Genomic DNA, 576,716 nt, shown 5'->3' with positions numbered 1-576,716 from the left:
CTGCTGGAACATCAAACGGGATTGTCCTCAACAAGTACACAAATGCAAGAGCTACAAATGCAAATTTTTGCCTGAATAGAATTTAAATAAGTTTTGCGCAAATTTTATGATTAAAATAAGTTTTTTAATATGTTCTATTTCAAAATTGTAGATAAATTCTGATGCAACCATATATTTTAGTGAATTAGTGTATTTACTGCATTATATAAATTATTATATTTTCACAAAGATGATGCCCAAGAAGACATTCTATTCCATTATGTTAAAATGTTGAAAATTTTACAATAAGATAAAAACCTAAAATCTTGAATTGCAAAAAAACTGTAGCTTACTGAGAAAAACTAATATCAGATTTGAGATCAGCACACTTGAATTAGATAAGAATAAGTGTTTTTGTGGATGCAACAAATATTTTGTTCCCCAGTGTAATCAAATGAGAAGATGCTCAACATTAGGGAATGCAAATTAAAAGCACAAATGAGGCCTTGGTCAGGTAGCTCAGTTGGCTAGAGAATCGTCCCCATATGCCAATATTGCAGGTTGGAGCCCTGGTCAGGGCACATGCAAGAATCAACCAACAAATGCAAGAATAAGTAAAAAAAACAAATCGGTAATAGGGGAGAGAAGGATGTAAAGAAGGACAAATATATGGTGACGGGAAATGATTTGACTTTCGGTGATGTGCACACAATTCAATAAATAGCTCAAATGTTGTAGAGCTGTTCACCTAAAACCTATGTCTCTTATTGATCAATGTCACCCCATTACATTTAATTTCTAAATTTAAAAATTTGATATTTCTCTCTTTCTTTCTGTCTTTAAAATCAATCAATCAATAAAATAAACCACAAAGACACCACCTCACACCCATTAGAATGACTACTATCGAGAAACAAAAATAATCACAAGTATTGGCAAGGATATGAAGAAATTGGATCCCTTTTCATTGTTGGTGTAGTTGTTATGGAAAACAGGGTCGTTCTGCAAAAGACTGAAATAAGATTACAATATAATCTAGCAATTTCAGTTCTGGGTGTATGACCATGAGTATAGAAAGAGGAACTCAGAAAAATATTTGTACACTCATGTTTATACCAACATTTACAACAGCTGAAAGGTAGGAGCAACCCACTGTCCATCAACAGATGAATGGATAAACAAACACGCGTGTACACACAGTGGAATATTATTTAGCCTTACAAAGAAAAGAAATTCTGATGCATGCTGTGAAGTGAGTGAACCTTCAGGACATTATGCTACATGAACTAAGCCTGTCACAAAATGATAAACACTGTATTAGTTATTTATAAATTATAATAAATGCTTTGTACTTAAACTTTAGCAGTGGGGAAGCCTGGCAGACATCCTTTTAACCAAGTGTTAGAAGTTAATATCCCTGCCCTGGCCGGTTGGCTCAGCGGTAGAGCGTCGGCCTAGCATGCGCATGCGGGGGACCTGGGTTCAATTCCCGGCCAGGGCACATAGGAGAAGCGCCCATTTGCTTCTCCACCCCCACCCCCTCCTTCCTCTCTGTCTCTCTCTTCCCCTCCTGCAGCCAAGGCTCCATTGGAGCAAAGATGGCCCGGGCGCTGGGGATGGCTCCTTGGCCTCTGCCCCAGGCGCTAGAGTGGCTCTGGTCGCGGCAGAGCGACCCCCCGGAGGGGCAGAGCATCACCCCCTGGTGGGCAGAGCATCGTCCCTGGTGGGCGTGCTGGGTGGATCCCGGTCGGGCGCATGCGGGAGTCTGTCTGACTGTCTCTCCCCGTTTCCAGCTTCAGGGAAAAAAAAAAAAAAAAAAAAAAAAAAAAAAAAATATATATATATATATATATATATATATATATATATATATATATATATATATATATATATCCCTGGTGGGATATTCTGGAACAAACTGACCACGTATAGCTTGTTCAGACAAAGTGGAAAGAATACTGTATCCCTTCTGTGATATTCCTGCCTAAAATGAGTATCATTTATTTGATGTTAACCCAAATGCAGGGCATTCTATAAAATAACTAGACTGTTATCATCACAAGTGTCAAAATCATGAAAGTAAAGGTTGAGGAACCATCTCAGACTGAAGGAGACTAAAAGGATTTGACAACTGAATGTAGTGTGTGATCACGGGCAGGACCTTTTGATATAAAGGTCATTATTGGCATTTCTTGTAGCAATATTTTTTCTGAAATATCATTTTGGGCAAGGGAAACAAAATAAAAATAAACAAATGGGACTACATCAAACTAAAAATGTTTTGCACAACAAAGGAAAACAACAAAATGAAAAGAGCCTGACCAGGCAGTTGCACAGTGGATAGAGCGTCAACCTGGGACACTGGGGTCCCAGGTTTAAAACCCCAAGGTTTCCCACTTGAGTGTGGGCTCATGAGGCTTGAGCACAGGGTCACTGGCTTGAGTGTAGGATCATTGACATGATCCCAGGGTCGCTGGCTTGAGCCCAAAAGTCGCTGACTTAAGCACATGATCACTGGTTTGAGCAAAGGGTCAGTGGCTCAGCTGGAGCCCCCCGGGCAAGGCACATCTGAGAAGCAATCAGAGAACAACTAAGGTGCCACAACTATGAGTTGATGCTTCTCATCTCTCTCCCTTCCTCACCCCCACTAAAAAAAAAAAAAAAAGATGTGAACAATCAACAGCAACAAAAATGAAGACAGTCTCTATGAATTGGTAAGGAGTGATTCCAGGATGTATTGTTAAGTGAAAAAAATCAAAGTACCAAAATATACCTATAGCATGCTACTTTTTATGCAAGAAAGAAAGGGAAATTAGAAAATGTATAATATTGTTTTATAAGGAGAAACACAGGAAGAATATGCTCACAGAAGCTGGGTGAGTATGGGGTGGGAGGAACATGAGTATTCTCCGGAATGGAACCTTTTTGCACAGTGCTGCCTTTTGGAAATACTGGGATGCTTTACATACTCAAGTGATGACAACAATGACATAAGATGGGTGATATCCCTGAAATGGAATACAGACAGAAGCAAGCACATCTAACCATATTTCAGATGAACTACATAGTCACATTGAGAGGGGGGAAAGCAGGTCCTAATAGGTTCTGAACACGACATCTTGACTATACATGCCCAGACAGGGGATGATAAAGGGCTGATAAGAGTGTCAGACTCTAGCAGGCAGGTTTGCTTTTCCCAGTGACATAGGTTAGCGGTTGTGAAAGTACTTTCTGTGTGTTTTAGGCTTTTGATTTTTGTTTTGTTTTGTTTTTTTAAGAGGCATGGAGAGAGAGAGACAGGAATATCAAATTGTTCCTGTATGTGCCCTGACTGGGGAATTAAACTGGCAACCTCCGTGCTCTGGGACAATGCTCTAACCAACCAAGGTATTCGGTGGCTAGGGTGTGATTTTTAATTGATGAGACAGAAGAAGGGAGAGGGAGGGAAGGGGAAAGGGAAGGGAAGCATTCATTTGTTGTTCCACTCAGTCGTGCATTCATTGGATGCTTCCTGTGTGTGCCTTGACCAGGGATTGAACCTGCAACCTTGTCATTTCAAGGCAATGCTCTAACCCAGTTGTCCCCAGCCCCCGGGCCGCAGATGGTACCAGTCCGTGGGCCATTTGGTACCAGTCCGCAGAGAGAATAAATAACTTACATTATTTCTGTTTTATTTATATTTAAGTCTGAACGATGAGTTATTTTTAAAAAATGACCAGATTCCCTCTGTTACATCCGTCTAAGACTCACTCTTGACGTTTGTCTCAGTCACGTGATACATTTATCCATCCCACTGTAAAGGCCAGTCCGTGAAAATATTTTCTAACATTAAACCAGTCCGTGGCCCAAAAAAGGTTGGGGACCACTGCTCTAACCCGCTGAGGTAAGTGGCAGGGCCCTGTGTGTTCCGGTATTGAGGAAATGAGTAATTATGGTGAAAACCATGGACCCAGGTCTCTCACTGTCAGAGAAGTGAGTTACAAACACAGTGCCTGGGAAGACAGGAATGGTAGCTTTAGGTATTGGACAGGAGTTGGGAATGGTAGGAGCTCATAGTTTATAAATAGATAGGAATGTAGAAATAGTTATGGGTATTTTACCTCCTAGATCCTCATCTGCTAAGATACACAGAGCTCCTTGGTGAAACAGCTGATAACAGGGCAAGTGTATGATCAGTCTGAAAGTAAGAAAATGCTCAAAGAGTGATGGGGAAATGCATCAGAGGGATCCAGGAGCTAGCTCAGAGGGGCTCCCACCAGCCAAACCTGAGACAATTTTAGCACCAAAATAAGTAAGGATGGGAATGAATTATAACTCACTGAATAAAATAAAAATCTATGAATTCATACAGACATAATGTGATGAAATATATAACTACATGGGGGGGAAATTTCTTTCTTATAGAAGAATTTGAACTCATAACAAAGAAAGAATTATGGATTAAAAAATTACATTTGATGCCCATTATAATACTTGATTCAGGCAAAAAATCATCATCCACGGGTGATAAAATTAGTGGGTGAAAAATTTGATGAAAAACAGGATATTTGTACAGTCTTTAGGTGACTTGCCCACATAATACTCATAATACTTGTTAACTACAAATGGAAAAATAGGGGTAGACTCCACCTTAACCAGCAATCATGTTAGTATCACCAGCAGTAGGACAGGTGGATGGCATGTGCCTCCTGAATGGTGCGCCGAGGGCATACAGTCACTTCTGTGACAGTCCTGCCCAAAACCAGAAACCTGAATCTAACCTTGGGAAAACAGAAGACAAACTAGAGAACATTCAGTAAAGGGACCGGTCTGGACTCTTCAAAATGTCAAGCTCATGAAGAGAAAGGCTGAGAAAAATATCCCAGATTAAACGAGACTAAAAAGGCATGACAACTAAAGGTCACTCATGATCTTGGATAAAATCCTGGGCCAGGGGGGGGAAAAAAATAAAATTAAATTAAAAAAAAAATATATATATATATATATAAAGGCTATTATAATAAGAAGGTCTATAGATTAAATAATAATATTTTAAAATCAGTTTTAACTGGAAAGCCACATGCAAAAGAATGAAACTCGACTACAGCCTGTCCCCGTGTACTAAAATTAATTCAAAATGGATCAAAGACCTAAATATAAGACCTGAAACAATAAAATACATAGAAGAAGACATAGGTACTAAAATCATGGACCTGGGTTTTAAAGAACATTTTATGAACTTGACTCCAATGGCAAGAGAAGTGAAGGCAAAGATAAATGAATGGGACTACATCAGAATTAAAAGTTTTTGCTCAGCAAGAGAAACTGATATCAAAATAAACAGACAGCCAACTAAATGGGAAATGATATTTTCAAACGACAGCTCAGATAAGGGCCTAATATCCAAAATTTACAAAGAACTCATAAAACTCAACAACAAACAAACAAACAATCCAATAAAAAAATGGGAAGAGGACATGAACAGACACTTCTCCCAGGAAGAAATACAAATGGCCAACAGATATATGAAAAGATGCTCAGCTTCATTAGTTATTAGAGAAATGCAAATCAAAACTACAATGAGATACCACCTCACCCCTGTTAGATTAGCTATTATCAACAAGACGGGTAATAGCAAATGTTGGAGAGGCTGCGGAGAAAAGGGAACTCTCATCCACTGTTGGTGGGACTGTAAAGTAGTACAACCATTATGGAGGAAAGTATGGTGGTTCCTCAAAAAACTGCAAATAGAACTACCTTATGACCCAGCAATCCCTCTACTGGATATATACCCCAAAACCTCAGAAACATTGATACGTGAAGACACATGTAGCCCCATGTTCATTGCAGCACTGTTCACAGTGGCCAAGACATGGAAACAACCAAAAAGCCCTTCAATAGAGGACTGGATAAAGAAGATGTGGCACATATACACTATGGAATACTACTCAGCCATGAGAAATGATGACATCGGATCATTTACAGCAAAATGGTGGGATCTTGATAGCATTGTACGGAATGAAATAAGTAAATCAGAAAAAAACAAGAACTACATGATTCCATACATTGGTGGAACATAAAAACGAGACTAAGAGACATGGACAAGAGTGTGGTGGTTACCAGGGGTGGGGGAAGGGAGGACATGGGAGGGAGGGAGGGAGAGAGTTAGGGGGAGGGGGAGGGGCACAGAGAACTAGATAGAGGGTGGCGGAGGACAATCTGACTTTGGGCGAGGGGTATGCAACATAATTTAATGACAAAATAACCTAGACATGTTTTCTTTGAATATATGTACCCTGATTTATTAATGTCATCCCATTACCATTAATAAAAATTTATTTTAAAAAATCAGTTTTAATATCCCAACTTTGTAACAGAAAAGAAATTATCCTTGTTCTTATAAAATACACACTGAACTATTGAGGGGTAAAGGCCTATGATATCTGCAACTTACTCTCAAATGGCTCAGGAAAACATCCATACATGTGTGTGTGCTTGTGTGTGCGTGTGACGCGCGCGCGCACACACACACACACACAGCACTGAAAAGCAAATGTGAATATTCATTGTTAGGAATTTGTATGAAGGATAAATGGGAGTTTTTTATGTTGGTCGTGCAACTTTATTCAAAATAAAGATTTAGTGAACTTACTAAAACACGTTACTTGCCATGCCTGTGTATTGTTCACATATTTATTTGCTGAGGTAAGATTTACATACAACCATAAGTATACAGTTGGAAAGGTTTTGACAATTGTCTATGTACCCACTACCCAAATCAGGTACATAACATTCCTCTCAAATCCCTCCAGAAGGTTCTCTCTTTCCAGTCATCCCCTGTTCCCACCGTGACATAACCCCTGTCCTGATTTTTGTCACCGGATGAGTTTCCTGTTCTGCATTTTCACATGGACAGAATCATTCCGTGTGCACGCTTTTGCCCCGGCTTCCTTTGCTCAGCAGGGCTGTTTTGAGATGCAGCCACGTGATCGTGTGTATTGGTGGCTCACTCCTTTCTGTGGCTGTGTAGTATTCCATTGTGTGGCTGTGCCACAGCTATCCCATCACCTGTTGATGATGGACATCTGGGTTGTTTCTAGTTTGGGGTTGCTTTAGCTACTCTTGTACAGGTCTTTGTGGGGACCTCTGTTTTCACGGCACCACCTGTCTCTCTCCAAAGATACCAACTCTGCGGTCAGCTCTGCTCATGTACATGGTGGATACATAACCACAGGCTGTTAAGAGTCCTGGGAAAGCTGCCTGACCCAATGATCTCTTCTGGGAATGCCGGCAGTTCCACCATTGGGTGTCTCTTCTTTTGCGCCTCCCCTAGCTTCAGCCACTGCTTTCTGGGCAGTGTACACTCTCTTGCCCTCTCTGACTCTGTCCTCCTTAGCAGTTCACACTTGAGGCCAGACACCCCATTCCTGGACTAAACCTTCAGCTCAGTTTAGAAACCGGACATTCCAGACTTGCCCACCTCCAGACTGTCAGCAGTTCTCCTGGGAGGACAGAGAGAGGCCCATGGGGGTCTCCATATCCTTGAATCTACAAGGGTCCCCAGAGGTCTTTCTGTTGGGGAAGGAGAGCAGCAAGGAGGGTGTGTGCTAGCAAGAGTGAGCCAGCAGTGGTGTGCAGGGCTGGCTTCTCTGGTTAGTGGAAGAAACCAATGTATACCCCTACCACCTTCCCCTGGAAAGGGTTCAGTGGGCTTTAGTGTAAGGGGAGTAAGGCCTGCTCAATAGGGAGAAGGGCTCTGGGCTCCAAGTTCTGTGGCTATGGCCACATTTTCAGGTGTCCAGGTACCCATGTAGGCTGCTGCAGGCCCTGATTCATGGGCAGCAGTGGCTGTGACTGAACATAGGAGCTGCTGCCCACAGCCTCCTTAGAGAGATAGGTATGTGGATCATGTGTCTGTGTCCTCTGAGAGGCCCAACAAGGAGTGCTTCAGGAGTGTGAGGAGGTACATGTAGGTAGGCAGAAAGAGATGCCCCAGAAAGACCTGAGCCCAGGCAGGAGTGACAGAGGGTTTGGCAGAGATCCCAAGACCCAAGGAGGATCAGCTCACATTCCGATTTCAAGCTCAGAGAGAATAAGCATCTTGCTCGCTGCCACAATGCAGGTCAGCAGCAGGGCTGAGACTGGAACGCCCCGCTGGGTCCAGAGCTCAGTTGCTGATTGCTTTAGCCACTGCCTGCCCCACCACTGTGCCTCTTCCTCTCACCTCCCAACTCCAGTTGCACTGAGGGGGAGGTTGGTGTGAGAACTTTCCCAAGAGCCTTTTGCATTTGGAGAGAGATGTTGAATAGGTGGGGTCTCATCTACAGCCCAGAGAGGAATTCCAACAGGCCTGGGCATGTGTCAAAGGCCATCACGGCTGTCAACAGGTATGTCTGCATTGTGGGTCTTTTGCTACAGAAAGAGTGGGATGGCTTTGGTAGCCCCTCAAGAGAGCCACCAAGAGCCACCTGGCATGGGGGGGGGGGCTCAGGGGATGGTGGTCTGGTTCAAGAATATGTTTTTAAGACCTGTACAGAGAGGGACCACAGGCAGAAGGGACAAGAGCCTTGGGGCACAACAAATGGCTCTTTGGGTCCTGGGACAAACTGAGCCCCAGTGGGAGAAAGCTCCCCCTAGCCCCTTGTCTTCTCAGAAAGCAGCCCAGCCTTCGTGCAGTGGGGGGGGGGGGCAGGGGACCTGCTCTGTAACTGGGGTGGGGGGTGGGGAATTTTGACAGATGGTTATAAACAGGCCCCTGGGACAGAGGACATCCTAAGAGGGCTGGAGGAGAAGGAGAATACGGTGACAGTGTCTGACAGACGGATTTGCTAGTGTGTGTGTCACATAGGAAACAGGGAAGCCTGCAGGGCTTGAGGCCCTGTGTCAGCCCTGGCGCTATCAGGTCACTCACATGGCCAGGCAGCTCATGTCTGTGCCTGCAGGCCTGGCTGAGTGCTGCAGCCAACATACCAGCCACAGGGAGTCTGGGAAGGGCAGAGCTTCATCCCCGAAAGGAGTCGCTTATGGGGGTCGGGGGAGGGGAGGAAGCCTTGCATGGGCCTCTTGAACTTGGGAGTCAGAAAGCCAACATTGGAGCCCAGGGCTGTACTTCCTCGTTCTGTGATCGGGTGAGTCTGCTTTTCCCTGTGCTAAAGGGGGTACGACAATCCTCCTCCACAAGATGGCCAAGAAGAGAGAACTGTGAGAGGCTGTCCACTTGAGGGACTCTTGCTGGAACTATACCGTACTGCAGGCTGTTTCTTGTTTGTCCCCCAAAGTCCTGGGTTGGACTAGGGCACTGTCAGGTGTGGGGACAGGACTGGAAGCTCTGCCTCTGCTCATCCTCCTCCCCAAGGACAAATCCTGTGGTCAGCTCTTTCCTTCACTTCCTCCTCTACCCTGGCCCTGGTAGACAAGCTGAGTCTTCTCACCTGGTAGAGAAGGGGGGAACCCAGAGGCAAATTTAATGGCGGGTACACCGGGCGCACACCCTAAACCCCGACTTCTGAAGGGCCCCACAAAACCCCAACTTTACACTTTTTTCTAATGACACCAAGTTTGGTTTCATATGTGCAATTTTAACATTAATAGTACATAATATTTTTTATTTATTCAAAAAGATGGTTAACATGTATTTTTATTTTCCCTATCTCTCTTTTTCTTAAGAGGCCCAATATTTTCTTCCGTGCCCAGGGTCTCAACTGACCTTAATCTGCCTCTGGAGGAACTGACAGGCTGCACTATACTGCCCCCTAGCCTGACAGGTACTCCCCAGGGCCACCCTGAGGGACCTCGATGCCTTGGGCTCAGAACCGGGGGGCCAGGACTTGGAGCCCAGCTCTGTCTGTGCAGCCAGCCTGGGAAAGGCCTCCACTTCTTCAGCCTGAAACAGTATATGAGGGGAGGCCTGAGTTATGTCCCCTTGGGGCCCTTCGGACAGAGTCCTTCAGGCAGTCCCTCTCTTCTTCCACTTTTTAAAAATTAAATTATCACATTTGTTTATTTATTTATTAATTTTATTGATTTTAAAGAAACAGAAAGAGAAAGGGAGAGAGAGTGAGAGGGGGAAGCATTCATGTGTTGCTCCACTCAGCTGTGCGTTCACTGGTTGCTTCCAGTGTGTGCCCTGACCAGGGATTGAACCAGTAAACTTGGGATTTCGGGATGATGCTCTAACTGACTGAGCTAACTAGCTCAGGGCCTCCCTTCTTTCTTTTTACCTGACTCATACCCCATTCTAGAATCAAACTCTCAGTGTTGGGAAGGACTTTAGAAAGCAGCTGGTACACTGCCTCCATTGTCCAGGTGGGGACAGTGAGGCCCAGGAGGGACAGTGCTTACCCGTGGTCAGCCACAGCTGAGACCAGAGCTCCATCTCCTGGTGCCTGTTTGCTTTCCCTGCCCCTTGGCCCATCTTAGCAGGAGGTATGAACAGAGTGGGAAAGGAGACAGCTGGCTCTTCCCTCAGGACTCCAGGCCAGGGCAGGAATGTGTTCTGGTCATAGATGCCTTCCATCAGGCTGCCTTGGGCTGAGCCCAGGGCCTTGAGGTCCTGGGAGAGTGCTTTCTGTTTATTTTCTGCGTGGCTTCTGCAAGCATTGTGGTTTCTGCTTGGAAGGACTGTAGTGGGAACTAAGGGTTCTGCTCTGGGGGCTGCCCTGTCTATGGGAAAGTTTGGGCTCTGCTAATGGCTTGCAGCCACCATTAAGACCTTAGTCCCCGAATTCCCATGCTGTGGACTGTGGGCTCAGCTCTGCCTCCTCAAGCCACTGCCTCTACCGAGACCAAGTTGGAATGAGTCGATGGCTAAATCCCCCAAGGTGTGGACCAGATGGATCTTCCAGTCCAGGCTCCTCACCTCAGATTTCTCTACTGAGGACAGAAACTGACAGGAACTTCTCCAAGGCCCCTCCTAGCCCATTGCAGAGCTAGGCACCTAGCTCTAGACCAGGCACCTGGTTTCTGGCTCAGGAAGCTGTCTGTGAGCCTTTGCTGGGTGGGGTGGACACCCAGGGTCACCTGCAGCCCTGAGTTTCCCATGATTCCTCTCTGGAAGGTCTTGGCCCTCCTTCACTGTGCCTGGGCAGGAGGGTAGGTGGGAAAAGCCACTTCCTGCTTTTTCTCTCCCTGAGGTCTCCTCGGTGGTCTGCCTGCTGGGGAAGCACAGCCTGTCTATGGAAACCTGACCTGCTGCTGAGAAGGTTTGCCTAGCCCTGGCCAGTTGGCTCAGTGAGCTCAGTGGATAAAGCGTCTGCTCAGCCTGCAGACGTCGGGTTCAATCCCCCAGTCAGGGCACACATGAGAAGTGACCATTTGCTTCTCTTCCCCTTCCTCTCTCCCTTTCTCCCTCTTCTCCTCCTAAAGCTAGTGGCTCAATTGGTTCAAGCCTTGGCCCTAGGTGCTGAGGAGAGTTCAGTTGATTTAAGCATCAGCCCCAGACAGGGGTGGCCGGGTGAATCCCAGTCAGGGCACATGCGGGAGTCTGTCTCTTTATCTCCTCTCCTCTCACTTAAAAAAAAAAAAGAAGAAGAAGAATAAATTTTGACTAACCAGTGGTGGCTCAGTGGATACAGTGTCAACCTGGGACTTGAGCCCAAGGTTGCTGGCTTGAGCAAGGGGTCACTGGCTCAGCTGGAGCCTCCCAGTCAAGGCATGTATGAGAAGCAATCAATGAACAACTAAAGTGATGCAACTACAAATTGATGCTTCTCGTCTCTCTTCCTTCCTATCTGTCTCTCTCTCTCTCTCGCTCTCTCTTGTAAAAAAAAGAAAGAAGGAAAGAAAGGAAAAAGAAAGCTATTTGAATTCCAGCTTCCTCTCTCTTGCCCAATGGCTGAGCAACCTTAGGTAAATCATCCCCCCTCCCTATGCCTCAGTTTCTTTGTCTATAAAATGGACTTAGAACACCCCTACCTTACATAGGATAATGGGAGTAGAAGGGCTATGGGTGCTCCAACATGCTCTGTGCACACATGGGAGTTCAAGCTGTTGGTCACAGACGTGCTCAAAACAGCAGCTGGGAAGAGGTCCGGGTCCCTTCTGGCCCATACAGGCCTGCTGTAGTGTGGCCCCAGGGAGCTAGGGAGCATGACAAAGGTGCTTGGCTTTCCCTGGAGAGTTCTTGTCCTCTGTAGGGAGGCTTGAGGCAGGGTGTTGGGAAGAGGGGTGGCCTGATGGGTGGCTACTTTGCAAAGCCCACCCCAATCCTGCCACTTGGGTGACCCATCTCAGAAGAAACCCTGATTTTGGTTAATCTGTAGGCCAAAGGAAGCAGAGCTGTCCTGTTGAGGAGGCTGGGGAAGAGCAAAAGGGAAACCATTGTCCCCCTCCCTTCACCCCACCCTGCTGCTCCTGCTTGGGGTTTGGTGGGTGAGGAGGACAGTAAGCCAGTAGGCCTTGGAGGGGAGGGAGGCCTTGGCAGCTCCTGTCCTTGCATGGCTTTGCCCCTCATGCCCCTTGCCTGCCACCTGCTTTTTCAATCCATTTAAGGCCTTTTCATTGCTGTTTTTAAAAAGACAAGCTCAGCTCAGGCCCCCAGGGCCTCCTTGACAAAAGAGAAACTCCCAGGTCCCAGTCCCAGAAGCCCCTGGATGTGGTGCCCCTGGTGCTGGCGGTGTTGTTCCCTAGAGGGGACAAGGCTTCAAGGTCAGGCTGATACTGGCTGACCTTGAAAGCTTCTGCCTCCCCTGACATGTCTTTGTGCTCCAAGCTCAGGGAGCTCTATCACATTAAAAAGCTGTTAAAAGCATCCGTCTGGTTCTCTCTCTACCACTCTGCAGTCCAAGGCCAGGAGGGAGCCTCAGTGCCAAGATGGGCCTCTGTGACAGCCCTGCATAGTCTGCCCTGGGGACCAAGGCCTGAAGGGCCGCCTGGTATCTTCGCTCCTGTCCACTGTCACTCAAGGGAGGGCAGTGGGAGCAAGACAAAACAGAGCAGGGAGGTTGGTGCTGCACATTAGGTGTATGTGAAAGGTGCCCCCTGCAGTTGTACCGGGATCAAAGTCAACACTGACCGCATGCGGAATACCAACCTAAGCACTTTATGCAGATTAACTCATTTAATCTCCACAGCAACCCCATGAAGTAGAATAATCATTAACCCCATTCTAAAGATGGAACAATGAGGCACAGACAGTTTCAGCAACTTACCTAAGACCATACAGCTGGACCAAGATGGGAACTCAAGCATTTTGACTCCACATGTCCTTCAGCATCTGGGGCTGGCCTGACTGCTCCCTGGGAGGGGACAAGGCTACACTTTCCCCTGATGTCCTCACAGCAATCTTGAGAGAGAAGTATAATCATGCCGATGCTATAAAGAGAAGAAGGGGCTCAGGAACATTATGAGCCTCCAGGGTCACCTAGCCAGCAAGCAGATGAGACATTCAACCCCAGAACTCAACTCACTGGCTTCCACCTCACCTGCAGGAGTTTTCAACGTCCACCTTCCCACTCGTCACAGGGCACGTGGCTTAGACTGCAGGCAGCAGTCTCTTCTGGGCTGTGGCTCAGCCCCCACTCATGGGCACAGAGAGCTTCTTCTGTCCGGGGACCACCAGGGTCACCTGAACTCTGGGCTTTGCCCTTGAAAGACTGTGTGGTCACAGACAAACCTTTTTCCTCCCTGGGTCTGGGGGCTGGTGGGTTACATAGGTCAGATCATCAGAATCTTGAGGTTATGGCTGAGTTTTGAGCCCTATATTAAATTCCAAACAAACCTCATTGCAGGCTTCTTTGGTGGGCCTCATGGGCTTCCAGAGCCTGTTGTCTGCCAGGTCATGGTCAGTGGTGCTCCTGTAGGGCCTGGCAGCGTCACAGCCCTCAGAACTGTGCCACCAGCCCCTCTTTGGCTGAGGAAGAAAGGCTCTACAGGAGGTTGGCCGTCCTCCGCTACCCCAGTCTGGCTGGCTTCCCTGGGATATGTCCTAAGCAGAGCTGGGGAGGGGCTAGTGTGGGGGGCAGTTACCCACAAGAGCTGAGGTCATGTTCTACACCTGTCTCTGTCAGGTGTCCCAGTGGCGCTGACATAGGGCTCTGACGAGCCCATGACTCTTTCATTTGTAGGGTCTTCAGATTGACCAGTAACAATGTCAATGCCAGCCAAGGCTGACATGGTTTGTTCCTCGCTATTCACCACAGTGCCCACTTCATCACCTCCCACTGTTCTCCTGCTGCCTCTGCATCCAAGCCAGCAGCCCTGTTGATCCCCAGGCCTGTGCCCTGCTGCCCCTCCCTTCCTGCCCTGCCCTGCCCCGTACCCTCCCCTCCCAGGACCACACCTGTACCCTCCCCTTCCTGCCCTGTAGCCTCCCCTCCTGGGACCACATGCTGCTTCCCTTCTTTACCTCCTTCAAGTCTCTGCTCTTGACTTTCACCTTCTCGCTAAGGCCTGTCCTGACCACTGAACTCCATGCTGCTCCTCCTGGCCTCCCCATCTTCCTCACCTATCCTCCTTACTACCTTCCGGCACTCTATAACAGACTATTATTGTTTTCCTGAGTGTCCTCCGTTAGAATACAAGCCTGAGGAGGGGTGCAGGCAGGACTTTCCGTTTGTTCAACATCTCGTCCCTGCCAGCACTCAGGACGGCACCTAAACACAGTGTGGGTCTCAGTCAGTATCTGTGGGATAAGTGAAGGGGTGAATGGATGGTTTTCAGTACATCTCAAAGCAGAACAGCCATCATGTTTGTTTGTTTGTTTGTTTGTTGGGGACCACAGAATGGAGCTTCAGAAGATAGCAGTTGGAGCCTCATCTCTTCCCTGTCCTTGCTGAGTGACCTTGTGCATGTTACTTGACTCTGGGAGCCTCAGCCTACTATCTGCTACTGCCTACCTGTCCTGTCTCCTCACAGGACTGCAGCTTCATGCGTTCTGGAAAAGCCCATAGGACTGTCCTGCCACTCTGCCCTAGGCAGTCACAGCCCGGTTTTGTGACCTTGGCACTTGACAAGTCACCCAACCTCTCAAAGGCTTACATTCTCCAAAGTGGAAGACAGCACAGATTCAGCCCAGGGTGCCAGTGGCATGTGTCTGGGACTTGGTGGATATTCTGTGAGCGTTTGCTCCATTTGGTTGTTGCCAGATATACAGGAAAGCATGGCCTTCACATCTCAGGTTTGAGCCTTCAGACTGTCCTTGGCCCTTTTTAGTGGAGGAGGAAGGTGCCACTGGAGCAGAGAATAGCAGAACTGGCAGGAATCTGGGGGGTCAGCAGGGTGGCAGGTGATCCCAAAAAGAGAGAAGAGCTTTCCAAGGCTATCTCCACTCTAGGCTGGCCCTCGCCTGAGCCCCTGCAGAGCGGGCCTGGCCGTGTGTCTGTGTAGCCTAGCGGCGCTGTCAGGTCTCTAGCACTAGCCTCCTGTGTGAAACTAGGATGGTCATTTCCACGACCTTGTCCATGGCTCCGGTTTCAGCAACTGGGCCCTGGAGGGTGACTCACAGCTCCTCTAACATTGACAATCAGGTTAGAGATGGAGGGCCGTCCTGGGCACAGGTACAAGGTGGAGAGCAGCCATAAGACAGGCAAGGGAAGCCAAAAGAGTGTCATGTAAGAAAATATTCCCTAGCTCAACATGGCCTCAACGAAGCAAGGGACTTGAATCCTCTCTGATGGCCTTCAGAGTCCAGGCATTGTCTCAATGGATGGAATATTGTCAGCTGTTCAGCATTGAGCTGCTGCTGTCCACAGAGTCCTGAGTCAAACACCCTGACAGGGCACAGACTGTGGGGAGCAGAGCAGCCACTGTATATACATCCAGGGCAGTAATAATAATTGTAATAACAGGGAAATAATAATAGCTTACACTTGGGGAACACTTAATAAGGACCAACGTGACACTAAACGGTTTCCATTGGATGATCTCACTTAAGCCTCCAAACACTCTGGAGTACACGTAGCGGCAGACCCATCATCGTTGTTTTTGGTATCCAGAAAAGTATCCTCATTTTTGAGAACAGAGGCTGAGCAAGGCAGGTGGCTTTCCCTCAAGGGTGACATGTGGGCCTGCAGCAACCAGGGCAGGTGTCGCCTAGACCTGGGCTGAGGCGGAGGGAGTAGGTAGCTTCTAGGTAGGCATCATCCTGGATTGTCTGGAAGAATTTAATTCCCTGTGCCCTTTCTGGCCCTCAGTTCCCCACCTTTGGTCCTCTAAAGTCCTCAAGTCTGTGATCTGAGTGAGCCATTCTCCCTTTCCAAATGCTAAGATCAAAAGGGCAGAGTCTCCATAGGAGCAAAGAATGACTTGACAGAAGAAAGAAGAGCTGCTGGGGTAAGGGGCATCTAGGCCAGTGAGAAAAATACACAGGTAGGAGCATAGTCTTCCACAGGTGAACCCTCATGCCAGGGGGAGGGGGAGGGCAAGGGCCAGCCTCCTTCTTATCCCCACCTTCAACAAGCCCCAGGCAGCTGCAGCCCCCCACCCCTAAGGGACAGAGAATCAAGACAGCAAAGGACCTCCCCACCATCCTAGGAGAAGAGGAGCAGCCCCTGGACCCCTCCTTCTGGGCTCTTTGTGAACTGAGGCACTGGAACAGGAGAGGTAAGTCTGGCCCCTCTCTCTCCTGCTCCATCTGTTATGGGTGACACCTCTCCCCTCCCCTCCCTTCCCCGCCTCCCCTCTCCCACAGCCCCAGCGTGCTGTGCAGTTATTAGTTTAGGTTCATTTAGAATGGGCTTAGCAACCCCATACCCTTGGAACCTGGGAGCTTAAAGAGCAAGATGTCTGTGGCAAATGGAAATTCAATTGCTTTAATACAGAGACTATTTTATGGCAGTCGAACTGGAGCCTACTGTTAAAAATCTAATGGAATTTCTAAACAGGAAGAGAGGCCCCCAGGAGGGGGCATCACCCATCCCATACCAATATTGCTCTTGACATATTTATGGCTCCAATAAAATTTCCCATCTGGTATATTTTAAAATAAAATGGAAAATTTATCACTTTCTCCTAGTCAGTTGGTCGTTCTCCCTGGGAGGAGATGGCCAGCCTGAGATTATGGGCAGCAGGACGTGGCAGGAGGCTGGATGCTCACAGAAAGGTTAGGCCAGGCTCTGACTTAAATTTCAGTACCTTCCCCATTACAGCTCTTTGGGCTGGGAAATTACTAGGGGGAAGCAGGCTATGTGCTGCTCCCATCTCTCTGGACTCACAGTCTGGCTCTCCCCACTGGGGCCCACAGAGTTGATTTGTTTGCTGCTCTAGTTTGCAAGGTCTGGCTGAACCAGGACATGGGAGACTGGGCAGAAAGCCTGGTCCAATGGGACAACAGTACTGTATCCCTGGGACTTAGCAACATCCACCTTTGCCCTTCTGGAGCCCACTGGATATCCCTGGAGACTGCCAAGTGGTTCCAGAGGGCCCCTTTGTCTATTAGTATTCAGAGATCAAGGCTCAGTCTCTAACCAAGGTCAGGGCTCAGACTCAGGCTGGGTTCAAGGTTCGGTCCACTCATAATGATGGGGACCAGACTGCATCCTTATACAAGTCAGTGCATATCTCTGAGCTTCCTCCTTTGGTCAAACAAAGGAGGAAGCTCCCATTCCTGTGTCACACAGCTATTTAGAGGAGCAGATGAAAACAAGAACATCTCTCCCTTCCATAGCGTCTCATAGTTTATAAAATGCTTGCACATCTTTTATTCCATTGGGTCTTCATAATCACTCCTATTTTCAAAACAAGAATAGAATGAGAGAGGTTAAAGAGCTAGTCCAAGGTTACACTGCCAGGAAGTACGGGCAGGCCCTGGTCTTCCTGACTCCAACCAGCCCCTGGAACATGGCAGCACAAACAAGCAGTGATGAGACTTTATCTGTCCACACAGTACTCATCTCCCCCTTTTTCCTATGATAACAGTTGTGTATTTTGTTCTGGGGTGGTGGGCAATGTGTCCATCAGAAAGACTACATGTCTCAGCTTCCCTAGCAGCCAGGAGTATCCAATAAGATTTGAGCAATGCTGGATGTTAAATGGGATGGGGTGGTGGTGGTGGTGGGGATTTCTGTAATAGGGAGATAGGGAGAGCTCGCACCTCTCCCCCTTCCCTCTTCCTCGCTTCCCACCCAGAATGCAGAGACAGAACCATGCAGTCACCTCAGACCATGAGGTGACACTGAAGGGACACAGACAGCTGTGCTGAGTCCCGGGCTGAAAGTAAGAAGAAGCTCCCCAATGATGACAACAGCCCTGTGCTGCACACTCATGTGTTCACCAGGGGTAGTCAACCTTTTTATCCCTACCGCCCACTTTTGTATCTCTGTTAGTGTAAAATTTTCTAACCACTCACCGGTTCCACAGTAATGGTGATTCATAAAGTAGGGAAGTAACTTTACTTTATAAAATTTATAAAGCAGAGTTACAGCAAGTTAAAGCATATAATAATAATTACTTACCAAGTACTTTATGTCGGATTTTCACTGTTTGGCAGAATAAATCTTTATAAAACAACTTACTACAGTTAAATCTATCTTTTTATTTATATTATAATACTTTGGTTTCTCCGCTACCACCCACCATGAAAGCTGGAACGCCCACTAGTGGGCGGTAGGGACCAGGTTGACAACCACTGATTTAGGCCATTAGGGGTGAGCATCTGTTACCAGGAGGCAAATGTAACTTCTGACTGATTCAAAAGTTACCCTGAAGAAGAGTGTGGTTAAATTAGCTGGAAAACATGGAGTTAAATAGTCTTTCTTGCAGGACTTCCCAGAGGCTTTAAACTGTAACCAGTTTTGGGGTCACACTTCCCAAGCTTGTCTGTCATAGAACACTTCTGTCACAGTAGACTGTATGTGTTAGGTGGTAGTGTGTGTGTGTGTGTGTGTGTGTGTGTGTGTGAAGGTGTGAGAATGTGTGTTTGAGTATTGTTTGAGGTTGTGTGTGGACTGTGTGTGAGGTGTGTGAGGTGTGAGGGTGGAAAGTGTGTGTGTGACTGTGAGTTGGGTGCTGTGGGACCATTCCTGATGTCTGACAGCTGGAGTGTGCTCTGCCCCATTTTCTCCTCAACACAGTTGAAGGCACTAAACGTTTCCTCTGAGATTTCCTTGAGTGACAGTCAGCATTCTGACTTCAGCTCCTGAGTGTCTAAGGCAGGGGTCCCCAAACTACGGCCTGCGGGCCACATGTGGCCCCCTGAGGCCATTTATCTGGCCCCCGCCACACTTCTAGAAGGGGCACCTCTTTCATTGGAGGTCATTGATGCATCCTGTGCTCCTGGAGTACTGTATGTGGCCGGGCCGCAAAGCACGATGTCACTTACGTATAGTACTACTTCCGGTGACGCGGGACGCACGCGTCATGGATCCGGAAGCGCATCATATTACTTGTTACGACTAGCAGTGACAAATATGGAACCGGACATTGACCATCTCATTAGCCAAAAGCAGGCCATAGTTCCCATTGAAATACTGGTCAGTTTGTTGATTTAAATTTACTTGTTCTTTATTTTAAATATTGTATTTGTTCCCATTTTGTTTTTTTACTTTAAAATGAGATATGTGCAGTGTGCATAGGAATTTGTTTATAGTTTTTTTTATAGTCCGGCCCTCCAACGGTCTGAGGGACAGTGAACTGGCCCCCTGTGTAAAAAGTTTGGGGACCCCTGGTCTAAGGAGTGCAGGGCCAGTGGGGGTGGGGTAGATTTGGGGAGGCAGCTGGAGAGCCATCTGGGGCTAGAGGCCTTCTGGAGGCTGCCACCTGCCTAGACTGGGGCTCACCTCACGGCCATGGGATGAGGTCCCTTCACATCTTCTGTGTGGCATTTGTAGATCAGCCTCTCCCCACTCCATAGCAAGGAGGGGCAGAGAGGCAAGGAAGGAAAAGACCAGAAGGAGGAACTGGCAGGTTGGGGACTGGAGCCAGCACAGTGACTCCTGGTCCAAGGCTCTACCCACATTCACTGTCCTCTCCCCAAACGACCCCCTGCCCTTCAGGTTTCCGGAAATATCTGAGTCCAGGACCTGGGGCCATGGCCACTTCCCATTCCTCTGTGGGCTAACACTGCAGGCTGCAAGAGGGTGACATGTCCTTCTAAGAGACTCAGAACTCAATAGCAGTCACTGAGGCACCTGCCACCTGGCTTGGGGATTCTGCCTCTCCTGGAGGGAGAACTGAGTGCTGCCTGACCCAGGGGTGATGTCTTCCACAACATTCAAATAAGTGTCCTCCTCGGAGAGCATGGACACAGTTGCGCAGTTAGTCACCAGCCTCTGTCATAGAGGGAGAACCAGGGATCCCCAGTGTGACAGCCTAGGTGGAGGAAACTGGGAGTGGGGGGAGCAGGGCTACTGGAAGCCAGAACCTCAGACTGGGGGTGGGGACCAAGGACACCCCCTCCTCTGCGGCCCAGTTCAGTCCATGCAATCAGACTTCAGTTTCTCTGTCCATGTAAGGGGGAATTGGAGCAGGCCTCTAAGGACCTGTCCACAGTTTTAAGGTTATGCTTTATAAGGAGATTGTATGGTTGAGAACAGAGCAGAAAAAGCAACCAGCTTCCCCTCTTGCCAGGAACTCCAGGGTGGGACCTAGGGCTGCTTCCTCTCTCTCCCTAGAGCCCAAGCCCAAGACCAAACCTCAGGGCCTGCCAAGTGGAAGGACCCATCCCAGCCATGGCCATGTTTTAGGAGAGGGTAGGGAGCCACGGCAGGGGGAGGAGAGGAAAGGTGAGGAAAATATGGAAGTCAGAGACCCTGTCTGAAAAAAAGATTCAATAACAAAACTTTAACAAGAGCCCCATAAACCAAGAAGTGAATCTTGGACTCTGGAAGTGAATGATCATTTAAACCACCAACCCTCCTGTGCTTGCAAACCCTGTTCACAGAGCACAGAGCAGCTGGGTGCAGGTGGTCCTGCACAGGAAGCCAGAAGTCTTCCTTCTCAAACCCTCTGTATATTTCACCGCAATGCAGATGAAGCATCTGAGAAACAAGAATGGAAACACTTTGATTTTCACAAAGGCCAATTCAGAGACCTGCTTCCTGTCCACCCTAGGGCATCAGCACCTGTGTGGGCTGTGAGGCAAGTGTCCCAGCCAGGTGGCAGCCTGCCCAGGCCCTGACAAGGTCAGCTGGGTCTGCACACACACATACATATGAATTCACCTCAGATGTGTGCATATGCACACACATTTACTCAGATCTACAGCTCAGTTACTTTGGATTTAACATTGTGTCCAGTCTGTGCCCAGGTCTGAATCCAGAAAATTAACTTACTCTGCACAGTCATCAAGTATGTACCAGGCGGTGGTGCAGTGGATAGATCGTCAGATTGGGATGCAGAGGACCCAGGTTTGAGACCCCGAGGTCGCCAGCTTGAGCATGGGCTCATCTGGTTTGAGCAAGGCTCACCAGCTTCAGCCCAAGGTCACTGGCTCGAGCAGGGGGTTACTTGGTCTGCTGTAGCCCCACGGTCAAGGCACATATGAGAAAGCAATCAATGAACAACTAAGGTGTCGCAACGAAGAACTGATGCTTCTCATCTCTCCCTTCCTGTCTGTCTGTCTCTTTTCTGTCCCTCTCTCTCTGACTCTCTCTGTCTCTGCCACACACACACACACACAAAAAAGTATGTACCAAGGGCCAGGAGCTGGGGTTAGCAGGACAAATGTGATGCAGCCCTCAAGGAACTCACAGGCCAGCTGAGGAGATAAAGAAATGAACACAATACTATGGGAGCACAGTAAATGGCAACAAGCCCAGGTTTGGGAGGTCAGGGAAGGCATCTTGGAAGAGATGGCATTTTGGAAGTGCACTAGCCAAGATAGTGGCCACTAGCCACTGGTGGCTGTTTATGTTTGATTAATTTAAAGTAAATACAAATTTTAAAATATTTTATTTCTTGATTTTAGAGAGAGAAAAGGGAAGGAGTGGAAAGCATCAACTTGTAATAGTTGCTTCTCATATGAGCCTTCACCAGGCAAGCCCGCAGTTTCAAATTGGCATCTCAGCATTTCAAGTGATTGATTTATCCATTGTGCCACCATAGGTCAGGCTAAATAAAACTGAAAAGTAGTTACCCATTATCACTATCCACACTTCAAGTGGCTACCACATTGGACAGTGCAGAGATAAGATATTTTCATTGTCATAGGAAGTTCCATCGGCCATCTCTGTGAGGAGTAACAGACCATCCCCAGGTGAGGGCCGAGAAAATGTGTTCCAATTCCAAGGAGCAGTTTGTGCAAAGGCCTCGTGTCCAGGGGAGATTTGTGCCCTGAGCTCAGACAGAGGAGGAAGAGAAAGGGGACTGCTGAAGCTAGAGAGGAGGGAAGAACTCAAATCGTAGCTGAAAGCTGCCTATCTTATCAAGGAGTTGGGATTATGCCCGGAACATTAGGGACACCTTGAACGGGCTTTGAGTTGGGAGTAGCAACATCAGCTTTCAATGTGGGAAGAGGCTGCCTGGGAACGGGCTGCAGGAGACCTGAGACTGGGGGCAGTGAGCAGTTGCAGGCACTGGGGTTAGAGTGGAGGTGGAAAGGAGGGGCTGACCTATGAGTTAAGCTGGTAGGACCTGGAATTAGAGTGGTGGTTCTGGGCCCCGGGGAAAAGGGCTCTGGCTTCAGAGACAGAGTGGCTTGGGCTGGCCCTTGTGGAGAGGAGAGTGGACCTGGAGGAGTGATTGAGCTTGGGCTGTGTTGAGGGGAGGGGCAGCTGAAGACCTCTGTGCCTGGCTGGCAGGTGACGGTACGTGGTCCTTGGGGGAAAGTTGGAGCTGGAAATTGTGCTGGCGTGCCAGCCCATGCTAAGGAACCCTGACTCAGTTTAGCTCAATGTTTAAGAGGAACTAGTTTATAGCTACAGCTGCAAGTCAAAAATTTTTACAAGCCTCAGCAGTTAGGCTCAGATCTAATCTTGCTAACAGCCTGACTAGGCAGTGGCACAGTGGATAGAGTGTTGGACTGGGATGCGGAGGACCCAGGTTCGAGACCCCAAGGTCGCCAGCTTGAGCACAGGCTCATTGGGTTTGAGCAAGGCTCACCAGCTTGAGCCCAAGGTCGCTGGCTCCAGCAAGGGGTCACTCGGTTTGCTGTAGCCCCCCGCCCTGGTCAAGGCACATATGAGAAATCAATCAATGAACTAAGGTGTTGCAGTGAAGAGTTGGTGCTTCTCATCTCTTTCCCTTCTTGTCTGTCTGTTCCTCTCTCTGACTCTCTCTGTCATAAAAGAGAGAAAAAAATCTTGCTAACAGAGGCAGGCTGTGTTCTATGTGTGTCAGCCTTTAGAACAATGTATACTTTTGCAAGATATTGTGCAGACCTGCTGAAACAACTGTAACCTTGTAGTTTTTGCCCTTAAATCTGCCCCCCCCCCCCCAGCTCAGGACTGTTTGTTGCTTCCCAGAGGATAGTTACGGGCCGGCTAATAAAGGTTCCTAATCAATTTGGGCTCTGGTTCCATTCCTCATGGGTTGCACCGCAACAGAAATACTGACTGAGTGGTTATCACCAAATAGATGATAGGTACTCTGTACTTCAAGAGGCTACAATCCGTATGAGTAGATACTTAGGAAGGTAATAGAGGCACTTCAGAAAGCATGGGCAACCTCGTGGCCAAGAGAGAGGGAGGAGCCAGAGTGCCAAGAGAGTGTGGGAGACAAGACCTCCACATGGCTGTGGTTTTACCCCTGAGGGTGTGGAGCTCTAGCTCTCAATGAAGGCAGGTTGCTGGAGAGGACTGGACATTGAGGAGACTGGGCTTAGAAAGCAATGGCAGAGAGGCTGTGGGGCACCTGCATTTTCCAGAGGTCGCCAGAACAATCTCCTTACCACACAGGCCCTTCTGCAGAGTGACCTGGCCACTTGCTCCTACAGGTGCATGTATGTCTCTCCTCTCAAACCTGCATAAGCTTCTGACCACTTTGACTAATAGGGTACAGCGTAAGTGACTCCCTGGGACTTCCAAGGTTGTGTTATAAATGCATTGCAGCCTTTGCCATACTGTATCTACTGGGACACCCACTCTTGGAGCTCTGAACCGTTGGAAGTCCTACTAGGACCAAGGCCATCACATTGAGGAAGCACAGGTCACGTGACTGGGTCCCATGTGGGTGGTCTGCTCAGCAGCCCCAGCCTAGCGCTCAGCTCAGTCAGCACCCTTGCCAGACATGTGAGCGGACAAGCCCCCAGATAAGTCTAGAATCCAGATGTCAAATCACCATTGAGGGCCCAGACACCACAGAGAGGATAGAAGCCATCCCTTCTGTGCCCTCTCCCAGTGCCTGACCTATCAAAGTCGTGCACATAATAAAATGGTCACTATATGGGCACCCCTCAGACGCTGGCCAGGATGGTGGTGTCCCATTTTGCGGCCTCTGCATACTGGCCAAGGGAAGTGGCAACTCCTGAGTTGAGAGGGTCCTATGAGGCAGGAGGGCCCAGGAGCCTGTGGAAGGAGGGTAAGTTTTAGAAAGAGAAGATTGCTTGACTGGTGGTGGCACAGTGGATAGAGCATGGGCTTTGGATGCTAAGGACCCAAGTTCAAAACCTCGAGGTCGCTGACTTGAGTGTGGGTTCATTGGCTTGAGCATGGGATCATAGACATGACCTCATGGTCACTGGCTTGAGCCTAAAGGTCTCTGGCTTAAAGCCCAAGGCCACTGGCTTGAGCCTGAGGTCGCTGGCTTGAGCTGGAGCCCCCACCCCCACCCCCGTCAAGGCACATATGAACAACAAAGCAATTAATGAACAACTAAGAAGATACAACTATGAGTTGATGCTTCTCATCTCTCTTTCTTCCTGTCTATCTGTCTCTCTCTCTCAAGCAATAGAAGAAGAGAGAGAGAGAAGATTAGGGAATATGAGGGATGAGGGTCTCAAGGAAAGAGTCAAGGATCTGAGGGACGAGGGTCATTAAGACAGGAAGGTGGAGGTTACAGGGAGTGAGAAGACAGAGTAATAAGTGAATTTGGGCGAATAGTAGAATGGACTTGGAGGTCAGGGAGGGAGGAAGAGAGCCAGATAGGGCAGATGACCTGGCAGAATGTTCTCCAGATTAGAGGCTGAGAATAATGACCAAACAATTATTGAGTGATGATTAAAGGCTGCTTTCACAAATAAAAAGCCAGTTAGACATGAATTCAAATCTTGCCTCGGCTGGTATTGACTTCCGTGTTATTCGGGATTCCGAATGTCAGCCTCGTCATCTGTAAGAATAGGAAGACCACTAGCTTCACAGGTTAGAGGAGTTACTACCTGTAAAATGCCTAAAACAATGCTATCAGCATTAACAGCCACTTCAGAAGGGTTGTTAGGATGGAAAGAACTAATATATATAAACAGGGTCTAACATGACTTCAAAATGTGGCAGCCTCAGGAGGGGAGATACTGGGGGGGGCAGAGTAGTAGGAAGTAGTTGGAGGCCCTGGCCAGTTGGCTCAATGGATAGAGTGTTCTGGTGTGTGGATGTCCTAGGTTCAATCCCCATCAGGGCTCACAAAAGAAGTGACCATCTGCTTCTCCTCCCCTCTCTTTCCCCTTCTCTGTCTCTTCTCCTTCTGCAGTCACTGGCTCAGATGTTTCAAGCATCGGCCTCAGGCACTGAGAATAGCTTGCTTGATTTGAGCATAGGCCCCAGATGGGGTTGCCTGGTGGATCCAGGTTGGGGCGCATGTGGGAGTCTGTCTCTCTACCTCCCCTCCTCTCACTTAAAAGAAAAAAGAAGTGGTTGGTAAGGTAAAGGTCATGGGGAAAGCATAGGACTATCTGGGGGTAGTAGTAACGCTCATCTTTCTGAACTCTTTCCAGCCCTAGCCCAGCACTGCAGAGTGGGCACTGGAGAGGAAGCTGGAATGCTCAGTCCTGTTGTGACTTGAAGTCCACAGGGTCTGGAAGTGCCTGCTGGGTAAAAGCACTTTGGTGGTGGAGAGGGGTCTGATAAATACACAAAGGAATTAGACACATGTACTCTCGAATGCAGTGGTGTTAGATGGAAGGTGAACTTTCAGCCATGGTCCCCTGCCCTCCCAAATTGCCCCGCAGAGCAGGAAGGGAGGGGAAAGGACAGACTGGTGACAAGAGAACAGGAAGTGGGTGAACAGGAAATGCTTCTGCGGGTCACTTCCTGTCCCGGAGGATGCAGGAAGGACGTGGAGAGGATGCTGTCTGGGAGTGTTTCTGGGTCACCTCAGGTATGGTGAAGAAAACACACAAAAATTATTTCTGTAAGAAATTAGATAATCATTTAAAAAAACACTTTCTTACTAAGATAAGTAGGACTATGTTGATTTAAACTAGATTTAATTTATACTGACACATGATGTTTTTAAGAAAAATCTCAGCCCTAGCCGGTTACTTCAGTCAATTAAGAGCATCGTCCTGAAACACCAAGGTTGCAGGTTTAATCCTCAGTCAGGGCACACACAGGAAGCAGCCAATGAATGCACTACTGAGTGGGACAGCAAATGAATGCTTTCCTTCCCCCCTCCCCTCTCTCTTCCTTCCCCTCTCTGTCTCTCTGAAACAATTAAAAAAAAAAAAATTAAACCCTGGCGGGATAGCTCGGTCAGTTGGGAGCATCATTCTGGAGTGCAGAGGTTGCTGATTCGATCCCCGGTCAGGGCACATACAGGAGCAGCTCAATGTTCCTCTCTCTCTCTCCCTGCTTCTCTCTCACAAACAAACAAACAAATCTCAAAGTATAGGACCAGTGGAATATTAACTTGCAAGTACAATCCCCAAAAGAACAACCAGAGGTGAATTTAATGGTGGCCACACTGAGCTCATGCCCTGGGCCCGACTTCTGAAGAGCCCCACAAAACCCCAACTATACACTTCTTTCAATGACAAGGGGTCCAATATTTTCTTCTGCACTCGGGGCCTCAACCGACCTTAGCCTGCCTCTGGCTAGAGCCCTTATTCAAATGAATTAATATGTGTGAAAGTACACACGGCTTAGCCTTTCTGTCCCGTTCTCCAGTTTGGCAAGGACAGGATGACAACCAGTGTTTTTATTTCTATAATCTTTAAACAGAACCTCATGGCATTCCTCTGATAAAGCACTTCAGAGGCAAAAATGTTGACAGTGATTAATCAATAATTTGCTCATCACTTCTTCATCCTTACCTGCCTTCCAAAATGCTGACTCATTGTCCCTTGATAGCCCTACATAGACTTCCCAAGCTAAGCTGGGTGAAGACTGATGAATCCTGAATGGGAGACCCACGTTTCCTCTGCTCTCCAGTTCATTTCTGGCACTGAAACCAGCTGTATGATGAGGTAATAACTTGTTTCTGGGCTAACCTGGTGATTAATAAAGAGCAATAATGATAAGTGTAAAAAAGAAATAAAAGAATAGCCCTGGCCATTGGTTAGAGCAGGGGTAGACAACCTTTTTATACCTACTGCCCACTTTTGTATCTCTGTCAGTAGTAAAATTTTCTAACTGCCCACCGGTTCCACAGTAATGGTGATTTATAAAGTAAGGAAGTAACTTCACTTTATAAAATTTATAAAGCAGAGTTTCAGCAAGTTAAAGCATATAATAATAATTACTTACCAAGTACTTTATGTCGGATTTTTGCTAAGTTTGGCAGAATAAATCTTTATAAAACAACTTACTATAGTTAAATCTATCTTTTTATTTATACTTTGGTTGCTCTGCTACCGCCCACCATGAAAGCTGGAGCGCCCACTAGTGGGCAGTAGGGACCAGGTTGACCACCACTAGTGGGCGGTAGGGACCAGGTTGACCACCACTAGTGGGCAGTAGGGACCAGGTTGACCACCACTGGTTAGAGCACTGCCCTGAAGTGCAGTGCTGGTTCGGTCCCTGGTCAGGGCACACACAGAAACAGAATGATGTAATGATGTTCCTGTCTCTCTCTTCCTTCCTCTCTCCCTAAAATAAAAATAAAAATGAAAATAAAAATAAATAAAAGAATGAAATTAAATGGTCACTACATGTTGGGGTGATTTATTATGCAATAATAGTGGTAATAAAACAGGCAGGAAGCAAACAGGCCAGGCTGTGGGCACGTGGCAGGGGCAGGGTGATGACCATACTGGACGGTGGGACAGGGCCTCGAATGCCCAGGGGATGGTGACCTTTACCCCACAGGCAGGTCAGGTAGAGGAGCTGAGTAGGCGGAACAGGGGCTAATGCTATGAAGTTGGGGTTTAAAGAGTAGGCCAAATGTCAGAAATAGTTCTGGCCTGGGAGTTTACCTCAAGAGCAACATCAGGGAGGACCCAGTGGGAGCAACGTCAAGGGATGGGTGGACGCTTGGAATACAGGGGTCCTTGGGTTACGTCAGTCTTGACATACGACATTTTGAATTTACAACACTCACTCCCATAAAAACTTTAAAAAATTGAGACGTGAATGTTTCAGATTACACCGTCAGTGTCATATTTATGGACTACGTGAATGAAATAGTTTGGTTGTGTGTGGCAGAAGAATACACAGTAACGCGGGGTGTGAATGAGGAAGCTGGAGTCCCCCAGTACGCTTACCTATGCCACTTTGGACTGTTAAAAGTGCAACTTCCATTTGTGTTAGGCTAGGATGTGTTTTGACTTACACCAAAATTCGGGTTACGTCACTGTCGTAGGAACGAAACTGTGTCGTAACCTAAGGACCTCTTAGTGCAGTTTTATGTTTTGTTCCTAGTGATTTCACTAACCAGCTCCCTCTGAGGCTTGGTTTTCTGATCTGGGAAGGAGGAGTACAAAATCCTCCCTGGCAAATGCAAGGTCAATGTGACTTCCCTTCCTTTTATCACAATTTCCCCTCTTTTATTTCTCATTATTTTTTAACAAGGGATGCTCACATGTGTATAGGCTGAACTGTTAATAAATTCAGTTAAGGGCAAGGCTATTTGCATTGTTTTATAGACACAGAAAATGAAGGCCAGGGAAGCTAGGAGAATCCAAGGCCTTGGAGGTCAGAGGCCTTCAGCGTACTTCTTCCTGCACCTGTGTGTTGATCCCCTGGTTGGAGGCAGAGAGGAAGGATCTAGTTGAAGCCTTCCTTCTAGCTCTGCTCCAGCCCCAGCCTTCACAATTACTTGAACTCGGGAGTCCCAGTCTAACTGTAGCCAGCAACTGTGGGGGGCTTACAAATGTGGCAGGCTCAGCCTTCCCCACTCCAGACGTCTGCCTGCCTGCCTCTGGACAGAGGACAGAGCAGCCAACACGGAGCTCCCACCGGGGTTCCCACACACACACCTGGGTCTCCTGAAGTCCTTGCTGCATGGGCAGCCCTTATCTCCAAGCCTCCGAAGCTCCAGAAAGGATGCCTGGATCTCAGCAGCCTTGTCCTCCTCAGCATCTGATTCCTTCTCAGAAGGCACTGCTGTTGCCCCTAATAACTGAGCTCCAGCCCCATCCTGGTCCTCCTCCCTCCTCTCTCTCCTTCTGCTTCCTCATTTCCATCCTCCCTTTTTCCCTCACCCATGAAGATAGTACCAAGGGCAGGAAGGCTCCCCTCAAACCCTGTGCCAACTGGGTGACTCAGACAAGCCTTCTGGCTTTTCTGGGTTGCCAACCAGCAGATGACCACTGCCAGTCAGTACTTTCTGCCTGCGTGAGGGACTGGGCACTGCAGGCTCTGGGTCCGAGGGCATGCCCTGGAAGGCTCACAGTCAGAGACCTCAGGACAATTCGGGTACAGAGCTGACAGCTAGTGCAAAAAAGAGAGTGGACTCAGGAGCCCGAGGGGCTTTTTCCTCGTCAGAGCTGCTTGAGGTGGCAGGCTCAGTGGGCTTGAGGTTGGCACAGGCAGGCCTTTGCAGTGAGGATGGTGTTGCTGCCATGTGACCCCAGCAGCCTGAGCAGGAACTTGGTGAGGGCTGGACCTATGTCTCCACTCACTGTCCTTTCCATCCTCATCTTTCCCCCCAGTCCCCGAATTCCCAGAACCCTATAGCAAAACCCCACTTGTCCCCTATCTCCCAGAGGCTCCACCTTTCTCATCTGGATCCTGGAGAGAATGGACAATACTGAGGAAGAGTTTTCAGGTACAGAGTCCACCCATAGGGCAAGCCCAGTGCTCAGCAGAGCCATTCCTAAGTGGACACAAACAGAAACCCAGCAGGGTAGGGCAGAATGTACCCAACCATCCCACTCCAATAGCCCTTTGATACCCAATCCCCCCCTCCGACTTCTCAGCTCACACTCATGGCCCACCTCCAGGCCTGGGGCCCCTCATCTCCTCCCTGGTCTCCTGCTGTGGCCTTTCTGGCCTATTCTTTTCTTTTTTTCTGAAGTGAGAAGCGGGGAGGCAGAGACAGACAGACTCCCACATGCACCCGACCAGGATCCACCCGGCATGCCTACCAGGGGGCGATGCTCTGCCCATCTAGGGCACTGCTCTGTTGCAACCAGAGCCATTCTAGCGCCTGAGGTGGAAGCCATGAAGCCATCCTCAGTGCCCAGGCCAACTTTGCTCCATTGGAGCCCTGGCTGCAGGAGGGGAAGAGAGAGACAGAGAGGAAGGAGAGAGTGAGGAGTGGAGAAGCAGATGGGCGCTTCTCCTGTGTGCCCTGGCCGGGAATTGAGCCCGGGACTTCCACACGCCGGGCTGATGCTCTACCACTGAGCCAACCGGCCAGGGTCCCTTCCGGCCTATTCTTAATCTTCACTCTTTGCCTGGAGTGCTCTTCTCTACCTCTTTACTCCAATTCCACTCAGAAGTCACCTCCTTCAGGAAGTCTTCCCCAACTGTGTTGAGTGCCGCTGCTAGTCTACACCCCCTTCCTTCACTGAGTGGTCTTCATCTGTCTGCACATCTTCTCCCAAGTCAGCTCTTCAGAGGAAAGACTCTGTGCTAGGTGAGATGATCACCAAAGCAACACTCCTGCCTCTCTCTGGAGCTCAGTTTTCCTGATCAGTGTCATGTGAGGGACAGTACATTTATCTCTGGGGATATTTTTGGCTGGTGATGGTGACTAAGTCTGGGCTGTTAGGAGGAGACAGAGCACAGTCTGGATCATCTTGCCCTCCCCAGCCCCCCACCTCTCACCTGCTCTGAGTTTCAGTCAGGGCTTTAGGGACCATGCAGGACCCAGCTGGGTCCTGACCCTCTCTGAGGCCTCTGTTCCTCATGTGCTAAATGGGGATAATGGTCTTGTGACCTGTCCACTCAGCTGCCTCGAGGCCTTGGACAGCAGCCAGAGCAGACTCCTCCATCAGGAACAGCCAGGACCCAATCTGGCTGAGAGAACAGCTTGGCAAAGCTGCTGCTAAGTGGGCTCAGGGTCCCTGGGGTTCTGCTGCCCCCTAGTGGCCAGAGGTCCTTGGGCACTTAGAACTTGGGAGCTTCTTGTTAATTCAATGACAGGTGGAGACGCTGGAGCCCAGAAAATGAGAGAGACTTGTGGGGGCTCACGAAGCAGGTCAGAAGCAGCACCTGGACCAAGACCTGTGCCTCCTGGATCCCAGGACTTCCAGGCTCAGGGTGGCACTCGTCCTCTTCCTTCACACTGCCAGGAGAGGTTGCCGCTCCCCACCTGCCAGACCTGCCTCACCTGGGGACCACCTGCGTGGTGGGCCCTACCTGCCAGCTACTCTCAGCACTGGCTTCCACTGCCCCTCTGAGACACACTCCCCTTGCCTGCCCAGGGGCCCTCTCTGATTGAGGGGCTAGTAACAGGGGCTGGGAGGGATGCCTAAGCCCATCCATCCTTGATTGATCAAATACTTAAAATAATGACCTGGGTCATGATTGATGGACAGAGCAGAGATAATTACCCTGGAGATTAAAATGACTGTTTCTGTTTCAAAAGGCTGCAAATGAGTTAATTATTTTCTTTGCTCACCTCTCTAACCTTGTTACACTTCTAAATAAATAGCAATATTGATCTTTGAGCTGATTCTGGTGTTCCTGCACCCAAGCAGGTTTAATTAGGGTCTGAAAACACTGCAGTGCCTCTTCCTTCTGACTGAGGAAATTAGCCCTGGGTTTTACTCAGACTTCACAGCCGTGTTCTCCATACCGACCGGAGAGCTAGGGCTTGATGCAGTTATCCACACGCTCACTGACTTTGGCCCTGCGCCCCCGCCCTGGCTCCCAGCTCTCTTCCAGCCCAGAACCATGATGACCAGCTCCTGGCCTCTCATGTTTAAGGAATAAATATGGGCCCCTGTCATCTGGCAAGGCACGGAGGTCTGTCTGGGACCAGAAATTGTCCTTGATTCCCAGTTCCACTCTGACAGCTCCCTGGCTGAATAAATTTCTTCTCAGGTCCCTCAGGAGCCAAGCTCAGGTCCAGTCCCTCCTGCCTCTCCTTCCTTTGGCTATGTGGAGCCGACGCTGCCAGCCCAGGACAGGAGTGGGGGCAGGAGACTAGGATCCCCACTCTGGAACTGTTGCCCATGTACAGTGACCTTGAACTGATCTACCTCTTGCTGAGCCTGGGCCTCTCTCCTCTGACCTTGATAATCTGTTTTACATCACTCTTTCTCACCTCCCGCAGGATGCGCCTTCGAGGGCAGAGGTTGTGAGGCCAAGGCTGGCACAAAGTGTAGACGGAGCAGGCCGGGAACAGTCCATGGGTTCAGAAGAAAAGGTGGGTCTGCTCCCTCTGATTTAAAATAAAACCTACCCCCTGCCATGGCCAGACCTGTCCCCAGGCTACCTGCTCCCTCCCTCCACCCCGCCTCTGTTCCCTGTGCTTGTTTTCTCCTGTGGCCCCTCTAGATCACCAGCCCCGTGAGCACTATTGAGATGGTCTCCAGGGATGCCTCCTCCTTTCCCATGCTCCCCCCACCACATTTGACCTCACTCTCCTTTGCGGTGTCTCCCCTACGTTTCTTCAGAAACTCAAGGTTGGGTCTTCAGCCTTCTTCCATCTTTTCTTCTCGCTTTGCCTCTCCTAGTGAGCCCCCCGCCCCCACCTCAGCGTGATGACTCCCAAATCGCCATGTTAGCCCAGTCTTCACTCTCAAACTCCAGGTCCAGCCAGGGAGAGATATGGTCAGGTTCACACTTTGGAAAGGTTGCCCTCTCCATAGCTGGGAGGGGCCACCGTGGAGGCAAGGGAGTCCCATGAGATGGCCGTCAAGTCTGCACAAGGCCCATGGCAGAGCAGATTGAAAGGGAGTGAGACACAGTGTGGGAGGCTTTGTGGACTGATTTCCCAGGATAATAACCCATTTTATTTTTTTAATGAAAATAATTTTTTACTTATTGATTTTTAAAGAGAGAGAAACATTGATTTGTTGTTCCACTTTTTTCACGCACTCATTGGTTGATTCTGTACGTGCCCTGACCTGGAAGGAACCCACAACCTTGGCATATTGGGACCATGCTCTAACCCACTGAGCTACCTGGCCAGGGCATTGATAACCCATTTTCATAGGTCATTGAACCACAGGTCACCTTTAGCTGATACTGATAATATCAGGGAGAAACCAGCTTGTGGGGAGTGTTCAGCTTGTAGGTTGATATTCAGGGACATTCAGAAGGAGAAATGGAGACTCAAGGAAGGTAGGTGACTTGCCCGAATTCCTAGCACCAGCTTGTGGCCCTGTGACTCAGAGCATAGGCATCAGCGCTACAAAGAGCATGGCAGGGACTGCGTCCCCAGAAACAGAGCGTTCTCGCTATCATGACACACAGCTCCAGGCAAGACGGCAAGGAGATTGTGGGAGAAAGGCGGGCACTGCATCGTGTCACTGAGGGCCTCAGAACCAGATTTACCAGTGACATCTGGGAACAAGGCCACATGACCCATCATCACAGCAGAAAGAAAAAGGAAGATTGCAGATTAGACAGTTCAGGCTGATCTAACACCAGTCGTAGACCAAACCTCAATCTTCCTTGCACGCTGGGCCCCAACCCTGCTCATGTGCTGAGCCCTGACTCTGCTCCCGGAGAGCTCTCCCTGGTCCATCCTCAGGAGCAGGTGTTGCTGTCCCCGTCGTCTCCACTCCACATGTTCCCTGTTGCTGTAGGTGAGAGGAAGGGGCTCAGTAGCACCAGGAAGGGCAGGCTGGTAGCTTGAAGGCAGGATCAAACACCTTCAGTGTTCAGGCTCAGGGTTCAGCTTTTTTTGGCTTCACAGCTTATGTCTGACTACAGGACTTTCTGGTGGTACAGTTGAAGATGCTGAAGGACTCAAAGCCAACTTGGAGCAGCTAGTGGCATGAGAAGCCTCACAAGCCTGTTAGACTGTCCTGTCACCTCAGGCTTTCTGGGTCCTCAAGACAGAGAGGAAGTTCCACAGAACTGTTTCCAGCTCTCCTGTGCTGTCGCTCCCTGTCCCACTGTGTCCTGCGACCCACTCAGCTCAGCTTGGTGAGATGAAATATTACGTTTTCTTGGTGAGTTCAGTGTGGTGGTTAAGCATTCCAGGATCTAGAGCCAGACTGTCTGGAATTCCAGTCCCGGGGCTGCCCTTCTCATCTGGGTGGTCCTGGGCACAGTACTTCACCCCTCTGTACCCTATCCTCCTCGTTATAAAATGTAGTGCTAGTAGCACTCACCTCACACGCATTCATTTCTGTTCAGTGCTTAGTGCCTGGCACATGACAAGTGTCATATTCAGGACGAGTGTTGCTATTATTTTGCCCCCTGGTACACACTTGGCTGACACTCCAGGGAAGCCTATATTCAGGTCCTGAGGTACCAGTATAATTCAATGACAATTTGTTGATGTCACTCTATGCTAGGCACTGTGACATGGAGAGTGGAAAAACACAGTCTTGCTCTAAGGGGCTTACTGTTTGTGTGGATCGGGTGAGTAGAGGTGCAACTGATCCCCAAGGGGCCCAGGGACCAAGAGTGCTGCTTGACTGAGGGCTTGAAGGAGGCTTCGGAGTGGAGGAGGGCCTTGAAGGGCTAGTAGATGAGCTCTGCTCTGTGATTACTCTGCATTTGAACCAAATAGGGCTCTGGTGTGGGGGAGCAGTGCAGAACCCCTGTACCCCAGGCTCAGTTCTGTACACAAGGACTAGTTGTGAGTGTGTACCCCTGCCCAGAGAGCTCTGAGGTGGGTGTGTTTTCATGTGCAGGTGTGTACATGCACAGGTGAGCCAGGGCAGAGCAAAGACTCCTGTCTCTTCAGGGGTCCCATTCCTGGATCTCAGTCCATAGAGCCAAGCAGAGCAGGCTCACAAAGAGGACACTGGTGGCTGGGAGGGGCAGTCCAGCTCCATGGGGACGGAAGGAAGGTCCTGCTATTGTGGTGACCACTGCCCAGGTACGGAGACCTCTCAGCTGGGCTTTAGTGGGTGGTAGTCTGTGGGGCCAGGGGTTTTCCCGCTCAGCTATCTGTCCTAGCCCCAAGGAGTTTCCCCACTCACTGTGGGCCAAGGACCGTGACCATCTGCACCCCTAACCTGGGGAGGAGAGGCTAGAGCCCTTCAGGCAAGCATGGAGGCTGTGGGGTACCAGTTCCTCCCTTTACCTCCTGCCTGGGGCTTGCCTCCCGGGCACAACTAGCTGCTCTTATCTCCAATTAATTCCTTTGGTACTCACAGGACAATTAGAATTTAAATTGCCTCTTACAAAAGTCACATAAACATGACCAAAGAGGAATCTATTAGAGGGTCTGTGGGTGCAGGCTAGGGCTGGCAGAACCACTGCCACCTGCAGAGGTCCCTTCTCTCAGCCAAAGTCTTCCCCAGGGCTTCCTGGTCCCTCACCCCTGTCTAAAGGGTGGGAGGAGGACAAATCTGCACTACCTGGCCTCATGAGTACCCCTCCCCTAGTCCTATCTCCTGAACACCCCTTCCCCAGCCTGTACCCACTGGCCCCAACCTGTCACATTGCTACAGTTGTACTTCAGAGGGCTTGATCCTGTCCCTGTCCTTCATCAGCCATGCGACAGTAATTAAGCCACTGGCCCCTCCATATCTCAGTGGCCTCATCCGTGAAATGTAGCCAATGCGATTTGCTTCCTGAAGGCCAGAGGCTCCACACACAGAAGGCTTGGCATCCTGCTGGCTGTGGGGTCTTCGCTTCTCAGATCCTCCATCTTGCCATGGCAGAGAGGCTGCCTCCAGGGGCTCACGCTCTAGCTCCTCCAACCTGACTGTGGCTGACATCTGGGTCTCATGATGCTCAGGGGGCCAGGGGTGGGAGATGATAAGTCAGGGGTCCAGGACAGAGACCCTGTCCACGTTTTCCCCTTGCTCCCTCAGCAGTCCACACGGGGCTGGGCACACAGGGGAGAGGGTCCATTGGACACGGGAGGGTTGGTCGAGGGAGGGTCCAGGTCTGCACCCACAGGGGACTCACCTCTGGTGAGGCAGGGAGTGCTCTGTGCATCAGGTGGGGCCAGCCTGTCTGTCAGTACTGAAGAGGTGGCTTGGGGCCTCAGCAGACAGCAGGGGACCGGGCTGGAAGGACTTGGATAGCTTTGCTAATGTCCATGTTTGGTGTTGGATCAGTTTGGATTGTTTAGGGCTGGAGGAGTCTGGATGGGGTGACCTTAGCCTTGTCAGGGCACCATCTTTGGGCCAGCCCAGTCATCTGAGCTAGCCCAGCTTGGCCCAGCTTCTGAGGTTAGGAGCAGGTGTTGGTCAAATAAGTTTGTAAATATGATATATAGGTTTGCTCGCTTATAGTTTGCATTGGGTGTGGGGGACAGGCTGTAAGCAGGCAGGGTCCTTATAGCCTAAGGCTTAGTTTTAAGACTAAGCCTTTCCCATCCTAAGTGACTTTGTATCAGAGACTTCCTTGTTTGTATATTGGATTAAAGGTTTTGATTTCTACACTATAAAATGGGGCAGACCAGGAGCTTGCTCTCTCTCGATTCCTATGATTAGCATTAGAGAGCAGAGAGGAGAGCAGAGAAAAGCCACATGGAGGAGGCCAGGAGAAGCAGCCAAGATGGTGGAGTGCTGAGGGAGAAGCCAGTTTGTACAGAGTTTGTGCAGGGAGAAGGAAGGAGATGGGAACAGAGGTGAATAAGGCTGGTGAGCTAGAAACCTTTGATTCTAGGAAACTTGGATAAGTCAGTAGCTTTGTGAACACTGAATGAGTGGGTTTTGGAGCCCAGGGTGTGTTTTTATTTGCCCGCTGGGTGCAAGCTAGGATTAAAGCTAATGGCCCACCAGTTTTTGGCTCCATTGTTTCATTACCATCTGTCCGAATCCAATGTGAACCTGCATGGGCCAGGTGGCTGTGATGGTGGCCGTGGCTACTGGTTTTACAGCAGGGTAGCCAACAGGAGTCCTGGAAGTCTCAGTCTCCTGACCTCACCCCTAGTTCCGGGAGGGGAAACTGGCAGTCCCTGCCAGTTCTTGCCACGCAGACTAGGAGGGCTGCCTCTAAGCGAATTGCAGTGCTCATTCTGCCAAACCAGCTCCAGGTGGGACGTGGGGGTGAGGCATGGCAGCCCTTTGCTGAGAGCTGTCCAGTGGGCAGTTCCAGCTGCTTCAAATAGGGAGCTCTGTCCAAAGAGCTGCTCCCCTGTGCTGGCCCCAGGCGGACCCACAAGGCCTCTTACTTCCCAGAATCCTCCCAGCAGTCCTATATGTCAGCATTTCACAAATGAGAAAACAGGCTCAGAGAGGTTAAGCACCTTGCTCAAGGTCACACAGCAAGGAACTAAGAGGTCTAAACCAAACATCCTGGTTGCAAAACAGAAGAAGCGCTGTGCAGCCCAGGCCCAAGCCCAACACTGGCTGTGAGATATCCCATTAATTTGGAACTCAAAATCAGTATTAAGGACACCACAGGATGTTATGTGGCCCCTCCCGAGGGGGGTGCAGGGAACCCAATAGGGAGTCTGTGGCCTTTGGGAGGAAGGAACAAGTGTCAGCTTTCTTGTTCTCTCCCGCAGGGACACTCCGCCCCAGGTCAGAGGACACTATCACTCCTCACTAAGGGGCAGCACAAGCCACAGGCATGGGGTCACCCAGAGGACCTGGCCTGACCACCAGGCCTGGTGGAACTTCCTCTGGATGCTGATGGAGGCGGTTCTTGGACACAGGCCTGAGTGTGGTCAGTGCCTGCTCTGACCTGGAGGGAGCCCACTGCCACCTCTGAGCAGGTTCCTATCAAGTGGGGAGGTCTGAGGGGCCAGGGAGAATGAGCTCCCTCAGGACCATCAGAGCAGGTCGGGAAGGATGTCTTCCACACCCCAGAAAGGGAGCCTGACAGAGACATCCCTGTGCCCTTGTCTTGCAGACCCTCTGTCTTGTCCACCAGCATGACAGACATGTGGTGATTAGAGTGGAGGCTGAGGTGCCCAGGAAGCAGACAGACGGGCTGCTCGCACCTAGAGCAGCCTCCATGGCAGGGTATTTGGCTCTGACCCTAGATCTGTCTGGCCCGGGCTGGGCAAGGCCGGGCATTTGGCCAGTGCCTAAAGTATGAGAAGGGCTGTCCATGGCCATCAATCCTGTGTCCCAGGCGAGTAGGCCCACAAAGCTGTTTTGACAGCAGTACTTAAATTAAGTGGCCGGCAAAGAGCTGAGCAAGGCTGGTTTCCCGGAACAGGGTTTATGGCCCCGTGCCTCATTTCCTGCTTGGTCAGCCCAGGCCCTCCCCAGTATATACCTGTAGGAGGGAGGCCCATTCTTGGGGCCCAGGACCTCCTGACACATGGGAAAGCCAGCAGGTACACCTATATCTGGACCTCAGGAACTGGGGGCCCCTGGGCTGGGGTCCCGGAGCCACACCACTTCCTGTCTTGGTTCTCAGAAGAGGAGCCCAAAGCCCAGAGAGGGCATGGGGTCATACAAGGACTGGCACAGTCTCTGGTTCCCAAATGACGCACCCACACTCTTTCCCTCAGGATGCTGCTCAAGTCTGCTGCTGCCTCAGGGCCCTGCTAGCTGGGGACTAGCCTGTCACCTTGCTCTCACCACCTTCCATGTCCCCTGACCTTCTTGCAAGCTGCTGTCCCCTAGGCCTTCTTTCTCTCCTGGAGCCTGGTCAGTGGTGACAGAGCAGGGGGCAGGGTGTGTTCCCATAAACACACACACACACACACACACACACACACACACACACACACACACTGGGTAGCAACACAATGCACCAACAGTCCAGTTCATTTTAGGGGCATCTCATCTGCAGAATTGTTTACTTGGAACAAATAGAACATCAACGATGACCATGAAGAAGTAATACACAAAACATAAAACGTGGGCCTGAAGTCTCCCAAAGGGACTGGCCAACCTGTTCCTTGCAATGACCTAGCCCCAGGCTCTAGGTCCCCCGGAGATCTCAGCCAATGAGTCCAGAAGGGCCTGGCCAAGCCAGAGAGCAGGGCCTGCCCCCTTACCTGATGCATCCCTCCATAGCCCACAGCTGCTCTGCACAGGTGCAGACAGAGACAACCCACTGTCCCCTCCAGGGTGCCCTTACATCCAGGGTCCTGGATGAGCTTAGAACCTGGGCTACAGCACATTTCCTCCTCTTAACAAAAACTGAAGTCTCCAGAACACAGGCCAGTGGGTGGGCCTCCCTTCCCCCACTTCTGTCACCCATTCCAGATTCTGCATAACCCTGTCACTCCAGTCCCTTGCTGGAGGGGCCCAGGTCCCATTGCCCAGAAGGAGAAGCAGGGAGACATGGGAGAGAAATACAGGAGATGACCTGCAACCAGCAGCCGAGTAGGGTCTCCAGGGAGGTCCCATACCCCCTGGAACTCGTCCTGGGGAGCTTGGGTCTGTCCCCCTGGGACCCACAGCCCTTCAAGTGATTGCTCATTTCCTCTAGCCCTCTGTGAGCTGCACTGACCACTTCATAGGAAACATGATGAATGCCTGAGACAGCATCAGCTTGTTCCCCTACCTCCTACACCTGGTGGACTGGCTGCCTCCACTCCCGGGTGTCCTCGAGCCTGGACTGAGAAGCAGGGTGGCCACAGGTCATCTGTCATTCTTTTCCATCCATGGGTCCCAGTCTGAGTGTCCAGGAGTTCCTCTAGGTTAGAATATCCCATCCCCAGGCTCTGAGACAGGTGATGTTCTCCTCCCATGATTCATTGGCTGGTGCATGATCCTCCCACCCTGTGAAACAGCAAGAAAGATCTATGGGCACATGTCTGGGGGAAGAAGATGGAGAACTCAGGCACCGAGACTTTAGGGGTCTCTCTGTCCTGGAGGCAGGAAGCCAGCAGTTACTACAAACATGTACACACACAGATGTACACACACGTGTACAAACACACATGAGCACAAAACAGTGTGATTATGGGGAATGAGCCCAGTGGGTACCTGGGGGGGGGGGGCAGCAGCCTTGAGGGAATGGTGAAAGGGAGGAAGGACTGCCAGTCGGCTTGGCCAGGTGGGCCGAGCTGGACTTCAAAGCTCAGAGTGTGTTCTGAGGATGCTGGTCTCTTTCTCCCATAGAAAGACAGATGTCGAGTGACGTCACGGAAATGGCGCCGTGAGCAGCGCGTCCGACAGCTCTACCCTAAATCACAACAAATTTATCAACTAGAAACAGAAAAATTTATCCTCGGAGCATTCCGGAGTTCCACACAAACTGATAGCGAAAGGACTGTTATCACTTGAATCTGAGAGATGAGGGTGTGGAGGAATCTACCACAGGGACGTTCTTTCAAACCGCGAGGAAGTGCGCCTGTGGTGAGTCAGCCCATACTTGGGAGCCGCAGCCGCCGCCGCGAGCCGCCGGCCGCGAGCAGCCGCACGCTCGCCCGGTCCGGTTGAGCGGTTGAGCACCGCTGACGTTCCCAGTGGCCCGCACACTGCGAGTGGGGGTCGCCAGCCACCGGTGCCCGGAGCGCCCCATTCACGCGCGTGCCTTGGGCATTCCACGCGCCCAGGGCGCCCTGCTGGCCCGCACACCCAGGGTGCTCCATTATCCTGCGCCTGGTGCGGTCCAGCCGCCAGCGGCGGGGCGAGCGGGAGAGGCTTGGGAGATTCTCTCCGTGGGCGGGGCACCTCACCCAGCCATTCAAGCTAACAATCAAGCGTTGGGGGAAGGGCGCGCGCAGGCAGCCTAAAATACCTTCAGAAGCACAGCTGCAACCCAATCACTGAAATTAGCTTAACCCATGAAATCTGCGCACCCTCGGTTCTAATTGATAAGATCTCTCTCAGTTCAGCGATCCAAGACAAGAGGCGTGATATTTTTTAGTGCCTCTCGCTAAAGGGGCGGGGGCAACTTCTGATTGATAGAGCCTCCATATTCAGGGATAAACGCTAACAAGAAGGACTTGGCAGATAATAAGATCTATACTACACTAGTCGCAAGCAGAGACTAGTGCCTCTTCTTCCCTGCAAAAACAGGCTACAAAGTGTGGAAAGCCTGGGTTGAGAAGTCCAACTAAATGATAGGCGCTGAACAGTCACCTTGACAACAATTGACTCACACCCCCGCCTGATTACACTGGAGGCCCTGACTGAGTAATTTCCCAAAGCCTTGCACTGAGTGGGGATAGAGTGGGGAATTCCCAGCTCTTTGAGCCTCTTACTCCCCAGGCAGAAGCAGTTGCAGCCTTATAGCTGGATCACCAGGCTGCTAATTCAGAAAGGGGGACTAGGAGAGAGAATCCAGGAAAGCAAACTCTCTCATCGTTGGACCCTGCAAACGCCAACAAGCCTTGACTACCAGCAAGACTAAAGCCAATTATATGACATTGCCATAGAATCCCATCAATTGCAAATCCCTACCTAAGTGTGACACAGGGGCAGAGCCTGGGGTACAGAGTCACCGACCAGGAAGAGGGAGAGAAAAGAAAAAGGAAGAAGTTAACCTCTCAAAATCAAGAAAAATCCACAGACTTTACAACTTGATCCACTAATTTTTTTTTGTTGTTGTTTGTTTCTTCTATCTTATTGCCTTTATTTCCTCCACCTCGGTCCTTCTATTCTCTGCCCATCTTATGCTTCCCCTTTCTTGAACTACACTACCCATGAGTGTTGCATTTTATTTCTCTTCTTCATCCTCACCCTCCTTTAAGGTTATACTCCAAAACACTTAACTCTCACTCTCTCCTCTTTTGTTTTTTTTTGTCTTGCTTTATTTTGTTTTTTTCTCTTCCTATTTTATTTCTTCCTTCGTTTTTCTCTTTTTCTTATTTTTTCCTTTCTATTCGTTTTTTCTTTTCTCATTTTACTTTCCTCCCATATAATCCTCAATCACGAACAAATTAGTTAATTTGGGACTCAAGGCTTTTTTTTGGCTTTATTTCTCTTTTTTGCTTTTGTTTTTATTTTTTTTTCTTGTTTGTTTATTTTTGTGGAATTTTGGGTCCTCCCAACCCAAAGTCTCCATTGTATTTAGTCTTTGCTCCACTTAATACAACAGATTTTTACTTATTATTTTTATTTTTTCTTCTTTATTATTCTTTTTTGGTCCTTTTTTCTGGTTCCCTCTTATCCCTCTCATTATATCTCTTAGTTGACCATCACTTACAAGCAAATCATCTTATGCTTGTCTAAGATTTTCTTCCTTTTTTTTTTTTTTTTTTTTTGCATTTAGTAGGTCCCTACTCCCTTTTTTTTGCCCCTTGAACTCTTCACCCCAAATCAGGCCCTCCATTATAGGCACGATATTTCCCTGAGGAGGGGAGAGGAGGGAAAGAGAAGAGAGAAAAAAGGGGGAAATAATAAATTATTACTGTTTTTTTTTGTGGGGTGTTTTACCTTTTTTTTTTTTTTTTACTTTTTACTCTTTATTAATCCTAATTAGTGCTATCAACAAGACCACCCTCAGATGCCGATAAGAAAGAGGAAATCAAATATTATGGATACAAAAGAAAGAGAGGTAACACAAATAGATGTGGAAAAATCTATGGAGAAAAGACTTAACATATTGGAAGCCTTGGAGCTAAATGACAGAGAATTTAAAATAGAAATCTTAAAAATACTCAGAGATATACAAGAAAACACAGAAAGGCAATATAGGGAGATCAGAAAACAACTCAATGAACACAAAGAATATATTACCAAGGAAATTGAAACTATAAAAACAAATCCAACAGAAATGAAAAACTCAATTCACGAGCTGAAAAACGAGGTAACAAGCTTAGCTAACAGAACAGCCCAGATTGAAGATAGGATTAGTGAAATAGAAGACAAACAACTTGAGGCACAACAGAGAGAAGAAGAAAGAGACTCAAAAATAATAAAAAATGAGAAGGCCCTACAGGAATTGTCTGACTCCATCAGAAAGAATAACATAAGAATAATAGGTATATCAGAGGGAGAAGAGAAAGAAAATGGAATGGAGAATATACTCAAACAAATAATAGATGAGAACTTCCCAAGCCTGTGGAAAGAACTAAGGCCTCAAATTCAAGAAGCAAACAGAACACCAAGTTTTCTTAACCCCAACAAACCCACTCCAAGGCACATCATAATAAAGATGACACAAACCAATGACAAAGAAAAAATTCTCAAGGCAGCCAGGGAAAAGAAGAGTCCAACATATAAAGGAAGGCCTATTAGATTATCATCAGATTTCTCAGCAGAAACTCTATAAGCTAGAAGAGAGTGGACCCCAATATTTAAAGCCCTGAAAGAGAGGAACTTTCAGCCAAGAATACTATACCCATCAAAGCTATCCTTCAAGTATGAAGGAGATATAAAAACATTCACAAATACAGAAAAGATGAGAGAATTTATCAACAGAAAGCCCCCACTCCAGGAAATACTAAAGGGGGTTTTCCAACCAGATTCAAAGAACAAAAGAAAACAACACCACAAGTAACAGCTCCACCAAGAACACAATAAAACCAAACTTAAACTGTGACAACAAAGGAAAAAAAGGGGGGAGAGGATGAAGATTAACAGTAGCAAAGGACGATGAAGTGCAGAAATACTTATAAGATAGGGTACTACAATGAATATGGTAGGTACCCTTTTCATTACTTAATGGTAACCACCCTTGAAAAAAACACCACAAAAACACTTGACTTAAAAAAGGTAGCAACAGAGGAAAGAAGTATGGAACACAAACAAACAAAAACAAATGATAGAAAAACAAAAGAGAAGAATCAAACAAGATACAAAACTAACAGAAAGCAATTTATAAAATGGCAGTAGGGAACCCACAAGTGTCAATAAATGTAAATGGATTAAACTTACCAATAAAAAGACACAGAGTAGCAGAATGGATTAAAAAAGAAAATCCAACTATATGCTGCCTACAAGAAACACATCTAAGCAACAAGGATAAAAACAAATTCAAAGTGAAAGGCTGGAAAACAATACTCCAAGCAAACAACACCCAAAAAAAGGCAGGTGTAGCAATTCTCATATCTAATAATGCTGACTACAAGACAGAAAAAGTACTCAGAGACAAAAATGGTCATTTCATAATGATTAAGGGGAAGTTGAATCAAGAAGACATAACAATCCTTAATATATATGCACCAAACCAAGGAGCACCAAAATATATAAGACAGCTACTTATTGACCTTAAAACAAAAACTAACAAAAATACAATCATACTTGGAGACCTCAATACACTGCTGACGGCTCTAGATCGGTCATCCAAACAGAGAATCAACAAAGAAATAGTGGCCTTAAACAAAATACTAAACACCTGGATATGATAGACATCTACAGGACACTTCATCCCAAAGCGACAGAGTATACATTTTTCTCTAGTGTACATGGAACATTCTCAAGAATTGACCATATGTTGGGCCACAAAGACAATATCAGCAAATTTAGAAAAATTGAAATTGTACCAAGCATATTTTCTGATCATAAAGCCTTGAAACTAGAATTCAACTGCAAAAAAGAGGGGGAAAAACCCACAAAAATGTGGAAACTAAACAACATACTTCTAAAAAATGAATGGGTCAAAGAAGAAATAAGCGCAGAGATCAAAAGATATATACAGACAAATGAAAATGAAAATACGACATATCAGAATCTCTGGGATGCAGCAAAAGCAGTAATAAGAGGAAAGCTCATATCACTTCAGGCCTATATGAACAAACAAGAGAGAGCCGAAGTAAACCACTTAACTTCACACCTTAAGGAACTAGAAAAAGAAGAACAAAGACAACCCAAAACCAGCCGAAGAAAGGAGATAATAAAAATCAGAGCAGAAATAAATGAAATAGAGAACAGAAAAACTATAGAAAAAATCAATAAAACAAGGAGCTGGTTCTTTGAAAAGATCAACAAAATTGACAAACCCTTGGCAAGACTCACCAAGGAAAAAAGGCACAGGACTCAAATAAATAAAATCCAAAATGAAAGAGGAGAGATCACCACAGACATCATAGATATACAAAGAATTATTGTAGAATACTATGAAAAATTATATGCCACCAAATACAACAATCTAGAAGAAATGGATAAATTCCTAGAACAATACAACCTTCCTAGACTGAGTCATGAAGAAGCAGAAAGCCTAAACAGACCAATCAGCAGGGAGGAAATAGAAAAAACTATTAAAAACCTCCCCAAAAATAAAAGTCCAGGCCCAGACGGTTATACTAGTGAATTCTATCAAACATTCAAAGAAGACTTGGTTCCTATTCTACTCAAAGTCTTCCAAAAAATTGAAGAAGAAGCAATACTTCCAAACACATTTTATGAGGCCAACATAACCCTCATACCAAAACCTGGCAAGGATGGCACAAAGAAAGAAAACTACAGACCAATATCTCTAATGAATACAGATGCTAAAATACTAAACAAAATACTGGCAAACCGAATACAACAACATATTAAAAAAATAATACATCATGATCAAGTGGGATTCATCCCAGAATCTCAAGGATGGTTCAACATACGCAAAACGGTTAACGTAATACACCATATCAACAAAACAAAGAACAAAAACCACATGATCTTATCAATAGATGCAGAAAAGGCTTTTGATAAAATACAACACAATTTTATGTTTAAGACTCTCAACAAAATGGGTATAGAAGGAAAATATCTCAACATGATAAAGGCCATATATGATAAACCATCAGCCAACATCCTATTAAACGGCATAAAACTGAGGACTTTCTACCTTAAATCAGGAACAAGACAGGGTTGTCCACTCTCTCCACTCTTATTTAACGTGGTGCTAGAAGTTCTGGCCAGAGCAATCAGACAAGACAAAGAAATAAAAGGCATCCATATTGGAAAAGAAGAAGTAAAGGTATCACTTTTTGCTGATGATATGATCCTATACATCGAAAACCCGAAGGACTCCACAAAAAGATTATTAGAAACAATAAACCAATACAGTAAGGTCACAGGATACAAAATTAACATACAAAAGTCCATAGCCTTTCTATATGCCAACAATGAAATATTAGAAAACGAACTCAAAAAATAATCCCCTTCACGATTGCAACAAAAAAAATAAAATACCTAGGAATAAACATAACAAAGAACGTAAAGGACCTATATAATGAAAATTACAAATCATTGTTAAGGGAAATCGAAAAAGATACAATGAGATGGAAAAATATTCCTTGTTCTTGGATAGGAAGAATAAATATAATCAAAATGTCCATATTACCCAAAGCAATATACAAATTTAATGCAATTCCCATCAAAATCCCTATGAGATTTTTTAAAGAAATGGAACAAAAAATCATCAGATTTATATGGAACTATAAAAAACCCCAAATAGCCAAAACAATCCTAAGGAAAAAGAATGAAGCTGGGGGCATTACAATACCTGACTTCAAACTCTATTATAGGGCCACGATAATCAAAACAGCATGGTATTGGCAGAAAAATAGACACTCAGACCAATGGAACAGAATAGAAAGCCCAGAAATAAAACCACATATATATGGTCAAATAATCTTTGATAAAGGGGCCAACAACACACAATGGAGAAAAGAAAGCCTCTTCAACAAATGGTGTTGGGAAAACTGGAAAGCCACATGCAAAAGAATGAAACTTGACTACAGCCTGTCCCTGTGTACTAAAATTAATTCAAAATGGATCAAAGACCTAAATATAAGACCTGAAACAATAAAATACATAGAAGAAGACATAGGTACTAAAATCATGGACCTGGGTTTTAAAGAACATTTTATGAACTTGACTCCAATGGCAAGAGAAGTGAAGGCAAAGATAAATGAATGGGACTACATCAGAATTAAAAGTTTTTGCTCAGCAAGAGAAACTGATATCAAAATAAACAGACAGCCAACTATATGGGAACTGATATTTTCAAACGACAGCTCAGATAAGGGCCTAATATCCAAAATTTACCAAGAACTCATAAAACTCAACAACAAACAAACAAACAATCCAATTAAAAAATGGGAAGAGGACATGAACAGACACTTCTCCCAGGAAGAGATACAAATGGCCAACAGATATATGAAAAGATGCTCAGCTTCATTAGTTATTAGAGAAATGCAAATCAAAACTACAATGAGATACCACCTCACTCCTGTTAGATTAGCTATTATCAACAAGACGGGTAATAGCAAATGTTGGAGAGGCTGTGGAGAAAAAGGAACCCTCATTCACTGTTGGTGGGACTGTAAAGTAGTACAACCATTATGGAGGAAAGTATGGTGGTTCCTCAAAAAACTGCAAATAGAACTACCTTATGACCCAGCAATCCCTCTACTGGGTATATACCCCAAAACCTCAGAAACATTGATACGTGAAGACACATGTAGCCCCATGTTCATTGCAGCACTGTTCACAGTGGCCAAGACATGGAAACAACCAAAAAGCCCTTCAATAAAGACTGGATAAAGAAGATGTGGCACATATACACTATGGAATACTACTCAGCCATAAGAAATGATGACATCAGATCATTTACAGCAAAATGGTGGGATCTTGATAACATTATAAGAAGTGAAATAAGTAAATCAGAAAAAAACAAGAACTACATGATTCCATACATTGGTGGAACATAAAAATGAGACTAAGAGACATGGACAAGAGTGTGGTGGTTACCAAGGGTGGGGGGAGGGAGGACATGGGAGGGAGGGAGGGAGAGAGTTAGGGGGAGGGGGAGGGGCACAGAGAACTAGATAGAGGGTGACGGAGGACAATCTGACTTTGGGCGAGGGGTATGCAACATAATTTAATGACAAAATAACCTAGACATGTTTTCTTTGAATATATGTACCCTGATTTATTAATGTCATCCCATTACCATTAATAAAAATTTATTATAAAAAAAAAAAAAAAGAAAGACAGATGTCCTTTTGATAGTAAGAAGAAAGGACGTTGTATATCAAGGGCATGAGAGCAAGGCAGGGTGAGCATTGTCTCCTCCCTGTGGCCACCTGGTGAGTGAGATAGACCATTGCAAGTATCACATCCTCTGTTCCAAGTAGACTCTGAATCCATACCCACCACTGGCATCTTTATCTGTCAAGGGAACAGGCAGCTGTCCCAGGGTCAGGGTCTGATCCAGGGTTGACTATTGGCCACTCCATGGCAATGAAAGACCAGTATGACCACTGTTCAGCTGCTGAGTCCCTCAGTGGTGAGACAATCACATGCTGAGTAGACTCTATGCTCACTGACCACTTCACCTCCTGGTAGCACCTCAGTTAGATGCGTCACCTGTGCCGAGGTGTGTACAGACACGTTTGTTAGCTGTGGGTGCACATGTGCCGTGAGTAGAATTTGTCCCTCCAGCCCGGTGAACCTCTTATTCCAGCAAGAGGGAGGCATGCTCCTCCTTGGCCCCTCAGCCTCTCCAGCCCCACCCCCAGCCTTGAATCAGTTTTCCTGCCCAGCACGCCTTCCGAACCTCCACAAGGCCATAGGATACATGCATAAGAATTAGCAAAACAGGCCTTGGCCAGTTGGCTCAGCGGTAGAGCATTGGCCCAGCGTGTAGAAGTCCTGGGTTTGATTCCTGGCCAGGGCACACAGGAGAAGCATCCATCTGCTTCTCCACCCCTCCCCCTTCTCCTTTCTCTCTCTCTCTTCCCCTCCCACAGACAAGGCTCCATTGGAGCAAAGTTGGCCCGGACACTGAGGATGGCTAGAATTGCTCCGGCCGTAAGGGAGCAATGCCCCAGATGGACAGAGCATCACCCCCTAGTGGGCATGCTGGCTGGATCCCGGTTGGGTGCACACGGGAGTCTGTCTGACTGCCTCCCTGCTTCTAACTTTGGAAAAATACACACACACACACACACACACACACACACACACACACAAAAGAATTAGCAAAACTCACCCCTTCCTCTACCTGCTCTTCTGCCATCCATTGGAAAATTGTCATGGTAAATATATATGTATTTGTGGTGGACTGGAGTTGTGTAGTGAGGGCCTGGAATACTCTCCCACCCTTACCTAGGTGGCTCACATCCACAAAGTCCTCTCTAATCAACTGTCCCTGCAACCTCCACAGCCTGAGCTGTGAAGTGATCAGCTCTTGGGGACAGCAATGGTGTCCTGTCTAAAATCCAGGTTGCTGGGTGAGGGAGCATCTCCTAGGAGCAGCCTCAACTTCTTCTGAGGCCAGCCCCTTCCAATCCCATCACCCCCAGAGATGGCACCTCTGGGGACCCAGCACCATCTCTAGCTGTGGCTCAAAGGTGTTGGGAGTCAGGCAGCAACTAGGTCACTGTTGGGCCCAAGGTGGATTTCAGTCCTCGTCGGGAGACCCCTTCCTGGCCAGCCACCTAACTGAAGAGGAGGGCTTGGCTTACGGCTACAGCCCCAGAACTGGGTGGAAATGTCTTAAAAGGTCTGTGGTATATTCTAACCAACTCTGAAAGTCACAGGACCCCTCTGGTCTTCTTAATGCAGGCTCATGAAGAAAACCCCCGCTCCTATCAGACACAAGCTCCCCAGCCACACCCAGCTCACCGGCATATGTGACAGCGAGTCACCTGGAAGGGAATAGCCTTCCTCCATCTATGGGGAACCACAAGTGCTTCTGGCCATTTCTGAGAGTTCCTGGGGTGCCTCAGCTGCACATACATTTCTCTTACCTTGTTTTCCTGACACCGTCATCCACAGAGCATGCTTCTGCCCACACGCACTGTGGGAAGATGATTCTCGTGCCAGGGCCTGGTTTCCTCTGGTCCTCACAGCTGTTCTTACTTACCCTTCCTGGTGCCAGCATGCTGCTGGGTAATACTCAGGGGTCCACAGGCGCCTGGCCCCAATCTGCCGTGCTCCTGGGGCTCCTGTCTCTGTGCTGTGAACCTCTTTTCCAGGTGCCTGTGAGGCCAGGCCATTCCAGAGACCCCCCCTATCCTCCCACCTCCTCCTAGAAACAGATGTGTGCAGACCACAGCATCCACACCTGCTTACCAGGTATAATCGGCCCCTCCAGAGTCAGACACCCAGAGTCAGCAGCTCAGCAGAGCTCCCGGAATGTCCCAGGAACATCTACATTGCCTTCCACTCTGGCCCAGGTGCCATCAGCAGCCTGGTGGAAATCTCAGCCAGCCCCAATGGAGCTGGCATTGACCCCTCGGGGAAGGAGAGTGGGAAAAAAAACAGAGGTGATGGAGACACGAAAAAATGAATCTCCCAACCCAGACTGTGGTGGTGACATCCCAGCAGCCGCTGCTATTGCAGAAAATAAAAGTTGCTGGCCTTGTGTTTTGTCCTGTCTTTCTAAATGATTTGACGTTTTATTCGTCTTCTCTGCCCCCCCCCAATCCCCGCCCTTCAAACTCTGTATTCTCCATTAATGGCAGAATAATAAAAAATTACCCCTCGTAATGTGTGAGCGAGAGGCCAAGATTGGAGCCCAGGAAAAGGAGGATGGAGAGGAAGAAAAGGATATTATAAATGTGTCAGGCTTGTTTACGGCCCTTTCTGAGCAAGGGAGAAGGGGAGGAGACCCATCACTGGTGCACACCATGAAGCAGCCTGCTGGCCTGGTTGGGGAGTGTCAAAAATGTTTATTTTCAGATGCATTTAGATATTTTAAAATATACACCTGTCAGGCACTGTGGGGACCCACAGCACCCGGTGGGGGCAGTCTGCCTCTCAGCCCCTTTGATGAGACCCGATGGGACTCTGCCTGACAGAACTTTTAGGAGCAGCAAGTGCTGATAAAGCTCCCTTTCCAAAAACAGGGAGTCAGTGAGTTTGGCCTTGGTGGCTGCCCAGCTCCCCGCTGGCTGGCTGGGGCTAATCCAGTGGTTCTCAAAGTGTGCACCAGGGCACACTGGTGCACCCTAGAAGATTTCAAGGTGCACCCTATGGTATTCCAGAGAAATATGTGCTTGTTGGGGACCAAAAAACCAACAGGGTTTTTAGAGTTTAGATTTTTGGGGGACAGAGGTGTGGGGAATTGGCTGTAAGCTGACAGTCTGCCCAACCCCTCACCTCAGTTGCCTGATTAGGTTGCAAAAGGCTATTAAACTGTGGTGCTGGATTGTTTACACTACCCCCCATGTTCCCCGGAAAGACTGGAGGCAAGTTTCTTCTATCCTTTGTTTGGTGTAAAGTTAAGATGATATGTATGGTGGGGGCTCTGGATTGATGATTAAACATAAGGAATTGTCTCTTGAAGCCTTTTAGATTTCTATAAAAGAAGGATATGTGGCAATATCTAAAAAAGCTTTGAACATTTTACTACAATTTTCAACATCCTATTTATATGAATTAGGATTTTCTACACTCAACACAATTAAGAGTAAAAAGAGTAATTCTTCAATGTATTGATGAGGAAATGAGAGTTTGCCTTTCAAATATATGCCCAAACATTGAAGAAGTCATTAGGACACATCAGGCTCATGTTTTTCATAAACACAAGAATGAAAAAACTTAACACTTTCACGCCGGGACCTGCTGAATTTACTAAATCTTACAAAGAATGTATTTATATATATATAAAGATAACTTTTTTGTCTTTTTAAAAATTTTTAACCTCTCTTTTTTATGAATTCTAAAAAGCATAATTCAAAAAATGTAACATAAAATGTTTTTTAATGTCAGAATAAATTTAGTTTTGTTGTATTTATTTTGTTTAATTACCATAAAAGCACGCTTGGACTTTATATTTTTTCTTTATTATTTGCCTTAATTATTATAACATATTTCTCAGAAATTTGTATATAGTGTGCTACAATTATTTGTAGAATTTTAAATGTGCCCTGACTTCAAAAAGTTTGAGAACCACTGGGCTATTCTAACGAGCAGGACTCAGGAAGGGGGCTGGTATCCAGTGTCTTTTTTGGATAAGGCTGCTCTGCTTAGCGTCCCACCCTCCCTGCACACATGGACACCCACATATGAATCCTAGGTTTGATGCTGTTGCCTCAGACCCTCAGATGCAGGTTTCACTTGGGCTGTCATGCACTGGTTCAACATTTCCTGAGCACCACTGTGTGCCTTTCAACACGTGTTGAAAGGTGGGGGAGCTGACAGGCCCTATTACCTGTCGGCGCCTTTGATCCCTTCTCCTTGGTGCCTCCTGAGGGCAGGCCTCCTGAACTCTAGTGGTAGCCTATGGCACTCAGGATTGAAATGGACGGACAGTGACTTACTGGACACACTGGACAGCTGAGTCAGCACGGTGAGACATTGGGAAAATGGCTCCCACTGGCTGAGCCTCCATTTCTTCTTCAGCAAAATAGGGATGATAGTGGTACTAACATTCTTGGGTTTCCGAGCATGATGGCAAGGTAAGCCCGGGCTCGCCTCCTCCCACAACCACCCCAAAACTACAGCTCAGCTACAGAACAACCATCATGCAGAACCATCTGAAACCCAGCTGAACAAACGCCTTACAACTAGGGATATAATGAAGCCTCATTGAAACTGGTGGGAGGGACAGAGATGTGGAAGGGCTGGTCCCATTCCCATGTGTAGCAGATAAAAATTGGGAGGGATATCTCAGCTGCAGAGGGTACCCCCTGAAGAGTGAAGGGTCCCAACCCCACACTAGGCCCACCAGTCCAGGGTTCGAGTGGTCAGAAGTCCCCATGAATTCAGGCTGTAAAAACCAGTGGAGATTGAGGCTGAGTGAGAGAGGCTGCTAGAGTCCCAAGTAGTTCCTCTTAAAGGGCCCACACATAGATTTACTCTGACTCAGTCCTTTGGAGTTACAGCACTGGGAAAGCAGCTTGAAAGGCATAAGAGACATATGGGGAGGAACTGAATTGTTTGACATTAGGATGACAGCTGGAAGGGCAGGTTTCTCCCAGAAAGAAGTGCTGGCAGACACCATGTTCCTTTGATGAACCCTCTCCCAACAGAGCCAGCAGGCAGGAACAATATCTGAGTCTCCATAAACCTGGCTATCTCTGTTTGCTCCACCCTGGTGATTTTCTTAACAACCCACTCCCCAACTTTCAGCCTCACTTAAGCTGCTTCCAGTGGCTTTTCCATAGAAATGGTCTGCCTTGCCTCATGTTTCAGACTTCCCTAAAATCTCTCAGAGAAGCAGCATCTGGCCTCAGTGTGCCCCAGGCCTCTTGGCTGCATGGCCCCAGGCCCAGCACTAGCAGCAGCATCTGGCCTCAGTGTGCCCCACGCCTCCTGGATGCATGGCCCCAGGCCCAGCACTAGCAGCAGCATCTGGCCTCCGTGTGCCCCATGCCTCCTGGATGCATGGCCCCAGGCCCAGCACTAGCAGCAGCATCTGGCCTCAGTGTGCCCCAGGCCTCTTGGCTGCATGGCCCCAGGCCCAGCACTAGCAGCAGCATCTGGCCTCAGTGTGCCCCAGGCCTCTTGGCTGCATGGCCCCAGGCCCAGCATTAGCAGCAGCCAGTCTTGGTTCATAGTTTGGACTTTGCCAGGGCACCTCCAGACCCAGCACAAGTAGTAGCCATCTGTAGATCACTTTGTAACTCATGCTAGTGGCCCTGGGCAGAGCACAGCAGCAACTGACCTTGGCCTGCACCACCTGGGAGGCCCCAGAGCCACTGTGAATAGCTTCAGACCACAGTGAAGCACCCAACCATCTCCACAAGGGACACAGTCAAGGGGCAGACTAAGCAGGCACCAGAGCCTGATGAAGTAAGTCCTGCTCCATGTAGGGAGGGAGGGGCTGGCACAGCTGATCCTCCACAGGGGTCAGTGGTCAATAGTTGCAGCTAGATCTCACAATTTATCAGCCTGGGGGTCAGTCCCTCCCACTGATGTGCCAAAAGCAATCAAGGCTCAACTACAACAGGGCTGCACACAGCCCACAAGTGGGGCACCCTTGGAGCACCCAGCTCAGGTGAACAGGGAGGCTGTGGCCCTGGTCCTGGTAGGACACCTACTACACAAGGTCAATCTATGAAGCCTGGAACACATAGCAGCTCTACGTAACACATAAACACAAACACAAGGAGGCAGCCAAAGTGAGGAGACAAAGAAACATGTCCCAAATGAAAGAAGAGACCAAAACTCCAGAAAAAGAACTAAACAGAATGGAGATATGCAGAGTTTAAAACACTGGATATAAAGATGCTCAATGAACTTAGAGGAGAGTAGATGAACTTAGTAAGAACTTCAACAGAGTAAAAAAGGACATGGAAACCATAAAAAAAGACCAGTCAGAAATGAAGGATTCACTAACTGCAGTGAAGAATAGCTTACAGGGAATCAACAGTAGAGTAGATGAAGCCAAGAATCAAATCAGCAATTTGGATACAAGGAAGCAAAAAACATCCAATGAGAACAGGGAAAATACAAAAGAATCCAAATAATGAAGATAGTGTAAGGAGCTTCTGGTACAACTTTAAGCACACCAACATTCATGGAGGTAATTGGAAGGAGAAGAGAACAAGAAATTAAAAACCTATTTGAAAAATAATGACAGAAAACATCTTTAACCTGATGAAGGAAATAGACATACAAGTTCAGGAAGCACAAAGTCCCAAACAAGAGGAACCCAAAGAGGCCACACCAAGACACATAATTAAAATGCACAAGGTTAAAGACAAAGAGTTTCTTAAAAGCAGCAAGAGAAAAGCAGTTAGTTAGCTACAAGGGAGCTCCCATAAGACTGTCAGCTGCTTTCTCAACAGAAACTTTGCAGGCCAGAAGGGATCAGCAAGAAATATTATTCAAAATGATGAAAAGCAAGGACCTACAGCCAAGATTACCCAGCAAAGCTATCATTTAGAATCAAAGGACAAATAAAGAGCTTCCCAGACAAGAAAAAGCTAGAAGAGTTCATCTCACCAAACAATTATTGCATGAAATGTTAAAGGGTCTCCTTTAGGAAGGAGAAGAAGGAAAAAAGATAAAAAATATGAACAATAGAATGGCAGTAAATATATATCTATTAACAATTGGTTCTAAAAAACAAGTGAATAAGCAGAACAGAAACAGACTCATAGATACAGAGAACATTTTGACAGTTGCCAGATGGGAGGGTGTTTGGGGGGATGGGTGGAAAAAGTGAAGGGATTAAGAAGTACATATTGGTAGTTACAGAATAGTCATGGGGATGTAAAGTACAGCACAGGGAATAATAGTCAATAATATTCTAATAATTACATGTAGTGTCAGGTGGGTGTGAGATATATCGGGATGATCATTTAGTAAGTTATATAATTGTCTAATCACTGGATTGTACGCCTGAAACTAATATAATGTATGTCAACTATAATTGAAAAATAGAACATGATTTGAAACTGAAAGAAATCATGGCCCCAGTGTCAAGTGAAGATTGTGAAGATTGAAGTGAGAGAATGTTCGCAATTTCACTCGTCATTTACTCTGTACAGAGAAGGGCATGTTAAATCCTGCCTGTTCCCCTAAATGTTCCCATGCATTCAGCACAGAGGCTAGGGTCAGGTGAGGCTGCAAGAAGCCAAGCTCTGTGTTCTGGACCCCACGGATTAGGCTGGACAGAGGGACTGTGTGTGTGGTGGTGGTGGGGCAGACACATCAGGGCAGCTCTGGGAGAATGTCCCTGCAGGAATGGCAGGATGGTGAGGGGAAGGAGGAGCCTGGCCTGGCTGGAAAAGAGAGGGTGGCCAGTGGCCAGATAGCCTGAGGGGTTTTGACACTAATATTCTGTAAGGGCTGTGTGTGGCAGGGAGCATGTTCTCTGTCCCCTGTGTCTTGGGACCTCTAACTTTGGTGCCCACTAAGCATTATTTCTGTCTGATAGACACAAGGAATACATTTCACGCCTTATGTGTTCCTCTATGCTTTTGTGGTTGGACATGACCAGCCCTGGCAGACAGTGGGTACAGACAGGCTCTGAGAAGCAGTTGGAACAGAAGCAAATTCCAACTTCTGCATCTGGCACTCACACGAGGGCAAGCCTCTTGAGCCCTCCAAGTAGGTCCCTTCTTCTGACTAGACGGGCAGGTAACATCAGGGATCAAAGGGCAGCTGGATGCTTGGCATTCCAAGGAGAGATTTAAACAAGTGTGTTGAGGTAAGCAGGACCAGTCTCAGGGCTTTACTTGGCCCTACATGGAGTCTGTGGTCAGAAAGCAAGACACAAAACAAGAAAGAGAAAGAGCCTGACCTATGGTGGCGCAGTGGATAAAGCGTCGACCTGGAAATGCTGAGGTCGCCAGTTTGAAACCCTGGGCTTGCCTGGTCAAGGCACATATGGGAGTTGATGCTTCCAGCTCCTCCCCTCCTTCTCTCTCTCTCTGTCTCTCTCTCCTATCTCTCTCTCTCCTCTCTAAAATGAATAAATAAAATAAAAATTTTTTTAAAAAAAAGAAAGAGAAAGAGATGCTGGAATAACTGAATATCCACATACAGAAGAATGAAGTTGGACCCTTTAGTACATAAAAATGAATTCAGGCCTGACCAGGAGGTGGCGCAGCAGATAGAGCGCCAGCCTGGGACTCTGATGACCCAGGTTTGAAACCCTGAAGACGCTGGCTTGAGCACAGACTCATTGGCTTGAGTGCCAGGTTGCTGACTTGAGTATAGGATCATAGAAATGATCCCATGGTTGCTGAGTTGAGCCCAAGGTTGCTGGCTTGAGCAAGGAGTCACTGGCTCAGCTAGAGCCCCTCACTCAACGCACATATGAGAAAGCAATCAATGAACAGCTAAGTGCGGCAACTATGAACTGATGCTTCTCGTCTCTCTCTGTTCATGCCTATCTGTCCCTGTCTGTTCCTCCTGTCTCTCTCTCTCTCTCTCTCTCTCTCTCTCTCTCTCTCTCTCTCTCTCCCTCTCCTCACTAAAATGAACAAACAAAACAAAAAATTCAGTATGGATTAAGGCCTGAACATCAGGGCCAGAGACAGAGAAAGACCAGGCTCATGCAGTGAGAGGCAGGAGAGTTAGACTGAGGGAGGAAGAACTCAAAGGGCTGACTGAGGTAGTTTGAAAAGTAACAAACCACAGCTGTGCAGCCCTTTTATCAGCTCCTTGAAATAACTTGCAACACAAGCAAGAAAAATGGGATATGTGAACAGTCAAGGACAGATAGTCCAAACCTTTCACATCCCACCCCTCCCAGAGACATGTAGGTAGGTCTGCAGAAAAAGAAATCAAAGAAATCAGGCATATTTCACATGAAAGCTAAAGCTGTAAATGTATATAAGACTCAGAAAAGCTAATTTGAGGGAGTTTATGTTGTGATGCCTAGTAGGCTATGCTGTTACACTGGCTAATAAATCCTCTTCCTCCAGAATGTTGTCTGAGCATCTTTGTCCTCCAGAAGTTGCTTCCTTTATTTCTGCAACAGAGTTTCTGGTGCATTGGCTGGGAAACAAGGAGAAATGATGCCTGTGATTAGTGGACTTCGGGTACCTCTGTTGGGAAGCCCCTGGGCTGCTCTGCAGGCACTGACTGCTGAGCGCACACCAGGGATTTCCCATGTGCATGCCTCCACAGGACAGAAGGGGGGGGTCCCCTCCATCCCGGCAAAGATCAGGCAACAAAGGAACAGTATGACAGGGGAACCTGAGGCACGGTAAGGCATACCGGGCAAAGGTAGCTAGCTGAAGTCCTGCCCCATTGGGCAGAAGAGAGGCCTGATCACCCTCTGGAGTAGTGACTGATCACCTCCACAGGAGGTTAGGAGTGGTGACTGATCACCTCCACAGGTGGTGGGAGGCTGTGTGAAAGAGAGTGAGTGTGAGCCTGACCTGTGGTGGCGCAGTGGATAAAGCGTCGACCTAGAAATGCTGAGGTCGCTGGTTCGAAACCCTGGGCTTGCTTGGTCAAGGCACATATGGGAGTTGATGCTTCCTGCTCCTCCCCTTTCTCTCTCTCTCCCTCTCTGTCTCCTCTCTAAAAATGAATAAATAAAATAAAATTAAAAAATAAAAAGAGAGTGTGGAATGAATGAGACGGACACCAGGAGAGGGTTCCGACTCTCCCACAGGCTGAAGCAAGTGTTGGGTCCCAACCATGGTTCTGTAGGGCTAAAAGGCAGAATTACATGCTGATTCTTGGTATCAGCCTGCCATAAGCCTAGAGGGTCCGGTATTTCTGTGAGGGGAGCAGCTGGTGAGGGATGAAGCGAGTGGCGTGCCCTCCAATTTCCCCGTTTCCTCAATCCCTTCATGTGGGGTGATTGTTGTCTGTTGTAGAAGGCACGGTGGGGGGGGGGTTCACAGGAAAAACCCACTCCCCTGGCCACGATTATCAAAAACTTTTAAAAAGGGTTCTCTGGGGTTACAGAGTCACCATGCCCCCAGGGAAATTGAGAACCTTGTGTGTACTGGAATGGCCCGTATTTGGGGTGGGGTGACCAGTGGACGGCAGCTTAGATAGGTCCATTGTTCAGAAAGTGTGGCAGGTGGTCACTGGAGACCCAGGCCACCCTGACCAGTTTTCTTATATAGTCACTTGGCTGATATTAGTTTTACACCTTCCTCCTTGGCTTAGAGGCCAGACATCCACTGCACTAGTAGCAAAGGCACGGCAGCATTCCACACTACCCAAGAAACAGGTGCCACCACCAGGAACAGAAATCTCAGTCTTTAGTGAACCAGAAAATGTATCAGAAACCTTGCTCCCCCACCACCCCACATACCAGCAAGGCTTTACCCTTCTATACCCAGCCCCTTGTCCAATTTAGAGACTGCCACAGACTTAGGCTTGTCATTGGCATTGAGCCCTGGCATAAGCTTCCCTGGGCCAGAGCCACCTCCCACTGCCCCGTCAGAGCCAGGCCCAAGCTCTGCCCCCTTGGCTGGGGGTTACGCTCAAAGACAGTGTCCGGAGTGCAGATGCCACTAAGAGAAGTAAGAAACACAGTAATAGATGGAAAGGGGCGCATGGTGGAACAGCAAGTACTAGTGTACCAACCTTTTACCACCACTGATCTCCTCAATTGGAAGCACCATACCCTCTCTTATACAGAAAAGCCTCAGGCCTTGACAGATATCGTGCAGTCCATATTCCAAACTCACAATCCCATGTGGACAGGTTGCCAACAATTACTCCTTGCTCTGTTCAATACAGAGGAGAGGTGCAGAGTAATCCAGGCGGCAACTAAGAGGCTAGAGCAGCGGTTCTCAACCTGTGGGTCACGACCCCAGTGGGGGTCGAATGGCCAAAACACAGGGGTCGCCTAAAGCCATCGGAAAATACATATTTATTATACAATACACTTTTAAATAAAATATGTATTTCCAATTTTTAAATAAAATATGTATTTCCAATGGCTTTAGGCGACCCCTGTGTTTTGGTCATTCGACCCCCGCCGGGGTCGCAACCCACAGGTTGAGAACCGCTGGGCTAGAGGAGAATGCTCCTGAGGAACATCAGAACCCCGGGAGTATGTGCAGGCCCAGTTGTGAGGAGAAGGTTCTAAGTGGGACCCAAATGAAGAAGAGGGCCTGTGGTGGCTCAAGAGATACAGGAGGCCCTTCTTCAAGGCTTACAAAAGGGAGGCCAAAGAGCCACTAACATTGACAAAGTAGCTGAGACTTTGCAAAGGAAAGATGGGAGTCTGGGTGATTTTTATGAGAGGTTATGTGAGGCCCACAGGCTTTTTACTCCTTTTGATGCAGAAAGTCCAGAGAACCAGAGGATGGTCAAGATGGCTTTTGTCCAGAGGTCTTCGAGTGGGCGGAAAGCCCGCCTGATTATGCTAGCAGCTCTGACTGACTGAGCCTTACCCAGAGCCCTGTGCTGAGTGGAAATAGAGTGGGGAGTTGCCAGCAATTTGAGCCTCTTACTATCCAGGCAGAGGCAGCAGCAACCCCATACCTGGACTATCAGGCTACTAATTGAGGAAGGAAAGACTAGGAGAAAGGCTCCAGGAACACGGACTCTCTCACTGTCGGAGCCTATAAATGCTAATGAGCCTCGACTCCCAACGAGAATAAAGCACAATACATGACATTGCCATAGAGACTTATCAACTGCAAACCTCTACCTGAGCGTGCCAAAGGGGCAGAACCCGGGGTACAGAGTCACCGACCAGGAAGAGGGAGAGAAAAGAAAAAGCAAGAAGATAACCTCTCAAAATCAAGAATAATCTGCAGACTTTATAACCTATCCCATTTTATTATATTTGTTCGTTTGTTTCTATTATCTTCATTCTTGAGACTTTTTTTTCCTCCTCCAATTTGGCCGATTAACTCTCTACCGGTCTTACTCTCTCCTCTCCCTGAACTACACTACCCATAAGTGTTACATCTCCCATTATCATTTCTCTTCTCTTCCTTTCTCTCTATGAGGGTTGCACTCCAAAACCCTTAACTCTCTCTCTCTCTCTCCTTTCTTTTTTCTTCTTTTAGTGGTTCCCTCTTTTTTTCTCTCTCTCTCTTTCTTTTCTCCCTCTATATTAGTTTCTTCCTTTCTCCTTTACATCTCCTCTCATTCAAACCTCAATAACAAACAAATTATCTTATCTGGGACTCAAACCTATGTTTGTGGCATTTTGGGGGGTTTTTACTTCACCTTTTTAACTCACTAGCAGTGCTCCCATCCCTGGCTCTCCATATTATCTAGTTCTTGTTCCACTAAATACAATAGTAAGTTTTTAATTTGTCCCCCCATTTTTCCATTTTCCTCTTATTCCTCTCATCATAACTCTTAGAAAACCAACACCTAAAAGCAAATCATTTTATTCTTGACCCAAATTTTTTCCTTATTTGCTTTTTGTGGGTCCATACGCTCTTTTTTTTTTCTTTTTTCTTTTTTTTTTTTTTCCTTTTTTTTTTTTTTTTTCTTTCTCTCTTTTTTGCCCCTTTATTACTTTTCCCCAATTCAGGCCCTCCATCACAGGCATTGTTTGTTATAACTCACAGTCCACCACAAGATTTTCTCAAGAAAGAGGGGAGAGGAGAGGAGAGGAAAAAAAGAGGGGGGGAATAATTTCCTTTTTTAAAAAATTTTTATTTTATTTTATTTTTCTTTATTTCATTATTAATTTTTTTAAAAAAAACAACTCTTTTCGATTTGTTATTTTTTTATTTTTTTTAACTTTTTATTCTTTATTAAATCTCATTAATACTATCAACAAAACCACCCTCAGATGCCATTAAGGAAGAGAAAATCGAATATCATGGATACAAAAGAAAGAGAGGTAACACAGCTAGATGAGGAAAAATCTATGGAGAAAAAATTTAATATATTGGAAACCTTGGAGCTAAATGACAGAGAATTCAAGATAGAAATCCTAAAAATCCTCCGAGATATACAAGAAAACACAGAAAGGCAATATAGGGAGCTCAGAAAACAACTCCATGAACACAAAGAATATATGTCCAAGGAAATTGAAACTATAAAAACAAATCAAACAGAGATGAAAAACTCAATTCACGAGCTGAAAAACGAAGTAACAAGCTTAGCTAATAGAACAGGTCAGATAGAAGAGAGGATTAGTGAAATAGAAGACAAGCAACTTGAGGCACAACAGAGAGAAGAAGAAAGAGACTCAAAAATTAAAAAAAATGAGATAGCCCTACAAGAATTATCTGACTCCATCAAAAAGAATAACATAAGAATAATAGGTATATCAGAGGGAGAAGAGAGAGAAAATGGAATGGAGAACATACTTAAACAAATAATTGATGAGAACTTCCCAAGCCTGTGGAAAGAACTAAAGCCTCAAGTTCAAGAAGCAAACAGAACTCCAAGTTTTCTTAACCCCAACAAACCTACTCCAAGGCATATCATAATGAAATTGACACAAACCAACAGCAAAGAAAAAATTCTCAAGGCAGCCAGGGAAAAGAAGAATACAACATGTAAAGGAAGGCCCATTAGATTATCATCAGATTTCTCAGCAGAAACTCTACAAGCTAGAAGAGAGTGGACCCCAATATTTAAAGTCCTGAAAGACAGGAACTTTCAGCCACGAATACTATACCCATCAAAGCTATCCTTCAAATACGAAGGAGAAATAAAAACATTCACAGATACAGAAAAGATGAGGGAATTTATCATCAGAAAACCCCCACTCCAGGAGTTACTAAAGGGGGTTCTCCAATCAGATACAAAGAACAAAAAAAAACAGAGCCACAAGTAAAAGCTCCGAGAAGAACACAATAAAACCAAATTTAAACTGTGACAACAACAAAAAGAAAGAGGGGGAGAAGATGGAGATTAACAGTAGCAAAGGACGATGGAGTGCAAAAGTACTCACAAAATAGTTCGCTACAATGAACAGGGTAGGGACCCTTTTCATTACTCAAAGGTAACCACCATTGAAAAAACCACCACAGAAGCACATGAGATAAAAAAGATAGCAACAGAGGAAAGATGTATGGAATACAACCAAATAAAAACAAAAGATAGAAAAACGAAAGAGAAGGATCAAACAAGACACAAAACTAACAGAAAGCAAGATATAAAATGGCAATAGGGAACTCACAAGTATCAATAATTACACTAAATGTAAATGGATTAAACTCACCAATAAAAAGGCACAGAGTAGCAGAATGGATTAAAAAAGAAAATCCAACTGTATGCTGCCTACAGGAAACTCATCTAAGTAACAAGGATAAAAACAAATTCAAAGTGAAAGGCTAGAAAACAATACTCCAAGCAAATAACATCCAAAAAAAAGCAGGTGTAGCAATACTCATATCGGATAATGCTGACTACAAGACAGGAAAAGTACTTAGAGACAAAAATGGCCATTTCATAATGGCTAAGGGGACACTGAATCAAGAAGACATAACAATTCTTAATATATATGCACCAAACCAAGGAGCACCAAAATATATAAGACAGCTACTTATTGATCTTAAAACAAAAACTGACAAAAATACAATCATACTTGGAGACCTCAATACACCGCTGACGGCTCTAGATCGGTCATCCAAACAGAGAATCAACAAAGACATAGTGGCCTTAAACAAAACACTAGAGCACCTGGATATGATAGACATCTACAGGACATTTCATCCCAAAGTGACTGAGTATACATTTTTCTCCAGTGTACATGGATCATTCTCAAGAATTGACCATATGTTGGGCCACAAAAACAATATCAGCAAATTCAGAAAAATTGAAGTTGTACCAAGCATATTTTCTGATCATAAAGCCTTGAAACTAGAATTCAACTGCAAAAAAGAGGAAAAAAATCCCACAAAAATGTGGAAACTAAACAACATACTTTTAAAAAATGAATGGGTCAAAGAAGAAATAAGTGCAGAGATCAAAAGATATATACAGACTAATGAAAATGACAATACGACATATCAGAATCTATGGGATGCAGCAAAAGCAGTGATAAGAGGGAAGTTCATATCGCTTCAGGCATATATGAACAAACAAGAGAGAGCCCAAGTGAACCACTTAACTTCCCACCTTAAGGAACTAGAAAAAAAAGAACAAAGACAACCCAAAACCAGCCGAAGAAAGGAGATAATAAAAATCAGAGCAGAAATAAATGAATTAGAGAACAGAAAAACTATAGAAAAAATTAATAGAACAAGGAGCTGGTTCTTTGAAAAGATCAACAAAATTGACAAACCCTTGGCAAGACTTACCAAGGAAAAAAGAGAAAGAACTCATATAAACAAAATCCAAAATGAAAGAGGAGAAATCACCACGGACACCGTAGATATACAAAGAATTATTGTAGAATACTATGAAAAACTTTATGCCACTAAATTCAACAACCTAGAAGAAATGGATAAATTCCTAGAAAAATACAACCTTCCTAGACTGAGTCAAGAAGAAGCAGAAAGCCTAAACAGACCTATCAGTAGAGAAGAAATAGAAAAAACCATTAAAAACCTCCCCAAAAATAAAAGTCCAGGCCCTGACGGCTATACCAGCGAATTTTATCAAACATTCAAAGAAGACTTGGTTCCTATTCTACTCAAAGTCTTCCAAAAAATTGAAGAAGAAGCAATACTTCCAAACACATTTTATGAGGCCAACATAACCCTCATACCAAAACCAGGCAAGGATGGCACAAAAAAAGAAAACTACAGACCAATATCTCTAATGAATACAGATGCTAAAATACTAAACAAAATACCAGCAAATCGAATACAACAACATATTAAAAAAATAATACATCATGATCAAGTAGGATTCATCCCAGAATCTCAAGGATGGTTCAACATACGTAAAACGGTTAATGTAATACACCATATCAACAAAACAAAGAACAAAAACCACATGATCTTATCAATAGACGCAGAAAAGGCTTTTGATAAAATACAACACAATTTTATGTTTAAGACTCTCAACAAAATGGGTATAGAAGGAAAATATCTCAACATGATAAAGGCCATATATGATAAACCATCAGCTAACATCATATTAAATGGCACTAAACTGAAGGCTTTCCCCCTTAAATCAGGAACAAGACAGGGTTGTCCACTCTCTCCACTCTTATTTAATGTGGTACTAGAGGTTCTAGCCAGAGCAATCAGACAAGACAAAGAAATAAAAGGCATCCATATCGGAAAAGAAGAAGTAAAGGTATCACTTTTTGCAGATGATATGATCCTATACATCGAAAACCCCAAAGAATCCACAAAAAGACTACTAGAAACAATAAGCCAATACAGTAAGGTCGCAGGATACAAAATTAACATACAGAAGTCAATAGCCTTTCTATATGCCAACAATGAAACAACTGAGAAGGAACTCAAAAGAATAATCCCCTTCACGATTGCAACAAAAAAAATAAAATACTTAGGAATAAACATAACAAAGAATGTAAAGGACTTATATAATGAAAACTATAAACCATTGTTAAGGGAAATCGAAAAAGATATAATGAGATGGAAGAATATACCTTGTTCTTGGCTAGGAAGAATAAATATAATCAAGATGGCTATATTACCCAAAGCAATATACAAATTTAATGCAATTCCCATCAAAATTCCAATGACATTTTTTAAAGAAATAGAGCAAAAAATCATCAGATTTATATGGAACTATAAAAACCCCCGAATAGCCAAAGCAATCCTAAAGAAAAAGAATGAAGCTGGGGGCATAACAATACCTGACTTCAAACTCTATTATAGGGCCACGACAATCAAAACAGCATGGTATTGGCAGAAAAATAGACACTCAGACCAATGGAACAGAATAGAAAGTCCAGAAATAAAACCACATATATATAGTCAAATAATTTTTGATAAAGGGGCCAACAACACACAATGGAGAAAAGAAAGCCTCTTCAATAAATGGTGCTGGGAAAACTGGAAAGCCGCATGCAAAAGAATGAAACTCGACTACAGTCTCTCCCCCTGTACAAAAATTAACTCAAAATGGATCAAAGATCTAAACATAAGACCTGAAACAATTAAGTACATAGAAGAAGACATAGGTACTCAACTCATGGACCTGGGTTTTAAAGAGCATTTTATGAATTTGACTCCAATGGCAAGAGAAGTGAAGGCAAAAATTAATGAATGGGACTACATCAGACTAAGAAGTTTTTGCTCAGCAAGGGAAACTGATAACAAAATAAACAGAAAGCCAACTAAATGGGAAATGATATTTTCAAACAACAGCTCAGATAAGGGCCTAATATCCAAAATATACAAAGAACTCATAAAAAACAACAAACAAACAAACAATCCAATAAAAAAATGGGAAGAGGATATGAATAGACACTTCTCCCAGGAAGAAATACAAATGGCCAACAGATATATGAAAAGATGCTCATCTTCTTTAGCTATTAGAGAAATGCAAATCAAAACGGCAATGAGATACCACCTCACACCTGTTCAATTAGCTGTTATTAGCAAGTCAGGTAATAGCAAATGTTGGAGAGGCTGTGGAGAAAAAGGAACCCTCATCCACTGTTGGTGGGAATGTAAAGTAGTACAACCATTATGGAAGAAAGTATGGTGGTTCCTCAAAAAACTGCAAATAGAACTACCTTATGACCCAGCAATCCCTCTACTGGGTATATATCCCCAAAACTCAGAAACATTGATACGTAAAGACACATGCAGCCCCATGTTTATTGCAGCATTGTTCACAGTGGCCAGGACATGGAAACAACCAAAAAGCCCATCAATAGATGACTGGATAAAGAAGATGTGGCACATATACACTATGGAATACTACTCAGCCATAAGAAATGATGACATCGGAACATTTACAGCAAAATGGTGGGATCTTGATAACATGATACGAAGCGAAATAAGTAAATCAGAAAAAAACAGGAACTGTATTATTCCATACGTAGGTGGGACATAATAGTGAAACTAAGAGACATTGATAAGAGTGTGGTGGTTACGGGGGGGAGGGGGGAATGGGAGAGGGATAGGGGGTGGGAGGGGCACAAAGGAAACAAGATAGAAGGTGACAGAGGACAATCTGACTTTGGGTGGTGGGTATGCAACATAATTGAACGACAAGATAACCTGGACTTCTTATCTTTGAATATATGTATCCTGATTTATTGATGTCACCCCATTAAAAAAATAAAATTATAAAATAAAAAAAAAAAAAAAAGTAAAAAAAAAAAAAAAAAAAAAAAGATGGCTTTTGTCAGCTAGAGTGTAGGAGACATGAGAAAGAAGTTTCAAAAGCTAGAAGGCTTTGCAGGAATGAATACCTCACAGCTTCTAGAAGTAGCCAATAAGGTTTACGTTAACAGAGAGGCTGAAAACAGAAAGGAAGGGGATCACTGAATGAAAAAGAAGGCAGACCTCATAGCTGTTGCCCTCAGCCAGATGAGCAAAGGGAATCCCCTTCACCCATTCCAACAAGGGAAAAAGGCAGGAGAAGGGAAGAAAAGGCAGTCAGGCAGCCCCTCACCCACGACATGATCAGTCATTGGAAGACGAGTGTTCCAAATGGGACAAAGGGGAGGCAATCTTGCCACTGCCCCCCAGGAGGAAGGCACACTGTTCAGCGTAGCAGGAGATTCCCTGATCTACTGAGGTCAACTGGACTCAGGAGCCCCTGATGAGTCCAAGGTCCACATGATGGTAAGGGGCCAACAGATAGACTTTCTAATTGATACAGGGGCTGAGTTTTCAGTGGTGACTTGGCCAGTGAAGCAACTACCCTCCCATAGAATGGACATCATAGGGGCCACCGGAACACAGGCTGAGCATGTGTTCTGCCTGCCTTGCAAGTGCTCCCTAGGTGGTCATAAAGTAATGCATCAGTTCCTGTATATGCCTGACTACCCACTGCCCTTATTGGGACGTGACCTGCTAAGCAATTAAGGGCTACTTTATCTTTTGCTGGCAACAGCTGGCTAGACTTGCAGGTGCCAGAACCTAGGCTTATTATAACCCTAACAGTTCCCAGAGAGGAGGAGTGGGGGATATTTGCCACCAAACCTGGGAAAATGCCCAGTCAAAAGGTGGCGCAGATGGTTCAGAGTCTGGGCTGAGGATAATAATCCTCCTGGGCTGGAGATAAGCCAAGTGGCGGTGCAGGTAGAGTTAAAACCTGAGGCCCTGCCTATCAGCCAGAGACAGTACCAGATTCCCCAAGAGACCTTAGAAGAAATCCAAGTACATTTGCAGAGACTTAAGGAGCAAGGCATTATCATTTCATGTCAGTCGCCTTGGAACATTCCCTTGCTTCCTGTCAGGAAACCAGGAACCAATGACTACCAACTGGTACAAGACCTGAGAACAGAAAACCAGGCAGCAATAACTGCATCTGAAAGTGCCAAAACCCTACACACTCTTTTTTTTTTTTTTTCATTTTTCTGGAGCTGGAAACAGGGAGAGACAGTCAGACTCCCGCATGCGCCCGACCGGGATCCATCCGGCACGCCCACCAGGGGCGATGCTCTGCCCACCAGGGGGCGACGCTCTGCCCATCCTGGGCGTCGCCATATTGCGACCAGAGCCACTCTAGCGCCTGAGGCAGAGGCCACAGAGCCATGTCCAGCGCCCGGGCCATCTTTGCTCCAATGGAGCCTTGGCTGTGGGAGGGGTAGAGAGAGAGACAGAGAGGAAAGCGCGGCGGAGGGGTGGAGAAGCAAATGGGCGCTTCTCCTTTGTGCCCTGGCCGGGAATCGAACCCGGGTCCTCCGCACGCTAGGCCGATGCTCTACTGCTGAGCCAACCGGCCAGGGCACCCTACACACTCTTAAGCCTCCTCCCAGCTCAAGCCCCTGGTTCACTTGCTTGGATTTAAAAGATGCCTTCTTCAGTATAAGACTAGCTCTAGAGAGCCATGAGTTTTTTGCCTTCTAGTGAGAAGACCCATCTATAGGGACAAAGGTGCAGCACACCTGGAACCCAACTTCCGCAAGGGTTCAAGAACTCCCCACCATCTTTGGGGAGATCCCTGTTCGCAGCACAGAGGTTTCCAGCACAGGACATTGGATGCGTCCTTCTTCAGTATGTAGATGACTTGTTGCTGGGCCAGGAGACTCTCCAAGGGTGCATTCAAGGAATGGACGAGCTCCTACATCATCTAGAAAAAGATGGATATAAGGTCTCCAAGAAAAAGTCCCAGATCTGTCAGAGGTAAGTAAAGTACTTGGGATTCATTCTCCAGCAGGGAGAAAGGAGGCTAGGGGTGGAGCAAAACATCCCGGTCCCCACTACCAGGAGACAGGTCAGAGAGTTCTTGGGTGCTATAGGATTCTGCCAATTATGGATCAAGAACTTTGCAGACCTGGCAAAATTCCTCTATGAAGTCACAAAAGGGGGAGAAAAGGAACCCATGGAGTGGGGGTCTGATCAGGACGGTGCTTTTCAGACTCTCAAAAAGGAATTACAGGTTGCCCCAGCACTTGGCCTTCCTGATCTAGAAAAACCCTTTGTGCTGTACGTCTCTGAAAGAAGCAAGACAGCTGTAGGTGTGTTGACACAGGACCTAGAGTCATGGCCAGACCAGTTGCCTACCTTTCCAAACAATTAGATGGGGTCACTAAAGTTTGGCTTTCATGTTTAAGAGCATTGGCAGCTACAGCTATGTTAGTACAAGAGGCAGACAAATTAACTTTGGGACAAGACCTAAAGGTGTGGGTGCCATGTGCTCTAGTGACTCTAATGAATGCCAAAGACATCATTGGCTCACCAACACCTGCCTCACCAAATACCAGAGCTTACTATGTGGAAACCCAAGACCGGTAATAGAGGTGTGTGCCACTTTAAATCCAGCAACACTGCTCCTGGGGCAGGAAGGAGGACCACACCATAATTGCCTGTAAGTGCTTGATTCAGTGTATTCAAGCCGGCTGGACTTATTAGATCAGCCCCTGAGAGGCCAGACTGGGAGCTAGCTGTATGTGGACGAAGCAGCTCCATCAACAGGAGGGGAGAAGGGCAGGCAGGGTTTGCAGTAGTAACTAACAGAGACTATAGAGGCACAGCCTCTACTGCAAGCACCTCCTCTCAATAAGCAGAACTGATTGCCCTGACTTGAGCCTTAGAGCACAGTGAAGGGAAAAGAGCAAACATCTTTACTGACTCCTGTTTTGCGTTTCTTACTCTCCAAGTACATGGGGCAATATAACAGGGAAAGAGGGCTCCTGACTGCAGAAGGAAAAGATCTTAAATATCTGGGAGAAATCCTCCAGCTGATGGAAGCAGTTTGGAAGCCAAAACAAGTAGCAGTAATTCACTGCCGAGGGCATCAGAAGCAGGGAACAATAGAAGCCCAGGGAAATGCCAGAGCAGATGCTGAGGCAAAGAGGGCCTCTACTTTGCCCTATCACAAGGCCACCATAACTCCTCTCATCCCATGGGCCCCAAACCTTGTGCTCAAATACTCAGAAGCGAAGAGAAAGTGGATAGAAAAAGAAGGAGCAAAAGAACTAAAGGACAGCTGGATGCAACTGCCAGAGGGTAGAATAGTTCCCCACCTGTTAGGACCAGCAGTAGTCCTGGTTCTGCACAAGGCTGATCATTTAGGACAAGAAAAGACAGAAAAGCTGCTAAGGAGATATTTCTACATCCCTCTTCTAGCAACTCTGGCCAAGGAAGTCAGTCTGCACTGCCCAACTTGCCATCAGAACAATGCAAAACAAGGGCCTTCAGTGCCCCTGGGTATCCAGTCTTATGCGGCAGCCCCCTTTGAAGACATGCAGGTAGGTCTCACCAAGATGCCCAAAAGCCAAGTCTACTAGTACTTACTGGTGCTACTGTGCACCTACTCAGGATGAGTAGAAGCCTACCCTACCCGAACTGAAAAGGCCAGAGAAGTAACAAAGGCATTACTTAGAGAAATCATTCTAAGGTTTGGACTGCCACTTCAGATGAACTCTAACAACAGCCCTGCCTTGTGGCTAAAGTGGTACAAGAGATAGCTTAAGCCTTGGGCATCACTTGGAAGCTTCACACGGCATATAGGCCTCAGAGTTTGGGGAGGGTGGAATGCATGAATAGGACTCTAAAGTTAGGGCTTAGCAAATTATGTCAGGAAACATATCTTAAATGGTTGCAAGCTCTACCTTTAATATTGTTTAAAATCTGGTATACCCAATCCCAAAACAACATATACTCATCTTATGAGTATACAGTGGACCTCCCCCAATATTATATAGCTTGCCAGGGACTCCCTGGGAGCTAAGAGAGACAGAACTACACAGGCAAATAGAGGCTCTATGCAGAGTGGCCACGACCATTTCCAGCTGGGTGTTAGAAATGGCTCTGATCAGTCTGTTTGCTTCTGTTCATTCTTTTTTCCTCAGGAGACCAGTGTGGGTCAAAGATTGGAATCCAGTTCCCTTCTGGCCCAAATGGAAGGGACCCTACACTGTAATCCTGACCACTCCTATGGCTGCCACGGTAGAAGGCATTCTCAAATGGATGCACCACAGCTGGCTGAAGGCTGAGGCCCCTAAGGAAATACCCTCATGGACAGCAGAGATGGACACCGCCAACCCTTGTAGGCTGACATTAAAGAAGACAACATGCCCTGCTCCAGCCACAAACCGGAAGCTGGCTGGTCCACATATAGCTGAAGCCTGAGGAACCTCGCCGTGGAGCTCCTTATAATTAGACTGTGAGGAGGGAGGGAGATCAGGGCAGAGGATTGTGAATTATGTGTCCACATTACTAAAGAGGGCCACAGAATTTCCACCACCCTGCTATTCTACAGTTTCTATGAATGTAAAGGAACTCAAAAAGGGACCTGTACATATAATCAGACCCAATATTCAGTGCATGACCCAGAAAATAACCAGCTCTATGTCTGTTATAACCCTACAGATCCCCCCTCCTCAATGGTGTTTGAGGTAAGGGTAGCAGGGGGAAGATGATGGGGTAAATGGAATTGGGAAGGTGGACTGACAATGGCCCAAACCAGGGTGAAAGGGAACCCCGATCAGGTTACACTAAGGTTTGCTGCATGTGCGGCTGTAAGTCATTCAGCCAGAGGGTATAGGTGCTTCAGCTGGGAGAAAAGCTACATGGTAGAAGAAAAGTATATCTGCTAACAAGGTGGTGGCTATGAGATGAACTGTGCACAGTCTTATGTGCTATCTGGGAAAGAGGTAGCTCTAAGAAAAAGGAGATGTAGCTGAAAAGGGGGGTAGCTCTGTAAAACTGCACTACCCATGAGTGCAACCCCATAGAACTGGTTATTACCAATCCTCTGGACCCCCACTAGAAAGCCAGGAAAGTGCTAACACTTCGCATTTATGGAACAGGGTTAAACCCCTCTATTCCAATCATTATCTGGAGCAAGGTACAGAACCACCCAACCTGAGCCTTTCAAATCTACAGGTCTTTCTATGAGGAAGCAACCAAGTCCCTGTCCCCACAACCCCAATCCACTAAAACGTTATTCTTCAGATTGGCAGAAGGAATAGCTCATTCCCTGAATGTCCTGCTATGTGTGTGGGGGTACACTGATAGGGGATCAATGGCCATGGGAAGCCAAGGAACTGGTTCCCACTGAGGCTTTGCCAAATGCCACTGCCATCTGAATCTCCAATGACATTCAGTGGATTTTAAAACGTGCAATCATAGGACAGACAGTACTGCTTAGCCAGAGTACTGAATCAGTTGGGGAATTGACTTGCCTCAGCCAACAGTATTATAATGCATCTTCTAAAAAGAGCATGTGGGGAGAAACCAAACAAAAAAATCCGTTGTCAAGGTTTCCAGAATTGGCCGAGGCCTGGCACACTCCTGGCTGAGTCTGAGACTGGGTAGTACCAAACGGGCTCTATTGGATCTGTGGGAACCGGACCTACCTCTGCCTCCTCAGAAATTGGAAAGGAAGCTATATAATTGGGATGATAAAACTTTCCTTCTTCCTCCTGCCTTTTAGGACAGGAGAGTTATTTGGCTACCCAGCCCTTCAGTCCTTGTACCGAGCAAAGACAGAACCCCAGATAGGAGAATATAAAGATGATGAGTGGCCCCCAGAACAGATAATCTAATACTATAGACCCACCACCTGGGCAGAAGTTGGATCTTGGAGATACTGCACCCCCATTTACATGCTTAATAGAATTATCTGATTCAAGCAGTCTTAGAAGTTATTACCAATGAGACAGGGAGGGCTCTGACTCTCTCTGTAAGCCAACAAACCTAAATGCAAAATGCCATCTATCAGAATAGGCTGGTATTAGACTATCTGTTGGCAGCAGAAGGAGGAGTGTGCAGGAAGTTTAATCTTATTAATTGTTGCTTACAAATAGATGACCAGGGCCAGGTAGTTGAGGATCTTGTAGAAAAGATGACAAAATTAGCAGACATGCCAGTGCAAGAATGACATGGATGAAACTCCAACAGTCTTTTTGGGGGCTGGTTCTCAGCTTTAGTAAGTTCAAAACTCTGATAGGAGTAATCTTGCTACTCCTAAGGATTTGCTTAATAGGCTTGTATTTGTTGCTGCTATTAGTAAGCAGCCTAAAGGGCATGAAAGAGACCATAGCACAACAAAGAGCTATGGCACATAACACTACCAAGCTCTCCTTTAGAGTCCAGATGAAGAAAGTGAGACTCCAGTATGAAAGAGACTTCTGGAGCCTCAAAGGGAAGAACGAGGAAGGAAGGGTTCAAAGGGCTGACTGAGTTAGTTTGAAAAGTAAACCACAGCTGTGCATTCCCTTTATCAGTTCCCTGAAATGAGCTTGCCACACAAACAAGAAAAATGGGATATGTGAACAGTCAAGGACAAACGGTACAAACCTCCTCTCATACCCCCTCTCCTTCTGGAGACATGAAAGTCACATAGGTCTGCAGAAAAATAAGTCAAAGAAATCAGGCTCGTTTCACATGAAAGCTAAAGCTGTAAAGGTATATAAGACTCAGAAAAGCTAACTTGGAGGAGTTTATGTTGTGATGCCTAGTAGGCTATGCTGCTATGTTGGCTAATAAATCCTCTTCCTCTAGATTCTAGAACGTTGTCTGAGTGTCTTTGTCCTCGGAAAGCCGCTTCCTTTGTTCCTGCAACAAGATGCCCACCAGGTCAAATCTCTGGGTCTTTTACAATAATCATTATGACTATTTCTGGCCTGGAATCTGGAGGTCAATGAGTGTCTGTAATGAATCCTGAAGTGAATCCCTCATGACAGGCAGAGTCTGTAGATGTCTCATCTCTCTTGGTGGGAGTGGAGTACAACATTTTGGAGGACAACTTTGCAGCTAACAGTGCCTTCCTCCCTCCAAGAAGGTGAGAGCCGTACCACCCCGTCATACCCTCTCTGGCACCTGCAGGCATCACAGCTTGATTTAGCAGAGAAAGTAGGTGTCTGTCAAAGTTGGCTGTGACACCCTCTTTGGAAGACCAATTACAGAAAGGTCCTGACGGCCCATACCTTTCTGTATCCCTTTCCAGTGTTGCTTTGTAGCTCTTCCTATCATGACATGGAGTTGAGTTCCCCACCCCTTAGACCTGGACTGGCCCCTGATTGGCTTTGGCCCATGGGATGTGGTGGGCACAATTATGGGCCAGTTTCTAAGGGCAGCTTTTCCTTAGGAAGCTGCTACCAACACGAGGATGAGCCCAGGCTCATTTGCAGTGGGGTGGGTGGGGACACATGGAGGAGAACAGGGTCATCTCAAGGGAGACTGTCTTGACCAGCCGGCCCCTGGCTAACCCTGCAGCTTAGTGGACTCACCTGGGAAGCTGCCTAGCCTAGCCCAACCCAGCTCACTTCCAGACTCATGAACATAACGAAAGCTTTTTGACATCATGATGGTGTGGGGTTGCCAATTAGCCATCATTAATTGTACTAAGAAATGGATAGGCTCCAAACCAGAAGGGATTCAAGATGTCCATTGATGTGGGCTGGGGGTGCAGGCAGTGATAGGGCCGTACAACAGAGCAAGCAGCCTGCAGCCAGTGAGAAACGAGATCTGTCCACATGTCCTGACCTTGCCAATGTCTGTGACATGCTGGTGAGGGAAGAGAGCAAGCAACTAACCAATGTGTGCTATGACCCTATTTTTTTTAAGTTGGAGTATAAAAATATATAGGATAGACACACCTAGGAAAAGGTCACAAAGATACACAACAACAGATTGTTCATATTGGTGGCCTGTAGGGGAGGCAAAGAGGAGTTTTATATTTTTTGCTTTCTTTCTTGTAGTTTTTTTAAGAGTAAAGATTATTCAGAAGAAAAAAAAATGCAGGTTATTTTTTGTTTGATTGAGAGAGAGAGAGATCAACTTGGTGTTCCGCTTAGTTGTGCTATTGATTGCTTCTGTTTGAACCAGTGGCTCCAGGATCGAGCTGGCAACCCTGGAATTGAGCTGATGACCCTGAGCTTGAGCCAGGGACCTGGTCAGATTCCAACTCCCTCCTGCAGCAGCAAAGCCCCGCATTTTGACCCTCCGCCTCTATATATCCTCCACCCGTCAGGCAGTTGCTATGCACCCCTTATCCCTTTAGGTATTTACCTTCAAATATTAGATCATGAAGACACTTTGGGGATCAGGTTCCACCTGCATGGTACAGAGATAGGGAATCTGAGGCACAGAAGGGGCAGGGATAAAGCAGAGGCCTCTTTAAGAGACTGTACCTGAGCTGAGGCAATACGCGGGTGCTCTGAGAGCCCGTCCACCTCAAGGAGCTCCAAGCAGCCTCCTTCCCCAGCCATGACCTCCGCTGGGTACCACTGCCCACAGAGGGTCCTCAAGGACCAGTGATAAGCTTCTCCTTGTTTGGGAGATGGAGTAGGAGTCACAAGGGAGAGAGAAGGGGACAGAGCTGGATACAGGGAGTAAGAGGGCAGCAGTGGCACCCATGCCAACCTCAGCCCAAGGCTACTGACAGCAGCCAGATAATAAGCTTAGATAATAGAGGAAAGAGAGCAAAGAGTTCCACATGCTCTGGTGCCATTAACCACCAGAGAAGGGAGCGATCACATAATTAGGCTGGTATGGAGGGGACGGTGAGGGGGTTCTGGTTCATGGAGGAGGGGGTGCCATGCCTAGGAGAGAGGCCTGTTTATCAGGGCAGGGGGAGGGATAAGGAGATGAGGACTCAGGACTGGGGATAAGGGAGATGAGTCACAGCAGGCCCAGGGACTGGGCCTGCTGTGACTCAAAAAGGGGGTGGTGGGAATGTGGACAGGAAGAGATGGGACAGAGACACAGCCTCAAGACCTCCTTGCTTAACCTCCTTTGCTGCTGCTTGTTTATAGCTAGGTTACTGCTTGGGTGGCGACTATAAAACTTAAACACACTTGGAGCTACATTGGTATGGCTCTTGGTACAACAGCTGTGTTTCAGGGAAGATTAAGCGAGGCCTGACAGAAAAGCCAGCAGGAACACCAATCTGCAGCAGTGAGGCGAGCACCCCTGCCCCATTCAGCAGCCCACCTACACGTCACTTTCATCACCCAGGTGCTAACTCACACTTAGACCCCACAGGCCAGCCTTTTGCAGTCCCTCCAGGGCCACCAGAGGGGCTCTTACCATAACTCTCACTTGGGGCTGGGCTGATTCCTCCGGGTGCAGACCCAGGCTACTCCCCTGTCCTGCCCGCCTTCCTCTGCAGGGTGCCCACCTACCTTTTTCACTTAGCTAAGTGGGTTCTAATCACTGGCTCATTATTCATTCATTCATTCATTCATTCATGCATTCATGCATTTATTCATTCATGCAACACGTGTTCCTTTAGCACATACTCTGTGCCAGGCCCTGTGTTCTAGTGTGAGAAAATCCAGACATGCTTTCTTTCTTGTCTGGTATAAAAGACAGACACCGGCCCAGCCCGTTGGCTCAGTGTTAGAGCGTTGGCCCAGCATGTGGAAGTCCCAGGTTCGATTCCTGGTCAGGGCACACAGGAGAAATGCCCATCTGCTTCTCCACCCCTTTCCCTCTCACTGCTCTCTCTTTCTCTCTCCCTTCTCTCTGTCTCCCTTTCTCTCTCTCTTCCCCTCCTATATCCATGGCTCAATTGGTGTAAGTTGGCCCCAGGCACTGAGGATGGCTCCATGGCTCTGCCTCAGGTGCTAAAATAGTTTGGTTGCTGAGCAAAGGAACAATGCCCCAGCTGGGCAGAGCATCACCCCCTAGTGGGCATGAAGGGTGGATCCCAGTTGGGATGCATATGGAAGTCTGTCTCTCTGCCTCCCCTCCTGTCACTGAATAAAAAAATAAAAAGAAGAGACAAGCCCTGGCCGGTTGGCTCATTGGTAAAGCGTCAGCCTGGCGTGCGGGAGTCCCGGGTTCAATTCCCAGCCAGGGCACATAGGAGAAGCTCCCATCTGCTTCTCTACCCCTCCCCCTCTCCTTCCTCTCTGTCTCTCTCTTCCCCTCCCACAGCTGAGGCTCCATTGGAGCAAGGTTGGCCCGGGCACTGAGGATGGCTCTGTGGCCTCTGCCTCAGGCACTAGAATGGCTCTGATTGCGGCAGAGCGATACCCCAAGATGGGCAGAGCATCGCCCCCTGGTGGGCATGCCGGGTGGATCCCGGTCGGGCGCATGCGGGAATCTGTCTGACTGCCTCCCATTTCCAACTTCAGAAAAAGAAAAATAAATAAATAAATAAATAAATAAATAAATAAATAAATAAAGAAGAGACAGACACTAGACAACAAGATGCGTGAATTACACGGGTAATAACAACAAGCTAGGGCCTATGCTCTGAAGGAAAAGGACAGTGTGAAATGGGAGTGAAGAACGGAGGACCTGCTTCTGATTGGGGATGCAGGAAAGATGCCTGTTAGGGGGAAGGAAAAACTTGTTTGTGTGGAGGCTAGCGAGGGGGTGTTTCCTGGGTGCAGAACGGGAGTAAAGTAGTCCAGGTGGGAGAACAGCATGGGCAAAGGCCCTGGGACAGGAAAGCCAGTGTGCTAGTGAGCAGGGAGCCAAGGGAATGTGATGTGAACTGGCCTGAAGAGACCACGTAGATGCCGTCAGCCACCCTAGTGAACTGGGAAGAGTTATGAGAATCTAAGGAAGCAGGGAATGATTGTGATTCTGAAAGATTGCCCCACTTGGCTGAGAGGGATATGAGCAGCCAATGGAGGTGCCTTGCAGTTATCCTAGTGATAGGCAACAGTGGCTTGGGAAAGGATAGTGGCAATGTGGACAGGGAGAAAGGGGGAGGATGTGAGGGACCCCAAAGGTGGATTGGGCCTGTATTTCCAGAGAAAAGGGGAAGGGGTCAGGAGGGGCTGGTGAGCAGAGGCCCACATCCTGAGATGGGGAGACTGTGGGAGGGGTGGGTTTGAGACATTGTCTGAGCTGCATAGAGATGGCGCTGAAGGCCACGGAGTGGACAGGCATGCCCAGGGAGACAGAAGTGCAAAGAGGAAGCGTTGGCACATGTGTGACTTTCAGGTTAGACTCAGTGACCAAATGCCCCTCCCTATAATGGAAATAAAGAATGAAAGTCCCAATCACAATTTGTTGGGAGAATTAGACCATGGGAAGTATCCAGTATCAGCTCATTTGTGTCAGAGGGATTGCCCCCCACCCAGTACCACCCTTGGGTCTGGCTCAAAGCCTAGTGTCTGTGTGTGGGAAGTTTGTAGGAACCCAGGGGACCCAGTGGAGCTCATCCCAGAGATGGGAGAGATGAAGATTGACAGCAGTGAGAAGGGAGGAAGAGGAGAAGGCAGAGGGCTAGGTGGAGAGGACAGACAGATAGATGGAGAGTGGGTGAGATGTTGGACTGGGGCAGCAAGCCTGGCTATGGGAACCAATTAGCACAGAATAATTTCTTTCTTTCTTTTTTTTTTTTTTAAGAAGCTATTTATTTATTTATTTATTTATTTATTTATTTATTTATTACAGAGACAGAGAGAGAGTCAGAGAGAGAGATACGCAGGGACAGACAGGAACGAAGAGAGATGAGAAGCATCAATCATTAGTTTTTCATTGCGCGTTGCAACACCTTAGTTGTTCATTGATTGCTTTCTCATATGTGCCTTGACCGCGGGCCTTCAGCAGACCGAGTAACCCCTTGCTGGAGCCAACAACCTTGGGTCCAAGCTGGTGGGCTTTTGCTCAAACCAGATGAGCCCGTGCTCAAGCTGGTGACCTTGGGGTTTCGAACCTGGGTCCTCTGCATCCCAGTCCGACGCTCTATCCACTGCGCCACCACCTGGTCAGGCAGCGGAACAATTTCTGAAGGAGACCCTCTGACTCTAGTGCAGCCCATACTCCACAGCGTGGAGTGTAAGGGGACGTGAGTATGAGAGCTGTGTGGAAGGCAAGGACTCCAGGTCCCTCTTTTCTCCCTCCTCAAGGTCAAGTGGGTGACCTTGAGCTGAAAGGTAGGAAGCCCTGGTTTGTCAGAGTCCCACACTCTGCCTGGTTCCCAGGCTCCCTTTCTGAGGACTCAAGAATGCCAGGAGGTGCTGATTGGAGGTTCTGCCTGGGCTATTTGGGACCCAGCTTATCCTTGGCCTAACTCTAGTCCCTTCTAGCCCCAATCTCCACTATGCTCTATTGCTTGTCCACCTGTGTGTGGGGGGACGTGTTCGCTCATGTGCACTTATTGTCTATGTTCCTATATGTTGATGTATGCATACATACACAAACATGCACGCATGTGCTCCTTGCATTCCAATGGCTTAAACCTGTGTGTCACATGCAAGTGCATGGACAGGTGTGAGAGCATGAGGGCGGGAAGCTAGACTCTCAGCTATAGTGTAGTAGCAGCCTCCTCAGGCTCCTGCCCCAGAGAATTCCCAACCATCTTCCCTCTCCCCCGAGAGGGCTCTTCAGTCTGTGTGCTCCTGCAGCCAGAATCACACCCACTGTCCTGGGCTTGGGCCACAGGCCTACTCTGGGGGCCTCATACTGACCACTAGCTGCTCCTTGTCTTTGTCAGGCTAGGGGGCTACAACACTGGGGGGACGTGTTTGCTCATGGGCCCGAGAGTCCCAAGACTGCTTGTGCTCTGAGACAAGTGTCCACACTGGCTTAGGGCTGCTGAGGGAGCTGTGCTTCAGCAACATTAGCTGGACCATGGGCACCCTACAAAGGGTCTGGTTCCTGCTTCCTTGCCTCTTGATAGAACTCTGGAAATGAGAGGCTGCAGGTTAAGTGACTGTCCCATAACCAAGGACATCTGGCTAAGAGAGGCCTTGCCATAGGTGGTTGTACACTGTAAACCCTCTAGGTTTCATGTATGCCCTGCCCCTGATCCATCCTCTGATGCTGGTCAGCTCCCTTCTCTCAAGGACCCAGTTTGCTCCTCCATAAAACTGGGTAGAGGGCAGGCTGGGTGAACCTCAGGGGCTTGTCCTGCTCTGAACCTTTGTTGCATAATTGAGGCTGAGGCAAGCAGCCCTTGGCTGCTGAAGACCAGTGCAGCGGCATGGGTGGGGGAAAAAGATGCAGAGGCAGATCCCAGGACCCTGCCCACCATGAATGTGTTTTCACAACTCTGCATTCTCCTGGGGTGCAGGGTAGAGAACTTCTCCCTGATAAAACACCCAGGGTCACCTAACAACACATGCCCTGAACTCCGTGCCGTCCCAGAGAGACAGGTGCTAAGCAGATCCAAACTTGGAGCTGTTAGAGAAGCTGGTGTGGGCAGCTGGCTCTCCCCGTCCTGGCCAGCCATCCCAGGCCGGGTCCACCTGTCCACCTTCTCAGCTTGCGAGACAGTGGTCCCAGGAGCAGCTTCAAATGTTTATATATTATTGTGAAAGGGTCATACCTTCAAACGTTTCACATATCAAAAAAAATTTATATATATCACAGTATAAGATCCTTCCTCCTGCTCTCTGCTCAGTGAGGCCTGATTTCAGTGTCCTGTGTGTCTTTGCGGGGGGGGGGGTGTTCATTTGCACATGCAAATGAGCAGCTCCTGATAGATGACAAAATGATTTGGGGGCTTTTATGCCACAGCGGGGATGGAGTGATGAGGGGCAGGCTGGGTGTCCTTGCCCTAGCTCAAGTCCAGAGCTGCAACCATCTCACCATGATAATCAATCAATCTCAAATATTTATGACACATGATGGATTTGCTCAGGCTGTAGTTGTAACTTTCATGTGATATTGCTTTATTAGCCAGAAAGTCAGTATTTTCCCTGGTCCACCATCCAGATTAATGCATTACTGTTCTGTCTGGGACCTGCTGGCCTGGCTGCTCCTACTGGTTCAGCTCCTGGGTGTCACATCTCCTCCGCTCTGGGCTCTGCCTTGGGGTCCCAGGGAGGAGGACTAAGAGGCTGAGCCTCAGGTGGGGCAGAAGACTCGGTAAGACTCTGCAGCCTATCCCTTCCCCCAGTCTCAATCATCTGGTCTGGAAAGGAGAGATGGGGAATTTCATGGCTGCTTGATGCTTCTCCAATGGTTCTAGACTAGGGGTCCCTGGAGAACAGGGCCAGACCTTCTCTTCCCTCTCTTTGGCCAACCCCCTCTGGCATCCTCAGACATAGAAAACCTGGGTTTGGGCTCTTCCCTCTCGATGTTAAAGCAGAAGCAAGGCCCTGTTATCCTGGAAACGGGCCGTTTCCAATGGACCGTGGCAGTCAGGACCCCTTGGTGTCACCTGAACTTGCCACTGCCTGATGACTTCTTCAAGCAGGGGATGCGGGAAGGGGAGCGTGATTACAAAGCTGCTGGGGTCCCTGTCTGATCCCCAGGCAGTGAGTGCACGGCTGATGGGAAGTTGTGAAAACAGAGCTGATGTTTAGGCAGCCCGAGGTCAGAGCCAAGGGCAGCACATAGTGCTAATGAGCTTGGCTGTGATGCTGTGGGGATGTGGTGGAGAAGGGGCTGGGACTGCTGGAGGGGTCCAGGTGATTGTGCAGCCAGAATGGAGCCAAGAAGAGGGCCACATGGCCCCAGGGGAGTGGGGGCAGGGCCTTCTGACCCCTGTCTAGCCTTCTGAAATGTGCGTGTGCGTGTATTTAATTTTATGGTCTTGGGTTCTTAAATGTATGCAAACATATGTTCAAGTGACAGGAGCCCAGGAGCATATTCTTACCACAGAAAATTGCGCATGTATTGGCACATCACACAGGAGCTTCTCTCCCTCTGCCAGACGTCCTCTGCTGTTCACAGTCCTTACAGCTTTCCTTCATATGACATTTACACACAAAATATCTACATGGACACAGATAATGATGTACATAGGATCCTACTGGATATATATTATTCTGGAAATTACTTTTTCAAGCCAGTTCCATGCAGGGGGTTGCCCCCTACTCCCAGCTGGCTCTGAGACCTCCAGACTCTTGATCAGCTCAGGAGAGAATCCAAGAGTGAGATGGAGTGAGAGTCAATACCAAGTGTTATTCAGGGGGAGGCAGAAAGTGGCCAGGAGGTGGGTCCCTGGAGACAGGATCAGGGTGGAGCTGCCCACTGCCCCCAGGATGCCAGTCTCACAGGCGCCACTGTAAAGGGAGCCGAAGTACTCACCCAAGTGCATGAGTGAATGTGGGTGAACTTGTGAGTGAGTTGCACACTGGGTCGGTCAGTTCTTGGGATTTTAGGTGTTTAAAAGGGTGGGTTGTTCCTGAACTTTGTGGTGCCAAATTCTGCCTCTGCCTTCTGGTTGAGAGGGGGCCTTGTCCTTAAAATTATCCATTCTGAAAGTGCCATGGTGTTTGTCCCACCTCAGCACCCCTTATAAGAAGCTTCGGGGTGGGTCTCTGCTCAATTTTTCCTCCATTCTGGAATGATCTGGCTTAGACTGTTAGAGAAAGAGAGGGACAGACAGGAAGGGAGAGATATAAGAAGCATCAATTTGTAGTTGCGGCACCTTAGCTGTTCATTGATTGCTTCTCATATGTACCTTGACCAGGGGACTACAGCAGAGTGAGTGACCCCTTGCTCAAGCCAGCAACCTTGGGATTCAAGCCAGAGACCTTGGGGTCATGTCTATGATCTCACACTCAAGCCAGCAACATTGGGGTTTCAAACCTGGGTCCTCAGCATCTGAGGTTAATGCTCTATCCACTGTGCCACCACCTGGTCAGGCTTTAGCCTGTTTTTGTAGTTGACTTCTGTGACCACCACAGGGGTTTCCTGCCATAAACTGTTTTCCCTTTGATTCTGCATGGAGTGGGAGATCTGAGGAGAGGACCTGGCTGCTTATAGGCCTGTGATGTCCGCTTCCACTTCCTCTTCCACCTGTGGAGGTTCTCCCTAACTTTCTCCTGTCCCACCTTGTTTCTGCTCTATTGTACGCATATCTGCCTTACTTGTTTTAACTGCACCCAGGTGGTTCTTATAAAGGTTGGGCCTAGGTGCCCTGGACAATGCCCGTCTTCAGAGGCATTCTGTAGTTTCTTGCTGTTTCAGTGATGCCAGAAACATCTCCCATGAGCCTGCTCTCCTGGCCTGAATCGGTGTCCCCTCAGCCCCCAGGTGCACAGGGCCCATCTGGCCAAAGGGAAGTATGTAATCCACCGTGACCCTGAGCACGAAATGCTGAGGGCATGCTTTCTCCTGTGGAAGGAGCAGTATGCCAAGCCCAGGGGTGGACACACGTGTGGTGGTGTCTCAGGCAGTGAGATGGTGTGGTAGGGTTCATAGTGCTGCCCCTCACATCACAACCCCTGTCTCTCTAGAGGGGGAGACGTGGTATCTCTGTGGGTAGGGTTTAGGAGTGGAGATGTTGTTGCTGGTAGTTGCAGATAATACTAGTCAGAGGGGAGCACAGGGCTCAACTGGGACTAGATGAGTGCCCCTTTCCAGGTCACGAGCCTGGGTAAGTCATTGGGCACCCACCCTCTCTGAGTGCTTACTGTGTGCCCGGCACTGTGCAGGGAGACTTGGACACTATTTGGCCTCAGTCCTGCATTGGAACCACACTTCTACTCACAGACATGGCAGCTCAGATGAGTTGGCTCACCCCAGTGACATAGCCACTCTGCCTGACTGCACAGCCCAAGTCCCTTCCACCTTCCTTGGGGGCTTCCCTTCAGCCCCCTGCCCAATGATACCAGGTTTGGAGCCCCACAGCCTCTGGCTACCATGGGGCTCACAGGTAAGGAGTCCGTGGTGACCGATGGACTAGTGGTCTCTCTGAGGAGAGCAGGGATTACCACGGAGCTAGCCCAAGCTAAGCCCATCAAGGGGTCACCTGATTAAGTGAAAAGCAAGCCCAGGGATGTGGGCAGGCATTGGGAGAGTCGGGCAGAGCTCAGCTACACCTGGACTGGTGGGACTGAGGCCAGACTTGGAATCAAAGGGCGAACAAAACAGCCAGCACCCAATTGGCTGGGTGTGCTGAGCGAAGGCCTCTTATGCTTACCCCTCAGCCCCTCTGTGTTAGGGCAGGAGTGGGTCCCACAAGAGGTCTGGCCCTAGTGGACTACAGCCCAACTGCCAGAGGGTTCCTGTCACAGGGGAAGAGGGTGGGGTCCTAGTTAGAACTCCCACCTGATTCAGCACCCAATCTGTCCTTGGGAACTTGGTGTGGACCTCCCGAAGACCTCTCAGTGCTTCCAAACCAGACTTAACCTTCCAGTCCCAGGAGAGAGCAAGGCATTCTGGGAGGCCCAGCTGGAGCTGCTTTCTGAGGGTCTCTGGGCTTCAGGGGACAAAGAATAGGAGAGCTGGCTCATACTTCGGGAAGTAGGAGGTGCTGAACGAAGTAAAGGATGTTACAAGGGTAAGCCTGTCTCTCTTTTTCCCTCCGGTGGGATTTGGCTGGGAAGAAGCATCTTCCATGGAGCGCTGGGGCTCCCTGGACTGGGTGCTGAACACCTCAGCTGCCATGGTGATATGGAAAAATATTCCAACGAGGACAAAGGAGCCCTTTCCCGTCCTCAGAGAGCCCTAGCCCTGCCTGTTGGGCACATTTTAGGTCAAGCCACAGAGTTTGGACTCTGGGGCCTGGATTTGTCAACAGATGAGGCCCTGACATCGGCTGCCAGCAGAGGTGGATTTAACAGCAGGCATACCAGGCTCCGACTTCTGAAGGGCCCCACAAAACCTCAACTTTACACTTTTTTCTAATAACACCAAGTTTGGTTTCATATGTGCAATTTTAACATTAATAGTACATAATATTTTTTATTTATTAAAAAAGATGGTTAACATGTATTTTTATTTTCCCCATCTCTTTTTTTTTTAAAGGGCCCAATATTTCCTTCTGTGCCCGGGGAACTCAACCAACCATAATTTGTCTCTGGCCGTCGGACTTAGTGTCATGTAGTCAGGGCAGGCCTCCTGGAGGAGGTGAGGAGAGACTGCTCTGAGCGAGTCTCCTAAACATGTACTCTGGTGCCAGACACTCGTAGGGAGCCCTCCCCCCTCATCACTTATTAAATGTGAGACCTGGGAGCAGCTGGCTTGGCCTCTCCATGCCACAGTCCACTTGTATGTAGAATTGGAGTAATGATAGATTCTAACTCAGAGGCTGTTATCGGATCCCCGTTGTTTATAATGGTGCCTGGCCTGAAGCCTCTGTTCAACACAGATGAGTAATTGTGATATTTTCGTCAGTGCAATTATAGGACAGGAAGAACAAGAGAGGATGTGGGAGCTGCGTCTGCCCAGGTCACCATCACAAAGGGGCTCCACCTCTCCGGGAATGGGGGTCCAGCACTGACTCACAAGCTGTGGGTGTTCTAGTCCCTGGGTTCCAGCACCCCTGCCAAACTCAGACCAAACTTTGCAGGCTCTTAGCCTCAACCTCAGTGATGACTGACCTGATCCTAGAGACCAAGAGTACAAATGGTGAACACAGTGGTGATTTTAGGAACAATATTTGGGGCCTGAGGGTAGGTATGAAGTAAGCGAATGGCTGCTTATGTTGAACATGAGGAAGGCAGAAAGCCAACTCTTTTGGGAGGTGGTGGGTGGGTAGATCGAACTGAGTCAATTTACAGCTTCTCCAGGGATAGAGCGGGCCTCTTTCCTGGTCTGGGCCTTTATTTGCTCATCTATACAATGGGACCAGGTAACCAGAAAGGCCCAGCTGTTAGTGGCTGTCTCTGAATTGGCATCCAGGGCAGAAGCCAGGTATGGAGGGTTGACTGGAGGGGCTGACCTTAGGGAAGGCCCACAGAGGGAAGGGTGGCAGGAAGCTGGGCAAAGCAGACTTCATCCCTCCCTCCTGCTTCCCAGTGGTGACAGCTATCTGTTTCGGTTCTCCATTTCCCGAAGGAGGCTGAGGCTGACTGACAAGAAGGCTCCAGAGCCAAGCTGTCAGCAAGTGCCCTCTGTCACCTCTGTGAATGATTTGCATAAAATTTGCACAAATCTGCATAATTTAGGAAGCAGCCAGTGCTCATCTCCAAGGCAGTTCAATTTGCCGTGATTTTATGAGCTTTGAAGTAGAGCTTTCTTCTCCTGCCTGCTCCCCCTCCTGCTTCTCTTTTCTCTGAGTCTGGCCTGTCAGATACCGCTGCCTCTTCCTGTCTTTCCAGTGCTGAAGGAGGGACCTCCCAGGCATGCTTTCATCCCAAGGGAGAGCCCCTCTGCAGCTGCTGGGCGTAGTTGCCTGTGAACCTGACATTGGTCCTGGTACATGCATCCAACAGGCCTTTGTAAAGGAGGTCTGAGGGTTCCAGAAAGCTCTAGGTGATTCACTAAGAATGAATAAAGCAGAAGCAACAGAATTCTCTTCCCTGAGAGGGTACTAGGGTGTGGTGTGTGGCGGGTCCCTGCAAGGCTTTGCCCCTGATGTTGGTGAGACCTAGATGGTGCCCTAAGTCTCCAGGACAGGGCATGAACTATGATTGGCTGATCAAACAGCTGTCCCCAAGGGAACTGATTCATAGATTGCTACCAGTCCTGATGGTGTCCCTACAGCTGTGCCACAGGGCTCTGTCCCTGTACTTTCGACATTTAAAAAAATTTGTTTTAATTGGATTTATTGGCAGTGACATTGGTTAATAAAAGTATATAGGTTTCTGGTGCACAGTTATAACTTTCAACATTTTTATTCTTGGATTAGACAAGTTTTTTTTTCTTTTCTTTTTTTTTTCTTTTTGCACAGAGAGAGAGCCAGACAGACAGACAAACAGAGACAGACAAGAAGAGAGAGAGATGAAAAGCATCACTTTAGTTGTTCATTGATTCTCATATGTGCCTTGATAGGGGGTGAAGAGAGCTTATGCCAGTGACTTTGGGCTCAAGCCAGCGACCTTGGGGTCATGGCAGTGATCCCACACTCCACCGGTGACCCCCACACTCAAGCTGGCAACCTCAGGGTTTTGAACCTGGAACCTCAGTATCCCAGGTTGACACTCTATCCACTGTGCCACCACTGGTCAGGCTAGACAAATTTCTTTTGGGTACAAATGACCCTAACTCAACTCTAATTAGCTTAAGCAAAAGAAAACAGAGAATATGGTTCAGCTAATGTAACTGAGAAATCTGAGGCTATATAGGCTTCAGGCATAGTTGGATCTAGAGGCTCAGATGCTATAATGAGGACACTGTCCCTCTAATCTGCTTTCCTTAGTGTTGGCTTGAACTGGTTCCCTTGCTATCATGGCCCCTGAAAGTACCGGTGTCATATCCTACCAGTTCCAAGTCCAGGAAACCCAGAGCTTCTTCCCGGGAGTTCCAGACTTGGGTCTATAATGCCGTTCGTTGTCCTGGTTTAGCTTGGACCAGGGGCCCAAAGCTGAACTAATCACAACAATCAGAAGGATGTGACCTTCTCATTGGGTAAGGGCAGGATACATGACACCAGAATTGAGGAAGAGACAGCCCCACTACAAGGAGAGATTCTTCTGGGAAAGATCAGGGACCCTTTTGTGAAGACAAGAAGATAAGGGTCCTGGGTAGGCTGACTCCAGCTGGGCATGTAGTGCTTTCTATAGATGTGGATGCTGACCTGAAGTGCAGAGAGCAGGAGATCTGGAAGGGGAGGTCTGCGAGGACTACTGAGACCATAGAGAGCAGGAGATCTGGAAGGGGAGGTCTGCGAGGACTACCTGAGACCATAGAGAGCAGGAGATCTGGAAGGGGAGGTCTGCGAGGACTACCTGAGACCATAGAGAGCAGGAGATCTGGAAGGGGAGGTCTGCGAGGACTACCTGAGACCATAGAGAGCAGGAGATCTGGAAGGGGAGGTCTGCGAGGACTACCTGAGACCATAGAGAGCAGGAGATCTGGAAGGGGAGGTCTGCGAGGACTACCTGAGACCATAGAGAGCTGGAGATTGGGAAGGGATCTGTAAGGACTACCTGGGAGTGCAGGGTGCATACCTGGTGCTATGAATCTGTTTTCCTTCATTAGCTAACACAGGACTTTGGCAAGATTTGAACCTAGTAGCTCTAATACCTGGGCACTTGGTAGAAAAGCCATGACCCCAGTGACTGCAAAGCCTTAAACCACCTGTAGTGGCCTGTGAGAAACAGAGACAATGAACGCTGTGGGACAGAAGGGACTGCAATGCCATCTGGGTAAGGAAAAGCCAGCTAGCTCTGTCGTTTAGCCCTGATGGGAGGTAGGCAGGGAAGACCCTGGATTTCCTCCCAACATTGGCTGAGTGAGCAGTGGCCCTTTAAAGCTAGGGAGGCTGAGAGGAAGGGATTAATTACAGACAGAAACCTCCAATTTAACAAAATCCGTCATCTGAGCCTCCCTCCACTCCATCTCTGGGCCAGGACTGCTGAGTCTGCCTTCCTGTCTCAGACATACTCTGCACTTTCCCTGCTCACTCAGTCCCTGAGGTGGGAGTACTGATGGATCCCAACCCTGTCCACACCTTGTGGGGTATGATGAAGATCCTGCCAGCTCTGCCCGGGTCTGCATAGCCTGTCTCCGCCTCATGGGGACCCTGCCCTAGGGAAGTGCAACACTTGCCAAACACTCATGATGCTCCAGGCAATGGGCTAAGTGCTTTCATCCACTGAATCCCCAACAACCTATGAAAAGATACCATTTTCAGATTAGCATCCTCCCCATTTTATAAATGAGGGTCCAAGACCCAGAGCAGTTAAACCACTTGCTCATGGGGGTACAACCATCAAGTAACAGTAGGATTTGAACCTTGAAGACCTGGGTTTTTGCATTGTACTGTGATCCTCACAGAAGTATGGGGAGGACCAAATAAGATAATAGAAGTTAAGGCTTGAGGAAGCGTCCTCTCTGCCAGAGCCAGGTCCCCACTGTCCAGGAGGCGTGGGGGGGGGGAGGGGAGTCTGCAGCTTTTGAGGACCTAGGCAGACTGGATGGGTGAGAAAAGGCAGAGGGGGAAGGTGGGTCCTCAGAGGTGGAGAATGTGCCTTAGTGGGGCAGTGAAGATGGGTGGAGGGCAGTGCCCAGGCCTGGGGATGCCAGCTCATGGCAACCACCTGAGGAAGATCTTAGCTGGAATGGGGAAAGAAGAAGGCAGGTAAGGCAGAGCTGGGAGAGGGTTTCCAGCTTGCTGCATAGAAAACAGAGCATGCTTGGGTCAGAGCAGGGCTCTGCTGGACTGAAGGAAGGAAGGGGACACCACCCCATCTCTCTCGGTTATGGAGTTCTTGTCCGGGGTCTCATTAACCACTGCCTCCCAGCCAGGGTCCCAGCCCCACTGGTGTCACACGCACTTTGCAGACCAGGAAACAGGGTCAGAGAAGCACAGCTCAAGAAACACAGCCCCGAAGGGTGTCCCGTGGAGAGTGCTGGGTTTGGGGCTCACTCTGGGATCCCTGCTCCCTGTGATTTGGGGCACACACACATATACACACACAAGACCATCCCTGCCTCACACAGTCCCAGCCTTTCCCAGACAAAGAGGCAGGCTCAGGTTCAGGAATTTTCTACCAGTCACTCAGGTGTCCAAGGTGACAAACCGCTCCTTGAGGTGATGGGCTCCTCATTCCTCAGGGTGTGGAGACTGTGTTCCATCTGGCCCTCCGTTAGTGCAGTTGGGTCGCTGCCCTGCATTAGGATGTCCTGTCCCACCCAGTGTACTTCCCAGTTCTGAGAGAAGTCCTACACTCCTAACGCTGGATCTGCTGGTGGGACTGCTGACAGGAATGTGTGTAGTGGGGAAGAGGGTCGTCCTCCCAGAGCCCCTTCAGCTTCATGGCCAAGGGCTGCCTCTCTTTTTCTGTGTGTGCATTTCTGCCTCAAGTTCTCCCTGGTCACAGGGTGGGCAGATCCTCATCGAAACGCTGTGGGTGCCCAGGGGAGCTTCCCAGAGCCAGAGGAGGAAGGAGGCCAGGCCTGCAGGTGGACCCAGCCGTGCTGGACAGCCCAAGCCACTGGGCCTGTTTGCTAGCTGCGGTGCAGTGCGTCTCCCTGGGAAGCTGCTAACCCACCCACCTGCCTCCTATCTCCATGTAGGATACATTGGGGTTGCTTCTTGACTTTATCAGTGGTTTCTGATTCTAGGCCCTGAATGGCTGTCTGCATTGCCTTCCAAATCCTTGTTGCCACAGATGCCAGCTTACAGGGCCAACTGATAGTTACCTTGGCAACATAGCAAATATTTGGGCCAGCCAAGGGCTGGTCTGTGCCCCTCATCCTGGGCTTAGTGAGACCCTAGGAGGCATGCGTCCCTGTGGGCTGTGCTTGTTTTGTGAAGTGTCTGGGCACTTAGTGAAACTAACTTTGTTTGGCAGAGTCTTTCTGCCACCCCTTTTCCAGGGCTATCTGGGGACTTGGGCGGGTAAGGGGGGACTGGCAGAGATATAGAGGGAATGGGGCAGAAGGCAGAGGCAGCAGTGGAAAGAAGAAGCCAGGGCTTTGAGAGGAAAAGGCCTGGGTATAAAGCTGGTTCTTGGACCTCTGGAGGTAGTTAGGGGGTGGAGACTGGGGGGAAGAGCAGGTCCCTCCCCATGAGATCTGCTCTGTTGATAAAAGTTCCCCATCTGGTTCTTGGCCGACAGCATCCCCACCTGACCTGCCCAGCTAAACCTGGCTCCTCCCAATTCCCCTCACACTGTACCCTCACTCTCACCCCACTCAAGCACTCCCTCTTGGACCTTGTTTACCGCTCTCCCCCAACTCACTCTGCTTCCACCAGACTAGACCCTGTCCCTCCTGCCTGCCAGGCATGCCTACCTCAGAGCCCTCCATCTCAGATTCTTCTAGTTTGGGACATACAGGACTCACCCCCTTGCCCCCTTACCTCTGTACTCCAGGGTCTTCTCATGAAGCTACCCCTGACCACTTGGTTAAGTTGCGCCCCTCCCCAGAACCCCTAGTTCATGCCCAGTTTTTTCCATAGCACCTATCACCATGTGAGATAGAATCTATTTTACTTTCGCATTTTGTTTGGCTTTGGCCTCCATTCTTGAATGCAACCCCATGAGGTCAGGCACCTTTTACTGCTCTGTCTCCATTGCCTGGCAGAGCGCAGATCACGTGACGGAGAACAGGAGTGAGAAAAAGGGCAGCAGCCATGTGTAGGGTCCACCTTGGCCTGCTCATTGAGTTGGACATCCCTTTGAATCTTCCCAACACCCCCGCTCCTCACTTAGTGAGAAAACTGAGCCTCAGAGGTTAAGTGACATCCCCAATGTCATTCGGCCAGGGGTAGCCAAGCCAGGTTAGCTGGACCCCAGGCCCCATGCATCCTCAGTGTAGCCACTGCAGTAGAGAGGGCTGCTCCAGGCCTGCCCCAAGCTATTCCATTTGGAGGTGCACTTGGCTTTGATTCTGGGGTCCTGGCAGCAACAGGGTCAGAACCTCAGGCTGAGGAGGGAGCTGTGAGGGGATATGTGAGCACCTGTCCTCTGTGCCAGCAGCCTGGGGACTCATCTTCTCTGTCCCCTGCAAGGTCTCTTCATGACCTCAGGTCATCTGACACCACCCTTGTCACTGGCCCACATCAGTGTCCTACTTACAACTCCCCAAGGTATGACTCCAAGCCCCAGACCTCCCGCCCCCATCCCACCTGTTCGTTATCCCCACAGCACGTGAGATACTTTCTGATTCAGTCTCTTCTAAATCACTTGATGCTCTCTCTTCCTGTGTCAGCCACTGTCCCCTGGCCCCTTGTTCCCCACCAGCCTCTACCATCCCTTCCTCCAGCGGGGTCCTAGGGAATGTTGTATGTGAAATAATTTTGTGAAATCCAATAAAGATTTGACTCAGGGCAACATCATTACAGGAAAAGAAAATGAAGGACCTTCCCTGGTGCAGAGAAAATGTGGAGGAGAAAACCCAGCACCCCGGCGGTGTCTGCCCTGTGCTAACAGCGCCCCTGTGGGCACCACGAGCCCGTGTACATCGCATCCATGCATGCAGCACCCCGAGGCCATGCCCCGCCCTTACACACACATATGCATGCGCACAGACTCTGTGTGTGCCATTGGCAAGTCCCTGGCACTCTCTAGGCCTCGATTTTCCCTTCTGTACAATGAGGCCTTGACTCTGACCTCACATCACCACCAGCCAGAGACTCCATCATCTGGTGCCTGCTGACATCTGTGTCAGCAGTCATATCACTTGGTGGAGGTGACTGCTTTGCCACAGATGCCATCTCAGAGCACAGAGAATTGAGTCTAATGCCCCCCTCTGAGGCCCACCCCTAACATTTGTGGGTTCTGGGGCAAGTCCATATATCATATACATCTAGACATTTTAATTTTAATTTCTGCTAATGTGATTAAATGAGACATGTTTTAGGGTCTTACCTTAACAAACATACCTTCACAGCATCTGAAAGTCTGGGTTTAAATCTGCCCCTACCTTCTCCCTCTGCCCTGGCTCTGCCCCACCCTGAAAAGGCCCTTGCTCACAGACATGGGGACAGATACCCTGCCTGCAAGGCTGGACTCTATTTGCACCCCACCCCCTGTGTACAGCTCCTTGGACACCTCTCCAGCCTTGTGTGTGGACAGCGGCAGCACAGTGCCCCCTTAGAACGTTGGCTCAGGGAAGAAGCCCCTCATGATAGAGTCCAAAGTAAGCAGAGGCTCCACAGTGCAGGTGGGGGAAGAGCCCCTCTTACCTGGGGTCAGGGTGATACTGACCACTCTCCCCAGTATGGGTAAGAGTGGAAGGAGAAGCTGGGTCATTTCCTGGGCCTGACAAAGCCTCTGGCGCTAACCGAGCCGCCTGCCTGTAGGCCCCTCTTCTTCACACTGCACTTGGGAGGCTCACTCTGTGTCCGGGCAGAGCAATCCAAGGGTGCATGCCAGGGAGACACAGGACACACAGACATACCTCAGAGTGGGCAGGAGAGTTCTGTGCCCCTGCCCAGTGTGGTTAGCTTCTTCATTCAGGGATGTGGGTTGACACTGGCCATGGGGACACAGATGGCAGGGACATCCAACTGGGCACACATCCTGGGGATGGGTCAGGGCAGCTGCGCACATGGGAGGGGCTGTCACCGCCCTGGGAGGGTTGTGGAGGTCCTGCTGCAAAGATGACCCGGCTGCCAGAAGTCCTTGGTGTTGGTGGTCTGGAAGGCAAACTCATGGACCTACTGGTGCCTGATGCTCACTGCAACAAAGAGATCCTGAGTGCAGCTGAGGAAGGACACAGCCTTGCCCTGCTTCACATCCCCATCCACAACATAAAGTGGTGACACCAGCCACTCTGGTTTCCAGGACAGTTATAGGGGCTGCATCTCTGATATAAATACAGTGGGGACACTGTCCTCCCTTCCCAGCCAGCCCTCACTTCTCTCAGCTAGAGTCCAGGAAACTACCCTCCTGACATTTGCAAAAGCATGTCCCTCCTCTCCTTCCAGGTGACACATGGACCTTCATCTGGGATGGCAGGAAAGTCTTGAGGGTGTGAAGCTGCTTAGCCACAGGGTCCCCTCAGGGTCCCCAGAAACTCCTCCCTCTACTGTCCCCTAGTCTGATGGGGAAAGAGGGGCTGGGGGCAAGGAGTCAAATACAGCCACAAGGACTGGGGGTAATTGGCCCTGCTAATGTCCTTGGCTGCGGCCAGATGGCCATCAGAGTGGCTTTGGCCTCTGTTCATGGGCTAGGGGCTCTCCTAGGGACTGTGTCTGAGGCAGTCCTGAAGGACCCTACAGCCAAGAAATGACCTTCAGTGTTGCCAAAGAAGGAAGCAAATCTTTATTGAGTGGCTACTATGTGCTGGGCACTGAGCTACTGTTATCTCAACATTCAGAATAATACTGTAGGGGAGTTGGTATTGTGTTGACTCATTAAACAGAAGCTTTCTAGGAATTGAGGACACAACAGTAAAGACAACTGACCAAAGTCCTTCACACCCTCATGAAGTCTGGGATTTAGTGGGGACACAGTCAATAAACCAGATAAACAGGCCCTGGCTTATTGGCTCAGTGGATAGAGTGTTGGCCTGGTGTGCGGACATCCCAGGTTCAATTCCCTAGTCAGGACACATAGGAGAAGCGACCATCTGCTTCTCTTCTCCTCCCTCTTCCCCTTCTCTCTCTCTTCTGCTCCTGCAGCCAGTGGCTTGATTGGTTTGAATGTCAGATCTGGGCACTGAGGATGGCTTGGTTGGTCCTAGCAATGGCCCCAGATGGGGATTGCCAGGTGGATCCTGGTCAGGGTGCATGCAGGAGTCTGTCTCACTACCTCCCCTCCTCTCACCTAAAATAAATAAATAAATAAGTAAACAAACAAACAAATAAATAAGCAAGCCAGTTAAGCAAATAAAATACATGTTTGTTAAATGAAGTCAGAGAAAGAGAATAGAAAGTGTCATCTGTGGTAGTGGCAGGCCTAGGTTTTCAGGTGGCCAGGGAAGGCCGCATGGGAAAAGGTGATGTCTGAGTAAGAGCTAGAAGCAGTGAGGAAGGTGTGATGTAGGAAAAAGCTTATCAGGCAGAGGGAATAGCAAGTGCTCTCAGGGGGTGGCGTGATGAGGGGGTTAGAAGGGTGGGAAGTGGGCAAGGCAGGGCTGGAAGAGTACTGGGGCCCCCACGGTCCTGGTGAGGAGTGGTCTGAACGCTGAATGAGGTGGAAGCTGCGTAGCTCTGGGTAGAGGAGAGACGGGCCTGACCAGGGTTGTAACAAATCAGTCTGACCATGACAGAGAAGTGAGGCCAGGCTGGACACAGGCAGCCAGCCATCATGGTATTGGTGAGGAAGGGCCTCATAAATTGATGGGGAAGCACCAGCGAGGATGGCAGGTAGGGAGACAATTTTATGTCACACACGCATGCCGTCATGTCATTAAATTGTCACTTGGTAAGAAAGCTATCAGTTGCTTTTAGAAGGCTTCTGCAAAAACTGAGAAGGTCTCCAGTTGGCCATGGAATGCCTTCAACACCCCCAACTTTCGCAAACCTCCTCTCCTTAAACCTTAAATGACAGGCCCCAGACCTGAGGACTCCTGGCTCCCTGTGTAGTGACTGTTTAAGAAGGTGGTTTTGTTTTTCCCATTATATTCAGTTTTACATTTGCCTTCTACATGTAAATATGAGAATGGGTTTCCTCTGAAACTTCTCATATAAATGTTTCTTTTAAAATAAACTTATCTAACTAACAAGGTAAGTTGGCTGAAAGAAAATATTATAAGAATGCAGACAGTGTACAGGTTCAACAAAAGTGGTGGGGTGGAACCTGCGTGACAGCAGTCTGGGCATCTCTGAGCTGAGAGGGAGCTTGTTTTCAGCTGCACACTACCCTGGACACTGATATGCTGAGGCCCTGTGCATAGTGATGCCTCCACTGACCAACCTGTTTTCTCGACCCTCCTCCCATCCTGCTCAGGTGAGACAAGGTGGACCGAGGGTTATTACAGGCTGGAAGATGGGGTGCCATGCAGGGCAAGACTGAATCAAGAAGCAGGGGCTGGCTGAATCCTCCTGTTGCCCCTTCGCAACAAAGGGACAATAGCCTTTGCCACGTCTTCCAAGGTGAGGCTCCTGGGAATGGGGGCAAAGGCTTTGGTGTGAGGCTTTCAGGGCTTGAGGGAGGAGACTAAGGAGGACTTTAATCACTGTGATGGTCACTGCCGCCCCACTCGCAGCCAGCCTCCTACCCCATTTTCTTAGCTTCCTCTTTAATCTCAATTTGCGCCTTCTCCATAGGTGGCCCATAGAGCATCAGGGCACACAGCAGAAGGGAGGTAGATAAGGAGGGGAGTGCCCTGCAGGGACGTCTCAAGGAAGAAGGTGTGTTTGGACCCCAGTGTGGCTGTCTCTTGACTCAATCAAGAAAAGAGGGTCTGGGTAGCCACCCTCTCAACCCCTAGGCTGGCTGAAGCCCAGTCACTGTGCCCAGAACAAGTATAGTCTAGACTGAGCCACCTTAGCCTGGGCTGGCCGTTTTGAGCAAGGTCATTGTCACTGCTAGGCTTCCCTTCTGGCCATTGTCCTGCTCCTGCACCTGGTCCTTACAGCCGGAAGATTCAGATTCAGGATGAGCATGCTGACACCTTCTATGCCCCAAGCAAGATTCCAGAGCTTCCTCAGACAGCATCCTTCTTTAAAAGACTCTTCCAGGATTTCAGAGCTGTTTATCATCTCCAGTGGAGTTTTGGCTGAAGATCAATGCACCCTGGCCAGACAGCTGTTGGCTGCCCATGCTGGCTGTCCTGGCTGCTGTTCCCAGGCCCAGCCCCGCCTTCCTGGACAGTCCCAGTGTGGTATTCAGGCTCTGGTCCTGAGTCCCCTGACCGGACCCACCCAGGATGTCCACATCCAGGAAGGACCAGGGTGAGGTAGAGGTCATCGGTCTGTCCATTTGCCTTTACGTGGCACTCAGGCCTTGAAGCTTCCATCCCTGGGGAATCTCCTTTGGCTCCTATCCAACTGTGTGAGTTCCCCTACACCTATGCCTCCAGCCAGGACATTGTAGCCCTGGCTCTGCCGTCAGCTTCCTACATTAATGGGGGGGGGGGCAGTGAGGAATGGGGGTGGACATTAGACAGATGTCCCCACTCAGAAACTCTAGGAATGGCTGGCCTAACCTCACCCACCTTGTTCCCTCATCTGGACTCTTCCCCAGCTCCAGCCTCTCCAAGCCACCCTCCCACCCCGATGCCTCACAGGGTCCTCACCACCTCTCACAGAAGGGCTGGTGGCTGAGGTCCTCTATGGCTCTGCAGAGGGTTTTCCTGTGCAGACTTTTTTCAGATAGGTTGGAAAGAGGGTACTATTCCTTCATGGACCCAGAATTTGACCTGTGGGCCAGGGCTGGTGGGGAACAGAGGGTCAGAGAGGTTGTCCTGCCTATTGCACCCTCTTCCTTCTTGAAAAGCTGGGCGTCTGGGTTGCCAGTTTCTTCTGGAGACTGAATGAAGGGCTTCCCTGCTCTCTGGGCTAGCTGGGAGACAGGAGGTCCAATTTCTGGGTGTTCTGGAGCAACCCTGCCTCGATATCAGGAATGACAAGAAGAATGCCCAGGAGCCTTCCTCCCCTAAGGAATTGGAGCACAGTGAGACTCAAGGCCCAAGGCAGTGGGGTTGTGGGATGGGAGAGCAGAGAGGGCACAGCAAACCCAGGATGGAAGTATGGCAGCTACAGAGTTTTACCAGAACATTCCAGATCGCCAGGGCCAAGAGTTTAGACATCTACAAGAGTGTGTGTTGAGGACATGCAGAAGAAACAGATCCAAACTGCGGATGTCTGTGTTGGAACCCTGGGTGGCCTTGGGTCAAGGAAAACCAGTTCAGACAAAGTTCTACCCATAGCAGTGACAGTGGGGGAAAGGAAGGCTAGGCAGCGCCTTAGTGCAACTCAAGAGTGCTTCAAATGGACACTTTTAAGGCACTGGTGTTCTATGTGTCCATTCCGAGAATCTTTGCAACTATAAAAACCTAAGATGTGACAATAATTCTGAGGAATGAAAGATTCCAAGAGTCCAAGGTATGAGGCTTTCTAACACTGGAGGCTCCAGAGCCCCAACCTTGCTGGTATGTGCTTGTGCAACCATCCTTCCTGAGGATGAGTCCAGCCTTGCTGAGGTTGAGTCAGGGCATGGGGAGTTACCATGTGTTGATGCTGTGGTTTTGCACTTTCAATATTCTGAAAGCCAAGCACTGGTTTGTTTGGGCAACACAGCCTCTGCTTTCTCAAGGGACAGACCCATTCTCCTGCTGGAGAACCAGCCATGGGCTTGTTCTCTCTCAGGGAGGTGGTGGCAGCAGCATGCTTTTCACCAGAAATGAGGACCAGCCCAGCCTGCCAAGGGGCAGGGACAGGAAGTGAGGTGTGCTTGGCTCTGAGCACCACCTTCTCTCTGCTCACCTGGACCTGGGGCTCTCTATCCCTTTGGGGAGAGAGGGCTGCCTCCTGTTTGGCTCTTTCTTCTCCATCTCCAGGCCTTAGAGTGGTAGCTGCTGGGAGCAGGGAGAGAGCAAAGGACGTGGTTGTGGGGGTTTAAGTGTGGCTTCTCTCATCTGGTAATGCCTTCCCTGCCATGCTCCTTACCTGTCTAGACTCCAGGTCCAAGTTCCTAGCCTGGCTCCTCTCTTCAGAGAACCTCTGAAGAAGGAATGCCCCGTCACTATTCACTCCTCTCTGAGACTTTCCTCCCACAGGTCCCCTTCCTTGAGTGAATTCAGAGTATCCTCAAAGCAGGAGTTCCACCTTGTCCTTTCTCACAGTCTTAACTGAACATGGAGTGTGACTGTCCACAGTGGAAGTCGCCAACCATATGGGGCCATCAAGCTCTTGAAATGTGGCTCATCTGGATCAAGAGGATCTATACATGGGAACAGCACACAGGACTTCAGAGACTTAGAATAATAAAATGATGTACAATCGCTCAATAATTTTTAACACTGATTATGTGTTGAAATGATAATATTTTAGATGCACTAGGTTAAATACATTTTTAAAATAATTTCACCTGGCAGCAAGATGGCGATGGAGTAGGAGGATGTACCAACTTTCACCTCCCAGAACCAAAGGGGATACAACTTAATTTTAAGAACCATCATCTGGAAAAACCAACTTTGGACTAAACTAAGAGGACTCTTTAACCAAGGAACACTGAAGAAGCCACACCGAGACTGGTAGGAAAAGCGGAAATGCGGAGAGGGCTTCCCAGCTCCCTAGAACGAATGGCAGCTCAGAGAGACTTGTGTGGTGGGAAGTGAGTTTAGCGGAGAGGGGAGGGTCCTGGCCTCAGGAACAAAGCCCCAGCCTGCAGCCCCAGAGCCTAGAAGAGGCGTATGGACAGTATTTAGCTGGAAACAAGAGAGGATACTGTTTGTGAGAAAGACAGATTTCTCAGACCCAGGATTCTTCTTAAAGGGACCGCACAGAACACCTCTCTCACAACCACTCACCCAAGGCTCTGGGGGATGGAGAGAGAGGAGAGGACAGGAGTAACAGGAAGAGAGTGTAATCTAGGAGGCACAGGGAGAAACACTTTGAGGGACAGCCACCCTAACCCCTGGGCTGAATCACTCCCCAAATCTGAAGCAAATATTTCCCTGGAAACAGTAATACCAGCAAAGGGAAGCAGGACACCAGCCAAACAAGCTCTCCTGCAGCACTCAGAGCAGAGTCGCTTGAAGGAGGGAGCTTTTGGGACTACAGTAGTGAGTGTTAGGGTCTGAGCTGCAGCACCCCCACCCACACAGCTGAGGGCTCCCCAAGGGCATGCAGCAGCGGGACATAGAACTTCGGCAAGGGCGGAAGCACGCCGGCCACGACTGAGGCCCGGATGTGAGCTCAGTCTTGCCCAGTGGGGCGGAGGGGATAGGCAAAAGTGGTCAAGCCCAGCTGCGGCCTGCCTGCAGGGGAAGGGTGGGAGTCTCAGAAAAGGCGGAGACCCTCCACTGAGCAAGGGCGAGTGGGCATGCAGTCTCCCCTGGCTCGTGGATCGGAGGCTTGCGGCCCTCCCCAGGCCCACGGATCCAAGGCTTGCCGCGGAGGCTTGAGCCGGCTCCTCCCATGGGGGTGGGGCGAAAGGCCGGAAACAGGTGGAGACCCGCAGCTGAGCAAAGGTACTCACCCCTACCTGTGGTGCCGAGGTTTGAAGCCTGGGCAGGCCGCATAACCCACCAGCAGGGGTGGGGTGAAGGCTGAGGCCATTGAGGCTTATAGACCCAGGCACGTGATCATAGCCCCTCCCATGGAGGAGAGGCAGAAACCACAGCGACAGCCCCAGCGGGCTGGCCACGGCAACACCCATACCCAAATGCCCTAGGCAGCGGCAGAGGGGGTGGCGGGCCTGCAGACAGACCACAACTAGGGAACATAGAAGTTACACCCATTGGACTCCAGTGACCAAAATACTATTCTTCTCTTGTTTGGTTTTTTTTTATATTTTTCTGAAATTGGAAACAGGGAGGCAGTCAGACAGACTCCCGCATGCACCCAACTGGGATCCACCCTGCACGCCCACCAGGGGGCGATGATCTGGGGTGTTGCTCTGTTGCAATCAGAGCCATTCTAGCACCTGAGGCAGAGGCCACAGAGCCATCCTCAGCGCCCAGGCCAACTTTGCTCCAGTGGAGCCTTGGCTACGGGAGGGGAAGAGAGAGACAGAGAGGAAGGAGAAGGGGAGGGGTGGAGAAGCAGATGGGTGCTTCTCCTGTGTGCCCTGGTCAGGAATCGAACCTGGGACTTCTGCATGCCAGGCCGATGCTCTACCACTGAGCCAACCGGCCAGGGCCCAAAATCTCCCTATACACAGAAAAATGTGAAGGCAGAGAAATGCATCACAAATAAATCAAGAGAAATCCCCAGAAAAGGACCTGAATGAGTCAGATATAACCAAATTACTGGGTGCAGAGTTGAAAAAAAAAGATTGTTAGGATGCTCAAAGATCTTAGAACAACAATAGATGGTCATTACAAACACCTAAATAAAAAGATAGCAAATATAAAAAAGGACATTGAAATAATAAAAAAGAATCAGTCAGAAATGACAAATACAATATCAGAAATGAAGACCACAATGGAAGGAATTAAAAGCAGGATGGATGAAGCTGAGGATCGAATCAGCTAGTTAGAGGACAAGATAAATGAAGGCATGGAAGCAGAGCAGAAAAAAGAAAAGAGACTCAAAAAGTCTGAGGAAACTCTAAGAGAGCTCTGTGACAACATGAAGAGAAATAACATCTGCATCATAGGGGTTCCTGAAGAAGACGAGAAAGAACAAGGGATAGAGACTTTGTTCAAACATAGCATAGCTGAAAACTTCATAAATTAATGCAGGAAAACGTCTCACAAGTTCAAGAAGCACAGAGAACTCCATTAAAAAGAAACCCAAAGAAATCTACACCAAGACACATCATAATTAAAATACCAAAGCTAAGTGATAAAGAGAAAATATTAAAAGCTGCTAGAGAAAAAAAGGCTATCACCTACAAAGGAGCCCCCATAAGGTTGACATCTGACTTCTCAACAGAAACACTTAAGGCCAGAAGGGAATGGCAAGAAATAGTCAAAGTAATGCAGAACAACAGCCTATAACCAAGACTACTTTATCCAGCAAGGCTATCATTTAAAATTGAAAGAGAAATAAAAAGTTTCCCAGACAAAAAAAAACCTCAAGGAATTCACTACTTGAATCAAACCAATGCTTCAAGAAATGCTAAGAGTTCTGTTGTAAACAGATAAAAGGGGGAAAAGAATATAGCAAAAGAGGAATACAGCTTTAAAGAATAAAATGGCAATAAACAACTACATATCAATAATAACCTTAAATGTAAATGGATTAAATCAGCGGTTCTCAACCTGTGGGTCGCGACCCTGGTGGGGGTTGAACGACCAAAACATGGGGTCGCCTAAAGCCATTGGAAAATACATATTTATTATACAATACATTTTTAAATAAAATATGTATTTCCGATGGCTTTGGGCGACCCCTGTGTTTTGGTCGTTCGACCCCTGCCGGGGTCATGACCCACAGGTTGAGAACCGCTGGATTAAATGATCTGATCAAAAGACATAGGGTAGCTGCATGGATAAGAAATCAGGACCTATACATATGCTGTGTACAAGAGACACACCTTAAAACAAAAGATGCATATAGACTGAAGGTAAAAGTATGGAAAAAAATATTTCATGCAAATGGAAATGAAAAAACAGCTGGGGTAGCAATACTTATATCAGACAAAACAGACTTTAAAACAAAGGCTATATAGTAAGAGATAAAGAAGGTCACTACATAATGATAAAGGGAGCAATCCAACAGGAAGATATAACCATTATAAATATCTATGCACCTAATACAGGAGCACCTAAATATATAAAGCAGACTTTGATAGATATAAAGGGCGAGATCAAAAACAATACTGTAATAGTAGGGGATTTCAATACCCCACTAACATCATTCGATAGATCCTGAAGAAAGAAAATTAACAAAGAAACAGCAGACTTAAAGGACACACTATCAACTGGATTTAATAGATATCTTCAGAACCTTTCACCCTAAAGCAGCAGAATATATATTCTTTTCAAGTGCTATTGGTACATTCTCTAGGATAGACCACATGTTAGGGTACAAAAGTGGTCTCAACAAATTTAAGAAGATTGAAATCATATCGAACATTTTCTCTGATCACATTGGCATGAAACTAGAAATCAACCACAACAGAAAAACTGAAAAATACTCAAACATATGGAAACTAAATAGCATGTTATTAAATAACGAATGGGTTAGCAATGAGTGTTGTGGACCTTAAATGGCAAAAAGCCTTTGTAGATTTGAGGCTTAGCAAAAGGCTAAGTTCTCCCCCCTTCACCTCCATATTGGCTGTGATGCTGAGTATCTGCACCCACTTCACTTACTTGCTTAAGTTGCTGGAAGCAATTTACATGCCCTTCCTCTTACTCTTTGTTTGTTCAGATGTTGGTTGATTTCACTTATGCATGGTGGGTGGATTTCTGTTTATGCCTTGGGAGAGTTTGTGTTTTAGCCTGGATGTGTAACTTTGTATCAAGGACTTTCTTGATTTGCATATGGCTATATAATAAAGCAAACTGGGGCTATGGGTCACTCGGATATTGCCATCAGCATTTGAATAGTCCTCCCGGTCCCATTTTTTCTCAATAAGTGTGTTTTCTTAATTCCGCACTGTTATTAGGAGCCATGCTGGTCCACGACGAGTGGCACCCAAACAGAAGACTTGAGTATGGATACGAGGAAACTGAAACTGAAGGAAGGTGATGGAACTCCTCAAGTGAAGTGCGCACAGTGAGTAAAGAAAGTTTTTGGAGAAAGTATAAGTGGGAGTAAAAGATTATGGGACAGATAGGGTAAAAAATAAGGGACCTTTTTGTAGAAATGTTTCCGTATGAAGACAAATTGTTGTCTGAAGAGTATCAGGGTGAGCTGAAACAGAGGGATGTGAATACAAGGATAACTTGGAGGCTGAGGATGACTTGGGGGATAAAAAATTCGTGGCTATGGCTGCCTTAGCCACAGGGTCTCCACTGCCGTCGGCTCCTTCCTACGTTCAACCCTCTGTTCCTCCATTCCCTTATCGGGCTGATTCTGGAGTCTATAGCTCAAAATATGGGAAATCCCCTCTCCAACAATCTATAGACCAGGCTTGAAATATAGGAGAAACAATAAATGGCTTTACCCGTTTTCCTGTTGTAGAAAGACAGGATAATACAGGGAGACTAGTGCAAGAACATGAACCTGTACCTTTTAGAACTGTGAAAGAGCTTAAACTTGCTTGTGTTCAGTATGGCCCTACTGCCCCTTTTTCACGTGGTTTATTAGATACTATTGGTGCAAAGGCTCTTCCCCCAAATGACTGGAAGGCGATTGCTTGTGCTTGTCTCTCCAGGGGTGATTATTTGTTGTGGAACTTGGACTTTCTTGAGAATGGATAGGAGACTCAGGTATTAGAAAAATTACAGCTTTTCCTGTGATGGTCTGATTTTCTTTAATGTTTTAATTACAATCTTCTGAATCTATCACTTTGTTTCTTTCTTATCCTTTGCCTGGAAATTGAGGCGGGGACCTGTGTTGGATCTGACTATAGAAAATATCCCCACAGCTGCCGAGAACAAATTTTCTCAGGGAGATATTGTTTAGTCCCATCCTTCAGTCCCTCTGTCTGAAAATGCCCTGACTAATATCAGGCAGGCCATCTTTCTAACCTGGTTGTGCTCTGAAATCCCAGGTTTCTCTCTGGTTTGTCTGGTTCGTCTAATTCTTGTTTCTGTTTAGTCTTTGTTTAATTTTGTCTAAAATGTGTCTGTTTTTAAGGCCTGAATTAAGTTCCCTTTTTTTGCATGCAAAAATTGGAAATGCTGGCTCTAATATTTAGAAAAAATAAAATGTTTTTAGAACTTATAAGGAGCGCTCATTTAAATTTAAATAGAATAAAATGTAGATCCTTAAGACTTACTGATTTGTTTAGTGCATTGTGAGGTGTATTCAGAGTTAGGAGCCAAATAGCAATTTAAGTATTAAAATTAATCAAAGTTATATGTTATACTTGTGCTTTTTGTGCGTAAATTGTCTTATGTGTAAGGTTAAACTCAGTTAGGCAAAACAAAGTAATTGAGTAAAATTAATCAGGGCCCTAATAAGTCATTTCAAGAATTTGTCTCATGGCTAATTCAGGCAGTTAGAAGAATAGTATAGGGATGCTAATTCTGCTTCTCAGGCCACATCCTGCAAAAGGGGCCCCAAGGTGATTTGGCTCCTCTGATTTTGCCAATTGGATTCAAAAAATAGGTCAGGAATGCCCTGAAATGGAACTAACAATACAAGGGCGTAAATTTAAAGGACTTTTAGATACTGGAGCTGATGTATCTGTTATTGCTAAGCTACATTGGCCTCCTTCCTGGCCCACTCATGCAGCAGCCACAGAATTACAAGGTATAGGGCAGAGTAAATCCCCTCAACAAAGCTCTAGTTTTTTACAATGGGAAGATAAAGAAGGTCATTCTGGATTCTTTTAAGCCTTATGTGCTCCCTGGATTGCCAGTTAATTTGTGGGGTAGAGATGTTTTGAAAAATACAGGAGCATTACTTGTCAGTCCTAATGGTTTAGTCAGTACTCAGATGCTTGATCAGAGATTTTTTGCCCATTAAGGGACTAGGGAAAGAACAGCGAGGAATTCTCACCCCCATAGAAGTGGCACCCAATACCAGAAGGTGTGGATTAGGATATCAAAATTTAGCATAGGGGCCTTGGTAGCTCCTGCTACCCCAATAATGCATTGTGCAGACCCAATTACTTGGAAATCAGATAATCCTGTATGGGTAGACCAATGGCCCCTTTCTCGGGAGAAACTTAAGGCAGCTGCTCAATTGGTACAAGAGCAGCTACAGCTTGGGCACAATGAACCATCTAATACAGTGATTTTCAACCTTTTCTGAGCCGCGGCACATTTTTTACATTTACAAAATCCTGGGGCACACCACCTACCAAAATGACACAAAATGACACTCTAACACAGTACATATTATACATATAGTTAATAATGTAGCTTCTAAATGTATTTTTACTCACTTAGTGTGAAACCTGGGCCTGTTTCGATGAACACAAAAGGGATATCCTGGCAGGAATGGTAGAAAGACGAACACGAAGCTCTTCCTCAACAGTTCTCAGTCTCTCTCTGTTTTTAGTTTTTATCGCAGTCAAGCTTGAGAAGCTCAGCTCACATAGATATGTGGTTGAAAATGGGAGCAATGTCAAAATAGCTTTGTTGGCAAGAATGGGGAAATCCTTGGCAACAGATAACCAAAAACTGTCCAAAGGAAGATCAGCAAACTTTAGCTTTAAAGTTAGATAACATTGTGATGCATTGTATATCACCCTCTGCAGGGGCCTCTTTTAAAAAGAAAAAGGTCAAATATCTATATACACCATCAGAATAGACATAACCAGCTGAGGCTGAGCCTTCATCTAGTGGTGGCAACATTTACCTCCAGTCCTGACCAGGATTAGAAATTGGGACCATGGGGAGGAGTAGCAGCTTCAACTACTTGCCACGGCCACACAATGACAAGTGCACAGCAGGCCGAGTGGGGACCTTCCTGGGTGTGGATGAGAGGTGACCTACTATTGGTTCATTGCTATTGGTCGGGATGAATCCTAGAAGGTGATTGGTCAATGAGCGTTCCCTGTGCCTCCACTCTTCCTGTCGCTGATAGCTGGAGGGATTGTGAGGGGAATGTTTATGTTCAGATGGAGGCGGCTGGCGGTGGGCCCGATAAATAGCCTCCATAGGCCATATCCGGCACGCGGGCCATAGTTTGGGGACCCATGTTTAATTTCCCCACGGCATACCTGACCATGTCTCACAGCACACTAGTGTGCCGCAGCACACTGGTTGAAAAACACTGATCTAATAGTTCATGGAATACGCCTATATTTGTCATTAAAAAGAAATCAGGAAACTGGAGGCTATTACAAGATTTGAGAGCAATAAATAAGACTATGGAAATTATGGGTCCTCTCCAGCTAGGCCTCCCTTCTCCTACTGCCATTCCATGGAATTTTCACCCTGTAATTATTGACTTGAAGGATTGCTTTTTTACTATTCCTTTAAGTCCTCATGATTGCAAGCCTTTTGCATTCAGTGTTCCTTCACTTAATTTCCAGGCTCCAATGGAGCGATACCAGTGGAGAGTTTTGCCTCAAGGTATGGCTAACAGTCCCACCTTGTGCCAAAAATATGTTGCTCAAGCTATCTCTCCAGTATGAAGGCAGCACCCTAAGGCATACATAATTCATTATATGGGTAATATTCTTATCGCTCATCCAGATAAAGATACTGTGTTGACCATTTTGCAACAACTAGAATATTCTTTGAAAGAATCAGGACTTTATATAGCTCCTACAAGGTACAGCAATCTTTACATTTTTCTTACTTAGGACAAATTATTGAGGGAAAATAAATTCGTCCACAGAAAATAGAAATCAGGACAGATCATTTGCAAACTTTAAATGATTTCCAGAAACTGTTAGGAGACATTAATTGGCTTAGACCTTCCTTGAAATTAACTATCAGGGAACTGAAACCACTTTTTGATATTCTTAGAGGCTCAGCTGAACCAGTTTCTCCTTGGCTACTTACAGCTGCAGGACAGCAAGCTTTAAAGCTTGTAGAAAAAGCCTTGCAACAAGCACAACTAAAATGCATAAATCCTGAAGAATCAATTGCCTTACTAATTTGTCTCTCGAGTTACACTCCAACAGGACTATTGTGGCAAGCTTCAGGTCCTACTGAATGGATTCATTTAGCTGTTACTCCTAAGAAAGTTTTATCTCCATATTTTGATCTTGTCACCTCCTTGATTATCAAGGGGCATAAGCGACTCTTACAGTTTATAAGTTTTGAGCTTCAAATTATTGTTCCTTTTTTCAAAGGATCAACAACAATGGCTCTGGGCAACTTCCACTAAATGGCAAATTGCTTTTGCAACTTTTATAGGCCAACTTGATCCTCACTACCCAGCTGATAAAATATAGTTACATTTGTATTTCCTAAAACAATTGTTAATGAGCCCATTCCTGAAGCACCTACAGTCTTTACTGATGGGTCCAGCTCAGGAATAGCAGGCTTAATAATCAGTGAACAAGTTTTTATTGAAACAGTCGCTTTAAAATCAGCTTAAAACTAGAATATTGCATGCCATTATCATGGCTTTTTAGCATTTTCCATGTTCCTCCTTTAATCTATATACAGACAGCAAATATTTACTTCCACTATAGAGACTGCTGTCTTAGGGACAACTGCTGATGAGGAACTATTTCAGCAATTTCTCCTTCTTCAAAAACTTGTATGTCAACATAGAGCTCCATGTTGTATAGGACATATTCGAGCTCACACCACGCTCCCTGGAGCTTTAGCACAAGGGAATGCCCTTGTTGATCAAACTACCCAAAAGAAAATTATTGGAGCAACCATGACAAATCTAGCAATTCGGTCTCATACTATTCATCACCAGAACGCTGCAGCCCTACGTAAACAGTTTCAACATTCTCAAGAAGCACGGCAGATTGTTAAATCCTGTCCAAGATGTCCTATACTACAATCTGTTCCTTCATTTGGAGTTAACCTTCAAGGACTCCTACCAGGATGACTTTGGCAAATGGATGTTACTCATATACCTTCATTTGGCAAACAGTCCTTTGTCCATGTTACAGTAGATACTTATTCTGGATTTATAATAGCCTCTGCTGAACAGGAGAGGCTGCTAAGCATGTTATAGCTCATTGTTTGTAGGTATTTTTTATTATTGGACTTCCTAAACTGGTTAAAACTCACAATACTCCTACATATGTAAAAAAAAAAAGGCATTTCTATATTTTGTAAACCTTTCAAATTACGGGTATTTCTTAAAATCTTTAAAGTCAAGGTATTATTAAAGTGTACCCAGCAAATATTTAAGGTCAATTTTAAAAATATAAAAGGGGGAGTCATATCCTGGAACTCCTGCAAATCTACCTTTTCTTTAAAATTTTTCTTTTGAATGCTGATGAACAGGAGACGCCAAATCTTTTTCTCCTGCAAACTTCTACCCTCTTTTATTTGATCCAGCTAATAACACTGTTTTGTCCTTTTCCAAATAGCTCCAGATATATGGAAAAGGTTTATATAGGCAGATAGGGATCCTCAAACCCCTTAGTGAGATCTTCTGAGCATGGTTTTTAAGGTACCAAGAGGCAGAAAAATCCCAATAGAGATCAGGTGAAATACTAGCTCTTGGGATACGCCCTTAAAGGCTCCAATGCCCCAATGGGTCTCATAGACTCCATCTGGGCCCTGCTTCAATATTGAAAAGGAAGGTCATTGAGTCAAAGCCTTCCAGGTTTACATGCTTTTGCTGTGAGGAAGAAGGGACACTGGAAGGTAGGCTTCCCCCTCGCTCCTCTAAGGGAGGGTTCAGTCTCTTCCAGCATTGATTGCTCTAACCACCTGTGACCTAACCTTGCCCAGCCTGCTGGGATTTGCCACTGAAGGCTGAAGGTGCCCAGGGCCATCAGCCCCATTTATGTCACCGTGGATGAGCCTAGGGTCTTTCTTTGAAGTAGCACATAAACTGATCTCATTTGCACAAGGGCCACTTAACTATGTCTTGCCTGAATATTTGGGTTTTTTACTCATCCCTCGAAGATCTCTGTTGTGGGTGTTGATAGTCCTATTTTCTGCTGCTTTGTTTAATATATTCAGGGGTCCCCAAACTTTTTACACAGGGGGCCAGTTCACTGTCCCTCAGACCATTGGAGGGCCAGACTATAAAAAAACTATGAACAAATCCCTATGCACACTGTACATATCTTATTTTAAAGTAAAAAACCAAAATGGGAATAAATACAATATTTAAAATAAAGAACAAGTAAATTTAAATCAACAAACTGACCAGTATTTTAATGGGAACTATGGGCCTGCTTTTGGCTGAGATGGTCAATGTCCGGTTCCATATTTGTAACTGCTAGCCATAACAAATGATATGACATGCTTCCAGAGCCATGACGTGTGCCTTCCGCGTCACCAGAAGTAGTACTGTATGTAGGTGACATCGTGCTTTGTGGCGCCACCATATACAGTACTCCAGCATTCACATCCTGTGCTCCTCTCACTGACCACCAATGAAAGAGGTGCCCCTTCCGGAACTGCGGCGGGGGCTGGATAAATGGCCTCAGGGGGCTGCATGCATCCCACGGGCCATAGTTTGGGGACCCCTAATATATAGTGTTTCCTTTATTTTTTCCTGCCTCAATGCCCCATTCATATTTTAGGCTGGGACCAACCCCTAATTTAGAGCTCTCTTTCTCCTTTTTGCCAACTTCTATTATGAATTTATCTTTGCCACCCAGCTTAGTGTATCCCAAGGTTCTTTTCACCATGCCATGGTTGCAGAGCTCCAGGGAAAAGTACCCCGGTCTCTCTCTCTAGGCTGAGGAGAACAGAAGCTCCATCTCCACACATGCTGCAGATGGCTTTTCCAGTCTACCTGAATCATTACCAGCTAGAAGCAGCAGTCATTGGGACTTGGACGTGAGCTGCAAAGTATAGAATTGTGACAACAATTCCAGTGCCATGCGGACTTTTCCTGGATGTGGACTTTTCCTGCTCTTTGTGACAGCTCCTAATGGACTGAACTGGGGTTGGGTTGCATTTTCAGGGATTTGGAATGATGTTGGTGCCAACTCGGACTTGGTGAACATGTTAAGGACATTACTCTTTTATAGATTCTTGCTATATTGTCTAAGATTAGCTTAAAAGCTTTAATCACTGTAATTGTATCAGAATGTTTGTTTGGGTATCTGTTAGCATTGGCTATACTAATTTTGTGTTTGTTCTGTATTTTTTCAGTCTGCCTCCAAATTAGAATTTGGGAAACTAAAAAATCAGATGAGTGCAAATCTCCACACACAAATTAAAAATAAAAAAGAAAAGAGGGGGTCCTGGCTGGTTGGCTCAGTGGTAGAGTGTCGCCTGGTGTGCGGGAATCTCAGGCTTGATTCCTGGCCAGGGCACACAGGAAAAGCGCCCATCTGCTTCTCCCCCCTCCTCCCCTCCTTCCTCTCAGTCTCTCTCTTCCCCTCCCGCAGCCAGGGCTCCATTGGAGCAAAGTTGGCCCAGGCGCTGAGAATGGCTCTATGGCCTCTGCCTCGGGCACTAGAATGACTCTGGTCGCAACAGAGCGACGCCCCAGATGGGCAGTGCATCGCCCCCTGGCGGGTATGCCAGGTAGATCCTGGTCGGGCACATGCACGAGTCTGTCTGACTTCCTTCCTGTTTTCAACTTCAGAAAAATACAAAAAAAAAAGGGGAGGGATATGTTGTGGACCATAAATGGCAAAAAGCTTTTGTAGATTTGAGGCTTAGCAAAAGGCTAAGTTCTCCCCCCTTCACCTCCATATTGGCTATGATGCTGAGTATTTGGACCCACTTCACTTGCTTCCTTAAATTGCTGGAAACAATTTACATGCCCTTCCTCTTACTCTTTGTTTAGATGTTGGTTGATTTCACTTATGCATGGTGGGGGGATTCCTGTTTATGCCTTGGGAGAGTTCCTGTTTTAGCCTGGATGTGTAACTTTGTATCAAGGACTTTCTTGATTTGCATATGGCTATATAATAAATCAAACTGGGGCTATGAGGCACTCGGATATTGCCATCAGCATTTGAAGAGTCCTCCTGGTCCCATTTTTTCTTAATAAGTGTGTTTCCTTAATTCCCACACCGTTATTAGGAGCCGCGCTGGTCTGCGGCAAATGAGATCAAAGAATAAATAAAAAAATGTCTAGGAATGAATGATAATGAGCATACATCAACTCAAAATTTATGAAACACAACAAAAGCAGTCCTGAGAGGGAAGTTCATAGCATTACAGGCATACCTTAAGAAGATAGAAAAAGCTCAAATAAACAACTTGACCCTGCATCTAAAAGAATTAGAAAAAGAACAGCAAGTAAAGCCTAGAGGTAGTAGAAGGAAGGAAATAATAAAGATAAGAGCGGAAATAGATGACATAGAGGCTAAAGAAATAATATGAAGGATCAATAACACCAGAAGCTGGTTCTTTGAAAAGGTAAACAAGATTGATGAACCTTTAACCAGACTCACCAAGAAAAAAAGAGAGAGGACTCAAAAAATTAAATTAGAAATGAGAGTGGAGAAATAACAACTGACACAACAGAAATACAAAATATTATAAGAAAATACTATGAAGAACTGTCTGCCAAAAAACTAGACAACCTAGATGAAATGGACAAATTCCTTGAAACATATAATCTTCTAAAAATTAATCTGGAAAAATCAGAAAACCTAAACAGACCGATTATAACAAATGAGATCGAAACAGTTATCAAAAAACTCCCAACAAAAAAAAGTCCTGGGCCTGATGGCTTCACAAGTGAATTCTACCAAATATTCAAAGAAGAACTAACTCTTATCCTTCTCAAGCTATTTCAAAAAATTCAAAGGAAAGGAAGACTTCCAAGCTCCTTTTATGAGGTGAGCATAATTCTGATTCCAAAACCAGACAAAGACAACACAAAGATAAAAAATTATAGGCCAATATCCCTGATGAATACAGATGCTAAAATCCTCAACAAAATATTAGCAAACCGGATCCAGCAATATATGAAAAAAATCATACACCATGATTAAGTGGGATTTATTTTGGGGAGGCAAGGCTGGAACAATGTCTGCAAATCAATCAATGTGATTCATCACATAAACAAAAGGAAGGAGAAAAACCATATGATAATTTCAATAGATGCAGAAAAAGCATTTGATAAAATCCAGCACCCATTCATGATCAAAACTCTTAGCAAAGTGGGAATACAGAGAACATATCTCAACATGATAAAGGCCATCTAACAAACCCACAGCCAACATTATAGTCAAAGGGCAAAAATTAAAAGCAATCCCCTTAAGATCAGGAACAAGGCAGAGGTGCCCCATTTCACCACTCTTATTCAACATAGTTCTGGAAGTCCTAGCCACAGCAATCAGACAAGAAGAAATAAAAGGCATCCAAATTGGAAAAGAAGAAGTAAAACTATCATTATTTGCAGATGATATGATATTGTATATAGAAAACCCTAAAGTCTCAGTCAAAAAAGTACTAGACCTGATAAATGAATTCAGCAAGGTGGCAGGATATAAAATTAATACTCAGAAATCAGAGGCATTTTTATACACCAAAAATGAACTGTCAGAAAGAGTAATTAAGGAAACAATCCCCTTCACTATTGCAACCAAAATAATAAAGTACGTAGGAGTAAATTTAACCAAGGAGATTAAAGTCTTGTACTTGGAAAATTATAAAACATTGATAAAAGAAATCAAGGAAGATACAAACAAGTGGAAGCATATACCGTGCTCATGGTTAGGAAGAATAAACATCATTCAAATGTCTATATTACCCAAAGCAATTTATAAATTCAATGCAATACCAATTAAAATACCAATGACATACTTCAAAGATATAGAATACACATATTCCAAAAATTTATATGGAACCAAAAAAGAACACGAATAGCCTCAGCAATCTTGCAAAGGAAGAATAATGTGGGAGGTATCACACTTCCAGATATCAAGTTATACTTCAAGGCCATTGTACTCAAAACAGCCTGGTATTGGCATAAGAATAGGCATATAGATCAATGGAACAAAAAGAGAACCCAGAAATAAACCCACAGCTCTATGGACAACTGATATTTTACAAAGAAGGTAAGAGCATACATTGGAGCAAAGACAGCCTCTTTAACAAATAGTGTTGGGAAAATTGGACAGCTACCTGCAAAAAAATGAAACTAGACTACCAACTTACACCATTCACAAAAATAAACTCAAAATGGATAAAAGTCTTAAATGTAAGCCGTGAAACCATAAGCATCTTAGAAGAAAACATAGGCAGTAAGCTCTCCGACATCTCTCGCAGCAATATATTTGCCGATTTATCTCCATAGGCAAGGGAAATAAAAGACAGAATAAACAAATGGAACTATATCAACTAAAAAGCTTTTGCACAGCTAAAGACAATAAGAATAAAAAGACAAACTACACAATGGGAGAACATATTCGAGAATATGTCTGATAAGGGATTAATAACCAAAATTTATAAATAACTTGTAAAACTCAACACCAGGAAGATAACCAATCCAATCAAAAAATGGGCAAAAGTAGGCCCTGGCCGGTTGGCTCAGTGGTAGAGTGTCGGCCAGGCGTGCATAAGTCCCGGGTTCGATTCCCGGCCAGGGCACACAGGAGAAGCGCCCATCTGCTTCTCCACCCCTCCCCCTCTCCTTCCTCTCTGTCTCTCTCTTCCCCTCCTGCAGCGAGGCTCCATTGGAGCAAAGATGGCCCGGGCGCTGGGGATGGCTCCTTGGCCTCTGCCCCAGGCGCTAGAGTGGCTCTGGTCGCAACAGAGCGACACCCTGGAGGGGCAGAGCATTGCCCCCTGGTGGGCATGCCGGGTGGATCCTGGTCGGGCGCATGGGGGAGTCTGTCTGACTGTCTCTCCTCGTTTCCAGCTTCAGAAAAATACAAAAAAAAAAAAAAATGGGCAAAAGTAATGAATAGACACTTCTCCAAAGAGGACATAGAGATGGCCAATAGGCAGATGAAAAAACTCTCCTGCACTGCTGGTGGGAATGCAGACTGGTGCAGCCACTGTGGAAAACAGTATGGAGATTCCTCAAAAAATTAAAAATGGAACTGCTTTTTGTCCCAGCTATCTCACTTTTAGGAATATACCCCAAGAACACCATAGCACTGTTTCAAAAGAAGAAATGCACTCCCATGTTTATGCATCATTGTTTACAATAGCAAAGATCTGGAAACAGCCCAAGTGTCCGTCAGTGGACAAGTGGATTAAAAAGCCTGGTATGTATATACTATGGAATACTACTCAGCCATAAGTAATGATGACATTGGATCATTTACAATAACATGGATGGATCTTGATAACATTATACTGACTGAAATAAGTAAATCAGAAAAAACTAAGAACTATATGATTCCATACATAGGTGGGACATAAAAATGAGATTCAGGGACATGGACAAGAGTGTGGTGGTTACCAGGGGGAGGGGAGGAGAAGGAAAGGGCACAAAGAAAACCATATAGAAGGTGACGGAAGACAATTGGACTTTGGGTGATATGTATGCAACATAATCAAATGTCAAAATAACCTGGAGTTGTTTTCTCTGAACATATGTACCCTGATTTATCAATATCACCCCATTTAATTAATAATAGTAAAAAAAAAATCATCCACCTGTGTTTTTTTTTAATTTTCCATTGATTTGAGAGAGAGAGAGAGAGAGAGAGAGAAGCATCAACTTGTTGTTCCATTTAGTTGTGAACTCATTGGTTGCTTCTCATACAAACCCGCAACCTCCATGTGCCAGTCTGATGCTCTATCCACTGAAAAGCCCAGCCAGAACCCTGTTTCCTTTCTTAAATATGGTTAGTAGAGATGTTGAATTCCATATGTGCCTTGCATGTGTGCTCAGTATATTTCTGTTGGCTGTTCTTGGTCTGAGGGCAGGGTTTCTGATGTCCCTGAACAGTGCTATCTGTGCAGGAAGACTGGGCACTAGAGTTGTTAATCGTGTGAGTCCCAGAATGAGTTTTAGCTTCCTGCCTGAGAGCTGGTTCTGTGTTTGTGAAGGGACAAGTGAGGAGTTGTTGTGGCAGGTGCAGGGTCTGCCCAAGAGAGGGCTGAAGGTTCTGCCACCTCCTGGTAATGGGGGTCCTGGAGTCCATACCTTCCCAAGTGGCCCAGACGGCAATGTCCAAAAATCAGGGCCCTTAGTGCTAAGGGGCCAGGAGCAAGCACTGTTAGTTCAAATCTTAGCTCTACCATCAGCTATCTGGTGACACTGAGTGCTCCATGCCTCAGTTTCCTCATCTGGAATTAGTATTAGTACTTCCTTCTTGAAGTTGTTTTGAGGATTAAATGGGTTAATGCATGTAAAATAGTCAGACTAAAGTATGAATGTAGTAAGCACTCAGCACCCAGCAGCAAGTGGTGTTGGTGCACTGGTATGGGCCACTAAGGAGGGATGGTACTGGAGGGGGCACTTGGGGCAGGTCAGGCTTGAGTCCAGTTCTGCCATGGCTTCCACCTCACTCAGCATGCAGACCTGCCCTCACCAGGACCGCAGGGGCCCCATCACTCCTCCAGTCCTGCCCTTCCCACCTGCCAGCCCTCTGCCCTCGCCTCGAGTGCTCGCTGTTCCCTCCACCTGATCTTTTTCACACCTATATCACTTCTTTCCTCACTTCCTCTGATCTTACTCAGACATCACCTCTTCCTTGCAGCCTTGCTTGGCCACCTGAAAACCACGGGCCTGCCACTACCATGGATGACACTTTCTGTTCACCTTCCCGGACTTTATTTAACAAACATGTATTTTATTTGCTTATCTGGTTTATTTATTTATTTTACGTGAGAGGAGGGGATATAGACAGACTCCCACATGTGCCTTGACCAGGACCCACCCAGCAACACACATCTGGGGCCAATTCTTGGACTGACCAAGCCATCCTCAGTGCCCAGGGTTGACGCTTAGACCAGTTGATCCACTGGCTAGGAGAGAGGAAGAGGGAGAGAAGGGGGAGGAAGAGAGAGAGAGAAAAGCAGATGCTCACTTCTCTTGTGTGCCCTGACTGGGGACTGAACTAGGACATCAGCACACTAGTTGACACTTTATCCACTAAGCCAACTAGCCAGGGCCTATTTACCTGGTTTATCAACTGTGTCCCCACTAAATCCCAGACATCATGAGGGTGTGAAGGACTTTGGTCAGTTGTGTTTACTGTTGTGTCCTCAATTCCTAGAAAGCTTCTGTTGAATGAGTCAACACAATACCAACTCCCCTACAGTATTATTCTGAATGTTGAGATAATAACTCAATAAAGATTTGCTTCCTTCTTTGGCAATACCGTTCACCATCCAAAGGCCATTTCTTAGCTGTAGGGTCCTTCAGGACACTGCCTCAGACACAGTCCCTAGGAGAGCCCCCCAACTCATGAACAGAGGCTAAAGCCACTCTGATCATCATTTGGCCACAACCAAGGACATTAGCAGGGCCAACGACCCCCAGTCCTTGTGGCTGTTTGACTCCCCACCCCAGAATCCCCTTCTCCATCAGCCTGGGGGAGGGCAGAGGAAGGGATTTCTGACCCTGGGGACCCTGAGAACCTGCTTGTGTAACCAGGGAGACTGAACCACTGGACTCCACGGTCAGGCTAAGTAGCTCCCCACCCTTAAGACTGTCTTGCCAGCTCACATGGAGGCTCAGTTTCCCCATCACCCAAGGGTAACTGGAACCTTGATGGCCCAAGGTAGTGTTGGGGGTCCAGTGAGCATTCTCTTTCTTCCTGGTCCTCTTTCCCCTCAGATGCCCCACCATCTGCCCCAGTAAGCTACATGGAGTCCCACTCTGGCCTGGCCGGCTGGAGAAGATGACCTTGGGACCAGGATGGTGAGAGGCTAATAGCTGGAGGGCCCAAGAGCCTCCACTCTGCCAGCCCCTCAGAAAGTTTGGTCTCAACACTGCTGGAAATTGTTAAGCTGAGGTTTCATTTAATTGCATATTGATCAAGTGAAACAGAGGCACAGGGCTCCGAGGAGTAGGCTGTGTGAACGCCTGATGGAATTTCAATCCTGATTTTTCTCTACCTCTCACTCATTGAAAAGCTAGGGGCTTTCCCCGCTGGGAGGTCAGGCTCTGTGTAAGCTCTGCAGTCATCACAGATCCTGTCTGGAGTAGAAGGGCAGCACACAGCCTCTAAGCACACTGGTCTGGACTTACTTCCCTGCCCTAGCTGTCAGTACTCCTCCCATCTACCCACCACCCCAAAATGCTGGGCAGCCCCAGAGAAGGGTCATGCCCTGTTCTGGGTCACCCCCAAGTCAGAGACAAACCTTGGGTCTCCTGACCTGGCATTTTCCTGCATGGGCACTACTTTATGGAAGGCCCTGGTTAGTATGGGGACCCACTCCACTCTGTCTGCCAGACTCACTGTAACTTCAAAATGAGAATTGCCCTAACATAACACCATCCAATAAGTGGCCAGCTTCAGACCACATTGAAATGCCACCCAATTAGCTCCACAAATGACATACCCAAAGGGTAGACCTAGCAGGCAACAGAGCCCCACTGAAGTGAATCCCACTCTGGGGTCAGGACCCACAGAACAGCTTGTCTGCTGTAGTCACAACAGCCAGTCCTCACAGTTAGTTAGCCTGAGCATCAGTGCCACCTTCTGATGTGCCAACAGAAATCAAGGCTCAGGCCCTGGCCGGTTGGCTCAGCGGTAGAGCGTCGGCCTAGCGTGCGGAGGACCCGGGTTCGATTCCCGGCCAGGGCACACAGGAGAGGCGCTCATTTGCTTCTCCACCCCTCCACCGCACTTTCCTCTCTGTCTCTCCCTTCCCCTCCTGCAGCCAGGGCTCCATTGGAGCAAAGATGGCCCGGGCGCTGGGGATGGCTCTGTGGCCTCTGCCTCAGGTGCTAGAGTGGCTCTGGTCGCAACATGGCAATGCCCAGGATGGGCAGAGCATCGCCCCCTGGTGGGCAGAGCGTTGCCCCTGGTGGGCGTGCCAGGTGGATCCCGGTCGGGCGCATGCGGGACTCTGTCTGACTGTCTCTCCCTGTTTCCAGCTTCAGAAAAAAGAAAAAAAAAAAAGAAAAAAAGAAATCAAGGCTCAATTGAAACAGGAGGGCATCCACAACCCACATGAGGACTCACCCGGAGCACCTGGCTTATGTACCCAAGGAGACTGAACCACTGGACTCCATGGTAAGGCAACTCTGCCAAAACTGTGAGACAGCAGATCTACCTAATATATGGAAACAAGGAGGCAGCCAAAATGAGGCAACAAAGAAGCATGTCTTAAATGAAAAAACAGGACAAATTCCAGAAAAAGAACAAAACTAAATGGAGACAAGCAATCTACCAGATACAGAGTTCAAAACAATGGTTATAAGAATGCTCAAGGAACTTAGTGAGAACTTCAACAGCATAGAAAAGGACATAGAAACCATAAGAAAGGACTAATCAAAAATGAAGAATATAATATCGAAAATGAAGAATACACTAGAAGACACCAACAATAGGTTAGATGAAACAGAAGATTGAATCAGCAATTTGGAAAACAAGTTAGCAGAAAACAATCAGAGTAGCAAAAAGAAAAGAAATTTTAAAATGAGGACCTTTGGGACAACATGAAGGATAACAACATCGGCACAGTGGGGGTACAAAAAAGGAGAAAAGAGAGAGCAAGGAATTAAGAACATATTTGAAAAAATAATGACTGAAAACTTTTCTAATCTGGTGAAAAAAAATGACACACAAGTCCAGGAAGCACAGAGTCCCCAAAAGATGAACCCAAAGAGGCCACACCAAGGCACATCCTAATTAAAATGGCAAAGGTTAAAAACAAAGAGAGAATCTTAAAAGCAGCAAGAGAAAGATAGTTACCTACAAGGGTGCTCCCATGGGTCTGTCAGCTGAGACATTATTTCAGGTCAGAAGGGATTGAAACAAAATATTCAAAGTGATGAAAAGCAAAGACCTACAACCAACACTATTCTACCCAGCACGGCTATCATTTAAAATTGAAGGAAAACTAAAGAACTCCTCAGACCAGAAAAAGCTAAAGTTCATTACCAACACAACAATGTTACAAGAAATGTTAAAGAAACTTCTTTAAGAAGAATAAAGAAAGAAAAAGAGGAATATAAACATAAATGATAACATGGCAATAAATATGTACCTGTCAGTAATCACTATAAAAGCAAATGGGTTAAATGTCTCAATCAAAAGACACAGAGTGGCTGAATGAATAACAACATAAGACCCACATATATGCTGTCTACAAGAAACCCACCTCAGATCAAAAGACACATACAAAATGAAAATAAAGTGACAAAAAAGGATATTTTATGGAAATTGGGGAAAAAGCTGAAGTAACAATACTTAGATCAGACAAAACGGACTTCAAAACAAAGGCTATAATAAGAGAAAAAGAAAAATATTACACAATGATAAAGAGATCAATCTAACAAGATTTATGCATCCAATACAGGAGCACCTAAATATATAAAGCAAACATTGATAGACATAAAGAGAAAGATCAAGAGTAATACAGACATAGTAGGGGATTTAACACCCCATTGACATCAAGGGATAGATCTTCCAGACAGAAAAATCAACAAGGTAACAGTGGCCTTAAATTACCATTAGGCCTGACCAGGCGGTGGCGCAGTGAATGGAGCGTCGGACTGGGATGCGGAGGACCTAGGTTCAAGACCCCGAGGTCACCAGCTTGAGCACAGGCTCGTCTGGTTGGAGCGGGGGCTCACCAGCTTGGACCCAAGGTCGCTGGCTCAAGCGGGGGGGGGGGGGGTTGCTCGGTCTGCTGAAAGCCCGCGATCTGGACACATATGAGAAATCAATCAATGAACAACTAAGGTGTCGCAATGCACAACGAAAAACTAATGATGGATGCTTCTCATCTCTCCATTCCTGTCTGTCTGTCCCTGTCTCTCCCTCTCTTGTCTTTGTAAAAAAATAAATAAATAAAATTACCATAGATCAGATGGACTTAATTGATACCTTCAGAGCATTTCACCCCAAAGCAGCAAAATATGCATTCTTTTCAAGTGCACATGGAACATTTTCCAAAACAAACCATGTATTAGGCCATAAAACAAGTCTCAACAAATTTAAGAAGATTGAAATCATATCAAGCATCTTCTTTGACCACAATGGTATAAAATTAGAAACAAATTACAAGAAAAAAACTGAAAAACACACTAACACATAGAAGCTAAATAACATGTTACTAAACAATAAATGGGTTAAAAGTAAGATCAAGGAAGATAGCAAAAGCAAAGGCAGTCTTTAGAAGGAAATTCTCAATGCATTATAGGCTCTACCTCAAGAAACAAGAAAAAATATCAAATAAGCAATCTAACTTTACACCTGAAGGAAGTAGAAACAAAATAATCGACAAAGCTCAAAGTGAGTAGAAGGAAATAATAAAGATCAGAGTGTAAATAAATAAAATAATGTCTTAAAAAGTAATACAGAGGGTCAGTAAAATCAAAAGCTTTTTCCTTCAAAAAACAAGATTGATAAACCTTTCACCAAACACATCAAGAAAAAGAGAGAGGACACAAACAAATAAAATAAAAAATGAAAGAGAAGTACCCTGACCATATCTGGTTGGTTAGAGCATCATCCCGAAATGCAGAGGTTGCCGGTTCAAACCTTGTCAGGGCACATACAGGAACAGATCAATGTTCCTGTCTCTGTCCCTTCCTCTCTCCAAAATCAATAAAAATAGGCCTGACTTGTGGTGATGCAGTGGATAAAGTGTTGACCTGGAACACTGAGGTTGCCAGTTTGAAACCCTGGGCTTGCATGGTCAAGGTACATATGGGAGTTGATGCTTCCTGCTCCTCCCCCCTTCTCTCTCTCTCCTCTCTTCTCCCTCTCTAAAAATGAATAAATAAAATCTAAAATAAATAAATAAAATAAAATCAATAAAAATAAACATTATTTAAAAATAAAAAAGAAATAACAGACACCACAGAAATATAAAGAGTTATAAGAAAATACTACAAACAACTGTACTCCAACAAATTGGACAATCTGAAAGAAATGTATAAATTCCTAAAAAAGATTACAATCTTTCAGGGCTGAATCAAAAAGAAATGGAAAACCTGAACAGACTGATTACAACTAATGAAATCAAATAAAAAAAACTCTTAATATACAAAAGATGACTTTACAGGTAAATTGTACCAAACATTCAAAGAAGAACTAATATCTGTCTTTCTCAAACTATTCTGGAGGTGGGGAAAACTCCCAAGCTCATTTTATGAGACCAACATTATTCTGCTTCCAAAACCAGAAAAATACACTACAAAAAAAGAAAATTATAAGCCAATATCTTTGATCAACATAGACCCAAAACCATCAACAAAAATTTGCAAATCAAATTCAGTAATACATTATAAAGGTCATATTGATTGAGTGGGATTTAAACTATCCTGAGATGCAAGGATAATTTAATATCTGCAAATCAGTTAATGTCATATACCACATAAACAAAATGAAGGACAGAAATCACATAATTATCAATAGATGCAGAAAAAAACATTTGACAATATCCAGCACCCATTTATAATAAAAACTCTTAGCTAAGTGGGAATAGCAAGAACATACCTCACCATAATAAAGGTCATATATACAACAAACCTATAGCCAACATCATACTCACACAAGATCGGGCACCTTCAGGGTGGTATGGCCATAGACCAACATCATACTCAATGGGGAAAAGCTAAAATCATTTTCCTTAAGATCAGGAAAAAGGGATGTCTGCTATCACCACTCTTATTCAACATAGTACTGGAAGTCCTAGCCACAGCAGTCAGACGAGAAGAATAAATAAAAGGCATCCAAATCAGAAAGGAAGAAGTAAAACCATCATTATTTACAGATGAAATGATACTATTTAGAAAGAACTCTAAAGATTCCACAAAAAAACTACTAGAACTGATTAATGAATTCAGTAAAGCAGAAGGATACAAAATTAATATTCATAAATTGGTTGCATTTTTAAACACCAATAATAAATTATCAGAAAGAAAAACTAAGAAAACAATCCCATTTACCATTGCATCAAAAAAACACCCAGGAATAAATCTTACCAAGAAGGTAAAAAACCTGTACTCAGAAAATTGTAAGATGTTGAAGAAAGAAATTGAAGAAGATACAAATAAATGGAGTTACATACCATGCTCATAGATCTGAAGAATTAACATTGTTAAGATATCTATACTGCCTGACCAGGCGGTGGTGCAGTGGATAGAGCATCGGACTGGGATATGGATGACCCAGGTTCGAGGCCCCGAGGTCGCCAGCTTGAGCTGGTTTGAGCAAAGCTCACCGGCTTGAACCCACAGTTGCTGGCTCACTCGGTCTGCTGAAGGCCCATGGTCAAGGCACATATGAGAAAGCAATCAATGAACAACTAAGGTGTCGCAATGAAAAACTGATGATTGATGCTTTTCATCTCTCTCTGTTCCTGTCTATCCCTCTCTCTCTGTCTCTGTAAAAAAAAAAAAAAAAAAAAAAAATCTATACTACCCAAAGCAATCTATAAATTCAATAAAATTCTTTCTTTTTTCAAAGATTTTATTTATTGATTTTACAGACATAAGGGGTGGAGGGAGTGAGAAGTATCACTCATAGTTGCTCCACTTTAGTTGTTCATTGGTTGTTTGTTGTATGTGCCTTGACTGGGCAAGCCCAGGGTTTTGAACCGGCAACCTCAGCATTCCAGGTTGATGCTTTATCCACTGCACCACCACAGGTCAGGCTCAATTCTTATCAAAATACCAATGGTATATGCCATAGAATGAGAACAAATAATCCTAAAATGTATAAGGAACAACAAAAGAGCTTGAGTAGCCACAGCAATTTTGAGGAAGAACAAACTTGGAGAAATCATGCTACCTGATATCAAATTATACTACAAGGCTATACTAATCAAAACAGCATGGTCCTGGCATAAAAACAGACATATAGATCAATGAAATAGAATGGAGAGCCCAGAAATAAATCTAAGCCTATATGGTCAATTAATATTTGACAAAGGATACAAGAACACACAATTTGGTAAAGACAGTCTATTCAATAAGTGGTGTTGGGAAAATTGGACATATACATGCAAAAAAAAAAAAATGAAACTAGATCCCCTTCTTATACCACATACAAGAATAAAACTCAGAATGAATTAAAGGCCTTAGGACTCAAAACCATAAAATTCCTAGAAGAAAATATAGGCAGTAAAATCTGACATTTTTCTTAACAATATGTTTTTCTGACATTTCAGGGCAAGGGAAACAAAAGAAAAAATAAGCAAATGGACTACATCAAACTGAAAAGTTTTTGCACAGCAAAGGAAGCCATTAACAAAAGGAAAAGACAACTTATTGAATGGAAGAAACTATTATTCACCAATGATATATCTGGTAAGGAGTTGATATCCAAAACTTATAAAGACCCCATATAACTCAACACACACACACACACACACACACACACACACACACACAAAATCCATTTAAACAGTAGGCAGAGGACCCGGAATAGATTTCTCACTAGAGGACATACCGATGGCCAACAGTCATCTGAAATAAGGCTCAGCATCACTGATCATCAGAAAAATGCAAATTAAAAGCACAGTGAGATATCACCTCATACCTGTTGAATTGGTTATCATCAATAAATCTACAAACAACGTTTTGGCTTGTGTGGAGAAAAAGGAACCCTTGTGTACTTATTGGTGGGACTTCACAGTGTAGCCACTGTGGAAAACATTATGGAAGTTCCCCCTAAAAATTAGAAAAGGAACTACTTTATGACCCAGCAATTCTATTTCTGGGTATATATCCAAAGAAACGCCAATGCTAATTTGAAAGAGTACAGGGGTGGGCAAAAGTAGATTTACAGTTGTTTGTACGGAAAAGGACAGGCAAGTTGTGATTACTACAGTAGCTTTAGTAACTCATAGGAATGTCACAATGGCACAGTGCTGTTGTAATAATCAAACCTATACCCTTTTCCATATGAACAACTGTAAACCTATTTCTGTTCACCCCTATACATGAACCCCTGTGTTCATTGCAGCATTATTTACAATAGTCAAGATATGGAAGCAACCCAAGTGCCTACAGTAGGTGATTGAATAAAGAATACATGGTACATATATACAATGGAATATGACTCAGCCATTAAAAAAAAGGAATCTTATCCTTTGCAACAGCACGGATGGACCTAGAGGATATTATGCTCAGTGAAATAAATTAGTCAGAGAAAGACAAACACTACATAATTTCAGTTATATGTGGAACACAAAATACAAAATAAATGAACAAACAAAATAGAAACAGACTAATTGATACAGAGAACAAACTGAGGGTTACCAGAGGGGAGGGTTGGGGTGGGAGGATGGGTGAAAAAGGTGAAGGGATCAAGAAGTACAAACTGGCAGTTACAGAACAGTCATGGGGACGTAAAGTATAGCACAGAGAATACAGTCAATAGTATTGTAATAACTATGTGTGCTGTCAGGGGATACTGGACTTATCGGGGGGTCACTTTATAGGTAACATAAATGTCTAACTACTATGCTGTACACCTGAAACAAATATAACACTGAATGTCAACTGTAATTTAAAAACAATTTTGCCTGATCAATGGTGGTACAGTGGATAGAGCATAGACCTGGAATGCTGAGGTTTCAGATTTGAAACCCTGAGGTTGCCAGCTTGAGCAAGGGATCATTGGCTTGGCACATGTGAGAAGCAATCGTGAACAACTAAAGTGAAGCATGAGTTAAAAGCACAAGTTGATGCTTCTCACTATCTCTTCTCTCTCTCCATCTCTTTCTCTCTAAAAAATTAAAAATTAAAAAACATTTTTTTAATTGTTAAGGAGAAACTATCACTGCGGTTACTGATCAAGAAGGAAGGTGTAGTGAAATCAGAGCCTCTGCTTGGAGGAACAGGCTGTTTGGATGGGCAGTGAGCCCTCCGTCAGGGGAGTGAGGAAGCAGCAGCTGACCCACCATGTGCTAAGGGGTGTCCCTGTCCTGGGTAAGAGTTCTGCATGATGGCCTTCTCATTTTTCATCCACTGATAAGTAGACTGCTTCCCAGCCTCCTGCTTCCCTGGGACTCCTGTCCAACATTCCCTGTCCCCCTCCCCGGCTTTTTTCTCCTCCATGACACCATTACCTTCTGCTATTTAGTATATTTTACTTGCCTGCCTTGTTTCTCATCTGTTTCTCCCATTAGACCTATGCTGTCCAATATGGGGGCCACAAGACACATATGTTGCAGGAAAAATGACACCCAAATGGAGGATAATAAGATGTCCAGACAACTTAATGAAGGAAGAGGAATTTATTAATAGCTAGTGGAGCACATGGGTTAGTAGTACCAAAGCACGAGCTCCCCAAAGTTAGATCTCTCACATCTTATATACCTTTTACAGTGTGCATGCAAGGGGCATGTGATCCCTTTGTCTGAGGTCCTATATGCTGCTCCTCGTGGCTCAAAGTGGGAAGGAGGAGTTTCGGTGGGGCAGCAGGGGGAAAGGGTTTCCAGATCCCTGGTCTTATCTACTTACAGATCCTATTTTTCTTGTGAGTGTTGTAAGAGTCTCCAGGAGATCAGTTAGAGATCTATAGGATGTGGCTAACCTTTAACTGGCTGAGTCAGTCATTCCTGCAGGCACCTTCTGCATTCTTCTGGTTTCTCCCCTCTCACATATGGCTGCTTGGTTACTTGATTTTATTTATTTATTTTTTAAGTGAGCGGAGGGGAGACAGAAAGACTACCACATGCACCCCGACTGGGATCTACCTGGCAACTCCTGTCTGGGGCCGATGCTCTGCCCATCTGGGGCCATGTTTGCAACCAAGCTATTTTTAGCACATGAGGTGGAGGCTCCATGGAGCCATCCTCAGCATCTGGGGCTGATGTGCTTGAGCTGATCAAGCCATGTCTGCAGGAGGGGAAGGGGGGGGGGGGGAAGCAGATGGTCACTTCTCCTATGTGCCCTGACCAGGAATTGAACCTGGGACACCCACATGGCAGGCCAACAGTCTACCACTGAGCCAACCGACCAGGGCCTGCTTGGTCACTTTAAATGTAGCTAATCTGAATTGAGATGTGTTGTAAGTATAAAATACACATCAGAGTTTGAAGACTTATTATGGAAAAAAGGGAATGGAAAATGTCTCATTAATTAAAAAAATATGGATTATGTGTTGAGGTGATAATTTTATGGTTATATTGGCTTAAATAAATTATATTATTAAAAGTTAATTTCACCCATTTCATTCTGCTTTCTAAATGTAGCTGCTAAATTTTTAAAATTACTTGCATGACTCCCATTAAATTTCTATTGGGCAGTGACATGCTAGGCCTGTAGTTCACAAACTGTGGACAGCAGCCTGTTTTGTGTGGCTCGTGAACTAAGAATCATTAAGTTCTTACAGGGTTGCAGGAAAACAAAGACAGATTTGCAACAGAGGCTATGTGTGGCCCACAGAGCATAAAATATTTACAGAAAATGTTCACCCTGTACTAGAAGAGTGACAAAGAAAAAAGGAACTTTTGTCCATTTTTTTCTTCACTGTGTCAGGGGATCCCGTGCCTACCACTGTAAGAGCACTGCTAGGCATACAGTAAGTATTCAATAAGTATTCAACGAACGGATGCATGTGTGCATGAATGTGTGAATGGAGTAATGCATGCACGAATGAATTGTGTTGCCAAATCTTACAGCTGTCTTTTGTTCCTGCCCTGGACACCGTACCCACCCCCAGCTGGCCTGGTCATTATCAAGAGCAGCAATGAACCTTGCCCCATGTACCTCACTGCACAGCTGAATGGTGTTACCATGGGTTGAAGATAGGGATAGTGTGCTGTCTCCGCTTCCCCTTTCAGAGGTCAGAGCCACCCCAGTCCACTCCTGCTACCCAGAGCCGTGGGAACAGAGGAGGTAGACAGAATTTATCCACCCCTTAATTCAGAGAATTCAAGAGGGGATGGGTTGTTTATGTGGGAGGCAGTGTGTTTTCAGGAAATCTGGCCCAATTCCTAGTAGGGAAACCATCTTCCTGGTCCTCAGTTTCCCCCTCTGTAGGGTCCCTCAGGGTAAGGACCCCTGTTGGATGAGAGTAGTAGCTGAGCAGAGCACCCGTCACACAGAGGGCCTGTGTTGGGCAAACAAGTATGTTAGGCTTGCTCACTTGTACTTTGCCTGATTGGTGTGTGAGCACGGGGCAGCACCACATGTGTATAGTTTGTGTAAAGCTGTAGGTGCTTGCCTTCAGTGTGGTAGATTGTAGATTACCTGATGCCATTGAAAGGGGCCATTTTTGCTTTTGTTTGCTGGAGAAGGGGTTTTTCCCTCTGGTCTGTTTGCTTGTCAGCACTGAGAGAGGGAAGCGGTTTTCTCTGCCTGCCTGTTTGTCCGCTGTTGTGAGACTCTATTTTTTACAGAGACAGAGAGTGAGTCAGAGAGAGGGATAGACAGAGACAGACAGACAGGAACGAAGAGAGATGAGAAGCATCAATCATTAGGTTTTTTTTCATTGCGCGTTGCAACACCTTAGTTGTTCACTGATTGCTTTCTCATATGTGCCTTGACCGCTGGCCTTCAGCAGACCGAGTAACCCCTTGCTGGAGCCAGTGGCCTTGGGTCCAAGCTGGTGAGCTTTTGCTCAAACCAGATGAGCTCTCGTTCAAGCTGGCGACCTCGGGGTCTCGAACCTGGGTCCTCTGCATCCCAGTTCGACGCTCTATCCACTGCGCTACCGCCTGGTCAGGCTGTTGTGAGACTCTAATAAACGGAATGGCCCACCATTTTTTGGCTCTGTAGTTTCTCTACCATCTGCCTGAATCCAATGTGAACCTGCACGGCTACAGCCACCACCTTACAGCCCCCAATAAAGGGCAGTTCTAATTGATCCTCTTCATACAACCGCCTCACCAGGTGCCAGAGAAGGGAGGAGTCCAGACAGCCCCTACCTATTTCTGTGACCAAGGTCTCTGGCCTAAAGAGGTCCCAGTGCAGCACACCTTAGAGGTGGGGATACAGGGGTCACTGAATACTGGTGCGAGAGCCATTCTCCAGTCTAAAACTTCTCTCCCTTCCTCTGGCCCCCCACTCACCACCTCTGTCCTGGCTCAGAATTCCTGGGGTGTGTTAGCAAGATGGCACATTCATGTCTTCCCTCCTTCCTTTTGTCATTTATTTATTATTTGTTATACAGGCTGTAATTACAGAGGAAACATCTGTAAATATTAAGTGATTTTGAAGGTGCTGAGCAGGGATGGGAGAGGGGTTGGGAAGATGCTGCAGGGAGCATGTAAAGCCAGTATCCACGGCCACCATCACAGCTGCCTGGCCCATGCAGGTTCGCATTAGATTCAGATAGATGGTGATGAAACAACGGAGCCAAGAACTGGTAGGCCATCATCTTTAATCCTAGCTTGCACCCGGCAGGCAAGTAAAAACACACACTGGACTCCAAAACCCACTCATTCAGTGCTCACAAAGCTACTGACTTATCCGAGTTTTCTAGAATCAAAGGTTTCTAGCTCACCAGCCTTATTCACCTCTGTTCCTGTAAAGCCAGAAGGCACGACCAGGGCCACTATCACAGCAGCCCGGCCTATGCAGGTTCGCATTGGATTCGGACAGTCGGTAAAGAAACAACGGAGCCAAGAACTGATGGGCCTTCATCTTTAATCCTAGCTTGCACCTGGCGGGCAAGTAAAAACACACACTGGGCTACGAAACCCACTCACATTCAGTGCTCACAAAGCTACTGATTTATCCGAGTTTCCTAGAATCAAAGGTTTCTAGCTCACCAGACTTATTCTCCTCAGTTCCCCATCTCCTTCCTTATCCCAGATACAAACACTACACAAACTGGCATTTCACTCAACACTCCGCCATCTTGGCTGCTTTTCCTGGCCTCCTCCACGTGGCCTCCTTCCACTGCTGGCTCTACTCTCTCTGCTCTCTCATGCTAATCTCAGGAACCAAGAGCGCAAGCTCTCGTGTAGTCTACCCCCATTTTATATTGTAGCTTCACAACCTCTAATCCAATATACAAAATAGGGAAGTCTCTAATGCAGTCACTTCTCTGAGGCATGATTGGATTGTACCACCCCACATCAAAAAGGGTGGGAAAGGCTTCACAACCTCTAATCCAATATACAAAGTAGGGAAGTCTCTAATGCAGTCACTTCTCTGAGGCATGATTGGATTGTACCACCCCACATCAAAAAGGGTGGGAAAGGCTTCACAACCTCTAATCCAATATACAAAATAGGGAAGTCTCTAATGCAGTCACTTCTCTGAGGCATGATTGGATTGTACCACCCCACATCAAAAAGGGTGAGAAAGGATTAATCCCAAAACCAAGCCCCAGGCTACAAGGATTCTCAACATGCATTAATATCACCTGGGCGATGGCCTCACGTGGGCAGCGCTATATTTAACAAAGTGAGCATAATATACTCTATCTGCCCAACAGTTCTCCATCTCCTTCCTTCTCCTTGCACAAACTCTGCACAAACTGGCTTCTCCTTCAGCACTCCGCCATCTTGGCTGCTTCTCCTGGCCTCCTCCATGTGGCCCTTCTCTGCTCTCCTCTCTAATGCTAATCTCAGGAACCGAGAGAGCAAGCTCCCAGTTTGCCCCACTTCATAGTGCAGAAATCAAAACCTTTAATCCAATATACAAAATAGGGAAGTCTCTGATACAAAGTCACTTATCTGAGGCATGATGGGATTGTACCACCCCACATCAAAAAGGGTGGGAAAGGCTTAGTCCTAAAACCAAGCCCCAGGCTACAGGGATCCTGCTTACCCACAGCCCACCCCCAACACACATTAACACAATCACACCCATCCCAAGCAATCACCTGGGCGACAGGCTTCCATGTGGGCAGCGCCATCTTTAACAAAGTGAGCATAATATATTTTATCTGCCCAATAGAGCATATGTCCTTGATGCTCACTGACATCCACTGGACAGAGCACTTGGGACTACCTCCTGATGGCCTTGTTTGGAAACCCCTTTGGGGCTTGGCTGCTGTGTGCCAAGCTCTGGGGGAGACAAAAACACTCAGACAACTGTTGATGACACTGTTGATGACAGTGGGACCATGCACCTCTAAGCCAGACCGCTGTCCCCTTGACTTGCTGAGGAGCAGCAGCCTTGGACAATTTGTCACGTGGAAAGTGAGGTTTCCTTTACATGTATCGAAAACACAATCTCCCTTAGGGTTGGTTCCCTTATGGATCATTCCCTTGGGCAACCCCAGAAAGAGAGAACACCTCACTCAGCCCAGGGAAGGGGGTGGATAGGGAAGCCTTCCTGGAGGAGGTAGCAGGCACAGGGTTTTGCAGGCTTCTTAGAAGTTTAGCAGTCTGAGGTAGAACTAGGGAAGAGCAGGGCTGGCTTTCTAGTCAGAGGGAACAACATATGCAAAGGCTGGAGATGGGTTGGTGCTTGGTGTGTAAGGGAACGTGCATCCTGCTGTGTGTGAGGAGTGTGAGGAGTGTGTGAGTGTGTGTGTGTGTGAGTGTGTGAGTGTGTGTGAGTGTGAGCGTGTGAGTGTGTGAGTACATGTATCTGTGTGAGTGTGTGTGAGTGTGTGAGTGTGTGTGTGTGAGTACATGCATCTGTGTGTGTGAGTGTGTGAGTACATGCATCTGTGTGTGAGTGTGTGAGTGTGTGTGTGTGTGTGTTGGTGAAGTGGGTGCTAGAGAGGTGGAACAAGACAGTCCAGGTGGCCTTAAATGCTGGTCTCAGGAGCTAAAGACTCTTAGTCTGTAGGTGATGGAGCCACTGGACTGGGGGCACATTTTACAGGTGAGGGTCTGAGGCTCAGAGGTGTGAAGGCCTTGCCCAAGTTCCCCATTTGGATGAGAGCAGGTGGTGACCTCTGCCTGCCTTTCATTACAGTGTTAATGACCTTCATTCACTTTACCTCATTAACACATCTTTACTGAGCAGAAGCAGGTGGCACCAGGAGTGTGTGAGTGCCCAGAGCCACTTGAGTCTCCCTAGACAGGCACCTGGGGGCCAAGATACCTCTCTCTGCCCCTGCCACACCCCTGGGCTGCGGCACCTGCAGATGTCCTTCCTGGCTAGCAAAGCCTTCATTCACACAAGCAGATGGGCCATCACTCCATCGCTTATGATCTAGCCTCAGCCCATCTCCCTGAGGCCCCACCTAGGCCTGGCAGGTTTCTCTTCACACCTGGAGGAAGGCTGCAGAAGGAGCAATAGCAGCCTCTGGAAGAGGAAGAACGTCAGTCCAACACCCAGGAGAAACTCCCCTGTCAGCTCCCAGGATGGGCCGGTGTGGGGTCAAGCCGGGCTGTTGGCGGGCTGCCCAAAGAGGCCCAGGAACAGAGGCTGATGGGGAAGGTCCTAGAGCACAGGAAGATCCCAGCCTGCAAATGCTGCCTTAGCTCAGTCTGTGGTCAGAATGATCATGCATATATATGCATCACACCTTATGGCTATGCATATCAGGAAGAAGCCCAAATGCTCCAAGGCGCTGGCTTGGGACAAAGCAGGGTTCTCTGGCCCCACCATCTCTGTGGTCCTAGGGCACCCACGCAGGTGGATGACAGCTATCAAAGCAGTCAGAGCTAGCCCTGGCCGGTTGGCTCAGCGGTAGAGCGTCGGCCTGGCGTGCGGGGGACCCGGGTTAGATTCCCGGCCAGGGCACATAGGAGAAGCGCCCATTTGCTTCTCCACCCCCCACCCCCCTCCTTCCTCTCTGTCTCTCTCTTCCCCTCCCGCAGCCAAGGCTCCATTGGAGCAAAGATGGCCCGGGCGCTGGGGATGGCTCCTTGGTCTCTGCCCCAGGCGCTAGAGTGGCTCTGGTCGCGGCAGAGCGACGCCCTGGAGGGGCAGAGCATCGCCCCCTGGTGGGCAGAGCTTCGCCCCCTGGTGGGCGTGCCGGGTAGATCCCGGTGGGGCGCATGCAGGAGTCTGTTTAACTGTCTCTCCCCGTTTCCAGCTTCAGAAAGAAAGAAAGAAAGAAAAAAGCAGTCAGAGGTAGAACGCCAAGTTCTGCCATGATTTGGCTCCGTTTCCCACTGTGACACTGAGCACATCAGGCCTCAGCTCGCCCCTGTGCAGTGGGTGCAAGTCTGTGCTTGATTGCCTTTGGAGTTATGCTGAAGGTCAAAGCCAGGCAACAGCCATCAACTGGACTGGATCTCCTTGGGTGGACCCAAATTCTCCATGATGGTCCCCAGGAAGCAATGCTAAATATTTCATTGAAAATGTGGCCCAGAAAGGTAGAGAGACCTGCCCAAGTTTCCACCAGTGGGTACTCAGCCCCATAGCAGGGTTCTTGCTTTGGTTGACTTTAGGACCCTGGAAAGGGCTGTTTCTACTCGACCAGGTCTAGTGTCACCTTACTGGGGCACTGTGAGCTATTTGTTTTTCTGTCTGCCATTGGGAGACCCGTGAGTATAAAACTGACAACAGGGCACAGGCAGATTGTAGAAACCTTCAGCAGATCAACCACCTGTGAAATTAACATGATACCGGAAGACTCAGTGTTTATTTACTGGGAATATATGGACAGGATGCAAAGCAGGCCTGCAGCTGCTGCCTCTGGTGGGGTGGTGGGGTGGTGGGAGTGGGTGTGGTGAAGGCGAGCGCCACCCTGCCCATCTCTCCTCATCAGTAAGGCCCTGCCAGCAGCATCACCCACCCAGTAGTGGGATTCAGCCACTTAACACTGGTTTGGCAGAACTGATATCTAATTTTTTGTTGAGTTTGGGGAACCAGTTGTTAAAATAGCACTTGTAATCAGGGTTCTCTCTAAGGTGGGCGCCTGGGCAGTCACCCAATGTGGAAGTCACAAACTTACATTCCTTACTCTTTTTTAACGTTCATTTGAGCAACAGTGTATTCTAAGCATCCATAGTAATATTCATTCTCTCCATAGGTGAAAAAAATTGCAAGTAAGGGTGCCAATCAAAAAGCAATGTCCTTGTCCCTTCCAGCTGCCTGGCAGGAAAAAGGGGACAGCTGTTCTGGCTCTTGGCCATCCAGGTGCTAACCCACAGTCAGACAGTCCCACTCTGCATTTCTGGCTGCAGGGCCTTCCTTCTTCCAGTCCTCTTTCCCTGCCCCGACCACCATGGGGCAATGGTACTTGTCCTGCTCTTCATGGGCCATCTTGCCCAGCTGAGCTCTTGGAGACTGTGTGGTCCTATCCAAGTCATGCAGAGAGATAAAGTGAGGCAGAGGGGCAGGGACTCGTCCCAAGTGGTAGAAGACTGGCAAACTCCCTGAGGAAGACACAGGAAGTCTCCAGAAAGGGGAACTCCAGGGAGCAGGTGTAGGGAAGGGTCTGCTTTGCTGGCTGGGCTGCTCTGGGGGATGTGGCTGTCTTGGCTCCAGACGGAGGAGCACTTGAGGAAGGTTGGGCGGAATAGTAAAAAGTGGCCTGAGGGGGTCAGGGCTGAGGGAAGCGGACGGGCCTCTGCTCCAGGTGCCTGCACGGTGGACCCAGGCGCAGGCACACAGTAAACCTCATCTGCAGAGAGTCTGTAACTCTGCTGCACTTCAGTGCAGTGTGGGGGCAGGGAAGTGAGGCAGAAGATGCTTGTGAGGTCTGGGGAATCATGACACTGAAAGGAAGTGGGGGGATCTAGCTGGCACAGCCTTTTCTCAAGCCCTTGGGAAAGATCAGCCCAGAACTGTTCAGGGGCTGGTGCAAGGTCACACAGTGAAGTGTCCCCATGTCCCAACACTGGTCGCTGGTCAGAGCCCAGCAGAGACAGACATTTGGGAAGCTTCACTTCACTGCCAAGGGGCTCCTGTAACCCCTCCCCACCTGGGTCTGCTCCCTGTGCCCTTGGAGTTTCCTGAAAGCATTTCCAACAGGCAGTAGAGGGGACGAGGTTTTACTGTGCCTGTCTCTCCTCTTTATGATGCTGTATTTTTTAAAAGAGCTACATAAATGTCTGCTAGTCAGAGAGCAAAGGCACCAGGGCCAGATTGCCTCAGAACAGGCAGCTGGGCCATGTGTATGACACTCTGATGCCAGGGTTCCACAGAGACACCAGGTGGACCAGAAACTGGGAGCAGGGACTTGACCCCGCCCCAAGTGCTCACCCACACCTGCCATAGCATACTCTTCACCACCAGCTCACTTCACTCCACAAAGGAAGGAGGCCACAGGAAGGGACGGGACTGTGCCCACTTACAGATGGGAAGCTGAGTCTGGAGTGCTTCAGAGTGAGGAGACCAATCTGGTGCTTTTTCTGCCGTCAAGTACCAGTGTCCTGAGTGTGAATCCTGGCTTCAGCACTACCTGGTGGTGAACCTCAGGCAGTCACTGCTTCCTGAGCCTCAAGGTTCTCATCCAAAAGGGAGTGTGCAAGAACTTCCTCGTGGCAGGATGAGGGAGAAAACACAAGTATCGTGCCTGGTCTGGCACCTGGCACAGCCTTTGGAAGGCAGTAGCTGTTGTTATGTTGCCTATATTACTTTTGGTCCCTCTAACCCCCTACCTCCTGCTTCTGCTCCAAAGGCCACTGCACCAGGGGCAGCAACTTAGTTTCAAGTCCTGGTTCTTCACTGACCAGCTGTAGTCAAGTCCCTGACTCCCGGGTGAGGTATGGAGGCCTGTGCACCAAGTGATTCCTGGAAGGAACAGGCCCCTGTGGAGGGTGGCTGCAATGGTCCCCACATCCTGCATGCCCCTTTTGCTCACGTGACTCTGTAGCTCCTGCCTCAGGAGCTGGTATCTGTCCCCCTGCTCTCGAATCTGGGAGTGGCGGTGGGGAGGAACAACTACAACTTGCCTTGACTGATAGCATGCAGTGAATGAGAAGCTGTCTCACTTTCTGGCCCAGGCTTCAGCAGACCTGGCCACTTCTGTTTTGCTATCTTGGAACATGGGGCTACCCTAACAAAGTCCAGCTAGCCCGCTGCAGGGACCTTGTGGGCATAGAGAAGCTCACTGGCCTCTGGCCCTCCCAGCTGAGGTGACAGACATGGCCAGAAGCCACCTTGAATATCTTAGACCCTGTCAAGTCCCCCTAATCAACACCATGCAGGACAGAGAGACACACTGTCCTTACCAAGTCCTGCCCAGTTTGTAAAACTGAGAACAAATACATAATTGTTGTTTTATGCCATTAAATTTTGGGGGCGGTTGTTATGCAGCAATAGCTGACTGTTAAGGTCCCTTCTGTTCCATCTTCACCTGAAATTGGCTTGGATAATGTCTAGCACTTTGGACTCAGTTGATTGGACAAGGGAATGAGCACCTCCCTCTGAGGCAGCCAGTATCCATTGGCTAACAGGTGGCCAATGAGATTTTTTTCCCTCTGGAGAATATGAATGAAGAGATGAGAGAGAGATTTTAGAGAGCCCAATTGGGAAGGAGGCTGGAACTGGGTTGTCAGAATGGGAGTTGGGGATGACTTTTAGCCAGGCTGTCATGCCTCAGAGGATGCTAACCTGGGGAGAGAGGCAGGAAAGGTGGTAGACCACGGAGCCAGATTCTGTGGGGGCCCCAACAAACCATGTCATTCCAACTGGTCTGTGCTGCCCTGCTCTGTGGACCTCATGAGTCCCAACTTCAGGCCCTAAAAGGCTTAAGGTCCCCTGGACACCTAACACCAGCCAGTCTGCACTGCTCCTCATGCCTTCTCCCCCGCCCCCCCCCCTCCATTCCCCCAAACACACACAGGTTGTGGCTTTGTCCTCCAAGCCCCAGGGCATGGCCAGCTCTCTGTTCTGGGCAGACAGGGGTGATGGCTTGGTCAGCTTCCATCTAGCCCTTGGCCCCAAGGCCTTTAGTGGTAAAACAGAGGACATGACCTGGTTTGGTTTCTATCCCAACCTCATTTCAGCCCTTTGGGATCACCCACTGTTTCCCCCCGCTCCCCACAGTCTCTCAGTCTGCCAGTTCCCAAGGTCAGCCTCCATCCCCTTGCTTATCTGTAATAATGTCATGAGGACAGCAATGGTCTCTATTATACACCAAACAAGTGCTGCACTGGAGGTGGGATTTGAACCGAGGTCCACCTCACTCCAAAGCCCACGCTATTTTCTGCTCTGCTGTGTGACACTGGGCAGGTTATTTCCCATCTTTGTGCCTCGGATTCTCACTTTTGAGGAGATAAACCAGCTGCTCCCTCTGATACTCACCCTGCTGTCTGTGTCTGGGTCCACTTGCTTGTTCAGGGCAGGATTCCAGCTGTACCACCTTTCCTATTTAGGGCATGGTCTCTCGTGGACAAACGGGCCCAGAGCCTGCCTCTGGTCTTGGTCGCTGGAAAGCAGACTAAACTCTCAGCATTCTGTATCTTGCCATTCCTCCCAGTAACTTGGACCCAGGCCGAAAGAGGAGCAGAGCAGCTTCTCCTTAAAGGGTTTGAGGTGGCACGGCATGCTGACATCACAACCCCACTGGATTTGAGGCAGACAGGGGCTGCTGGGGCTGTGGGAATGTGGGTGGCCCAGGAAGGCTTTGCCCTCCCTTCTTAATCACTTCTGGGTTCAGACTCCTAGATGTGTGTGTGTCAGGACAGGGGTGGGTGGTACCCACTCCTCCTCCTTCCCCTTCGGAGGTAGTCGGGTTATGGGGAAAGTGGCTTCCCAGCCGGGCCTTCCAGGCAGCTCCCCTGGAAGGCCTCTCAGAAGCTGAATCCATGACCCTCTTCTATGGATGAAGGTCCTACGGCTAGGACAGGACAGTACTGACACCCAGGCCACCTCATCTCCAGCCCAGGTTCTTCCCAGGCCCTTTGGTTTGGGCCAACCCAGTACCCTGACCCTGGACACTCATGTCCCCCAAACCGCCTCTCCCCTATCTAAAAACTACCTCACAATTCTTAATACCAGTGTCTCCAGGGGTCCAGTTCCCTCTCTGTAGGCAGGAATCATTTGGTGCCACAAATCATCAGCTTGTACCAGAGCCCTGTGAAAGCCCAGGGACCCGGGTATTCCAGAGGGTGACAATCAAATCACCCTACCTCCTGTGGGAGGACAGTGCCAACCAGGGTGTCCAGGGCTGGGCAAGAGGAAGACCATGTTCTGGTCCCTCTAGAGGTGGCCAGGCCTGTCGGGTCCTTGAGCCTCATGAACCACTGGCCTCATTCCACATAGACCATACCTGTAGCCAAGGAATCCTCTTCCTGTCCTAGTGCTCCCCAAAGTGCTCTTTTGCCAGGAGGCATTCCCCAGGCCTGGCTCTGAGAAGTCCTGGGCCCAGCTGAGGAGTCTCTGGGAGTCTAGAACTCCCCAACCCTAGTCCTGTCACTTTGTTGATGTTCAACTGCAGGTGAGCTATTAGCCTCTCTGGTTCTCTGTCTTCACACGGTCACCATAGTTGGGCTCCTGGGCAATCGTCACCATGGCCCCTGGTCGAAGGGCTTCTTTTTTTTTTAATTATTTTTTTTAATATATTTTTTTTGTATTTTTCTGAAGCTGGAAACAGGTAGGCAGTCAGACAGACTCCCACATGCGCCCGACCGGGATCCACCCGGCACGCCCACCAGGGCCGATGCTCTGCCCATCTGGGGCATCGCTCTGTTGCAACCAGAGCCACTCTAGCGCCTGGGGCAGAGGCCAAGGAGCCATCCCCAGCGCCCGGGCCATCTTTTGCTCCAATGGAACCTCGGCTGCAGGAAGGGAAGAGAGAGGCAGAGAGGAAGGAGAGGGGGAGGGGTGGAGAAGCAGATGGGCGCCTCTCCTGTGTGCCCTGGCTGGGAATCCAACCCGGGACTTCCGCACGCCAGGCTGACACTCTACCACTGAGCCAACCGGCCAGGGCCGAAGGCTTCTTGAATGCAAGGCACTGCACCAATCAACAAACGTGCCTAGGCTCCCTCGTTTAACCTCCTGATCACTCAAAGCAGGAAGACCATCTTTTTTTTTTTTTTTAAGTGAGAGGAGGGGAGATAGTGGTACAGACTCCCGCATGTGCCCTGACCATGATCCACCCAGCAACCCTGTCTGGGGCCAATGCTCGAGTATCAAGCTATTTTAGTACCTGAGGCTGACATGCTTGGACCAACCAAGTTATCCTCAGTGCCTGGGGCCGGTTCTCGAATCAATCAGGCCACGGGAGGGGAAGATAGAGAAAGGGGAAAAGAAAAGGGGGAGAAGCAGATGGTCACCTTTCCTGTGTGCCCTGACCGGGAACTGAACCCAGGACGTCCATATGCTGGACGACACTTTACGCACTGAGCCACCGGCCAGGGCCTGAAGACTATCTCTGTGTTGCAGGCAGGAAGATTGAGATCCCACAAGTTCAGTAACAATCCCAAAGAGCAAGTAAGGGTTAGGACAGGAAGTCACTCAGACCTGACCTTGAATCTGAGACAGATAATGTGACAGGGTTACCTGTCTGGCTCTCCGTACTTCTGTCCTACAGGGCATCCCTTTTCAGGGCTGAGTTTGGTGTGAATGGGCATGGCCACTCCTGACCTTCCTGGTTAGCTCATGTGCAAGTAGATCTCGGTCCAGAACCCTTCACAACCCAGCTAGGCTCAGAGTGTGGCTTCACAGAAAATGAGTCAGAGCTGGGCTGGTGACCTGGGTCTGGGTGGTTGTTGGGCAAATAAAATGTATTATGCTCACTTTGTTAAAGTGGAGCTGCCCACGTGGAGGCCGTTGCCCAGGTGATATTAATGTGTTTGTAGCCTGGGGCTCGGTTTTGGGATTAAGCCTTTCCCACCCGTTTTGATGTGGGGTGGTACAATCCAATCATGCCTCAGAGAAGTGACTTTGTATTAGAGACTTCCCTATTATGTATATTGGATTAAGGGTTTGGATTTCTACACTATAAAATGGGGTCGGAGCGGGAGCTTGCGCTCTTGGTTCCTGAGATTAGCAAGAGAGAGCAGAGAAAGGCCACGTGGAGGAGGCCAGGAGAAGCAGCCAAGATGGCAGAGTGCTGAGAGAGAAGCCAGTTTGGGCAGAGTTTGTATCTGGGATAAGGAAGGAGATGGGGAACTGAGAAGAATAAGTCTGGTAAGCTAGAAACCTTTGATTCTAGGAAACTCGGATAAGTCAGTAGCTTTGTGAGCACTGAATGTGAGTGGGTTTTGGAGCCCAGTGTGTAGTTTACTTGCCCGCCGGGTGCAAGCTAGAATTAAAGATGACAGCCCATCAGTTCTTGGCTCCATTGTTTCTTTACCGACTGTCCGAATCCAATGCGAACCTGCATGGACTGGGCTGCTCTGATGGTGGCCCTGGCCGTGGCTTCTGGCTTTACAGTGGTCCTAAGGTCAGCCCCAGAACTGCCGCCACTCCTAGCCCCGAAGTCTGGGCACTCTACATGGGAAGTGGCATGCAGTAGGCACTTGATTAATCTTGTGGAAAGAGCTGACATTCCCAATCCCTGGATAGGTCCAAGCCACAGCGACAGGGGTGTTCTGCCTAGGGGGATCCCACAACAAAGGTGGTAGAAGCCATGATGCTCACAGGTTTCAGGACACCCCTGCAGGTCTAAAGCCTAGTTCATCCAGCCAATGCCTTTGGCCACTGCCTTGGCAGGAGCTTCTGGAAGTCCCTGACCAGGCCCTCCCCCGGCCCACCCCCACCTGAGCCCATGGAGACCCCTTGAGGAGGCTCACCCCCTCCCCACCATGAGATAATGACCATAATGAGAGCAGTCACCCACGTGTGTGCACAGCACTTTACAGGTTACAAAGTGTTTCACATACATTTCATCATTCCTCACAACAGCCCTGTGAGGTAGGCAGGGCAGGGAGTGATGCTTCCATCTGTACCGATATGGAGACTGAAACCCAGAGAGGGTCAAGGACCCGTTGTGGCCACACAGCAAGTCACTGGTACAGCTGGGACCAGAAGTTAAGCCTCATCCCTGCCTCTAGTCTAGACCCTGGACCTCTTGGCTGACTGTGCAGTCCTCTGGGAGGACCCAGCCCTTGTCCAGAGTATCAGCCACACCCAACCAGGCTCCTGACCCTTGACAGTTCAGCAGACAGCCCTGTCCCTATCTGGCAACCTGTCCCCTCCACCTGCTCCCAACAAACAGCCGGCGGGGAGATGGGCCCATACCTGCCACTCTGTCTGCTCCCAGCTCCTATAGGCTACCCTGGCAGGGTGGGTGAGGGTGGGGCAAGGGTTGGGGGAGTGGGCTGGAAGCTCCTTTCCTGTTTTCCTGAGTGATCCCTCCCCTCAGGGGAAGAGAAGAGAAAGGAGGAAGAGAAGGAGAAAAAACGAGAAACTGAGCTGGAAGAGGGCCCTGGGGCAATCAGGACGTCAAAGGTTTGCATTTCAACTAGCTGTAGGAAATAGTTGTGGTTTTTTTTTATTATTATTTCAAGTTTTCATAAAAATCCATCATTATTGAAACCCTAGTTACAGAGGAAGTTCACCACTTTTTAACTGAACTGCTGACTGCTGCTGCATACCGGTCAGTCTGTCAGCTCCCGCTGTCAGTCTGCCTGCGTGTGGCCGCTGCAGGGGGTCCCCCAGGCCACGACATCTGTCTGAGGTCCCAGTAGAGAGAGGGAAGGCAGTGAGGGCCAGGGGGGCAGCCAGCCGGTGAGGGTGGGGGATGGGACAGAGATGAGGGCAGGGAGGGGTGTATGGGACCAAGAAGGGAGCCAGCCCCATGCTCATATCATCTTCATGTTGAACTTGCGGGGCGCGTCAGTGGAGCTGATGCCGGCATCCGACTTGCGCGGCACATACTCGATCTCAATGTTGTGCTTGGTGTTGCCCTTGCCCCTGCTCCAGAGAAACAGCAGCACCAGGCAGAAGAGCACGACGCCCAGGAAGGAGATGAAGCCCATGGTGGTGGCGATGATGAGGGTCTTAATGTCGAAGGGGAAAGGCACAACAGCTCGGGTGCTATTGGCCTCTCCCTCTCCCGGCTGGTTGGAGATGAAGGCGAAGGTCTTGTTGGGCTGATGGAGCCAGTCGGGTGAGTAGCTGCGCACGTGCAGGTGGGCAGGCATGGAGTCGTTGCCGCCTGCGTTGGTTGCGATGCACAAGTAGGTGCCGTTGTCCTGTACTTGGGCATAGCGCACCTCCAGCGTGCCATCGGGGAAGACTGTGAGCCGCCCGTTGCTCTTAGCAGAGACCAGGTGCTTGCGGGGTGACAGCCAGAGGATGGCAGGCGGTGGGTCGCCATCAGCCCGGCACACAAACTGCACCGTGTGGCCCTCATCCACAAACACCTGCTGCGCCTTGCGGTCCCGGATGCGGGCGCGGCGGCAGGTGAAGTAGTTGGGCAGCAGCACGTCGGGGAAGTCCTTGAACTCCTTGCCCTGGACGAACTCAGGCGTGGCGCATGTGGGCTGCTGCCGGTTGAAGTTGAGCCGCCAGCGGCGCCGGAACACCCACAGGAGACGGCAGTCGCAGGCCAGCGGGTTGGAATCCAGGATAAGCGTCTCCAGGTTGCCCACCGAGTGGAAGGCGGACTCCTCCAGTGTGGTCAGCTGGTTGCCAGAGACGTTGAGCACGCGCAGGTAGTTGAGTCCACGGAAGGCGTACGGCTCCACCACGGCCAGCTGCCCACCCACCAGCTGGATCTCCTGCAGCCGTAGCAGCTCATGCAACATGGAGCCCTCGATGGCGCCAATAGGGTTGTAGGAGAGGTTGAGGAAGCGGAGATAGACCAGGTGGCGCACGGCCAGGTAGGGCACGGAGGTCAGATTGCAGTGCGTGATGGACAGGGATGTCAGATTGAGACCGTAGAGGCAGTTAGGTGTCATGGTGTCCAAGTATGGCCAGTGGGAGATTTCCAAGACCTTGAGCCGGTATAGCCTCTTGAAGGAGTAGTCTCGGACAGCGTTGATGTTGAGGTGCCGGAGCCGGAGGACGATGAGGCCATGCAGGTGGGACAGCGCCTCGGTAGGGATAGACGTCAAGTTGCATTTCTCCAGTGTCAGCTGCTCTAGGCTGTTGAGGCCACTGAAGGCGCGGTGGGAGATGTAGACGAGGTCGTTGTCGCCGACTTCCAGCGACTTGAGGTTGTACAGATCCTGGAACATGTAGTCCAGCAGGATGACGATCTTGTTCTCGCTGATGTCCAGCTTGGTCAGGTTGCTGAGGCCGGTGAAGACGCCCAGGGGGATGAGCTTCAGGCGGTTGCTGCGCAGCCCCAGCGTCCGCAGGTTGAAGAGGTTGTTAAAGGCACCGGGCTCCACGGTGCTCACGACGTTCTCATTTAACTCTAGTTCCTCCAGATACGGGAAGCTGGCGAACTCATCCTGGTTGAGGGTTTTGATGCGATTCTTGCCCAGGTCCAGCAGGCGGGTCTCTATGGGGATACCCTCAGGCACGGCCACGAAGCGCTTGCGGTGGCACACCACAGCGCGGTCCTGGGCGGAGCACTCACAACGAGGTGGGCAGCCCGTGGCGGAGCCTGACAGCACTGAGCCTAGCACCAGCAGGAGGATGGGCTGCCAGCAGGCCAGGAGGGGGCTGGGCATGCTCTTCTCGCCCCCTGTCAGCATCCTCTTGCTTACCTGCAGCCCAGAGCAAACACAGGATAGAAGGGGTGGTCAGAGGATAATATTTAACTGGACCCCACCCTGAGCCCTGTGTGCTCCCCCACCCCTGCCCTCTTGCCCCCTCAGAATGTCCCTGACACAGATAGAGAGGTGATGGGCCAAAGTGGCATATGATACCAGCCTGGGACCCAACAGTGAAGTCTAGATGGCTGTGGGGAGGGAGAACCCCCTGCCGTGCCACTCTATGCTGCTTCCTCCTTGCCCCTAACCTTACCCAGAGCCCTCCTGCAGGACCTTCCTAGTATATCTGGGATGGAGGGGTTCCCGGAAGGGACCAGGCAATCTCAGAGACCCTTGGGATTCACCAACCCCCAGGCTGCACCAACCTCTTTTACTTTTATGATTTATAAATGGACTCCAGGTGTGCACTGTGCACCCCACCCCCTCATCCTCTACTTCCTGAGTCACTGCCTCCCCTGGCGCTCATCAGGCATAAAGCCAGACCTGCTGACTTGTTTTGGGGTTCACAGAGGGACCAAAGAGGTTCCAAGCTCAGGCCTTCTGGAACAGCCTGCAGAGGAGCATGCCTCCTTGCCTGCGGGTAAAGGCTTCTGAAGCTGCCCAGGACCCACCTCAGTCTGTCACCTGAGCTGCCCCAGGTGCAGACACAATGACCCCCTCCTCACAGAACTGCAGCTGAGCCCACAGCCTGAACTCAGTGCAATCAGCAAACCTAGTGGTACCAATCAGTGCTCCTGAACCAGCTTCCCCACAGGGCTTCTACATGAGTGGAGGGCACTTCCCCCAGACAGCCGGGACCCAGGCCTAATGCCCCCCACCACAGTACCTCTCTAACTCTCTCCTTCCTGGGGTCCCCACAGCACCCCATCCGGGCTCCTGAGCACAGGACTCAAGAGTGTGAGTTCTCCTGGCTTTGGCCCCTGCACTGCCACTACTCTGCTTGTCTGAAACCTCGTCTTCTGGGCCCCAATCCATGCCCACTGCTCTGATCCCCAGGAGGACATGTGCTCCCCTCCAAAGAGCTCGCCAGCCTCCAGTGCTCTGTCTCTTGGGATTCCAATCACCCTCATCCTAGGAAAGAGTTCTGTGCAACGGCCAATCCAAGGGAGGCAGTGAGATCCCCCAGAAGCCCAGGACGGCACGGGCAACCTGGAGAGGCTGGTCCTCAAGGCAGCTCTGAGGACATGAGGTCTGGCATAGCTGGGCCCTAGGGAACACACAGAACTTGGGTGGTTCTGACAAGAATGACAGTGCCAGGGCCCAGTGTGAGCACAGGCTGCAGGGGGCATGAGCAAGGGGCATGCGAAGCTAGCCCCTCCACCTCCAGTACAGTCTCCCAGCCTGTATTCAGAGGCCACATGCTCACACTTGTGCCCAGATGTACTCCTCATCTCCTCCTTCCCTTCCCTGGTCCACCACATGAAAAAAACCTGGCCCAGTAAGGCAAGGAGGGGACTGGGAGAGCTGGTCTAGATTTCTCCCCACGGCAGGGGTTAAGATGAGGTGGCCCCTGGGACCGAGCTGCAGCCCCCTACCCCTGGTGAGGCTCACTGCCTGTCAACACCCCACACATCATGGTCCTGAGTGGGCTCAGAGCAGGAGGGGGAAGCCAGGATGGGAGGACCGGCCTCTCTCCCTGGCTCAGGCCCTCCCTCACCCCAGCCTCCCCCACACCTGTGCACAGCCTCTGCTCTCAAGCCCACAGTTCTCAGCATCCACACTTCAATCCTTAAGGCATCTGAAGCTTGGGGGTTTGTGGCTGCCCAAGAATACCCAGCCCGTACAGAGGGAGTGTTTCAGACTGGAGGTCTGATCTGTCAGATTCCAATGGATCCACATACATTCCAATGCTCCAGTGGTCTCCCAGGATTGGCAGGTGCTCCCTGGTTGTAGATCGACTAAATGACTGATTAACTAGGAAGGGCTCTGGCTGTCACTTGACATGTTATGGAATGGCAAGGTTTTGCTATCACCATGGGCTCTGTCCAGCCTCTCCCCTCAGCCCCTCTCATTCTCTCTCCAGACTCTTCTGAGGTTTGTCCTCCCACCCCACCCCCACCTGGCCGCTATCCACAGTCACACACACTTCAGTGACCCACCAGAAAAGCAAACACTCTGACAGGTGATCAATAAGTAATTGGGCCAGCAGCTGAGGCTGCCGTGGGTGTGAGGCTGGAGACCTGGGGAGGTGAATAGAACTTTTAGCACCCAGCTAGGGGCTGTGCTTGTCGGAGGAGTGGGGGCTGCAGGAGGAGGGGGGCTAAGGAATTAGTTAGCAAGGGCACAGGCCACCTGAGATGCCGGTAAGCCCCTCATAGGCCAGGAAGCCCCATCATCTTGACCCAAACTACCTACTGACCTCCTTTTCTACCCTATGCCCAGTGATGCTGCCCAGCTGTCCTGACCTTATCTTCACATTCCTGCTTAAAGCCATCTCTGATTGGAGAACTCTCTCAGCCTCCTGCCCTAGCAGCCTTGGTGACCTTCCACCCCAAAGGCCTCCTCCTCCATGAAGCCATCCTTGACCTACTCAGCCAGGAATCATCTCTCACCCCCAACACTGGAGCCCCTTCCATGTATTAGTAGTGATATTATGTAACTGGTGTATAGTACACACCATTCTAGAAACAACTTGAGCCAAAGGACAGTGAAGTTACCCAACGAGACAATAAAAAGACAAAACTATAGAAGGCCAGCCAGTCAGGAAAGAATGGCAGAAACCTAAAATAAAGATTAAAGGCGTGATGTGAGTGGACAGGGAACCATGCCCCAAGTGTCTGCACCTGGCCCTTCCCCTGTTCCACGTTTAATTCTGGGTCAGACAGTCCTGGGTACATCTTACTTGCTAGAGGCTGATGCACCTAAGGGCCAGTGGTGTGGTGCAGCCTCAAACCAAGGAATGGCACATGCAGAACCCCGTGAATGTTCTTTGCAAGGAAGTGTGAGTGCTTGGGCTTTTACAGGCCCTGAAGTCCCTGACAGAGCTGACTCTGGAGCATGTGGTTGGTCAGTAAGAGGCCTGGGCCTTCAGATGTGTGGGCAGACATGCTAGTCTGTGTCGCCTCATGTGGTTGCCACCCTTAGGCCCAGCAATTCACCCCTCAGGGCCTGGGTCGTGCTCCCCAGGACCGGGGAGGCTTCTGAAGGCACGTGCTCTGAACTGCCTCGCCCTTTACCGTGTGCATGTGGCCGTCCCGCAAGGTGGGGGAACAGAGGCCCAGAAAGGCTGAGGGGCTTGTCCCAGCTGACAGATTGGAGCAGAGCATGCCCATGGGGTCTCCGTCACTTAGGGGTGTGGCAGGGTTACATCTGAAGGGCCACCAAAGCTTCTGCGAGGAAGACAGGCTGTCCCGGCCATCCTGGCCCCCTCTGCCCTGCGGGCTCCCCTGCAGCTTCCGAGACGTGTTTTATGCATTTTAATCAGTGTTTTATTTTGGATCCTTGCCCCGCTGAAGGGCTTCCCACAAGGGCAGAAGTTTAAAAATTGGGCCAATAAATACAAAGGAAATAAATGCTGAAGGCAGGCAGTGGGTGGGTGGAGGAGAGCCATGCTGGGATGCAAAGCTCAGACCCACAGCGGCCTGAGTCCTCCCAGCCCCAGAGCACTGGTCCAACCGTTACCCTCATCATACTGGTACTGCCACCACCACACCCTCACACACATCCTAGGGTAGACATGGCCCAGCTCGGCTTCTTCCCACACTGGCTGCTCCACTGTGTGACCAGGGGCAGTGACTGTCCTCTCTGGCCTATTGCTGACGGTACAGTGAGAGGGGGGATCCCAGCTCCCCAAGAAAGCCCAGAACAGATGCCAGGCTTTCTCCTGCTGCAAAGTTGACATGCCCAGCATGGCTGGGGAATGCAGGGGGATGGGGGCCCAGGCCTCCAAAAGCAGTTCCACTAGGGCCAGAAGGACCCACAGAGGCCCTCACATTGTGGCTGCTTCCTCTGAGGCTCAGGGTGGAGACAGAAAGGGCGTGGGTGGGATCCCCTGTGGGTAGACTTGGAGAATCAGTGAAGAAGGTCAAAGTTGAATCTACCTTATTTGGCAGTCTGGAGGCTCCTGGGGGCCAGGGTGTGTCTTTTCTACACCCTAACCCAGCTGACACATGCCACTCAGACACCTGCTCTTATAAAACGGGTGGGACTAACATTTGCAGAGAGCACCAGCCAGATTTGGGGCTTTGTACATACTGCCTCAGAAACTCTCACACCAGCATTCCAAAGGAACGTTTGTCACCCATTTTACAGATAATAACTGAGGCTTCCAAAAGGGAATTCCTTTGCCTTAGGGCTAGGCAGAGTTAGGAAGAGCCAGTACTCCGCTCTTCTGGTCTGGGTTTCTGCCTCAGGAGCTGCCTGGCAAGGGGACTTTTTCAGACACACAGACCAGACTGGGAGGGAGGAGTGGGCATGTAGGCTAGCAAGAGGGCAAGGCCCCAATGCTGAAGGAAGGCACCTGTGCTCACATAACTGTGATTAAGCACCCTGGCTCCGCAAACCTGTCCAAAGCTATCTGAAAATGGTATGTCAAACACACTGGATTTTTTCAGTGTTTTTCTACCATGTTCTTCTCCCGCGCCCGCTACTCTGGCCATGCTAGGATCTCGCCTAATTTGGGGTCAGATGAAGTGAAGGGGAGGTTTAGTCATTTTAGGTTTCCAGTATCAATATTTCACAGTATTCCCACTCAGCATTACATGGGGACCTCAGGGATCCCCAGCACACACGGCATGAGATGTCTGGCAGGGAGGTGCCACCGCCATCGCTGGGGCACCAGGGCCTGTGGGTTCTCAGCCTGGAAGGTGAGGCAGGTAGGTGAGATCTCATCTTGCTTGACCCGACACCCTAAGACCCTGTGGCCGGTCTGCAGTGGGGAGTTGGGGGGTGGGGTGGGGCAAAGACTGATGAAGATGGTGACAGGCCTGGGAAGGGGGCTGAGGGCTCCTACCAGACAGCCAGGGGCTGGCTCAGGTCCGCCACCAGGACATGACCAGGAGAGCAGGAGTGGGAGAAGGTGACGTAAACAAGGCGCAGGGTGGGAAAACAGGAGAGAAAGGGAGGAAGAGAGAGGCAGAGAAAGCAGAGGTGGTAGGGATGGGGCAGGAAGGGCGGCGGGAGTTGGGGACAGTGGAGCTTGGCCCTGCAGACTCAACTTCCATGCTCTGAGCTGCTCATGCCGCCTATGGAAAACCCCGGCCTATGAACACACCTGTCTTCACTACCACCCCGCAGAGCAGCTCTCATTCCTCAGAAAGGGGAAGGGGCTCATGCCGGGTCACTGAAGAACAGGGGCAGAGTGCTAGAGACCTGCTGTGTCTTCAAGTCCCCGCCCCTCTGAGGTCCCTTCTTTGCTTTCAGCTCCAGGGCGTGACGTAGGCAGCTGGGTCCATTTCATGAAATGACAGGAATGTAACAGTGGAAAGTGTAACCACTCACAGGCAGCGTGGCCCACGGGGCCAGGAGTTGGTGGCGGCAGGGTGGTCACCTGGGCCTGAACGTCTCCCACCTGGCCTTCAGAATGTAGCTCCTGCAGACCCCTCAGCCTCCAGGAAGGTGCTGCCCCACCGAGCACTGCTGGTGTGCCCAGCTCTCTCCATCCCTCCCTTGGCTGGAGCTTCAGCAGCCCCCAAATCTGTGTTCCCCGGAGAAGCACTGGGGCTGATGCAGCTCAGTGCTCCTAGGCCACCTTCCTAGGGGCCAAGACAGCCCATCGAATAACCGCTGGGACAGCTCCCTGAGCTGCTCTGACCCCAGCTGATGCTCTTCACAGATGCTTTATGAAGGAGGTATCAGGAAAGCTCACTGAACTACAAACATTTCCACAGGCCAAGCAGGGGCAGCAGGAGGGCATCTGGATGGAGGGAACAGTGAGAATGGAGGTGTGTGGGGTAAACATGACTGGACAGGGACTCCTAAGTGATCTCTCCCACTCCAAATCCCGAGGGGCAGGACACTTTATGTGGTTTTCTAGGACTAATCCCTGTGGAGGGGTGAATGAGTGGCTAACGGGGTACCTCAGTCCTGAGGAGTCAGTGCCCAGACGACCCTGAGGAGTCAGTGCCCAGGCTAGGCTCCAGCAAAAAGGGAAGCTGCATCAGTTGTCTCCTGGTCTGTCTGCCATTGCCAGTCCCCTCTCTCTCTCTCCCTTCTCTCCCTCAGCCAGCTGTCCCCCCTACAGAGAGAGACCATGAACCTGGAGGAAAATTGAGGCATGTCCTTTGTCATATATACTTCTTTATTTTCCTCTTGCTCGTGGTTCCAGCAAAGAGTTGCTGGACCCCTGGGGGGGTGCATGTGGCCAGTGTGGGGGTATGCACCTGCTGACACTCCTATTGATGTTCCCCACCCTCCCTGGCCCAGAGCCACCAGCCCCATCTCTTAGGGGCACTTGGAAACTTAGTCCTCTCCCAGAGGTGCTCACCTGGCCTCTTCTCTGGGGTCAGGATGGAGGGTGCTGACTGGGCCACCAGCCCCCACCCAAGGCAACTGCAGCTGCTCCTGTGTAGCCTTGGCCCCCTGCATCTGAGGACCACCCATCCCTCCGGAGCATAGCTCGTCTTAGGAGGTGCCAGCCTTCTGGCCAGGCCATTAGCAGGATAAATTATGAATTTTAACTATTGAAGTAACTTTGTGTTCAAAGGCTTCTATATATAGGTCTGCCCTCTAGGAGTGGCCAGCTTGGTGGGGAGAGGCAGGGGTAGAGCAAGGCCTAGAGCAGCCACTTCCAGGGAGCACTGGGCTTCCAAGTCACAGGTCTTGGCTCTAGCCAGTGCACCTCTGTCCTGCTGTGCGACCTTGACTGATTCCTGGACCACTGTGGGCTCTGCCTGCCCCTCCCCAGGGTGGTTCTGAGGAGAGCCACCAGCCAGCAAGTTGGAAGCCAGCCTGAGAGGAGGTAGAGGGGCCACTGGTTCTAGGAAGCTTCCCTGGTGTCCCGTGCTGGGCCCACCTCAACAAATGGTGTTCCTGCTGGGATTGGAGCTTTCCTTGAACTGAGGAGGGGAAGGCCAGCACACATGTGGTGGCCTTAGGGGGCTCAAGGAAAACTCAGCTCCTGCACCCTCATGTTTCCCTCCCCACCTTTCTCCAGGTCCAAGATACCAACCCAGGCTCTTAGGGACAGGAAGGCGGCCCTGAAGGCCTCTGGCCCCATCCCCTGCCCAGGTCAGTGGCCCCTTGGGAGGTGCCTGGTAGAAACCCCTGCCGCGTCCCCACATCTTCATTCACCCACTCATCCCCTCACACCCTCCTGGGGCTTCTGGGGCCTCCTCCCAGCTGGCCTAACCCTCGGGGCTCCTGTGCCTGGAAATATCTCAGGCTTTGGAGTCCTGGAACTTCCAACGCACCTGGGAGAGGGGTGGAGGTCACAGCCTTGGAGAACTGGCACAGGGGAGTGAGTGGGGGAACCAGCACGAGCTTTGAAGGCCGGAGACCTAATAAACACAGTGAGGATGAGAACTGGAAAGCCCTGGTGTGTCAGAAACCATTCCAAGTGCTTTAGATATTTAAGTTCATCTAACTACATGACTGCCCGGTGAGGGAGGTCCTGCGACTATCTCCACTTTGCAGATGGAAAAGAACACATGCACAAGGTGGTACTGTAACTTGTGTAAGGTCACACAGCCAGCATCGTACACAGTCAGCAACACACTTTTTAATCCCTATGAGGCTGGACTATTATCCCCATTTTCACAGGTTAGAGATCAGAGGCTCAGCAGTGTTGTGACTCGCCCCCAATCATGTAGTGATATATGGCAGAGCTGGGTTTGAGCCCTAGGCAGTTAGACTCCAGGTTGTCCTGACACATCGCATGCATATGGCCTTCTGCCTGGTTCAGCTTCAAGGACCTGCTGAGCCGCTTGGTCACGGGAAAAGGCTTTGTATCTTGGGCCCTAAACTCCTCATTCTGAAGAGGGAGCAGTGGCAGATTCCACATTGCCCTCGTAGGCTGGGGGCAGCAGGTTTGAGAAGAGGGGAGGGAAGAGAAATTTATATGGAATACACACACTCAGTGCTTTGTAAAATGATCCCACCAACACTCACACACATACCCTGTAAGGGAGGTAGCATTAAACCCACTTTATTGACAAGAAAACTGAGGCTCGAGGCCATTAGCTTCCCTGCCCAAGGTCCCGGGCTTATCCGATTCAGAGGCACGACACTCTAGAGACCACCATGCCGGTGAGGAAATGGAGGCCCGTGACCATCAGGGCCTCAGTGTCCTGCAGCATCTCAGGACCAGGGCCTTGGGAGAAATCCCTCCTCTTGACTAGGCCACCTTCCCTCCCCAGAGTTGTGCCAGCGGAACACAGTGGGGGGTTTGTTCAGGAACCAGTGAAGGTTTGGGTTATTTCTGCCTCAAAAAGGGAAAAAATATTTAAAAACAACTGCCCAATACATTATAAACTGAGATCTAGCGAGCTATGCCAACTATAAATAAAAACCGTTGCTCTTCTCCTGGCACTCACTGTTCAAAGCCCTCTGTTCAACTGAATCTTGGCCAACTCCCTGCCTAAGCCCATTTTTCCAACCTGGTACACTGAGCTCAGTCACAAGAGGCAGTTACCCCTCTGGCAGACACATATAGGTACTGTGTTCTGCTCAGGTGCCATCAATGCCACCACCCAGCTACCCTGTTTCTGAGGAGCCCAGGGGTGGGGGCAGGGCCCTGGTACACCTGCAAATGTCTAAGAGGTGTCCCAAGTTCAAGGATGCTGAGTCCAGTGCATGCCAAAGGGCAGAGTTATAGGGGAGGCCCATACTGCTTGGTGTGAGAGATCAAAGGGAAGGTCATACAGCTCAGGATGGAAGATCTGCCTTGGTAAACAGGGAGTGAGCAGCCTGTCATGAGAGGCATGCAAGCACATACCCACTGGGGACTCTCCTGCTGGAATCCATACCTCAGCGGCCCCTCTGAGCTCTGAGGTACCCCTAGCTCACATCCAGCCCCCAAGTGCACCTGCAGCCTGTGCTAGGCCTGGCAGGGGGAGGGCTTTGGGGGGCCCCACCCTTTCCTGAAGCTGCTGGCAGGTTCTCTTCAGGGGAAAGCAGAGGAGGTGGCAGAGAGATTAATTCCCCAAAACAGGAAAAAGTAGAAAAACACACACCACACACCCTAATAACATGTAATAAGAGGTTGGAGACGAGGAACAATGCCCTGGTAATGTCACCCTGGTGGCAATCAATTTTGGTGTCACATGAAATAGGTATAATTATTCCACCAGCCGTGTTGCTCCTCTTTAACCTGCTCCAGGCAGGCAGAGGCACCAGGCTAGTATGGGGAGCCATCCCAAATTACCTTGCTGGGACTGGGCTTCTCAGCCCCTGTGGGTAGGTAGAGGGCCTTGGGTGAAGGGGGGGGGGGCTCTTGAAAATGCCCAGGAGCCAGCTTGCTCAGGCACCCTTCAGTCACACAATGGTAAGAGCAACCAGGGAGAATCCCCAGGAAGGAGGAATGAAGGGAGAAGAAACTCTATGTACTTTCCACCCTTTTCATTCCCCAAGTCACCAGACTTATGGAGCACTCACCAGGGTGTGGCCCCACATTGTGCAGGGGGTGTTGAGGCTGGGCTTTCAGGGTCTTGTGGATGCACAGGCTCCCTCCATCTCCCAAATCAGAACCCTGCCTGCCCGTCCTGGGGTGAGCACAGATGACTGGGGTCCCTCTGACTCATAACGCACAGGGACTCAAGCTCTCTTGGCCCCTCCTCCATTCCCACTTCACCGGGACATCCTCCCTGACGGTTACTGCCCATCCCTTAGCACGGGGGTTGTCCCGGTAGCATCCCCACAACTGGGAAAACTGAGGTGCAAAGAGGATTGTCTCTTTGGGAACACATGTTCACCAGCAGCTACCCATCTCAACCCCATACTCCAGAAACCATGAATCCAAGAAACATAAATCAAGACCATGGTGTGTATCCTTTTACACTCACTGGGTCAGTGACAGTCAAGACAACCCAAGCACAGGAGAGTGGGTGAGGGGCCAAGCAACGAGAACATCAGCTCCTGCCAAGGACACAAAAGGTTCAATCAATGTGGAAAACACTGGCATGTTTTCTCGTCTTCTAATAAAGGCGACTAAGCACGTAACCCCCTTGCCCCAGCCCAGCCCAGCAATTCCGCTCCCTGTACTGTGCCACAGAAATGCTTTGCCTCAGGAGATTGCTGGACAAGCAGGTTCATAGCAGCACCGTTTGTGAGAGCAGAAAGGAAAACAACCTGCGTGCCCATCAACAGAAGAACAGAAACTGCACTGTTTTGTGACCACACGACAGACCCCTATGCACCAGTGGGAATAAATGAACAGCATCTACTATTATCTGCAGCAACAGAGACAAACAAATGTGTCGAAGAAAAAAAGCAAATTCCAGAGGACTACAGACAGTTCCATGTTCTTCCAACAGCGTTCTGAAATCACCTGAATCAAACACTTTCTACATGTCAAAATATATGATTTTTAAAAAGACAAGGAAATGCTAACTAGATCATTTAGAGTCGTAAATGCCTGAGAGAGAGAGAGATGCCAGTAAATGAGGTGAGGAGAAGCACATGGAAAGAGGTACCTTGTTATTAAAGCGCTAGCATTCAGTTTTGGGAGTAAGGTCACAGCAATTGTTGTGTTATTATTATTATTATATTAATACTAAATACACTGGTGAGTTAACTAGCACGCCACATCTGGAACAGTGAACAAGAGCCCCAGAGGAGGAAGGCATTATAGCCTGAGCTCCACACCTGTTAGCAGGACTTCACACAAGGTGTCCCACTTTTGTGGCTCCATTTTCTAGCTATGCAATGAAATGTCTGCACCACCTGCAAAGGTAAGTCTGAGAGAAGCTCATGACAGAAACTGTGAGAAGCCAGCATTTCCTGAGAGCTCACTGTGTATCAGGTACTACTCTAAATGTCTCGCATATATTAACATACCAAATCTTCACGGTGACCTTAGAGGTTAATGCTGATCAGGAATCTGAAGATCAGAGAGATGAAGGATCCTGCCCAAAGTCACAGAGCAAGGCAACATGGAGCTGAGACTTAAGTGACTTAAGGGAAGGATCTCAACACCCATGGGGAAGAGACTGTGGTCAGCACAGCTCCATCAGGTCCATCGCGCCTGAGGATGCTCATTCATTTACTCACTCATTCGGCATCAAGAATGCCTTGAATGCATTGGAAACGAACTTCTCCTCCTACATGCTTTCTCCAAAGCGCTGTCCCTGATTCTGCCACCACCACCACCACCACCCCGCCCCCGCCACTTTCAGAGCCTCTGCAACACCTGCTTACACTTCAGGACCCAGCCAGCCTCTCTCTTCCTGGAGGGACCCTGACCACCCCAGCCCCCAGGAACAAATTCCATCCTCCTCTGTGAGAACACTCTGCCTTGGTTCTCCTCTACTCCTGCCTGGGGCATCCTTGACCGTCACCCAGCTCTGTCCATCTATGCAGGCTGAGGACACTGGTGTCTCCTCTGGGTGGTCCTAGCCACAAGCCAACAGCTACTTCCTGGTGCCTCCCAGTGTCTTCCCTGTTCCAGGGGCCAGGCTGGGGAGCTCAGGGGACAGGCACAGGATTGCCCAAGGTGTGTTCAAGGTAATCCCTGGGAGTCACAGAAGGGCCTAGCCCAGAGCTGAGCAGGCTGCTCAGCCAAGATGTGTGGGATCAGTACATGAACAGATGGGCCAGAGTGATGTTAGGTGCAAACCAGCATGGTTCTACGCTGTGGATGCCTGGAGGAGAACCCATGACTGGGAGTAGCCAGAGAGGTTTCCTAGAGGAGGGCCCAGGAGAAGGGGAGGGGAGGGCCTCTGGGTAAGGGTGCTAGATCAAGCCTGGTGATGGGAGAATATGTAAAGGGACTTACTGGTGGGAACAGAATTAAAAGCCTTTGGGAGAGGCACCCCAGGGCTGGAAGGCCACTATCCTCTCATAGATGTGCCACACACAGGGCACACAGACCCAGAGACTGTGGCCAGGAAACCAAGGCTCTGACTCTGAAATCACCACCACCGTCTGCTGCTCCTCCCAGACCCTTTCCTAGCCCTCTGTGACCCACTTCCTCACCCAGCATCTGACACTGCCTCAGGCCTCTAGGGGGCCTGGGCGTACATCACTCAAGTCACCAGTGGCCTCACTTCTCAGCAGGAATGCAGCCGCAGCATCCTGTCCTCTCCCAGCCAACTGCCTGGCTGAGGACACCGGGTTTCCGCCTGGCTTTATGGTGAGCAAATACCCTCACGAATGGGTGTGTGTGTGTGTGTCCCTCTGGAATTCTGGGTTGTAGAAGGCAGTATCTATTACAGGATAAATGGGTCTTCAGAGGCAGATGGCGGAGCTGAGCACTGGGACCAGACAAGTACCAGGGGTGGAATGGTCTCTCCACCTCCCTCCAGCCCACAGCCCAGGCATGACACTTGGGCTGTCCCCTAAAACTTGGCGTCCCCTTACTCCAAGTCCTGGGGAACCCTGCAGCCTTGACCAAGCCCACCTCACGCTTAACTAGGCAGAGGGTGGGATAGGGGGCCAAGACAACAACAATACAGTAAGGCCTGCCCTGGCCTTTGCTAAGCCCCCTCCAGGAGGGGTCGCTGGGTGCTGCCTGGAGCAGCCTGTCCCCCCTGCCCCGCATCTGGGTTCCAAGGAGTTCTGGCCCCTCCCTTCCTCCACATTGTTTCCTCTCTTCTGCCTTAGGCCATGGGGAGGCCGAGCAAGCTGTCCCAGCAGATTCAGAGCTGGCCTCCTCCCAGAGGTGTGAGAACTCCCCACCTGCTCAGCCGGCACAAGGACAAAGGGTCTAGAACAGCTCACCCTTCCTTCCCTCACCAGCACTCAGCACTGGATGAGGGGAAGCCTCAGGCTCATCGCTCCCAGGCACATTGGAACTCTTAGCATAATGACCAGCAGGGCTGAGCCCTGAGCCCGGGGCTAGGCTGGGATGCATGCCCTCTGGCAAGCCAAGTAGAAGAGAACAGAGGGAGGGCTGGGTTGGCAGGGAAGGGGTTTGCCCAGCTTATACTGCCCTCCCACCCCATCAGGGCAGAGCAGTTCCCACCCTCCAAGATGCCCTTCTTCCCCACCCCCACCCAAGGAGCTCTGAGAACAAAGAGGGGGGATGCTGCAGGCGAAACCGAGCTGAATGGGGCTGGGCTGCGGGACCCAGGGCAAGAACCGGGAGGGACTGCCCGCTGGGTCTGGCCTCACCCCTCCCTAAAGTGGGAACCACCTGGAGGAATGCATCTCCTGGGGGTCCCATACCCACCCTGGGAGGGGGCAACTGCCTGGAGGCTCCCTTTTCACCTCCTTCTTCTCAGCTGGCTCCCACCTCCCACCCACTCTGCCTCAGAATAAAAAGTGGGGCAGGAGGAGGTGAAAAGCCCAGCAGAAGGCAGACAAAGGGGAGGCCCTTAAAGGGCTCCTGGATCCTCCACAGACCCAATTCCCTCTTCTCTACTCTCCCTGCCTCAGGTTTCCCCTCTCCTCTTCACCACTAGGGTTTGCTCCCTGGGAGGGGAGGGAGCTGGCCCCCAGGCTTGGAGCCAGTAAAGAAAGCCGGCCCCTAACCTGAATCCACCTGCCTGGGGGTGTCTGATGCAGGCTCAGGGGCCTGGGGGCATCTGGGGTCTGTAGCAGGGGGAAGCCACAAAGCCCTCTGTGCAGGAGCCATACCCTGGTAGAGGGGAAGGAGGACGAGCCAAAATGGGACGCTGGTGGGGGCCCTTCCACAGCTCCTGGCTCCCAGCTAGCCAACTTGGAATTCATTGGGGTGGGGGTATGGGAAAAGAAGGCTCTTCATTTCTGAGGCCTGAAGAGGGTCAGATGGGTGGCTCCCAGAGGCACTCGTCGTGAGGCTGCTCACTCTGGGCTGGGCCGTGGGCTCACCTGCATCTCGGGCCCGTCGTCCATCTACTCGGCTCGGTCACCAATTGCATGTCTCCCAGGCCGGGCCACAGCCCCTGCCCAGCACCCTCCTCCTGGGCCGACACCTCCGTCGGTCGGTCGGTGAGCCTTCGCGGAGCTGGCCGTCCACCTGTCCGGCCCGAGCCGGCAGGAGCCCAGCCGGAGCCGGCTTCGGGCTTCGGGGTGGGGAACCAGGAGGCCGCGGACCCTGCGAGCGGAGGGCGGGAGCGCTCAGGACGTGCTATACGGGCTCCACGAACCTGGTTCTGCGCCCGGAGCCGGCCTGGCGCTGCCGCTGCCTCTGCCGCTGGGGCCGGGATTGAGGCCGGGAGCGTTCCGCGGCGGGGCCGGGGCCGGGGCTGAGGCCCGCGGGCCACGGCCGCGCATGCTGCTCGGAGTTCCGCGTCGGGAGAGGGGCGGGAGCGGCGCGGGTGGGGACTTCGCACGCTCCGCAGCCCGGGCCCGCCGCCGACTGCCCGCTCCGGCTCCCGCGCCGGCTTCCGCTCGGGGTTCGCGCTCTGCCGCGGCGCGGGGAGGGAGCGCGAGGAGCGAGCTTGGGAAGGAGGGGGCCGAGGACGGGAGGGAGGCAGCGAGCGTGCGGCGGGAGCCGGGAGGGGGAGGTGAAGGCGTGGCCGCACAGCTGAGGACGGGGGAGGCGAGCTGGGGGCTCAGCTCCTCTCTGCGAAGGGGATGAAGAACGAGAAGCGCCCCTGCTCCGCACCCTCCGAGCGCCGAAGTCGGCGAGGGGCGCGCCCGCTTCGCGCAGAAGCTGGCGCCCGGGTGTCTAGCCCTGTACAGAGCCGCGCCCCTCCGAGTCCGGGCTCGGGACTAATCCCCGGCCAACGCTACCCTATTGTGAGCGCGCGCCCTGTGGAGTGGCTATATGCGTGTGCATGTGAGCTCGTGTGTGTTCACACGTGTTAAATAGGGTCCTTGCCCACTGCCGTGTGAACGGACACACGCACGTGAACAGGCAAAGCTCCCCACCCGGTCAGGGTTGTTTGGAGGGCAGCGTGGGAAGGGTCAGGCCTGGAGTCTCGGCCCTGCGCCTTCTCGGAAATGTCTGCAAATTGCCGGAGACCTAGAGGTCAGGCAAATAGATGGGAAAGCTCCGAGGATGGCCAGGAAGGTGAGCCAGCTCAGTGGCTTTACCCCAAACCCGGACTTGCCCCCACTTCTCCCCTCTTTTGCAGCCCAGTCCCCGCCCAGCCTGGCTTCCTGTCCAGCAGAGGGCAGCAGGCCGCTCTGGCCTGCTCTGGCCACGACACTGCACCCTTGGAACAGCAAAGGGGAGTTTAGAGCCTCCGCCTGGGCTTGGTAGTCCTCCTTACACCCCAAAGATCCAGGGATCCAGGTCTGGGGCCACATTCTCAGATGGGCCCAAGGAATGGGAACTCTTCTCACACCCAGATCCTCCTTGACCAGCAGGATCTGGCGGGGTGTCTTGGCAAAGCACCTTGCTAGAGCAGGTTAGGACCTTTGGGACCTCACCTTCTTCCACTGTGCACCCCTTTCCATCCCCTTGTAGCTGGAAGCCCTGCAACACTAAGCTAGTTTTGATCAGGATAACCACTAACACTGACACTTGCCCCTTCTCCACAGCTGGGAGTACATTCCTTTAGCACACAAGTGCTCCTGACCTCTTGGGCCCACAGGGAAGGGGTGCTGGCAGGCATAGGAGCTGAGGCTGGGGGCAGGGCGGAGAATGGCTCCAGGCCTCTCAGTCTCAAGACAGACCCTAGGATCCTGCTCTCAGTGCCCACACAACCACCCCTCCCGTGGAACATGCCTGACATTCATTGCAGATACTGTACCTGGCTGGTAAGGTGAGGCCGCCAGCCCCCCCCCCCCCCCCCCCCCCCCCGCTTCTTGACCGTTTAGCGTCACGCATGCGGCCCAAAGTGTGCCACAGACCTTTTCTTCTAGCTAAACAGAGTCTGGATACCCCTGTCTCGCTGCCACACCGCAGCTAGAGACAGTTCTGCCTGGGAAGCCATGTCCTGCCGTGTAGGTCTGCGTCCACCCTCCCCGCCCCCCCCCCCCCCCAGCAGACGCCCAGGCTTCGCTGCCCGTGACCTCCACATTCATCCTCCAGCAACCCTGGCATTAGACGCCCTCCCCCCGTGACGGACAGAGGGGATCCTCAGCTCAGAGGTTGGGGTTGCACAGCTGGTATAGGGAAGGGGATTTGGCTGAGATCACCAGCAGGGGGCAGGCTTGGCAGAGGACTTCAGCAGCGGGAGGGGAAGAGGAGAAGCGGGCTCTCTCCCTCTGAAAGCCCCGCGAAGGCGGCTCCCAGGCCCCTGCACTTCAAGCCTCCTAGACCCCCTACCAGGCTCGTGGCTCCCCCGCCTGGGCTATTAGTAAGTTGCCCACGAGCCCCCGCCCCTCGCGCCGCGGCCTCCCACCCGCCCGACACGAATAGACGCGCTCCGGCTCCTGCGTGCGGGGCGCCGCCGGCGAGTGAGCGCAGACTCGCCCGGGCGGGGGCTATTGGCTATTCCTGGGGTGGCCTGTATCCGCCCCCGACTCACCTGCTCCCTGCCTCAGTCATCTCCGCGGAGAAATGGGGGCGAGCCCAGGGTCCCCCCACCCAGCTCCCCGATGCCTGCCGAGGAAGATGGCGTCCTGGGGAGGGTGTTCTGGGACCCCAAAGCATCCTTTCAGGCATTACAGTAGACTTGTGTCTGGGAGGAGCTGTCCAACTGCCTTCTTTCTACCTCTTGAACAGTAACCAAACCCTTCCCTCTTTCTCCAAAAGAAATGACCCATCCCTATGTCACCAATGAGAGAATGGAGAGGGGAAGGCTTTGGGGGGTAAACTTGGAAGAAAGGCCCTTTTGAGGATCCAGCATGGGCTTGGTGAGTATGCAGGCTCCTGGCCTTATTCCCAGAGACCTTATAAAAGGGGGGGGGGGGCTTGTTACTGAGCTGTAACCTAGTTAGCCCAACCCATCCACTCCTATTCTGTAGGGTAGTCTCCAGGACCATGGGGACACAGGGGAGTAACCCAGCCCAGTAAGTCACTTATGCAACCAGGGAAGGACCCTCAGGAGCTAGGTTGAAGGAGATTCACCCCCAGCTCCCAGCCTCTGTCCTTACTGGCCCTCCTGCTTGGCGTGCCCTCTCCCTGTCTCCACCTATGCATCTACTCCTGTCTCCTCTCTCCAGGGTAAACCCACCTTCAAGGCAAGGCTCCTGTCAGAGCTCCCAATGGTAGGCCTGAGACAACATGTTTCATGGGTGGGCACAGCGGAGACCCTGACTTTGGGGTGAAAACTCAGCAAATCCTAGTTACTCTTGAGCTGATGGCTAGGAGAGAGAGATAGCCTGCTGCACTCTGAGTGCTTCCAGCAGAGCAGAGAAACTGGAATGGGCTTGCCAGGGAGCTCTGGAGGAGGGGCCAGGGCTCTCTAACATTTTACTCCACCCTTGTGGTAAGCCAGGCCCTGAGCTATACGTTAGATACTTCTCCCTTCAAGACTGGCGCTGCTATCCCCATTGTACAGATGAAAAAGTTGAGGCTCTGAGAGAACTGTTGACTTGCTTGAGTTCACTCTGTGTGCAAGAGGGAGAGCTGGGTTTGAAGCTCAGCTATGCTTCTGAGGTCAGAGCCTAGGCCCTGTGGAGGATGCAGGAGGTGGGGCTGGTCTCCTAAGAGCCTAGGAAGGAATGGGAGAATGCTTGCTCTGTGCTGGTCCTGTCGGCTTGCATCCCAGCAGCAGCTTGTGGGATTTTACAATAATGATTGTTTTTGAAGGCACTCAAAATTAGTGACAGCTCTAAAATGGCTGGGGCAGTAAAGTCACTGCTGAGACCTCTAATTAGCAAGGGAAACTAAACACAGGGGCCCAGTAGAAAGGTGGGGGCTGGGCAACAGCACTGGGCCTGGAGCAAGGTTGGGGGAGTGGGTTGTGGCCGGCATTCAGCTGAGTCCCCATGTCCCACTTTATGCTGTGAATGTGACTGTGAGCTCTTATTAACTTGCTGTGTGACCTTGAGGGGTCGATGCCCCCCCCAGACAAAAGTTCCCCCAGCTGTGCAATGAGGTGTTGGCTTGAGGGAGATCTCTAAGTGCAGGTCTCTGGAGCCCCATCTAAATACTGGGGAGGGGATGAGATTTCACATGGGGCTCCTTAAAGCACCCTGAGTCCCTAAAAGGTTGAAGCCCCAGAGCCTTGGGGGGGGGGGGGGAGCTTTCAGGAGCCACAGCAGAAGCCCTGCACTCACCCAAGGATCTTGCGGCCTTCCATGCTAGGGTCACTGTGGCCACTGGTATAATGAAGTCCCAGAGAGTCAAGTGGATCAGGAAATGGCAGAAAATCCATAAGACAGAGCCCCATGCTGGTGCAGCTATGGAGTGGGGGGGCTCTTGAGGGGGTGGTAGGCAAATCCCCTCTAGGAGGTGGGTCTGGAGCTGTGGCCAGGGTCAGGGCCTTCCTGACAACTCTTAACCCCCATCTCCAAGAGACAGAAGGGTCTCAGTTATACTAGGGTTCCACCTGGGCATGTTATAGAGGGTCCAGTCAAGATCCCTAAAAGGGAAAGGTCTCACTCAAGGTCTCTCAACCAGGTTCACCCCCGCCCTGTATTTTTTGTCTGCCATATCCTGTGAGGGGCAGTCGGTATAGGGAAGGGTGTTGGGGTTCAGCTGAAGGGGACATCTTTGCACAGTGGCTGCTTACGCTGGATGTGGCCATGTGCCACATGAAGGGACACCCATATGGTTTGGCCTGAGGCCAAGGCTCCAAGGGCAGGGTGCAGAGAGTTCCCCTTTATATCTTTGGGGGCATCCTCTTTCCTGGCAGTACCCACCCCTGGCATGTCCTGACATCAGCAGCTTTCTCAGACCCTAGACCCACTCTTTTGCATTCTAACCCTTCCTCCCCTTCAAAATCAAGGCCCTATGTGGCCCCCTTTTTCCAGAAGTCTGCTCTAAGCACCTTGGTCTCCTACTCTGAGCTGGACTTTGTGTCCTTGGGCACCTCTTCGAGCCTCACTTTCCTCCTCTGTAAAATGCGAATATCAGTGTGAGGATCGCATGACTTATAATATCAATCCAGTACTGGATGCTGGGCCTGGCACACAGTAGTTGATTGACAAATGCAGGTATTCTCATGGTTGTTATACTTCCTGGTGTAGTTGCTGTCTGCCCCTGAGCCTGCTGGCCCTCCTCTGTAAGGGAGCATTCCCACTAGGAGAGACCCTGACCAAGTTCTTCCTCTTCTGGGAATGAGGAATACCCTGAAGGCAGGGGCTGATCTTGAGTTGCCTCCAGTTTCCACAGACAGCCCAGAGCCCTGATTCCAGAGGGTCTGATGTGTGCAAATTCAAGTTGATTGGAATCCATTAATCAGGACAGACCAATGGGTTCCCCTGGGGAAGGGGCCAAGAGGTACTCTTGAGGCCTCAACTACCACATCCCCTCACCTCCATTGGAAATATTCCAGCACCAGTGACACTCACTGATCTAGAAGCAACATGGGCAGCAGCCCCCATTACTTGGAATCTCATTAAGAATCAGGGCTGGGGGTGTCAAAAGGCTCTGGGGAGGCCCAAGGCAGAAGCCCCATAGAGAGATAGAGACTGGGTCCCAGGGCTGGCCCCTGCTCAGCTGGGCCACACAGCCTTGCTGAGCTGAGTCCCTGGGTGCTTTATCCATAGTAACCAAGAAGCTGGACATTTGCTTGGGGCCAGTCAGTGAAAGCACTCATTGGCCCTGCTCACCCCAAAGTCCCTCTGGAAAATATCTGATATTCGTGACATTGCATAGAGCTCCTTAGAACACAGGGAAGTGTGCACTCCATTACACATACCCCCACCCCCACCCATATGAAAGGGCAAAAACCAAAAAGCAAACACAAAGGCAGTTATGTGAAGGGACTACTCCCCAGCTCTTTGGGAATCTGGGCTCCAGGCTCAGCAGAGCCAGTTCTCCCAGGAGCCCGGGCCTGGCTGGATCATGTCAGGGGTAACTTAAGCTAATACTGTACATGTAAACAGGCAGCATGATTAACAGATCCATTTATTAAGCACTTGTCCTGGATTTTGTCGTGCAGGAGACTTTCCTATTAATTTAAGTCAGAACCTACATATTATTATTATTATTTTTTTATTAGAGAGACAGAGTCAGAGAGAGGGATAGACAGGGACAGACAGACAGGAACGGAGAGATGAGAAGCATCAATCATTAGTTTTTCATTGTGCGTTGCGACACCTTAGTTGTTCATTGTTTGCTTTCCCATATGTGCCTTGACCACGGGCCTTCAGCAGATCGAGTAACCCCTTGCTGGAACCGGTGATCTTGGGTCCAAGCTGGTGAGCTTTTGCTCAAATCAGATGAGCCTGCGCTCAAGCTGGCGACCTCGGGGTCTCAAACCAGGGTCCTTCCGCATCGCAGTCCAACGCTCTACCCACTGCGCCACCGCCTGGTCAGGCAGAACCTACATATTATTAACTGAAGTCAAAGGCAGCATGGCATGTTGAAAGATGTCTAGCCTTGGGGCCAAGCAGTCTTGAGTTCCAGTCCTAGCTCTCTTTCTCACCGGTGTGGCCCTAGGCAAGTCACTTCACCTCTCTGAGCCTCAGCTGCCCTATGACAGGCAGCCCCTAAGATGAGCCCTGATAGTCGCTGCCTTTTGGTATTTCCTCCCTGCCCCTCCCATGTGCAATCCCCTACACTTCAGAATGGCCTGGACTAACCGACTCATTTACAGCAGAAGGGATACATCACTTCTGAGATCAGGTTCCAAAGGGACTCTGACTTCTTCCATCTTAGGTGCCCTCTCTCTGTTACTGGCTTGTTTATTGTGACCGGGGCCAGCCTCCCTGTCCAGAAGCCCTGTATGGAAAGGAACTGGTGTTCTCTAACTAACACCTCGCCAGGAACTGAGACCCACCAGTGGCCACATGAGCAGGCTTGGGTGAGGACCCTCCCCAAGTCCAGCCTCGGAGCTCTGACACCTTGACTGTAGCCTTCTAAGAGACCTTGAACCAGAGGCACCCAGCTAAGCCTCACCTGGATTCCTGACCTACAGAAACCACAAGATAATAAATATCTGTCCTTTGAAGCCCCTGAATTTTGCGGTGATTTGTTATGAAGCAATTGGTAACTAATACCTGTCCTGTCTGTAAAATGGGCATAAAAACTGCTCTCTCCCAATGCCCCTGGGCACTAAGACCACACTTGCTGCTGGCCAGGGTGAGAAATGGCACAGCAATGAGGTGCTTAACCAGTAAAGCTGAAAAGACAGAGACACCATGACTCAACAACTTCCTTCTGGCTATACACGCTGAAGAGATGTGTCCATGGAAGACATGTGCAGGGATGTTCACAGAGGCAGTGTTTGTAAGAGTGAAGAACTAGAAATATCCTCAGTGCCCAGTGTTGGGAGAAGGCATGGATAGCATGTGGCCTAATCACCCAGTGGAATACTACGTAACACTGAAAATAGACCCACTGGAGTGACCTGTGTCAGTGTGGGCGACCCCACAAACACAGAGTTAATGAAAAAGCCCCCAAACATGTTACTATCTCTGTGGAGAAAAGAGGGGAGGTAGTGGAGTTGGGTCTGTCCCCTAACCCGACAATCCGGAGCGTTCCCCAGGGGCAGGCACAGTGGTTCTCCTTCCTTTAATCCTTCCGGCAACCCCATAAGGTCCGTTCAGTTATTATAGCTTCTTACAGAGGGAGAAGTAGAGGTGCAGGGTCTCCAGGGAGATACTCCTGGGTTCTCAAGTCCAGTGGGAAGCCAAGGCTTGGTTCCTCAACTTGCCACTAACTTGGAGAAACTGTTACTTCCCCAGTTTTAGTCTATTTCGCAGAACAGAAGAGGCTCACCCCCACCCCACTTCAGAAGTGTGGATCGAGAGGCTAAAAAGTCTGAATAAATCACTCTGGACTGTTTGCAAAAGTCCCCCAGGAACCAAGCCTGGAGCAAACTATGTAGTAGGAGAGATGAAAAACAAGAAGGTATGGACAAGAGAAGGTGTGAATTAAACTGTGATTTGATTTGGCACAATTCAGTTCTATTTTACCTCGACTCAGTTCAGACAACAGTTAAGGTTAAGGAATGCTGCTTAAATACCTACAACATTACTGGACCCTGCACTGGGTACTTTTATACATTTTTCTCACATGAGCCTCAACCACGACTCAGAAAAGTAGGAACTGTTGTTACCCCAAATAACCAATGAGGAAACAGGATCAGGGATGGTGAGCAACTTCCCCAGGTCATATAGCAGAGCTGAGATGGTCAGGATTTGCCCTCCCTCCATCCTGACTTGCCCTCTGTTTTGGGCTGGCGGCAGAGATGGAGGGCCCAGGCTTTGCTGTACTCTGGGCATCCCAGCCCAGAGCCAGAGAGTCTGGACGAGTTGGGGTAAAAAGGAGAAGTATGGCTGTAGCAGTCAAGACATGCTTCCTGGAAGAGGAGTGGGGGTGGGACTCCAGTGGGCTCACAAGTGGAGAGGCAGGTAGAGGCATTCAGTCCTCCATCCCCACCTACCCATTCATTCATTCATTCATTCATTCACTCAACAAACACACTACAGCTTTTTCTGTGCCTCAAATAGCCATGGTCTAACACAAAGGTCCAACACAACATGATCCAGGCTGAGGCAAGGAGAACGTAGGGAATTGTGGGCATGGGGCAGACACTGGGGAGTCGGGATAGGTAACCAGCAGGTGGAAATGGCTGAGCTGAAATCCAAAGGAATCAACCAGCTCAGAACAGAGAAAACAGCAGGTGCAAAGGCCTGGCCCTGGGGTTGTAGGGAGAGGCCACTGGTCCCCAACTGGTTCTAGCTCAGCTGAGGGAGGTGGGGCTCAGGCTGCCACTACCTCCCTCCCAGGTAGATTGTCTGCCTGCTGCATTCTCTACCCAGCCAGGTCCCCAGGCCAGCACAGCCCTGTTGTTGGGCAGACGGGTCTCCAAAGGGATTAAGAGCAAGGAAGTCTGAACCATAACAGTGTGCATAATTATGCACAAAAACAAAGAGCTCTTTAATAGTTGATGATGGGAGAGTAAATATGGGAGAGGCGCCTGGTTCCATCACCCCCCCTGCCTGGCTGGGACCTAGGGGCAGCCGCCTGGCCATTAATATGCCTGTAAATTATTGACTTTATAAAGAGGAAAGAAGGTGTCACGTCACATCCCTAAACGACTTGTTAGCTAAGACAAACAAAGGGAAAGTTGCCCACACCCTCCCTGGCTGCAGAGGGAGATGAATGAGGGGTGGGGATGGAGAGAGGCTGAGATCTGGCTGACCCACTCCTGCCCCCCTCCACCCTCTGTGGAGTCAGGGGTGGTGGGAGAGAGGCAGTCCACAGACACAAAGAGCCAAACCTGGACTGTGAGCTCCTATCATTGCAGTATGCAAGCAGATGCTGGACAGACCTGCCACACAGGATGCTGGGGGTGAGGGGGGGGGTGGTACTGAAGAACTCTGAGGGCCTGTCCAGCCTATGTGCTGGGAAGAACTGGACACTGGAGCCAGACACACAGGGTGCATGTACCAGGGAAGCCTCTTGGTAGCCATGTGACTGGGGCATGTCACTTACCCCCTCTGAGTTGCTTTCCATTCACACCACCTAGGGATAGCCATGCCTACCAGCAGGAGTGTGGAGAGGGTTCAGCGAGCACACTGACAGATGTGACAGTCCTGATGCACGGCAGGCAGGCCCTTGTGCATAGGGTACTCCCTCCCCTTCCCTGTCCACCCTGACCTCACAGGGTTCCTACCCAATTAGATCAGGCCTAATGAGGCTCCTCTCTGCCAGGCCCTGCTCCTGCTCCATTAAAGCCTGAGTTCAGGACATTAGCAGGAAGGAGGGCAGCTGAGGAAGGGGAGGTGCCCACCTGCCAGGGCTTGGCCCAGGCTCTGCCACACAAAGGACACCCCCAACCCTGGGCAGAAGAGAAGGAAGATGGAGGTGGGGCTCCAGCGCCAGAGCTGCCAACACAGAGAGGCCTTCTGGGGAGTGGGGAGAAGTAGGAGACATGTCTGGGAGTGCTGGCTTTTGGGCTCCTTGATGGTGAACACCTTGAACCCTATTGCCTCTCAGGCTGGGGGTCTGCAGTCTCTCAGTCTCTGCCTTCTGGAAGTAGAGTCAAGCAGCCTGAGTCTTGGGTGCCCCTGGAGTGCTGAGCTTGGCAAGGGCCTGGGGAAGGTGCCCTGGCCCCCAGCCTGGCCCTGGAAAGGCAGTGAACTCACCCTCCCAAAGGTACACAAGGAGCAGGTTGGACCCTTGGACTCATCCCGTGGGCTTTGGGCAACAGACAGCTCATCTCTCCAGCCCAGAAACACCCCCAGCAGAGCTCTAGTGCTGTCAGTGGTTTCCTTCTCTCCCCTCCAAAAAAAAAGAAAACTCGGGAATTTCTGATCAGCTTCACTTTAGGCTGGGGCCCCCCTTTCAGGGGTCCTCTCTGAACCCCTTTATCTTATCTTGTGCAGCTTTGGTCTGTCCCACTGTAGCCCATTCTGCAGGTGCACAGAGAGGCATTGCAGCTGCCCAAGGTCACACTGCAAGTCAGCACTGAAACCTGGGGCCTGGCCTCCTGCCTCCTCCACACCAGTTGAACTCAGCCCAGGAGGAGGGAGGGAGAGCATGCAGTTAGGACTGCTACTCAGCATCCCTCTATGACAGCTGCCGTGGGGTCCCGGGCTTCTCCTGCTGGTGAGAGTTCCCAGCCATGGACGTGTCTGCCTGGCACCTGCCCACTGGGTTGGGAGCAGCTGGCAGCAGCAGGTACCTGCACGGACAGCCAGGTGGCCTGGTCTGTGGGATGGAGGCATCTCCTGGAGCTGGGTCAGCTCTGAGCCCTGAGGGTTTTTCTTGCCCAGTGGCACATGGATCCCATGTGCTGGGGCTGAAAGGTGCTTGTCTGGTTTCAAAGTCTGCACCAAATTGAGTGGGGGGAGCATGTAGGTGAAGTGGTGTGGCCACCGGCTGCTACAGAGAACTGGGCGGGGTGCTTGCTTTTCGGGGTGGGCTGGTCAGATCAGGCCATGGCCCCTCGTGGCTCTCGAAGATCAGCATCAGCCCCTCTCTGACCCTCCATGGTCTGTCCCCACTCTGTCTCTTCCCCATCTCTCTGGCCATCTCTTCCTCTCTCTCTCTCAAAGGGTCATGGGAGAGAAAAGTGGACCTGACCCTGGCCCGGTGGCAGATGGCCCTGACTAGGCAGGCCCCCTGGGTGGTGCTGGGAATGAGAAAGAACGGGGTGCAGGAAGGCTGCCTGCGCTGAGCCAGTAGGAGAGCAAGGCAATGGTGTAGCACTGGGGGAGGGGCGGCAACCCACGAAGGTGAGGAAGGCCCTCTTTCCCCATTAACTAGGTCAGGCCTTGATAAGGACTGGAACCATCAGCAACAGTAAGGAGCATCAAGGGGAGAGGCTTGTGGAGCATGTGGAAGGTGGCACGCAGGAAGGTGGCCCAGGAGCCTCTGCAGGCCTAGACCCCCTTTCCTGCCATTCCTGGGTATGCTGCTCTACCAGTCAGAGAACTGGGCTCAGGGAGGGGGAGCTATGGAAGGCGGCCCCCACATGCTCCACGGTTTAGTGTTTACCCCCAGAGAGCAGCTAAAGCTCTGGCCTGGAAACAGTAAGCCAGGGGGATGTCTCGGGTAGGGTGTGCCTCCAGAGAGTCTTGTGTCACCCCAGGCCGAACGCCGGGCATTCTGCCCTCCTACCCCATCTCCCTCTAGTATGGGACTGTGTGTGTGTGTGTGGGGGGAGAGATTCACAAACAGGAAATAGGTAGGTATGATGAGGGGGAGGACCTTGGAATATGGACCCCTTTGGGCAAAGAGCACTTAGGCTAGTCCCATCCCTGCTCCAAAGTGTTGTGAGGATTATGTGACATGATTCATTCAGGGCCGTGAACACAGGGCTGGGCATGTGGTCAGCCCTCAACAGAGTGTAGCTGGTGCAGCAGGCTCTCTGCCATGAGTGTGCGTCCAGTGTGTGGTGTTGTGTGGCAGGCCTCTGCGCATCACACGAACTGTTGTCTCTGTTGTGCGTGTCAGGGTTAGGCTTCCTAAACAGGACTGCTCTGCATCTCCCCCACCACCCATTCTCTAAGTCTTGTTGCAGTCAGAAAACCCACACCCCCTTGTAGACGAAGAGTAGCACCTATGGTCTTACCCAGGTCACACCATCTTTCTCCATCCCCTCTCTGCCCATGCTGTCTTGGAAGTCCACCCCACACAGCTGGCTGACCAGAGCCTGGAGGGCAGGAGGATGAGCGGGCACTCTGGTTCCAGGGGTCCTCAAGGCAGACCTAAGCATCTACCTGCTCCTTCTGGGCTCCCACATGCTTGAAGCATTTCTGTTACTTGAGACAGGTAACAGTGAGGTTGGCACTGATGGAAGTGTGAGCGACACCAGGGGGGCAAGAGAGGTGACAGGAAACAAGCCCCAGAGCCAGCTGGGCCCAGAGCAGGCTAAGCCCTGACCGCCTTCTCCCTGGCCACTCCTGCTGCTGCTGAACACAGCGCTGGGCAGCTCCCTCAGGCCCTCCAGCCACACGTGCAGAAGTGGCTGCTGTGCCCATTTCTCAGGTGAATAAACCGAAGCTCAGAGAGGGGAGGTGACTTGCCTTGGTAACAATCACAGAGGTTGAGGGTTGGAGAGTGGACAAATGATGTGGCTCAAGCAGGCAGCTCAAGAAGGAGAGAGCTGGAAGGCCCCAGACAACGGGAGGGCCTGGACACTCTTGAACCAGACCATGAGCACATGTACTCAGAAACCATGTTCACGCCACCTGCTGGGAGCAAAAATCAGCCATGAATACCTGCTCTGTCACAATGGCTCATGGGCAAGTGTGTGTATCTGTGGGGTGGAGCTGGTGTGCTGGTGTGCCCTTCAGAAATTCCTGTTGACTCACAGACTCATGGACCCCTAGGCACACCCAGACACTACCCTCCCGTACACACACACACCCCGGGCCTGACTTCCATTCTTCCCCAGAGGGAGCAGGGTCAGGAAGACCACCCAGCCTTCATACTCCCCAAGCCCAGCCCTCTCTCCCTTTTAGAACTTGGCAGGGCCATGTTCACATGAGCTACAGTGTGGGGGAGGGAATGCCTACACAGCTCATGGTGAAGAGAAATGCCAGCAGCACCTGAAGTGTGGGAAGCGTCATGCACAGATGTGGGCCTGCGGTGGTGGCCCTCCTATCCCCAGGCAGATGGGTCCTCACACAACAGGCCCTCCATTGCAGGCCTGTGCTTGCTTTGTACCCACACATGTCCTGCTGGTCCCGCTACAGAGCTGGCCGCAGACCCACTTCAGATATTCTAGTGGCTGTTCCTAAGCCAGCAGTCAGCTCTGAACTGAAGGCTAAAGAGAAGCAGTGAATCCCCTTGCTGATCACCCTTCCCTTGTGGGGGATGCCAGCCAGCCTTGCGCAGGCACAGAAGAGGAGACAACCCAGGGGAATAGCTCCCAAATGTCCCTCGGACACCCCACTGTCCAGAGTGGGGCTAGGAGGTCCCAGAAGAGCCTCAGCCTGCTGGCAGTCCATGGTGAGTCCAGTGAATGAGCGAGTATATGAGCAGCCCTCAGTTTCCCCATCTACACATTGGGACAACATTGCCTATATAGCCCACTCCACGCAGGGGCCACAGCATGAGAAGGTGCTACAGGGTCTTCAGGATGCACCTGGAGGAGGGTGCGATGGGGGCAGACACACCTACGGCCCCCCTACAGTCAGTACAAGGGCTGTACTGTCTGTGCGCTAGCTGCATGTCAGGGTAGGGTAGACCACCCAAACACAGCCCCGCCCCCAGATACCACACACCAGCTGCGGAAGGCCTGGGTGTACACAGCGAGGCCCTGCCCACCATGGGCACACAGGCAGGCACACTCTGCTTCTGTCCCCATAGGAATCCTGCTTCCCAGCTCCCTGCTGTCATGGCAACCAAGAGAGCTGACTGGGGAGGGGAGGAAAGGGGGGAGGGGGGGGACAACGACGACGACAGGGCTGTGGCTCCTAATTCCTCGAGAGGGTCAAGCTCTCCCTCCCTCCCTCCTCTTTGCGTCCCAAATATAGGTCATACATCTCAGAGTAGGAACCTGGGCCTTCTCCACTTCTCAGAGGGTCAAGGCAGAGGCTAGCCAGCCCTCCCCACTGGGAGGAGCCTGGCAGAGGTATGAGCCATATTCAGGGCCAAGGGGGGAGGTCCAGCCCCCAGTCCAGACACGTCTCCCCAGACTGGGTCTGCGTGATGCTCTCCCATCCCCATTCTCACGGCCAGAGGTTCCAGCATGATAGACGCCTTCCCCTGGGCCTCTGGAGCTCCTCTGTCCTTAAGTGACTCTACCGGGCCCCAAACCTGGGCCCTGAACCTGGGCCCAGAGGAAGCAGGCCCTGCCACCAACTTGGAGAAAAACGAAACATCTCACCCTTGCTGAGCATCTATCCCGAGCTGGGCACCAGAGTCTCCTAGAATTTAGGTGGTGACTTGTTTCACATTTTGGACAGCTCTGAGGGAGGTGCTGTTGCCATCCGCACTTTACAGGTAACAAAACAGAGGCACAGAGAAGCACAGGGCCTTTCCCCAGACCACAGAGAAGTAAGTGACAAAGCGGGGACCAGCATATTGGTACACTCTAGCTGAAGAGTGCAGAGGCATGGGGAGAGCTTCAGACAGGGCAGCTGTGTGATCTGGGACTGAGGACTTGTTGTCCTGCCTGTCTGACAAGCACCGTATGAAGCAGAGAGGGCAGTTCTTCTAATGGACTTCCTATTGAGCATCAAGAGATGGGTGAGTGGCCTGCTGAGAACCCAAGGCCCCCAGAGGCTCCCAAACCTGGCCTTGCTATGGCCCCTGGGATGTCCTGCCCTGAAAGAAGACACTAGGAAGCCAGAGCTGAAATGGCCCCGATCCATCTGCCAGAGCACAGACCAGGGGAGAGGCAGGCCCAGCTCACAAGACAGTCTGACACCAGGTCAGTAGAGCAGAACACAAAAGGAGAAGAGCTGAAATGGATGTTGGGAGGGAATCCCAGAGACCTCCCTGGAGGAGGCAGTCTTGCAGTATTGATAGGATCCTGCTACGCAGAGAAGGAGACAGGCATTCTAGGAGGAAAAAATAGCGGGTGCAAAGGTGCAGAGTCTGGACATAGTGGGGTCTGTACACAGCCCATGAAGTGGCCACAACTGCCCATCCTGGGGACAGAGTCAGAACATGGTCAGAAGCCAAGCAGGAGCCTGGAGTTTCCTCTCCAAGGTGTCCCTCCCCAGCTGAGATGCCACCATTTCTAAAAGGCCAAGGGCCCAAGGGCCTCCCTGATGTTGAGCAGGAGGATTTACAGGCACCATGGCAACTTGAGTAATCACAGACAATACTGCCTTGGAATCCAGGTTTGAGTGTGCATGCTGTAGCTGGTGGCTCAGCAGGAGCTGGACACGGGCAGCCTGGCTGAATGCTGTTCCGGGCAGCTGGACAGGCCCTGACAACACCTTGGTCCCCACCCCCTCCGCTGTCTGGCCCCTCTCCTCTCTGTCCACTTTGCCCTCTCCTCCTTCCCCTCTCTCCCTTCCTTCCCTGTGTCTTTTTATCATTGTTTCTTTATTTTATTTTCGGCCCTCAGCACTTTTCCTAAAAAAGAACAGCTGGGCTGCTGGAGTCATAGAGGAGTATTTTTTGACTGCTTTGCAGATTCCTCACCTCGATGAAAACTGATACCACCCTTGCTAACAGATGGGTGGATGGACGGTAAGATATTTATTTCCTTGCCTCCTCCTTTCCCTCCCTGTCTCTGGGCTCTGTTCTGGGGTATCCAGGAAGACAGTGGGATGGCAGCTAGGGAAAAGGGGGTGGTGAGTGGGGAGGACTTTGGAGCCCTTGGGAACGTCATAACCCCATTTTACAGAAGAGGCAACTGAGCCCCGTGATCACCCAAATGCAGTCAGTCACAACATTACCATCAGCCATGCTGCTGGCACTTAAGGAGCTCTAGCTGCAGACCAGGCACCAGGCCAACATATCAAATGCAATGACTCTATAGGTAGATGCATTATTGGCCTCGTTTTACAGAGGGGGAAGCTGAGGCTCAAAAATGGGAAGTCACTAGCCCCAGGCCACACAGCAGTAGAGCTGGAATGCTCATGCAGACAGCTACCCTAGCAGCATCCCCTGCCCTGTCTCGGCTCTCCATAAAGTGGGAGGACCAAGATGTGAACCCACCTTCATCTATGTTCTCGTTCTAAGATGGCTGATTGGCCCTGGCCGGTTGGCTCAGTGGTAGAGTGTCAGCCTGGCGTGTGGGAGTCCCAGGTTCAATTCCTGGCCAGGGCACACAGGAGAGGCCCCCATCTGCTTCTCCACCTCTCCCCCTCTCCTTCCTCTCTGTCTCTCTCTTCCCCTCCTGCAGCCAAGGTTCCATTGGAGCAAAGTTTGCCCGGGCGCTGAGCCTCTGCCTCAGGCGCTAGAATGGCTCTGATTGCAGCAGGGCAATGCCCCAGATGGGCAGAGCATCGCCCCCTGGTGGGCATGCTGGGTGGATCCTGGTCATGCGCATGCGGGAGTCTGTCTGACTGCCTCCCTGTTTCCAACTTCAAAAACATATATAAAAATAAATAAATAAATAAATAAATAAATAAATAAATAAATAAGATGGCTGATTGCAGTTCTAACACAGGATGACCTGGCCTGAACCTGACCCCAATCTGATTCCGAGGTCAGTAGCTACAGAGGTCCAGGTCAAGCCTGGCTCAGCCTCTGACCTGCCTTCTCTGAGCCTCAGAGACCCAGCTAAGAGAGGGGAAGACTGGACAGGCCATGCCCTGGGTAGCAACAAATGAAATGGGGCCCAGGCCTCCCCACCCCAGAGCCACGCTGAACAACCCACACCCCCTTCCCAAGCATCACCCTTTTCAGGCAGGCCCCTGGCTCCTCTGGGACCCCAGTCCGCTCCCTGCTGTCAGAAGACCCAAGGTGGGGACAACAGGAACCCAAGCCTAGGTCTCAAACCTACTGTCACACATGCCCGTGGCCCAGAAATCCCGCACACACCCCAGAGCACCTCTGGAAGGCTGGAAGGCTCTCGGTTCTGCATGTGCAATGGGGGGGTGTCTTGATCTGTGTCCCCCCAAGTCTAAACTTCTGTAAGTGCCTTTAAGACACACCCAGGGAATGAGTCTCAGCTCTCCAGATGGGACTGGGGTGCCCTGCAGGACTGCCCCTGTTGTACCTGCTAACCCAGAGACCTCCATGGCTGATAATGTGAAATGTGTTTTAATAGCAGCACACAGGTTTAGGTCAGGGGGCTGTTCCTGGGTAATTTGCAGCCTGGGTAAATGTTCATGAATTCAAAGTAAACACGGTGGGAGGCGATGCCTGTGTGTTCTGTGTGTTTGGTGAGACAGAAGACTTTGTAGGAAGTGTGTCTGGTTGGTGGAAATGCCTGTGTGTTGTCAGTGGTCATGCATGTATGTCCTACAAATGTAAGGTTTGAGGCAAACATCCACAAGGAGCTGGCATGTGGAACTGACCATCAGATATGGAAGAAACCACAATGGAGTAGAAATGTGGCCAGTCCTACATGGGCACAGGGAGAGCGAAGGCCCAGGGGCATATATGGGGAGGAGCGAAGGATTGTTGGGGGGGGGTGCAGCTAGGGGTAGGGGATTGTGGCTATTGGCTCAGGGTAGAGAATATGGTCAGCTGGGGTCTGGAGGTGCCTGGGAAGGCCTCTAGCTGGAGGACAGAAACCAAGGGACCCTTGAGAGCAATTAGGAGATTTGGGCATTCAGTGTGGCCAGCTGGACCCTCCACCTGGGCTGGGCTCCCATAGGTTTCCCCTCTGAGGAAGGGGTTCCCAACACCTCTATGGCTGGGAGAATGATGCCCTGCCAGGGGGGCAGGGGGTAGAGGAAAAAGTGGGGATCTTTCCACCTCTCAACTCTGTCCTCCCAAGGGGTCAACTATGGAAAATAGAGCTAGAGCCAGGAAGTGTTAGTTCCAGCCTCAGACATCAGGTGACTCTGGTCAGTACACCTAAAATCTTAAGTCTCAGTCTTCTCAGGTGACAAACGGCAGGGGCAGTAATGCCACTGTGTGGTTCCAACATAGGATCCAGCGTCAAAGGGCTCTGCAATCTGTAAAGTGGTATGCACTGTGAGGAGGAGGAGTCTTGGGCCCTGGGGCTTTGCTGTCTGTTCACAAGCACCAAGGAGGCCAATTTGACATCACTGCAAGTCCCTAGTGCCTGACTCTCAACAAGGATTTTTTTTGAGTAAATGACTGAGGCCTAAACAAAAGGTGTTCAGAAAGCTACATGGAAGCCCAAAGAAGGCAACTGATAACCTGCAGTCTGTACTCAAAGAGCCAAGTAGCTGAAGAAACTTGCATTGCTATAACTGCTAATGAGAATGTCGCTGGCCTGGGAAGACAGGGCATCTTAGCATCATGTGGCCCAGGCCACACCCAGAGCCTCCAGAAACCCAAATCTAGAAAAAGTGATACTTGTTCCTTCATATATACAGTTTTAAAAATATCAAATTCATTGGGGTGACACTGGTTAATAAAATTATATAGGTTACAGGTGCACAATTCTTCTTTCTTTCTTTTTTTTAGATTTTATTTATTCATTTTTAGAGAGAGAGGAGAGAGAGAAGGGGAGAGGAGCAGGAAGCACGAACTCCCATATGTGCCTTGATCTGGCAAGCCCAGGGTTTTGAACCAGCGACTTCAGTGTTTCAGGTTGACGCTTTATCCACTGTACCACCACAGGTCAGGCGCAGGTGTACAATTCTATAATATATCATCTGCATATTGTGTTGTGTGTTCACCACCCCAAGCCAAGTTTCCTTCCATCACCGTTTATCTCCCCTTTGTCCTCTCCTGCCTCCCTCTGCCCCCTTTCCCTCTGGTAGTCACCAAACTGTTGTCTGTGTCTATGAGTTTTGTTTTCTTAACCCCTTCACCATTTTTCTTTTTCTTTTCTTTTCTTTTTTGTATTTTTCTGAAGTGAGAAACAGGGAGGCAGAGAGATAGACTCCCGCATGCACCGACCGGGATCCCCCTGGCACGCCCACTAGGGGGCGATCCTCTGCCCATCTGGGGCTGTTGCTCTGTTGCAACCAGAGCCATTCTAGCGCCTGAGGCAGAGGTCATGGAGCCATCCTCAGTGCCCGGGCCAACTTTGCTCCAGTGGAGCCTTGGCTGCAGGAAGGGAAGAGAGAGACAGAGAGGAAGGAGAGAGGGAGGGGTGGAGAAGCAGATGGGCGCTTCTCCTGTGTGCCCTGGGAATTGAACCTGGGAATTCCACACACCAGGCTGACACTCTACCACTGAGCCAACCGGCCAGGGCTCATCATTTTTCTTTTTCTTTTTAAAATTTATTACTGACTTTAGAGAGAGAGAGACAGAGAGAGGGAAGGAGGGAAACAATGGCTCACTGTTTCACCCACCCATGCATTTATTGGATGATTCTCATATGTGCCCCAACCAGGGATCAAACCCTCAACCCCAGTGCTTCAGGACAACGCTCTAACTGTCCCTTCACTTTTTTTACCCAGCCCTACAAACCCCCTCCCCTCTGACAGCTCTCTGCCTGCTCTCTATGTATGAATCTGTCTCTATTTTGTTTGCTAGTTCATTTTGTTCATTAGATTCCACATGAGTGAAATCACATGGTGCTTGTCTTTCTCAGACTGGAGTATTTCATCTAGCATAATGCTCTCCAAGTCTTTCTACACTGTTACTAAGGGTCAGATTTCCTTCTTTTTATGGCTGAGTAGTATTCCATTGTGTAAATGAACCACAGCTTTTTTATCCACTCGTCCATTGACGGACACTTGGGCTGTTTCCAGATCTTTGCTATTGTGAACAATGCTGCAATAAACATGGGGGTGCATATCTTCTTTCTAGTTAGTGTTTGGGTTTCTTCGGATACATTCCCAGAAGTGGAATCACTGGGTCATAAGGCAGTTCTATTTTTAATTTCTTGAGGAATCTCCATACTGTTTTCCACAGTGGCCACACCAGTCTGCATTCCCACCAACGGTGCAGGAGCGTGGAGAAAAGGAAACCCTCGTGCACTGTTGGTGGGAATAGCTCCTTCTTAAGGCCAATGATTAAAGCTCAAATTTGTATAAAGTAGTGATTGATAACCATCCATTTTTACCAAGAAAGCAGGTTTTTTAGACTTCAAGTTGTGCTCAGACTTCACAAACAATTAAGTGAGCCTCACAGTTCAAGCATTGGAAGTCACACTTTTCCAAACAGCTTTACTCAGCAAACTGGTACCTTTTTTTGATGTGGTCTTGTTTTCAAGGGACAGAGGCTCCGCAGTTATTTGGGGCATTGGGGGGGGGTGTCAAGGGGAACTAGGGTCTCTGAGATTGGCCTGGCCCTCAGGAACTGTGGGCTGAAAGAAGGCTCAGCAAGGGTGGCCTTGGCAGACCTCTCAAACTTGAGAAGTCCAGGAAAGCCACAGAGCGGGAGACCCAGGACCCATTGCCTATCCATGCCAGAACCCTGCTCTGTCTACACACCAGGGAGATGTCCCACAGTGAAGCCCCTGTGACTCCTGAGAAGTGAGCACGGATACACCATGGAGTCGAATGGCATGAGCACACATCACAGACCTGCCAGCTTTGGTGGTTCTTGTGCCTTCTCTGTGACCTGGGGAAGCAGTGAGCCAGAGCACACTTCCGGGGCCGAGTGAGGGTCGAGTGAGATGACAGACCCAAAGTGACCTGTTAACAGTACAGAGTTACTACATCCTCACTGTTTTCAATTTACTGGGTACAAGGGGTCCCTTCCCACAGTCCTAGGGGACTCAGAAGCCACATCCCTTCTCTGCACTGTAACATTTTGGCTGACAGCTCTTCTGTCTTCCTGAAAAACCCTAACATCTCTTGCCTGTGGCTGCAGCTGGGGAGAGAGAGGGAGGGAGGGAGGGAGGAAGAGAGAGATTTGCTAGAACATGGGAAATCATGCTTCCCCTCATCAATAAGTGTATCCTCCAGGTGACATCTGTCACTCACTCCCTCTCCCAGAGGCACACCACTTCCAAGCCATGCCTCCTGCTATTCTCAGCCTGGAAACTGCTCCCCTTCCTTGCCTGGCTGAGTGGTTGAGGGTCCAGCTCCAAATTCCTCCTTCACCAGGGAGTCCTCCCAGATTTCTCTAGTGCAGGAGTAATCAATGGCAGGACTGGGGGCAGGGGTATGGGAAATTAGGCTCAACCTACAGCCTGTCTGGTTTGTGCCATGGCTGGTAACCAAAGAGCCTTCTTGAAGGGGAGTGTGCCCCTGTTACACCCAGGGTCTTTGCTGCTTACCTGTCTGTCTCCTCCTTGGACTGTAAGCTACTTCGTGGAAGGGCAGGGTCTGGCCAGGCCGGTGAGTGCAGTGAGGAACAGGGTGGAGGGATAAGGGGATAAGGTTCTCTCTCCCACTGTAGCCACGTCATTTTAGGGAGGGGAAAATGTTGGCTGTCAAAGAAACTCCCAGAATACTGATGTCAGAGATGGGGATGGGAATCTAGGACAATCCCTTAATTGGGTGAGACTGAGGGTCAAAGAGGGAAAGGGATTCACCCAAGGTCACATTGTCTATGTGGCTGTGAACTCACACCCATGGTGCTCTTCCTGCCTGTGGCCCTGTCCCCTGTGAGTCTTGGGCAGATCCGTGTGCCCCAGCAGGGAGCATGGCATCGCCCTGAGGGAGGAAAGAAGGTGCCAAGAGGCAGGTCCCCAGGCTGGTGGGCCCCCCAGACACCCCTGTGCCCTCATGGTGCCCAATGCAATGTCCGTGGGACGGAACTAAATTTCCTGGTCAACTGCAGGAGATGGCATTTGATCTGGGTCTTATGAAGCCCTTTGTAAAATGAAGGTTCTATTGGTCTCTGCTGCTTTTTTTCCCCCATTTGTTAAATGGGGCGCTGGGTGGAGAGGGGGTTGGGCAGTGCTCAGCGGGAAGGAGGACGTTGGTCAGCTTGTCCTGGCTCTGCTGCCACCGTGCAGTGGGCCCCTGGGGAAGACACCACCTCTCTCTGTCCTGGAGGCAAAGGTATTCATCTTCAAGGTGGGGAGTGTCCATCCACCCCAATGGCCTACTGAGGGAGACTGCAAGAGAGGGGGATTGGAGCTCCTGGGGTCAGGGGAATAGAGAGCACTGACTTGGCGCCCTCTGTGTACAGGGCCCCCTTCCTTCCAGTGCACGGTGTGCTTGCTGTATGTGTTTGGCCTGGTCCTGGGTTTCTTCCTTTCAGGCACAGGGTGAGGAAATGCACTGCCCTGACTTCCCTCCAACATCGGCGTGGCTGAATGATGTATACGGTCTACCGGAAAGTTCTGTCCGTTTTTGGAATAAAACAAAATACAAATTTTTCTTACCATCAATAAGCTTTATTAAATAATATAATTGCCATTATTATTAATGATTTCTTGCCAGCGTGAGGGCAATTTGTATATCCCATTTTTGAAAAATGTTTTATCTTTTGATGCAAAAAATTGAACCAGTGCTTGTTTGATATCTTCTTCATTTTTGAATTTTTGCCCTTCAAAAAATTTTGTAAGGACAAAAACAAGTGATAGTCGGAGGGTGCTAAGTCTGGGGAATATGGTAGATACGACAGACATGCTTCTGTAGCATTTTTTTCTTGTTGAAATTTGTAAAAATTACAGTGGCGTAAATGAACTTTATTAGTAGCCATGGGTACACTATGGCTTCACACATAAGACTAAGGTGAATCAACTTTGTTTTAGTTAATTTTCTACGTCAGTATGTATACATTAAGTGATAAAAATAGAGAGGCACACATGTGCCAAATAAACATGTGCTTACGTGTCGAAACTTGTTGTGATAGAAACGGACAGAACTTTCCGGTAGACCGGTAGACCGTATACTTTGGCCAATGAATGCATTGTTAGTGGTGGTTACCTGTGTCCCTTACATGAGGGCACCTTACAAGCCAGTGAGCCTTGGTCATACCACTTCCCTGTGCTACAGTATCGTGGGTGCACGTATGGGGAGGGTGGCCTCCTTCAGTGGGGGGGAGGGAGGGTTCCTGCGTAACAATGAGGAATAGTCCCTACTCCCCTTTGCAATCAAGGCCAGATGTGCCCCCGAGCTGTTTTAAATCTCCAAGATGTTTAAGGTTTTGTGTTACTGCAGCAAAACCTATCTAGGCTGAGTGACATGGCGACACAGGGTCACTCCGTTCCCCGTTTTCTGAATGTGGAAACAGAGGCTGAGGGCGTTCAGGCTGAGGAGATGAGAGCAACTTTCAGAGTCAGTCTCATTCCACCTGCTTCCTAAGCTGAGGCCCTGTGTCTCTGGGCTGTCTGAGGAAGGCCAGCGTCTTTCTCCCTGCTCTGTACTCTTTGCTGAGCACTGTCCCTGCCACATACCCTCGCCCTGAGCCCACAACAGCCCACTGCAGAAGCTGGGCTGGGGTGTTTTGTCTCTGGGGGCTGGAGGGAGTCAGAGGAGACAGGCTTGGAGGGGTCACCACACAGGGTTCAGAGTGAGGCAGACCTGTGCTCTAGTCCTGCCTCGGTTCCTCCAGACAGATGACCTTGGGCAAATGACTCTCCTTGGAGCCTTAGTCTTCTCAGGTGTCAGGTGGTAATGACACTACCTCTCTGTTAGTGCAAGAGTGAGATGGGACAGGAAGATCTTGGCGCCAAAGAGGCTGATACATGGGCTTTGTGATAGTGGACACAACATTCCCACTCTCCACCCCTGCCCTCTCCCCTGCTCCATGGGGCTTCCCTCCCCTGTTTCCTCTAGATGCAGGCTAAGGAAGCTTGCTCCAGTGTCTCCCAGGGCCCTGCTCAGCCCCCAAGGGGGGCAGGACAGCCATCTGAACCCAACGTGCAGGCTGGGAACGGCAGGGCTTCCCCAGGACCACAGTCAGGAGCACTGGCAAAGCTGGAATCACACTGCCGGTCGCCTTGCTTAGTGATCCTGTTTCCCAAGGGTCTGGAGAGGGTTTTCTAAGAAGGCTGCCTCAGCCATGACAGGTGAGGCTGTAGGGCTGGGGTGGGGGGGGGGGAGGGGAGTTGGAGAGTCAGCGGAGGCTCTGCTTCAGAGCTGCCCAGAGCCTGGAGGGAACAGGCTTGGCTTTGCCCTTGCCCCAGCTCTCTAGCTGTCACCACCATCTGCTTCTCCTGCCACCTCACTCTCTTTCCCTGTCAGGACAGCTCCTCTCAACAATGCCACACAGCAAAGCATGGCTGTGCTGGGCCCCACCACACCTTTGCTCAGGCCCTGGCTCAGGATCAGTTAAACTCATCCCAATGTTCCTGGCTAAGGCCAGGGACCATGTTCTGAAAATCACACCAGTGGCAGCTGCTCTGGTCCCTCCCCACTGTGTGTACACCCCACGAAACCTGCAAGGAAGGTGCCTTCAACATGAGGAGCACGAGGAAACCTGGGTTTGAGAACATTCATTTACCAGTGATGGAGCTACCTGGATTCACACCAGGCCCATCTGCCCACACAGCCTGTATTCTCAGCGTGTTCACTCTCAAGCCCTCTCCAGATGACCCTCTCCTCGCAGCTCCCCACAGCGCCCTAAGTTCACCTTCCACCGCCCACCCCTGTTCAGTTCCTCTTCCCCTCAGGGCGGCCCTCCATGTCAGCTGGTCACACAGAAGTCCTCTGCCAAGTTGCTGACAAACTATGTGAGGCACTCAGGTAAGAATGGACGTCCGCTCCCGATGGAGACCCTACGAAGAGCAGGGCCCACATCTTCTGCTCTCCCTGTCCCTGTGTTGCTGCCCATAGGGTGGACAATCAGGGGACATGGACGAAGATAAGAAACCCAGAAAGGGACCAAAGAATTGGCTTGAAGGCTCAGACGGGGGTGCAAGGTTGCATGTTTTAAAGAAAAAGCTTACCCAAGGCCCGGCTGTGGAGTCAGTGGGGACACTAGGCCCCACTCGGGCCCTGGGCTGAACTCTGGGGAACACAGGGGCCTGAGCAACACACGACAGGCCTAGATAGCTCCCGCAGTCCCTGTCTCAGTACCTCTCCCTCCATGCCTTTTTCCACCCCCTCCCCCTGCCCATTTTCCTTTCCTAAAAAAAGAGAAAAATGGGATTCAGAAGCTTACACCGCCTGTGAAGTACGGTTCAGCCTCCCCAAAAGAGGAAATGCCAGCCTTCAGGTTCTCATGGCAACCCCAGCTCCCCCCCCCGCAACAGCCACCCTGCACCCATATGGTGGTGAGATTCGTGCTGCACTGACTTAGCCGCGTCCTGGGTCCCAGCCCCCGGCTGCAACGGGTGATGTCGGTTTATTTGGCTGCTCTGGCCAGAGCTCACCCTGCTGAGTGAATGAGACTACCTCCTGCAGGGATTCTTGGGGGACGGTGAGCTCCGGCTGCCCTAAGCCCTACCCAGGGTGCAGGGAACTCAGGAGCTGCCTCAGCCCTAAGCAGGAAATGTCTTGTAGTCAGCAGTGACCTGGTACAGTTTTGGAATTGTTTTTGCTCCTGAAAGCAGAACAGGGTGAGCTGGTCACATGGGGGATGAGGACTCCTTCTGCTGGCTCCTCCTTCCCTCTGCCTTTGCCTTTCCCCACTTCCATGGCCTGGACATTGTGAGTTCTGCCCAGTGTGGAGGGATGCTGGATGGAGAATGGCGCTGGGGCTGGCTTCTTTGCCCCTGGCAGCAGGGCACTGACTACTTGCCCCCACTCCACCCCAGACCACAGCTCTGGTGCCCAGCAGTCCTGGTCTCTGAGCTGTGCAATGAGGGAGAAATGCCTGGGCCCTTGTTGTGGCTGAGCCACCCAGCACACTGCCCCTTCGTGCCCCTAGTCATTCCCATGCCTAGGGCAGCTCCTACCTGCCTACTACGTGGGCTCCTGGTTTTCCAGGCCAGTTGGCATTTCTAAGTCTAATGAAACAGAAGCCAATGCCAGGCAAGCCTAGGGACAGCAGGGCTGGTGGCTGAGAAGCATATTTTCCAGGGCCTGGAGCCTACCCTGTTGGCTCTCCCAGGGCTCTGCAGGGCAGTGGAGGGCCGTCTACATGCCCAATCCAGCCTGGCTCCTTATCACCCCACCTGACCCTGGTGCAGCTGCCCCAGACCTCAGCTAGCCCTGGGTTACCTTCAAAGAACTACGCAGGATGGGCTAGGTGAAGTGGGAACTGAGTGGAGGTTGTGGGGAGGGTTAACCCAAGCCCCAAACCTGAGGAGAATGAAGGTTGGGACCTATTTAGTCTGGCTTCCTCTGCCACCATGGGGCCACTCTCCCTGCCTGTTTGATCCCTCCCGGACTCTTCCCACTTCTAATCCCTTTCCCCAGACATTTCTGTGAGTGTCAGAGTCAGGGAACTCCAAAGGGATGGACCTGACCCCTTGGGAGCAGATAGTTGGGGCCCAGAGAGGGTTGGAAACTGCACAAGGTCACAAGCAAGTCTGGGTTGAAGCTAGCTCCAGAAACAGGTCCAGGGTCTCTTAGAGCCTTTAGCTGCTTCCTCTGATTTTCTCCCCTCAGTTGAGTGGAAGGAAGGAAGAATGAATGAATGGGTGGATGGATGGATGGTAGATAGATGGATGGGTGGTGGATGGATGAATGATGGATGGATGGATGGTAGATGGATGGATGGATGGTAGATGGATGGATGGATGGATGGATGGATGGATGGATGGATGGTATATGGATGGTGGATGGATGGTGGATGGATGGTGGATGGATGGTGGATGGATGGATGAATGGATGGATGGATGGATGCATGGATGGTGGATGGTGGGTGGATGGATGGATGGATGATGGATGGTGGATGGATGGGTGGATGGATGGATGGATGGATGGATGATGGGTGGGTGGATGTGAGGGGCAGGGAATAGGAATTCAGGAACAGATGGGCTTTGAGGTTCCTCCTCAGAAGCTTGGGGGAGGGGGAGGAGGCCCAGAGAAACTGGAACTGTTACAAAGTTGCAAGTTAAAACATTTTTCACACTCCCGCCTCCTTTACTGTTCTGATGCACCAAGACGTGACAAAAATGTGTCAGATTTTTTAAAAACCACACACATATACAAATGCCAGTCCCCTTCTCCACCGCCCGCCCAAGCTTGGGCCATCTGTTTCCCAGGGGTGGGAGGGGTGTGGGCTTGGTAGTCGGCACTGTCGCTCTAGATACCCCCACCCTGGGTCTGGGCCTGGAATGTCAGGTGATGGTGCTGTGTCTGGGAAGGTGAGGCCTGCTCTCCCCCAGCCGTGCAGCCCCTGTCCTGCTTCCAGGCCACCTCACTGAGCTGGGGCACTGCCCCTCCTCTCTGACTTGCTGCATTTGAGGTGCTAGGGCTGGTCAAGCCCTCCCTGGACCCGCAGAGCCCACCTCCTGGTATAGGTGGGAAACTGAGGTTGGAAGTGAGAGGCTTGCCCAGGTCTGAGTCCCTGGCCCTCATTCACCTGCTCAGCACTGGGCACATGGGACTCAGAGCTGACCAAATGGAACATGCCCTGCTGTCTAGCAGCTGGAGGGTGGTGGAGGGGACAGCCAGCCAGCCAGGAAAACATGTGAACAAGCTGGTCTTCCCACAGGAAGAGGTAGGGACAAGAAAACAGGTGAGCCTTGTGGCAGGGGCTGGGGGCAAGCATACTGGCCTATCAGCCTGATATGTCTGGGATGGTCCCAGTTTCCACGCTCAAGGTTCTGCGCCCGGGAAATGCTTTGGTCATTACGTTGAGTACATTTTTGCTGAGTCCCAAACATGAAGACTCAGTGCAAGTCTGGGACCCTGAGAGAGAGAGGTGGGCTCCGGGGGAGGTGAGGCACATCACACAGGGCTGGTGGGCCCTAAAGGAGAGGGGATGTTATTTTGGTAACAGAGTCAAATTAAGGAGTGCAAAGGTTTCAGCCTGTAAAGAACTTAGAAATTTCATCAAGGCTGTAGGCTGGGGCCCTGAAGAAGGTGGCTGGGGCCTGGAGAACGTGGCAAGGACTAGATCTTGCCAGGCCTCTGAAGCTTCCCCAGGGAGTGGGCACTTGAGCCCAAGGGCATCAAGAAGCTACTGAAGGGTATATGCAGGGGCTTGGTGTGGTCAGATTTGTCAGTAAGGGTGAAAAAGGCAAAGGGATTAAGCAAAGGAAAAAAGAAATACTTATAGACAGACAGCAGTGGGGATTGCAGGAGGGAAGAGGGGTGGGGGAGGGAAAGAGACTTGACTTGGTTGGAGTGGTCAACACACAATGCAATTTACAAATGATGTATCATAGAGTTGTATACCTGACCTGTATAATTCTTTTTTTTTAACAGAGACAGAGAGAGAGGGACAGACAGACGGGAATGGAGAGAGATGAGAAGCATCAATCATTAGTTTTTCGTTGCGACACCTTAGTTGTTTATTGATTGCTTTCTCATATGTGCCTTGACTGTGGACCTTCTGCAGACCGAGTAACCCCATGCTCAAGCCAGCGACCTTGGGTCCAAGCTGGTGACCTTTTGCTCAAACCAGATGAGCCCACACTCAAGCTGGCGACCTCGGGGTCTCGAACCTGGGTCCTCTGCATCCCAGTCCAACGCTCTATCCAATTTGCCACCGCCTGGTCAGGCTGACCTGTATAATTCTATTAATAAGTGTCACCCCAATAAATTCAATAAAAAGATTTCTAAAAGATTTCTAAGTAAGAAACCCTAAGGCCCCCAGCTTGTCATGCCCCCATGCAGGGTCCCTTCTTGCCATTCCCAGAGCACCATCCACCACTGTCCTCTCACCCCCAAATGTGGAGTCTAGTCATCATGCAGGGTCCAGCATAAATGCCACCTCCTCTGAGAAGTCTTTCTTGACTTGCTAAGAAGGGCAGATACAAGCATGTCCTATCCTGGGCTCACTACCCTGAGGACCCCGAAAAGCCTATGTCCCGTAGGAGCCCTCATCACAATGGCCACTCTGTCCCCTCCCATGTTTTGTCACATGGGATCCTCAAGGCCCTCTGATTAGATCCACATCCCAGGTGTGGACTTGGAGGTTCAGAGAGGGGAAGTGGTTTGCTTGAGACCACACAGAGGTTGTGGTTGAGGTCAGTTCAGAACCATGCTGCTTTTGTCAAAGTCCCTGGGGCCCTGTTGGGGGGTGGAGGGGGGGAGAAATAGGATTCACCAGCTCCCTTCCCAGAAGGGATGACCGAGGGATCATCACTGAGTGGTCTTCACCAGAGCAGACTGGATGAAACAAGGTTGTGGGATGTGGAGGCTGAGAGACTGATAATGGAAATCTGACCTTGAAAGGCAGCCTGACCTTGAAAGCTGACAGGCCAGGAGAGGCATGGGGTGGGGGGGGGGCACCTAGGAGCAGCTGCATAGCCTCCTTAGACAGGGGCTTCCGGGCCAACAAGGAGACTGCTGGGAGGAATGCTACCACACTCTCACATTTGTCTGCTTGCAGCAGTGAGAGCCCGTCAGAAAGTACGGCTTTTCCGCACCCCTCACTTCAGGAGTTCATCAGGTCACCCTTCTAGGAAGGAGGGTTCGCAGGGTTCCTGCTCTTCTCTGAGCCCCGACCACCCTGCCTGCAGAACAGTGACCCTCATCTGAGCTCTGCTCAGCCCACAGCATTCATACGAGACTCACGTTACATCAAACCACAGGCAGGCTCTGGCCCAGAGAAGTCAGGGGTACCAGAGCACTGGGTAGCTGCTCAGCCACAGGAGACCTGGACAGGTTCAGAAACCATGAAGGACGATGGCTTGGACTCCTTAGAGGTCCTGTGTGATGATCTCCCCCCACCCCCACACCAATGGGCTTTCTAAGGGGTGTTCGGAGGTCCTGGGGGCAGGGGGCTGCCAAGCCTGGAGCAGCACTCTTCTGGTGTCTGGGGAGAACTGGAGTTCCCAGGGACAAGCAGAGCCTCCCTTGATCTCCCCAGGTGACTTCATGGAAACATCGGACATGGGGGATGTGGCACCACTGCAAACAACGTGGCTCGCTTCTTCATACCAGGGGAGAGCTGGGATGGAGGCTGAGAGGAAGGAGAGAGGTTTTTCTCCTGCTCCTACCTTCTCTCACTTCTCAACATCTCTCCCTTACCACCCTACCCATTAGACTCATTTGTGTAGTGTATTAATTAAACGACTTAAGTACCGTGTTAACAACAGTGTCTGACACACAGTACAAATTGAGACAGCAATTATTATTATTATTATTATTATTATTATTAATACTGTTGCTATAATGCCCCTCTGTTCAAACCCAAATACCATAGTCAGGATAAATTGCTACCAATCATTCACACTTTAGTATTAGTTTAAAAATAATCTTTCCTGATCCTCCTGATCTAAGATCAGCTTTTCCTGAGAGGAACGTAAATTTGGACCTTGTTGTATGTATGGCATGATAGGCAAGGCCTTGGCCTCTGAGCACCAGGTTTCAGGTGACACTCAGGTCTTCCTGGCCAAAGTAGAGAAGGTGGAGAGTGAGGTATGAAAAGCCTTCAAGGACTTGAGAGTCTGCCCTAGTTCTCAACGAAACTGGATCTGCCGTTTGGGAGCAGGGAAACCTGTCAAGGCAGAGTTGAGACACCACCCTGAATACAGACCTTTTCCCAAAATGGGAAGAAGGGAGAAGAAGGGGTCCAAGCTGCCCCTGAGCCTGGCTGCCCACTCATCACTATGCTGGGCACTGCAGGGAGAGACTGTAGATGTAGGGACAAGCTTGGGGGTGGTTATGGGCAAAGAGTGGAGAGTAATGCCCTTCAGATGGCAATACTGGGCACAGATGGGCAGATTTTCAGACACGCCTGGGCAGGAAGGCTTGGGTGGGTCTGCTGTGACCTTAGGGGCTGGCCATATAGCAGGGGCCAGTGCCCAAGCCACCAGACTAACCCAGAACCAAGAAAGCAGAAAAATGGGGTGTGTGAATTGACAAGATCCCATAGGAATGGTGGGCAAAGTTAAAGCATGAGGGACAGTGGTTACACTTGCAGAAAGAATTCTTGGTGGGCACAGGGAACAAGCAGGGAAGCCTGGAGTCCTGAGGACAGTCTGCGCTCTCGCACAGGGACTGGTCCTGGCTTTGCCTCCAGGTCGTGAGCAAAGCATCTTTGCTGAGTGTTCAGTTGTGGGAGACCACTCCCGTCACCAGGACCAGGTCCACGTCCCCTGTGAACTGGCACTGTCCCTCTCTATCCTTATGCCTTCAAAAGCCTTCTATTGGGCCTCTGTGTACCTGTGAAATGAGGGTAACGGTGTCTACCCTGCCAGACCACATAAGACTCCAAATGAGACACAGTCCCTTCCCCCTGAGCCACCATGTCTGATAGCAGGGCCAAAACAAGCCCTTCTCTGGCCCAGGAGCTTCAACACCGTTTGCTGGGTGATCAGTTGGTCACATTCTCACACCACCCGAGATCCCACACTGCTTAGCCCACTGACCTCCTCACACTCTGTTCCCTTTCTTTTTTTTGGGATTCTGTGATACTTCTTTCTTTTTTTTTTTTTTAATAATTTTATTTTTTTTAATGGGGTGACATCAATAAATCAGGATACATATATTCAAAGATAACATGTCCAGGTTATCTTGTCGTTCAATTATGTTGCATACCCATCACCCAAAGTCAGATTGTCCTCTGTCACCTCCTATCTAGTTTTCTTTGTGCCCCTCCCCCTCCCCTGTTCCCTTTCTTTTGTCCTGCCCTTCCCAGAGAAGGCTGAGCAAGCTGGGGCCCTCCCTGACAGCACAGGCCAGCCCTCTGGTTCCCTGGGCCCTAGTGTTCATGTCTGGCCCTTTGTGCCAGTGGCCCTTTGTGGGGAGAGGCCATAGCAGATCCTGCCCAAGTCTTCATGGTCCACCCCTGCCTTGGACACTGCCCACAGGGTGCCCTGACCAGCTTTCTGTGCACCCCAGGGTCCTGCATGGGCTTCTGGATGGTGGACAGAGAAGAGGGGGGCTGCGCAAGAGCTACCTCCAGTTTAACAGCTGATAACAGCTTCAGACTGGGTCACACCTGTTGATCAGAGAGGAGGCACAGTGTGAGCATGCGTGTGCCCACCTGACCTAACCCCTGGGGCCTGTGAGACAGTTGGGTCAGCACAGGGAAAGGAGGCCATGCTGGCAGCTCCCCTCCCAGCCAGAGCCCCGGCTGCCCCAGCTCCTGCCTCAGAGTTCCGGGTATGGGGCTGCAGGGAATGAGGGAAGGATGTACCAGGTGTGGTTAGGATGGAGAGGGCAGGGCTCGCTGGGGACCAACCTTGAGGTTCTCAAAGAGGAGATTGGCTGTCCAGGATCTGATCATGTCACAGGAACCCTGTCTGAAGGAGAGAACCAGCTCAGTTCTGGGGCCCACCTGAGGCGACCATGACCCTGCCTCACTTCTACGTCTCAAACCTCACCACTATCCACCCTGTCTCTAGGGCCTTCCCCAATCGGCCTCCACCCCGTCATAGCCAGGCCTCAGGAGCCAGCTTCCTCCCCAGTGTGTCCCTGAATGCCCAGCAGATTCTGTTCTGTGAGTGGCTGGCCCAGCCCCACTCTCCGTTGCAAAAAACTCCCTGTAGCCCCTCCTAAGTAACACAGGTATGTAGAAACACACACATACACACAGTGACAGCAATACAGCAGCAGCCAGCCCCACACAAACACATGCTCCCTGTGCATCACAGTGGGGCTCTGGCCTCAAGGCTCCAGATCAGGTTGAACCTCCTGCAGGCCCCAGGTGGGAAGGACCTGGCCTCTGGGGGAAGCTGGGGGCGCCTGGGTCACTTTTACCCTTTGGAAACTGTCTCATTTCCATGCACACAGTCCTGAGGCTAAGGCTGCCCAGAGGCATCAGGGAGTCCCTCTTTGTGTCTGGCTTAAATCACATCAATTTTCTACCCTTTCACTCAACAGACATTCCTAGACAGGAAGTGAGGACCCCAGCCATGCCCTGATGGAAGGAAGAGAGAGCTATCGGGCCATCTGAGCACCATGTGCTGAGGGCAGTACAAGAAAGTGGCTGTGGTGTCTCCCTGGGTAGAGGTTGGGGAAGCTTCCAGCATCTCTAAATGAGTTAAGAACCATGGTGATTTCCCTGTTTTTTCCAGCTAAACAGGGAACCCCACTGTCTCCATCTGCCACCCAGGCCAATGACTGTCTCCCTGAGCTCCCAGGGGGTAAATGGCTCCCACCCTGGACTTTGGTCCCACCTCTGGCATCAGCTTAACTTAGCCAGGGCCCACTGTGAGCTCCATCCTGAGATGGCAGTCGTATCTCGAGCTTCTTCTTTGTCTTCCCCCACTCAGAGACTCTTTCCATCCCTGAGGCCTTCTCCCCAGCCCCCAGCCCTGCCATGTGCCACAATTCTACCATCAGGGCTCTGTCCTCTGTGTCTGCATCCTATGCACGGAGTTGTTAGCACATGCCCAGTGCCCCGAACCACTCCGTCCCTCCCCCCAAACCCCAGGGGCTGAAGTTGGAGGGTCCATTGGGGGAAGGGGGGTGAGCTTCTGCCACTGTCCTTGTAGTCAGCAGAGTATGGCAAAATGACCCATGGTTCCTGGGGGCCAGCCTGGCATGAGGTCACCTAGACAAGGAGGCCCAGGGAGGGACCAGGTCCCACTGAGGCAGGGCACCTTTGGCAGATGGGGGCAGAGCTGAGGCTGGCCTTGGCCTTCAGACTGCAGCCTGAGTTTGCAACGCTGAGTGAGCATCTGCTTGGGTAGGTGGGGAGATGCCACAGAGCCCTCCTGAGGAGACTGACCCAGATTTCTCTCCCTCTCTCTCAGCCGCACAGGAGTGCTGTGTGCATGTGTGTGTGTGCGCGCACCCCAGCCCTGGTAGGGAGGAGGCCTGCTGAAATGAGAGGAATCCTCCCAAATCCCTTGCTGCTGTCACTAATGGCTGCAATACACGCTTGACAGCAAGATGAACCCTCGGCCTGACCCAACTGCCAGGAGCTGGAGCCGCAGGCCTACTCTCTGCTGTCCTGATCTCTCCTTTCTGGGCAGTGTCCCCCAGACCCCTGGTGCTTTCCCAGGAGGCACAGACTGGCTTGTGCTCCCCATAATGGAGGCAGCAGAGGCAGGGTGCCCAGGGAGCGTACCTACCCCTCAGCACCCCATGGTAGCATTTAGGGATGGGTAGGGAGCACGGGCACCAAAAAAGAGCTGCATGGAACCTCTTGGCCTGAGCTGTCCTTCTGCTGCCCTCCTCTACCCACAGTCTCCATCTGCAGGAGGCCAGACCTCAGGACTCAGGGGAGGGTCTGTGAGGGGCAGGCCATGACCTGGCCCAGGCTGGGCAGAGGCATGTTTGGGAGCTTTATGGCTCAGGTGGGAGGAAGAGGCTGTGTCCTGTGGGGCTGGAGGCAGAGCTGTACTCCAGGACATGCTCCTTCAGAGCCAGGGACAAACAGCGGGACACACATACACACACAGACCTGTAAGTGTGAACAGAAGTGGCCTTCAGCACACATGAGCATAATCTTATATACACAGGTGGGCATGTGCGTGTACATGCCTGTACACATAGGAAGTGCGTGTCTGTGCACACGGGAAGTGGCCTGCGGCGGGTAGTGCCTGGCTCCTTCCCTCAGGGTCTGCTTTGGGCCTCAGAGGCAGGTAAAGTTTCATGCAGAGACCAGCAACTAAGTGCTCTAGCCAAATCCTGAGAAACATTCCACACTACAACCCCAGAGGGAAGCCTCTTCCTCTGCCAGGTCCCTTGTCTGACGTTTGCTTCTGGTGGTTCCTGCACCCCTCCTTTTCTGCTGGGTGGTCCCTGAGCCACCCTGAGAGTTGAGGGTCTTGCCCTGGTGGGGGACCCCCACATCCCGCTGAAGAGTGAGGGGAACCCAATCTTGCGTGTGACCCTGGACAGGACCTGCTGCTGTCCAGCCTCAGTCTCCCTTCTGCAACCACTAGAGTGGTTGCTGCAAAGGCTGGGAGCTCTGAAGGCTGAAAGGCATGGCACTGGTGGACGCAGCCATGGTCACAGGTGCCTTCCTGGCCAGTGATGCCCAGGGCATCTGGTCCCTAAGCCCAAGGAGCCGGTATGGCCAGGGTATCTTTGTCCTCACAGCTGGCTCAGTCCCCATGCTGGGGACCACCTCTCTCCTCAGACAGTGACCTAACCACATCTCACCCTACACTGGGCCTGGAAAGAGAGTGTGAGCCTTCCTGCCAAGTGCCCTTCAGTGTGGCCATTTGTAGAAGCCCTGACCTTTAGGGATTGTTCTAACAGGCCCCACCTGTGGTCCCCAGCTTCTGCAGGGGAACTTTCTTCTTTTTTTTTTAAATTTTTTTTTTATTCATTTTTAGAGAGGAGAGAGAGAGACAGAGAGGGAGAGAGAGGAGAGAGAGAGAAGGGGGGAGGAGCTGGAAGCATCAACTCCCATAAGGGACCTTTCTTCTTATAAGTTCCCACAACAATCCCTAGCAGTCTCTAGACCTGGGCCTACCCACCTGGGTGTCAGCCTCTTCCTGACTCCGACCTGCTCTCTCAGACTCAGAGTCTTCGCACAGGTGGGTCCCTCTGCATGCGGTGCCCTGCCCTCCCTTGTCAGCCTGAAACACCTCCTTTTCCTTATTGAACGTTCACACTCCTCCTCTGCGCCACCTCCCTGCCCTACCCGCCGCACGCACGCACACATGCCTGCACGCAGGAATCTGGTGTTGCCTCCTGCCTCCTCTGGGTTTTTCTCAGCACTGTTCAGGCCTGTTTATGCTGTTGTCCCCTCAAGGCTGTGGGCTCCCCCAGGATGTGGCAGGACCTGATCATCTCAGCACATGGAAGCTTCTTCATAAGGCCTGGTAGTGCGTACATAGCTCCCACGAGTGTTTGTCGAATGAATGAATGAATGAATGAATGAACAAATGAATAAGTGATGTGAATGTGTGAACATACTTGCCAAGTCCCAGCATCAGCTGAGACACCTGCTTCGAAGGTTTCCTTGGAGGGGTGGCTTGGCAGGAGAGGCTGTTTCTCTGTCTCAGGGGGCCCTGCAGGCAGACCCTGCCCCCTCGTTCAGCAAACTCCATCATCCAGGCACACGGGGGAGGGGGGAGGTGAGGAGGCTGACAGCAGAGCGTGGAAATGCTGGGGGGGGGCAACAGGCACACACACCTGAGAGCCACAGGAGGGGACCACCTGCGGGAGGCAGGGCTCAGATAGTGTGTGGCTGCTCCTGTTCTTTGCTGATATGAGCCCCTGCTGTGGGGTCAGCTCTGGGCTAGCGGCGAGGGGACCCAGGACAATACAGCTCCCATTGGCTCTAGGAGCTCATGGGGAGAGAGGCAGGTGCAGGAAGTAGCCTGATGGGCTAACGCTGGAGACAGCAGAGGGTGGCAGCCTAGCGGAGCCATGTGGCCTGGTTCACACAGCCGCCGCATCGCAGCCCTGTGACTGCAGACAGCTGAATTAACTTCCCTGCAGCTCAGTTTTCCTCCTTTACAAAATGGGGATACATGTATTGACACCTCAGTGTTGTTCTGAGGATCAAATGCTTGTACAATCCTTTTAACAGAAGCTGTCACAGAGAAATCACTCCAGAGACAAGAGCCACCACTATTGCTGGTTTCCTTAGTCATGCAGAGCAGCCTGAAACCCAGCAGCAAACAGGTCACTGGCAGTAAGGGCTGGGTGCTCAGCCTCTCCAGGTGACAGCATCTTGGCTTCCCATACTCACGGAACCGGAGGGTCTAGGGATCTGGGCAGATGAACACAGAGGCAGGCAGTGCGGCTGGTGTGGGGGTGGGTACACAGACTCAGGGATTCCCCGGAGGAGAGGAAAGAGGGGAAGCCAGAGACAGACAGACCAGGAGGCTCCCAGGGGTCAACCCTTCCACAGGATAGGGTGCAAGGACATATGCAGTGACCTGTGGAGGCCAACGCCCACAGGGGTGTTCAGAGATGAACGGGGCAGAGCTGGGAGTAGGGCACCCTCCCAGCTGGAGAGCGGAGGGCTGAGGAGCTGCTGTCCTATGCTGCCGCCTGCTGTGGAGGGCCTCGGGGTCACGCCTGTGGGCTTTCCCAAGGGTGGAGGACACTATTTAATCCAAGTCATCCTGGCAGAACAGGGAGGAGCAAGGGGTCAGTCACCTGGGATGTGAACTCCTTTGGGACAAATGGGCTATGGAGCACTTGGTGGGCTGTGCTCAGGGAAGCAAGTACCTGGTGGAGGAGGGGAGGCCATGGACCTGCTCAGCTCTCACCTGGCTTCTCTTTCTCCCTACCTAGAGCCTGCCCATCTCCCTTGTCCATGTGACACTAATGGGTTGACATTATTAACCCGGAGCTCCTCTCTCGCCTGCCAGACTACCTCAGCCGAGGAAGAACTGCTAATTAGAGCCACGATATGGAAACACCAAAGATGGACATCAATATTATCGCCTCTGTCTTTTCCTGACAGTTGACTTCAGACCATCTCTCTCTCTCTCCAGGATCAAGCTGAGTGACAACAGGGAGAAAAGCCCCCTTTGGAGGAGGGGCACCTGTGTTGGACTCGTTCCTGAAGTGGGAGCTCGTTCCCTCTCAGCAGGTTCCCCTCCACCCGTGGCCTCGGGCTGGGGCTGGGCACAAGGGGCCCCAGCCTGGGATGGGGAGCCCTGGCTCACTGCCTGGCTCCGCCGCTCTAGAACTCAGTTTCTCCAACTGCCGAGTGGGGGTAATGATCACAGTCCCCACTCTCTCGCACAATGTGGAGAAGTACAAAAGTAAGCTTCGGGATGGTGACCTCACGGCAACAGCGGGGGCTCTGTGGGCTGGAGGGAATCAGTGGGGCAGCTGAGGCCAGGTGGCACCAACAAAGGCTCACCAACCTCTCAGAAGCAGAATCCCTCCCCACCCCCCTGGTCCCCACTAAGCACTCAAAGCTTGGTGGTAGTCAAACACTACAGCCAGGGGGAAGAGAGGTGAAGCTGGACGGAAGTGCGCCATGGCCACTGGCATCCCTGAGCCTCTGAGCCCGAGAGAACTCAAGGCCTCAACCTTGCTGTCAGCAAGGCCAAAACCCTGCTGTCATGCCATCTCATGTCTCATAGCCACTGAGAGGGTCTCATAGTCGCACATCCCCCAGAGTGGAGAAATGGAACAGCGGAAAGGCCCTGTCAGAAGCAGCCCACACAGCTGTGCGAACTTCATTGTGCCAGCCACGTGTGTCACAGTCATGGGCACATGTAACACATACTCAGATCATACACACATGGCCAAGTTCACAAACGAATGTGCACAGGCTGGAAACGGGACAGCACACATACATACATGAACACATGTGCACACAGGCGCGCACACACAGCATCTTAAGCCCAGTGCTGAATGTGGACCATGGGACCCTCTTCCTGTTGAAAAGAAACTAGAGAGCCCCATGCGGCCTCCCCAACGCAGCAGCCGCTGAAGCTGGAACTGAGCCAAGCGGCTGCGACGAGGGCACTGGGAAGCGGTGCCCAGCGTGACCTGAATATTTCGCAGGAGATTTTGTTTCACAGAAAATCCCTCCTTCGCCTGCGTGCACGTCAAGGTGTGATTCCCCATTCAGTTGTGGAGCAGAGGGCAGGAGGTTGTGCGTGCAGCTCTGGGCCTTGGCCCTCTCCTGCTTCTGCCACCAGCCCAGCCCACCTGGTAGGGCCCATGTACCTCTCTCCCCTCGACAGTGGGAAACTCAGGCACCATTTTGGGACACAGGGTGTCCTGGCTCGGTCGCCTCTGCTCTAGGTCCTTGGACTCTACCCCCAGCTAAAGAAGGGCCAAGGCCCCCCACCCTCTGTCCACACACCTCAGGTTATGTCTGCAGGAGCTTGAGACACTGGCTAGCTCACTCCTGCACAGCCCCATCCTTCTCCTCTCTAGACCATCAAGCTGTTCACAGCTCCCTGAGAAAATGACTGAGAAGGCCAAGATGGACAGAAAGAGAGAGAGGGCAAGCACCCAAAGGAGGGACAGAGGCCATCTTAGCTGTTCCCTGGAGCCCCTCCCCCTCCCAGGGCATGCTCATCAGTGTGGGGAAAGGGTAGGGGGTTCCCACCTCCCTTCTTTTGCCTAGTAAATGTCCGCCAGGAATGAGTGAAATTCAGGTGGTATCTCCTCCAGAAAGGCCTCTGGGACCACCGCCCTGGGTTAGGGGCCTTCTCTGGCTCCTTCAACCCCGATGTTTCCCTCCATCACTGTTCTATAATCAAGGGCTGAACACTTAGATGCCTGTCGAGGCCAGAGAGGAGATGCCAGTGGGAAAATGGGCACAGGTAATGCCCTTGGAAGTGGGAAGGACTCGAGAGATGGACCTCACATGCCTTAAGCTGCTAACAGCAAGTCACTTCATGACCCAGTGATCCCACCCCTGGGATAAACCCCACCCACAAAGGCCATCACACAAATCTTCATAGCAGTATTATTCATAACTGCCAAAAAGTAGAACCAGTCTTCATGTTCATGAATGAATGGATACACAAAATGCGGCACATCAACCAAATGGTATATTACTGGGCCATAAAAAAGGACGAACCAGTGACTCATGGTACAATGTGGATAAATATTGACCGCGTTATACTGAAGTAAAGAAGCCAGATACAAAGGCCACATATTGTCTGATTCCATTTACATAAAATGCCCAGAATAGGCAAATCCATATAAACAGAAAGATTCATGGTGACCAGGGGCTGGGGACAGGGAGAAGGGAGTGATGGCTAACAGGTACAGGGTTTTTCTTTTAAGGCGTTGTCATGCTGTAAAATTAGTGATGACGGTTGTACAATCCTGTAAGTACACAGAAAAAAGACTAACTTGTATGCTTTAAAATAGAAAGTTTTATAGTGTGTGAATTATATCTGAATTACAAAAAGAAAAAAAACCACACAAGTTGTTTAAAATGAAACAAAACACATTCATAAACCACAGCCCTGGTTGAGGTCTCCAGTTTTCAACCTCTAGCTCATATGCCTGTCTACACCCAAGAACAAAGAGTTGGTCCTCCCTACGGGACCTCATGGCCCCCAGAGCAGGCATCCCAGGGACAGATACCTGAGCCACAGTGGTGACCACCGCAGCGCATCACCTCAGGCATGTTCTGTGCTTCGCAAAACCTCCCTCAGACAGCGCTGATACAAAGTCACAGCTGTGTTTCAAGCAAGGCCAGAGATACAGGTTCAAGGTCGCCTGTCCTGAGGTCACATGGCAAGCTGGAGGAGAACTGAGAAGAGAGACCAGGCTCTAGTGACCAGAGGCAGGAGGACACAGAAGTGCAGGCAGCTCTGCTGCTGCTTCTGCCTTGAGGCCCTTCAGACCCCCTGGCCGGTCTCAGGATCAAGTCCACCTGCTGGCTTTGGCCACAGTCCCTTCTGGGCCCTTAAGGCAACAAGGTCCCTGCCCTCACTACCTCTTCGGCACACCCCCAGGGAGCCGCCATGGCCTCCCGCTATCCCCAGACGTGGAAACACCATGACATACATGCCCAGTCTCTCAGAGGCCCCACGCAGCTTGACCGAGTGCTCTGGGTGGGCTGGGGCTGGAGGCCATCTGGAGCTCCAGGTGCAGGAGGATTCAGGTAGAGCCACCAACCATCCTGGAACAAAAGTTGCTACACTGGGGCACTCCTGCGCAAAATGGCACCGCTGGCAACTATGGCTGGGAGAGCCCCACCTTCCTCTGCCCTGGTGAGTGAGCCACAGGACTGGAGCAGAGAGCTCCTCTCCTGTAAGGAAGGTCCTCAGAGGCCTCTCAGGCTGACCGTCCTTGGGCTGACCTTCCTCGGGCTGATCTTCCTCTCGGGCTGACCTTCCTCTCGGGATGACCGTCCTCTCGGGCTGACCGTCCTCTCGGGCTGACCTTCCTCTCGGGCTGACCTTCCTCTAGGGCTGACCTTCCTCTCGGGCTGACCTTCCTCTCGGGCTGACCGTCCTCTCGGGCTGACCTTCCTCTCGGGCTGACCATCCTCTCGGGCTGACCATCCTCTCGGGCTGACCATCCTTTCGGGCTGACCTTCCTTTCGGGCTGACCATCCTCTCGGGATGACCATCCTCTCGGGCTGACCTTCCTCTCGGGCTGACCTTCCTTTCGGGCTGACCGTCCTCTGAGGCTGACCTTCCTCTCAGGCTTCCTCTCCTGGCCTCAGCCATACCCCCACCCAGAACCTTTCATCAGCAGAGGAACCCTTTCTTTCAGCTCCCCTTCCAGGCCCCTCAAAGAAAATAGGTTTTTAGAACCAGCTCCTTGAGCCCCTATGTCTGGAGTCACCCTGCGGTCACTGGGCAGAGGGAGCAGAAGGCAGGTAAGGCCCCTCAAGCCCCAGCCACGGCCCCTGTAGACTGCCTGCTCCAGGAGGGTAGGGCACTTGTTTCCACGTAGGTCACAGCAACTCTGGTCTAGAAGGCTAGGAGCCCAGGGCATCTCTGCTAAAAGAATGAGTCTGTTTTCCACATCAGGCTTCCCTACAATAGGTTTGAACTGAAGAAAAAAAGAGTTTGGAAATGACTGGCCTCAGGAATTAGTTCTGAAGTCTTCAGGTGGCCATGAGGGCCTCCTCCATCTGACCCCTCACCCCCAGAAGCTCTGGAGACCTAGCCTGTTGCTCATGTTCCTGGAGCGCTTTCAGCCTGTTCTGGGCACCAGCCCGGCTGCCCATTCCCAGAAGTCTTACGCAGGTCACTACTCGCCCCCTCCCTCGTGCGCCCTCCCCAGCTGAGCCCAGGCAGGTGAGAGAGAGGGAAGAGTGAGGGCTATGCCTGACTCAGGTCACACAGGACCTGGGCCAGCCTTGAGCTGGAAGCGCCTGGCTTTCTCCAGGCCTGACTGCCAGCAGCTGGGCAAATCCAGAACTAGTGACAGTGGAGGGGATGGCAAGGGAGGGGGAAGAAGGAAAGGAGACGGAAAAGGAAGGAAAAACACGGAGGGAAAGGGAGATGAGGGAGGGAAGCTCTTAACCCCAGGGTCTCGGGAAGGCTGAGTCAGAGCCCAACACAGTGATGGAGGGACGGGCCAGTCAGTCATCTTTTCAGACACATGATAGATATCCCCCAAAAGACACAGATCAGCCTCCCTGTGTGGGCTGAAGGAAAGGGGAAAGGAGGCCCCGCTGGGAGCAAATGTCAGCTTTAGACAAGCAGTCATGCCCCCTATCGGCTCCCCGGCACCCATGCTGCACTGGGGGAGGGAGCAGCCTGGTACCATCTGGGCCAGTTGCTACATCTTCCTTCAGCCTAACAAGTTCAGCCACCCACCTGGGTGACCTCTAGGGTTACAACCTCCTAACCCTGGTTATAGACTGAGCTCTGACCCTTGTCCTATAGAGTTCTGATTCTACTCAGACATTGAACCCTGAGCCTGCTCACACACTGAGCCCAGACCCTGCCACACGCTGAACCCCAGCATTGCTCACAAGCTAAGCTGTGATCCTGTCATATACATGAGCCCCGACCCTGCGCACACACAGAGACCTGACCCTGTTCCCACACTGAACCTGACCCTGTTCATACACATGAGCCCCGACACTGTTCCCACACTGAGCCCCGACCCTGTTCACACACATGAGCCCCGACGCTGTTTCCACACTGAACCCGACCCTGTTCATACACATGAGCCCCGACACTGTTTCCACACTGAACCCGACCCTGTTCACACACATGAGCCCCGACACTGTTTCCACACTGAGCCCCGACCCTGTTCACACACATGAGCCCCGACACTGTTTCCACACTGAGCCCCGACACTGTTTCCACACTGAGCCCCAACCCTGTTCATACACATGAGCCCCGACACTGTTTCCACACTGAACCCCGACCCTGTTCACACACATGAGCCCCGACGCTGTTTCCACACTGAGCCCCAACCCTGTTCATACACATGAGCCCCGACACTGTTTCCACACTGAACCCCGACCCTGTTCACACACATGAGCCCCGACGCTGTTTCCACACTGAGCCCCGACCTTGCTCACACACTGAGCCCCACCCCTGACGTGGTACACCAACCCTCTAGGAACTGAAGGAGGTCGCAGTCACAGCCTCTCCTCTCCCTACTCCTCAGAGCTGGTGACAGATGCCGTCTGTGGGTGTCAGAGACAGGTCCCAGCACAGAGTGACTGCTGACAACTGTCCCAAGGTGGTTCGTAGGTGGCTGATTTCTGATCTCAAGACTAAGACTGAGAAGGTGATAAGCCCCCTCTGGTGACAGGACATAGGCGTGTCCATGAGCCCAGCCATTGGTTTCCATGGAGAAGCTGCCTTCCTCCCCTACTTCCTCCCTCCATGTCCCTGTGTCTTCCTCAGGGACCCAGCTGCACCTGAGTGTCGAGTTTCACTAAAAAGCTGTGACTTACTGGAAACCTGCCCTGCTCCCTCCCCCACCTTCCTCCTGGCCTTTCCCCACACAGACACACCTCACACAGGTCCCCATTCTCCCCATTTGGTGTCCTCAGCTGGCTGTCAGCTAATCCCCACAGAGGTGTTAACTGATAATTAAGATGTTAGCTGTAAACTTACAGTGTGATTCCCCACCAGTATCATTTTGGTTTTCACAGGTTACTCTTGGACATGAGAAAACCTTCCAGACCCAGCCAAAAAGCAGAGTGGGCTGTGGGGCATGTTGTGCCTGGAACCCTTCCAGAATAGTCCTCCCCTCCCAGTTCACCTGAGGTGGGGAGAACACGGTGCTATCCACCAGAGAGCTACCTTCTGGTCTCAGCCCCACCGCCCTCTCTGAACCTCAGGCTCCTTGTCTGTAAATGAGTGTATAGAATATCAGCTTTGCAGAGTGTGACTCACTAGAGGGGGTATTGCTCAGTGGTAGAGCATTTGACTGCAGAGTGTGACTAATCTTCTTTTGCCTGTCCCTCACTGAAAGTTAACTGTCAGCTACCCCACATCCCACCCTCAACCAATCACAGTGCCTAAACCTGTTCTCAGGCTAATGTTAATGGAACCCATCCACTGGAGCAGAGATGGGGGAACGACGGCTTACTCAGTAAACAGAGTGGAGCCCTGGCTAGGCAGCTCAGCTGGGTGGAGCATTGTCCTGATACACCAAGGCTGCAAATTTGATCCCCGGTCAGGATACATACAGGAATCAACCAATGAGTGCATAAATAACTGGAACAACAGATTGGCATTTTGATATCTCTACTTCTCTTTTTCTTTCTCTAAAATCAGTAAGTTTAAACAAACTTTAATAAAATGTTCAAAAAGCATTAAAAAAAAAAACAAAAAAAAAAACAGAGTCAAGACAGCTGGTCATTTGAGAAAAAACACTTAGATCCCTACCTCAAACCACACATCACAGCATTTAGGATGAACAGAGATGGAAAGGTTTTTCAAATATCATACAGAACTGGAAAACAACATAAGACATTTTCAGAACTTTGCAAAAGGGTGACAGACTTGACCATGAGACAATTTTTAACTTTTCTTTTTAATTTTTCCATTGATTTGAGAGAAAGAGAGAGAGAGAGAGAAGCATCAACTTGTTGTATCACTTAGTTATTCACTTTAATTGTGCATTCAGTGATTGCTTTTCCTATGTGCTCTGACTGAGATAGTGCTCCATCCACTGGGCCACCAGCCAGGGCCAATTTTTAACTTTTAAGTAGTTAGAAAAATGCCATAAAATTAAATGACAAAAAACAAGCAAACAAACCTAAAAAACTAAAAAACTATTTGTAACTTATTGAGGAAGGAGCAAGCTTCCCTTCTCCCTTGAGAAACCAGAAGAATACAAGGGAAAGGAGCCAGCAGGGATAACTGAGTCAGCCAGGGATAAATTAACTACATCCCATAGATCTCTAAATGGTGCTTAGAGCTGCTTGCACACAAAGCAAGAAAAGCAGGATCTGTATGTAGCTAACTGTGACTAGTGATCTGGAAACCCCTTCTCTCTCACTGACCCCACTGAAACTCCCCCTCCCCTGTACTTGAGTCCTGGCAAACCTTAAACAAAGGAATCACTTGCCCATTGCTTGGATTCTATAAAGGTATATAACCTGTGAGAAAATCTAATTTAGGGCACTCGTGCTTTGGTGCTACTATTCTCGCATGCTCCGCCAGCTACTAATAAATTCTCCTTCCTTCATTAAGTTGTCTGAGTGTCTCCTCCATCAGGGTAATTTTCCTGCAACACTATGACAAATAAAGGGTTAACTTCCTTACCCTCTTATAAATCAATTTTTCTTGCGAGTCCATAAGTGCATTTCTCTCTCTCACACACACACACACACCCATCACTAAAACCAAGGCCACCTGTGACCTCCTCAGGGCGAATGCGTGATCCGTGCTCAGGCTGCATCTTACCCTGACCTCACACTGGAAGCACATCTTGCCCTTGGTGTCCAGCACATTACACGTGCCTGGTTTTCTGCCTCACGGGGTGCTCCTTCCCAGTCACCCGAAGCATTCCTCCTAAGCTCCTCAACTTCCTGTTGAAGGAGGCGCCAGGGCTGGGCATTTGTCGTCCTCTCCTTTTCTATCTATTCTCATGACCTTGATGCTTCTCCAATCTCACAGTTTTAAATACTGTCTTTATACGCATGACTCCACATTTGTACCGGTAACCCAGACCTATTCATCCCCTAAACTTCAGCTTCATTTCTCCAACTGCCAACTCCACATTTGTATGTGGGTGTCTGCTGGCACCTGACCCTTCACAATCCAAGTCAGCGCCTGCTCCCCAACGTGTCACCCACAGGGCCCCACCATCAGGAGGCCCTCAGGTCTGAGGTAATGCTTTACTATCACCACTTGGAAAATCTTAATGGTGTTTTTAAACACAAGGTGGGCTACCCATCTCCATTTTCCTCTGGGCTGCACACATTTTGTAGGCAGGCCTGTCCTCAGGGGGCTGCCCACTCCAGACTCACGACTCCCTGTTCTCTGTTCAGTCTCTGTTCCTGGCAGCCCCACTCCCTCAGCCTTCCAGCTACTTGGACCAGAACTATCAGAATCACTTTTAGGGATCGAATTTTTTGTGTCCCCAAAGTCTACATGTTGAAGTCCTAAGGGTAATAGGATGGCATTCAGGGGTGTAGACTTTGGGTGGTAACTAGGGTTTGCTACGATCACAACGGAACAAGTACCCCAACAAGAAAGAGAGAGACCAGAGCTCTTTCCACCTGCACACAGACAACATCTTGTGAGCAACATCAAGCCAAGCAGAGGGTCCTTGCCCAGAACTGAGACGGCCGGCACCTTGCTCTTGGACTTCCCAGTGCCCAAAAGCGTGAGAAATAAAAGTGTATCGTGTAAGCCACCGGCCTATGGTATGACTAAGGCAGGAGTCTTTCATTCCTCTCACACATACTCCCCTCCCCCAATCTGCTGGCTAATCCTATTGGCTCTCCCATGAACATGCACCTAGAATCCAGCCATGTTCCCCTGCCTCCGGTGAGGCTCCCGAGTCCAGGCCCCCGTCACTCCCTCCCTGGGTCATGGCAACAGCCTACTGACTGATCTCCCTGCTTCCCAGTAGCCAGAATAGCCTGGTGAAAATGAAATTTAGGTCCTGGCTGGTTGGCTCAGTGGTAGAGCATTGGCCTGGCATGTGGAAGTCCTGGGTTCGATTATTGGTTGGAACACACAGGAGAAGTGACCTGCTTCTCCACCCCTTTCTCTCCCCTTCTCTCTCTCTCTCTGTCTCTCTCTTTTTCTCCCACAGCCATGGCTCAATTAGTTCAAGCACATCAGCCCTGGATGCTGAGGATGGCTCCATGGAGCCTCCACCTCAGGCACTAAAAAATAGCTTGACTGTGAGTATGGCATTAGATGAGCAGAGCATTGGCCCCAGACAGGAGTTGCTGGGTGGATTCCGGTTGGGCCTCATGCAGTGGTCTGTCTCTCTATCTCCTCTCCTCTCACTTAAATAAAAAGTAAAAAGAAAAAAGAGAAAATGAAATTCAGATCATTTCATGTCACTCTTCAAAACCATCGATGGCCCTCTGCTTCATCCTAAGGAAAAGCCAGGGCCTCAGGGTGACCCACAGGCCCTGCACACCTGACTCTCACCGCCCCCTCCCATTGCATCTCCCATGCAGACCCTCCCATCCCTGATTCAGGGTTCTAGATATCCACCATGTGACCCACTCTCTCACTTCCTATAGATCTTCATCTCAGTGCCCCCATAAGATGGGCTGATGACCATTTCCAAGTTGCCCAACACTCTCATCCCCCCACCCCTGCTTTCCTTTTCTCCCCTAACAACACCCATGCACATGCTGCATTTCACAAGTCCATTTCTCCTCGGCTGTGCCTCCTCCACAGCAGCACAAGTTCCACGGAGCAGGCATGTTCTCCAGTTTTGCTCATCATTAGGCCCCCAACCAACACAGGGCCAAGTATGACTAGGTGCTCAGTAAATGCTTGCTGACTGAGTGAACCAAAGGATAGAAAAATAAGCTGAGGGCAGGATAGGCACCAGCTATCTGAACGAAGACACTAAAATGGTAGACAGGTACACACAGTATGCTCAAGCTCATTTGTGGTCAACGGAACAGAAATAAAATCAGCCTCACCTAACAGATTGGCAGGGATGTAAGTGATGGATCATGCTCATGGTTAGCAAGGGTGAGGTGAAAAGGCCTCTTGGGCATGGTAAAGCCGTCATAGCCTCCTGGAGGATGACCTGGCCGGGTAGATTAAATCTTGAAATGTGCGCACCCTCTGACCCAGGCAGTCCACTCTCTGAAACATTCGGGAAGGACCCAAAACACAAGTGCACACAAAAGTAGGAATTGAGAGATTCCCTGAGTGAATTTTTTTTCTTTTTTTTTTCTGAAGCTGGAAACAAGGAGAGACAGTCAGAAAGACTCCCGCATGTGCCCGACCAGGATCCACCCGGCACGCCCACCAGGGGCGGTGCTCTGCCCACCAGGGGGCGATGCTCTGCCCCTCCGGGGCGTCGCTCTGCCACGACCAGAGCCACTCTAGCGCCTGGGGCAGAGGCCAAGGAGCCATCCCCAGCGCCCGGCCATCTTTGCTCCAATGGAGCCTTGGCTGCAGGAGGGGAAGAGAGAGACAGAGAGGAAGGAGGGGGGGGGGGGTGTGGAGAAGCAAATGGGTGCTTCTCCTATGTGCCCTGGCCGGGAATCAAACCCGGAACTTCTGCACGCCAGGCTGACGCTCTACCGCTGAGCCAACCGGCCAGGGCCAACCTGAGTGAATTTTATAAATAGCCAAGTGCCTGAAACCATCTGAACAGCCACCAATGGGATGAATAATTGACACATAATTTAAAGACTGTCCAGTCAACAGACAGGAAAGGATAGTGAACCCTGGAATGAGCCATGTGATATTTGACAGTAAAAACACCAAGTAACAGAGCTGTATGACTAGCACGAGCCCATGTTTCTCCTCTTAAAACAGGATTCTAAGTGCAGAGAAAGAAGTCCGGAAGGACACCCACCAAACTAGTGAGCAGTGTTTAGTACTGGGCAGAGTGAGGTTGTGGGAAGAGCTCGAAATGTGTCTGGATTGTCAGGTAGATAGACAGATAACCCATAAAGAAAATAAGACCTTAAGTGTCAGATAAAGTAACTCAGCTTACAGAGAAAACACTTCCCGTGTCTTCCCAGTGCTGAGGATGCAGAAGTAGGACACTCCAAACCCTCCATGACCATTCCTCCCTCCTCCTTGTCACCTCCACTCTACCTCTGCACCCCACACACTCTGGGCTCCAAGCTCAAGACACAATCCCTACCCCTGGGCAGTTTCACAGCTCTAGGCCTGTCCCACAATTCTGTCCACAGGCCCGAAGGCCCAGCTGACCCTGCCCCATGGCCTCCTCAGCCTGGACTCTGCTGAGAAAGGCAGACAGGGGAAGCCAGGACCCTAAGACCACTCTTGCCAGTGAGGACAGCTACCCCAGCCTCCAGTAGGAATGGCCTGAGGGACCTGAGAAATGGCCACTCATTGTGGCCTGAGCAAGAGTGGCCACTCCTGGCTCTAGGACACCAGTCATAGGCACTAGAGGCCACTGCTCTGAGGGGCCAAGGTGGGCTCAGCAGGGCTGACTGGCCAGAGGAGAAGCTGGGGCATTAGCGCCCCCGCCCCCACGGGGATTGCCAGACTTAGCAAATAAAGTTGTATGTCTCGTGCAGAATTGGGGATATACTTGTACGAAAAAATTATTTGTTATCTGTCTAAAGTTCTAATTTAACTGGACACTCTGCATTGTTTTTCTGGCAAAATTAGCCCTCCACCCATCCCAGCACTTGGAACCCTCAGCCCTAAGTGGAGCGCATCAGCAGTGGTGTCCAGAGGCAGCAGGGGAACTCCCCGGAGACATGTGAGCTGGGCCATGACTGGCATCAGAGGTGCACCTCTGCCCTGCAGGAGTCACGCAGGGAGCAGGACCCTCCGCAGTCTGAGCCGTCACTCACGCAAGCACCCACGCAGGGGGAGCACAGTGACTTGGGCAGAAACATCAGTATGACTGCACAGAGAGCCCCACAGTGTGAACCTGCCAGCTGGAGTACTCTGCAGGTATGTGTGCAAAAGCCCTGAGCAAACCACAGGCAGTGGACATGTGAGAGTAGACAGGTGCAGGAGGGATTACATGTCCTGGGGCTGGCCCTCCATGCCCGGAGGTGGGTTAGGGAGGATGGATAGCCAGGAGGTGCCCGCTCTTTCAGAGGTCCAGGGGCCCCTCTTCAGGACCTGTGCTGTGCCCAAATGCCACTGCTCTGGTGCGGGCTTACTCTGTCCTCCCTTCCAGAACCCTTGCACCCTGCGCAGAGGCATGGGCAGGCAAGCCCAACTTGTTCTTTCCCTGCCTGAGTCAGATGGCGCTAGGAGGCAAACAGACTGGCCTGTGGGGGCCCAGGGGGAGGCAGCCTGTCCCCCATGCTCCTAGCGAGCACTGTGGGGAGGGACAGGAAGACCAGTGTGGGCAGAAGTGGGGTTCTGCTACACTGAGGGAGGAAGGACTTGAAGGGCTAAGAAAGTTTGAAAAGTAACAAACCCCAGTTGTGAAGCCCTTTATCAGCTTCCTGAAATGAACTTGCAGCACCAGCAAGGAAAATTAGATATGTGAATAGTCAAGGACAGACAGTCCAAACCTCTCATACCCCCTCCTTTCCCGGGGACACAAAAGTCACGTAGATTTGCAAACAAAGAAGTCAAAGAAATCAGGCACTTGTCACGTGAAAGCTAAAGCTGTAACGTATATAAGATGTAAAAAAATCTAACTTTGGGGAGCTTGTGCTTTGGTGTTACTAGCTCCAAATGCTCAGCCGGCTACTAATATATTCCTCTTTCTTCATTAAGCTGTCTGGACAACTATTCTCTGTTGGCTGAAATTCCTGCTACAGATTTTTGGTGCATTGACCTGGAAGTGAGGAGGAAGGATGCCCACAATTGGAGGACTTCAGGCACCTGTTAGGAAGCCCCCGAGTTGCCCTGTAGATGTGCCTGCTGAGCGTATGCTGGAGATTTCCCTGTGTGGACGCCTCTGTAGGATGGAGGGGGGATCCCATTCACTGGTCCCAGCAATGATCAGACACAGAGGAACAGGAAAACGAGGGTGCATCAGAGCCATGGTCAGGAAAACCGGGCAAGGGAAGCTGGCTGAGGTACTGCCCTACTGGGCAAAAGGGAGGCCTGATCACCCTCCGGAGAGTCACTAATTGCCCTCCATAGGTTAGAAGAGGTGACTATGCACTCTTCACAGGTGTGGGGAGTGGTCCTCACAGGAGTGGTGACTCGTCACTCTCCACAGGTGTGGGAGACTGTGTGAAAGAGTGAGTGTGGAGTGAATGAGACTGACACCGGGGAGGAATTCCGACTCTCTCCCACAGGGCCGAAGTGTGTGTTGGGTCCCGAACCGCAGTTCTATAGGGCACCTCGTATGGCTAAGAGGCAGAATAGCGTGCTGACAGTTTATAGCAGTCTGTCATAAGCCAAGAGGGTCTACCATCTCCACAAGGGGAGTGGCTGGTGATGGACTGAAGTGAGTGGCATCCCCTCCAAGTTTCCCTTACCCTCCCTCAATTTCTTCTTGTGACATGACTGGTGTTTGTCATGGGAGGCATGGAAGGTTCACAGGGAAAACTTACTCCTCTGGCCACGATGATCAAGAACTTTAAGAAAGGGTTCTTAGGGGATTATGGAGTTACTATGTCCCCAGGGAAATTGAAGACTGTTGTGATAACTCGAATGGCCTGCTTTTGGGGTGGGGTGGCCAGCTGATGGAAGCTTGGACAGGTCTATTATTGGGCAGCTGTAGCAGGTAGTCACTAGAGATCCAGGCACCCTGACCAGTTTCCCTACATAGACACCTGGCTCACATTGGTATTGCACCCTCTCCCTTGGCTTAGAGGTCAGACTTCCACTTTGTTAGTAACAAAGGCAGGGAAGCATTCTACCAATCCTGGAGAGCTGCTGCCACTGGTGCCAGAAATTTTAACCCCTAGTGAGCCAGAAGAAGCAGAAACTTCGGCTCCCCCACTGTGCATACCGGCAGGGTTTCCCCCTTCCACACCTGGCTCACCATCCACCCCAGAGACTACTATTGACTCAGGCCCGTCATCCCCAGGTCTATCAAGCCCCAGCATAAGCTCACCTGAGCAGGAAGCGTCTCTCACTGCTCCACTGGAACCAAGCCCAGGCTTTCCTCCCCTAGTTTAGAGGCTGCACTCAAAGACAGGGCCCAGAGTACAGATGCCTTTGAGAGAAGTGAGAAACACAGTGATAAATAGAGAGGAGGCTAGGAGTAGAATGGAAATAGGTTATTCAAAACATTCCAGTCTTCACCATGAAGAGACAAGTTAGAGAGTTCCTAGGTACAATAGGATTCTGTCGTTTGTGGATCTCCAATTTTGCAGTACTGGCCAAATCCCTCTATGAAGTCACAAAGGGGGAAGAATAAGAGCCCACAGTATGGGAGCTGGAATAGAACTGTGCTTTTCAGACTCTTAATAAGGAGTTACAGAGAAGACAAGATGGTCACAGAGTAGGCAGACGCTCTAACTCCCACTTACCAGAACCAAGGTGGATTAAAACTTAATTTTGAGAACAGTCATCTTGAAAGACCAACTTTGGACTAAACTAAGAGGATTCTACAGCCAAAGACACACACACTGGGACTGGTAGGAAAGGCAGAGACGTGGAAAGGGCTGCACCACTCCCAGTGGCTGGAGGAACTCTCATGATGGGGAGAATTTCCCAGAGAGTTGTGGGTCCTCAGCGCCAAAACCGGAATCCCAGCCTAGAGCCCTGGAGCCTGGAAGGGGCTTACAGACTATATTTGGCTGAGAAAAGAACCTAGATACTGTTTGAGAGAAGGAGGCAGAACTCTCAGACCCAGGCTCCGTATTAAAGGGACTGCACGGAGAGCCTCGTTCACAGCCACTTTCCTCAAGCTCCAGTAGCAGGGAAGCGCTAGGAGGACTGGCGTTGCCAGGGGAGAGAGTGGTCTCAGAGGCACAGGGGGAGACCTTTGAGGGATGGACACGCTAACCCCTGGGTTGAGTCACTCCCCAAATCTAAGTGAGCATTTTTCCTGGGAATAGCATCACCAGCAAAGGGAACAAATTACCCCGTCCACTGGAGGCTCACCTGCCCCAGTTAGAACAAAGAGGTGCTTAGAAGCAAGCAGCATGTTAGGAACACAAATAGGAGTGCAGAGGTCTAAGCTACATCCCAGGCAGGCGGAGGCAGCAGGGCGTGGCTGTGGAAGCCAGGACGCAGCTGCGGAGCCCAGGGTGGTCCGAGCGAGTGCACGCAGGCCAACCTGTGGAGGCAGGAACTGCAGCTGCTGCTGCCGAGGTCCAGGCTCACACACAATCCTGCTTACTGCGTGGGCCCGCCCTTGGCGGGGGCGGAGGCCCAAGCGACAGCAGAGGGGGTCCACATGGGCATGCAGTAGTCCACCAGTGAGAGCAGAAGTCACTGGGATGGCAGCGGAGGTCTGGGTCAGTGGGCAAACCTGCCCATGGTGTGGGTGCACCCTCAGCAGCAGTGGAAGCCAGGCGACCTCGGGGGTATTCCAAGCGGGTGTTCCCGGGTCCGACCCCGGAAGTGGGAGCCACAGTGGCTGCTGAGGAGGTCTGAGCCAACATGCAAAACCCCTGGTGACCTGGGACAACCCTCAGCAGCCCAGAAGCAGTCCGAGCGGGCATGTGCAGGCCCACCTGTGGGGGCAGAAGCTGTGGCGGATGCTGCAGAGACCCAAGCCCATGCTGGTGGTGCAGGCTGGCCCTCAGTGGCAGCGGAGGCAGGGGCAGCTGCAGAAGTGTGTGCGGGAGCCCATCGGGGCAGTGGAGGTCATGGTGGCCATGGAGGCAGGCTGGTGCCAACAGTACCTGAGTCCAAACACCCAGGCAACAACAGTGGCGGTGGCCTGGTGGACAGACCACACAATGGAAGCTCAGGGGCCACACCCACTGAACCCCTGTGACTACACCCCACATAGTGCTGAAAAAGAAGAAAAAACAAAACAAAAAAAAATTTAAAAATCTGGATAGAATGACACCTGAGATTAAGGAGCAGGCCACATACAATACCGTATCTAATTACTGAATTACAGTACTGAGCCCAACAAGTAGCCAGCAATAAGAGGCAGCAGAAAGCAAATCTCAGGGGAACTTGAACTTTTAAAGGAAACTCCCCAGGCCAAGAGTAGATAAAAGCAAGCCTAGGAGTACAGCTGATATTTACAATGGCTCCTGGACCCAGCAGAAGCATCCACAATCTCTGGATCACCTGTGGCTCCAAAAAGGTTGATAATAGCCAATCATAGATAGTGACCCCACTGATCTGTGCCAGGCCCCAGACAGGGAGGACCATGGCAGGCACATCCAGCAGCCAGATATGGAGATCTAACAACCTTTGTTAGAGTGGAAGCCTAATGAAGGGCTCCTCACACCTGACCCAGCTAAGATATAGAAAATGCTGACACAAACAGCAAAAAAACAGTGACAGCAGATAAGTAACCCACAGTGGATTACAAACAACAGCTGATGCCAACCCAAGAAGACCTAGAAATAGACAACTGAAAATTGGAGGCAGACATACCAACCCTGGACTTAGCTAGCTTTACAAACAACACACCCAAATTAGGAGTGTACACACAGACAAAATGGGAAGACAGAGAAGTGCAATCCAAATGAATCAACAAGATAAAACCCAAGAAAAAGAACTAAGTGAGATAAAAATAATCAAACTACTGGATGCAGAGTTTAAAATAATGATTATTAGAATGCTCAAAAATCTTAGAGGAACAATGGATGGACACAATGAGCACCTAAATAAAGAGATAACAAGCATCAAAAAGGACATTGAAATAATAAAGAAGAACAAGTCAGAAATGACAAATACAATATCAGAAATGAAGGCTACACTAGAAGCAATTAAAAGCAGGCTGGATGAAACAGAGGATCGAATCAATGATTTAGAAGACAATATAAATGAAAACACAAAAGCAGAGCAGCAAAAAAGAAAAGAGGCTCAAAAAGTCTGAGGAAACTCAAGAAACTTTGGTGAAAACCTAAAGAGAAACAAACATCCACATCCTAGGGGTTCCTGAAGAAGAAGAGAAAGAACAAGGGATAGAGAGACTGTTTGAAGAAATCAGAGCTGAAAACTTCCCTAAATAAATGTAGGAAAAAGTCACACAAGTTCCAGAAGCACAGAGAATTCCATTAAAGAGGAACCCAAAGAAATCTACACCAAGACATATCATAATTAAAATACCAAAGCTAAGAGATTAAAAAAATACTAAAGCTGCGAGAGAAAAAAAAGTCAATCACCTACAAAGGAGCCCCCATAAGGAGGACATCCAAATTCTCAACAGAAACACTTGAGGCCAGAAGGGAATGGCAAGAAATATTCAAAGTAATGCAGAACAAGAGCCTACAACAAAGACTTCTTTATCCAGAAAGGCTATCATTTAAAATAGAAGGAGAAATAAAAAGCTTCCCAGACAAAACAAAACAAAAAAACTCAAGGAATTCATTACAACCTAACCAATGCTGCAACAAATGTTAAGGAGCTTGTTGTAAGCAGAACAAGGGGAAAAGAATATAGTAAAAGAGGAATGTAGCTTTAAAGAATAAAATGGCAATAAACAACCACATATCAATAACCTTAAATGTAGATGGATTAAATGATCCAATCAAAAGACATAGGGTAGCTGTGAATAAGAAAACAGGATCTCTCTCTCTCTCTCTCTCTCTCTCTCTCTATATATATATATATATATATATATATATATGTGTGTGTGTGTGTGTGTGTGTGTGTGTGTATATATATGCTGTCTACAAGAGACATACCTCAAAACAAAAGATACACATAGACTGAAAGTAAAAGGTTGGGAAAATATTTCATGCAAATGGAAGTGAAAAATAAGCTGGGGTAGCCATACTTATATCAGACAAAATGGACTTTAAAACAAAGGCTAAGAGATAAAGGTAAGAGATAAAGAAGGTCACTACATAATGATAAAGGAAGCAATCCAACAGGAATAAATATCTATGCACCTAATATATATAAAGCACCTAAATATATAAAGCAGACTTTTATGGATATAAAGGGCGAGATCAACAGCAATACTATAATATTAGGGGATTTCAATACCCCACTAACATCACTAGATAGATCCTCAAGAAAAAAAATTAACAAAGAAACAGCAGACTTAAAGGACACACTAGCTCAACTGGATTTAATAGATATCTTCAAAACCTTTCACCCTATAGCAGCAGAATATATATTCTTTTCAAGTGCTCATGGTACATTCTCTAGGATAGACAACATGTTAGGACACAAAAGCGGTCTCAACAAATTTAAGAAGATTGAAATCATATCAAGCACTTTCTCTGATCACAATGGCATGAAACTAGAAACCAACCAGAACAGAAAAACTAAAAAATACTCAAACACTTGGAAACTAAATAGCATGTTATTAAATAACGAATGGGTTAACAATGAAATCGAAGAAGAAATTTTAAAAAATTCCTAGAAACAAATGATAATGAGCATACATCAACTCAAAATTTATGGAACACAGCAAAAGCAGTACTGAGAGGGAAGTTCATAGCATTACAGGCATACCTTAAGAAACCAGTTAGCTCAGTGGCAGAGCATCAGCCTGGCGTGCAGGAGTCCCGGGTTCGATTCCTGGCCAGGGCACACAGGAGAAGCGCCCATTTGCTTCTCCACCCCTCCCCCTCTCCTTCCTCTCTGTCTCTCTCTTCCCCTCCCGCAGCCAAGGCTCCAATGGAGCAAAAGTTTGCCTGGGCACTGAGGATGGCTCTGTGGTCTCTGCCTCAGGCGCTAGAATGGCTCTGATTGCGGCAGAGCGATGCCCCGGATGGGCAGAGCATCGCCCCCTGGTGGGCGTGCCGGGTGGATCCCGGTCGGGCGCATGCAGAGAGTCTGTCTGACTGCCTCCCCGTTTCCAACTTCAGAAAAATGCAAAAAAAGAAAAAAGAAGCTTGAAAAAGCTCAAATAAAGAACTTGACCCTGCATCTAAAAGAACTAGAAAAAGAATAGCAAGTAAAGCCTAGAGGTAGTAGAAGGAAGGAAATAATAAAGATAAGAGTGGAAATAAATGACATAGAGGCTAAAGAAACAATACAAAGGATCAATGAAACTGGGAGCTGGTTCTTTGAAAAGGTCAACAAGATCGATGAACCTTTAACCAGATTCACCAAGAAAAAATGAGAGAGGTCTCAAATAAATAAAATTAGAAACGAGAGTGGAGAAATAACAACTGACACAACAGAAATACAAAATATTGTAAGAAAATACTATGAAGAACTGTATGTCAAAAAACTAGACAACCTAGATGAAATGGACAAATTCCTTGAAACATATAATCTTCCAAAAATTAATCTGGAAGAATCAGAAAACCTAAACAGATTGATTACACCAAATGAGATCGAAACAGTTATCAAAAAACTCCCAACAAAGAAAAGTCCTGGGCCTGATGGCTTCACAAGTGAATTCTACCAAATATTCAAAGAAGAACTAACTCCTATCCTTCTCAAGCTATTTCAAAAATTTAAGAGGAGGGAAGACTTCCAATCTCCTTTTATGAGGTGAGCATAATCCTGATTCCAAAACCAGACAACACTAAGAAAAAAAATTATAGGTCAATATCCCTGATGAATACAGATGCTAAAATCCTCAACAAAATATTAGCAAACCGGATCCAGCAATATATGGAAAAAATCACACATCATGATCAAGTGGGATTTATTCTGGGGAGGCAAGGTTGGAACAATGTTTGCAAATCAATCAATGTGATTCATCACATAAACAAAAGAAAGGAGAAAAACCATTTGATAATTTCAATAGATGCAGAAAAAGCATTTGATAAAATCTGGCACCCATTCATGATCAAAATTCTCAGCAAAGTGGGAATACAGGGAACATATCTCAACATGATAAAGGCCATCTAACAAACCCACAGCCAACATTATAGTCAAAGGGCAAAAATTAAAAGCAATCCCCTTAAGATCAGGAACAAGGCAGAGGTGCCCCATTTCACCACTCTTTTTTTTTTTTCTTTTTTTTTATAATTTTATTTTTTTAATGGGGTGACATCAATAAATCAGGATACATATATTCAAAGATAACAAGTCCAGGTTATCTTGTCGTTCAATTATGTTGCATACCCACCACCCAAAGTCAGATTGTCCTCTGTCACCTTCTATCTTGTTTTCTTTGTGCCCCTCCCCACCCCCTATCCCTCTCCCATTCCCCCCTCCCCCCCGTAACCACCACACTCTTGTCAATGTCTCTTAGTTTCAGTATTATGTCCCACCTACGTATGGAATAATACAGTTCCTGGTTTTTTCTGATTTACTTATTTCGCTTCGTATCATGTTATCAAGATCCCACCATTTTGCTGTAAATGTTCTGATGTCATCATTTCTTATGGCTGAGTAGTATTCCATAGTGTATATGTGCCACATCTTCTTTATCCAGTCATCTATTGATGGGCTTTTTGGTTGTTTCCATGTCCTGGCCACTGTGAACAATGCTGCAATAAACATGGGGCTGCATGTGTCTTTACGTATCAATGTTTCTGAGTTTTGGGGATATATACCCAGTAGAGGGATTGCTGGGTCATAAGGTAGTTCTATTTTCAGTTTTTTGAGGAACCACCATACTTTCTTCCATAATGGTTGTACTACTTTACATTCCCACCAACAGTGGATGAGGGTTCCTTTTTCTCCACAGCCTCTCCAACATTTGCTATTACCTGACTTGCTAATAACAGCTAATTGAACAGGTGTGAGGTGGTATCTCATTGCCGTTTTGATTTGCATTTCTCTAATAGCTAAAGAAGATGAGCATCTTTTCATATATCTGTTGGCCATTTGTATTTCTTCCTGGGAGAAGCATTTCACCACTCTTATTCAACATAGTTCTGGAAGTCCTAACCACAGCAATCAGACAAGAAGAAGAAATAAAAGGCATCCAAATTGGAAAAGAAGAAGTAAAACTATCATTATTTGCAGATGATATAATATTGTATATAGAAAACCCTAAAGTCGCAGTCAAAAAAGTACTGGACCTGATAAATGAATTCAGCAAGGTGGCAGGATATAAAATTAATACTCAGAAATCCAAGACATTTTTATACACTAACAGTGAACTGTCAGAAAGAGGAATTAAGAAAACAATCCCCTTCACTATTGCAACCAAAAAGTAAAAGTACCTAGGAGTAAATTTAACCAAGGAGATTAAAGACTTGTACTTGGAAAATTACAAAGCATTGATAAAAGAAATCAAGGAAGATACAAACAAGTGGAAGCATATACCGTGCTCATGGTTAGGAAGAATAAACATCATTAAAATGTCTATATTACCAAAAGCAATTTATAAATTCAATGCAATACTGACTAAAATACCAATGACATACTTCAAAGATATAGAACACATATTCTAAAAATTTATATGGAACCAAAAAAGAACACGAATAGCCTCAGCAATCTTGAAAAAGAAGAATAAAGTGGAAGGTATCACACTTCCAGATATCAAGTTATACTACAAGGCCATTGTACTCAAAACAGCCTAGTACTGGCATAAGAACAGGCATATAGATCAATGGAACAGAACAGAGAACCCAAAAATAAACCCACACCTTTATGGACAACTGATATTTGACAAAGGAGGTAAGAGCATACAGTGGAGTAAAGACAGCCTCTTCAACAAATTGTGTTGGGAAAATCGGACATCTACCTGCAAAAAAAATGATACTAGACCACCAACTTACACCATTCACAAAAATAAACTCAAAATGGATAAAAGACTTAAATATAAGCCGTGAAAAAGAAGAAAACATTTTAGAAGAAAACATAGGCTGTAAGCTCTCCGACATCTCTCGCAGCAATATATTTGCCAATTTATGTCCACGGGCAAGTGAAATAAAAGACAGGATGAACAAATGGGACTATATCAAACTAAAAAGCTTTTGCACAGCTAAAGACAACAAGAACAGAATAAAAAGACAAACTACACAATGGGAGAACATATTTGTCATTATGTCTGATAAGGGGTTAATAACCAAAATTTATAAAAAACTTGTAAAACTCAACACCAGGAAGACAAACAATTCAATTAAAAAATGGGCAAAAAAAAAATGAATAGACACTTCTCCAAAGAGGACATACAGATGGCCAATAGGCATATGAAAAAATGTTCAACATCACTAATCATTAGAGAAATGCAAATTAAAACCACAATGAGATACCACCTCACACCAGTCAGAATGGTGCTCATCAACAAAACAACACATAATAAGTGCTGGTGAGGATGTGGAGAAAAGAGAACCCTCCTGCACTGCTGGTGGGAATGCAGACTGGTGCAGCCTCTGTGGAAAACAGTATGGAGATTCCTCAAAAAATTAAAAATCAAACTGCCTTTTGACCCAGCTATCCCACTTTTAGGAATATACCCTAAGAACACCATATCACTGATTCAAAAGAAGAAATGCACCCCCATGTTTATGGCAGCATTGTTCACAATAGTGAAGATCTGGAAATAGCCCAAGTGTCTGTCAGTGGACGAGTGGATTAAAAAGCAGTGATACCTATACATAATGGAATACTATGGGGCCATGAAAATGAAGAAAATCTGACCTTTTGTGACAACATGGATGGACCTGGAAACTATTATGTTAAGTGAAATAAGCCAGGCAGAGAAATAAAAATATCACATGACCTCACTCATTTGAGGAATCCAATGAACAATGTGAACTGAGGAATAGAATAGAGACAGGCGGGATCAAAGGGACCAGAGGAAAAGAGGACAGAAGGAAAGGGGATGATAGGATGGGATAAACCTGACGGGAAGGCGGGAGGGCAAGGGAGATATTGAGGGGAATACGGAGGGAGGATGGGATGCTTTCAGGATGACACTAGAATCTATTTAAACACAATAAATTAAAATCAATTAAAAATTTTAAAATAAAAAGGAGTTACAAGTTGCCCCACCACTAGGTCTTCCTAACCTAGCAAAACCTTTTGTGCTGTACCTCTCAGAGAGGAGCAAGACAATAGAAGGTGTATTAACCTAGGACTTGGGTTAATACACCTAGACCAGTAGCTTACCTCTTCAAACAATTGGATGGAGTCACTGAGGGCTGGTCACTGTGCCTGAGAGCCTTAGCAGCCATAGCAATGTTGGTAGAAGAGGCAGACAAATTGACTTTGGGACAAAACTTGAATGTGCGGGTACCTCATGCAGTAGTAACTCTGATAGATGCAAAAGGGCATCATTGGCTCACAAATGCCCATCTCACCAAATACCAGAGTCTATTCTGTGAAAACCCAAGCTGGCAATAGAAGTGTGTACCACTTTAAACCCAGTGACACTGCTCCTAGTGGAGGAGGGACAGCAGCCGCACAACTGCTTAGAAGTGCTTGACTCCGTGTACTTCAGCCAGCCAGACGTGTTAGACCACCCCACAAGAGACCCAGATTGGGAGCTGTATGTAGATGGAGCAGCTCTGTCAACTCAGGAGGGGAAAGGCAAGCAGGGTATGCAGGGGTGACTCTAACAGAGACTGTGGAGGCATGGACTCTGCCCCAAGGCACTTCTGCTCAGCGGGCAGAACTGACTTCTCTGACCCAGGCCCTAGAGCTCAGTGAAGGAAAAAGAGCAAACATTTTTTACCAATTCTGCTTTGCCTTTCTTACTCTGCAAGTCTGTAGGGCCACAAATAAGAAAAAAGGGCTCCTGACAGCTGGGGACAAGGACCTCAAATATCCAGGAGAAATTCTGCAGCTGCTAGAAGCAGTTTGGAAGCCAAACAATGAGCAGTAATCCACTGCCAAGGACACCCAAAGGGAAGAATGGTAGAAGCCCAGGGAAATCCAGAGCAGAGGTAGAGGCAAAGTGGGCTTCTACTCTGCCCTACTACAAGGCTACTATAACCCCTCTCATCCCATAGGCTCCAGATCTTGCATCCAAATATTCTAAGGAAGGAAAAAAGGTAAATAGAAAAAAAGGGGGCAAAAGAATTAAAGGACAGCTAGATGCAACTACCAGATGGTAGAACTGTCATCACCCATCTATTAGGAACGGCAGTAGTCCAGGCTTTATACACTGCTACCCATATGGGACAATAAAAAACATAAAAACTTCTAGGAAGGTATTTTTACAGCCAAAGGAGTCAGCTTGCGCTGCCCAATCTGGCAAGAGAACAATGCCAAACAAGAACCCTCGATGCCTCCAGGTATCCAGTCTTATAGGGCAACACCCTTTGAGGATGTACAAGTGGATTTCACTGAGATGCCTCGAAGCCAAGGCTACCAGTACTTGTTAGTGCTAGTATGCACCTACTCAGGGTGGGTAGAAGCCTATCCCACCCAGACTGAAAAGACCAGAAAAATAACAAAAACACTACTCAGAAAAGTCATTCCAAGGTTTGGACTGCCACTTCAGATAGGCTCTGACAATGGCCCTGCTTTTATGACTAAGGTGGAAACAGCAGAAGCCTTAGACATCACCTGGAAGCTTCATGTGACACACAGACCACAGAGTTTGGGGAAGGTGGAACGCATGAATAGGACTCTAAAGTTAGGGCTTAACAAATTATGTCAGGGGACCAAACTTAAATAGGTGCAAGCTTTACCTTTAATTCTGTTTAAAATTCGGTGTACTCCATCCAAGAACACTGAGTACTTACCTTATGAGATATTATACAATGGGCCTCCTCCAATATTACAGTTTTCTAGGGACCCTCAAGAACTAGGAGAAACAGAACTACACAGACAACTAGATGCTTTAGGCACGGTAGACTGTACCATATCCAAGCGGGTGTTGGATAGGGCGGCTCCAATCAGTCTGTTTTCTTCTGTTCATCCTTTTCCCCCAGGTAACCAGGTGTGGGTCAAAGATTGGAACCCAGCACCCCTCCATCCCAAGTGGAAAGGACCCCACACTGTGATCCTGACCACTCCAACAGCTGCCAAAGTAGAGGGAATATCTGCCTGGGTTCACCACAGTCTCCTGAAGCCGGCAGCTCCCGCAGAGACCCCTTTGTGGATGGTGCAGATGGATTCCACCAATCCCTGTAAGTTGACCCTGAGAAAGACAACATGCCCTGCTCCAGCCACAAACCAGAAGCTGGCTGGGCCACATATGACCGAAGCCTGAGGAACCTCTCTGTAGGGCTCCTTATAATTGGACTCTAGGAAGGGAGGGGAACTAGGATGGAAGACTGTGAACTACATATCTACATCACCAAAGAAGGTAAAAAAGTCTCCACCACCTTGCTTTTCTATAGCTTCTATAAATGCCAAGGAAACCAGAAAGGGATATATACCTATAATCAGACTCAATATTCAGTATATGACCCAGGAAATGACCAACCTTACATCTGTTATAACCCCACAGAACCTCCCACCAAAGTAGTGTTTGAGATAAAAGCACTAGAGGAGTTTGGGGATGAAATAATGGGCCAACCATGACACAAACTAGGGTGAAACGAAAGCCAGAACAAGTCATCTTAAGGTTTGATGCATGTGCCACTATGAGTCATGTAAAAAGGGGATGTAGGAGCCTGACCTGTGGTGGCGCAGTGGATAAAGCGTCAACCTGGAAATGCTGAGGTCACCGGTTCGAAACCCTGGGCTTGCCTGGTCAAGGCACATATGGGAGTTGATGCTTCCAGCTCCTCCCCCCTGTCTCTCTCTTCTCTCTCTCTCTCTCTCTCTCTCTCTGTCTGTCTCTCTCCCTCTCTCTCTCTCCTCTCTAAAATGAATAAATAAAATTAAAAAAAAAAGATACTTAAAAAAAAGGGGGGGGGGATGTAGGCCCCTTGGCTAGGAAAGAAGCTACAGGGTAAATGAAAAATATATATGAGCTCATAGCTACCCCTATAGAATAATTTGTGAATATTGGTCATATGTCCGGTGGGCTACTTGGGAAGAAACACCTCTAAAAAAAAAAAAGAAATATATTTTAAGAAAGGGGCAGCTCTGTCACCACCCATGGGTGCAATCCTTTAGAGCTAATCATAACCAATTCCCTAAACCCCAGTTGGAGGGTAGAGAAATACTAATACTTGGCATTAATGGGGAGGGGCTAGATCCAACTGTTCCAATCCTTATCAGAGGTCAGGTACTAGATCACCCTGCTCAAGCCTTCCAAGTATATAAGTCCTTCTATGAGGAAGCAACTGAACCCCTACCCCCACCACCACAATCAACTAAGAACTTATTTCTCAGGATGGCTGAAGAAAGAGCTTATTCCCTGAATGTCACCTTATGCTGCGTACATGGGGGAACTCTAATAGGGGATAGATGGCCACGGGAAGCCAAAGAATTCGTTCCCACCAGGGCTATGCCAAATATAATGGCTCCCCACACTTCTGATGACAGCCAATGGGTTTTAAAACATACTATTCCTAGGAATCTGCCTCTTAGGTTTATGTTTGCTGCCACTTTTAAACAGTTTAAAGAGCACGATAAAAGCCACAAAACAGCAGCAAACTATGGCCCATATATACTTTACCCACCACTATTAGGAAATGTCACAGGAATTTTAAAAATAAAGTGAGAGTCCAGTATAAAAGAGACTTCTGGAGTCTCAAAGGGGGGAATGAGGGAGGAAGGACTAGAAGGGCTGAGAAAGTTTGAAAAGTAACAAACCCCAATTGTGAAGCCCTTTATCAGCTTCCTGAAATGAGCTTGCAGCACCAGCAAGGAAAATTAGATATGTGAATAGTCAAGGACAGACAGTCCAGACCTCTCATACCCCCTCCCTTCCCAGGGACACAAAAGTCACGTAGGTCTGTAAACAAAGAAGTCAAAGAAATCAGGCACTTGTCACGTGAAAGCTAAAGCTGTAATGTATATAAGATGTAAAAAATTCTAACTTTGGGGAGCTTGTGCTTTGGTGTTACTAGCCCCACATGCTCCGCTGGCTACTAATATCATATATACTCCTTTTCCTTCATTAAGTTGTCAGGACGTCTATCCTCCATCAGCTGTTATTCCTGCTACAATGCCAGGGCGTTCACCTCCACACAGGTTCCCAAGACAGGTCCCGTCCCCCAGCCTAGTGGGGCTCCACACTGCCTCCCCTGTGGTACCCACTTCCCTGACACCCCTCAGCCCCTGGAATAGCCTCTAGCCAGGCACTTAAGCCCTTTCCAAGTCCCCACTTCCCGCCCTCTTGCACTGTTCTCCACAGGTCAAGCCCATTCTGCAAGTTGTGCTCACAGCATGTACACACATGCCCGCACACATGTACACACATAAGCACACCACACACCTGCATAAACATACACTTTAAACACACACATACATGTATATATACAACCTCAGGTGGAGAGAATGCACAGGAAGTCATGGCCTTGGCTCTTCTAAAACCCTTGCTCTGAGTGCTATCCTCTCGCTATTCTGCACAATGTCCCCCACATTTCCAGTCAGTTGAGGCCAGATGGCCAGTAGGCTGTGAACAAAAGTAACCTGCGTCACTGCTGGGCAAAGCATCTAAGAGCCAGCGTGTGACTCTACCATTTTCTCTTCTTTGTCACAGAGCCAGAAGAAAGCCACGTGTTCCTGATGAGGCAGCCACAGGATGATGGAGAGTCTGTCATTCCCCTGCAGGATGGTATGGACCAGAGCTACCACGTGCCCCATTTCCCACACTGGACAGTAACAGGAGTTCACAAGCTAATGGAGGGACACAGAAGGGGAACCTTTGTGGCATGGAGTCATGAGAGTTCAGAGAGGACTCAGTACAGCACAGCCTCATTACCCCACCACGCCCCTCCCTCACCACCTGGGGGCCCATGACTTTGCTGTATCTGGTCTGAGGACGTGATCAGATGACCTTTAGCATACAAGAACCAAGCTCCATTTGGGAGCCTCTAGATAACTAGGATTTCAAGAGGGAATGGAATCATCTCAGTCCCCAAGTTGAAGAATTCAGTATTCATGAGGAAAAAGGGGAGGGTTCAAGGCCCTGTGTTAGGGTCCACCGGCACAACAAACCCCCACCCCCGGAGGAGGCAGGTGGGCAGGTGTCAACCAGGCAGGTGGGAGCATCTCCATGATAGTTGGGGCCCTGGCCTATATTTAAGGGTACAAATTTGACTTTGGAACAAAGACTGGGGTGTCTCCAGAGCTCTATCCCTGAACCAGGTCTGAGATCAGCTCTCAGGAAGGCCCTGGGGCCTCCAACTCATCAGACCTGGATGGATACATGGGCAGGGTAGGGGAGAAAAACCGATGGGTCTTTTGAGCTACAAGTGACCACAGGCTGCAAACTTAATTACGGATTTCTGTTGTGAACTTATTGGCACCTGATAACTTCTGTTGATAACTTATTAGCCGTTATCACTTCGAATGTTGTGTGTGTCCTGTGGGACAACACAGAAAATGGGGAGAAACAGTGGCCCCTAGAGATAAGAATGGGTGTCAACAGGCAGGGAACCCAAGGAGAAGGCTTTCCGTGTCTGTAAACGCCCCCACCACATCTCCCTTTTTCCAGGAAGTGACATTTGGCTGCGCTGAAATACATGCCTCCGCCACAAACCCGAAATGAGCATGGTGCGGCTTCCTCACAGTATCAAGGGGTCAGAAAGACCTCTACGAGAGCAAGTCATTGGACGTTTCAATGCAGGAGTGCGGACGCCTCCGTCAACACCTCTACATTCTGAATGTGAGCCAGGTAGCTGGAAACCGTGGATCTGCTGACAATGTTCACTGCAGGACAGGAGCTGGAAATGGCCCAGCCTTTTGGGAGAGCCACGTGGCTGTACCCACCAGAATGTAACAGGCAAACCTTAGGCCCAGCAATCCCTCATCTAGAAATCCCTCCCACAAATAGGCTTCCCTGTGTTGGCGAGACTGATATACAAGGCTGGTCACTGACATGTTGTTTGCAAAAGTGAAAAGTAGAAGGCAACCTAGGTATTCATCCACCCAGGACTAGTCACATACATTAGGCAACGTCCAAACAACGGAATGTCAGGCACCAACAAGAAGCCACACAGGAGGCCCATGTGCTGGGACACTGCCGATGCCCGCAGAGGTGGTGCCTTGCGGAAAACGGAAGTTAGGATCATGTGCACAATTTGATTCCATTTCTTTCTTTCCTTTTTTTAAAAAATAATAAAACACAATAAATATACTTCTAAAGGCAAAGAAAAAGTTCTGGAGGGAGGTTCACCAGACGAACAACAGTAGAGCTCTGGCAGAATGAGACCTCAGGGCAGAGAGAGAACTTTCCTACTTAATAGGACACACTTCTTTAGATATTGTCTCTGTCTTTTCTCATGAACAGATAGTGCTTTTATGGTAAAAAAAATAAAAAAAAAACGAGAGAGAGAGAGAGAGGAGAAGAAGAAGAAGATGAAGAAGAAGAAAAGAAGAGGAGGAAGAGGAGGAGAAGGAGGAGAAGAAGGAAAAAGAGAAAAGAGAAGAAAAATACTCCATTTCATGGCCCCTCTCACGCTGCAGGAACAAGTCCAAACTTCTCAGTGTGATGATACCCAAGGTCCCTCAGGACGTCGTAGCCCTGTGTGCCTCTGTACCACCAGCCCATGGCCAACCTCATCCCATTCTTACCCTAAGTCTAGGCATGCTCAGCTCCCTTGCCTGTTCCCCAGATGTCCCCTCTTGCCATGTATTTCAAGTTGTTGCCCATGTGTCCTCATCCTCGAGACACTCTCCGTGAACATCTCCCACACGCGGCCTTCCCCACCCTGAGGAAGCAATGGTGACAGCCGACACTCAGAGAGTATGACGTGTGTCTCTGCATGGACTTGCTCCATCCTCACAGTGACCCTTGGAAGCTCTGTCATCACCTCATTTAACAGATGAGTAAGTCACATGGCTTGCTCAAAGTCACACGCCAGGAGTCTGCGGAGCCAAGAAGTGAGGTCAGGCACAGCGTCCGTCAGTGGACGAATGGATAAAAAGCTATGGTACATATACACAACGGAATACTACTCAGCCATTAAAAAGAAGGAAATCTTACCTTTTGTCACACATGGATGGGCCTACAGGTTATTATGCTAAGTATTTGAAATAGGCAGGCAGAGAGAGACAAATACATGATCACACTTTTTTTTTTTTTTAATTCATTTTAGAGAGGAGAGAGAGAGACAGAAAGGGAGAGAGAGAGGAGAGAGAGACAGAGAGAGAAGGTGGGGAGGAGCTGGAAGCATCAACTCCCATATGTGCCTTGACCAGGCAAGCCCAGGGTTTCGAACTGGCGACCTCAGCATTTCCAGGTCGACGCTTTATCCACTGCGCCACCACAGGTCAGGCCATGATCACACTTATAATGTGGAATCTGAATAACAAAATAAATGAACAAACAAAACAGAAACAGACTCACAGACACAGAGAACAGACTGACAGCTGTCAGAGGGGAGAGGGCTGGAGCCTGGGTGGGAAAGGTGAAGGGATCAAGAAGTACAAACTGGCAGTTACTGAATTGTCATGGGCATGTAAAGTACAGCACAGGGAATAGTCAATAATATCGTCATAGTCTGACCTGTGGTGGCGCAGTGGATAAAACGTTGACCTGGAAACACAGAGGTCTCCGGTTTGAATCCCTAGGCTTGCCTGGTCAAGGCATATATGGGAGTTGATGCTTCCTGCTCCTCCCCCCTCCTCTCTCTCTCTCTCTCTCTCTCTCTCTCTCTCTCTCCCTCTCTAAAATGAATAAATAAATAAATAATTCTTTAAAAAAAAAGATTAATAATATCGTCATAACTATGTAGGGCGCCAGGTGGGTGCTTGAAACGTCTGGGGGACCGCTCTGTGAAGTAAAGATTGCCTTACCACTGTGCCATACACCTGAGGCTAATCCAGAACAACATGGAGTGTAAACCGTGATTGGAAAGTTAATGAAAAAGGAAGTGGCATACGGGCCAGCCTGAACAGGCGAGGAGGAGCTGGGCAGATGGAGCGGGAAGGGCGCTCTGGGCGCTGGAGCAGCTTGCGCAGGGGCCTGGCAGTGAGAAGTCACTGGTTTTGGCTGGAGCAGAAGGTGAGCAGGGAAGCAGCCATGGACTGGGGGAGGCTGCTGCAGGCCCTTGTGTGTGTGTGTGTGTGGGGGGGGGCTGCAGATGATGAGGAGGAGCCATTCCTCACTTGCAGAAGAAAATCATACGCCTCCCCACACTGCTGAGAGGACTGAATGAGACAGCAGTTTGCAGCCCCTGGAACCCTGGGGCGAGGAATGGATACACAGGTGGGGGGGGGCACGGTGCCTGAGGGGACAGGTGTCTCCCTGAGGGCATCTGCTAGGGGAGAATATAAATGTGTGTGCCCTTGTCCCCCACGCCTCTCCAACATGGGCCTTGTATTTAAAGTGTAAATCCAAGATAACATGGTTTCAGACTCTTCCCCTTAAAGAGATATGAAAGGAAGAGCCCCATGATCTTGGGTGGGTCCCTACCCATCTCAGCGCCTCAGTTTCCCCACGTGGGTAGTTCCTCTTGGCCCGGTTGTTCTGAATGAGCCAGGCCACAGAAGAGTACATGGGTGGAGAAGTGGAAACACAGAGGGCTGGACCTGAAGATGGGAGAGGCAGGGATGAGGGAACAGAAGTCCCTTCTTCCTGGGCTAGTCCTCCACCCATTAGGGTCACCTTACATCCTCCACTCCAAGGACCCCAGCTGGGATCAGAAGCCCTAGGTTCCAGTTTGATTTGCCCCAAGCTTAAGACCCCCACCCCTCAATGCCCAGGCTATGTTCACACAGATAGGGTGATAGAGTCAGAACAAGAAGCCCCCCACTGCCAGGGCAAGTTCACTGGTGGGACAGCAGTGCACTGTACTAGGGGCCGCAAGACATGGGAACATGCCCTTCCCCCTATAAGGTGCTGCAGGTGGGCAGCTTCAGACAAGTCCTCACATCTCTACTTCCTCTTCCAGGAAATGGGGAAAACACCATCCCTATGAGGTAGCGTTACCCGCCCAAGTCCGGGCACAGCAGCAAGCCCCACAGGGGAGCCCTTTGGTTCACCAGGAACTGTAGGGGACTCATGGCCAACTCTTGATTGGGAGGATCAATCACTCTAACCCCCACCCCCGCATGGGTGCCATCCAATTCATCTGTCACTTTTCCAAGACCCAGAGGCTGACCCTCTCAGCTTCCTCACTAGATGGCCTCTAGCCCCGCCCATCCCACCTGCCACCAGGTGGAGGCTCTAAGTGCAGGTCCCTGTCTCCCAGCCTTCTGTGCCTCCTGCCCCTCAACTCTGATCACTGGGCTGTCACTGCCTGCTGCCTTGCCACCTCCCTGCCAGCCCTGTGGGCAGGGACCATATCTAATTCATCTTGTCCATTCAGAGTGTGGGGTCTGGCACAGGAGTCCCACCCACAGGCAGCAGAGCTGGACAAGCAGAGCCACTCACCCCTCCTACCAGACACCTGTTTCTCTGTTGACCTATCTGTGATAGAGCTGGGCTCCGTGTGAGGCTGGGATCAGGGCTCCTTGAAGAAAGTTTTCTGCTCCCAACCCCCCCCCCCCATCCTTACCTGTTCCTTTGAAAACAACACATCCTGCTTCTGGGGTGTCAGGACTTGTCTCTGGGGTTCCTGCTATGCCTACCCTCCATCCAAAAAGGCCCATCCTGTGCTTCACTCCAGACAGTAGTACCAGGACCCCGACATTCACTCAGCCCAGGGGCCACGTGACCCAGCAGAGGAGGCTCAGATGGGGAGTACATACCTGCAGCCTTAATTGGCCTTAGGAAACAAAGCAAGGATGGTCAGCCTTGTGGCGTGGATGCCGTCCCATGCCAAGGGGAAGTAGTTGGTAGGTCACCCCAGGGTTTTTGATGGTCCGCCCCACTGCCCCCACTCCATTAGCCCAGCTGATCCAGTATCCACAGAGCCAAAGCCAGGTCTGGCTGAACACGCTGGTGAAGGCATCAGCTGGCACATGGTGATGAGACGTGCCACCCAATGCCTTTTCCTGTCACCGTGCCCAAAATCCTTCCTTAGTGCTGTTGGCTCCAAGCCATGCTGGCTGGCCCTCCTCTGAGCCCATCATTCTGGGTCTAGTCCAGGAGGCCCAGCACTCACTGGGCTCAGAAATGGGAGCTGAATCAGAGGTTGGACAGAGTGGGCATCAGTGCTGGACTTACTTCTGGGCATGGCAGTGCCTGGGTGAAAGTCTGCAGTACCCCTTGACACCCCTCCAGCCAAGCCTCCCCCCGCCCCACGGCCTCTGACTGTTCCTCTCTAACACAGAGTCAAATGGGTTTGCCGGCAAGACACATGATTCTCATTCTAATTAATTAAAGAAAAATCTAATCACTGCATTTAACTTCTTATTACTCTACTTGAATACCCGTTAAGTAAACTTAATTATCAGAGGATTGGGTTATTATCCTAGCCTCTCCCAGGAGCTTCTGATAGGATGGGGAGGGGAGCAGGAAGGACAGCACCATTCCCTAACTGTAGGGCCACCCTGGCCAGGCTTTGGTGTCTCCCTAGGGAAAGTCATGGCCCTGGGCCTGGTGGAGAAACCCCCATCCCCAACCCAGCTGCCCCTGGGAAGGGGAAGGCCTGGCATTTGATTACGGTTGGTGCTGAATGCTTCACTTACAACCACCCCTGGTGATTCTTGCCCATCTCCTTCTAAAAGAGCTGGATATTGTGGAGAACACCCAAACCAAAAAAAATCAAGAGAAAAAAAAATGGAACAAGGTAAAAAAAAAGAAAAAAAAAACGGGAGAGAAGGCAATCAAGACAGAAGCCATTGTGCCACAGTGCCTTGTGTCCTCCTCAGAAGTATGCTGCAAGCCGGCTGTGAGCTCCCTGGCAGCCACAGATGTGTACCCACTGATGCAATGCCCACTAGAGGGTTCCTGAGAAAAGGCACAGGGAGCTCTGGTCTCCCCATCTGTGAAACGGGCGGAACTAGAGCAGATGGAAAAAAGTGACCATTGGCGAAAGCAGTCAGCAGAGGTTTCCTGGAGGAGCCTAAACTGGGTCTTGAAGAAGAGCATGGGAAGCCTCTGTCTACAACACCCACCTGTTCTTCCCCCTCAGTGGGGTACATCCTCCCTACCAGCAAGACCGCAAACTTCCTGTGAAACACCCTCCCCTCCTTCCTGGTCACATTGTCAGGGAAGGATGGACCTGGACCCCCAGCCTGCTGTGTTTCCGAGCCCTGCGGACCCCGTTAAAGGGTCAGGATGACCCAAATCTTGCCAAGAGGACACCAGAGATCAACACCAGGGCTTTTATTTGTCCTATAGGGAAATCAGATTTTGTTTCTGCCCTGATCCCAGATTGAAACCTGAACACAGGTTACCCCCGAAACTGCTGTCAGACATCCTGTGACCATATCCTGTGAAACACCACGAGAGGCAGAGCCATTGCCAGGGAAGAGGAACAAAGAGATACAGACAGAAACCAGATCCTGGTTGCACTGTTTGAGCCACTGTATCAAGCCCTGCCTATAGCCCATCACATGTCTGAACACTTTTGCTTACGTGAGCCTACCATTTCATTTTATTGAAATAGGATATTTATTTATTTATTTATTTATTTATTTTGGTGACATGCAACCAAAGGCACCTAGCCAGAGAATGTTCATAAAGGCATCCTTCCTGTTCTAGGGACCAAGAAGGCTCAGGTATCCTGAGGAGCTGGGGAGTGAGCAGGATGAAGATGCCACTTACTGTGACTGCTACTGCGCCCCGCTGAATTCCCAAGCTTGAGGAGTCCCCTAGACCCTGGCAGGGGTGAGGAGGAGGCTTGGGCGCTGGTCCAGGGGCTGGACAGGGCCAGAGTGCTGGAATGCCAGTGAGAGGCTGTGTGGCCCCACAGAATCACAGCAGATGGGACATGACCCTGGGATTCCTAGAAAACAGAAGCAAGAAAGAGTAAGCTGTACAATTCATCTAAAGGAAAGGGGAGCATTTGGGTGTAGGGCATGGGGCAGATGGTGGCCACACCTTGAAAAGGAGAGATCATGGTCAGTCAAGTTTGTCTTCTCGTCTTCACATGTTGCATCTTATTCTCCCCATTGACTGCTCCACCCCCATGTCCCTCCCCTCCCCCTGGAGGACCTCCAAGTTGCAGAAAAGCACCTACAGAAGGTCAACCCTCTAAAGAGAAGAGGAGGTGCAGCTGGAACCTTCGTGCTGCTGCCAGAGTGTGTGACTTGGGTGGCGGTGGCAGGGGATGCTGTGAACTCATTTTCTATGGCTCCTGTCCCCCAAATTAGGGGGACAGGCCTAAGGCCTGAGGCAGCCAGCGTGGGACACCTGGAGTGAAGTAGTCATCTTCTTTGATATCTAGTTTAAACTTTGAAAGAATACTAGAGAGGATAATGTTTAACCAAAGGGAACAGAGGATGGTGTGTTAGGCACAGGCAAGCCCTCCAGGGAGCCTCTTATCCAAGGAAATGGGAGACAATCTACTCTGCCTTCAAGCCGTCTTCCTCGGGCACCGTCCCTGGCTGGGGGACACCGTAGCAGCCCACAGCCTTCCCAAGCTTCTCACTGAGGTCACACTGAGGACTTTGGGGAGAGAAATAGGGTGTAGCTTTTGTAAATTCAGAGTCCCAGTCTTCTGAGCTGAGGACTACTCACCTTCCTCTTGGCTCCGTACAAAAGCCCAATTACAGAGCTCCCGGGTCAGTAGGAAGGCCTACTGGCTCTCTAGCCCAGCCCAGTGCAAGAGAGTGTTCCTCAAAGATGGGATATTCTACACCTGTGCTGCTCGCCACGGTAGCCACCAGCCACAACTGGCTATTCAAATGCAGATAGTGTGACTAAGAAACTATTTTATTTTTATTTTATTTTATTTTATTTTATTTTTGTTTTGTTTTTAAGTGAGAGGAAGAGAGATAGTGAGACAGACTCCTGCATGTACCCCAACCGGGATCCACCCAGCAACCCCCATCTGAGGCAGATAGATGTTTGAATCAACTGAGCCACTGACTGCAGGAGCGGAAGAGAGAGGGAAGAGGGATGGGGAGGGGGAGAGAAGCTGATGGTCTCTTCTCTAGTGTGTACTGACTGGGAATCAAACTCAGGATGTCCATATGCCAGGCCAACACTCTGTCCACTTAGCCAACTGGCCAGGGCTGAAACTAATTATTTTATTAATTTACATTTGAATAGAAAATAGCCACAGGTGGCTAGTGGCTACCATGGTGGACAGCACAGCTCTGTACCAAACCTTGCTCAGCCCCTGGTACACAGAGGAAACTGAGATTCAGGGAGGAAGAGAAATTTGTCTAAGGGTAACACAGCAAGAGTGTGGTACAGTCAAAACCAAAACCTAGTTCCTCTGCCTCCCAGACCCAACTCTCCATGGCACCAGCTTTTCTGTTCCCACAAGGGCCTCATGTTCTCCCATCAGGCTTGGCGCTCACACCAGATGCCCTGCTTTTCCCATCGTGCTTGGCATTGACACACCAGGCACCCTGCTTTTCCTGTCATGCCCGGCACTGCCACACTGTCTGGCTATCCCGTTACCCTCGCTGCTGCTACTGCGGCAACGTGTGAGACCATCTCTGAAGGGACCCTCTTCTCCCAACTGCTGCTGCTGGCCTGTTCCTCAGCCCCCCAACAGAGCAGTCTCAGTGAATGTCACTGAGGTTGCCCGAGGAAATCATCCCTAGAACGGTGGTTCTCAGAGCACAGAGCTGTTTACTGCAGGGTTCTTTATAACAAAATGCTGGGAGCTGCCTAAACATCCCAGAACAGAGGTGGCAAAGTGCATTGTGTCCCCTCTGCTTGATGGAATATTACACAGCCACTAAAAATAATAAACATGGAGATGGGTAAGTGGCATGTAGCAATGTCTACCTAATGATACTGAGCAAGAAAGCTGAGGAGATAGATGAGGTGGGGACTGGGCAACTTTGTGTGCAGGACTCCACGCTCACTGAGCCTTCTCACTTCTGCTATCCTGGGCACATGGCAGCATTGTCAGTTATGTCCGGGTTACGTGGCCACTCTACATGTGGAGTAACTGAGTTTTGGAAGCCCTACAGATCCCCCTGGCTACATGGGGAATAAGGGCATAGTTCAGGTTGGGGCTTGAACTCTGGATCACTGACCCCAAGGACAGGTCCCACTGCTGCATCTTTGGGCCAGATTGGGGACATTGTGAGCTCCAGGAGGATGATTATGTACTCATTCTATTTCACAAACACATATGAGGTGTCAGGCACCTTTCTGAGTGCTTTTATAAACATTGACTTGTAATGGGCACAACTGAAAGAGGGAGCAATGATTCTATCTTTATTTTTTGGATTAAGGAACCCAAGGCACAGAGGCACAAAGTAACTTGCGTGAGGTCCAGGGCCACCTGTACTTCCCACATGTCCTGCAAGGCTCTTGTGTAGTCCTCACAAGAAAAGATCAAGGGGTTGGAAGGGGACAGTTGTTGCCCTGGGGTGGTGGATACACAGATGAGTGTGTGTGCGCGTGCGTGTATGTTTTCCCTTTTTTTTTTTTTTTTTGGATTTTTCTGAAGCTGGAAACGAGGAGAGACAGTCAGACAGACTCCCGCATGCGCCCGACCGGGATCCACCCGGCACGCCCACCAGGGGTGACGCTCTGCCCACCAGGGGGCGATGCTCTGCCCCTCCGGGGCGTCGCTCTGCCAAGACAGAGCCACTCTAGCACCTGGGGCAGAGGCCAAGGAGCCATCCCTAGCGCCCGGGCCATCTCTGCTCCAATGGAGCCTTGGCTGCGGGAGGGGAAGAGAGAGACAGAGAGGAAGGAGGGGGGGTGGAGAAGCAAATGGGCGCTTCTCCTATGTGCCCTGGCCGGGAATCGAACCCGGGTCCCCCGCACGCCAGGCCGACACTCTACTGCTGAGCCAACCGGTCAGGACCTGTTTTCCCTTTTTAATTTCAGGGTTTTGTTTTTCTTTTGCAGCAATTAAAAAGTACAAGAAATAAAATAAATGTGCCGAAGACTTAAAAAACAAAACACAAACAGACACAAAAATGAAAACTTCTCAAATTGAAGCTACAGCTGCATCCAAGAGACCCCTACTGCAGCGATAATCTACCTCCCAGCAGTGAAGCTCCTATCTCCAGGCTTTTCTGCCATTTTTTGCCCTTCCATTCCCCTCTGCCTGGGTGAGATCCTCACCTCAGAGGGCAAGGGGATGGGGGTGAAGGGAGCAGCCCTGTGTGGAGATGAACTTCAATAAACACCTCCCAGGCTTCCACCTTGTTCTGCACAGCAGGCCAATTGCCTGCATACTCCTGCCACTGGTGAATACTGACCTCGAGAGGCCGCACATCCAGGCCTCTGCCTCCAGTCCCAGGCTGCCCATTCCACAGGTGGAGCAACGGAGACCCAAAAGGTAAGAAGACCTCACCACAGGCCACACTGCTACTGAGCAGAGGAACACATGGTGCACACACATGCATGTGCATGCATATGGCTCCTATGTGCACAGGTGTGTCTCCCAGGCATGCACTGCTTCAGGCCCAGGCAACCCCAAGCCCGTCCCTAAAGGGGCAGCTGATTCCACTTCTCTCTCTTTCTCTCTCTCTCTCTCTCTCTTTCTCACACACACACACACACACACACACATTACATCAGTAACTGCTATTACATCCACAATTGTAGGATGTTGCGTTTCCCCTTTACATGTTTCTGTCTTGTTTTTTAGTCTCTCATCACATACTTACTCAGCACTCATGACATGCTAGGTGTGTCACAGGTGGGGTCTACCACAGGTACTGGCAATTCTGTGGGATACAGGACAGACAAATGCAGTGCTCTCATGGGCACAGGGATCTATATAGATGGTACGTGAAGGAATAAATGAGATATTTCCAGACAGTGATACATAAGTTACGATCATCAAACTTGGTCCCATGAGACAGAGTACCCAGGCAGGGGTTAAGGAGTTCCTCTAGCTGGGGGAGGGTGACAGGGAAGGCCTATTCGGCAGAGGACACATCTGAATCGTTAGCTTTATGGTGAAGAATTCATCATGCCTAGGGCAGGAGGGTGAGCAAAGAACAGAGGCAGGAAGGGCCAGTGTTTCTGAGGTGGGCAGAGACGGGGACAGCTGCTGGCAAGGAGGCTGCAGAGGGAGGTTGGGCCCGCAGGGCGAAGGGTGAGGGCTTTGGAGTTCATCCCAAGTGTAATAAAAAGTCACTAGAGAGGACTGAAAAGATGGCAGCAGAGTAGGTGGACACACAGATACCCAGCTCTCACCACCAAACTGGAATACAAATCAATTTAGGAAAAACCAACTCTGAACTACAAGAACAGCTCTCAAAAACCAAGGAGCAAAGAAGAAGCCACAACAAACCTGGTATGGAGCGCCTGAATCTCCCCTGCTTACAGGAACGGAGGGGTGGGGGTGAGGCTGAGAGCCCAGAGGGGATCTCACACAGGGAAAAGAGCAGAAACTACTGCTCACAGCCACTTGCCTGGCGACCAGGGAGTGAGGTGTGTTGAAAAGGCCAGCTTATCTCCCAAGTGGAAAGGAAAGAGAGAGGGACAGACTGTGAGGGGCTAAGGATGAAAAAGACAACCTAAAAAAGCTGACTCATACGTGCTGGAGGTGGCCATAGCTGGGGGAGGGACTGAACCTTTCACAATACAGAGCTGAATTGCTTCCGAATCAGAGATCTCCGGACATCTATCCAGCTCCAATTAGCACAACAAGACACAGCTGAAAACAAGAAGTGGGGAGCAGGGGCAGTAACTCAGGTCTCCATGGAGATCTGAGATACACCTCCCCCTACTGAAGCTGAGAAAACACCCTGCCCCCAGAGAGATTAGTTGGCTAAAGAGGCCTTCAGAGTCTCAGGTTACACCCATCGCATTCCTGGATACACTTTCAAGGAAGCCCCCTGCTGAGATCAGTAAACAAGACTATCACCTGTTAAGAAAACAAACAAATCAAGACTTCAAAGCTGCCCAAATCCGGAAGTGGATTACAGATAACAGCTGATACCAACCCAAGAAGACCTAGAAATAACACAACTGAAAACTGGAGGCAGACAACACCAAGCCTAGACTCAACCAACTGTACAAATAAAACACCCAAAAACAGACAATGAGAAGACAAAGAAGTGCAATCCAAATGAAACCACAAGAGACACCTTCAGGAGATGAACTGAGTGATATGGAAATAATCAAACTTCCAGATGCGGAGTACAAAATAATGATTGTAAGGATGCTTAGGGATCTTAGAACAACAATGGATGGTCATTATGAACACCTAAATAAAGAAATAGCAAGTATAAAAAAGAATTCAGTCGGAGATGACAAATACAATATCAGAAATAAAGACCACAATGGAAGGAATTAAAAACAGGATAGACAGAGCTGAGGATCGAATCAGCAAGTTGGAGGACAACTGGAATGAAGGCATGAAAGCAGAGAAGAAAAGAGAAAAGAGACTCAAAAAGTCAGAGGAAACTCTTAGAGAGCTCTGTGACAACATGAAGAGAAATAACATCTGCATCATAGGGGTTCCTGAAGAAGAAGAAAAAGAACAAGGGATAGAGATTTTGTTCAATCATATCATAGCTGAAAACTTCCCTAAATTAATGCAAGAGAAACTCTCACAAGTCCAAGAAGCACAGAGGACTCCATTAAAGAGAAACCCAAAGAAATCTACACCAAGACACATCATAATTAAAATACCAAAGCTAAGCGATAAAGAGAAAATATTAAAAGCTGCAAGAGAAAAAAAAGTTATCACCTACAAAGGAGCCCTCATAAGGATGACATTCGACTTCTCAAAAGAAACACTTGAGGCCAGAAGGGAATGACAAGAAATATTCAAAGTAATGCAGAACAAGAACCTACAACCAAGACTATTTTATCCAGCAAGGCTATCGTTTAAAATCGAAGGAGAAATAAAAAGCTTCCCAGACAAAAAACAACTCAAGGAATTCATTACAACCAAACCAATGCTGCAGGAAATGCTAAGGGACCTGTTGTAAACAGATCAAAATGGAAAAGAATATAGCAAAAAAGGAATACACCTTTAAAGAAGAAAATGGCAATAAACAACTACATATCAATAATAACCTTAAATGTAAATGGATTAAATGATCCAATAAAAAGACATAGGGTAGCTGCGTGGATAAGAAAACAGGACCCATACATATGTTGTCTACAAGAGACACACCTTAGAACAAAAGACACACATAGATTGAAGGTAAAAAGATGGAAAAAAACATTTCATGCAAATGGAAATGAAAAAAAAGCTGAGGTAGCAATACTTATATCAGACAAATTGGACTTCAAAACAAAGGATATAGTAAGAGAAAAAGAAGGCCACTACATAATGATAAAGGGAGTAATCCAACAGGAAGATATAACTATTATAAATATCTATGCACCTAATATAGGAGCACCCAAATATATAAAGCAGACTTTGATGGATTTAAAGGGTGAGATCAACAGTAATACTATAATAGTAGGGGATTTCAATACCCCACTAACATCACTAGATAGAGCCTCAAGAAAGAAAATTAACAAAGAAACAGCAGACTTATTGGAAACACTAGATCAACTCGATTTAATAGATATCTTCAGAACCTTTCACCCTAAAGCAGCAGAATATATATTCTTTTCAAGTGCTATTGGTACATTCTCTAGGATAGACCACATGTTAGGGCACAAAAGTGGTCTCAACAAATTTAAGAAGACTGAAATCGTATCAAGCACTTTCTCTGATCACAACAGCATGAAACTAGAAATGAACCACAACAGAAAAGCTCAAAAATTCTCAAACACATGGAAACTAAATAGCAGGTTGTTTAATAACGAATGGATTAAGAATGAGATCAAAGAAGAAATAAAAAATTCCTAGAAACGAATGACAATGAGCATACAACAACTCAAAATTTATGGGACACAGCAAAAGCAGTACTGAGAGGGAAGTTCACAGCACTACAGGCACACTTTCAGAAGCTAGAATAAGCTCAAATAAACAACTTAACCCTGCATCTAAAAGAATTAGAAAAAGAACAGCAAGTAAAGCCCAAATGTAGTAGAAGGAAGGAAATAATAAAGGTTAGAGCAGAAATAAATGACATAGAGGCTAAAGAAACAATACAGAGGATCAATGAAACTAGGAGCTGGTTCTTTGAAAAGGTAAACAAGATTGATGAACCTTTAACTAGACTCACCAAGAAAAAGAGAGGATAAAATAAAATAAAATTAGAAATAAAAAATAAATAAAATTAGAATAATAAAATTAGAAATGAGAGAGGAGAAATAACAACTGACACAACAGAAATACAAAATATTGTAAGAAAATACTATGAAGAACTATATGCCAAAAAACTAGACAACCTAGATGAAATGGACAAATTCCTTGAAACATACAATCTTCCAAAAATCAATCTGGAAGAATCAGAAAACCTAAACAGACCGATTACACCAAATGAGATCGAAACAGTTATCAAAAAACTCCCAACAAAGAAAAGTCCGGGGCCCGATGGCTTCACAATGGAATTCTATCAAATATTCAAAGAACTAACTCCTATCCTTCTCAAACTATTTCAAAAAATTCAAGAGGAAGGAAGACTTCCAAGCTCCTTTTATGAGGCGAGCATAATTCTGATTCCAAAACCAGGCAAAGACAACACAAAAAAAAGAAAATTATAGGCCAATATCTCTGATGAATATAGATGCTAAAATCCTCAACAAAATATTAGCAAACCAGATCCAACAATATATGGAAAAAATCATACACCATGATCAAGTAGGATTTATTCTGGGGAGGCAAGGCTGGTACAATATTCGCAAATCAATCAATGTGATTCATCACATAAACAAAAAGAAGGAGAAAAACCATATGATAATTTCAATAGATGCAGAAAAAGCATTTGATTAAATCCAGCACCCATTCATGATCAAAACTCTCAGCAAAGTGGGAATACAGGGAACATACCTCAACATGATAAAAGCCATCTATGAGAAACCCACAGCCAACATCATACTCAATGGGTAAAAATTAAAAGCAATCCCCTTAAGATCAGGAACAAGGCAGGGGTGCCCCCTTTCACCACTCTTATTTAACATAGTCCTGGAAGTCCTAGCCACAGCAATCAGACAAGAAGAAGAAATAAAAGGCATTCAAGTTGGAAAAGAAGAAGTAAAACTATCATTATTTGCAGATGATATAATATTGTATATAGAAAACCCTAAAGTTTCAGTCAAAAAGCTACTGGACCTGATAAATGAATTCAGCAAAGTGGCAGGATATAAAATCAATACTCAGAAATCAGAAGCATTTTTATACACCAACAATGAACAGTCAGAAAGAGAAATTAAGGAAACAATCCCCTTCACAATTACAACCAAAAAAATAAAGTACCTAGGAGTAAACTTAACCAAGGAGACTAAAGACTTGTAATCGGAAAATTACAAAGCATTGATAAAAGAAATCAAGGAAGATACAAACAAGTGGAAGCATATACCGTGTTCATGGTTAGGAAGAATAAACATCATTCAAATGTCTATATTACCCAAAGCAATCTATAAATTCAATGCAATACCAATTAAAATACCAATGACATACTTCAAAGATATAGACCACATATTCCAAAAATTTATATGGAACCAAAAGAGAACACAAATAGCCTCAGCAATCTTGAAAAAGAAAAATAAAGTGGGAGGTATCACACTCCCTGATATCAAGTTATACTACAAGGCCATTGTACTCAAAACAGCCTGGTATTGGCATAAGAACAAGCATATAGATCAATGGAACAGAACAGAGAACCCAGAAATAAACCCACAGTTCTATGGACAACTGATACTTTACAAAGGAGGTAAGGAAATACAATGGAGTAAAGACAGCCTCTTTAACAAATGGTGTTGGGAAAATTGGACAGCTACCTGCAAAAAAATGAAACTAGATCACCAGCTTACACCACTCACAAAAATAAATTCAAAATGGATAAAAGACTTAAATGTAGGCCGTGAAACCATAAGCATCTTAGAAGAAAACATAGGCAGTAAACTCTCCGACATCTCTCGGAGCAATATATTTGCTGATTTATCTCCACGGGGAAGTGAAATAAAAGACAGGATAAACAAATGGGACTATATCAAACTAAAAAGCTTTTTAAAGACAACAAGAACAGAATAAAAAGACAAACTACACAATGGGAGAACATATTTGACAATATGTCTGATAAGGGGTTAATAACCAAAATTTATAAAGAACTTGTAAATCTCAACACCAGGAAGGCAAACAATCCAATCCAAAAATGGGCAAAAGAGATGAATAGACACTTCTCCAAAGAGGACATACAGATGGCCAATAGGCATATGAAAAAATGCTCAACATCACTAATCATTACCGGCAGGCATCCCCAAACTACGGCCCGCGGGCCGCATGAGGCCCCCTGAGGCCATTTATCCGCCCCCCCCCCCCGCACTTCCGGAAGGGGCACCTCTTTCATTGGTGGTCAGTGAGAGGAGCACTGTATGTGGCGGCCCTCCAACGGTCTAAGGGACAGTGAACTGGCCCTCTGTGTAAAAAGTTTGGGGACCCCTGCTAGAGAAATGCAAATTAAAACCACAATGAGATATCACCTCACACCAGCCAGAATGGCGCTCATCAACAAAACAACACAGAATAAGTGCTGGCGAGGATGTGGAGAAAAGGAAACCCTCCTGCACTGCTGGTGGGAATGCAGACTGGTGCAGCCACTGTGGAAAACAGTACAGAGATTCCTCAAAAAACTGAAAATCGAACTGCCTTTTGACCCAGCTATCCCACTTTCAGGAATATACCCCAAGGATACCATAGAACGGCTCCAAAAGGAGAAATGCACCCCCATGTTTGTGGCAGCATTGTTCACAATAGCAAAGATCTGGAAACAGCCCAAGTGTCCATCAGAGGACGAGTGGATTAAAAAGCTTTGGTACATATATACTATGGAATACTACTCAGCCATAAGAAATTATGACATCGGATCATTTACAATAACATGGATGGACCTTGATAACATTATACGGATTGAAATAAGTAAATCAGAAAAAAACTAAGAACTATATGAACCCATACATAGAAGGGACATAAAAATGAGACTCAGAGACATGAACAAGAATGTGATGGCAACAGGGGTGGGAGGTGGGGGGAGGGGGGAGGGGGCGAAGAAGGAGAGAGGGGTTGGGGGAGGAGAGGGGCACAAAGAAAACCAGATAGAAGGTGACAAGACAATTTAACTTTGGGGGAGGGGTATACAGCACAATCAAATGTCAAAATAATCTAGAGATATTTTCTCTCAACATATGTACCCTGATTTATCAATGTCACTGCATTAAATTTAATAAATAAATTTAAAAAAAAAGTCACTAGAGGGTTTTAACAGGGATGTGATATAATGGTTTCTCCACTGTGCAGTTCCCCAGGGCTGCTCAGGGGAGCCTCAGTTGACCGGAAGCAGGTGTGAAACCAGGGGACAAGTGGGTTGACTACTATAGTCTCCCAAGGATAAGGAGGCCAGGTTTAGCCAGGGTGAGGGGGGACCGGCCACATTCGGCATGTATTGTATGTTGTAGCAGAAGCAATGACAGGTGGCTGACGACTGGACGTGGGGGGTGGTGAGGGGTATAAGGAAAATGCATCGAGGATGACTCCTACACCTTCTACCACAAACACGTACCACTTTACCACCAGATGCCCTAAAGCGAGCATGACTGTGAAATACCACACAACTAAAATATCACAGCAGATGAACCTCCCATGAAGACTGTCACCGCACCTCCATCCTGCCTGACTCTCTCATCCCCCAGGCCCCATTCTGTTCCCTGGCCCAGCGTGTGGTGTGTAGGGAGGGGCAGAGATTGGGCACCACACTCCAAAAAAGGCAGGACAGAAGGGGTGCAGAGGGGCTGACCCAAAGTGGGGGACCCAGCACACACATTGATGGAAGACCATGCTGGCTATCAAACAAATGCTGTGAGAAGTTATAGGAGGGAGCATGGGGGTGGGGTGAGGGGCAGCATCTGGGAAAAGTGTGAGCTTGAGAATAAGACCATCCAGGGTTGGAGTCCTGGCTCTGTCCCTTGCTAGCTCTAGGACCCTGAGTAAGTGAGTCACTGCCCAAGGCTCAGTCCTCACATCAGTAGAGTGGCAACCTTGACCCTCCCACACAAGTAAGGATGAAGATCCAGAGAAATGACATACACATTACCATCCTCCCCTTTGTCTTAAAAAGGGAAGCCAGCCTGACCAGGCGATGGCGCAGTGGATAGAGCGTTGGACTGGGATGCGGAGGACCCAGGTTCAAGACTCCGAGGCCACCAGCTTGAGTGTGGGTTCATCTGGTTTGAGCAAAGCTCACCAGCTTGGACCCAAGGTCGCTGGCTTGAGCAAGGGGTTATTCGGTCTGCTGAAGGCCCACGGTCAAGGCACATAGGAGAAAGCAATCAGTGAACTACTAAGGTGTCGCAACGAAAAACTGATGATTGATGCTTCTCATCTCTCTCTGTTCCTGTCTGTCTGTCCCTATCTATCCCTCTCTCTGACTCTCTCTCTGTCTCTGTAAAAAAAAAAAAAAAAAAGAAGCCAGTGCGGCTTAGAGTAGGGAGTCCCATGTCCCTTCTAGTAGAAGTCCTATACGTGTAGCACAGAACACCAGGCACATTCACCACCAGAGTCTTACGAGATAACCACACATCTTCTTTCAGCGGCTCACAAAGGAAGACCCCCAGCAGCTCCCTGTACCCAGGGGTATCTGTGAGGCAGAGGTGCTGTCATGTTCTCTTTCAACATGTTTGACTACCCAACCCCCTGGGTCATCCAGAAACACTTCCTCACGCAGTGTGGCTATGTCTCCATGTCTATGCTCAGGGGAGGAGGGAGCTAATGACAGGTCAGATATGGAGGAAGGCAGAAAGTCCTCCATCACTTAGCAGACTCAACAGAACCTACCCCATGCTGTTCAAGTGGACCAACAAGAACTCAGACTGCAGGGCATACTGCTGTGTGCTGGAATTCATGGCGAAAGAGGTTACCGGTTACCTCCCACACTGGGGAGATAGAATTTGTCAGTGGGCAGAGAGGGCCTGGTTCAGATGAAGAATATTGTCAACCCTCAAGTAGCCGCGCACTCTAAATTTCAGCCTCAGAGCTCTGGCTCCCTAGATATCACTGACCCCAAAGCAGTATCAGAAAATGCACTAGAAAACTTTGCCTGTATGACCTGACCTGTGGTGGTGCAGTGGACAGACCATCAACCTGGAATGCTGGGGTCGCAGGTTAGAAGTCTGGGGCTCACCCCATCAAGACATCTACCAGAAGCAATGACTACAAGTTGATGCTTCCAGCTCCTCCCCTACTGCCTCTCTTTCTCTCTTTCTCCTTTCTCTAAAAATCAAGAAATAAAATCTTTTTTAAATCCCCCCAAAAACATGTTGCCTGTCTGACTACTGGGATAAGGCATACTACAATGAAAGATCTATGAACTGTGGGTGATGGAGACCATGCCTGTCCACCATCAGGTGTGACATGAATGTGGACTTTGACGCTCCACTGGACTACACGAGGAGCCACGTGGAGGCAGAGCTGCACACGGGGCTATGCTCTGAGATGCACTGGAAGAGAACAAGAAAGGTGTAGAGCCCAGCTGCACCCACCATCAAGCCTTGAGACTATAAAAGAGGAGTCCCCGGTTATGAATTTAAACTTGGTAAGACCACTTCCATCAAACATTCACATCCAGCGGTCCCAAAGGTTGAAGAGGAGGAAGCTACAGACAGATTTGCGGTTCTCTCTGGAGGACAGTCCTTGCATGAAAAGGGAAGAAGGCCATACATTGGGACTATCAGCTGATTAGAAAATAAAATAACCAATTGCAAGAAAAAGAAGACAAGAAGGATGGTATGCACTTGTGACATCCTTGTGGATGAGTGAAAAGGCTGGGCTGGGCTTCCCAGTGGTTTAGCTAAGCAACCGTGTCCAGGGATGTTCCAGGTAGGTCAGACTGGCCCCTGGGCTGGATTCTCACTGGTATGGACAGAGCTGGTCCTTTGTCCTACGTAGAACAACATTTCTGGCAGAGGCTAGGGTGTAATCTTGAAGGTAGGTCCAGCCTGGAAGAGGCAGAATCCCCTGTACAAAGCCCTCCACTTGCTGCCCTAGGAATGGGCCAAAGTGAACAGCAGAGTTAGCAGAATAAGGGCAATTCTGAGAATAGCTCCTAGAACCGGCTACACAAAAGGCTAGGGAGCCTGGAGGCCAGGAGACCCTGGGGTTGGGTGAGCTGACCACGCCAGCTCTGGACATGCTGCAACCTCCTCCAGACGTGTATCGACATATCTATCCACACAGTCTCTGATAAAGTGAGGTCTGCTCATGGGCACCTTGAAGAGGTGGGCCTGGAACCCTTGTCCCCTGGGGACATCAGGTCCCCAACGAAGACATTTGGCATTTATAGGTCCAGAGAGCAGAGTGAGGCCCAGTTAGAAAAAGATTTCAAGGAGACAAATCTTTTTTCAGCATTGGGAGTAGTGAGCTCCTTGTCCCTGGGGGCATGCAAGCAGAGATCTGGGGACCAGTTGGGTGGGGTTTGCACTAAATGGGAAGGGAGGTTGCCTTCAGTGGTGAGTTTCTTTAATTTCTCTAACATATGTATTAGAGCTAGACTGTGTGGATCAAAGTGGGTGTTACTAAAGATGAAGAAAAGGCAAGGCAACGCTGAGAATGAGAATGATAGTTGTTATTATTACAACAGGAGAGATCACAGAACACTCCCATCTCATCTCTAACTGGATCTTCAGTACAACCCATTAGGCAGATGGGGCAGGATGATTAACCCATTTAGCAGATGAGAAAACTGAGGCCCAGAGAAGGAATGGAACCAGCCCAAGGTCTGACAGCACATCAGCCCCAGATTTTCTCTATAGCCCCATACCTCAGGACCTCCCCCTCTTGCTCCCCAGTGGTCACCCGCTACTCCAGGCCCTGGAAGGAGCAGGACCCCCCACTCCGCCCCAGGCTCCCATCTAACATCTGAGACTCTCATCCCTGGGGGTTAGAGGCTGTCTTTGTCCACTTTTCTGAAACCTGGGGTGAGAGTCCTCATCCGGAAGGCTTCGCCTCCCAGGTCATATAGGTGTCACCCCTCCACACTCTCCTTGTTCCTCTGGTCATCCTGACTCAATCCCTAAAAAACAGTTCCTTTAAGCCAGATCTGGAACCTGACATGAACTTTTGCCCAGGAAATGAGTTCCAGGAGAAGGGTGCCTCTCACTCAGCCTCACCCTTCCTCTCACACCTACACAGGCAGCCTGTGACCAGGGCGATCCAGAGCCCACCGTGCACCCCTCCTGACCCCTTTCACTTTCCTGACCAGAGGGGCAGTGAGGGGGCCCCTGTGCAGGAGAGACCGGAGCATCAGGAGATGGGGTCTCCCCAGGAGAGACTGGGTTCACCACGTCCCAGCACCACTCTTCACCCTGTTTACACGCCGGACCCTCAGGACATAGCATTCATTTTACAGGGAATGGAACGAAGGCTTAAACAGATTTAAAACGCTCGCCCAAATTCAAAATACTAAATTGGACAAAAACAGCTTGTAAGTCCTGGAGTCAGGATTTGAACACCAAGGGTGGCCAATTCCCAGGACCTGGGGCGTTGCCCACGCTCTTTGCTGCTGGCACAGAAGTGCAGGCAGCTCAGTGAGGCAGCCCGGAGGGTGAGCAGATGAGAGGGGTACAGAAAGGGTTGTGAAGGCAACACAAAGACAAGATGCAGAGCAGCAGAAACAGGTCAACTGACAAGTGGACCCTCCAGGGGGCCAGGAGCAGGCAGCCTCAGGAGTGGCTCCCTTGCTCAAGAAAAAGCCATCAAGTGCCACCTCTGCTTCCATATGCCCAGCCTCCGTGTGCCCATGCCCGGCCACAGGCCAGCCGCCCAACCTGCCCACTGAGTGCGGTGCACCCACCAGCCCGTGCAGCTGGCTGAGTGAGTGACTGGAACCAGCCGGTGCCCGGTGCCTTCCGGCAGCACCCACCTCCGGCCATCCCCAGAGCGTGCAGAGCTTAAGCAACAGCATCTCAAATGAATATTTAAGAAGACACTTTTTTTTAAAGAAAGAGAGAGGAAAGGGGGAGGAGGAGCCCACAGAGGAGGAAAAGGGAAGGAGGAAAGGAGAGAGGGAGAAACCTACCCTGTCTGCCATCAAGGTCACAAGCAGGGTGGCAGGGAGGGCACAGGCAAGGCCCCGGAAAGGAGCCTTTAATCCCGGAGCTCGGGCCACAGAAACCAGATGCGGAAGCCGGAGTGCATTACCACCCTAAATGGTCTGCTGGCTTCTACTAGGCTAAACAGCTCCACATAAAGGAGGACTAATCCTCCACATAGGCAAACCACCGGCCTTTCCAAGAAGGGGGCATGGGATCCTCTCCTAGTGAGGACTCCTCTACATAGGGAGGGGACAACAGGAGAGCCTGCTTGGGGATAGGGCCAACTCAGAAAGCCATCCCACATCCTTCCACACCCCCTCCCTGAAAGTCAGTCTGCAGCTGTCAGTTGCCAGCCCCCAGACCCTTCCTCACTCCCTCCCTCCTCCACTGTGGAGTCTCAGAAGACAATCAGCCTGGGTGGAGGCCCAGCAGCACTGCATGACCATGACTGCGGGTGTCCCTGGGTGAGTCCCTGAGCCTCCTCAAACCTCCACTTCTCATCTGTTAGAGAGCTGACAACGCCCCCCAAGGGCTGTACAGTGGGAGGGACAGAGCTGGCCCAGGTCCCAGCAGAGTGGGCACTCAGGATGTTGTTTGTGCTGGCTGCTCTGCCCACTGGTAAGGGCCTCCTCTTCTTCATCGCCCCCTCCTCATCCAGCTGGATCCCACAGGACACCAACATCCCCACCAGGAACACACTCCCGGACCCCACCCATGGGGATCTCTTGCCACTGAACCCCACCTTCCTGGCTCCCCCAGTCTCTGGTGGTTATGAGCATGTGGAGGCTCAGCCAAGGGGTTTCCTCTGAACTGGATAGCGTTTCCTTCCTCCTGTCCCCCCAAGCCTTCAGAACGGGGAGGCAGGACTCCGCTCAGGTGTGCAAGCATGGAGGCAGGGGCTGGCGGAGACCAGGAGCAGGCGTGAGCAGGGTCCACTGAAGGGCAACACACATGGGAAGGTGGTCAGCACCCCAGAGAAGCTGAACAAGAAAGCTGACAATCTCAGGAAGTGAGTCTGTGAGGTCATAGTGATACCCAGACCACCTGCAGGACCCTCAGGGTACAAGGCAGGGCTGAGGTCAAGTCAGTGTGTTTGCAGGTGGACTCAATGCTGAGGCACTGGAGGCGCTCAAGCCAGGCCAGGCTGGGTCTCAGGGGTCAAGAGAGGCAGACCAGCCCTGTGGACAGTTTTGTGAGGCATCCTGCTCAGCTCCTGGCTGACGCTTTCTCGACACCTGCCCAGTCATGCCCATCTCCGTACATATACCTTAGGTACCTGTTTCTCCCAGGACCCTCCTCCTGGCTAAACTCCTCCAGCACCCGCCCATGACTGCTGTGGTGCTGCCCGTCTCTCCTGAACCCAATGTGACCCCCCCTCCCCCACAGCACAGGCCTACGGAGCAGGAGCACCAGCTCCTCTCATGCCCAGCAGCTCCTTCCTGCGCTAGTCACAGCGTCCAGAGGGGACTGGCTGAGACACGTTGGCTTTAGCTCTGTCAGATCCGGGTGGGAACCCCATGTCCCTATCTCACTGAGGTTCAGATTCCCCAGCTGGGACACGAGGGAACCCTGCCTGCCTCACAGCATGCAGTTAAGCCTTGAAAAGGGCCACGACCCCTCCTTATGTCCCTTTCCCTTGGGTCTTCGCTCAAATTCTGGACCCCTTCTCCCCATGGAACATTCCAAACAACTAACAAACGGGTGGACCCTGTGGCTGAGAGATGTCTGAAACCGGCAGAAGGGCCAGAGGCCCCATAGGAATAGCTGGGACGGTGCCGGGAGCCCACTGGTAGAACGGGGTTCCTCTGTGTGCTCACAGGCCTTCTGCCCCCACAGTGGTTCTGAGCCGGAAGTAGGACACCAAGGATTACTGGCCTGGGGTTCAGTCCCTCTGCTCACCCAACACACTGTATTTCTTGATAGTGTCCTCCCCTCTCCAGCCCTCAGCCACCCCACCTGCAACAAAAGATGTCCAGAGAGGCAGGGCTCCTCACACCACTTTCTGGAAGCAAAGAAGGAAATGACCATGGAAAGGATGTCAAGGATGCCAGGAAGGACCCTCTAAAGGTCTCAAGTTCAGGACCATGAGGACCAGATGCCTCCATATGAGCTGGCACAGCCCTTCACCCTGACAAAGGGCAAAGCCATGCCCTAGATGTGTGGGCCATGCAGAGAGCCCCACCTGCCCCACTGTGAGGACAGGGCCTGCACACGCTCTGAACTCTGCAGGACGGGCTCCCAGTCTCTCCTCAGGCCCAGCTGGCCCACCCAGGGAGCTTGGCCTGAAGAAGGATGGACTCACAGCCCCCGACCTGGATGGAAAGGAAATCAGTTCCCATCGGGTCCCTGGGAGGGAAGGGCTCTGCTGGGTGCCCCCACCCCAGGGAGTGGGTGCTGAGGGAGCCCAGACAGGGAGCAAGGACAGAGTTTATCCTGGCTGCAGCACTGTCCCACCCCACTGACTGCAGAAAGTCAATGCACCTCTCTAAGTTCAGTTCCTAAGCCATAAAGTGAGTAAAATGACACATGCCACACGGTGCTCGGCACATGGCACATCCTAGAGGAGCTGTGGCACTATAACTAGGTTCCTAGCCTGGGATTTGGCTTTTTCACATTAGCCACAGGGGTGACAGTACCTTAAGTACTAAACAGGCCCCATAGCGGGGGGTGGGGGGTGGGGTGGTAAGCACTGAGACCGAAGAGGGAGTGAGGATGAGGGAAGGCCCAAGCCTACAAAACCAGGCGGAGTCCCAGCCTGGACCCTGCTCATGCTAAACCCCGACCCCGCCACACACAGGCCCTGACCCCGTCACATGCCCTGGTCACATGTGGGCCTCGACCCCATCACACATGAGCCCCAACCTGTCACACATGAACCCTGACCCTGCTCACGCACTGGGCCATTTCTGGCCCATAGGAGCACTGGTCCTGGACACACAAGAAACCTGCACCCATCACACGTGCCTGACCTTTGTCACTGACTGAGCCCTGACCCAGTCCCCATTAGAAACAACTCTTTAGTTGCCTCTAAGGAGGGGTCCTATCTCTTTGCAGAACAGCTGCTGGGTTCCTCTCCCTTCACATGAACTGGCTCATCCCTGGTGGGGTGGGAGTAGGAGACCATAGGCTCAGTGTGTACCCCAGCCCCTCACTCCTCCTATTCATCCCCTTTATACACTCTCACCCCAGGCCACTGCTTCTGCCTAAGATGCCCCACATGCCAGCTGCACTCCCATCACACGGCCTTCTGACCATAACTGCAACCCAAGCCTATGGTGTGTCTTCCCTCTGACCTGGGAAAGCGTCAGAACTTCCTCATTCACTACACTCACCATGCAGTGGGGATAGTAGGGTCACCAGGGGGTATTAGCAGCCCCAGGACTCCCATCCTAGTCCAGGGTTTTTCTACCCAGACTTCTAGCTGCCAGGAGTTTCCTTCCTCTCTGTGTCCCTCCAGGCAGTGAAGGATGGGCCCCTGTAGGGGGGTCAGAAAGCCCCAAACCCACTCCCACATCCAGGAAGGCAGTAGAAGGTGGCAGGGACTCAGGAAGCCACCCTGTTCTGAGCCCCTCTGCCCTTGAAAAACCCCAGCTCAGGGTTAGTGTTACACCTCTTCTCAAGCTGAAAAACTGAAGAACGTTTCTAGACCCTCCCTGGCATAGTGGGGCTGCAGGGCTGAGCTTCCCCACCCTCCCCAGGGCAGCATGGGCCTCCTGGCCAAGAGCAACAGCACTTGACAGAGAGAGAGCCCCGGAATGCAGATGTGGGGCGGGAGAAGCTCCACCATGCCGACTCCCCTTTCGGGTATGGCCCTAATCTTCCCAAACTCAAGACTGGACAGGCGTAGAGATTGCCTCTGGAGGTGGTGGCTCTGTATTCTCACCCTGGTTCTGTGTACGGCCAGTGCAGTCTTTCTGATTCTTCATCTGTGAAATGAGGACAAGGCTTTGTTGGTCACCTGACTGTGACCACTGAGACCCCAATGTCCTCGCCACCTCAACGGGATGTCCTGCAAACACCTTACAGGTGCCTCGCCTTCTTCCTGCTCCCCAGTGCTGTGCCTTTGTAAAGGTCTCCACCATTCACCCCACCATGCAGACTCCTCCTCCACTGCTGTCCCCACCTAGCTCAGCACTGTACCCAGTCCCTGGAACATAGCAGGTGCTCAGTAAGCAGGAATCCTCCCTGAGGTTCATCACTCACTAGCAAACCAAAAAGTCCACCCTCCCTGCTCCTCCCAGCCAGTCCCAGAACCACATCCGGAGATTCGAATGAGGCCTTGCTGGGCACAGACAGACAGGCACAGCTCTGCCTGGCCAGTTCCCATGCCTGCATCACCCCTTCCAGTGCTCCAGGAGGAAGGGGCATAGCTCACCCCTCTGACTGTGGCCACCTAAATGCTGTGGGCTCTGTCAGGTGGTCAGGTGAGTCCTTTCGGGGGGGGGGAGTTCCCCTCTGCAGTGGGCCATGCTGAGAGCTTGACCTCAGGAGCAAGGAGCGGGGAGTGACAGGGAAGGGCTGCATCTCACAGACAGGGCTCACGAACTCAGACTTTGGCACCAAACCTCTGTGACTCACCCTACAAGTGCTGGTGGAGTAGGGAGCAGATGATGTCCGTCCCCTGGCATTTGGGGTCCTCGACCCCCACAGCTTGACTCCTGCAACCTTCTCCCCCATGGGTCCCACCTGGAACCCCAGAGTCTCACATCCCTGACAGCAGGCCACAGACAGCCAGTCAGACCTGGACATCTCTGACTCAATGACCTGACCCGAACTTCACCCCGATCCCGTCCCACTTCTGCGGGAAGCATTCCCAGCCGATGGGGCCCCTACTGAAGCAGGACTCTGCGCCTATCACTGTCTCCCCAGGTGGAGGACGGTAGCCCTGGGACGTGGGATGGAGACTTGGTGAGTGAGACGTAGATCACTGCTGGCAACCATGGCCATGTGTGTGGGGAGGGTCGAGCACTGCCCACTCCGTAGCCAGCTGGCACACATCCCCTGCCAGGCCCAGGGGACAGACCTCATGGAGGAAGGGGAGGAGGGAGGAAGAGGAGATGCCTCCTGCCCTCAGGAGCCCCAGTTTTCGAGGCATCAGGGTCCCTGCCTCTGGGAGCTGTGGTCTGATGATGGAGACCTGGCTGTGAGGTCCAGCTCTCCCACTGCTCAATCACTGAACAGGTCGACACCAGGCGCTGCTTGGGCATGGAGGGTGCCGGGGTGACAGGCCCAGCACAGCTCCCTGTGGGGCTCCTGGGAGAAAAGGCCACAGGAACAGAATCCCTTCAATCTCAGCTAATCAGGGCCTCCTAGGTCTAGGCCAGGCACAGGTGAGAAGGAGGACTCCACAAAGGCAGTCTGGGGCCCTAGACCAGACCGGGGGGGGGAGGGGCAACAGGGCTGCTGGAGACAGACCTCCCAGAGAAGAATGTTGCCCTGAGATGCAGCGTGTTGACAGGAGCAAGAAGAGGGGTATGGTGGCAGGGAGCGTCTGGGGACACATGGTATTTAAAACCTCAGGCACCCTGTCCTGCCACCCTGGGGTCCCCTCACACAATGCCCCCAACTCTTGACCAGCAGGCCCATGGAGAGGGAACTGGTCTGTCCCCACAGCTGCCCTGTCCCTGGCTCAGCAGGGAGAGAGCCATACTGCCAGGCTTTGAGGATGCCACTGACATTTCCACACGCTGCCATTCCAGAACCATGGCCCACTTAACCAGCCAGTGGGGACCAATGTGATGCCAGGAGCCCATCAGAAAACTGAAAATGTCAGGATGGCAAAAAAGCCCCACAAAGGGAGAGTATCTCCAGTAAGGGGCAACCTACTGGCCTCTCTCCCCCTCCTGCTGTAGCTCCCAAATACACTGGCACCCTCGAGAGGGCAAGACTTGGGGCATAGCTGGGACAGGGACCAAAACCAGGAAGGGAAGCAGTCATCCCCGCCACCACCGAACATGTACACACAATCTCTGAGCTCCAAGTGCGGGGACAGGTGTAGGAAGGGGAGCCAGACCCACTCAGGGCCCCAGAGGGGTAGTGGGTAGCCATTCTTCACATCTCCTGAGTGTCATTTGGTCCAGCATAGTACAGAGGAGAGAGAAAGAAGTCCCCCACGGCCAGATGCTCCTGGGGAAGGCAGCAGCACTCAGTCCTGGGGTGCGCCCAAGGCCAGGCACCCCACACCAGTGGCCACAGCTCACGTTCGCCCTGACCCCTGACATGTAGAAACAATCCTGACTGTTCTGCAGGGGAGAAAACTTAGCTCAGAAAGGTCATGTGACCTGCCCAAGGTCACACAACCAGGAAAGAGGAGCTTAATTTCAGGTCAACTTCCAGGCAGCTGGGGTTTCAGCCACATACAGAGGAAACTTCTTGAAAGGCTGAAGGGAAACTTTGACCCCAGGAAGCTGGGCTAGGGTCCCTTCTGAGGTGGCTCCTGGGAAGAAGCACAGGGCAAGTGACTGAGGGCAGGGCCTGAACCTAATGACCTCCAGGGCTCCATCAGCTGTGATGTTCTGGGACCACTGGGCAGGCTCCACCAGCCTCCAGGACAGGGGTGGACTGGGCAGTCCCTGAGAATGGCCAGGGGAGGTTCTGGCCCTCCAAGCAGGGGCACCCGCGTGAGATTGCCGCCTCAGCCCTGCAGGCATTTGGCTGCTGTGGTCTCTCTGGGGAAGGTCTGGCCTCCAGAGACGAGAGTGCCCATACCTCAAAAGGAAAGGGGCCAGAGAAGATTATATAGGGGAAAAGAGGAGCTCGACCCAACTGGCCAGAGCTGCCCGTGGAGAACCCCATCCGCAGCTTTGAGCATGCTAGGTACCAGCTCGCCCAGAACCTTCTCTTTGAGTGAGGTAATTACAGTTCTTGCAGGGTAATGAGATGGTTTTTAAAGGCCCTTGAAACAAAATTTCCCATAATGAGGTGAAGGGTTTTATAGTGCTCTACATCAAGACAGCAGGTAATTGGTGGGGCCTCAGATGACTCCCAGAGTGGAGAGAGGGGAGTTCCGTGTCCAATGCAAGAAGAGCAGAAGGAGGGATGGCAACCCTCAGGAGGGAGGAGAATCATGTTGCCAGAAAGCCTTCTGCACCCAGCAGGCACTCCTGAACAGGAGGTGGGGAGCTGGAGGTGGACGGAGCCAGGGCTGGGCAGGAGGATCCACAGGGGCTAAGTTACAGGGTCAAAGTCTAGTCCTGGGAGGGGAAAAATGAATGCGCTGCTTTGAAGTATGTCCCCAAAGTTCATGTCCACCTGGAGCCTCAGAATGTGACTTGATTTGGGAACAGGGTGATTAGTAACTGCAGGTACAATGAATTAGGATGGGTTTAATCTGGACACAGACATACAAACATGGAAGAGGCCCTGTGAGGACAAAGGTAGGGACTGGAGTGATGTGCACAAGGCGAGGAATGCCAAAGACTCCTGGAACCCCCAGAGGAAGCAGCTGGCAGAGGAAGCAGTTCCTCCCCGAGACCCACCGGAGAGGACAGCCCGCCAAGAAGTTGATTTCAAACTTCTAGCCTCTGGAATCATAATAAGACATATTTCTGTTGTCTCATTCTGCTAGGTACATGGTAATGTGTCACGGCAGGCCTGGGATGTTAATATACTGCTCACAAAATTTAAGGGATATTTTATCACTTCATATTCATTTTGAAATATCCCCTAACTTTTGTGAACAGTATACAATGCCTGTTCTAACAACTGCAACTATCCAGCAATAAAATAAAAAGAAAAAAATGGCAGTGTCATGAGGTGGTGAGCACCCTATCTATGGAGGTGTGCAAGCAAAGCTGGGACTCTGATTGGCTGCCGATGCAGGTGCACATTTAGTCCCCCACTGGACCTCAACGTATGCAGGCCAGAGAGCTGGACAGGACAGAGTCATCATCTGGCACAAGTCAGCAGTGCCAGCAGCCAGCCTGGAACCCTGGAGTACCAGCCCGCAGTCTGGGGCCCTTTCGGGCTCACTGCCCTGGGTCTTCCTGCTGTGTCTTCCCTGTCTCCAGGCTCACCCGTAGTTCAAGGTCTTCAAAGTCAGAGAAACCTCCACAGTTCGTAGACCCAGCTGTTCTGACTGAAAATGACATCACTGTCTAAAGCCACAGCCAACTCTCACCTAAAGCTTCTCCGCAGCACCAGCGGACCCTGAGGTTTGTGTCCTGGGGCCATCACTGGCCTCTTGGACAGCCTTCAGCTAAAAGATGAGCGCTCGTGTGTGCAAAGCCCTTAGCACAATGGAAAGTGGGGGTGAACACCAGGGTACGGCAGAACCCCTCATCTCCTCGGGAACCCAGAGTCCATGCAGATCAGACCACCGGCAAGACCCCATGGGGTGTCCCCAGACTGTTACCTCTGGCCAGGCATCCTGGGCCCTCTCCTGGTGCCCCTCAGGACCAGCTTGACCTGGAAAAACAAGAAGGGATGAGAGCATGTGGCTCCTCTGCCTCTTGCAGCCCCTTCCAAGCCTCTTGGCCCTGAAGGTTGTTCCTCATCCCCACCCGAGCCTGGCACTCGACACTGCCCATCTGCCCTGGCAACTGGAGAGCTGCACCAAGGCCATAGCCCCAGCCGCCCGACCTTAAACGCTCATTAACTGGTACAGAGCAGCCCAGGAGTGGGCTTTGAAGTCGCCTGGTGTGACTCATTCGGCAGGAACAATGGGCCCCAGCCCAGGGAAAGGCGCTGCTCCAAACTAGGTGCCACTCTGAATACAGAGGCACCATATTAACAAGGTTTACAGCGCTCAGCTTCATGGCCTGGTAGGCTGCCTCCATCCTCTGATCTCAACCTGATGCCAAAACATTGTTCTCTAAATCCAAGGTTCTGCCGAAACCACTTTGTGACAGGTGCACCCTGGGTTTCTGCTGAGCGTCCCTGCCCGGGGAGCTGGAGCCTTCACCATCACTCTGCTGCTGGGAGGCAGTGCAGGGCAGCTGGGGAGGTCCCATTTTGCTGATCTGGCTAGCTCAAGCAGCTTGAGCCACCTGTGACCGGGCACTCACACCCAGCAGCCAATACTGTTTCCTGACCCCAGCCAACAGGCCTCTTCACCTCCGTAATGAGTGGCTTGGGCATGCTGGGCCACAGAGAATCCACTGGCCAGTTTCCCACTGTTCACAGGCCTCAGGGGCACCTGGATCACCTGTCCCCGAGAAGACTGACATCTCAGAAGCCGGCCTGCATACCTGGCCTTCCCACCTCTGTGGCTCTGTGGATAGCACCCCTAACCCTACTTGGGGACTCTGCTCATACAGCTTCCCTCCTCCCTTCTTCTGGAAAGCCCCTTTGATAAACTCATACCCCTTCTATACCCATCTCCGCTGACTCCTCCTTCACCACCAATCCCTGGACCTTCCTTTCCTCCTCAGAAATCCACCAGCCCCAAAGCCCTGCCAACTCGAGCAACTGCTGCTTGACCTATATTTCAGTTGATGTTACCACCTTTGCTCATTATCTCGTCCTGCCTTCCCCGTGAGGCTGTGGTTCAGAGGTCCCCAAACTTTTTACACAGGGGGCCAGTTTGCTGTCCCTCAGACCATTGGAGGGCCGCCACACTGACCACCAGTGAAAGAGGAGCCCCTTCCGGAAGTGCAGTGGGGGCCGGATAAATGGCCTCAGGGGGCCGCATGAGGCCCATGGGGCCATAGTTTGGGAATGCCTGCTGTGGTTACATGGACAGGAACAGGGTCTGTGTCACCTCTGTGTTCCCCATAGTGGAGACCATCTGTCACGATTCTGACCTCCCTTGGTACTCTGGGAGTCACCAGGAGAGATAGTGCCACATCCTCCTGGCTACCTCCCCTCGTCCACATGAGGCATGTGTCTCCCTCTGCACCTCGGCCCTTATCCTCCTCCAGGTGACACCACCATGATAGGGATGACCAGCACTGGGGCTCTCCATTTCCTGACCTCCTGCCTCCAGTGACCTTTGGCTTCCAAACCCTCTAGCCTCTACCCCAGGGACAGCCTGGACCCCTCTCCACCACAGCTGTGGTCAGGCCTCCCCGCCCAGCCCAGCCCTGCCTGCCGGTGCCTCTCTTCAGCCCTCCTCCCACAACTCTTTCATCGAATAAAGAACTTGCACATCTCCCTCTCTCCATCATTGTTCTCCCTTTTCCTGCTTGGGCTCCACAGTCCACCAGTGTAATTAACCCCTCCAGTGCCCAGACCCCTCACCCCTGGCAATCTGCTCACAAAACCCCAACCTGGATGAATCCAGCCAGCACCCTTGGGCACCCATGGCTGGGAAGTCGAATGCGGCTGGAGCGAATGGACCTGCCAGGAAAGCTGTGCCTTCCATGCACCAAGGCACGGGCAGGGGGTCGGGGTGGGGGGCCCTGGTCAGCTCACCCTCCTACTCTCCCGAAAGGGCAGCATGTCCTCTTGTCTGCTCTCCTCATGTCCCATCTCTGAGCTGTTGTGCTCAACAGAAACCTCTCTCAACTCTCAGTGAGGAAGGCCAACCCTGTCACCAGCCCCCAGCCTCAGCATCCCAGAAGCCCACCTGCTCTGCCACGTCCCCTCTTCCTCCCTGAGAAGGGGCCATGCTGCATGCCAAAGGGTAGGTGTGCCACCCGGACTCGGAACCCATCTCCTCTGTCCAGCAGTCAGCTCCCCCCATGCTGCCTTTCGGCATCACCCATCTTGCCCCTCCGCTGGCTCCCATAGCCTTCCTGCTAGCACACAATCCCATCCTGGGCTTTAAAAATCCCCTCCCATCACTTTGCTGCATTAAAAAGGTCTCCATCTCAGAAGTTTCTATCCTATATGATTCCACTTATATAACACTCACTAGAGATACAGAATAAGGAGGTGGCAGCCAGGGGCCAGCGCGGGAGGGAGGGGAGGAGCTAGTGGCACAGGGACCCTTGTTGTGATGGAACAGCTGATTGTGGTGGCAGTTACACAAAGATGCACACGTGACATAATTACACAGAACAGCATGCACACGCACGTGCACACATATGCACATTAATGTACAACTGAAAATTGGAGTGAAGTCTGTGGGTTGTGTCAGTGTAGACTGGGACCTGGCCTGATTCTGTCCTAGAATCACACAAGACATCTCCGCTGAGGACAGCTGGGGAGGACCCCGGACAAGACTGCACATCCCTGATGGGTTTCCTGTGACTCCCCCACTCCCGCCAGCCACCACTCTGTCTCTCTTCTCTATACAAAATTTCCAGGAAAAGCCAAAGACACCTTTCTCCATTTCCTCCCCTCAGCCCAATTCAAACTAGATTCCATCCACCCTTCCTCACACCTTCTCTCCTCCAAGTCCCAATGGCCTCCATGCTGTCAAACCCAATGGTGGTGTCTGTGCACCCCTCCCCACCTCGCGGCAGTGACCATGGTCGCTTTGCCTTCCTTTCGGAACCCGTGCTCTGCTTCTGCAGTGCCAACCATCCTGGCTTTCCCTGCCATCCTTGTCGGCCTGGTGTGCTGACCTTCTCCCCGTCAGCCCTCCACATCTGTGAGCCCAGGGTCTGCACCACCCACGTCTCTTCCTGGGCCTCCCACGCCAGGTCCACAAACACCACCTACAGCCACGGCTCCTGCACCTCTGTCCCCTGCACAGCCCTCAACCAGAGCTCCAGGGTTGGAAACCCAACGTACAGGGACAGCTCTGCTCCAGGAGGCAGTTGAGAACCAACTCTTGTCTGCGTCCAATCCTCACCCCTCACGGTCCTCCTGCCTCCGTCAGGAAATGAGAGGCCTTCCTTGCCCCCTTCATGTCACACACCCCATTCTGCCTCTGTCATGGGTCTGTGGTCATCTGCCTCCATCCCTTCTGCCTCACCTGTTTCCCTGCTTACCCCCTCCTGCACCGTCCAGAGAGACTTATTAAAAACATAGAGCAGATCACACCCCCTCCCCATTTAACTACCAGTAGATGCTCACTGACCCTTGGAAAACATTTCAGCCACCCCACAATCCCCAGAGTCCCATGCAAATGTCCTCCCACAAGGCTTCCTCTTGTTACATAGCCTCCTCTATCCCACAGGTGTGTCCTCACCTGAGAGGTACACCCATTCTTCCCATTACTGCACCATTAACAACTTCAGATCCCCTCTTTGCCTTTATTGTGTTAGTGTCTTGCCTTACCAACCGGCCAGCACCTGGTGCATAATGGGTGCTCAGTCACACTTGCCAAGTGAATGGACAAGCCTTCCCCCTGGCAGTGTCCTCCCTGCCACCTGGTGAGGCTGGCTCACCTCTGCATGGGGAGGGGCACAGTCTCCAAACCCATACTCTTCACTCACCCTCAAACACCACCTACAGTAACTATGACTTGATAGCAGAATCATTGCCCCGTGTCTCACAGGGAGCTGCTGGCGGCCATAGAAGTTTGCTGTTTTATGGCCCAAAGAAGATAGGAGCGTAATGCAATAGAAGTATAACCCAGGAGAGTCATCTGCTTAAACACTCTGGAAACCAAATTCTTGGGGCTGCACGCTATTCCAGATTGGCCCAGGTTCCAGTCCATGACCTGGCCAAGAGAACCCTGCACCCCAGAGCTGGGCTCCGGAGTTCGGTCCCACCTGAATGTGGCATGCTACACCTGTGTCCAGCACACTGCAAGTGCCCAGTGAGGGGCACTTCTCATTCCCTTCCTGCATCAGTGGAGCACTGAAAGAAAATAGTGCAGTTCACTCAGGGTGGGCCTGACAAGAAGCCAGCAGGCCACATGGACAGGGTGTGGTGAGGGGCTGTGGGTAGATCGGGGGTGAGTGTGGCCACCAGATTTGGGCCTACCCTGAATAGCCCCGTTAGAATAAGTGGATTCATACAATGCCATGAACTGTCCCAAAAGGCTGTCTGCGCCATCCCCAAGGGCATGTAGGCAGAGCAGGGCATTGTAGATGAGGACTAGCATGGGCTGCCCCTCCTCGGGTTTGCAGTGCTGGGACTGAAGCCATGGGAGGACTACAGCTTCAGGGTAAACTATGCACAAGTTCCAATCCCTGCTCTGCCCCTGACAGCATGGATGACCCCAGCAGGTCATATGTCAGTGTCCAGATGCAGGTTCCTCATTTCCACAGACAGGTAACACACACAAGATGTCCGCATGCAGTGGGGGCTACTGACCATGAGCCTCCCTGCTTCCCTCTGAATCAATGTAGAAGACACTTCCATCCAGGCCTTGGCATGATCCAAATATCCCTCCTGCCCTTCCCCAACAGGTTCCCAGGTCCACCCTCCTCTCTGCCTATCTGAAGCCTAGTACTGGTAACACCTCCTCCAGGAAGCCTCCTCTGGCTACTCTGGTGGACACTGGGCTCCTCCTCACTTGCAAGTTGTGGAGCACACCAGGTGCATCTCTGGTATCTCTTGGCCAGTGAGTTGGAGCAGGGGATGATGCTGTGTATGAGTGTGTGTCTTATAACAATGACGGCAAACATTTGAACTGCGTTCATGTATACTAGGCACCATATAGACAGCTGGTGCTGTCTGCTGAGGTGGGGGTGTCCCTGCCAGAGGCAGTGCCCAGCACCCCCTCCATTAGCACTCTGCATTGTAGCAGTCGGAATTGCCCTGTCTTGGAAAATGTGATTCCCTCTTGGCAAAGGGTCATAACCTGTTTAGTCTGCACAACAAAGTTAGTGAGGCACTATTCTCATCTCTATTTCACAGATGGGGGAACTGAGGCCCAGAAAGGTTAAATGATTCACCCGAGGTCACAAAGCAGCAAAAGGCAATGCCAGATGTGCACCAAGCAGCATGGTCCCAGAGTCTGCGCTCCTGACCTTGACCTGTGCCACCCAGCCTCTCAACACAGATGTGGTTCCCACTGTGAGACCTTCCACAAGTCCTGCAGAAGGCCAGGGGCCAGCCTAACTGAGCAGCAGTGGTACTCCACGACCTTGGGGGCCAAGACACACATGCATTAGCTAACATGTGCACACATAGGAAGGAAGAGACATCAAGCTATTCCCACCAGTCCCACAGACTGAAAACTTCTCATCTCCCCTCCACTCCCACCCCATCCCGCCTTCTGAGTGACCATGGGCAGGCACGAACTAGGGAAGCCTCAGGCCCTGCCCATCTCTGCTGTCAAGTCTGTCCTAGATGTAAAAATCAAATTCTGGTCTGCCCATGCACATTTAGCAACCTGGAGGCTCAGAGAGGAGCAAGTCAGGGCAAAACTGGCCTAGTGCCCAGGCCTAAGAAGTTCCCAACAACTGTGGGTCCCCTCCACAGCCCCCAATTCCAGACATCTCCTCTGGTCTGACCTGCTTTGAGCAGGACAGAAGTAAACAGAGCCAAAGAGAAAACAAGAAGAGAAAGAGGGGAAGCAGGTACATCGGAGAGAGTCCCAGGGGAAAAAAGGACAAAAGCAGCCAGGGAACATGAGCAGAGAGCCGTGGGGCCCAGCTTAACCACCAGCACCCCACCACCCTCCCTCAGGGCTGGACTCAAGCCCTGCATGGGAGGAAGGCAGTGAGGCAGGGGTTAACTCCCTGCTGTGAAGCAGAAAATGAGGTTCCAGTTATTAGTTGATTTATTGCACTGTCCTCAACCTGCGTGCAGGTTTTGAGAGGAAATGTTCCTCTCAAAAACATTACGCGTCTTCAAAGAGCAGAGGCATTAAAAATTGAAGTTGTAAATACAGTGGAGGTGAGAAGGGAAGCTCCCTCAGTGAGCCCGGCTGCGGTGGGGTGGCGGCCCGGGTCCCAGTGGGCTGTGCAGGAGCTGGTGCTGTCTGCTGAGGTGGGGGTGTCCCTGCCAGAGGCAGTGCCCAGCACCCCCTCCATTAGCACTCTGCATTGTAGCAGTCGGAATTGCCCTGTCTTGGAAAATGCGATTCCCTCTTGGCAAAGGGTCATCAGCGCAGCCCAAGAGCTTGGCAGATAACAAGGGGGATGGGGGTGGAAGGGGAGGCAGATGGAGGCTTAGTTTACTTTCACCTTGGCAACTGTGCTGGTGGAAGAGGAAGAGACAGGCCAGCTCCTTCTGGGCGGGCCCCAGTGGCTGCTCCCCGGGAGAGTCCCAGCAGACAGGCCCCAGTCCCAGGCCATCCTCAGCAAGGCGCAGACCCTTCCGCACATCTCAAACTGCGATTCAGTTCTGCAGTGTGGGAAAGGGCTCACTACCAGCTGGCCTCGTGGGGGAGTGAACAAGGGAGTCCCTGCCTTGTCCTTGGCACTTCTGGGCAGTGGAGTCATGGGGCAGGTCACACAGCTCAGGCTCTCTCCAGACTGCTGGAAGTGGGGTCCGAGGCCTGCCTGTCAGGATACTCGCTGGTCCCAAGATAGACAGTGTCATCCCTCCTGAGGGGGCAGGTTCCCAGTATGGGCCAGAGCTCACACCTCTGACTCATCATACCACCTTGAGAGCCACGCTGTTCCAGGGCCTAAGGTGGGGCCTTGCCAGGTCCCTCATAGCACACATGGACCTATGTGAGAAAACACATGTGTGAACATGCAGGGGCAGAACTACTAGGATGCAGTTCCCCAGACACACGTGGTAAACGGCCTTATGTACACACACCCATGGATGTGTGTACACTGGGGCACTCACACATGCATGTACACACATGTAACCATATGCCTGCATATACCCATGTGTGTGCACAGGCATGCATCGACATGTGTACACATGCACAGGTACAACCCACGTGCACACATGGACATAGATGTATGCCTGACAACACAAGTGTGTGCCTGTCCACACACGTACATGTGTGAGTGCCCAGACCCATGTGCACAGGCAAGCCTCTGGAGTCCAGTATCAGGCCCCAAAGTTGTGGCCAGAAGCTAGTGTGCAGGGGCCCCACGAGAGGTTCAGTGGTCTAGAGAGTATCTAGGAGTTCTTCCTCTGGTCATGGGGACCCTTCAGGCTTAGTACCCTGGCCTTGGCTACCCTCATAACCCCCTGGGGTTATGGGGCCTGGGCTCTGTCCTTTCCCCAGACAATGGCTCCAGGCTGTATGACCTTGAACAAGCTCCTGCCCCTTGTGGTCCATGTGCTCTGTGGGCTACAGGGGCCTCCCTGACCGCAACAGCCTCCTCTTCAGCCAGGCGGCATGTACAAAACGAATCTCTCAGCTTATTTCCTCTTTTGGGGCAGCAAGAGGGGCCGGGGCTGGGCTGGAATTGGAGGGGAGCTGTGGCACCTCCTCTAACCCTGTCCTCACCACCTGCTCAGGAGTGTCAGTCTCAGCTTTACCCCTGTGGGCCATGACCATGCAGGCTGAGCAGCTCCCAGGACAGGAATACCCTGGGCAAATGAGTGAGGAAGTCTGCAAAGCCTCCCTCCCACACCTGGGACACGTCCATCTGCACTCTGTCCTCTCAGAAAACCAGCATGGTGGTCAGCTGAGATGTCCGCCTTTCTTTGGGACCTAAATACCCTCCTCAATATGAGTCCATACCCCCAACCCTCACAGGCCTTAGCTGACCAGAGTCACAGGGTCCCAGAATCCCTCATCCTTTCTGAGACCAGGTGTGACACCACCAGGTCAGGCGGTCAAGGACATGGGGAGGGGAGGAGGCTCAGTAAGAGCAGCCACATCTCTGTCTACCCAGGGCTCCTGACGGGAGGTGGGTCTAGGCTTCAGACTTTTCAAGATACACCAGAAAGCCTGATGCAGTATTGATGGGAAGCCTCAATGTTTCCAGTATCTGTGGACTGAGACTATTATCACCTTCTGTGGCTGGAATATACACACTCTCTCACACACATACACATGTACCCACACATTCAGGCTTACACACACACCCATACACTCAGGCTTACACACACACATTCTCACATACCCGCTTGCACACACAAATGCACAATACACTCATCATACACATAAAAACATAATCACATACACACTCTCACACACACATATACGCATATACATACTCACTCTCACCATACAGACCTTCACACACACAATTACACACACAAACACCTCCATAGAGCAGAATGGGCCTCTGAGCCCCTGTCCAGGTCTTTGGCTCACCAGACGGGGACTCACAGCCAAGACCAGGAGGCTGTGGCGGTAACTGAGGGTCCTGGGTAGAGGGGCAGGACCCATTCATTCTCACTCTGCCCAGTGCAGCTTCCCTGAGGGGGAGACAGAAAACCCCTTCCTGCCTGCCATTGCCCCCCACTGGTTTCTCTTCCCTCCCTCTCTCATCCTTGCACATCAACTACCACCTCCACTTTATTAAGGACCCCTCTTAACTTCCAGCTACCTCTTCTACCCCTGTCCCACCAAGGCCAGGGGTGAGAAGACGTCCCCAGGTTGCCTTTCACTCTAGACCCACTCTGGCCCAAGCACCTCTTTCTCCCACATGTAATGCCCTTAATTGAGAACTCATTAATTACTCCATGCTCTCCAGGGGATGCAAACAGCAATTAGAGAAAGAAGTGGCTTTCTCATTCTCTTGAAGGCTCCACAGCAGTGCCAGTCCCAGTCCTGCACCCGATGGCCTATCCAGCGCTGGCCAGTGCACTCGCCCACCCCCTCGCTGTATCCATCCATCTCCAAGCCACCCGGCAGCAGGTCGCCTCTCGAAATCCACGTAAGGACGCATAAACCACCAAGCAAGAACGTCCTCACTCTCACGGCAGAAGGTTAGAGTGTTTAAAGAGAGCAGTGGAACTGTTTTTATTCATCAGAGCTGCTATAAAGAATGCATTTTAATTAACATAATTATCCCAATTGAGAAAAGCAGTCCTTACCCCATAGATACTTTTCAGACTAAAGATGCAAGCTGTCAGCATCAGTCACAATTAAGTAAAGCAAACCTGTTTTTTCCCCTCTCAGGGCACTGGCTCCTCCCGGAATGAGCGAGCTTTGGGAGCCTAGGAGTATGACACGGAGGCAGATGTCACACCCTCATTGCTCACATGCTCATAGCTCAGCTGCCTACCACTTGAGCTACATGTCAGAGAAGGAACATCCTGGGCCAGTGGGCTCTCCCACGCCTGGCTTCCCGGCCTTCCAGAGAAGGAAGGACATTCACCTCACCCCCTCAGCCCTCTACCTCCTGCAGAATGATGTGTCTCAGAGCACTGCCCCTCCTGGACACTAGTAGGGACATTCCTGGGTCAGCAGGCTTAAAGGGGATGATGGTTGGCACCTGGTACAGGCCACCAGTGCCTGCCATCTGGATGCTCACCTTCAACCCTAACTACTACCACACTCTACTCCTGGCTCCAACTTCAGGCCGTTTTCCCACATAACAGCCAGAAGTCTGTCCACACCACAAACTTAAGTGTATGACCCTCCCTGTCCCAGCTTAAAGCCCTCATGGCCTGCAGGGAGGCCTGGCCCAGCCCCTTCTGCCTCCCACTAAACCTCTCTAAGGGTGCAGCACTCCAGCCAGCTGGCTTCTCCTTGTTTCCTGAGCTCTGCCACAGGGCCTTTGCACATGCTAGCCCCTCTGCCTGCTACCCCATCCTTCTAGCTACTGCCTCCCACCCACTCAGCTCATTGGTTCATCCTGCAGCACTCAGCTCTGGTGTTACTTCTTTAGGGAGCCTTCCTCGCCTTCACCAACCTGGCTGAGCCCCTATCAGGGAACAAAGAGCCACTGGGGCAGTATGCACACTGCTGCCTGACACCATAGCTGTCTTCCTCACTAAGCTTCCATCCCCTCTGAGCCACTGTGAGCTCCACAGAGCACCCAGAGGCTTCATCTCTGTTGGTTTGACCGCTGGATGGTACTATTCATTTGTTCCCTGCTATAGCCCTCTGAACCTGTCACAATGATTAGCTGGAGGGAAGCACTTAAGGAACGTTGGTGGAGGAAAGAAGGAAGAGAGGCAGGAGGCCTGTCCCCATGCTCTCTGGGAGACTGCACAGCCTGTGGCTGCTGGGGGCCTTCCAAGGAGGATGTGAGGGACACCCAACAAGCATTATATACTCCATGCCCCTAGTCCCACCTAAGTATCATGAACTCCAGCCAAGGCTCAGAGAGTGGCAGGAGGTGTCTAAGGGTCCTAGTGAACCAGCACACTCTGCTTCAGGTGGGAGGGAGGAGGGAGGAGGGAGGAGAGAGGACGGAGGAGGGAGGAGGGAGGAAGAGGAGGGAGGAGGGGTGGGAAAAGGGGGAGGGAGGAGGGAGGAGCGAGGAGGGAAGAGGGAGGAGGGAAGAGGGAGGAAGGAGATTCAGGAGCACCCTTGTGAGTACAGTGCCCCCTTGGCCTGCTGGGAATGGCTCTCAGGATGTGACCTTGGACCTTTCATTCCCCTTCCTGGGCCTCAGCTTCTTCATCTGCAAAATGGGCAGCCTAGAGCAAGTACAGCCTCTGCCCTCCACCTACACGCCCCATTCCACCCCACCCTGACATTTAACACACCCCAAAGCTTCAGGGCTTGAGATGCAGACCTGCTCACTAAGCGCCTGTTACCCTCAAGAGCACCCCGGAGGGTGAAGCTGGCACTCACATACCCCTCCCTGGCTCCTCTAGGATGACACATGCATGAGTGACACAGTAGATGTGTTATATCCCAATGTGCTGCAGTTTCCTCCCTGTAAAGGTGCTTATTTTTTTTAGTACGTCTTAAATAGGAGCTGCAAAGCATGCGGTCAGCGCTTTTTAAACGGCTTGTAACATTCGGTAAAGCTCAGCAGCGGGCCAGAGGAGATGGCTCACCCCTGGGACTGCTGTAGTCTGCATTCCAAGGGCACACCTATGCTGATCCTCGATGGACCAGGTGCACCCCAATCAAAGCACACTCAGAACCCTGCTGGAGCCACCAGACTTGGCAATCCCGAGGGCGTGGCAGGGGAAAGAGGGTAGTGACAAGTTCAAATCCTCTCAGTCACTTATTAGCTGTGTGACCTCAGGCCAGTGACTAGACTGCCTGGGTCTCCAGTGTCCTCATCTAGAAAATGTCAACGTTAACTCCCACCTGATGTCTATTTTTTTTTTTTAAATCTTTTTTTATTTTTTTTATTTTTTATTTTATTTATTCATTTTAGAGAGGAGAGAGAAAGGAAGAGAGAGAGAGGAGAGAGAGACAGAGAGAGAAGTTGGGGAGGAGCTAGAAGCATCAACTCCCATATGTGCCTTGACCAGGCAAGCCCAGGGTTTCGAACCAGCGACCTCAGCATTTCCAGGTCGACGCTTTATCCACTGCACCACCACAGGTCAGGCCTGATGTCTATTTTGAAGAGTGAATCAGGTGATAAATCCGAGTGCCAGGTGACATCTGACTTTGGGTGTGGTCATGGCATTATGGGTATATATATTTTAAGAGCCCTTACTTTTTTTTTTTTTTTGTATTTTTCTGAAGCTGGAAACGGGGAGAGACAGTCAGACAGACTCCCGCATGCGCCCGACTGGGATCCACCCGGCATGCCCACCAGGGGCAACGCTCTGCCCACCAGGGGGCGATGCTCTGCCCCTCCCCTCCGGGGCATTGCTCTGCCGCGACCAGAGCCACTCTAGCGCCTGGGGCAGAGGCCAAGGAGCCATCCCCAGGGCCCGGGCCATCTTTGCTCCAATGGAGCCTTGGCTGCGGGAGGGGAAGAGAGAGACAGAGAGGAAGGAGGGGGGGTGGAGAAGCAAATGGGCGCTTCTCCCATGTGCCCTGGCCGGGAATCGAACCCGGGTCCCCCACACGCCAGGCTGACGCTCTACCGCTGAGCCAACCGGCCAGGGTTAGGGCCCTTACTTTTTAAGGGGTAGACACCAAAACATTTACAGATAAAATTAAACAATGTCAAAGTAACCCACTGGCATGAGGTGTGGGCAGTATGGAGGAAGTACATCTGGTCACAAGCTGATGGTCACTGATCAGAACATGGCCTCAAGAGACCAGTCCTCCCACTTTGGTGTACATAGAGGTTTTCACAAAAGACTATCCACAAACACCCAGGGGGTGTTCACTAAACCCAAGGGTGTACCTACTGGCCTCAGAAGCCTTGGACCCTTCAGGCCCCTGCATGGCCAGGTTCAGAGACAGATAGCAGGAAGGAGAATTGGGGACGGTGGGCTGCTGAGCCTTCACGGAGGGCCCTGGAGGCTCCTGCAGTCTTTAGCAGGAAAGACAGGCAGGTGAGACACTAGGGAGTCTGGAGACAGGTAGCCTTTGCTCCAGGTCCACCATCCCAGCCACAGGACCCAGGACCATGGCTTTTCGTCAGTGCATTCCAGGATCCCAATGTCAAAGTGGAGATGGGAACAGCCCATTCCCCTGCACCTGCCCATAGAGCGGGAGCCGCTGGGGGCAGGAGCTCACTTACCCCCAGACTGGCCCCACCTTCCTCAGCAAAGGCCTGCCTACCACACACTGGGCACCAGGAGGCAGACCTGCCCTCAGGAAGCTTCCAGGGGGGTAAGTTGTTTTTTAAACATGGTTGGAGCAAAGCCTCAGAACATGAGGCTTAGAGGACCTCAGCCTCAGGAACTCAGTGCCAGGACAAGGGTGGCAATAACAAAACCACCAATGGTGACAGGGACCTCTCACAGAGTACTTTTGAAGTGCTTGGCCCACATCACGGGCTTTACCTGCACTTCTCCTCCCCTCTCATCACCACCTGCCAGGGAAGTGCTTTCATTTATCCTCTCTCCAGTACAGGTGAGGAAACTGAGGCTCAGACAGAAGATCACAGAGACAAGCAGAAAGTCTGCCAGCCCTCCCAAGGCCTCGGTTCCTTCCCCTCTGAAATGGGGGCAGGACGCCCCCAGCCAGGGGCAGAGGGCACTGGGGAAGGTGGCACAGCTACAGAGGGAGGCAGCATCTGGAAGGTTCCAAAAGGAGTGGAGGCAGCCAGGAGGTGAGTGGGGGAGCAGGGACAGAAGGCAAGAACATGAGACACATCGCTCCGCTAGGGCTGGGTGCTGGATGTTTTCCCCAGGCTGTATTTTTAGATGAACTACTTTCTTCCCCTCCCCCGCCTCCGTAGTAGGAAGGACACAGAAATAGCAGGTGTGAGTGTCTGTGCGGCTAAGAATAGGGGACACAAACCAGCGGCCACCGGGCCGCCGACATCCCTGCTCCGGGAGCCTGAGCTGAGAGGGGCAGGGCCCGCCCTCCTGCCCAGTGAATGGCCACAGTGTCTGCTGGGCTCCAGTGACTTCTGGGCCCTCCTCACCCCAGCACATGCATGTGATACACACGTGCACAGCCAGATACACATCACCCATGACTCCCTACTCTGCCTGTAGCCTCAGGCATATTGAGGGGTCCCAGAGAATCTGACAAGCTCACCTAGAGAGGTGATGACAGCAGCATGTGTGACTCCCCGGAGAGGAACTCACATACAGCATCTTGTTTAACCCTCAAGACTCCCCGACGAGACAGAAACAACGATTATTCTATAGATGGAGAAAATGAGGTCCAGGGAGGAGACGGAGCCTGCCTGGGTCACACAGAAAGCTAGTGGCAGAGCCAGTGAGGCAGCCTGTCAGAGGCAGAACCTGCATCCTCCAGGCCAAGAGAGCCAGGACATCTGGGACACCTTGTTGAACAAGTGGCTCAAAACATTCCTGAACATGTGCCAACAGGCCTGAGAGAAACAGAGACATGGTGACAGAGAGAGGCAGGGAGAAGGCAGGGAGACACAGAGAGACAGAGACAGACAGACAAAGGGAGGGAGGGAGGTATGCGCAGGATCCAGCTCAGCACTGCAGGGGGTGTGGCAGCAACTGCACCATCCTTGCTCCTGTGCCCACCCCCTGGCCCTTGAGCTGCTGTGCCCTAGCACAGAACTCTGTTTCCCCAGCTCTGATACGCCAAGTGGTTTGGTGGGCTTTAGCCAAGAAATCTCATCAGCTGAGCAATCCAGATGAGAACTGCCTCGTGCTGGTAAATCTATGGAACAACATCAAACTGAAAACTTTCTCATGGCAAAGGAGACCACTGGCAGAGCTAAGAGGATGGAGGGACCGGGAGGACATGTCTGCAAACCGTACACCTGGCAAGGGGTTCATATCCAGAACACATGAAGAGTTCCTACAACTCAATGCCAAACAACAAACCATCAGGTCAAAAAATGAGCAAAGGACTTAAATGGACGTTTCTCCAAAGATGATGGACACACAGAGTAAAAAGAGGAGAGAGACCTTCCAAACTAAGCCTCTGGAAGTAGGACCCTGGGTCAGGCTGTCTACTTCCTCAGACTAGGCTCCTACCCCTACCAGCTGCCAGCAGAGATGCCCTGGCTGCCTCCTCACCACCCTATCCAGACAGGCCTGGTGGGACAGAGCCCGCCCCAGTGCGAGCATTTCGGGAAGCTGCCTCTCCCCAATCCTGTCAATGGGATTAATACTCAGCCTACCAGGAGCCTATTTGTCACACCCACACCATGTGCTCATGATTCCCGGGGCAGGTGGGCCTCACCAGAGCCTGTCTGAATCCCAGCCCTCCAAGCTTGCCTGGTTCCTCCAGAGGGCTGGGCCCTGAGCCATGGCCATCTCCTGGTGAGAATTCACTCCCACCCCTCCTCCAGCCTCTACAGTGGCTCCAGTTAGAAGCCGGAGGGAGCTAATGAGAAAGAAGCCCACCTTGACCCTGGCCAGTGTCTCAGTGGATAGAGCGTCAGCCTGGTGTATGGGCATCCCGGGCTCAATCCCTGGTAAGAGCACACAGGAGAAGCAATTATCTGCTTCTCCCCCTCCCTCTCCCCCTTCTCTCTCTCTTCCTCTCCCACAGCCAGTGGCTCAATTGGTTCAAGCATCAGCCCAGGTGCTGAGGAGAGCTCCAATGGAGCACATCAGCCTCGTGCTAAAAATAGCTAAGTATTCAAGCATGGGCCCCAGATGGAGGCTCCAGGTGAATCCTAGTCAAGGTGCATGCAGGAGTATGCCTCACTATCTCCCCTCCTCTCATCTTAGAGAGAGAGAGAGAGGCACACCTCATCCACTTCCTCCCAGATGTATGAACAGGCCTTACCCTCCATCCTTCCCCTGTAACGTGGTATCACACGTCTCCCTCATCAGCCCTGAGGAGCAGCCATGAAGACAGCATGTGCCGAAGGTTTGGAATGCGTTGAAATATTATATAAGAGACAGTGGGCCCCTTCCCTTTCTGTTGAATCCAGATGCCTGGCTTCAAATCCCCACCTGGGCACTTGAGGACTGTGTCCATCTGGGCAAAGTACTTACCCTCTCTGCCTTGGTGTCTTCATGGATTGTGGTGAGGACTAAAAAAAGATTTGTACAATGCCTGAGATAGTGCCTGGCCTTAGCAGACACAGTGGAAGTCTCAACCGGCTTGCTGGTGGCATGTTGTTAAGGTTCCATTTTACAGGGCTGGTCTGAGGTCCAGACTTAGCAAGATTCTGCTAACTGGAGACCTGTCTCCTGTGAATGCCAGATGTCCGTCTTCTTTTAGCCTCTGCCAGGTGAGAAAACTGAGGTGCAGAGGGTTAAAGCAATGTTCCACAGGCCACATGGCTGGTAAGGACTAGAGCTGGGATTCACAGCAGACGGTCTGACACTACTGCCTGGGTTCTTAACAACAACCCACACTGCCTCGGGTGGTAGAGGGGATGTGGAGGTGGGGAGGCCTGTGACATCCCAGTCATAAGATGAGAGCCAGTCGCTACCCCCCTCACCTGTACAGGGAATCACCCTGCCTCTGTCACCTGACACCAGGACTGGCCCAGGCTCTCCCAGGCCCACCAGCTGCATGAACGTGAACAGGCTGCAGGCCTGGAAAGGGCAGGCACATTACTCCCCAAGTAGCAATGGAGGGATGAGAGTTCAAAGGGAGTCACCAAACATGCTGAGGTAACCGGATGGAGGAGAAAGGCCGGACTTTGCACCAGGGTGTCCTGAGCCCCTTCTGAGCCTCAGTGCCCACATCTATAACATGGGATAGTAAGAAACCGCCTGACCCACAGAAGGCTTGGGCAGGGTCCTGGCTCCTTAACATCCTGCGGGTCTCTTCTGGTACTTCCCTGTGAGTGAGCCAGAGCTGGGCCCATCAGCCCTCCCCACCACCAGGGTCAGAGTCCTGCCCTTCAACTGCCTGTGTGACCTTGGACTGGTCACCACACCCCTCTGTCCTCAACTTTCTTAGCAGCAGACTGGAGACAACAGAAGAACTGCCACTTAACTCATGCTTGGCATGCATCTTCTCCACTAATTATTTTTATTATCCTGATGCACCTCCTGGCCCTGGGCACCCCTCCCCCGAGGCAGGCAGGCTGGGCGAGGGGCCCAGCAGAGTCATGAGGGGCATGTGCAGAATAGGCTCCAACATGGGAGCTGCCCCCAGTGCCAGCAGGTGGTAAAGAGCTGCCCCCCCCAGTTGCCCAGAGGGCTTTCTGCTGAAGTGGGGAAGGTGTATCAGCACATGGTCTCACATGCACACACATCCTGGACCACGTATGATTAATGCCCCAAACAGCCAGCGCCAAGCACTAGAGCCCAGTTGCTCCACCCCCAGAAGGCCAAAGGACACATGTGGGTTTAGTCCTAGCTCTGCCTCGTCTTGACTTGGGTCCACCTGTGTGAGGAGCCTAGGCTATATTGCTGGCATGTGCCACGTCAGTTCCTTCTTCTTCTGCCTGCTCTCCTCCCCTCTCCCTACCTCTGCCTGCCAGGCCCTGGGCTTAGCCCAGCATCACCACTGTGGCTGCCCCATTTCCTCACAACCCAGAGGTTTCAATGGTCTGCACTCACCTCCTCCCTGGTAGCTGACAGTGCCAGGCACCAAAGCAGGGACAGCTTCTCTCCAACCTCACACCTGGCAGTGCCCTCGGCCACCCTCAGACACCAACCCCCAGAGGAAGTCAGTAGAAAAGCCGGAGTTGCCTCCATCATGACAACCAAGGGCTGGACCCCAGATAGCCACACCACACTGGCCTTGGCCTGCCCCATGCCATAGGCCACCCCACCCAGGAGAGCACCAGCCATCGACCCTCAACAGTGCCCTTGCCAGACCATATTCTTTTTTTTTTATAAGTTAAAGGACCACTTTTATTTATTTATTTTTTAATAATTTTATTTTTTTAATGGGGCGACATCAATAAATCAGGATACATATATTTAAAGATAACATGTCCAGGTTATCTTGTCGTTCAATTATGTTGCATACCCATCACCCAAAGTCAGATTGTCCTCTGTCACCTTCTATCTAGTTTTCTTTGTGCCCCTCCCCCTCCTCCTTTCCCTCTCCCTCTCCCTCTCCCCCCTCCCCCCGTAACCACCACACTCTTATCAATGTCTCTTAGTCTCACTTTTATGTCCTACCTACGTATGGAATAATGCAGTTCCTGGTTTTTTCTGATTTACTTATTTCACTTCGTATAATGTTATCAAGATCCCACCATTTTGCTGTAAATGATCCAATGTCATCATTTCTTATGGCTGAGCAGTATTCCATAGTGTATATGTGCCACATCTTCTTTATCCAGTCATCTACTGACGAGCTTTTTGGTTGTTTCCATGTCCTGGCCACTGTGAACAATGCTGCAATGAACATGGGACTGCATGTGTCTTTACGTATCAATGTTTCTGAGTTTTGGGGGTATATACCCAACAGAGGGATTGCTGGGTCATCAGGTAGTTCTATTTTCAGTTTTTTGAGGAACCACCATACTTTCTTCCATAATGGTTGTACTACTTTACATTCCCACCAACAGTGGATGAGGGTTCCTTTTTCTCCACAGCCTCTCCAACATTTGCTATTACCTGTCTTGTTAATAATAGCTAATCTAACAGGTGTGAGGTGCTATCTCATTGCAGTTTTGATTTGCATTTCTCTAATAACTAAAGAAGATGAGCATCTTTTCATATATCTGTTGGCCATTTGTATTTCTTCCTGGGAGAAGTGTCTGTTCATGTCCTCTTCCCATTTTTTTTATTGGATTGTTTGTTTGTTTGTTGTTGAGTTTTATGAGTTCTTTGTATATTTTGGATATTAGGCCCTTATCTGAGCTATTGTTTGAAAATATCATTTCCCATTTAGTTGGCTGTCTGTTTATTTTGTTATCAGTTTCTCTTGCTGAGCAAAAACTTCTTAGTCTGATGTAGTCCCATTCATTAATTTTTGCCTTCACTTCTCTTGCCTTTGGAGTCAAATTCATAAAATGCTCTTTAAAACTCAGGTCCATGAGTTTAGTACCTATGTCTTCTTCTATGTACTTAATTGTTTCAGGTCTTATGTTTAGATCTTTGATCCATTTTGAGTTAATTTTAGTACAGGGGGACAAACTGTAGTCCAGTTTCATTCTTTTGCATGTGGCTTTCCAGTTTTCCCAGCACCATTTATTGAAGAGGCTTTCTTTTCTCCATTGTGTGTTGTTGGCCCCTTTATCAAAAATTATTTGACTATAGCCTGACCAGGCGGTGGCGCAGTGGATAGAGAGTCAGACTGGGATGCGGAAGGACCCAGGTTCGAGACTCCGAGGTTGCCAGCTTGAGCGCGGGCTCATCTGGTTTGAGCAAAAAGCTCACCAGCTTGGACCTAAGGTCTCTGGCTCAAGCAAGGGGTTACTCTCGGTCTGCTGAAGGCCCGAGGTCAAGACACATATGAGAAAGCAATCAATGAACAACAAAGGTGTCGCAATGCGCAATGAAAAACTGATGATTGATGCTTCTCATCTCTCTGTTCCTGTCTGTCTGTCCCTGTCTATCCTCTCTCTGGCTCTGTAAAAAAAAAAAAAAAAAAAAAAAAAAAAAAAATTATTTGACTATATATATGTAGTTTTATTTCTGGGTTTTCTATTCTGTTCCATTGGTCTGAGTGTCTATTTTTCTGCCAATACCATGCTGTTTTGATTGTCGTGGCCCTATAATATAGTTTGAAGTCAGGTATTGTAATGCCCCCAGCTTCATTCTTTTTCTTTAGGATTGCTTTAGCTATTCGGGGTTTTTTATAGTTCCATATAAATCTGATGATTTTTTGCTCCATTCCTTTAAAAAATGTCATTGGAATTTTGATGGTAATTGCATTAAATTTATATATTGCTTTGGGTAATATGGCCATCTTGATTATATTTATTCTTCCTAACCAAGAACAAGGAATATTCTTCCATTTCATTATATCTTTTTTGATTACCCTTAACAATGGTTTATAGTTTTCATTATATAAGTCCTTTACATTCTTTGTTATGTTTATTCCTAGGTATTTTATTTTTTTTGTTGCAATCTTGAAGGGGATTATTCTTTTGAGTTCGTTCTCAAATGTTTCATTGTTGGCATATAGAAAGGCTATGGACTTCTGTATGTTAATTTTGTATCCTGCATGGCCTGACCTGTGGTGGCGCAGCGGATAAAGCGTCGACCTGGAACACTGAGGTCGCCGGTTCGAAACCCCGGGCTTGCCTGGTCAAGGCACATATGGGAGTTGATGCTTCCTGCTCCTCCCCCTTTCTCTCTCTCTCCTCTCTATAATGAATAAATAAAATCTTTAAAAAAAAAAAACAAAAAAAAAAAAAAAAAATTTTGTATCCTGCAACCTTACTGTATTGGCTTATTGTTTCTAGTAGTCTTTTTGTGGATTCTTTGGGGTTTTCGATGTATAGGATCATATCATCTGCAAAAAGTGATACCTTTACTTCTTTTCCGATATGGATGCCTTTTATTTCTTTGTCTTGTCTGATTGCTCTGGCTAGAACCTCTAGTACCACATTAAATAAGAGTGGAGAGAGTGAACAACCCTGTCTTGTTCCTGATTTAAGGGGAAAAGCCTTCAGTTTTGTGCCATTTAGTATGATGTTAGCTGATGGTTTATCATATATGGCCTTGATCATGTTGAGATATTTTCCTTCTATACCCATTTTGTTGAGAGTCTTAAACATAAAATTGTGTTGTATTTTATCAAAAGCCTTTTCTGCGTCTATTGATAAGATCATGTGGTTTTTGTTCTTTGTTTTGTTGATATGGTGTATTACGTTAACTGTTTTACGTATGTTGAACCATCCTTGAGATTCTGGGATGAATCCCACTTGATCATGATGTATTATTTTTTTAATATGTTGTTGTATTCGATTTGCTAGTATTTTGTTTAGTATTTTAGCATCTGTATGCCAGACCATATTCTAAGGCTGCTCATGCCTCATCTCACCTAGTCCCTACATCCCCGTGTAGAAGGCACTGCTGTGCCCATATAACAGATAAACACAGTGAAACACAAAGAGATTAGGATGCTTATTCAAAGCCATATAGCACCCCAAGGGAAAATGGCAACATGAATCCAGGTGGTATGACTCAGATTATGAGCTTTTCATTTTTCTGCTAGGTCTACCAACACCTCAGAAATGCCCAGGTCCCAAAGACTGGTGTGCACCAGAGAGAGGGCTATGGGGCATGGGCTCTCCCTCTTGGGTTGGGCTGACTGAGGAGAAAGCCAAAGTAGCACAGCTATGTTTGCAGCAGGGACACTCACTATGAAAGCAAAAAGTTAAGTCCCCAGGAGTAGGATGTAGCTCAGGGCATAGGCTTGACACCAGCCCCACTGTTCCTGTTTCAGAAATGAGGACAGAACCACAAGGGTCAGTGTCTTGGACTCCAGGGAACATCAGGCCAGTGAACTCCAGCAGTAGTGATGGGGTGGAGATGGGACCTGGCAAACCCACCTTTCCCTGACCTCTGGGCTGTGCTGGGTGGTGCCCATGTATGGCTTCACCTGAGGCAGAACATAGGCAGAAGCTGGCATGACCCATGCCCAGCCTGACTGCACAGAGCCCTGGTATAACCTGAGGCTCTTCCCTCTGCCCTTGGTGATGCTGTTGTTATAACTGGGGCTCCTAGATTTGCACAATGCCTCCACCCCCCCAATCCCCAAACACCCAATACATATGGGCTCTGATCCAGCCCCGCTCTCTTCTATTCCAAGGATGCCATCTTTGTCCCATGAGTCACAAATCCTCCACCTGTCAGTGGCTGTGTGCAGGTGTGCTGGGCAACAGCCTGCAGCCCACTGCAGCCAGCTTCATGGACACCCCACACTTCCTGGCACCTGTAGCTCTTCCAGGTGAACCAATGGGGCCGGTAGTAAGCTTGGGAGGGCAGCTGAGGACAGTCACCGTAAAGTAGCTTCCACCAGGGGACAGATGCTGAGCAGAGGGACTATCGGTGTGCAGGCATGAGGAGAGGGAAATGGGTCATGTCCAGAAGGACAGCTGTGTCCCAGAGGGGCCCCGGCAGGCTGGCCCAGTGGCTCTGTGGCCTGGCCCTGACAGACACCACCACTGATTCCATGCCGCTTCCAGCACCCCCTCTACACGTGATGGCTTCTCGGAGGGCAGACCCCAGCTCCTGGGGACATGGTCTCCCACAGTGCCCCTCCCCATGGGTGGCCCCAAATTGGGAAGCAGTGTGCAGGGCAGTGTGCAGGGCAGTGGGAAGTGATGGGCAGCCTGGAGAGGGGACCTAGGCTGAATCCTACCTCAGCCACCAGGGACTGTCCCCACCTCTAGGTAGGAAACATAGTGCCCCCTTTTGTGAACTGTTATTGTTAAAATTAATGAGCTAATTAAACTGTGAAAAAGTTTTCTTGTACACTTAAAAGAGATGACCAACCACAGCAAGTTCATAATTATCAAAGCCATCCTCTGGCAGTCTGCCTGGATTAGGTCTACTAGGCAGAGCTTCCCCTGGCTGTACTGGCTAGAAGGCTGTGCTGGCCTGGGAGGGACATCTGGGCCACTAAGGGCTGTGCCCCTCCATCCCTCAGAGTCCAGTAGACACTTCCCAGGCATCAGTCTCACCCAGTGCCCGGTCTAGGGCTCTGCATGTGCAAAACTCAGTCCAAGCTGCAAAAGAACTGATGTGCGTTGTAACATTCATTGAGTGACACCCATGTGCCAGGGTCTGTGCCAGGCCTTCTCCACACAACACAGCACCCAGAAGGAGGTCCCCTGAGGACCTCGTTCACAGCTGAAGAGGTGCAGGGGATACGGTCACACAGACAGAGGTGAAGCCAGAACCCCAACTCCATCTCTGTTACTCCCTGCCCTACAATGTACAGGTGGAGCTCCTGCTGTGAAAGGCTTGGGGGAAACTTGCCATCTCCCCCATCACACCCCTGTGCTGCTCACTCCTGTGGCATGGAGCAGACTGACTCAGCAGACACACATGGGCCCCCTGACACCACATTAACACCAGCAGCCCACCCAGAAATCATCCACTCAGCAAAGCTGCCTTGGAACTGAAGGAGGAGGGGACACAGGAAGCTGGGTGGGGGGAGAGTGTCTGCTGGGGCCTGTCCCTGCAGAAGTCACATCCCCCAAATGCTTACTCATCACCACAGTGCACAGCCAGGCCCCTCAGGCTGTAGCCCAACCACCCATAGCACCCACAGCCTGTGCTGGTCCATACCCATAGGCAGGCCCACCTCAGCTAGGTGGCCCACAGCTGTGCCCCTGCCCAGTGAGGAACCTCCAGGGTTCCCAAGCCTCACCCCTAGCTGGGGCCTGGGCCAGACAGCCTGTGGACCCCAACCGTCAGGTACCCCCAGCACCCTGAGCCTGTCACAGCAAGGAGCTACCTTCTTCCTTTCCTCCCAAAGCTGTTCCCAAACCTCACCCTGAGACTCAATTACTCCCCACCTCACACACAGAAGCACCTGGCCTGGCCAGAGGGATGCAAAGGTGGGCTCCAGAGATGGGAGAGGAGAAAGGGGTGGCAGAGAGAGCACCAAGCAAGGAAAATAGCACCCCCGGAACCTGAACCTTCCCAGTACAGTCTCCCTGCCCACCTCACCCATTAGCCTAGAGTGTGGGAAAGTGGTGAGGTCACAGACCCGGCCTGCAAAGTCCGGCCCACAGGACCCATCCTGCAATCAGCCCCAGCCTAGCCTCTACCCAGAGCCCAGGGAAGGATGGAGCAGGAGGAAACCCTGACCCTGCCTTCTGTGAGCTCCTGAGGAACCCAAACATGCCAGCCTCACTGCACAAGGTCGAGAATGCACCTTCTGTAACACTGGGCAGCGGCCAGTTTCCTCAGGGCTCCTAGCGGCAGGCCCTCAGCTCCCTGTGGCCCCTGAGGGGCATGCACACCAGAGTAGCCACCTCACCTATCCATATGTGTGGGCTCTCTGGCCCAGGACATGAAGCAATGAACCTTGGATCCTTCCTCCCAGGGACAGATGTGTGCCCCCTCCTTCACCTCTGACTGGGTATCTCGACCTGAGTCACCTCAGCTTTGTCACAGGCTCTTCCCATAATCCAAAACCAGGCCTTCCTCTCACTATGCCTTGATTTCCCATTAGCACCGGCGGGTACATCAGAGTCTACGCGGGGCTTGTAGAAACATGGCCTGCTGGGCCCACCCCAGGGTCTCTGACTCTGCAGGTCTGAGAACCTCATTTCCAACAAGCTCCCAGGTGGTTTCAATCCTGCCATCTGAGAATGGCTAGACCTCTAGCCTAGATGTGCCCAGCCTACAAAGGGCATAGCCCATTCCCTCAAGAAGTTCATAGGCTACCTGAAGAGATCACACACACACACACACACACTTGACTCAAAATAGCCACAGCACAAAATGTGGCTTCTAACAACTAAGAAGGGCATAGCCCATTCCCTCAAGAAGTTCGTAGGCTACCTGAAGAGATCACACACACACACACACACACACACACACACACACTCTTGACTCAAAATAGCCACAGCACAAAATGTGGCTTCTAACAACTAAGAAGATCTGACAGGAATGGGTTGTGGCTGGTGCAATCATGGAGGGCTTCCTGAAGAAATAAAGACCTAAAATGACCATTTCTTACATTGGACTCATTACTGTACAAGCAAACCATGAAAGCTTTCTCTGATTAAGAGCTTCAAACACAGATACATTTACTATAGCATGAACAATCACTCTCTACATCTCCAGAGGTCCTCATTGCACCTTGGTGTGAAATGTTCACTGTGGATTTGCACACACATGCAGAGACGTGCACACACATATACATACGTGTGCACAAGGGCACAGCATCTGTGCTGATAACTGCATTCCTCACTTTACAAGACATTTTGGAGACCTTTCCCTGTCTGTCCATGAAGATAACGATAATTACATTTGTACTCACTGAGCACCTACTATGTGCCTGATCCCATAACATCTCCATTTTGCAGATGTGGAACTGAGGCTCAGAGAGGTTAAGCTACTTGCCCGAGTTCTCACAGCTTCTAAAAAAGCATATCAATGTTCCTCAATATTGTGGAGGGAGGAATGTCCTTCCGTTTTTCTGCTCCCTTTTATAGCATAACTCAGGAAAGTAAGGGCCTCAGTCTCCCCACGCTCACCTCCCATCCTCCTGCATGCTCTCTCCAGTTACCAAACTCAGTGGTCATTCTCCGACATCAACTTTATCTCTGGGCCCCTGGCATTCATCCTCCCCGGGCTGTCCTACCATGCCTTCCTCCCCTGTGACTCCCACCTCCTCCAAACACCCAAGGCCCCAGAGGTCTCCAGGCTCTCTACCCACTCCTGTTTGTACAGCCCTTAGCTGATCACCCTCAGTCACACAGCCTTAAATCCTGGCCAAACCTCCAGATACCTCTCCAGCCCTGGCTCTCCGGAGCGCCAGCTGTGCATGTCCACTTGCTCATCTGACAGACCTGTCCAAAACAGAGCTCTTCATTCTCATCCCCGAAATCACACCTCCCTGGGCCTTGACACACCTCTCTTTTTCACCCCAGACCCAAGCTGTCAGCAAACTTAACAGTTCTACCCCCGCTCCCTGTCCCCCAACACCCAGTGCCAGCCTGTCCCCCCACAAGGCTTTTTGCTCCCTCGTCAAGTCAGTGCCAGATGGATCACCACGGCCACAGCCTGCCACCCCGCAGAGCCCCCCTCGCCACTCCCACTGGCCCCAAACCACCGCAGCCCCCTGCCGGTGCTAGTTGGGTCCTGTCCCTCCCTTGCCATGAGCAAGGGGTTTCCATAGCAGACACAATTCAATGCCATGGAATTCAAGACCACTTCACCGCCCAGAAGTCACCTTCTACAACTCCATCCCTACATGCTGGCCAGTCCCTGTCCCTGATGCCCCGTCAGCCCAACTTTCCTATCATTCTGATCACATGGGACCTCCTTTATCTGGCCTGGTCACCCTGGGTCAAAAGCTCCCATACACCTGACTCTCCCCCATTTTTCATAGTATTTGCCCTCCCTGGCATCATCTTCCTTCTTTCCTATGTGTCTCCTCGTCATCACATAAACCCTACAAGGCAGGGAGGGATCATGTCCAGCTTGCTGGCTCTATGTCCACCACTATACCATGTGCAGGGCTCGGCACACGGTAGATGTTCAGTAAATACTTGCTGGATGAGGGAGTGCATGCATGAATAAATGCATGAATAAATGCACACATGTGTACAGGAATGAATGAATGAACAGACAGAACCATTTCTCTCTGGCTCCAAAATGCTCCTGTTCCCTACCTAAACTGCCTCCCATAGGAAGATGTGGGAGGGAGCCTGCGGCACACCAAACAGGGTAGGGCCCTCCAAGCAAAGGCAAGAGGTGGGCATCAGGCTAAGACAAGGCCAGCTGGAGCACAGGCTGCCCCTTGGAGGACAGCGGGGCTTCAGAGTGGAGGTGGGGGTGGGGAATCTGGAGCTCTCACACCTGCCAACCTGTCCCAATCAGGAGAGGGCCTTGGGGGGCAGCAGGCAACTAAGCACACCTCGCAGGGGGCCAGGATGCCTGCCAACAGCTGGCACTGCCAGGAAGTCAAGTAATCATGTTAGCCACATAAATTTGTCCAGGGAGTTTTTCCTCCCCCACCCATTTTCCTTTTCTTCCCCTCCCTACCTTGGAGCTGCAAGACTCGATAGATTGATCTTCTCCTGAAATGGAGGAAATAACTTGATATAATGAACTCCAGTGTCCTTCTTGCTGTTTGGAGCTTTTAAAAAATTTAAAAGGGCTGGGGAAAAAAACCCTCATCCTCAGAGCGCTCCAGGGCTGCTCCTGCTGCCCCCCCCCCCAAGCCTCTGCCCTGTGCACGCCCCTCTCCCTTCTCTCCATGTTCCTTCTCCCTCTTTTTCTCTTGGGACGCCTTGTTGGGAACAAAGGTTAAAAATATCCCCTTTCTCTTGCAGGCTTTAAAAATAATTCCATTGAGGTCAGGGCTGGATACACCACTCCTCAGAGTCACCAGCCCGCCTGGGGGGCGGGTGTGACAAGCTGGCTCAGTCCACCTGCTCTCAAAGCATTTCTGAAGGAGCATGCAGGGTGACCCATACGCAGCATGGCCAGAGATGGCCTTTGTTCCAGCAAACAGCTTTTTAAAGAGCAGCCTAATGACACACAAAGGGAACGAAGCTCTGGCTGGGACCCAGGCTTTTCCCCTACCATGACCTCTCCTCCCCCAGCCTGGCAGCCCCTCCAGCCTTGTGCTCATGGACCCTGTGCCCCGGCATGCGTTCACTCACATAACATTACTGAGCACCTACTTTGGGCTGGTAGCTGAAGAGCACAACCAAGCCCTCCTGGCAGCCCTTAAAGGTTGGCTGGCATCAATAATCACACTGGGGAGACAAGATGGCGCTGGAGTAGGCGGACGTACCAGCATCTACCTCCCAGAACCAATGTGGATTACAAACTAATTTTATGAACTATCAGCTGGAAAAACCAACTTTGGACTAAACTAAAAGGACTCTTCAACCAAGGAATGCTGAAGAAGCCACACAGAGACTGGTAGGAAAAGCGGAAACACGGAGAGGGCTGCCCAGCTTCTCGGAGCGAACGGCAGCAGGGAGAGACTCGAGTGGCGGGAAGTGAGTTTAGCAGAGGGGGAAGGGTCCTGAGCCCCAGGAACAAAGCCCCAGCCTGCAGCCCCAGAGCCCAGAAGAAGCGTAAGGACAGTATTTAGCTGGAAACAAGTCAGGATACTGTTTGTGAGAGAGTCTGATTTCTCAGACCCAGGATCCTTCTTAAAGGGACCACGCAGAACATCTCTCTCACAAACACTCACCCGGGGCTCCTGGGGATGGAGGGAGAGGGGAGAGAACCACAGTAACAGGAAGAGAGTGCAATCTAGGAGGCATAGGGAAAAACATTTTGGGAGATAGCCACCCTAACCCCTGGGACGAGTCACTCCCCAAAGCTGAAGTGAATATTTCCCCCGGAAACAGCAATACCAGCAAAGGGAAGCAGGAGAGCAGCCAAACAAGCTCCCCCGCGGCATTCAGAGCAGAGTCGCACAGAAGGAGGGAGCTTTCGGGTCTACAGTAGTGAGTCTTAGGGTCCGAGCTGCAATGCCCCCACCCACGCGGCTGAGGGCTCCCCGGAGGGCGGGCGGCAGCGGGAGACAAAAGCGCGGTTCTGCTGGCAGGGGTGGAAGCCGGCTGGCCACCAGTGGGCTCAGGTGTGAGCTCAATCTTGCCCGGCTAGGGAGAATGGGGTGTGCAAAAGCGGCCAAGCTCAGCTGCCGGCAGCCTGTAATCCAGCCTCCGGGAGAAGGGCGGGAAACCCAGAAAGGGTAGAAACCAGCCCCAGAGCAAGGGCAGAGGAGCACATCCCTGCTCCGCCCATGCAACCCAGGCTTGCGGTCTGACTTGGTAGCCTGCTCCTCCCGCGAGGGTGGAGCCAAAAGCCCAGAAGAGGCGGAGTTCCACTACGAAGCTGAGCTTGGGCACGCAGCCCTGCCTGGCGGTAGAGCCAAGGCTACCAGCTGTTCCTTGAGTGGGATCATCCTGCAAAGGCAGGGCGAAAGCTCGGAAACAGGTGGAGACCCGCAGCAGAGCAAAGGTGCTTGCCAGTGCCCTCAGGACCGAGCATAACGTCACACACAGGTGCGGGGCAAAGGCCAAGGCCACCAACCCTTGTGCACCCGAGCACGTGATCACAGCCACTCTCGTGAAGAGAAAATGCGGAGGCAGAGAAATACAACACAAATAAACCAAGAGAAATCCCCAGAAAAGGACCTAAGTGAATCAGATATAACCAAATTACCAGATGCAGAGTTTAAAATAACGATTGTTAGGATGCTCAAAGATATTAGAACCACCATAGATGGCCATTACGAAAACCTAAATAAAGAGATAACAAATATAAAAAAGGACATTGAAATAATAAAAAAGAATCAGACAGAAATGACAAATACAATATCTGAAATAAAGAATACAATGGAAGGAATTAAAAGCAGGATGGATGAAGCAGAGAATCGAATCAGTGAGTTAGAGGACACAATAAATAAAGGCACGGAAGCAGAGCAGAAAAAAGAAAAGAGACTCAAAAAGTCTGAGGAAACTCTAAGAGAGCTCTTTGACAACGTGAAGAGAAATAACATCCGCATCATAGGGGTTCCTGAAGAAGAAGAGAAAGAACAAGGGATAGAGACTTTGTTCAAACATATTATAGCAGAAAACTTCCCCCAATTAAGGCAGGAAAACATTTCACATGTTCAGGAAGCACAGAGAACTCCATTAAGGAGAAACCCAAAGAAACCAACACCAAGACACATCATAATTAAATTACCAAAGCTAAATGATAAAGAGAAAATATTAAAAGCTGCTAGAGAAAAAAAGACTATCACCTACAAAGGAGCCCCCATAAGGATGACTTCTGACTTCTCAACAGAAACACTTGAGGCCAGAAGGGAATGGCAAGAAATATTCAAAGTAATGCAGAACAAGAACCTACAACCAAGACTACTTTATCCAGCAAGGCTATCATTTAAAATTGAAGGAGAAATAAAAAGCTTTACAGACAAAAAAAAAACTCAAGGATTTCACTGCAACCAAACCAAGGCTGCAAGAAATGCTAAGGGACCTCTTATAAACAGATCAAAGGAAAAAAAAGAATATAGCAAAAGAGAAAAACAGTTTTAAAGAAAAAAAATGGCAACAAACAATTACATATCAGTAATAACCTTAAATGTTAATGGATTAAATGATCCGATCAAGAGACATAGGGTAGCTGCGTGGATAAGAAAACAGGACTCATACATATGCTGTCTACAAGAGACACACCTTAAATCAAAAGATGCACACAGACTGAAGATAAAAGGATGGAAAAAAATATTTTACGCAAATGGAAATGAAAAAAAAGCTGGGGTAGCAATACTTATATCAGACAAAATGGACTTTGAAACAAAGACCATAGTTAGAGATAAAGAAGGTCACTACATAATGATAAAGGGAGCAATACAAAAGGAAGATATAACCATTATAAATATCTACGCACCTAATATAGGAGCATCTAAATATATAAAGCAGACTTTGATGGACTTAAAGGGCGAGATCAACAGCAATACTATAATAGTAGGAGATTTCAATACCCCATTAACATCATTAGACAGATCCTCAAGAAAGAAAATTAACAAAGAAACAGCAGACTTAAAGGACATATTAGATCAACTCGATTTAATAGATATCTTCAGAACCTTTCACCCTAAAACAGCAGAATATACATTCTTTTCAAGCACTCATGGTACATTCTCTAGAATAGACCACATGTTAGGCACAAAAGCGGGCTCAACAAATTTAAGAAGATTGAAATCACATCGAGCACTTTCTCTGATCACAATGGCATTAAACCAGAAATCAACCACAATAGAAAAATTGAAAAACATTCAAAAACTTGGAAACTAAATAGCACGTTATTAAACAATGAATGGGTTAACATTGAGATCAAAGAAGAAATTAAAAAATTCCTAGAAACAAACGATAATGAGTATACATCAACTCAAAATTTATGGGACACAGCAAAAGCAGTCCTGAGAGGGAAGTTTATAGCATTACAGGCATACCTCAAGAAGCTAGAAAAAGCTCAAATTAACAACTTAACCCTGCATCTAAAAGAACTAGAAAAAGAACAGCAAGTAAAGCCCAGAGCTAGTAGAAGGAAGAAAATAATAAAGATCAGAGCAGAAATAAATGACATAGAGGCTAAAGAAACAATACAGAGGATCAATGAAACCAGGAGCTGGTTCTTTGAAAAGGTAAACAAATCGATGAACCTTTAACAAGACTCACCAAGAAAAAAAGAGAGAGGACTCAAATAAATAAAATTAGAAACGAGAGTGGAGAAATAACAACTGACACAACAGAAATACAAAATATTGTAAGAAAATACTATGAAGAACTGTACGCCAAAAAACTAGACAACCTAGATGAAATGGACAATTTCCTTGAATCATATAATCTTCCAAAAATCAATCTGGAAGAATCAGAAAACCTAAACAGACCAATTACAACAAATGAGATTGAAACAGCTATCGAAAAACTCCCAAAAAAGAAAAGTCCTGGGCCTGATGGCTTCACAATGGAATTCTACCAAATATTCAAAGAAGAACTAACTCCTATCCTTCTCAAGCTATTTCAAAAAATTCAAGAGGAAGGAAGACTTCCAAACTCCTTTTATGAGGCGAGCATAATTCTGATTCCAAAACCAGGCAAAGACAACACCAAAAAAGAAAATTATAGGCCAATATCCCTGATGAACTTAGATGCAAAAATCCTCAACAAAATATTAGCAAACCGGATCCAGCAATATATGGAAAAAATCATACACCACGATCAAGTAGGATTTATTCTTGGGAGGCAAGGCTGGTACAATATTCGCAAATCAATCAATGTGATTCATCACATAAACAAAAAAAAGGAGAAAAACCACATGATAATTTCAATAGATGCAGAAAAAGCATTTGATAAAGTCCAGCACCCATTCATGATCAAAACTCTCAGCAAAGTGGGAATACAGGGAACATACCTCAACATGATAAAGGCCATCTATGACAAACCCACAGCCAACATCATACTCAATGGGCAAAAATTAAAAGCAATCCCCTTAAGATCAGGAACAAGGCAGGGGTGCCCCCTTTCACCACTCTTATTCAACATAGTTCTGGAAGTCCTAGCCACAGCAATCAGACAAGAAAAAGAAATAAAAGGCATCCAAATTGGAAAAGAAGAAGTAAAACTATCACTATTTGCAGATGACATGATATTGTATATAGAAAACCCTAAAGTCTCAGTCAAAAAACTACTAGACCTGATAAAAGAATTTGGCAAGGTGGCAGGATATAAAATCAATACTCAGAAATCAGAGGCATTTTTATACACTAATAATGAACTGTCAGAAAGAGAAATCAGGGAATCAATCCCTTTTACCATTGCAACCAAAAAAATAAAGTACCTAGGAATAAATCTAACCAAGGAGATTAAAGACTTGTACTCGGAAAATTATAAAACATTGATAAAAGAAATCAGGGAAGATACGAATAAGTGGAGGCATATACTGTGCTCATGGTTAGGAAGAATAAACATCATTAAAATGTCTATATTACCCAAAGCAATTTATAAATTCAATGCAATACCAATGAAAATACCAATGACTTACTTCAAAGACATAGAACACATATTCCAAAAATTTATATGGAACCAAAAAAGAACACGAATAGCCTCAGCAATCCTGAAAAGGAAGAAAAAAGCGGGAGGTATCACACTTCCAGATATCAAGTTATATTATAAGGCCATTGTACTCAAAACAGCATGGTACTGGCATAAGAACAGGCACATAGATCAATGGAACAGAACAGAGAACTCAGAAATAAACCCACAGCTCTATGGACAACTGGTATTTGACAAAGGAGGTAAGACAATACAATGGAGTAAAGACAGCCTCTTCAACAAATGGTGTTGGGAAAACTGGACAGCTACCTGAAAAAAAATGAAACTAGACCACCAACTTACACCACTCACAAAAATAAACTCAAAATGGATAAAAGACTTGAATATAAGCCGTGAAACCATAAGCATCTTAGAAGAAAACATAGGCAGTAAGCTCTCTGACATCTGTCGCAGCAATATATTTGCTGATTTGTCTCCACAGGCAAGTGAAATAAAAGACAGGATAAACAAATGGGACTTTATCAAACCAAAAAGCTTCTGCACAGCTAAAGACAATAAGAACAAAATAAAAAGACAAACTACACAATGGGAGAATATATTTGACATAGCGTCTGATAAGGGGTTAATAACCAAAATTTATAAAGAACTTGTAAAACTTAATACCAGGAAAACAAACAATCCAATCCAAAAATGGGCAAAAGAAATGAATAGACACTTCTCCAAAGAGGACACACAGATGGCCAATAGGCATATGAAAAAATGCTCAACATCACTAATGATTAGAGAAATGCAAATTAAAACCACAATGAGATATCACCTCACACCAGTCAGAATGGCGCTCATCAATAAAACAACACAGAATAAGTGCTGGCGAGGATGTGGAGAAAAGGGAACCCTCCTGCACTGCTGGTGGGAATGCAGACTGGTGCAGCCACTGTGGAAAACAGTATGGAGATTCCTCAAGAAATTAAAAATCGAACTGCCTTTTGACCCAGCTATACCGCTGTTAGGAATATACCCCAAGAACACCATAGCACTGTTTGAAAAGAAGAAATGCACCCTCATGTTTATGGCAGCATTGTTCACAATAGCAAAGATTTGGAAACAGCCCAAGTGTCCATCAGAGGACGAGTGGATTAAAAAGCTTTGGTATATATATACTATGGAATACTACTCAGTCATAAGAAATGATGACATCGGATCTTTTACAACAACATGGATGGGCCTTGATAACATTATACTGAGTGAAAGAAGTAAATCAGAAAAAACTAAGAACTATATGTTTCCACACATAGGTGGGACATAAAGATGAGACTCAGAGACATGAACAACAGTGTGGGGGTTACAGGGTGGGGGGAGGAGAGGGAGGGGGTTGGGGGAGGGGAGGGGCACAAAGATCATGGCTTTTCAGCATTTGCCATATTCCCCCCTTAATCTATAGACAGACAGCAAATATTTACGTATGGTGTTCCCACTATAAAGACTGCTGTCTTAGGGACAAATGCTGATAAACTATTTCAGCAGTTCCTCCTTCTTCAAAGACTTATATGGAAACATAGAGCTCCATGTTTCATAGGACATACTCAAGCTCACTCCATGCTCCCTGGTGCTTTAGCACAAGGGAATGCCCCCCCCCCTTTTTTTTTTTTAGTATTTTTTCTTTTATTTATTTATTTTTTGTATATTTCTGAGGATGGGGATGGGGAGGCAGTCAGACAGACTCCTGCATGTGCCTGACTGGGATCCACCTGGCATGCCTACCGGGGGGAATGCTCTGCCCATCTGGGATGTTGCTCTGTTACAACCGGAGCCATTCTAGCGACTGGGGCAGAGGCCATGGGGCCATCCTTAGGGTCCAGGGTGGATTTGCTCCGGTGGAACCTTGGCTGCGGGCGGGAGGAGAGGGACCAAGAGGAAGGAGAGGGGGAGGAGTGGAGAGGTAGATGGGCGCTTCTCCTGTGTGCTCTGGCCGGGAATCGAACCCGGGAATCCTGCACACCAGGCCAATGACTCCGACGGGTCTACCATATCATGCTTTTTACTTAAAAAAAAAAAATTACATTTCTTTTGAATGCTGATGAACAGGAGACACCAAATCTTTTTCGCCTGCAAACTACTACCTTCTTTATTAGATCTAGCTAATAACACTGTTTTGTTTTTTTTCCAAATAGCTCCAGATATATGGAAAAGATTTATATAGGCGGAAGGGGATCCTCAAACCCCTCAGCGAGATCTTCTGAGAATGGCTTTTAAGATACCTAGAGGCAGAAAAAGCCCAATAGAGATCAGGGGAACTACCAGCTTTTAGGATACACCCTTAAAGGCGCCAACACCCCAAAGGGTCTCATAGGATGCCATCTGGGTCCTGCTTCAATAGTGGAAAGGAAGGTCATTGAGCTAAAGCCTGCCAGGCTTACACGCCTCTGCTGTGAGGAAACAGGGACACTGGAAGGTGGGCTTCCCCCTCGCTCCTCTAAGGGAGGGTTCAGTCTCTTCCAGCCCTGCTCCAGCCACCTATGACCTAACCTTGCCCAGAATGCTGGGGTTTGCCACTGAAGGCTGAAGGTGCTCAGGGCCGTCGGCCCCATCTACGACACTGTGGACGAGCCTAGGGTATTTCTTTCAAGAAGCAGGTAAACTGATCTCATTCGCACAAGGGCCACTTAACTATGTTTTGCCTGAATAGTCAGGTTTTTTATTCTTCCCTCAAAGATCTCTGTTGTGGGTGTTGATAGTCCTATTTTCTGCTGCTTTGCTTAATATATAGTGTTTCCTTTATCCCTCCTACCTCAATGCCCCACTCATATTTCAGGCTGAGACCTACTCTTAATTTAGAGCTCTCTTTCCTCCTTTTGCCACCTTGTATTATGAATTTACCTTTGCCACCCAGCTTAGTGTATCCCAAGGTTCTCTTTACCAGGCCACAGTCACAGAGCTCCAGGGAAAAGCAACCTGGTCTCAACTCTCCAGGCAGAGGAGAACAGAAGCTCCATATCCACGCATGCTGCAAATGGCTTTTTCCAGTCTGCCTGAATCATTACCAGCTAGAAGCAGCGGTCATTGGGACTTGGACATGAGCTGCAAAGTATAGAATGGTGACAACAATTCCAGTGCCATGCGGACTTTTCCTGTGGGGAACTTTCCTGGACTCCTGCTCCCTGTGACAGCTCCTAACAGACTGAACTGTGGTTGGGTTGCATTTTTCAGGGATTTGGCATGGTGATGGGGCCAACTTGGACTTGGGGAACATGTTAAGGACACTACTCATTCATGGATTCTTGCTGTATTGGCCAAGAGTTTGCTTAAAGGCTGTTAATCACTGTAAAAAAAATAGAGGACTGGATGAAGAAGATGGGGCACATATACACCATGGTATATTATTCAGCTAGGAGAAAGGGAGAAAGGGTGACATCTGATCACTTATAGCGGAATGGTGGAGTCTTGGTAGCATTGTGCGGGGTGAAATGGGTGAATCAGAAAAAAACAGGAACTGCAGGATTCCATACATTGGTGAGACATAAAAGCGAGACTAAGAGGCATGAACAGGAGTGTGCTGGCTATGGGGGGTGGGGGGAGGGAAGGAGGGAGAGGGGGAGGGGAGGGGTACAGAGAGAACTGGATGGAGGGTGGCGGAGGACGATTTCTCTTCGGGTGATGGGTATGCAACAGAACTAAATAACAAGATAACCTGGAAATGTTTTCTTTGAATGTATGTACCCTGATTTATTGATGTCACCCCATTAAAATAAAAATTTATTTATTAAAAAAAAAAAATCACACTGGGGGTGTGTGTGTGCCCTGAGAGTATGGACAGTGATCACAGAAGACTCCCCTGAATAAGTGTCCTTGGAGCAGAGATCCGAGGACAAGCAACAGACCAGCAGGCACAGGTATGCATGGAAGGTTCCAGGCCTTACAGAAAGGTCTGCTCTCAGGATCATGCCACACAAATGGGGGCCTCTGCCCAGGGCTTTCTGCCTGCAGAGGAAGCCCAGACCCCACAATCCATCACCTGGCATTCAGGGCCCTTCCTAGCCTGGCCTCTGTCCCCAAGACCTCCTAATCATCACCTCCCCTACAAGGTACAGCACAAATCTCTCCTGATTGGCCCTGGGGCAGGAGGTGCCGCGCCCTCGGGCCTCCCATGCCACCATGCTCCTCTCCCCCACCACAGACCACAATGGTCTACTGCAGGATAGCACAGGGCCCCTGCCCATTCAGGCCATGCTGTGAGCCCCTCTGTGTAACTAGAGCTCTGCACAGACCAGGAGTGCATGCTAAGGAGAAGGAAGCCACAGGAGACACCATTGGAAGGAAAGACTTCGCTCTATGAGAACTGAGGCATCAGGGAAGGCTTCCTGAGGAGGTGGGTCAGGGCTTTCAGTAAATAGGGTTTGGAAAAGGGATGGGGGTGGGGGATGCAGGGCAGCAGAGACAGGGGCTCAGGAAAGGCCTAAGGAGGAAGGCACCCGAAGACTGAGGCCTGCCTACACTGATCTCATCCCGCAGCCCCAAAGAGATTGAGGGAGAGAGGGACAAACTGAGGCTCATGGAGAGTAGCTCCTATACTAGGCTGTGCGGCCAGGCAGCAGCAGCAGGCAGGATGTGGTCCAGAGGTGGCAGCAGCCTCTCTCATGGCTTTAAGCAGTCACTGTACACCAGCACCCCCTACACAGCTCTCTGAAGAGCTCATGGACCAGAAATCAGGCAGCTACAGTATTGTGTGGCCAGGGGAGGGAACGGGGCCAGGAAAACCATGAGCCTGGACTGGTTCTTCAAGAAGGGAAGTTCGCTGGACTAGGAAATGCATTCATGTAGAAAACATCCTGGGCAAGGCCCAGAAGTGCCCCTGTAAAGCCAGGAGGCAGGGCCATGGCCAGCATCAGAGCTGCCTGGCCCATGCAGGTTCGCATTGGATTCGGACAGTCGGCAAAGAAACAGCGGAGCCAAAAACTGGTGGGCCATAGTCTTCAATTCTAGCTTTGCACCCGGCGGGCAAGTAAAAATACACACTGGGCTCCAAAACCCAGTCACATTCAGTGCTCACAAAGCTACTGACTTATCCGAGTTTCCTAGAATCAAAGGTTTCTAGCTCACCAGACTTATTCACCTCTGTTCCCCATCTCCTTTCCTTATCCCAGATACAAACTCTACACAAACTGGCATCTCACTCAGCATTCCGCCATCTTGGCTGCTTCTCCTGGCCTCCTCCACGTGGCCTTTCTCTGCTCTCCTCTGCTCTCTCTTCTAATCTCAGGAACCAAGAGCCAACTCTCGTTCCGCCCTCATTTTATATTGTAGCTTCACAACCTCTAATCCAATATACAAAGTAGGGAAGTCCCTAATACAAAGTCACTTCTCTGAGGCATGATTGGATTGTACCACCCCACATCAAAAAGGGTGGGAAAGGCTTAATCCCAAAACCAAGCCCCAGGCTACAAGGATTTTCAACACACATTAATATCACCTGGGTGATGGCCTCCTTGTGTTATCTTTAACAAAGTGAGCATAATACACTTTATCCGCCCAACAGCCCCCTAAAGATTAGTGACTGTGTCTCCCCACTCCCGGGGCTTCTGACCTGGTTGGGCTCCTAGGAACATGGGTCAGCCCAACCAACCCCTTCCCTAACCACTGCATTGTCTTGTGAGGTTGTGCTGGGAAACTTCTGGAACCTGCCCTGGCCAGTGGAAGTTTCTCAGTCTTCCACTTTGGGGCCCTGGGGACCCACCTCAGCCCAGACCCTTGGGTTGAGGACACAACAGAGGATAAGAGCTCTTGCCTGGGATAGCTCTCCTGGAGTCTTCGGCCTAAGCCTCAGCAACCCCCACCCCAGACACAGGGCATGGGCCACCAGGGTGGGCAGGCCACAGGCCCCACAGATGACACCATGGCCAGCTGCTCTCCCCAGGACCCACCTTGCCAGCACGAAACAGAAGACCCAGCCTGACCTATGGTTCTGCAGATGAGTGGCTTCCCACCTCAGCTTCCCCAACTGTGGCTTCCCACTGTCGCGCCAGGGCTACAGGTTCTGCGAGGTCAGGGACAGCTGTAGGTGCAGAAAGCTCCATGTAACTGTAACCGTGAGTGGAAAAATTCTGCTTGACCTTTTGTCTAAAATTAAAGAAAGCAGGAACTGACCGCTCCCTACCATAAACCACTGAAAAATTTGCTTAGAGCTAGTGTAACAGTAAAAATAGAAAATTCCTTCTGTCCTTTGCTTGGCTAATTTTGGCTTGCAGAACAAGAACTGGCCCACCTCGCCCCGATGTAATCATAGGTGAATGCTCTTCTGCAAGTACCTGGGGCAATCACCCTGAGAGCCCTTGCAAATTCCCTATCTCATGACTCCTGAATTCCTGACCTGAGATAATGTATAAAACTTGCTTGCTGAAGATTGTTCGGGGCTCTTGGCCATCTCCTTGCCTTGGGCCCGCTCGCGAGTGTAATAAACTTTTTCTTCTGTTTTATCCACACACTTGGGTCTAGAGTCTTCGTGGTGCGCCCTCGGTCAACATAACCAACTCTGCCCCAGTACTGTGGGTCACAGCCCCAGACCCATACAGACCAGGGGAAGCTGTAAAGCCAGTAGCCACGACCAGGGCCACCATCACAGCAGCCCAGCCCATGCAGGTTCGCATTGGATTCGTACAGTCGGTAAAGAAACAACGTAGCCAAAAGCTGATGGGCCATAGTCTTTAATCCTAGCTTGCACCTGGCAGGCAAGTAAAAAACACACTGGGCTCCAAAACCCAGTCACATTCAGTGCTCACAAAGCTACTGACTTATCCGAGTTTCCTAAAATCAAAGGTTTCTAGCTCACCACTTATTCACCTCTGTTCCCCATCTCCTTCTTTCTCCCTGCACAAACTCTGCTCAAACTGGTTTCTCACTCAACACTCTGCCATCTTGGCTGCTTCTTCTGGCCTCCTCCATGTGGCCTTTCTCTGCTCTCTGCTGTGATCTCTCTGCTCTCTCATGCTAATCATCTCAGGAACCAAGAGCCCAAGCTCCCATTCTGCCCCTATTTTATAGTGTAGCTTCACAACCTTTAATCCAATATACAAAATAGGGAAGTCTCTAATACAAAGTCACTTCTCTGAGGCATGATTGGATTGTACCACCCCACATCAAAAAGGGTGGGAAAGGCTTAATCCCAAAACCAAGCCCCAGGCTACAAGGATTCTGCCTGCCCACCGCCTGCCCCCAACACACATTAATATCACCTGGGCGACGGCCTCACGTGGGCAGCGCCATCTTTAACAAAGTGAGCATAACATATTTTATCTGCCCAACAGAGGCTTACCCAGAACATCCCAACACAAGGCTCCCAGGACCTCAGCTGAGCCAGTGAGGAGTAGAGTGGGAAGAAATCGAGGAGGGACAGTCTACTGGGAAGAGGGGCAGAGAGGGACCTGGGCCACACCCAGTGGGCTTAGCCTTGAATGTGAGGCAGACAAAACCCTCTGAGCCCAGGAGCTCATGGGCTGATCCAAGCACAGGAGAGGGGTTTTCAGCCAGTTATTGGCACAATAAGAGGCTGGGTAGAGGGGCTGCCCCAGAGGCCCCTTGTGCTGAATTCCCAAGACCATTTTTGGCCAGGCTAGAGAAGCTGCCAGGGCAGTGCAAAGCCTCTAAGGGTGAGAAGACACCGCCACCCCCACCCAAACCACGCCCCCAGGCAGAACTGCCCTAGCCTGAGCATCACTACACCTTCTCCCCAGGCCTCTTGGGGACAGTCACAGCCTAGCTAAGCCACCTGGGGATCAGGGGGCGGGTCGCCACTGTGAGGGGCCATTCTTGCTGTTTGTGTGCCGGAGAAGAGCCACCACCTGGGGGGGGGGGGCTAGTAGTCGCGGCCATTGTGGCCACATACATGCAGGTTCTCATTGAGTTTGGACAGACAGTAAAGAAACAGTGGAGCTAAAAAATGGTGGGCCATTCCTTTATTCAAGACTTGCACCTGCCTATTGATAGATACGTGAATTCCAAACTGCCCTCTTGATGTTCCGCTTATCTGTCAGACCTCACCCTTACTGGACTATTGACCCTGAGACAGAGGAATTCCAAAAAGCTGACAAGCCGCCCCAAGGAGGGGCTCCGGACATACCAGGACTATTGATTCAACACCCACATGCTCGAAGCCCCCCAAGGAGAAGCATTCCAGACATACCAGGACTTTTGCCTCAGTATCCCCTCAGGCTCTCCCAAACACTATATAACTCACCCCTAGTCTGTAACCGGTGCTCTTCTCCCCCAGGAGAAGTGCCCGGCAGGGTTCCTTCTTCCTTTCAATAAAGCCTGTTACTCTGGTCTTTCGGACTCCCATGGATTCCAACATTTGGTGCCGAAACCCGGGACAAGGTACTAACTGCCTGGACGATCCCTCTTTGCCGTCCAAACTTACAACCAGGGAAGCAATGGGCAGCGGCAGCTCGTCCCGGGCTTACTCCTTGATTCTGTTTGGACGTGTAATTGTGGGTTGATTGGCCGGCAGTCTAACCCTGTCCTGAACCCCTGCTGGACCAGAAAGGTAAGGAGTTTCTCCCTTCCCCTTCCCTGGTTGGCCTCTAAATTTCTCTCTAAAAACACCCCTTTCTGGTCGGACGGTTTTCTCTGATACGCCTCACATTTTGAGGGGTTTGACTCAGTCTCAGTGGACTGCACGGAAGACTAGGCGCCTAGCCAAACCTCTCCACTCTCTCGGACTTCTTGTCCTCGGAGCTCCCTGACAGGTGGTGACGACCTCTATCAGGGACAACTCCCCCACACGGAGATTCTCAACTCTTGAGACAGTGACAAAAGGCGGGGACGCCCCCTCTTGCTCACCTGTCTCCACTATGGGCTCTTCAGAGTCTAAGCCTTCTGACTAGACCCCTCTAGGATGTCTCATAAAAATCCTCGCCAAATTCGGTCTCTCAGACCTCAAACCGAAGAAATTAATCTTCTTCTGTAACACGGCATGGCCTCAGTACAGACTAGACAATGACTCCCATTGGCCTGAAAACAGGACATTCGATTATAATATCCTAAGAGATCTTGACAATTTCTGCCACCGGACGGGGAGGGCATCAGAAATTCCTTATGTGCAGGCTTTCTTCTTTCTCTCCTGTCTTTAATTTCTGTACCTTCTGTTCCACACGCAGGCCGTTTTTGGCCAAAGAAACCTCACCTAAAACCTCTGCTCCTAATGTTTCCTTCTCCACAGACTCCCAAACTCTCTCCTTCTCCTGCCTGACCCCCGGGGCACCCCTCTCTCGGGACCCCTCTCTAGTCTCTCAGCAAATCTTTTTTGCTGGAGTCTCTTCCCTCCAGAAAGCCTCTTCCCTTCACTAAATCCTGTTTTCTCATTTCACCAGTCTCTCTTTCTCCTCCTCTGCTGGCCAGGGGCCTCTCCCTTCTCCACTGTGTTCTTCGTCACCTCCCCCCTCCTTAGAAGCTGTGGCTCTGGCTGCGGTGCCTGTCTCATCTCTGACCTCTCTTCCCTCCTTACAAACTGCAGTCCTGTCTCCTCTCCGACCCCTCCTCCTTCCTTACAAACTGTGACTGTGCCTCTTTCCTCCTTGCCCTCTCCTCTCTCCTCAGAGCTCTAAATCCTTTTGACTCCTCTGACCATGTGGCACCACACCAATACTTTAACCTCCTTCTCTCCTCCTGCAGATTCTGACCCTCCTTCTTTCCATCCAGCTGCTCACACTGTCCATCCATCTGCCTTCTCTCTTCCTCCCCTCTATGCTGGCAACTTCCTGCCATCTTGAAAAACTTAAAAAGCAGAATTATATTAAGCTATATGAGTAAGTAATCTGTCTTGTCTCTTTGTCAGAAAATATCTCTAGTATAATTTGAATTGAAACAAGTAAAGCGCGCTCATTTAAATTTCTTAATTCATAACTTTTATGTAAAGTCTTTGTTTAATGTGTAACTGTGTCTGTTTCTAAGGTCTTAAACCAGTAATTACCCACCCCATAAACCAGGTTTACTCATCCCCATGGAATTTCCCTGCAATACCCCCATCTTTCCTGTTCGAAAACCTTCAGGAGTTTTTCACCTCGTACAAGTCTTACACCTAGTCAATGAGGCAGTAATTCCCCTCCATCCAGTAGCGGGCCGCATGCGGCCCCCTGAGGCCATTCATCCGCCCCCCCCCCCCCCCGCTGCACTTCCGGAAGCGGCATTTGGTGGTCATTGAAAGGAGCATATTGACCATCTCATTAGCCAAAAGCAGGCCCATAGTTCCCATTGAAATACTGGTCAGTTTGTTGATTTAAATTTACTTGTTCTTTATTTTAAATATTGCATTTGTTACCATTTTGTTTTTTTACTTTAAAATAAGATATGTGCAGTGTGCATAGGGATTTTTTTATAGTTTTTTTTATAGTCCGGCCCTCCAACAGTCTGAGGGACAGTGAACAGGCCCCCTATGTAAAAAGTTTGGGGACCCCTGCCCTAATCTCTACAAGTTACTGTCACACATTCCCTCAAACACCACTCACTTCATGGTCCTAGACCTCAAGAATGCCTTCTTTACCATTCTTCTCTTACTTTCTGTTTGCCTTTACCCAGACACTAATGCAGCCCAGCAACTTACATGGACTATTTTACCCCAGGGGATCAGAAACAGCCCACACCTGTTTCGGCAGGCACTAGCTCAGGATTTAGTAGCAGGCAATCTCAAAACTAGTACTCTCTTACAATATGTAGATGACCTACTCCTCTGCAGCCCCTCCGTGCCTGCCTCAAGGAGACTCACCACCACCCTTCTTAACTTCCTCACTATGAAGTGTTATCCTGTCTTCTCTGCTAAGGCTCAACTTTATTCTCAGTCCCTAGTCTATCTAGGCATTACTTTAATCCCCACCACCTGAAGTCTCACCCTAGATCAAACTCAGACCCTCCACAGTCTCCAACCACCTACCACAACAGATCAAATATTTTCTTTCCTCAGTCTTTAAACACTGAATTCCCAATTTTGCTCTCTTAGTCAAGCCCCTCAGTGAGATCTTGTTGGGCAGATAAAATGTATTATGCTCACTTTGTTAAAGATGACACGAGGAGACCGTCGCCCAGGTGATATTAATGTGTGTTGGGGGTGGGCTAAAGGCAGGCAGAATCCTTGTAGCCTGGGGCTTGGTTTTGGGATTAAGCCTTTCCTACCCTTTTTGATGTAGGGCGGTACAATCCAATCATGCCTCAGAGAAGTGACTTTGTATTAGGGACTTCCCTACTTTGTATATTGGATTAGAGGTTGTGAAGCTACAGTATAAAGTAGGGGTAGAACGGGAGTTTGCGCTCTTGGTTCCTGAGATTATCATTAGAGGAGAGAGCAGAGCAGAGAGCAGAAGGAGCCAAGATGGCAGAGTGCTGAGTGAGATGCCAGTTTGTGTAGAGTTTGTATCTGGGGTAAGGAAGGAGATGGGGAACTGAGGAGAATAAGGCTGGTGAGCTAGAAACCTTTGATTCTAGGAAACTCAGATAAGTCAGTAGCTTTGTGAGCACTGAATGGGATTGAGTTTTGGAGCCCAGTCTGTATTTTTACTTGCCTGCCGGGTGCAAGCTAGGACTAAAGATGAAGGCCCATCAGTTCTTGGCTCCATTGTTTCTTTACCAACTGTCCGAATCCAATGCGAACCTGCATGGGCTGGGCTGCTCTGATGGTGGCCCTGGCCATGGATACTGGCTTTACAGATCTTCTGAGCATGGCTTTTAAGGTCTATAATGACCAAAGAAGTAACAGAAAAGGCAAATAAGGCCCAAAAGAAGTCAGGAAATACCAACTTTTGGCTCCAGCGCCCTAAGGGGTTTCACAGCATTCTATCAAGGCCCTGCTCCAGAGTGGAAAGAAAGGTCATTGAACTGAAGCCTGCCAGGCTTCCCGGCCCCACCGGTGACACACCTGTGCTGTGGAAAAAGGGACATGAGAAGGTAAGCTGCCCCCTTGCTCCATGGAGGGAGGGTTCAGTCTCTTCTAGCCCTGCTCCAGCTACCTGTGACCTGACCTTGCCCAGCGTGCTGGGAATTGCCACTGAAGGCTCAAGGACATCATTCACGAGCCTAAGGTATTTCTTCCAAGTAGCAGATAAACTGATCTCATTTCTTGTAAACACAAGGGCCATCTACTATGCCTTGCCTGAATATTTAAGTTTTATTTATCCCTCAAAGATCTCTACTGTGGGTATTGACAGTCTGATTTTATTGCTTTATTTAATGTTTAGTATCTCCTTTGTTCCTCTTATCTCAATGCCCCATGCCTATTAAAGGCTGGGACCTGCTGGTAATTCCAGCTAGAAGCAGTGGTCACTAGGACTTAAACTCTAACTGCAAAGTGTAGAAATGTAACACCCTTTCCCTAAGTACTTGCAGGTTTTATAGGTCACTCAGCAAACTGTTCAAACACTGTCCAAGAGGCACTTCCAGCCTTACATCACCCAAGGACTGACTTTCACGTGGACAGGTCCACACACCGTGATCCTGACAACTCCCACTGCTGCTAAAATAGAAAAACGGCATGCCTTACTCCAACCACAAACCTGAAGCTGGTTGGTCTACGTATGGCAAATATATGAAAAAACTAAGGACTCTTTTAGTCAGGCTTTGGGAAAAGGAAAACTAGGATAAAAAGAAAGTCAACTTGATTGTCACTAGAGGTTAAAATTTTTTAAATCAAGAGTTCTGACTAGGAAGGAATTGTATGGTTTTGATAATAGAAGGTATAAGGTATGGAAATACTTTTGAAAGAAAAAGGAAAAGCAAGTTTTTATGAAGGCCAGTGTTGGGCAGATAAAATGTATTATGCTCACTTTGTTAAAGATAACATGAGGAGGCTATCACCCAGGTGATATTAATGTGTGTCTCTGTGGGCAGATAGAATCCTTGTAGCCTGGGGCTTGGTTTTGGGATTAAGCCTTTCCCACCCGTTTTGATGTGGGGCGGTACAATCCAATCATGCCTCAGAAGTGACTTTGTATTAGAGACTTCCCTATTTTGTATATTGGATTAGAGGTTGTGAAGGTACAATATAAAATGGGGGTAGACTACACAAGAGCTGGCACTCTTGGTTCCTGAGGTTATCATTAGAGGAGAGAACAGAGCAGAGAGCAGAAGGAGGCCACGTGGAGGAGGCCAGGAGAAGCAGCCAAGATGGTGGAGTGCTGAGTGAGATGCCAATTTGCAGAGTTTGTATCTGGGATAAGGAAGGAGATAGGGAACCGAGGAGAATAAGGCTGGTGAGCTAGAAACCTTTGATTCTAGGAAACTCAGATAAATCAGTAGCTTTGTGAGCACTGAATGTGATTGGGTTTTGGAGCCCAGTGTGTGTTTTTACTTGCCCGCCGGGTGCAAGCTAGAATGAAAGACTATGGCCCACCAGTTTGTGGCTCCGCTGTTTCTTTACCGACTGTCCGAATCCAATGCGAACCTGCAAGGGCTGGGCTGCTCTGATGGTGGCCCTGGCCCTGCCTGCTGGCTTTACAGCCAGTTATTTCTGGATAAGAAAGTGCATGAAAGTTGAAGGTTTGTGTAAGTTGTAGAAGGTTTGTGCAGGTTGTAGGAGATTTGTACCGAGAAAAAAGAATTTGTACAGTCAGAAAACTGGTTTTCAAAGAATGTTTAATCAGTCACCCTAGCTAACAATCCTCTACCCTCCCCACTTATTAGGACGACTCTTTCCTCCACCCTGACCATCTGGAGCTCAGAAACAGAGAAACAAAACCAACCCCTTGTCCTTCTATTCTCTATTCTCCTCTCAGCCTGCCTCACCAAATCAGGAACTTTCTACTCGTGTGGGACCAACACCTATCTGCATCTCCATACTAATTAGACAAAAACCTGTACCCTAATCTATCTCACCCTAAATATCAACCTAATCCCACCCCATGAGCCTCTTCCAGTTCCTAATACACTATCCATCAATGTAAGGACCAAACAAACTATATAGGTAATTTCTCTTCTTATTGCTTTAGAAATCTCTACAAAAGCAGATCTAGGGACAGGGGGACTAGCCACACTGCCCTGTCTTATTCCTATTTACTCTCTCTCTCTCTCTCTCTTTCTCTCTCTCAAGCCCAGCGAATTCGTAAACATGGAATCAGTGGTTTCACACAAACTGGGCGTCTTACTATTGCCTTTCATTAGTTCACTCACTCTCCTATTTACTTTTTTAACTTTTAAACCCTGCCTCTTACGTTTGTTCACTAGTTTCTTACAGAACCACATGCAGACCTTCGCCAATCAGAAAACTGGAAAATCTACCTAACCCTACACATCAACCCTGTAACCTGCTCTTGTGAAACAGAAATATCTGAAACCCTATATCAGCAAACCTCCTAAATTCTATCTTTCAACCTCTACAGGTCCCCTAACCCTAAAGCTCTCCCGTATCCCTGAAGAACTAGGAGAATGAATAGCGTCCACCTCTTAACGCTTCTCAGTCTTTTTCCCTTCACATAGTAAGGGGACAAGATCACTGGGTCTTCTTGGCTGAAGAAGAGCCTACAAACAGGCATGAAACATTTCTTTTAGCTCAAGCTAATTACTCTCTCCAGGGCTGCCAGGAAAAAATATCTCTGACTTTACCATGGAAGAACTTTCACACACACACCCCCTATACAACCCTCCTTATCTCTGCATTGCTAATTTCCAAATACTTGCCTCTTTCTTTATTAAATTCATACAGGCTGGGATGAGAGAAATCTCTAGGATTACATACAATCAAATGCTCATACACTCCTATTCCCCAGTACCCCAAGGAGAACTTCATGAGGGAAATATCAAATAGGTAGGGATGACAGCAGGAAGAAGCCGCCCCTCAGCCCGAGAAGTTCCCTCCTGAATGTTCTCCAAACTCCCCCTTCCTTTTCAACCACACATACACAGTCCTTCTAAAAACTTATACCAACAGGTTCCCTGTCTCCTAAAATCTCCATATGTCCTCCCATTCAAGAGGAACCAGACCAGCACGTCTCATGAGACTCATCCAGGAGACCATGGATCATCACCATGTCAGTCTGTCCACTCGGCACTAGCAGCAAGCAACTAACAATTATTACCTCGCAAAATTTTTTTACTTCCTCACTCAGGTTTTCAGAGACATCGCCTGGTTCAGACCTCACAGCGTGGAAATTGACGACCTTCTGAACTGGATGGGGGTCTTGGCTTGGCAAGGTTCCCTTCTCGAGTTCTCTCCAGAAGAAGCAATAATTTTCCAATTTTTTCTCCTCTTTCTCCTCATTACCCCTTACCATATATTATAAAATTAATAACTGCCTTTCTTTTATATGTAACCACAGAGTTGAGTAATGATAGATACATGAATTCCAAACTGCCCTCTTGATGTTCCACTTATCTGTCAGACCTCACCCTTACTGGACTATTGACCCTGAGACAGAGGAATTCCAAAAAGCTGACAAGCCGCCCCAAGGAGGGGCTCCGGACATACCAGGACTATTGATTCAACACCCACATGCTCGAAGCCCCCCAAGGAGAAGCATTCCAGACATACCAGGACTTTTGCCTCAGTATCCCCTCAGGCTCTCCCAAACACTATATAACTCGCCCCTAGTCTGTAACCGGTGCTCTTCTCCCCCAGGAGAAGTGCCCGGCAGGGTTCCTTCTTCCTTTCAATAAAGCCTGTTACTCTGGTCTTTCGGACTCCCATGGATTCCAACACCTATGAGCAAACACACAGAGCTCACAAAGCCCTGACGCATTCTCCGGTTCCACAACCAGGAGAATCTTCTCTGGTTTCTCCTAGAATCAAAGTCCTCACCAGTCTCAGTAGGACTCCTAAAGCCCCTCAGCTCTGGTTCCCCATCTGCACACCTTCTCTCTCCCTGCCAACATGGATTCTTTCTTCAGCACTCTGCATTCTCTCCTCTCTCACTCTGCAAACATGGCTTCTTTCTCTCTCTCCTCCTTCTCTTCAAAACTTTCTGGCACGAAAACCTCTCCTCTAGTAAACATTAGCAAGACAATGGCCCTTTCCAAGCAGGAAGGTACTTTGCAATTTCACAGACCACATATACCTGGCACTGCCCAGCCCCCAGTGCAAACTATAAGCAAGTAAACATAAAAATCATATTTTCCAAACTTATCTGACAACAAGGGGGCATGCATCTCACCTACCTTCCCAGTAGCTCCCTGAGGGGGCATCAGCCTCCCCATACACAGAGAGGAAACCAAGACTTGAAAGTGTGATAAGATTCCAAGAAATTGCAAAAATTGTTAGCAATGCCACTTTAAACAGGAAAAGTCAGGCTTCTTAACCCCTCCTTTCTTTAGAGAATACAGGAGCTTCCTGGCTTACAAGGACAACTGGGTCATCTAGTCGTAGTTTAACTATAGTTCTCTGGAAGGACTGAGGCCACTACTTGCTAGACAACAAAGAAGATAAAACTTATCTGAAAACTTCCTCTTCCCTTTCTTTAAGATCCTTTAGGAGACAATGTTTACATATCTTAATTAAAAATTCCTACGCTGGCCTGACCAGGCGGTGGTGCAGTGGATGGAGCAATGGACTGGGATGCAGAGGACCCAGGTTCGAGACCCCGAGGTTGCCAGCTTGAGCGCGGGCTCATCTGGTTTGAGCAAAAAAGCCCACCAGCTTGAACCCAGGGATTACTCCCCCTTGCCCTCCAGCAAGGGATTACTCGGTCTGCTGAAGGCCCGAGGTCAAGGCACATATGAGAAAGCAATCAATGAACAATTAAGGTGTTGCAACGTGCAATGAAAAACTAATGATTGATGCTTCTCATCTCTCTCCGTTCCTGTCTGTCCCTGTCTATCCCTCTCTCTGACTCTCTCTCTGTCTCTGTAAAAAATAAATAATAATAATGAAATAAAAATTCCTACGCTGATTCTAACTCTTCCTCCCCTCCTGGAGTCCTGAGAGTGACGGATACCTCTAGACAAAGAGATCACGAGCTCACTCCCCTTGCTTGAAAAACCTGCATTCTGTAACATTGTATATGCTTTCTAATAATCATCCCTCTTGAAATCCTTTATATGTATAAAAACTTGTAAACCAAACAAGCCGGGACTAGGTTTCCTAATAAGCTAGCCCCAACACTGAGCAAAGGTATTTTCATTTAGCCTCTCTCCTTATTCTAAGCTAACCATTTCGTTGTGGCGATGGGGATGGGGGGGTAGACACTAGAAGATTTGGAAATGTCTTTGCCGAGTATATAAAACACATCACTACTGTGTTATCTTGTGGTCTTGATGTGTAAGAATGCTTTTTGCATAGACACTCAGACCAATGGAACAGAATAGAAAGTCCAGAATTAAAACCACATATATATATAGTCAAATAATTTTTGATAAAGGGGCCAACAACATACAATGGAGAAAAGAAAGCCTCTTCAATAAATGGTGCTGGGAAAACTGGAAAGCCACATGCAAAAGAATGAAACTGGACTACAGTTTGTCCCCCTGTACTAAAATTAACTCAAAATAGATCAAAGATCTAAACATAAGACCTGAAACAATTAAGTACATAGAAGAAGACATAGGTACTAAACTCATGGACCTGAGTTTTAAAGAGCATTTTATGAATTTGACTCCAAAGGCAAGAGAAGTGAAGGCAAAAATTAATGAATGGGACTACATCAAACTAAGAAGTTTTTGCTCAGCAAGAGAAGCTGATAACAAAATAAACAGACAGCCAACTAAATGGGAAATGATATTTTCAAACAACAGCTCAGATAAGGGCCTAATATCCAAAATATACAAAGAACTCATAAAACTCAACAACAAACAAACAATCCAATAAAAAAATGGGAAGAGGACATGAACAGACACTTCTCCCAGGAAGAAATACAAATGGCCAACAGATATATGAAAAGATGTTCATCTTCTTTAGTTATTAGAGAAATGCAAATCAAAACTGCAATGAGATAGCACCTCACACCTGTTAGATTAGCTATTATTAACAAGACAGGTAATAGCAAATGTTGGAGAGGCTGTGGAGAAAAAGGAACCCTCATACACTGTTGGTGGGAATGTAAAGTAGTACAACCATTATGGAAGAAAGTATGGTGGTTCCTCAAAAAACTGAAAATAGAACTACCTGATGACCCAGCAATCCCTCTGTTGGGTATATATCCCAAAAACTCAGAAACATTGATACGTAAAGACACATGCAGCCCCATGTTCATTGCAGCATTGTTCACAGTGGCCAGGACATGGAAACAACCAAAAAGCTCGTCAGTAGATGACTGGATAAAGAAGATGTGGCACATATACACTATGGAATACTGCTCAGCCATAAGAAATGATGACATCGGATCATTTACAGCAAAATGGTGGGATCTTGATAACATTATACGAAGTGAAATAAGTAAATCAGAAAAAACCAGGAACTGCATTATTCCATACGTAGGGGGACATAAAAGTGAGACTAAGAGACATTGATAAGAGTGTGGTGGTTACGGGGGGAGGGGGGAGAGGGAGAGGGAAAGGAGGAGGGGGGGCACAAAGAAAACTAGATAGAAGGTGACAGAGGACAATCTGACTTTGGGTGATGGGTATGCAACATAATTGAACGACAAGACCTGGACTTGTTATCTTTGAATATATGTATCCTGATTTACTGATGTCACCCCATTAAAAAAATAAAATTATTTAAAAAAAAAAGAATGCTTTTTGCTTTTAATAGATCCTATGGTAGTTGTTGTAAGCTTGTTAGTGATTGACTATTGTACCCTGCTACCTCCTTACCCACCCCAACCAGTACTTAATTTTGTATAAAAGAAAGTTCAGAACTGTAAGAGGGCTACATGTTTTGGGACCATGCCCCCTGTAGCTAGCTAGCTGGCTAACTAGTAAACTCCTCAAATTTCTTCTGTAACCTGCCTGGTGTCTCTGTAACCATGGATTGCAGTACTTTACAACAGAAGAAGCCACAGAGAAAACTGTTCCCGGGCTCTGACAGTGACAAAAGAGGACCAAACTTGGAAGGGGACAAGCTGCATGGAGGTGAGTGGACACACAACGTGGCAGAAACTATAGGGGAGGGCCAGGCTGAACTGCAGGTGAACGGGAAGCAACTGCAGGTGTCAGAAGTCTGGGGCCACATGTGGGCTGCATAGCCATTTAGAGCTTGGAGGTCCCAGACATGGGGTCTGCTCTTCCCACCAGCTTATGTCCACAGGCCCCCAGATGTTCACAAGAAAGAGCAGGGCAGAAGGTGCACAGGTGAACCTTGCTCACCGCCCCAGGGTTCGCTGGGCAGGTGAGGATAGAGCAAGCTCTCCAGCACCCCTGCTGCCTTGGCCCTCCTAGCTCACCTGCTTATCCTCCCTGCCAGCCTCCCCTGCTGGGGGACTTGGGCAACCCCCTTCTCCTGTCTAGGCTCCTTCCCTCCACCAGGCATGTCCATCCCTTGCACACCCTCACACAGAGCCTGGGGCTGGGGACAAAGGGCACCAGGGCTTACCACTTCCTCTGTAAAAAGAGGGGCTAAGGGGCTGAAAGGGCACAGATACCTGAGGGCGGAGAGCCCAAGCTTCCTGGCCGCAGGCCTGTGCCCATGCCCTTCCTGAACAACTCCTGTCTAAAGAGGACCTTCCTGTTCCCTCTAAAGACAGAATCTACTCTGGGCTCAGGGTAGGGGTGATTTTCTTTTGTCTCTCTGCTAAGACCATCAGAAGGTAAAATTAAATTTCAATAGAAAACAGATATAGAGACGCCACATTTGGGAATTATTCTCAACTTAATGAGAAAGTGGGGAGCACGGAGGAGAGAAGAAAGGCTGAAGGTTTGCTGTGACCAGGGGTGAGGAGCAGAGCAGAGCACCGTGCTCCTGGGGGAGAGCATGGGGGCAGGGGCAGGGAGGTCGAATGAGCTCCTGTGGGCAGCGCAGGGAGTCCCAGGAGCAGCTGGGTGGCCCTCCTGCTTTCATTTACCTGGCGAGCCTGTCAACCAGGACTTCTTGAGCACCTCTGTATGCCAGACCCTGACCTGGCACACAGAAGGAGCTGGATAAAGTCCTGCCCACAGAGGGGATAGGAAGAGAGCATGTAGCCAGAGAGCCTGCTCTGGCACCTCTTTGGGAGCCTCCACCCTGGCTGGGCATCAGGCTTCTCTGGCCCCAAGTAGAGGCAAGAGCAAAGCTTTGGAATTAGACAGGCATTGGCCTCCTTGTGGGGCAGCTGTGTTAGGCTTGTTCACGGAGTTACTGGCAGTAAGCACTTGGCCTGGTTGGTGCGTGGGTGCATAGCAGCACCATGTGTGTGTGGCCTATATAAGGTTATGGATGCTTGTGCTTGAGAGAGATGAGGGAGGGATTGTGGATGGCAGGTTGTTTGCCCACCACTGTGAGGAGCCATTCTTACTGTTTGTTTGCCAGAGAAGAGGTTTTCCCCTGTGTGCTTGTCCACCATTGTGAGACTTTCTTAAACAGAATGGCCCAACACTTTCCAGCTCTGCAGTTTCTTTACCGTCTGCCCAAATCCGATAAAAACCTGCCTGGCCTCGGCCACCGGCATTACAGTCCTGAACCTTCGTCACAAGTTGTCCATCCAAAGACAAGTCCCCTCATCTCTCTAAGCCTCAGGAAGAGGACCGGTAGTAGCTGACGTTAATTAAAGTCAATAGGCACTCAGCATTGACCTAGAACTTTACATGTATGAACTCAGTGAATCAATACGACACCACCATGAGGTAGGTACTATATGCACCCCCCTTTTCCTGGAGACAGAGAGGCTTAGTGCCTTGCACAAGGTCACACAGCTGGTCAACGGCGCAGCTGGGACTTAGAACAGGGTAGCCTAGCTCCAGAACCTGAGCCTTTAACGGCTGCCTTGCAGGTGAGGATCTGTCCCCCACACATACATCCAGCTACAGCCTAGAATCACCACCAGCCCACCCGTCCCTGCCCATAGAAGGCCAGTCACTCTCTAGGCCACATCACATACCTGCTCTGCAGACAAACCCTCCAATCCCTCTTGGCAGCAAGGCTCAAAAAGATGCTGTGGCTTGTTCAAGGTTACTTAGCTGGTTGGGAAAGAACCTGCCACATACTACACACCTCTCACAGGGATAGGTGTGTGGGTGCTGTGGGCATGCAGGCCAACTCAAGGTCCCCTTATGCTTCCTGAGCCACCCGAGGATGACATGGACCATCGATCCTTGTATAAGAACCAGGGACAGGACCCATCATCACTTGGTTGACAAGCCCTACTAGGGCACTTCCCCATTCCATAAGAAATATGAGTGTGAGTGGAACCTCCTCCAGTGTTTCATGGTCTTGCATCTTTCCCCCAACCCCAGTGCTGAAAACACATACTCCTCTTTGCCTGTCCAATTCCTCCTGCCCAGCTATTTTTTTTCAGGTCCAGAATCAGCACCACCACCTCCTCTGAGAAGTCAGCCGTGATGGCCCTAGTACCCCTGAGAGAGCATTCTGAGTCTTCCACCCAGATGAGGACTTACTGAAGACAGGAAGGCAGAGTTGCCCCTTTCCACATGGGTAGAGAATAGTCAAGGGCACGAGAACAGTATGGCTGTGGGGAAGGGAGCCCTGCCTGGAGGACAGCAAGGCACCTTACTGTGCAGGTGGCTCAGGCAAGAGCCCAGCATGCCTGCTGGCAGCAAAACATGATGATGTAAATTCTGAGGCCCACGGGCCAGGTAACTGGGGGTGGGGTGGGGGGGTGTCATCTTAGAGATGTTGAGTGCAGGTGCCAGCTGCAATACTGACAGCACACACATCTATCCCCACCGTTCTCCAGTGCCTCGTGCTCCGGTACCACCACATCCCCCTTAGCTCAGCCCCTCCCCCAAACTTTCTTATGACCAGGGAAGCAGGGTGCACAGGGGTCCAGAGATTAGCCATTCCAGGTCAAAACTCCCATTACACAAATGAGGAAATGGAGGCCCAGAGAGAGCAGGGACTCACTCAGGGTTTCAGAGGGAGCCAGCTGCAAAACCTGGACTCGAACCTAGGCCACCAGCCTCAGCCCACGTGGACTCGCCCACAGGCTGTCTGCTTTCTGGGGACCTTTCCAAGCCCTCCCAGCCTCCAAGCTCTCCTAAGTCCACAAGAGTTGCTGACCACCCCTACACCCAGGCCCAGGATTGCCCCTCCAGAGCACCCATCCCAGACCCCTCTGCCTCTGGGCACCCCTCCTCCACCTGACAACATGGCCATGCCAAGCGGGCACCCCAAGCACAGGGGCACTTCTGGTGGGACCAAGGGAATGAAGGGACATGACAAGTCACTATGGGAACACAGGCAGGTCCCGGGGTCTGCATTAATGACCAGGTATAAGACCCATCCCTGGACACTCTTCCCAAAAACCAGACCCCCGGTTTCCCTACCTCCAGTTAACTGCCTCCATCCTCCCTGTGTGGACTTGTGAATTACTCTCTGCCCAGGGACCCCTCACATCCTAGAAGAGTGGCCAGGCTGGCCAGGCTGGTTGGGCCTGCACCAGAACTCTCGCCAATGCCCAGGCCCTGCTTTTACCGAGCGGACGACAGCCAGCAAACTCAAAACAAATCCCTCCATCAAATAATGAGACGCTGCCCTGCCTGTGAGCAGAGCAAAAGGAGCCTGCGGGGAGGTGGGCTGGGGGAGGACTAGAGCACGGGGCGGCATGTGACAGAGGTGCCAGGCAAGCCCTACCCCAGTCTCTCCCCACAGCTGCCACCATGCCTGAAATGTCACCATTAAAGGGAAGCATTGATCCTATGGGGTTTAGAGGTATTCAAGTCTCCTATTAAAGTAAAAATATCCCAGAGAGAAATCTACCCTCAGTCATCACCTATGTCCACACATCAGCAGAGAAAGTGGCAGGGGAGGAAGGGCGTGGGTAACACTAAGCACCCACTAGGTGCCAGAGGTCGGTAGGGGCCAAAGGGCTGTCTGGAGGTCACTCAGCCAAAGGGAGGCGGAGGCGGGATTTGAACCCAGGTGCAACTGAGCCCAGAGCCAAGATATCTCTCTCCAGAGATCCAGACAGGGGGTGCAGCTGCCTGCATGAGCCTGAGTAAGGTCTCAGGCTATGAAGAGCAGGACTCAGAAACCCTCCTCAGAACAGGTACTCTGAGCTTCCCTAATGGGGCAGGATTTTGCAACCCCACCTTTTGGACACATACTCCTCACCCCTCTGGAATCAGATGACCCAATTTTGGATATATCCCTTTGCCTGTCTGGGCCTCAGTTTCCCCATCTGTCAAATGGCGAGATGACTTCTCACCTTATGACATCACCGCAGAAGGGATGAGAGAGGTCTGTAGAAAACTCAGCCCTCAGGGCAGCCCCTCTCTGCCTCCAGGCGCAGCCATCCACCCAGGTGGGGGTAGCTGCCCCAGGAGGACTCAGGCACAAGAAGCAGGTCCAGGAGGACACGAAAGAAGACGCAGGTGCAGAAAGATGGGTTTCCTGCTGCAGGACATAGTCATGGCCCCTGTGGGTCCTGGAGGGAGGTCTGGGTGCCTGCCCTCTGCTGCCCAAGGCCCCAGCATTCAGCCTGACCACAGGAAGCATGGCTGGCAAACAAGCAGCCCAGCCCCCATTGGAATAGGCCCAGGGAGCACTCTCCCCACCAGCACCCTTCCTTGCTGCTCTCTCTGTCTCCCACACTCTGGCTTCCAGGCCCCAATGAGAAAGCAGAGGCTCTGCTGGCTGCCCAGAGTCTCCACACAGAGCCCCATCTGGAGCAGGGGTCTCTAACTCCTCGCCTTGCTCCTCCAAAGCCACCCATTACGATGCACCCAGGTGCGAAACATCTGGGGTCCCTCCTTAGGAATGTCTCCTCTCCGCCCCTCCCACAGCCACTGCTCAGGCTCTCTCTCGTTGTTCCAGCACCTCTAAGGTCTGGATGAAAGACCACCGTTCCCCATGATCATCAAGGGGTCATCTGCAAAAAGGGGTCAGACCCCAGCCACTTATTTGCCATTAAGGTAGTCGATCTCCTCTCTGCCAATGAGTGAAAGGCTGTCTGGGAGCACGCAGAAGCAGCCAGCTAGGGTGGAGGCTGCAGGGGAGATACGCCCATTTAGTAAGCAGCAGCCACCGCACCGACAGGCCCACTCTCTGTAATTTTTTTTTTTAACTTTTTTTTCTTTTTTTTTTTAATTTTTTTTTTATTTATTCATTTTTAGAGAGGAGAGGGAGAGACAGAGAGAGAGGAGAGAGAGAAGGGGGGGAGGAGCTGGAAGCATCAACTCCCATATGTGCTTTGACCAGGCAAGCCCAGGGTTTCGAACCGGCAACCTCAGCATTTCCAGGTCGACGCTTTATCCACTGTGCCACCACAGGTCAGGCCACTCTCTGTAATTTAATCCTTTCTGAAAGCCTGGGGACGGATATACTGTGCCCACTTCACAGGTAGAGACAGTGAGCCTCTCTGAGGTTAAGGCACTGGTTTCACTTGGACTTGAACCTGGGTCTGCCTGACTCTGAGGCGAAGGTGTCTCCAGGTGCCAACTGACCACCAGCCAATGAGCTGCCCTGGAGACAGAGCTGGGGTGCCTCCCTGCCGCCCTTGGCAGTGAGGCCATCCTGGCTGCCCTCAGGGCCAAGCCTAGGGCAGAAGGTGCGTTCCACTTCCCACAGGCTGTCTTGGGATCCATCCCTCTCTCCACTTTCCCCAGCACACAAGTGAGAACACAAGTACAGTTTGGCTCCACAAGACCTAGAATTAGCAAGATTAAATATAAATAGCAATTAAAAGTACCTTATAATTAAATTCATTTTCCAGTTATTTGTTTTACACACCCACACACGTGCACACAGGCACACGCTTCCCTCCCCGGCTCCACACAGAGTGGGCATTGGAGCCCTAGCTGCTCACCCGCCTCCTTCCCCTGCACACAGGCACACACACAGACACCTCCTCTTCCTTCCAAGTCCCAGCGCCTGCCCTCCCGCACCCTAGCCCCAACTCCTGCCTGGCCTGCTTCCAGCCTGTCCACCCAGCCCCTCCCAGAAGAACAGACCCCACTGCTGCTGCCGTTCCCACGCACTGAGCCTGCCGTGAGCCAGGCACTCGACACCATCACCTCCTTATTCCACCCAGAGAATACTTCTATTCAATAACTACTTGTTGAGTGCCAAGTACTTAACACACAGCCTCATTTAATCCACACATAGACACACATTCCCTCATTAAACGAGTGTTAGTTGCATACCTAGCACACGCCAGGGCTGGGTGAGTGCTAGCAATACCTCAGCCAGCATGCCCAAGCCTCTCCCTAGAGGGGAAAGCCCAGATCCAGAGATGGGGGCCAGCTGACAGGAAAGACGCAGGTGCCACCTGTCACACAGGAGATCAGATGGGACTGGGACATGTGGAGAGGGTGGATTGGGGAAACCCTTTGAACTGTGAGCTCCTCAAGTGCCCGAGCCCATCCCACCATCTCCATGTGTGCAGGGGAGAGTCAGGGCACACAGTGGACATGCACTCATAACAAAAGCACACCTAACCCTGTCTACAGACAGCACAGGACAGAGGACATATAGGGTGTTGTGCACTGCACCTGCACAGAGCAGGTACCCATTGAGTCAGCCACTGCACCATCACCATGAATACTGTGACTACTGCCGTGGCATTCTCTGCTTCCCTGCGGGGTCCATGCATCACGGATGTGAGACCTTAGAAAACGCCTCATGGGAATGAGGATTATAAGGCCTATAATAAAGGGGTGTGGGTGCCTGGAAGGAATGCAGTGGAAGTCTAAGAGGAGGGGGGCCACACAGGGAAGAAATACCCCCAGCTGATCCCTGGAAGGCTTCCTGGAGGAGGGGGCAGTGCTCAGGCCTCTCCATCTCAGCTCCCTCTCCTCTGCTCACTCACTTGGCCTGATCTACAGCCCCTTCTCATGGAGTCTTGGTAAGACCCTAGCTCCTGACCCAGAGTATAAGGAAAGGGGGCTCAAAAGCTGTTGCTTTGTGTGTGCATGTGTGTGTTGCCTTTTTTTTTTTAAGCTTTAGCCTTTGTCTCTGGCCATTTGACTGGTCCCACTGCCTCCTGATGGATGGAACAAGAAGACTCTATCCTTCAAAGGGCTCAGATGGCCAGGAACAGGAGCACATGTACCCAAGGTGAACAAGATCTGAGAAAACCAAGGTAAGAGCTTGACCCCAAGGGGTGAATCCCAAGGTCACCAACACTTCCCACATCCCTGCTGGGCATCAAGCACTCAAGCTGAACAGCTGCCCCTCCCCGCCTGATGTGACCATGATCCCTTCTTCAGTCAGGTGAAACCCAGAGGTCAACAGCAACTTGCCCAAGGTCACAGACCTGCAAGTGGCAGAGCTGGAGACAAACCCCAAATCTAGCCTTCCCAAGGCCTTTCCTTGCCCTGTGCTTGCCCTGAACCTCAAAGGTCCCCCTGCAGGGTACGGGGTCAAGGAGACAGCTTCTGGAAAGCTTCTGCAGGGTTCTGCCTGCCCAGCCCCTCTCCTCTTCCCCTGCTGCTTCCACAGGGGCCTGCCTACCTTGCAGGCTCCCCAAAGAGCTCCCACACACAGCCAACCCCCAGAGCCCATCAGAAAAGCTTTCTGTCCTCAAGGCAGGCAGCTAATTAGCGGAGACTCCATCCCTTCCTCGGCAAGGACATCACTTCATTATCTAAAGCCAGAAATAGCCCCATGGTGTTTGGGCAAACCATCTCAGGCAGCTGCCAACAGCGGCACAAGTCGGGGGGCAGCAAGAAGCCTGCCTTAGCCCAGCCTTCCCACGAACTTCAGTGCTCAACTCAATCCCATCTTTCTGACAAATGCAGGGGAAGAGAAAGGAGCCATGCTGGATGGCTCAGAAGACCCAGAGACAACCCACACCTGTCGCTTCCCAATGAAATCGGCCAAGCCCAGGCAACTGAGGGAGAGAGGAAGAAGAGAGGGAAGGAGAGGTGGGGAATGGGATCCTGGTAGCAAGCCACATTGCCCTGGGGGCCTCAGTGGAAATCTCGCCCTTTTCTTGGTGATGGACAGCCTGCCTGTGTGACCTCCCAGAGACCAGCTCCTGGGCAGAGGTACAATGCCTTCCCAGACTCACCAGCTACCCTAAGCCCATTGGATGGGCCTCTTCTCTTGCCATCCTCTTCAGTGACCACACTGTTTCCCCCACGGTGCTCCTCTCCAGGCTTTGGGCCACCTCTTTCAGGGGGACCTCCTGACTGTTCCATCCTGCAGGAACCTGCCACCTCGTGTCTCCAGAGCACTGTTCACAGGCCTCAGAAGATCTAGCTCTATTGTGGTCGCCACGCCAAGCTCCATTGTGGAGAGAACAGATATCTGGCTGCCTCCCTCTCTCCTCCATCACTGAGCTTCATACAGAGACAGACACACAGAGGGGACTTGATGAGCGTTGACTGAGCATTAATTCAGAAGTCCTCCTAAAGCCTCGGTGTGTTGCAATAGGGAATGCCCTCGCCTAGGGAGACCAGGGTTGTGGTCAGTTCTATAGTTAAGCTTGGGTGTGCTCTTGGATAAGTCACTGACATTCTCTCGGCCTTAGTGTTCCCATTTGACAGTGCAGGGCTCGAGTCAGAACAACCTCTAGGCTGCATTCAGCTGGGAAGAGACAGGGGAGCTGGGCGTTGTTTGTGGTGCTGAACCTAGTAGTGGCACTCCGTGGGTTTGTTGGGCACCACAAATGAACAAAGCCACAGGGACAGAGAACGGGAGGCTATGGCAGGGACAGAAGGTACAACTGAGAGAAAATTTATTTGAGTTGCTGGTTCTGGGCACTGTAGGTGTCGGGGCCATGAGCTCAGGCGGGTACATAAGGTTCAGCCTCAGACACTGGGTTACGAGAGCCACCCTGAGAACCCGGACTGAAGGAGGCAGGGGCCAGAAGCACAGGCGCGCCCAGTGTGCACACACAAGCATACGTCACCATGTTTATGCAAACAGTGTGTGCCCGAGCCTCACGGGCGTTGCGTTTCCCACCCAGAGTGCCCCACCCTAGGCTTCGCCACACTTAAGCCCACCCACACCCAAGGAGGCATAGGAACGCTTTGTGGACCATGTAAAAGAGGGGGAAAACAGGACAGCCCCTGGACCCTTCTCATGTCTAGAATGTAAAGAACTACTGCCCAATCACCTCCTCTCCAGACTGAGCCAGGTGCCTGTCTTCATGCGATGAGACAAGAGGGTGCCTGTAGTGGGGAGCCGGGGACAGCCAGAGCTGGGAGAGAAGCGGGAGCAGGAGGGATGGGAAGGGAGGCGGAAGAAGAAGAGGGAGGAAGGGGGGATAACAAAGGGAGGAAAGACAGATCCTACTGCTACTGAGAAGCAGATCTGGCAGGGCCCTGTGCAGACTCAGCCACCATTCACTTCTGAGTCATTTCTCCAGCAGAAACTCTGTAATTATGAGCAATAACAATTACTCTCATTTGCATATATTGAGCACCTCTCAGCTTGAGACCTCCAAGTGCTTTGCCAACATTAATTAATTAATTAGGCATGCCCCCCCCCCCCAGGTCAGGGCTGCAGAGAGCTCTGCCCAGCACAGCACCTCCACTCCAGGGCACCAGAGGGCAGTCCCAGCAAAGGCACTATCCAGGGTCCTGGGGGAAAGACTCTGAGGAGAAAGAACCTGCAGAGAGGCCCTCGTGGGCCCAGACCCTGCCTCGGGTCTACCCCACTCAAAGGTCAGGGCCACTCTTTGGTGCTTCTCCTAGAGGGCCAGATGGAGGGCAGTCAGGTGCACAGACAGCCAAGTCTCACTCTGCCCTCAGTCACTGGGGACTTTGACCTTGGGAACTCCCAAGTGTCTATGAAACAGTTTCCCTGCCTGTCACAGCTCCTGGGTGGCTGTGAAGCCCAATGCAGGCACTGCTGGGGTGGGGGCTGGGGGGCTGTCCAGGGCTGGACACAGGAAGGGCATCACTTCTGCTGCCTGCTGGGCCTGTGGGCAAGGGGCCAGAGGCCACAAACCTACACACGCTCCCTCTGAGCCAGGACCCTCCCAGGAATACACTTTAGAGGCACAGAGACACCCCTCCCCCACAGGGCTTTTAGTTGGCCCTATTGCCCACCCCCAAGGTCAGGTCCCACTCCTGCTGTGGTGCCAGAGACCTGAGGGAGCTCACTGGGAAGAAGGCGGTTTCCTAAAGGCCCAGCTAAGAATCGGAACTCTGGGGTCAAAAGGGAATTCTGTCGGGAGCCAATCAACGACTGCTGGCTGACAAGGTCACAGCAGAGAAGATCCACAACTGCTGGCTGACAAGGTCACAGCAGGAGAAGACCCACAACTGCTAGCTGACAAGGTCACAGCAGAAGAAGATCAAAAACTGCTGATTGACAAAGTCACAGCAGAGAAGACCAATGGCTGCGGGGTGACAAAGTCACCGCAGTGAAGACCAATGGCTGCGGGGTGACAGTCATCGCAGGGGAAAGGCACGATACTTCCCCCTTTGACCTTTTTTAATTAATCTGGCCTTATATCCCCCCTTTTCTGGGTGTGTGCTATTATTGATGGCACAGGGATAATAGTACCGTGCTTTCCCTGTAGATTCGTAGTAATTTCTTTGGAAGTGAGACAGAGGGTGTGAGTTCCACAGAAAAGCCTGTAAGCCCCTTGAACTGGGCTCATAAACATAAGAGGCTGGCTATGATATCCCTCGTAAAGGGTTAAGTTTGTAGGAGAATTTCTTCTTATTAATCATGTTAGAAAGAATAGATTGTGACTTATGAATAGGTAGGAAACAGTAACTATACACAGAGCACCTTTCAGCCTTCACTTAATTCATCACTTTACCTCCCTATCCTTTTCATGTGATAGAGTAGAGAAACTCTCCTTTCTTCTTGCATACCTGACCTGCAGGTGGTGGAACACTCTGAGAAGAATAAAGTTAGAACTTAACTAGTGTATGAATATAGTAAATAAAATTTGAATAGACAATAGAATCTTAGGTAAGGTGTAACGGAGTGGTCCGTTGCATGGCCTTGGATGGGAGCACAGCCGGCAACTAAAGAATGTTTTGTTAAGAGACTTGTTTTTTGACTGAAGGCAGTTGCTGGGCTTTTCTCAGTAAAACATTCTCACGAGATTTTTGTATTTTCCAAGAATAAGGAGAGGAATGTGGTGGGATCCATAGAAGCAATAGCAATTAATGCCTTCTGATATTATGTTGCTACTAAGCTATCTTGCAGGTACACTCTATATATCTTTAAGCAAAAGTTACTCTTGATGTTATGCCAATTTCTCAGTAAAACAAGCTTTTTGTAGTCTTGTGAAAAAAATTAGGACACTGCATGAACTCAAGGCCATTTGCCTGAGCAAGCGGTGGTCCTTTGCTAGTCCTTAATGATTTCGTCTGTTAATATCTCTCTCTGCGCCCTTGACTCACAACAACAGTAAAGTAGAGTTATTAATTAGTACTAATCTTTTAGAAGTTTGTACCAATATTGTTATTGCTATTGTATAACTGTACTTTGAATGACTTACCACCTGATTTATAGCTTATAGATATGAATTAACTGTTATCTGGAAATATGTAACCATAGTGAAACAAAATACCATGTGATTGTAACCATGTGAGTGTGTGTGCATAAAAAGAAAGCTAAACCAGCATTTGGCAGAGATGCCTAGCAGTAAATGCTAACGAGAGAATAAAGAGAAAGAAAAGAATTCGGCTCTCTCACTCGATTCGCGCCGACGCCGTCTCTTCCTGTGGGACCCCTGGATTCCCCCCGGGGCTGGACCCTGGCAGAATTCTGCAGCCCTGGCCAGTTAGCTCAGTCAGTTAAGAGCATTATCCTGAAACAGGTTGCAGGTTCAATCCTGGGTCAGGGCACACACGGGTCAAGGCACACAGGGGAAGCAATCAATGAGTGCTCAACTGAGTAGAACAACAAATTAATGCTTCCCTTCCCCTTCCCCTCTCTCTCCCTTCCTCTCTGTCTCTCTAAAAATCAATTTAAAAAAAAAAAGGTATATTAAGCCCTGGCTGGACAGCTCAGTTGGTTGGAGTGTCATCCTGGAGCACAGAGGTTGCTGGTTCAATCCTGGGTCACAGGACATACAGGAGCAGCTCACTGTTCTTGTCTCTCTTTCTCTCTCTCTGCCTCTCTCTCTCTCTAAAAAAAAGAGGGACCTCTGGAGTCGGCAGGCTCTAGCTCCAAAGCAAGGTGTTCCTTGAACTCACAGAGGATGGACAAGCCTAAGATCATCTCTTCCAGGTCCTTGTAGTGAGGATGGGGAAACTGAGGCACAAAAGTGGGGAGAGGAATACAGGCTTTGAGGTCTGACCTGGAATCACACCCTAGTACTGCCATTTATTTTTGCTGTCACCTTGAGCAAGTCAGCGCCTCCCTGAGCCCCTAGTTCCTTATCCGGAAAGTGAAATGGCAATGCCCTTAGATGATGTTACACAGTATAATTCTAACAGTGCTGCTGACATTGTGGCTGCTCAACAAATGGGGCTATGATCATTAACTATGCTGCATCACACTCCCCATTTAACACCCTCCCTGAGGACACACAGAAAACCCCATAATTGGGCCCCCGGCTCCACATCATAAATATTCACTGAGCATATACTATGTGCCAGGAGTCCTGCTGCCTGCCTCTCCAGCTCCTCTCCATAAGTGCCCTGCACCCAGCTAGCTGGCTTCCACCAGCTCTCCTCCACCACATCCCTGCTTCCTTCCTAATGTCATGCATGTGCCCCTGATGATGCCTGCATCTATATTGCCCTCCTACCTCCCCTCTGACAAGGCCTGACAGCCCTTTCTCCTCCAGGAAGGCCTCTCTGATTGTCCTAATGTGGTTTAACACTTGACTGCTGCCAACTCCCTCACACTGATCACTGGGGTGACTGGGGCTCCTCCAGGGCTAGGACCAGGCTCCTCCATACCCCATTTCCACAGTGTGGCTGAGCAAGGGCTGGCAGGGAGAGGGAGGTCTGAGCCAGTCCAGGACAGGGCCAGGGAGGCAGAGATGCAACTACAAGCAGGATACAAGTCCTTCTGCATGAAAGAGGGCAAGATAGCCACTGTCTGGACACTGGCAGCTGCCGGCTAGACGCTACCCCACAGAGCCCGCCTTCTTACCAGAAGGGCCTGATTCTCTGCATGGAGATCTCGTATGGGCACAACACTTACAGTCATGGAGCTCACAGTTTTATGGGGTCCATGAGGAACACAAGGCCCAAAGAGCTTAGAAACTTGGACACTCACCCACACTCACAAAGACAGTCACACACGTATGGCACTAATATACATGCGTGTGCTTTCACATACACACACACAGAAGAATGCACAGTGACACACACTCTACAGAGTTACACAATGACTATCACACATCCATAAACACACACACACACACACACGCACGCACACCGTGAAAGGAAGGCCAAACTCAGGTGGTGGGTCAGTACCCTGGTTGGTGGCTGTTTCCCTCCATCTGGGCACATGACCATGCAGCTTCCCCTACTCCTCGTACACATTTTCTCCACATTCTTAAAAATAATTATGTCAGCATGCTAACTTGAAAGACAGCTGCAAAAGTGCCACTTTAAAGGAATGACCCTGGCCTGACCTGTGGTACAACAGTGGATAGAGCATCAACCCAGAATGCTAAGGTGCCTGGTTCGAAACCTCAAGGTTGCTGGCTTGCATGTAGGGTCGCAAACTTAAGCACAGTATCATCAACATGGTCCCAAGGTCCTGGCTTGAGCCCAAATTCACTGGCTTGAACAAGGGGTCATTGGCTGGGCTTGAGCCTCCCCAGTCAAGGCCCATATGAGAAGCAATCAATGAACAACTAAAAGTGATGCAACTATATGATGATGCTTCTCAGCTCTCTCCCTCTCTCTCAAAAAAAGAAATAAAGGCCCTGGCCAGTTGGCTCAGTGCTAGAACATTGGCCTGGCATGTGGAAGTCCCGGGTTCAGTTCCCGGCCAGGGCACACAGGAGAAGTGCCCATCTGCTTCTCCACCCCTCCCCCTTTTGCTTCTCTCTCTCTATCTCTGTCTCTTCTTCTCTCCTCCTGCAGCCAAGGCTCCATTGGAGTGAGTTGGCCCTGGGCGCTGAGGATGGCTCCATGGCCTCCTCCTCAGGCGCTAAAAATGGCTCTTGGTGCAATGAAGCAAGGGCCCCATATGGGCAGAGCACCACGTCCTACTGGGTTTGCCAGGTCGATCCCAGTCAGGGCACATGCAGGAGTCTGTCTCTGCCTCCCCTCCTCTCACTAGAAACAAAAAAAAGAAACAACAAAAAAAGAAAGAAACAAAAAATAATGACCCTGCACTCTCTAATTTCAAGCTCTATGTCTTCCCCATAGGGTACTGGGTCTCTCCATGTCTACAGCCCACCTAGTACTCCACTGCCCACACACACTCATCACACACATATGCCCAGCCCTCAGCAATACCTGGGAGACCAGCCATAGGGTATGGCCCCCATTTCTCCTGTGCCTTCTCCCCATCCCTACCAGAGTCCCTATAGCCTGCGGGAGTTGGGTGGGAACCCAAACCTGGGAAGGAGTCCCACCATTCTTGGGCAAGGTTTGATGCTCAGGGCCCTGTTGCCTCCCTCCTTGGCCAAACCACCCTCTTCTACCTCCCTAACAGTATCCCTGTCTCAGGGTCACCTCCACTAGAAGGTCTCCCTGATTCCCAGGAATCACCTTGGTTTGAGGTTTGAGTCTACATCTTCGACAAGGGTCTTCTTGGGCAGTCCTCCTAGTGGGCTTAACCCTGGTCTTACAGGACAAGAGGTTTGAGCCCCCAAAAGAAGAATGTTTATGAACCACTCTAGTGAAACGGAGGGACTCCTTCCTGGCCTAGGGTCCTCCCCGGCCAGGAAGGGAGTCAAACAGTACATGGGGGTTGACTCCAGGGGAGACGGATCCAGTCAGCCAAACCAAAACTGGGGTGCGGGTAAATATGCCACATAGGTGGAAGCTGGGCCCCATGTGCCTTATGGGGGTCACTTTCCGTCCTTGTGTCTCAGTTTCCTCATGGGTCAACGAGGACACTGTGAAGGCCAAGTAAAGGTGCTAATAATACCACATGGGTATGAGGGTCTCATGGTGTTTCCCTGCAGGGCAACCTCAGTGAGGTCTTCTATTCCCCCAAGAATAAAGGGTCCTCAGTGGACCCTAAGCCTCAGAGATGTCACCTCAAGTCCCCAGAGGAGAGGATGGTGGAGAGAGCCAGCAAGCGGCAGAAGCTGCCCAAAGGAGCGATGGAAAGGTAAAGAGGAGAAAGACAGCCAGAGACCTTCGATGAGCAGGAGCTGTCTGGAACTGCCCAGAACCTGGGGCTCAGTCTCCAGCCTGGCGCAGGCCCCAGGGCACCGGGCTCTTGGTAAGGAGCCCAACCTCATTCTTGTTAATGTTGGCGGCCGCCTGTCCCCTCACCCTGGCTGTGTCAGACCGTGACAATATATGAAAACCTGAGACTTACTCACCAGCTTCCCACTCAGAAGATGTGTGATACTGAAAGAATGGGTTTATCCTGACACCCAGCTTTCCACAAAGCAAGACTAATGCCTGCCTGCCTTCCTTCCTTCCTTCCTGGCAGGAAGGCAGAGACAGACTCCTACATGCACCCTGACTGAGATCCACCCCACAAGCCCCTTACAGGGTGATTCTCTACCCATCTGGGGCGTTGCTCCATTGTTCAGCCACCGACCTCTTCTTAGCGCCTGAGGCAGAGGCCATTGAGCCATCCTCAGCACCAGGGCCAATGTGCTCTAATCAATCCAGCAATGGCTGCAGGAAGGGAAGAGAGAGTGAGAGAGAGATAAGGGGGAGAAGGAGGGGTGGAGAAGCAGATAGGCGCCTCTCCTGTGTGTCCTGGCCGGGAATCGAACCCAGAACATCCACACGCCAGGCCGATGCTCTACTGCTCAGCCAACCAGCCAGGGCAAAATGAAGCTAATTTAAATGTTCACATCAACAGCTTGCTCCTCCCCTTGCCTCCGTGTTTTGTTGTTTTTTAATGGTGGACAGGTGAAGGATGGAAGGGAGTTGGGTTTGAAGAGTGGAGGCAATGGAGAGGAATAGGGAATAGGGAGCTGGCTCCCCCTGGCCTCTCCTCACCCCCCGTCCATGATGACAGGTCAGAGGGAAGAGCGAGGACTGGACTGGAACATGGAGTCCAGCGCACCAACTAACCACTTCCCAGCCAAGCCCTTCTGTCTGCGGGCACATTCCTGATTGGAGCAGAGGCCTGAGTGACCCAGATACCGCCCAGGTTCCCCGGCTCCCAGGGTTGGGCTCTCCTGTCCTCTTCTGGGTGTCTCCTGGCCCCTGTGATCCATCCACGTGTTCTGGGTAGACTGGGGAGAGGCCGGACTAGGCCCTGTGGCACAGAGCCCTCAGGATGGCCAAGATAGCCACCTTGGAGACACCTGCCATACCTGGGAGAGGTCAGAGCTCGGCAGCCAGGGTGTGCTTTGTAAAGGAAGTGGGCAGCGAATCTCGAGCCCTGTACAAGCCCAGCACCTGGGCCGATGCCGGGACTCAAATCCCTCCTTCTCCACTTGCTCCATGGCCTGGGCAGGTTGCTTACCTTCTCTGTGCCTGAATGTCCTCGTCTGAAAAATGGTGCCAAGAGTACCTACCCCACAGGGAGGGCTCTTGGGAGGATCACATGGAAACACTCCATGAAAAGTCCCGGGCACCACACTCGGCATGGAAAAAGGACCCAGGCATTGGCAGTGGGACTGTCATCAGGGTGACCAGGAGGAGAGAGGGGAGGACGTGGGTTAGGCTGGTCTGACCCGAGGCTCCCCCTGCTCATCCCCACCTCACCGAAGCCTATCCAAGGTGTCCAGGGTGGGGCACGCTCTGCTCAGCCCAGAGAACCCCGACGAGGCCTTTACGGGGCAACAGGATTTCTCTTTGCTGCAGACTGAAATCAAACCACCATGCCCTCCACGAGCAAGAAATAAAGCCAGGGCCTCTTCGGAAGCACTGAAGAGCACACGGAGCAGGGCAGACGCAGAAGCAGCAGGCACCTTGTGTACACACAATGCCCCCCCCCCATACACACACAAACCGCCTTTCCTTTGACTCCCCTCCCCAAACAGGCCAGCCTCTGAGCTGAGCTTACAAGCCCCCAGCTGCCCCCAGGTCTCATGAGCCCAAAGGAAGGGTGATGTGGGGGTGACGGACAGGCCGGGAGGGGCCTGCCCAGATTGGAGACTGGAGGGCTGCTGGGGGGATGGACAGGGACTTGAGAGGCCAGCCAACCCCCACACTGACAGAGCCAGCTCAGCCCAGGTGGGCCTCGGCAGCGGCCCAATTTGAAAACAGGGAGACAGTGACACCAACTTCAGTCCTCGTGGTGGGTGTGAAGACTGAGTGAGGTCACATACGGAGACACCATGACCAGGCCCCGGCACAGAGGAAGGCTCTACAAGCACCTCTAGGGCCCTCCTTTACTGCCGGGGGCACAGAGAAACAGGGAGCAGCTCTGTTTCTGTTAGCTGGGTGGGAAACCCCACCCACAGTGATGTCTGAAGCCAGTAACTGGAAAAAGGTGCTGACTTATGGGGAGGGTAGGGGGCATCTGCATCTCTGTAAATTCTGCTCTGAGAGTCCTATCAAAACACTTTGATTGGTAACGCAGCCATTTGATTAAAAAGTTCCTGTGTTATTTTTAAATGTCATAACTGAACACATTCTTTCCCCTGGCCACACCTTCAGGGAGGCTGGCATCCGAGTCATACCCCGTAACCAGGATGCCACCACTCACTGGGTGCTAGCTCATGCCCATCCTCCATGGGGCCTGGAGCACAGCCCTGGCACAGAAAGCAATGGCCAGGTCTCAGGGGCCCCCTCCCTCTGCAAGTGAGCCTGAGTGATAATTCAAAGGAAGCATTTTTCTTCCTCCTCAAGTGGGAGCTTGGCAGTGATGCCCACCTGTTTCCCCATAGCATCCCTCAAACAGGCTGATAACCCCCACCCCACGGAAGTGGAGGACAGTGCTGGGGCAGGGAGGGGAACAGCGAACAGCCCAGGCTGGATGTGGAGAGGGTCAAGAAGGCAAGGTTTCCAGCCCCAAGAGGGTGTCCCAGGCCAACCAGTGATCCCAGCCCAACTGAGCCTCAGTGCCCATCTATAACAGCAGAGAGTGGACTGTACCCAGGAGCTGCAACTGGGCAACAGAATGTTTTGTTTGGCCTCCTCGATGATTTTTAAAAGACAAGACTCAGCCCTGGCCAGATAGCTTGGTGGGTTAGAGCAGAGTGCTCGTTTGCTCCCCGGTCAGGCGACATATAGGAAGAGACTGATGATGTTCCTGTCTCTTTCTATCTATCCTAGCTCCCTTCCTCTCGCACTAAAACCAATCAATAAATTTAAAAAGTTTTTTAATTTTTAAAAAATTAAAAGTAATAAAATAAATAAAAGATAAGAATTAGCTTGACCTGCATCAGCCTGGGACATAGAGGACTCAGGTTCAAAATGCTGAGGTCACCGGCCTGAGTGCACATTCATCTGGTTTGAGCGCAGGGTTGCCAGCTTGAGCGTGAGATCATAGACATGACCCCATGGTCGCTGGCTTGAGCCCAAGGTCGCTGGCTTAAAGCCCAAGGTCATTGGCTTAAGCCCAAGCTCACTGGCTTGAGCAAGGGGTCACTGACTCAGCTGGAGCCCCTGGTCAAGGGATGTATGAGAAAGCAATCAACGAATAACTAAGGTGCCACAACTACAAGTTGATGCTTCTCATTTCTCTCCCTTCCCGTCTGTCTGTCTGTCTGTCTCTCTCTCTTTCGCTTAAAAAAAAATTATAAGAATCAGTTGCCAACTTTTACAAATCATATAGAAATCTGGATTTCTGGTTTCTCTTGGAAAAAATTGGACCAGGCCACATGGGGCCTACACTTTCACAAAACAGCCATCTGGGGCTGACAGTGACCCTCTGGCACCCCACAGTCACCATCCAGCCTGCTTCCTCATTTTCATTCCCTGCCTGACCCTGGCAGACATTTGAGTTGGAGACCCCAGGGCTGCTGGGGTTCCCGATCTCTAAGTCTGTGTCCAGCCCCTTGGGAATGCAACCCAAGAACACACAAACCACAGGATTTATTGTAAAAGGCTTTATTTTGTTGCTGTTATTACCAAGTAGCCATTTTTAACTCATATACCCTATTAAAGCCAACATCCTCTCCTGTGCATGAAGTGGGATGGTGCTGGGAGCCGCCCTCTAGCCCTAAGGGGCCAGGCCACAGCAGCCCAGTCCACACACAGGACCTTGCACGATCCGAGGCTGTCCCAGCATTCTCACCGGGGGCACAGGAGCTGGGACAGATGCTCTCCGTTATCGTATTTGGGGACGTTAATAACCGGTTTAAAAGGTTGAGTTGTAATTGTGCAAAGAGACATAAAGAGCAAAAAGCTTTTTCTGCTTTGACCGCACTCTTCACAGTAAGATGCCTAGATGCTAGAAATGCCATTTAATGGGGCCCAGGTCAGGTAAATAATCTCCCACCACAACTGAGTGCTGGAACAAGAGATTCTGGCCAGAGGAGTTCTCAGAAGGAAAGGCACCAAGGGCTGGGGGATCCCGGCATCTTCCTGACCTCAGAGGCTCAGGGCCAAGTCCCCTCACTCGCTGCCTGTAGGCCCTATGCCCAAGAACCTCCCCTCAGGGGAGTGGGGTTACAGGAGATGACCCAAAGGAGCTCACGAAGTCCCTGCCTCATGCCCAGTCCCTACAGCTTCCAGCCCCAGCACATGACCTCTCTGGGCCTCAGTTTTCCCATCTATAAAGTGGACATTAGTGACAGAATGAGACCTGGCTCTGCACTGCTCAGGGAGCAGGCCTCCACTTCCACGTCCTTTGTTCTCCGAAGAAAAGGCCCCAAGCCACCTGAGCCCAGATCCTAGGCTGTGCCGTGCCAACAACTCCCGGCTGTATGACCCCGACCTGCCCCTCTTTGTCCTCATGTCCCCATCTGTAAAACGGGGTTTTGCACCCTCCTGAGTCTTTTGAGCCCTAGAACTTAAAGTCACCCGGGCAGGCTTGGCTGTGGCCAGAACATCTAGCTGCCTCCTAGGTGCACCAGTTCCTCCGGTGACCACTGGTCCTTCCAGGCAGCCATGAACATTCTACCTCTGCCTCAGAGGCCTTCCCTGTAACACCTATTCACACAGCTGCCTCCTCCCACGGCTGGGAGCTCCCAGAGGGATGGACGAGGTGCCCCTGTTCCCTGTCACCCTAATAGCTGCAGGACTCCACCTGGCACATAATGAGCACTTACCAGGTGTCTAAGGAATGAATGGAGGAACGGATGTGAGGAGGCATGCAAGAAGCACCCAGAAAGGAAGGTGCCCACCCACCCCTACCCGCCAGGCAGGCAGCCCCAACCATCCTGCCCCAGCCTGTTGGCAAAGCTACAGAATTAAGCACAAGTTATAATTAAGACAGGATGTTTGAAGAGAAACATAATCTCCGTTTCCATGGGATCCATGGGCACAACAGTAATTAACATCTCATTAACATTTGCTTAATTAAGCAGTTTATGAGAGTGCGTGAATTTGCATACAGCCACAGCAGCCTTGCTTGGGTACCCAGTGCCCAGGTGGTGGATTAATCCCTCAGGACCAGCCTGGCCAACAGGTGGGAGGGCTGGGTGAGGTTAGGGGGAGTGTAGGGGCAGGTGACCGAGGTCAGAAGAAGCTGGAGGAAGGGAAGGTCCTCACCCAGTCCAACCCAAGCACCTCCCCCAGCCCCACCTCCCCACCCATGTGTCCCAGCCCCAGAGTGGACCATTCCCTCTCCTTCTCTCCCCTCTGCCCACTCACTGGGCCAAGGTCAGGACTTCTCAACTAAGACCTCTTACAAGAAAATCAAGGTCAAAGGTCCCAGCCCCACTCCACCCCTAGGCTTTTCCTGCCCCTCACTGGCCATCCCTGAGTGTCCCCCTACACATTTATGCCTGGGCCATGTTCCTGGGTACTCACCCCTACACACACACACACACCAGGGGGAATGGACCTTCCAGCTAAGAAAACCTTTTTAACTTCAGATGCTTTTAGCTGCATGTCTCACTCATGCTCCCAGCCCCCGGAGGGCCAGACAGCATCATTCCTGTTCTGTGCTGGAGGAGGGAGGCTCAGGAGCACAGAGCTGGTGCAGGGCTACAGGGCAGACTCCTCGCCCCTCTCACCATCCCCCACACTGGCAGACATAAACCCTACACCGCTAGCAACAACTCCACACAAGGCCCCTGCTATGGGAAAAGGGAGCTGCTCCTTCTCCCCTCCCCCAGACATTAATGAACCACTTCCCTAGGACTTCCTAGACACCCAGCCCAGGGGCCACTGGGGGAGCTGAGCTGCAACCAGTCACCTGTGACAGGACCATGGCAGAAGGGGCCATGGCAGAAGGGGCCATGGCAGGAGGCCTCAGTTCCCTAAAAAAATAGGTGGCATCCAGGCTGAAGTACAGCATTCCCTTCTGAAGCACTTGGAAGCCCTGAGCAACATCCATGTCTCAGTTGCTAATGGCCTAATTCAGGGGTCCCCAAACTACGGCCCCCTGAGGCCATTTATCCAGCCCCTGCTGCACTTCCAGAAGGGGCACCTCTTTCATTGGTGGTCAATGAGAGGAGCACAGTATGTGGCGGCGCCGCAAAGCACAACGTCGCTCACATACAGTACTACTTCCGGTGACACGGGATGCATGCGTCACAGCTCTGGAAGCGCGTCATATCACTTGTTACGGCTAGCAGTGACAAGTATGAAACTGGACATTGACCATCTCATTAGCCAAAAGCAGGTCCATAGTTCCCATTGAAACACTGGTCAGTTTGTTGATTTAAATTTACTTGTTCTTTATTTTAAATATTGTATTTTTTCCCATTTTGTTTTTTTACTTTAAAATAAAATATGTGCAGTGTGCATAGGGATTTGTTCATAGTTTTTTTATAGCCTGGCCCTCCAATGGTCTGAGGGACAGTGAACTGGCCCCCTGTGTAAAAAGTTTGGGGGCCCCTGGCCTAATTCCTTTACTCCTTGACCCTGCTCCCACTGCAGGCATGCCCACCATCTGTGCCCCTGTGCCTGGCAACCCTCTGCCTAGTCCAAGGACAGATAGGGACAACTTTTCTCAGTGAAGATTTTATATGCTTAAAAATGTTAATTCCTGGCCCTGACAGGTTGGCTCAGTGAACAGAGCATTGGCCCAGTGTATGGACATCCAGGTTCCATTCCTGATCACAGCACACAGCAGAAGGAATCATCTACTTCTCTTTCCCTTCCTCTCCCTCTTCTCTCTATCTTCCCCTCTTACAGCCAGTGGCTCAGTTGGTCTGAGTGCATCAGCCTTAGGTGCTAAAAATAGCTCAGTACTCGAGCATTGGCCCAAGATGTGGGTTGCCAGATAAATCCTGGTCTTGGCACATGTGGGAATCTGCCTCACTATCTCTCATCCTCTCACTTAAAAAAAACCAAAACTGTTCATTTCCAACAAGCTACAAAAAACATCAGCCCTAAAAGTGAGAAATTTGACTTTGTTACAATTTAAAACAAAGCCATCACAAAGGGAAAAGAGAAACCATAAACAGACCAGAAGAACAAACCTGTAGTCCACAGAGCCAACAAGAACAAAAAATTGTTTCCAGGCTCTATGACGAACTCTGAAAATCAATGAGAAAAAGACAAATCCTTCATTTTTTGTAAAAGGCCAAGAAGAAGAACAGGCTCCTGACAAGCAGAGGTCCCGAGGAGCCACAGACACAGGGAGACTTGCCTCCGTGCCGCAGAAGTCTGGGAGACACCAAGTAAAACGGAGGTATGATACTGGGCCCATTAAGATCGTGGACATCGCCTGACCTGTGGTGGCACAGTGGATAAAGCATCGACCTGGAAATGCTGAGGTCGCCAGTTCAAAACCCTGGGCTTGCCTGGTCAAGGCACATATGGGAGTTGATGCTTCCAGCTCCTCCCGCCTTCTCTCTCTCTCTCTCCCTCTCTCTCTCCTCTTTAAAAATGAATAAAGAAAAAAAGGAAAAAAAAAAAAAAAAAGATTTTTAAAAGATCGTGGACATCTACAAAGTCATCGCACCAACTTGTGGGGCAAGAGGACCTCTCCTAGTTGCTGGTGGAGGTGGGACTTGCCACAAACTTTGGAAGAAACAATGTAGCCTGTAAGCTGAAAATGCAAGCACCCTACCACAGCCTCCCCTGCCAAGCGTGCACCGTGAGCGCGCGCGCGCGCGCGCGCGCACACACACACACACACACACACACACACACACACACACACGAGGAGGACAAGGACTCAGCGAGGGGAAGGGCTGTGGTGTTCACCAGCAGGAGCGTGGACCTAGGTGATGGGCAGACAACTGCAGCAGACTGAACACACATACTCACCTTCACCCCTTCCCCAAACTCATTCAGCAATAAAGAGAATTTGTTTGTCTGTTTATACATAAACCCACAAGTGCAAAGAATGGTGGGAAAGGAACCAGCAACATAATTTACGAAGTCGGAGTGCAGACACATGAGCAGTCATCGATTCGGCCGAGCTAAGAAAGCAGAGTCCCACCAAGTCCACATCCTGTGACCTGGCAGAACCCACTGAAAACTCAGTACCTGGGGGCACCAGGTAGCCCTGGACATAGGAAAATAGGGCTGGTTGGAAGGCTGTGTGAGAAGCAGCCAGGCCCACAGAGTGTCCGGCCCCAGCTACGCCCAGAGAAGACCGGAGTTTCGTGGGGTTTTGCTCGGAGGAGGATCAAGCATATGGAGACATGGGGCCAGAGGGTGAGGACCACACAGAAAATAGAAGAAGCAGGGCAGAGTCTGTGTGCTGGGGTTGCAGGTCTTCACACAGCCTTCCTCTCCCACTCAGCTCCAGAAGGCCCTGCCATTGGGGCTCCCCAGTGAACCAGCCCCAGCAGACTGGCCACAGGGAAGCCACAGCTGAGGAGTGGGAGAGAGAGGCGACAGATTGCTGGAGTAACAGAGGGCCGTCCCCATGGGCCTCTGAGCACACAGAACCAATTGAGCAGGTCAGGAAGTTCAGGAGGAGAGCTATTCCAAAACACAGCACTGTTGGAGGACCCCCACCCCACCCCCAAATCTAAAAAAGACAAACAGTAAGTCCAGGGAAACAAGAGCTGTCAGGAAAGGAAAGGGGCCCGGAGGTTGCTGCAAGGAAAGATGTGTTTGGGATGCAAGACAGGGAGGTGGTCAGGGGAAGTGAACTCCTCAGCTTCTACAGTGACGATCGCCAGGTGATGCCTCCCACTGGACACCAGGGGGCACCACACAAGCCATGTGTCTAGCAGCAGGAAAGCAAACACACACAAACCACCCATGAAAAAGAGCTTAAAGAGTTTCCTCCAAAGGAGTGGCAAATAGCCCCGGGAAGGACAGGGGACTGTAGGGTTTGTGACAAAGCAACACCAGTGCCTGCCACTCCATCCCAGCCCCACCCCATCTCTGGCCCTAAACAGCCCCCTCCCCTGCCCTAACCTGTAGGTGTTCAACTGTCCCAGGCATCCCTACAACCAGCACCCCAGCCTCCTGGGCAGTGCCTTCCTCCACCCCTGCAGGGTGTCCACACCGGTGGGGGGGTCCCCTCCCCGCCCCCAAAGGGACAAAAGCAGATCCCTTGGACAGACAGGGAGGCACACAGTTTCCTCTCCCTCTGCTCCCTGAAAGTGGAGGTCAGCCCAAGCCAGCAGCCCACTGAGTTTTCTACGCTTCGTTTAACAAATAGTTATTGAGCTCCTCCTTGTCCCGGGCACTGGGACAGGGCTAGGAACAACGCTGCTGCACATTAAGCAAATAAAGCAATAAATACAAATTGTGGGGAGAGCCCTGAGAGACAGGAACCAGGACTGCAGAAGCAGAGCTCTGATTTTCTCACAGGGACACTGAGGGTGGACAGGCTGACCAGGACATGGGTGTCTGCACATCTGGGGTAGGAGAAGGAAGGAGAGGACAGGTGGTGGGGAAGGGGAGCACAAGGGTCTCCCCACCCCCAGCTCTGTCTTGCCTCCCCTTCCTTGCTCCCCACTTATTACACCTGGGGCTTGTCAGAGGACAGAAGAGAGAAATTCACAGTCCAACCTTTCATGGACATTGAGGCCAGGGCGTGGGTGCAGGGTACCTCTGCCAGGGATTTCTCTCTGCCGTCTGTGGCCCCACCACTGCAGGCGTCTTCCTGCCCTGTCCTTCCTCCATAAATGAGAGGGGGGTTCTCCTCAGTCCCATAGGGTCAGCAGGCTCTGCCTGGGCCCGGCACAGCTGGAGAGAGGCTTAACCATTCAGGGTCAGGGACACAGGAGGCTAGAGCTCCCAGGCTGGCCCAGCAGCCTGCCTTCCAGGGCCAGAGACAGAGCCTAGACACCAGTCACCTCCACCCCTGCCTGGGAAAGTCAGGGCCTGGACCCCAAAGCCATCAGCTAGTCCCCATCCTCAGCCCCCCAAATGATGACTGCAACCTCTTCAGGGCTGAAGTCACCCAGAAAGTTGAACCCCACTCCAACCTGCAGCTGCCCCCCAGAAGCCAAGAATCCCTGTTATAACATGCCCAAGAGGCCCTTAGCCTGGCTGCTTCTGGTGTTGACCCGCTGGCCCCAGGGGCCACAGGCTGGACCATGCTTACTCTGGGGAGGATGAGTGAGGGGAGTTGGAGGCCATGGAGGGTCAGTCCAAAGGGTGGTGAGCAGGCACAGGGAGGGCCTCAATTTCTTGGCTCCTTAAGCAAGCAGGGAAGTACGGGCCTCCACTCACATGAAATGCTGGTCAAGTGCTGAATCCCACCTAGCCAATCGATGCCCACTCTGTGCCCAGCCAGTCCCTCCAGCCCTTACCCACTTCACTCAGGGCCCACTGCCCCTTAAGCACCTTCTTGTTTAGAGTCCACCTTGGAATCAAGGAACAGCCTCCCCTAATCCCACCCACGCCCCCTGGGTGCCAGAGGTTGCGGGGCATCTTTTGGGAGCCCTGCTCCAACCCTCAACACTCAATGCACACATGTCCACACACGCAATCCAGGCATTCTGCATGTGTGAGCACAGTGTGAGTGCCCACCACACACACCATTCACCTGGCCACTCAACTCAGGCCAGTGACATCAGCAATGACAGCAGCAGGCCAACAGGTCACAGGGCTGACAGTCACAGCTGATAAAAAGAAGCTGAGCCCTGACCCAGGCTGAGCTCTGATCCTGGTCACAGGGACCATCGATGGGCACTCCTACCTTCCTAGCTTGCCCCTTGACCTGGGTCCAACTGTCTGCAGAGGAAAGTGGTCAAGAGGGGCTGGACCCTAAAGTCCCTGCATAGTAGCACCCCACCTACAGTCACAGTGCTCCTTGTTCATGACTCAGAGAGGCCAAGGGCTCCAGCTAAAGCCACACAGCAGTCAGGGCCAAGCTGGCATGAGAACCCAGGTCTCCCATCTCCTGGACCTGGGGCTCCCGGCAACACAGCTGTGAGGGGGCAGAGCCTCAGACCCAGGGCTCAGGTCATGGTGCATCTTACCTTCTAGAACTCGAGACGGCAGCTCTTCAAGCAGAGAAGGGCAGGCTCCAAACCCACCTCTCTATCCCTCAGCCATTCATTCCCTCTCCAGCCTCCTTGCCCATGGCCATCAAGCCCCAATTTGCATACTTCTGATGACAGCATGCTCACCGCCAAAGCAGCCTGTCCATCTGTAGCTCTAACTGGGACCTTTCTTCCTGGACTTGGCTCTGTCCCAGGGCAGTTAGTACCCACTGCAAGCATTTCCTGAGCCATCTGCCAAGCTGCAGGTCCCAGCACCTCCTTACCTTCCACTTTCCACCAGTACCCTTGTGGACCAAGGTGGGGCCCAAGCTGCAGCACCCCTGGCTGAGTGGCTCATGGCTGGCTCCTTGTGTTCTCTGAAATCACACTCATGGGTAGGACTGAGCCTCTCAGTCATCTCCTCCTTCACACTACTCCCTATGATACAGCCTCCAGCAGCCCAAGCCAAGGCTCTCCAGCACTCTGCCCTTCGTCTGTGCCTCTCCAGGTCTGCAACAACATTGTGCAGGTAGATCTCCTGTATGCCATTGCTAAAGGCTGATGGATGGCAGCTTGTTCTGCCTAGGAGATTGTTCCCGGACCAGAAGCTGAAGAATCCCCCCAAGCCTTGGCCAGTGGGCACCTCACTATACCCTAACATGCCCAGTTCTAAGCCCCCATCACTCCCTCAGCATACCAGCCATGCTCTCATTAGTACAACTGGCCGTCCCAAGCCCCAGGCATGATGATATGTCCCACCTAATGTCCTCACTGCCTTCGCCACAGGCCGTATTACATACACATCTGTCAGCTTGTGGGGGCCATCACTGTTGTTCTGGGGAGACAGACCTCATTTACGACATTATCATAATGTTCAACCTCTCCCGCTCCCTCCCTTCCCCCTGCCCACCTCCCTTTCTGCAGACACAGACCTGGGCTGAAAATATCACATCTTCCCTGCAGACACCAGCCGGCCTGAACACAGTGCTGCTGACCAGGCCGAGAAAACCACGTAGGCACAGTCACAGCGTGTGAATGGGGCCTCAGAGCTTCACTCTGGCTGCCCTGGCCACCCTCTCTGGAGAGTCTCTAGCCTACCGCACCCCCTGCCCATGCACCTGCTGCTGCTCTGCCAGCCCTAAGACAGAAGCTGCCCACCGCAGAAGCCGGCTGAGGGATGCATCAGCTACCCAGGGCTTTGGTGGAAAGGACAGAAAAGAGCTAACCCTGGCAAAGCCCCCAACCTGGGGGCTCAATATAACAGGCTTTTTACATATCAGCCACCAAGTCCTCCCAAAAGCCTGTGGGTGCTAAGAGGGGAAAATCAAGCCTCTAAGATGGCACAGTTGACTGCCTGACCTGTGGGGGCACAGTGGATAAAGCGTCGACCTGGAATGCTGAGGTTGCTGGTTCAAAACCCTGGGCTTGCCTGGTCAAGGCACATATAGGAGTTGGTGTTTCCTGCTCCTCCCCCCTTTCCCTCTCTTTCTCTCCTCTCTCTATAATGAGTAAATAAAATCTTTTTTTTTTTTTTTCTGAAGCTGGAAACAGGGAGAGACAGTCAGACAGACTCCCGCATGTGCCCGACCGGGATCCACCTGGCACGCCCACCATGGGGCGACGCTCTGCCCACCAGGGGGTGATGCTCTGCCCATCCTGGGTGTCGCCATGTTGCGACCAGAGCCACTCTAGCGCCTGGGGCAGAGGCCAAGGAGCCAACCCCAGCGCCCGGGCCATCTTTGCTCCAATGGAGCCTTGGCTGCGGGAGGGGAAGAGAGAGACAGAGAGGAAAGCACGGCGGAGGGGTGGAGAAGCAAATGGGCACTTCTCCTGTGTGCCCTGGCCGGGAATCGAACCCAGGTCCTCCACACGCTAGGCCGACGCTCTACCGCTGAGCCAACCGGCCAGGGCGAGTAAATAAAATCTTAAAAAAAAAAAAAAAAGGATGGCACTGCTGGTCTGTTGGAAACTGGGATTCAAACCAGAAACCGTGGACTACAAGGCTAGTCTCTCCACCACGTCCTGGCCCCTCAAGACCTGGGGGTTAACAAAGGATGTGTTCTGAGCATTTCACATGTAACAACTGAAACTTTGTGATGACTCCATGACCACAGCACGATGGATACACTCATTTTATAGACGAGACACTGACGCATAGCCAGGGCCACACACCTGCAAGTGAAGGAACCAGAATCAAAACCAAGTGGGCTAGCCACAGAGCCCAGCTCTTAAGGGCCTAACCAGGCAAGGTGCCCCCACTGACCCAGGAGACTTGGCCCCATACAGAGACGACCCTCATCACTGAGCTCACTAGAGGAGGAAAGCCCAGGTGTGGGGCCTGACACATTGTAGATGTTCACCCCCAACTTCCCCAACTGGCAGTCTTAGTCACAGAGGGATCACAAGGAGCAAACACTCAAGACCGAGTCCACCATTAAGCACCAGGCAAATGGAATACAGGGCATTGCCATGACTGGCATTGCCATCACCACAGTGGATACTGGATACCATCATGGTAGGCATTCTGACCTTACATCCCACAGGAAGGTGCACACATTCCTTCTCTTCATGGGGCCTTGGGACATTGAGAATGCATCGCTCACTCTCTTTCTGGACCTGTTAAAATTGTGTTTGTTTCCTGTGGCTACTATAACAAATTATCACACACTTGGTGACTCAAAACAACAGAAATGTATTCTTTCATTGTTCTGCACCTGGACAAGCAAGTGCTTACTCAATAAATATTCATCTGCTCACAGTTACGGAGCCAGTCACAGAAGAAGTACCTGGATCCAGCAGAGAACCAGACACAGCCCATGACAGGGACCATCCAGGCTGTTAATCACTGTAGCAGGGAAGTCCAGAGTGCCACTGGAGTTCAAAGAAGGTGAGGGACCAACTCAGCCCCAGGAGCGGGGAAAGCCATGCTGAGGAGGGCTTTGCAGGATATGTAGGGGTTCACTGGCTCGATGAGGAGACAACTTCATACCTGGCAAAAGGAATAAGATAGGAACAAACACAGGAAACAAAATAGCAAGCCGTGTTCTTAGGACAATGAAAAGGGCAGGAAGTGAGAACAAATGGGCTGAGTAGAGCAAAATTCAAAGGACTTTAGAAAGCAGGCCAGCAGGGTTGCTGAATGTTTCCCCATGGGCAATGGTGAGCCACTGAAGGAGAGGACGTGACAGGTGCATGAGTCTGGAGGCTCTCCCACCTCAGACATCAACAGGCAGACTGGACGTGGGGAGTGGTGGGGGTAGCCAGAGTGTTATTTAAGAGCCCCCAGTATGCCCAGGACTGCGTTGGGAGGAGGCCTGAGGGAGCTGAAAGCCAACAGTTTGCAACAAATACCGGACCGTGTGGCTCCACTGTAACCAAGAAACGGGAGTGCAGGGATGGCACGGTGGACCAAACCGTGTCCCCCAACGTCCATGTGTTGAACCCTAACCTCCAACGCGGCTGTAGCTGAAGGAAGTGATTAGGATTAGATAAAGTCGTGAGTGTGAAGCCCTAATTAGAGGATTATGCCCCTATACAAAGAGATGCCAGAAATCTCTTTCTGCCGCACGAGCGCACTGTGAGCAGGTGGACACATGCAAGACAGGAGGTCTGTCACCAGAACCCGGCCACAGTCATGCCCCGATCCCGGACCTCCAGCCTCCAGGACTATGACAAACAGACTGCTGTGGACTAAGCCACCTGGTCTATGGGTTTCTGTTATAGCAGCTGAGCAAACTGAGACAAATGGCAAAGTCAGGGAGAGCTTCCTGGAGGAGACAGGCGTAAGGCTCTCTACTAGGGCTGGGGACAGACCAGCTCTCAGCTAGCTGGATCTGTGACCATGTAGTGGGCCCTCTCCGGCAAAGCCTCAGCAGTTTCTTTGAGGTTAACACCCCTGCGTGGAGCACAGAAGCAGCTATAAGAGTGATGGGACTTAGGATCTTCCACCGAGTACAGCAGACCCCTCAGACGGACCGACGGGAAAAAGCTGAGACTTCTGGACCCTCAGCACTGTAGTCCAGCTTCCCTCTTCTGCCTCGGCTGTGGGTAACAGCCTGGCCCGAGCCAGCCAGAGGTCACTGTGAAAAGGCCTCCCCCCAAAACCGGTGACCATCCCAAAGGAGGCTGCCTGTGTGTGAAAACCTGGGGCTCTGGGTGACAGAACGAATCAGGGCGTGCAGAGAGATAAAAAAGATCTATAAATGAATATATGTTGTCATGACACATTTACATAAGAGGATTAAAATTAATTGAAGAACATTAGAAGTGCCCTGGAGGGTTTCAGAAGCAGGGCAGTCATCCTTGAGTCTAGAGGTCCCACAGAAACGCCCGAGGTAAGGTGATGTAAGGAGAGGGGAGGGCAGCACCCAGTCCCCCACACATGGTGTCCTCAGAAGGGAGGGTCACACTTACACAGCCCCCTGTATGCCACAAGGGTGTATTCACATGGGATGGTGAGCGTGATCAGCCCTACTCTGGCCAGGGGGCAAGCTAAAGCCCAGGAGGGGCAGTGACTTGCCCAAGGTCACACGGCATGTCTGTGACAGCCTCCACAGGAGGTCACAGGTCCTTTCTGGCAACCTTGGGCATTAAATTGAAATTCAGCCCCAAAAGTCCTCAACCCCTGTGCCCCCAGCCTGAGCTGCTGCCCTCCAGGTCCCTCCACATGCGCTGTGACAGTCTGGCTGTTCTGAGGCCCAGCACAGGGAACGTAGAGGGAAGCAGCTTCGGGGTTGGGGACAGGAGGCAGGAAGGGAAAGGACCCAAAATCAACAAGCACTCCAGAATTTCAAGTGGTTTTCAGAGGAGCAGGTTCAGCTGCAATGATTTGCTCCGGGTAAAATCATGTTCCCATGCTCCAGTCTCCAGAACAGAAGGAACATTTGGTGAATTGAATAGTTGTTAATTTATTTCTCTGTTTGTTAATGGACCCGAAGCATGCAGCAAGCTCACACCAGCATGCGTGAGGTCTCTCTCTCTTTTCCTCTCTCTCTCTCTCTCTCTCTCTCTCTCTCTCTCTCTCACACACACACACACACACACACACCGGGCACCTGGGCTCTCCAAGTCTTCCTGCCACCTCCCTATCAAGTGTCACTCAGGTTCTTGCTCCTTTCTCTGGGTGACAGAGGTCAGAGGGAGACCATGTGTGGATGGGGGATGGAGGCGAGGCCCTAGTTTCCCTCATGTGAAAAATGAACTCAACAATGAGATGACCCAACAAGTTGGGGCAAAGACTCTGACCTTGGAGCTAGTGTGGCCAGATGTGAGAAGAGGAGACACCTGGAGAGTGTCTACAGATGTGCAGCAGGTCCTTACTGGATGACATGTAGGCACCTTGCATGGAGCAGGTTCAAACAAGGGTTGTCACACTTCCACCTGGCCCCGATTTCCACTTCAGACAACAATGCCACTGTGTATCTGTCACTCAGATTACCTCTCTGACCTGGACTCTGAGCCTTCCCACCCCAGGGTCAGTCTCTGGCATCTCTTCATTCTCTATCACCCACGTCTCCATCACCCGTCTCCATCCCCATGTCTCCATCACCCACATCTCCATCTCTACGTCTCCATCACCCATGTCTCCATCCCCTGTCTCCATCCCCATACCTCCATCCCGTCTCCATCCCAATGCCTCCATCACCCATGTCTCATCCCCACGTCTCCAGCACCCACATCTCCATCCCCACATCTCCATCCCCACGTCTCTATCACCCGTCTCCATCCCATATCTCCATCCCTACGTCTCTATCCCCACGTCTCCATCACCCATCTCCATCCCACATCTCCATCCCCACGTCTCCATCACCCGTCTCCATCCCATATCTCCATCCCCACGTCTCTATCCCCATGTCTCCATCACCCATCTCCATCCCACATCTCCATCCCCACGTCTCTATCCCCATGTCTCCATCCATGTCTCCATCACTCACGTCTCCATCCCCACGTATCCATCACCCACATCTCCATCCCCACGTCTCCATCACATGTCTCCATCACCCACATCTCCATCCCCATGTCTCCATCCCCACATCTCTATTCCCACGCCTCCATCACATGTCTCCATCACCCACGTCTCCATCCCCACGTCTCTATCCCCACGTCTCCATCCCCATGTCTCTATCCCCACTACTCCATCACATGTCTCCATCACCCACGTCTCCATCCCCACGTCTCCATCCCCACATCTCCATCCCCACGTCTCTATCCCCACGTCTCCATCACCCACGTCTCCATCACCCACGTCCCCATCCCCACGTCTCTATCCCCATGTCTCCATCCTGTCTCCATCTCCACGTCTCCATCACACATCTTCATCCCCATGTCTCCATCTATCTCTATGTCTCTATCCCGTCTCCATCCCCACGTCTCCATTACCCACATCTCAATCACCCACGTCTCCATCCCCACGTCTCTATCACCCACGTCTCTATCTCCTCGTCTCCATCACCCACTTCTCTATCCCCACATCTCCATCACCCACGTCTCCAGCACCCACGTCCCCATCCCCACATCGCCATCATTCATGTCTCCCCATCTCACCACAATCCAGCCCGGACCCTGCCTTTCTCCCTTGGACCTGCACCTCTCCCACTAGGCTCCCTGCTCACCTAGCCACCAACTCTAATCCACTCCTCTCCCCATGGTGGCCAGGACAGCTTAAAATGAACAAATCAGACCCCATCACTCCCCGATGCAGCTTCCCATGGTGCTCTGTACCAAAGTTGTTGCTCAGTGTGGCCACCAAGGCCTCCTTTCCCACCCACTCTTCTCCCTCTCTCCCTCATTCCCCTGGTCTTCAAACACACCCAGCTCCTCCCCACCCTCAAACCTCTGCCTGGCAGCTCGGCCCTCCTGGAGGAGTCACTTCTTCAGAAAGGCCTGCCTGGCCCCTTCCCTCCACAAGTTGCTCCACCCACCCCAGTCACTCTCTTTCTCTCTCTCTCTCTCTCTCTCTCACACACACACACACACACACACACCGTTTATTTCCCTTGTGAATCCACCACAACCTGACTGTCTGCAAATGATGTAGCCTGGCTCACTGTCACTCCCACATGATGGGAACAACCTGGGGGAAAGAGCAGTGTGTCTAAAGTTCCAGCTGCTAGACCCCCCCCCCCCAGAACCTACAACTGCACCAGGGCACTTAGTGGATGTTTCATAAACACTAGATAAGTAAATAAATAAATGAATGAAAAGACAGTTCTGGCCCTGGCTGGTGGCTCAGTGGATAGTGTTGGCCCGGCGTACAGACATCCTGGGTTTGATCCCTGGTCAGAGCACACAGAAGTGACCATCTGCTTCTCCCCCTCACCTCTCCCCCTCTCTCCCTCTTCTCTTCCTGCAGTCAGTGGTTTGATTGGTTCAAGCATTCATTGTTCTGAGTTTCGGCCTCAGACACTAAACATAGTTTGGTTGAGCATTGCCCCAAGACAGGGGTTGCCGGGTGGATCCTGGGCACATATGTGGGAGTCTGTCTCTCTATCACTTATAAAAAGGAAAGAAAAGACAGATTGTTTCTGAGCCAGACGGGTGCTGATGAGAAGGGAGCCAGGTTTCTCTGTTCCCTTGCCCTGGCCTTTGAGGGCCTCAGCAGCCCCTCAGCTAAGGAAAGAGAGCAGGTAGGGCCAAGGAAGCACCTGTGGTCTGGGCCCTTTTCTCTAAACACCTCATGGAGCAGTCACAGGGAATCAGAGATCCAGGTCTGTGTCCTGGCCCAGCTGCTCAGGGCAAATCCCTCAACCTCGCTGAGTCTCGGTTTCCTCATCCACACACTGGGGACAGTGATAGCACCCACGTCCCAGCACTCTCATGTGGGTGAATGCGATTGTGCTCCCCAACAGCACAAGGTAATGATGACAAAAAGAATTCCACTCTCACAGACAAGGAAGTTGGGAAGACGGTGGAAGCTGCCCAGGTCCCACAGTCAGAAAGTAAGGAGCGAGGACGCAAAGCCAAACATGTCTGACTCAGAAACCAGTGCTTCCGTCTCTGTGCTGGCCACACCCCAGCCGAGAGTGGGAGGTGGGACACAGGGCCTCTCTTCACTCTCTGCACTTGGATATAGCTGTTCCTTCACGTTCCAAATGGGAAGTGGCTTAGCCGCCCTGTCCCCCAGGCTCATCGTAGACACTTAGGCAGCTGAGAGGGCTGGCCAAGAATGACAATTCCACCCCCTCCTGCCACTGCCTGGGGTAATGCCGCTGAAGAGGAGGCAGCTGACCAAGTCCCAGATAGGTAAACTGAGGCTGGCTGAAAGCAAGTCTATGCAGACTCCCCAGGTGGGCTGAGGTCAAGGACTAGCAGGTCGAAGAGGGAGAGGTAGCCCACATAGCAAGAGAGGTGGCAGGACTGCGAAGCCTCTGAGGGCTCTAAGAGCAGACCCAGGGCCCTCCCCCTCCCACTTAGCTTGGCTTACATGTTGGAAGATTATCACAGAAGGTCCAGAGACCCCACTCAGAACTAGTTAATGAGGGATCCCGGCCGCCAGGAGTCAAGGTGCCTTCCGCTTGCAGCCAGGTGCACATTAAGAATCATTTGCCCTTTGAGCAAACAATTCATTATAATATCAACCGCACACATTTTCCGGCTGGGCACAATCCCATACATCCTAGATTAATCCCGGAAGTCACTCCTTCATTCAGGATATGCCTGAGTGTGCCTCCTGTTTTATGAGGAATTTTTTTTTATTTCATAGCTCTCATAGGTTTTAATTTGCGGCTGCGATTTTAAAGCCTCCCTTCATGGCTTAAGAGAAATGAGTAGACCCATGGCTGCAAAGACCCCCTCTGCCTTCACACCTGGTCAGGCCTGGCAGGGGGAAGGGAGCATGGCACCTCTTCTCTGGGAAGCCAGGGACTACAGACCCCAGTGGTGTGTGGCACTGGGGCACACCCTCAACCTCTCTGAGCCTTCCAAAGAAAGACAAAGCCCAGGAAGGTTGCATATTTGGGTATCCCTCTACTGAGCTGCCCAGGGAAGTCTGGGAGGTCATTACCTCTAAAACCCACGGCCCAGAGTGTAGAGCCCCTGAAAAAGTAAGAAGTTTGAAGTCCAGGTTTGGAATATGCCCTAGGGCAAGTAAATCATTGCCTCTGAGACTAATTTATAGCTCCTTAGGGTGAGACTAAATGCCACCCTGATTCCGGGCTGTTGTGCAGGCCGAGTTTGCAGTGAGTCCGACTCAGGTCCTGGCACAGCGGGTACTGGTCAAGCATGAGTCTCCTGGCCTCCCAGTCCCCCACAGTCCTTCCTGCTACTCTGTCTCTTGGGCGTTGACAAGCCCAAGAGTCCTCAACATGGGCTAGAGGCTACTCTCGGCTGACTCCCACCTCCAGACATTGCCTCCCCACAGGCCCGTCCTGCCAGTTTGGACAGCCTTCCACCAGCCTCTTCCCAGGCCTTGTACCAGGCCTGGGAGTCCTGTCTGTGCAGTGACCCTGTGCACTGAGCCCCCACCTCTCCTCACAGCCCCATATGAGGCTCTCTGCTGGGATCCAGGCTGTATGTTTTGCTGTCCTCCTATCCACGTCAGGAGACGGCTACCCCAATCCCAACTCCTAATCCCCACCCACTGGGAGCTCCAGGGCTGGGACTTCCCTGGGCTCTGACTGCACCTGCCCTCCTGCACCCAATGCCCCCACTGCCTGCATTTGTTCCTTCTGTCTGGTCTTTGCTCACACGATTCCCAACCAGGTCTGCCCTCCCTGTTCCCTAATCCTCCTGATCTCCAAGGTCTGCCCTCCTCCAGGAAGCCCTCCCTGACTTCTCCAGCCCTTATACCCTCCCCTTTTCTGGGGCTCACGACATTTCTCCTTGGTCTCTCTAACCTCAGGTTACTACCCAGAGGCAGGGACCGTATCACCTGCTCACTCTGTGCCACCAAGCCTAGACAGAGCTCACGGGGTATTCCAAAAGGACAGGCTGGTTCATTAAATGATTCAGAGGAATGAGCAGAGGGGACTCCCACTGATGAGTGCACAACCTTGGGGAAGAGGTATCATTACGCCCTCGGAGAAGATGGGGACAGAGAGATTAAGAGATGTGAAGCACTAGCCTGGTAGCCGTGCTGGGATGTGGACCAGTCCCACCAGATCCACAGTCCACACACATGACCCAAGAACCCTGTAGTCCACACATGCAGCCCACATGAGCACCTCGCTCCACTGTTGTCTGTGTCCCTCAGGAGGTCCAGAGAGATGGGGTCACCTGCTCAAGGCCACGCAGACAGTCAGTGGCAGGACTAGAACTTAAATACCAAGTAGCTTAGCCCCGAGTCTGGTTGGAACACACATTCAGAACACCTCCTCATACAGGGTCTGCAGGACCCTCCTTGCCCTCCCTGGTGGTCCACCTCTCCCAGGCTGCTAGACGGCCCCCTCCCTATCCCCAGCCAGTACATCAGCCTCTCCCAATTATCAGCCCAACCCCAGGACTCCAGGGAGGGCCAGCATGGTCGGCTGACCTTTTGGAGAGCTGGACTCTCAGTTCTGGGTATTTACACAGATTGCCTGCGGCTCTGGAAAGTAGGACACTAAGAAGGGGGGGCAGTGGCAGGTGTGGGATGGAAACACTCCTGCCACCCTCCACACCACCTGGGTATGGACTATGGCACAGTCTCCTCAAATGACCTTGGCAATTCTCAGGGTGGACACTGGAGCCTCGGAGAAAGGCCCACCGAGTAGAGGGCCTTGGCCAATGTCCCCTCCAGTGCCTCTCTGCCAGGTAAGCTGGAACGCCTCAGGGAAGAGACACAGGTTTTTTTAGTTTTTTTTTATTTTTTATTTTTACAGAGACAGAGAGAGAGTCAGAGGGATAGACAGGGACAGACAGACAGGAATGGAGACAGATGAGAAGCATCAATCATTAGTTTTTCGTTGCGCATTGCGACTTCTTAGTTGTTCATTGATTGCTTTCTCATACGTGCCTTGACTGCGGGCCTTCAGCAGACCGAGTAACCCCTTGCTGGAGCCAGCGACCCTGGGTCCAAGCTGGTGAGTTTTTGCTCAAGCCAGATGAGCCCATGCTCAAGCTGGCGACCTCGGGGTCTCGAACCTGGGTCCTTCAACATCCCAGTCCAATGCTATATCCACTGCACCACCGCCTGGTCAGGCAAGAGACACAGTTTTAATGGAGCCTTTCTCTGCCCCCTCGTCTATAATAAGTGGGGTTCATCCATTCTAGGTATTCAGCTACACCTGGCCAGCTTGGCCAGCAATGTTGGAGGGAACAAGCCCAGGTTTAGAGCAGGGTGGGGCCTGCCCAGTGTCACACAACTACTTGAAGGCTTAAGTCATCACTAAAACCCAGCGCTGCCCTCTCTTGGGGCACCCCACCCCAAGCCAAAAAGATCTGGTGTCTCAGGAAAACAGCTAGGCAGCACTGGCTGATGGTGCCAGGCTAACACACAGGCGGACACCCCACCAAACAGCAACAATACCATACCCAGGATGCCACCTGGCCAGCTGGGTCAGAGCAGCGGGTGTGGAATGGGAACTGGGGAGCCTGGGGGGTCAGAAGCAAAGAGGACACTACGCCCCATCCAGACTGAGCGCTCCTGAGCCCAAAGCCTGGGCCACACCCACCATCACAGACTGTGATCAGCACACCCTGGCGTCCCCTCAACTTAGTCCCAGCATGAATGAAAGAGCAGAGGGAGGGTGGTCTGTGGGAGGCAATGGGTCCCTGGCGACAGGCACCGTTTATGCGATTGAGCCAAGCCAGAAGGAACTAAGGGCTACAGAGAGTGGGGGTAAGAACCTTCACCCACCTTAGCCCTCCCTGTGCCAACCACACCCCCAGCACCCCCTCTGCTGGGCAGAAAGGAGCTGCAGTTGAGCCCACCACCCCCACCAAAGAACCAGCCACAGTTCTCAAGGCCCTAGGGCAGGGGTCGGGAACCTATGGCTCACGAGCTAGACGTGGCTCTTGATGGCTGCATCTGGCTCGCAGACAAATCTTTAATAAAAAAATAATAAGGTTAAAAATATAAAACATTCTCATGTATTACAATCCATTCATTTCCTACTGCTCATGTTCATGGCTGTGGGTGGCTAGAGCCAATCTCAGCTGTCCTCCAGGACAACACCAAATTTTTATTGGATAATGCCTAACGTACACGGGTCGTTGTATGGCTCTCACAGAATTACATTTTAAAGTATGTGGTGTTCATGGCTCTCTCAGCCAAAATAGTTCCCGACCCCTGCCCTAGGGCCATCTTCGGTGTCTCCCCACACACACCCCTTTCACCTGCAACTCAGGCTCCAACAGGTCAGCCAGCCCCCCAACCCCAGCTCCAGCCCGTTTATTATTCAGAAGAGTGACTTGAGAGATAAGACCTCCAAGGCATCTCACAAATAAGAATCCTTTAATTGGGAAGTTGTTAACTTCTCAAAGAGGAATTTTAATTTTGCTTTCCCACAATCCCCTCTCCCCTAAAAGCTGCCAACTAAACACAGAGAGGCTGACTTAGCCAAGCCCCTGGCACCTGGGCACACCTTCCCCAGGGCCAGAGGCAGGAGGAGCAGGTGCCCCACTTCCCCTGCACAGACCCCTGGACTCCTACCCAGGACTGAGAAGTCTTCTCACCTCTCCCTTTGGGCATACCTGCTTCATACCCCCTTTCTACCCCACACCCAAAGTGCCCTAGGAGCAAAGGGTGACAAATAGCTAAAGGGGTATCAGGGTGACAGGGCAGGGACCACAGAGCATGCCCTAAATGTCTGTCCTCTATCATACTCCCCAGTAACTGATGACTCAGAATTATATTTATTGAGCACTTATTATGTGCCAGACACTGCTTTGAGCCCTTTACATGCACCAACCTATGTAGTCCACACAAAGTAGAGGGTGCTTTTGTTCCCTGATGAAGAGGCTGAGGCTCAGAGAGCTTGAGGAAGTGGCCTAAATTCACACCTCCAGCAAGAGGCAGAGCCAGGACTGGATCCAGGTAGTCTGGCTTTGAGTAGGCATAACCTTAAGTGCCATCTTCACCCACCTGCCCCACCGATGGCCCATACATGTCTTGAGGGCCAAGGCCATGAGCATCTCATTTCTGAGTCCCTGGGGACAAAACTGGGTGCATACACAACAACAAACATAAGGAAAGACATGCCTATTTCTCTTATGGGCAGGGAGGATGGCCTCCATATCACCGTTAGGTAGACTGAGGCACAGAAGTGAAAACACCCACATCACCCAACTGGGGGTACAGAGCCCCAGGAATTCCCCCTCCCGGCCTGAGCATGCGGACCTGACTTCCACCATAGTGTACAGGAATGAGGTGGTTCCTGGGCTCCAATTAACATCCCTGCGGACACAGACCTCTAAGAGCCTTCCCTGTTTCTGGCCCCGAGGCAGGAATCTCCTCTCCATCCACAGCGTGAATGGCCTCGCCTCCCCCTCTGCATACCTCCAGGCCTGAGATGCTCCCCACCATCTATGCTCTGCTGCAGAAATCCCTATATGTGACCCTGTCCAGGCTTGGAGGCTTTCAAACAGCCCCCTTCCAGATGCTGATGGCCCCTCCCTGACCTGCCCAGCTCTCCTTGGCCCTCAGCTGCAGCCTCTCCACAGTGCTAGGGCGTCTTAAATGTAACACCTCCAACCAGGACTCTTCCTTCCCCTCCAAGCCCTGTACTCAGCTCAAAGGCTCACACCCTACCCCTGACCCCCCAGGCTCCAGGTCTCAGACTCTGACCTTTTTCACAGCCTGCCTTTCACTACCCTTCACTTCTTCCTGCCATGGCTTCCTCACCAGCCAGACGGCCGGCATCTACACTCTCCCCTCTATCTTTGCCCACATGGCAGTAAGGGAGAGCCCGTGAGCATTGACTGACCTGTCGACACCACCATGGGCCAAATCAGGCTAGAGCTGCCCTGGCAGTCTGGGGAAAAGGAGACCAACACCTACGACAGGTAATTCTCCCTGGCATGCAAGCAACAGGGTGTATGAACATGCACAGGGAGCAGGGTACTGGAGAGGGGCCACTAGGTGTGCCCAAAGATCAGGGAACCTTCAAAGGAGACCCCCACATCTTCTCTCCCTACATCTCAGGCCGGGCCACCTCCCACTCCCAACCAAGGGCATGAAGGAGGCCTAACTCATACCACACTGACTCGGGAGGGTCAGTGAGGGTTCAGGGCTGGCTCATGTGTCCCTCCTGCAAGGAGAAGACCTGTACAGGGCTGTTGGGGGTAAGAGGGATGATCCTGCCAGGCTAGTGAAAGGTCAAGGGCTATAGTGTCTGGGATCTCAGCCTTGCCTGGCCTTTCCCACCCCCACCATCCTGCCCTCTCCCTTTAAATCCCAGAAGCACTAGAGGAGCATGCCAGGCAAGGAGCTTCACCGAATTAAGTCTCAACTCCTCAGCATGTCTCCAAGGCTCCCCATGACCAGCCCTGCCCCCTCCACGGCACCTCACTCTGAAACATCCTAAGTCCCTGAGTCAACAGCTTTGCTTAGGCTGGGCCCTCCTCCACCACTCAACCTCTCTGCCCATCACAGCCCTGCCTATACCCATCATCTCACGCATCTGGGCCATGTTCGTAATGACACACCATTGGAAACAGTCAAAACACACAGCGGAGAACTGCTTAAACACGCTATGGCTTGTGCAGGCTGAAACATTACACTACTGTTTTTAAAAAAAATCACATCGCCTGACCAGGCAGTGGCGCAGTGGATAGAGCGTCGGACTGGGATGCAGAAGGACCCAGGTTCGAGACCCCGAGGTCGCCAGCTTGAGCGCGGGCTCATCTGGTGGAGCAAAAAGCTCACCAGCTTGGATCCAAGGTCACTGACTCCAGCAAGGGGTTACTTGGTCTGCTGAAGGCCCACGGTCAAGGCACATATGAGAAAGCAATCAATGAGCAACTAAGGTGTCGCAACAAAAAACTGATGATTGATGCTTCTCATCTCTCTCCGTTCCTGTCTGTCTGTCCCTATCTATTCCTCTCTCTGATTCTCGCACTGTCTCTGAAATAAATAAATAAATAAATAAATAAATAAATAAATAAATATTTTTAAAAATCACATCACCGATGCATACTTAATGATGGGGCAACAGTCTGGCCACAGTCGTAAGTGCAAGAGGCAGGTCAGAGAACAGTCAAGTGCGGTTTGATCCCAATTATGTCATAAATACATATTTTGTAAAAAATACTGGCAGGCAAAACAGCCAAGTGCTCACATTTTCTATAGAGAGCATGTGTTTCTTTCATAACCAGAAAAACAGAACATTTTAAAAGAAGTCTATGGCCTTTTAAGTCTCAGCCCAAGCATCCTCTCATCCAAGCACCCACCACTGAGAGTGGCCAAATCTCCCAGCTGAGAGTGGCCTCCAGGCCAAGTCCCTCTGCCCCCCAGCTTCCTGCCCACTGAGCTTCCACAGTGCCATCTGCCTTGGCATTAGCAGAGGAGGGGGGTCGCTACGGCCCCTGCTGCAGATGGGGACAGGGCCCGGCCACCTCTCTGACACCCTTGCCCCAGGCCACATCCTCCCTGCCCAGCTCCCAGGGGCAGTTACAACTAGAGTGACTAATTAGCAGCTCCTCGAACTGGGGACTGACTGATCAGCAGGGATATTCTGATGGCAATAGCTGGACTTCAAAGCAAGGCCAAGGGCCTGGGAAGGAAACCTAGTGGTCAGCTCCCACCACACCCCCTGGTGGGAAGGACAGTGTTCTGTCCACTAAGTCTGCTAAGCCTGCTGAGCCCCGGCCACACCTACAGAAGCTGTCACCCAGGACTTGAGGAGGAGGGCGGGAGGCCAGCTGCCCTGCTGCCCTGCTGCCCTGCTGGGTCCTGACCAGCAGCTCCCTGAGCCTTGCCCCAGGATTCCTTCTATTTTGTAAATTCCTCCACAGCCTTCTCATGGGTCACAGGGGTCTGCCAAGGACGGGGCAGGGAGACTGGCCCAGATAAAGGGTAGACGTCACTTGTCCAAAGTCACAAGCAAGCCAGGGGTCTACCCAGGCAGCAACCCAGTTCCCACTCCTTCCCTTGTCCCATCCTAGCTCTTCAAGCTTGCTGTACTTTCTCCACATTCTCTCAGACAGGACATGGAATGGGAGAGACTATCACCTCCACATTCTGGGTGTCCTGCTCCTCATGATACAGCCCAAGAGGACATCTGTTCTGTTCACACAGGGCCGAGGTCACCGGGTTGCCAGTGCTTGTCACATGTACACACATGGGGCTGAGCTTTATCTCGCCTGGACAGTGTCTGGACCTGCTCATTGAGTCTGGCTTAGATCCCCGTTCCATACCACACGTCAGAGCCAGCCTCTTGACAGTTTCTTGGACCCTTACTCTCTCAGTCCACCTATTCCTATTCCCATTCCCTGATAACCTAGAGTCACACACACGTTGTCAACAACGTGAGAGAACCAAGGAAAGAGTCTAGCTCACCATTAGAGACCACCCGCACGGCACAGGAGCCCATGAGCTGGCTCGTCAGAAGAATGCCCAGGCGTCGGAGCTGGCTGCCAGAACCCTGCTACAGCAAGGGCTAGTGGGAAGTGGCCCTGTCCCGTCCAATTGTCTAGACTGGACTTCACATGGGGAGGGACAGAGGGAGGCATCCCCAGAAAGACTTGCCCCTGAATGGCCTCCCTACAGCCTCTCCCTTGGGGGGACCCCACTCTGCTCAGTGGCCCAGAGTGGTTTCTTACCTCAGGTCGGGCAGGTGTTTGGGGAGTGCAACTAGGCTGGGCTGCAGCCTGGGCTTGACTCAGTTCCGCACTTTGCCCGTGGGCATGAGAGCCTCAGGGCCTGTGGCACAGGAGGCTGCAGGAGAAAGAGACAAGCTGTCAGCCAGAACAGGGCAGCAGGCACAGTTCTGGGGGCCACACATACCACTTGTCTGATCTCACCTGGCTGGGCAATCAACATGCATGTGCACACTCTCTTTTGCTGACGTACTCACACATGCTCTCACTCACTAACACACACACTCACATGCTACCAGGTTCTGGGAATGCTGGGTTTCTGGCCCCAGGTGGAAGGGAGCCTGAATATGCGCCCCTTCACTGGCCCTGCTGCCTTGGGAAGGTCAAGTCTCTGAGCATCCCTTCCCTAATCCATAAAGTGAGGTACCATTCCTCCTGTCAGCGCTGCTAGGAGCATAGAGAAAGAGAAGGGACGTGTGGCTTGGCACAGCAGGTGTCCAGCCTCCAGAAGGCCTGCCTTCCTTTCCACCCTGACCCAGGAAGCAGGCATGGGGCTGGCCCTTGGGTGGTGGTGGGAGGAGCAGGCAAAGCAGCAGGGGTGCCTCATGGATGCCTGGGTCTCAGCCTCCTGGGGCCCAAGGATGCCTGCAGCTCCCACGCATGCACTCCACCCTCCCTAGCCTCTTCCGATCTATAGTCTATTCCTCCACCACACACCCCTGCCTCCGTGAGTGGGGAAGACACAGGGGGTCCTGTCTCTTTGGCAAGACCCCAGGCTGAACATTTTCCGTGTGCCAGCTGGGCAGCCATGGGTAAAGCTTCCCCATCTGAGCCTCAGTTTTCTCAACCTTTCAGACAAAGACCCAAATCCCCTTCTGAGTTGTTGCCAAGAGGTTCCAATCCGATCAGTGTTTCCCAAAATCTGGGACACGTGCTGGTGGGGGTGCATGAGGAAACTCTAGGGAGTGCAAAGACAAATGTGTTTAGTTCCACAGGTATGTGTTTACTTTTCTGTGTATTAAAAAAATCGACAGGCATGTCAGAGCTGTGATTTCATGGGTGCAAGTCTTGGAGAACGCCGAGTAAACCACCTTCACAAGTGAGTCACTGCACAGACAGGGATTAAGCATACAGGAATGCAGGTGGTACCCAGAGGTGGCTACCACCTTGGCAGTGAAAGGAAACCACGGGAGCTGGCACCTACCGCAGGCCTGGCTCCCACAGTCCTCACAAGAATGGATGGCTTGCTCTCTTGCTGAAAGGCCAGGCCAGGCCCTCCCTGCTCTCTCCGTTCCCCACACAGCACATCCAGCATGGGCCTTGGCCCCCGGGGGATCACAAGGCCTTCCAGATGGGATGGATGGGGCTCAGGGATGGCTGCCCTCACGTGGGCAGAAGATGTCAAAGGCCTCCAGCTCCCTGCCCGAATCAAAACTCCACCCAGCCTAAGGTGCAGACAGATGGTAGAATTTCCAGGCACAAGGGAGGTGAAGGTGGAGGGACTCTGGAGGCAAGGGTCTCTGTGTCATGAGCGGCAACCTTCTCCAAGAAGAAGGCAGAGACACGGGCACCGAGCAGGTTCTGGGCCCACCTTGGCCTTCCCCTTCAACAGCAGAGCCACAGAGCAGTGTAGGCCGTCAAGAAAGGGCTACAGTTCACCAGCCCTGCACTACTCCACCTGCTGCCAGCAGGCCCCAGGGAGTGCCTCCCAGTGGCTGCTGATCCTGGAGGACAGGACAGGACTCAACAGTGCCAACCTGGGACAGAGTGGTCGCCAGAGCCCAGACAGTTCCTTGGGTCTGGGTCCTCCAGGCCAGGCTTAGCGAGGCAGTGTCCCGGTGATTGCCCAACCTGGCTTCCAGTAGACAGACACCAGCCAACCAGGCCCAGGCCATCCGGGAAGCCTAGTCCTGGCAGGCCTCCCGACCACCTGGCTGGAGGCCCTGAGCCTCGTTCCACCTGAGCCAGCGGGCCAAGCCATCCCTATAGTGCCACTTCAAGCCCCCCGCTGCCATATTGCAAGGTAACGAATGGGCTTCCTGCTCCCTTCTTCCCAGACTCCCTAAAGCTCCACTCTCTTCCATGGCCTCACCAGGAGTTGCTATGGAAATGTGATGACAGACAGAGCTTAACAATGGCTTGGGGCCTAGTGGGAAGACACAAAAGGCCAAGAGCTCTCCCGACACAAGGCCTTCCTGCATGCCAACTCCCGGGAAGGACATGGCATCACCACTGTAGGACTCAGCCTGGTGGCAGGGGTCAGGGGGACCACAACCCTCTTCCCACCTGCCCTGCTGGCACAGTGGTGTCCAGGAAGGTCCGGGAATCAGATGCCTGCATATTCAAGACAACCGCCTGGCATGCAGGACTTCCAGGGCACACCCTCAGTGTGCTGCCACGCAGGTCCATGCTGTGGGGAGCTGGCTGCGGTAGGTGCTCAGTGAACACTGTGACCAAAGGGAAAGGCACTGACATGTCTGTGTTTGTGCGTGCATGCATGAGAAAGAGGGAGGGAGAGAGAGAAAGGGGGCACGTGTCTACTTAAGTCAACACAGTCACAGAGCTTGAGAGGCTCATGCCCGTTGTACAGGTGGGGAAACTGAGGCCTAATGACAGCTTGGGACACCCCCCAAATAAACCAAAAGATCAAGCCTGGAACCAGGTCTCCTCTTCCCCAGACCTGAACCCCTGACTCAACACCCCTTACTTTCCATCCTTCCTTTCCTCCCTCCCTCTCTTCCCTCATTCATTCTAGTTCATTCTATTTCGTACCTGATGACTGGGATGAAGAGAGGTCAAGGACATTGCTCCTGCCTGTCCAAAGCTCAGAGGAAAGACAGGCTGTTGTGGTTGCAGGAAGCATGAGGGGACAGAAGCCCAAGGCGCTGTAGCAGCCCAGAGCAATGTCCTCAGAGACTGGAGTGATGTGTCTCCCAGCCATGCTGCAAAGAGCCCGTGGGCCACCCTGACTTGTCTCCCATATGCTCTCACAGCCCCCACAGGGCCCTCCCCTCCAGAAGGTAACTGCGCAGGGCGCATCCCCCAGAAGCACCCCCCCCCCGGTCCCTAGCTAGAAACTTGAGGAATGTGGACTGGCTGCTTCCCCTCCCCCAGATTCGGCATGTTCCTGCATTGTGCATTCTTCTCTCTTGTATGTCAGACCCTGTCCTTGACCTGGCCTGGCAGACACAGGGAACAAGGGCGCCCTGCCATCAGGCCTCACCCTGTAGAATCCAAGTCTCCATCTCTGTCAGCAACTTGCAAATTTATCCTGTGGTGTTTTGGGGTTTGCCTTTGGGGGGGGTAAGGGGTACTGAGAGGGCAAAAGGGGACACCTTGCAGAGCTGGGCTGTGAAGTCTGACCAGCTCTGCCATATCCCACGTGGGTCATGGCCCCCAGCAACCGCTACAGACTCTCAGGAGCACTTCTGTGTAGGTGCAAACCCAGACCCTCAGAGGTAGCCAGGTGGATCCCAGGCTACCCACCGGACTGGGGAGGTGAGGGGGGGCAGAGAGCAGTGAGGACCAAAGGGAGGGACCAGGTCCAGGGTTATGTGTTAGAAGGAGCTATTTGGGAAGGCTTCCTACTGGAGGAGAAACGTGGATGGGAAATGAGTTTCTCCAACGTAACTGGGCCAGTGTCTGCCCTGGCAGCCCTCGTGACCTGGACTGAGCGTGGCAGGTGGAAAGGGAGGGGCAAAGACTCCCTGACTACCACCATCCCGGCCCGACCCAACGGGACCCGCAGAGGGCTGCCCCTCACATCCTTACTTACCACTGCCCGACGGGAACCCTGCCGGAGGTGGGAGACGGCAGACACACAGAAAAGAGGGCAGGACGCAGAGAGACAGAGGCCCGAAGAGAGACAGAGCCACTGCGACCCCAAGACAGACAGAGGGGGAGAGGTGAGGATCAATAAGCAGGAGCATGGGCCGGCCTTCCTCCCCCAGAGTCAGAGAAGCAGCTGTCAGGGAAGGCCTACAAACCCGGCTTCACAAAGATTTACCCGGCAATAAAATTCTTATTTGAAATGAAATCGTAGCAGTGGAGGAAGCAAGCCTCTCTGTGCCAGATGTGAGATCCTGAAGGCACAACGTAAGAATTTGATAAATCCAACAACATAACATCTGTAAGGCAAGACACTACAAGCAAAGCTAAAGGGCATGGAGGCACAGGAAGGGAAATATCACTAATATACAAAGAGCCCCTACAAATCAATAAGAAGACAAAAGGAGAGAAAAACTGGCAGTGAGTTAGAAACCTGCTGAGGAAGAACTAAAATTGGCCAATATGTGTATGAAAAGATGTTCTCCTCACTAGCAATCTGGGGAAATGCAGACAAAATTGACATGGTACCATTTCTCGCCCACCGAACTAGGGAAAAATTCAACTGATAATGAGCAGCAGCACTGGCAGGAATGTGGGGAAATGAGGACTCACTGGAGGGAAGGGGAACTGGCTCCACCTTTGGGAGGAGAATTCTGGGATATTGAATAACATTTGAAACCCATGCACCTTAGTAATCCTACTTTAGGAGCCCCTCCTACAGAAGAGGAAGCACAGGCACTCGTTTATAAATATTCAAGAATGCTCACAGCCGTGCATTAACCGGAAATGGCCTAAATGTGTGCTAGAAGGGACCAGTGCCACAGAGTACTCTGCAGCCACCCTACAAGAGGGGACACCTTTGTGTGCTACAATATGAAAACCATCGAGCTGTGTGGGCTGTTTCAGAACAGGCCCGTTTTTACAAGTAAGTCTGCTAGTTGATGCCCCAAGCAGCCATACCCAGACGTTACGGTGGTGGCCTCCTAGGAGAGCACAAGTGGGCGTTCATGGCCTCCGTTACCCACAAATATATTTCTGAATTTCCTTTTGTAATCAGAAAAGCAAAAATCAATGAAGAGCTAATGGTTGTTTTCTTTCCTTTAAATCCTGCCTGGACCTTGATATACAATGCAGACCTAAGCAAGCGGTCGTTTTATGGTTGATATGGTAGAGCCCCGTCCAGCACTACCGCTGACCTCACAGCCACCTGACCTCACAGCCACCGGGAGCCCCCTCAGTGGCACCAGGGCTGTAACACCAGCTGAAGAGCCTCCCTCTGCTGGAGAATGGAGAGCTATACAGTGAATTCCCAAACCAAGGCCCACAGTGGGAGGTTGCCACAGTCACATGGGCAGTCAGACAGGCTGAGGCCAACCCCAGGACCCATGGTTCCCTGGCAGGTTCCAGTTCTCTGGGACTGGGTTGGGAGGTTTCCCTGGGTGTCCAGAAAACCCTGGGGCATCACAGGGTAGGGAAACCTTGGGTGAGGCTCAGGGGAGCACAGGGGTGAGGGCAACACAGGAAAGGCCTTTGCAGACAACTCAGGGGAGGGGGTTTGGAGGCTCAGCTTTGAACTCCTACAGAGCCCTGGTGCTAGGTAAAAAGGGGGAGAGTTACCAAGACGTTAAGGGAGTGTGCTTCTCTCTGCAAAGATAGACGGTGGGCACTGAAGGAGGGTGGCTGCAGGTGTTGGCGCCCACAGAGAGTGGGCTCATGTGGGTCTGTGAAGGGGAACTTGGAGGGGTGTGTGCAGGTGGTCTGCATCCTGGGGAGAGCGCATGCACACGCGTGTGTGTGTGTGCGCACGCGCACACACATGATCACTTGCAGGGCTGATACTACCTCCTAGTCCCACCCTCCAGCTAGACAAAGTGCCTGCTTACTTCATACAGAGAGGCCTCCGGCCTTTGTACTTGCTGTCCCCTCCACCAGGGCACCCTCCCATCCTGATCGGTCCCCAGTGTCCTTCAAGAAGCCTCTGTTGACCTCCCCTACCTCTACTTTCAGGCTGGGTCAGGTATCCCTCTGCCATGCCCACCTGGTGTTACCTCTGTCCTGCCCTGCCCCCCAAGCTGTGAGTGCTGGCAGGTGTGACTTCCCAGGGCAAGGGTGGGTCTTGCTCTTGTCGTCACTTTGAGCTGGGCGGGCAAAGTGGAGGCATCCAAATCTAAAGTTTGTAGCCCTGGCCAGTTGGCTCAGTGGTAGAGCATCAGCCGGGCGTGTAGATGTCCTGGGTTCAATTCCTGATCAGGGCACAGAGGAGAAGCAACCATCTGCTTCTCCATTCCTCCCCCTCCCCTTCTCTCTCTCTCTCTCTCTCTCTCTCTTCTCCTCCCACAGCCATGGCTTGACTGGTTCAAGTGCATCGGCCCCTGGGCTGAGGATGGCTCATGGAGCCTCTGCCTGAGGTGCTGGAAATAGCTCAGTTGCTAACATGGCCCCAGATAAGCAGAGCATCAGCCCCAGATGGGAGTTGCCGTGTGGATCACAGTCAGGGCACTTGCGGAATCTGTCTCTCTATCTCCCCTTGTCTCACTTTGAAAAAGAAGAAAAAAGAAAACTAGTCTGTGGAAAGAAAGAGTGTATTATCACAGCACATAGCCCCCAGCCAGGTGCACAGGGGGACCTTCATAAGGCAAGAGAACAAAGCCGAGAAAGTATGGCCTGGGGACAGGGACGCCTAGCTTCCTGTCCAAGGTCAGCACCATGGTTAACATTTACTATACCACCTGGGAAATATTCAACCTGGGTCCCCAGTGAGGAGGACTCAGGAGGTCTGGGAACATTGATAAAAACTTCATGCACGTGGTGGGAAGGGGATGCACCTGTGGCTTTCATTCCCCAAGGGGCCCAGAGACCAAAAAGATTCAGAACATGGAGCGGGACAGAACAAGGCTGTCCCCAAAAAAGAAGACCTTGGGGCCCCACTTCCACCTGCAGATCAGAGGGCTATTTCGGGGCAGGAACAAGTACCAGTTCTGCAGCCCCACACCCCAGCTAGGACCCCCACAGAGTCACAGGGAGTAGACATGGCCCTGAGCAGGGAAGAGCACTGTCCAGGATGGTGGGCCGCCTCGGTGGGGGTGAGTAGCAGCACAGCTGGGCGGGGCAGAGTTCACAGTGAGTGAGTGCAACCCTGAGTCTCATTCACAGACTCTCCCTGGGCCTCAGTTTTCCCATCTTACAGCCCAGGGTGATATATTGTGGTCCCTGTGAACCCACTCCTAATGTGTGAACAGAAGGACTGGGCCACGCAGGAGTGAGGCTCTGGGCCAGGGGTCGGGAACCTATGGCTCGCAAGCCAGATGTGGCTCTTTTGATGGCTGCATCTGGCTCGCAGACAAATCTTTAATTAAAAAAATAATAACGTTAAAAATATAAATACATTTCATGTATTACAATCCATTTGTTTCTTACCGCTCATGTTCATGGTTGTGGGTGGCTGGAGCCAATCACAGCTGTCCTCCGGGACAACACCAAATTTTTATTGGATAATGCGTAACATACACGTGTCATTGTATGGCTCTCATGGAATTACATTTTAAAGTATGTGGCGTTCATGGCTCTCTCTCAGCCAAAAAGCTTCCCGACCCCTGCTCTGGGCTGTAGGGCTGAGTGCATAGACCTATGCTTGGGCAATCCTCCCTTCTGGTGGTGACCTGTAGCCCTCTTCCCTCCTGAGGCAACAGTCTGTTCCCTGGCTGCCCCACACCACTAACTGGGCCTGCCTGGGTGTTGTCGTCACCACCGCCCACATGACGGTGACTTCAGAGAGCACAGGAGTAAGAACTCTCATTATGAGCCTGGACTAGGGTCAAGGATGTCCAGGGGCTGGACGGAAGCACTGAGCTCATGTGGCCAAGCTGAGGCCACATAAGCTCAGCAGATTTCCCCCAAAGTCTCCATCCGTCCAGATCCTCTCCCAACCCTGTCTGGAGAAAGCCAGGTGCAGAGAGAGCGGGTCTGGTTGGAATCCCAGCAGGGCCTCCTGCCCCTGGCTGGGCTTCCTCAGCACCAATAGCACCAACGTGCCTCCCCCTCAGGTCACGCTGCATGCACCCCCAGTCCTGCCAGAAAGAGTTAGTGGCACCAGGGTTACAAAACACTGATTCAAAAACAGACTGACTGTATCCCCCAGGACCCAGCCACTCTGATTCTCACTTTCCTTCTCTCCAAAGCAGAGTTGCAAAGACCACCCTCAGATGCCTGCGTGAGGAGTGTAAGAGCACAGGTGTACTGTCTGCTTAGAGAGGAACAGGGGCCCTTTCCAGCCACTCCCTAGCTCTGTGCCTCGTTTTTCCGCTCTCCAAGGGAAAAGGTTGCCCTGAGTGATGCCCATGCTTTCAGAGTCACTGGGGGAAGCCTACTCAGTGCCCAGCCCATGCCATCCTAGGGAAACAAGCTGCAGAGGCAGAGAGCAGGGCCTGCCCATGGGAGCTGCCGGCTGGTGGGGAGAAGGGCATGGTGGTCCTGAAGCCAAGGCTGTTTCACAGAGCTGGGAGCAAAAGTGCCTACACAGGGCCCCACACGGCACACTGCCAGTCCCCACACCTGCTGCTCTGCCCCACTCATCAGCCACCGGTTGCCTTCAGGCACCAGGTTTGTACCCCTGCCCCGGGGGCTATGAAAGACTTATAAATGGAAAACTCAGTGTGAGCTAAGCAGTGAAAAAAGGAAGACTTTGTGGAAGAGGCAGCGCAAAGAGAGTCAAGTTGAGGAATTCAGACCCTGAGAAGTAACCAGCAGTTCCACAGGTGCCCCTCCCCGTTAGGCAGGGATGCATGACCTACCCCACCTGGGGCTGGCCTCAGAGCTGTGTCCCCAAGCAGAGGACTTGAGGTGGAGGGGGAACCTGGGTGCCAGGCCCAGTCCATCACCCTGAGCAGCCACAGGCTGGGCCTGCACCGCCCCCAGCACCGGTCCTGGTCAGTGATGGCCAGCACTGCTGAGGCCTCATTGCACATGGCTTTGCTGCTGGTGAGTGCCGTCTGGCCAGGGAAGGCTCCCCCAACAGATTAAGAGTGATGACAGGCCAGACTCATTCGTATTCTGGTCCAGTGGCAGCTTCAATACGGCTGAGAGATGCAAGGGCAGAGGCGCCCCTCTGAGAATCCAGGGGATGAGTCCTCTCCTATTCCAGCTTATTTTCTATCATTTGAAAAGCCCCACACCTCTGCAAACAGGGGAGGAGCATAGGGCTCTGGAACGGAAGGGAGGGGAGGGGAGGGAAAGGCTGGGAAGGGGAGGGGAGGAGAAGGGAAGGGAGGGGAGGGCTGGGGAATGAAGGGGAGGGGAGTGGAGGGGAGGGCTGGGGAGGGAAGGGGAGGGGAGTGGAGGGGAGGGCTGGGGAGGGAAGGGGAGGGGAGTGGAGGGGAGGGCTGGGGAGGGAAGGGGAGGGGAGTGGAGGGGAGGGCTGGGGAGGGAAGGGAAGGAAAGGGGAGGGGAGTGGAGGGGAGGGCTGGGGAGGGAAGGGAAGGAAAGGGGAGGGCTGGGGGTGGAGGATGCACAGCAGAGGTGATGTGGCAGCTGGCTAGAGGCCATGAGCCCTGGGTTCAACTGCACCCTCTCCACCCACTGCCAGGACCTGGGAAGACCTGGCCCATACCTGTCAGTGGAGGATGGCACCCTGCTCTGCCTGCTCTGCCCACCTCAGGGGACTATTTCCAAGATTATCAGAAGTGGGCAAACTTTATACACTGTAAAGGACTGTACATTTTGAGGGGACCCAACCCCACAGCCCAGGGAAGGCCTGCAGGCCCAACGCAAGCAGATAAGATAAGCACCAGGACAGGGATGTCCCCCACACTCCACTCCCCTCTTGCCTGCCTCAGACTTACACTGCTGTTCTCCCTTCTTCGACAAGCTCACCTGAGACCAGCCTCCCAGCCAGCACCTCCCTCCCTCATCCCCTACTGTAGACCTAGAGGGATCACCCCAGATGTCCTCTGCTCAGAACCCCTTCAGGGCTTCCTGTTACCCTCCCTTGGAGGGCCATGTCTAAACCTCCCCTCCTCCATGCAAAGCTCTCCCAGCAGCAGAGGCCCACAGGCAGCCTTACCCTCCCTGGCCCGACCTGCTCACAACTCCCCTCGCCATGGCACCTGCTGTTTCCTGTCCTGGATCCCCTCCTCCTTGGCCCCAGTGGTTCCCTGTCAAACTCCCACCCCTCTCACAATGCAGCCAAGTTCTCCTCTACCACAGCTTTTCTGATCCCTCCTCGTACCCCCTGCTCTGTGCCCCTCAGTACCAAGTACCCACCTGAACTACAGCTCAGGTACACAGGAATGACCTTCGTGAGGGGGCTCCCCTCCCACCAGGGAGCTCCCATGGCCAAGGGCTGCCTCTAGCTCGTCCGTCCTGTGCATTCCTGGCACTGGGCAGAGTGCCTGCCTCACAGCAGAGCTATGAACCCAACACCCAGGCCCTCACTGGGTGCCCACTGTGTCAGGCTCTGCACCAGGTGCTGGGGACACCACAGCAAAGATGGAGCCAGTCCTTGAGGTGCTTCTAGCATGTATCTGCAGGGAATGGCTGTCAAATGAACGCATGGACAGATGACCACCTTGTAAGGGGGGAAATGTAGTCCCAGAGAGGCAAAATGCCCTATCCAAGGTGTCCTGCCTCCCTGCCCACAGGTCTTTCTATTCCATTTCTCTTCCAGAACCCTCACAGAAATATGAAAGACCTCAAAATGAAAAGGAAGAAGAAGAAGGGAGAGGAGAAGGAGGCGGAAGAGGGAAAGGAGGAAGTGGAGGAAGGGGATGAGGGGAGGAAGGGAGGAGAAAAAGAAGGAAGAAGGAAGAGAAGAAGAAAAAGTAGTGGATTCCTACCCCCTCCTTCTCTCTAACATAAAGAACACTGCTTTTGTCGACTGTCACAGCTTAAAAGCAATTAGTGGTTTTGGAGGGGACTCTGGGCATGAGCAACAGAGCAAGTGTCCAGCACAGACTTTCTCCAGCATGCATTGTATCAAGAAAAAGGGAGAAAAAATAAAAAGGGTGTTAAAAGCAAAAATTTTCAGCAGCAGACATGGTAGAGATAAAATATTTACAGCCTGGCCCTGGCCGGTTGACTCAGTGGATAAAGCATTGGCCCAGTGTGTGGACGTCCAGGTCCGATTCCTGGTCAAAGCACACAGGAGAAGCCACCATTTTCTTCTCTCCCACTTCTCTCTCTCTTCCCCTCCCACAGCCACAGCTGGATTGGTCTAAGCATTGGCCCTAGGCACTGAGGATAGCTCGGTTGATTGCAGCATCAGCCCCAGATGGGGGCTGCCTGGGGATCCCAGCTGGGGCACATGTGGGAATCTGTCTCACTGTCTCCCCTCCTCTCACTTAAAAAAAAAAAGAAATATATATGTATATAGCCTCTATGGGAGGGATCTAGGAGGGGCCAGAGACCCCCACCACCACCCCACTCAGCTCCCCATGCTCACTCCATGTTATGGAGGGCAAAGAAAGGGAGACAAGGAAAATGAGCAGACCCTCAGACTGCAGGGTTGGAAGCTCAGGGCAAGGATGGAGAATAGCACCAGATGCCCCATCCACTTTCACCCCTTCTCCACTGTCCACAGCTCTCTGAGCAGCTCCCAGCCCCCAGCAAGCCGTCCATCCCAAGTGCAGACTCGGCCCTACTCAAGCTTAGAAGAGCACCCACCTTGCATCCTCCCTGGATGGTCAGCTGCCACATGGCACACTGCCCTAGCTGGCTCGCTGATGGACCACAAAGGATGTGCATCAGCCCCCTGAGCAGGCAGTAAGGCAGTTTGAGGAGCCAGACCTAGAGCAGACGGCAGACCTAAGGACATACAGCTGTAGGACAGACACTGACGTCCAGCTTTCACCCGGCCCCTAGCCTCTCTCTCCAGTTCAGAGCAGCCACCAGGTGCCCCCTGCCCTGAAACCTAACTTTCTTCTTTCAGCTGGTGGCAGACTCTCCTCTTTCTGTCTGGGGCACAAAAGACAGAGCCTCCTTTAGAAGCAGATGCTCCTAAGTCCGAATGCCACCTCCTCTGCTCACTAGCTATATGATCTTGTAAGTCCCTCCCTCTGTGGGAGCCTCAGTTTCCTCATCTGTTAAATGGGAACAGTACTAATACCAACCATGGGGTTGTTTTTTTATAATTCAATGAGGTCTTGCATGTAAAGCACCTGACACTGTGACTAACTGTAGGTGTTCAATTAATGTACCTCTGCCCTACTTACTGCTCAGTCCTCAAGGGTGACCCTCAGGATGACCGACATGCATGTGTGCAGGTCTCCCGCCACCTTGTAGTACCAGGGTAAGTACACAGAGGGCACAGGCTAGCTGAGAGTACCAGGTGTAAGAGGCTCTGCAGGGCTGGGCACACATACAGAAGCTTAATCTCTCAGCTGGGTGCCAGAGAGTCTGCCACTCTGCATTGCTTAGCAAGGATCCCCCAAAGAATAGCCATATTCACAACCCTTAAAACCTGCCAGTCCAGGCGGAGGAGCTGACCAGAGGCTCAGCCTCCCTTCCAGCCTGGGGCAGCAGCTCAGCCTCCTGCAGGAATCTTCCCAGTCCCACTGGACAGAGGCAAAGCCCAAGGCCCAGGGAACAGCAGTTAGGGGGACAGCTGAGAGCAGAAACCAGGTCTCCAGTGCAAAGGGGGCACTATGACCTCAAATCTCAATCCCACTACTGACAGCTGGCGGCCTCCCTGAGCCTGCTTCCTCATCTGTCCACTAACGAAGATGGCCATCTCCCAGTGCCCTGGCTCAGTGCCTGCACACAGCAGTGTGTCTCTGTTCCTCCTGCCCCTGGACTTAGGGTACAGTGCTCCCCTCTCCCTGCAGCACTGAGAGAGCAGAGGAAAGGGGGTCCAGCAACAAGGACCTGTCTTCTTTTCTGTGACCCTTCCCAAACCACTTCCCACTGGGCACATAGCTGAAGGACCAGAAAATAGACAGGCTAAAAGCCCGCGGCCTGCCCGGTTCTCCCTGCCTTGCTGGAGAGGGAAGAGGCTTGTGCCTTCCTTTGTGTTACCAGCAGAGGTAGTGATGTGTCCCAGGTCACACAGCCACCACCACGGAGCCACCTGTTTGAGGTTGGGTGCCCCCTCTCCTTCCCCAACTGCAGAGAACACACAGGCTTGCTGTAGGGTCTGACAGAGAGCCACAGGAGCACAGGCTGGGGATCAAAAGGTGTTTGATGTCTCTCGCAGCAATATATTTGTCGATTTATCTCCACGGGCAAGTGAAATAAAACATATAAACAAATGGGACTATATCAAACTAAAAAGCTTCTGCACAGCTAAAGACAATAAGAACAGAATAAAAAGACAAACTACACAATGGGAGAATATATTTGACAATACGTCTGATAAGGGGTTAATAACCAAAATTTATAAAGAACTTGTAAAAAACTCAATACCAGGAAGACAAACAATCCAATCAAAAAATAGGTGAAAGAAATTAATAGACACTTTTCCAAAGAGGACATACAGATGGCCAATAGGCATATGAAAAAATGCTCAACATCACTAATCATTAGAGAAATGCAAATTAAAACCACAAAGAGATATCACCTCACACCAGTCAGAATGGAGCTTATCAACAAAACAACACAGAATAAGTGCTGGCGAGGATGTGGAGAAAAGGGAACCCTCCTGCACTGCTGGTGGGAATGCAGACTGGTGTAGCCACTGTGGAAAACAGTATAGGAGATTCCTCAAGAAATTAAAAATCGAACTGCCTTTTGACCCAGCTATACTGCTGTTAGGAATATACCCCAAGAACACCATAGCACTGTTTGAAAAGAAGAAATACACCCCCATGTTTATGGCAGCATTGTTCAAAATAGCGAAGATCTGGAAACAGCCCAAGTGTCCGTCAGTGGACAAGTGGATTAAAAAGCTTTGGTACATATATACTATGGAATACTACTCAGCCATAAGAAATGATGACATCGGATCATTTACAACAACATGGATGGACCTCGATAACATTCTACTGAGCGAAATAAATAAATCAGAAAAAACTAAGAACTATATGATTCCATACATAGGTGGGACATAAAAATGAGACTCAGAGACATGGACAAGAGTGTGGGGGTTACGGGGCGGGGGGAGGAGAGGGAGGAGGTTGGGGTGGGGACACAAAGAAAACCAGTTAGAAGGTGACAGAAGACAATAGGACTTTGGGTGATGGGAATGCAGCATAATCAAATGTCAAAATAACCTGAAGATGTTTTCTCTGAACATATGTACCCCGATTTATCAATGTCACCCCATTAAAATTATTTTTTTTTGCCCTGGCCGGTTGGCTCAGTGGTAGAGCGTCGGCCTGGCGTGCAGGAGTCCTGGGTTCGATTCCCGGCCAGGGCACACAGGAGAAGCGCCCATCTGCTTCTCCACCCCTCCCCCTCTCTTTCCTCTCTGTCTCTCTCTTCCCCTCCCGCAGCGAGGCTCCATTAGAGCAAAGATGGCCCGGGCGCTGGGGATGGCTCCTTGGCCTCTGCCCCAGGCGCTAGAGTGGCTCTGGTTGCAACAGAGCGACGCCCCGGAGGGGCAGAGCGTCGCCCCCTGGTGGGCGTGCCGGGTGGATCCCAGTCGGGCACATGCGGGAGTCTGTCTGACTGTCTCTCCCCGTTTCCAGCTTCGGAAAAATACAAAAAAAAATAAATTTAATTTTTTTTAAAAAGGTGTTTGATGTCTGTCTCTTGCTTTCCCACTGGTCACCTTTCCCCCAGGGGCCTCTCCTGCCCACTATGCCTCATCCTATCTTAGAGTGACAAGCTAACAGTAAGCGTGGCAGGGACCAGGGAGCACAGGAAGCCAGTCCCAGCCCCTGAGGGCTGAGGGGCCACACACACAGGGAGGGGGAGTGGGCACCTAATGGGGACACCCGGGGTTTGTCCTCAGGAGTAATTGACAGCCCCTCCCCAGTGGGACTCACCCTCCCCTTTATAGCTGGGCTTCCCCAGGTGGCCCAGAAGCAGGGGATCCTGGGACTGAGAAGCCAGACGCTGGACTTGTAACCAAGGCTCTGCAATGCTTTCCACCACACAACCCAAGACAGGGCTGGCCACTCTGGTGGCTGCCTCAGTTTCCCTATCTTGAACCTATAAGAATAAGGTCATTCCTGGGGCCACCTGCTAGTTCCAATATTCTCCAGTCCTATTCCCATGGCCTCTGAGGCCCTCGCAGAGTCCACAGGTGCTCCCGAGTCACTAAGGGCAGAATCAGGAGTCTCAGGCATGTGTACTTCCTGAGGGATAGGACCGCCTGGACTCCTAGAGACACGGAAGCACAGGGAGACCGATGCCTACCCCAGTCTGGCAGAGGACACATCCTGTGAAGCCTCCCTAGAGAGAAGGTGGTGGGGCAGGAGAACACAGGACAGCTCCCTAAAAGGCTGGAGGCAGCCGTGCCCTCCCCCTTTCTGTACAGGTGCAAGAGCTCACCTCTGCATGCTCACTTGCCATCATATAGTCTTTGGCCCATCCCAGACCTCAGGCTCAACCCCAAGCTCCCAAGACCCCCACCTTCTTCAGACCCTGTGGCTGTCCAGGTAGGAATACTAAGTGCTCCCACCAGGCCAGCCCTCCTTTGCCTTCCTCACTTGCCCTCCAAGGTGGCCGGTGGTGGGCCAGTCCCTGCTACATATGCCAGCAGAGGCACCCCTGGTGGTGCCTCATGGCCAGAACCCAATAACACCCTCCTAAAGTAAATGATGAACAAGAAGCTATTTCAGGTTTTCTGATGCTGCAATTCCTGATTAATCCCCATGGCAAACAAAAGGAAGAGACAATTAACCTAAAAAAAAACACCTGCTTCACCTGACTGGTGGTGGCACAGTGAATGGAGCATTGACCTGGGATGCTGAGGTCCCAGGTTCGAAACCCTAAGGTCGCCAGCTTGAGCCCAAAGGTCTCTGGCTTGAGCAAGGAGTCACTGGCTCAGCCGGAGCCCTCTGGTCAAGGCGTGTATGAGAAGCAATCAGTGAACAACTAAGGTGCCACAACTACAAGTTGATGTTTCTCATCTCTCTCCTTCTCTGTCTCTGTCTCTGTCTCTCTCGCAAGAAAAAGAAAAGAAACACCTATTTCCAGGTGGAACCTCCAGCCTGAGCCAGAGGAACCCCCAGAAGGGGGTCCTGCTCAGCCACTTGCCCAGCTACAGACCACTCATCTTCCCTCTCCCACCTCTGCCATATGCCCGTGCTGGGATGACACCTATAGCCTGTCTCCTAGACCCCCCGTGCCTCCACTTGCCCCCTCTGCTACGTGACCTCAGACAGGACAGATCACCTCTCAGGCCTCAGTCTCCTCTTCTGTCAGCATCCTCACCTCTCAAGGATAAAGTGAATACAAATATCGGACCACATACAGTTTGATAGACATTTTCTCTTATTTTTAAAGATGGAGGCTGACGTACTTAGGGGTGAAAGGCCACAATGTCTACAATGTATTTGACAATAGCACCAGAAAGAAACATACAGCTATGAAGTCAACAACTGTTCCATCTAGGTGAGGGGTATGTGGTCGTTTCCTAAACTATTCCCTCTACCTTTCTGTACATTCAGAAAAGTTCCTAACAATAATAACAACAAATTTTTAATAAGCCAATGTTGGTCCTGGGAGCCAGAGACTCCCCCCCCCACAGTACCCCTGGAAGGCAACTAGGTGTCTAAGTAGGCTAACCTCCCCTTCCCCGCCGTCTCCTAGAAATCACTTTTTTACTGACACCAGAGTCCTGGCTCCACATGGAGAACTCTAAGCACATTCAGAAGTCACAACACAAGCACTTCCATTGTCTTTGGACTGGCTACCCCGTCCTGCTCACCATCTCCTCTCACTGCAGAGCAGCCTTAGGCTGGGGGCTGCGATGCTGGTTCTGCCCTCAGGGGCCACCGCCACCTCCAAGCCTCAGAAGGCCCCCACCCATTAAGTAGAAATGACAGTGAGTCGGGGATAGCATGACCCTCTCCTTCGAAGGCAGTATTGCCCCACAAAGAGACTGAAACTCCCACTTAACAAATGGCAGAATGGAGACCCAGGAACAGGAAAGACAGGAAACAGAACACAGAGGCAGGAGCAGAGGAGGGGGGGAGGGAGCGAAAGCTCCTGTCTGTCTCAGTTTCCCCTCCTCTCTGTCCCTCAACCCCAACCCTGGCAGTGCGTCAAAGAGAGGGTGGACCACACCTCTTTCTCTCTGGCCCCTGCCTATCGAGCTTCTGGTCTGGAATAAATGGCCAAGATTGCAATGGCCAGCCAGGGCCAGCTGACCTACACAAACGCTGGCCAGGCCGCATCTGCTTTTGGCCTGGCCCAAAGGGGAAGGAAGTGGCCACAGGGGCCCTTGGTGACAAGCCACATGACCCTCCCTGCTCAGCCCATGTGGCTCCAGGCCTGTGGACGGACCAAGCACCCAGAATGGATAAGTCTGGCCCCTGCCACCAAGGTATTCCTAGGCCTTATGTCACAAGCCTCACACATAGTAGGCCTCGCACCCAGTGGGTGCACAGCAAACATTTGCTAAATGTAGATACATTGCTTTCAGTTCTGAGGAGGGAGAAACTGCTTCCAATGAGGCAGACGGCGAGGGTGTCTAAATATGGGGAGGGCAATTGGGCTGAGTATGGAAAAGTGGGTGAGGTTCACCCTGGCAGGAACTGGGGGAAGGACAGCACACCCAATCCCTAGGGAGGAGTGAGTGGCACTGGCTGGAGCCTGGGGCACGGAGGGAGACTGCGGGGCAGAGGGGCAGAGGGTGGGCTGTGCAAGACACCAAGGGGTCTGGACACAAGCCTGGGGGCAACAGGAGCCCTCAAAGTGTGTGAGCAGGAGCGTGATGGCAAGTGTGTGTTTGGGGGACAGTGGAAAGCCACAGAGTCCACAGTTACTGTAGGCTGCACTCCTCAAGAGGGTGGGGGCTAGCCTCATTCATCTCGTCTGATTAGGATACTCTGCACAGACAGCAGAGCCAGCCTAGAGGAAGTCCCTAGCAAGCAAGTCGCTAAATGATGACAGGATCATCAGATGGAGGACTGGGAACTCCTACACTCACCTCTGTAGAATATTGTGTTTATAAAAGATATATATATATTTGCCCTGGCTGGATGGCTCCATTGGTTGGAATATCGTCCGAAGCACAGGGGTTGCAGGTCCGATCCCTGGACAGCACACATACAGGAACAGATTGATGTTCATGTCTCTCTCTCTCTCTCTTTCTCTCTCTCCCCCCCTCCCTCCCTTCCTTCCTCTCTTACTAAAATCAGTAAATACAAAAATTTGAAAATATATATATATTTATAGTAGAGCCTCAAGAACAGCCTTGTGAGACTGGTAGGAGATAATTATCTCAAACTTACAAAGAGAGAAACTAAGGCCCAGAGGGACAGTAACCCAGCCAACGTCACCTAGCTGGTCAGCAGATGGAGCCCAGTGCTCTCCCCATCCTGCCCAGAAGGCTGAGCTCTGCTTGCCTTGGCCTGGCCCAGGGCAGCCAGGAGGTAAAGACCCATCCCTCCCTATTTCCTGGCACCACACCCTTCACCCCTATCCAGAGCTGGGTAGCCAGAGAAATGCAGCAACTGCTGCTTCTCTGAGAGTCCACCCACCACTCAAGGGGGGACTGGCTGCTTGTCACCATGACAGCCTGTCCCTGCACCTGTGATGAAGAGAGGGCTGTTCAGGGAATCTCTAGACATGCCTGTACACCCAAAGTTTGAGAACACTCCATGGAACAAGAGTCCTGGGCTAGGAGTCCAGAGACAGGGTCAAACCTGACTAACTGTACAACTCTGGAGAGCCATGTCCCAGATTCAGCATCTGTAAAGTGGCACAGTGACATTCTGCCTACTTATGGAACTTCCATGAGAACCATACGAGGCGAGGGGAGGGTGCAAACATTTGTGGACAATAATAAAATAGGCCCTATCCTGAAAGATACTAACAATAAGGCTCCTCTCTGCTTCAGCCTGGATACTGAAACTCCAGTAGGACTCTCCCCACCCCCAGCAGAGGTCAAGCTGAGCCAACATTTACTGAGATTATTCACTTCCTCAGGCTAGTGCATGCTTTCCAGGTATTGCTTCAAAGTGTGCTGATGACACCCCTACACACTAGGTACCACTCTTCCAGACACAGAGGAGAAAACTGAGGCTCAGAAAACCCAAGTGGTTTGCCCGAGCTCACCCAGCTCAGACTGTCTGAGCCAGGCCTCCAACCCAGTCCCAGATGGCATCCAAGCCCAGGCCTTGATCACAGCAGACTGATCCGAGAGGCTACTTCCCTGCCCCCAAATCTCAGAGCTACAGAATCGGTGCTCAAGATGAGGCTGCATATCACATCCACACCACCCTGCTGAGGCCCAGGACCCTGACGTCAGATGCACTGTGCCACCTCCAGGGCCCTAAGAGCTGGGTGAGGTATGGGAGGGAGGCTGGCACAGCCATGCTGAGCTAATTGGATCAGTCCTGGGCATGGAGCCACCCTGGCTGCCCTGGCAGATGAGTGGCAGAACTGGGCCACCTGCCAATGGCCAGCATCCATGTCCAAACCAACCTGGACACCAAGGTTCCATTCTGGCTTCCTCCCACCCTGACCCTGGTGGCTGACAGTACCTATGCAGATCCAGAAGGCAAGGGTGGCAACCATGATCCCTCTTCCAGTGGCTAGCGCCTCCCCTGATGTGACCATATGGCCCCATATGCTCCCTGACAGCTGGACGGCCATGGCAATGGCCTGTGGAGTGCTCTGCAGAGGCCCCAGCCACTGCCCCATCCCTGCCCAGCTGGCTATAGGCACAGCCAGGAACACCCAAGCTGGAATGCCCCACCCTCACATGCTTCAGGACACTGTATAAGCCACTGCCCCTCTCTGAGTCTCATACTCCTCCTCTGTCAAATAGCAATGCTGACTCTCCACCCCTTCTCATTGTATCCCACTTCTGAGGTCCCAAATGTCCACCCAAAGTCACTCCAGGTCTCTAGGGAAACAGATAAACTTATCCTTTTTACAGACAGACACAAAGGCCTGAGGGATCACAGGGACTTGCTCAAGTGTGTTGTTGGAAGGTCTGTACTAAAGGCCCATACCTGGGACTCCAGGACATCTACCACCTCTGTGTGCCCAGGTGGTGGGCATGGTGATGCTCGGGTCCCTGCCCAACTCTGATAACAGGCATCACCTCACCTGGTTTCCCACCCAGGTCAAATCTCTCCACCCTACATCAGGTGAGGAACCAGGCACTGCCCCTTAGCTACCCTGGGGAAAGCAAGCAAGGCGCCTATCCATCTGTTGCTGTGACCATCAGTCTGTGATCCCATAGCAGATTCAGAACTGTCTCCCTGCCTCCAGCTCCCCTGGCCAACCCCTCCCACGACCACCAGAGAGAGCAGTTTAAACTGCAAATCTGATGGAATCCTTCAAGAACCTCAACCCTCCAATCCCTGAATAGGGAATGGGCCCACAGGCCTCAGCCAGGCATTCAAGGGCCTCCTCCGTCTTGTGCCCACCTGCTCTGTGCCCGCCATGCCCCTGCATGAACCACTCCACTGCAAGCATGTTTTACCCATGCCTGCTGCCTCTCACCTCCGTGCCTTTGTTAACACGGTACCATCAGCCTAGACAGCCCACATTCATTCACCTCCTCCATTCATTCATTTATTCACCACATTTATTGAGTATTTGCCAGTGCCAGAAATATGTGAACAAGTCAAAACTCATCAGCCCTTCCAATCCATCTGGAACAGCCCCCTGCCTGCCCCCTTCCCCCCTACCCCTACAGCTGCCCAGCCCATTCTGCATCATACTAGGATGGGGGTCAATGTCTGTGCCCCCTCTCAGAGCTTACCCAGAGGGGAGCCCAGACTTGTAAACAGTAGTCCAGTAGTCTATCCCAGACCTCAAACCAGGAGATGCTCCCGAATGTGGAGTGAGCCCAAGTGTAGGATTCCAGGCAGTAAGGAGCAAGGCCAAGGGGTGGTTCTTAGGAAGATGTCTGGGCCCTGGAAGCCCACAGAAGAGACTGTGACTGGTCAAGGTGGCCTGTCCCATTTCTCTCAAAAAGAGATCTGAGTGGTTGGGGTACATTTCCCCCCTCAAGTCACCCTAAGGCCCAGCCCACCCAATAACTTCTTAACATTGAGTTTGTTAGAATGTACTATTTTTATAATTTAAAACATAAACATGACATGGTCAGGGCCTGGCTAGAAAGGGAAATTAAAGAGGCCACACTGGGCACTATCCCTTACCAGTCAGAAGGTTTGAGGAGCGAGTGGCTATCTTCCTAAAGGAGTAGCCAGTGGGGGCTGGGACTGTCACCCTTGACAGCAGAGATAAGGGGCCAAAGAGGTGCCTGGCTCTCCCTGCCCACAGCTTGAGGCCCAGAATGGAGGCCCATTCCTGCTGGAGCAGGCTAGAGCCAGGGCTTGGAGACAGAACTAGGTCAGGGGCTCAAGCAAGCCTTGATGCCAATCAGAGCATTGGTCAACAATCAGGAGGCAAAGCTTAGAACTCAGGAACCCACAGGGGACAGGGCAGAGGTGGGGGGAGAGAGAGCAGCTAAGAAAGACTGAGTCAGCAGGATGCCAGAGTAAAGCCAGCAGAGGGTCAGGGAGCCACCACAGGTCTGGCAGGCCCACCCCAGCCCCAGGAAGCGTCTGGTTACTCATGGGCAATGGCTCTCCCCACTTCCCCACAGGAGGCCTCCAAGGGCTGGGGGTGAGTCTGGGCTGCTGTCAGTGCTGGAGGATCACAGAGACCTGCCTGAGAGACTGACAGCTGCTTAGTCTCCTGTGCCTCAGGTAGACACCTAAGGAGGAAGTGGTTTCAATAGCCACCAGGCCCTTCCCCCAATACACACTTAGACCTCTGGGGAAGGAAACCAATCCTTTGAAGGTGAGCTCTGCAGCTCTGGGGTGGAGATCCCAGGGCAGTGGGAAGGGTTCTGGGGCCCAGAAAGGAGGGCAAGGCCAGGGCCTAGCCTAGAGGACCAGGATGAGGATGGGGAAACCCTTCTGATTCCCAGAAGAAAACCGACATTCCAGGGCTGAGGATTTGCAAACCATCATGCAGATCCCTGGCAGGTTATGGTCTCAAATCTAGGAAACAAAGATCAATGTGGCTAGGGTCAAAGGGTAGCAGAAATCGAGCCAGGGAAAATCAGGATGGGAGAGGCTGTGCCCCCTCCCTTCCCATGACAGGCAGTAGAACAGCTGTGCTGAGCCGACCCTCCAGCAGCAAGCCCCAGAGTGCCGATGTTAAATCAGGAAACAGGGCTAGGTGCCTTCCCTGCCTTCTCCCCAAAGACAAGGGTTAAAGAACACATTCAAAGGAAGGGGCCACCCTGAATTCTTCTAGCTCCATCTCTGCCTCAAACTTCTTCTCTGGAAGAGGGAAGCATGCCCAGGGACCCTGCATTCTAACAAGGTGGCTGAGAGGCTCCATAGGGAAAATGAAAGTGGAAGTAAGGTTTAAGCCTGAAAGCTGGTCGCACAACATAGTACCATACCCCAAAGACCTCCAGGAACATCCTGACTGGCCCAACAACACAACCCTCCAGCCAGCATCCAGGCTGAGAGCAAGACTTCTGAGTCCACAGGCTCAGATGCTGAGTGTCAGGAAAGAAGGCATGTGGATGAGGGCTGTTGGGGAAATCATCTGCTTCAACCCAGAAACCCAAGCTAGCTGGAAGGATTCAGGAGCAATCAGAGAAGGCTTCCTAGAGATGAAAGCAACTGCCCTGAAAAGCAGGAAGGATTTGGTAAAGGGGAGGGGCCTCTGACCCTTTCTTGGGCTTCTCACTCCTTGGGACACAGGGTTCCCTTCCTCTCAGGGCACCATTCCGGACCACATCTCCCCATCCTATCCCCTCTACCGTAGGGGCGGGCTGGCATTTGTGGAGAAGAAGGTCAGGAAGTTCCCTGAATAGCCAACACAGGACAAGAGTGTGTGAGGAAACAGGAAAATGGGGGTCGGAGACACAGCATGGCCACAACCGCCTCATACAGAGTGAATTACGCAGGAGGCTCCAAGCAAAACAGGGATTGCTTGGCACCAGGCCAATGAGCTTAGAAGTGTCGCTTCCAAACCCCAGCCTCTGGGGAGCGCTGCACCCTTCGGGCAGTTCCCTTCTACCAGCAGCCTATCCCACGGAGCAGAAGGCGCGGGGACATAGACACACACTTACACACTAGGCACGTCTCCCCACTACCCCACCCAGTGTCCTTAGCCTAGCTGGAAAGACGATCTCGCGGCCCCCGGACCTGGAGTCTGTAGCCATGCTCGACCCTAGCCAAGGTAACAGGAGTCCAGCGCCGGGAGCGGCCCCAGCGCGGCGCTGCGGGCCTGGACAGATGCCCCAGAGAGCAGACTGCTGTGCGGACCAAGTGGTGGTGGAGACGCACCTCTTTGCCCGCCAAGTAGCACAGCCCGCGCCCCGCCCCCATCCCTCCCTCGCACTATCCTCTGGAAAGAAAGGCCGGAGTGCTACCATTAAAGCGTCTCCATCCTCTCCCAGCACACACCAAGTTGCTCCAAGTCGCTGGGGTTCTGGTGGCAGGCAAGGGTTAGGCGGCAACGCGCAGCGGGAGGGCGCGCGATTACGAATTGGGCTGCCGAGAGCGCCCCATCCCCACTCTGCGCGTGCACGCACCCACAGGCTCGCACCCAGGATCCCATCCCCACACGCTGCCCCAAGGCTCCCGCCCAATCAGAAGCTGCGCACGCGAAACCACCAGCGGGCAGACACCTCAGCTCCAGGCCTGTGCCCCGCGATACCGGCCGCGCTGCAGCGTCCCGGCGTGCCCATACTCACCGTCCCAGGAGCGCCATCCGTGCTCGGCTCCGCTCCGGGAGTGCATGCCCGGCTCGCCTCCGCTTCGCTTCCCGCTCCGGTTCGGGTTCCCGCTCCGCAGGGCTCGGCTCCGAGATTGTGGCAGCCACGACTAGCGAGCCGAGAGGGCGTGTGTGTGAGCGCGCGCGGCCCGTGCGCAGGAGGGCCCCTGCGCCCTCCTGTGCGCCTGTTCCTGCCGCCTGTCCTCCGCGCGACGATGCCAGCAGAATCCCTAACGCGCGCTCCCTCCCGCCGGGGCGCTCACGCCCGCGCGCGCGTCCCACCGCCGCACCCAAGGGTCCCAAGCCCTGGCCCTCCGGATTCCCCGAGCACGGCCTGCGGGCCCCACAGAGCGAACCTGCGTCCCCTTCTGGCCCGACCCTCCTCAGGTCCCCTGCCCCTCCCAGGAGGAACCCCACCGCGGTCCCAGCTTTGCCACGGTGCCCCGCTGGGCCCCCGCTGCGCTCCCAGCCGGGGCGCCCAACTCGGGCTGCGGACGCTCGCACCCAGAGGCTCCGGCTCCCTCTCCCACACCCGCGGCCAGGTGCTCTCGCGCTCGTCCTCTCCCCCTTTTCCGTCACTGCTCCTTCTTTACCTCCTCTCCTGACTCCCACCTGCTACCCCCCATCCCGGTTCCGGTCCGCTGTCTCCCGCTATCTACCTTGTCGCTGCCCTCTCCCGCGCTACCTGCTCCCCGCCGCCCCGCGCTGCCTCTCTCGCTGCATTACATTGGGTGCCGCCCGCTGTTCGCGGGGCCCTGGGTTCGAGCTTGCAGTGGGCAGCGAGAGGACCCCCGAGGCGCCGGGCTCGCCGCCCCCTCCGCTCTCCGCTCGCTTCACAGTTCCTAGCGATGGCCTGTCTGGCGGCGATGTTCCGCGCCAGCCTCAGCCTCGGCGATCGCTAAAAACTCCCATCTCGCTCGTGCTTAAAGGGATAGCGCACTGGATTCGACCTGCCCCACCCGCGAGCACCGCGGAAAGCGGCGGAGAGCGGCCTCGCCGCCGCGGGGCAGTCTGAGGCGGTGACGCAGCCGGGGCCGTGGTGCACCGCCGTGGAACCCAACCTTCCCCGCCTAGAGGTGAGTCAAGGAGATGTCAGAAGGTGCCCAGACCACTCCATCCAGAGGGCGCTCAGTGCTTGCTGGAGGCTAAGCCTACCGGCCGGAGGGCGGTGTGACGACAGTGCAGGATGGGAGCTGAGACTGCGTGGCCAGGGGAGGAGAAAGCACAGAAGTTGTTGTCTGAATCCAAGCCCAGGGTTTGGACACCTGTCATGCTGAGAGGACAAAGCTCACAAGGTGGCCTCTCGCTCCTGCTGTGTGACCTCGGGCAGATGCCTGCCTCTCTCTGGGCCTCAGCGTACACTTTCTTGGAAGGACATTGGTTTCCACCATCTCTGGGGCCATGCCCACCTCTGATACGGTATTAAATCCCATAGAAAAGGGACTCAGCCCCAGAATTTCGCCCACTTCCTGCTTTTGAGAGTTGGGGTCACCACCATCCCACCTTCACCAGGCCTGGTTTGCCCCTCCCTTGTGCTATAACCTTCCTTCCACACCCTCCTTATCAGTGGAACAAGGCAAAGAAGTACAGGGACCTACCAGGGATAACACACTACAGTTTACAGAGCTTTTTTCACACCCAAGATCTTCCTGGACCCTTGTGACACCCTGAAGAAGTAAAATACACCCCTAGACTCCTGGTCAGCCTGACTAGATAGGACTGCTTGCATCAGCATTTCAACTTCCTGGTCCCCCCACCCCAGACAGATCCCCTTGCCCCCCAAATCACCATGGAGGGATGCATTTTGCTCGTTTGTTTTCTAAGCATTTATTATGTGCCTCATCCTGTGCTAGGTTCTGGGGACACAGAGATGTTTGTACACATTCCTGCCCTCAAACAGTGAGACAGTGGGAGATCTGATGGGACTTTGGGTAGTGGAGGAGGCCTGGGAGAGCTCCTGCAGAAGGTGAGGTTGAAGTCAGGAATTGAAGGATGCGTAGGAGTTGACTAGGTAGAAGGAAACACAAAAGGCTCCTATGCCCAGGGAGAAAAGCAGGTGCAAAGACCTGAAAGTGGGAAATGAGGAAGGATGGGAAATGTGTTAGGGGGGAGAGAAGCTATAAGAACCTTGAATTGAGGAGTTTTTTCATTATCCCGAGGCAGCAGCAGCAGGACTGCCGCTTAGCCAATCTAGGCAAAAGTCCTCCCCATCTTTCGACATGGAGCTAAGGGATTCCCAAAGCCAGGAGCTTTTGAAAGAGGCCTCTCCATATATACTCAGCTCTAGCCTCTGTGCCTCATCTCTGCAGCCGGACTCGGCACAGCCTCCCCCTGCTGACCAGAGCTGGAAGTGGGAGAAGCCCAGGGCTGGACTTAGGCACCCACACATCAAGGTGCCCTGTAAAAAACCCAGACTTTGGGGTCAGGCATACCTATGCCAATGCCAGCTTTAGTATCCTCCTCTGTAGAGTGGAAATAAAAATACTCAGCCACTGAGGGGGTTGGGGAAGGACTCATGAGGAGTAATGCCCAGGAATGACCCAGCACACAGTAGGTATTGAGCGATTGACCTCTTCCTGCCCCACACCTGTGTTTGGCTTTGTGGCCCATCCTAAAGACCCTTACTGTCTTTCTATTGCCTCCTTGCCTGGCCATTTTCTTCTGTCTTCCTACTAGACTTTCTGGGGACCTCTAGAGAGATGAGCTCATGGCTGTTGCCTGCTCTGGCTCAACACACCTGGGGAGTCTTCCCAGGGCTCCCAGATGGGCCCTAGGGAAGCCAAACAGAGGCAAACAGCCTTTTCCGAGAGTCCTTGACATCCATGCAGTCCACATCCCCATCCATTTCTCTCATCCTCCTGTTGTGGGAGCCACACAACCTTTGTGTCCATGCTGGGGAATTTATGCTCCCCAGCTTTGCTCTGCAACCTCAGATGTATAGCATGCCCTCTCTGAGCTTCAAGTTCCTCCCTAAGTATGGGGGCAGGCTTGTGTGCCACACAGGGGCAATGAACATGAGTCTGAATCATGTATTTTCCCTCATCAGGCCCAGGCCTTGGTCCAGCAGTTCTGCACGGGGTTCCCCTTGCCGCCCCTTGTATCCTGCCCTTATGCTAGTGGCCAGGAGCTATGGGCACCTCTGCATCCCAGCAGGCTTTACAGCGAGGCAAGGCATAAATAATGAACAAGCCCACTAAGAGGAACTGCTCTCCGCTGTGAGGCCCAGGACAGCTGGGGGGCAAGGGCCAGGAGCAAGGCCAGTATAGGCAGCTCCAGGAAGGATCTCCTTCACCACCAGAAGCTGAGAGCTGGCTGTTTCCTGTCACACGGGCTGGGCCAGTGCCCCCACAGATGCCACCCAGGGCACCTTTGTATTTTCAGCCATCTGCACAGGCCCTGAGGGAGACCTTGGCAGTGTCCCAGACCCAGTCACCAAAGCAGGTCCGGCCCGGGGCTGGGTTGCCCACATGGAGTCCCAGGAGGAAGTAGGCATTTCCTGCTTGTCTTCTCAGCCAACACCTGGCTTCCTGGATCAGGCTGAAGAGTGAATGGGCTATCTCCTGGCTGTCTCTCGTTTTTTCTCCCCACCTCCCAGTCTTTCCCCACTTGTCCCCATCAGCACTGGGCTTCTCATCCTCTCAAATCCTTTCATTCTTCAACAGCCTGGCTACCCTCTGCCCACTCCAGTGTCCCTCCTCCTCTCTGCCCCTCACTGACCATATGTCAGGAGTGTCCATTAGTCAGTCCATCATCATACTTGTCCCGGTACTATCACTCCCATTTCATAGAGAGAGAACTAAGATTCAGGGTGGAGTTCTAGGAGGTGGACTGAGAGACATTGTTCTCCATTCTTTCCAGAGCCCTCACTGAGGGCCCACTCCATGCCAGGCCATGCGCCAGGTGGGGAAGACACATCAGGGGTCCTCGAGTCTGGAGAAGGAAGCAGACAGACATCAAACCATCATTTAGAAGAATGTGGGACAAGCGCTCAGAAGCACAGTGGGCTGTCAGGTCAGGGCTGGTTTGTTATTGGGAGTCAGGAGAGACTTCCTGCAGGATGAAACATTTGACCTAGCTCCAAAACATTGGGTAGATATTAAGTTGGAGAAGTAGAAGCTGTAGAGAGAAGGACTAGCATGTGCACAGGACTTGTAGTAAGAGGAGGGAGAGAAAGGGAGTTGGAGATGGGGTTGCAGGTGGCATGGGACCAGAACCTATAGGTTCTTATGGGCCCCACAGGAGTTAGGGATTTAGTCTGGTGGCTATGGGTTGACCCTAGAGGCTTGAAACAGGAGACCGTGGTCCATTGTCCCTTGAACTGCTTCCCAGCCTGCCATGCAGCACCCTACACCCAGGGGTCACTTCTACCCCCTTCTGATGCCCATGCCTTTGCACAGGGTAGAGGGTACTGGAGACGCAGACTGGGCAGCTGGATTGACATCAAGGTGCAGGGGGAGGAAACATTGGCGCAGGCTTCACTGTATCTAGCTGAACAGCTTGGGGCAGTGCCTACTCCCCCACCCACTCCCATTCCCCATAATTGAGCAAAGATTGGACTAACCCTCTCTGCCATCTCTGGTTGGTCCAGGACCAGGGCCTGTAACAAGAAGATAAAATAATTAGAATGTTCTCCCACTCTCCTCGGCTGGATTCTAGGGCCTAGAGCCCTGCAGGTGGGAAGGGGGGCTGCTTGGGGTGTGCTGCTGGCCTAGTGCCTTCCAATCCCTCCTCCACTCCAGAGCCTTCTTTCCCCAGACCCCCCCCCCCCAAATGGAGTGTTCCAGGACCTTCCCCCTGCATCACCACACCCCAATCTGGCCCATGCTCTCACTCACTGTTCCCCCATCAGAACCATGGGGGTCCCTGTTAGGCTGTAAGAGTTTAATTGGCTCCTTGGCCCTTTGGTTTTCCCACCTGTAAAAGAGGATAATTCTTTGTTCCTCCCATTGCCCTGGGCAGGAGAGAGGATGAAGGAGACTGTAGAGTAACCTCAAACTACTCTGTCAGGGGCAATGCCCCCTTATCGAGCTTCCTTCTGGGACCCTGCAGTCAGCACCACCAGGGAAGACAGACACACCAGCTGACCTTATAAAATCTACCCCCTGAAAAAGGTTAGGCAGCTGCTCCCCCCAGTAGGACTGCCTCTTCCTCGCGGGTGCCACCAAGCAGAGACAGCCTTACATGTCCTGTTTGTAGGTGGGAAACTGAGGCTGTAGAGAGAAAGGGTGGGCCTGAGTCAACCCAACAAGCCCTCTGTCTTACTTCATCCCAAGATGTCAGGGGAGAGTCCAGGGAAGGGGGACACTGTGGGGTGCCACATCTCCTCCCCCTGGGGGCTTCCTTTCCTAGTGGGTCCAGTGGGCGGGAGGTAGGGCTGCTACAGAGCTCACCAACCCCCCTCTAGCAGCACTGCCCTCTTTTTTTTTTAATGTTTATTTATTGATTTAAGAGAGCGGAAGGGGGAGAAAGGAAAGGAGAGAGAGAAACATCAATTTGTTGTTCCATTTAGTATGCATTCATTGTTTGATTCTTGCATCTGCCGTGATCGGGGATTGAACCTGCAACCTTGGCGTATTGGGATGACGCTCTAACCAACTGAGCTACCCAGCCAGGGCAGTGCAGCAATTTCTTGTGGGAGGCGTTTTTCTAACCTCTACATTCAATCACTGGTTCTGCGCCTGCCTTATCTTTATAAGGGCCAGTTCTAAGATGCTGGAGTGACCCTGCAGGAGCTGTCCCCAGGACAGCTTGTTGAGAGGCCCAGGTCAATCCACAGTCCTTCCATGTCAGCTTTCTCTACAGTGACCACACCTCCCTGTAACAGGGAAGTGCTGTCCTGTCCACAGCCTATCATGGTTGCCTTCGCAGTGAAGGCTCGCCACAGCCCCAGGGAAGGTGGAACAAGGATGCTCCTCACTTATGATAGAGATACCAAGGCACAGGGTCATAGCCAGCATGGACATTGGGGATCTTCAGTCCAGCATGGTCACCCAACAGGGGCTTGGGAAGGGGTGGTGCCAGGGGCAGCAGGACTGGTGGATGTTGGGGGTCTGGGCAGAGAGGTGACCCTGCCTGATCCTGAGAGGGGGGATTGGACTTGTAGTTTGGGAAGCCACTGCGGCAGAGGGAGTTTGAGGACCTGGAATTGTGTGCCACTATGGGTAAAAACCTGCCATTCAGCTCCTGCTGACAGAGGGTGTGCCCTGTGCTCAGCCCTGTGGGGCCCCATCCTCAGGGCGCTCATGGGCTGTGAGCACACAGGCATGTGGTCAGATCTACCAGCCAAGGCTCTGAGTTCCAGAGGAGGCACTGTTTCATGTGGGGGCTGGAGGCTGACAGGGTCACAGAACTATCATATTTTTCGCTCCATAAGACGCACCTGACCATAAGACACACCTAGGGTTTTAAGGCAGAAAATATGAAAAAAAAAAATTGCCTGGCCAAGCGGTGGCGCAGTGGATAAAGCTGCGAACTGGGATGCAGAGGACCCAGGTTCGAGACCCAAGGTCGCCCACCAGCTTGAGCATGGGCTCATCTGGTTTGAGCAAAGCTCACCAGCTTGAACCCAGGTTTTCTGGCTCAAGCAAGGGGTCACTCAGTCTGCTGAAGGCCCACGGTCAAGGCACATATGAGAAATCAATCAGTGAACAACTAAGGAGCCGCAATGAAGAATTGATGTTTCTCATCTCTCTCCCTTCCTGTCTGTCTGTCCCTATCTGTCCCTCTCTCTGTCTCTGCCACACACAAAAAAAAAATTCTGAACCAAATGGTATGTTAAAATATTTAATAAAATACCATATTTTTCACTCCATAAGACGCAAAGGCGTTTTCCCCTCCACTTTTTTTGGGGGGGAGTGCATCTTATGGAGCTAAAGACACGGTAATAGGAGCCCATGGAGCCTAGCCCTGAGCCTCAAAGGAGAGGAAGGGGCCTGCTGCAGCCACCTGGGCTGGCATCAGCCAGACATAGCTCTCCCAAAAAGAGCATGAAGTGGCTGCTGCCCTTAGAGGGTACACAGGAACTCACTGGGCAGGGAAGAGGGGCCTAAGGGCAGGAAGGGCACTGGTAGGAGCACACTGGGTCTGGGTCATCTCTGGGTCCTCAGCACCCACTGGCCCAGGCCTGGACAAGGCAGGGATTCAGGGAGTGAGTGCTGATCACATGGATGGTGTTTAAATATAAGAGGGAAGGAAGAGATGGAAGGGAGCCTGACCAGGTGGTGGCACAGTGGATAGAGCGTCGGACTGGAATGTAGAGGACCCAGGTTCGAGACCCCGAGTTTGCCAGCTTGAGCGCAGGCTCATCTGGTTTGAGCAAAGTTCACTAGCTTGGACTCAAGGTCGCTGGCTTGAGCAAGGGGTTACTCGATCTGCTAGGCCCACGGTCAAGGCACATATGAGAAAGCAATCAATGAACAACTAAGGTGTCGCAAGGAAAAACTGATGATTGATGCTTCTCATCTTTGTTTCTGTTGTCTGTCCCTGTCTATCCCTCTCTCTGACTCTCTCTCTCTGTCTCTGTAAAAAAAAAAAAAAAGGTGAAAAGGAGGGAAAAGGAAGAAAGGAGAGGAGGGAAGAGGAGAAGAGAAGTGGGTAGGAGTCAGAAAGGAAAGGACGAAGGATACTAATGAGTATAGTAAAAAAAAATAACAAAGCACCCACACTGCTGAAGGAACAGCAGGGTGCACTGGGGACAGGTAGCAGGGCAGGGTCAAAGCCAAGTCACCAAGATCCTCATATGCTGTGGAGAATGATTGGACTTCAAAGGGTTTTTAAGTGAGGCAGTTGGCAATATCTGAATTTGTGGACATTCTTCCTGGCTCCCATGGGGAGGATTGATTGGAGGGGTTGAAACTGGAGGGGGAGTTTGGAGGGGAGGCTGTTGGGTCATCTAGGAGAGGGGATGCAGTGAGATGAAGAGGCCCAAGGATGGACACTTAAGAATAAGGAAGCAGGACTTGGGGAGTGTCTGGGTGTGAAGGTGGGAAGGTTAGGGACCCCCAAGACCTTTCAACAGTAACTGCAGTTTGTTGGGAGCTGACCCTCAGCAGGCTTTCTGACCTTGTCCCAGGGTACCCTCCCACTAGCCTCCCTCAATTGCATGTGTAGAGGGCACCGTAGCATACTACCCAGGCCCCCTTTAGGGTGGGACACGCCTCCCTCTGCTGGTGGTGGTAAGGCTGCCATGCCACAGGTGAGGTGCACCTTGCCCAAAGCCCTGCCCTTCTGTAGGTTGCTGCCTCCAGCAACTGGTCAAAGCAAGGGTTAAAGGCCCAACCTTCTTGCCCCAACTCAGGACAACCCTGCAAAGAACCCTGCAGTCTGGGCCAGTCGCAGTCCACCTCCTCCCTCGGCCCCTCCCACTTCTCCATCCCTCTCACCACAACTGTTGATCCCAGTAAAACCCTCGCAGGCTAACCTCCCTCCACAAGGGCACTGGTATCATTACCATTTTATCTATATGGAAATTGAGGCTCAGGGATATCAAATGTCTTGCCCACCACGACACAGCTGATGAATGACAGGTCAGGGTCTGCCTGGAGTTGGAGGAGGCCAGGGCCTCTGGCTGGCTGGGGCAGGGATAGAGAAAGTGGTAGGGTCAGTGTTCAGACCCCAGGGAAGGCCACTCCAGCCCATAGGCCAGTGCCAGAACCAGGAGAGACTTATTCCATCTGCCCCTCTCTCCCCATTCCACAGATGGCGAAACTGAGCTCTGAGAAGGGCAAGACGGGTCCAGGCTCATAATGTCATTTAATGATGGCCCCAAGCATGTTTCCTAGGGTTCTGCCTCCTATCTCAGTACAACTGTTTCCTTTGGACCAGAGTGATATTTCTTCCTGCCAGCCCCCTTTCCAAGCCCAGCCCTGGTTTCGGGCCAGGAACCCAGGGGGATCGACCCCGCCCAGTTTCCCACTGCAGAAATGAGGCACCCGCAGCTCCCCCAGGCCTGTCACAAAGACCTGTGCAGTAGCCTGAGCTGCCCAGCTGTGTCTCGGAGCTGGGATGTACTGGGCCAGGCGGGGGAGGCCGCCATCTGACTGGCACAACAGAGCAAGCAGACAGGAAGGAAATCAATTTGAGTGTTTGATTAATTTTAATTTTTAATTTGCACGGAGAGTACAGCACTCATTTGACACTGCAGTCACTATTCTGCTGGGATTCGACACTGTCACCCCCGCCGCTGTGCCCAGCAGCCCCCTGCCCTTCTGTTAGAGGGGCCTGCCCCTCACATGGCAGACTGGCTTGCTGCAGAACCTGGAGGAAGAGTCCCCTCCAGGGGCCTCACCCCTTCTGCCCAGGAGAAGAGTGTCTGGTGCGCCCCATACTGTGTACAATGCTCCTTCCAAGGAGGGACCCAGTCAGGCCACATCTGTTCCAAAGTCAGGGTGCACTAATGGACTCTTGGGCATGGTGACAGGACAATTTGGAGGGCAAGAGAGATTCTCAGAGGTACTAAGTAGTTATCTACACGCAAAGACAGTTCTATACCTAGAGTCAGGTCTGTCTTAAAACAAGGACAGTTCCAGCTCTCGTGACCTACAGCTCTGAGGAACAAAGCTCTGTGGTCCCTCCTCTAGGAAGCCCTCCCTGATTAAGTGCTTTTTTATCCCACCACTACTATTCCCAGATGCTGGCCCTGCCCTGAACACAAGCTCTCCCTGACCCTTCCTGAGCCCTCCAGATCTCAACTGTGCCTACATGCTCTACACAGGCTGGTGAGCTACGGAGAACATTGCCTTCCTGCAGATATCCCTGGTTCAAATTCAAGCTTGCCTCTGCACTGGCTGCTTAGAGCTATCCATTAAGCACCTCAAATTGAACGAATCCAAACTTGAACTCATCTCTCCTCTCCACACCCACTCTTGCTTCTTCATTATCTTTCCTAACTCAGTAAACCACACCACAGTCAACCAATTGCTCAAGCCAGAGAGCTAGCAAGCACTGGGACTCCTCCTCTGCCTTGTCCCCTGCCCCCAGCCTACTCTGCACTAGGTCCTCCATCTGTACCCTCCATTGCAGACAGGGCTGACAGAGGGGAGTAGAGGGGTTCTGGGTGGCATTTATTCTAGTCCCTGACAGGGCTGGGAGAGCCTTCAGAGGCCAGCCCATCCTACCCTCCCATTTTACAGATGAGGACACTGAAGCCCAAAGGGAGACAGGCCTGCCCTGGACCCGAAGTGACTGCTCATAGCAGGGCCACCTGGAGAAATCAGGTCTCCTCTCAGCCCAGATGGGAATCTCGGAGAGATCATAGTTAAGGCCAGGCCCCGTGACAGTGCCAAAGGGACTCAAGCCCCTGAAGTCCCAGCCCACTTCCCCCTCTACACCCCAGGCCCAAAAAGGCTACAGGGAGGAATGAGGGGCTGGGGTTATGTTCAAGGACCCCGGCAGAATGAATAACCCACTGGTGAGAGCTCGTGAAGACCAGACATCACTTCATAGCAAGGCCACAGCCTAGCCCCCGTGAGTCCCTCTGGGACATAGCCATGAGAGCCAGGAGGAAGGGGCCTTAGCCAAGACTGGAGTTAGTGGCCATTCTCTGTGTCCACACACTCAAATCTCACTGTGACTAGTTCAAATGCAAATTAATGCATTCCTGACCATCAGAAGAGCTGGTACAAGGGCAGGAGAGAGGGCATTAAGGGGAGTCCTCCCGGTTAGGAGTCCTGGAGAGGGAACCCGGGGTAGACAGAGCTGTCATCCTTTATTGAGCACCTTTTGCATGCTGAGCACTTTGCTAAGGGCTTCACAAGCTCCCTCCCTGTGCTCCCTCTCCATGTGACCCAAGCATCACACAAACCCTCCCAGCCTCAGTTTCCTCCCAGATAAAACAAAATTAATAATAATAGCTACTTCTAGAGACTGTTGGGTGATTAAATAAAAGGTATGTAAAGTGCCTCTTACAGTGTGAGATGCAAAGTAAATGCTAATTAAATGGTAATTACATATAAGGCAACTCATGTGTGCGATAAGGCCTGGAACCCCACCCATCCCAGTTTATGTTTGTCAAACCTAAACTGTTAATAAAGTAAATACTTTGCCCTGGCCAGATACCTCGGCTGGTTAGAGCGTCATCCCGAAGCACAGAGGTTGCTGGTTTGATTCCTGGTCAGGGCACATACAGAACCAGATCAATGTTCCTGTCTCCCTCTTTCTCACTCCTAAAATTCCTTCCTCTCTTGCTAAAATCAATAGATAAAATTTTTTTAAAATAAATAAATAAAATATTTCATCATTTATTACTGAAATGGGGCAAAGCTGGGCGTGGAGAGGGGTGTACTACCCAGGGCTATGGGACAAAGGAGTCGTCTGGAAACTCAGAGCATTGATGCTAAGACAAAGCACAGAGAAGGGGTGAGGCCACACGAAATGAACCACCAGAGGCCATAACCTGCTCTTATCTTTGAGGTCTGGCCTAGATGGGCCAACTCTGAAAGTCCCTGATCCTGCAGATGGTACCAAGCTGGGAGTCAAGGAGAAGAGGGAGAGGGGAGCAGCCAAGCCCCAGAAGGAGACAGAGACCCTGGGCAGACAGCCATGTGACAGCCACCACTATGGAGCCCTTAGAGCAGTGGTAGTCAACCTGGTCTCTACCACCCACTAGTGGGTGTTCCAGCTTTCATGGTAGATGGTAGCGGAGCAACCAAAGTATAAATAAAAAGATAGATTTAACTATAGTAAGTTGTTTTATAAAAATTTATTCTGCCAAACTTAGCAAAAATCTGACATAAAGTACTTGGTAAGTAATTATTATTATATGCTTTAACTTGCTGTCACTCTGCTTTATAAATTTTATAAAGTAAAGTTACTTCCCTATTTTATAAATCACCATTACTGTGGAGCCGGTAGGCAGTTAGAAAATTTTACTACTAACAGAGATACAAAAGTGGGCAGTAGGTATAAAACAGTTGACTACCCCTGCTAGAGCATGTGTGCTTGGCCTCTGCCTACATTTTCTCCTCTTTCCTCTTAACCACGTCGCCGGTGTTGTTATGCCCTCACACAGATGCGGCTCCAAGAGGCTAATAATGTGGTGCCAAGCTTGTTACTTGTGAGCCAATATATGAGCTTGGGCCTTTCCGGCTTGGAACCACCAAGAAGCAGGGGCAGGGGTCCCAGAGCCCCTGGCTGAATGCTGTGGGCCCTCCCAGGTCCCAAACCAGTGCTTCCTCAGACAACAGTTCACAAGGCCGGGAAACGCCTGCCCTTTCCCAGTCTGACTCTGGGAGCACACCGTGGGGCGATCCTGGCTGCACATCAGAGCTGAGCAAGAATTCCAGCAATTAAATACTAATACCATGCAGCTGCACAGATGACATGCCAAGCACTGTTTTAAGTGCTTGATATGTTTCATTTGCACAACACCCTATAAATAGGGGTACCTGATCACCCCCATTTTCAGATGAGGCAATGGAAGCACAGATCATTAACACACCCACATCTACATGACATGGGAGAGGCGGAGCCAAGATTCAGTTGTAGGCGGTGCAGTTGCAGGTTCCACACCTGCAGAGCTGTGACCCTCACCACTTGCCTATCCAAACAGCCAAGTACTGCCCCTCCCAACCCCAGAGCCCAGAGCCACCAGGATGGTGTTAGGGGTCAGGTTTGACTAACAACATCCTCCCTACTTGCTCACACTCCTTAGAGCACAGGTGGTAAGACACCTGTGTCTTTGCAGACTCGAAGCAGAGAAGCAAGCTGTGTTGCCCCCACTTTTGCCTGGGTCTCAGGTGATATCACCCCCAAGCAATCAGGCTATGAGGAAACAGGAGCCACTGATCTGTTGAATGACTTTGAAGCTCATGTTCCCAGGACCCTGGGCCCCAGGTCCCTAACTTTATATGATGATTTCCCTGAATGAGCCAATTATGAAAGGCCCAACTCCTCACCCCACCCACCTCCGGGGGAAAAAAGTGGGAGAGGAGTTGGGGTGCTAGCCAGGGTCCTGAAACATCTCTCCTGAATGCAGGTCGGAGATTTGGAGACCCCCAAACTGACTTGGTTCTCTGGACATGTTCTTTTTATGTTTTAGCAATAGAGACAGAGATAGGAAGGGAGAGAGATGAGAAGCATCAACTTGTAGTTGCAGCACTTAGTTGTTCATTGATTGCTTTCTCATACATGCCTTGATGTGGGGTGGGGGGCTCCAGCTGAGCCAGCAACCTTGGGCTTAAGCCAGTGACCTTGGGCTCACACCAGCGACCATGGGATCATGTCGATGATCCCATGCTCAAGCTGGTGACCTCAGGGTTTTGAACCTCAACGTCCCAGGGGGATACTTTATTCACTGCACCACCACCAGTCAGGCTGGACATGTTCTTTAAAATTCGGCAGGTAGGCCTGACCTGTGGTGGCGCAGTGGATAAAGCGTCGACCTGGAAATGCTGAGGTCGCCGGTTCGAAACCCTGGGCTTGCCTGGTCAAGGCACATATGGGAGTTGATGCTTCCAGCTCCTCCCCCCCCCCTCTCTCTCTCTCCCCTCTCTAAAAAAAAAAAAAAAAAAAAAAAATGAATAAATAAAATTCGGCAGGTAAATCAACATTTGTACATGAACTATTACCCTCTATTACATGAACTATTACACACATGCTGAGCTATTTCCAAAATTCACAATGACCACCACGGAGAATCTTTCATGAATTAATGCACCTCTCTTTCCTCCCTGTGGGTGGCTCCATTTCCACCTGAATTCATTTAAAGGATGCACTTCACTGACATGGGCTGGAGCTTAGAATTTCGGAAGGCACAGCAGGAGAGGTGGAGCCCAGGCACACAGAAAATGTCACCAACTGCCAGCATCACCGTTGTGAGCTTTGTCTCCCCTGCGAAACCCCCGTAACTCTGGATTAGTGACCACATCTAGATATGCACCCCCAGCCCATGGTTCCAGAGGCACACCTGGGAAGAAGGCAGTGGTCCCCTTGCTGTATTCAAAAATGGCCAGAGGGCAGCATGCAGGAAAAGGAGAAAAACCCTCCTTTCAGAGGCTGCTCAAATTCTGTCTTAAAATGAACCCTTCAGGTTATCCTTGTCCTACCTGTGATTTCAAGTTAAAACTGGGTAGGAGTCCAAGAGGGTCTCTCTCAGTCCTCACACCCACCATACACAATTCCTGATGAAAGGTGACTTCAGGACCCATTGATTTGGGGCCATCTATTCCCTCCACACCTGCCTCTCCTGGGCCCCCAGGCTCCCCGTCTTAATGCAAAACCAGGCAGCGGATTCTAGTAATTCCAGATGGCAAGGGCCCTCAGTATTTAAGAAAAGGGCCCCACTCAGGGAGGGGGCTGTGTCCCCAGTATAGGAGGAGTAGGGGATCGGGAAAGAGGAGATGCCACACATCCACTTGCTTCCAACGCTCTCCTGGTTATGCCAGTGTGGAAGGGGCAGAATCCCCCCACTCCTGTCATCACACCAGCCCCAGCCAGCTGCAGGGCCTGTTAGGCTCCACAGAAAAGCAGCCACGCAGGCTTTGTGGCTGGGTCTGAGAGCTTGCCCCTCCTTTTCCAGCAAACATGCAGTACCTAATGTGTGCCTGACCTGTGCTGGGCATTCCTCTTGCATTTGGTCCTGAGGAAACTGAGGCTCAAAGAGGTTAAGTTCTTTTCTCATAGTCACATGGCTAGGAAGGGGTGATTGATCAAGAACTCCAGATTGCCGTTTTCTTATTCTGATGAGCATAGCTTTCCCAACCCTGCTCCGTGCACTTGATCCCAGCACAGACGGCTATCTGAGTACAGTGACCCTCACTGAGGGGTGTGGGAGGGAATAGCTGGCCTCACTGCCCTGCTGGCTCCCTGGTGGAAGGACACACGATGTGGGCAAGAGCAAAGGCAATGGTGGGGGAGAAGCAGTCCTGTGCAAGGCATAGCTCCTCCCTCAGCCTGGAGCACAGCGGGGCTGCAGCAGTGGCACGGGGAGCAAAGAAAGTGAGCACTGATGGGGCCAGGAGGCAGCTGTGCCTCTTCCACCTGCATGCAGACAGTCACTCGTAGGAGCCACTGGAAAAGGTGCCTTTTGAAATGCCAGCATTTTCTGAAAAGGTCAGGGGTCAGGCACATAACTGGAAACAGGTCTGCAGAAGAAGGGTCGGGGACACAGGCCCTGCCTTAAAGCTCCTGCTGATTTTTCAGGAGAAACTAAAAGCCGGAATACCCTCAGAAATGGCCCGTTTTTTAACATAATGGCCACTTATTTCATTTTTTAAATACTGACCTATGAGCCAAACATGTGCCACCTTCAGGATAGGGCCTTAGACACTCCCAGTGACCAAAGGCCCCAGTGGACAGCATGCACAGTCAGCCCCAGCAGTTCACACTTCACAGCCCTTGGGCACCCCTCTCATCTGAGCCTCAGGGGTCACTGTCTACTTTTTGCAGATATAGAAACTGTGGCTCAGACTCCTTAGCAAGGCTGGGACCTGACCCCAACCCAGGCCTCGTCCTGCTGCCCCATGTCAGTGAGCTGACCCCTTACTGCAGCCTGGGGAACCCAGACTGTCCTTCAATGGGAGGAAGCCTGGGCTCCCCTGACTTGAGCAGCCTGAGCACAGATGAGGACACAAGGTTGCTCTGAGGAGCAGAACCAGGAGCCTAGGGAAGAAGGGCACCAATTTCATTCCACCTCCATCCTTGGTGGGCCCAATGTTCTGTGTGGGAGGAGGGCTTCGGATCCCAGCAGAGGTAGAGCTGGGTGGTGGATGGGCCGCTAGTGGGTGGGTAGTTGGGAGTAGCTGACAGATTGGATTGAGTTTTCTCCATTTGGAGGTGATGCTCACTACACAGTGTGCAAGTCTTTAATATTTTTCATCAAGAAGTTGCTACAGCCTGACCAGGTGGTGGCACAGTGAATAGAGCATCAGCTTGGGACACTGAGGACCCAAGTTCGAAACCCTGAGGTCGTTGACTTGAGCACAGGGTCGCCGCTTGAGCGTGGGATCATAGACATGACTCCACGGTCACTGGCTTGAGCCCAAGGTCACTGGCTTGAGCCCAAGGTCACTGGCTTGAACAAGGGGTCACTGGCTTGGCTGCAGCCCCCTCCCCTCCGTCAAGGCACATATGAGAAAGCAGTCATGAACAACTACGGTGCTGCAACTATGAATTGATGCTTCTCATCTCTCTCCCTTCCTTTTTGTTTATCCCTGTCTCTCTCTCTAACAGATCCGAGAACCAAAGCCTGCCCCTACCTCTGGCCAGCCCTGACTTTATCCTAGCTCTAGAGCTCCTGTGATCAGGCTAACTTCACATCCTTGCCTAGCTCCCTCCCATCTTACCCTGCTACCCTCACTCTCATGTGAGCATCACTTGAAAGCACGCATGCAATAAGTCTTTAGCATTTGGATTCTCTTTTCCAACTCTGCTCGTCAGGAATGCAGCCTAAGACACCTTCTAGCATGTTGAGCCAGGCAGAATGACATCCTCAGTCCTTAGGAGAAGGCCTGGGGAGCAAGCAGGGGTCTGGGAAGGGAGTGCAGGTAATGGCTCAGATCCTCCCTCCCACCTTGCCCCAGGCTGGCCAGCAGAAGCCAGCCCAGTGCCCACCTGACCTCCCACAAGGGATGAGTGGGAGCAGTGCCTTCCCTGCCACCTTTCCCTTTCTTCTTTCCCTTTTCCTTTCTTTCAAAGGCTGAGCCGAAGTTCATCAGATAAACTCACAACTCACACCAACCATTTTTCTCTTTTTTTTTTTTTTTTTTTTCAGGGACAGAGAGAGAGTCAGAGAGAGGGATAGACAGGGACAGACAGACAGGAATGGAGAGAGATGAGAAGCATCAATCATCAGTACGTGTAGTGCTTGCGACACCTTAGTTGTTCATTGATTGCTTTCTCATATGTGCCTTGACCGGGGGCCTTCAGCAGACTGAGTAACTCCTTGCTGGAGCCAGCAACCTTGGGTCCAAGCTGGTGAGCTTTTTGCTCAAGCCAGATGAGCCTGTGCTTAAGCTGGCAACCTCAGGGTCTCGAACCTGGGTCCTTCCGCATCCCAGTCCAATGCTCTATCCACTGTGCCACCACCTGGTCAGGCCATTTTTCTCTTTTTTAAGAAAGTGTTTTTCTCTTACTATTTATTGCTAGCAGAAGCTTTACTGTTGAAATGAGGCAATGAGTTATGAGTAGGTCTCAGGTGGGCCGAGGGAATGGCTTTAAGGGGCGGGGGGAGATGATGAGAACACCCTCCTGAAGGAGGTGGGCATCATATGGTAAGCAGTGTGTAGGGAGCAGTTCGTGTGCATGGTACTTACGCAGCTGATAGGTAATATCATGCCTGAGTGGGAATCTCATGAGGCCATAGGGACAAAGTAGATGGAGCAGTAAGGTGCTTAACCTGCTACCTGGAAACAAAGTGGGGGAATAAACAAACGTTTCCAGCTGCTCTTGCTCCCTTTGCTGGCGAAGAAACCAAAGTTGAGGCACCTTGTTTGAGGTCTGCCTCTCTCCATTGCAGTGAGTTCTCCACATTTTCCTTTCTACCACACCCATGTGTCCTTAGGCTGTAGTCTGAGAGGGGAGAGGCTTCCATTGGAGGAATAGTGGCTACATTTTAGGCGTTGATTAGGCTTTGATTCTGAGATATGCATTTCATTTAATAATGCTCAGTATGCCTTAACTTGCTCTGAAGCACAGTTGTTCCCAGTGTCTTTTTTTATTTGGAGGGGGGGGGGGGACACGGAGTTGCTCCTGTATGTGCCCTGACTGGGGAATCAAACCAGCAACTTCTGTACTCCAACACAAGCTATCAAGCCAGGGCTTAATTTATTTTTAACTGATTGGTTGATTTATTTATTTTATTTATTTTTTTTTTTAGAGACAGAGAGAGGAAGGAAGAGCAAAGGTGTTGGGGAGAAGCATTCATTTGTTGTTCCACTTAGTCGTGCATTCATTGGTTGCCTCCTGTGTGTGCCCTGACTGAGGATCAAACCTACAATCTTGTCGTTTTGGGATGACACTCTTAACCAACTGAGCCAATTGGCTAGGGGTTCCCAGTGTCTTAAAAGTCAGATCCAAGCTGGACTGTGCCAGGAAAACTCAACTGTGTTAGAACACATCTTTGACTTCAAGGTTGCCCATGTGCAGATCAGGTGCCATGCTTCCTCAGAATTGTCCGTCTCCTGGGACCACTTTCTGTCTTGAAAAGTTGGGTTTGTCTTGCTTTGTTCTTAAGGACATATCACTGCATGCTTAGGCAATCTGTTATCCATGTAGAGTTGTTGATTCTGGGAAAAATAGGAGGCTGTATGGTAAGACAGACCTTAAGAGTATGGCATGTCCTATGCTAGCCCATCCATCCTCTCCTACAACAAGTGACAGATCAGAAAGCCACACAGTTAGAGGATGTGAGTAGGGTGGGCTGGGATATTGTTAGTCAAATAAGTTTGTAAATATGATGTATATGTTTGCTTGCTGATAGTTTGCATTGGGTGTGGGAGACAGGCTGTAAACTGGCGAGGTCCTTATAGCCTACAGCTTAGTTTTAAGACTAAGCCTTTCCCACCCTTTTAATACTAACATCTTTTCAACATCCTTCTAATACTAAGATCTTCTCAAAACTAAGCTTTTCCCCACACCCTTGACTGTTGCATGATGTGGAGTGGTGCACTTTCATGAGGAATCCCATTTATGCCTCAGATAAATGACTTTGTATCAGAGACTTCCTTATTTGTATATTGGTTCAAAGGCTTTAATTTTCAACACTATAAAATGAAGCAGATCGGGGGCTTTCTCTCTTGGTTCCTGCTATCAGCATTGCAGGGGCCTCCCTGATCCCTGGCCCTCTATGGGAAAAGCAGGTTTTCTGCTTTTCCCTTGTCTTCTCTTGTGGTTTGCCTGTCTTGGTGAGACACTAATAAAGAGAATGGCCCACCATCCTCCAAATCCACCATTTCTTTACTGTCTGCCCAAATTCAATGAGAACCTGCATGTGAATGACCATGATGGCAGCCCCTGGCCTTACAGATCTGAAGAGTGAAGCCTGCTGTGGGGCGTGGCAGTGTCATGGATGTGTAGACAATTTTCCTGATCCTATAATCCAGCAATTACTCATTGTTTTCCTCTCTTTCTTGCTCATTGTTAGATTCAAGGAGTACTGATATGCTCGGGGCTGCCAAGAGTGTACAAGGTCCCTGTGATGCTGAGAACAAAGAATTCAGCAACATCCTGCATTGAGTCAGAGACCCTTATCAGAAGTTTATGTTTGAAATTCTCCACTGAGCAATACCCCCCCCTAACTGTGCACGACCTCCCTAGCCAATAGCTAACAGCCACATCAGCTTCTGTATGATGGTTGCTCATCCTAGATAGCCACCCTATAAAAAGGAGCCATTTTAGAAGCTCATGGCTGCAGTGCTCCAGTCTCTTCGGAGACGTGGGTTGCCTGCAGTCCCTGCGCAGGTTTGGGGGGCTGCAGTGTTCCCCTGTGTGGGTTACCTGCAGTCCCTGTGCAGGTTTGGGGGGCTGCAGTGCTCCCTTGCATGGGTTGCCTGCAGTCCCTGTGCAGGTTTGCAATAAAACTTATAAAATTTACTTTGTGTCTGCTGTGGCCTGTCTCCTGGGATGTAACAGATGGAGGCCCCAGCGGGATTGGCCGTGTAAGACCCCTCCTCACAGAGTGGGCTGCAGCAGATGTTGGTAGCTGGCCAGCCTCCGGCAGTTGCCATTTGGAAACTGAATTTGGCTGATTCGAAACATTTGGAGTCTTGAGACTGTTTGGTAAGGAAGCTTCCTCTTTGAATATTTGGAAACAGAGCTCTGGTTAGAAAAGGGTGTAGTGGAGCAGGCGGGATGCCACCTGATTTCTCCCCACCTGGTCGGTCGGGGAATGAAGGACGCTGCCTTCTCCCTTTGGTTTTGGTTTAGAAGTTTGGTTTGTTTTGTGTGCATATTTGGTTTGTTTGTCTGCTTTGCCCATTGCTTCCTCACAGGATTCTTTCGAGAGTCAAGGGCCATGGGTCAGGGGTGATCTGCTGCCCTAACACCTCTTCAGTGCTTGCTTGATGACTTTTCTGATTTCTCTCGCAGGGCGCGAGACTAAGGGACCCCTGTTGCTTTCACCACATTGCGGTCTCTTTGTGAACTAGAATGGCCAATTTAAGAGCAGACTGGCCAAACCAAGGATTGCTAGACCCATAGAAAATATAGAGAGTTTAGTGTACTACCACCAGCACCCACCTGCAGGCAGGTGGCACGGTCAGTATGCAGCCAGTATAGCAGCAGAGGTAGAGAAAGAAAAGGCAGCCAGGCTGCAGCTGGCTGCAGGAGAAGCGGCAGGCTCCCCTCACAGTTTCAGGCACTTGCCCCTCCCCCTTGGGCACCGGCTCAAGGGCTGAGCCACTGCTTAGTCAGGCAAAAGATAACAGTGCAGTAAGCTAGAGGTTATCATCACCTTGCTACAGCCCTCTGCCCTTCTCTGCTTTGGCTCCGGGGAATCCCCACCTCCTATCTGGAGCCAGACCTGAGGAGAAGATTTAGGGAATACGGCCCCTTCTAAATCCACTGCTTTAGGCTTCTTTAAATACAGGATACCCAGTTTTGCTCTCTTAGTCAAGCCTCTCAGTGAGATCTTCTGAGCATGGCTTTTAAGGTCTATAATGACCAAGGAAGTAACAGAAAAGGCAAATAAGGCCCAAAAGAAGTCAGGAAATACCAACTTTTGGCTCCAGCACCCTAAGGGGCTTCATAGCTTTCATCAAGGCCCTGCTCCAGAGTGGAAAGAAAGGTCAGGCTTCCCGGCCCCATCAAGGGACACGTCTGTGCTGTGGAAAGAGGGACATGAGAAGGTAAGCTGCCCCCTTGCTCCATGGAGGGAGGGTTCAGTCTCTTCTAGCCCTGCTCCAGCTACCTGTGACCTGACCTTGCCCAGCGTGCTGGGAATTGCCACTGAAGGCCTAAGGACATCGTTCAGGAGCCTAAGGTATTTCTTCCAAGTAGCAAATAAGCTAATCTCATTTCTTGTAAACACAAGGGCCATCTACTATGCCTTGCTTGAATATTTAAGTTTTATTTATCCCTCAAAGATCTCTACTGTGGATATTGACAGTCTGGTTTTATTGCTTTATGTTTAGTATATCCTTTATTTCTCTTATCTCAATGCCCCATGCCTATTATAGGCTGGGACCTGCTGCTAATTCCAGCTAGAAGCAGTGGTCACTAGGACTTAAACTCTAACTGCAAAGTGTAGAAATGTAACACCCTTTCCCTAAGTACTTGCAGGTTTTATAGGTTACTCAGAAAACTGTTCAAAGACTGTCTAAGAGGCACTTCTATCAGTACACCACCCAAGGACTGACTCCCACCTAGACGGGTCCAGACACCATGAACCTGACCACTCCCACTACTGCCAAGGTAGAAGGCATACCCGCCTGGGTCCACTGCAGCCGGCTGAAGCTTGCAGTCCCAGCAGAGACACCTTTGTGGACAGCGAAGACTGACCCTGAGAAGGACCACATGCCCTGCTTCAGCCACAAACCAGAAGTTAACTGGTCCACACATGGCTAATGCCTAGAGAAACTCACTAAGGACCTCCTTTTAACTAGACTTTGGGGAGGGAGGGAAACTAAGGTAAAGGAAAGCCAAGTAAGTCATCTTAAGAGGTTTGATGCATGTACTGCTATGAGTCATACAGAAAGAGGGTGTAGGTCCCTTGGCTGAGAGAGAAGCTACAAGGTAAATGAAAGTTATGTATGTGCTCATAGCTACCACTATAGAATAACCTATGAATATTGGTCGTGTGTCCAATAGGCTACTTATGAAAAGGACACCTCCAAAAAGCAATCTTTAAAAGAGGATTACTTAGTACTAACTTACTCTTTGCTGAAGGTTAAATTTTTTAGGAATTAAGAATTCTGATAAATTAGAAAGGAATTGTATGGTTTTGATAATAGAAGGTATAAGGTGTAGAGGTACTTTTGAAAAGAAAAGGAAAAGCAAGTTGTTATGAAGGCCAGTTATTCCTGGATAAGAAAGTGCATAAAAGTTGAAGGTTTGTGTAAGTTGCAGAAGGTTTGTGTAAGTTGCAGAAGGTTTGTGCAAGTTGTAAGAAGTTAGTACAGAGAAGAAAAATGCAAGACAGAAAGAAATTAGTCCATAAAGCTTGTAGTACTAAGGGCACACTATCAGTGTGCCAGCACATACTAGGGAGGACCCCTGACCTAATTAGCTTATAGCTACAGCTAAAGTAGAAAATTCTCATGAGCCCCAGCCTTATACCATTCTCCCCACTGATGAAGAATCAAGGGTTTGATTTATATCCAAAAGAGATGGGGGAATGTTAGATTCAAGGAATACTGATATGCTCGGGGCTGCCAAGAGTGTACAAGGTCCCTGTGATGCTGAGAACAAAGAGTTCAGCAACATCCTGCATTGAGTCAGAGACCCTTATCAGAAGTTTATGTTTGAAATTCTCCACTGAGCAATACTCCCCCCACCCCCGTAACTGCGCACGACCTCCCTAGCCAATAGCTAACAGCCACATCAGCTTCTGTATGATGCTTGCTCATCCTAGATAGCCACCCTATAAAAAGGAGCCATTTTAGAAGCTCGTGGCTGCAGTGCTCCAGTCTCTTCGGAGATGTGGGTTGCCTGCAGTCCCTGCGCAGGTTTGGGGGGCTGCAGTGTTCCCCTGTGTGGGTTACCTGCAGTCCCTGCGCAGGTTTGGGGGGCTGCAGTGCTCCCTTGCATGGGTTGCCTGCAGTCCCTGCGCAGGTTTGCAATAAAACTTATAAAATTCACTTTGGGTATGCTGTAGTCTTTCTCGCTAGGATGTAACACTCATCATCTGTGTGGCCAGTAGCCATGGCCACTATCACAGCCCCCTGGCCCATGCAGGTTCGCATTGGATTCGGACAGTCGGTAATGAAACAACGGAGCCAAGAACTGGTGGGCCATTATCTTTAATCCTAGCTTGTACCTAGTGGGCAAGTAAAAGCACACACTGGGCTTCAAAACCCACTCATTCAGTGCTCAAAAAGCTACTGACTTATCTGAGTTTCTAGAATCAAAGATTTCTAACTCACCAGACTTATTCACCTCTGTTCCCCATCTCCTTCCTTCTCCCTGCACAAACTCTGCACTAACTGGCTTCCCACTCAATACTCCACCATCTTGGCTGCTTCTCCTGGCCTCCTCCATGTGGCCTTTCTCTGCTCTCCTCTCTAATATTAATCTCAGGAACCAAGAGAGCAAGCTCTCGGTCTGCCCCACTTTATAGTGCAGAAATCAAAACCTTTAATCCAATATGCAAACAAGGAAGTCTCTGATACAAAGTCACTTATTTGAGGCATGATGAGATTGTACCACCCCACATCAAAAAGGGTGGGAAAGGCTTAGTCCTAAAACAAGCCCCAGGCTATAAGAATCCTGCCTGCCCACAGCCCACCCCCAACACACATAAATATTACCAGGGCGACGGGCTTCCACGTGGGCAGCGCCATCTTTAACAAAGTGAGCATAATATATTTTATCTGCCCCTAACAACATCAGCTCCCGCTGCCGGTCTCAAGCCCCGGGCTACCGCCGCCTTCTGCTCCGCAGACCTTGCAGCTCCAGACCCGGCCTCAGCCCCGGCCTCCCGCCGCTGCTGACTCTCCACAACATCCAGGGCATGCTGCAACTCACAAACCTGTGATTCCTTCTCCAGCGGCTGCTCCATTTCCAAGTAAATCTCACAAACCTGGTCGGCCTTTTCCGGTGCTTGCTTCAGCTCCAGGGTCGGCATCTCTTTCTCCCACGTTTGCTGCAGCTCCTTCCACTGCTTGGTTTGCAGGTCCTTGGGAGCCTCTTCCACAGAGCTCTTGGAATCCACCCCTATGCTCACTTTACTACCCACAATCTATACCACCGGCATCCCTCTGCAAGGAAATTAGGCACATTACACAAATTATAAATACATGACAAATCATACAATTTCAACAATTACAGAGGTACATTTCACCAGTCTCTGAGCACTTTGCCAAAAGCACAAAATGTCCTAAGCCTTCTTTCTAGCCATGGAAAAAGCTTCTCGGGGAAGGGGAAGGGCCTCCAACAAAGCCACCTCCACCCCCATCAGGGTGTTTCACATTGTCCAAAATCCGTAAGTCCATCCAACAAAGGAGCCAGTGCCCACTCCAGTCGTAGTCCAGGAAACCAGTCCACGCACATGGAGCCTCAGCCACCCCCCTCATTCCTGCCATCCTGGCAGGTCTTACACTGTCCCAAAGAGGAGCACATGGCAATGGCAGTTAGCATTTCCATCTGTGCTCCGGAGAACATGATGGCATTCACCCCTATGTCCCAAAATCACAGACGTACCAGGGATGTAGTAAGAACTCCTTGCAGCTGGGCTTTCACCTTCTGGAGACTGCGGATTGCAACTCCAGCCCAATTCTCCTCATCATCCAGAGAGAAACTGAAAACACCAGCTCCCGCTGCCGGTCTCGAGCCCCGGGCTGCCACCGCCTTCTGCTCAGCAGGCCTTGCAGCTCCAGACCCAGCCTCAGCCCTGGTCTCCCGCCGCTGCTGGCTCTCCATAACGTCCAGGGCAAGCTGCAACTCATGAATCTGTGATTCCTCCTCCATTGGCTCCATTTCCTGCTCCATTTCCAGGCGAATCTCGCAAACCTGGTCGGTAGAGAGGAAGCAGAGAAAGGCCACGTGGAGGAGGCCAGGAGAAGCAGCCAAGATGGCAGAGTGCTGAAGGAAAAGCCAGTTTGTGCAGGGAGAAGGAAGGAGATGGGGAACAGAGGTGAATAAGGCTGGTGAGCTAGAAACCTTTGATTCTAGGAAATTCGGATAAGTCAGTAGCATTGTGAGCACTGAATGAGTGGGTTTTGGAGCCCAGTGTGTGTTTTTACTTGCCTGCCGGGTGCAAGCTAGGATTAAAGATGATGGCCCACCAGTTCTTGACTCCGTTGTTTCATTACTGACTGTCCGAATCCAATGCGAACTTGCACAGGCCAGGCGGCTGTGATGGTGGCCACGCCTACTGGCTTTATATTTGGCGTAGTCTGTGGCAGGGTTCAGAGATTGGTATGGAGCTGCCACCTTTAATGTGCATGATAGAGGACTGGCTGCTGTTATGGTTCCCCATGTCTATCCTTTTGGGGGCCATAGGCTGGCTGACTTTTACAGCCATGCGTAAGGAAATCGAGAGGTCTGTGAAAGAGGCTGCTCGGGACCTGCAAACCAAGCAGTGGAAGGAGCTGCAGCAAACGTGGGAGAAGGAGATGCTGACCCAGGAGCTGGAGCAAGCACCGGAGGAGGCCAACCAGATTTGTGAGATTTGCTTGGAAATGGAGCAGCCGTTGAAGAAGGTATCACAGGTTTGTGAGTTGCAGCATGCCCTGGACGTTGTGGAGAGCCAGCAGCGGCAGGAGGTCGGGACTGAGGCTGAGACTGACGCTGAGGCCGGGTCTGGAGCTGCAAGGTCTGCAGAGCAGAAGGTGGTGGCAGCCCAGGGCTCGAGACTGGCAGCGGGAGCTGGTGTTTTCAGTTCCTCTTTGGAGGATGAGGAGAATCGGGCTAGAGTTGCGATCTGCAGTCTCCAGAAGGTGAGAGGCCAGCAGCAAGGAGTATCTACTATGCCCCTGTACGTCTGTGATTTGGGGACATAACGGTGGATGTCATCATGCTCTCCGGAGCACAGATGGAAATGCTGACTGCCATTGCCATGTGCTCCTCTTTGGGACAGTGTAAGACCTGCCAGGATGGCAGGGATGAGGGGGGTGGCTGAGGCTCCATGTGCGTGGACTGGTTTCCTGGACTACTACCGGAGTGTGCACTGGCTCCTTTGTTGGATGGACTTATGGATTTTGGACAATGTGAAATACCTTAATGGTGGTGGGGGGTGGCTTTGCTGGAAGCACTCCCCTGCCCCAGGAAGCTTTTCCCATGGCTAGAAAGAAGGTCGAGGACATTTTGCATTTTTGGCAAAGTGCTCAGAGACTGGTGAAGTGTACCTCTGTAATTGTTGAAAATGCATGATTTATCATGTATTTATAATTTGTGTAATGTGCCTAATTTCCTTGCAGAGGGATGCCGGTGGTATAGATTGTGGGTAGTAAAGTGAGCTTAGGGGTGGATTGTTGGGCAGATAAAATATATTATGCTCACTTTGTTAAAGATAGCACTGCCCACGTGGAAGCCTGTCGCCCAGGTGATATTTATGTGTGTTTGGGGCCGGCTGTGGGCAGGCAGGATCCTTGTAGCCTGGGGCTTGGTTTTGGGATTAAGTCTTTCCCACCCATTTTGATGTGGGGTGGTACAATCTAATCATGCCTCAGAGAAATGACTTTGTATTAGAGACTTCCCTATTTTGTATATTGGATTAAGGGTTTGGATAGCTACAATATAAAATAGGGGCAGAACGGGAGCTTGCTCTCTTGGTTCCTGGGATGATTAGCATGAGAGAGCAGAGGGAGCACAGCAGAGAGCAGAAAGAGGCCATGTGGCCAGGAGAAGCAGCCAAGATGGCGGAGTGCTGAGTGAGATGCCAGTTTGTGCAGAGTTTGTATCTGGGATAAGGAAGGAGATGGGGAACAAAGGTGAATAAGGCTGGTGAGCTAGAAACCTTTGATTCTAGGAAACTCGGTTAAGTCAGTGGTTTTGAGAGCACTGAATGTGAGTGGGTTTTGGAGCCCAGTGTGTTTTTACTTGCCCGCGGGGTGCAAGCTAGAATTAAAGACTATGGCCCACCAGTTTTTGGCTCCGTTGTTTCTTTACCGACTGTCCGAATCCAATGCGAACCTGCATGGGCCGGGCTGCTCTGATGGTGCCCCTAGTCCTGGCGGCTGGCTTTACACTAATCAAATGCAAACCTGTATGGGCCAGGCTGCTATGATGGTTGTGAGCTCAGCTGGCAATGGGAGATTGTCACGTGAGGAACCAGGCCCAGGAACTTTGGCTGGAACTGCCCACACCCATGCCACCAAAAGAAACTTCCCAGGAGCCCTTTGAAAAAGAACGACTGTCTGTCAGCCAATGAAATTTCCTCACATTATATCAACCCAACCACCCTACCAACACCATAAATTACCCCTGGGCAGAGGAGGCAGTGTGACTTCTCTGGCCCCTGTCTCCCGGACCAGAGAATCTCGTCTGGGAAGCGCTCTACTAAATAAAACTTTTGCTTATCCACAGTTGGTGGCTACGCCCTTCTTTCTTCCTTGGCAGGGAAAAATACCTTGCAGTGGTGGCCCTAGCTACTGGCTTTACAAGGAAGAAATTTAAAAATCATAGGAAAAAAAATCCCTGGTACATTTAAAGGTCCCTTATGATAAGGGGTCAGACAGAATTAATGTTTTTTGACTTCTGATATTACAATGAAGCCCCACTTTAGGTCGACACTTTGGGAAAATCAACAGACTGGCCTGAAGCTGAGTTTCCAGCAGCACCACATCCCATGGTGGGTGACGTGTGGCTTTAACTCCTTATCCATAGAACAAAAGTTGATATTTTTCACCTTCCTTTCCATTTAAAGAGTTCATAACAGGCCCTGGCCAGTTGGCTCAGTGGATAGAGCATCAGCCTGGCATATGGACATCCTGGGTTCAATTCCCGGTCATGGCACACATGAGAGGTGACCATCTGCTTCTCTCCCCCTACCTCTCTTCCTTCTCTCTCTTCCCCTCCTGCAGCCCATGGTTTGAATGGTCCGATCATCAGCCCCAAGTGTTGAGGATAGCTCAGTTGGTCCAAGTGTCAGCTTCAGGTGTTGAGGATGGCTCAGTTGATTCGAACATCAGCCCTAGACAGGGGATGCCGGGTGGATCCTGGTCAGGGTGCATGTGAAGTCTGTCTCCCTATCTCCCTTCTTCTCACCCCCCCCCAAAAAAAGAGTTAATAACAATTAGTTTGTGCTGACATATAAGTGACCAAGAAGTCTCTTAGAAAAAATAAGACATACACATTTTTCCTCTAGTTGAAAATCCACTTGCACATGAGAACTGAAATTGTTAGCATGCTGAAAGGATTACCATTAGCTCTTTCTTCCTTTTCCTCTCTGCCAGCATAGACACAGCCTCCCATACTCAGCAGCTGACCTTGAAGGCAGTGCCTTTTGAGATTTTTTCCCTTACACTACATGCCTGAGTTGCCTCTCACCATTAGGAAGTTTACAGCAGGTTTTCTTTAACTATTTATATTCTCACACATAGTGCCATGTAATATTACATACATTGCAAAACATTTTCTTGGAAATTTAAAGAAAAAAATAGAACTTAAGTCAGCAGAGCTGACATATAATGCATGTGGCATTTTAATAGAACATGTATGAAGAGACTAAAAAGTAAAAAGGAACGGTTATCAGCACACACCATGTACCATATAACTTAGTCATTTAACCATAAAAACAAAATCCTTTTTAATCCTGAAACCTTCAAGCCCAAGAAGTTAAATGTCTCACTTATGTTTGCACAGCTTAAGGGGGAATGTGGAGGAAATGGCTGTGTTAGGCTTGCTCACAGGTTTACTGGGTACAAGCCCTTTGTGCAAATAATGCAGGAGCCCCTGACAGCACTATTGTAAGGATGTAAATGCTTTCTTTCAGGGAGGACAAGGGAGATTCTGCCATGCCACTGAGGGGTGCCGTTGGGTTTCTCCTCCCACCCATCCCTTGCCTTCTGCTGTGAAAAACAGGTTTTTTTCCCTTGGTTTTTCTTTTGGCTTGCCTGTCTTGGTGAGCCTCCAATAAATTGGAGTGGCCCACCGTCCTCTGTCTCTGCTATTTGTTTACCGTCTGCCTGAATCCAATGAGAACCTGCATGGCCGCTGGTCCTTTAGGGAACAAGAACCATATTTTCTAGTTCGGTTTGTTAGTCTGGATTCTTTTTTTTTTAAGTGAGAGAAGGGTAGGCAGAGACAGACTCCTGCAGGTGCCCCAACTGGGATCCACCTCACAAGCATCATACAGGGCAATGCTCTGCCTATCTGGGGGGTTGCTCTATTGCTCAGCAACCAAGCTCTTCTTTGTGCCTGAGGCGGAGCCACCCTCAGGGCCCAAAGACAACTTGCTTCAATCTAGCCATGGCTGCAAGAGGGGAAGAGAGAGAGAAGTGAGAGAGGGAGTGGTGGAAAAGCAGGTGTTTGCTTCTGTGTGCCCTGACCAGGAATCAAACCTGAGACATCCACACACCAAGCCACACTCTACCACCAAGCCAACTGGCCAGGGCTATTAGTCTAAATTCTAATCCACTGACTAAACTTTATTGAACCAACAAAAATATGGGATTATTCTAGAAAAGATATATGTTTTATTATGAAGAACATGCTCTGATAAATTTATCACCTCGTAGACACACAAGTTTAGAAAAGAACAGTTGAACCCAAATTGTGTTTCTGGCAATATAGACTAATTTAAAGTAATCTCTGGCCCTGGCCAGTTGGCTCAGTGGCAGAGCATCGGCCCGGCTAATGGACATCCCAGGTTTGATTCCCAGTTAGGGCACACAGGAGAAGAGACCATCTGTTTCTTCACCTCCCCCCACCCTTCTGTCCCTCTCTCACTCTCTCCCCCTTCCTGTAGCCATGGCTTGATTTGAATACATCAATCCTGGGTGCTGAGGATGGCTCTGTGTAGCCTGCATCTCAAGTGCTAAAAATAGCTTAGAAGTGTTACATCCTGGCAAGATAGGCCACAGCAGACACAAAGTAAATTTTATAAGTTTTATTGCAAACCTGCACAGGGACTGCAGGCAACCCATGCAAGGGAGCACTGCAGCCCCCCAAACCTGCGCAGGGACTGCAGGTAACCCACACAGGGGAACACTGCAGCCCCCCAAACCTGCGCAGGGACTGCAGGCAACCCACACAGGGGAACACTGCAGCCCCCTAAACCTGCGCAGGGACTGAAGGCAACCCACGCCTCCGAAGAGACTGGAGCACTGCAGCCCCCCAAACCTGCGCAGGGACTGCAGGCAACCCACGCCTCCGAAGAGACTGGAGCACTGCAGCCACGAGCTTCTAAAATGGCTTTTTTTTATAGGGTGGCTATCTAGGATGAGCAAGCATCATACAGAAGCTGATGTGGCTGTTAGCTATTGGCTAGGGAGGTCGTGCGCAGTTACGGGGGTGGGGGGAGTATTGCTCAGTGGAGAATTTCAAACATAAACTTCTGATAAGGGTCTCTGACTCAATGCAGGATGTTGCTGAACTCTTTGTTCTCAGCATCACAGGGACCTTGTACACTCTTGGCAGCCCCAGCATGTCAGTACTCCCTGAATCTAACAAGAAGCAAACATGGAGAGTGACGTCACGGAAATGGCGCCGTGAACAGCGCGTCCGACAGCTCTCCCCTAAATCACAACAAATTTATCAACTAGAAACAGAAAAATTTATCCTCGGAGCATTCCGGAGTTCCACACAAACTGATAGTGAAAGGACTGTTATCACTTGAATCTGAGAGATGAGGGTGTGGAGGAATCTACCACAGGGACGTTCTTTCAAACCGCAAGGAAGTGCGCCTGTGGTGAGTCAGCCCATATACTTGGGAACCGCGAGCCGCTGCGAGCGGCCACTCGAGCCGCCACCGCGAGCCGCCACGAGCCCCCGCGAGCAGCCGCCGCGAGCCGCCGTGAGCAGCCGCGCGCGCGCCCGGTCCGGTTGAGCACCGCTGACGTTCCCAGCGGCCCGCACACTGCGAGTGAGAGTCGCCAGCCACCGGTGCCCGGAGTGCCCCATTCGCGCGCGTGCCTTGGGCATTCCACGCGCCCAGGGCGCCCTACTGGCCCGCGCACCCAGGGGGCTCCATTATCCTGCGCCTGGTGCGGTCCAGCCGCCAGCGGCGGGGCGAGAGGGAGAGGCTTGGGAGATTCTCTCCGTGGGCGGGGCACCTCACCCAGCCATTCAAGCTAACAATCAAGTGTTGGGGGAAGGGCGCGCGCAGGCAGCCTAAAATACCTTCAGAAGCACAGCTGCGACCCAATCACTGAAATTAGCTTAACCCATGAAATCTGCGCACCCTCGGTTCTAATTGATAAGATCTCTCTCAGTTCAGCGATCCAAGACAAGAGGCGTGATATTTTTTAGTGCCTCTCGCTAAAGGGGCGGGGGCAACTTCTGATTGATAGAGCCTCCATATTCAGGGATAAACGCTAACAAGAAGGACTTGGCAGATAATAAGGTCTATACTACACTAGTCGTAAGCAGAGACTAGTGCCTCTTCTTCCCTGCAAAAACAGGCTACAAAGTGTGGAAAGCCTGGGTTGAGAGGTCCAACTAAATGATAGGCGCTGAACAGTCACCTTGACAACAATTGACTCCCACCCCCGCCTGATTACACTGGAGGCCCTGACTGTCAGAGCCTTCCCCAAAGCCTTGCACTGAGTGGGGATAGAGTGGGGATTTCCCAGCTCTTTGAGCCTCTTACTCCCCAGGCAGAAGCAGTTGCAGCCCTATAGCTGGATCACCAGGCTGCTAATTCAGAAAGGGGGGACTAGGAGAGAGAATCCAGGAAAGCAAACTCTCTCATCGTTGGACCCTGCAAACGCCAACAAGCCTTTACTTCCAGCAAGACTAAAGCCAATTATATGACATTGCCATAGAATCCCATCAGCTGCAAATCCCTACCTAAGAGTGACACAGGGGCAGAGCCTGGGGTACAGAGTCACCGACCAGGAAGAGGGAGAGAAAAGAAAAAGGAAGAAGTTAACCTCTCAAAATCAAGAAAAACCCACAGACTTTACAACTTGATCCACTAATTTTTTTTTGTTGTTGTTGTTGTTTGTTTCTTCTATCTTTTTGCCTTTATTTCCTCCACCTCGGTCCTTCTATTCTCTGCCCATCTTATGCTTCCCCTTTCTTGAACTACACTACCCATGAGTGTTGCATTTTATTTTTCTTCTTCATCCTCACCCTCCTTTAAGGTTATACTCCAAAACACTTAACTCTCACTCTCTCCTCTTTTGTTTTTTGTTTTTTTGTTTGTTTTTGTCTTGCGTTATTTTGTTTTTTTCTCTTCCTATTTTATTTCTTCCTTCGTTTTTCTCTTTTTCTTATTTTTTCCTTTCTATTCGTTTTTTCTTTTCCCATTTTACTTTCCTCCCATATAATCCTCAATCACGAACAAATTACTTAATTTGGGACTCAAGGCTTTTTTTTGGCTTTATTTCTCTTTTTTGCTTTTGTTTTTATTTTTTTTCTTGTTTGTTTATTTTTGTGGCATTTTGGGTCCTCCCAACCCAAGGTCTCCATTGTATTTAGTCTTCGCTCCACTTAATACAACAGATTTTTACTTATTATTTTTATTTTTTCTTCTTTATTATTCTTTTTTGGTCCTTTTTTCTGGTTCCCTCTTATCCCTCTCATTATATCTCTTAGTTGACCATCACTTACAAGCAAATCATCTTATGCTTATCTAAGATTTTCTTCCTTTTTTTTTTTTTTTTTTTTTTTTGCATTTAGTAGGTCCCTACTCCCTTTTTTTTGCCCCTTGAACTCTTCACCCCAAATCAGGCCCTCCATTATAGGCACGATATTTCCCTGAGGAGGGGAGAGGAGGGAAAGAGAAGAGAGAAAAAAAAGGGGGAAATAATAAATTATTACTGTTTTTTTTTTTGTGGGGTGTTCTACCTTTTTTTTTTTTTTTTTTTTTTTTACTTTTTACTCTTTATTAATTCTAATTAGTGCTATCAATAAGACCACCCTCAGATGCCAATAAGAAAGAGGAAATCGAATATTATGGATACAAAATAAAGAGAGGTAACACAAATAGATGTGGAAAAATCTATGGAGAAAAGACTTAACATATTGGAAGCCTTGGAGCTAAATGACAGAGAATTTAAAATAGAAATCTTAAAAATACTCAGAGATATAAAAGAAAACACAGAAAGGCAATATAGGGAGATCAGAAAACAACTCAATGAACACAAAGAATATATTACCAAGGAAATTGAAACTATAAAAACAAATCAAACAGAAATGAAAAACTCAATTCACAAGCTGAAAAATGAGGTAACAAGCTTAGCTAACAGAACAGCCCAGATTGAAGATAGGATTAGTGAAATAGAAGACAAACAACTTGAGGCACAACAGAGAGAAGAAGAAAGAGACTCAAAAATAATAAAAAACGAGAAAGCCCTACAGGAATTGTCTGACTCCATCAGAAAGAATAACATAAGAATAATAGGTATATCAGAGGGAGAAGAGAAAGAAAATGGAATGGAGAATATACTCAAACAAATAATAGACGAGAACTTCCCAAGCCTGTGGAAGGAACTAAAGCCTCAAATTCAAGAAGCAAACAGAACACCAAGTTTTCTTAACCCCAAAAAACCCACTCCAAGGCACATCATAATAAAGATGACACAAACCAATGACAAAGAAAAAATTCTCAAGGCAGCCAGGGAAAAGAAGAGTACAACATATAAAGGAAGGCCTATTAGATTATCATCAGATTTCTCAGCAGAAACTCTACAAGCTAGAAGAGAGTGGACCCCAATATTTAAAGCCCTGAAAGAGAGGAACTTTCAGCCAAGAATACTATACCCATCAAAGCTATCCTTCAAGTATGAAGGAGATATAAAAACATTCACAAATACAGAAAAGATGAGAGAATTTATCAACAGAAAGCCCCCACTCCAGGAAATATTAAAGGGGGTTTTCCAACCAGATTCAAAGAACAAAAGAAAACAACACCACAAGTAACAGCTCCACCAAGAACACAATAAAACCAAACTTAAACTGTGACAACAAAGGAAAAAAAGGGGGGAGAGGATGGAGATTAACAGTAGCAAAGGATGATGAAGTGCAGAAATACTTATAAGATAGGGTACTACAATGAATATGGTAGGTACCCTTTTCATTACTTAATGGTAACCACCCTTAAAAAAACCACCACAAAAACACTTGACTTAAAAAAGGTAGCAACAGAGGAAAGAAGTATGGAACACAAACAAACAAAAACAAATGATAGAAAAACAAAAGAGAAGAATCAAACTAGATACAAAACTAACAGAAAGCAATTTATAAAATGGCTGTAGGGAACCCACAAGTGTCAATAATTACACTAAATGTAAATGGATTAAACTTACCAATAAAAAGACACAGAGTAGCAGAATGGATTAAAAAAGAAAATCCAACTATATGCTGCCTACAAGAAACACATCTAAGCAACAAGGATAAAAACAAATTCAAAGTGAAAGGCTGGAAAACAATACTCCAAGCAAACAACACCCAAAAAAAAGCAGGCGTAGCAATACTCATATCTAATAATGCTGACTACAAGACAGAAAAAGTACTCAGAGACAAAAATGGTCATTTCATAATGATTAAGGGGAAGTTGAATCAAGAAGACATAACAATCCTTAATATATATGCACCAAACCAAGGAGCACCAAAATATATAAGACAGCTACTTATTGACCTTAAAACAAAAACTAACAAAAATACAATCATACTTGGAGACCTCAATACACCGCTGACGGCTCTAGATCGGTCATCCAAACAGAGAATCAATAAAGATATAGTGGCCTTAAACGAAATACTAGAACACCTGGATATGATAGACATCTACAGGACACTTCATCCCAAAGCGACAGAGTATACATTTTTCTCTAGTGTACATGGAACATTCTCAAGAATTGACCATATGTTGGGCCACAAAGACAATATCAGCAAATTTAGAAAAATTGAAATTGTACCAAGCATATTTTCTGATCATAAAGCCTTGAAACTAGAATTCAACTGCAAAAAAGAGGGGGAAAACCCCACAAAAATGTGGAAACTAAACAACATACTTCTAAAAAATGAATGGGTCAAAGAAGAAATAAACGCAGAAATCAAAAGATATATACAGACAAATGAAAATGAAAATACGACATATCAGAATCTCTGGGATGCAGCAAAAGCAGTAATAAGAGGAAAGTTCATATCACTTCAGGCCTATATGAACAAACAAGAGAGAGCCGAAGTAAACCACTTAACTTCACACCTTAAGGAACTAGAAAAAGAAGAACAAAGACAACCCAAAACCAGCCGAAGAAAGGAGATAATAAAAATCAGAGCAGAAATAAATGAATTAGAGAACAGAAAAACTATAGAAAAAATCAATAAAACAAGGAGCTGGTTCTTTGAAAAGATCAACAAAATTGACAAACCCTTGGCAAGACTCACCAAGGAAAAAAGACACAGGACTCAAATAAATAAAATCCAAAATGAAAGAGGAGAGATCACCACAGACATCATAGATATACAAAGAATTATTGTAGAATACTATGAAAAATTATATGCCACCAAATACAACAATCTAGAAGAAATGGATAAATTCCTAGAACAATACAACCTTCCTAGACTGAGTCATGAAGAAGCAGAAAGCCTAAACAGACCAATCAGCAGGGAGGAAATAGAAAAAACTATTAAAAATCTCCCCAAAAATAAAAGTCCAGGCCCAGACGGGTATACTAGTGAATTCTATCAAACATTCAAAGAAGACTTGGTTCCTATTCTACTCAAAGTCTTCCAAAAAATTGAAGAAGAAGCAATACTTCCAAACACATTTTATGAGGCCAACATAACCCTCATACCAAAACCTGGCAAGGATGGCACAAAGAAAGAAAACTACAGACCAATATCTCTAATGAATACAGATGCTAAAATACTAAACAAAATACTGGCAAACCGAATACAACAACATATTAAAAAAATAATACATCATGATCAAGTGGGATTCATCCCAGAATCTCAAGGATGGTTCAACATACGCAAAACGGTTAACGTAATACACCATATCAACAAAACAAAGAACAAAAACCACATGATCTTATCAATAGATGCAGAAAAGGCTTTTGATAAAATACAACACAATTTTATGTTTAAGACTCTCAACAAAATGGGTATAGAAGGAAAATACCTCAACATGATAAAGGCCATATATGATAAATCATCAGCCAACATCCTATTAAACGGCATAAAACTGAGGACTTTCTACCTTAAATCAGGAACAAGACAGGGTTGTCCACTCTCTCCACTTTTATTCAACGTGGTGCTAGAAGTTCTGGCCAGAGCAATCAGACAAGACAAAGAAATAAAAGGCATCCATATTGGAAAAGAAGAAGTAAAGCTATCACTTTTTGCTGATGATATGATCCTATACATCGAAAACCCGAAGGACTCCACAAAAAGATTATTAGAAACAATAAACCAATACAGTAAGGTTGCAGGATACAAAATTAACATACAAAAGTCCATAGCCTTTCTATATGCCAACAATGAAATATTAGAAAACGAACTCAAAAAAATAATCCCCTTCACGATTGCAACAAAAAAAATAAAATACCTAGGAATAAACATAACAAAGAACGTAAAGGACCTATATAATGAAAATTACAAAGCATTGTTAAGGGAAATCGAAAAAGATACAATGAGATGGAAAAATATTCCTTGTTCTTGGATAGGAAGAATAAATATAATCAAAATGGCCATATTACCCAAAGCAATATACAAATTTAATGCAATTCCCATCAAAATCCCTATGAGATTTTTTAAAGAAATGGAACAAAAAATCATCAGATTTATATGGAACTATAAAAAACCCCGAATAGCCAAAACAATCCTAAGGAAAAAGAATGAAGCTGGGGGCATTACAATACCTGACTTTAAACTATATTATAGGGCCACGATAATCAAAACAGCATGGTATTGGCAAAAAAATAGACACTCAGACCAATGGAACAGAATAGAAAGCCCAGAAATAAAACCACATATATATGGTCAAATAATCTTTGATAAAGGGGCCAACAACACACAATGGAGAAAAGAAAGCCTCTTCAACAAATGGTGTTGGGAAAACTGGAAAGCCACATGCAAAAGAATGAAACTCAACTACAGCCTGTCCCCGTGTACTAAAATTAATTCAAAATGGATCAAAGACCTAAATATAAGACCTGAAACAATAAAGTACATAGAAGAAGACATAGGTACTAAAATCATGGACCTGGGTTTTAAAGAACATTTTATGAACTTGACTCCAATGGCAAGAGAAGTGAAGGCAAAGATAAATGAATGGGACTACATCAGAATTAAAAGTTTTTGCTCAGCAAGAGAAACTGATATCAAAATAAACAGACAGCCAACTATATGGGAACTGATATTTTCAAACGACAGCTCAGATAAGGGCCTAATATCCAAAATTTACAAAGAACTCATAAAACTCAACAACAAACAAACAAACAATCCAATAAAAAAATGGGAAGAGGACATGAACAGACACTTCTCCCAGGAAGAGATACAAATGGCCAACAGATATATGAAAAGATGCTCAGCTTCATTAGTTATTAGAGAAATGCAAATCAAAACTGCAATGAGATACCACCTCACTCCTGTTAGATTAGCTATTATCAACAAGACGGGTAATAGCAAATATTGGAGAGGCTGTGGAGAAAAAGGAACCCTCATTCACTGTTGGTGGGACTGTAAAGTAGTACAACCATTATGGAGGAAAGTATGGTGGTTCCTTAAAAAACTGCAAATAGAACTACCTTATGACCCAGCAATCCCTCTACTGGGTATATACCCCAAAACCTCAGAAACATTGATACGTGAAGACACATGTAGCCCCATGTTCATTGCAGCACTGTTCACAGTGGCCAAGACATGGAAACAACCAAAAAGCCCTTCAATAGAAGACTGGATAAAGAAGATGTGGCACATATACACTATGGAATACTACTCAGCCATAAGAAATGATGACATCAGATCATTTACAGCAAAATGGTGGGATCTTGATAACATTATAAGGAGTGAAATAAGCAAATCAGAAAAAAACAAGAACTACATGATTCCATACATTGGTGGAACATAAAAATGAGACTAAGAGACATGGACAAGAGTGTGGTGGTTACCAAGGGTGGGGGGGGAGGGAGGACATGGGAGGGAGGGAGGGAGAGAGTTAGGGGGAGGGGGAGGGGCACAGAGAACTAGATAGAGGGTGACGGAGGACAATCTGACTTTGGACGAGGGGTTTGCAACATAATTTGATGACAAAATAACCTAGACATGTTTTCTTTGAATATATGTACCCTGATTTATTAATGTCATCCCATTACCATTAATAAAAATTTATTAAAAAAAAAAAAAAAGAAGCAAACATGGTCCCAGACAGGCAGAGCATCGGCCCCAGACGGGCTTGCTGTGTGGATCCTGGTCAGGGCACATGAAGGACTCTGCCTCTCTGTCTACCCTCCTCTCACTTTGAAAAAGAAGAGAAGGTAATAAATAAATAAATAAACTTATCTGCTCAGATGCCTAAAACTTGTACTAATAGTTCAGAAAGACTTTTAAGGTTTTTTTCATTTGCATAGTTTCTTTTTCTTTTTTTCATTTGCATAGTTTCCAAAGAGCCTCTCACCCCCCCCCCCTTTTTTTTTTTTCTGATAAGAATTATCTCCCTGAAATTTGTCTGTAGGGAAATGGCTCTGGATTCCTAGAGACCAGAGAGAACATTTACATCTCAAAGTCACAGAGAAAGAATGTAACTTTTTCCAAGAAGAAACTTTGTTTCTTAAGTCCAGATCTTTTCCACTATCTGCAAGTCTTTTGAGATGAACAGAAGAGGACTGCGGAGGAGGCGCTTGGTAAAAAGGATAGGTGGGTTTCCCGTTGCTTCTACCACTCCAGTTCTAGTCTTGTCAAGACTTGATCTATAAGACAAGTTACAGCTGTTTCTCACCTATTGGAAAATTTGAATTGCAACCTGAACAATGTTCCTATGTTCCCAATTTCGAGCTGTGTTTCTTCAAAATGTTTTAGGTAATCCTTCCACAGTGGCTTCGTAATGTTTTTGTTTGCCTCTGGGTTCCCAGCCTCCTTTAGTCTTTGCCAGCTTCTGCCAGATTATCTGAGGATCTCATCTACAGGCTCTGGAGTGAACCAACTGTTCCTGCTGGTCTCACCCTGCTCATCAGAAACTGTTATCTATGTATTCAGTGCTCCTGGGGCTGTTGGAGGGGATCTGCTTCAGTTTCCTCTCCTGATGTCAGAACCATGAAAAGATTAACTGAGGCATATTAAACAATTTTAGGAGTTCACATAGCAACAATCGATTCTAATCCGGCAACACCAAATCCAGTGTGGTAGAGGTGCTCCTCCAACCATCGCCTGGAGAAGGACCCAACAATTTTTCTAAGATTCAGTCTCCCCAAAGCAGCTCGTTATTGCTCCAGACTGAGACATTAAAGTGAAGGGGAAAGAAGGGGGGAGGAAAAGATGTTTTTAATTAAAAATGTAATTTTTCCAACAGGCCCACTATGGTACTTTACTACCCCTGAGACAACTTCTCCATCTCTCTCTTTTTCATTAAGGGGGGGGGCGTGGTCCTGGGATGTAACCCCCTGCCCTGAACAAAGCTTCCTGCCTTTCCAACTGAAGCCTCCCACTCTCTAGTCTCCTGTAAAGTAAGTAGATGAATTTTAGGATTCCACGTGGGAACAGCAGATGCAGATCTCAGACATCGGGGTCAGACAGGCATGAGAGTTCTTATTTAGTCACTTGGGGGCATGGAAAACTTAGCCAAGATCCCTGGCACCTTCCTACTCAAGTGAGGTCCTTGGGCGAACAGCATTGACATCACATCATCACCTGTTAGAAACCAGAATCTTGTACCCCATCTTACATCTGAGCCCATGTTTAGGAAGACACTTGGTGGCTCACGTGCACATTATGTTTTCAGAAGCAACCACCCTAGTGGCTCTGAGCCTAAGCCATCTCATCTGGAAGACACAGATAATGATAACATCAGGCCTGCAACTTAGTTTATAAAGCAGGGATCGGGAACCTATGGCTCGCAAGCCAGATGTGGCTCTTTTGATGGCTGCATCTGGCTCACAGACAAATCTTTAATTAAAAAAATAATAACGTTAAAAATATAAAACATTCTTGCCTGACCGGGCGGTAGCGCAGTGGATAGCGCATCGGACTGGGATGTGGAAGACCCAGGTTCGAGACCCTAAGGTCGCCAGATTGAGCGCGGGCTCATCTGGTTTGAGCAAAGCTCACCAGCTTGAACCCAAGGTCCCTGGCTCCAGCAAGGGGTTACTCGGTCTGCTAAAGGCCGCGGTCAAGGCACATATGAGAAAGCAATCAATGAACAACTCAGGTGTTGCAATGTGCAAAGAAAAACTAATGATTGAAAGCCCTGGCCGGTTGGCTCAGCGGTAGAGCGTCGGCCTAGCATGCGGAGGATCCGGGTTCAATTCCCGGCCAGGGCACACAGGAGAAGCGCCCATTTGCTTCTCCACCCCTCTGCCGTGCCTTCCTCTCTGTCTCTCTCTTCCCCTCCCGCAGCCAAGGCTCCATTGGAGCAGAGATGGCCCGGGCGCTGGGGATGGCTCTATGGCCTCTGCCTCAGGCTCTAGAGTGGCTCTGGTCGCAACATGGCGACGCTTAGGATGGGCAGAGCATCGCCCCATGGTGGGCGTGCCGGGTGGATCCCGGTCGGGCGCATGCGGGAGTCTGTCTGACTGTCTCTCCCTGTTTCTAGCTTCAGAAAAAAAAAAAAAAAGAAAAAGAAAAACTAATGATTGATGCTTCTCATCTCTTCGTTCCTGTCTATCCCTTTCTCTGACTCTCTATCTCTGTCTCTGTAAAAAAAACAAACAAACAAACAAAAAAAACCATTCTCATGTATTACAATCCATTCATTTTCTCCCGCTAATGTTCATGGTTGCGAGTGGCTAGAGCCAATCACAGCTGTCCTCTGGGACAACACCAAATTTTTATTGGATAATGCGTAACGTACACGGGTCGTTGTATGGCTCTCACAGAATTACATTTTAAAATATGTGGCATTCATGGCTCTCTCAGATAAAAAGTTTCCCGGCCCCTGTTATAAAGGATTATGCAGATGTACTTTAAAAAAAATGTGGCAAACTGTAAAGCAAGAACCTACCAAAACATTCTCTACTTATATTACCCTGAGCTAATTGTTATTTTTGTCAACCCCCACGTCTGGTGGCATTTTGGGAACTCGTCCTGATGAGCCATAGGACTTCTGCTTTCTCCACACTTTGCTCCCGTTTCTGGGGCCCAGCTAGCAGATGCCGAATAAGGTCAATTGCTATCTGAAGCATAGCTTGGGTCCTCCCTGGCTTGCAGTATCCTGAGGACCACTGCGGGGGTGGGGGAAGTAGCTCAAATCCCAACATCATAAGGATGCAGGTGTCTGAGCCAGATCAATATCAACAGCCAAGGGCTCCACTTTCTACCTTGTCATTCTTTTCTAAGGTCTTTCCTAAAGATAGGAGCTAAAGTGTGGGCATCACACTTTATGCTCTCCTTGGCTTTATGCCATCAGGTTACCTCTCATTTTGAATAACTGGAAATAACACTAAAAGAAAGACTAAGAAAATTATTGTAAAGACCTTTAAATATTGAAGAACTTGTCACGACAGGAGGAAAAGTCTGTGATGTACTGTGGCATACAGAACAGCTATAAACTCATATGTTTTCTTTTTTAATTGTATATAAAATATAAATGATGGGGGTGGGGTTCTGGCCAGGGAAAGCTGTTGTCCTGGTTTCCAAGGTCTGTGCGAAGCCATGCCCCATGGCCAGGGGACTTTGCCTCAGGAGAAGAGGGCGGAGGCAGGAGGGAAGCTGAGCTCCCACAGACAATGGCAGAGACCAGTAGAAGGAGGACAGAAAAGGAGGTAGGCGTGGGCCACCTTGCTGAGGTGTGAGGAGAAGCTAGGGTGATGCTGGCTCTATGCCTTGGGTGTGCAAGACAGAGTGGCTCCCAGGACACTCCAGGCTCTTGATGTTTCACTGCTGAGTAGGGCTGAATATACAGAGCCCAAAACAGACAGAAACCGACACCGTGTCATGACACCCAAAGGTTTTTGGCACTAGTCGCTCAACATTAAGGGAGCAAATTGCTATCATTATAGTAATGTTAAAGTCCCCAATAGCTACAGCAGTGGACTTTCAGTCAAGACAGTTCTCCAAATTCATACTCTGTGGCACTACTACTAACCCACCCCCTATTTTTCTGCAAACGTATAACCACAACAGAAAATATGAAAAGAAAATATATGAAGACTGTGTAACCTGGAGAGGCCAGAAGAAGCTGCCCCAACAAAGCCACAGGCTGTCTCAAGAACTAGGCTTGTAATACTTATGAAATCATCAAGGGATTAAGAGCCTTAAGTGAAATATATATAAAAGGGGGGGTAAAACCAAAATTTCAGACAATAATAAAAAAATAGTAATTTAAGACCTGGTTTTGCACTTGGGACTCCAAGGAATTTAAGTGCACAAATGTAAAAACCAATAGTTGTCGGGACAAAACAACAGAGAAAAACTTCCCCACCAGATAAACTTACAGAGCAAAACTTCAGAACATGCAACAAAAATTGATGCTAAAGCAGAATCAGCAGTTAGGAGATGAATTTATTGCAGACAGAACAGATAATTAGAACAATATTAAAATGACTTAACATATGACTGTTTGGTAAACTTACAAAACCAAGGGAAAGAGGGTAACACCTGCAAACAGGAACAAGGAACATATGAAACAAAAAGAGGCATAAATGGAACAAGAATAGAGAGATATAAAAAAGAAACAATAGCAAATTCTTGAAATAATGAAAAAAAAGTAACTGGAAAAAAATCCTCAATAATTTGTTAAATCTAGACTACTCATGGCCAAAAAGAAACTAAATGAATTAGAAGCTAGTATTAAAATGTTTGCGGCCCTGGCTGGTTGGCTCAGTAGTAGAGTGTCGGCCCAGTGTGTGGATGTCCTGGTTCGATTCCCAGTCAGGGCACACAGGAGAAGTGACCATCTGCTTCTCCAACCCTCCCTTCTCTTCCTCTCTCATCTTTTCCCGCAGCCATGGCTTGATTGGTTCAAGCAAGTAGGCCTTGGGCACTGAGGATGGCCCCATGGCCTTCACTTCAGGCACTAAAACAATGGCTCAGTTACTGAGCAACAGAGCAAGGGTTCCAGATGGACAGAGTATTGCCCCCTAATGGGCTTGCAGGGTGGATCCTGGTTGGGGTGCATGCTGGAGTCTGTCTGTCTGCCTCACCTTCTCTCACTAAAAAATGTTATGAAAGAAAAGAAAGGTCCCAGAAAATGCCTAATGGGAGTTCCAGAAGAAGAGAATCAAGGGATGGAAAAGAAACAATAGTAAACGCAGACCATTTCCTAGAATTGAAAAAAAAAAAAAGAAAACGGTGAGTTCTCAAGGTGGAAATGAACATTGAGTGACTGGCATCGTACATACAGCTACTCACACCTGGACATGGTAATACATCCACAGAACATCAAATACAAAGATAAAAACTGAAAGTCTACTAAAAAGAAAAGACGTTTCACCTACCAAAGAATTGACAACATTTGCAGACCTCTCACCAAAAAGAAAAAAAAAGGCCAGAAAACCATGTAGCAAATGATCCAAAGTTCTGAGTATAAAAGAATGAGGGTGAGGGTTTAAAAATTCTATTTGTAGCTAAATAATCACTTAAGCTGAAAAACAAGGGTTTATGTGTGAGAAAACTTCACTAAAAAAAGTTATATAAGGGATACACTCCAGCAAAATGAAAAGTGAGCCTACAGGGGAAAATAAGAAAAACAAGTATGACTGCAAAAAATGGTTTTAAGAAATTAGTAAATTGAACTATTGACCATAAAAAAAATAATAATAGCTACAATGGTGGGTTTTTTTAAAGACATAAGAATTCAGACAATTTAGAAAATTGTTTACTTGTCCAAAAGGGCAATAGAGATACTGAATAACCCTTGAAATTTATTAGAAAAACTTTATACACATTATATATAATATATATATTATATATATAATATATATACATTAATGTGTATATTAAAATGTAAGAGTAACTAGTAAAGATTATAAATACAATTTACAGCTCATGAGGTGCAGCTAATGCAACATTTAGAGGTAAACATATAGTCTTAAATGAATTAATTAAAATATAGAAAAGATTTTAAATAAACACATTGAGTTATTTAACTCATAAAGGAAGGAAAACAACAACAAAATAAAAGCCTAAAGAAAGTAGACTAGTGTACAATGTACAGAGCATCAACCTGGGAACCTAAGGACCCAGGTTCAAAATCCTGAGGTTGCCAGCTTGAGTGCGGGCTCACCAGCTTAATTGTTGGGTTGTTGGCTTGAGTGTGGGGTCATAGACACGACCCTGTGGTCACTGCCTTCAGTTCAAAGGTTGCTAGCTTGAAGACCAAGGTTACTGGCTTGAGCAAGGGGTCACTGGCTCAGCTAGAGCTCCCTGGTCGAAGCATTCAATGAACAACTGCGGTGCCACAACTATGAGTGGATGCTTCTCATCTCCCTCTCAGTCTATGTTTATCTGTCCCTCTCTCTCTCTCTTGCATGTGCGGAAGGAAGGAAGGAAGGAAGGAAGGAAGGAAGGAAGGAAGGAAGGAAGGAAGGAAGGAAGGAAGGAAGGAAGGAAGGAAAAAAGAGAAAACAATAAAGAAAAGGTAAAAGTTTTTCTAATTTAAAAATATAGGCCCTGGCCATTGGCTCAGTGGATAGAGCATTGGCCTGGTGTATGAACATCCCAGTTCAATTCCCAGTCAGGGCACACAGGAGAAGCAACCATCTGTTTTCTCCCCCTCCCTCTCTCCCTTCTCTCTCTCTTTCTCTCCCACAGCCAGTGGCTCAATTGGTTTGAGTGTCGACCCAGTGCTGAGGATAGCTCGGTTGGTCCAAGCATTGGCCCCAGTCAAGGGTTGCCAGCTGGATCCCAATTGGGGCACATGCAGGAGTCTGTCTCTCCATCTCCCCTCCTTTCACATTTTATAAAAACCACAACAACAAAAACCCTAGGAGGGTAAACTTCCTCATCCATGAAATGGTCTTCCCCAGAGATCTTCTGGAGCATGGGAGATATCCAGCCACCTGCGATGGGTTAGAGGAGATGACGACAAGGTCCTTGTGGGGTCCACTCTGCCACCTCTTCCCCGTGGCGAGAGCTTACTGAGTCACGATATCATCTGATTGCCCCACAACTCTGACTTCATGGGCTGGCATCGTAGGTAGCCTTGAGGAGAGTCCCCAGCCCACTGGTCTGGAGCTAGTCATGTGCCTCCATGGAGGAGAAGGAAAGACACCTTCATCGCCTGTGGTTTCAGTGTTCTGGGGTCACCATTGTCCTGCCTGATTCTTTCACACTACCCCAATCTTGGAAGAAAATGCTATGCAATTTACTTTGAGATATGTGTGTGTGTGTGTGTGTGTGTGTGTGTGTGTGTGTGTGTGTGTATGTGAGAGAGAGAGAGAGAGAGAGACAGAGAGTCAGAGAGAGGGACAGATAGAGACAAATGGGAAAAGAGAGAGATAAGAAGCATCAATTCTTTGTTGCTGCACCTTAGTTGTCATTGATTGTTGTCTCACATATGCCTTGACTGGGGGACTCCAGCTGAGCCAGCGACCCCTTGCTCGAGCCAGCAACCTTGGACTCAAGCTGGTGAGCTTTGCTCAAACCAGATGAGCCCGCGCTCAAGCTGGTGACCTCAGGGTCTCAAACCTGGGGCCTCCACGTCCCAGTCCAACGTTCTATCCACTGCGCCACCACCTGGTCAGGCAATTTACTTTGAGATCTTTTAAAAAAATAAGTCACAGGTAGTTGGGGCTGACAGGAAACACAGAGCCCCTTACTGTTCAGAAAACAGTAAGACCCAAGGTCACACAATGAGAATGACGCAGTCCTGGTCTGAAACCGAATCCATAACCCAGCTTGCATGCTGCAAGGCCCAATGGGAAGTGGGGCCTGACCACTGCTGCCAGGAAGGGAGGCTATGGAGCTGGAGAGGCTGGGGAGATCAGAGGCAGGGCAGGAGGTGACAACCCAAACTGCTCAACCCAATCGCAATTTGATCAATGGCAAGCAGGCATGTGACGGTGGGAGCGGCTGCTGGAACCATAGCTCCCCTAAGCCCCATCACTCAGCGACACAGTAATGAAGTGGACGTGGCTGGGAAACGCTATGAGGCTCCAGAGAGCTCCGTCTCATCCCACTGGATTATAATCCTATTGTTGGCACTCCTGGGACTTGTTCATCTCCTCTGACCCCAGCTCTGGAGTGGAAACCTGCCAGGAATAGTAGTAGGAGATTGGGGTGCTGGCTGGTGAGAGGCAGCCTGACCCAGCCCAAGGGCTGGCAGAGAGAGCAGGCAGGATGGGACAAACTGACTCCTCTAGGGTGCCACCAGCCATGGATCTCTGGGGGTAACCCTTCTCCCTGAGCTCCAACTTCAGTGTCCACTGAGGCCTTCACCATGCAGTTGGCTCTGACATGGGGGGAGGGAGGGAGGAGAAACTGGGGCCAGGTCCTGGAGTGCTTGGGGCATGGTCCTCACCTGTCAAAAAGTTAACAAACAGGCCCTGACCAGTTGGTTCAGTGGATAGAGCGTCAACCCAGTGTATGGACATCCTGGGTTCAATCCCCAGTCAGGGCACACATGAGAAGCAACCATCTGCTTCTTTCCCTTTTCTCTCTCTCTTCCTCTCTCATAGCCAGTGGCTTAATCGGTTCAAGCGTGGACCCCAGACGGGGGTTGCAGGGTGGATCCCAGTCGGGACGCATGCAGGAGTCTCACTATCTCCCCTCCTCTCATTAAAAAAAAAAGTTAACAAACAGCAGAGATTGTTCAGCACAGCTGTGGATACTCAGAAAACAGAAAGGGCCCTTTGGGTTTCAGAGGAAAAGAAAAGCTTCCTAGGGTAGGTGGGGCTGCGTGGTCCAGAAGGGTGAGAATGCCATTCCTGAGCCAGTGCCACAGCATCTCCCCTCCCCCAGCCCTCCACACTTGGGTCGGAGAGCGTTCAGAGCATCAGGTGCCCCCCATCACTCTATGTGACACTCTCCCCAGCACACCAGTGCTTCCCAGGAAAAGTCAGTGTCCCCTCACATGATAATACTATTCAGGAATAAACAGAAATGCAGTCCTGAGATGTGTTACCACATGGGTGAAACTTGAAATCATTGTGCTATGTGAAACAAGCCAGGCACAATAGGATAAATGGTGTGTGATTCTACTTATACACAGTGCCTACAGCAGGCAAGTTCGTGGGGACAGAGAGCCGAATGGTGGTTGCCAGGGCTAGGGGCTAGAGGATTGTGGGAGAAGGGGAGTTATTAATAAGAAAGAGTTTCTATTTGGGAAGATGAAAAAATTTTTGTAATAGACCGTGGTGATGATTCATTCTATAAGAGTCTGAATGTACTTAGTGCCACTGAATGAATGTACACTTAAAAATGGTTAAAACAGTCTGACCAGGCAGTGGTGCAGTGGATAGAGCATCGTCCTGGGATGTCGAGGACCCAGGTTCGAGACCCCGAGGTCGCCAGCTTGAGCGTGGGCTCATCTGGTTTGAGCAAAAGCTCACCAGCTTGGACCCAAGGCCACTGGCTCGAGCAAGGGGTTACTTGGTCTGCTGAAGGCCCACGGTCAAGGCACATATGAGAAAGCAATCAATGAACAACTTAAGTGTCGCAATGTGCAACAAAAAACTAATGATTGATGCTTCTCATCTCTCTTTGTTCCTGTCTGTCTGTCCCTGTCTATTACTCTCTCTCACTCTCTCTCTGTCTCTGTAATAATAATAATAATAATAATAATAATAATAATAATAAAAACATTATAAAAAATGGTTAAAACAGCCTGACCTGTGGTGGCGCAATGGGATAAAGCGTCGACCTGAAACGCTGAGGTTGCCCGTTCAAAACTCTGGGTTTGCCTGGTCAAGGCACATATGGGAGTAGATGCTTCCTGCTCCTCCTCCTCCTCCTTCTCTCTCTATCTCTCTCTCTCTCTCTTCCCCTGCCTCTCTCTCTCTCTCTCCTCTCTGAAAATGAAATAAAGTCTTCAAATAAATAAATAAACAAATAAACATGGTTAAAACAGTAATATTTGTCTTCTATATGTTTTACTACAATAAAAAAAAAAGTCATGTGTTGCCATGTGAGGTCCCCACCACCTCTCCCTGACTTAAGGAGAGCATGGACCTAGAACGAGGGGGAAACTAGTCTTGCTGAGCTCAGTCAATGCCCCAACAAGCATCGAACTTATTCCCTGAATGGCCCTCTGTCTAAGCCACTGTAACTGCCCTCTGCTTCTTGTGGGCATTGTGCCCTGTCATGTCTCTGAGCCTTTGCACATGCTATTCCTTTGGCCTGGAGTTGCAGCTTCCCCTTTCCTTCCTGGTGCCACCCTCTTTATGACTCCTCCCCCGCCATGCTCACTCCAGAAGCAGTTAGATCCCCCCTCTGAGCATCACGCCTGCATCAAGATACCTGTGCTGACATGTGCTGAGAGGTGGTGGGTGCATGAGAGGAAACTACCCTCCTGAAGGGGGGATGGACCAGGTGGCCCAAGACATCACTACAAAGACTCTAGGGTCCCTTCCCCTGGGCATTCTTGTTGAAACCAATGATAGCAAGACACATCACAGGTCAGAGATAGAATCTGGGTGACCTTCCCAACAATACTGATATGACTATCAGCTACGGCTCAAAAGCGGTTGCGGGCATGGCTATGACATTAGGGTCAAGCTCAAGATTGACTTAACCAGAAACAGAGGGAAAAAAATAAGAAAAAAATAAGGACTTGGAAAAAATCAAAAGAGCAGCTAAAACCTGTATCTAGCCCATCTCTCCAGGGGAACCTTTAAGTGGTTCTAACGAGAAGGGCTGGAAACAGCATATGAGCTTAGGAATTTTATGATCCATAGAAATGATAACCCAGCAATCAAGACCTGGGTTCCTGCCCTCACCCAGGATTGAAGATGTTGAATGTTCATAAATAAAACCAACTTTGATAGACACATACATCCATAAAGAGACACATACATCCATAAAGAGACACAGAAACAAATATATGACTAAAAACACTTAGATTTTTTTTAAAATCCTTGCAAAGTCACGATGAGACCCTCACACCCACGCATGTAGACTTCAACAAGTATGGTACTGCATCGAAGTCCCTACCTTCTCATCAGACCATGAGCACCTTGTGGGCAGGTTCCTTTATTTGCGGTCCCAGCCCAACAGAGCAGGCACAGGGAAAGCAAGCAACTGTTGGCTCTGTAACTTAACGAGTTTTTTCCCTGGTTCAATAGCCAAAGCTCAATAGGAATTGGAAAAAAAAAGGAAGAAAAGACCCAGAGGCTGCCAGCTTGTCCTTGGCTGTGAGGTGGCCCTTTCTTCTGCTGTAATCCCTTGGGGACACAGAGCCACTGTGCACAGCAGAGCTTGTCTGTGCACTCATTAGTGGGGAGGCGACAGCAGGAAGGTCATCTCCATGTCTGACAAGCCAGATGCTGGGCTCTGGGGCAGTGATGGCTGCCGTGGGAGCTGTCCAGAACTCTGTGTGATGGAAGAGGATCTGTCCACAGTTTGCGATGGTGAAATCCTAGTGACATTTCAAGAAGAGACTGTTCACAACAGTGTTCACATGGCAAAAAAAAAAAAAAAAAAAGACAACTAAAGTGTCCCACAAAAGGAAAGTGGGTTCAGGGGCCAGAGGCACCCTGCAGATGACTGGATGGTAAAGAGGTGGGAGAGACTGACCAGAGGCAGTGCAGTGAATAGAACATCGACTTGGGGACCCAGGTTTGAAACCCTGAGGTTGCTGGCTTAAGCACAGGGTCTCCAGCTTGAGCGTGGGATTATAAACATGGTTGCTGGCTTGAAGCCCAAAGGTCACTAGCTTAAGCCCAAGGTTGGTGGCTTGAGCAATGGGTCACTGGCTCAGCTGGAGCTCCTCCCACCCCAGGTCAAGGCACATATGAGAAGCAATCAATAAACAACTAAGGTGCCGCAATTATGAGTTGATATTTCTCATCTCTCTCCCTTACTGTCTGTCTGTCCCTGTCTCTCTTTCTCTCTCTCTCTCTCTCACACACACACCAAAAGAAAAAAAGAGAGAGAGACGGGAGAAACCAGTTCCATACCCCAGAGTGGCTGGGTCTTAGCAACACAATGGGGAGTGGTAAAGTTAATCTTGAAAGACTTCTCACAACATGATGCCCTGTTCATATGGTTCATCAATAACTAAAATCAAAGCCACTGTTTAGGCCCCACAGATATATGGTTGTGTAGCACTACCTGAGCTCAGCTAAACCCCTGGCTCCTTGCCCTTTCCAGGCGCACGCCCCCTGAAACTGAGGAAAGCCTGGGCCAGCCAAGTGTCACCAAAGTGCTGTGTCACTTTGGGGCAGACGCATCTAAGAACTAAAGTTCATCGAAGGTGTTCAGCTCTTATTTTCCTCCCCCCCCCAAGCAAACCCCGGTTCTTAGTGCTGAATAACAGCTTCATCGTAAGACAGCTGCTGCACCCTGACCTGCCAGCCCCAGAGTCTGCAAAGGGCGGAGGCCACCGGCCTGCACTGGTCATGCAGCAGGAGCAAGAAATAAACCCCTGTTGGGCTGAGCCACTGACATTTAGTGGGCCATTTATTACTGTGGCAGCAAACTAGTTTATCCCGGTTGAAACAGTGATAGAACTTCATTTTAAAAGGCCAGGCTATTATAAACACGCAATCCAGTAATTACCTCTAGAGGGGAATAAGGAGCAACAGATACAGTTCAGGCTCTAGATCTAGAGAGGGGGGTTCTGAGTTCTGATGAAGTCACCATATCATTGTAAACGAAAAAGAAAGGCCATTGTAAACAAATTACTTCATTAATTAAAGTGGCCCTTTGCAAGGCCCAAAAAGTGAAAGTGTGTCTTTGAGTAGGGCTCATGATTCACCCAGTTCTGTGTACCAAAGTCCATTTAAAAAGGAAAAGAAAAAGTTAGGGAGTGTTGTTCCAATATGAGCTGGAAACTCAGCCACTGTACTTGCCCAGGGGTGTTGGGATCTCACCTTGTAGGCAAGGGACACACACAGAGGTGTGTGAGGGAGGGAAGGGGATGAACTCAAAAGTATAGGAGTTTTTTCCTAATTTTCTGAGACTTCATTTCTGATAGCCCCTCTTCCAGCCACTCCCTCCCCCCAATTGTCACTGGAGCCTGTTGGGGGTGGGGGTGGGGACACAGGAGCATCTCAGTGCCTTTGTTCTTGGCAGCTTGTCAATCCTGCTCCCAAAACCTTATTGCAATAAATTTGCATGAAGTGGTTTCCTCCTGGCCACTGCCCCCTCTCTGTCCCCACCCCAAGGTCACAGTAGGCCCCTGCTAGGCTCTGTGACCTTGCAGACTGCTGGGCCACACCAAGCACCCCTTTGATGATGTCATTATTTACCAGGAAGAGTTCTGCTTTTTCTGTACCAGGGCATCACATAACTTTTCTCCCTCCACCTCAACACTAGAAGTCATTGCACTCGAAGAGAAACCACTGGGGAGTTCCCGGGAGGAGAGGATGTGGTGGGATTTGCAACTCGAAAGCTGCTCTGGTTATGGGTGAGGGACAAGGGTGGAGGCAGGGAGACCTTAAAGATTGGGGTGGGGTGGGAGATGGTGTCGGAGGCCTCTAGGATCGAGAGTCAGAGGGGCAAAACCTGACTGCCCATCTCACTGGAGCAGGCTTGCCACCCCAGCCCAGCTCAGGCCTCCACCACCCCTGCCAGCACCTCGGGCGCTCCAGGTCAGGGCATGGAGAAGGAAGGAACATCAGAGCAAATGGCTGCAGGTGGCCTGGAGGCCTCAGGGCCCGGAAGCAGTGTGAGGATGGGAACAGCCATTTATCTTTGGACTTTTAAAACTATTTGCTTCTGACCTGTGGTGGCGCAGTGGATAAAGCATCAACCTGGCATACTGAGGTCACCAGTTCAAAATCCTGGGCTTGCCTGATCATATGGGAGTTAATGCTTTCTGCTCCTCCTCCCACTTCTCTCTCTCTCTCTAAAAATGAATAAATAAAATCTAAAAATATTATTTTTTAAATATTTGCATCTGGCCCTGGCTGATTGGCTCAGCGGTAGAGCATCAGCCTGGCGTGCAGGAGTCCTGGGTTCGATCCCCGGCCAGGGCGCACAGGAGAGGCGCCTATTTGCTTCTCCACCCCTCCCCCTCTCCTTCCTCTCTGTCTCTCTCTTCCCCTCCTGCAGCGAGGCTCCATTGGAGCAAAGATGGCCAGGGCACTGGGGATGGCTCTGTGGTCTCTGCCTTAGGCGCTAGAATGGCTCTGGACGCAACAGAGCGACACCCCTGAGGGGCAAAGCATCGCCTTCTGGTGGACATGCCGGGTGGATCCTGGTCGGGCGAATGCGGGAGTCTGTCTGACTGCCTCCCCGTTTACAGCTTCGGAAAAATGGAAAAAAAAATATTTGCATCTATCAATTTGACCCCAAAACTTAAGAACAACAATAAAAAGCACATGAGAGTGGGATGGCTCAGTCATGTCCTTACACAGGTGAGCTTTAGGGAGTAACAATCCGAAACCCTGTGTGCTGAGATGGGTGTTTGAGTGCAGATCTCTTCTGAAAAGGGCTCTAAAGGTTGTATCAAGTTCTCAAAAGAGCCCGTTACTTGTTAATAATTAAAATTTACATAACACTCCACATCAGGCTCCACACTAATTTAATCCTCCTTTAAAGACATCATACATATTCATTCAATCTCATAATAACCTGTTATAAAGTAGTATACTTTAATCTGCGGGTTACATAGAGGCACCAAGGCAGGATACAGAAGAAATTTTGAGGAGTTTATTAATTAGCCAGCTAGCTACATGGGCACAGTCCCAAATCACGTAGAAAGTCCCTACAATTCTGAGCCTGCTTTTATAGACCAAATCACATACCGGTTAGGGTGGGTAAGGAGGGGCTTGTGATCCCTTTGTCTAGAGGTATACTTACTCTCATGTCTTTAGGGTGAGTCCTCAAGTATAGGAATTTATTTATTTATTTTTTTTTATTTTTATTTTTTTACAGAGACAGAGAGAGAGAGTCAGAGAGAGGGATAGTTAGGGACAGACAGACAGGAACAGAGAGAGATGAGAAGCATCAATCATTAGTTTTTCGCTGCGAGACCTTAGTTATTCATTGATTGCTTTCTCATATGTGCTTGACTGTGGGCCTTCAGCAGACCGAGTGACCCTCAAGCCAGAGACCTTGGGTCCAAGCTGGTGAGCTTTGCTCAAACCAGATGAGCCCGCACTCAAGCTGGCGACCTCAGGGTCTTGAACCTGGGTCTTCCGCATCCCAGTCCGACGGCCTATCCACTGCACCACAGCCTGGTCAGACAGGAATTGTTGATTAAGGTACGTAAACATTGTTTTCTGAGGTTTTTAGATAAATTCTATCTTCTTTGCTCTGTGTGGCAAGTGGTCCCAGGCACCCTTTCAGAGAATTCTAGGAATCAGCTAAACTATGACTAGATGACCCAGCTGCCCTTGTAAGCCAGGAAGTTCCTGCATTCTTCTCTCTCCCTTCTCCACAGAAAGGAGGGGTAAGAGGCCTGACTTTTCCTCTTTAAAATGACGTTGCTAATGCTAAATTTTACAGTTCCCTGGCACCTATTACAAATGCTGTAAGAGACACTGCATTGTCATCCCATTCTACAGATGTAGGGACCAAGGAACAGGGAAGGTAAGCAAGTGGCTGAAACGGGCTCAGTGTCAGCCATAGACCTGGATGTGATCTGTTCCAACACCAAATTTGCCTCCAGAAATAAGTGAACCCCCCCCCCCCCGGCACCAGAGGGTTCACCCCAGGTCTTGCAGAAGGACAATGCTGGCCCATGAGATATGTGGACTTCCCTACACCCAGACCTTTTCGCACCTGTCACCTTGGGTGTAACAGGAAACCTGTTCTCCTCATTGTCAACCCTGCCCATAGCAGCGAATGTGGTTTTATCATCTCAGAAGTGAGCAATGGGGAGGAGAAACTTCCCATCCACCAGCACTGCAGCTTCCTCAACAACCAGCCTCGAAGTGCCCAGGAAGGAGTGCCCTGGCTGCCCTCCTGAGTCAAACCTGCCCTGTGTACAGAGCAGGAGTCAAGCAGACATTTTGGACACTGTTGACAATCCAATATGGAGTCATTATCAGCCATGACATTATGTCAAGTACTGTGTCCAAACTGAGGTCATGGGGCCCTGGCTGGGTAGTTCAGTTGGTTAGAGCAGTGGTCCCCAACCCCCGGGCCGTGGACTGGTACCGGTCCGTGGGCCATTTGGTACCAGTCCACAGAGAAAGAATAAATAACTTACATTACTTCCATTTTATTTATATTTAAGTCTGAATGATGTTTTATTTTTTAAAAATGACCAGATTCCCTCTGTTATATCCATCTAAGACTCACTCTTGACGCTTGTCTCGGTCACGTGATACATTTATCCGTCCCACCCTAAAGGCTGGTCTGTGAAAATATTTTCTGACATTAAACCAGTCCATGGCCCAAAAAAGGTTGGGGACCACTGGTATCATCTTGATACACCAAGGTTGCAGGTTCAATCCCAGTCAGGGCTACAAGAATCAACCAATAAATGCATAAATAAGTAGAATAACAAGTCGATGTTTCTCTCTGTCTCTCTAAAATCAATAATTTAAAAATAAATTAAAAGAACAAAGTTAATGGGGTGTAACATTAACACACTTAGGACGGGCCCAAAATCCTCAAAACCACAAGTCTGGACACTTGGATAAAGATTCCGATATAAGTGGGACCTCCATCCCCAGTGGGCTATAAGAACTCAGAGCTCTGACCACCCCACCCCCGAGCTGGGCTGTACCACGCGTCATACTCAGAGCCCTGCCAAACTTCTACTGTACACATGCCAACATGGCAGCCGCCTAGCTTGAGACCAACGTCCACCTCTCTAACCTGTAAATGCCACCAGTCAGCAGGACTTCACGCCGGACACATGCTCTGCTCGCTTTTACTGCATAAGTTCCCCTTTTTGTGTGCGACCCATGTGTGATGCTATCAACCTTGGGAGGGAGTCTCCCCTGAAAAACCTGGCATTCATGGAAAGACACAACATGTGTGAGTGATTCCTTTCGAAGACGCTCCCTTGCTTACCACAGCTAAAGTGACTCTGTTGGTCAAATAAGTTTTAAATATGATATATATGTTTGCTCACTTATAGTTTGTATTGGGTGTGGGGGACAGGCTGTAAGCAGGCTGGGTCATTATAGCCTAAGGCCTAGTTTTATTTATTTATTTATTTATTTATTTATTTATTTATTTATTTATTTAATTTATTCATTATAGAGAGGAGAGAGAGAGACAGAGAGAGAGAAGGGGGGGAAGAGCTAGAAGCATCAACTCCCATATGTGCCTTGACCAGGCAAGCCCAGGGTTTTGAACCGGCGACCTCAGCATTTCCAGGTCGATGCTTTATCCACTGCGCCACCACAGGTCAGGCTAAGGCCTAGTTTTAAAGCTAAACTTTTCCCCACACCCTTGAATGATTGCATGATGTGGGGTGGTGCAGTCTCATGAGGCCTCCCATTATGCCTCAGATAAGTGATTTTGTATGAGAGACTTCCTTATTTGTATATTGGATTAAAGGTTTGGATTTCTACACTATAAAATGGGGGCAGACCAGGAGCTTTGCTCTCTCTTGGTTCCTGAGATTAGCATTAGAGAGGAGAACAGAAAAAGGAAAGCAGAGAAAGGCCACGTGGAGGAGAGAAGAAGCAGCCAAAATGGCGGAATGCTGAGGGAGAAGCCAGTTTGTGTAGAGAGAAGGAGATGGGGAACAGAGGTGAATAAGGCTAATGGGTTAGAAACCTTTGATTCTAGGAAACCCGGATAAGTCAGTAGCTTTGTGAGCATTGAATGAATGGGTTTTGGAGCCCATGTGTGTTTTTACTTGCTCGCCAGGTGCAAGCTAGGATTAAAGATGATGGCTGTAAAGTCATTAGGCACGGCCACTGTCACAGCCGCTTGGCCCATGCAGGTTCGCATTGGATTTGGACAGATAGTAATGAAACAACGGAGCCAAGAACTGGTGGGCCATCATCTTTAATCCTAGCTTGCACCTGGCAGGCAAGTAAAAACACACACTGGGCTCCAAAACCCACTCATTCAGTGCTCACAAAGCTACTGACTTATCCGAGTTTCCTAGAATCAAAGGTTTCTAGCTCACCAGCCTTATTCACCTCTGTTCCCCATCTCCCTTTCTCTGCTCTAACTCTGCACAAACTGGCTTCTCCTCTCCTCTCCTCTCCTCCACGTGGCCTTTCTCTGCTCTCCTCTCTAATGCTCATCTCAGGAACTGAGAGAGCAAGCTCCTGGTCTGCACTATTTTATAGTGTAAAAATCCAAACCTTTATATATATATTTTTTTAAAGATTTTTTATTTATTCATTATAGAGAGGGGGGAGAGAGAGAGAGAGAGTGAAAGAAGGGGGGAGGAGCAGGAAGCATCAACTCCCATATGTGCCTTGACCAGGCAAGCCCAGGGTTTTGAATCAGCAACCTCAGCGTTTCCAGGTTGATGCTTTACCCACTGCACCACCACAGGTCAGGCCAAAAAAAAATCCAAACCTTTAATCCAATATACAAATAAGGAAGTCTCTCATACAAAGTCATTTATCTGAGGCATAATGGGATACCTTATGAGAGTGCACCATCCACATCGTGCAACAGTCAAGGTTGTGGGGAAAAGCTTAGTCTTAAAACTAAGCCTTAGGCTATAACAACCCGGCCTGCTTACAGCCTGTCCCCCACACACCGTGCAAACTATAAGTGAGCAAACATATATATCAATTTACAAACTTATTTGACCAACAATGACCCACCAGTTCTTGGCTCCATTGTTTCATTATCAACTGTTCGAATCAAATGCAAACCTGCACAGGCCAGGCGGCTGTGATGGTGGCTGTGCCTACTGGCTTTACAGATTCCATATTGGATTGCCCAATATGTCTGAACAGCCCACCCTGTCCTTCTCTGTACACTTAGGTTTCAGCACCAGCCCAGAACCGGGCTATTTTTAGCAGGCTGCCCACAACATTACGCTGGCTCACAAGTGCCGATGTGGCCGTCCCACACCATTCAGTGTGACTGCCCCACACCATTCTCAGCTTTTACCTCTGACAGGGAGGGAGTCTCACACCCAGCATGCTTCGATTACCAGGGTGATCTGAGCAGCTGCCTCAAGTCTCCTGGTCTGCTGAGACTACTGATGGGTGACAGGAGGGGAGGCTGGGGGCAGTCCTTCTCCCCACCTCTCTGCAGCCCTACCACCTCATTCCTCAGGAAAGCCTGGGGGCCAGAGGGTAGAGCAAAAAGGAGGCTTCCTTGAATTGATTTGCATAATGTACCTGGTGCTTCATGGGCTGTGAGGAGCATTCTGGAAGCTCCACTTACCTCACTCAGCCCATAGCAGACATTAACGCCCTGGAGAGGGGTGGGTCAGGTGTAGGTTAGTTAACCCAGGGAAGAAGAACTCTGAAGAGTGGCACACTCTCCTTGCCACAGCCACAGGGGATCAGAAATATGAATGTCTTCAGGGGACTCAGCCTATCAGGAGTGCAGTCATCTGCTTTGCATGCAAATGGTTCATGCTGATCTTCAGTCCCACTGAGGGAGATACACGCACTGCATGGATAGGGCTTTTAGTTTTTTTGTTTGGGGTTGTTGTTGTTTTTTGTGAGAACTTTAAAACTCAAAAATCTGTTGTGAAAATCTTCCAGGTTTTCAATGTTGGCAACCCAGTCAACTTTTAAAAGAATGTGTATGATTTCAACAAGACACATCTTGATGCAGGCGCTCACAGTGTGGCCCAGCTTGCCAGAGCCTGCTCTGCCACATGCTGCGATGTACCCCTGTTGGTCAAATAAGTTTGTAAATATGACGTATATGTTTGTTCGCTTTGGGTGTGGGAGACAGGCTGTGAGCAGGCAGGGTCGTTATAGCCTAAGGCTTAGTTTTGAGACTCAGCCTTTCCCTCCCTTCTAATTCTAAGTTTTCTCAAATCTAAGCTTTACCCCACACCCTTGACTGTTGCATGATGTGGGGTGGTGCACTCTTATGAGGAACCCCATTTATAACTCAGATAAGTGGGTTTGTATCAGAGACTTCCTTATGTGTATGTTGGCTTAAAGGCTTTAATTTTCTACACTATAAAATGAGATAGACAGGAGAAGACAAGATGGTGCTGGAGTAGGCGGACGTGCCAATGTCCACCTCCCAGAACCAAAGTGGATTACAAACTAATTTTAAGAACTATCATCTTTGGACTAAACTAAGAGGACTCTTCAACCAAGGAACACTGAAGAAGCCACACTGAGACTGGTAGGAAAAGCGGAATCGTGGAGAGGGCTGCCCAGCTCCCCGGAGCTAACAGCAGCTGGGAGAGACTCGCGTGGCGGGAAGTGAGTTTAGTGGAAAGGGGAGGGTCCTGAGTGCCAGGAACAAAGCCCCAGCCTGCAGCCCCAGAACCTAGAAGAGGCGTATGGATAGTATTTAGCTGGAAACAAGTCAGGATACTGTTTGTGAGAAAGAGACTGATTTCTCAGACCCAGGATTCTTCTTAAAGGGACCGCGCAGAAAACCTCTCTCAAAACCACTCATCCGGGGCTCTGGGGGACAGGGAGAGAGAAGAGTACCATAGTAGCAGGAAGAGAGTGTAATCTAGGTGTTGGGCAGATAAAATATATTATGCTCACTTTGTTAAAGATGTTGCTGCCCACGTGGAGGCCATTGCCCAGGTGATATTAATGTGTGTCTCTGTGGGCTGTGGGCAGGCAGAATCCTTGTAGCCTGGGGCTTGGTTTTGGGATTAAGCCTTTCCCTCCCTTTTTGATGTGGGGTGGTACAATCCCATCTTGACTCAGATAAGTGACTTTGTATTAGAGACTTCCCTATTTTGTATATTGGATTAAAGGTTTGGATTTCTACACTATAAAATAGAGGCAGAACGGGAGCTTACTCTCTTGGTTCCTGAGATTAACATTAGAGGAGAGAGCAGACAGGAGAGCAGAGAGCGGCCATATGGAGGAGGCCAGGGGAAGCAGCCAAGATGGCGGAGTGCTGAGTGAGAAGCCAGTTTGTGCAGAGTTTGTACAGGGAGAAGGAAGGAGATGGGGAACAGAGGAGAATAAGTCTGGTGAGCTAGAAATCTTTGATTCTAGGAAACTCAGATAAGTCAGTAGCTTTGTGAGCACTGTATGTGAGTGGATCTGGAGCCCAGTGTGTGTTTTTACTTGCCTGCCGGGTGCAAGATAGGATTAAAGATGACAGCCCACCAGCTTTTTGCTCCGTTGTTTCTTTTCTTTTCTTTTTTTTTATAAATAAATTTTTATTTAAATGGGGTGACATCAATAACTCAGGGTACATATATTCAAAGAAAACATTTCCAGGTTATTTTGTCATTTAGTTCTGTTGCATACCCATCACCCAAAGAGAGATCGTCCTCCGTCACCCTCTATCCAGTTTTCTTTGTATCCCTCCCCCTCCCCCTTCCTCCATCCCTCCCCCCACCCCCGTAACCACCACACTCCTGTCCATGTCTCTTAGTCTCACTTTTATGTCCCACCAATGTATGGAATCCTGCAGTTCTTGTTTTTTTCCGATTCGCTTATTTCGCTCTGCATAATGTTATCAAGATTCCACCAATCTGCTGTAAGTGATCCGATGTCATCATTTCTTCTAGCTGACTAGTATATCATGGTGTATATGTGCCCCATCTTCTTTATCCAACCTTCTTTTTTTTTTTTTACAGTGATTAAAAGCCTTTAAGCAAACTCTTGGCCAATACAGCAAGAATCCATAAAAGAGTAGTGTCCTTAACATGTTCACCAAGTCCAAGTTGGCCCCATCACCATGTCAAATCCCTGAAAAATGCAACCCAACCACAGTTCAGTCTGTAGGATCTGTCACAGGGAGCAGGAGTCCAGGAAAAGTCCACATCCAGGAAAAGTCCGCATGGCACTGGAATTGTTGTCACCATTCTATACTTTGCAGCTCATGTCCAAGTCCCAGTGACCACTGCTTCTAGCTGGTAATGATTCAGGTAGACTGGAGAAGCCATTTGCAGCATGTGTGGATATGGAGCTTCTGTTCCCCTCTGCCTGGAGAGATGAGACCAGGTAGCTTTTCCCTGGAGCTCTGCGACTGTGGCATGGTAAAGAGAACCTTGGGATACACTATGCAGTCTCGGTGTGGCTTCTTCAGTGTTCCTTGGTTGAAGAGTCCTCTTAGTTTAGTCCAATGTTGGTTTTTCCAGATGATAGTTCCAAAAATTAGTTTGTATTCCACTTTGGTTCTGGGAGGTAGATGTTGGTACGTCTGCCTACTCCAGCGCCATCTTGTCTCTCTCGCTCCATTGTTTCTTTACCGACTGTCTGAATCCAATGCAAACCTGCTGCTATGATGGCCAGGCTGCTATGATGGTGGCTGTAGTAGTGGCGGCCCTGGCCACTGGCTTTACACTAGGAGGCACAGGGAGAAACATTTTGGGAGACAGCCACCCTAACCCCTGGGACGAGTCACTCCCCAAATCTGAAGGGAATATTTCCCCTGGAAACACAGTACCAGCAAAATGAAGCAGGACTCCAGCCAAACAAACTCTCCCGCAGCACTCAGAGCTGAGTCACTTAGAAGGAGGGAGCTTTCAGGACTACAGTAGTGAGTGTTAGGGCCTAAACTGTGGCACCCCCACCCACATGGCTGAGGGGTCGCCCAAGGGCAGCGGCGGCGGGATGTGGAAGCGCAGTTCTGTTGGCAAGGGCGGAAGCCGGCTGGCCACCACTGAGGCCCAGGTGTGAGCTCAGTCTTACCTGGTTGGGGAGGAGGAGGCATGCAAAAGTGGTCAAGCCCAGCTGTGGGCCACCTATAATCTACCCTGCCGGAGAAGGACGGGAACCCAGGAAGGGGTGGAGACCAGCCCTTTAGCAAGGGCGCAGGAGCACAGCCTTGCTCCGCCTGCATAACCTAGGCTTGTGGCCTGACTTGGGAGCCGGCTCCTCCCGCAGGGGTGGAGCCAAAAACCCAGAACAGGCAGAGTCCTGCTACTGAGCATGGGCATGCAGTCCTGCCTGGCCTGTGGAACCAAGGCTTGCAGCCGTCCCACGAGTGGGCTCCTCCTGCAAGGGTGGGGCGAAAGCCTGGAGAAAGGCGGAGACCCGCAGCTGAGCAAAGGTGCTCGCCACTGCCCTCAGGGCCGAGCATAATGCCACCCACAGGGGTGAGGCAAAGGCTAAGGCCACCAAGGCTTGTACACCTGAGCACATGATCACAGCCACTCCCATGAAGGAAAGGTGGAAACCACAGCAACAGTCCCAGTGGGCAGGCACCGGCAATGCCCATACCCAAATGCCCTAGGCAGCAACAGCATAGGGGGTGGCGGGCCTGCAGACAGACCATACCTAGGGAACAGAGGCCACACCCAGTGGACTCCAGTGTCCAAAACCTTCCTTTACACAGAGAAAATGAGAAGGCAGAGAAATGCAACACAAATGAATCAAGAGAAATCCCCAGAAAAGGACCTGAATGAATCAGATATAACCAAATTACTGGATGCAGAGTTTAAAATAATGATTGTTAGAATGTTCAAAGATATTAGAACAACAATAGATGGTCATTACAAACACCTAAATAAAGAGATAGCAAATATAAAAAAGGACATTGAAATAATAAAAAAGAATCAGTCGGAGATGACAAACACAACATCAGAAATGAAGAACACAATGGAAGGAATTAAAAGCAGGATGGATGAAGCTGAGAATCAAATCAGCGAGTTAGAGGACAAGATAAATAAAGGCATGGAAGCAGAGCAGAAAAAAGAAAAGAGTCTCAAAAAGTCTGAGGAAACTCTAAGAGAGCTCTGTGACAATATAAAGAGAAATAATATCCGCATCATAGGGGTTCCTGAAGAAGAAGAGAAAGAACAAGGGATAGAGACGTTGTTAAAGCATATTATAGCTGAAAACTTCCCTCAATTAAGGCAGGAAAACATGTTCAAGAAGCACAGAGAACTCCATTAAAGAGAAACCCAAAGAAATCTACACCAAGACACATCATAATTAAAATACCAAAGCTAAGTGATAAAGAGAAAATATTAAAAGCTACTAGAAAAAAAAAGACTATCACCTACAAAGGAGCCCCCATAAGGATGACTTTCGACTTCTCAACAAAAACACTTGAGACCAGAAGGGAATGGCAAGAAATATTCAAAGTAATGCAGAACAAGAGCCTACAACCAAGACTACTTTATCCAGCAAGGCTATAATTTAAAATTGAAAGAGAAATAAAAAAGCTTTCCAGACAAAAAAAAACTCAAGGAATTCACTACAACCAAACCAATGCTGCAAGAAATGCTAAGGGGCCTGTTGTAAACAGATCAAAGGAGAAAGAGAATATAGCAAAAGAGGAATACAGTTTTAAAGAATAAAATGGCAATAAACAATTACATATCAATAATAACCTTAAATGTAAATGGATTAAATGATTCGATCAAAAGACATAGGGTAGCTACGTGGATAAGAAAACATGACCCATACATATGCTGTCTACAAGAGACACACCTTAAAACAAAAGATGCACATAGACTGAAGATAAAAGGATGGAAAAAAATATTTCACACAAATGGAAATGAAAAAAACGCTGGGGTAGCAATACTCATATCAGATAAAATGGACTTTAAAACAAAGACTATAGTTAGAGATAAAGAAGGTCACTACATAATGATAAAGGGAGCAATCCAACAGGAAGGTATAACCATTATAAATATCTATGTACCTAATATAAGAGCACCTAAATATATAAAGCAGACTTTGATGGATTTAAAGGGCAAGATCAACAGCAATACTATAATAGTAGGGGATTTCAATACCCCACTAACATCACTAGATAGATCCCCAAGAAAGAAAATTAACAAAAAAACAGCAGACTTAAAGGACATACTAGATCAACTCGATTTAATAGATATCTTCAGAACCTTTCACCCTAAAACAGCAGAATATACATTCTTTTCAAGTGCTCATGGTACATTTTCTAGAATAGACCACATGTTAGGGCACCAAAGCGGTCTCAACAAATTTAAGAAGATTGAAATCATATCGAGCACTTTCTCTGATCACAATGGCATGAAACTAGAAATCAACCACAACAGAAAAACTGAAAAATACTCAAACACTTGGAAACTAAATAGTTTGTTATTAAATAACGAATGAGTAAACAATGAGATCAAAGAAGAAATGTAAAAATTCCTAGAAACGAACAATAATGGGCATATATCAACTCAAAATTTATGGGACACAGCAAAAGCGGTCCTGAGAGGGAAGTTCATAGCATTACAGGCATACCTCAAGAAGCTAGAAAAAGCTTAAATAAACAACTTGACCCTACATATAAAAGAACTAGAAAAAGAACAGCAAGTAAAGCCCAGAGCTAGTAGAAGGAAGGAAATAATAAAGATCAGGGCAGAATTAAATGACATAGAGGCTAAAGAAACAATACAGAGGATCAATGAAAGCAGGAGCTGGTTTGAAAAGGTAAACAAGATCCATAAACCTTTAACCAGACTCACCAAGAAAAAATGAGAGAGGACTCAAAAAATTAAATTAGAAATGAGAGTGGAGAAATATCAACTGACACAACAGAAATACAAAATAATGTAAGAAAATACTATGAAGAACTGTACGCCAAAAAACTAGACAACCTAGATGAAATGGACAAATTCCTTGTAACATATAATCTTCCAAAAATTAATCTGGAAGAATCAGAAAACCTAAACAGACCAATTATAACAAATGAGATTGAAACAGTTATCAAAAAACTCCCAAAAAAGAAAAGTCCTGCGCCTGATGGCTTCACAAGTGAATTCTACCAAATATTCAAAGAAGAACTAACTCCTATCCTTCTCAAGCTATTTCAAAAAATTCAAGAGGAAGACTTCCAAGCTCCTTTTATGAGGCGAGCATAATTCTGATTCTAAAACCAGGCAAAGACAACACAAAGAAAGAAAATTATGGGCCAATATCCCTAATGAATTTAAATGCTAAAATCCTCAACAAAATATTAGCAAACTGGATCCAGCAATATATGAAAAAAATCATACACCATGATCAAGTGGGATTTATTCTTGGGAGGCAAGGCTGGTATAATATTCGCAAATCAATCAATGTGATTCATCACATAAACAAAAAGAAGGAGAAAAACCACATGATAATTTCAATAGATGCAGAAAAAGCATTTGATAAAATCAGCACCCATTCATGATCAAAACTCTCAGCAAAGTGGGAATACAGGGAACATACCTCAACATGATAAAAGCCATCTATGACAAACCCACAGCCAACATCATACTCAATGGGCAAAAATTAAAAGCAATCCCCTTAAGATCAGGAACAGGGCAGGGGTGCCCCTTTTCATCACTCTTATTCAACATAGTTCTGGAAGTCCTAGCCACAGCAATCAGACAAGAAAAAGAAATAAAAGGCATCCAAATTGGAAAAGAAAAAGTAAAACTATCATTATTTGCAGATGATATGATATTGTATATAGAAAACCCTAAAGTCTCAGTCAAAAAACTACTAGACCTGATAAATGAATTCAGCAAGGTGGCAGGATATAAAATTAATACTCAGAAATCAGAGGCATTTTTATACACTAACAATGAATAGTCAGAAAGAGAAATTAAGGAATCAATCCCCTTTACCATTGCAAACAAAAAAATAAAGTACCTAGGAATAAATTTAACCGAGGAGATTAAAGACTTGAACTCAAAAAATTATAAAACATTGATAAAAGAAATCAGGGAAGATACAAACAAGTGGAAGCATATACCGTGCTCATGGTTAGGAAGAATAAACATCATTAAAATGTCTATATTACCCAAAGCAATTTATAAATTCAATGCAATACCGATTAAAATACCAATGACTTACTTCAAAGATATAGAACACATATTCCAAAAATTTATATGGAACCAAAAAAACCACGAATAGCCTCAGCAATCTTGAAAAGGAAGAATAAAGTGGGAGGTATCACACTTTCAGATATCAAGTTACATTATAAGGCCATTGTACTCAAAACAGCCTGGTACTGGCATAAGAACAGGCATATAGATCAATGGAACAGAACTGAGAACCCAGAAATAAACCCACACTTTCATGGACAACTGATATTTGACAAAGGAGGTAAGAGCATACATTGGAGTAAAGACAGCCTCTTCAACAAATGGTGTTGGGAAAATTGGACAGCTACTTGCAAAAAAAATGAAACTAGACTACCAACTTATACCATTCACAAAAATAAACTCAAAATGGATAAAAGACTTAAATGTAAGCTGTAAAACCATAAGCATCTTAGAAGAAAACATAGGCAGTAAGCTCTCTGACATCTTTCGCAGCAATATATTTGCCAATTTGTCTCCAGAAGCAAGTGAAATAAAAGACAGGATAAACAAATGGGACTTTATCAAACTAAAAAGCTTCTGCACAGCTAAAGACAATAAGAATAGAATAAAAAGACAAACTACACAATGGCAGAATATATTTGACAATGCATCCTTTAAGGGGTTAATAACCAAAATTCATAAGGAACTTGTAAAACTCAGTACCAGAAAGACAAACAATTCAATCCAAAAATGGGCAAAAGAAATTAATAGACACTTCTCCAAAGAGGACATACAGATGGCCAATAGGCATATGAAAAAATGCTCAGCATCACTAATCGTTACAGAAATGCAAATTAAAACCACAATGAGATATTACCTCACACCAGTCAGAATGGTGCTCATCAACAAAACAACACAGAATAAGTGCTGGCAAGGATGTGGAGAAAAGGGAACCCTCCTGCATTGCTGGTGGGAATGCAGACTGGTGCAGCCACTGTGGAAAACATTATAGGAGATTCCTCAAGAAATTAAAAATCAAACTGCCTTTGACTCAGCTATACCACTATTAGGAATATACCCCAAGATCACCATAGCACTGTTTGAAAAGAAGAAATGCACCCCCATGTTTATGGCAGCATTGTTCACAATAGCAAAGATCTGGAAACAGCCCAAGTGTCCGTCAGTGGACGAGTGGATTAAAAAGCTTTGGTACATATATACTATGGAATACTACTCAGCCATAAGAAATGATGACATCGGATCATTTACAACAACATGGATGGACCTTGATAACATTATACTGAGCAAAATAAGTAAATCAGAAAAAACTAAGAACTATATGATTCCATACATAGGTGGGACATAAAAATGAGACTCAGAGACATGGACAAGAGTGTGGGGGTTACGGGGTGGGGGGATGGAGAGGGAGGGGGTTGGAGGAGGAGAGGGACACAAAGAAAACCAGTTAGAAGGTGATGGAAGACAATTGGACTTTGGGTGATGTGAATGCAGCATAATCAAATGTCAAAATAACCTAGAGATGTTTTCTCTGAACATATGTACCCTGATTTATCAATGTCACCCCATTAAAATTAATTTAAAAAAAAAGAATTTGTCTCACGGCTAATTCAGGCAGTTAGAAGAATAGTATAAGGATGCTAATTCTGCTTCTCAGGCCACATCCTGCAAAAGGGGCCCCAAGAAAATTGGTTATTTGGCTCCTCTGATTTTGCAAACTGGATTTTAAAAAATAGGTCAGGAACACCCTGAAATGGAACTAACAATACATGGGCATAAATTTAGAGGACTTTTAGATACTGGAGCTGATGTATCTGTTATTGTTAAGCTACATTGGCCTCCTTCCTGGTATACCTCCAATTACAAGGTATAGGGCAGAGTAAATCCCCTCAACAAAGTTCTAGTTTTTTACATTGGGAAGTTTTAGTTTTTACATTCTGGATTTTTTAAGCCTTATGTGCTCCCTGGATGGCCAGTTAATTTGTGGGGTAGAGATGTTTTGAAAAATACGGGAGCATTGCTTGTCAGTCCTAATTGTTTAGTCAGTACTCAGATGCTTGATCGGGGATTTTTGCCCACTAAGGGAATAGGGAAAGAACAGTGAGGAATTCTCACCCCCATAGAAGTGGCACCCAATACCAGAAGGTGTGGATTAGGATATCAAAATTTAGCATAGGGGCCTTGGTAGCTCCTGCTACCTGAATAATGCATTGTGTAGAACCAATTACTTGGAAATCAGATAATCCTGTATGGGTAGACCAACGGCCCCTTTCTCAGGAGAAACTTAGGGCAGCTGCTCAATTGGTACAAGAGCAGCTACAGCTTGGGCACATTGAACCATCTAATAGCCCATGGAATACACTTCCATATTTTGATCCTTTTGCCTCTTGGATTATCAAGGGGCATAGGCAACCCTTATAGCTTATAGGTTTTGAGCCTCAAAATTACTGTTGTTTCTTTTTTCAAAGGATCAACAACAATGGCTCTGGGAAACTTCCACTAAATGGCAAATCACTTTTGCAAATCAATGGACAACTTTATACTGAAACTGTCAACTTAAAATCAGCTCAAAGTCTAGAATTATATGCCATTATATGCCATGGCTTTTCAGCATTTGCATATTCCTCCTTTAATCTATATACGGACAGCAAATATTTACTTATGGTTGTTTTCACTATAAAGACTGCTGTCTTAGGGACAACTGCTGATAAACTGAAATAGTTCCTCCTTCAAAGACTTGTATGTCAACATAGAGCTCCATGTTTTATAGGACATACTCAAGCTCACTCCATGCTCCCTGGAGCTTTAGCACAAGGGAATGCCCTTGTTGATCAAGCTATCCAAAAGAAAATTATTTGGAGCAACCAAGACAGATCGAGCAATTCAGTCTCATACTATTCATCACCAGAACGCTGCAGCCCTATGTAAACAGTTTCAACTTTCTCGGGAAGCAGCACAGCAGATTGGTAAATCTTGTCCAAGGGGTCCTATACTACAATCTGTCCCTTCATTTGGAGTTAACCCTCAAGGACTCCTACCAGGACAACTTTGGCAAATGGATGTTACTCATATACCTTCATTTGGCAAACAGTCCTATGTCCACGTTATAGTGGATACCTATTCTGGATTTATAGTAACCTCTGTCAGAACAGGAGAGGCTGCTAAGAATATTATAGCTCATTGTCTGTATACATTTTTCTATTACTGGATTTCCTAAACTGGTTAAAACTGACAATGCTCCTGCATATGTAGCAAAAGCATTTACTGCATTTTGTCCAACCCTTTTTTTTTTTTGTATTTTTCTGAAGCTGGAAACGGGGAGAGACAGTCTGACAGACTCCCGCATGCGCCCGACCGGGATTCACCCGGCACACCCACCAGGGTGCGACACTCTGCCCACCAGGGGGTGATGCTCTGCCCCTCCGGGGCGTCAGTCTGTTGCGACCAGAGCCACTCTAGCTCCTGGGGCAGAGGCCAAGGAGCCATCCCCAGCGCCCAGGCCATCTTTGCTCCAATGAAACCTCGGCTGCGGGAGGGGAAGAGAGAGACAGAGAGGAAGGAGAGGGGGAGGGGTGGAGAGGCAGATGGGCACTTCTCCTGTGTGCCCTGGCCGGGAATCGAACCTGGGACTTCTGCACGCCAGGCCGACGCTCTACCACTGAGCCAACCGGCCAGGGCCCAACCTTTTGAATTATGGGTATTTCTTACAATCTTTAAAGTCAAGGTATTATTAAAGTGTACCCAGCAAATATTTTAAGGTCAATTTAAAAAAATTTAAAAGGGGAGAGTCATATCCTGGAACCCCTACGGGTCTACCATATCGTGCTTTTTACTAAAAAAATTTTAAATTTCTTTTGAATGCTGATGAACAGGAGACGCCAAATCTTTTTCTCCTGCAAATGTCTACCTTCTTTTGTTTGATCCAGCTAATAACACTGTTTTGTCTTTTTCCAAATAGCTCCAGATATACGGAAAAGGTTTATATAGGCAGATGGGGATCCTCAAACCCCTCAGCGAGATCTTCTGAGCATGGCTTTTAAGGTACCAAGAGGCAGAAAAAGCCCAATAGAGACCAGGTGAACTACCAGCTTTTAGGATACATCCTTAAAGGCTCCAACACCCCAAAGGGGGTCTCATAGGATTCCATCTGCGTCCTGCTTCAATAGTGAATAGGAAGGTCATTGAGCTAAAGCCTGCCAGGCTTACATGCCTTTGTTGTGAGGAAGAAGGGACACTGGAAGGTAGGCTTCCCCCTCGCTCCTCTAAGGGAGGGTTCAGTCTCTTCCAGCCCTGCTCCAGCCACCTATGACCTAACCTTGCCCAGAATGCTGGGGTTTGCCACTGAAGGCTGAAGGTGCCCAGGGCCATTGGCCCCATCTACAACAATGTGGACGAGCCTAGGCTATTTCTTTCAAGAAGCAGGTAAACTGATCTCATTTGCACAAGGGCCACTTAACTATGTCTTGCCTGAATAGTCAGGTTTTTTATTCTTCCCTTGAAGATCTCTGTTGTGGGTGTTGATAGTCCTATTTTCTGCTGCTTTGTTTAATATATAGTGTTTCCTTTATTCCTCCTACCTCAATGCCCCACTCATATCTCAGGCTGGGACCTACTCCTAATTTAGAGCTCTCTTTCCTCCTTTTGTCAACTTCTATTATGAATTTACCTTTGCCACCCATCTTAGTGTATCCCAAGGTTCTCTTTACCATGCCAAAGTTGCAGAGCTCCAGGGAAAAGCAACCTGGTCCCATCTCTCCAGGCAGAGGAGAACAGGAGCTCCATCTCCACACATGCTGCAGATGGCTTTTCCAGTCTACCTGAATCATTACCAGCTCGAAGCAGCGGTCTTTGGGACTTGAACGTGAGCTGCAAAGTATAGAATTGTGACAATCCCAGTGCCATGCAGACTTTTCCTGGATGTGGACTTTTCCTGGACTCCTGCTCCTGTGACAGCTCCTAACGATCTGAACTGGGGTTGGGTTGCATTTGCAGGGATTTGGAATGGCGTTGGGGCCAACTTGTACTTGGTGAACATGTTAAGGACACTACTCTTTTATGGATTCTTGCTGTATTGGCCAAGAGTTTGCTTAAAGGCTTTAATCACTGTAAAAAAAAATAGAAGACTGGATAAAGAAGATGTGGCATATATACACTATGGTATACTACTTAGCCATAAGAAATGATGACATCGAATCATTTACAACAAAATGGTGGGATCTTGATAACATTATACGGAGTGAAATAAGTAAATCAGAAAAAACCAAGAACTGCATGATTCTATACATTGGTGGGACATAAAAATGAGACTAAGAGACATGGACAAGAGTGTGGTGGTTACGGGGGGAGGGAGGGAGGGAGGGAAGGAGGAAGAGGGGGAGGGGAGAGGGAGGGGCACAAAGAAAACTAGATAGAAGGTGACGGAGGACAATCTGACTTTGGGTGATGGGTATGCAACATAACTGAATGACAAGATAACCTGGACATGTTTTCTTTGAATATATGTACCCTGATTTATTTATGTCACCCCATTAAAATTAATAAAAATTTATTTATAAAAAAATGAGATACGGTTGGCTCAGTGGTAGAGCATCAGCCTGGCGTGCAGAAATCCCAGGTTCGATTCCCGGCCAGGGCACACAGGAGAAGCGCCCATCTGTTTCTCCACCCCTCCCCCTCTCCTTCCTCTCTGTTTCTCGCTTCCCCTCCCGCAGCCAAGGCTCCATTGGAGCAGAGTTGGCCCGGGTGCTGAGGATGGCTCTGTGGCCTCTGCCTCAGGCACTGGAATGGCTCTGGTTGCAGCAGAGCGAAGCCCCAGGTGGGCAGAGCATTGCCCCCTGGTGGCATGCTGGGTGGATCCTGGTCGGGCGCATATGGGAGTCTGTCTGACTGCCTCCCTGTTTCCAACTTCAGAAAAGTACAAAAAATAAAAATTAAAAAAAAAATGAGATAGACCAGGGGCTCTCACTCTCTCTTGGTTTCTGCTATCAGCATTGCAGACGCCTCCCTGATCCCTTGTCCTCTATGGGAAAAGCAAGTTTTCTGCTTTTCTCTTGGCTTCTGTTGTGGCTTGCCTGTCTTGATGAGACACCAATAAACAGAATGGCCCACCATCCTCCGACTCCGCTGTTTCTTTACGGTCTGCCCAAATTCAATGAGAACCTGCATGTGAATGACCATGATGGTGGCCCCTGGCCATACAACCCCCCTCACTGGAAACCCAGGGAGCTGGAGAGTACAGGACACTACACTTTAGGGCCCATCCAGTGTTTTCCAAGCAGCAGCCCAGAGAAACTAAGTTGCTAGAGCTGTTCATAGATGTCCTTGTTTATAGGCAAACACTCTGGGAAGCTCTAGGTGACATAAAGCGAGGTAGACGTCTTTCCTACAGGACCGTCTCAGCCTCTAACAGGGACCAAAGTGTCCTGTGAATGTCCAGGAGGTGGAACATAGGCAGCGCTTCTCAAAGGGTTCCACATGACACCCACATTCAGGGCACAACCCATCCTCTCTGGATAGATACGGCCACTGTTCCACTTAATGTGGTTTTGGACACGTGGCTCACTACTCTAACCTCCTCATGCCACATCTCAGCATCTCAAGGTGGTAGAGAGCAAGAATGGGGTGGGAGAGGGGTGAAGGAGAGGGTGAGGTTGGCAGGCGCTGGTCAGAAGCACAGTTTTGTTCGCAGGGCAATGGAAGCCACAGACGGGTTTTAGTCCAGGAGGACATGAAGACAGATAGTACACTGCGCGGAGAGCAAGAGCAGATGGAAGGAGGGGGCACAGGGCAGGGTTAGGGAAACTGGTGCAGAATGGGCTGGACGTGGAAGGGAAGGAGGTCACGACCAGGTGGCTGGAAAGATGGGAGAATGCAGGGGAGCGAGGAGCGGAGGGTGGGACCAGGCAATGGGATTCATGGGAAGAGCCCAGATGGAGGCTCTGGGTCCCTGGGGAAGGGAGGCATTATGATCCCAGGCTGGGGGCCTGGCCCGTCTCTGTTCCCTGCCCCATGACCCATCTTGTCAGGGAGCTAGGGTCAGGCACCCTTTAGACACCTGGGGGTCCTATGGCAACTGTGGACTGACATAGTGGAGCACCTGAGGGAGCAGGAAGTGGAGAGTCTGGTTGGGGAGGGGGCTGCTGGCCTGACCAGTGCTCTATGGGTCCCAGGGGTTCAGATCTGACCACCCCTCCCCCAGGCATCTGCTGGTGGCACAGGGGTGGCCAGGAGAGAGACGCAGGGCTTCTGCCCCCAGGCTCCTGACTTCAGAGATGGGTTTTGAGGGTGGTCCAGTGAACCCCAGCTCTGCTCTGGGTCCATGCCTGTGCCCACCACCCTGGTCACCACTTCTGAGAAAAAAGGTGGAGTCAAAGCCCATGCCTGTCTCTCCTGCTGCACCCAGAGCCACAAGCCTAACTTAAGCCCTGACATCAGGCTGTAGTCGGGGATGTTGAGTCAAGGGGTAGAGGTCTGTGTATCTTCCCTGCTCTAAATGCAGGTAGGGAGCCTAACTAGAGGGCCAGCGAGCTGGCTGTCCCTCACCCCACATAAACAGCAGTTCCACTGAACAGGCCTTCCTGATGCTGCCACCCACTGCCCATCTCCCTCTGGGCCTTTCTGTTCTTACCTGGATCCTCCTCCCTGCTCCGCATCCATCTTCCCAGAGACCCCACTTCCTGCCAAATAAGAACCAAACTCTTAGAGAAACACCCACCCTCTGGAAGACAGCTTGCCCCCTTTGTAGTTAAATTCCACTGCTCTGGGCTCTCTTGCCAACTAAGTTAGGTGGGTTAGTAACAGCACCCCCTCTCCCAACAGAGCCACTGTTCCTTCTGTGCCAGCTACATCCACACAGAGGTGATGTTCCCAACAACCCAGAACCACATGCTAAAATCCTCACCCCACCAGAAAGCACTCAGTCAGAGCTGAATTATCCCTCCTCTGTGCATCTCGAGCTTCTGCTGCCCTCGTAGGTCCCATGTATGGACACACAGGCAACCACGTGAGACTCTCAGCCACTGAGAGCAGGGACTCCATCTTGTTCATCTCTGTTTCCCCCCTATCCCAGCATGGTGCTTGGCATACTGTGGGCATTGCTGGGGCCTAGGTGGACAAGATGGAGTAAGTTCAGCCTCTCATCCACTAGTAGCTCCATGACCCAATTCCCACCATTGCTTTTTTTTTAATTTTTTTTTCTGTGCCAGAGATAGAGAGAGACAGAGAGATAGAGGGACAGGCTGACAGGAAGGGAGAGAAATGAGAAGCATGAATTCTTCATTGCAGCACCTTAGTTGTTCATTGATTGCTTTCTCACATGTGCCTTGACCAGGAGGCTACAGCAGAGCGAGTGACCCCTTGCTCAAGCCAGCGACCCTGGGCTCCAAACCAGCGACCCCTGGGCTCAAGCCAATGACTATAGAGTCATGTTTACAATCCTACACTCAAGCCAGCAACCTCGGGGTTTCAAACTTGGGTCCTCTACATCCCAGTTCAATGCTCTATCCACTGTGCCACTGCCTAGTCAGGCCCACCCTGTTTTAAAGATCCTTATGAGCAGGCAGGCCAAAGCAGGTCTCAGGGGCCCCAATACAATGCACTCCCTGTATTGATAGTAGCTGGCCTTGGTTTCTAGCATGACCTCTCCCACATGCCTCCAGGCCCAGCATGGGCAGCTACCAACTACAGATCGCTTTGTAGCTCCCACCAGGAACCACTGAGGAATTCATAGGCAAAGGCTGACCTTGGCTATACCAGAGCCTCTCCCAAGAGGCCCCAGAACAGCACACTTGGTGGCTAGCTTTATACCACAACAGAGCACCTCCTGATTAGCTCAACCAGCAGCACACCCAAAGGGTGGTCTCGGCAGGCACCAGAGCTCGCTGAGGGCTCCATGGGGTCAGCTCGATACATGGTGGTCACGGCCAATACTCACAGCCAGTTGGCCTGAGAGTCATCCCCACTCACAAGTGTACAAACGTGCCAGCAGCAATCAAGACCCAGCTACAACAGGAGGACACACACAACCCACACAAGGGACACTCTTGGGGCACCTGGCTCAGGTGATCAGGGAGACTGCTCCACTGGGCCCCACAGACACCTACGACAAACCGCCACTCTTTCAAGACAGGAAGACAGAAGCTCTACCTAATAAATAGACACAAACATAAGGAGGCAGGCAAAATAAGGAAACTAAGAAACATGTCCCAATGAAAGAACAGAACAAAACCAAACAAAATACTGTAGAGATAATCAATCTATTAGATGCAGAGTTCAAAACACTGGTTAAAAGGATGCTCAAAGGACTAACTGAGAACTTCAACAAAGTGATAGGAAGCATATGAAAAGGACATAGAAGCCATAAAAAATAACCAGTAAGGGGGTTCTGGTCAAGATGGTAGCGTAGGTAAACAGTGTTCAGAACCTCCCTTGACCACATGAAAACTACAACTAAACTATGGAACAACCATCATTCAAAACCACCTGAAAGCTAGCTGAACTAAGGATGTAAAGAAGAAGCCACATTGAGACGGTAGTAGGAGCAGAGACACAGAACAAACTGGTTCTCACATATGGTGAATAAAAGTCAGAAGGGGTATCTCAGCTTTGGAAGTCTCCACTGAGGAGTGAGGGGTCCCAACTCTAGACCAGGCCCACAGACCGGGGTTCCAGTGCTGGGAAGAGAAGTCCCCACAACTTCTGTCTGTAAAAACCAGCAGGGATTGTGGCTGAGGAGGATGTACGCTCCTGAAGTCCCAGGAAGATCCTCTTAAAGGGCCCGCACATAGAATTACTCAGATTCACTCTCTCTGAGCTCCAGCGCTGGGGCACCAATTTCACAGGAACCAGGGATATACGGGTGTTGGTCAAATAAGTTTGTAAATATGATATATATGTTTGCTTGCTTATAGTTTGCATTGGATGTGGGGGACAGGCTGTAAGCAGGCCGGGTCGTTATAGCCTAAGGCTTAGTTTTAAGACTAAACTTTTCCCCAAACCCTTGACTGACTGCATGATATGGGTGGTGCACTCTCATGAAGAATCCCATTATGTCTCAGATAAGTGACTTTGTATCAGAGACTTCCTTGTTTGTATATTGGATTAAAGGTTTTGATTTCTATACTATAAAGTGGGGCAGACCGGAAGCTTGCTCTCTCGGTTCCTGAAATTAGCATTAGAGGAGAGAGCAGAGAAAGGAAAGCAAAGAAAGGCCATGTGGAGGAGATAAGAAGCAGCCAAGATGGTGGAGTGCTGAAGGAGAAGCCAGTTTGTGCAGAGAGAAGGAGATGGGGAACAGAGGTGAATAAGGCTGGTGAGCTAGAAACCTTTGATCCTAGGAAACTCGGATAAGTCAGTAGCTTTGTGAGCACTGAATGAGTGGGTTTTGGAGCCCAGTGTGTGTTTTTACTTGCCCACAGGGTGCAAGTTAGGATGAAAGATGACAGCCCACCAGCTTTTGGCTCCGTTGTTTCATTACCGACTGTCAGAATCCAATGTGAACCTGCATGGGCCAGACGACTGTGATGGTGGCTGTGACTACTGGCTTTACAACAGGGAAGAACTTAGCTGTCTGGCATCAGGGCAAAAGTAGGAGGGTAGCTCTCTCCCAGGCAGAAGTGCTGGCAGAAGTCATTGTTCCTTGCCTGAGCCCTTGTCCCACAGAGCCAGCAGGCGGGTGCCATATCTGAGTCTCCATCAACCTAGCTAACCCTGTTTGTCTATTCAGGTAATGCCCTGGGACTCCTGCCTGTAGATTCACCCGATGCTGTTTCCAGTGGCTTTTCCATATAAATGGCCTCTCTTGCCTTAGGCTTCAGAATTTACTAAAATCTCTCAAACAAGTAGCATCTGACCTCTGCATACCTTATACCTCTTGCTAAGTGGCCCCAGGCTGGGCACTAGTGGCTGCTTGCCTTGGTTCACAGCTTGGCCTCTCCTGGTAACCACCAAGCCCAGCACAACTAGCAGTTATCCGCACATCACTCTGTAGCTTGTGCTGCCTGGCCCCAGGCAGGTCACAGGCAGTGCTGACCTTGTACCTCCCAGGAGTTCCCAGAGCCAGTGTATCCAGTGGACAGCTTCAGACCAGACCTGATTACAACCCTATCATTCTCACAAGTGACACACTCAAGGGACGGACCAGGCAAGCCCCAGAGCCACGCTGGAGCAAGTTCTGCTCTGTAGGGTGAACTCCTGCACAACAGTTCCTCTGCTGTAGTCGCAGCTGGTCCTTGCAGCTGATTGGCCTGAAGGTCAATCCCTTCCAGTGACACCGACAGTAACCAAGGCTCAATTACAATAGGACAGTGCACACAGTTCACACAAGGTCATACCAGGAGCTGCTTGGATAACTAGGAAGCCTGTCCCACTGGGCCTTATGGAACACCTATTACACAAGGCCACTCTACCAAGTCAGAGACATAGCAGCTCTACCTTATACAAAGAAACAAACACAAGGAAGCAGCTAAAATGAGGAGACAAAGAAACACGGCTTAGATGAAAGAATAAAAAAAAATCTCCAGAAAAACAACTAAGTGAAATAGAGACAAGCAAACTACCAGATACGGAATTCAAAACAATGGTTATAAGGATGCCCAAGGAACTTAGTGAGAACTTCAGGGAATTTAGTGAGCAAGTAAGATTGAAGGAGGAGAAATCAGAAGAATGCAGAGGAGAGGAGGGCCTGCAATGTCTTACGCTCCAGGGGTCTTACGCTCCAGCCTGTGACCTCAGTGTTCAAGATCGAGGGAATAAAGTCAGACAGAAAAGTTTAAAAAATAACAAAATACAGCTGTAGACCTTGCTTGTTATCAGTTCCTTGAAATGAACTTGCAGCTCCAGCAAGAAGAATGAGTGATAGGGTTATCAAAAACAGACTCTCCAGCCACTCTCTTCTTCCCCTCCCTAACACTTAAGAAGTCATAGAAATCAGGCATTTGTCACATGAAAGCTAAAGCTGTACAGGTACATAAGACGTAAGAGATCTAACTTCGGGGAGCAAGTGTTTTGTTGCCTGTTTTGGGCTCACGCTGCTCTGCTGGCTAAATAAATCCTACTTCCTTTATCAAGTTGTCTGGGTGTTTTTGTCCTCCTTTGATTCCTGCAACAAGTGGCATCTGCAGTATGGGAAAATGAGTTTGTACAGGAATCCTGGTGGCTGTCCTTCAGCTCCCTCCTCAGAGCCACACACCCTACACTCTCCTCATCTGACTCTAGTCCACCAGGGGGCAGCATGAGCTGTATTTCCTGTGCCTGGCCAGGCTGCAGCTGAATTGGAGTCATCACTTCAGAATAAGTGCCCGTCCCCTGCTCTGCAGTCTTCTCTCCTCCATGGGTCACACAAACTAGGGTTTGCAAATTATGGCAGGTTACCTGAAATTCTTTATTATGAATCCAAGTAGCTTAATGTATTCTGAGGCTCTGGGAAACCTCCATGCATCACTATTAACCCTGACTTATCTTACAGGAAGATAAGCCAGAGTCCAGAAGTAAATAACTGCAGCCCTAGCCAGATAGCTTGGTTGGTTAGAACATCATCTCAATACGCCAAGGTTGTGGATTCAATCCTAGGTCAAGTCACATACAGGAGTCAGCCAATGAATGCATGAATGGATGGTCCAACAGCTTGGTGTTTCTCTCTCTCTCTCTCTCTCTCTCTCTCTCTCTCTCTCTTCCTCTGTCACTCCGAAATCAAAAGTAAATCAGTGCTGATCAAAACACAAAAGTAACTTAGCAAGAACTTTAACAGCATGAAAAACACATAGAAACCGTAAAAAAGAATCAATCAGAAATGAAGGATACACTAACTGAAATGTAGAATAATTTACTGGGAATCAACAGTAGAGTACATGATGCCAAGAACCAACTCAGCAATTTTGGATATAAGAAAGCAAGAAACACCCAATCAGAAAAGAAAAAAAGAATCCAAAAAAATGAAGATAGTGTAAGGAGCCTCTGGGACAACTCAGGCACACCAACATTCACATCGTGGGGGTACCACAGGAAAAGAGAGAGAGTAGGGAATTGAAAATCTATTTGAAAAAATAATAACAGAAAACTTCCTTAACCTGGTAAAGGAAACAGACATACAAGCCCAGGAAGCAGAGAGTCCTAAACAAGATGAACCCAAAGAGGCCCACACCAAGACACATTGTAATTAAAATTCCAAAGGTTAGAGACAAAGAGAATCTTACACACAGCAAGAGAAAAGCAATTGGTTACCTATAAGGGAGCTCCCATGAGACTAATATCTGATTTCTCAATAGAAACATTTCAGGCCAGAAGGGACTGGCAAGAAATATTCAAAGTGATGAAAAACAAGGACTTACAACCAAGATTACTCTACCCAGCAATGCTATCATTTAAAATTGAAGGACAGATAAAGAGCTTCCCAGACAAGAAAAGTTAAAAGAGTTCATCACCACCAAACAAGAAATGTTAAAAAGACTTCTTCAAGAAGAAAAAAAGGAGCATAAATATGTATAACTGCTCACAAAAATTAAGGGATATTTTATCACTTTATATTCATTTTGAAATATCCCCTAATTTTTGTGAGCAGTATAAAATGACAATAACTGCATATCTATTAATAATCACTTTAAATGTAAATGGATTAAATGCTTCAATCAAAAAGCATAAAGTAGCTGAATGGATAAGAAAATAAGATCCATATATATGCTGTCTACAACAGACTCACTTCAGATCAAACGACACAAACACAGATACTGAAAGTAAAGAGATAGAAAAAGATATTTCATTCAAATGAAAAAAAAAAGCTGGGGTAGCAATACTTATATAGGCAAAATAGACTTTAAAACAAAGGCTATAAAAAGAGACAAATAAGGACATTTCATAATGATAAAGGAACTGATCCAACAACAGGATATAACTCTTGTAAATATTTATGCACCAAACATAGAAGCACTTAAATATATAAAGCAAATATTAATGAACATAAAGGCAGAGATTAGACTAACAGTAATACAGTTATAGTAGAAGATTTTAACATCCCATTGTCACTAATGGATAGATCTTCCAGACAGAAAATCAATAAGGAAACAGAGGCCTTAAATGACACATTAGACCAGATGGATTTAATTGATATCTTTAGAGCATTTCACCCCAAAGCAGCAGACTATACATTTTTGTTCAAGAGCACATGGAACACTTTCCAGGACATACCACATGTTAGGCCACAAAACAAAATATAAGAAGCTTGAAATCATCAAGCATCTTCTTAAACCACAATGGTATGAAACTAGACATCAATTATAAGAAAAAAAAAAACCCGGCCTGACCTGTGGTGGCCCAGTGGATAAAGCGTCGACCTGGAAATGCTGAGGTCGCCGGTTTGAAACCCTGGGCTTGCCTGGTCAAGGCACATATGAGAGTTGATGCTTCCAGCTCCTCCCCCCCCCTCCTCTCTAAAAAATGAATAAAATTTAAAAAAAGAACTAATTAAAAAAAAAAAAACCTGAAAAAACACAAATACATGAAAGCTAAATAACATGCCACTAAATAGTGAATGGGTTACTAATGAGACCAAGGGGAAAAATCAAAATCAAAATATACTTTGAGACAAATGAAAATGAAAACACAATGACCGCACGCAAAATCTATGGGACACAGCAAAGGCAGTCCTAAGAGGGAAATTCATAGCAATACAGGCTTACTTCAAGAAACAAGAATATTTTTGGTTGTTACTTTTGAAACCAGTGACAAGAAGCTGCTGCAAAGCCATGTGATTGCTGTCTGTGGGCCTGGCCACAGCATGGCAGCTTGCCTGAGAGCAAAACATCACTGTGCATGAGAGCTCCAAAATCGTGGCATCACTTGGCATGAACAGCATTTTATATCATCATGGCATACATCCTTCTGAAACCTTTACTCAACTGCATAATATGGACTCACCTCACTTGTAACTACTGATTCTGAGCTCATGAAATACATAAATAATGTGGTGGAACAAGCAAAAGATTGGTTATCCAAGTGTCCAATTCAGACACTTGTGATAGTCATCTCAAATATTCAAAGTGGTGAGACCCTTACAAGATGGCAGTTTGATATTAAGTATAACAAGACTGCCAGGGATGACAGCACACCCAGAGAAAGTTCTTAGAGAGCGACCCAATATGAAATCTACTCAGTGATCAGACAAATGACATTTCTGCTGCTGTTGAGTTTCTTGTTCATTTGATCTACTGATCTAGACAAAGACACGGTTATACCTGAAAAGTTGGAAGAGTCAGAACCACACAGTTCATGACCAATTCTGCACAAGTCTGTTCACATTCCCTCACTACTACAATCCACAACATACACAGCTTGATCGCCTACAAAATCCTTATTCATGCCTGATGATGAGACAGGAACAATAACGTCATTCTCAAATATGTATTTCCTGGAACCAAATCATCTTTAGCTCATGTTTTATATTTCACTGAGAATATTTAGGTGGGGAAAGTTTAACATTATACTTTACTGAATTGTGCATAATTGTTCTATTTTTACCTGTTTGACTTTCCATAAGAGTGACATAATTTTTTTGCACACTGTTTAAGAGGGAACTGGCAGATTACATCAGCATTATAATGTCAATTTTTTTTAAGGTGGTAACTGTAGATGAAAAAACTTTTGCTATAAAGCTAAATACCTTCCTAAATCAGACCTTGTGGTCAGGTAGCTTGACTCAGAATATATTGTAGATAAGTACAAAATAAAGCAAAAGAAGTCTGAATAGTCACACTGACCAGGCAGTGGCACAGTGAACTGGGATGCAGAGGACCAGGTTCAAAACCCCAAGGACACCATCTTGAGTGCAGGTTCATCCGACTTGAGCTCAGGCTCACCAGCTTGAGCACAGAATTGCTGGCTTGAGTGTGGGATCATCGACATGACCTGACTTGAGCCCAAAGGTCACTGGCTTGAAGCCCAAGATCACTGGCTTGAGCAAGGGGTCAATCGCTCTGCTGTAGCCTCCCAGTCAAGGCACATATGAGAAAGCAATCATTGAACAACTAAGGAGCTGCAACAAAGAATTGATGCTTTTCATCTCTCTCCCTTCCTGTCTGTCTGTCCCTATCTGTCCCTCTCTCTGACTCGCTCTGTGTCTGTCAAAAAAAGAGAAAAAAAGTCTAAATAATCAGACTCTTTGTTTAGGTCCGAACATGACTGATAATCCACAATAACAAAATATTGCTATTAGGTCCTTTTGCCATTTATTTCATTTTTATAGTTTTTATACTGGAAAAAAAATCTCCAGTTATTCTATTTTAATGTATATAACTTACACCTACAAAGCTATTGCTATTTTTACTGCTTAAAATTCCAGTGATACAGAAATCTTAAAAATGTCTTTGTGTGGCCTTAGCCAGTTTGCACAGTGGATAGAGTGTCAGCTCAGCCTGCAGACATCCCAGGTTTGATCCCCAGTTAGGACACACAAGAGAATCTGCTTCTCTTACACCTCCCTCTCACCCTTTTCTCTCTCTTCTCCTCCCTCAGCCAGTGGCTCTATTAGTTCAAGCATCAGCCCAGGGGCTGAGGATAGCTCCGTTAGTCCGAGCATCAGCCCCAGACAGAGGTTGCCAGGTGGATCCTGGTTGGGGCACATGCAGGAGTCTGTCTCTCTATCTCCCCTCCTCTCACATACATACATACATACACACATAAATAAATGTCTCTTGTGGTTTATAAAGTTAAGTTTTAAATGACAATTATAAATATGGTTAAATATGTATGTTTTAATAAAACATTTAGGATAAAACCTCTCAGCAAAATGGAAATAGAACGTAACATAATAAAGGCCATATATGACAAACACCATACATACAGTAACTAATACCATGCTCTGAAGTGTGGCAAAGAAAGGTTCTTTTTTTTTTTTTTAGATTTTATTTATTCATTTTTACTGGAGAGAGAAAGAGAGGAAAGAGATAGAGAGAATGGGGTGGGGAGAGCAGGAAGCATCAACTCCCATGTGTGCCTTAACCAGGCAAGTCTGGGGTTTTGAACCAGCAACCTCAGCATTCCAGGTCGATGCTTCATCTACTGTGCCATCACAGGCCAGGCAAAGAAAGGCTCTTAACAGAAATAATTTTTGGCAAAATTTATTTTCTCTAAAACAAAGAGACTTTTAGCAGAACTTACTTTTTCTGAAAAGACTCCCTATTCCTGGCCTGGAGGCTGGTCTCCCAGACTGTGGCCTTGGGTTAGCTTTGCAAGGTTGCAGGTGTTCCCAGAATGTTTCTCCCTGAATTAACCCTATAGATAAACATTGTAAGACAGTGTGTTTCACTGCTCTGTTTTACTGCTATGCTTTCTCCCCTCCCCATTCCTCCATCAGTATGTAATTCTGCCTATAAAACCTAACTCCAAACTGTGCTCTGGACCGCATTAACTTGAAGGGCTTCGGCCTCCTTGTGGTCCGCATGCACAGCTAGCTAATAAAGGCTCCTTAATTACCTAATTTGGTTTTGTGATTGTGTGGCAAGACATTTGCTTCTCGTTGTTCTGATACAACAGCTCAAGCTAAAAGCATTTTCATTAAGATGAGGAAGAAGACAAGGATGTCCAACTCCACCACTTTCATTCAACACAGTATTGAAAGTCCTAGCCACAGCAATCACACTAGAAGAAATAAAAGGCATCACAATTAAAAAAGAAATAAATAAAACTGTCATTATTCATAGATGGCATGATACTATACAAAGGGTACCCTAAAAATTCCACCAGAAATGATTACGCCTGATAAATTCAGTAAAGTAGCAAAATACAAAATTAACACTCAGGAATTGGTTGCATTTTTATACACCAAAAACTATCAGAAAGAGAAATTAAGAAATCAATCTTGTTTACAATTGCATCAAAAAAGTAAAATATCCAAGAATAAATTTAACCAAGAAGGGAAGAGACCTGCAGTCAGAAAATTGTAAGACTTTGAAGAAAAAAAATGAAGATACAAATAAATGAAAGCATGTACCATACTCATAGATAGGAAGAATTACATCATTAAAATGTCTATACTACCTAAAGCAATATATAGATTAAATGCAATTCTTACCAAAATACTAATTTCATGTATTACAGAATTAGAACGAATAATTCTAAAATTTATATGGAGCCACAAAAGACTCTGAATAGGCACAGCAATCCTGAAAAAGAACAAAGGTGGAGGTATCACACTACCTTATATCAAACTATACTACAAGGCTATAGTAATAAAAACAGCATGCTACTAGTATAAAAATAGACACATATATCAATGGAATGGAGTAGAAAGCCCAGAAATACACCCATGCCTATATAATCAATTAATATTTGACAAAGGATGTAAGGATATACAATTAGATAATACAGTCTATTCAATAAGAGGTATTAGGAAAATTGGAGAGATACATGCAAAAAATGAAATTAGATCACTTTCATATACCACATACAAAAGTAAACTCAAAATGGATTAAAGACCTAAATCTAAGACCTGAAACCATAAAATTCCTAAAAGAAAACATGGGCAGTAAATTCTCTGACATTGGTCATAGTATTATTTTTTCTTTTATAAAAATTTTACTTATTGATTTTAGAGAGAGACATTGACTTGTTTCACTTATGTATGCATTTATTGGTTGATTTTTAAAAAACTTTTATTAATTTTAATTTATTGTGTTAACATGGATTCAAGTGTCCCACTCAATATAATACCCTCACCCCCCATTCCGTTGCCCTCCATTATACCCTTTTTGTCCTCCTCCACTTAGTTTTCTCCCCCCTTCCCTTTGGGATTTGCTGTCTTGTTATCTGTATCTATGTGTTACATATATATAATTTCACTAATCTCTTCACCTTCTCTGACCCATCCTCTCATCCCCCTTCCCTCTGACAGCTGTCTCTCTGCTCCCCATGACCCTGCCTCTGCTCTATTCCGTTCCTCAGTTCAACCTGTTTATTAGATCCCACATATAAGTGAGATCATATGATTTTTTTCTTTCTCTGCATGGATTATTTCACTTAGCATAATAATCTCCAGGCCCATCTATGCCATAGCAAAAGGTAAGATTTCCTTCCTTTTCACATCCGTGTAGTATTCCATTGTGATATGTACCACAGCTTTTTAATCCACTCGTTCACTGACAGACAGTTGGGCTGTTTCCAGATCTTGGTTATTGTAAACAATGCTGCAATAAACATGGGGGTGCATATCTTCTTTTGAATCAGTGATGTGGTGTTCTTAGAATATATTCCTAAAAGTGGGATGGCTGAGTCAAAAGGCAGTTGCATTTGTAATTTTTTGAGGAATCTCCATACTGTTTTCCACAGTGGCTGTACCAGTCTGCATTCTCACCAGCAGTGCAGGAGGGTTCCCTTTTCTCCACACCCTCACCAGCACTTATTATGTGTTGTTTTGTTAGTGAGCGCCATTCTGACTGGTGTGAGGTGATATCTCATTGTGGTTTTAATTTGCATTTCTCTGATGTTGAACATTTTCTCATATGCCTATTGGACATCTTTGGAGATGTCTTTTTTGGAGAAGTATCTATTCAGTTCCTTTGCCTATTTTTTTTTTTTTTTAATAATTTTAGTCTTTTTTTTTTTTTTTTTACAGAGGCAGAGATAGACAGGGACAGACAGACAGGAACAGAGAGAGATGAGAAGCATCACTCATCAGTTTCTCGTTGCGCGTCGCGACTTCTTAGTTGTTCGTTGATTGCTTTCTCACATGTGCCTTGACCGCGGGCCTTCAGCAGATGGAGTAACCCCTTGCTGGAGCCAGCTACCTTGGGTCTAAGCTGGTGAGCTCTTTGCTCAAGCCAGATCAGCCCGCGCTCAAGCTGGCGACCTCGGGGTCTCGAACCTGGGTCCTTCCGCATCCCAGTCCGACACTCTATCCACTGCGCCACCACCTGGTCAGGCCCTTTGCCTATTTTTTAATTGGATTGTTTACCTTCCTGGTGTTGAGTTTTAGAAGTTCTTTATAAGTTTGGTTATTAACCCTTTATCAGACGTATTGGCGAATATGTTCCCCCATTGTGTGGGTTGTCTTTTTGTTTTGTTAATGGTGTCTTTTGCTGTGCAAAAACTTTTTAGTTTGATATAGTCCCATTTGTTTTGTTTTTTGTCCTTTATTTCACTTGCCAATGGAGATATATTGGCAAAAATATTACTATGAGAGATATCGGAGAGTTTACTGACTATGTTTTCTTCCAAGGTGTTTATGGTTTTGTGACTTACATTTAAGTCTTTATCCATTTTGACTTTATTTTTGTGAATGGTGTAAGTAGGTGGTCTAGTTTCATTTTTTTTTTTTTGCATGTACTTATCTAATTTTTCCAACACCATTTATTTATTTTTTTTTTATTTTTTATTTTTATTTTTGTATTTTTTCTAAGTTAGAAGCAGGGAGGCAGTCAGACAGACTCCCATATGCGCCTGACCAGGATCCACCTGACGGGATCCACACAGTATGTCCACAGGGGGCGATACTCTGCCCATCTGAGGCGTTGCTCTGTTCTGGCTGGAGCCATTCTAGCACCTGAGGCAAAGGCCACGGAGCCGTCCTCAGCACCCAGGCCAGCTTTTGCTCCAATGGAGCCTTGACTGCAGGAGAGAAGAAAGAGACAGAGAGGAAGGAGAGGGAGAAGGATGGAGAAGCAGATGGGCGCTTCTCCTGTGTGCCCTGGCCAGGAATCCAACCCGCAACTTCCACACGCCAGGCTGACACTCTACCACTGAGCCAACCGGCCAGGGCCCCCAACACCATTTACTAAAGAGACTGTCTTTACTCCATTGTATATTCTTACCTCCTTTGTCAAACATTAATTGACCATAAATGCATGGGTTTGTTTCTGGGTTCTCTGTTCTGTTCCATTGATCTATATGCCTGTTCTTATGCCAGTACCAAGCTGTTTTGAGTACCATGGCCTTGTAGTATAACTTGATATCAGGAAATGTGATATCTCCCACTTTATTCCTCATTTTCAAGATTGCTGAGGCTATTCGTGTTCTTTTTTGGTTCCATATAAATTTTTGGAATATTTGTTCTATATTTTTGAAGTATGCCATTGGGATTTTAATAGGAATTGCATTGAATTTATAGATTGCTTTGGGTAATATAGACATTTTAATGATGTTTATTCTTCCTATCCCTAAACACAGTATATGCTTCCACTTGTTTGTATCTTCCTTGATTTCTGTTTTCAATGTCTTATAATTTTCTGAGTACAAGTCTTTTACATCCTTGGTTAAATTTACTTCTAGGTACTTTTTTTGTTGTTGCAATAGGGAAAAAGATTGTTTCTTTAATTACTCTTTTAGACAGTTTATTGTTGGTGTATAAAAATGCCATTGATTTCTGAATATTGATTTTATATCCTGCCACCTTGCCAAATTTATTTATCAGGTCTAGTAATTTTTTGACTGAGACTTTAGGGTTCTCTATGTACAGTATCATGTCATCAGCAAATAATGATAGTTATACTTCTCCTTTTCCAATTTGGATGCTTTTTATTTCTTCTTCTTATCTGATTGCTGTGGCTAGGACTTCCAGAACTATGTTGAATAAGAGTGGTAAAAGGGGCACCCCTGCCTTGTTCCTGATCTTAAAGGGATTACTTTTAATTTTTGCCCATTGAGTATGATGTTGGCTGTGGGTTTGTCATAGATGGCCTTTATCATGTTGAGGTATGTTCCTTGTATTCCCACTTTGCTGAAAGTTTTGATCATAAATGGGTACTGAATTTTATCAAATGCTTTTTCTGCATCTATTGATATAATAATGTGATTTTATCCTTCCTTTTGTTTATATAATGAATCACATTGATTGATTTGCAAATATTGTACCAGTCTTGCCTCCTCAAAATAAATTCCAGTTGATCATGATGTTTGATCTTTTTGATGTATTGCTGGATCCAGTTTGCTAATTTTTTTTTTTAACAGAGACAGAGAGAGAGAGAGTCAGAGAGAGGGATAGACAAGGACAGACAGACAGGAACGGAGAGAGATGAGAAGCATCAATCGTTAGTTTTTCGTTGCACGTTGCAACACCTTAGTTGTTCATTGATTGCTTTCTCATATGTGCCTTGACCGTGGGCCTTCAGCAGACCGAGTGACCCCTTGCTCGAGCCAGCAACCTTGGGTCCAAGCTGGTGAGCTTCGCTCAAACCAGATGAGCCCGTGCTAATACTGGCGACCTTGGGGTCTCAGACCTGGGTAGTCGGCATCCCAGTCCGACACTCTATCCACTGCGCCACCACCTGGTCAGGCTAATATTTTGTTGAGCATTTTAGCATCTATGTTCATCAGGGATTTTGGTCTATCGTTTTCTTTCTTTGTAGTGTCTTTACCTGGTTTGGGTATGAGGACAATGCTTGCCTCATAAAAGGAGCTTAGAAGTCTTCCCTCCTCCTTCATTTTTTGAAATAACTTGAAAAGGATAGCTTTTAGTTCTTCTTTGAATGTTTGGTAAAATTCGCCTGTGAAGCCATCTGGTCCAGGACTTTTTACTTGCTGGGAGTTTTCTGATAAATGTTTCAATTTCATTTGTTGTAATCACTCTATTTAGGTTTTCTGATTCTTCCAGATTGAGTTTTGGAAGATTGTATGTTTCTAGGAATTTATCTATTTCACCTAGTTGTCCAACTTTTTGGCATACAGTTCTTCATAGTATTTTCTTACAATCTTTGTATTTTTGCAATGTCAGTTGTTACTTCTCCACTTTCATTTCTTATTTATTTGAGTTCTCTCTTTTTCTTTCTTGATGAATCTGGTTAAATGTTTGTTAATTTTGTTTACCTTTTCAAAGAATCAGCTCTTGGTTTTTTTGATCTTTTGTATTGTTTTTTTTAGCCTCTATGTCATTTATTTTTGCTCTGATCTTTATTATTTCCTCCTTTCCATTCCTCTGGGCTTTATTTGTTGATCTTTTTCTAGTTCTTTTAGATGCAGAGTTAAGCTGTTTATTTGAAAATTTTTCTTGCTTCTTAAGGTATGCCTGTAATGCTATGAACTTCCCTCTCAAACTGCTTTTGCTGTGTCCCATAAATTTTGAGTTGTTGTATGTTCATTTTCATTTGTACCCAGGAAATTTTTATTTCTTCTTTGATCACGTTGTTAACCCATTTGTTATTTAATAACATGCTATTTAGCCTCCAGGTGTCTGAATGTATTTTAGTTTTTCAATTGTAGTTGATTTCTAGTTTCACGCCATTGTGATCAGAGAAGATGCTTGATATGATTTTAGTCTTTCTAAATTTATTGAGATTTGTTTTGTGTCCTAACATGTGGTCTATCCTAGAGAATGTACCATGAGCACTTGAAAAAAATATATATTCTGCTGCTTTGGGATGAAAGGTTCTGAAGATATCAATTAAATCTAGTTGATCTGGGCCCTGGCCGATTGGCTCAGCGGTAGAGCGTCGGCCTGGCATGCGGGGGACCCGGGTTCGATTCCCGTCCAGGGCACATAGGAGAGGCGTCCATTTGCTTCTCCACCCCCCCTCCTTCCTCTCTGTCTCTCTCTTCCCCTCCCGCAGCCAAGGCTCCATTGGAGCAAAGATGGCCCAGGCGCTGGGGATGGCTCCCTGGCCTCTACCCCAGGCGCTAGTGTGGCTCTGGTCGCGGCAGAGCGATGCCCCGGAGGGGTAGAGCATCGCCCCCTGGTGGGCAGAGAGTCCGCCCCTGGTGAGCGTGCCGGTTGGATCCCAGTCGGGTGTATGTGAGAGTCTGTCTGACTGTCTCTCCCCGTTTCCAGCTTCAGAAAAATAAAAAATAAATAAATAAATCTAGTTGATCTGCTATGTCATTTAAGGCCACTGTTTCTTTGCTAATTTCTGTCTAGAGGATCTATCCATTGATGTTAGTGGGGTATTAAAATCTCCTACTATTATAGTATTGCTGTCAATTTTGCCCTTTATGTCCATCAAAATCTGCTTTATATATTTAGGTGCTCAATATTAGGCACATAAATAATTACAATGGTTATATCCTCCTGTTGGATTTATCTCTTTATCATTATGTAGTGACCTTCTTTATCCCTTACTATAGCCCAGGGGTTGGGAACCTACAGCTTGTGAGCCAGATGTGGATCTTTTGATGGCTGCATCTGGCTCACAGACAAATCTTTAATAAAAAAATAATAACGTTTAAAATATAAAACATTCTCATGTATTACAATCCATTCATTTCCTACCACCCATGTTCATGGTTGCGGGTGGCTGGAGCCAATCACAGCTGTCCTCTGGGACAACACCAAATTTTTATTGGATAATGTGTAATGTACACAGGACATTGTGAGGTCAGGTAGTAAACTTTCCTCCTTTTAATCAAGTAGTCAGCTAGCTCATTGCAAAAACCCTTTTGATGAAGAAGATGGCTAAAAGAAAAAAAGATGAGAAGTATTGTACTTTTCAGCAGGAATGGACAGAGGAATTTGCCTTTGTGGAGAGAGCAGGTTCTGCAGTGTGTCTAATATGCAATGATAAAATTGCATCTATGAAACGGTCAAATATAAAGCGGCACTTTGACACATGCCATACTACATTTGCATTGAAATATCCAGCGGGGGACAGCAGGAAGAAAGCATGTCAAGAGCTACTATGCAGAGTGCAAGCTAGTCAGCAGCAACTCCATGTTTGGACCCAACAAGGTGACTGGAATTCAGCTAGCTTTGCTGGTACTTTAGCAATTGTAAGAAACAAAAAGCCATTCACAAATGGGGAGTATGCCAAAACATTCATGCTTGATGTTGCCAGTGAACTTTTTGATGACTTTTCGGATAAAGACAAGATAATCAAATGAATAAAAGACATACCTCTGTCGGCAAGAACTGTTCATGATTATACCATCATGATGGCAAATCAAATTGAAGCAACACAAGTGGAGGACATAAATGCAGCACCATTCTTTTCTCTCGCTTTGGATGAGTCAACAGACATAAGCCATTTATCTCAGTTCAGCGTGATTGCAAGGTATGCTGTCGGTGACACACTACGTGAGGAAAGTCTTGCTGTTTTGCCTATGAAAGAGACAACAAGAGGGGAGGATTTATTCAAGTCTTTCACTGAGTTTGTTAAAGAAAAAAATCTACCGATGGATAAACTTATTTCGGTGTGTACTGATGCTGCTCCATGCATGGTGGGGAAAAACAGAGGATTCGTAGCGCCTCTTCATGAACATGAAAAGAGACTCATCCTAAGTTTTCACTGCATCCTACATCAGGAGGCGCTTTGTGCTCAGATGTGTGGCGAGCATCTTGGTGATGTGATGTCACTGGTCATTTGGGTGGTCAACTTTATTGTTGCCCAAGCTTTGCCAGTTTAAAACACTGCTGGATGAAGTTGGGAATAATTATCCTAGTCTGCTTCTGCATAGCAATGTGCATTGATGGTCAAGAGAGAAGGTGCTCAGCCATTTCGTGGCTTGTCTGAGAGAAATCCGGACTTTTCTTAAAATGAAAAACGTCGAGCATCCTGAGTTAGCTTACACTGAGTGGCTCCTGAAGTTCTACTATCTCATGGACATGACTGAATATCTGAACCAGGTCAATGTGAAGAAAATGCAAGGTGTTGGAAATACAGTCTTATCTCTTCAACAAGCAGTGTTTGCATTTGAAAACAAGCTGGAACTCTTCATCTCAGACATTGAAACAGGTCGTTTACTACGCTTTGAAAAACTGGGAGAGTTAAAGATGTATGCACAGCAAGTGACTCTGCTCAACATCTTGATATCCAGCAGCTAGCAGACTTCACATCTAATCTCCTGCAGTCATTCAAAGCATGCTTTGGAGAATTTCGTGAGCACACTCATCTCTTTAAGTTAATGACCCATCCACAAGAGTGTGCAGTGTACAGCGCCGACCTGAGTTACATCCCTGATGTCTCTGTCAGAGATTTTGAGCTACAAGTGCTGACCTGAAGGCCTCCGACATGTGGGTGAATAAGTTCAAGTCACTGAATGAAGAATTTGAAAGACTTGCACGACAGCAAGCAGAGTTGGCAAGCAAACACAAGTGGGGAGAAATGAAAAAACTTCAACCCGCAGACCAACTGGTTGTCAAAACTTGGAACACGCCTCCTGTCACATACCCACACTGCAGCATGTGAGTATTGCTGTACTGAGAATGTTTGGCTCTACGTATGCATGTGAGCAGTCTTTCTCACATCTAAAGAACGTTAAGACCAACCTATGATCACGTTTAACGGATGGAAGTCTCAACGCCTGCATGAAGCTTAACTTCACCACATATCAACCAGACTACAAAGCCATCAGCAAAACCATGCAGCACCAGAAGACGCATTAATGGTAAGAAGTACTTTATTCATCATCGGTTAGCAACAGCATAACAATGTTATTTAAAAGAATTCAGAGACTTGTTGTACTTTAAAAGTGTTGGTCTTACATAAAATGCACACATTTACTTGTATTTAGTGTTAAACATATTGTATGGCTCTCATGGAATTACATTTTAAAATATGTGGCATTCATGGCTCTCTCAGCCAAAAAGGTTCCCAACCCCTGCTATAGCCTATGTTTTAAAGGCTATTTTGTCAAATATAAGTATTGCTACCCCAGCTTTTTTTTTTTCATTTGCATTTGTATGAAATACTTTTTCTATTCCTTCACTTTCAGTCTATGTGTACCTTTTGTTTTGAGGTGGGTCTCTTGTAGACGGGTCCTGTTTTCTTATCCATGCAGCTATCCTATGTCTTTTGATTGGAACATTTAATCCATTTACATTTAAGGTTATTATTGATATATAGCATATTTCTCCATGTATAAGATGCTCCCATGTATAAGATGCACCTTAATTTTGGGCCTGAAATTTGCGAGAAAAAATGTATTACATAAAGTTATTAAACTCAATTTTTTTGTGGTTTTTAAAAGACTTTATTTATTTAATTTTTTTAATTCAATTTTTTTTCAGAGAGGAGAGAGGGGGTGAAGGAGAGAAAGAGAGAGAGAGAGAAAGAAGGGGGAGGAGCAGAAAGCATCAACTCCCATATGTGCCTTGACCAGGCAAGCCCAGGATTTCGAACCAGTGACCTCAGTGTTCCAGGTCAACACTTTATCACACTGTGCCACCATAGGTCAAGCTGAACTCAAGTTTTATTCATCATGAACTTCATACAACTCCTCATCACTGTCAAAACTCTCATCCATTAGTTTGTCCTCATCTGTGTCTGATGATGAATCACTGTCTTCAACAACAAGCGCAAAACAAGTTCAAAAGAGCGGGAAATGCAAGTAAAAAATTCTACAACCACTGTATAAGATGCACCAGTTTTTAGGCCCCAAATTTTTGGAAAAAAATATGTGCATCTTATACATGGGGAAATATGATACTTATTTATTGCCATTTTGTTCTTTAAATCAACAATCCTCTTTTTCTTGATTATTTTTCCTTTGTTCTTTTTACAGCAGGCTCGTTAACATTTCTTGCAGTACTGGTTTGGTTGTAATGAGTTCCTTGAGTTTTGGTTGTTGTTGTTGTTGTTTTTTTGTCAGGGAAACTTTTTATTTCTTCAATTTTAAAAGATAGCCTTGCTGGATAAAGTAGTCTTTTTTTTTTTTTTTTTTTGTATTTTTCTGAAGCTGGAAATGGGGAGAGACATTCAGACAGACTCCCGCATGCGCCCGACCGGGATCCACCAGGCACGCCCACCAGGGGCGAAGCTCTGCCTACCAGGGGCGATGCTCTGCCCCTCCAGGGCGTCGCTCTGCCGTGACCAGAGCCACTCTAGCGCCTGGGGCAGAGGCCAAGGAGCCATCCCCAGTGCCCGGGCCATCTTTGCTCCAATGGAGCCTTGGCTGCGGGAGGGGAAGAGAGAGACAGAGAGGAAGGAGGGGGGGTGGAGAAGCAAATAGGCGCTTCTCCTATGTGCCCTGGCCGGGAATTGAACCCGGGTCCCCTGCACACCAGGCCGACGCTCTACCGCTGAGCCAACCGGCCAGGGTCGGATAAAGTAGTCTTGATTGTAGGTTCTTGTTTTGCATCACTTTGAATATTTCTTGGCAATCCCTTCTGGCCTCAAGTGTTTCTGTTGAGAAGTTGAATGTCATCCTTATGGGGGCCCTCTGTAGGTAATTAACTGCATTTCTCTTGAAGCTTTTAGTATTCTTTCTTTGTCTCTTAACTTTGGCATTTTAATTATTATGTGTCTTGGTGTAGACCTCTTTGGGTTCCTCTTTAATGGGACTCTCTGTGCTTCCTGAACTTGTGTGACTTCTTCCTTTGTCAATTTTGGAAATTTTTCAGCTATGATTTCTGCTAACGGGTTCTCTATCCCTTGTTCATTCTCTTCTCTTTCATGAACCCCTGTGATGCAGATGTTATTTCTCTTTGTGTTGTCACAGAGGTCTCTTAGAGTTCCCTCAGTCTTTTTTTTAAGACTTTTAAAAAAGATTTTATTTATTGATTTCTAGAGAGAGGAGATGGGGAGGAGTGGGAAGCATCATCTCACTGTTGCTTCCCATATATGCCTTGACCAGGCAAGCTCAGTGTTTCAAACTGGTGACTTCAGCATTCCAGGTCAACACTCTATCCACTGTGCAACCAACGGTCAGGCTCCTCAGTCTTTTTGAGCCTCTATTCTTTTTGCTGCTCTACTTCTGTGCTTTCATTTATCTTGTCCTCTAAATTGCTGATTCAATCCTCTGCTTCATCCAGCCTGCTTTTAATTCCTTCTAGTGTAGTCTTCATTTCTGATATTGAGTTTTGTCATTTCTGACTGGTTCTTTTTTATGATTTCAATGTCCTTTTTGATACTTGTTATCTCTTTATTTAGATGCTCATTATGATCATCCATTGTTGCTCTAAGATCCTTGAGCATCCTAGAAATCATTATTTAAACTCTGTATCTGGTAGTTGGGTTACTTCCATTTCATTTAGTTCTTTTTCTGGGGAATTCTCTTATTGATTCATTTGGGTCATATTTCTTTGTCTACCCATTTTGTCTATGTATTAGGTAGTGCTGTCTGACTTTGAAATTTTTGTGGGTCTTTATGAGGAAGGTGGGCTTGGTGATACTGGCCTCCATGTCACTGGTTTTCCTTGTTCTAGAAATGCTTCTTGAGGGTATTATTTTCCCTCCTGTAATATGTATTAAATGCAGTTGGTTTTTTCATGGGTACGATTATTTCTTCAGGCTGGCTAGCTCTCAGGGTCAACTTTGATCATGTGTATTATACACTGTGCAATGTCTGTCCTGTTGGGCGTATTTATTCTCCACAGTGTCTGGTACCTGCTAGACTCCCCCTTTGGGCATGCTGTTTGTATAGCTAGGGTTGGTACTGTCTGACATCACTACCAGTTGTGTTGGTTCTGGATCATCTTGGGTTGGCGTCACTTGTTATTTGTAACTTGCTGTAGGCTATTTGTCTGCAGCTACTGCTCTTTTTGCTGTTTGTGTTTTCTGTGCCTGGGTAGTGTGGGAGATACCAACCTTTGTATAAGGATCAGCTTCCTTCTTAGAGATGACAGCAGCTCTGTAAAATCCCCAAGCTCCATAAGATTTGCCTCCACTTTTCAGCTGCTCCACCTCCTTTTTCAACTTCCTGGTCTTCCTACAGAAAGACTGTAATGTGGGCTCAGACTGATCTCACCCAACCAACCCCTCTGCAGGTTGCAAGCTTGGTGGGTTAGTTGCAGCTAAGACTGTTAGTGCAATCTTAGCCCACTATGTTAGTGGGCCCCATACTTCAGGAGTCTCTTGGTCAGTAGCTCAGTACAGAGAATGTGGCCCCTACTCCAGAGACTAATCCCTCAACCACTGCTGGATACTCAAATTTTATTTCTCCCAAACAAAGTGAGCAGCAGGTTCAGATTGAGTGGTGCCAAGAGTCTCCTTTCCAGAAGTTCTTACAGCTGGTAAGACCCTGGTCTCAGGGAGGAAGACTGAGAGAGTCCTTTCCTAGGGCTGACTGTGTCCCCCACCAAAAAGTGGCTAAGCCCCTTGACCAGATCCAGCAATAGGCTCACAGAGAACCACACTTTAAATGTCCATGCTCCAAGCCTCTATCCCTTCCGCCTGTGGAATCTAGCCCAGCAGGGCAGGATATCCAACACCCAGACTGGCTGACTGAAGCTCTACCCTATTCAATGTACATGAGCTGCTGTGCCAGTGCTGATCACAGGATGCAGAACTTACCCCAGTTGATCCAGATGTAAAGAGCCCTTCTTTAGAATACCACTCTAGCAAAAGGTTCTTAGGTCCTAAACTGATGCTCTCCATAGCTGGCCACTAGATATGCCAGCCTTGGGCCTCCCTGGCAGGAACCCAGCATAGACCAATGAGAAACACTGCCTATGACTAGCCCTCAGCAACTTTCTTTGAGCTACAAGAAATACAGAGTTTGTAGCTGCCTCTGCTGGGTCCAGGTGCTCATGGAAATACCAATCTGCACACCTAGCCTGGCTTTTACCCACACTTGGCCTGGGGGAAGGTCTGCTTAAAAGACCAAGGTTCCCTGAATCCCGCCTCCTACAGCCTCTGTCTGCTGGCTGCTTGTTGGGCTCAGCCACTGAAAAAAGCTCTGGTAGAGTTTAGAACCTGAGGCAATTCAGGGATTAGGAAGGGTGGTGGGTATGGCTCTGCCCCTCAGCCCCAGGTGTCTGTATAAATGTTTTTCACAGACCTCAATAGGGTGTGATCCCAGAAGTACAGTGGGTATGGCCTCTGAGACCCAGAGGTGTGATCTGCCCACAGTCTGGACAGTTTCTACTGAGCCTCCTGTGAGGTGGAGTCACCAGTCTTAGACTCAGGAACTTGTGAGGGAAAGCTCCGGCCTCAACACCAGAAAGCTGAGTCACTGACATGCCCCCTGCTTTCTGGTCTCTCAGAATGACCCAGTTTCCATGATTGGGGCAGGAGAGACTCCCGAGGGCTGAGCAGCTGCTTCTCCCCCAGGATGATGCCACTCAGAGGGGACTGCTCCACCCAAGAAAGATGGCAACTGCAGTACTGGAGAATGACTCAGCACAGGGGTTCAAGTGGCTGTGTCCCACAGTGTCTCTCCCTGGGCCTCTAACTTTACACTATCCTCATGCACTCTAGTCCTCTCAGCTCTCCCTCCACCAGAGCCCCAGGTAAGTGGCTGTGAATGAGATTTTCTGTGCTGGCCCTTTAAGATGAGTCTGTGTCTCCAAGAGCTCCATCTCTTTCTCACAGACAGAAACCCTAGTTCTTTTCCCCGCCAAATGTTGTGTGGGCACATCTTCTAGGTTCTGAGGCTCTAGGCTGTGGTGCCAGCCTGGGGCTTAGGATCCTTCTCTCTCAGGGCAAACCTCCCTGCAGTGAGAGTCTCTCTGGACCCTTAGCTTCTGCTCCCACCTGATAGCAGGGCAGCCCTTTCTGCATCTCTGCCCTTCCTACTAGTTTCATTGTGGCTTCTTCTGTGATCCTTGGTTATAGATGCTTCTTTGTTTAGTCCAAAGCTGTTTTTTCAAGATGATTGTTCTTAAATTAAGTTGTAATCCAATTTGGTCCTGGGAGGTGGCAGTTGGAATGTCCGCCTAGTCCGTAGCCATCTTGGAACCCTCCTTGGTTGATTCTCGTATGTGCTCTGATTGGGAATTAAACCTACAACCTTAGCATGTTGGGATGATGCTCTAACTAACTGAACTACCAGGTCAAGGCTTGGTAGTTGATTCTGATGTATCTCCTCGGGCAAGGCAAACAAAAGAAAAAATAAGCAAATAAAACTATATCAAATTAAAAAGGTTTTACACAGTGAAAACCATCAACAAAACAAAAAAAGTGACCTACTGAATGGGAGAATATATTTGCCAATGATACATCTGATAAGGGGTTAATATCCAAAATTTATCAAGAACTCATACAACTTAACACCAAGAAAAGCAAACAATCCAATTTAAAAGTGGGCAGAGGACCTAAATAGACATTTCTTCAAAGACAACAGATGGTCCATAGACATATAAAAAGATGTTCAACATCACTAATCATCAGAGAAATGCAAATTAAAACCAGAATGAGACATCACCTCACACCTGTCAGAACGGCTATCATCAATAAGTTAAAAAAGAAAAGTATTGTTGAGGATGTAGTAAAAAGGAAATGCTCATGCACTATTGATGGGATTGCAAATTGGTGCAGCCACTATGGAAAACAGTATAAAGTTTCCTCAAAAAATTAAAAATAGAACTACTATATGATCTAGTAATTCCACTGCTGAGTATTTGTTCAAAGAAACCCAAAACCCTAATTCTAAAAGGTACATATATATCATTATGTTTATTGCAGCATTATTTATAATAGCCAAGATATAGAAGCAACTCAGGTGCCCCTCAACAGATGAGTAGACAAAAAAGAGGTAGTACAAAAAAAAAAAAAAAGAGGTAGTACATAGTACATATATACAATGGAATATCACTCAGTCATAAAAAAGAATAAAATCTTACCATTTATGACAACACAGATGGACCTAGAAAGTATTATGCTAAGTGAAATAAGTCAGACAGAGAAAGACAAGTACCATATGGTTTCAGTTATATGTGAAATCTATAGAACAAAATAGACAAATACGACAGAAACAAATTATAGATACAGAGATCAGACTGAAGGTTGTCAGGTGTGAGGAGGATAGGCAGGCTGAGTGAGAGAGGTAAAGGGGTTAAGAAGTACAAATGGCAGTTATAGAATATGGGGATGTAAAGTACAGCACAGGAAATAGAGTCAATCGTGTTGTAATAAGTACACATGGTGCCAGGTGGGTATTAGACCTGGGGGGAGGGATCACTTCATAAACTATATAAACATCTAATCACTATACTGTATGCCTAAAACTAATATAAAATAATACTGTCAACTGTAATTGAAAAAAATTTTAATAAATAAAAAGAAGAGAACATCCCCACTCCCAGGCCCAATGGCTCCTCTGAGTTGCCCTGGAGCAGGCATGAATGTTTGACCACAGGACAAGACTGGCCCCCTGAGTCACTTGACCTTCCAAGTGATGCAGTCAGCCCATGGCAGAGGCAGAAGCCAAGAGCTTGTGTCCAAAGGAGCCAGGATGTATAGTCAGGGCCATACTGGGGGCCACATAAAACCAGGGTTATGGGTGAGCAGATTCTCAAGAAACTGAAGAAGCCTGAGGAGGGAGACAGGAGCAGAGAAGACCCTGGTGAGCAGCTGCCAAGGAAGCCCCTGTTGCAGCTGCAGCTGGAGGCCTGACAGTGTCCACACCGCCCAGAGAGTTGAGGTCTAGTGAAACATATTCATTTACAGCAGTGGTAGTCAACCAGGTCCCTACCACCCACTAGTGGGCGTTCCAGTTTTCATGGTGGGTGGTAGTGGAGCAACCAAAGTATAAATAAAAAGAGATTTAACTATAGTAAGTTGTTTTATAAAGATTCATTCTGCCAAACTTAGTGAAAATCCGACATAAAGTACTTGGTAAGTAATTATTATTATATGCCTTAACTTGCTGTAACTCTGCTTGATAAATTTTATAAAGTAAAGTTACTTCCCTACTTTATAAATCACCATTACTGTGGATCTGGTGGGTGGTTAGAAAATTTTACTACTAACAGAGACACAAAAGTGGGCGGTAGGGATAAAAAGGTTGACTACCCCGATTTACAGGAAAAGCAAGGTCTTTCCTTGGGAAGAGACAGTGCCTTCCATGCTATCCAGGGCCCAGTGAGGCTCTGCCCACTGAAGAAGTAAGGAGCAGGGGCTTTGAGAGTTGTTTTAAGGAGCCTCCTGAGATCCCAAGGGCCAGGCTGCTTGGGGAGTTAGATGGGGCTGGAGAGGAAGTGGCAGACGCTGACTGGAGGAGGCTGCTATGGCCTGGTCTGGATCCTACTGCCTGTGCTCCCTGCTGTGCCCTGCAGGTGCCACCCTTGCTGACACTGGGACCAGGAGGCCCCTGTAGTGCAGGTGCCAACCCTGCCAGGGCCTCTTCTTGAAAAAGCTGAATAGGGCCAACCAGCAAGGGCACTGGAGTGTGCTCTGCAGACTCTGTCCTGGTGGTACAGAGGGCAGACCGAGCGTGTGGGGACAGGGGTGCTGGGAGCCAACAGGAACATTAGCCAGGCACAATCCAGAGTCCACTCTGGTCTGTCCTACTTGAGGTGCTGGAACCAGGACAGATAAGAGTGTGGGGACAGTAACCAGCTGACTGGTCTTTGCAGCATTTTCTCCCTTTTCATGTTAAGGTGAGAGTATTGGCCAGAGGCGATATTTGCCAGTGGATGGATAGGCTATCCACTCAGGCACCTGGATCCCCTGAGCCTACTGGTGTTTCTGGCAGAATGGGCCTGGAGGGAACAAAAGAGAGAGTTCTATGGTCCCTCCTTGGCCTCAGCCTTCCTTCCACAGACCCCCACCCACCTACCCTGTCCCATCTGGCTCCATCCCCATCCCCACCCCACCCTGGCTCTGTGGCTCACAGGTTCATGACGCTGACTCAGACCCATCGACCCCCACAGACAGGCTCCCCATGCAGCCCTGGTAACTGCCCAGCTCTCTCTGGCCCAGGTGGGCTTCCACTCTGAGCCTGGAAGCCCAACCCCATTCCTCCTGGGAATCGGAGGCTCAGAGGCCCCAGAAGGCCTACAGCATGAAGAATATTCTATCATTGACATGGGGCTTCTGTAGGAAGGAGGCCCTCTGGACACAGCCATAGGCTCTGTGTCCCAGCTCAAAAAGAAAGACACCTCTCAGGTGTGCTCACCACAGGGATCAGGATGCCCCAGCTCTGGGGGAACAGGGAGTGGCCTCAAAGCCTCCACTTGCTGGCTCAGAGAAGAGGATCATGGGGCAGGCCCTGTGTCCAATGGGGGGGGGGCTCCATAGCCTCTGCTGCCTCATCCTCCTGCAAGGACCCTGCTGCTTAACCTCAGGGGTGGGGGACTGTGGACATGCTGGGCTGAGGCCACCACTGACCATGTGAGTCTCCTCTCTGAGCCTCCATTCCCTTGTGTGAGCTCCAGAGAGCAAGGCCTGAGGTGGCTTCGTTGTGTTCCAATCCAGAAGCTCCCATGGTGGGCACTCGGTCTGACTCCAGGCAAGTGGACCAGGGCTCAGTCGGGAGACAGTGCAGGAGAAGGGGAGCAGCCACAGAAGTCCAGAATGGAGAGGACTCAGGAATGACCACTTCACCCCACCCCCAGCACAGACAGTCCTGAAGGAGCCACGTCTCCAGAAGTGACTCAGGTGGCAGCCGTCTCAGAAAGATTCCTAACAGCCAAGCGTAAGTGCCTCTGCCACCAGCAGCCCCAGCCAGTGAACTACCCCTGAGGGCTGAATAGGGCCAACCTCACTCTGGACTCATATCTGCCATGCTGCCTGAAAATGGGTATTCGTGCATTTTTCAGTATTCAGGGTAAATGCTCCACCGCTCTGTGTCACATGGTCACGGCACATTACACGGGCCATTGAGACATGCTTACCAACACGCCTCGTTTTCCAACTCCTGGGCTACCAAGTGGGTCCTGAGCCTGGAACAGCCCCCCCTGCCACCTGCAGGCTCATGGGCCCCAGGGGGAAGTGGGGGGAACAAGGAGCCAGGCCAGCTTCCCCTTGAGTCTCAAGACCCACTCCAGAGCAGAGTCAGCCCACCCTCACTTTACGGACTAGCTGCTGGGGCTCAGAGGTTGGGTGGCACTGGAAAGTCACATGGTGTCTGCTCTAGGTGGAGGCTCCTCCCTCCCCTCCCTGCGTGGGGTGACGCACTTCTGACCAGGGAAAGGTGGGCTGTCTCCCCCAGTGTCCAGATCTTTGTAGTTCTTCACATCAGATCTGCCTCGTGCAGGCTCTGACCCTCTCTCCAGACCTCTGTGTTTCTGGGCCCATCTGATTCTTGTGGGCTCAGTCCCAGACCTCTCACATTGCTCTCTTTTTCCTAGTGTCTCTGCCTCTCTCCCTCCCCAGTCCCTCTGTCTGCATATCACTCCTCCCTCACGATCTCCGGGCTATCCTGGCTCACGTCCTTTCTGTCCCTCCAAGTTCCTGTTTTTGTCCACCCCTGTCACCCTAACTTTGTATTAGTGATAAGATCAGAGCAGCATTTGCGGGGAGCTGTCCTCCTGTTCAAGGGAGTCTCCTTGGGTAGTCATGTCTCCCCTCACCCTGGCCATATGAAAGGAGAACTCCCTTGGCCCGTGAGCCAACGACCCCACAAAGGAGTGGGGCCAAAAGTGGGAGGTTTCTGGGGGTCAGATTTCCACTCAGTGAAGCCAGTGAAATACAGGGAGCCCTTCATCCCAGAGCTGCACAGGGTGCTGTGCAGAAATGTCTGCTCCAGTCCAACCACTTGCCTTGAAATCCCAACCACCTGCTGTTGGGATTTAAGCTGAATGATAGGGTTTCTGGGCCTGCCCTGAGTTGAAAGGGTTTATGTCCTGGGCCCTGAGGGTCTCCCAACCTGCCCCCAACCCCTCTTCACCTTCGCCCCTCCAGCTGCCCACCCTCTTTCTCTCCCTCCATCCTTCCTTCACTTTCTCTCTGTCAGGGATGATAAGAAGTCATTAATTGTGTCCTCAGCTCCTGTGTCCTCAAATCCCCTGGGGGAGCTAGCCAGTCCCTGAGCCTGGAGCCCTGTGAGATGTCAGGAACACACCACTGTGCTCACCGTGGCGTGGACCCGTGCGTGTAGGCGTCCTGCACACAGGGACACACCATGTTCGTCTGCTTCTTTCTGCAGGCTCACCACCGTTAACGCGGCTCTGCACCACCCCATGTGCACGGCCTGGGTCTGCGGACACACCAACTATGTGTGGCACACACAGGAGTCTCCTCATGTGGGTGCTTGTTTGCATTCTGCCTGTGTGCCTGCGAGTCTTCCCACTGCAGTCCACCCATGTGTGCATGTGGCTCTGTACTGAGCCGTGTGTGTGCAGTGTGTCCAAGTAGTACACGTTACTGTGCTGGTCTGTGTGGGGGCACACTTGTGCTTTTGCCTTCTGAATGTGTGTGTACATGTGCCATGTGTGCGTGGGCTTGGGCGGTGTGCAGCGCACACACAGGCTGACCGCCCTGCACAGGCACCTCCCCTCCTGGCTCCCTTGTCTCTGGGTGACGACGGTGGCAGCGGGGCAATGCAGACAGCAGGAGCTCAAAAGCAGGAAGGTGGCAGTGGTGCTGGGAAGATGCTCACTAATGAGGCCACTCACCTTGCCAGCCCAGAAGCTGGTGCCACTAATTACTACCTTAGTAAGCAGCTCCCCAGGGAAAGGCTGCTGCCTGAGCTCTGCTCTTCTCATCCCCTGGGACCCTGTTCCCTACCTCCTCCCAGTACTGAGGCATAGCAGGAGCCATGGGCACCAAGGACAGCCAGTGCACAGGGCTGTGCCTAGTCCCCCCAGGCAACTCCACATACCCACCTGCCTGCCCAGCATCTGGAAGCTGTGGTACTCTATGTTAGGGCACACTCTCCAAAGCCCCTGTGAACCCAGTGTGCTTCTGGGAGATGGGAGGGCTGCACACCAGTTCCATCTCAGACAACGAGCATGTGTCTATAAAAGGAGCTCTAGGCTGGGAGTCAGGTATTCTGGCTGATAATCCCAGCACTGTGTGGCCTTGGGAAATTTTCTATACCTCTCTGGGCCGTGGTTTGCTCATCTTTAAAATAAGAGGACAAAAGCCATATTTCTCAAAGAATGGTGTATTCATCACTGGTGAGATACATGACTGTGTCAGATCATAGAAGGAGCATTTGCTGTTTTAACTATCTGCTCTCACTTGTGTAACTGGCACATCAGAACCCTGCTGTCACAAAGATTGCTTAAGACAAGGCTAAAACACATTGAAAATTTAAGATTGTACTCATTAGAAGAAAAATGTCAAGTAACTAAGAAAGTCTGGCAGAAGCTGACAAATGACGGCAGCCTTGTGCCCTGAGAGGCAGTGAGTTCAGGGCTCCAGACGCCCTGGGATAAAAACACACAGATTGGACCCTGGTTCCCACCTTATCCTCACCACCACCAAGATGTTGGACTGTCCTGTGGAATAGCACAAGAAGCTGGGTAAGTGGACAGTCCCTCTTGGCAACAGGCCCAGTGAGATCTTTGGACCCACAGGTGTCCAAATGTGTAACCCCTGGGGAGTTACAAGCCAGATAGGGCAGGGGCACAGGAGAGGCCAAGATTGAAGGTTGAGGCAGCCAGGTCTGGGTGGAGATGGTGTGCGCTGGGCGGGGGTCTCCCAGAGGCCTCAGCAGTTGCATCTTCTGTGCAACCAATGCACAGAACCAGAGCTCCTCCCAGTACTGAGGCATAGCAGGAGCCATGGGCACCAAGGACAGCCAGTGCACAGGGCTGTGCCTAGTCCCCCCAGGCAACTCCACATACCCACCTGTGTTGTTAAGATGATCCATCTTAAGGCCAAGACAAGGCCGGACATGCCAAATTCCAGAGCCAGAATGAATCTCAGAGGTCATCCAGGATATACCAGCACATTTCACACAGAGAGGCCGTGCCCAAAGCACAGTGGTATGGCTGAGACCTGAGCCACCCAGAGCCCTGGATTACCCATTTCACTGTCTTCTCACAGCTCCTTGTCATATGGCCATGGGAGTAGTCTCCATCTCCAAATGCAGGCCCCTCCCCAGAGAATGGACAGACCTGGGTTTTATCTTTTTTTTTTTTTTTCTTTTTTTTTTTGTATTTTTCTGAAGCTGGAAACAGGGAGAGACAGTCAGACAGACTCTCACATGCACCCGACCAGGATCCACCTGGCACACCCACCAGGGGCGACGCTCTGCCCACCAGGAGGCGATGCTCTGGGGGGGTGGAGAAGCAAATGGGCGCTTCTCCTATGTGCCCTGGCTGGGAATCGAACCCGGGTCCCCCGCACACCAGGCCGACGCTCTACCGCTGAGCCAACCGGCCAGGGCCAGACCTGGGTTTTAATCCCAGCTCCACCACTTTGTTACTAAAAGATACAACCTCTCTGCCTATTTCCTTGACAAAAAATTGGGGCTCAAAAATTACCCTGACCCCTGTGGTTGTTATCAGGCTCTAGTGATATAATGCAAGTAAAACCCTGGGACAGAGCTGGGCCCCTGGCAGGTGCTCCCTACACAGTAAAGATGGTCCTTCATCATTTCTAATGTCTCAAGGGGCCCCACTGCCTGATTTTCTTGGGGGCGGGGGATTAGTTCAGGGCAGATGGAGCAGGAGGAACAAGGAGAGGATGTGTGTAAGGCTTCAGGGCAAGAGTAAGGCCACTGCCTGCTGAAAGAAACCCTGGAAGACTCCCTGAAGGAGGTAGTTTCAAGCAGAGGATTCAGAGCTCCACCTCTCTGAGGCCCCTTGGGGGCTTCCTGAGGACCATAGGACTGAGAAGAAGGGCCCTGCCCTGAAAGCTAATCCCAGACCAGTGTTCTGCCTTTGGTGGCTGGGGGTAATTTCCTCCCCTCTCTGGGTATCTGCAAAAAACGGGGGCCAAGAAGACCAGAAAAACACTCCCTTAGAGGAGTTTCCCAGGTCAACCCCTCTGCCATTCCATCCCAGCAGTACCCACATCTTGCCACTAAGAGGCAGCAGAGTGTTGAGCCGGTGTCCCCCACCTTCAGCTGCTGAGGCTGGAGCTGCCGCTGCATACCCCCTTCCCCAGCAGGTGTGTTCTTTGTGCCCCAACACTCGAACTTGGTTCTCCACGGAACCAGAGTTGGGTGAACACACACATGCAGACCTTTTATCCTTCCCACAGCCCCATCGAGCAGCCAGCATTCTCTCCACTGTTTAGATGGGGAAACTGAGGCTCAGAGAAGGGAGAGTTTGTTCAAGGTCACACACCAGACATGGCAGAGCCAGGTCTTCAGCCCACTTTCCCAGCCCAGCCCCCAACAGAGGCTGTGTGGGAAAGCGACTAGAGTCAGACTGGGGCTGGACCCTGGTACCCTCTGCCCCTGGCTGTGTATCCCTGGGCAGGTAGCCCATGTCCTCTGACCCTCAGCTCAGATAAGTGCCTGGCACATGGCAGGTGCTACAGATGAAGCCACCACATTTTCCCAGTAGACTCTGTAGTCCACAGGAACAGGCACCCTTGGCCTCCCCAGAGCCTGTAGGCACTCTCCCTCTGGGGCCCTGCCTATGAGCTCTCCCCACTATCCTAGACCAATGCTTTCACCTGTCTCTTCCCCCAGGCAACCCTGTGGTGCTCACACCCACCCTGGCCCTGAGGCAAGGTCTTCTGCTCACCCAGGTTACCTTCCTCCCACCTCTCAGCTCCCTGCTCTCCATCTCCGCCACTATCTCTGTCCCTCCCTCCCTCCTCTCCCTCCTCTGAGCCCTACTCTGCAGACAAGCTGTGTTTACAACACAGACAGCATCTATTTCTCTTTTGTCTCCCTTCCTCCCCTGAAGGGAAGCATGCTTCCACTTTCCTAGGAAAACAGCAACTCCTCCATAGGTCAGAAAAGAAGAGCAAACACAGAGCAGCAAAACCTCCCCCCACACTGCCCACAGGCCACACCACCCACACAGCCCTCCTTTCGTCAGGGCCTCCAAGAATGGTTCTTTCGTTTGCAGGGTCATTTAATGTTGATATTTATTCTAAGGATAAACAGGGCAGAGGGACACGGTAGCAAGGGGGAGAGCAATGGAGGGGAGAGAGGAAAGCCAGAGGGAGGCAGAGAGACTCGGAGGGAGAGGAGCCAGATGGGAGGCCATGGCAGAGAGAGGAGAGAGGAGAAGCCACAGGAAGAGAACTCACCGCCTCCAGTGTGCTTGGAAATGCAGCTGCTGACCTCAGCCAGGAATCCAGTGACACATGCCCTGCTACCAGCTCCCAGCCCCCAACCCACCCCATCTAGCGGGAGGCAGGCACTGGAGGGCCAGGTGGAGGGAGATTCTACTCTAGTCAGCCCATCCTTGGGTGGTTCCTCAGGTGGGTAGCTCTGAGAGCTGGGTCTGGTTTATCTTGGTGAGCAGGCTGGCCTCACAGCCAAGTGCACCCCATCCAGAGTTAGGCCCCAAGCCTAGAGGGCTGGGAGCCACCCAGCAGCAACTGTAACCTCAGGGCTAGAATCACAGCCTAACTCAAGTTACTGAGCACAGAACCTTCGGGCCTCCCCTCTGCACCTGGGCCTGGCCTGTCTATTTATTCCCCAGGGCACTGGCTGTGGAGTGAGCTTGGGTGGATGTGGGCATGTGCATGAGATAAGGAGATGCTTGGAGGAAAGGTGTGTGTGTGCATGTGTTGTGTAAGTGTGTGCTGCCTCTGTCTTTCTCTGCTAATATAGAGCAAGGCCTGTGTTTGAGTGTGTCTGGTATTGGGGGTCAGTGCCTGTGCATGTATGTGCAGTAAGGAGTGCCTGCCTCGTCTGTATGTGTATGTCGGTAAGGAACAAGTGTTAGTGCATGACCTCTGCCAGAGTGCCTGTCTGTGGTGCATTAGTGTCTCCCTGATGGCAGGCCTCTACTGTGCTTCCAGCCCAGGGCCGCCAGAGTGACAACTAGCCCTCTGTGTCTCTCCAGCAACAACAGAGGGACAGAGACCAGCTCCTTGGCCAGCATCCAGGACAGTCACGTGACTGTAATTTTACCACCCAGCCTTGGCAGGGGTGACCCATGGAGTGAGTCCCCAGGGAAGGTAGGAAAAAGCTCTGGTGGGCACCCTACTCTAGTATCTCCAGTGTCTACTCAGATTTGTAGGGAGCTGCTCCTTATCCCCTCAGCAAGCCAGTCTCTGAACTCCAGCAGGGCCTAGTTGGGCCTCTACTATCCTTGGGTATACCCAGGCACAGCCGGAGCCTGGCATCAGGCAGCCCAGCTAATATCCTCTAAAATGAAGAAAGAATCTTGTCTGTGTGATTGCATGCCAGGCTCCTAGCCTCAGTTTTAAGTCCTATAAGACCAAGCTTTTGGCTAGGTCAAGTGGACCCCCTGAGGGGTTTAAAAGAGAAAGGGTCAGCATTCAGCCAGGTCTGGGATGCCACACTCACCTTCTTCTGCAGGTTCCCTACCTTGAGATCAAACTTGGACTAAGCAGTCCCCATCTATAGGCCTTGAACTAAAATGCAAAAGGGTGACAAGGCCAAGAGACAGGAACTGCTTTGTCAAAAGTTTGATCCCAAGCTAAATGACCTGTCATTTTGCGAGCAGAGGCACAAGGGGACCCCACTCAAATTCCCCAGAGGCCACATCCCCTTCTGGGTGGGGCCAGTTCTCATCCAAACGTTTTTATTCTCTGAATATGCATCCTGAACACTCCGGCCTCCTTCTCTCCTTCCCACAAGACCACAGAACCACACAGGGTTAGTTGTAGCTCCAGGACTAACTGCCTGACCCTCCCAAAGAGGGTGGCAGCTGAGGTCAGGCTGGAATCTGGCTCAGACTGAGCTGAGGCAAAAACTAGGACTTAGTCCTGATACAGGTCAAGGGTCTCACACCTGATGGAGCCCTGACTCCAGTCACACACTAAACCCTGACCCTGCTAAAATGCTGGGCCCTGCCCCTGCTCACGCGAACCCCAACTCTGCACCCCAGACCTTGCTCACATGCCAAGCCCTGACCCTGTCACACACCAAGCCCCAACCCTGATCACACACTGAACTTGGACCTTTCTTAAGAGACAAGCCATTAATTCATCATATGGCCAAAGTTATGTCCCTGGCTCTGTGCCTCAGTTTCCACAGCAGACCTTGGGAGGGACTGAGCACCAACATCAGAGCACCCTGATTCGGAGATTGCACTGTAACTCCTCTCACCTGGCGACCAGAAGAACATCAGCTGGCTGCTGCCACTTGTCAGCCCGAGCATCCCTGATTTCTGCAGCCTTCATAATAAATGGCTTTGTTGACAAAGTGACATCTTTCTAATCTGCAGCAAGACAGATGGGTCCCCAAGCTCACTCACTCCCTATTAAGCCTGCCCAGCCCAGTCTTATTAGAGAGTGTGGAAGAGAGGACAGGCACAATACCCCAGGCCTTGGGGAGGATGGGAATTGGGGGGGGGGGGGGGGCCTTCAGGTCCAAAGTCAGGTATGCGAAATTTTCTACAAGCCCTCTTAATAAATTGTGTGTGTGTGTGTGTGTGTGTGTGTGTGTGTGTGTGTGTGTTTAATATTCCAAAGATAATTCTCTGTTCCTTTCTGGCCAAAGTTAGTTCTTCGATTTAATTTTCACTTTCAGTTCAAGCCTGAATATTTCTCAGATTCACAAGAAGGAGCTGGCAGACACACCAGAGCCATCTGAAGAGCCCTTTCTCTGACCTCCCTCCGTTCTTGGAGCAATGAATGTGGAAGAAGCTGCCCCTGCCTGTGCTGTGGAGTCTAGGGCACATGCTGCCTCCTCTCCTCTTCCCCTCAGCCCACCCTCTCTCCTGCCACTGGCTCCGGGGCTGCAGAGCAGGGGTACAACCCCCCTACACACACACCCCCTGTGTCCAGGGGAGCTGGGAGAGTGGCTGGCCAGGGCTGGGGGCAGGTCAGATGAAGGATCCAGATACCAAGAATCAAGAAAAGACAACAACCAGCCCCCAAGACTCCAGGCTCCCCTGGAGCAAAAGCCAAATGGGGGGAGGGGGGACCTGGACTCAGGAGCGAGGCAACACTGCCCTCTCCTGGCTAGTGTGTGGCTTCTCCCCAAATGGACACTGCAGAGCTAAGCTGTTGAGGCTGGGGACACACGAGCTCGAAAGAGCATGTATGTGTGGACCCTCCTCCCAGTAGCCTCTGCCCCCTCTGCCCCCTCCCTAAGCTGACTAAAGCCTCCAGGCTCTGCCCATCCTGCCAGGCTCCTCTCTCCAAAGAATTCTGAAAAGTCTGTGTCTTCTCTAACCCACTGCACTGAGGACAAAGCCTGAGTCCATTGCAGCTGTGAACCCTCTGGCCCCACCCACCCGGTCTCCTGTAGCCAGGACTCTGGCCCTGTACCTCGCCTGCCCCCTGCCCTGCAACCTTTGGTCCTCTTATCTTCACTTCACCAGGAATACCCTTCCTTCTATGCACTGTCTCTGCTCATCCTCCTGGGTCCCTCCCCCAAGAAAACACCCCTCTCCCCCTTCCCCAACCAGAATGGCCCCTCCTTCCTCTGCTTACTTCCACTCACCTTACTCCCTTCTTGTCAGGATCAAAGTCATACATTTCTGGGCCCAGAGGGAGCTGGGACATCCTCTAGGTCCACCCCCCTCCCACACTGCCCAAAGTGCAACCCTAAGGCCCAGAGAGGGGCAGGAGCTGCATAGAGCCACACAGCATGTTAGTGGCCAGTGTAGGACTAGAAGTCAGCTCTCTGGACTCTCTACCCAAGGCAGGGGACACATGGCTGCCTCCCCTGGAGAGCCGGAAGAAAACTTCTCCCAGACAGGGGCCCCCGGAATGCCTCCCAGTGTCCCCATTCATCATCCAGGGCAAAGCCCAAATGATGCAGTCATGAATGTTAGCAAAATGAAAGAACAAGTAAATAAAAATATTTATCTAATACCTTCTGTGTGGTGTGCTAAACACAACAGGCACCAAAACCCCTGTGGCTCCAAACCTCAGTAAGTTGCTCAATTTGGTATAAAAATATCCTCTTTGGGGAGGGCTGGGTGAGCCCATGGGGAGAAGGGGTGACCTCAGTTGTGAATGTCAATGATCAGCGGGCACAGGTGGGGTGAGTGTTTGATGCCCATGGTGAAAACAGGTGTGCGGGGCTTGTGTACTGTGACCTCCTGGACATCGTGGGAGCCCGGGCCAGGGTGAGGCTTGTGGTCCAATAAGTAGGCAAAGCGCTTGGCCATACTGTAGTTGGGGCTGCGATTCTGGTAGACAGAGGGCTCAGGTCGGGTATACATGGCTGGCCCTGGCCCTCCTGCCATATTCTTCTTATAGAACCAGTTCTTGTCTGCAGAGGCCAAACTGTAGCAAGGAGCAGCTTGTTTGGTGGGAACATTGGGCCCCAGCACAAGTGGCAGGTGGTAGTGGTTGGGGGCCAGGTTGGGGTCTGTCACTCTGTACGGGCACCGGTAGCCAAAAGTATAGTACGGAGCCCTGCGCTCCCCGGGAGGGCGGGTCTTCTCCAGGTGGTAGTGGCAGGATGCCAGGGTGGAGCTCAGACCTGGATGTGGGCAAGGGTAGGGGCTGAGGCCATGGTTAACCTAACATGACTTTACTAGAGTCAACTTAGCTTTGGGCAGGGATGCATCCAGCCCTGCATGGGACCATAGGCAGGGGAGGGACTTGGTTCATCCTGACATCAGAATGTGACCCTGTTGTCATAACATAAAAACCGTAAGGGTCATCAGACTACTGCCCTTTGGGCTGTCAGCATTCCAGCATTGTTCCTGTTAGTGCCAGGGAAACCCCAATATCATGACAGATCATGAGCGCATTAGCACAGTAACAATGCTGCCCTGACATGCGCCCCACTTTTAGCGTGACCACCCGCCCATGACATGCGTGCATAACATTGGCTTCAAGACATCAAATAGTGACACAGACATGGTAGCCTCAGGGCCCTGATGTGACATTGCAGGAAAATGCCAGCATCTACAGACACACCTGGGAAGAGGTGTCTGACCCTTTGCCCCTGCTCAGGTCCTCAGCGTGGACCTCCATCCTTCAACCTCCCAGGCCCCAACCCCTTTCCATCTTACACAGGTTGGCGACACGCTCCTCCATGGGAACCTGCGGGCAGCTGGACATTCCAAACCGAGTTATTTTAGGATCCAAGAAATAGCAAGGGCCAGGGCTGCGTATGTCTGTGATTCCTGCAGGACAGCCAGTGGACTCAGTCAGCCCCAGAGGCTGCCCCAGGGTGAACCTGGACTGTCCCCAGGCAACACCCCCACCAAGAGAGGAGCCAAGGAATCCCTTTTGATGCCTTGGGCTCTTGGGTGTTCGGGGAGTGTTGATTTCCTCATCTATAAAATGGGGCTCTTAACATTCTCAAGAACTTGTGCTGAGGGGAAGATAGAATAACAGCAGCTTGGTCTGCTGGTCGGGGATTGGTACCAAGGAGTCATAATAGGCACAGTGGCTATTTTTAATATTAGAAAGGGGCCCAGACTCAACCAGGCAGGTGTGTCACCCCAGGGAGTGGCCTAGCTGGCACCCTAGGTCTCAGACCTCCAGATGCACGTCCCCACCCAGGCTCTCCTCTTGCTAGCCTTGGCCGGCAGTCCCAGCTCTCATTTGGCCTTCTGCTCCCCCATTCTTGGGGGCCCTAGGCAAACTGGGAAGCCTTGGAGATTGCCATCCCACCACTTCCTCCCCAGCCCCCAGTGTTCATGTCCTGCTGCTGTGGTAAGTGAGCCCGTGGTAGCCAGAACTGAAGGGCCCCCGCCAATGACCAGACAGCAAGGAGGCCCTGCTCCACCAGCTGGACAGTGATGGTCCCCCTTTAAAGCTCCCTGGGGAGGTCCAGCTAGGAAGTGCCCACAGGCTTGCCATCAGGGGTAAGTCACTTAGGCAGCCCTGCTGCCTTCTTCTGGACCCAGCAGATCACCTTGGTGTCCAGCTCAGGGCAGGCCCAGGTTCCCAGGGCCTGTGTTCCTCTTGTGACCACCCACAAACACCTAACATTGACTACTCAATCCCATGGGGGGGCACTCACGCTTCTCCGAGTGCCGGCTACGAAGCGTGCAGGCTGGCTCCTGGAACAAGGAGCTGTCGTGACCTAGGTAGCCCATGCAGGACAGCCGCAAGTACTTGGCAGGCCCTGGACCTGTGAGGACAAGCAGGGCAGCGCTCGGTCTGGGCTGGTCGGAACCGAGATAGGCGCCCAGGGCAGAGCACTGTAAGAACATTGGGGTCTTCTGCCCCGCCTGATGTCCTACTGCCACAAAGCGCATCGCTGTGCTGCTTCCCCGAATGAAAGGCACTGTCTCCAGATAAAATGTCCTCACTCTAGGACAGGCAGTGCACAGTGAGAAAGGTAATTGTCACAATTTACTAAGCACTGATTCTGTGCCAAGGTCTATGCTGAGCATTTCATGTGGATTATTTCAGTGTAGCCCTCCCAACAACTCCGTGAGACAGAGATAATCATTTTTCCCATTTTACAGATTAGAACAGTGAGGCTTAGAGACATCAAGTGGCCCAAAGTTGTACACACTGGTAATGTGAAAGTTCTGAGACAATCAGACAACAGAGCCTGAACGTCTAATCATACAATGAACCACCTCCTACTTGGAGCAATAATCAGTCATTAACAATGTAGTAAAAATTAGCTTTTCTGCTTTCATTCAAGAGTAAGACTCAAGGGAAGCAAGGGAAGCTAAAGCCGGACTAAAGCCTCCAAAAATCCCTAGCCTTTTCCCAAAGTTGGCGCCCTGTCCCTCCCCACCGAAAATTCCCAGCCACTAATTGCTGTCCATTCAATTCAGCATGGAGGCACAGGTCTCCTGTGGGCTTCTGGGAAAGTCTGCAGGCTCAGGGCTGGAAGGCTGGGATCCCTTCCGCAGCCCCTACAGAGAGGAAAGGGCCAAATGCTCTGAGTTTGGGGATGGGAGGGGCTGCTCTCACCTTTGATCATCGCCATGACTATGGGAGTCTGCTTTACCTCCTGCCGTGAGGGTTCCTGCACCTTCTTTGAATTCCTGGACCCCTTGAGCAGTGTCATGCTGGGGCCAAGGAAAAGGAAGGGGCGACAGCAGCTACCAGGACATCTGAGCTGAGCAGCAGGCAAGGAGCTGGGTTCGTGAGGGGCCCACTCAGGTGCCCTGCCCAATCCCCTGTGTCTACGCTCTCCCCTACTACAGAAGTAGTATGGGGGTTGAGAAGGAAGGCACTACTGTGGCCTCAGCAGGGGGACCATCCAGTCCAGCGTGCAGCCAGCCACAGGGCCTGAGCAGGCAAGCTGTGGAGATGACATCACCACAGAATTTAGACTCTGAAGCCCAGTGTTTATTTCTGGCCATCGTCATGGTTCCTGGATGGTGGTGGCACACAGACATTCTACACTGGCTGCTGTGTTGTGGAACTCTAAGAACTTGGTCCCACTGCCCCTTACTCCCAACCAGGCTCAAGAGCCTGCGGGGTCCCCAGGACCCTGGGTCGGGGAAGGAAAAGGGAGGTGGCATGACAGAGCCCAACCTTCACTCTGGGTGCGTACCCTCATGTTGGGGAAAGGACAGGAAAGAATGGGTAGATTGTGGGTTGGTTCCTGCAACCCGCACAGCCCTTAGGGTGGCACTTTACCCCCTGTCCCTCCCACCTAGCTCCCAGGTTCCCACCCATGACCTTCCTTCTATCCAAGTCTGCTTTTCCTTGGGAAAGAATCAAGCCAATTATTTCACACTAAAGTGTAGCTGTTTGATAGCTTTGCAGACAATGCTTGCCTGCTGCTGGCATCCCAGGCCGGGAACAAGGGACAGAGGAGGATGGAGGAGCACTCCAGGGAGGGGGTAGTGTGAGAGGACTCACTGAGTGGTCAAATAGCCACCCAGCTGCTACATGATTGACATGGGAGCCCCAGGGCCAAGGAAATGCTGGAGACCCCTTCAACCCTGAAGTCTCTCAGGGGCCCTGGGGTTTGCTCACCCTCACTGGTTCACAGCTCACATGGGATCGGATGGCAACCAGGTAAGGGGGATTTCCATCCAGGGAACAGATGGCAGCTGGCTTTAGAAAGGGTGTCTCTCACCCCTCCCCAAGTATATAAATACATACGTGTGTGTGTGTGTGTGTGTGTGTGTGTGTGTGTGTGTGTGTGTACACAGAAACAGGAAGAGAAGGACTTGCCCAAAGTCTCCCCTCACCCCAGTAGCACAGACAGACCAGAGCAAACCCCAGGGCTCTCTGGATCACAGCCTCTGATCTAACAGAAACCACAGTGTACTGTACATTCACTCCCGCCAGCAGACGCAGGAGGACTGGGCACAGGCAGGGAGTGCTGGGCCCTCCAAAAACCCCTTGTCGGTCCAGAAGGCTCTGAACAGTCTGACAGCCCCAGGCCTGCCTGTGCCCCTCACATCACCTATGGAGTAGCCAAGCCTGCTTTTTGGAGAAGCGAGGCCTGGCAAGGCAAAGATTGGCCCAGCCTCAGTTGGCCCAGGCCAAGGGTGGTTCTCCTCCACCCCCCATCCTCATCGGCATTTCCTGGACAAAGGGGCAAGTCCACTGGGCTGGGGCCCTGATGGCTTCTTCATGCCAGGGGCCAGATGTGGGGCTGGGACCTCCACCTTCTTGGTCTGGGGAAAGTTTCTTGGTCTTTGAGACCCAGGGAGACTTCCTGGCACTCATGACCCACACTGCTGCTGTCATCCTGGCACTCAGCTCTCCTGGAAAAACTGAGCCACTCTCCACCCCTGTTTCTGCTCCAAACCTGTCTCTGCCCCAGCCCTGTCTCTGCCCCAGCCCTGTCTCTGCCCCAGCCCTGCCTCTGCCCCAGCCCTGTCTCTGCCCCAGCCCTGCCTCTGCCCCAGCCCTGTCTCTGCCCCAGCCCTGCCTCTGCCCCAGCCCTGTCTCTGCCCCAGCCCTGCCTCTGCCCCAGCCCTGTCTCTGCCCCAGCCCTGCCTCTGCCCCAAACTTGCTACTGTTCCAAAGTCTCCCCCCTCTGGCTTTCACAGAGACCCTGCTCTCCCTGGACGCAGCCCTTGGTCTTCTCCAAAGGGTCTGTGCTATCCCTCTAAGTCAAAACAGAGAGGGTCCCTTGTCTTCTCAGTACCCACCAGGCAGGGTCTCCTCCCTGTCTAAAGCACTGCTGTCCTGGGGGTTCAGCATCCAGAGTGCTCATCCTCATCTCAGGGCTGCCATCTCTCCAGCTTGCACATCTGGCAGTTCTGGCTCATGGTCTTCCTCCCCAGCTCCCCAGCTCCCCAGCTCCTGCCATTATCCTGGTGACATAGGCTCCCTCCCAAAAACCTCCCACCAATCCTCTGGTCTCCCAGTTTCCAGACCCCCTCATCTCCAAATACCTGCCCTCCACTCCCTCTCAGCCACCCACCTCCTTCTCCCTGTCTCCACTGACTGCCTGCCTCCCTCAGAACACCAGCCCACCTCTTCACTTCCTTCGATCTAGTCCCCTTGCACCAGTCGCCTGCTATCACTAAGACCCTGGCCCTGACCCTGCCCATTTTCCCCATCCTTCAGCCTCTCCTGCCTTCACTGCCCTCCTCATCTAAGTTTTTCCTGGTAAATGCCAGGTCTGCCTTGTCCACCTGCACTAGACAGCTGAAAGCCCATGCCCCTCCACCCTGGGCTTGTCTTTGTGCCACTCAAGTGCCCATCTCCGCTTGATCAGCATGCTGTCCTCTTCTCCACAGATCATATCATGCCCTCTCCATGTCTGGCCTCCCTCCAGCCCCTGCTCCACCCCCTTCTCTACTCAGAAGAGAGAGGCCCCTCCCTGCCACACTATCATGACCACTAGCTTCCACTGTCGCCTGTTCCCCCTTCCCTCTGGGGCTGGGAAGGACGCACTCAGCCTTCTCCCATCTCCTTGGCCTCCTCAAGAACATTTTGGGACCCTGGCCTGTTGGCTCAGGGGATAGAGTGTCAGCTTGGCATATGGATGTCCTGGGTTCAATTCCCAATCAGAGCACACAAGAGAAGCAACCATCTGCTTCTCTCCCTCTCTCTCTCCCCCTTTTCTCTCTCTTCCCCTCTCACAGACAGTGGCTTGAACAAGCATTGGCCCTAGGCCCTGAGGATGGATCAGTTGGTCTGAGTGTGTCAGCCTCAGGCACTAAAAATAGCTCATTGATTCAAACATGGGTCCCATACAGGGGTTGCCAGGTGGATCCCTGCCGGGGTACATGGGGAAGTCTGTCTCACTATCTCCCCTCCTCTCACTTAAAAAAAAAAAAAAAAAGAATATTTTGCTGTCCGTGGTCCCTCTCTGCTTTAACTCTTTTGCCCCTTCCTAGCTCCCTGTACATACCCTGCATCCTTCCATTGGTGCAGACCATCTCCCTGGCCCACACGTCCCCATTTTCCTGGTGTCCAGTCTCACTCCCTTTCCCACTCTGGCTTCCCACCACCTCAGCTGTGACCTGCATGTGGGGACTACAGCCAATGGACCCATTCACCCTTGCCCATCACTGGACCTCACTGACTGACCACTCCCTCCACCTTGCAGCGCCTCCTCCTGGTTCTAAGATGCTCTCACTTCTTTCGTGCTTCCCCTGCTCCCCCACAGGCTTCCCTCCTAGCTCCTCATACTCATCCCGACCTGACCTTCCAATGTTGGCACACGCTTCCTCATTGCGAAGGGAAAAACATAACTTCACAGGGAGACTCCTGCCAGTCGCCCCCTCAAATAAGCTGTGTACATTAACATCACCCAGAATGGGACAGAGAGGCAGTGGGTACCTCCAGCGAGGAGGCCCTGAGAAGGACATGGTGTCCCTATCAAGGTGTTCCCACCAAAGGTACCTAGCCTGATTTTAATCACGAAAAAACCAAATCAAGTCAAATCAGGATTCACTTTACAAACTAATCTTCTCTTCCTGAAGTGTCATAAGCAACAAGGAAATGCCAAAAAAACTTTCCCAGCTTGATAGGAACTCCAGAGACAGGACAATGAAATGCAACACAGGAGCCAGAATTTTCCCTAGCTGTTGAGACATTTTGGGGAAAATGGCTGTGGCTATATTTAAAAAGTATCATGCCTGGGCCCTGGCCGGTTGGCTCAGTGGTAGAGTGCCAGCCTGGCTTGTAGAAGTCCCGGGTTCAATTCCCGGCCAGGGCACACAGGAGAAGTGCCCATTTGCTTCTCCACCCCTCCCCCTCCTTCCTCTCTGTCTCTCTCTTCCCCTCCCGCAGCCGCAGCCGAGGCTCCATTGGAGCAAAGATGGCCTGGGCTCTGGGGATGGTTCCTTGGCCTCTGCCCCAGGCGCTAAAGTGGCTCTGGTTGTGGCAAAGCGACACCCCGGAGGGGCAGAGCATCGCCCCCTGGTGGGCGTGCCAGGTGGATCCCGGTCGGGCGCATGCGGGAGTCTGTCTGACTGTCTCTCCCGGTTTCTAGCTTCAGAAAAATACAAAAAAAAAAAAAAAAAGTATCATGCCTGTGTGAATTCCCTGATTTCAATGGCTGCCCTTTGATTATGAAAAAAGAAAATATGCACAAGTATTTAAGGGTAAAGGAGCGTTGTGTCTGTAAGCTGCTCCCAAATAGTTCAGGGAACGATACACAGGTAACGCAGAAAAGAATGTAAAACATGGTAAAATATGAACCATTTGGAAAATCCAGGTGAAGGGTAGTGGGAAATATTTGTAACAGTCTAGCTACTTTTCTGTAAGTCTGAAATTATGTCCAAAATAAAAAGACTGAGAGATAAAAACATTGGTGTGTGAGAGTCCAATCCTTCCTCTTATTTCCCACCTCCCCCTGGGTAGTCTCATCACCTCTTGTTGATTCAACCCTGTTATCTGCACCCCAACAATTCTGGGATATATGCCTCCAGCCTAGACTTTTGAGGAACTTTAGACCCACATACCTGGCAGCCTGCACAGTGCCACTTGGGTTTCTCACAAGCATCCTCAAATCAACATGCACAAAGCATTTCTCATGAAGTGGCCCTCTCACCTATTTATCTCAATGAACCATATCCCCATTCATCCAAGTGCCAAAGCTCAGAAACTGAGCATGTCCTAGACATCTTGCTTGTCCTGACTGCCCACGTCCAACAATCACCAAGTGACACTGGGGATTGCTTGTCCTGACTGCCCACATCCAACAATCACCAAGTGACGCAGTGCTCCCAAAGGCAGGGTCTCTGACATTTACTCTCATGGTGCCTAACAAATGGTAAGTGCTGGAAAATATCTGTTCAATGAATAAATGAACGAATGAACAAGTGAGTGAGTCAATCCATTGATTGGTTCAGGGGAACATCACTCCTCCACAAGGGAGCAGAGTCCTGCTTTCTGAGTCCCAGACACATTTTTAGTCTGATTCAGAGGACTAAATTTACAGTTGTGCTGGTGTGTATCCCTCATCTATCACTGCGTAACAAATGGCCCTCAAAACCTAAAGCTGTTTCTGTGGGTCAGCAGTTCTGGCACAGCTTAGCTGGATGGTTCTGGCTTCAGTTCTCTCAAAAAGTGGCAGTCAGGTATGACCAGTGGTGGCGCAGTAGATAGAGCATCAACCTGGGATGCTGAGAACCCAGGTTTGAAACCCCCAAGGTCACCAGCTTGAGCCCAAAGGTTTCTGGTTTGAAGCCCAAGGTCGCTGGCTTGAACAAGGGGTCACTGGCTTGACTGCAGTCCCCTTCCCCCAAGGCACATCTGAGAAAGCAATCAATGAACAACTAAGATGCTGCAATAAAGAATTGATGCTAGGCCCTGGCCGGTTGGCTCAGCGGTAGAGCGTCGGCCTAGCGTGCGGAGGACCCGGGTTCGATTCCCGGCCAGGGCACACAGGAGAAGCGCCCATTTGCTTCTCCACCCCTCCGCCGCGCTTTCCTCTCTGTCTCTCTCTTCCCCTCCCGCAGCCAAGGCTCCATTGGAGCAAAGATGGCCCGGGCGCTGGGGATGGCTCTGTGGCCTCTGCCTCAGGCGCTAGAGTGGCTCTGGTTGCAACATGGCGACGCCCAGGATGGGCAGAGCATCGCCCCCTGGTGGGCAGAGCCTCGCCCTTGGTGGGCGTGCCGGGTGGATCCCAGTCGGGCGCATGCGGGAGTCTGTCTGACTGTCTCTCCCTGTTTCCAGCTTCAGAAAAATGGAAAAAAAAAAAAAAAAAACTTTAAAAAAAAAAAAAAAAAAAGAATTGATGCTTTTCGTCTCTCTCCTTTCCTGTCTCTCTCTTGCGTGTGCACGCAAAGAAGAAAAGGAGGAGGAGGTGGAGGAGGATGAGGAGGAGGAAGAGGAAGAGGACGAGAGAAGAGGAGGAGGGGGGGAGGAAGAGGAGGTGAAGGAAGAAGAAGAGGTAGTCAAGATGTGATAAGGTGCCCAGCAAGGTGTCCAATCATGGGGTCTGGCTTCCCCCAGAGCAAGCAATCAGGTGATAGCAAGGCAAAAGCTACCATGTCTTTTATGATCTTGCCTTGGAAGTCATATTCTATTTCTGCAGTGCCCTGTTGACCGTGCAGGCCAGCCCTGTTCAATGTGGGAGGTGACTACACCAGGGCAGGAGGGCCATCCTGGAGGCTGGCTACCATAGGCGTAGTATTGCACAAGGACACCTCACCAGAGAGGCTGAGATCCAAGCTCCATGTCCTTCTGTAGAGTGGCAGACCCACAAGCCCCACATGGGCTGAGGACAACCCTGCTGGCTGGCCCTGACTGGCTCTTGGTTGTCAGTCTTGCCTCTCACTCGAGGGACTCCCAAGAATCATACAGAAAGCAAAACCCTGGCATCCACACCTTCCATCAGCATAACCATCAGGCACTGCCCTTTGCAGTTTATGAAGCCCTAGCATGTCCATTGGAGGGCACCCTCCAAGCATCATGGCAGCTCTGTGATTTACAGAGATCTGATGTGACTCACCTGGGGCCACACAGAAAGGCTTGGCAGAATCCGGCTCCTGGCTCCTAACCCGTGCATTCTTTCCACGGCCCTGCCCAGCCACCAGCTCAGACACATGCCCCCTAACACCTGTTGAAGCCTCACTCACAGTCCCCAGGAGGTATGGCTCATCCCTTTGGGAAGCCCTCCCTGGTCCCCAGAGGTCCCCACCCTACGCTAGACCCTGAGCAAGTACTGGCACAGATTCCCATCCAGACGGAGGTCTTTCTATCCCCTCCCTATAGGTTTCCTCTGCAGGGAGCACAGCAGGAGTTAACAAAATGAATCAATATGTAGAAATGGTGCAACCCCAGGGGGAGACAGCTGTGGCCAGCTGGTCATCGCCACCAAAGCCGCAGCCTTGGTGGACGCAGTATGGAAGATGAGTGTCTGATACTGGGAACAGAGGCTCTGAGAGAGTCCTCCCACCCCCAGCCTGACTCCCCAGCAGGGATTGGGTGTGGCTCAGACTCTTTCCCTTGCCGGGGCTAATCTGTGCCACTGGCCTCTTTTGGTCCACAACCAGCTCCCGAGGGCGGCAAACATTGTTCAGCTTCTGAATTTTGTAATTGCTAGGAATAGCTACCCCACCCCTACTGTGTGCCCAGCCCCTGCTTGGAGGAGCTCCTTCGATACATTCAGCCTTAACAGGAGCAAGACCACTGCTGGCAGAGGCCCCTGGTCAGAGGCCCAGGCTGGGCTGAGAGCCCGCGACTGTGGGGCTCCTGCCATGAGACTAGGGGGCCACAAAATCAGGGCCAAAAACCTGTCCCCTTGCACAGTGGCCTGCATTCTGTGCCCTTTGTGGCAGAAGGCCAGTTTCCTGAGAGCAGGGCCTGGGCAGTGGGAGCACACCTCAGCTCAGGTACTGTCCCATCTAGGACACAAACACCCACCATTTACCAGCAAGCCAGCTTTGGCCACAGGCTCCTTGGGTGGGGCCCAGACAGTCAAGGTGCAAAACATAGAGGCACTCAGTATGCCAGGCCCTGGCCAAGGGCAGGACCAAGCCACAGCCGCTGCCAGAGTAGGACTCAGTCCCAGAAGTGCTGAGGGTAGAGTGACCAGGATGGCCTGGCCTGGCCAGCTGGCTTGGCTGAATTCTGCAGGCAGGGGAAGGAGTGATGCTGGCTCTCTGCTGTTCGTTCTCCTAGGGGCAGACCTTTTGGGGAAACCGAGGCAGCATGTACCACAGCTCATTGTGGCTTCAGGAAATTCAGAATTCCCTTCCCACCCTGGGGCGTGGGCATCTTGCTTCCTTCTTTGGGCATGATGTGAGTCTCCCACTGCCCCACACTGGGGGCGCTGTCCTGTGCTGTGCCAGGAAGGAGTCAGTCAAGAGGCCTAGGGAGGTTCTGACTCATACTTCCTGACCCAGCAAGGCACAAGGAGACTGCAGACATCACTACCCCAAAGAGTCTCTGGACACGGAGGTCAGTGGTGGGAAGGAAGGCCGGAGGAGGCTGAGACATGGCCAGGGAGTCAGGGGCTGTCAGTGATGGTCACTGAGGACAAATGGCCAACCCAAGCCAGAGAAAGTCAAGGCAAAGGTTGAAATACAGAGGGAGAAGGCCTGAGGATGCCAGTGAGGCCCTGGTCAGCTCTGGGTGACTCCCTGAGAGCTCCGGGGTCTCAGGCGCGTGCTGAGGAGGCAGGGAAGGGATGACTGGGGAGCAGGCAGCAGGCACTACCCAGTCCTGCCTAGTCCAACGACTTTTGCTCTCAGACAGTAGGAGGTGGTCAGGGACCAGTGCAAAACTAACACAGGGCTCCAACTTTCTGCCAGTCTGCCTGGCCCAACACCACCTAGCACAGATTTGGGCATCCATCCAATGCTGAACTCCAGGCTGAGCAAGGCCAGGCCCATGGGTGCTGGAGCTCCAGCACCACTTCCCACTACAGCCTTGCTGTTTTCCTAAGTGACAAAGGTAATGCTGTCTCACACTCATTTCCCGGTTGTCAAGGGCCCAGGTGAAGGTCTTGTAAACTGGGAAGTTCAGCAGAGGTGTGATTCTTCCAGGCCTGTTTCTCTTCTTCGCCAGCAACAGGGCAGCGGAGGCTTGTGGCTAATCCTGACTCCTATTCTGAACTGTGGCTGGAGGCTCCACAGACAGGGGACTCCCTGCAAGTCAGTCTGTATGGACAGGGATCTGGAAGAAGGCGGCAGACAGAGAAGAGGGAAGGATGGGGAGACAGGATGGGTGGAAATCTCCCTCCCCTGAGTTTTTGACTCATAAAAAACGCCTTCTCCAACCTTCTTTTTTTTCTTCCTAAAATGAAAGCTCTGTTCCTCCAAACAGTCTTCCCCAGCAACCCCGCCCCTGCCCCAAGCCCATGCTGGGCCAGTAATTAACCCCTAACAAGGACCAGGTGCCTTGCTGACTTGGGGAGAAGGAAGAGAAGGGAGAGATATGTCTCGGAATCAATGGCTTTATTGCCACCGAGACCAAACTGAACACAGCCCTGCCCCGGGTCTTCTAGGGTGAACTAGATGTGACTTCTCAGGAGTGCCAGAGTTCCCACAGAATAGCAGCAGAATGCATGCATTGAGCCCCTATTATATGCAGCTACCTCTGAAGGGGTAAGCTCGGCCTCCAAGGGGCTTTCCTTCAAAGGAGGGGAAGGTTGTGAAGCTGTTTACAAACCAAAACACAGAGCATTGTACAGCAGGAGGGCAGAAAAGCAGGAGAAATGGCAGCATTTGTTGAGCACCTACTGTATACCAGACCCCAGGCGAGGCGCTTGTACCTTCAAGCGTTTAGTCTTCACAAACTCAATGTTTGGAACAAGAAAACTGAGCCACAGAAAGGTCAAGCAACTCACCCGAGTTTGGGCAGCTAAGTCAAATGGCCGGAATTTGAATACCAGGGCCGGGTTCAAGAGTAGTACTCAGACTCTGTCCCAGGCCTGGCCCCATCCCACTGTGCCGCAGTAGGACTGCTGAGTTTGGGGTCAGCTGGGCTTAGGTTCAACGCCTGGCTCTACCTCCTAGCAGCTGTGGAGACTTGCTCATGTCCCAGATGCTCTCTAAGCCTCAGTTTCTTGATCTCAAAATGGGGCTCTGTTTTGTTGCATACTGTTTTGTTGCTCTGTTTTGTTGCATACTGTTTTGTTGCTCTGTTTTGTTGCATACTCCTAGTGAGGAGATGTTACTGGTCAAGGGGAGAAGCTGGGGAGACAGTCCTTGGTGGAGTAGGGTTGAGGGGGGGCACTGAAGCAGGCAGGTGTGACAGGGAATCTGATGGAGGAAGGGAGAGCACACCCATTCTTTGGTCCTAAAAACTGAGGCCAGGGAATACTGATGCTGGGGCCAGCAGGCAGAGCCACGAGGCCCTGACACACAGCAATAATATTGCTTCTTCTCCTGTTTGGGACAAGAATGATGTTGTTGCCTGGGAGGAAGCCAAGAGGAGCAGGGCCCCAGCTGAAGCCGTTAGGTAGGAGCTAAATCCAGGGCCGGATTTCCAGGAGATAGCCCCAGGGAGCTGAAACACTAAATTCGGAGTCAGGAGACCTGGAGTCCTGGTACCAAGTGGTCAGGGGTTTAATGTCTACCTGGGGGCCTAGAAAGAACCACGTCCAGCTCTGAACCAGTCTCCCACTGCATGCAAGGGGGGAAGGGTGGTTCTACCCACCTTGCAGGGTTATTTTGAGGCAAATAATACCATGGAATTGAGAATCCCTCCAGCCTAGTGGGTGAGTACAGAATGTCTCTGCTTTACAGGCTGGGAACTGAGTCCCTGAAGGGCAGAGAAGGTCAAGGTTGCAATGCCAGTGGGCCCAGAATCAGTGTAGAACCTCAGGTTGGTGCCTCTCGGCCCAACTGCAGTCCTCAGGAGACCTCAGAGGCAGTGGGATAGGGACCTTCTCCTAAGCCTGCTATAAGTAAGGACCCCCACCACCACCAGCAGCACTTGCAAGGGCAAAAGGGAGAGATGTGAGTGCGCTAGCCCAAATGTTGTGGGTCTGGTGCCCTCTGGAACTTTGTCCCAGATATTCAGGCTGGGGCCTGGGTCTGACTGAACTCTAAGGGTTTCTCTCACCCCCGCATGGAAAGAAGCAGCCCCAAAACGGGCCCTTTAAGAAGGTTGGGGGGGCAGGCAGGGAGCCCCAGCCTGAAACCAGAGCTCTTGACAGCGCCCGCTCCGCCCCCTGGAGTTAAGTAGGCAGCAGGCTGCGAGCCCCAGCCCTCTGCAGAGGAGCAGCACTCTCTCAGCTGAAGACTTTGGCCCAGGGCTTGGGATCCTGCTGGGGCTCCTCTCTGAGTCCTGCTGCCAACTGCTGCCATGCAGTCAGGTCCTCAGCCCCCAACCTGGGCCTGTGCTCTGACCCTGGCTTTGATCTTGGCTATGTTGGCAGAACCAGCATCTGCAGGTGAGTGAGGGGCCTAAGACCCCGACCCAGACTGGCAGAACCTGGGGAGGGTTTCTCAGGTAAAGAAAAGGGACAGGAGGGCCCAGAAGTGGCCCCCAGAGCAGGAGACCAGGGTGCTGAGTTCCTGCCACCCCAGGCTGGGGTCTCTGGGAGTTTCGCAGGGGACAGACCCTGGACCCCCCAGTGACAGCTCTCCATCTCAGAGTTACATGAGCTCTTGCTTCCTGAGCTTGCCCCCCCCCACCAGAGTGGGATTGCCTAGGCCCTAGGCAATGTTTTTCAACCATCATTCCAGCCCACAACTGGTCTACCAGAAATTTCTTGCTGGACCATGAAAGAGTTAACCACCCTGATGTTGTATAAAGATTGTAGACCCAATGATCTTAGTTGAATTCGCATATACTCAGCATGATTTCTGCCTTAGCGGTCCCTGAAATAATTCTATTTTCACTAGTCCCCAAGTGTAAAAAGGTTGAAAATCACTGACCCAGGGCATGGCTCTGCGTGGGGCTATCCCTATACCTGGTGGAGTCACCTCAGTGCTCCCTGAGACCCCTGAGCCCAGCAGGCTTTCTATGACCACGTGATGCCCAAATGACACTCAATGACAAGTAGAAGTACCCCAGCCTCAGCCACCCAGACCAGGAAGGGGGAGGAAGCCACCCAGCCCCATTCTGTGCTGGGGGGAGGGGCATAGGCAACTCCCCCACCACCTCTGCCAGCCACCTCTCAGCTCTGCTCCTGCTTCTGCTCCCCTGGACCCCAGGTGCTGCTTCTGTCTGGCCTCTTCATCACCACCTTCCTCCTGCCTTCTCCTTCCCCCTCCTGTCTTTCTTTCTCTCTCCACACTGAGAAGGCCTGGTTGGTGACAGACAGGACCACCCACGCACTCTTCAGCCTCCTAGAGTTAGGGCTGGTATCCCTCTGTGTCCTATGCTCCAGAAGGGGCTTGTCCCTCAGACAGCCCTGACAACCCTCCCTGTCCCAGGCTGACCCCAGCAGAGACTGAAAGACAGTCTGCCTTCTGAAGGCTGGTAGGACAGATCCCCTCCCACTCCCAGCACCAGAAACCCCACCCTTGCTACTTTCTTCCTCTCATAATCAGGACCCTGATTATGCTGCAGGAATGGTGGCCTCAGAGCCCACCAGTCATTACTGCTCATGTGTGAATTAGTGCTTCAGCCTTCAGTTCTTGGGACAATCCCCAAGAGCAAGTGCAAGCAGAAGAAGGACCTGAATCTCCCTTCCAGGGGCCCAGGCCACTAGAAGGGAGCTGTGAGTCAGTGTAGGACCCCCACATGCACTATCTGGGTTGAGTCAGAACTGGATCCTGAGGCTTTCTGCTCCCGTTCCCAGGAACCCAGTCCTCCGAGGTTTCAGGTCCTGGGCGATGGGCTGGGCCTCTAAAGAGGTGGGAAGGGAACCCTGCAGTGACTAGGGAAGTCCACTCAGGTAGCCCCCCCCCGCCCAGCCTTCAGCCAAAGGAGAGGTTTCAGGACCACCATGTCCTTGGGCTTCAATGGAGAGCCCCTCTCTAAACCTCCTCAGCTTTGAAAATGCACAAGCAGGCCCCAGTCTGGGCACCCCACAGAAATGCACAGGCTGAACTTGGATTTGCTCAGGAGGCAGAAAAAGCACTAAAAACTCAGACAGCAATTCCTGTCATGTCTGCAAAGACCCAGATAAAGAGTATGGAGGGAAGAGATTTGGAGGCAAGCTGGGGCCAGGCAGAAGGTAGGTGATCCTTGAGCCCAGACTTGGAGGAGGTGCCAGGGTCAGCAACCCAGCAAGGGGCTCAGCGGTCAGAGGCTCTGAGCTGGGTGTGAGCAGAGGGACGCTTAGACAAGAGGCCAGCAGCCTGGCTGTAAGGCACACTGGAAGCACAAGCCAGGAAAAGCAACTGCACTGGGGCACAGAAACCTTAAGTGGCAAAACACAGCCCGCTGCCTGTGCTTGTTGAGGAAGCCAGAGGTTTTAGAGAGGAGAGCAACACGGTGGCAGTGGAGCTGCCTCTAGGAAGGATTTGAAAACTGGTAGGAGGTAGGCAAGCTGGTGTCCTCTCCCCTCTCAGGCAGAGCTCTCCTTCAAAACCCATCTCTGGCGCCATGCCTGGCTTGGCTCTGTGTCCTGGTCTCTGCAATGGGTGCAGCCCCTGCCTGAGGAGGGCATCACTCCCACACTGCTGGGCACTCCTGGCCTCAAAGGCCCACCAGAATGAGGTGTACTGGGCTGAGCTGAGCACCCTTGGAAACTATCTGGGCCAACATTCCACCTGTACTGAAGGAAAATTCGAGGTCCCAGGGAGGAAGCTACATGTTCTAAGTCCCACCAAGAAGCCCAGCTGCTGAGGTAGAGACCCTGTCCTGTTCTGAGAGAGTTCCCATCCATGTGACTGTATGTGGTGTCCAGCTCCTTCAGAGCACTTCGGGGGGCTCTCAGCAGCATGATAAGCATCAGGGAAGACCAGGTTTGCTGGAGGCCAGAGTGAGGACAGAACACACAGGTCATCTCTTCCTCCGCTGGCTGGGCCTATGTAGCTGTCTTTGAAAGGAAGATGGCAAGGGGCTGAAGTGGGACTCAGGCAGGAGCTGTTACCTGGTGGGGGCTCTAAACCAATAGGGTGTCTTAGCACAGGCCATTCAGATGCAAGGAATTGAACCAGGGCAGACTCTGCTGGATGGTCGGAGGACCAATGATGTTGGAGACAGCCTCTGAGCCATGCACTAGGGCCTGGGGTTGCTGGGGCAGGGCAGTGCAGGGCAAGGCAAGGCAGGGCAGGGGTTAGGGCCCTGGGCCTAGCCCACCAGGCTCTGTAAAAGCTGATCCAGACCAAGTATAACCAAGCCCCTCCCAATGTTTGCACGCCTGCCTAGGCAGGACAAAAAGGGCCTTTCAGTGCAGTTGCCTAGGGGCCCAGGAGGGGGCCAGGCCAGGTGGGCCGCCACTGGCAATGGCTAGCAGGGAGTGGAGCATGTGGGAGTTCTCAGGGGAAGTGTATAGGCTCCATCTGGGAACTGGGTGTGGTGCCAGGAGGGGGCAGGCAGGGGAGGGGGAGCTGGAAATAATCCTGGTGTACCCAGATGTGGGCTCGCACATGAGTAAGACAGCCCAGTACACAGCCAGCTGCACTGGCCAATGTGGGCCTGCTGGCTGCTGCCTCCCTGCCTGGGGATCCAAGTCCCACACCTCACAGACCCAGGATGGGTGTGCCTGGGGAGGAGGGAAGAACAGGGTGGGAGCAGCGGTGCTAAGCTGAGCTGTGGTTCTTATTTGATGTCAGGAACAAATGCACAGTGGGCCTTTGGATCTGGGACTTGAGCCTGTTCCCTCCCTGGTCCGTCTGCTCCTTCACTGTCTACCCCCACCCCCTGGTTCCTGGCCCCATCCAGCTCCCCTTTGGCTTCCAACATGCCCCCTGCCCCAGCGTATGTCCAGTTCTCAGAGGCTTCTTGAATTAGGACCCTTTCCCCACCTGTTGGCATAGGTTGTGTTTTGGGAAGTACTGTGTTGCCAGTTACTGAATGTGTAGGAGTAATTTTTGAATGAACTGAATTTTGTACTTGGATTTTCTCGGGGCTGGGGGAGGAGCGGGGGCGGTCCTAGTTCCCCACACTTCTGGAGAGAGTCTACAACTCCAAACAAGAGAGGGTGGGGCTATGTTATAACAGGGTTCACGCCTCCAGAACGACAGTGTGGGAGCCCTAACTGCACTGTGTGCAGCCTCACAGCCCTGCAAGCCAAGAAACGCTCCCAGGTCACCACTGAGGACATGAGGCTCAAAGAGCAGGAGGGGCTGGCCTCAGGTCCCTCTTTGGGCACAATACCCCAACAATGGCTGCCCTTCCCAGATAAAGCCAAGTGGCCCAGGCTCCCCAGGAGGGCGAAGAGGCATCTCCTAAGGCCCCAGATCTCTGTTCCCATCTCCCTGTGCCCCTTACTCCTCCAAATCCTCTCTACTTTCTCACAGCATAAGCAAATCCTCTTCATGAAAGCCTCCCACTCCTCCTCTGAGAGCTAGAATGACAAAAGAAGCCACGTTTGTCTTAGATATAATGTCGTGGCTTGGGGCTGCCAGCAAGGTGGCATGGCAGCATGGCTGACCCATGTTCTGGACAGCACCTGCCCTGTTGGCCATTCCTTCTTCCCACTCAGCCCCTGCCCACATCCTGCTGGAAGAGCTGGCTCTGCTAAGCCTCCTGCCACTGCTGTGCTAAACTGCTTCAGTGTAGCTCCCTCATGGCTTAAGTGTACAGTTTGGTCAGCAAGACAGCCTCCCCTCCCAGACCTCACTGCAGAGCATGCCCACGCCAGGGAAGCCCCCCTCCCCACCCCAGGTGCACAGGAAAACCAGAGCCCAGAGTGGGACAACTACTTTCTCAGTGTCACAGCAAGTTCTTAGCAGGGTAGGGGCTGGGCCTCTCTGCTCTTGGTCCTCAAACCCTGGTTTGGGTGTGGCCTCACCTACTAGGCCAGTGGCACTCCATGAGTAGACTTCCCATCTGCTTCTCAGAGGTCTTTGCTATCTTGCTATGCACAGGACTGGGCCCACAAAGGAGCAGAAAGATCACTGAGCCAACCAGGGCTTTCTGACTGTGCCCCAGGTGCTCGGGGCTTCACATCCCACACCTGGGAATCTGGGGTGCATGCCCTACCCTTGTTCATGCATGGCAGCTCTGTGAACGCATGTTTATAAATTGAGGTTCTGTGTTTTGTTTTGTTTTTAATTTTTTATTTATTCATTTTAGAGAGGAGAGGGAAAGACAGAGAGAGAGAGACAGAGGAGAGACAGAGAGAGAGAAGGGGGGAGGAGCTGGAAGCATCAACTCCCATATGTGCCTTGACCAGGCAAGCCCAGAGGTTCTGTTTTTTTTTGTTTTTTTTTTTTTTTTGCATTTTTCTGAAGCTGGAAACAGGGAGAGACAGTCAGACAGACTCCCGCATGCGCCCGACCGGGATCCACCCGGCACGCCCACCAGGGGGCGATGCTCTGCCCATCCTGGGCGTCGCCATGTTGCGACCCTCCTGGGCGTCGCCATGTTGCGACCAGAGCCACTCTAGCGCCTGGGGCAGAGGCCACAGAGCCATCCCCAGCGCCCGGGCCATCTTTGCTCCAATGGAGCCTTGGCTGCAGGAGGGGAAGAGAGAGACAGAGAGGAAGGCGTGGCGGAGGGGTGGAGAAGCAAATGGGCGCTTCTCCTATGTGCCCTGGCCGGGAATCGAACCCGGGTCCTCCGCACGCTAGGCCGACGCTCTACCGCTGAGCCAACCGGCCAGGGCCAAGGTTCTGTTTTTTAATGAAGTGTTCTGTAGCTGAAAAAGAAAGACTTGAAAACCAATGAATTGCTTTGACTTAAAACATACTGAAAGCAGGAGAGATTCAGGTCAGATACAAGGAAGAACTTCCTGGCTTTCAGAGAACCCAAATCATGATTGATACCAAGGACCCCTGAAAGCAGTTCTTCCCAGGTGGTACACAGTCTGGCGCCCAAAGGCAGGGAACAGAACATAGTTCCAGCTTCCTCCCAGCTGGGACTGGGGGCCTAGCCTCTGCTGCCCCAGCATCATGCTTCTACCCCTCCTAGAGCCAAAGGGAACATTCCTAAGCATCCAGGTAGGTAAGAGCCTCATGAACCACCTGCCTACAGAGGCACCATGACTGGGCTGGGCCCTCTCTTTACCCTCAATATATCAGCCTCCATATTCAGGGTAATCCTGAATCCCATAGCCTGAGTGATGAGCTAGGACCTCAGATAATAATTCATGACCCCTGGCACCTCCCACCTTTGCCCAACCTGTTCTCTGCAACGGGGCTTCCCTTTTTCTCATCATCCTTTAAGGTCCAGCTCCAACATCACCTCCTCAGGGAGTCTTTCTAACCATTGACTGCTGAGGCTCACAGCCTGGTCTGCTATCCTTCTGGGCCCCTACCCTACATCTCTCTGAGGTTACAGGCCTTCCCTGTCCTGCCCTCCTCTGGCCTCTGCCCCCTGGTCCATGTTCTCCAACAGCATGACACCCAGTAGGAGCATGTTCGTGTGTGCACGCGCGCGCGCACACACACACACATGTGTTGCTCAGAAGCCTGGCTCAGGGCCTAGTAAGGAGAGTGTCCAGCCTCTGAGACAGAAGTCCTGGGGGAAACCCAAATTCAGAACACACATCCCCCAGCTCCACCGCCAGAGCAGGGCTTTCGATCTGAGCCAGCCTGCTCTCTGGGGACAGAGGAAGGGAGCTGGGGAGAGGAGACCTACTTCCGTTCCCACCTAAGAGCAACTCCCACACCCACATTTCAGGAGGGGCAACTATAAATAACAATGAACCCAGGATGCTGATTCCCACGACACCAGTCCCTCCCTGCCCCCTCCCCATCTGTACAGTGGCTGAGACCAGCCCCAGCTCTCCTGCAGCTGAAAGCCAGCCTGGCAGACCTCAGGTTCAGACACAAACACACACTTCCCACAGTGGTAAGGGAAGGAAGTAATCACCCTTCTTGGGCATCTTGAAACCATTAGAAGCGAGTTCTCCTTCCGCCCTCTGTTCTGATCCAGGCCCCACCTCTCCCAACTGCTCTGAGGTTCTCTATGGGCCTGGAGGAGGAAGGAGGCCAGGCACAGAATGGTGAACACAGAGTCAGTTTCATTCCAGCCCTACTACCACTGGGCGCATGACCTTGGGCGAGTGACCTGGCCTTTCTAACCTCAGTTTTCTGCTCTCTAAATGGATAAGCAATTCCTCCCCCTTTGTACATTGAGGGGAAAGACCCCTGCCAGGAATAAGTGCTCAGTGGGGCCTGTTCCTGCAAACCCTGTAACTCAAAGACCATTGCCCTCTGGAATGGGGCAAGCCTAGCAAGATGCAACTCCTGCTTAGGAATCTTCCAGAAAGGTTCCAAGGTGGTATAGGGGGGTGGATGTGGTGGCCCCGTGAGGGTTTGGGAAGGAAGAAGTGACATGACAAAGTGACATGGGGAAGATGAGTAGGGTCCTATAGGAGCTGTCAGCCAGCCACTGACAGCCTGCCCAGAACCCTTCAGAAAGAGGGAGGTGAAGGGATCTGCATCTGACTGACCCACTGGGCTGAGACCCACACAACCCTCCCACTGTGAGAAGCAGGACAGCCCTTCCCAGCCCTGCCCCAAAGTCCAATGGTCCCTTGTGTGGAAATCATTGAGCCGGAGTGCAATCCAATCGATGTGTACTGGAGAAATGACCAGAGGACAATCAGGTCTGTCCCAAGAGCAGATGAGTGGTGACAAAGAGATGAACCAGGCACTAGGACCTCCTACATAACAGGGAGCCGAACCACCTGTTTCCCCTACATTCTGCCCACCCCTTGAGGGCCCTCCAGAGGAGGTCAGGTTGGGGCAAAAGGCCAGGGCCATCAGGTGGCTCACTGCCAGAGTTCCCATGGAGCTGTTACCACCACTCATTACGCCGTGGTGGCTGTGTGCTAAGGAGCCAGACGCAAACGGAGGGAGTGAAGGAGCCTCTCTGCTTTGAGCTGCTTGGAGCCATTGGGTACTGGTAATGAGTCCCTGTGTGTGTCGGATGAGAGTTGGTAGAGGTGAGGGGAGGGTACTCTCAGGAAATGAGAGGCATGGGGGTATGATCTGTCAAGTAGAAGGCCACTCGAGACAAGCGGCTAGCCAGAGCCCAGGCCCCCAGCTCAAGATGCCAGTGTGTGGGCAGCCTCTGCCTGCACCCCCATGGAGGGAACTCTTTTCAACAGACTTTTGGGCAGAGCCCAGCTAGCTCCCCGGATGTGTGCTAATACAATCCAGGCGCCAGCTGCCAACCAAGGCTCTGTTTCTGGGCATCTGGTGCCAGCATGCTTCCAGCCACCCATCTGTAGCCCAGCTGAACCCCTCCAGGGGCAGGTCCAGTTGTTCCCCCTTCTCTGCGGGGTCACATTCCAAGACCCCCAGTGGGTGCCTATATACTATGTTCTACATACTATATACTCTATATACTATGTTCTCTCCTAAATGGGCATACCCATTTTACTATGCTACATGGTGCATTGTTTCTTGGTTTTTTACAAATTAAAGGTTTATAGCAATGCTGGGTCAAACAAACCTATTGGTACTGTTTTTTATAATATAGATAACGCTTTTTTTAAAATCAGAAAAGTATTTTAAATTAAGGCACATATATATATTTTTAAACATGATGCTATTGCCCACATAATAGACTGCAGTATAGTGTAAACATAACCTTTATAATGCACTGGAAAACCCAAAAATTCATGTGCCTCACTTTACTGCAACATTCACTTCATCATAGAGGTGCAGGTGTAACCCGAGTGTGTTCATACATGCACATTTTAATGTAAAGGAAGCACATGACACCTTCTCTCTGGCATATCTGAATCGCCAGTATCACTAGTCTGCACTTTGGGGCCACCAAGTAAACTAAGGGTGTCAATCTGATTGCCAAGCCGGCTACTAAGTGATAGAGAGGCGGCACACACACACAACATGGGGATGCTGGGCAAAGGTGTGATTCATTGTGCCACTCGGAATGACACACAATTTAAGATTTATGATGCACAGTGGATAGAGCATCAACCTGGAACACTGAGGACCCGGTTTAAAACCCCGAGGTAGCCTGACCTGTGGTGGCGCAGTGGGTAAAGCGTCGACCTGGAAATGCTGAGGTTGCCGATTCAAAACCCTGGATTTGCCTGGTCAAGGCACATATGGGAGTTGATGCTTCCAGCTCCTCCCCACTTCTCTCTCTCTGTCTCTCTCTCCTCTCTCTCCCTCTCTGTCTCTCTCTCTTTCTCCCTCTCTTTCTCCTCTCTAAAAATGAATAAATAAAATTAAATTAAATTAAAATTTTAAAAAAAGAGATTGATTTAAAAAAAAAAAGTCCCAAGGTACCCGGTTTGAGTGCAGGCTCACTAGCTTTAGCATGGGGTCACCGGATTGAGCATGGGATCGTAGACATGACCCCACGGTCTCTGGCTTAAGCCCAAGGTCACTGGCTCTGCTAGAGTCCCTCAGTCAAGGCACATATGAGAAGCAATCAATGAACAACTAAAGTACAGCAACTATAAGTTGATACTTCTCATCTCTCTCCTTTCCTGTCTGACTATCCCTGTCTGATCCTCTCTCTCTCTCTCTCTCTCTCTTCTCTCTCTCTCTCTTGCTAAAATTGTTTTTAAATTATTTCTGGAATTTCCATTTGATATTTTTATATTAACTGAAGCCACAGAAAGCACAACCACAAATAAGAGAGGACTTTTGTACTCAGATAGTTGGAGGATCCATTGAGAAGGTAAGGGAGGTGTTATAGGGACCAGGGCCAACTGTGTAGCTCTGGTATGGGATACCTGGCCTGCTGTGTGGCCTTAGGCAGATCTTTGTCCCTCTCTGGGCCTCTGGGTAGGATCTTCATTCTCCAAGGTCAACTCTAAAATTCTGAACTCAAGCCTCTTAGGAACAGGACAAGGGACTCTGCTTCTGTCCAGAGACAACCAGATGCTTGTCCTGGGCCACATAGCAAGGTGGGCTAGGCCCAAGATGGGACCAAGAGGCCACCTTGCCTGCCAGAGCTCCCTGGCATGGAAACTGCTCTCCTCCATGGCAAAGAGCCTCGAGGCTCCCCCAGAATGGGAGCAACAGCTCTCCTCTGTCCCCACTTCCCATCTTCCAGCCCTTAACCCCAGCCCCACCCTGCCAAAAATAAACCCAGACCACCCTATTTTATACCAACTGGACCCACCCAACCCCTCCAGAGCCCGTTGAGTCACCGCTTGGAGCTGCTCCTTTTTTTAACTGTCTGTGTCACCAGTTATGGCCGTGGCTCATGACACATGCCCCAGGCTGCAGTCCCTAGTGGTCTACCCGAGGGAGGGGTCAGAATTTGGGCTGGCAGCAGGTGTGAGCTCCAGCCAGAGCCTCGGCCTATAACCTGTCCAGGCCTGGGGCACTCAACCCCTCACAATCCAGAGCCCAGACCTGTCCCCAGCAGCCCTGGCACTGCCCTGCCCCATCTGTCCAAGACAGGAATCTTCATGACAGAGCCCATCCACCCCAAGATTGCCTCCAGACCCTGGGCTGTGGGGGGAGGCGTGGGCATGGCCTGGCTTTCTGAGATGAAGGCCACGTAGATACCTAATTCCTGCCCTTCCTCGCTTGACCCAGCTCAGACTCTGACTGCTCTGCCCAGAGCACCAGAAGACTTTCTGTGGGACAGGAGCCCCCACTTCAAACCTTCCATTGTTCCCTCTGTGCTCCTGAGGCACACAGAATCAGCAGGGCTGTAGACCTCTCCCCCATCCCTGTCTCTCTTCCTTTCTCTCCCTTTCTCTCTCTGTCAGCTCCATGTCTGTGGCCTGGCTATGTTCTTCCTTCACTCGTTCTGGTGGCGGTCCAAAGCACTCGCCTGCAGCCGACACCTCCATGGGTCCTGCTCTGCCTTCCCAGTAGACATAACGTACCTCACCTCCACCCATTCCACAGGGATCCTGGGCCCTAGGGACCAAGCCAGAAAGTTTCCGTCCCCCTCACCCAAATCCCCTCCTTCCCCTGACCCGAAGCACTGCTACATCCTGTCCTAGGGAATGTCAAGATCCCACAGGCACTTCCTTGACAGCTGGGAAAGGGGGGAAGGGGCCTCCCAACCCCGATCCCACACAGAGCCCTGCACAGCCTCAAGCCCCATCGGTCTCCTGTCTGTGGCTATGCCTCTAGCTATAAATAGGGGCTCTGAGTCTATTTTCTTTTAAAACAAGCTCCAGACTCTGTCACCAAAGGCCCAGAAAAGCACTCCCTGGCTAGGTCAGGGTGGGGACACTGTGTCCAGGCCCCTGACTCTGGGCACTGGGACCCTGGAGGGCAGAGAGGGCTGGAAAGAAGCCTGGAGGTGAGATGAAGGTGCAGCCCTGCCAGCAATCCAGCAGTCCAAGCAAATGCGGCCACCCTTCTTGTCCTGCTAGGCTCCCCCTCCTTTTGTCCATCCTGTCTCCCTTCACCAAGCAGCCAGGCTTGACCCCAGACTCACAGTGTTAATGGAGGGATGTGACAGTGACACAACTCTCCGAGCCACAGTTGGGTGTCTTTGCACCCCCCTACCCTGTGGAGAGGAGCTTTGGGCTGTGGGGAAAGTGAGAAGGCACTTCTCTGAAAGGCATGAGGGCATTTCATGGGCAGAGAGGACAGAAGAGCTCACCAGATAGAGAGCCCTCCACAGAGGCCAGGAGTAGAGACCTGACAGGCTTGGACAGGAAAAAGCCCAAGGTCTGGGGAGGGTAGCACATAGGTTGTTCAAGGTAGGTGCCCAGGAAAGCCTATAGCGCACGGAAGATCACTCAACAACCCCCCCCCCAATCAGGGCTACCCTAAGGGGTTAGGGCTTGACCATAGGGCAATGGGGAGCTATGAAGGCCCTCTCTGCCTTTAGTCAAAGAAGGATAATAGAGTGACTTTCATTTTAAGTGAACTGTGGCTGCTCTTAGCAAAACAAAGCAGAAAGTTCATTCAGCCTGGCAAGGGTTGGTGGCCATCTGCCACTTGAGACAGCACGGAGGGACAGCACGGAGGAGCAAGGGGGGAGATAGCTTTGAAGGTGGGATTCAGGGGCGGGAGAGGTGGACCATGAGCAGGAACATCTGAATCAACTTTTAGATTTCTGCCCAGCAGTGGATGGGAGATGGTCCTTCACTGGATGGGCAGCAGGTTAGGAGAGAGTTGATACTGACTCTGGCTTGAGATAGAAAGCTTGGATTTGGGGGTTCCCAGGGGTGTTCCTGGTAGAGATGTCTAGAGAAAACTGGCAAATGCCAGAGACAGAGATGTGGGCACTACAGCAGAGAAGTGGTGCCAAGGCCAGGAGAGAGAGACAGACTAGTGGGTGTGGCAGGGTGAGCCCAGCTAGAGCCTCTGCAGGCTGAAGGGGTCAGCAGAGTTAGTAAAGATGCCAGGCAGGAGCCTGTGCCAAGAGGACTCAGGCCTGTGGGGAAACTCAGTCTGGGGACCTCTGGGACCTCTGGTTAGCACAGAGGCCACTAGCAGAGACTCTGGGGTTGCCTGGCCTACCCTTCCTGATCACATCCTGCTGCCGGCATGCCACCAGTGTGGGAGCTTGCTGCTCGGCCTGTCTGCCCTTGGCTCTGCCAACAGAAAACCCTCCTATGGGTCAATGCCACCTCCATGTGACCCTTGTATTCCCTTAGCTGCTTAGCTGCTCTGCCAGCAAACATGCAAGGCCCTCTTAGAGGACTGATGCCCAGAGCACAGGACACAGGCTCCGGGCCTGTTCTCAGAGCTTCCAGTCTGGCCAGGCCTGTGACCCTTTCGGCCAGAGGCAGCTCTACTGTAGCCACTGTAGTGATTACACCTTCCCACCAGCAAGCTCTTGCTGGGCTGGACTGGGCTGGAACCAGGCATGTGTGTTAGTCTCTCTACCCAGGTCCCCTTTCACAGATGGGAAAACTGAGGCCCAAGAGAGTATGTCAGCATGTGGCTCTATGTATAGTGTATGTGCATGTGTGTGTGCTGGGGGGCAGGGGAGGGTAGGCAGGCAATGTCCCTGACCCAAGCTTCTGTTTCCCCCAGGTCTCCTGGACAGGGGACCTTTCACTGTGAAGTCATCTTTCCTCCTTTCCCTATATTTCAGATGGGAAACTGAGGCAAAGATAGTGGTGGTTTCTCCAGGCTCATAGCCTACTGAGTACCTCTGTCCAGAGCAGCAATCATTGCTTCCATTGTCCCCCATCTCAGTTCACATTCTCACTATCTCCCAGCCCAATCTGCCAGGCTCAGGGAAGCCCTGGAGCACCTCTCCAACAACCTGCCCTCTGTGTTTCTCATCCCAGAGGGGAGAGGGCTCTGCCAGACAGGGTGTGGCCTCTCAGCCTCCTGGGGGCAAGTTTCCCACCCTGGGTGGAACCCACACCTCCCACCTCTCAGCCTCTTCCCTAACCTCTGAAAACCCAACAGACCCTTGGTGGATCAGGGAGGGACCTTTTCCAGGGACCACTATTTCTTGAAACATGCAGTCCTCGGCCAGCTCTGAAGAAGGTCCCTCCCTGATCTGCCAGCCCCAAAGCCAGACCCCATCCAGCTATGCTAGGGAGAGGCCGGATGCCCAATCATGCACAGAAAGTAAATTCTTCCCCCCCTTCCTCACCCCCCCTTCCACCACCCCACCCCAACCCTGAAAGAGGGAGTTCTGAGGACAGGAAGGGAAAAAGTGTGTCTTCCCTGGGCGAGGGGCCAGTTCTCACACCCAGACAGATGCTCCATGTCCAAGTCACACAGAGCAACCAGCACCTCCTTCTGTGTGCATCCCCCTCCGATACCCACAGCACCGAGCTCAGGAATCACACCCACCAGGGCTTGAATCCCACTCTGCTTCTGCTCCTTAGGCCCTAGCTCAGGCCCTCTCTGCCTCGGTCTCCTCACCTGTAAAATGGGAGCTACCTCACAGGGACCTGCTGGGGGCAGAAAGCTGGGCAGGCTCACTTTTTTTTCTCCCAGAATCCCCCACACACACACACACTCAGAGACGTATATTCCCTCCAGAGCGAGGAAAGCTAAGGGAAAGGGGATGTGGAGGAGGGCCTAGAAATCCTCCCTGAAAGGAAAGAAGAAAATCACAAGGCAGAAAAAAGCCTCTTAGAATTGCTCCAAGCTACAGACTTGCTACGCCTCAGGCGTGGAGAGCAGTGGGCATCCACAAAGACTCCACTGAGGCCTCTACTTCCTCCCGCACCAACCTTCCCAGCTGGGTGGACTCTGGGATGCTTTTTCTAGCAAAACCACTCATTTTCCTCCAGCTTCCTCTGTGCCCCACGTGGCCCCAGGGCAAGGACACATGGCTGGGAGCCCAGGGCACCAGCCCTGCCCTACTGGTGTCTGAAGACCAAGCTCAGCATCACTCCACTAGTCCCTGCTTCCTCTCTGGGGGCACTTACCTTCCAGACGGGGATCCCTAAATCAGACATGTTTCTCGACAGTAGCATATACCCCTTGGCATGGGTAGTTCCCAGGTGCTTGGTTATAAAACCAGTAGCTGAGGCCAGTGACCAGGATCAGGGTTCAGTCAATTACTAAGAAAGTCGTTGTCCTGCCCCATCCTCCTTGGCCTGGCAACCAAACACAAGTACCCTGAGAGAGAGTCTTGTGGCTCAAGAGTTCTCAAAGTGAGTAGGGATGGGGGCACTTTGACCTCAGCCAAGGTCTCTGTAGTTCTGAGACATAGATGCAATGGTCTGGCCACAAGCATGTGGGACCCCATTGTTCTCACACTCCACTGAGAGGGATGGAGCATGTAAAGCCAGTACCCACGGCCACCATCACAGCCACCTGGCCCGTGCAAGTTCGCATTGGATTTGGACAGTCAGTAATGAAACAACGGAGCCAAGAACTGGTGGGCCATCATCTTTAATCCTAGCTTGCACCTGGCAGGCAAGTAAAAACACACACTGGGCTCCAAAACCCACTCATTCAGTGCTCACAAAGCTACTGACTTATCCGTTTCCTAGAATTAAAGGTTTCTAGCTCACCAGACTTATTCACCTCTGTTCCCCATCTCCTTCTCTCTGCACAAACTGCACAAACTGGTTTCTCCTTCAGCACTCCACCATCTTGGCTGCTTCTCCTGGCCTCCTCCACATGGCCTTTCTCTGCTCTCTCCTCTAATGCTAATCTCAGGAACCGAGAGAGCAAGCTCCCGGTCTGCCCCCATTTTATAGTGTAGAAACCAAACCTTTAATCCAATATACAAACAAGGAAGTCTCTGATACAAAGTCACTTATCTGAGGCATAATGGGATTCCTCATGAGAGTGCACCACCCCACATCAAAAAGGGTGGGAAAGGCTTAGTCTTAAAACTAAGCCTTAGGCTGTAAGAATACTGCCTGCTTACAGCCTGTCCCCCCACATCCAAAGCAAACTATTGATATAAGCGAGCAAACATATATATTATTATTTACAAACTTATTTGACCAACAGAGCGGCTGCTGTTTGAGGTTCCCTATGACTTGAAACTGATGCACTGTTGTTCTTACAACCATGTCTTGTGGGCACTGGGATGGCCCTGGGTTACAGACTCTATGTAAAATCAGGTAGTAAGCACTGAAGGACCACAGCTGCTTAAGCATCTCCTGAGCAGCCAGCCCTGGCCCAGGGTTGGGGGGTGTTGTACCCTCCATCTGACCTGAGGTCTGTCCCTGTGATTTTGCTCCTTTGTTACCTTTGGAGGTAACAGCCATGGGGGAAGTGACAGTTTGGAAGGGCTGAGCTTTCAACCCAGTGGGGAATGGGAGGGAGGGGGCTGTGGGACATGCCTAGGGAAGGGCTAACACCTGAGTAGGCACAGTGACAGCTTCTCCCTTGCCCAAGAGCCCAGGTAAACAGGCATGACCAGCCAGGGAGGGTCATGGTCCAGTATTCAGAGCCAGGCTGAGCCCACCTCCTCCCTTGTCCTGCACTCACACCGGACACCACCACTGTGCAGGGTGCAGGGTCTGTGCTGCTCTGTGGGGCTGAGCCCTCATACAGAGTGTTGTTCTCCCAGCTCTGCAATGGGAGGGGCAGCATTGGGAGCATCAGGAGCATCAGCCCCACTGGGTTCTGGGTCAGAGGGGAACCTCCACCCTACCCCCGCCTCCTCGGAGGCTCTCTGACTTGGGCAGCAGCACCTGGGGGACCCATCCTGACGGCCAGAGGTCCTGGTGACCTCAGAGAGGGCCCCACTGCAGAGTAAAGGCACCTGGCCATCCCTGCTTGCACATGGACACACACACACACACACACACCCATAATGAAAGACAAATCATCCTTCATCTTTGCCTTGGCCTCCCTAGAACACCCCATCCCATGGCCCCCCAGACTCCCTCAAGGGCCTGTCCCAGCCTATGATAATAGAGTCCAACTTCACGTAGAGCCGGAGTCCCTCCCTCCCCAGCTGGCTGTCAGGGTGCCCCCTCTTCAGTCCTGTCCACAGCAGCAGGCTCCCTGCCAGCATCCTGCCTCCTCCATCTCCCTCAGGCCTCAGTCTGGACCCCTGAGTTCAGTCTTTGTGGAAAAAGGGTCTTTATTTTCCATTCTCAGTTTAAATATCTTTCTCAGGCTTTCCATCTTCCTGGTGGGGGGGTCTCCCTCCTCATCCCCATCACTCCAGTACTGCATTTGTGAATGAGTGAGTGAATATGGTTCTGCCTTTTCTCTATCCATCTTGCAGCTCTTGTTCTGTCTCGGTACTGAGGTACCCCTCCTCGACACATGAATGTCCAGGTCTCCCACCACCCACCCCTGACTGTGGGCCCAGGCTCTCCCCACCGGCCACTCTTCCCAGCAGCTCTGGGCTCCCAAACTTTCTCCCTTATAAAGTCAAGTGGCAGCCGACACCCAGGAATGCTGCTGCCTCCCATGACGCACACTGGCTGTGGGGCTGCCCCCAGGCGACAAGGAATTGGCAGCAGCGGGCATATAAGATCAACTGCCAGGGAGGGGTGGGGTGCGGCGGGGGTGCCCAGGCAGGTGGCAGGGCTGCAACTGCAGGCTTTCTGCTTCTCTCTGTCACATTGCTTCTCCTCTGGGGCCTCAGGTTCTCTAACTGAGAAATGGAAGCCAAGTCCCTCTATGGCAGGCAGAGAACTTGGGTATCATGGGACCCCCTTGCCCAGGAGGTAGGGACTCAGGGCTGAGGAGGCAGAGCCCCAGGCCAGGCTCCCTAGACAGTTCAGAGCATCAGCAATGCACCAGGTTACAGTCAGGATGGAGCAGAGGGAAGAGGGGAGGCAGAGGCAGGATGGGCAGCAGGACGGCAGAGTGACCAAGACAGAGATGAGGAGACATGGGACTAAGCCAAGGGGACAGGCAGTCTGGCTAACTCCAGGTCTGAGGACTCAGGAGGAGCAGGGTCTGCAGCAATGCCCAGGCTGGAAAGACACCCTGGCTTGCCCTCCTCCCCCCCCCCCCGGCCAGCCTGGGAGGGGGTGGGCAGCCTGAGGGGCACATACTCTGCCCCTCGTCCCAAGAGCCTGTTGACAGGCAAACACTTGGGCATCATGATGGGAGTGGGCCTCGTTTTTGGGGTTCCCCAGGAACAGGGAACAGGTTCCCATTCGTAAAAGTCCTCAGAGTGCCCCAGGGAGCGGAGATACCATGTCACCTGTGCCATGCCAGCAGTGGCTTTGTGGCGGCAGGTTGGGGGGGGTGACATGTGGCCTAGGCTTTATCTCCCCATATGAGGAGGGGCTTGTGGGGAAAGACACAGGCTCTTTCTGTGTTCTCAGCCTCTGTCTCAGGAAGAGGGATGGAGCCACCCAGCCCTGGGCGCTGACAGCAGTGCCCTATTCACAAGCAGGAAAAGTGGGATGCTAGGGGCCTTCTCCACCTTCAGTAAACCTCTTGGACGGATGGGTGCTGAGCAGGAGGGGCAGGAACCCTCCAGGAACATAGAGCTCCTTTCACGGGGCCAGGCTCAGCCAAGTCATGGCAGATGGGCACCAAGGGGTAAGACAGGCCTGGGCACAATTGTTGCTCTGTCTAGGCAGCTTTCAGCCCACACACACACACACACATACACACATACACATACACACACAGCCATACGCAAATCCAAAACACATCCCAGCAGCAGCCCCCACACACACACACACACACACACACACACACACACACATGCAAATGCCCATCTGCATAGCCCTGGACACTCATCACTCACCTGTGTGCCTCCCTACAGGCAGAACACCCACACACGTGGGACTCTTCCTGCTCCTTCACTTACCCCCCATATCCCGTAGGGCATCCTATTCCCCACCACCACCCATCCTGAAGGCTTGGCACCACCCAGGCAGCCACAGCATGAACCCTCTGCTCACCTATATTAGAGAGGATGGGGCAGAGACCTCCGGGACTAATCCCTACAGACAGAAGAAGAGAAGATGGGGAAGGAGTGCTTATTTTACAAAAATGGTGACCTGGAAGCCTGCACTGGGCCCTCGTCCAGCTGCTGTCAGCCTGCCAGTCTCTCATTGTCTTTGCTGTTCATGCCCCCCACTCTTCACTCCTCTATACCACCTTCACTTCCCCCAGGAAGCCCTTGAGGATTGACTCCTAGCTCATTACTTCTTTATCCTGCACTCTACCTCAAAGTCCCTTTTCAACTGCTCCCCCACAACAGAGATTCTAGGTTCTTGCAACTGCAGCCCACCAAAGACAGTAAGAGGGATAGAAGAAGGAGACCAGGAAGTGGGGGCAGCAGGACACTGGGGGCGCTGTCAGAGTTTCCAAACCCCAGACCAGCAAAGCCTCAGAAGCCTCTGTTGGGACAGGGTGGAGGGGCTGCCCAGCCTGTGCACTCCCAGCCCAGCACAAGGCTGCTTCTGTGAGCCCTTCCCCGCCTGGCCCTACAGCAAACAGCAGGACCCAGCCCTTCAATGAGCCCATTCAGACTCCAGCCCACTGGAAAGTACTGCTACTTCCTGCCACCCTCCCACTAGGGCCTGGAGAACTGGGCCAAACTGGCGGCTACTCTCCCCGCTGGGAGGGCACTAGGGGCAGGTTGAGCAATGGTTAGAGCCAACCATCTACTCCAGTTCCTGCCTGGTCCAGAGCCCTGACCTTGGTCATACCCCAAAAAGCTGACATCCACCTTCAACAAAAGGGAGTGTGGATGGATGGGTGTGTGGGCTCCCACCCACACAGAGGAGAGAGATTGGGTGCCAGGCAGGAAGATGCTGAGCAACAGGCTTGTTGGCAGAGAGCGAGCCTCGGTTTGTGGTACTGGCCTCTTTCCAAGGTATAAATACTCTTACTGGCAGGATCACCTGGCTCACAAAATCCCTAAAAATTTACAGTCGGCTCTTCTCAGCTTCTATGAGCTCTGGCCTACAACCACAGTGACCCTGTCCTGGGGCGGGGGAGGCAAGGGACAACCAGGAGCCCCACCTTCTGTGCTGGGGCTGCCCTTAGGGTAGTGTGTTGCCTTTTGTTCTTTTTTTTTTAACAGAGACAGAGAGAGAGTCAGAGAGTGATAGACAGGGACAGACAGACAGGAACAAAGAGATGAGAAGCATCAATCATTAGCTTTTCATTGCGACAACTTAGTTATTCATTGATTGCTTTCTCATATGTGCCTTGACTGTGGGCCTTCAGCAGACCAAATGACCCCTTGCTCAAGCCAGTGACCTTGGGTCCAAGCTGGTGAGCCTTGCTCAAACCAGATGAGCCCGCACTCAAACTGGCGACCTCGGGGTCTTGAACCTGGGTCCTCCTCATCCCAGTCCAACGCTCTATCCACTGTGCCACCGCCTGGTCAGGCGCTTTTGTTCTTAAGAATCAATGTCCTTGTCACATAGGTGCCCACCACCTGCCAGTCCACTGGCCTGTCCTTCACCAGCTCCTAGGCTACTGGGATGCTTCTGCAATTATTTGATTCTTTTAGCTTCCCAAACAAAGGCTCTGATGTTTCTACAAAGTGCAAGCAAAGGAGGTGATCAGAGGAGATTTCAGCCCAGGCCAAGGGAAGAGCACTATCTGTCTTGGATGTCCCTCAAGGGGTGCGGGCTGCCCTTAGGGCACACATGCCTCAGACTCCTCCAGTGGCTCCTTCCTCAGGCACAGGTCAGTTGGCTTGGGTTGGCTGGGGACTGGCAGCAGAGACGGAGCTGGTGCCAGATGATCCTTATCAAGGCCCTTAGTCTTTATTCACTCTTGTGGGGTTTAAAGGAACCCAGTGGTAGTCAACCTGGTCCCTACTGCCCACTAGTGGGCGTTCCAGCTTTCATAGTGGGCAGTAGTGGAGCAACCAAAGTATAAATAAAAAGATAGATTTAACTATAGTAAGTTGTTTTATAAAGATTTATTCTGCCAAACTTAGCGAAAATCCGACATAAAGTACTTGGTAAGTAATTATTATTATATGCTTTAACTTGCTGAAACTCTGCTTTATAACTTTTATAAAGTAAAGTTACTTCCCTACTTTATAAATCACCATTACTGTGGAACTGGTGAGCGGTTAGAAAATTTTACTACTAACAGAGATACAAAAGTGGGCAGTAGGTATAAAAAGGGTTGACTACCCCTGCTCTAACTCCTTCCAGCCTTAGACATCTGGGGAACAGACTCAAAGTTATATTTGGCTTTAACCTCCACAAAGGAATACACCAGAAATTCTGGCACTAGGTTAGATGTCAAGGGAGGTTAATTTGGGGCAACGGCTTGGAAGGAGATGGCCACTTAAAAAAAGGCAATATGGGCCCTGGCCGGTTGGCTCAGCGGTAGAGCGTTGGCCTGGCGTGCAGGGGACCTGGGTTCGATTCCCAGCCAGGGCACATAGGAGAAGCACCCATTTGCTTCTCCACCCCTCCTCTCCTTCCTCTCTGTCTCTCTCTTCCCCTCCCACAGCCAAGGCTCCATTGGAGCAAGGATGGCCCGGGCGCTGGGGATGGCTCCTTGGCCTCTGCCCCAGGCGCTAGAGGGGCAGAGCATCACCCTCTGGTGGGCAGAGCTTCGCCCCTGGTAGGCGTGCCAGGTGGATCCCGGTCGGGCGCATGCGGGAGTCTGTCTGACTGTCTCTCCCCGTTTCCAGCTTCAGAAAAATACAAAAAAAAAAAAAAAAAGGCAGTATGGAACTAAAGGGACCCTGAGCCCTGGCCGGGTAGCTTAGTTAGTTGGAGCGTCACCCCAATACACCAAGGTTGCAGTTTCGATCCCCACGATCAGGGCACATACAAGAATGAATCAGTGAATGCATAAGTAAGTGGAACAACAAATCAATGTTTCTCTCTCTTCCTCTCTCTAAAATCAATAAAATAAATGCATTTCTTAAAAGGGAATCCTGAACAGTGACCACTAGCCCTGTGAAACCTCTGCTGCCTTGGGTGGCTCACGTGCCTACCCAGCAGGTCCACTGCTCCTCCCAGACCCCGTCTTCATGCCTCCAATGCAGGCTTGGAGGACCAAGCTGTTGTCATTTCTGGCTCCGTGGCTGTAGTGGAAACAATGAGACTGAATCTGACTGCTCACCAGAGACCACTGACAACTCCAAAGCAGGATGTGACATGGGGTAATGCAGGAAGTTCTGGCCCATTTGGGGTCCAGCTCTGCACAGGGCCTCCATATGGCCTTAGAACCTTTGCTCCTCGGTGGACTCAGGCTGACAAGCTGCCCCAAAGGCAGCTGGGAGTATAGCCTGAAAGAACAGCAGAGATGGGGGGGGGCTGTCTGACAGCACCCAGCAGACCCCAGTCATGGCCCCAGCCAGCCTATGGAGTTAGGGCAGAGTGTGGGAAGCATGGCCAACGTGTAAGGGAACCTCAGAGAAGGAATTTGAGCTGGGACTAGTTTTGGGTAAAGGTGGTTCTTCTGGAATACCAGACCTGGGATCTGTGACCACCGGGCGGGTGATCATGCCAGTGATGGTCTCCCTTTGCCCAGATCCAGGATGGAGATTCCACTGGGGCCCAGGGGAAGAGAGCTCCATTGCTGGCAGAGGCCCCTGGTCCTGAAAACCTCTGAAGAGGAGACTTGAATTGCTTGGAATTGCTGGGGCAGGTCTTCAGAGGCAAGATCTAGGCTGAGTACCTTCTGGTGCCAGGACCAAGCAGGCGCTGGCTGGGATCTGGCCACAGCCCACGTGTCAGCCACATGGGAGAACCACGAGGCTGCACCAGCATGAGACCCTTCTAGCAGTTCACCCATCCACTCTACCCCTCTCCTCCTCCAGGCAAGGGTTGAGATTGACCAAGACTCCCTCTCTCCCACAGCCTCCTTCTTCGGGGAGAACCACCTGGAGGTTCTTATGGCCACGGCTCTGACCAACATTGAGCTGCAGCTACAGTTCTCCACATCCCAGCCCGAAGCCCTCCTTCTCCTGGCAGCGGGTCCAGCTGACCACCTCCTTCTGCAGCTCTACTCCGGATACCTGCAGGTCAGTGACATCTCCCTGCTGGCCTCTAGCTTTCAATGGTCCCTAACCAGCCATGTGACCTTATGCGAGCCATTGTCATGTTAGGGTCTCAAGTTCTCCCCTGTGAGGTGAGCTACAGTGCCCCAGAGCGGCACATCCCTGGTGGACAGGCTCTGCCCTCCTGCTCGCCAACCTCACTTTTCACCACAACACTAGCTGACCCTTCGGGCGCTGGCCACACCAACCAATGGCTTTCAGTTCCTGGTTATCTACGGTCTCTTGATGCCAGGACTTTTCCCACTTCACCCTCTCTGCCTGGTGTCTGTCTCACCCACTCCCTGCACTTGCCTGTCTCCAGCCTCTTCCGGAAGTCTTGGCATGAACATCTCTTCCCTCTTCCCTCCCCCCTCCCCCACCCCATCCCCACCAGATGCTCACCTGAGCTCTGCATAGCACCCACTGTGTCTGTCAATGACAGTAACAATAGCTTCCTCGTCTTTCCATGTGATCCTGCAAGTCACCACCAGCTATACCCACAAGGATTCCCCTGGCTCTCTCTGGGGGCATCCCCCCTAACGATGAAGAGTTTGAGAAGCCAAGATCTTAGTCCAAATGAGTGCCATCTGCTTCTGCACCCCACTAGGGAGAAGGCTATGAGCCTAGTCATCCGTGAGTTCATCTGCTGCCACCATTGCTCCTTACTGCTGTAAGGTGTCATGGTTGGTCCAGCCTGGTCCAGACACCCTTCCTCTCTACTGATGCAATGAGGCGCTCCATGGTGGTACTCCTAGGGTCTCAGTCCTTAGTGCCCTGCTCTTCCAGTTCCCTTATGGTGCCACCACTCATTCACTGCACCAGAGTCAGTCTGGTGTCCATGTCCCAGAGACAGAACCCTGTCCCTCTTCTCTCCCCTAGAACCGCTCCCTCACTTTATGTCAGGGAGTTTTTCTCACTAAACCTTCACAACCCAAAGCCTCTGATGGGGCTCCTCGCCCTTAAGAGGGAGCCTGGCCACCTCACTAACCACCCCTCCCCATGTTTGCCCCACTCAAGGCTCTCAGCAGGGGGGTCCCAGGTGCCCAGGATGGAATCTTTAATATTCAATATTTCTGGCACCTTTCACCCAAGGAAAGAGGGAAAGAATGGAGAATCCAGGTGACTGTCTAGAATAGCATCCCTGGATGTCAGTTATTTGTAGGCAGAGACACATCTGACTTCCAAAGGAGCCCAGAGCCCATCTAGTCTTCCGGGGATCATGTGGGCAAGTGTTTGGGGAAGGAGTGTAGAGGTGGCAGGAAGGAGAAAGGGGTGTCCCTCTGCTCTGGGGATCAACTACACTTCTCCAGCAGAAGGGACAGACTCACAGTGCTGACTCCCCCATCCCATCTTTCCGCAGGTCAGGCTTGTCCTTGGCCAGGAGGAGCTGAGACTGCAGACCCCATCAGAGACACAGCTGAGTGACTCTGTCCTTCACACAGTGGGGCTGATGGTGTCAGGTGGCTGGGCCTGGCTGTCTGTCGATGGGCTCTTCAACACCTCAGCCCAAGTACCGAGGGTCCCTCTGCAGGTCCCCTATGGGCTCTTCCTGGGGAGCATTGGAAGCCTGGGCCTGCCCTACCTGAAAGGGGCCAGCCGACCCCTGAGGGGCTGCCTCCACACAGCTACCCTCAATGGCCACAACCTCCTTCAGCCACTGACCCCGGACGTCCCTGACGGCTGTGCTGAAGAGTTTTCTGCGGGTGACGATGTGGCCCTGGGCTTCTCCGGGCCCCACTCACTTGCAGCCTATCCTGCCTGGAGCACTCGGGATGCAGGCACCCTGGAGTTCACTCTCAGCACCAGGAGCCAGCAGGCACCCCTGGCCTTCCAGGCCGGGCATCAGCGTGGGAATTTCATCTACTTGGACGTGTTTGAGGGCCACCTGCGAGCTGTGGTCGAGAAAGGCCAGGGCACCGTGCTGCTCCACAACAGTGTGCCTGTGGCCGATGGGCGGCCCCATGAGGTCCGCATCCACATGGATGCTCACTGGCTGGAAATCTCCGTGGACCAGTACCCAACTCGTACTTCCAACCGCGGGGTCCATACCTACCTGGAGCCACATGGCAACCTCCTCCTCGGGGGACTGGACACAGAAGCCTCTCGCCACCTCCAGGAGCACCGCCTGGGCCTGGCACCAGGGGCTGTCTACGGCTCCCTGCTGGGCTGCATGGAGGACCTCAGCATCAATGGCCAAAGGCAGGGGCTCCAGGAAGCCTTACTGACTCGCAACATGGTGGCCGGCTGCGGGCCTGAGGAAGACGAATACGAGGAAGACACCTACGAAGTTTTCTCCACCCTGGCCCCCGATGAGTGGACTGCCATGAAGCTGCCGGAGCTCTGTGTGCCTGAGCCCGGGCTGCCGCCCATCTTTGCCAACTTCACCCAGCTGCTGACTGTCAGTCCCCTTGTGGTGGCCGAGGGAGGCACAGCCTGGCTTGAGTGGCAGCACGTGCAGCCCACCCTGGACCTGAGGGATGCTGAGCTGCGCAAATCCCAGGTGCTGTTCAGTGTGAGCCGTGGGCCGCGCCACGGTGCGCTAGAGCTGGACGTCCCAGGCGCACAGGCACGGCAGATGTTCACGCTCCTGGACGTAGTAAACCACAAGGTCCGTTTCATCCACAGCGGCTCCGAGGACACCTCTGACCAGGTGGTGCTGGAGGCATCAGTGACGGCACGGGGGCCCGTGCCTTCCTGCCTTCGGAAGGGCCAAACATACATTCTGCCCATCCAGGTCAACCCCATCAACGACCCACCCCGTGTGGTCTTCCCGCACGGCAGCCTCATGGTGGTCCTGGAGCACACACAGAAGCCCCTGGGGCCTGACGTGTTCCAGGCCTATGACCCCGACTCCCTCTGCGAGAACCTTACCTTCCAGCTCCTAGCTGGTGGCCCCGTGGCACGCAGAGATCAGCCCAGGGAGCCAGTGACCGAGTTCTCCTGCCAGGAGCTGGAAGCAGGTAGCCTCATCTACGTCCACCACGATGGGCCTGCCCAGGACCTGATGTTTCGGGTCAGCGATGGGCTGCAGGCCAGCTCCCCTGCCACACTGAAGGTGGTGGCTATCCGGCCTGCCATTCAGATCCGCCACAACACAGGGTTGTGCCTGGCCCAGGGCTCCACCGCCTTGGTCTCGCCCGCCAACCTGTCAGTGGAGACGAACGCTGTGGGGCAGGACGTGAGTGTGCTCTTCCGAGTCACTGGGGCCCTGCAATTTGGGGAGCTGCAAAAGCAGGGGGCAGGTGGGGCCGAGGGCGCGGAGTGGCGGGCTACACAGGCCTTCCACCAGCGGGATGTGGAGCAGGGCCGCGTGCGGTACCGAAGCACCGATCCAGAGCACCATGCTGAGGACACGGTGGAGAAGCTGGTCCTGGAGGTGCAGGTGGGCCAGGAGACCCTGAGCAATCTGTCCTTCCCAGTGACTGTGCAGAGAGCCACTGTGTGGCTGCAGCGGCTGGAGCCCCTGCACACTCAGAACACCCAGCAGGTGACCCTCACCTCAGCCCACCTGGAGGCCACCCTGGAGGAGGCAGGCCCAAGCCCTACCACTTTCCACTATGAGGTGGTACAGGCCCCCAAGAAGGGTAATCTGCGGCTTCAGGGCACGCGGCTGTCAGAAGGTCAGGGCTTCACCCAGAATGACCTGCAGGCCGGTCGGGTGACCTACCGGGCCACAGCACGTGCCTCAGAGGTGGTCGAGGACATCTTCCATTTCCGTGTCACAGCTCCGCCACACTTCTCCCCACTCTATACCTTCCCCATCCACATTGGTGGCGACCCAGATGCTCCCGTCCTCACCAACGTTCTCCTCTCAGTGCCAGAAGGTGGAGAGGCCATCGTTTCCGCTGACCACCTCTTCGTCAAGAGTCTCAACAGCGCTGACTATCTCTATGAGGTCATGGAGCGGCCCCGCCATGGGAGGTTAGCATGGCGAGAGTCACAAAACAACAGCACCATGGTGACATCCTTTACCAATGAGGACCTATTGCGTGGCCGGCTGGTGTACCGGCATGACGACTCCGAGACCACCGAAGATGATATCCCGTTTGTGGCTACTCGCCAGGGCGAGGGCAGCGGTGGCACCATCTGGGAGGAGGTACGCGGTGTCTTCAGAGTAGCCATCCAGCCTGTGAATGACCACGCCCCCGTGCAGACCATCAGCCGCATCTTCCACGTAGCACGGGGTGGGCAGCGGCTCCTCACCACAGATGATGTGACCTTCAGCGATGCCGACTCCGGCTTTGCTGATGTCCAGCTGGTACTGACTCGCAAGGACCTCCTCTTTGGCAGTATTGTGGCTGCGGAGGAGCCCACACGGCCCATCTACCGCTTCACCCAGGAGGACCTCAGGAAGAGGCGAGTACTGTTCGTGCACTCCGGGGCTGACCGCGGCTGGATCCAGCTGCAGGTGTCTGATGGGCTGCACCAGGCCACCGCACTGCTCGAAGTGCAGGCCTCAGAGCCCTACCTCCGTGTGGCCAATGGCTCTGTCCTTGTGGTCCCTCAAGGAGGCCAGGGTACCATCGACTCAGCTATGCTCCACCTCGACACCAACCTAGACATCCGCAGTGGGGATGAGGTCCATTATCGTGTCACAGCTGGCCCACACTGGGGGCAGCTGCTCCAAGCAGGCCAGCCCACCACAGCCTTCTTTCAGCAGGACCTGCTGGATGGGGCCATTGTCTACAGCCACAATGGCAGCCTCAGGCCCCATGACACCTTGGCCTTCTCTGTGGATGCAGGGCCAATGCACACGGACGCCACCCTACAAGTGACCATTGCCCTAGAAGGGCCAGTGGCCCCACTGCACCTGGTCCGGCACAAGAAGGTCTACGTCTTTCAGGGGGAGGCGGCTGAGATCAGAAGGGACCAGCTGGAGGTAAAAGGCTGTGGGTGAGCAAGGATGTGAGCCTTCCTGCTGTGCCTGCTCGGTGGCTCTGGGGGTGCCTATGGTGGCTTCTGGGTCAGGTGTGTGTAGCTGCCTTGAGTATGCCTCTAACGTGCATGTTGTGTGCCCGAGGGTTTCTGGGGAATCAGCTATACACACAGCTGCCTGTGCATTGTATGTGCCTCCACAAGTCATGTGCAGATATGTGCAGGCTGCGGTTGATTATGCAGACTCCTGGACCCCATCCAGGCCCCGAAGTGTCTGAAGTTGAACCTGAGAATCTATATTCTAGTAACAATAAGTTCTTTGGAGGGTTTTCATGGGCACAAACTTTGAGGACCACAGGCCTTAGAGTCAGGCTTAGCTGCCTCCCCACTCCCAACCCCAGCCTCCCACGTTCTCAGACCAGGACTCGTGGTCTGGCGAGGGCTGCTGACCTCCCCTCCCAGGAACCTCACAGAGCAACCAAAGGCCTTCCAGCAAGTCCACCGATTTGCTGTGTGACCTCAGGCCAGTCTCTTGCCCTCTCTGGACCAGTGTCTCAGCCCCTTGTGCTTATGACTGTCGACTGTGACTGACCACGTCTGGCATCAGGCTGTCTTTGCCCTGGAGGAGGCTGCATTTGAGCCAGGTTTTGAAGAGTCTGGGGGTTCAGTAGCAGAAAATGGGGGGAGAGAACTGTATTACAAACAGAGAAAACAGTCCAGGCAGAGGCACAGGATCAGGATTTTGGGGGTAGATGATAAGGTGAGGGAGCACGCAGCAGCCCTTGGTCTGGGCCAGGTGTGCCAGCTCCACAGAGCCTGTGGCATCTTATTAGAGTCTGTGCCTCTGGAAGGATGGGGTGCTCTCTGGTGGTGAGAAGTGACAATAGTGGGGGCGAGGCAGCCTGTGTGTGTGTGCGTGTGTGCATGTGTTGTGTGTGATGACCATGTGTCTCAGTTCACATGTCAGTGTTTGGTGTGATTATATGTCTGTGTCCCTGAATCTGAGGATATGTGACTGTGAGTGTCTCAAAGGCCATGGCAGCCACCCTGTGTGCCCCTGGTGAGTCCCTGTTACCTTATTTTAAACAGGTAGCCCAGGAGGCAGTACCGCCCACAGATATCGTGTTCTCGGTGAGGACACCCCCAAGTGCTGGCTACCTGGTGATGTTGTCTCATGCTACCACTGAGGCCGAGTCACCCAGCCTGGACCCTGTGCAGAGCTTCTCTCAAGAAGCAGTGGATGCAGGCAGGGTCCTGTACCTGCACTCCCACCCTGAGGTCTGGACGGATGCCTTCTCCCTGGATGTGGCCTCAAGCCTGGGGGCTCTCCTTGAGGACGTCCGCATGGAGCTGGAGGTGCTGCCCACCACCATCCCACTGGAGGCACAGAACTTCAGCGTCCCTGAGGGGGGCACCCTCACCCTGGCCCCCCCGCTGCTCCGCATCACTGGGCCCTATTTCCCCACGCTGCCAGGCCTCGACCTGCAGGTGCTAGAGCCACCCCGGCATGGAGCCCTGCGGAGAGAGGAAGACCAGCGAAACATGACCCTGGGTACCTTCTCCTGGAAAGAGGTATGCTGTCAGGGAGGCCCTGGGGGTACAGCCCAGTTCTGGGGGCAGAGTGGGGGAGTCCTAGGGATGACCAGTCCCAGGATGTGTATGGGGAGGAGACATGGAGCCCACCTTTAAGGAGCACATCCACTTCCAGTGCCTTAGCTCATGCCTTCTCCCCTGGGCAGACAGAAATGACGGTCCCCATCTCCTTCACTCCTTCCCTTGGGGAGGAAGGATTGTCCCCACTTGCAGAAACTGGAGCTCTAAGGGACTCAGTCTCCTCCCCCACCCATGGGCACATGAAGGGTGCTGGCCTGACCTCCAGCCCTGGGCTGGCCTGCAGGTAGAGCAGCAGCGGATCCACTACATTCATGATGGGAGCGAGACCCGGACGGATAGCTTCACCCTCATGGCAAACGCCTCAGATGTAGACCGCCAGAGCAACCCTATGGCCTTCACCATCACCATCCTGCCTGTCAACAACCAAACCCCTGTCCTCACCACAAACACGGGCCTGCAGGTGAGCATGCTGGGACTGCCTCCCATCTCCCCTCCCAGAGAGAGGCCCAACCCACCACTTCCCCATCCCTGAGCCTTGATTTATCCCTCCTTAATACGGAGACGCTGCCACACGCCTCACAAGGTAGTCAGGAAGAAAGAAGAGCTATTGCCCTGAAAATGTAAGTGCAGCAGGCGGCCTCATGGACAGCCATGTTAAGCCCTGCTCTTTCCTGGACTCCCCCTTGACCATAGAAGGGTGTCTCTATGGCTTAGGGCCAGCACTCCTGAAGAAAGTTCTTTTTGTTATTATTATTGAGAGCAGGGGAAGCAGAGACAGACTCCTACATGCACCCCAACCAGGATCTACCTGCAAGCCCCCTACCCAACAATGCTCTGCCCATCTGGAGCTGCTGCTCTGTTACTCAACCACCAAGCTATTTAGCACCTGAGGCGAGACCATGGAACCATACTCAGCATCTGGAGCTAACTTGCTCAAACCATTCAAGCCATGGCTGCAGAGGAGGAAGTGAGATAGAGAGATAGAGAGTGGTGGAGGGGGGAGGGGGGGGAGAAGCAGATGGTTGCTTCTCCTGTGTGCCCTGACCAGGAATCGAACTCAGGACTTCCACACGCTGTGTCTGAAACTCTACCACTGAGCCAACTGCCCAGGGCCAAAATGTTCTTCCAAGTCCTTAAGGGTAGACTCCAGGTGGGGAGCCATTAAGCAAGCAAAGCTCACAGCTTGGCTCCCCAAGCCCTTGCCCCATACATGGAGCATAATAGTGGTGCTCCCATTCATCAGAGATAGAAGTCAAGGCCCAGATGGGTGACAGAACATCTCCACGGTCTCAAAAGTAGATCCTGGTGGAACAGAAAGGGTGTGGTTTGACCAAGGCCACCCAGAGAGGCAGCAAATGGGCAAGGCCTTGAATGCTGACCTCTAGGGGTTGGACTCCAGGTCAGCAGAAGCCGTAGAGGGCTGACAGGCTGTCTGTGACTTGAGCACTGGGCATTTTTGTGGTGTAGGATGTGCTTGTGGTAGAGAGACCAGCAAAAGGTGGAGTGTAAGCCAAGGGCTGCTTAGGAACCACAGGCAAGTGATGCTATGTGGGGGCTCAGCCACCAGGTGGTGCTGTCCACTGTGTTGGTGCCCAGAGCCTCCATACGGGGTGGCCCTCCTCTGGGAGCTGAGCAGGGGTCATCAGCCTAGGGCTGGGGGGAGTCCAGGCATCCCAGAGGGCTCCGTGTTCCAGGTGTGGGAGCCCCTTCCTATTACTACCCACAAGTTGCTAGCTCAGCAGGATATGTAACAGTTCTCTGGGAATGGAATACTGCCCTGCAGGCAGGTGGGCGGGCCAAGAGGGGTTCTCCTTTCTGAGCATGGGAAAGGACAGCAGGCATCCAGGCTCCCTTCCCACAACCACTGGGGCTTGTTACTGCCCTCATCCCAGAGCTGTTTCCATGCCCCAAGATGGAGCTGGCTCTCTCTGCCCCCGTCCCCCTCACTCACCTGGCAGGGGAGCCCACTGCTAAGTGTCCTAGGGAGACAAAACCACTGTTCCCACAGGGCACCTAGCCCCTGCCCGAACTCACCGCAGAGGGTCTGAGGGAGGCCCCTGCCATGACAGTGAGACAATGGGTTAGGCAGTGCTATCAGTCAGGCCTGGGGCTTCTCGGGGGTGGAAAGCCAGTGAGAGCTAGGAGCTTCCTACGGGAGGAGACAGGGGCTGTTCTTGAGGGGCAGTCAGGGTGAGGGCATATAGGAGTCCAGGCATGGGGCCCACAGGTCACAGGGAAAGGTGAGTGATCTGGGGCCCTTTTGCAAGGAAGGCCAGAATGGACCCCGGTGGGGGCAGAACCTTCACCAGCCTGTGTCCCCAGGTGTGGGAGGGGACCACTGTGCCCATCCTGATGACAGCCCTTAGGGGCTCGGACAGCGACTCGGAGCCCAAGGACCTGGTCTACACCATTGAGCAGCCCAGCAACGGGCAGGTGGTACTTCGGTCGGCACCGGACACTGAGGTCCTCAGCTTCACACAGGCCCAGGTGGACAGCGGGCTTGTGCTGTTCTTGCACAGAGGTGGGTGCTGAGAAGTGGAGATGCACCAAGGGGGGTACCACCATGGGCAGCGAGGCTCAACCCCACATCTGCCCTCAGGAGCCCCAGATGGAGGCTTCCGCTTCAGCCTCTCCGACGGCCAGCACACGTCTCCCGGACACTTCTTCCACGTGATGGCCCAGAAACAGCTGCTCCTGTCCCTGGAGGGCAGCCAGATGCTGACGGTCTGTCCAGGTGGGTCTGCCAAGTGTGGGTGGCACACAAGGGTCAGGCTACCCCTTCATCAGCCACAGGCCTTGCCCTGGCTCCTGATCTAAACTTGACAAGCCCCCTTTGCCTCTAACAGGGTCTATGGAGCCACTCAGTAGCGAGAGCCTGAAGGCCAGCTCCAGCATGGGCACTGACCCCCGCCACCTCCTCTACCAGGTGGTACAGGGCCCCCAGCTTGGCTGGCTGCTCCACACCCAGGAGGGAAGCACTGAGGAGGCCCTGGTGAACTTCACCCAGGCCGAGGTAAGCACCCAACTCTGTTACAGTGACAGTTCAGGTGGCCTACTCTGCCATGGACACACATGCAGACACAGGCACCAGCTCCAGCACTATTGGTAGCTTACCTCCCGGGCCTCCTGCACTCCAGGCTGTGCACACCTTGCCCCCCAGGAGCCACTAAGCCCACAGGAACAATGGGGCTCAGTGTTCCATGATGCGAGAGAACACAGGAGGTTAGGGCAAGAGGGGCTCAGAGCAGCCATCGGGCCCTGGGTTGGCCTCCAGAAGGAAACTGCACTTGGAACCCAGGGGCTAGAAAGTGTGTACCCGGTAGAGGACACCACATCCCAGCAGCTGGCGAGGGGCTATGCTTGGCTGGAGGGATAGAGTTTGAGATGAAGGCAGTTGTTGGGCCTGTAGCCAGAGGTATGAACCTGGGACTCAGGTCAGGGGCCAGCAAGAAGCAGAGCAGGTCCTGGGAGCACATGAGCAGAGAGAAGGCAGCTGAGCAGGTCTGATGAGGAACAAAGCCGCCATCTGTCCATCACTGGCTGTCCCAGGGCACAGCAGAGGGAACTCTCAGACCGCAAGGCCGAAGGGATCGCAGAGCTCAGAGCTAACTGCACCAGTTGATGCCAGCAGCCGTCACTTGGCACCCCTTCTGTGCACAGGAGGTGCCAGGGCAGCCTTGTTCTCCCACAGGCAGAGAGGTGGAGAGCTTCCAGGCCTCAGGAAAGGAGGGCTTCCATGGAGATGGGTCAGGTTTCATGGGTCCCTCACATCAATATCCCCTCGGTTTGGGTCTTCTGTTCTCCTGGAGCCCTGGCTTCTGCTATCGTCCCCTTCCTGTCCCTCCCTATAATGAAATATTCAGCAGGCTGGTGGCTGCAGCAGCTGTGCACTCAGAGTCCCCAGGAGCCTTTGTCATCAGATGCCCAGGACATGGGAGGGAACAGACCAGGCCTTCAGAGCCCTGACCCCACTCTCCAGTGCTTCTCCCCACACCCCCCACCACACCCCCTACAATCTGAAGAACCAGGTTGACCAGCCACCAGGGTTGGGCTGGCAGTGCCATGCAGGGATGCTGGGCAGAGGCTGCATGGCAGAGACCTGTCTGCCCTTGGGGAAGGGGGCTGGGCAGGACCTGGTGGTGCCTGACATCACCACTGCCCCAACAATACTGAGACAGGGAACAAGGGTCCCCATTTTACAGATTGGGAAACAGAGGCTCACAGAGGTCAGGCAACTTTATTCAGAGCACATGGCTAGTAAGAGGCAAAGCCAGGCTTGTGCCTTCTGACTGTTACCCAAATTTTCCTCCCCCAGAGGAGCTTGCTCCTAGCACTCAAGGGCTCTCCCCAGCTGTCTGTGGTGGTTTGCCCACCCTCCCAGACCACTTCCACCCACCAAAAGTGCCCCTGAACCCAGGCATCCAGCCTCCCCCTGCCAACTCCAAGAGGTCTTCATTTTTGTCCTGCCCACCCTTCAGCCTGGGCCAAAGGTGACAGCTGGCTGTCCTTGTAGGCCACATCTGGCTGACAGATGTGTTTAAACTGACCTGCACAGTGCACTTAATATTTTTAAATTACTGGTCAACATGCAAACCTTTGGGAGATTTCACCCAAAAAAAAAAAACAAAACAAACAAGCAGAAAAACACCATAGTTTCCTGCTTTTTTAAGAGGCCTGTGTTGCTCTTATCAGCTGAGCAGCCACGGCCCTCTGACAGGGCCCGCTCCCACTCCCGCTCCCACCCCCTCTCTCCTAGAAGCCCCCTGCACTGGCTTCTGTCTCATTGTTGCCCAAGTCCTCTTTGTTGAGAGGAGGAAAACAGTCTGTGTCTCCTAAAAGGGGGAAACAAAAGATAAGCCAGGAGAGCACATTTGGATCAGAAAGGAGGAAAAATATTTACTTCTTTATGTAAAGAAAGACTGTGCCTGGTGTGTACCACACAGGCAGCCCGAGCGGGCAGCAGGTTATCTGGGCTGCAGTTGCCAAGGGGGAGTAGGTCGAAGTGAGGTGAAAGGGGTGTGGAGGTCACGACAGGGTCTCTGTGGTCACAGGGCAGACTACTGCACTATCTGAGTGACAGAGCCTTACTCTGTAAAGGCTCACTCTGGCTTTTGTGTTTAGATCAGGGGTAGTCAACCTTTTTATCCCTACCGCCCACTTTTGTATCTTTGTTAGTAATAAAATTTTCTAAGCACCCACCGGTTCCACAGTAATGGTGATTTATAAAGTAGGTTAGTAACTTTACTTTATAAAATTTATAAAGCAGAGTTACAGCAAGTTAAAGCATATAATAATAATCCTTACCTAGTACTTTATGTCGGATTTTCGCTAAGTTTGGCAGAATAAATCTTTATAAAACAACTTACTATAGTTAAATCTATCTTTTTATTTATATTTTGGTTGCTCCGCTACCACCCACCATGAAAGCTGGAACGCCCACTAGTGGGCGGTAGGGACAGGTTGACCACCACTGGTTTAGAACAAACTGTAGGGGGAAAGGAGCAGGGGCCCAATCTGGAACACGGTTTGGAGGCTACTACGCTGGTCCAAGCCAAAGGTGATGGGATTGGGAGGAGCAGGGAGGTTAGGGATGACCCCAGAGTTCAACCTGAGCCGTGGGAAGGGCAGAGCAGCTGTCTGCCATAGTGAGGGCGTATGGAGAGGGTTAGGGTCAGGACTCTGCATGCAAGGCACTTTGAGATGCCCACTAGACACCCCCGAGGAGCCACCAAGGATGCGGAAGCCTGGGGTTCCAGAGAGAGCAGTCAGGGCGGGTGATGCACTTGGGGGTCGTCCACACGGTGGGCACTGGGGACTGGACAAGAGCATGTGGGCCTGTCTGTAGACAGAAAAGACTCCCGAGGCTGAGTCATAGATGCTGGGAGCAAGGGGACCAAAAGAGTCTGTGAAGGAGCAACTGCTGAGGTAGGAGAACTGGATGGGACAGCAGCCATCCTGGAAGTAAGGGTACAGTGAAGGAAGGGGTGCTCATGGGGGGCAGGGTAGTTGAGACCTGACCCTTCACCCCTGGGTCTAACAACACAGAGGCCAGCTCTGGAGCAAAGCCTGGGAGGTGGGCTGTGGGCTAAGGGCAGCCAGGGACAGGTGGCAAATGGTTGTGGGAAAAGTATGGTCGAGTTTTTTCTTCACGGTAGAAGAATGACACGGCTGCATGATGATGGGAATAGTCCATCACTGGAGGGGTTGAGGGGAGACTTACGGCCCAAGAAACAGAAGGGAGGTGGTAGAGGTGGGTTTTCAGTGGGGTTAGGGTTTGATGCAGAGAGGGAGGGCCTCTGTGGAGGAAGTGCAGACAGAGTGTCACTATCCCTGAAGGAGGCGCAGAGAAGAGATCTTCCCAACACTGAGTTCTCTCTCCCACAGGTGTATGCCAGGAATGTTCTCTACAAGCACAGGATGCCTGCGGAGCCCTTCTGGGAGGCCCATGACACCTTGAAGCTGCGGCTGGCCTCACCCCCTGCCCCCGATATGGCTGCCACCCTGGCTGTCACTGTGTCTTTTGAGACTGCCTGTCCCCAGCGCCCCAGCCGCCTCTGGACAAACAAAGGTGAGAAGCATGACAAGCTGGCAATGCTAGGGGGACACTGGAGGAGGCCCAGAGAGGAGGAGACATAGGCAGGGTCAGACCGCAGGACCTAAGATGCTACAAGGAGAGGACAGAGAGAGAGGCTTTGAGGTCAAAGGGGAGGCATGGCCCTTGTTCCTCCTGAGAACTCTGAGCCCCATCCTGGGGTACCTGTCCTGAGGGAGGAGGCAAACCTTGCTTGGGGGCCCCGGTCTGTGGGTCCATCCATGGTTATACCCTCCGTGGACTGAACCTTCTCAGCCTGTTTTTCACCCCCAGGTCTCTGGGTCCCCGAAGGCCAGCAGGCCAAGATCACCAGAGCCGCCCTTGACGCCTCCAATCTCCTGGCCAGCCTCCCGTCAATCCAGCGCCCAGAGCACGATGTGCTGTTCCAGATCACGCAATTCCCCACCCGGGGCCAGCTGCTGGTGTCTGAGGAGCCCCTGCATGCTGGGCAGCCCCACTTCCTGCAGTCCCACCTGGCAGCAGAGCAGCTAGTATATGCCCACGGTGGTGGGGGCACCCAGCCAGATGGCTTCCACTTCCGTGCCCATCTCCAGGGACCGGCAGGGGCCTCCGTGGGGGGACCCCAGACCTCAGAGGCCTTTGCCATCATGGTGCGGGACGTGAATGAACGGCCACCTCAGCCGCAGGCCTCCATCCCACTCCAGATCACCCGTGGATCCCGCGCCCCCGTCTCCCGGGCCCAGCTGAGCGTGGTGGACCCAGACTCGGCTCCGGAGGAGATTGAGTTCAGGGTGCAACGGGCACCCCACAACGGCTTCCTGAGCCTGGCAGAGACCAGTGTGGAGCCTGTGAGCCACTTCACACAGGCCGATGTGGATGCTGGGCGGCTGGCTTTTGTGGCCAACGGGAGCAGTGTGGCAGGGATCTTCCTGCTGAGCGTGTCTGATGGCACCAGTCCAGCCCTGCCCATGTCCCTGGCAGTGGACGTCTTGCCATCCACCATTGAGGTGCAGCTGCAGGCACCCCTTGAGGTGCCTCAAGCCTTAGGGTGTTCCTCGCTGAGCCGGCAACAACTCCGGGTCATTTCAGACCAGGAGGAGCCAGACGCCACATACCGCCTCATCCAGGGGCCCGGATACGGGCATCTCCTGGTGGACGGGCAGCCAACGACAGCCTTTAGCCAGCTCCAGGTAGACCAGGGCAAGGTAGTCTTTGCTTTCACCAACTTCACTTCCTCCCATGACCACTTCAATGTCCTGGCACTGGCCAGGGGTGCCAATGCCTCAGCCACAGTGAATGTCACTGTGAAGGCTCTGCTGCGTGTATGGGCTGGTGGGCCATGGCCCCAGGGTGCTACCCTGCGCTTGGATAACACCATCCTGGATGCGGGTGAGTTGGCCAACCGCACGGACAGCGTGCCCCGTTTCCAGCTCCTGGAGGGACCCCGGCATGGCCGTGTGGTCCGTATGTCCTGGGCCAAGACAGAGCCCAGGGACAGCGAGCCTGTAGAGCAGTTCACTCAGCAGGATCTGGAAGAGGAAAGTCTGGGGCTGGAGGTAGGCAGACCGGATGGCGGGTCCCCTGGTCCTGCCAGTGACAGTCTCACTCTGGAGCTGTGGGCAAGAGGTGTCCCGCCTGCAGTGGCCTCGCTAAACTTCACCACCGAGCCTTACAATGCAGCCCAGTCCTACAGCATGACCCTGCTCAGCCTCCCTGAGGCTGCTCAGACAGAGGCAGGGGGGCCAGAGAACAGCCCCACAACGGGTGAGCCAGGCCCTGCAGCCGCCAGCCCCATGCCCACCACGGCCAGAGGCAGCTTGCTGGGCTTCCTCGAGGCCAACATGTTCAGTGTCATAATCCCCGTGTGCCTGGTGCTCCTGCTCCTGGCCCTCATCTTGCCTCTGCTCTTCTACCTCCGCAAACGCAACAAGACAGGCAAGCACCATGTCCAGGTGCTAGCAGCCAAGCCCCACAACGGCCTGGCTGGCGACACGGAGACCTTCCGTAAGGTTGAGCCCGGCCAGGCCATCCCACTCACAGCCATGCCTGGCCAGGGGCCCCTGCCAGGAGGCCATCCTGACCCAGAACTGTTGCAATTCTGCCGGACATCCAACCCTGCCCTTAAAAATGGCCAATACTGGGTATAAGGCCTGGCCTGGGCCCAGACACTGATTGGGCCAGGACAGGCTTGCTCAGACCCCAGCCTCACTGCTCCCGTGCTCTGGTTCTATCGATGTGTCCCCAGAGCCAGAAAGACCTGAGGACACCAGGGGTGGAGGATGCTAGGAGGAAGTGTCAGGGGTCCGGAATACAGAGGAGTCGAGAACTGGGATCTCCTCAGCTCACGCCACTGGAGAGCTACAAGGGGCCAAGGGCAGAGGCGGGCAGAGGGAGTCAGTCCCCTGCCCTGGCGCTAGCTGTCAAAACCAAAGTGATCTACATGGATCAGGATTCTGGGTCCAGAGTCTGTGAACCTCTTAAGGGCAAGGAAAAGAAAGGAAAGTGAGGGGCAGAAAGGGTTCCTGGATGTTTCCTCTAAGCCAGGCCTCCCCCTCATCTCTCCAGGGTGGAGAGGAAAACTTTTCCCCCTGGTCTTTTCAGAGAGAAGGTCTTCCCTGGAGCAGAGGGGAGGAGGAGAGAGCCCCTCCACTCTAGAAGACATAAGCCCATAGAATATGTTCAGAGCGCAAGGTGGGTGGGTTGCTCTGGGGGCAGGTTTATTTAAGGGAGATTGCAAGGAAGCTACTTAACTTGATGCTGAGCTAGCCCAGATGGGTGGAGCCCATGGAGGCATGGGATGGAAGGGAGTCTGCAGCTAGCGCATCCTCAGCTCCATGGGCTGAGGGCTAGGCAGGCATGGATCTGTGGCCCTGCAGCTGGTTGGTTGGGGCGCACACAGGGTCTACGGCCATGGGCACTGCAGTTCCTATGCCCCCAAGGACTGGAAGGCAGGCCATTGGGCCACTTGGCTCAATGGAGCCTGGATAAACAGTGCTTCAGAGGTTCTGGGCAGCTGTGTGTTGTTTGTCTGACCATGCCCTGGGCCTTTGTCCACACCGACCCACACTCCCCTGGGCCTCAGGCAGCAAGATGGCTGGGGCCACAGGAACCCTGGATGTCTACCGCCTAGGACTTCCCAAATCTCTGCCCTCTCTTTGTGGGATAGGACCAAAGCCTTTTGGTTTCATAGACATAGGCCAGGCCCTCTTCAAAGAGCATAAAGCAAAAAAGGAAACCTGGAGAGGTTCAATGTCCACCCCTGGATCTCAGCCTGAGTTCTGGCCTCCACAGCCCTATCCCTCCACCCTCACCTCTCAAGAGACTGGAGCAACAAAGGTGAGGAGAGTGAGGGGAACATGGAGACCCCAAGACTGGGCCCTGGTGCTGATGGGGAGGCTGAGGCACTGCCACCCATGCTGCCTCCCCTCAGCTCCCTAGAGACTTTTCTAAGTCAGGTTCTGCTGGCTCTACCTTTCCAACAAGAGGACCAAGGGCGCCCCTTCTCAGGGCAGAGTAAGCAACAAAGGCCCTGAAAGCTGTGTCCCGAGAGGTTATCTTTGGTAAGGGCTGGGTTTAAGACATGGAGTCTCCAAATAACCCCAATAAGTTCCTGAGGAGCCACTGCCCCGCCCTTCTGGCCCTTTCCCTATTGACGGTCTCCCGGGGTTGGAGGCAATGAAGACAGATTCCAGGTCCTGGGGGATACCCCAGGTGGAAGTACTCAGAAGAAGCATGAGAAGAGGTGTCTTGAGTTTTAGGTTGGGGGTGTGGGGATGAGGCAGGGGCCTGAGCACAGCCAGATTGGGAGTGAAGAGCCAATTGCATCTGGTGGCGACTCACCTCCTCCTGTGCCTCCACATCTGTGACATCTAAACTGGGAACAAGGGCAAGAAAGGGCATCTGCTCCTCCCCACCGGCCCCTGGACCGCCCCTCCCTCCGACGCCCTCAACATCTCAGCATCCAGCCACCTTAATGATTCAGCAAGGCACCTGGAATCCTGGTGTGTCACTGCTGAAAGGGTCCCAGAGGACTGCAGGGCAACTGAGAGTCAGAGAGAGGAGCATCATATAAGACAAGGCAGCTGTATAGTAGATCAGACCAGACCCCTAGGCCCAGCCAGCTCTTGCCATGCTGACCAGCCTGCCCCAAAGGGTGACCCAGGCAGGGCCCATACATGGGGACCCCCGCAGAGATCCTCCCATACCCAGAGCTCGCAGTCCTAGCCCAACTTCCAGGTCTGTTCAGCACCCTCCGGACCAGCCTCTCACAGGGCCCTGCCAAGGGAGTCCGTGCCACACCCCATGCTTTGCCCTACCTCTCCCAGAAGCTCAGGGCTGGATCCACAGGGCCCTGATATCTGGGCCAGTCTCTACCCAGAGCAAACAGTTGCCTTGAACTGTAAGCTGAGACAAGGTGATGGAGCCACCAGGCAGGGTCTGGTCTCAGCTTGGATTTCCCCCAGAGGGAAATCCAACCCTCCCTTCTCACACCAATGGCCTGGCCTGCCCTGCCCCCAGAGTCTGCTCTGGTCCTTCCAAGCCTCTTCTGGACAGTGTGGGCTGGCACCCAAGGCCTGGGCCAGCAGCTCTGTCAGGACCTTGCAGATCTCGGAAGTGCCCCAGAAGCTTAAGGGAGTGCTATTCACTTTATGCCTGACCTGTGGTGGCGCAGTGGATAAAGCGTCGACCTGGAAATACTGAGGTCGCCGGTTCGAAACCCTGGGCTTGCCTGGTCAAGGCACATATGGGAGTTGATGCTTCCAGCTCCTCCCCCCTGTCTCTTTCTCTTCTCTCTCTCTCTGTCTGCCTGTCTCTCTCCCTCTCTCTCTCCTCTCTAAAATGAATAAATTAAAAAAATTAAAAAAAAAATTCCGCAGCACACCAAGACATATTTTTTCCCAATCTGACAACAGCAACAAAAATATAGATATAATTTTGATTCATTCACATGGAATGGCTATTGTGTTGGCTGCTGTCTTTTTTTTTATTATTTGACAATCTCAGGGAGAAGAAAGAGGTCAGCGCCTCTGACTAGACAATTGGGGACTGCATATTTTAAAAATTCTTGTGGCGCACTGAAAATGGCCCCACTGAAGCAGTGACCCAGCTAAAAGGAGGTCAGACCTTGTGACTCTGTTCCAGGGTTTTGTCTTTCACTCCGCCGGCAATAGACATTTACTAAACACCTACTTAAAGCACCTAACCCCAGGCTGCCTGTCCTTCTCTACCCTCTTTTTTTCCCCTTACCCTTTTATAGTCTCTCTATACCCCACACATTTGGCGGGATAGGGTTCTGATATGGCATCTCTGCTTCTGGGGCCCCCAGTGAGGTAGAGGGAAGCAGAGGAGGGCAAGGCTGCAGCCAAGCCCAATCCACTGGGAAGGGTCTTCAGGGAAGCAGCCCACTCCCACCCTTGCTGCCCTAAAACTGGTCCCAGAGAAATGCCACACCTCCCTATACCCTGCCTTCTGCAACCCAGGTGGTCCTTCCCTCCCAGGCCCCTCCTCACTGGTCTGGGTCCCACAGACAGCGTGAGTGACAAAGGCAGTGTCTAGCCCAAGTCACCAGTCAGTGCCTCTGTTTCACCAGCAGAGGAGGGGGAAGAAGCTAGCTGCCCGTCAGGCCACCACCCAGGCTGGTCAGAAAGGAGGAGTGGGCCTCTCTGAGCTCGCTGTCCCACAGAGGGTAGGAGAACAGAGGCACTTAACGATCCCATCTGCCCCCCAGAACAAATGTCAGCCATGGTCCCCAGCTTGGGTGCTGCCCCGGTCCTGGCACCCCACTGGCCTCCCCTTCCAGGTTGCTGAGGCCCTGGCATGAGCAAAAGTCCTCAGTAACTTAGAGTAGATGTAGCTCAATGTTGTGCACTCCTTCCAAGCAGGGCACATCCTGGCCCAGGGTGAGGTCCACAGTAGATGTCCCGTAAACATTTATTGCCAGAAAAGAGCCCCTCCCTTCCCATAGGCTAGGACGTCTCTAACCACCAATCCCATCTGGACCTCCTTTCTTTTTTTTCTTTTTTCTTTTTTTACAGAGAGAGAGAGTTAGAGAGAGGGATAGACAGGGACAGACAGACAGGAATGGAGAGATGAGAAGCATCAATCATTAGTTTTTCGTTGCGCGTTGCAACACCTTAATTGTTCATTGATTTGCTTTCTCATACGTGCCTTGACCGCGGGCCTTCAGCAGACCGAGTAACCGCTTGCTCGAGCCAGCGACCTTGGGCTCAAGCTGGTGAGCTTTTGCTCAAACCAGATGAGCCCTTGCTCAAGCTGATGACCTCGGGGTCTTGAACCTGGGTCTTCCACATCCCAGTCCGACGCTCTATCCACTGTGCCACCACCCGGTCAGGCTGGACCTCCTTTCTTAAGCTGCCTCCAGTTCCCCTGGTTTCCTGCATTCCCAGGGGTGCTGGGCATGCTCCCAGTTGCTGCTCTGGCTCCCAGATCCCTTTCACGGCCCAGGCAGACCTGACCCCAGGCCCTAGGTCTCTAGGGAGCAGGTTTGGTCTGTCCCTCCCAGACTCTTCAGAGACCACTCCTCTCTCCCTCCATAGTCACCCATGGCTTCCTCCCACACAGACACCCCAGGCCTGTCTGGTCAGAAACCCATGGGCTTTTTCCACTTTCGCCAAACCATTTGTGAGTGCCCACCAGACAGAGAGTGGATTACATGGGGCAGGAGGAGGCTACTATCCAAAGCCCTCCCACTCAGTCTTTTCCTACTTTGCAGCCCCTCCTCAGAACATCCTGTGCCAACTGATCTAGCCAAGGCTGGTTTACCTTCTGACCCAACCTTCAGGAGCAAGGAGCACAGGAGAGCCAAAGGGGCTCCCACTGGTACCCCACCCGGAAGACCCCGCACACAGTTGGAGGGCTCGGAGTCCCATCTCAGTGGTATGACTGGTCACGACCACACAGCCCACTTCCCAGAGGCTCGGAGCCCCTCCAGATGCCAAGGACACAGCACTCAGCGGTGGGACCTACCAAAACAGGGCAATAGACCAAGATGTCTTTTCAAAGGGCCATGGTAGCGAAGTTCTTAGGATAGCACCAGGCACGTAGTACATGCTCAGTAAACGTGGACAGCATGGTCAGAGCTGTCATAACCGTGGTTATTTTGAGTTGTCTGGTGCTTAACAACGTTCAAAGTTAATATTACTGTTATTATTATAATTTATCACAGCACCCACAGCGCCTGGCATGTAGTAGGTGCTAAGTAAGTGCTCAGACGTTCTGGAAAGTCGTTCTGAAATGCACACCTTCCCCATCTAGACGAGAGGACATTGAGGCACTTTGCTGGGTCTGGAAAGGAAAGGGAAGTGTGTGGCAAGGAGTCACAGTCTGGATAGAAGCTGGCAGCCCCGCCCTGCCCCCTCTCTTTCATCCCTCCCATCCCACTGATCCAGAGGACTCTCCCCTCCCTGAGGTTGGGGGGTGGGGTGGGCTGGGACTGTCTGGCCCACCTTGGAAGAGGAGGGCAAGGTGGGCTCAGAAACAGCACAGGGCCAAGCAAACCGGAACCTACACACACACCCTCCTCGGAGACCTGATATCCACGCTAAGGAGACATCCAGTATCACCTGCTACGAGCCAGGCACTGTGCTAGGCCTGGGGGCACACCAGTGAGCAAGACAGACAAACAGCAGCTGCCCTGAAGATACATGTAAACCCTAACTAACCCTTGCACTGAAGTATCTGCAAATGAGATTGTGTGATGTATGGCATCTGTGGAAATCAAGGACTACATGGAGGAAAATATCAGCTCAGGGTTGATACCATAGAAGCTAAGGAATGGTACATGGGGACCCACTGTATGGTACTAATTTCTCTATTGTTACATGTGTTTGAAACTCCCCATAATAAAAAAGTTAAATACATACCCATATGTAATTAGCAGTTAGTAATAAGTAAAACGAAGAGAAATAAGGTAGAGTAGATGGGTAGGGCAGAAGGCTAAGACTACAAAGATTCTTTGCACAATCATGGAAGGCTTCTCCAAGTAGGTGACATGTAAGCAATGACCTGTGAACCACACAGATCTCTTGGAGGAAAAACATTCTGAGCAGAGAGGAGTGCAAGTACGAAGGCCCTGAGGTATGGGCAAGCTTGGCCTACGTGAGGAACAGCCAGCAGTCCCCTGGCCTGGGGAGCCCTGTCCAAGGTGAGACCAGAAAGCGGACCTGCGGTCTGAGGCAGGGTGTGCGCTCCCCTACACACGGCAGGAAGCCCTGGAGGTTGAAAGTGGGGTGGGGTGGGGAGACATACTTGATTTAGAACGTGGTTTTAAAAGGTTGCTCTTGGCTCCTGTCGACAGTCATGGAGCAGGACAGAGAGCTTGGAGGCCACTGTGGTTGTCCAGGCAGGCGTGACTGAGTCATGGGCTAAGCAGCAAGCTGATGAAATGGGTCAGCTTTGGGGTCTCATTTGAGGATCTGACGAAGCATTGCTCATGGATGAGATGTGGAAAGCAAGACAGGAGGTGCTGAGCATGGTCCATGGGCTTGAGCTCTGGGCTGAGAGATAGCTCTTCCAAGCTGGGGACACAGGGCTGCAGGCAGAGCCCGTGGGCACAGGGGCACACAGTGCTCATTCAGCCACCACACCACTGATGCACATACAGGCGCAGGCTCAGAGCCCCTACCCCACCCTCATCCTTCCCAGCTCACCCTCAGCACTCACAGGACTGCCTGCTCCCCAATGTTTCCCCACCAACTCTCATTCTTGCCCACGTTGGTTCCTTTAACAAGGACACTCCAGACTCGAATTCTTCACAGAGATCAGAGCCTGGCCCCCGACTCCAGCTCCCTGCCCTTGGTCTCACCTGTCCAGTCCCATCTTCCGTGACCAGATCCTTCTCCCACACCCCAGCCTGAGGCACTGCAGAATATTATCACACAAGTATTTGCCCAGTGCTCTCTGTGGGCGATGCCCTCTGTCCTTTCACCTGGACTTGGAGGCCCCGGCTGCCCCAGTACCCACCACCTGCCCCCCCCCACCCTTCCTGATTCCCATTCACTCTGCGGAAGGGTTGCCTACCCCCAACTCCCACCCAGCCTACCCGCCATGGACAGGCAGCCTGGGGCAGCAGGACAGGTCTGCTTCATGCTCAGGCAAACCTCAGCCCTACCCACCACCAAGCAGCTGCACCTCACACAGGTGACTCAACACCGCTGAGCCTTTGTTTGTTGGGAGAGGTTGGCAATGGTTCTCACCTTCCAGACTGCAATGGACAATAATTCCTGGGAGACCCTTAGCCCGATGCCCAGCACAGAGCAGCTACTTAATGGCAGCTGTTATACACTCAGGCCCACCCCTGCCTTCCTGGCCCATGTGGCTCTAAGGACATGGAACACCTGGGAGTGGTGATAACCACACACATAACCTTATGCCCCTGTGTCATCACAATGCCGGGGAAACTGAGACTGCGTGGTGACTTAGCTGAGGGCCCCTTAGCTGAGGTGACTCTCGAGGGGTCCTAAGGTGGAAGCCTGCTTGTGAGTCTAGGGCCGTGTTCTGCTATGTGTGGTGGGACACCTCCCGCCCTGGACTGACAGGAAGCTCCAAGGAGTCTGCGCCCATGGGGATAGGGTGGCAACACACGGCATGCCTCAAGGTCTGGGAGTGGCCTGGGGCCTTGTCCCAGGCCCAGTCCTGCCATCTGCCCAGTGTGTGGCCTGGGAGGGCTCACCCAGTCAGTGGTCTCATCTATGAAATGGGGCACCCATCTCCCTGGCCTGAGGGCAGCTCTGAGTTTCTGCTCCACGCCAACAAGCTCTGTGGTTCCTCACTGAGCATGTGCTCTGCACAGGCAGTCCTACCCACAGGTTTTGCTAAAAGCCATCAGAAATCCCTGTGATGAATTCACACATGGACATGGGAAGTGGTTAAGAAATTTCCCAAATTTGCCACCCCCTTGAGCTTCCTAGAGGCCAACGAGTTACAGGGGCCATTGAGAGGGCCCCGAGTGCCAACACAAGAAAGGGCCACACACAGAGGCCTCAGGATGGCGAGATCAAGGGAGCAGGGGGTGGGAAGGCAGGAGGTGGGTAAACATGACCAGAGAGAAAAGGCAAAAGGGGAAAAAAAAGCCAAAATCAAAATCAATAAAGTTTAATATTTATAAGACAAGACATTGCTTAGTAGTAATGACCCCAAACTCAGATAGGTATATATTAATGACTTTTAATGTAGAATGCCAGCAGACACTTCCATGTGACAGGGTGCGGGGCTCAACCTCTACAATTCAAAGTGCCAGGAACCTGTATGTGGTCTTCAAGACCGCCAACCCCCCAAACATAGAGGCATCCCTAGGAAAAAAGGGGTACCCAGGCTGATTTTGAGATAAATTTTCTACCATGTGGGAGAGTAGAAAAGCAATGGAGGAATTCAGGTCAGTTACAGAAATATGAAGTGACGCTGCTCACATGCTCATCTGTGACAGAGCCCCCATGCTGACTTAGACACGCTGTGCACGATGCCTTTTCACCCTCCTCATCCCCAGGGGCTGGCAGGACCCACCCACCCTCAGGGCCCCCTCACATTTCAGCAACTGTGCTCCCCAGTCCCCTACCCTTTCCCATCTCTGATGCAGAAATCTGCCACCCCATCTTCCTGTGAACCTAAGTGAGTTAATAAAAGAATGAGGCCAGAGAGCGGGATCCACATGTCCAGAGGCCTCAGACTCACTGTGTGATCCGAGGCAAGTCCTGTAACCCCTCTGGTCTTGTCCATGAAATAGCATAAGGATGTTTAGCAAGCCTGCTGCTGTGCGGACCAAGGGGCCCACAGCGGTGTGAGACTCTGCTTTTTAAAAAGGATGGACCGCACTTAGCTTTGACTAACCAAACAAAACCTAGGGAACAGAGGTTCGTGTTCAGCTATGTGGAACCCAGAAGTGGCCTTTGGTTCCCAGTTGGCCTTTCTGAGCTGTCTGAGGAGATGTGTTTCTACTGTTCCCCCATGGTCTTTCTGCCACCATCATAGGCTTCTGCCCTAGCCAGTGGAAAGAGGTACCAGAACCAAATTGGTGGGGAAGCAGGTTTGGGGGGGGGGGGAGCCAAACCGTCTTGGCTCCTGGAGGTCTGAGTCAGCAGGCAGGCAGGCAGGGCGGGCCCAGTCCTCGCATGCTTAGGAAGATGTTGCAGGAATGTTCCTCCAGCCCAAGGCCTGGGTTCTGCCTGCTGCATCCTGGCTCTGGATCTTGTGAGCTCGCAGCCTCAGCTCTGGCTCCAGAGATGGGAGATGCCTGGAGCTCAGTTCGGTGGCTTCAGCCAGGGGCCTTCAGAGGCAGCCTGATCCTAGGGGTAATTGGCAAGGCCAGGCCAGAGCCCACGGGGAGCTGCTGCATGCTGGACCAAAGCACACCTGGCACAGTGAGAGATGTAGACCACCTCTCACTAGACCTCAAGTTCCTCGTCTGTGCAATGAAGTACTGAATGTGATGGTTTCAGAAGATGGGTAACCCAGCTGGCTACCCTGGGAGGCGGTGCAGCTATAGTGAGCGATACCTTTGCTATGTGTACGCATCACTGTGTGTGAGGGCACGACCATGCGCACGAGACTGCGGTGTGGCTGTGATGACACAGTTTAAGTTGATGCTGTGAGAACAGGTGACATGTGTGGGCATGGCCAAGTGTGAGCTGTGTGAGACACACGGGACAGTGGATGCAGGACAGCATGACACTGGCTAGGAGCGCAGCTACAAGAGCATGTGGTCAGGTGTGGCCGACGTGCCTGTGGGGAAAGTTGTATGACTGTGTGTGGCTTTGTCTGCTTTGGGTTGGGCAACAGTGTCTGGGGCCATGTGGATGTGTGGATGACTGTGTGGTTATGCCACAGGATGGAAGGACAGTAGTGAGCAGGGACACTTGACTCCCCCAGGCCTGGCTCTGCTCCAACCATGGCACAGTGGTTCACAGCCCTCCTGTGTGTCCAGGAGGCAACAGAATGCAGGGTCTGAGAACCACCTCCACCCCTAAACCCCGAAATGTGGCCACAACACAGACTCCTTTCCTGGAATAAGCCAAGACTGGGTACCTGGGGTCCTGTACCTTCAGGTCCTGACAGTTGCCTAGGGACAGAAAGAAAGGCCTTCTTTTCCAACCCCCCACCCCCAGCAAAATGAGGGAGGAAACTGGAAGCAGCTGGGTCCAGCTCAGTCTGGAATAAATGCCCGGTAAGTGACTGAGGCCAGACAAAAAGCCAGACCACCACCAGGATACACCCCCATACCACTGCCTCTAGCCCCCTGCCTTTTAGCAGACAGCCCCAACACCCCACCCTACTCAGAAAGAAACCAGAGAAAGGGGTTGTGACATTCCTAGTTGCCACCATACACACACTATCTCAGCCAAGAAACCTCAGGATGCCTGCAGTAGGCCTGGCCCACCCCACAGTTCACTTTCTGGTTCTTCTAAGTCCAAGCTGGCCTGGCAAGTGTCAGGCCTACCCTTCACCCCGAGGACAAGAGGTGCGGGTAGTCCCAGGGCAGGAAGCATGAACAGGGACTTTCCAGGCATGTGGGGAAAGAGCATTCCCACGCTACACAGACTGGTCCCAAGAAGGAGCCACCATCCCCCAGCCCCAGCCCCCTTGCTGTGGTCACATGGCTCTCCACAGAAGGCCACCTATAAGTCAAAGCTGAGAAAAGACTGGGAGGGGGTGGTGAAGGGCAAAGTCTATAGAGCAGTTGGAAATGAAGGAAGGAGGGTGGGGAAAATTCCACAGAAAATCCCAAATCTGACCTAATTTTGACTCAGGGTCAAGGGCTCATTCCAGAAGTTCCTCTGAGGACATCCTGTCCTGAATGGGGAGTCCTTGCTGCCCCTCCCCCAGTGCCCCTTCCACTCACAGTGCCTTGTCTCCTCTCACTGTCCTGAGCTCCCAGACACCTCCCTCCACCAAGTCCCCGTTGCCCTGAAAGAGAACCATGGTTTCACCACCCTCTCCTTCCCCGTATGTGAAGAGTCCTGCTCAGCCCTGGCTGGTTTGGTCAGTACAGCATCAGCCCAGAGTGTGGAAATCCCAGGTTCAATTCCTGGTCAGGGCACAAAGGAGGTCAGGGTGCTGCCTTTACTTCTCCACCCCTTCTTTTATATCTTCCCCTCCTGTAGCTCGATAGGAGTGAGTTGGCCCCAGGCACTGAAGATGGCACCATGGCCTCTGCCACAGGCACTAAGAACAGAGTAAGCCCCAGATGGGGGCATATGCAGGAATCTATCTCTCTGCCTCCCTGCCTCTCACTTAATAATAAAAAAATAATAAAATAAGAAAAAAAGAGTCCTGCTCATCCAGCCTGTGGCACCCTTAAGGGCAGAGCCAGGGAGCCTGCCTCAGTTTCTAACATGGAAGCCACCGCATGGCCCGGTACCCAGGACTGCCTGGTAAAGGACACAATTTCTGAGCCCCACCCCCTTCCCCTGTCCTGAGACCTCCCTGAGGAGAGGAACCCCATCGATGAGACTGCCCTGGGACATAGCCTCCTACCCCTTCCTCATTCAACCCTCAGCCCAAGATCAGAGCAACACAGCCAAACCCCTGGCGGGACTCCACCATCTGTGAGATGAAAGCCAGGTCTGGGAAGGGCATGCATCTAGCTAGGGTCCTCAGTTCCCTCTAATGTCCCAGATAGCACCTCCTGCCAGCACAGCTCTCCCCCCAACTATTCAAGTTCCTGGATAAATTTTGTGCCTATCATGACCCCCACAACAATTAGGGTTCTAACCTTCCCCCACCCTCATCTCCTATGGGATCTAAATTAAAAAGTTATGTGTTTATCTTAATTGTAAAAGGTTTATCAAGAAAACAAGGAGCCTGACCTGTGGTGGCGCAGTGGATAAAGCGTCGACCTGGAAATGCTGAGGTCGCTGGTTCGAAACCCTGGGCTTGCCTGGTCAAGGCACATATGGGAGTTGATGCTTCCAGCTCCTCCCCACGTTCTCTCTCTGTCTCTCTCACCTCTCTCTCTCCCTCTCTCCCTTTCTCTCTCCTCTCTAAAATGAATAAATAAAAAAAAAAATAAATAAAAAATTAAAAAAAAAAAAAGAAAACAAGGAAAAATATTCAAGCAGCAGCAGCAGCCAGGAATGGCTGTGACCTCCTGGATGGAGGGGGCTAGCAGTGGCACCAGTCAATTCCACCAAACCGGCTGCTGGACCACGCCCTGGCCTGGGGGCTAAGAAGTAGCCCCCTCGAGGATGTAAACATGGGTGGGAGACAGTACAACTGGCCAAGACCGAGGTGGGCATCACAGTGAGGCTGGCCATGGGCAGATGGGCCCAGGCTACTCCCTGGGGCAGTGGGCAGGCCAGCCTATCTCTTCCCCCAGGTTTCCCACTGAGCATCAGGAAGGATTCCGGATTCCCAAGACCAAGGATCCTAGGAGCCTGGGGTCTGAGCCTGCTGGAGTGTGGGGACCTATTGGTAGTGAACTCGAATAGCTGGTATCTTTTGGGTATCCCCTCTAGAAAGACAATACCAGGGACCTAGGGTTTGTGACTTGTCTTAGCACCTTGAGGCCAGGAGAAAAAGACGCTGCAAGGGCTCTGGTCATCTGGCTCAGTGGTAGAGCATCGGCCCAGCATGTGGAAATCCTGGGTTCAATTCCCGGCCAGGGCACACTGGAGAAACACCCATCTGCTTCTCCACCCTTCCCCCTCTCCTTTCTCTCTATCTCTCTCTTCCCCTCCCGCAGCTGAGGCTCCACTGGAGCAAAGCTGGCCCAGGTGCTGAGGATGGCTCCATGGTCTCCGCCTCAGGCTCTAGAATGGCTGCAGTTGCAGTGAAGCAATGCCCCAGAGGGGCTGAGCATCGCCCCTGGTGGGCATGTGTTAGGGACTGAAAGCCAACAGGGTCTTTGCAGTTGAGATTTTGGGGGGACAGAGATGTGGGGAACTGGCAGTAAGCTGACAGTCTGCCCAACCCCCCACCTCACTTGTTCTGTGAAGTTGCTAAAGGCTATTTTGCTATGATGCTGGATTGTTCATACTCATCCTACCACCATGTCCCTTAGAAAGAGTGGAAGCAAGTTTCTTTTTATCCTTTGTTTTGTAAAGTTAAGATATTATGTATGGTGGAGGTTTTCTGCACTTGGTAGAATTCTTGGATTGCCTTGGAAATGTGATCAGAGATCTCTTTGATTTGCTAATGACCTCCCTTTGCCCTATAAATAAAGCAGGAAGTGGGGGTGGAGGGCGCTCTATTCTTGCCATCAGTATTGCAGAGGCCTCCTAATGCCATCCTTTTTTTTCCTCTAAGCCTATTTTCTTAATTCCACACCTTTCCCACTCAGGACCTGAAATTACTAGCTGCACTGGCTCGTGACAGGCATGCCAGGTGGATCCCAGTCGTGTGCATGCGGGAGTCTATTTGTATGCCTGCCCCCACCACCCCAGCTTCTCACTTCAGAAAAATACAAAAAAAGAAAAAAAAAAGATGCTGCATGGTCCCCTGACCAAGGGCTGGGGGAGGTTAGCAGGTGAGGGGAGTATGGAGGCCGTCAGCTTGCAGCACCTCCTGCAGGGGGTGGTGTGGAGCAGGGACAAGGACGTGAGAGCGAGGAAGACCCCTCCCCACCAAGACAGGGCAGCAAACTTGCTTGGGAAAGGTGAATAAGAGAAGAAGGGTGTTTTCATGCCGCCACATCTTTGCCCACATTGTTCCTCTCTTCGGAATGTCCTCCCCATCTACTGTCCCCAATTACTATCTGGCAGGTCCTCAACATTCTTCAAGACACCACTCAAATGTCACCTACACCATGGAGTCTTCCCTGACTGGGAGAAAGAACCATCCCTTCTGTGAGCTCCCAGGGACCCCTAATTTGCCATGAGTCATTCTATATTACCTCCCATCCATTTTTGTGTCTGAACCCTACCTCAACTGGGAATACCCCAATGGCAGGCATGTCACAGCTCTAGGTGTCCAGCATCTGACCCAGGGCCCCAGCAGGCTCTAGTGTCTACTGAGTGAATGAGAGGGTGGTGGCCAGGTGCACAAGCGCTAGAGGTCCTAGGGTTGGCTAAGACTCTGGCCTGGCCTCCAGTGACTGACCAGAAGCCCAGACCTCTGCCTGGAGGGTTCCTGGCCCCATTCTCACCCCTACTGTGCCCCCACCTCTAAAGGGTGGGGGAATTCCCCAGAGGTGACCCATAAATCTCCCAGAGCCCACCCCAGCTGCTGCTGGTGTGGGGTGTCCAGATACCAGAGTATACCACAGTGATCAGGCCAAAGGCGGGGTGAGGCTGGGTGCTCGAGGTCAGAGGTTGTCGTACATGCACAGCGTCTTCTCCAGCTGCTGGCCCACCCGCTGGTAGAAGAGGATCTGCTGGCGCAGGTAGCTCTGCATCATGTGCTTGAAGTCGAGCTCACGGCGCTGGTGGAAGTGGTTCATCTCAGCCTGCAGGGCGAAGCCCACCACGCGGCAGCGCCTGCGAATGCCATCCGTTTCGTCCTGCGCCATGCGGCCCTCATCACTCATGCGCTGGCTCTCCTTTACCTTGGCAAAGGCACCTGGCACAGCCAGGGCGGGGGACAAGGGAGGTTAGGGCTCTGGTCTCCCCGGTTCGTCCCCTAAGTCCCCTCCGCGGGTCACCTTGAAGGCAGACAGTACCCGACCTCATTCCTGGACTCCAGACCCCTGGTTTAGGCACTGGTGTCTCTACCAGGATGTCCCCAGTACTCACCTAAACCAGATGCACTATCTTCCCCCAATGCCTGAGGCACTACCAGCAGCCCATGCATGAACAGTCACACCTGCTGGCTACACAAATCTCTAGGACCAGAATGTCCTGATTCAGCTCAGATGTCACCTCCTCCAGAAAGCCTCCCCTGCAACCCCACAGCATGAGGTGGCTCCTGATGGTCTAGGGTACCTACCCCCGGTCTCCCTCTCACACAGTCTCCCCCACTGCGGTTTCTCTGACCACCATCCTCTGAACTGTGAGCTCACTGTCTCGAGCACCTAAAACAAAGCCTAGCCCACAACAGATCCTGACACATCGCTGAGCTGACTCAACCTGTTCCTCACTGGACGATGACAACAGGCCCCAAGGACTACCCCTCATCAGTCCCAGCCTCTGGGAGGCTCTCCTGACACTCAGAGAGCAGCCAAGCTGGACATCCCCAGCTCCAAGCCTTGCCTGGCTCCCCTCTGTCTGCAGATCAAGGTCCACACCTGTTAGTGAGGCCCCCTGGGAGCTGGCCCCTGCACCCATTCCACACTGACCCCACGCTCATCAGACTCACCCTAACCTCATCTCTGCACCACCGGGTTCCCTCTGCATGATTTAATGCCTCCCATCAGGTACACCAGGAGACCCCTCCCCCCCACCCCATGCTCCAGGCACAATGCTTCCCACCCCATCACACTGTTGATTCTGAAACAGAGCCTCAAAGATCACCTGGAGTTTTCCTTTGTATGTGTCTCCCCCACACATGGGCCCTGGCCCCCTCCTCTTTCCAGCTCCCAGGGAACTAGAGGAAGCCATTATCATAACCAGCTGACAGATGGAGGGCAGGAGATGAAAGTGGACAGGTCACACCATTTGGAAGAATCTGAATGAGTCAACATGCAACAGGTGAATGGATTCCCGTTCTAAATTAACAGGTACTTGACTAATTTGCATGGAAGCAGTGGGGGCCAAGGGGGAGGCGATCTGCCAGTGCCTGGCATTCCATCCTCACAAGGCTGCAGGGACTATACTGGGCAAAGAATACGGAGACAGGAAGGACAGCACACTCCTGAGTGCATCAAAAGGATCGACCTACACAAATAACATGCCCATTATACGTGCCTCCCATTTCTTCTTTATGGAAGCTTCTCCAGGGCCTTTGGAACATTACTCTTTTTAACCTCAAATTGTTCTGTGCATTTACTGAGCATTTACTACCTGATAGGCCCGGGGCTCTAGATCCTGGAAACAACTCTGGAGGCCTTGAGAATGGCAGCACCCACATTAGCAAACAAGTGCATGGCTAATCAGCTAAGACTGGCACTTTGGGAAGACAGACTCAACTGTGGACAGTCTCTAGGGCTGTTCACACCGCACTCAAAAGAACTCTGCCAAGCCCTGGCTGGTTGGCTCAGTGGTAGAGCATCAGCCTGGCGTGCAGGAGTCCCAGGTTCGATTCCCAGCCAGGGCACACAGGAGAAGTGCCCATCTGCTTCTCCACCCCTCCCCCTCTCCTTCTCTCTGTCTCTCTCTTCCCCTCCCGCAGCCAAGGCTCCATTGGAGCAAAGTTGGCCCGGGTGCTGAGGATGGCTCCATGGTCTTTGCCTCAGGCGCTAGAATGGCTCTGGTTGCTATGGAGCAACGCCCCCACATGGGCAGAGCATCGCCCCCTAGTGGGCGCGCCGGGTGGATCCCGGTTGGGTGCATGCGGGAGTCTGTCTGACTGCCTCCCCGTTTCCAACTTCAGAAAAATACAAAAAAAAAAAAAAAGAACTCTGCCAGTCACCAGCTCCCAGCCCTTCAGCCACCTTCCAGATCCATCCCAACAGCTCAGGCCTGTGCAGCAGAAGCAGGACCACATCAAAGCCCAGGGTGAAGACCCAAGAAGGGACTTTGGCGCGAGAGGCCCTAGGGGCCATCTGCTCTCCCCGACGCCACTGCTATACAGAGGACACTAAGGCCATGATGGGAAGGGTGCAAGCCCACCCCCTTTCTGCCCCTCATGTAGGGGATGGCTAGCCCAGAGGTTTCCCTCCACAGCTGGGGTGTGGACACTACTTCTGCTGCAGGGAGTTCATGCCAGGGTACCCAGGAATTTCTGGGAAGCCCCCAGAGAATGGATTCAGGGCCTTGAAAAGGTCCTAAGGAATAAGAAAGGACTCTGAGGAATATAGAAAACAGTAAGACAAAGAAATTGGAGTTAAGCTTCAGCAAAGGGTATCAACCAGAAGAGAAGACACTAACCAGTCTAGATTCCACCTGCCTGAGAAAGTCCAGGTACAGTGGAGGTGGACCTGTACTTGAGAGAGCACTCCTGCCCATGGCCTTGGAGGAAGGAAAGGCTCCTTTTGTTGATGAAGACACTGAGGCCCAAACAACAGAAATGAAGCCATTGCAACTGCCAGGTATCCACAGACAGGCAGCAGAGCAAGGAGTCAGTGCTGGAGAGTGGAGACGAAGGCCAGGGCGTAAGGGGGAGTGGAGGCCGCACCCTACTCTGTCACCTCTCCACCCTGTGACTCAGATCTGGGGCCCAAACTAGCTAATGCTAACGGGCCCCAGAGACCCAGAGGCTCAGGCCTGCCCAGCATCCCCCAAATTCCACTCTGGACTCAACCTGGGATCTGAGGCCCCAGGAGGAGCCTCCTAACCTGGCCATTGTCCTGTTGGCTGGGTCCCAGGAATAGGGAAAGGAGGGTTGGAGCCTAAGGTGGGAGCTCCCTAAGCTTAATCAGTCCCACCTTAATCAGTCTTGTCCCCACCTCTTGGAGGTTGTTACCATGTGCTCCTGGTTGGGAGCAGGAGGTCAGAGTTCTGGTCCCAACTGTGTCACCTCCAGCAAGCCATGGCTCTTTTCTTTCTTTCTTTCTTTTTTTTTTTAGAGGAAGAGTAAGGGAGAGTGAGAGAAAAAAACATCAATTTGTTGTTCCCGTTATTTATACACTCATTGGTTCATTCTGGTATGTGCCCTGACTAGGGATTGAACCCTCAACCTTGGCATATCAGGATGACGCTCTAACCAAATGAGCTACTCATCCAGAGCCTGCCACTGCTCTTGCCAGGACTATGTCAAAGGGGACAGGTTGAACTAGATAGCTGCTGATCATTGCTCACAGCAGGATGATGCTTTAGTTAACACATCTGTAAAATGGGATAAGAAGAGTACCTATCCTCCAGTGTAGTTGAGATTTGATTGAACTAACATGTATAAAGTACATGGGTCCCAGCCAGGTGGCTCAGTGGCTAAAACATTGACCCAGTGAGCAATGCAGGTTCAACCACCGGTCAAGGCACATACAAGAAGCAATCAATGAGTGCACAAATAAGTGCACACCTAAATGGAACAACTAAGTGGAACAACAAGCTAATGCTTCTCTCTCTCTCTCTCCCTTCCTTTCTCTCAAATCAATAGAAAACTTTTTTTAAAAAAGTACTTAGGATGGCACCTGACCTAGTAAGAGGTCAAGATGCTACATGCAGCCTGACCAGTAGTGGTACAGTGGTTAGAGCATCGAGATGGGACGTTGAGTTCCCAGGTTCGAAACCCTGAGGTCACTAGCTTGGAGCAGGACCATAGACATGATTCCAAGGTTGCTGGCTTGAGCAAAGGGTCACTGGTTCAGCTGGAGCTCCAGGTCAAGGTCTGTATGAGAAGCAATCAATAAACAACTAAAGTGATGTAACTACAAATTGATGCTTCTCAACTCTCTCCCTTCCCCTTTTCTCTCTTAAAACAAAAATGGTATGTGCAATTGTGTGCAAATAGCTTTTCAGTAACAGCAAGAGCCAGCCAGTAGTAGCTTGGGGCAATGACTGTATTTATGGAAGCCTGGGAGGGTGGTAGAAGGAGGCTTAGATGGTGGCCCAGAACAGAAGATCCACTTGTTCCCCAGGTGGGTGCCTGCCTGCAAGAGCCACTTTGCCTTGGCCAATCTAGGAGCTCATTGGCCTCTCCATGCAGGCCCTGGGGCCCTGGGGCTGCCTCCAGCCCACTGAGGATTCCAACTAAATTAGCACTTGAGTATACAAGCCTCCCTCCCCTTTTCCTCTAAACTCCTCTACCCCAAGCAGCCATCCCTGGAGGAGTTCCTCCCCCACAATCAGGCTGGGCTGTGGAGTCAGATGCACCTGGGCTCCAGTTCCTGCTCTGCTCACCATCCAACCTCACTGCCCTTTGCTTGCAAATGTAGGGAACTACACCGACCTCCCTGGCTTGGGCGTGACGAGTCTGAGGACAGAGCCCTGGCTCTCATATAGGGGCCCTGGACAGTCACTATTTCCCTGTGTTGTCCCAGTGTAACTATTATTAGGACCCCCTTTCACCCCCAAGACTGCCCTGGTTTGAACAGGGGTCCAGGTGCTGGGCCTGTGGGCCTGTGGGCTGGTCTCAGCGCCAGCCAGACTTCACATCTCATTTCACTAAGGTAAACACTAAGTCTCAAGGTCACATCAGAGACATGTTTGTCTAACTCTTGGTGTCCTGATTCCACCTAGGCTTCCTTCCTGTCTGCCTGCCTTCCTTCCTTCCCTCCTGCCTGCCTTCCTTCCTGCCTCCCTGCCTCCCTCCCTCTTTTCTCTTTCTGCACTCTTTCCCTTTCTTTTTCCCTTTCCCTTTCTCTTTCCCTCCCTCACGCCCTTCCTCCCTTCCTTCCATGGCCCCTCCCACACGCTCACCATCTTTCAGATGAGCAGACAAGTGAGACAGAATCCTGGGGACCCAATTTCCTGCTTCTTCCTCTGAGGATAGGCTCGAATGCAGGACCAGGACGGGACACCTCCTCCCTCCAGCAGGCTATGGACTCCCACAGCCTGCCCAGTTCCATCTCAGCCAGATTCTAAGCCCCCTCCCTAACTCACTGAGCAGGCCAAGAAATGGAGTGCAGAAAGAGAAAGAATAAGCCCAAAAGGGCTTTGCTGATTGGGGAGGGTTCTCCAGGTAAGGAGCAAGCAGTAGGCCGGCCTCTGCCTGAGCTTGAATACATCACTCCAGAGAATTGCTGGTCCCTTACTCTTAGAAACACCTCAAGTGCAAAGTCAGAAATGGCCTCTCTCAGCTCTGTTTCCTGGCTCCAGGGGCAGAAGGGTCGGTCTGGCTTCATTCCTGTCTACTTCAGTGCGAGCCCAGGGATGGGGCTGCCTTCCTACTCTGTGCTGGGTGAAGGTCCCTAGCCACCATGGGGGGGGGGGGCAGCTGTTTCATCACTGTACCCCTGCCTTCCCATCCCCCTGCCCACAGAGGAACATGCCATCTGAGAAACTGGTTGGACCAGCTTTCCCAGGCCTCAATGCAGCTGTGGGTGTGGCTCCACTCCGAACCCAAACCCCAGAGACATCTGCCCCAGTGAGCTCCAGTCAGCCAGGCCACTACCCCTGCCCTGTCCCTGCCCCAGAGCTCAGAGCTAGATCACAGACATTGCTCTGTCGTCAACCACAAGTCAAGGATGCTATCCCCCACCTTGAAAGCCTAAGAGCTCATTGAGCCCACCCTCCCTTGTTCTATGGACCAGGAAACTAAGGCCCCAGAGACAGCAAAGCACTTCCCAGGGACATACAGCAAACTAGCAGAAGAGCCGAGACTAGAACTGAGGCCTCATGTCTCCTGAAACTGAAAGAAGAGGAAAGGAGGAGGAGGGATATATGGGAGGTGAGAGAAAAGGACAGAGAACAGAAAATAGAAAGTGAAAGGAGAAAAGAAGCTGGAAGTCAACCTCCTGGTAGAGGAGGGTAGCGCTGAGTATTGAGGTGGGGGGTGGTGTCTGTTGACCCCAGGCTCAATCCAGAGGCCTGATTCCTGGGTCCCACCCAGAGAAAAATTCCCAACAAAGCCAGGCCTGACCTCAAGGCCTAGGGTCCAAGGAGCCAGCCCCACATCCTACACCCTACAGATGTTCTTTCTGAGTTACCAAGCAGTCCAGGGAGGACCACACCTCTACCCTGGCATATGCCCTGCCTGCCTGTTGTCCTGGGACTCAGTCACCCGCTAGGTCAGCTCAGCAGACTCACACTACTCAGGCAAAAGACAGCCAGAGTCAGGAAGGAAGAGTTAGGTGGGCCATGTGCCCCGGGACCCCTAGTTCATCCCGGCCCAGCCCAGGTAACCCCAAGTGACCCGAGATGAGTCACTTCCCTGGCAGTTCCTTAATAGTAACAGAGAGGGACCCATCCTGTCCTTCCCTTACCGAGGAGCCGTGAGAACTACATACATAGCCAGGTTTGGTAGGTGGCCAACATGGACGTGTGCTTGGGAAGCCACAGGAGGGACAGTCCCAGCTAGGCCACAGACTCCCTGTGCAATCAATCCTCTGGGGACACCACTTCCTTCACATGTATCATGGGGACAACAATCCTCCCGTGCACAGGCTGAGAGCTCGCAGATAAGATACCCGGTGGGGTGGTGGGAGCAGGCTCTGAAGGGAGGTGAGCCTAGCAGGCAGTGGGAAGATGGCCATCCTGTGCTCATTATCTGAGTCTGTGTCTGTGCAGGCCCAAGGGCAAGGCCTGGGCCTTAGTCATCTCTGTGTTCCCAGAACCCAGCCAGACACGTTGAAGGGCTCAGTGCATGATGTGTCAATCAGAAAATAACATAGGAACAGAAGAAAAAAAAAAGGAAAGGAAGGGAGGGAGGGAAGGGAGGAAAGGAGGAAGGGGAGGAGGGAAGGAAGGAAAGAAGGAGGGAAGGGAGGGAGGGAGGGAAAAACCACAAGAAGGTAAACAGCAATCCCCATAAGGACAGGGACCAGACCTAAGTCACCGTAACATCCCTCCACCTAGAACAGCACCTGCCACATAGCAGGTGCTCAACACACTGTGGAATGAATGAACAAGACAGAGACAGAAAGACTAGATGAGCTGTTGTTCCCTTCTGTGCAAGCTATGCTCATGTCCCCATGGCCAGCAGAGTGCTGGCTCCATGAGGGTCTCTGGACGTGCTGCATGGGCTCTTACCTTTCTGCAGGTGGATGATGTCGGGGAAGTTGGAAAGCAAACCTTGGTAGAGAGAAAGCATGTCAAGCATCTGGAAGAGGTCGTTCTTGGGCTGTTCGGCGAACATCTCACCGACAGCTTCGTAAGTACGGCCCGTGTGAGAAATGGCATTGTTGAGGGCCTCGGAGCTGAAGGGGGGGTCCATCTGGAAGGCGTGGCTGATGGCCTGGAAGGCACTGCCCAGCTTTTGGAACTCCTTGCGGAAGCCCCCCACATGCTTCCGCACCAGCTCCAGCGCCACAGTGCTGAGCTGTAGCACACTGTCATCCAGCTTCTTGCTGAAGACCTTGAAGGTGTCCACGCGGTCTTCCACATCCTGCAGGTCCTGGTGCTCCGTGGGGATCTGGAAGGTGAGGAGGAAGCTGGCACCCACCATCTCATCCTTCTCCGCCCGGCGTTTGCCCATCTTCCACTGCTTATCATCCCGGCAGCTGAGGAAATGCTGGAAGCCCTCATACTGGGACAGCACAGGGTGGCTGGTCATGTGGTCCATCCAGAGGATGAGCCGCCGCTTCCTCTTCTCAATAAAGTCCTCCTCAAAGCGGCCTGTGGCCTGCTTCTCAGGCAGGTGGGGCACAGAGATGACAGTGAACTTGTGGAGCAGGCGGTTATAGAGCCAGTCAAAGTGCTTGTAGCGCCGGTAGACAGGGGAGCTAGCATGGGTGGGCGTGAGCTTGTAGGAGATGTAGCTTTTGATGCCCTTGAATTTGGTTTGTTTGGTGGGGTCCTCCACGGAGCAGGCAAACGGGTGGGGGTTAGCCTTCCATTGGGGGCCACGGGGGCCCATTTCAATGGAGTAGGTCTCAGAGATCTTGGCCATCATGGGCACATCACCCAGGATGAAAGCTTCCACTCCAGAGCGCACAAAGCACGAGAAACGGTTGAGGTTGCGCCCCACCACACTGCCTCGCTTAGCTGATGCCAGGCTGTCCTGCCGCTCCAGGGGTGGCTTGGGCCGGAAGGCCATGTGCTGCCTGGGATAGGCACCAGGGTAGGAGAGGTTGAGTGGGGGGTGGCCATTGGTACCCAGCCCACTAGCCCGTGGTTCCTCCACAACTGTGCACGCATCGTCCCAGTCATCCCAGTCATCATCATCCTCCTCCTCAAAGCTGCCCTGGTTTGAGAGGAAGCCACTGCCCCCACCACTCCCAGGGCTGGCCACACTGGGGCTGTCATACAAGCTCACCCCGGTGATGGGGGAGCCTACAGGGTTGCTGGAGTAGTCAGCATGGTTGAAGCCGGTGCTGAAACCTGACCAACGGATGATCTCCACATACGAGGCAGGGAAGAGCCCCTTCTCGCCTTGGCTGTTCTGGCCCTGCAGCCATCCATCCAGTGAGGTCTCACTGAAGATGACCAGGTCCTCCCCCTGCTGAATGTTGATTTCCTCCTTGTTCTCGCTGTGGAAGTCATAAAGAGCTCGGCCTTTCAGTGCCATGCCTGGGTCAGTGGTAGAGAGAGACAAGGACAAGGTCCTGCCCAGACCTAGGGTGTCTCAAGACAGAACTAGCAAAACCAAGGCCGCCCAGCCTCTCAGCCTCTGGGCCCCTAAGGCAGATCACAGCACCTAGAGTCGCTGTCCAGCCTTCCCCTCTTCAGAGCTGGGCCCATGGCCCCAACACTTCCCTATCATGGCAGCACACATCTGCAGGGCTGGGGGGGGGGGGGGGGCTCAGATCCACAGTTTTCCTCCCTTCCCTTGGCAGCTCCCTCCTCCCACTGCCAGAAAAGTCAAGTGACCCCGCGAAACCAGATCTGGGAGGGCAAGAACTCCACTTTACACTGGAACAACGTTCTGAAACAAAAGAGAATCGTTGGGAAACCACCGTTCCCGAACTGGCAGCTCTGGCTCCCAGCTCCTTCCCTAGCTCCTTGGGAGACTCTCACATTCTTCCGCAGATCTGCTCCTTCCTCCTTCTCCTCCCAGGCCACTGAGTTTTCAAAATTCCAGAAAATCCAAGAGGGGCGAAGAGAAAAGCAGCAGCTTCCTGAATCGAGTCCAAGGGTGGATGTGTCCAGCTTCCCAACGAGCCAGGCCGGAAAAACAAGGAATGAGACTTACACAGCAGGCCGCCAGCTCCCCGACCCGAGGCCCAGGGGGCCCCCGCCCGCTCACCAACCCAGTGGCCAGCCCCCACCCTGGGGAAGGAGGGGACCAAGTGACGCTCCGGCGACTCCTGGCCACCAGCGGAGTAGACTCTTTTGTTCGCCCAAGTCTTCAACAGTTTCTGAACCCGCGGCTGACCCGATCCGAGTCCGAGAACCCCAGTCCAAGGGCGCGCCGCAGCGCGGCGCGGGCGCACAGACACCAGCGCGGTCCGCACGCTCGCACTGAACAGGAGTTTGCGGAGGGAGCCGCAGCGAACAGATGGCGCACAGCCAGCCAGCCGGCTTTGTGCTGGCCCGCGGGTCCAGCGGGGCGGCAGGCTGCGCCCGGCGCGCCCTTTCCAGCGCTCGTGGTCTCTCGGGACCGACAGAGGGAAGCCAGCTCCGAAACTAAACAACAAGAAAAAGGCGATTCCGGGAGGTGGAGTCTCGGAAAGGAGGGAGCAGCGTAGGGGAGGCGCAGGAGAGAGAGGCGGGAGGAGGAAAAGCAAGCAAACTCCACGGCACTTCCCGCGCGGCGCGAGGCGGGGGACGCTGGCTCCGCCCTCCCGGCGCCGGTCCGCACTGCTCTCTTACCCCGCCGAGGTCCCGAGAAGGCGGCGGGGGTGCGGGGTCCCTAACCTGCAAAGCTGGCGCGCCCCCGCGGGGAGACACCCCTCGGCCTGAGGGCTGCGCTGTGCGCTGCGGTCCCGTCGCCTCCTGGCCTCCCGGGCTCCGGTCACCTTCCGGAAAGTTGCAAAGCGAAGGGCTGCTGGAGGACGCCGAAGCCGGGACCTTGGGGAGGGTGCTTGGGCTGCCGCGTAAGTGCCCGCCCCAGCTCCAGCGGGACCGGGCGGCAGTACGGCCCGGATAGTCCTCTAGAAGGGGCCTTCAGAGCAGCCGGGATACCACCCCTGCCTTGGGAAACTTCCTTCATGGAAAAAGACAAGACCCTTCATCTTGGAGCGACAGAAACAAGCCCAGGCAACACCCGATTCCCTGTTGCTTTGTGCTGTGGCGAAGACTGGTGTTCCATCTTTGCCAGCAGCAGAAGCGAGGAGAGAGGGGTGTTCCCAGTCGGCTTCCAGGAAGAGGCAAAGGGGATTTGATCTAAACCCATCCAGGGTCGCTGTTCAGGGTCACTTGGGATTAAGCTCAAGGCAGTCTGGATTTTTGCCCTAAAGCGTTTACAGTTCACCATGCTGTCCTTAATTCATCCATTCTGTCTCTGTCTCAATCATACAATCATGCACTCAAGGAAACATTCAGTAAGCTATTTGGTACCGGGTCCCTGGGCTACAGAGAGGAATAAACATTGCCTTTACTTTCCAGGGGCTCAGGTGTGTCTGGACAAGTAGACAGATGATCCCTGCCCAGTGTGACCAGTACCGTGAAATATGCTTGGGAAGGCACAGATCCCAGCCTGAATGGAGCAAGGATCAAGCAAGGCTTTGTGGAAGAGGGGTGAGGCTTTAGCTCCTACACCCCTTCCAGGCGGTGCCCTACCCCTCTTGTTAGGATTTACTTCCCCCCTCATTCTCAGTCTTTCCACTTTCTGCAGATTAACTGGCAGAGGGCAGTACTGCTAAAGATGGACATCTTTGGCTGTTCAGACAGGTGTAATTTGCAAGCCTCTGGCTCCAAAACTCAAGTTCCTTGACACAGTGAGTAGAGTAGACCTAATTCCCTGTGCAGGGCTGGCATTTGACCCAAATACAGCCTTTGTACAAACCTCGAAATCCTGGGTATATTTTTTCCCTTTTATTAAATTTATTGGGGTGACACTGCTTAACAAAATTATACAAGTTACAGGTGCACAATTCTACAATACATCATCTGTATACTGTATTGTGTGTTCACCACCCCAAGTCAAGTCGCTGTTATCCTTGTCCATTTGCCCCCCATGGACTCCTGTATCTCCCCCTACTCCACCGCCCCGCCAGGAAAAGCCCAGATATTAATTTGCACAGAGAAATAGAACTGTCAGACAAACCTGAATTTTTGCATTAATAGATAAAGGTTGTTTGGGCTGCTCCCTGGGAAAGCAGTTACCAGAAGGTTAGCACAGTGAACCTGGAACTCCCCAGAATGTTAACAGGAGATGGTACAGCAAGTCTCTCAACCAAAAGCTCTTGAGATCTTATCCTCTGCTACAGGGGCAGCCTTGAGTCTAAGGATTGTTTTGTTGTAAAGTACCCAAACCTCAATTCTATGGGTTTACATAGGACACCAAGTCCAGATAAATTTTGAAGAGTTTTATTGTGGTAAGGTATCAGAGAACTGTAAAAGTTAATATTGGCAACGCCATTTTAAAGAGAAGTCAGGCTTTCTGTCCTGTCCTTTCTTTGGAAAATGGAGGGGAAAGGATATAGCAGTCTCCTGACTTACAAGGATGACTAGGGTCATTTGGTTTTAAGTTCTCTGAAAGGATTAAAGTTATCTGAAGAACTCCCTTTCCCTTTCAGTAAGAGACAAATTTTACATACCACCCTACACTGATTTTGGCTCTTTCTCCCTTCCTGGAATCCTGAAGTTAATGTGTACCTCTAGGCAAAGGAGGAGAGATAGATACTAAAAGGTTTATGAATGTCTTTGATTATATTACTTGAAAGTTTTAACATTTTTTGTAAATCCCCTAGACAAATGTTACAATCTTGTTAATGATTGTGTTATGCTGTCATGCCCCACCCCCAACCTGTATGTAACCAACCTCTGAGATGTATTTGGCATGCACTATTTGGATCTGCAAATGCCCCATGTCAGCCATATGCGGCCGGAATATTTAATAAATCTCCTCCTTTAATAAAATCTTTCAAAATTCATTTGGACTTGGTGTCTCCATGTAAACCTGCTGAAGTGAGATACAGTACTTTTCAGAATCTGGGGTACAGTACTTTACAACATATGGGGGTGTAAAGCCAGAAGCCACGGCCATGCAGGTTCGCATTGGATTCGGACAGTCGGTAAAGAAATAATGGAGCCAAAAACTGGTGGGCTATAGTCTTTAATCCTAGCTTGCACCCGGCAGGCAAGTAAAAACATACACTGGACTCCAAAACCCACTCACATTCAGTGCTCACAAAGCCACTGACTTTTCCGAGTTTCCTAGAATCAAAGGTTTCTAGCTCACCAGACTTATTCTCCTCAGTTCCCCATCTCCTTCCTTATCCCAGATACAAACTGCACAAACTGGCTTCTCACTCAACACTCCGCCATCTTGGCTGCTTCTTCTGGCCACATAGCCTCTTTCTGCTCTCAGCTCTGCTCCCTCTGCTCTCTCATGCTAATCATCCCAGGAACCAAGAGAGCAAGCTCCCGTTCTACCCCTATTTTATAGTGTAGAAATCCAAACCTTTAATCCAACAGGGAAGTCTCTAATACAAAGTCACTTCTCTGAGGCATGATTGGATTGTACCACCCCACATCAAAAAGGGTGGGAAAGGCTTAATCCCAAAACCAAGCCCCAGGCTACACGGATTCTCAACACACATTAATATCACCTGGGCGATGGCCTCACGTGGGCAGGGCCATCTTTAACAAAGTGAGCATAATACATTTTATCTGCCCAACAGGGCTCTTCCAGGATCTGGTGTTTTGTGTCACCGAGTAGACACACCTCGAATTGGCTGGTCTCTCTGGGGAGCTGCCCGACCCCGCTGGAATCTCAAGGAGGCACCACCTGAGACGTTTTCAGGGCTCCTCGTTTTCCTGTGTGTTCGGACAGTTCTTCGGCAGACACCTCCCAGTTCCCAAATTTGACAATTTGGACAATTTGGCAGAGAAATCAAGGAGATAGGTAAAGCCACTCTTTTTGCTTTACTGAATTCTAGCTTTCCTCTGAATTCTTGCTTTTCTGTTCTGTTTTGGACTAGTCAATTTGGGCTATTGCAGGGGTCAGGAACCTTTTTGGCTGAGAGAGCCATGAACGCCACATATTTTAAAATTAGAATTCCGTGAGAGCTGTACAAAAGACCTGTGTACCTTACGCATTATCCAATAAAAATTTGGTGTGGTCCCAGAGGACAGCTGTGATTGGCTCCAGCAACCATGAACATGAGTGGTAGGAAATGAATGGATTGTAATACATGAGAATGTTTTATTTATTTATTTTTTTTTTTTTTTGGAGGGGGCACTCGGATGTTTTATATTTTTAACATGTTTTTTTGTTGTTTTTTTAATTAAAGATATGTCTGTGAGCCAGATGCAGCCATCAAAAGAGCTCACGAGCCATAGGTTCCCGACCCCTGGGCTATTGCGTGGGGATCAGACGTGGTCTCACCCATATAATAGGCTCTCCAGACCAAGACGTCAGTGGTGAGTTTTTAGGTCCTGCCTCAGGCTTTGCTGAGAGACGTCTGGTTGTACTCTGGAAGGACGATTAGTGGGGATTAGGTCCTGCCTTGGACTCCCAGGGATATCTGCTCGTACTGTAGGAGGACATTAGTGGGAACAGAGCTAACCAGTTTAGTCAGTTCTGCCTCGGACCTTCAGAGACTCTGTTTTTCTAGGGAGACAATTAGTGGGGACTTCATCCTGCCCAGAACTTCCAGAGGTATCTTGTTGTGCTCTCAGTAAAAGACATTAGTGGGGACAACTGTTTGTGCTCTAAGAAGGCATTAGTGGGTATTGAATTAGCCAGGATTAGTCAGTTTCGCATCTGTTGGTCAAATAAGTTTGTAAATATGATATATATGTTTGCTCGCTTGTGACTTATATTGGGTGTGGGGGACAGGCTATAAGCAGGCCAGGTCGTTGTAGCCTAAGGTTTGGTTTTGGGACTAAGCTTTTCCCCACACCCTTGACTGATTGTATGATCTGGTTGGTGCACTCTCATGAGGAATCCAATTATGCCTTGGATAAGTGACTTTGTATTGGAGACTTCCTTGTTTGTATATTGGATTAAGGGATTTTGGTTTTCTACACTGTAAAGTGGGACAGACCAGGAGCTTGGACACACAGTTCCTGCTATCACAATTGCAGGGGCTTCCCTGATCCCTTGCCTTCATGGGAAGAGCTGGTTTTCTGCTTTTCCCTTGTCTTCTTTTGTGGTTTGCCTGTCTTGGTGAGACACCAATAAATAGGATGGCCCCCCATCCTCTGACTCCGCCACTTCTTTATCTTCTGCCCGAATCCAATGGGAACCTGCATGTGAATGGCCACGATGGTGGCTCCTGGCCTTACAGCATCGCACTGCATCAGTGGAGACTGAGCTAACCTGGATTGATTAATCTCGCCTTGGACTTCCAGAGACTTCTCTGTGTTTGTCGAGATCTCAGTCTTTGTTTTTAATGTTTCTGTCTAAAACCCCTGAGCTGTGTGGTGTTGTTAGTGGGAATCTCTTGATGCCTAAGCCTAAGTTCCGGGAACACGGCTAGGAGAACACCTGAGAGAACCCTGAGTGATTGGTGTGTGAGTGGGGCTCTCTGGTGCCTAGCCTAAGTTCCAGGAACACGGCTAAGAGAACACCTGAGAGGCCCCTGAAAGTAGAACCCCTTCCTTTGTATATTGTGCTGTGTGAGTAAGTAATCTGTTTCGTCTCTTTAGTTGTCAAGAAAAATCTCTAGTATGATTTTAATTAGAAAAAGTAAAGCACGCTCATTTAAATTTTTTCTTTTTTTTTCCTTTACAGAGAGAGGGATAAGCAGGGACAGACAGGAACGGACAGATGAGAAGCATAAATCATTAGTTTTTCTTTTTTTTTTTTTTTATTCATTTTAGAGAGGAGAGAGAGAGAGTCAGAGAGAGAGAGAGAGAGGAGAGAGAGACAGGGGGAAGGAGCTGGAAGCATCAACTCCCATATGTGCCTTGACCAGGTAAGCCCAGGGTTTCGAACCAGTGACCTCAGCATTTCTAGGTCGAGGCTTTATCCACTGCGCCACCACAGGTCAGGCAATCATTAGTTTTTCATTGCGCATTGCAACACCTTAGTTGTTCATTGACTGCTTTCTCATATGTACTTTGACCGCGGGCCTTCAGCAGACCAAGTAACCCCTTGCTCAACCCAGCAACCTTGAGTCCAAGCTGGTGAGCTTTTGCTCAAACCAGATGAGCCCACGCTCAAGCTGGCGACCTCGGGGTCTTGAACCTGGGTCCTCTGTATCCCAGTCCAATGCTCTATCCACTGCACCACCGCCTGGTCAGGCATCATTTAAATTTCTTGATTTGTGATTTGTGTATGTGAAGTCTTTGTTTAATGTGTAACTGTGTCTGTTTCTAAGGCCTGAATTGAATTTTTGCATGCAAAATTGGAAATTTCTGGGCAAAAGTAAAAGGAAATTCGTAAAACAGGCCCGAAAAATATAAAATCTCTTTTCTTGGATCCAAGACCCCTAGCTTCAGGGCACTCTGACTTCTCCCCTGAAGAAATTATTCTCTTCTGTTGTCTCCTTCCTCTTGTCTTATGTGATGATTGACACCTCTATAGTCAAACATCCTTTTTGAGTGCTAATTATTATCTGTCTTATTGTTTGCTTTTATTGGTGTGCTAATTCCTGCATTCTCCCAGACAGTTTCAATTTTGTAAATCAACATCCTAAACATTAAACATAGGAAGAGAAGGCTGAGGAATACACTCTGGAAAATGTTTCTCCAGCCTCTGGGAGTGAATGGCTGTCAAGTAAGCAGTTTGGGTGAGAGAAGAGCAAAAGGTAAGTCCGGGACATGCTGTGTACGGAACGGTGGGGGAAGGGTGCTAGAGGAAGATAGCAGGGACAACTAAGGATAGGGTGACTGGAGGAAGTATAAAATAGAAACTAATTTCAGATATTCAGATATCCACCTACTGCCCAGAAGAAGTTTTGCCCATTTGGAAAATACAGGGTAGGAATAGTATTAAAAATTGGAACTTTACTTTAGAAAAATCATAGGAAAAGAAAATTAACAAACCACGGGTGTGTACCTTGCTGGTTATCAGTTCTTTGAAATGAATTGCAATTCCAGAATAAGTGATGAGATCATAAGTAATAGGATTATAAAAATGGAATTATCAGGACAGTCTAGAATAAGTGATGGAATCATAAATAATAGAATTGTAGAAAGTGAGATTATCAGGACAGTCCAGAATGAGTAATAGAATCATAAATAACAGGATTTTAGGGAATGAGATTATCAGAGACAGCCCTCCAGCTGCCTCTCCCCTTCCCTAGGACATAGGGCTCACGTGGGCCCTCCATGGGTTGGGATTAATGGCTTATTGCCCTCCACTAGTGTATAAAAAATTATAAGAGGGAAAATAAGTGTAAAATGTACAAAACTAGCACGGGGAGAAGGGTTCCAACTCTCTCCTGTGGGGCCGAAGCGGGTGTAGGGTCCCCTCTAAGTTTCCACCTCCTCTCCCCCAGTTCCTTCGTGTGGCACGGTTGCTGTCTGAAGTGGGAGGCATGGGATTCATGGGGAAGCCCCACTGTTTTAGCCATAATAGTACCCCCTTAGGCACCAAGGATCCTAGGCACCCCGACCCTCATATTGACTTAATAGTGTAAATTACTGTGGGTCAAAGAGGGTTAGTATCTCTTTGCCAGCTGGGTAGTTTGTACCAAAGATCCCTTATTGTGTGTAAAAGTATTTTCCATGTTAGGAATGTGTGTGTGTATATATATGTGTGTGTGTACATATATGTATGTATATGTATATATATATGTTATTTCAAAAGTCTTTTGTTAATTCTTTTTATTTGCTGTTTTGTAACCCTGTAATATTGAAATCTTGGTTTAAATATTAGGAAATAAGTAATGTAAGGCAGTGGTCCCCAACCTTTTTTGGGCCATGGACCAGTTTAATGTCAGAAAATATTTTCATGGACCGGCCATTAGGGTGGGACGGATAAATGTATCACATGACCGAGACAAGCATCAAGAGTGAGTCTTAGCCGGACCTGTGGTGGCACAGTGGATGGAGCATTGACCTGGAAATGCTGAGGTCGCCGGTTCGAAGCCCTGGGCTTGCCTGGTCAAGGCACGTGTGGGGGTTGATGCTTCCAGCTCCTCCCCCTTTTCTCTCTCTGTCTCTCCTCTCTAAAATGAATAAATAAAATTTTAAAAAAAAAGAGTGAGTCTTAGGCCCTGGCCGGTTGGCTCAGTGGTAGAGTGTCGGCCTGGCGTGCAGGAGTCCTGGGTTCGATTCCCGGCCAGGGCACACAGGAGAAGCACCCATCTGCTTCTCCACCCCTCCCCCGCTCCTTCTTCTCTGTCTCCCCCCCCCCCCCCGCAGCCAAGGCGCCATTGGAGCAAAGTTGGCCCGGGCGATGAGGATGGCTCTGTGGCCTCTGCCTCAGGTGCTAGAATGGCTCTGGTTGCAACAGAGCAATGCCCCAGATGGGGTATTGTATTAGGACACTTGTTATAGTATTTGTTAACATTAGCTGTTTTAATTTTATTGTTAATTTTATATTTCTCCAGTCTGCCTCAAAATCGGAATATAGGAATTTAAATGAGTAGAAAAATGCCACGCAAAACCAGTGGGGTTTTTAGGACCCTTATTGCCAACAGGTTTATTCAAAACCAATTAGAAAAAGATTTTGCCAACAGGAAAGGAAATAATTAGAAAAGCCAGACTTAGAATCTATTACAGAACGCATAATAACTGAGTGTTTGGTTTATGTCCAAGTAAATACTAAGCAAAATAAGGGAATTGTAGAAAGAAACAGGGAAGAAGGAGTTTTCCCAGGTAAACATTTAGAAATAGACTTTAATAAAATAATTGACAAATAGGTAGAAGCTTTTCCTACTAGAAGTGGGGCCACAGTGACAGTTGTTAGGAAGTTGCTATATAGAATTCTTTCCAGGTTTAACTTGCCCATTCTAATGTTAGGCTTGCATTTATATCCAAAGTCTCACAGCTAGTAAGAAATGAACCCAATATTAATTAGAAGCCAATTTAAAGTTATATTGTACCCACAGGCCCCAAATGGTTCAGGGCAAGTAAAATGTATGAATTAAATCATAAAGGAAATGTGACCACTCCTTTCTTGAGTACTTTCAGAGTTTGCAGGTTATACAGCAAGCTGTTCAAAAGACTGTCCAAGAGGCACTTCCAGCTCTGCCAGGAGATCCGTTACATCCCTTTCAGCCTGGGGACTCAATCTAGGTAAAGAAGTACACCACTCAAGGACTGACTCCCACGTGGACAGGTCCACGCACCATGATCCTGACAACTCCCACTGCTGCCAAGGTAGAAGGCATGCCCTACTCCAACCACAAACCTGAAGCTGGTTGGTCTACGTACGGCTAATGCATGAAGAAACTGACTAAGGACTCTTTTTAATCAAACTTTGGGGAAAAGGGAAACTAGGGTAAAACAAAAGCCAGTTAATTTTATGTAAGTTGCAAAAGATTTGTGCAGTTTATAGGAAATTAATCAGTAACATTTGTTTCTTTTTTTTTTTTTTTTTTTTTTTTTGTATTTTTTTGAAGTTGGAAAAGGGGAGGCAGTGAGACAGACTCCCGCATGAGCCCGACAGGGATCCACCCGGCATGCCTACCAGGGGGCAATGCTCTGCCCATCTGGGGCATTGCTCTGTTGCAACCAGAGCCATTCTAGTGCCTGAGGCAAGGCCATGGAGCCATCCTCAGCACCCAGGCCAACTTTGCTCCAATGGAGCCTCGGCTGCAGGAGGGGAAGAGAGAGACAGAGAGGAAGGAGAGGGGGAGTGGTGAAGAAGCAGATGGGCGCTTCTCCTGTGTACCCTGGCTGGGAATCCAACCCGGAACTCCTGCACACCAGGCCGACGCTCTACCACTGAGCCAACCAGCCAGGGCAACATTTGTTTCTTTAATGAACTATATTGCTATTAATGCTGTCTGTTAAATATCTATTACAGCCTCATGCTCTTCAGTAAATTAAGTCAAAGATTTGACTTAAGATATAAACCAGTGGGGAATGTGGTAAGGTGCTAGAGAACTGTAAAAGTTAATATTGGCAACACCATTTTACTTTTTTTTTTTCTTTACAGAGACAGAGAGAGGGATAGACAAGGACAGACAGACAGGAACGGAAAGATGAGAAGCATCAATCATTAGTTTTTCATTGCGCGTTGCAACAACTTAATTGTTCATTGATTGCTTTCTCATATGTGCCTTGACCGCGGGCCTTCAGCAGACCGAGTAACCTCTTGCTTGAGCCAGCGACCTTGGGCTCAAGCTGGTGAGCTTTTGCTCAGACCAGATGAGCCCGTGCTCAAGCTGGCGACCTCGGGGTCTCAAACCTGGGTCTTCCGAATCCCAGTCCAATGCTCTATCCACTGCGCCACCGCCATTTTAAAGAGGAAAAGTCAGGCTTTGTGTCCTGTCCTTTCTTTGGAAACTGGAGGGAAAAGGATATAGCAGTCTCCTGACTTACAAGGATAACTAGGGTCATTTGGTTTTAAGTTCTCTGAAAGGATTAAGGTTATCTGAAGAACTCCCTTTCCCTTTCAATAAGAGACAAAATTTACATACCACCCTACACTGATTTTGGCTCTCCCTCCCTTCCTGGAATCCTGAGATTAATGTGTACCTCTAGGCAAAGGAAGAGAGATAGATACTAAAAGGTTTATGAATGTCTTTGATTATATTACTTGAAAGTTTTAACATTTTTTGTAAATCCCCTAGACAAATGTTATAATCTTGTTAATGATTGTGTCATGCTGTCATGCTCCCCCAACCTGTATGTGGTCAAAGGGTATGTAACCAGCCTCTGAGATATATTTGGCATGCACTATTTGGGTCTGCAAATGCCCCGTGTCAGCCATATGCGGCTAGAATATTTAATAAATCTCCTCCTTTAATAAAACCTTTCAAAATTCATCTGGACTTGGTGTCTCTACATGAACCAGCTGAAGTGAAGTACGGTACTTTGCAGAATCTGGGGTACGGTACTTTACAACATATTAAAGGAGGAGATTTATTAAATATGCCAGCTGCTTTACATGGGGCAATCTGGAAGGCCCAAATCGTGTGTGTAAAATATTTCAGGGGCTGTTTATATACCCTTGATCACACACGGGCGGGGGAGAGCATGACATCATGGCATAAGCTTACAACCTTTGTTTTCACCTATACAGGTTTGGAGAAGCAAGTTTACAACATTTGTCTATAGGATTCATAAAAAACGTTTTTTACACATTAAAATTTATAAGGTAACACAATAATAAAAATGTCATTCTACATATTAAAAGATATTTCTAAATTTTCTAGTGTTCATTTGCCATTCCTTTGTTTAGAGATATATACATTAATTACACGCTTTTAGGAGGGGAGAGGTAGTTTCCATGGTGCTAGGGGATAAAATGCCTGTAAATGGCCTATCAATATAAGAAAAGGCTTATTTTAATCTCTCTCTTCCTGCACCTGGCTAGCTATTTGCCTGCTTCCTTACAGGTGTGGGGGGAAGGGAGGGAATCAAAATCTCCTTTCCCTCTCTATTTACAATACAATGCTATTGGCCATCCTGAGTTGGTGCTAATCTCACAAGTACAGAAATCACACTTACAAAATCTCTCTGCACGCCTAGCCCAAATTAATAAAATGTTCTTTAAGCTTCCTAAACTATTAATATTAATTCTGTAGCCTTTTTGGTCCCTCACTACAGTTTAGCCTCTCTATGACCAGAGCCTGAATATATGTTTTCCCCAGCTGTCCTGGGATGCCTCTTTTCTGTGATCTCTCTTCTGTTCACACAGCCTCTTTCCAACCTGGGTTTAACAATAGCAACTACTAAGGCCCTGACTGGGTGGCTCAGTTGATTAGAGTGTCATCCAGATACAGCAAGGTCGCAGGTTCGATTCCCCGGTCACGGCACATATATGAATCAACCAATGAATGCATAAGTAAGTGGAACAACAAATCGATGGTCTTTAGTTGGTTCCCAAACACTTCAGTCATATTTGCAGACCAACTGTCTTTAATTTACTCCTACATCTGTTCTGGGTGGGTTTATCTAACTGTGAGGGCCACCCTCATTTCCAAATTCTTAGGGAAAACTCATTTTTCAGCCTCACAGACATTTTCAGAGCTTGTATCTTCCATTCCTATCCTTCCAGGGACTTTCTTCAAGCCTAGGAATTACTGCCTGGCCAGCAGTGGGGGTGCAGTAGATAGAACATTCACCAGGGATGCTGAGGACTCTAGTTCAAACCTCCAGATGCACCAGCTTGAGTGTGGAGTTGTGGGCTTGATCAGAGGATCATCAATTTGACCCCAAGGTATCTGGCTTGAGCCCAAGGTCGCTGGCTTGTGCAAGGGAGTCACTGACTCAGCCTGAGCCCCATGGTCAAGGCACATACGAGAAGCAATCAATGAACAACTAAAATGAAGCAACTACTAGTTGATGCTTTTCTTCTCTCTCCACTCTGTCTCTCTCTCCTTCTTTCAGAGTTGGAGCCTTCATACATCTCAGGAAACCACTAACCTTTGTGGTTTCCTTCCACTCTGCCCTTTCTTTGAGAAAAGTTCCTGTATTAACTTCTCTTCACATTATTGTAACTGATTCTTACACAGGAAGCAGCATCCATCCCCCCATCCAGGCATCCAACTTTCTTCCTTTGGGAAAGGAGTAGAACAGATAGGAATGGCAACCAATAAGATGTGAGTATTAAAAATCAACACACAGCCTGACCAGGTGGTGGCGCAGTGGATAGAGTGTTGGACTGGGATGCGGAAGGACCCAGGTTCGAGACCCCGAGGTCGCCAGCTTGAGCGCGGGCTCATCTGGCTTGAGCAAAGAGCTCGCCAGCTTGGACCTAAGGTCACTGGCCCCAGCAGGGGGTTACTCGGTCTGCTGAAGGCCCGCAGTCAAGACACATGTGAGAAAGCAATCAATGAACAACTAAGAAGTCGCAATGCGCAACGAGAAACTGATGATTGATGCTTCTCATCTCTCTCCATTCCTGTCTGTCTGTCCCTGTCTATCTCTGCCTCTGTAAAAAAATAAAATATAAATAAATAAATAAATAAATAAATAAATAAATAAAATAAAAATCAACACATCTGCCTGACCGGGCAGTGGCGCAGTGGATAGAGTGTCGGACTGGGATGCAGAGGACCTAGGTTCAAAACCCCGAGGTCACCGGCTTGAACGTGGGATCATATGGCACCATGATCGCTAGCATGACCCCATGGTTATTGGCTTGAGCAAGGGGTCACTTGCTCTGCTGTAGCCCCACCCCCACTCCCAGCCAAGGCACATATGAGAAAGCAATCAATGAACAACTAAGGTGCCACAACGAAGAACTGATGCTTCTCATTTCTCTCCCTTCCTGTCTGTCTGTCCCTCTCTGTTGCAAAAAATAAACAAACAAACCTCTAGGCAGTCTTTCACCTTTACATGCCTCTGAAACTAATCAAGGTCATCAATGACTCAATGGTTATTCTCAGTTTTCTTCTTAACCTGTCAATAGCATTTGACCAAGTTGGTCATTCCTTCCCCTTGTGTGTGCATTTTCTTCACTTGCCTAGGGAGACCAGCTTCTCCTAGTTTCCTTCTATGTCACTGATTCACTCTCTTCTTTCCAATAGTTCTTAGCACTAGAGTGACTACAGTATTGTGGTACTATTGTCCTTTCTGTCCATGTTCACTCCTTGGATGGTCTCACCCAGACTCACAGCTTCCAACACCATCCATTTGCCAATAACATCCAAATTGTTATGTCCAGCCCAGCCCTCCCTCTAAAACTCCAAATTCACATAGCTTTCTCCTTGACTTCTCCCTTTGGATCTGTAAGACATCTCCAACTCAACATGGCCAAGATCGAATTTCTGATCTTGCCCCCCAAACCTGTTCTACTTAGCACCCTTCCCCATCTCAGGTGATGAGTACTTTTTTCCAGTTGCCTTCAGGCTGAAAACTAGAACCATCCTTGACTTATTATCCTGGAACTCCTGTCTTATCAGCATCTCACTGCTGCTCTGCAGATCCCAACCACCACCTTTCTCTCCTAGACCACTGCAACCACTTCCTAACAATCTCTGTTTTCACCTCTGCCTCCCAATCGTCTTTCTTTTTTTCTTTTATTTTTCTTCTTTTCCAAGTGAGAGGAGGAGAGAGACAGACTCCCTCATGCACCTTGACAGATTAACCCAACAACCCCCATCTAGAGCCAATGCTCTGCCCATCTAGGGCTGTGCTCACAACTGAGCTATTTTCAGTGCCTGACATGGAGACACCATGGAGCCATCTTCAGCGCCTGGGGCCAAAATGCTTGAATCAGTGGAGCCATTGGCTGCAGGAGGGGAAGAAAGAGAAGGAGGATAGGAAAGGGTGGAGAAGCAGATGGTTATTTCTCCTGTGTGCCCTGACCAGGAATCGAACCCTAGACTTCCACATACCAGGCCAACACTCTACCATTGAGCCAACCAGCCAGGGCCCTGATGGTCTATTTTTAACATGACACCAGGGTGATCCTTTTTTTTTTTTTTTTTTTTTTTTTACAGAGACAGAGAGAGAAAGGGATAGATAGGGACAAACAGACAGGAACGGAGAGAGATGAGAAGCATCAATCATCAGTTTTTCGTTGCGACACCTTAGTTATTCATTGCTTGCTTTCTCACATGTGCCTTGACCATGGGCCTTCAGCAGACCAAGTAACCCCTTGCTCAGGCCAGCGACCTTGGGTCCATGATGGTGAGTTTTGCTCAAACCAGATGAGCCTGTGCTCAAACTGGCGACCTCAGGGTCTCGAACCTGTGTCTTTCCGCATCCCAGTCCGATGCCACTGCCTGGTCAGGCTCAAGATTCTTAATGTAGTCATGTCTGCACAATCTTCTTTGTCGTATAAGGTAATATATTCACAGGTTCTACGTGGACATCTTTGGGGAGCAATTTTTCTACTTACCACACAGTCCAATACAAAAATAGATAAAAGACACGAAGAAGCATTTCAAAAAGGAGGTAACACATATGAAACCTTTATTCATCAGGGAAATGAAAATTAAAATCATAATAAAATACCATCACACACTCCCCAAATAGGGAAACAACTTAAAAAACTAACAGTCAAGAGCCTGACTGGTGGTGCAGTGGATAGAGCATAGACCTGGACTCCAAGATTCAAAACTGTAAGGTTGCCAGCTTGAGAGCAAGCTCACCTGCTTGAGTGTGAGGTTGACCTTTTGAATGTGGGATCATGGTCACTGGTTGGAGCCCAAAGTTCGCTGGCTTGATTGAGCAAGGGGTCACTGACTTAGTTGGAGCCTCCTGGTCAAGGCACACATGAGAAGCAATCAATGAACACTAAAGTGCTACAGCTACGAATTAATGCTTCTCCTCTCTTTCTCTCTCTAAAAAAACAAAAAAAAAACAACTAATAATCAAGAATGAAGAGTAAAGGGAACTCATGCACTACTAAAGGAGTATAAATTGGCAAAACCCTTTTGTTAAACAATTTGGCAATATCTAGTAAGGGTGAGCATGCACATACTTTACAACTCGGCAATTCTGCTCCAAGATGTGTACTAGAAGTTATTGTAAATGTGCAACAGAAGACCTACAAGAATGTTATTAGCAGTACTGCTAAAAAGTAGTCCTTCCAAAAAATATCCAACAGGAAAAAGTTTAATAAATTGGATATAGCCCTGACTGGATAGCTCAGTTGGTTAAAAGCATCGTCCCAAAGCACAGAGGTTACCAGTTTGATCCCCAGTCAGGGCACATACAGGAACAGGTTGATGTTCCTGTTCCTGTCTCTCTCTTGCTCTCCTCCACTCCCTTCCTCTCACTAAAATCAATTGATTGAAAAATAATGATAAAAATAAATTGGATATAGTTAAACAATGGGCCTGACTAGGCAGTGGAGAAGTGGATACAGCGTCGGACTGGGATGTGGAGGACCCAGGTTCAAGACCCTGAGGTCGCCAGCTTGAGCACGGGCTCATCTGATTTAAGCAAGGCTAACCAGCTTGAACCCAAGGTCACTGGCTTGAGCAAGGGGTCACTCGGTCTGCTGTAGCACCATGGTCAAGGCACATATGAGAAATCAATCAATGAACAACTAAGGTGTCGCAACGAAGAATTGATGCTTCTCATCTCTCTCCATTCCTGTCTGTCTGTCCCTGTCTGTCCCTCTCTCCTACTCCCTGTCTCTGTCAAAACAAACAAACAAAAAACATTGGAATATTATGCAGCAGTAAAAAAACCTTACAGTCACACATAATACACTCCACATGCTGTGATTTCTTCTAAGCAACACCACTCAAATGTTGGTGTATATACAAATTATCTGGGGATCGTGTTAAATGCAGATTCTCACTCTGTAGGTCAGAAGTGGGGCATGAAATTCTGCATTTACAATGAGCTTTCTGCTGGTCCACAGGGTCCCCATGTATAAGATGCACCTTTTTTGGAAAAATTTGGGGTCTAAAAACTAGATGTGCCTTATACAGTGGTTGCATTTTTTTTTTTTTTACTTGCATTCCCCCCTTTTAAGTGCTTGGTTTTGCACTCATTGTTGAAGACAGTGATTCATCATCAGACACAGATGAAGACAAGCTAATGGATGGGAGTTTTGACAGTGAAGAGGAATTGTGTGAATTTTAGGATGAATAAAACTTGAGTTCAGCCTGACCAGATGGTGGCGCAGTGGATAGAGTGTCGGACTGGGATGCGAAGGACCCAGGTTCGAGACCCCGAGGTCGCCAGTTTGAGTGTGGGCTCATCTGGTTTGAGCAAAGCTCACCAGCTTGGACCCAAGGTCGCTGGTTCAAGCAAGGGGTTACTCGGTCTGCTGTAGCCCCACGGTCAAAGCACATATGAGAAAGCAATCAAGGATCAACTAAGGCAGTGGTTCTCAACCTTTCTAATGCCGTGACCCCGCAATACAGTTCCTCATATTGTGGTGACCCCAAACCAAAACATAATTTTGGTGGCTACTTTATAACTGTAATTTTGCTACAGTTATGATTCGGAATGTAAATACCTGATATGCATTATGTATTCTCATTGCTACAAATCAAACATAATTTAAACATAGTGATTAATCACAAAAACAATATTTAATTATATATTGAGAAATATTTATTACTAATGGACCTCCTTACCTAGTGTATTGGGGCTACCATTCCATAAATAGCTGCTTAACTAATGGATCTGTTTTTTTCCAGATTAGTGGCAAGTTTTCTATATAGAACAGTGTGAACTATGTCATAGGGTACACTGCAGTTTCTGCACAGCATGGTATCTTTCAGAGCTCTTTCATACTATAAAGCAGCGGTTTCTGCGGTGGAATCCACATCTCATTTACTTCAATGGGAGACCCGTGGATTCCGCAGAAGAGAGATCCCCTGTACAGCAGAAATGACAGTTTCCGACACATTTCTTCCTCTCCTATTCAAGTCAATGGGAGGCCGCAGCAGATTCCGCTCAAATATAGAGCATGTTGCTTAATGTTTTCCACGCTAGAACTTTTCCTAGAGCAGAAAAATTCCAAAGGTGGAATCCGCCACCCCCAATAGACTTCTATAGGAGGCAGATCTTCTACACTGCAGAATCCGCACAGCAGATTCCTCAGTGTGAGGCCTCTTTCAGTCTATTGGGGGTGGCGGATTCCACCTTTGGAATTTTTCTGCTCTAGGAAAAGTTCTAGCGTGGAAAACATTAAGCAACATGCTCTATATTTGAGCGGAATCTGCTGCGGCCTCCCATTGACTTGAATAGGAGAGGAAGAAATGTGTCGGAAACTGTCATTTCTCCGCCTCTTATTGAAATCAAAAGGAGGCTGCGGCAGATTGTGTGGTAACCCGAGATTCTCGGGAGTTCTCTTCCACAAAATCCTCCGATTCTCCCAATGAAATCAATAGGACGCGGATTCAATGCCGGAAACCGCTGATTTCAGCAGTTTCCTCATTCAGAATATGGGAAAATAGCCTTACCTGTGGTAGCGCAGTGGATAAAGCGTCGACCTGGAAATGCTGAGGTCGCCGGTTCGAAACCCTGGGCTTGCCTGGTCAAGGCACATATGGGAGTTGATACTTCCTGCTCCTCCCCCCTTCTCTCTGTCTCTCTCTCTCTCTCTCTCCCTCTCTCTCTGCCCCTCTCTCTCTCCTTTCTAAAATGAATAAATAAAAAATTAAAAAAATATATGGGAAAATAGTGGGAGATATGGGAGATAATTATACATTGGGGAACAGTGTGAACTACATCTTATAGTGGTCTCTTATAGTATAAGACCAATGTAGTTCACACTGTGTAAATGTATGGTGCTTTGTGTACTGTGTAATGATTACACACAAAGCACCTTACACTTACACAGTATTGTGTGTATGGTGTCTGTACTATTTTTTGTTTTGTTTTTTTTACAGAGACAGAGAGTCAGAGGGAGGGATAGACAGGGACAGACAGACAGGAATGGAGAGATGAGAAGCATCAATCATCAGTTTTTCGTTGCACTTTGTGACACCTTAGTTGTTCATTGCTTGCTTTCTCATATGTGCCTTGACTGTGGGGCTACAGCTGACCGAGTAACCCCTTGCTTGAGCCAGGGATCTTGGGTCCAAGCTTGTGAGCTTTGCTCAAACCAGATGAGCTCGCACTCAAGCTGGCGACCTTGAGGTCTCGAACCTGGGTCCTCTGCATCCCAGTCCGACGCTCTATCCACTGCGCCACCGCCTGGTCAGTGTGTACTGTTTTTACATTATTAACCTTTTTTACACCAGCAGGCTGTCTCGCAGGCTCTCTTGGCTCTCTGCCACTTGCCTCTCCACCTCCTAGGCTTCTGTCCTCTGGCGCTTGCTGCACCTGCCCACTGCTGACGTCAGCAAGTACCGGACACACGTAATGCGCTGCTATGGACTGTGGAGCATCCCCCCCTTCCCCCACCCCTTACGCCCCAGACGGATGATGCAATCACGTCTGCGCATGACCACAGGCATTCAGTTTGGAACGCACATCCATAACTGCATGTGTTCAAGCTGAATAGTGCTGCTGCAGACGGTAGCGTGGCTTCTCAGCGGCTAAAGCCATCGGAAATATGTATTTTCCGATGGCTTTAGGCGATCCCTGTGTTTTGGTCATTTGACCCCCGCCGGGGTCATGACCCACAGGTTGAGAACCGCTGAACTAAGGTGTCACAACGAAAAACTGATGATTTTTTTTTTTCATTTTTCCGAAGCTGGAAACGGGGAGGCAGTCAGACAGACTCCCACATGCGCCCAACCGGGATCCACCCGGCATGCCCACCAGGGGGCGATGCTTTGCCCATCTGGGCCGTCGCTCTGTTGCGTCCACAGCCATTCTAGTGCCTGAGGCAGAGGCCACAGAGCCATCCCCAGTGCCTGGGCCATCTTTGCTCCAATGGAGCCTTGCTGCGGGAGGAAAAGAGAGAGACAGAGAGGAAGGAGAGGGGGAGGGGTGGAGAAGCAAATGGGCGCCTCTCCTGTGTGCCCTGGCCAGGAATCGAACCCGGGACTCCTGCATGCCAGGCCGACGCTCCACCGCTGAGCCAACCGGCCAGGGCCGAAAAACTGATGATTGGCCTGACCTGTGGTGGCACAGTGGATAAAGCGTCGACCTGGAAATGCTGAGGTCACTGGTTCGAAACCCTGGGCTTGCCTGGTCAAGGCACATATGGGAGTTGATGCTTCCAGCTCCTCCCCCCTGTCTCTCTCTCTCTCTAAAATGAATAAATAAATAAAAAAGAAAAACTGATGATTGATGCTTCTCATTTCTCTCCATTCCAGTCTGTCTGTCCCTATCTATCCCTCTCCCTGACTCTCTCTCTGTCTCTGCAATTGCCGGGGTCCAGCCCCGGGGGGGAATCCAGGGGTCCCACAGGAAGAGACGGCATTGGCATGAATCGAGTGAGAGAGCCGAATTCTTTTCTTTCTCTTTATTCTCTAGTTAGCATTTACTGCCAGGCATCTCCGCCAAATGCTGGTCTAGCTTTCTTTTTATGCACACACACTAAGTTACAATCACATGATATTCAGAATACATTGATTAATCATTGTTTTTGTTTCACTATGGTTACATTTTCTAGGTAACAGTTAATTCATTTCTATAAACTATAAATCAGGTGGTAAGTCATTCAAAGTACAATTATACAATAACTTGAACAGCAATAACAATATTGATACAAACTTCCAAAAGGTCAGTACTGATTAATAACTCTACCTTGTCTAGGATGCTATTGTCTAGTCAAATTTTATTTATTTACTATATTCATACACTAATTAAGTTCTAACTTTACTTTTCTCAGAGTGTTCCACCACCTGCAGGTCAGGTATGCAAGAAGAAAGGAAAGTTTCTTTACTCTACTACATGAAAAGGCTCAGGGAGGTAAAGTGATGAATTAAGTGAAGGCTGAAAAGTACTCTGTGTATAGTTACTGTTTCCTACCTATTCATAAGTCACAATCTATTGTTTCTAACATGATTAATAAGAAGAAGTTCTCCTACCAACTTAACCCTTTATGAGGAATATCATAGCCAGCCTCTTATGTCTATGAGTCCAGTTCAAGGGGCTTACAGGCTTTTCTGTGGAACTCACACCCTCTGTCTCATTTCCAAAGATATTACTACGAATCTACAGGGAAAGTACGGTACTATTATCCCTGTGCCATAAATGATAGCATACACCCAGAAAAGGGGGGATATAAGGCCAGATTAATTCAAAAAGGTCAAAAGGGGGAAGTATCGTTGTGCCTCTCCTTTGCGGTGACTTTGTTAACCCGCAGCTGTTAGTCTTCACTGCGGTGACTTTATTAACCAGCAGCCATTGGTCTTCTTCTGCTGTGACTTTGTCAACCAGCAGTTGTGACCTTGTTAGCCAGCACTAGTGGATCGGCTCCCGACATGTAATAATAATAAAAAAAAAAGTCCCCCCCCAAAAAAGAAAGAAAACTTGAGTTCATTAACTTTATGTAATACATTTTTTTTTCCAAATTTCAGGCCCCCAAATTAAGATGCGTCATATACATTGGAGCATCTTATACATGGGGAAATACAGTATTTAGGGATGCATGTATAATAATAAAACTATATTTTTTAACAAAAAATTCAGGAGAATAGCCCTGGCTGGGTAGGTCAGTGGTTACAGCATCATCCTGATATGCCAAGGTTGTTGGCTTGATCATGGGTCAGGGCACGTACAAGAGGCAACTAAGGAATGCATAAATAAGTGGAACCAACAAGTCAATGTTTCTCTCTCTCTTTCCTCCTTTCCTCTCTCTAAAACCAATAATTTTTTTTTTTTACAGAGACAGAGAGAGAGTCAGAGAGAGGGACAAACAGGAACGAAGAGAGATGAGAAGCATCAATCATCAGTTTTTCATTGCAACACCTTAGTTGTTCATTGATTGCTTTCTCATATGTGCCTTGACTGTGGGCCTTCAGCAGACCAAGTAACCCCTTGCTTGAGCCAGAGACCTCGGGTCCAAGCTGGTGAGCTTTTGCTCAAACCAGATGAGCCCACGCTCAAACTGGCGACCTCGGGTCTTAAACCTGGGTCCTCGGCATCCCAATCCGACGCTCTATCCACTGCGTCACTGCCTGGTCAGGCAAATTAAAATTTTTAAAAATATATTTGTATTGATTTTAAAGAGAGGAAGAAAAACATCAATTTGTTTTTCCACTTAGATTGATTCTTGTATGTGCCCTGACCAGGGATTTACCTCACAACCTTGATGTATTGGGATGATGCTCTAACCAACTGGGCTACCTGGCCAGGGCTAAATTTATATTCATATCTATCTATATATATATTTTTTTAATTTAGGATAATAGATATCCTTACTTCTGGTTGGGAAAGTGAGTGACTGGAATAGGTTGATGAAATGGTCCTAGGTGCCTGACCAGGCGGTGGCGCAATGGATAGTGTTGGACTGGGATGTGGAAGACCCAGGTTCAAGACTCCGAGGTCGCTGGCTTCACTGCAGGCTCATCTGGTTTGAGCAAGGCTCACCAAGGGGTCACTCGGTCTGCTGTAGTCCCCCCCCCCAAGGCACATATGAGAAATCAATCAATAAACAACTAAGGAGTCATAATGAATAATTGATGTTTCTCATCTCTCCATTCCTGTCTGTGGCTATTGGGTTTATAAATAGTCATTATAGTTTATAACATATATGATACTTTTATTATTTTCCATATATCAAGTACTAGACTTGAAAAGACAATAAAAAGCCTACCAGAATAACATGACCTGTGAAGAAGCTAGGTGGCGTCAAAGGCTTTGGCAAACGAAGTGGTGAATTCTGCAGCACTATGCTCAGCTACAACTTGCAGATACAACTAGTGGAAATCGAGTTCGTTCTGTTAACTCATTCCTAGGCGAGGTGTCAAGCAAATCCGCTTAGATCCAGCCCTGGCCAGATAGTTTGGTTGGTTGGAGCATTTTTCCAAATTGCAAAGGCTGTAGGTCCCCCCCCCCCCAGTCAGGTTTCCATACAGGTGATGTTCCTGTCTCTTTCCAGCTCTCTAAAGTTAATAAACATTAAAAGTTAAAAAACAGACTGCACAGAGGATAGAGCATTGGACTGGCATGCGGAGGACCCAGGTTCGAGACCCCGAGGTCACCAGCTTGAGCGCAGGCTCATCTGGTTTGAGCAAAGCTCACCAGCTTGGACCCAAAGATGCTAGCTTGAGCAAGGGGTCACTCGATCTGCTGAAGGCCCACGATCAAGGTACATAAGAGAAAGCAATCAATGAATAACTAAGGTGTCACAACGGAAATGATGATTGATGCTTCTCATCTCCGTTCCTGCCTCTCTGTCCATCTCTCTGACTCTCTCTCTCTGTCCCTGTAAAAAAAAAACACCCAAAATAGCCTGACCAGGCGGTGGCGCAGTGGATAGAGCGTCGGACTGGGATGCTGAGGACCCAAGTTCGAGACCCCGAGGTCACCAGCTTGAACGCGGGCTCATCTGGTTTGAGCAAAAGCCCACCAGCTTGAACCCAAGGTCGCTGGCTCCAGCAAGGGGTTATTCGGTCTGCTGAAGGCCTGCAGTCAAGGCACATATGAGAAAGCAATCAATGAACAACTAAGGTGTTGCAACGCAATGAAAAACTAATGATTGATGCTTTTCATCTCTCTCTGTTCCTGTCTGTCCCTGTCTATCCCTCTCTCTGACTCACTCTCTGTCTCTGTAAAAAATAAATAAATACATACATGTTTATTACTTTTTAAAAAAAAAACCAAAATAGTTCTTTTATATCCACAGGGCAGGTCAGGGCTGGTACCCACTATTCAAATTTCTCACTCGCTGGGTTTTATGAATAGAGTGGCACTGCTGTCACCCTGCAGATTCCCCGAAGGCTCTAGGGCAGACCCGGTTCCCCTGAGTGCGGAGTGCAGCCAGAGAATCTGAATCGCATGGGTTCCCCGCAGCCCGGCCCGCAAGAAAATCCTCCGGCCCGCCCCAGGAAGGACATGGCGCTGCCGATCCGCGCGGGAGGTGGCGACTGGGTCAGCCCATCCGCCGGCTGGCTCTCAGAAGCCCCCCTAAAATGAAAGGGACCCAGCGGTCATTCAGCGCTACGCAGCCCCAACCAGATACGCGCCGCCTTCCCTCATTCTCGCGACTGGTCTCGTTAACTCTCATAGGAAAGACTGCTGAAAGTCCCTAAATGGCAGACATCCGAAAGGGGGAAATGATGACGGTACCAGGAAACCGGCTCCCGAGAATTTAACGCCTCTCCGCCCTCCCTGCCTAGACTCCGCTCTACGCCCCGCCCCATCCATGTCTCGCCCGCCCAGTAAGAAACGCGAGATCGAG

The 576,716-nt window shown here is 50.0% G+C and overlaps 4 protein-coding genes, 2 long non-coding RNA genes and 2 pseudogenes across 18 annotated transcripts; 5 read left to right on the top strand and 3 right to left on the bottom strand.

Moving 5' to 3' along the window:
* Positions 1 to 138,842: 138,842 nt before the first annotated feature.
* LINGO1 (leucine rich repeat and Ig domain containing 1) lies at positions 138,843 to 369,902 on the bottom strand. Of its 13 annotated transcripts, none has more exons than XM_066278278.1 (7): positions 369,630 to 369,902; positions 368,925 to 369,054; positions 345,317 to 345,431; positions 331,426 to 331,628; positions 251,372 to 251,424; positions 227,539 to 227,719; positions 138,843 to 141,651 (listed from the first exon to the last, which is right to left on the bottom strand). In XM_066278278.1, exon 7 carries the CDS (start codon positions 141,637 to 141,639, stop codon positions 139,795 to 139,797), a length of 1,845 nt encoding a protein of 614 aa, XP_066134375.1. In that variant the 5' UTR covers positions 141,640 to 141,651; positions 227,539 to 227,719; positions 251,372 to 251,424; positions 331,426 to 331,628; positions 345,317 to 345,431; positions 368,925 to 369,054; positions 369,630 to 369,902; the 3' UTR covers positions 138,843 to 139,794. The 13 variants fall into 13 exon arrangements, with proteins under 13 accessions (XP_066134375.1, XP_066134380.1, XP_066134377.1 ...); XM_066278283.1 differs by having other exon boundaries at positions 369,671 to 369,902; XM_066278280.1 differs by lacking the exon at positions 251,372 to 251,424.
* On the top strand, positions 239,589 to 240,664 carry LOC136335546 (ubiquitin recognition factor in ER-associated degradation protein 1-like; annotated as a pseudogene).
* Positions 296,694 to 391,674, top strand: LOC136336523 (uncharacterized). The gene is made up of 2 exons (XR_010731467.1): positions 296,694 to 296,735; positions 390,947 to 391,674. It is a non-coding gene; the product is annotated as an uncharacterized lncRNA (long non-coding RNA).
* A 2,382-nt stretch (positions 391,675 to 394,056) lies between these two features.
* On the top strand, positions 394,057 to 449,009 carry LOC136335545 (mitotic spindle assembly checkpoint protein MAD2A pseudogene; annotated as a pseudogene).
* Positions 449,010 to 478,164: 29,155 nt separating this feature from the next.
* Positions 478,165 to 481,151, bottom strand: CIMAP1C (ciliary microtubule associated protein 1C). Its single transcript, XM_066276732.1, has 4 exons — positions 481,055 to 481,151; positions 480,144 to 480,254; positions 479,185 to 479,298; positions 478,165 to 478,646 (listed from the first exon to the last, which is right to left on the bottom strand). Exons 1-4 carry the CDS (start codon positions 481,149 to 481,151, stop codon positions 478,165 to 478,167), a joined length of 804 nt encoding a protein of 267 aa, XP_066132829.1.
* Positions 481,152 to 492,198: 11,047 nt separating this feature from the next.
* On the top strand, positions 492,199 to 530,304 carry CSPG4 (chondroitin sulfate proteoglycan 4). The gene is made up of 10 exons (XM_066278274.1): positions 492,199 to 492,356; positions 514,080 to 514,243; positions 515,619 to 519,137; positions 520,223 to 520,705; positions 521,031 to 521,207; positions 523,070 to 523,268; positions 523,347 to 523,481; positions 523,594 to 523,760; positions 527,132 to 527,315; positions 527,613 to 530,304. Exons 1-10 carry the CDS (start codon positions 492,269 to 492,271, stop codon positions 529,445 to 529,447), a joined length of 6,951 nt encoding a protein of 2,316 aa, XP_066134371.1. The 5' UTR covers positions 492,199 to 492,268; the 3' UTR covers positions 529,448 to 530,304.
* A 7,146-nt stretch (positions 530,305 to 537,450) lies between these two features.
* Positions 537,451 to 553,453, bottom strand: SNX33 (sorting nexin 33). Its single transcript, XM_066278273.1, has 2 exons — positions 550,916 to 553,453; positions 537,451 to 543,809 (listed from the first exon to the last, which is right to left on the bottom strand). Exons 1-2 carry the CDS (start codon positions 552,390 to 552,392, stop codon positions 543,556 to 543,558), a joined length of 1,731 nt encoding a protein of 576 aa, XP_066134370.1. The 5' UTR covers positions 552,393 to 553,453; the 3' UTR covers positions 537,451 to 543,555.
* Positions 553,454 to 553,646: 193 nt separating this feature from the next.
* Positions 553,647 to 555,809, top strand: LOC136336518 (uncharacterized). Its single transcript, XR_010731466.1, has 3 exons — positions 553,647 to 553,860; positions 554,372 to 554,503; positions 554,583 to 555,809. It is a non-coding gene; the product is annotated as an uncharacterized lncRNA (long non-coding RNA).
* Positions 555,810 to 576,716: the final 20,907 nt, after the last annotated feature.

The sequence above is a fragment of the Saccopteryx bilineata genome, chromosome 4 (assembly GCF_036850765.1).
Source record: "Saccopteryx bilineata isolate mSacBil1 chromosome 4, mSacBil1_pri_phased_curated, whole genome shotgun sequence".
Lineage (NCBI taxonomy): Eukaryota > Metazoa > Chordata > Mammalia > Chiroptera > Emballonuridae > Saccopteryx > Saccopteryx bilineata.
Note: the sequence above shows the minus strand (reverse complement) of the source record. Positions and strands in the feature narration are given on the sequence as shown.

Coding starts and splice junctions, on each gene's coding strand:
- CIMAP1C (XM_066276732.1), bottom strand. CDS start 481,151: ATGACACTGCTCAAGGGGTCCAGGAATTCAAAGAAGGTGCAGGAACCC. Junction 480,255..481,054: donor AGTCATGGCGATGATCAAAG/GTGAGAGCAGCC, acceptor TTGTCCTCACAG/GTCCAGGGCCTGCCAAGTAC. Junction 478,647..479,184: donor GGAGCGTGTCGCCAACCTGT/GTAAGATGGAAA, acceptor GCCCACATCCAG/GTCTGAGCTCCACCCTGGCA.
- SNX33 (XM_066278273.1), bottom strand. CDS start 552,392: ATGGCACTGAAAGGCCGAGCTCTTTATGACTTCCACAGCGAGAACAAG. Junction 543,810..550,915: donor CATCATCCACCTGCAGAAAG/GTAAGAGCCCAT, acceptor TGGCTGTGCCAG/GTGCCTTTGCCAAGGTAAAG.
- LINGO1 (XM_066278277.1), bottom strand. CDS start 155,565: ATGGACGACGGGCCCGAGATGCAG. Junction 141,652..155,541: donor ACGACGGGCCCGAGATGCAG/GTGAGCCCACGG, acceptor TCTGGGCTGCAG/GTAAGCAAGAGGATGCTGAC.
- CSPG4 (XM_066278274.1), top strand. CDS start 492,269: ATGCAGTCAGGTCCTCAGCCCCCAACCTGGGCCTGTGCTCTGACCCTG. Junction 514,244..515,618: donor TCTACTCCGGATACCTGCAG/GTCAGTGACATC, acceptor ATCTTTCCGCAG/GTCAGGCTTGTCCTTGGCCA. Junction 520,706..521,030: donor GTACCTTCTCCTGGAAAGAG/GTATGCTGTCAG, acceptor GCTGGCCTGCAG/GTAGAGCAGCAGCGGATCCA.